This window comes from Podarcis tiliguerta (genome assembly GCF_965153285.1).
Source record: "Podarcis tiliguerta genome assembly, chromosome: 3".
Lineage (NCBI taxonomy): Eukaryota > Metazoa > Chordata > Lepidosauria > Squamata > Lacertidae > Podarcis > Podarcis tiliguerta.
The window spans coordinates 35,815,800-36,392,515 of record NC_139536.1 but is presented as its reverse complement, the minus strand read 5'-3'; the positions used below and the strand labels follow the sequence as shown (position 1 = coordinate 36,392,515).

The 576,716-nt window shown below is 41.6% G+C and overlaps 7 protein-coding genes and 2 long non-coding RNA genes across 22 annotated transcripts; 4 read left to right on the top strand and 5 right to left on the bottom strand.

The window, feature by feature from the left end:
* Window positions 1-7,441: 7,441 nt before the first annotated feature.
* Window positions 7,442-8,751, bottom strand: LOC310674864. Its single transcript, XR_014509811.1, has 2 exons — window positions 8,643-8,751; window positions 7,442-8,112 (listed from the first exon to the last, which is right to left on the bottom strand). It is a non-coding gene; the product is annotated as an uncharacterized lncRNA (long non-coding RNA).
* On the top strand, window positions 8,570-82,178 carry LOC310674821 (uncharacterized protein; the record flags this gene model as incomplete). Of its 8 annotated transcripts, XM_083434586.1 has the most annotated exons (6): window positions 9,280-9,339; window positions 10,845-10,865; window positions 60,664-60,735; window positions 65,459-65,528; window positions 73,520-73,630; window positions 77,779-81,568. In XM_083434586.1, the coding sequence occupies 6 exons, from the start codon at window positions 9,280-9,282 to the stop codon at window positions 77,811-77,813; spliced, it is 369 nt and encodes a 122-aa protein (XP_083290712.1). The 8 variants fall into 8 exon arrangements, 6 of the variants coding, with proteins under 6 accessions (XP_083290711.1, XP_083290715.1, XP_083290714.1 ...); XM_083434585.1 differs by lacking the exons at window positions 10,845-10,865; window positions 65,459-65,528; window positions 73,520-73,630; window positions 77,779-81,568 and adding exons at window positions 8,570-8,592; window positions 42,442-42,589; window positions 63,775-64,063 and having other exon boundaries at window positions 9,263-9,339; XM_083434589.1 differs by lacking the exon at window positions 10,845-10,865 and having other exon boundaries at window positions 8,600-9,339; window positions 65,479-65,528; window positions 77,779-82,178.
* LOC310674861 lies at window positions 29,702-35,523 on the top strand. Its single transcript, XR_014509808.1, has 2 exons — window positions 29,702-29,774; window positions 35,362-35,523. It is a non-coding gene; the product is annotated as an uncharacterized lncRNA (long non-coding RNA).
* Window positions 62,600-207,172, bottom strand: BTBD9 (BTB domain containing 9). Of its 4 annotated transcripts, none has more exons than XM_083434499.1 (11): window positions 207,093-207,172; window positions 197,886-198,097; window positions 195,806-196,169; window positions 193,859-194,123; window positions 192,408-192,627; window positions 190,780-190,899; window positions 129,218-129,327; window positions 115,334-115,523; window positions 96,008-96,115; window positions 74,897-74,975; window positions 62,600-64,846 (listed from the first exon to the last, which is right to left on the bottom strand). In XM_083434499.1, the coding sequence occupies exons 2-11, from the start codon at window positions 198,068-198,070 to the stop codon at window positions 64,679-64,681; spliced, it is 1,809 nt and encodes a 602-aa protein (XP_083290625.1). In that variant the 5' UTR covers window positions 198,071-198,097; window positions 207,093-207,172; the 3' UTR covers window positions 62,600-64,678. The 4 variants fall into 4 exon arrangements, with proteins under 4 accessions (XP_083290625.1, XP_083290623.1, XP_083290626.1 ...); XM_083434497.1 differs by lacking the exon at window positions 207,093-207,172 and adding an exon at window positions 204,841-204,945; XM_083434500.1 differs by lacking the exon at window positions 207,093-207,172 and adding an exon at window positions 203,237-204,081.
* Window positions 207,173-209,733: 2,561 nt separating this feature from the next.
* Window positions 209,734-221,995, bottom strand: GLO1 (glyoxalase I). The gene is made up of 6 exons (XM_083434593.1): window positions 221,006-221,995; window positions 217,117-217,199; window positions 215,154-215,294; window positions 213,468-213,535; window positions 211,682-211,771; window positions 209,734-211,528 (listed from the first exon to the last, which is right to left on the bottom strand). Exons 1-6 carry the CDS (start codon window positions 221,084-221,086, stop codon window positions 211,422-211,424), a joined length of 570 nt encoding a protein of 189 aa, XP_083290719.1. The 5' UTR covers window positions 221,087-221,995; the 3' UTR covers window positions 209,734-211,421.
* Window positions 221,996-224,462: 2,467 nt separating this feature from the next.
* On the top strand, window positions 224,463-349,319 carry DNAH8 (dynein axonemal heavy chain 8). Of its 2 annotated transcripts, XM_083434373.1 has the most exons (94): window positions 224,614-224,708; window positions 224,775-225,126; window positions 225,917-226,395; window positions 228,280-228,414; window positions 230,491-230,575; window positions 231,356-231,504; window positions 231,808-231,997; window positions 235,117-235,280; window positions 236,481-236,657; window positions 237,791-237,904; window positions 240,387-240,494; window positions 241,785-241,886; window positions 242,678-242,824; window positions 243,429-243,626; window positions 244,373-244,449; window positions 245,545-245,644; window positions 247,660-247,779; window positions 250,250-250,385; window positions 251,407-251,594; window positions 252,610-252,690; window positions 253,125-253,241; window positions 253,781-253,897; window positions 255,314-255,458; window positions 258,051-258,163; window positions 258,668-258,774; window positions 259,167-259,275; window positions 259,582-259,768; window positions 260,834-261,030; window positions 261,590-261,716; window positions 262,881-263,116; window positions 263,220-263,324; window positions 264,163-264,276; window positions 265,074-265,136; window positions 267,321-267,421; window positions 268,523-268,660; window positions 269,421-269,661; window positions 270,093-270,292; window positions 271,528-271,681; window positions 271,799-271,962; window positions 273,972-274,074; window positions 274,575-274,679; window positions 276,320-276,481; window positions 278,383-278,607; window positions 280,022-280,194; window positions 280,581-280,759; window positions 282,751-282,938; window positions 283,634-283,720; window positions 283,866-283,973; window positions 285,116-285,250; window positions 286,458-286,619; window positions 287,463-287,709; window positions 288,464-288,705; window positions 288,799-288,939; window positions 289,173-289,410; window positions 290,460-290,602; window positions 291,369-291,503; window positions 291,866-291,988; window positions 293,382-293,595; window positions 294,937-295,046; window positions 296,206-296,369; window positions 296,703-296,895; window positions 298,561-298,683; window positions 300,211-300,341; window positions 301,780-301,933; window positions 302,888-303,052; window positions 303,668-303,894; window positions 304,460-304,578; window positions 305,194-305,297; window positions 305,751-305,927; window positions 306,466-306,633; window positions 307,560-307,772; window positions 309,218-309,355; window positions 311,671-311,798; window positions 312,695-312,866; window positions 315,664-315,819; window positions 316,718-316,873; window positions 318,129-318,311; window positions 318,668-318,773; window positions 320,854-321,106; window positions 322,251-322,441; window positions 325,144-325,265; window positions 327,292-327,410; window positions 327,567-327,769; window positions 329,299-329,372; window positions 332,708-332,860; window positions 334,287-334,442; window positions 335,121-335,237; window positions 336,496-336,597; window positions 338,358-338,518; window positions 340,437-340,593; window positions 345,490-345,642; window positions 345,735-345,924; window positions 347,194-347,315; window positions 348,802-349,319. In XM_083434373.1, exons 3-94 carry the CDS (start codon window positions 225,949-225,951, stop codon window positions 349,087-349,089), a joined length of 14,211 nt encoding a protein of 4,736 aa, XP_083290499.1. In that variant the 5' UTR covers window positions 224,614-224,708; window positions 224,775-225,126; window positions 225,917-225,948; the 3' UTR covers window positions 349,090-349,319. The 2 variants fall into 2 exon arrangements, with proteins under 2 accessions (XP_083290498.1, XP_083290499.1); XM_083434372.1 differs by lacking the exon at window positions 224,775-225,126 and having other exon boundaries at window positions 224,463-224,708.
* A 10,822-nt stretch (window positions 349,320-360,141) lies between these two features.
* On the top strand, window positions 360,142-457,428 carry GLP1R (glucagon like peptide 1 receptor). Of its 2 annotated transcripts, XM_083434516.1 has the most exons (13): window positions 360,142-360,743; window positions 400,140-400,236; window positions 402,734-402,844; window positions 416,056-416,156; window positions 419,405-419,511; window positions 420,784-420,937; window positions 422,181-422,340; window positions 434,810-434,870; window positions 443,374-443,443; window positions 446,118-446,206; window positions 448,222-448,360; window positions 449,856-449,897; window positions 453,008-457,428. In XM_083434516.1, the coding sequence occupies exons 1-13, from the start codon at window positions 360,654-360,656 to the stop codon at window positions 453,173-453,175; spliced, it is 1,389 nt and encodes a 462-aa protein (XP_083290642.1). In that variant the 5' UTR covers window positions 360,142-360,653; the 3' UTR covers window positions 453,176-457,428. The 2 variants fall into 2 exon arrangements, with proteins under 2 accessions (XP_083290642.1, XP_083290643.1); XM_083434517.1 differs by lacking the exons at window positions 360,142-360,743; window positions 400,140-400,236; window positions 402,734-402,844 and adding an exon at window positions 409,005-409,097.
* Window positions 449,990-463,232, bottom strand: SAYSD1 (SAYSVFN motif domain containing 1). Of its 2 annotated transcripts, XM_083434564.1 has the most exons (3): window positions 462,810-463,232; window positions 459,303-459,634; window positions 449,990-450,300 (listed from the first exon to the last, which is right to left on the bottom strand). In XM_083434564.1, exons 1-3 carry the CDS (start codon window positions 463,215-463,217, stop codon window positions 450,075-450,077), a joined length of 966 nt encoding a protein of 321 aa, XP_083290690.1. In that variant the 5' UTR covers window positions 463,218-463,232; the 3' UTR covers window positions 449,990-450,074. The 2 variants fall into 2 exon arrangements, with proteins under 2 accessions (XP_083290690.1, XP_083290691.1); XM_083434565.1 differs by lacking the exon at window positions 449,990-450,300 and having other exon boundaries at window positions 459,176-459,634.
* Window positions 463,233-538,409: 75,177 nt separating this feature from the next.
* Window positions 538,410-576,475, bottom strand: KCNK5 (potassium two pore domain channel subfamily K member 5). The gene is made up of 6 exons (XM_083434512.1): window positions 576,060-576,475; window positions 575,496-575,743; window positions 549,163-549,274; window positions 547,057-547,223; window positions 545,475-545,643; window positions 538,410-543,866 (listed from the first exon to the last, which is right to left on the bottom strand). Exons 2-6 carry the CDS (start codon window positions 575,679-575,681, stop codon window positions 543,049-543,051), a joined length of 1,452 nt encoding a protein of 483 aa, XP_083290638.1. The 5' UTR covers window positions 575,682-575,743; window positions 576,060-576,475; the 3' UTR covers window positions 538,410-543,048.
* Between the last annotated feature and the right edge of the window lie 241 nt (window positions 576,476-576,716).

Here is a 576,716-nt window from a genome sequence, read left to right as displayed (position 1 = left end):
CAGTAATAAAGAAACTGAGATAACTGGAGGTCCCTGGGAGCACAGGGGCATGTCTGGGTCTCAAATGATGGACAGTTGAGTAGTGTCTGCCAGATGGCCTTAAAACCTGTGCTTTGGAGCTTGCTGCTTTCTGTGGCTGCCCCCTGCCACACTATGCAAATGGAGAGCACTTGCGCAGGGAAAGGGAGGCACTGGGGTCTGCATAATTCCTTTTGCTCCCTTTCCTTGTGATGAAGCCTCTGTGAAGCTGCCATTGGATCAGAGATGTTAAAAGCTTTGGTTATTCAGCTGCCTGCAAACAGATGTTTCCTCTTCGTGGGCTATGGAAATCTGTGAGCGTGCTTGCTTTCATAACAGCTTTAGAAGAAGTTATATCAGCTGCCTTTATTTGTTTTTTTTCAAAGGCACAGGAAGGTGGGAGCTCATTGCCTGCGATCGGTTCCACTTCTGTCTTCACCAATACATTTTCATGGAGATCGATATCCTGTTCACTGAGTCAAACTGCGCCAGCCCAATCAATCTTGGGTGCTGAATCTAGCACACAGAAGTGAGAGTGATGCACTTTCAATTAATGACATAGATTTTTGTTAATTGCAATCAAACTCTATTTTCTTCCCCTTCTTAACGGCACGTTTGAATGTATTAATACAGCTTTGCCAGGGGGCAGTTTTTCACCACTCCAAACACCCATTCAGCTGCCAGAAAGATGTAGAACCTTAACCCTTTGCAGTATTGTAACCAAGTCCCTTTGTCTGCCTGTCTCCTCGCCTTCAATTCTGTGCAGGGGTAGCCCTCCACGTCGTTGGACTTCAGCTTCCATCAACTACAGGCAGCAAGACCAATTGTTAGGCATGATGGGAGTTGGAGTCCAGCAACTTTAAGGGTAGCTCTTGAAGTTCCCTGGGTGACCCTTAGAGGCCTGATAGCTGATTGCTTGATTTAGATTTTAAGCTTTGTATAGACATGGCCAAATGGCATTAGTAGGTTTTGGGGTTGTTTGTAGAACAAGCCATTTATGTTTTCTTTGGTGGAATCACAGAGTGGATTCATACCCCTGTTACGATCATGCAATGAGTCGGACTAGTCTTACTAAGTTGCCTTGGGCAAGGCCAAATTTCCATGAGGTGTTGCCAGGAGGAGTCTTATAACCACAATTCCATGTGTGCCTTATGTTTTGAAGCATGGCCGCTGCTAGCTAATGATGATTGTTTGTAAAAGGGATGCTAATAGCTCCAAGGTGCCATGAGAGGGCAAACTCATATTTATCAAGAGCTTTCAGACCTTCTGATGAAAGCTGCTCCTGGTCTACGTGGGATTTTAGTACTGTACTTTGCTTACTGCTCCTTCTCGAAACTCAAGGTTAGCACTTTCTCTTCTAGATGTGTTGTATTGCAAAACAGAAACAAAGAAGTGGAAAAGGAGGATCAGAAGAACTGGAGCCGAGATGTGTTCAGTAGACAAAAGTCCTAGCATTCTGCCTCTTAATGAATTAAGAGTTAATTAGTGACTGCCCTGAGAAGAAGAGGGGATCTAAATTGCAGGGGAAAGGCCTGTGTGGTTAAAAACAAAGCTGCCTGGATGCAAGTGGAGTTTGCATAATATTGCAACTATTTCTCTCTCTCTCTCTCTCTTGGCTTTTATATCCTACCTTACCCAGTATGGTAGGCCTGGGGAACTTGTGGCCCTACAGCTGTTGTTGAACTCCAGTTGCCAACAGCCTGAGCCTGTCTGGCCAATAGTCAGGGATATCAAGCATAATGGAAGTTGTATCCAGTAATACTTGGGAGAGCTAGAGGTTCCCCACTCCCAGTTCTATTTTTCTAGAAAAAGAGGTGCCAGAGCTCACTATGAACCTTGTTCTCTTAAAATGGCAATGGCGCCTTCCGGCTGAAAAATGCCTTGCCCACTCCGGCATAAAAGCATCAGGATAACTAACAAACTAATACAGTAAAATGTACACTAAAGTTATAAAAACTAACCCAAGCCAAGTAAAAATGGTAATATCATATTATCTAAAGTTGTAAATCATATAAAATCCATAAAGATTTTAAAAAAGAGAGAAGCACCTTCAATATTTCCTAAAAACCTAAATATATGGATTATGACAAGTTCATTTTGGGTGTTCCAAAGCTTGAGTGTCACTGTATAGAAAGTCATACTCAGAATCAATGTAGAGTTTAGGTCACATTGGTTTTCTAAGAGGAGTTCTTAGTACATTGATTCCCCAATCCAAGACCATAGAACCTTCTGTTTTAGGCTGCCTTGCCTCAAGCACACACTTGTCTAACCATGCTCTAACATAATTAACATTAACAAAAACCAGAGTATACAATAATACAAATCCTAAATATTTTCAAGTCTTGGTCATGCTCAGTTCCAAAGGTAGCCCGGCTTTACTGAAAATGGCCAGCCAGCATGATGAGAGGGCTCTGGCTTGGTAAACCCCCTCTCAGGCACAAAGCTCACTGGATGACCTGAGGTCAAGCATTCCTTCTCAGCCTACTTTACCTCATGAGGTGGTTGTGAGGACAGGAACACCCTGAGTTCCTTGGGGGAATGTTGAGATAAAAATACAGTACACAAGTGGGACCTGTCTTCTTCTTCTTTGGTGATTGCTCGTAGCCAATTAAGTTTGTCTTCCAGTTTTAACAGTGAGTCTGTAAGTGACCGTGAAGGCCAATTCTGGATCCACATGTCCTCCCACAGTGGGGACATAGGTTTCCGGGCAGGAACTGATCATGGTGAGGGTTTGCCAAGCATGCCTTCCTCTTAGTGTGTTTCTCCCTTTCATCCTGAGTTTGAGCATCTTCAAAGTCCATGACACCTTTGGTAAAGGCTGTTCTCTAGTTGGAGCACTCGCAGACCAGTGTTTCCCAATTATTGGTGTTTATACTACATTTTTTTAAAGATTTGCCTTGAGAGAGTCTTTAAACCTCTTTTGATGACCACCAGCATTATGCTTTCCATTTTTAAGTATGTTCTCACTCTCTCACAGGTTCCTGATTCAGGTTCCAGGCAGCTGTTACTTCCTTTTAGATACTGTTACATGATACCCTAGTCCTGTGCAGAGCTTGTGTGAGGTCCAGGGACGGAGTATTCTTGGCATGACGGCGTAAATCCATTCAGACAAAATGGCATGGTGCAGTTAATCAAAACAGGAGTAGAACCTCCTAGGCACCTTGTGGTTGCAGTGGGAAAGTAAAGCCAAGGCTCTGAACTTAAGGCTCACTGCAGCTAATTACCATCACTGTAAACTAGCCTTTCCTAAGCTGAAGCCATCCAGATGTTTCAACTACAGCTCCCATTAAGCCCCAGTAACGTCTGATAAAGCTGCAGCAAGGCATGTTTATGGTGACATTAAAACTGGTCCAAAGGTCCCATTTCTGTTGACGTGGGCCATTGTCTTTTTTAATTAGATGGATTAATAAATAAAGAACAGGCTTCTTTGGCATTTTGCCCCCTAATGCCCATGATCTAGCTGCTTCACTTCATTTTATTTCTTATCCATTTGTTCTAAAACGTGTATCTCACCAACTGGACAGGAATGGACCCTGTAGTGGCTTAATTCTTTAAAAAAAAACAGGCAAACCGGGACATCCTCATGTTGAGAAACATTTGAAAATATGTGGGCAGTGTCTCCTGATGTCTCTCCTGCTAATTTCCCGGATGGTTATGTTTCAGAAAAACACAGCTAAATATGTGATCTGGTCGTAGTATATCCTCACCCCCAGCTCATCATGCAGAGCACAAGGACCAGGGCAGGCAAGCAGCAAGAATGGATAAATCATATCCGAAAGGTTCATGAAACTAATAAAGAAGATGCATAATTAGAGGAGCTTGGAACGACACAGTCTCTGCATTTTTAAAGGGGGCGTGTGATCAGCCTGACTCCAAGCGGATTGTAGGGGTCTCTTCTTTGCAAGCTTTCTTCCCCAGCCACCTGCTGCCTGCCTCATCCTTGGTGCAGCAACTCTGGGCGAGTTGCCTCCGCTCAAGCTCAGCTTCTGCTAAGCCTGGAGGGGGGGGGGGGGGGACAAGGCTGTTTAATGATGCTAGTTATGCCATACACGGCCTTGCTGTTTCTAGGAATAGATATGCTCAGACATCAATTAACATCTAATTGCTGGAATTACTCTTGTTACTCTGCTATAGATGCCACAGAGATCAAACCAGGCCTATTTGCAGTTCTATTTTTAATTTAATGGAACTTCAGCTTTTTCTATCCAGCAAAATATAATATAATATAATATAATATAATAAATAATAAATAACTGACATACCATTCAGAGAATATACAGTTCAGGGATGAGAACGTTCTTAAGGAAATGACATATACAAGATCACGTCTTAATTGTTTGCGCCAAAGGGGAGGTTTGATTGTCTTTGCAGGAACTTTTCTCCCCCCCCCCTTCACATTATATTCTCTTTTCATCTTTGCCTTGTTTGTCTGTGTGATCTTTACCTCAGAGAGATGGGGTGGAGGGAAAGGAGAAAGGGTCTTGAAATTACTTGCTTAATTCAATGGGTTAGATGCTGCTCCAGTCATCTGTGGGATCACCTTCAGGGAAATGGCTTTTCATATTTTTTTTTAATTTCATTTTAATGTGTGTGTGTGTGTGTGTGTGTGTGTGTGTGTGTGTCTTTAACCTATTGAAGGAGCCAGCTTGGACTCAGAGGTGCAATAAGAAGAAATAAATGTGTGTGAGAGAGGTTAAGTAAATTGAGAAGGGACATCAAGACGTGAGGTGATGTTTTAAGTGCTGGCACAGGGACTATTCTCACCTACAACATTACATGTCCTCCCACTGGGCCTACATTGTCTTCTACCAGCATTAGGCTGCTTTTAGCCATGCCTGGATCACCACAGCTGTAAGGTAGAGCAAACACTCAAGATCCCAGGTTCAATTCCAGGCATTTCCAGATACAAGGATCTCAAGTAACAGGTGTCTCTTGCAGCCTCAGAGAGCCACGGCCATCAAGAGCAGATCAGATATTGGGAGCTGAGCCAGTGCTCAGTATAAGGGCCACTCTCTATGTTCAACCCACTGCACAAGGCTCAGATAACAGAGACAAACGTCAGCTAGAGGGACCCATGTCTTTCTTTGGACAGATATCAGGTACCTGCCACTTCTCCATGTGAGTCATGGAAATCTCCAAGGACAAATAGAAATTGCTGCTAGGCAAATACATTTCCCACAAAATCACAGTAACCCCCATGGTGCAGAGCAGTGCATTTAGTCTCATGTCTACATGGCGTTCCCATGCACATGGGTTTTCCCATTCACTTCAGTGGGAGGGAATTATTATTATTATTATACTCCGCCTGTTTGGCTGGGTTTCTCCAGCCACTCTGGGCAGCTCACAGAATATATAAAGCATAATCAAAGAAAAGGTAAAGGGACCCCTGACCATTAGGTCCAGTCGCGGACGACTCTGGAGTTGCGGCGCTCATCTCGCTTTAGCGGCTGAGGGAGCCGGCATACAGCTTCCGGGCCATGTGGCCAGCATGACTAAGCCGCTTCTGGCGAACCAGAGCAGCACACGGAAATAGCATTTACCTTCCCACTGGAGCAGTACCTATTTATCTACTTTTGATGTGCTTTCAAACTGCTAGGTTGGCAGGAGCAGGGACCAAGCAACGGGAGCTCACCCCGTCGCAGGTATTCAAACCGCTGACCTCCTGATCGGCAAGCCCTAGGCTGTGTGGTTTAACCCACAGCACCACCCACGTTCCATAAAGCATAATACAAGCACATAATACAAGCACATGCATCCCTTTGAGCACATACATCTGAACCCTCTTTTGTGGGCACACTCAAGCCACTCTGGATCACACTTCTCCTGTGCAAAACCCCCGTGAGTTGATTGAGACTGACCTTTAGGAAGGAATGAAATCCAGTATTCTGTGTCTTTGAGATGGCTGTGGGATGTGCAAACTTATCATTTTGGCTCAGCTGCTCCATCTACAGATAGTTTAGCTACCCTGCCACTTGCTTTCCCATTCCCGAGTGGCAGGTGAGACATTTGTATTAGTATATTTATCATAGCAATTTCTTTGGTATTCATCACTAATATGTGAGTGCTTCACTATTATGAAAGATAAAAATGCCTTGTACGTTTCCGTCACCAAGGGCTTCTCTGCTATTATGGCATCACTTATTGTGTTTGTCCTTGTAGTTACTTTGGTGTGTGCCATCCATCTTTCAAGCACGTATGAGGCACTGCAGAGACAGTAGTGTGTGTGCTCTCACTGTGTGTCTTTGCATCGAGGTGGCCATTTATATTTCCACTCTGAAACTAGCCCTTTGATTTTTCTCTGCATTTCTAAATGTTAACAGGACCTTAGCATTAGCGCAGGTTTCGTTATCATCATAACGTAATGCTCAACACTCAATCATTGTAACGCTCCGCTGGTGAAATGCTATTCCCTCTTCCACTGAAGAATGTTTTCAGTATGACAAAAAGTGCTGTGTGGAGTGAAAACTCCACAGTGAGCACTTGAGAATATGTGAGCAGAGCTCGCTGAGGCTTGTGTGGATACAATGCACACACAAATGGTTAGCGCAGCTTTGAAAATGCTGGTTGCTTGTTGGGTATATGTGAAAACTGAATGAATGCCCTCCAAAAGGTGGCACATGAAGCCAACAGTGGATGTACATATTGTACATGTAGACCTTTGCTGAGAGTAGTGGACTGTAACGTGGTAGCTCAGCACTGCGTTATGCCTCTGAATACTGGTCGCAGGGAATCACAGGTGGGCAGAAGGTTGTTGCACTCATGACCAGCTTACAGGCTTCCCACAGGCATTTGTGAGAACAGGGTGCTAAACTAGATTGGCCATTGGCTTTATCCAGCAGGATTGTATTATTATTATTATTATTATTATTATTTTATTTTATTGGGTTTTATAAACAAGAATAATGTTATACAAACAAGTATGCCAAGTTTTCTCATGTCATTTGTATATTACAAAAATACCAAAATAAATGTGGAAAAATATCTACAACATGTTTAATTATTAGTGGTCAATGTATAAGTCCTTGGTTTAAGAACTGGTTTAAACAATTAGGAAGAAGAAGAAAAGAAAGGGGGTTGGGGTCAGGTGGTTATGCCTCTATTATTCTACTTAAGTGTGTGAGAGGGGTTGTGTCAGTGTTACTTGTATGGATTCTCTTACTATTCACTTGTTGTATTGCCTTGGTGATGAGAGAGGTTGGGTGTGGCCAGCAGGCTTGTATTATGTTTTTAATGTATTGGACATTTTCCAAAGTGGTCCTAGAATGTAGGTATGGAAGTCTTCTTCCCCCTAGCTGCTCCCATAAATCAATAAACCCCTAATAGTACTCTGCAGGGCAAAATGTTCCTCACTTCAAAATGCCCCCATCCCCAAATGAGTATTGTTGTTTTTTAAAAAATACAATTTGGCTTCTCAGCGTTGATACCCTATGGCTTTTAGCCAGTCTCTCTCTCTCTCTCTCTCTCTCTCTCTCTCTCTCTGTGTGTGTGTGTGTGTGTGTGTGTGTTAGAGAGAGAGAAACTCATTCTGATCATGGTGGGTGAATGATGAGAGAAGTATTCCCTCATCCTGTGTACCACCTCCTTCTAAGAATTGCCTCTTCCCCCACCCCGACCCACTGCCCACCCACCTATAATTTTAAACAGAAAAAATAAGATGTGTAAAATGTCTGGTTTACCCCTTATTGAGTTTCTTTCCTATGTCTGAAAAGGTAGACCCTGTGACGGCATGAAAGAAGGGAAGTAGGTCAACAATGCCAGGTGTGATTATAATAGGCAGTTGGTGAAGGTGGCTCCCTGTTTGACACTTAATCCACAAAACAGGAAGCAATATGGAATAACAGCAACCGTTGTGCAATGTCCATCAGACTCTGCACCCCGTCATCATTGGGGACCATTGTTTGACAGCTGCTTTCTTAAGACTTCATTGCACACCACATGCCTAAGACAAACTGCACATTTAGCTCCTTGTGTGCTGATGATGGAAGCGGTGCCGTTTTCTGGTAGTTTTCTGGTCTTCCTAGTAGTTGCAAGACACTTCCTTTCCTTTTGTTGGGTGCAGAATTGCCCACTCTAAGGCTGAAGTCTTCTCTTTGTCTGTTGAAAGGAATTATTTCACTCATTTATCTGTCGTTTTATGTCAAATGATGTGAATATAGTCAGATGGCTAATATGCAGGGCTGGTCCAAAACACTTTGCGGCCTGAGGCCACTGATCCCATTCCTTGTACAGAAACCAACCAGTTGGGGAGTTGAACCTTATTTTATTTCAATACTGGAGATGGAGGCCAGCTTACACCCCACTCTGCAATCCAACACTTTGCCACACACCCTGCCCTCGCCATCTGCTGCCTGAGACAGCCACCTCACTTCATCTAATGGCTGGACTGGCCGTGCTAATATGACCATGAAGGGGACATTTGGGTTAATTTGGAAGTTGCCAACTTAGTGGCCCTTGGGTGCCATGGTGCCCAGGAAGCCTTCATTGGCACCCTCAGGCAGAAGCCCCAGACTTTCTTGTTTTAAAAAGTAGGTCTCTAGCCCTCCTAGAAAAAGGGCTATGAAGCAAAATGTGCAGGTACTCTTCTAAGCAATTTCTGTGAAATGTAGCAGCCCAGCTCCTCTCACCTGTCAGTGTTTTTAGCCAATGAGTGAAGTCACAGCTGTGATTGATAAGTGAGTTGTTTGGACATCCGGCGATAGGAATCCCTGGGGTTCTAAAGAGTTGTTTTCCTCTCTTTATTGCACTTCCCCTGCTTCTTTCTTACTTCCTATTCCTTAGATCCACCTGTTTTGTTTTGCTCCCTGATATGGAGCAGGTGGCAGTCAGCTTCTTGACAAGCCTTTAAAAAAAAAAAAAGGTGTGTTGAGGTAGTGGAAGAAGCACAAGAAACCTTCATTTTTGCTGCCTTCTGGCCATGTGGAACACTGGGCAGACAGCTGCTTGAGGAACTTTTGGAAAATGTTGAGGTGAGGAAACAAATGCAGGAATCTTCCCACTCATGCTGTGTTTTGTTTTGCTACCTATTGGTACATGGAGTAGGCAGCTGCTTGGGAGAGGCTTCCATTGAACACAGGGGTGGGGTTGTGAGTGCGAGGGTATGGCATCCCTTTTTCTTTTCTTTTCTTTTGTTTCTGCTGCTTGCCCCACAACAGGGATTGCTCCAAGGTTGTCTTTTGGAGGCAGGGGAGAGCTCAGTGGAAATGCAGAAACATTACAAGTATTGTTATTGCCTCCTCATACAGAGTTCTGAGAAGCTTGTAGATGACGTTCAGCCTCAAACTTCACACTACTCTGGGCCAGAATTGTTCAGCTACTACTCCAGTGAGTATTTTCTGTGTGTTTTCATTGTATTTATGTTCTTCTTTTTCTTCCACAAATGTAGTTTTAAAAAACCATATTGCCAGCATGAATATGTATTTTTATTTCATAGAATCATATGCCTGTGTATGGCTGGCTGTAGCAATTCAAAATTATACCTGGATTCAGTTACCTTTTATTTTCTAGCTCTAAACGACACACTGGGGGAAAAACTGCATAACAGCCAAGACTTAACAGTATATGGAAAAGAAGAAAGTTTTTCAAACATGTTTTGTTTATTTAAAAATCAGAATAGGTTTTTTATTTTCCATATTTGAAGCATTTTATGTTCTGGTCCCTTTTTCTGTCGTACTCTTTTGGCGGTGGCAGCCATTTCGTGATGGCAGCAGCCATTTTCTGACTAGTGCCTTTAGGACCATCTCAGAATTCCAGGTTGGCAAGCACTGGATAATAGTTGTTTTGAGGAGGTTTTGTTATAGAGTTGACTGAGACTCCTCTGTGGAAAGCTGAATTCATATTGAGTGTTACTGAAGGCTAACATGAGGTGGGGTGAATAGGGGGATTTGTGGTTCTCCAGAACAGCATTTAAGCTTTTAGGGCTCTGCTAATGTTTCAGAGTCACTTTGGAGTGTGTTTCATATGTTACATCCAGGCTTTGTATAAGAGAATGTCTCTGGGTGACATGTAAACAATTTTGTGCTTATATACCTTCAGTAGTAGTGTATACATTAGGACCCAAATATAGACGTTTAACTTTTTTTTAAAAAAAAAAATCTGATGCCAGGAAATTTAATGGTCTCTCCTTTCATTCTTTAAGTACATGACTTTCTGATGCTTAAAGTGCTCGGCAAGTTGTGCGCCTGAACATCAACAAAAGTGCAAGTTCCATTCCCAGGAAGCAACAATCTGTGCATCTGGACTCAAAGACAAAAATATTTCCATTTGTTAAAATATTGGAGAAAGGTGCTACTTTATTGGTTGTTGTAACGCAGTAACACAAGTAGGATGGCAGATGGGAGAAATCTTCCCCCGACCCCTTTAAAAAATGGTGAATGCAGCAAATCAAGGTTTTTCAGAAGGTGAGAAAGGATTGGAAAAGGCAGGAACACTATACTTAGCTCTGTGAGCGCCAGGAATATCTCACAATTAGGAACTTGCAGGAGTTGTGTGCGTTGAGAGGCAAGTTGGTTGAGGGGCAGGGTGATGTTCATCATCCTGAAATGCATGCGTAGGCAGCCTACTGAACTAACTGAACTTTTGATCTGGTATAGGCTAGCAGGTCTTATGCACTATACATATGACAGGTCTTTAAAAGGCGGAGTGTTCCTTCCTTTTGACCAAACTAGGCCATACACATTAGTTCTGTGTCTGTGTCCTCAATTGCGGGAGAAAGAGTTAACATATGGGACACCTGTTAAGGATAATGGTTTGATTTTCTGAAACAGGAATGTTTGCTTATGTTGAATTGCTGTGTATTTTTAGCATGGTTTTTCCCCCTTTGATAGAAGGTCTCCTGTGATTGGCTGACTGTGAGTCACATGAGAGAGCTGTTGTGACTGTTATTAAAGTAACTGTCGTTTTTAACTGCTTTCTGTTCTCTCTGTGTGCGTGTGAGGGCTAATGGCCGCTGTGAGAGGTTTCTCAAGATACTGCTGAGGACAATGTGTGTTAGTGTGATCTGTCTGAAGTGAAACAGACAGAGGACATCCCTAAATGTTAATAGGAGAAACCCAGGCATGAGATTGTAAATATATTCTTCTAAGATATTTTTGAAAGTAAAGTTTCTTTGGAATATAAAGTGTCTGGACATTGCATATCATCAAAATTTGATATCAACAACAACAACAACAACAACACCTGATCCAGATTTTGACCGCACGGTGGGTGGTAGAAGACTTTAACCTAAGGTGGGAAAGCCCAGACTGGGGCAGGGGGCAAATGAGACCCTTCATGGCCCTTGTATCTCACCCTTGGGCTTTTGCCCAGCCATATCTCTTACTGCCCCTGCTGTGAATCTTCCTCTAATGATTTTATCTGACAGGAACCTGCTATTCAGCTATTCAGCTGTGGTAATGCCTCTGGCTTGCCTGGATTAAGTGATGTTTGTTGGTATGTGGCCCCCAAAAGGTCACCCATGAAAGAATGTGGTCCTTGGGCTGATCAGGCTCCTGATTTAACCCTAAGCTCCCCATTATGCTCCCAATCCAAATTAGCTCTCCTCCCATACACCGACTGTTAAGTATCATTGTTTAATTGACACTGAAATAGAGAATGTAGGGTTGCCATATGTCCAGAATTGCCTGGACATAGCCAGGATTCAGCTGCTGGAAACAGTGTTCCTGAAATGTCCAGGAAAATCCATGGTAACCCATGTCAGAAGTGTAGATTTGGGGGGATTTCATTTTGTGTCTGGATTTTCACTTTTTGAAATATGGCAACCCTAGAGAATGTCTACGTGTATTGCTGAAAGCTGAAGAAAAGCAAAAAGAGATCTCTGAGCTTCTAGATGGATAACTGTTGTTATTGTTCTCTGGTAGCTCTGAGGAGGTGTTTAACTTTAGATCACATGGGAGGCTGTTGAATTGCAAATTTGCCATCTTGGAAGGGTGGTGGCTGAGTCTTTGTTCTCAGGTTCTGTTGGAGCTCCATAGCCTTTGGGGCTAGAATGCAGGCTAATGGAGCTTGTGTGTGAGAGCTATATTTGTCAGCTCTGGCTATAAATTATTTTCTTATAAGATGCTGAGCCTATGCTTGACAAGTACAAGATACTGTACAATTGTTTGGATGCATCCTTTACTGGGTTTTGTTCTGTTTTGAAGAAACTTGTGCAAGTAAAGTTTTGAACAATCTAATGGGTTTAGGTATAGGGACATGGGTGGCGCTGTGGGTTAAACCACAGAGCCTAGGACTTGCCGATCAGAAGGTCAGCAGTTTGAATCCCTGCGACGGGGTGAGCTACCGTTGCTCGGTCCCTGCTCCTGCCAACCTTTACCTTAATGGGTTTAGGTAAAGGGACCCCTGACCATTAGGTCCAGTCGTGACCAGCTCTGGGGTTGCGGCGCTCATCTCGCTTTATTGGCTGAGGGAGCTGGCGTACAGCTTCCGGGTCATGTGGCCAGCATGACTAAGCTGCTTCTGGCAAACCAGAGCAGCGCACAGAAACGCCGTTTACCTTCCCGCCGGAGTGTTACCTATTTATCTACTTGCACTTTGACGTGCTTTCAAACTGCTAGGTTGGCAGGAGCAAGGACCGAGTAACGGGTGCTCACCCTGTCGTGGGGATTTGAACCGCCAACCTTCTGATCGGCAAGTCCTAGGCTCTGTGGTTTAACCCACAGCGCCACCCGCGTCCCCTCTAATGTGTTAAGTCCATGTTTAATTCCAAACGGAGTCCATTTTTATGACTCTAGTCAATTCAAGCTGCACAATATTAATATCTGCAATATTGACAATTTGCATAGGGCAGGAAGCTTCCATCGAAGCAAATTCTCAGTACAGGGCTCCCAGCCCAAATCAGTGCCATGGGAAGAGGAGGGGAAAGTGTTGAAGCACACTCTTACACACATCCACAATGCTGGTAATTTATGTTGTTAGAAGAACAACCCTGCATTTAATGGCACAGATATGGAGCTAGCATACCATCTAGTCTGGCCTTCAACCACGTTTACTTTTACTTAGCTACTTCCTCCGAATTCTTTCAGGATCTAAGCTTACAACTTACAACATAGGGAAACTGTTTTTCTAGGACTGTTTTGCTTGAGCCTGAAAGTTGGGGGGGGGGGGGAGCATGATTGGATGTTGCTCCAAATTAACAATTACTTGCTGTATCACCCATCCCCAACCTCATGGCCTCTAGATGTTATTGGACTCCCATCAGACCGAGCCAGCAGGGCCGATGGTCAGGGATGATGGGCATTGGAGTCTAAAACATCTGGAGGGCATTTGCTTGTGGGAGGCTGCCCTTTTCATAGAAAGCTAGATGTTAAGCGAGAGGGTTCTTGCCTAGCCTTCTGCCAGACTTGCTAACTTTCTACATAGAGGTTTTCCCCACCCCATTCAAATATGCTAGCCTTCTGGAGTGGTATAGCTCCAGAGGAGTTTTATTATGTGATGACCTGTCCTATTTGACCAGGCCTTACTGTAAAGCAGGCAAACATACATCCAAATCTCTGCCCTAAAGGAATGGAAAAAAGAACGAAGGGCTTGCCTTACCTGTGTCCTTCCATTGTGGTTTCCCTGAATTAAAAAGTAATCAACGGTTATGAAAAACCATGATTGGAAAAGCAAAGATAACCACCGATAAGAACTGAGCAAATCACAGGGCAAGAACGCATCTTGTAAATAAATGTAACGACAATGGAATTACTGTCAAATCAAATTATACAAATTACAGGTCGTAAACAGCCTCTCCGAAGCAGCCCAATTGATTACTCAAAATGAAATGAGAAACGCCAAGAGGGAGCTTGCAGCATACTAAGCACCTTCTCATCAAAGACAGGCACCTCATCAACCTCCAGCCAGCAAAAACCATCCCCAACACTGGCTTTTCTGGAGGTCTTGCTAGCAGTCAAATTGCCCAAGCAGCAGCCAAACAATTCCCCTTCCAGGGCAGTGACTTCTATGGCCAAGATCCCTCAAATCATGGAGGCAGTAGTGCTTAGATTTAATACAATTTAGATTCTCTGATAACTGGCCAAAGGTCAGCCTGAAACTAAAGATACACTAAGGGTGCTTCTAGCCAATCTGTTTATTGAGCATTTTGCTGATTTGTTTGCAGGGAGATTAGATAATGTTGGCTATTTAATTAGCATTTGTTCTGATTTGTTCACAGCAAGGTTAGATGACCTTGCATCAAAGTGAGTGTTGTCCCACACTTTCCAGGGCGTTTCCCATCACTTTCCTTATTGCAAAGAGACTGGCAGCTTTGGGAATTGGATTTGTTGCACAAGGCCTTACAATCAAGTATAAATTCTCAACCTGAATTTGCTGTATGTGGTGGACTTCCACCCCAAAACAGCAACAGTCTGGAAATGTACAGATATGGATGCAAATTGATATGTAAGGTGTTTGCTTTTTCACTCAGCTTTGATGTAATGCATTTGGCAGCTGTAGTGGTCAGTGAGTTTTGATTCACTGCTCTACTTTGCTCCTTCCTTCTACCGTGTATGCTTCAAGAAGCCTATCCCTCCTCTACTCTTATTTTTAAGGTCCTCCATGGACATTTATTTGCCTTTCCTGTTGTGTCTGCTACAGTATTTTTAATTAGAGAGACCAGGACTTGAACTTGCTACCTTCTCCAAGCAGGGTATATACTCCACCATTCCCAGGAAAAGTGCCTTCCTTTCTCCCCCAGATTATGGGTTTATCTGGGAATTCAGGAGCTCACACACCAAGGTGAGAGATGCTCCAAAACATGATGGCACTACATAAAGTTTATGATGCTTTGCACATAACTCTAAACCAAATTATTGCTTAGCATGAACATAGAGCAGAAATTGTGGCCACTTCTTCCCCAGTCCTTCTGCCACTGTATTACACAGAGCTAAGCCCTGGTTTGGCTTCCCATTACATGTCAACAGCGTCTCTATTTGCAGCCTCATGGGGAACTAAAAAATGCCCATTGTTTGTGGCCTCTTCTCATATATTTGTGGGAACGTCCGACATTCTGGGGCAAGGCACCATTCATTCCAATGGACCAACCTCCACTGTGCACAGGGCTATAGTATCTCAGCAATCTTTACAATCATACCCCTACAGCTCTATATGTGTTGTGCTTTAATTTGACACCCACACCCCAATTCATTTCATGAGTATAGGTCCCTGGCTGCTCGTGCCCTCTGGCTTCGATTCCATTTTTGGGATATGGATGAGAACTTTGCCTTTACAACTTTCAGAGGAGATGATTTCTGCAACTCCCCTAGATAGCTTGTTCAACAGTTTCCGGCAGTTTGAAAGTTTGTTCTCAACCCTAATATTTAATCTAAATTGACCACACCACAACTTAAATCAATTCCTTCTTGTTCTTTGCTCGGCCACACAGCCATTTTCCATCTTCATTATGACAGCTTTTTATTTGAAAAGTGTTATCCTTTCCTCCCTCAATCATGGTTTCATTGAGACTGCACATCCTCACTTCCTTCTCTTGGTAGGACTTATATTCCAGCCAAGAAGCCCGACTACCTCCTCCTCCTGCTGTTGCTTACAACTTTTCATCTGTAAGGATTTCCTATTACCAAGAGCCGTTTGTCACTTGTTTCTCTTTATTCCTAACAGGTTTTATTTATGAAGTCCTGTTTCATCATTACAAATGGCCACACTCCTTGTTTCTCTGACTTTGTCTCCTGTCCACAGAGTTGCAATATTGTGATGTCAAGAGGTAACTGAGGAGTCTAGCCTAGTATAAAAGCTTATCCACATTTCCTCTTGTTGCTGCTGCTTCCCAGCCCAGCCCACCCCCAGGGAAAACCGCTCCTTAGTGCTCAGTCGGAGCAAAGAACAGGTTTTTTTCTTTCTTGTGGATTGCTGCTTGTTCCGAAAGAGCATGTTTTCCCTGGGAAAGGAGCAGAGCAAGCAGAAAACCAGAGCAACCTTTCCCAATCTGGTTTCTTCCAGTTGTTGCTGGACTACAACTTCCATCATCCCTGAGCATTGGCTGTGCAGTCAGGGACTGATGGGAGTTGGAGTCCAACTGCATCTGGAGGGTGACAGGTCTGCAGACACATCACTTCTTTTTAAGAGACTTTGATAAACTTTGAAAGAGGAATGGTTGCTTATGGTATATGTAGCCATCCCTACTTTTCCATCATGGAATTGCAGGGGGTCGAGGTTGTACAGTATTGGTTTCTCCCAGCCCTGTTCTTGATAAAACTGGTGGTTTAGACGTTTTCAGAGCCCAAATAAAAACCGATTTCTTTCTTTACTGCTATATTTATCCTCTGTGTTTTTCCCAACTGGGGAAAAAACAAGGTATATTTGGCACCTTATGGGGCAGCAGCTTGCTGCTCCATTTCTAACATTGGACATATTTGTAATTATGGTTTGAATAAAACTGAAAGCATTTTTAGTTTTAAATTACAGCACATAAATTTTTACTGTTTGCTAACTAAGTTATACATAAAATATTTTATGTTCTTGACATAGTAAATGTAAGTTTATAACTGATAAGAGAATCCTAAGTAACGTGTATTTTTACTCCCTCCATTTTTCCATTTATTTTCTGGAAATTGTGGTGGGGCAAACATTTCCTATGGCTTCAGTTTTTCCAAAAAAATTACACCTCTAGGTTAGCCACTATCTCTCAACCAGATGCAAAAGAGAACAGGGCTTATGCGTCTTAAGAAGTTGTGTAGAAGAGGGGATTTCAGCAAATGATGTAGTTACCCTATCTCACAGGGTTGCTGAGCTCATAAAACGGGGAACCATAGATGCTGCTCTTTGGGGGGGGAGGGATTGGGGTGTAAATGTAAATAATAAGTGTTGACACTTAATGACCAGGGGGAAAATTAGCTAGCTTTAGGATGCAATCCTCTGTTTCCTGGTGGGTTTCCCCAGGGACCGCAGGATTTTGCAGATCTCCGGCTCCATGGATAACGCCTTGCAGCCATGGTAATCTCTATGGAGATGACAAAAAGGAGGTGTTCCTTCCTGTACTATGTCTCAGGGGATCAGGCAAAGCTATCGATCTGCCAGATTCAGAGCCCTGCCATTCCTCTAACATGCTTCTGAAATGGAGATGGCCTACTGATTTTGCCTCCCATTGGGATCAATGGGAGGATAAATCTTGAGGTGAGGGAAATGCAACTTCCTGGAAATCCACCTCCACATCCAGGCTAACTTGGATGCCTTTAAAAGGATTAGACAAAATCCTTTGAGGATAAAGGCTCTCAGTGGCTACTCTGTTGGAGGCAAGCTGCTTCTGAATACCAGTTGCTAGGAATCGCAAGCAGGAAGAGTGATGTTGCTCACAGGCTTCCCATGGCCAACCAGCAGAACTAGATGGACATTTGGTGTGATCCAGTAAGTCTCTTCTTATGCTTTCTTGCTTCTTAAAAGAAGAAAGAAAGTGAAGAAATGCCGCCTTCCCCTTCCTTCTCCAATGTGCTTGTGCAATCCCAGCAGGGCTTTGGACTTAGTAGAAAGAAAGTCAAAAGCGGAAGAAACTCCTGATTCCTTTGGACTGCTCTGTTAGAGTGTCTGCCCCTCAGCCGGAAGAAGTCTTGTTCTAAGCACATTTCATAGAGGCCGACTGCCATGGTGTTTACATCAGGTTTCATCCCTTACTTGATGAGGGTCACAGAGCAAACTAATAACACCTAAGTATATGAGGATATTAAATGAACAATGACAGGCTCACTCATCACCCTAGCCTCTTGTCCTAGCCAGGGGTGAAAGGTTCATAAAACTTAAATAGTAACCTAATTGAAGGGGCTTCCCCCCCTCCCATCCCCTCTTTTTTTGCCTGCCTTCTGCCAAATTTACACTTTTATCTGATGATCCGTAATAGATGCCATTGAAGAAAGCAAGAATTTCTCAGTCACCTTCCCTCATAGTCCAGAGCTTGCATCTCACCTAAATCTCCCTTTTCTGAGTCCAAGACTGGACAGGGTATTATTTAACTCACCTGTTTTATTATTATTTTTTAATAAAATTGTCTTTAAAATGTATGAGACGCATCGTAGAGGACAAGGTGTACCAAAGCAGCAAGTGCAGAGTCAGCTGAAAATGTTTCTAAATGCAATAAATAAGTAACGAGGGGGGAAGCAGAGGGCCTTGGGAGACAGAGAGAGACACAAGGGGGAAGTGTGTGTGTGTGTGTGTGTGTGTGTGTGTGTGTGTGTGTGTCAGAGAGACACAGAAAGAGAGAGGCTCTTGCTCATATATCAATTCAGAAACCTCATCTTAGAGGCTGAATGTTCTCCTTTTTGCTACAAGGCCTCATAGAGTTGTGGATAGATGCTGCACACACACCATACATTTAAAGCACATTTTCAATGCCAAAGAATCCTGGGAACTATAGTTCACCCTTCATGGAGCTTCAATTCCCAGCACCCAGGGAAATGTCCCAAAGACATTTTGGCAACTGAGGTGAGCCACAAAATGGTGCCCCCCACCCCACCCCGGGAAGAACGGGTAAGCGAAGGTCTACATCAGCAGCAAAGGTAGGAGGAGACCAACAGCACCTCTTATCTGCCAAGAGGATGCTGTAGAGGCAGCCTATGAAGGTGGGCAGATCTGGCCTCCAGTAACTGTGCTGCAGCTGTTGCAGCCACCGTGGTGGCAGCAGTGGGCGATGCATTCCTTGGAAGCCAGCTCTGCCGAGCCTGTGGATCTTGCTGCCTGAGGCATTCGCCTCACCTTGCCTCATGTGTGGGCCAGCTCTGCTAGTACACTTAACAAAATACACTTCCCAGAATTCGTGTGTGTGTGTGTGTTTGTACACTTTAAATGTATGTGGTGTACCCAGCCAGAGAGGGAACGTGGTTTCCTTTTCCACCCATAAGGAAGCCTAAAGCCTAAATACTGTCAACTCCAGAATTAGCCCCCTCCTGCTGTTACCCTCTCAATGACTACAAGTACAGACAGGATGGTAGGCGTAATTCAAGGACTTGCTCAATCAAAAGGACTGGAGGGGGTAGGGGAGCAGGGCTAGAGAGGTGTGTGGCCTGGGGAGGAGGCAGGGTCTGTGGAGAATACTGAGGACCAGATAGAGCAGCCTGGAGGGATGCATTTGGGGCCTGGGCCTGAAGTTCCCCATCACTGTAGAGAGGGAATCTGAGTACACTGAGCTACTAAGAGAGCCCATGGGATGAGAAATAGAGGAAATGTGAGAATAGCTCCCCTTCTAAGTTGCTTCCAAAGCTCCCCAATTCTCCTCAGCACCAAAAGAGACCACTCATTTGGCAAGTTTAAAATGGTTTACTTACAAACTCTTTGAAGGTCAGATTCATGTGCTTTTCCATAAAGCAGCAAGAAAAGACAGGCAATTTAGTTTCAAAAGTGGTAAGTGTTTCTAAATTATTTATATAGAAACGAATATGGCTTGCTTAAGTCATGTGTTCTGGGCTTGGAGCAACCAGGCCAGACCTCCTTCCTGGTAGGGTTCACATGCTGGAAAAAAGAAAGAACAAAGACTTTGGTGACCTTCCTCCCAAGGTGAGGGGGAGTGACTTAGCTAAGCCTGGTAGGACAGCTTATTTTATGGTCTTAACCCCTTCATGCATTAATTAGAGTTAAGCATGTTGGTTGTATGAAGCTGATTTATCCCACAGCCTTTAGTGCAGCTCTGGTGATGCCAGTGCAGTGCAGAACTAGCAGAGAAAATTCACTGCTACAAGATGATGTGATGATGCCCAGTAGTTTAACGCCAAGGTACGCATTACATGCAGAACATGCCTCCCACTCCACAGTGGGAAGAAGTGAATGGGAGAGAGAGAAGCAGAAGGTAGATTACGTGTTCCCTCTCTGGCACTGTTTCTCTGCTACAAATTGACCCTTCCCAAAGCTCTTTTCCAATAGCCATTGGAGTTCTATTGTGCTTGTTTGTGTGTAACATGCACTTTGGCTCTTAAATGGCTTTTTAGAAGAGACGGGTAAACTCTCTGAAGAGAGGTCAATCCATTGCTATTAGCACTAATAGCTAAATGGAAACTCCTTGTATACTTCTGAATAGTGAAGCGGAGGACAAGTAAAGGTATATAATATAGTTATTGCCTGCATGCCCTTCTTCTGATCAACTAGATGTATCCAGGGAGCCACTGTTGGCTTGGCTAGGGAGATATTTGTCTGATCCAGCAAAGTAGTTCTTTTTAAATAAAGGATGTTGTGCTGCACCCACTGGGCTTCTCTGGCACACAGGCAGCATGGAGGACGGATATTGCTTATTGTAAGGGAAAGCAGATGAGATCACCAACCTTCTGGAATCCATGGGCACATTTGGAAACTGTCATGGGTACCAACACCTCTCAATCTATTCTACTGGCTACAATGGAATGCTTCTTTCAAGTTTAATTTTAGAGAGGGGAGGGGACCCTGTGAATGCTAGGGAAGACCTCTGCGGCAATACATGTGCCCGCAGGTGCCATGTTGGTGACCTCCATTTCCTGTCAGCCTAGGCCCATGCCCAGTAGGTTTTGCCATACTTTCCAGGAAAAAGGCTGGCACTTCAGCTGCAGTAATAGTACAGTTGCTGCTGATGAAAGTGGCTGCTTACGGCTCACCAAAAAAAGAGAGGGCGAGCAAAGGCATCAGTTTGCATATTTGGTAATTTATGTGTACTGTTGCAATTTTAGAAATAATTGCCAAAATTTAAATAGAAACACAAGGGAAGGCCATGACCAGGTGATCGGTTGTGTCCCTACTCATGGCTGATGGCCCAATTTAAGTTTCCTGCTGGTCTCCTTTATTTGGTGTTTTTTTTTTAATCTTTAACCCAGGCTTGGACCAGACAGCCCTGGTCTGTAGAACAGGACATATGCATAGGAATTCACCCTCATGCTGTCAAATGTTCTGTCAGTGCAAGCATTTCTGCTTGCCTGATGGAATGTTCTCCCCTTTCCTCCCATGTGTGCTGTTCTGAGGGTTCTCCTTATCCCCCTCCCTAAGTAAATGAGGGTGCAGGGGGAGAAGAGGGGAGCCTCATGGTGCTAGAGGAAGTCATGGCACTCCTGGTAGGATCAGTTACAGCAGTACCTTGGTTCTCAGACGCCTTGGTACTCAAACAACTTAGAACCCAAACACTCCAAACCTGGAAGTTAGTGTTCTGGTTTGCGAACCTTTTTCGGAAGCCGAACATGCTCCGTTTTGAGTGTTACGCTTCCATTTTGAGTGCTACACTTCCGTTTTGAGTGTTAACGCTGAGGTCTGTCTGTTTTTGCTATTTACTTTGCGTTTTTGTTTTTGCGGGGGTTTTTTGTGACCGTGTGGAACCCAGTTCAGCTATTGATTGATTGATTGATTGATTGATTGTGCAACTACAGTACATTGTTTATTGCTTTCATTTTATGGATCATTAGATAGTAAAATTCATGTTAAATTGCTGTTTAAGGGGTTGTTTTTAAAAGTCCGGAACAGATTAATCCATTTTGCATTACAAAGTTACAGGGAACCAGGCAGAGGGCCTTCTCGGTAGTGGCGCCCACCCTATGGAACGCCCTCCCATCAGATGTCAAGGAAATAAACAACTATCTGACTTTTAGAAGACATCTGAAGGCAGCCCTGTTTAGGGAAGTTTTTAATGACTGGTGTTTTAATGTATTTTTAATATTTTGTTGGAAGCCAGCCAGAGTGGCTGGGGAAACTCAGCCAGATGGGTGGGGTATAAATAATAAATTCTTATCCTTATTATTTTCTATGGGGAAGCGGCGCACTTTGGTTTTGGAACGGACTGCCGGAACGGATTAAGTTTGAGAACCAAAGTACCACTGTAGCTGAATCTTGCCTAAGACCACCCTACGGCTCATGCCACTCTAGCTTATTCCATTCCATAGGACCAAGGGGCCCAGCTCATGAAAGCAAGAGCTGGCTGTGATTTCTGCAGAAGGGAGCATGGGGTCAAGAGCCTTCTGGTAAAGGTGGAGAATTGTTGCAAACATGCATGTGATACAAAATAAATGGATGTGGCTTGTATTCTGAATCTCTATTTATGGAAAGCTCTGACATCAATGACGGAAATATTTATTGTACCAGTAAATGATGGAAATGAGGGTGTTCCTTGGTCATTGGCCAAAGGCATCCGGTTTCGTCTTGGCAATTAACAAATAAATGTCAGATGTATGAATGAGCTGTCACAGAACAACAGTTCTGTGTAGGCTGACTTTATGTACTAGTTGTGAGCCGCCGAGTGTTGAAGCAAGTGATATACATGCATGAGTATGACCAAGCCTTGACCTTCTCCCAATGCACAACCGCTTCTACTGGTGCATTTTCTGTCTGCTACCAGTAGAATGAGTGTATACTAGAATGTCACCTGCAGAAGTTTATGAATGGGGGGACATAGTCAAAGTGGCTACTCAGCAGAGTATTACCAACTGGTTAACAAGCAGATCTTTCACTGCTGCTTTGCTGAAGGGTGGATACCTGAAGGGGCCATTACATGTTTAATTTTCACCTCTTGAGCTCAAACACCCAGCCGAGCTTTTTCAGTCACATTGGTGTGGATCTATGGCAGACTTCAGCTGCTGTGAAGCAGAGGTGGTGCAATTGCTCTTTCATTTCCCCATTAAAAAGTAAAGCAACAAAGCTTTGCTTCAGCTTATTTTTGTCAGCACCTTACAGTGCTCAGGAGATTAATGGGGCTGCTCTGTTATGTTAATACCTGGCTACTCATTAATAGAGCTGTCCCCTTTCCGCACAGGGGGACGATTGATAGTTGAAATTCTGACACTGGCAATAGAAAGCCCTTTTCTTTTGTTCCTCAAGAGGGGAAAGTTTCTAAATAGATTTATTTTACCATGAAAACACAAAAGAGCCTGTGGTGCATTAATTTTTCATATGGAGAGGATATAAACAGGTTGCATGTTTAAATAATTTATTTAGAGTCCTAGAATAGGTAACATCTCTTTTCCCCCACCCCCACCCTCCTCACCTAAGTCATTCATCATTTTGAGGAATAGGTATTTGCCAACTCCTGAGTGGTTTCGGATTGGTGTAGTTTTACAGGCTTGGCTGAGATGCCAGCCAATAAAATTCTTGCCTTCCATCCACTGGAACAGGTTTACACTGGGTGTTGATGTCCCAAGAAGAGATGGCTATCTTTAAGACAAGGATGAGAGAAACAACAGCTCCCATCATCCCTGCTGGCTGGGGCTGATAGGAGTTGGAGTCCAAGAGAATTTGGAAGGCTACAAGCTGCCCATTCCTGCTTTAAGATGATGTTGCATAAATAAGGGAATATTTCGTGGCATGAGGCCTCAGCTATATTCTGTGTTCAGAAAGTAGGACATCCATTTGCAAGACATGCTACCTCATATTTCATTGTTTCTCTTTGGATTGCCTAGATCAGTGGCTTTTTATGTGCCAGTTTAGCCTGTGTGTCCAGAGTCCCCTATCCGGGCAAAACTTGCAAATCCCAGCAGCTCAAACTCCTCAGCGGCAACAAGTCTTGCCATGTCCAGTACTTCAGAGCCAGGCCCAATCATGTGCAACTGAAACATCCAAAGAAGCAATTTTTGAAGAAAGAAAAAGCTGACACATTCGTGGAAATTGTGATCCGTCTGCAGAAAAACTTACAAGCACTACGCTCAGCTGAGGAATCAATCCTTTCTTGTAAATAGTTTGTCAAGCACTAATTTGACAGCCTGGGGCAACTGGCCCCACTTCCCTTTGTACCCAGAGAATGCACCTGGCTATAAGGACACCTGCATTTGATGAGCCCATAGTCCCAAAGCATGGAGAACATAGTTATGGGAATAAAAACTTGGAACTACTGTGCTGCTGCTGACTGGCTTAGAAGAAGAAGAGAAGGGAGGGATGGAGGGAGAAGGGAGTGCAGAGATGAACAAAGGTTGTCAAAAGGGCAAGGCAAGCTCTCTTGAAAATTTCGAAAAGAACAAGCACATGTATTTTTCCAAACAAATCTGCTGTCCAGTGAGATCTGTTTACCACCTGCCTTATCTTCGAGTCACAGCTGAAATAACAACATGGGCTTTCAGTCCTGGCAGGTAGCTTCTATCTGACTCATTTAGAGCCAAGGTGACTTGGAAACCAGAGATGTTTGCTATTAAAACACATTAATGCTGTTATCAGCACACGAGGACGTATAACAATGCAGTCTGTCTGGACCAGCTTGGAGTTGATGGGTTGAGAAACAGTTTGAGCAGCTCACCCTTGGGGCAGAAACAGTCACTGGGAGCAGAAAGGGAGGAGGTCTCCATACTAAGGGCACAATCTACACATTTAAGCCCCATTGATCCTTCCGTTGAAACAGAAGGGACTTTGAAGTGCTGATTTCTCATTTCATTTCATTTCATTTTTCTTTTCTTTTTTGCTGTATTGGATGAATCATTAATAACAGTAAGCACAATTTAGCATTTCCTTTGTGGTTAAGAAACATGGCTTCACATACCCCCATCTCAGCAATTCTTACAATAATCTTCAGCCTCTGACTATGAAAGTAAGAATGTGCACGTGAAATGGCTAGATGTATTTACTTCTGCCTCTCATTCCTTCTCCTCCTTCTGTTGTTTCCATGTCATGTGCCAAATTTTAGATAGTATGCTCCTTGAGGCAGGGACCTGCCATTTTGTACTCTGTAAAGCAGGCTTCCTCAAACTCAGCCCCCCAGAAGTTTTTGGCCTACAACTCCCATGATCCCTAGCTAGCAGGACCAGTGGTCAGGGATGATGGGAATTGTAGTCTCAAAACATCTGGAGGGCCAAGTTTGAGGAAGCCTGCTGTAAAGTATCACTGACACTGATGGTACTATGTAAATAAATAATATTTTATGGTAGGTCCGTCTTTGTAACTTCATGCTACAGGGGGAGGTGGAATGGGATTGAGAAGTAGTGGTTGGTGAAAGCCAAGTCAGTGTATTTATGAATAAGCTCAGATTTAAATCGGGGGTGACATGTTCACATACACAATAGTTAAGCTTAAACAAAATGACCAAGTTTGCACATGCCACTAATACAAATGATGGCTTAATTTGAGTGAAGATCTTTACCCCGTGCTATCCTGCTGACCCTGCTGCAGCCACACTACCTGAAGCTAAGCCACGTTTGGTGTGTTGTTGCCAGACCCAGGGCTATGGTTTGCCTCACTCCAGACAAACCATGAGCTGTAACCATGTTTTTTTTATTATTATTTGTTTAGCACTTGTGTGGAGGAAGACAAAACACAAGCTTGGGTTCAGATGTAACACACAGCTAAACCATAGTTCAGCAAGACATGGGGAGGAGCACGACAGTCACAATCTTCAGTCTGGAAACCTGCTCATTCATGCTAAGCCATGGTTTGACTTAGAGTTGTGTATGAGTTCTGTGTTGAGTCCAGGTACAACCAGCTTTCTTCCACTTCCAACGAGAAAACTTTAGTGTCAGCCAGTGGGTCACTCACGTGGTGCACTTCCCCCAGGGAACACAGAAATGATAGCTCCCTATTCTTTTGGTCTGGCATTTGCTGCAAAGCTGGGAATATGATATGTCTTATATGAGTCATGTCCTACCTGTTGGGTTCCTGTAGTTGGACTCTGTGGGAAACAGAATGCTGAACTAGATCTTTTGGTCTGATCCAGCAGAGATCTTATATTCTTATGCAAGAACTTGTATATTTCCCCCCTGGGACATCCTTCACAATAAATGGCAATAGCCATTTATTGCATAGATAGCATAGATGAAATAGTGACTTCACTGATCTCACCAGCCAGTTCTGGAACTTAGAGCAGACTGGCTGTCATTTTACTGAAACATAAGCAGAGCTCAAAATATTATGCCTATGTCTCAGTCATGTAAGTGGCAGCCATGTTCCCATTGTGGGAATATTAATGACACTGGAATCCTAAAGAAGAACAACTGTGTTATTATAGCAGCATAGCTGACCAGAATTAGCATAGGAATGACTTTTTCTGTGAGTTCCTTGCTGACCTGAAAATGGTAAAAAAAAGACAGCCCTGTATGTATGGCCTTTAGTGCAGCCAATAGGAGACACTTCTCTCCTGCAAAAACTTCTTACTACCTCCAAGTGAATTTGCATATATGGTTTAAGTAAGCAGACAAATATTTTTCGTGTGATCCCATTCTGTAAAGCTAGCAAAATCCCCCCCCCCGCCTCCCCCCCAGCCACTTGTAGATGAATTGCTTTAGCATTGTCCCTGAAAAAGACCTATTAATTCATTTATCATTAAAGCGGGTGGGGGCTGAGGAGAAATATAGGGTTGGAATCTTCTAACACTCTATCCAAGGAGCTTTGGCTCCCCAACAGGCTGTTGAAGGGATTTTCTCCGTCTTCTGAAGAGAACTATGCTGTGTGCACACACAGTGGCAGAGCTGGCACATATAATTAGCTTTCCCCCCTTTCTTTTGCTCGACATTCTTCCTTTTCTGTTCTGCGATATCTCAGGGGATTATATCCTCTCTGACTTTCTCAGTCCTTCCTTCCAGTCTTCTTTGCTGTTAAGGCTGCCAAAGCACCCTGAGAATATTATTTGTTATAAAAAGCTGGGAGTCTCTCCGCTGCATCCCTCACAGGGAAAGGCTAAACCCTTTAGTTAAACCATGTAGAAGCCTGTCTTGGCATTAAATGGCATATAACAGTAGCCTTCCAACCAAAAGCAGCTGCAAGGCGACAACCCTGCTTTCAGCCAACACAATGCAATAATCCCAGATAGTCAGTAGTAGTGAAGCTGCCTGGCGAGACTTTCTAGGGAGGGTCTTCCAAAATTGCTACAAGGCATGAAAGAGCTTGGCTCTTTCTTGTGCTCACCAATCTAACTGATGGTGGCAGATGATCCTCAGAGGAGGACCTCAAGCTGAAATCCTATAGCATTTTCCTGGAAATAAGTTTGCTTCTGAGTACAGAAGCATCATATCACACTGCCATCTTAACTGATAGGCAAGCTCAGCTCTGTAGATCCTAGGTGAGATACATTATTAGGTACTGTTTAATTTCTGTATTTAATTTTAGTTCGATTTCACTAGCCATTTGGCTGTGACTACCATCTGGAACTGAACTCAAGGTCCAGGAGATAAAAATACGCCATATGGGCATTCTGCATCTAATATGAGCAAAGTATGGCAAGCAGAGGTGCTATATGTCTAGCTCTACCTGTTTGTTTTAGAGAGGTGCAGCTTTGGAGTTGCCAGATCCTCACCTGCACTGTGAAATGGACCAGGTCAACCACCTAGGTTGTGTCTGCTGTGCTTCCCATCCTGTTTCAGCCCTAAAACTGGTGGGCAGGTGGATGAATGCAGAGGAACACTGTGCAGGGCACTGGTGGAGAACCTCTGGTCCAGGGGCCAAATTTGACCCTCCTGTACTCTCTCTTTGGCCTTTGGGACTCTCTCCTGAGCCTCATTCCTCGCCAGCCTTGCTTTGCACCTGCCGTGAATGGTTTTGCCTGGCTGGAATGTGCCGTTAAGCTCTAATAATGCTTCTTGCTTGCTTGGATTGGGGGAACAGAGAGGTGTGTGAGTAGGAAGACACTAGACTACTGTACAAAGGTAAAATACACATTTCCCCCCCTACTTTTGTTTCTGGCCCCACCCACCACTGGCATGTGGCCCCTGGAAGGTTGCTCAGAATGGAATGTGGCCCTATAGCTGAAGAAAGAGAATTGTGGAGCCCAGGGCAGCAGGGATGCTGGATGTGTTGAATCCCCTCCTGCTGTCCTGCCGCTATCTTGGTGTGAGCTCCTGGCAGCTTTGCAGTTCTCCCCCCTGCGTTGAAGAAAGAAGACGGTCTATTACCATTGCTGGAATGGAAATATTGCTCTTCCTTGCCAGGCAATATGTAAAATGACAAAGCAGCTGCTTGTAGTAGCTGGTTGCTTATTAATTTTAATAGCTTCTCTTCCTTTCCTTACATGAGGTTATCTGATGGTGTTTTATGTTGGCAGAGAAGTGGGGAGGGGGGGGGCTATTCAGAGCACTGCCGTCCTTGTAGCCTGAGACATTCTCCCCAGGAGAGAAATGTATGCCAGAGACAAATGTAAACTGCATTCTCTCTCTCTCTCTCCTCCCTCTCTCTCTCTGTGTGTGTGTTTAACGCTTTAGCCATCATAGCTGCTTAGCTACCTCAGCAACAGTCTGTCTTTCTTAAGAGGCAGACCTACCATGAAGCCACGTGAAGCAACCACCTCAGACAATGGGTTGCAAGCACAGAGCACAGGAGAGTGGGAGACGGTTGGGCCGACCAAATACATTTTGCAGCCTGAGGTAAAGGACATGATGGCAACCCCATAGAGCAGCCTTTCTCAACCTGTGGGTCCCCAGATGTTGTCGAACTACAACTCCCATCACTCCTAGCTAGCAAGGTCAGAGCTCAGGGATGATGGGAGTTGTAGTCCAACAACATCTGGGGACCCACAGGTTGAGAACCGCTGCCATAGAGAAATCACTGGACTGACAGCTGAATCTCTCATATTAGGATAGTGCTCTCTATTGCACCTAAGGCAGCAGGCTAGTGTGTGGGGCGGGGCGGGGCAGGGCGGAGACAGATGGACCAGGCTGTCTGGTATATGCAGCTCTGTCCTCCAATACAGAACAGCCAGGGTGTTTCTGCCACAGCCCTGCAGCATCTACTGCCTGAGGTAGTCACCTCATTCTGCCTAATGGTAGGGCTGGCCCAGAGAGGCAGAGAAGTCTGAAACCCGATTGCCACTTTCATTCACATCGTCATCACCATTATGAATTATTATGCAGCCTTCACCATAAAGTCCTAGGATGGGTTACAGCAACACAAATAATACCTTTTCTTAAAAAAAACACACCATACATATACAGCAAAAATAATACATGAATGTTGGTGGGGGAAGGAATGAGATCACCTCCATCAGCCCCACCTCTCACCCTCTGTGAATTCAGTGAATGACGTGAAGGGAGCTCTGCACACATAAACTGTGTATCCGTTGTTTTTGGATGTGCAGGTGGACCTCTGATCCAGCTTCCTCACTGCATGGGAGGCTGGATACAAAGAGGGTGGGGCCAGGATCTGTGACCCCACTTCTCCCTCCATGTGTTGAATGAGCACAATATGAAGGTGGGCGTAAGAGGTGACCTATAAGCCATAGTCTGTGATACTCTTGCACAGCTCAATCACTGAGCCGTATCCCAGGTTGACTAATGTAACGGGTGTGTCAACTGGGTTCCCTTCATCTCATGCACCAAAATGTATTGTCCAACTCTGGTGTTCTTTTTCTAGAAAGACCTTCTGAAACAAAAGATTTAGAAATAAAAATGTGCTTGTGGCTGGTGTAACTATGTGGTATGGGGCAGGGGTCACACGCCTGGTGCCTTCCAGATGTTGTTGGACTTCAGCTCCTATCAACCTCAGCCAGCATGACCAATGGCCATGACTGATGGGAGCTTTAGTCCACAACATCTGGAGGGCATCACATTGGGATGGGGTCTCCTAATTTATTCCAGCTTGCTCCATCCCTATGACTTAGGCTGGAAATCCACGCACACCTACCTGGGAGTAAATCCCGCTGAACACAATGGGACATCAAAATGAACACACAGAGGATTGACTGTGAGGGTTGCTTTCAACAAAACGGTTCACAATCTAGGAAAATATATTTTTACGGTTTTGCAGGTGGAGGAAGTAGGCTGTATGCTGAGACCCCTCCAAACCCTGGATCCAGCAAGTGTTAAAATTTATTCAAGGCTTCTAATTCTTGGAACAGCCAGGCTAGCTTCCTGGTGATGTGTGAGGAGAACAAAGGGAGATGGCAAATGGTTGGGGCCCCTTCCTCAACTTGCAGATGGCGAGAAGGACAAAAGCCACAAGTGAGAGTTAAGAGTTCAGTGATGTGACCTAGAAGTAAACTAGCAAGCTGAAGAGGGATGTTTGAGAGCAATGGTTGAGTTCTGTTTGAATCCAAGGCTACGACTGTGGGAGAATCAATACACTTTTGAGGTGTTGGTGATGTGAGATCAGGTTGTTTATATGGAGAGTGCTTTTTCCGGGGGGGGGGGGCACAGGGATACGCATACCCCTAAACATTTTGTGAATCTTTGTACTTTTGTCCATTTACTGTATTTATTTTTCCCAATTTAACTATAAAATGGTTATTTTCTTGAGTCAAAATGAGAGTACAGTGGTGCCTCGCAAGACGAAAAGAATCCGTTCCTCGAGTCTTTTCGTCTTGCGGTTTTTTCGTCTTGCGAAGCAAGCCCATTGGCGGAGTAGCGCTATTAGCGCTATTGGCGATTTAAGGGCTAAAAACGGCTTTTTAAGGCTTAAGGGATTAGCGGTTTTGCTGCTAAAATGCTTTTAGCAGCTTAGCGATTCAGAAAAAGGGGTTTTGGAGCGGAAAACCCCCCCGAAAATTTTCGTCAATTTTCGTCTTGCAAAGCAAGCCCATAGGGAAATTCGTCTTGCGAAGCGCCTCTGCAAACGGAAAACCCTTTCGTCTTGCGGGTTTTCCGTCTTGCGAGGCATTCATCTTGCGGGGCACCACTGTACTCCTAAACATATTTTTAAAAGAAAAAAAGCACTGTATATGGGTAAATAAACCATATGCCATAAAGGCACCACAGTCTCTACTGTGCCTCATTTCAAAAAGGAAACATGAGCCCTAGGTAGATGCTTGGAACACCTGGAATCTCACACTTCTCTGAGATTGGGGTGGCATGCAACAATAAGACGTGCTAAAATCCCATTCCAGGTTAAATTTCTTATACAGTATAAGAAATACTTTGAAAGCTCTTTTTGTAACCACTGGGGAAGCTGCCAGTTTCCGAGGAGTAATTTACTTCATCTTTGCTCCCCCCCCTGGTTTCTGAAGACAGAGAGATATGTGAACCGAATTCTCTTTCTGCCCTTTGGCAGGATATTACAGCCAACTGGCTTGCAGAGGGCCTACATTTACGCACCGTGGCAAATGACAGCATCTGCATTTGCCCTGGGAGCAGCAGCCTGCTCCGTGCTGCTTTGCCGAACCTCTCTGTCGCTGATATCCTCCCCCAGTGTTGCAGCTGATGTTCAGTTCCTTCCTGCAAAGCGTGACATGCTCAAGCTGTTGTGTGGGGAGTTGGGGGGGCGGAAGAGAGAGAGTAACCTCCAGCTGAGCAGGACATTCAGCTTCCCACCTCACCTTAAATGTCTTCATTGTTTCCTTAGCAAAGCCCCATTACAGCAACTCCAAATCCTATTATAGGAGACATTAGGAAGGAATAGGAACTGAGCCGCAGATAAGTATTTGAAAGGCAGCCGTCATAATCCTTTGCCTCTAGGTATGAATGAAGGAAAACCCTTCAGCAGCCCAGTTAAGTAAGCACAGTTGTTACTATGCAGCGGCTGCTCTGTATGCAGGGCCAGCCAGGTGTTGTGTACACAGGCGGCTTTCCTTAAAAATTGAATTTGTATCAGGTTGTGTGTGGGGCTTTTTTTTAATGTGCTCTGAAATAAGAGATTGTTTAGTGATTCCCACAGTCAAGAAACATAGTTTTGGGTGAAACGTTTCACCTTTTCGTCACTCAGCTTCAACAGCCGACGTGGTGTATTTGCACAGGTGGCAAGTTAATGTTTGTCATTTGCTCAGGGCCGTCTCCAAGCCTATGAAGGCCAGAGTAACCTCACTGGCTTTAAAAGTGTATCTGGAAGTGCCTGCTTTAAAGTCTTACTGCCCCTTCCATTCCCTGTGCCCAGTGTTTGTTCCTGCACACTTCTTCATCTCAGGGAATGATCTCAAGGCGCATTAAGCCACTACCTTGATAAAGCTAAGTAGGTCTAGGTCTGATCAGTGCCTGGATAGGTGAGCACCCCTAGAAACTACAAGTACAGAACCTGGGGTTCCAGGATGGAAGGAAGGCGGGACATAAACTTAAGGCAAAATGAGCAAATAAATTAAATAATATGTGAAGGTGCCTCCTTTCTTCTTTACCAGGGGGGTGGTGGACGGCGTCTGTGTTTGTAACCACTATTATAACAGGCACAAATTCAATAGATGTAAATAACATGATGGGGAAAATACATGTTGGAAGAAAGCTTCATCTCTTGAATGTATTTATTTTGATGTATCCATTTATATCCTGATCCCCAGTTCACATATTTCAAGGTGGCTAACAGAATATCTATATAAATACAATAATCATTACTGCTTTTAACATAACTGTTAGGGAAGAAACAAGGTGATGAATCTATTAACATCCTAATTTAAATTATTTAGGGTGGAGAATCATAGCATTTTAATAATTGAACTTAGCACATATGGTGTTCTGTATTTACAGGGGGTCACCAACCTCTTTGGACAAGTGGGCTTATTTTGAATTTTGAGAGTGCTGTGGGCCCAGCCCAATATGTCTGTTGTCGGGCAGAAGGCATGACATAGCACAAAATTAGAGAGTACGGTCGTAGTGAAGCTTTCCCCATAATTGTATTGCCATACTAGAACATGTTTAAACTGTTGGATTTCTTCTAGTGTTAACGGCACTAGAACTCTGTTTTCCCCAGTGCCAAACTTAAACCAAAACATAGGCTGTAGCTCCTATTAAACACAAAGTAATTTATTCCTGAGTGGGCATGTATACAATTGTACTGTAATTTAACTTTACAGTGAACTCTTAATGAGTGCCTAGACTTCAGCTCCTGCATAGCAGGAGACAGGCTTAAGCCTCTTTGGAAACTTTTCATGTTTGCCTTTTGTGATAGAGGGTTTTTTAACATCCACCCACTGTTAGTGTGTAGTAGTATTTGCAGAAAATAATTTTTAGGGACTGCTTGATCTCAGACAAATCCACCACGGGAAAGATGTATCCTGGTTGCTAGGGAAAAAGGAAGGGCAAAGTATGGGAATTCCAAGGGCTAGAAAATAAATCAGAAACTGGAAAAGTGCATTAAAGGAGGGAGGAAAACAGCAGGTCTTTAAGACCTAGGGATTCCTATTGCCTTGTATCCAAAGAACTAACTTATCAATCATTGCTCCAACTTCACTCATTGACTATAAACCCTTTCAGGCAGGAGCAGTCAAGCTGACTCATTTAATATAAATTGCTTAGAAGGGTACCTGCACATTTTGCTGCATAACTTTGTTTCTAGGAGGGCTGCAGACTTAGGGTGGTCTTCAACTAAGTTTTACACAGAGTAGGCCCATTGAAATTAATGACTGTGACTCATTTAAATGGGCCTACTCAGAATAAAACTTAGTTGACTTTCATCCTTATTTTTGTTTTTTTAAATAAAGCTCAGAATGTGGGAGCCCTACCTGGAGGTGCCAGTGAAGGCCTTTGTAGGTGCAACACTGGTGACCCTTGCTCTAAAATAAGTACCGTATTTTTCGCTCTATAAGACGCACTTCTCCCTCCTAAAAAGTAAGGGGAAATGTGTGTGCGTCTTATGGAGCGAATGCAGGCGGAAGGCTCTGCTCAGCGTTCCCTTTAAAGGGCCCCGTGGAGTGTGTGTGCGGCTCTTGGGGGCTTCTCCCTCCTCGGGGAAAAGCCCCCAAGAGCCTCACACACACTCCACGCTATCTTTAAAGGGAGCGCGGCTCTTGGGGGAGCCTTAGCTGCACGCAGCCTCTCCTGGGTAGGGGATGATGGCTCCCCTTGCCCAGGAGAGGCTGCGTGCGGCTATCCCATAAGCCAGGACAGCCAGCGGGATCCCTGCGCAGCGATCCCGCTTGCTGTCCTGGCTTCTGGCATTCAGAATATTTTTTTTCTTGTTTTCCTCTTCCAAAAACTAGGGGCGTCTTATGGTCTGGTGCATCTTATAGAGCGAAAAATACGGTAATAATTAAATGTGAACACACAAACAAACACTATCGTTCCCTGCAGAAATGTTGATTCCATTAATTTTCAAGCTCATCAATTAATTCTACATATTCTCCTCCAAAACCGATCACCCCAAATTCATTCCATTAACTTCCCAGGTCAAGATTTAAATGTCATCTCCCAAAATTATTTAAGTAACTTCTTTCATCTTCCAAAGTCACTCCTTTTCCTTCCAACTCATTCACTTTTGTTCACAGCATTCAGACTGCCCTCTTGACTACCAGGCCAAATCAACAGACGCTTGCTCATCAGTGCTTTTATTATTAACTGATAAAATGGTGCTGCTGGCTGCTTTTATTATTAAGTGCTGAAGTCCTGCTGCTGAGGGTGTTTTGTGCCCTTCTGCAATGCTTTAAGCAGGGCTCCATCCAGATCACTGAAGACCGTCAGTCTTCGGCTGCAGGCAGCAACCAAGGAGCACTATTAATAGCACTATTGGAAATTAATGTGCTAGCAACACAGGAGCTAAAAATGAGGTGAAAGCAGTTTGGGGGCTTACACAGATAAGAATTGCCCGGTTTAAAGTGGAAGGTACTTGGGGAGCCCATGGAATGAAAAGATCTGCAAAAAAATTACCTGCCCTGAACATACCATGCATTTAAAGCACCCACCCTAGCCCTCATAATCCTGGGAGCCATAGTTGGTTAAGGGTGCTGGGACAGGTAGCTCTGTGAGGGGTTAATTCCTAGGATTGTTGGATGTGGGTGTGTACTAGTGTTGTTTTAAATAGAAATCAGCTGTAGTGGAGCACCGATACTAGTTTTTCTGGTAGTGTTTGAATTGTGAAATAAACGTAGCTATGAAATCAGGCTGAGTAGGTGGAGGGAGACCAAGGTATGATATACTGTATTTTTCGCTCCATAAGACGCACTTTTTTCCTCTTAAAAACTAAGGGGAAATGTCTGTGCATCTTATGGAGCAAATGTGTGGTCCCTGGGGCTGGGGGGGGGTGGGCTTCCCCTGTCAGCCCCCAAGCTCCGAGAGCGGAGGCAAGGCTGCACTCAACCTTGCCGCCGCTCCCCGACCTGTTCTGGGGGCTGGGGTCGGGGGAAGCTCGGGTTTCCCCCACTCCAGCCCCGCGGCTAAGAAGGAAGCCAAGACAGCGAGCGGGATTCATCCCGCTCGCTGTCTTGGCTTCTGCCAAAGCCGCGCACAGCCTCTCCTGGCTGGAGAGGTTGGGTGTGGCTAAAAAGGAAGCCTAGACAGCGAGCGGGATGGATCCCGCTCGCTGTCTTGGCTTCTTTGCTCTTTGGGGCTAGGGGGGAAACCCGGGCTTCCCCCGCAGCCCCGAGAAGCTCTGAGATAAGAGGACAGGCTGCGCACAGCCTGTCCGCTGCTCTTTGGGGCTGGGGGGGGGAATAATATTTTTTTCTTGATTCCCCCCTCTAAAAACTAGGTGCATCTTGTGATCCGGTGCGTCCTATAGAGCCAAAAATACAGTACCTAAATTCTAATCCATGTTCCAGTGAATCCCTGCAGATTAGAAGTGTGGGTGTCTGAAAAAGATATGAGCAGGTTCTGGTAGATTATATTGCTTTAACCATCAATGTCCCACTTTACATGTACTGGAACTGAGCACTTGCCTGGTTTTCTCCCACTTTAGGAAAAGTAGAATACAAACATTAGCCACTGTGGGAACAAGATTCTGGACCAGATGGACCATTGGTGTGATCTAGCAGGGTCTCCTTAAGTTCTTAAAAGGGCTGTCCATGAACAAGGACAGAGCCTCCGCAAGCAAGTAACAACATGATGCTTTTGGAAAGTGCCTTTGATTTATGCAGTTTTTATGGACATGCACATGACACATATCCTAGTCCCATTCAATTGGCCAGAATGTCAAGACAGTGTATACCCAAATCTGGGATCACTGGTTGTTGCAGGTAACTAGGGGTAAACTTTGGTAATATGGCACTCTGAGCAAGGACAAACTTTGGCGCCCTAATTATTTATTTGGCACCCTCCTCCCTCTTGCCTTCCATTCTGCACATGTTCTCAAGCACAATGTCGATACTTTTTGAACCTCCCCCCGTACCCTGTAATTAGACCCATAGTAAACATACATCCCTAGAATATACGGTTCAAGAAGATCAGGGCTGGGAAATGTCTCCTATCTGAACAGGGCCCAAGACATTGGAGACCTGTAGACATGGCAGTACTGGGCAAGATAGCCAGTAGTTTGACTCTGTATAAGGGAACTCTGTAACACTGAAAAAATGGTCTGCAGTTGTTGCATCCACTAGAGACTGTGTAGTTCACGTCATTGTAAGCATGGGGGCTTATGCATCATCGTTCCCTGTGGATTATGCTTCCTGCCCTCTTACTCTTTTTCCATAATAGTCAGAACTAAGGGGGGTCAGTACCGTGACTGCTTTAGGCATCATATGGATTTCAGAAGGTGAGTGCCAGCTCTGAGTACTCATAAGATCATCCCCAGGCCCTGCCCTAAGTCTAGCTGTCAAGCATGGTCTCTTTGTAGGAAGCTACCACTTCCTTTTTTCACAGCATGTTTAGTTTTAGATATCCCTCCTTTCCTTTCTTTTTTTCCTGCACTGCTGAAATGGATATTGATCTGGTCTCAGCTTTTGCAGTTCTACCTTCATCTTAGCTCTCTAATCTGGCTTGGTATTTAAGCCATTCATCTCCAGCATGGTATGTATTCAAGGGCTTTGATAGGAAAACAGATAAGAGGTTTTCTTGAAGATTAAGCAAGAAAGTAATGAAATGATCCCGCGGTTACAATGAACTCCAAAGCTTCCCAGGGATTTTTCATGCTAGCTCTTCTCAAGCCACTTTGACCTGGAGTCAAGCAGCAGCAGCCGCAAGTGGCTGCCCAAATTGTGCTAGGGAAAGTTAGACGCTGCCGGCGCCTTCCGTGCTATCTTGTCTTTCACGGAAGCAGCAGCACGTTGATCATATCTGCTGCCTGCGGATACTCCCCATAAATATCAAGACTACAGGCAAGTGGCTGATGTTGCAACTTCTTTGGAGACACGTCTGATTTAGTGTGTAATATAGCAGAGGTTATGGTGTAACTTTTGTGAGGAACTCCAGGATTTACGGTACATACAGCGCTCTGCAACTTTGCTGCCAAACTCTCTGATTTACAGTGGTGCCATTTGTGGTTTGGACTAGCAGAGATGTTTGTTTCAATGAGTCCAGAGCATTTTGGCCACCGTTTGGGAAACCAGGGGAGGTTGAATACGAGAAAGGCCTCTGCAGTGGTCTTCAAGCATACAGGTGAAACTCGGAAAATTAGAATATCTTGGAAAAGTTCATTTATTTCAGTAATTCAACTTAAAAGGTGAAACGAATATATGAAATAGACTCATGACATGCAAAGCGAGATATGTCAAGCCTTTATTTGTTATAATTGTGATGATCATGGCGTACAGCTGATGAAAACCCCAAATTAACAATCTCAGAAAATTAGAATATTAAATGAAATCGGCAAAACAAGGATTGCAAATAGAGCAATATCGGACCTCTGAGAAGTAGAAGCATGCATATGTACTCAGTACTTGGTTTGGGCCCCTTTCGCATCAGTCACTGCCTCAATGCGGCATGGCATGGATGCTATCAGCCTGTGGCACTGCTGAGGTGTTATGGAAGACCAGGAAGCTTCAATAGCAGCCTTCAGCTCTTCTGCATTGCTCAGTCTCATGTCTCTCATCTTTCTCTTGGCAATACCCCATAGATTCTCTATGGGGTTCAGGTCAGGCGAGTTTGCTGGCCAATCAAGCATAGTAATCCCATGGGCGTTGAACCAGGTTTTGGTACTTTTGGCAGTGTGGGCAGGTGCCAAAGTCCTGCTGGAAAATGAAGTCAGCATCCCCATAAAGCTCGTCTGCGGAAGGAAGCATGAAGTGCTCCAAAATCTCCTGGTAGACAGCTGCATTGACCCTGGACTTAATGAAGCACAGTGGACCAACACCAACACTTTTCCACGATATTCTAATTTTCCGAGTTTCGCCTGTATTGATCTCCAGTAGATGAGAAACCGTGTGCAAAGTTACGGCTGCTTTACCTGTTAGTATAATATTTGTACCTCATAATCTCTGAGGCAGATGCAAGTACCTATTTTGGCACATGTACACTGCAAAAAAAAAAACAACAAAAAAAAACCACATGCCAGGGAATTGTGTAACTTTTCTTATTTATTGAGAAAATCACTCAGTTCTTTCACATTCAATTCCAAACCTTTTATGGATCTGTAAAATTCAGTATTTTCATGGGGGGCACAACTGGCTCCCTCAACCCCACTTCCCATAGACAGCCATCACACTCCTTCCCTGTTTTTCCTCCAACTTCCTTCCTTCCATTTATAAAATTATTTATAAGCTGTTCTTTTGGGTACAACTCATCCAGGGTGGCTTCTCTCTCATTAAAAATCACCAAAAAAACAACAAATTTATAAAGCAGTGTTTTGACATAGGCCTGGGTTTATTGATTTGTACATTGCTTCCCACTAAGAAAAGCCCAAAGCAATTTACAGCCAAAATAAAAAATACAACAATAAAATAATGGAAACCTTAATAAAACAGATTTAAGAGTACAATCACATCATTGGTGCTCCTCAGATCCCCAGGAAAACAACAATGAATTTTGCCTGGTGTTAATGCAGTGACAAAATTGGTGCCGTGTGAGCCTCCCTGGGGAGAGCATTCTATAAACGGGATAACTGCAGAGAAGACCAGTTAAAATAATGAAAATAAAAGAGCAAAATAAGTTCCAGCAAAATAGAAATACCATCCATTCTAGAATAGCTTTCTGAAATAATTGTCTTACAATTAAGAACAAGCAGGCCAAATAAATGTGTTTTTAAAATTGGCATATCTTTGATAGAGGATTTCTGCAATATGGGGGCCACAGCAGTAAAGCCCCTGTCTTCTGTGCCTCCCAACCTTACAGGAGGACTTGCACACAGGGCACCTGAAGCAGATATTAATGCATTGAGAGGCCCATACAGGCATTAGTAGCCCTCCATATAATATGGTCCCAAACTGTTTAGATTTATATTTAAAAGTGAAAACCAGCACTTCCCCCTTGTGCTTGGCTTTGTTGTTCTGGTGGAGGCAGTGGGAAAGGGAGGGGGTCTGGTACACTGCTATGGCTGTATAGTAGTAAATACCCATGTAAATAGTGGGGGTGGGGGACCTGATTCTCCATGCATCTGTCATACAAATTACCTGACTCTCCCTTGGCTTTTTGAGGTACCTCTTCAGTCTCCACTAGTGAAGTACTTCCAGTCGATACTAGTTCATTGCTGCGAATGGGACCCCTGTCCCGCCAGTCTCATTCTGCCTTCAGCCAGCCCCCACCTGCTTCCTTTTTTACTTACATCTGGTCTGGAGTGGTGGTGGCATTGAGTGTCCACTTCCTCCTCCTTAGCCATAGTTCTGCCCTTGAGGGACTCGACAGGAGTATGGGGACAGAATCAGTTGGCTCCATATTCTGTTAGTCTTTCTGCCTTCACACTATCGGCTCCAGTGGCCATCAGCCACCACTGGAGTAAAATAAGACAAGTTTTCTTGTTCCCAGAAATCAAATACATTGTTATTATGGATTACACAAAGTCGACTACTCAAGGAGTTCATGGATAAGGTGAGATTGAACCAGGGTCTTTCTGTTGCACCCCTTTTGCTCTTTACTGCCACAATATGCCAGCTTTTTGAAAGGATAGTTGGTCAATGAGAAATATCGTTTTGCTACTCTGTGCTTCTAATTCTACGGGACTCTGGGGACAATTAAAAAACAACGACGATACTCTTGGAAAAACATTCCTTACAGTGGATATATAGGGAGTGTTGAAAATGGGCATGTAATTCTTTTTCTACTGCATTTGATAAAATGTTCAGTAACATAGCTTTGGATATCTTTTGAACAAAAGGTCAGTCATGGACAGAGGGAAAACTGTCATATCACATACCTAACCCCTGCTTCAAGTAGCTGTTTCAATAAATTTCAGAGTAACAGCTCATTATTTTCACTCCTTGGTAATTGAGAACCAGGGAGCAGAGCAGCTAAACTTGTTTGTTCCTGCCAGAGAAAGCTGTTTTAAAACCTTCCCTTTATGCTGGTTTCTTCTCTTTGGTGCGCTGATTCTTCGAGACAGTCTCCCACAGTGCATCTGTTGGTTATTAGGCATTGCAGTGTCTATTGGTGGATCTAAATCCAGGCACATCAGTTTGCCAGATATGATTTCATGTAAAAGACAGGTCCTAATCTATCCTCTTTGTCTTCTGTCAGCTGAATTAAATTGACTGAATGGGAAGGACACAATGATAATCTTTTGTTGGTCAAATCTGGGGTGACTGAACATAGATCCTCACTTTTCCTGCTCAGGCAAACAAGATGATGTAAAATATTGGTGAAGCTGCTGTAGTTCAAAAATATTAGGCTCCAAATAGAAATTTATGGAGTTTGCAGTGCATGCGTTTTTTGAGATGAGTTCCCTCGTCCCTGAAAAAGGTCTTCAGCTCAGAATTTCAACTAAGGATATTATATTATTCATTCTTAAGATGGTCGCTGCTGTGTTGGTGCATGTTGAAATCGTCATACATTTTTAAAATGGACAGAAATGCCTAAGTTAGAAAAAATGACATTTGCCCCAAGAGCAGGACCTGCATCCTGTATAAGTGACTGGTGTAGCAGTTAGATGGTTTGAACTAGACCTCAGGAGGCTGGCAGCAGGACTAGCAGAGCTATCCCTAAATCTGGGGGTCACTTTTTTGACTTGGACAGCTGTGGGAGTGGAACAGCAGTTAGTGCCCATCAAGGAACAAGGCATCATTGAGCATGAACTACTCAGGAAAAATAGGGAACACGTTATGAGTTTTTTTTGGTGGGGGGTGGAATAGGCTGTATGCATAAGCCCCCTTCTAATTCCTGGATCCAGCATGGATTCGATTCCTGAAATAGCCAGGCTAGCTTCCTGGTGGTGTAATGGCTGTCTAAGTATGAGCCAGGGAGAGCAGGTGTCGCTTTGGTCTAAACCACTGAGCCAATTGGGCTTGCTGATCAGAAGGTCGGTGGTTCGAATCTGCATGATGGGGTAAGCTCTCGTTGCTCTGTCCCAGATTCTGCCAACCTAGCAGTTTGAGAGTATACCGGCACGAGTAGATAAATAGGTACCACTGTGGTGGGAAGGTAAACGGCATTTCCATGTGCTCTGGTTTCTGTCACAGTGTTCCATTGCGCCAGAAGCGGTTTAGTCATACTGGCCACACGGCCCAGAAATCGGTGTGCGGACAAATGCCGGATCCCTTGGCCTGAAAGAGAGATGAGCACCGCAATCCCATAGTCGCCTTTGACTGGACCTAACTGTCCAAGAGTCCTTATTACCTTTTACCTTATTAAGGTAACAAAGGAAATGGTTCTGTGCCTGACAGCAAATGGGTGAGTCCACCTCCCTCAACTCACTGATAGTTAGAAAGACAAAGGCGAGAGTTGAGGGTTGAGGTGTGTGTAAGATAGAAGCTGGAAACAAGGCAGCAAGCTAGAAAAGCAGGCGGTCAGAGCCAGACCTAATTTCTGCTAGGATCCAAACCTGTGGCTATGGGAGAAGCAAGACCCTTTTGAGGTGTTGATACTGTGAGCCCCTCCATCATCGACTCGGGTTGCATACATGTGTAAAGAACCCATATTATCATAAAGACACCACAGTCTCCCCTGTGCCTCATTTTGAGGAAACCGAACCCTGAAACAGCTGAAATTTCACACTGCTTGGAGATTGGGGTGGTGTGCATCATAGAGTAGACGTAGGTGGTGTGCTGTCTTTCCCCACTGCCATGCCCACAATGTAATGTCTGCACTTTTTCAAATAATTATGAGCCAATTTCAAACTCTTGTGAAAAAATATTTATTTGCATATACCATTCTCCAGTGCTGCTTCTAACTGGCAATCCATTTTTTATTTGAGTCAAGGGGAATTCCTGTTTTCAAAACCGATCGTTCTGTCCTAGCGAGGAACGAACACATTTCCTTTTGCATATAAAAGTCGTTCTTGCACACATAAAAAGGACAATTAATGACACAAACACTACCCACCCGCCCCCAAGCACTCAACAACTTGGTGCATGCACAGTAAAACATCGGTTTGGGCCTGCTTTGTGTGGAAACAAGGATGTGACTCAATGGCCACATGCCTGTCATGTGTAATGTGTAGGACAGGGATGCCCCATTCCCACAACCCTGTAGTTGTCTTCAGAAGGGGAAGGAAGGACATTCTCCTCCTGTTATCTCATAGTTGGTTGTGACATGGTGGGGTGGACTCCCAAGTGTGGCACTTTTCTTTCTCCCACATTGCTGAATGGCACCATTACATTTATACAGGAGGAGGAAAGTAAAGGGATGCATTCAGGGACACCACTAGCATGGACACAAGAGACAGTTAAGCAACAAGCGCAGCCCGCTAAAGAGGAACAGAACTGGCTTAAATATACTACTGTATTGTTATTAATCCATTACACAAGACATTCTTCCCTTGCAATCATTTTCGATTTTCGTAAAGATCTTCAGGCTGATTGCATGCCATAAAAAAAAAATGTCCCAAAATCAATTGTAAAAGGTATGAAAAACACAATATTGCTAATACTTTATCGACCGCGTTATTAAATGTCACGCTACTGATGATAATGATCTTCCTTATGGGCTGAATGTGTCACAGTAACCTTCTTCTTGATAGCATCAATGAGCCCACCAAAGCGATGCCACGTGATGCAACTCTCTCAAGCAGTTGCACAAACAGAACTGAGGGATGCTTCTTGGATGTTGCCTATTAGCTTGGGCTTAGAAGCAAGCTGCATCCTGCAATATGCCGTTCAGCCACAAGGGTGAGCCAGCAAGCATTTTCCACCGCATCTTAAACTAGCTATAACAAAGTCTCTAGCAAGGACAAGCTGTTGCAATAACTCAGCATGCCACTCAGATCCTGAAGTTCTTTAGATGATGAATATTTCCTTGGGCACCTTTGTCTTAGAGCTGTTGGCCAGCATGAGCTGCAAGCTTTATTGACTGTTATTCTCTTCTGCTGCATCAGCTTTAACCAGGTTTGTGGACACAATCGCTCTCAGCTCTATCAGAATTAATGGCAGAAGGTCAGGCTCTCTCAGCAGGGCGCCTGCCTGATTTGCTCCCTGACTGACTCCACTCCAAAGGACCTAGCAGAGAAAAAAGCCATGTTGTCCTCTGGGAAACAGGTGCCAAAAAGAACAGATTTGCAATAAGCCATCAGTACTTTGTATTTGACCTTCTGTGAGTAAACCACACGGTCATCCCTCGTGAGTCTTCACTCTCCCATCCTCCCCTCCCTCTCTAAATCTATATTGTAAGCTTCTTGAGGTAGGAACTTCAATTTCATTATTTAACATGGCCCTCTAAAGTGCCATGCACACCAGGGGTAGGGAACCTTAGGCCTGGGGGCCAAATCTGACCCTCCAGGCACCAGGGGTAGGGAACCTTAGGCCTGGGGGCCAAATCTGACCCTTTGGAACTCTCCCCAGGCCACACCCCTCACTGGTCCCGCTCCACAGCCGCCGCCTCCTTTCCTTTTGCCTGGCTTGAATGACTCCCGGAACTGTAATTATGCCTCTTCCTTGCCTCAATGGAGCAATGTACATGGAGGTCTATGTGGCTGGACAGTAGCCTACTGGACAAAGACAAGGACAAGGCATTAATTGCCCTACTCACCAATGGCATGTGGCACCCACATGGTTGCCCACTAGAAGATGTGCCTTTGCACCCCCAAGCTCATTGCTTGTCTGGGGGCGGGGAGATAGAGAGGTGTGTGAATATGTACAGAAACCAGCCAACTGTACAAAGGCAAAATGTCCATTGTTGCACCATTCACTTTCACCTGTAGCCATACCCATCAGTGCATGTGGCCCTCAGAAGGTTATCCGGAAGGGAATGTAGCTGAAAAAGTTGCCATTCCCTGATGTACTTCAAAGCAGCTACAGTCATAGTAAATAGCACCCCCAAACTGTATCCAGTTGTGCCTTTCCACTGATGGAAAATTCTTTGGTCCATCAGAAACTGTTAGTGGAAGAGGTGGCAATTTTTGCTAATCCTATTTCCCTCTGAAATCTCCCGAGTCCACTCCAGCCCAAATCACCTCTAAATGGACCCTTTAAAGTCGTGTGGCAGCTGGTGCAGGGGAATGCAGGAGAAACGAGGAATTTGCTAACATCATTTCTCTTTTTGCACCCTCTTTGCACTTATGGAAGCTGAATTAAACAGCATTCCACCAATTGATAACAGCAATAGCACCCTGTTTTCAAAGAGTTGCCTCTAGTTCTGAAAATATTGCACTCCTATAAAACATGGGACTATTTTCATGGGCATTTGGCATCAGCCCCGGATAGGTGGTTCTCTGTCAGGTTTATCTGGCTGCCATAACAGCACTGGGTGGCTGTGCCCATTTACGCTTTTTAACTTCCCATGATGATGCAGGATGACACTAGGACAGGGGCATTGTAAGCACATGAGAAGAGCCCTGTTGGATCAGACCAAAGGCATATCTAGACCAGCATCCTGTTCTCACTGTACCCACCAGATGCCCACCGGAAGCCTGCAAGCAGGACCCGATCGCAACACCTGTAATTCCCAGCAACCGGTATTCAGAGGCCCAGGTGGTGAGTTCCCATTGACAGCCTGATCCTCCATGAATTTGTACAGTCTTCTTTTAAAGACATCCAAGTTGGTGCTCATTGCTGCATCTTATGGGACTGAATTTCATGGCGTAGTGTAGGAAGAAAGGCTAGATCAGGAGGACCCAGGACAGGTATTAGCAGTGGCCCCTGCTTTAAAAAGCCAGGGCCCTGGCAGCTCTCCAAGGATGCCAAGTGCTGAAACCTGCTCTGTTAGTCTTTGCAGGTCGCCATATTGGAAACTCAGAGTTCGCTTGTACAGTGGTACCTCGGATTAAGTACTTAATTCGTTCTGGAGGTCAGTTCTTAACCTGAAACTGTTCTTAACCTGAAGCACCACTTTAGCTAATGGGGCCTCCTGCTGCCGCCGTGCCGCCGGAGCACGATTTCTGTTCTCATCCTGAAGCAAAGTTCTTAACCCAAGGTAATATTTCTGGGTTAGCGGAGTCTGTAACCTGAAGCGTATGTAACCTGAAGCATCTGTAACCCGAGGTACCACTGTACCAAAGTTCTAAGGAGATACACACAACCACATGGGTATGCATTTTTATAGCACGTGGGAATTGCTCCCGATTGTCTTGTTACTGGAGTTTGCCAAATAGCCTGAGCTTTGTTTTTTCCAGCTGCTTTATAGGGGCCAGACAATACATTTTGCTATAGAAGCTGACAGGGCTAGCACTTGAATCTTCCTTCAACACCGTCCATAGCACACTGCCCTCAGCAACCTTGCTTAGAGGTCAAAGGGCTGGTCACATTGCATACACAGTTCTAGCCTTCAACATCTCTCCAACATAATGGAGGAGCCAGTCCTAGTCTCTCCTGATAAACACTTCTAAGCTGGCGCTGAGAAAGGCTGGACAGAGGTATCTGCAATTAATGAAGGAGTAAAGAAATCGGCTCAGGGTGCATCATCTTTCAATACAAGAAGCCTTCTGTTCTCTCTCTGGTGTTTATGCAGCTTTTGCTGCTCAGATATTCAGCTTTTAAAACCCTCAGCAATTTAACACAAAACCTCTGATGCATCTCTAATGAGCGAGTATAATTAGACGAACCAGGCTCACAACACTGTTCTGCGAAGGATTGTCTCCACGACAAACCTTTGAAAGGCAAAAGACAAACCCCACCGGAATACACAAAAGCAGCAGCTACAAAATACCATATGGGGATAGTGATGCTGAATATATCAAAGAAATCAAGAGAGAGAAAATATATTTTGGAAGGAGTCAACATATGGCAAGCATCAGGCAAGCTGAGAGAATGTTTATTCTGTGACCTGTGTAAGAAGCACAACAATAATGCTGGATGTGGGGGGCAGGGAGGGTGTGGTGTGTGTGTGTGTGTGTGTGTGTGTGTGCGTGGGGGGGGGGGGGAGAGATCAGTTTACACAGAAGTGGAAGGAGGAGGCACTCATCACATATCTCCTGCACAGAAAAGCAACCTATGGAAGATGATGAAAGAGCCACACATGGTGCTTTAGCTGCCCCTGGCTCAGCTGTGGTTCCTGAAAAAGTGTTCCAGATTTCAGAATACTATTTTTTGGCAGTGACATTCATTCAACAGAGAATCTGTCACATCATGGCCTTCATTAATTATACAAGACAACAGAATATTTTGCCTATCCTCACACTCTGCCAACAGGAGTATGTCTGTTTAGGGTTCTGGTTTCCCCAACATTCTGCAAGGCAGCTTTTGCCAACATGGTGCCCTGCAGATGTTGTTGGCTGGGGCTGGTAGGAGGTGTACTCCAGCAATGTCTAAAGGGCACCAGGTGAGCAGAGGCTGCTGTAAGGGGTCACTTGTGTCCCCAGTTCCAGTCATAAGCAGCTTCTGATTGTACCTCACCGTTTCACAGCACAAGCGGAAAAGGTTTTCTGTTCACAAGTTCCAGTGCTAGAGTCTTTAATCCAGTTTGCATTAGTTGTGAGTAATGTCCTGTGAAAGTCAACAGAAGTAGCCAGTTGGCTATGACCAAGTTCCATTGTTTGAAACGGATGAACCTTACAGGGAAGTGTCCGCTGTGTTTGTGACAACGCAGCAATATCTCTCGTGGCCAATTCACTCATGTAAGTCAACCCCTGATGTTATTAGACAGTAGACATGCATGTGAAAAAGAGTCCTCAGAAATGGAAGGGGGCAGTTGTGGGCAGTTTCTACAGGAGCTTGAAGAGATGTTGAAATCCTATATCAGATTTTTAAGACTGTCTTTCAGCAGAACCCTATATACATAGGCTAGCACTGTTACTGCAGGTGTAGCCAATGTGAGGCCCTCCAGATGTTGGTGGATTACAGCTTCCCTCATCTCTGAACACTGGCTAGGCTGATGAGTCCAATGTCGCCTGGAGGACACTTTGTTTGCTGCTCTGGACCTACTGCAATAATCACTGTAATGCATATTTATGCATATCATCAGGATTGGACCTTCAACTTTTTACACCAACTAGTGCTTGACACTAGTTCCAAGACGCTTTGGACCCTTCGTCAAACTGAGTTGCTTAATGTACATTAAAAAATACATTCCACTATATTTTCCCATCAGGCACGAATCACGCCAGAGATCTGATTAACCTGTAGTCCAACACAGTCAGTCAAAGCTTTGCAGTTCCTTCCAGTGAGCCAAAATCGAGGCATGATCCATTTCAGGGCCATTTGGGTTAGTCTGTATCTGCCCCTGCTTCTTCTGCAATGTTCTTGCACAAAATAAATGTATGGCTAACTGTCACCTCTCTCTCTCTCTCTCTCTCTCTCTCACTCACTCAGTCACACACACACACACACACACACACACACACACACACACTTCTCTGCTGCCAGTAACTTTAACAGAAGTCCCCAGGGAAATAACCATTAAGCAAACATCTGTGCTTTCCCTATACATCACAATTTCAGCTGCTTTTCAGAGAGGCGGCTGACACAAAGGATCTGCCAGTTTTGCCAAAGCCCAAACTCAGCAGCAGCAGAAACCTTGAGTCAAGAGTGATGCTGCACAACACAGCGTTGCTAAATGGGTTATGAGCATCCGGGTGCAATAGATGTCAATTTTTACAATAAGTATCTCCCCTGAGAAGCTGCTGTAGGATTAGTATTGTCAGCCGTCGAGTGTCATCTGTCTGGGAATGGTACTTAGTATTGTCATCTGTCAAAATGATTAAGTGAGCCAAAATGCTCTGTTTTTAGAGCTTTTATGATAAAAACAAAAATCCATCACACAAAGGGTCTCCTCATCATCTGTGTTGCACTTGGGTAATATGTCTGTGGAAAAGAATGCAAGGAGTTTGAGGGACAAGGCAGGGAAGGGGGAGAGGAAAGTGAGCAAAGGGATGTCTCTTCCTTAAGGAAACCAGACGAGACTGCAGGGCTTTTCTTAATGGCCTCAGACTAAAACTCTCATCAGCAAGGATGGGCAATTGGAGTCATTTGCTAAGATTGGACACCCTGACTTGTTAGGAATAAAATTACCTAGAATGACAGGTCACAAGTCTTCAAGAGAAGAGTACAGTATCCACCAAGTGACAGGGCTATTCACACTGTTGCTTCAGCACAAGGTGGCCGGTTCACGTCTCCGCTCCTCCACATGCAGCTCTTGGCTGACCTTGGGCCAGTCACACTTCTTTGAAGTGTCTCAGCCCCACTCACCTCACAGTGTTTGTTGTGGGGGAGGAAGGGAAAGGAGAAAGTTAGCCGTTTTGAGACTCCTTAGGGTAGTGATAAAGTGGGATATCAAATCCAAACTCATCCTCTTCTTCATTCAGCACACAGGAAGGTGAAAACTGTATAGTGAACAGTGACGTTCCAAGTTCAATACTATTTGCACACATTACGTGCCAGTTGGGTCATTAAGAGTGGTTCAGATAACAGTGTGGGTTAGAGAGGACATTCTGCATTGGGGACAACCAACATGATGCTCTCCAGTTGTTGTTGGACTACAGCTCCCATAATCTCTTATCATTGGCCATGCTAGCTGGGGATGATGGGAGCTGGGAGTCCCTGTTCTACAGCATGTAAGCTGTGGGATGGGTTTATTTGGGGCTTGCCATTGTTGGCACAGTGTTGACTTTCATAGCTGAATCCCAGTATGATGTATTCTGGGGACAGCATGAGAGGTTCAAATCATCACCCCCATCACAGCAGTGATGAGAATGGGAAAGGTCAATGCTTTGAGCCCTATGTTCAGAATACCAGAGAGTGTCTTCATTTTCAAGGCTATGAAACATAACCCATATTATAAAAGTCCTAAATACTTGGGAAGCCCATTTGTTACATGGAGCTGGTAGAAGGGCCTCAGTGCTATGAGAACAAGCCAACAGAATCCTGCTTGTGACAGTTCTGAAAAATCTGATGCTTCTCTGCTCTTATATGCTCTGCAGCAGCGTTATTTCTCTCTTCCTTGGAATGTAGTTTGTGTGGGGAGAAAAGGGGGGGGGCTCCTCACGTACAATATTTCCTTTTACCAGAAGCCTACAAAAACCTGGAGCAGTTGCACTTTAAAGTAACATGACCATCACATCAGGCTCATCCTGAGGCCACGAATGCCGCCTCAACCCAAAACTGAGCTAGAGCACTTTCTGAAGAATTGCCTGGCCTAACTGTTTCTTTTGCATTAATAGATGCCTGTCAGGATACAGCTGCCATTAGTAAGATGTATTAGGCTGTGGAACTGTCGCTTTAAGAGGAGTGATGGAAGGCCTGTCCCACAAGACATTGAAACCTGGGAGAAGGCACCTGCAAGGACACATCTTGCACCGTCTCCTTGAGGGAAGGGGCTGGGGGCCCTTTCCCTAATTGGCAATGCATCTTGGCTTCCCAGCCGTCAGCTGCCACATGATTTGCAATGGGGTGGATTTTGGGCACCCTTCCAGCAGCGCAGCACCAAAAGCAAAGGCATTTTTTGCAAGAGGGGCAGCCTGGTGCACCCCCAGCCCAGCCCAGCCATTACTTAAGACAGACATCTAATATGTTTGGATTATTAAACGGCTTGATACAAGTCATTCTTCAGACTCCGATGCTGACATCAATTATGTTAATTTGTCCCAATGATGCAATGATAATTTAATGCCTCATTAAACCGAATGGACTTATAAAGCTGCCAGTTGAGAGCTTCAACCTTGCCCTGGGCAGTCTTCCACTCTGTTCTTTATATCTATATATTAATAGCAACACATGCACCAATCTCCACTGTGTTTGTGTCACCCAGGCTGCTGTCATCGTATTTGTTAGTAGCAATATTGAACAGAAATCCAGCATGTCAGTATTTCCCAGTAGAAGCTGTGGCAATGACGCTTCCTCTTCCCCCTGCCAGAGGAGGCATCTGTTGGAGCATGCTCAGTAGGTAGCATTCCAGGATGGGCAGGCTGCTTTCAGAAGATGCCAGCAGTCCAGCCTGGCCCAAGGAGAGAGAAAATTTGCCCCAGGAAATTTAGCAAGGCTGGCAGAGTCCCATTAGCCTTTAAGTCTGCAGGGATCAAGCTATCAATTAGAGGCTCCTTTTAAGGCAATGGAAGTTACTTGTTTGGGGAATGGTTAGATGTTGCTTTGGTTGAATTAACAGGAAAGCTGTATTAAGAATATGTTTATTAGTTATTGATAAATATTGTCAGGTGTTTGAATGGTACGTATGTGAAGAGGAGGAGCTTATTAACTTAACGACCCTGGTTGAAAAGCCAGAACTGAACTGAACAGGCTGGAATAGCCCCTATGTAATAAACAGTTCTCCAGACAGCATGGTGTGCTAGACATCCTTGAGAGCAATATTTTGATACTCATATCATTCCAATATTATACTTTTAATAACCCCTTCACACCCAGAAACCATCCAGAACAGAAGGGAATTGTTTAGCTAGATTGTAAGCTGCCAGTCCAACCTGTTCTGGACCAGAACATGCAGGGGGCAGGGAGGGGTTTTGCCTTCACATGTAGACCCGTGGCTGCCCACTCTGCACTATGGGATGCTAGACTAGATTCACCAATGACCTAATCCATCTGAACTCTTTTTATATTTCTTATCTTTAAAGGCCAGGAAGAACCATATTCTACACTCTGGCCTGATAACGGTGGCAGTCTTTTCTTTCTTTCTTTCCTTTTTGCAGGCTCATAAATCAATCAATCACTAGTTCTCAAGAAGGAAAACACCTTCAGGACAATAAAGTGCTGTAGTTAGTGCTGCACATTCCAGACCAATAAAATAAAATAAAAATAAAATGGCTTAGGGACAAACTAGATCCTTGAATCTACCCCCTTTTTCCTTTGGTTAAAAATGGCCATCAGAGGGCAAGGAAGATTTAGAGCACAGGGAGGGGTGGGTGGGTGAGGGTTAACCCTTTGTATAGGCTGACACCAACTTTGATGAGTTTTCAGCACCTTTTATGGTGATTTGACTATGTGGACTAGATTTGGTTTGCTGCTGTTGCTGATCTTGTGCAATTTTATCTGCTGTTTTATTATGTGGCAGTTCTGTTTTAAAGTTCTAAAATTTATTAAATTGTGTATTTAATTATTTTTAATAATTAAATACATAAATATGCCAGACCCATTTCCTCTCTGCTATTACTGCCTGTGGGCCACTGTGAGCACAAGCAGATCTCCCTGTTTGTAAGATTTCTGTGCCTTGTATTGTATTGATGGGCAGCCTCGTTGTCTTGCCAGAGAAGATGCTAGCTTTTTGCAGTCTCCCAGAAGGTGGAGTAAACTACATTAAGTATGTGTAGCTCCCTTTAACATCACCATTTGAGTTAAATTTTGTTCCAAACTGGAAGGTAAAATTGTGCTTTCGAGTAGCTCTGCCCCTTCAACCTTTCTAAGCAGCATTCAAATGACAGGATGTGATAGTGTTCTAAGATTCAAGCAGCCACCTGCTTAAAATAAATAGTTTTGCCCTTTGGAATTACAAACAAGCAATAAAAGAGTGCTTTGTGTTGGAATATAAAGCTGATGTCTCATCACAAGACTGCTTGGTCATACTTCCTCGTCAAGACTGTATTCCCCCAATTAGCCAATCTATCAGCTCTCATTTCATCTAAATGTGCAGGGCAGGATTCACCTAATGAATCTCACCAGTGGAAACCCTGCACTAGGACTTCTGCTTGTGCAATGGGAGTCCCCTCCCCCCACTGCTTTTGTGGGATCAAGAGAACCAACAGTAAAATGCTTGTGCTGATGGAACATTAGCACAACAATGAATTCACCCCACAGATTCCACCACGAGTGAATTTCGCAAGTCTGCTGTCCGTGAATTGGAGGGCAGTGAGAATGGCAACAAGGGGGCAAAACTAGCACATTATTTTCTGCTGCCCTCTCATATAATAACACTATAGTGTCTGGAGTGGGCTGACTAGCTATGCTAGATTCAGATCAAGACAGCATTCCATAATTAAAACAGCAATGTCATTACCCGGCAGCATTTCTAAACACATTCCTGCTTTTCAGTTAGCCAAACGCACTTTCCTCGGTTGTGGAGGCCAGGGTCAGAGCAAAGCAGTGCCCTGTTCAAGGTGGGTGGCTCTGCTGCCCCTGAGTCCTCTCCCTTCCATGCTGCCTTGCCTCCCTGCTTACCCATAAACTCTTTAGCTGTTAGTTGGAAATTATCACAACTAATTTCAAACCAGAACTTCTAGCCACAGAAGCAAAGTAGTAGTAGTCAAAACGGTATTGTTCCTGGCTACCTTGCCCAGAATGCTTCACTCTGAGGAAGGAGTCTTCTTTCCTCAGAGCAACACAGCATGGAGGGGGAGGACGAAAGGCGCATAAGAGTTTTGCAGGATGGGTAGCCAGAGGTATAGCAAGTGGCAAAGGTGGAGCTGATCTGCCTCCGTTTGTCTAATGATAGGCCTGTACTGACTGATGCATTTAGAATTTCCCCCCTTTTTCCCGCCATATATTTACCATTCTGCAAAGCCTGCAGGGAGTAAAAGGGGCAATGAAAGCACAGATATATTCCACCACTTAAAATTCTGTATTAGAACAAAGGCCTTGACTTTGATCTGGACTTCTGCCCTACCAAATGGTAGCATATGGCACCATTTGTGTGCGCTGGTTGTTAAAAAGACAGGCAGAGAGAAAGATCAGGAGTTAAGCACAAAATATCAAGTTTATTCCTAAAACCACAGCCACATCATCTATACAAGGTGCACACCTAATTTCCAACATGTGATATATATTTTTTACCTTGCATTACATATTACAATGCAAAGAAACCTCATATGAAATAAATGCAAAGAATATAATATATTTTCCACATTTGCTCATAACATTGTTCGTTCTGGCAGTGATTCGGGACTTCAGTGGTCTTTCTGCTCCCCTCCTCCCAAAAAACCTGAGAATGATCATTCCCATTTCCAAATTTTGTTATTCATCCTTTTTTACTTGTTTTTATGAGAAACTGTTACAGATTTTGGTAGCATGCTTAGATTGTCTCATACCAGCACAGCAGCCCTGCATATTCTTCATCTGAACACCAGCAGACATTACAAAGGGACAATTTTGAGGGTGTCATCTGTGGAACTTTCCCACTTCCTAAAAGTTCATAAGAATTGCAGGGTAACTAGTTGCTTAGTAAAGCTATCTCTGCTGGTGAAGAATGTTCAAAGCAGCACGTTTCAAAATAGAGAGGTCCACTGACTTACATGAACATTCTCTAAGGCCAGACAAGAGAAGGGGAAAAGAACAGAAAGACCCACAATACAGAACCAATCAATCTAGCCAGTCAAAATGGCTGGTGATGCAGATAATGCTACAGTACAAAATAGGTCAGCAATGTAATCACAGCATGCTGTAGGGAGAAGTGTTCTTACACAATAGGCACAGTTAAGTACAGATGCACAGCTCTTTTAAATAGCCAGGCATTGAGGACTAATGCGGCAATTTGTAAATGGTTTTCAGTTAAAGATGGCACCAGTACAGTGATTTTGCTTTAAAATAGAGAGGAATCTGGGGAGGCGGGACACAAGGGGCTATGCTTCTTGGATTGCAAAGTGCCAGCTGAAAAAGGCACCACTATAATGGTAGATAATGACAGGATGAGCCTACAGTCGCATCAAGTTTATCTGCACAGTTAATTACTTAAACTAATGGTATTACAGAGAGCTCAAGTGGTGTCTGAAGAGCAAAAAAGGTTCTCTCATCATCCAGGTATTTGAGTTTCAGTCCATCTGTGTTCACAATGGTGATCTGAGGTAGTTTAGAGTAGGTAAAGTGAACCAATTTATTATACAAGGGGGAAGCAGGAAGCGGAGTCAATGCAAAAAGTCATGACTTGGTAAGTAGTCTGAGGTGAGCAGGGAAAGGCAGAAAGTATCTGCTGGAGGTCAGGAATGAGAACCACTGATAGAGGTAAGTGGAGAACTCTGTATGGCCCACTGGAACTGACCAACAAGGACTTTGATCAGAGTGTACATCAGACATGTCTGAACACGTTAAGGAATGATGGCAGGGCAAAGTAGGGAAGGAGATAATATTGTAGAGCTGGAGAAAGCACAGTGGGAAAAGAAACAGAACTGAAATGATTGAGGGAATGGAGTTTCTTAAAAGCTGGGCAATTTTAAGGACAGGGAGAAACCTAAGGCCCTTCAATGCTGTTGGACTGAAATGTCCATTATCTTTGACCATGGCCTTGAGGCTGGATTTTTGGGAGTTAGAATTCAACAATGTTTGGAGGGGCCACAGCTTCATAGCCAAAGTACCACACTCATTACATATGGTATGTACAAAATGCACGCACTTCAGCTGAGGGGCAGGTTTGTGTTCAGGAGTGTCAACAGGGAAACAACCCCAAACTTCCAAGTATGCAACGAGGATATGGGACTTCATAGATCAGAAAAATGACAAGAGGCGACATGATAGATGCTTATATAATTATGCATGGCATAGAGAAGGTAGATAAAGGTTTTTCTCCCTCTTTCATAACACTACAACTCGTGGACATCCAGTGAAGCTAAATGTTGGAAGATTCAGGACAGATAAAAGAAAGTCACACACGCAGCACACAGATAAACTATGGAACTCGCCCCCACATGAGGCAGTGATGACCACTAACCTGGCTGGCCTTAAAATAGGATTACAAAAAATCATGAAGGATAAGGCCACCAGTGGCTACGATGCTCTGCCTCTGTGGTCAGAGGCAGCAAAGCTGAGTATCAGATGCTGGAAACCCCAGGAGGGGATAGTGCTCTTGTGCCTAAATCCTCCTTGCAGGTTTTCCACAGGCATCTGGTTGGCCACAGTGGGAACAGGATACTGGACTAGATAGGCCATTGTTGGCCTGATCCAGTGGCCCCTAATTTGTGACACTCTCCCCAGAGGCGCACCTAGCATATTAATTGTACAGCTTTTGTCCTGTGGTGAAATGCATCTCTTTACCCTGGTCCTTGGCAGTTAAGGCATTTCTCTTTTGTGGGACCCACTTCTTTTGCTGAATATATACTGTTGGGTTCCATTTGAAGCTGTTTTACTTGTTTTTATAACTGCAATGGTTTTATTTGTTTCTGTAACTGCATTTTATGGTTGTAAGCTGCCCTTTGTCCTTATGATGGCGCGTGGATGAGAAATCTTGCAAACTAACTAACAAATGCTCAGCGCAATTCCCATTCCCCAAATTGCTTTACTCCAAGGCAGCTTTCAGAGAAGCCCATTGAAATACTGTAGTGGAAGAAATGATGCTGGATGCAGTTCTTTATAATGCCCCCCCCCCCCCCAAGTCTGATACTGCATAGATCTTCAGCTAATTATGTATAATTGACTGGTTTGTGGATGAGAAATCAAAAGCACAGGGCAGGGCAGGATGCAACCTGAAGGTTGACAGGGGCTCAATTGATGGCAGAGTGAGCAAAGATTCAGTACTAATCATATTTAGCTTTGAGTATGTCTGGTAAAAGTTTTCCTTTTAATTAGGAGGCACAGGACAGATACACTACCCAAGTGTAGGACAGACAGCTGGAGAGCCAAATTTCCATAATGTTATCATCTTTCAGAAAAGCAAATAGGAAATATGATCAAACGCTGAAGGTAGAGCAGGTGGAGCGAAGGAGGACAAGAATGTGAGCAATAAGTGTGGAAAGAGAAAATGAGAAGCAGTTAGGTGTGGGGACAGACTGATAAGAGAGCGTTCTGGGAGTTCGGGAACATTATGCTAATACAATTCTCCAGGGCTCTAGACACACTTTCATTGCTGTCCTTTTTATAACACAGTGTAGATTATTCAGATCCATAAATTAATGGTAAGATGGACAAGAATGCATAACTAAGCTTTGTGACTTGTTAAACAGCCTGTGTGTGCTTTCTAAACTATAAATGTCACCATGCCACACAGGATGAAAAGAGGAACCTGTTAACTAGAAGAATTCTTTTCAGGATATATTAGGTCCTAGCCACATTGAAATCAATATAGTTCATCTTTACCAACAGTCCTGCCACCATACACACTTCATTTTGTCAATACAAGGAAAATAATTGGTCTAAATTCTGGATTTGCTAGCACTGCCCCTGTTACTACAACTAAATAAAATGCCAGATCCAGTTGTTGGGTTCTGTCTCTCTGACTTGTTAGAATGGGGGCAGGGGATCTGTTAGCCTTTAGATGTTGCTGGACTCATCTCCCACCAGCCCCAGCCAGGAAGGCCAGTGAAAAAGGATGATGAGAATTGGAATCTAGAAAGGCATAGAGTCCGTATATTTGCACTAGCATGACTGAAAAAAATTAAATCCAGGGCAGGGGTTGCACTCCTCACAAGACACTTGGCCACAGGAAAAAGGCTGAATGATTTCTTGAGCACACTTCAATGTTTCCCCTATAAAAAGGGACACTGCTGCAGGCCCCTCAAAGTGGTAGCATGACTGGTCCAGTAAAGTGTGATGGGTGTGTTTGCAATGCATTTCTGAGAGCAGAACTACTCTTGCCCTTGACAGGTGCTCATTCCGTTTCCTCCTTTCTGTCGATTTCATGGCATTTCACCAGTACAGTTGTACCTCGGAAGTCGAACGGAATCCGTTCCGGAAGTCCATTCGACTTCCAAAACGTCTGAGAACCAAGGCGCAGCTTCCGATTGGCTGCAGGAAGCTACTGCAGCCAATTGGAAGCCACGGCGGACGTTCGGGTTCCAAAGAATGTACGCAAATCGGAACAATCACTTCTGGGTTTGTGGTGTTTGGAAGCCAAAACATTTGTCTCGTAAGGTGTTTTACATCCGAGGTATGGTTCTATTCTGTTTTGAATTTCAGAGTTGTGCTAGTAGCATTTAAACATACTTTCTCCCTTTGAGACTCCAGAATAGCTACTTTGTATGCCTAGCTTTTCATCATTACACATCTATTTTCATCCTACTGGCATAGAGCAGGACCAACCCCAAACATTCTGCTGCCTGGTGCAGAGCATAAGTTGATGAACCAGCACTGCCCTGCTCTAATTCCGGGTGCATGATACAGAAGACTAGACAAGGTATTGAGGCAGAAAATTCTGTAAGGCTCCTGGCAGGCAACAACAACAGTAACAAGCTAAATAACTATTTCCTACCCTTTTCGTGACACTTCAGGTCAGCTGCCTGAAACAATCACTGCACTCTGCCTAGTGATAGGGCTAGCACAGAGCACTGACTCGAAAGCAGGTTTTCAAGCTTGTTTGGTATATCAAACCAATCCTTGTGTAACCAATTAATTATAAGGTTTTAAGATGCTAGCTTAAAAAAAATCAAAGGGTTTTCAAAGCACATCCTCCCCAATGGCATTGAATGGGATCTTGCAAAATCCATTTACCAACATGGTAATTTAAATACTAGATAATTATAATAAGTATTGGTGGCAACTCAAGGGAGAGGTCAAAAGTGGGGTTTTTTAATAGCGTCACTACCTGCTAAGCATTGCCTCTGGCTCTTTGCTCCTTTACCTCTTAACCAAGCTGGAAGAGCCCTCCCTTCTTTCCCCCACTTTCATGGTTTTTAGTCACCAGCTGTAGTATTTCATCTGATGTAATCTGAACTGTTGCCCCCAAACCTCTCCAGTAATGGACACAACTCAGTGATCTGATAGCTATAAATAACACACTTAAAAACTGATATAGAATGGAAATGTGGCTATTGCTGGATACACAGTGGGATAATAATGATTAATGTCAGCATGGAACCTTTCAAAAGCATACCATTTCTTCATGAGTTACCCTTAGCCATTGCTCACATATGTTAGAGAAATAAAATACGAGAAGTAATTAATTCTGAGTGACGTATAAGTGAACTGCCATGTGATGAAATTTGTAGTCATCGTGTGGAAACATGGCAAGAATTTCCACGGTCCCACCAGAGATCCAACACATTGCAGCTGTCAGCTTGCATTCATTCTGTTAATAATTTTTAAAGCCTCTTTTCCTACTGGGATGTTTTAAAATTAAAGTTTTAAAAAAGCTAAATCCTCCCCTAGGATACCACACAATTCTTACTCAACAGATTTGCAAGATGCCCTTTGATAATGTCATTTAAGATTATTTTCTGCAGATATAAGCTGTGATCCAAAGAATTGAGCTGTGCCTGTGACGAACCCAGACAGAAATGCACTTGCTGTTTCTGTTCTCCTACCAAAGATGAGCCACTGTTCAGTTGAAAAAGTACATGGTTTCTTCAGCAATGCAAACTGTTGGAACAGAAATAGCTAGGCAAATTCCAGATTTGAATAAGATCATATCACTCAGGATCACATCCATAGACTCTATTTTCTCAGACACACAAAATGGTTACTTAGAAGCTGTAATGTTTGCAACACATTTCACAGCTTACACCGTGCTTGCTTCTAATGTGCTCCCCTTGAAACTCTTGTACTGAGTTGGTCTGCACAACACAGTAAGCCAAGTTGTGGCTTAGCAAGACAGTGGGACTCCGTGGGCTCCCCAGGGAGCATATTTCTCTAACTTTTTTTTCTCTTTGGTTCTTTTTACTGCTGTGACATACTGAGCTAAGCCAAGGTTTGGTTTAGTGTGCCTTCTGCTCCATGACCTATTGCTAAGTTCTCTCCATACTAACCGTAAGTTGTAGCAAAGGTATTTCCTATGGTTACAGGTCGTGGTTATAGAAGTTAGACCTTACACATGACCCCAGGTTCAGATGACATATTAAGTCAAACCTTGGCTTAGCTGCTGTTTTAATAAGCCTAGGGAGGAGCAAAGCAGCTGTGATCTGCTCCTCAGCAGTCAGCAAGTAGTTATTATTTCATTATTTATTAAATTTATATACTACCCTTCATCATAAGATCTCAGGGTGGTTTGGCTTACTGCATTGTGCAACCCTGGTCAGTGTCTGTCTGCATTTTGTACTACTTCACATGCAGCAAATATTCAGAACACTGCAGGGTTCACATCAAACAGAAATAATTGGTGCAAGTCAAACAGTAATGTTCACATGTATAATGTAACTTTTGCTATTGGGCTCCAGTTATTATAGAATTATTTTTGAAGATTCTTCCTAAAAGCTTTGCACCAGGACACACTGGTGAATCAGTTATAGGTACCGATTTTGAAACTATTTTGCTTTAGCATTTATAATCATGTTAATTGCCAATTATAATGGGTGTGAAATTTTGGACCCATCACAATTAATTGCATGTCGCCCAGTGAAATTAATAAGGTCAAGATTTCCCTCTAGATTAATGAGAGCCTTGAAAAGTCATTAGCATCTGTGTAATGTAAAAGGCCAGTAAGGAATTTCTCACTACCCAAATCCTCTGAAAACTGAAAATTTGCATTTCTAAGAATGTGGCAATGCTGTGGCAATAGGGTTGCCTTATATACATATAAACGCATAAGCACTTTCAGAAATAGCATTTGACTGTCTTAGGAAAATTGCATGGCTGCTACGTCTCCATGAAATATACTAAACTGTCTTTAAACCAAATACATGGGAATGTTATTTACAATCTGGTTCAGGATAGTTAACATATACTAATTGGGTGATTTTGGGAAGGGACAAGGTGGCATTACTTAAATGTCCTGTTGCTACTGGACATCGATGCACATATCTGTCTTCACAACTGATGTGGTCAGCCTACAGCCTACATAGGGACAGACAGTATTTTGCTGTGCAAACTATGCATCTTAACTCTGTAATATATTCCTTCTTGCATTTCTAGGTTTGTACTAAAGCACTGGGCTGGGAATGCAGGAGATTGCAGAGCAGTCAGCATACCTAATTGCTCTTTAAATTGTACCATTTATTTTTCTCTTTAAAAGCAACCAAATCTGTATACTACCCCTGCAAGTTTAACAGAAAACTAAACAAACCTTTCAGAAGCACCTTGTTGTGATAGTTTGACTATGACTTGACAAAAGAATTGAGTACTCTCTGTTCAGTTTCCTAGCAGTTTTAAGAAAGAAAAGACCGCTTACCGTCATGACTCGGAAGCAGTGGCTGTGGCCTGGCTGAGCCATCAGAGGTCAGGGGTTGGGTGGTCTCCTGCTTCCAGCACAGCCAACGGATGACGTCGGCTCCTCTGTTGGCCACTAGGATGGTTGGTATTTACCCAGGAACTTTAAACTGGCCTATCATGGCCAAGCAAGGGGGTGGGGTTACAAGTGCAGATCTGACTGGCCTGTCTTCAGCCAGGTCTGCCTCTAGAACACAGATCCCCAAAACAGCTTCCTGGAGGGATGTGTGTCAAGGAGGCTGTCCTTAACCCAAGATGCCTAGGGATTTTTGTCAGGTATTTCTAGGGGATACTGTAAGCAACACAGCTGAATACTCCACACAAGGAGAGATAAAATAGGAAAACAACTTAAGTCACAGCAGTGTGTATGTGTTTCTTCTGTGAAAAACTCATATCTAATTACTACACAGTTTTAAAGCGTGGGTGGGATGTGGTTAAAAAGCAGCTTAAGGAGTCTGTGTTAAGGTGCACATGCTACTTTGTGGATGGAGGCTACAAAAAGCTTTATAGCTACAAATGCAGTATAGTTGCATTGTTTCCATGTCCTGATGAGGAATACCTTCAAATTTCTAACTGAAGAAAAAAATATTAAAAATTAAAACATAAAATACACACTAGTGACACTCAAAATTGAAAACTAACTGTCAAAAGCTTCTTTGTGAATCCCGGACCCCTCCAAATTTATTCATTTTTGTAATCTCTGCTCTAATAGGTTTCCATTGTAATGCCCAAAAGATTTTTTGTGTCTCCCCAAAATATCCTTAAATAATATTAATATTAACAATATTATTAATAATAATAGTTTTACTGATTTCTCCCACAGACCCCTGGCTGTGATTGAACAATGTGCTTTTTTTTTTTTTTTAACTTTTCAGCTGCCAACACTTGACATGGAATCCTGGAGGGTCAGGGTTCAGCCCCAAATTGTCAAGCCACGCCGGGTTATGGTATGGAATTTCAGATGACAATTTATATATAGATTTTGTTGGTACTTAGAAAAATGAGCTAACAGTGTGAGTCACTATAAGTGTGTAACTTCTGTATCAGATATATCAGTGGGGGAAACATTGGAATTTTTCTTACCATGAATTTCTGCTTTAAGATGCCTTCTGGAGGTCATTCCCGAGGTTAAGGAATGCTCTGTGGAAGACTCTTAAAAAGAGGTTTGTCTCAAACACTTGGAAATATGGCATCAACCTCCTTCATAGGGAGCTTGACGAAGTATATCATTATCAAAGAGGGGGCTAAAAGGCAGGAGAAACAGTATGCAGAATTGTATGCAGCCTAGAAGATTAGGCTGTTATCAGTTATGATTTGTTTGAATTCTTGCATTGTCTTTAAAAAGTTATTAATAGCCTTACAATCAAGCTCTTGATTTATTTAGAACTTTAATAACAACAACACACAACTGAGTGAGGCAAAGGGCAAAGTCAAAAGCTAAAATATTATAAGGTTGATATAATAGATGGTAAGGTTGATCTTATTGCTTACTGTTCACAACAGTGATCCAAACATTTCTCCACCCCCATTCCAAAGTGGGGAACTCTGGCACTCTCCTCAGTTTACACGCATGTGCTATATACTGACTGACTGTTTAGAAAGAGAAATCAAAAACAACTTAGGGGGAATCTAGATTATCCCCATTCAAAATAAGAAAAGACAGACACAAGGCTATTTAAAAGTGAGGCTGCACTTCTTCACTGCTCAACACCTATTATCAACAATAATAATTTATTTGGGCAGGAAGAGACCATTCACATTCTCTCCCAGATCTTTGTCTTATTTTTCTGGTCTCCAACTACAGTTCATCTACAAGCTATGTTAGCTGATGCCTTCTAGCCAATATATCTAGGTAAAGGTAAAGGTACCCCTGCCCGTACGGGCCAGTCTTGCCAGACTCTAGGGTTGTGCGCTCATCTCACTCTAAAGGCCGGGAGCAAGCGCTGTCTGAAGACACTTCCGGGTCACGTGGCCAGCGTGACAAGCTGCATCTGGCGAGCCAGCGCGGCACACGGAACGCCGTTTACCTTCCCGCTGGTAAGCGGTCCCTATTTATCTACTTGCACCCAGGGGTGCTTTCGAACTGCTAGGTTGGCAGGCGCTGGGACCGAACGATGGGAGCGCACCCCGCCGCAGGGATTCGAACCGCCGACCTTTCGATCAGCAAGTCCTAGGTGCTGAGGCTTTAACCCACAGCGCCACCCGCGTCCCTAATATATATCTAGAGCTCCCTACAAATCCAACAATCAGAGCAGCACTAGAGTAAGAGTTGGAAATCCTGTGGAACAAGAGTGAAATGAATGAAGATAGTCACAATAGCTACAGAGTACCTCCAGGCCCTTTGCCCTGGCAGAAGAATCTGATGCTTTCTTCACTTGATAGGATAGCCATCTTCAAATATCTCAAGGGTTGATACATGGAAGATGCAGCAAGCTTGTTTTCTCCTGCTCCAAGAGGGTGGACTCGAACCAATGGATTCAAGTTACAAGAAATGAGATTCCGACTAAACATCAGGAAGAACTTTCTGACACTAAGAGCTGTTCAATAGTCAAACAGAGGTTTTTAAGCAGAGGTTGGATGGTCACCCATCATGGATACTTTAGTTGAGATTGCTTTAGTTGGACTTAATGACCCTTGGAGTCCCTTCCAGCTCTACATTTCTATGATTCATTTGCCAATCTCCTGATTTCCTCCAAAGGTTGGTCACTATGTACCTGCACTGCACTTCACACTGCAGTACTCTTGCAGGCTTGGTTTAGATAATGGCAGATGAAATACCAAAAGCAAGAAAAACTGAAGATGAGTCATGGCCAACTTAGAAGTCATTTTCTTTTACTGCTTTGCAGCCACAATGCTGTCTATTCCTTCCCACATTTATTACAAACAGCATTCAGTAGAATGCAAGCACTTAAGCTTAAGCACTGTGACAACAATGTTATTTATAGGACACCATGGTCAAAGCAAACAATTTGCATCAAACTATATTACACCACTTAAAAAAACAACAACCACAAGTTGACAATAATAATATTCTCCAAAGTCACATACTTCATGGCAAATGCATCTTTCCCCCCTAATTAGATGGGTCGATGGCATTGACATGTGTGCGTAAATGCATAGCCACTTTCACTCCAGGAAATGCAGCAGGATGTAAAACAATTGAATGTGAGGAATGCTGCATGTGAACACATTCCGAATAATCAAACAAATAATCTGATTAAGTTACAAAGGAAAGCTACTACTGAGTTGTAAATTACTTAACACACATACCAAATCCAACTATAAAAGTCAAATCTGTATTTATGGAGATTATGTGAAAAGCTTCTTAGAAGTGGGTTTTTTAAAATCCCCAATGGAATAGTATAATCTTTTTTAAACAAAACAAAACAAAAAACCTTTATTATAAATTGCCAGGATTGTACCACCGGCTCTGATTTATACCAAATCCAGCTGAAATGTTGGTCAGATAAATTTCTGTTTTCCAAAGCACACAAAAAAGATGTTGGAAATCAGTTGATGTAGAAATTAAAGAATGATTTAGTAATTTCTAAAGTAGCCAATAATTCTTCCTGCACCTGAGAACCTGATGGACAGTTTTATATGGGAGTAAAAAGTGACAATTTTGTTATTCATATCAAATAGTCAGAATTCCAATACAGCATCCTTGGACTGAATTGTTTTATGCATGACCTCCTTAAGGGTTTTTCCTTGTCAAATGGAGTAATTATCACATTGCCTACCACTATTAGGTATATTTATATGATACAGAATGATAAACAAGAAAGCATTTCAAGAAAAAAGGAAAAGGATAAGCAAATAATATAGGTATATCAATACATACACCCACAGACTTCCCTGTGAGGAAAGTTTGGAGCATTTGGGACTTTCTAGTTTAGAGGAAAGGTGAGTAAGGTGTGACTTGATAGAAATTTATAAAATTATGCATGGCATGGAGAAAGTAGATAGTAGTTTTTTCTCCTTTGTAGCACTACAACTTGTGGACATCCAGTGAAGCTCAATGTCGGAAAATTCAGGGAAGAGTATTTTTTCACACAGCACAAAGTTGAACTATGGAACTTGCTCCCACAGGAGGCAGTGATGACCACCAGCTTGGATGGCTTTAAAAGAGGGTTGGACAACTTCATGGAGGATAAGGCTATCAACTTGCTACAATGGCTATTGTTCTACTTCCACTGTCAGAGGCAGCATGTCTCTGAATACCAGTTGCTGAGAATCATGGGTGGGCAGAGTGCTGCTGCACTCATGTCCCATTAGTGGACTTCCCACAGGCATCTGGCTGACCACTGTGAGAACAGGGTGCTGGACTAGAGGGGCCATTGGCCTGATCCAGCAGGCTCTTATGTTCTTAGACTTTGAAAATGGCTTACAATTTACAAAGAAATGTGGATCAAGAATAAATTAAATAAAAATATGGTTTCTGTACACATTATCTTCCATAAACATTCTAAGGAAAGACCCATTTCCTAGGAAGTACCTTCTGCAGGCAAATGTAATTATCTCTTTTCCATACTGTTCACATGGTATGTTTACGTTACAATTGGGCTCGGCTTTTTGTTGGTTTGTTTCCTTCGATTCAACCTGATTTGGTTCAGTTAAAGAGGTAGGGTGTAAATAGGAGAGTTGGTGAAAACTGAAAGCCTATTTCTTTCCCCTGGAGAACATCCTGATTTGAACAAAATGGAAAGTGTGAAGCCACCCCTCAAGTCTTTGGGCGGCCTTTTCCACTTGAACATCTCCAGCCGCCAAGTACGGTCCCCTCTGTCCATTCAGAGAACAAGAGGTGCCTACAACAAGAAGATGGTGAACAATTTTATCATGGCACTGGGGTCGTAAATACTTTTATTCACGCTCTTTATAGGCTTGGTGAGCTCATGGGTGTGAAGTGGATCCTGGGAGAGAGTGCACAGAGCTGGCACTCGAAGCTCGAGGTGGACGGGATGCCAGCTGCTGCCCAGTTGTGCACATGTCTTCCTCACAACCTTCCTCCTTGTGGGCAGCAGTTTGAGCTGGGCACTCAAAATGTACACAATGAAACACCTGAAAAACAGAACAAAACAAGAGAATGTCAACCAATAAAATAGGAACACAGGGTAGTATAGTTAGAACTAAACAACCTTCTAAATGGAGTGTAGAGAAGCTGCTCATGATAAAGGACCACAAATTTATGCATGCCTTCATGTAAGCCCCAATGAATATCGAACATGGCACTCCAATTTCATGTCATCTATGCTGAATACGACTTTGTTTCAAGGCTAAATTTAAAGCCCTAAATGACCAGGAACTATAGAAGAATGGTCTTTGCCCATCAAATTCAGCTTGATCCTTAAGAGTGTCTCATGGAGCTCTACTACTCAGTTTCCTTATCAGCATCAAAAGGGTGGGCAGAAGGGATGGGGCCTTTTCTGTGGTGACATAGAGACAATGCAACACCCTGTCTAGGAAGCCTGCCAGGCACCATGACTGATTGCCTTTTGATGAGCAGCTATGACATCTTCTGGCAAGCTTTCACAACTATTCCTTGCTAAAATTATTTTGTGACTGCTGCTGTTTTTGTATTCTCTCTAAAAAATTTTTTTCTTGTCTTAGTCCATTTATGGATTTTTTTATAAGGTTTCACACATTGCTTTAACTTGTTTGTTATGCTTGCAGCCTTTATTTATTTATTTCAGCATGGTTCAGCCAGCAGTGCTGAAAATAGAACCAATCACCACTCTAGCAGGTAAGTCCCGTAGACAGGCTTATTCTTATGAATAGCACTAGGCTGCAAAAGGTATAGTTTTGCATTTCACAGCTTTGTGTTTATAGCCCGTTAAAAAACAAACACCATAGATGAAACACTGAGAAAGATAAATATTGTGAGATGGCTTTCGCTTATAAGCATTTATATTTGATAACTTTAAATATGAGGTACTCTGCTTAGAATCAGAGACTGCAAAAACTCTTTGTTTCTCAGATGAAGGTACCAACTACATTCAAAGAAACACTCCTGCACCTTAAAAATCAAGCTGATTTATAAAGCAGAAAACAGTTTAGTGATTTCAAATGTATAATAAGATTCTATCTAATTCTTATTTTTAAAAGTTACAAGGAATGCTGTCAGAGCTGGCTCCGGGTCCCAGCTCACCAAGGACCCACGCTAGCCGGTAGTACAGTATCAAAGTCTTTATTGAAGAATAGTCTCCATTTACAAGTCTCAGCGTCCCAGCTCTACGTCTGAGCTTTAGACCGGCGAAGCTCTATCTGGATCTCCGCCCCCTGTGCACCAGCTTAAAACTCTAATCTTACTCCACCTCCTCCTTCTCTCTCTCTTCCTCTGGGTCTTACTACCCCCCGGGGTCTCTTCCCTCCTGGACTCTTCTGACGCAGAGCTGGACCCCTCTGACTCCTCCCCCTCTCTTCGGCGTGCTTTAGGACCTGGCTCCCTACCCGGGCTGCCCACCTTGCCGCCCTCCTGTACATTTGAACTTGGCGCGCGCGCGCGTTTAACTTTCCTGATGACCGTTTCCTCGCTCCCTGACGAGGGTGTGGCCACTCCTGCTTCACGCTCTCCCTCTGCCTGCGCGCTCCCTGATCCCGATGCCTTGGACTCCTCCCCCCTACTGCACTCTGGAGGGGAAGCTGGTCCGGATTTCCAGCTGTTACTCTCTGAGTCCCCTCTGGCCCCTTCTTCCCGAGGTGTCCCCCTTGCCCTGACCATGGGGGCCCCTTTCTGTGAATCCTCCGAATCACTGGAGAGACTCAGAGACCTCGGACTACTGTCGCCGCTGACATTTCCTTCCGACTCCTCCCCCTCGCTCTCCGTTTCTTCCCTCTCCTGTGACTCTGCTCCTGAACCCCTGACAAATGCTCTCTTGTGCATAAATTGTGGAACAAGCCAGTGCACTGCATCTAAATGATTAAAGAAAATCCTTTTAAAAGTGTTTTATGAAGTTGTAACATTATTATTTTTGTAAGGTTTTGTCTCTGAAAGATTTAAGCTTATAGAACTATTAGGAGGAAAAACTGTTATAATTAAACATTAAAAGTAAGATACAGTAATTGATCCACGTGCCAAAGTTGGCCCGTGAGGTCAGAGGAGATAACAGTCTGGCCCACAAGGCAAAAAAGGTTCCCCACCCCTGATTTAAAGAAAGCCCTACTTTCTACATATGGTGTGTGGGGCCTGAGAGGAAGCACACATTTCTGAACTCAGATCACATACAGGTGAAGGGGCAGAAATACTGTCCGAACTGGCCCACATGCTTGTAGCTCAACTTTACAAAAGAAAAAGAAAAGATACTGCTTTTGCTTATTGTTCAAAGGGTTTTAATCTTATAGTATGCAAAACCAAAGCAAATATACAATACTAATATGAATAATTCAGATGATAACTGCTCTGTAACATTCTTCTGTAAAAATTATAATATAAAAAAATGCTCCTCTGTGTTGATTTGATAGCTATTGTCAATTAACTATGCTGAGTGACACTAGCAATGAATAAATAATAATGGTGAAGTTTTTTAAGATAAAGCTTTTGCCGTGACCACTATTTTTTACTTTATTTGTATTTACTTTATTTCTTCAGATTTTTAAAAATCTTTTTCCAAACCTTCTTTTACATTGACTGGAAACTGTTATGATTTCACTTAGCTTTATCCAGGCCCTGTTATCTCTCTGGGAGTGAAAAGGCTAAAAACAAGTTACTGACATACCATTGATTTATACAAGACTATTAGAATATTCTCCCTCCTCCACCACAGCCTAGAATTCGATTAGCCTTTTAGAGAGTCACAGTACACTGAACAGACATCTTCAGTGAATTGTCTACCTCAGCCCCTGGATTTTCTCTGGATAATTCAGTCCCCACAGTATGTGTGAAACCAATGCAACTTCAGTCACTATGTTCTTTGAATTTTTAAAAATATTTTGTGGCAAGCATGGTCTCTGGATATGCAAAACGACCTGAAGGCTTGAAAGCTTATTTAAGTGGCATTTGATGGCCAGCGGATTCACAGAAATGTTTATTATGGCATACTTCTCTGACTTGGGGATGAAGGAAACAGTTTCGTAGTTTGAATTTAGGAAGAAAGAGGCTGATGGGAATGTGTAGCTGCTAGGTTTTCTAAAATAAAAACTAAGTAACTGGCGGGGGGGGGGGGTGGAGAGATCCTTTCACTGTAAACAGTGTGATGGTATCCAATTCCAACTGGGATTGCAGAGGGGTGAAGGGTTAAAGTTCACCAAAGTTTTTATCTGGACCAGTCTAAAACTTGGGTCAAAAAGTCAAAGTAAAAATTTGATAGAAGATGTGAAGAACAATTACAAATTTAATTGGTTGTTATATAAATGGGAGGAATGAGGTAGGGGATGGGATATATATATATGGGGTGAGGAAAGGAAGAAAACAAACTAGCTAACTAGGCCACAAAAGACAAAAAAACAAACAAAGGGAGAGGGTTAGATACACACACACACACACAGAGAGAGAGAGAGAGAGAGAGAGAGAGAGAGACAGAGACAGACTGGAGGTTAAAATCAGGAGCTGAAGTAAGGAGTCCAATTGATATTTAAAAATAAATAAATTTATATTATGGTATATTTATAATCTAAAAAGGATCAAAGGTCAAACTCTGGGGTCAATTCAATCTTAAAAACAATGAAGAAGAGAAATAAAGATGCAAAAAATCCAAGAGTGTAGACCTGAGGGTGCTTCAAAACACGGCAGAGACAGGCTCAGGGGTCTCAGTTATTTGAGGGAGATGGCAGCGATCCCAGGGAGAGGTCGCTCAGGGAGCGAAGTTTGTATAGCCTACTCTCCCTAACACAGCGGTGGCAGTGGAATGGCAACGTCGCAAACAGTTCCCTCTTCAGCAGGCGATCATCATTTTAATGGTGATCCCCATTTTGCCACACTGGAAGTCCCCTCTTGTTTGTTTTCTAAAGGATTCTCAGCTGTCCCTTCACCATTTTCTTGGAGAGATCTGTCTATATTTATATGATAGCTTTTCCTGCAATTGTCAGGGTGATTTCCACATGTGTTGCTGTGATTAATAATAATAATAATAGTAATTTATTATTTATACCCCGCCTATCTGGCTGGGCTTCCCCAGCCACTCTGGGCGGCTTCCAACAAAATATTAAAATACTGTAATACATCAAACATTAAAAGTTTCCCTAAACAGGGCTGCCTTCAGATGTCTTCTAAAAGTCTGGTAGTTCTTGTTCTCTTTGACATGTGGTGAGAGGGCGTTCCACAGGGCGGGCGCCACTACCAAGAAGGCCCTCTACCTGGTTCCCTGTAACTTGGCTTCTCGCAGTGAGGGAACCACCAGAAGGCCCTCGGTGCTGGACCTCAGTGTCCAGGTAGAACGATGGGGGTGGAGATGCCCCTTCAGTGGAGGTGGAGATGCTTTGATTAAAGACATTTCTCAAAATACTGTAATCATTTGTACTTTTCATCTCTCCCCCCAAGCAACAGCTGTTGCCACTTTTTCAGTTGCCATGATCAGCAACACAATTTTTTTGGGGGGGGGACACAAAACAAAACACCAGAACAGCCCCAAAACCAACCCCTGAATTTAGTTACTGGATCAATTGACAAGAATACATTACTTTCTGGGGAAGGCAATGTAATTGAGTACACCCCTGATATCAGGAGTCAAATCTGAGTGGCTCTGTTATGTTATAGCATCATTACACTCACTGTTATTATTGTCCCAAACAGCATCTTCCATTAAATGCTTCTCAAAATAATAAAGGTTATGTATCATATACACAATAAAATAGAATCATACAAGGACAAAGTACCAGAATAAAAAAATCGGAACACATGTGCTGCAAAGTCAGGGTATTAAGAGACAGTGCTACCAACTATAACTGAAGACACCAGGTAGAACTACAAAAGAACAATACCAAGCAAACGTTTTCAAATATGTAAAATGATCTGGGGATCTATTATGGGTGCAGGATAGAGGTGTCTGTACAGAGCTTCCGTGAAGAGAATGCCTTCGCTATCCATTTCCATGGAAGGAACCATTTCATGCATGTATTTGCTTGAACAGTTTAAATATCTTCACTGAAGGACTGTATGTTTGCATGTCCCCATATGCCTTCATCTGGGGACTGACAGCAAAAAAGGAAAATGACTGTTAAGGTATTACTAGATGAAGCCCGCAGACACGGAAGAAAATGGGAAATACGTGCTGCTTTGGTGTGTGTGTTATTAACATAGATTTTGGTTGAAGCAGATCAGGAGAACAAGATGGGTTTTAGCTTAATTAGAGGATGCAAGTAACATTTTAGAAAACTGTGAGGGAAATCAAACAGAAACAAAAGACGGTAAAGATTGGATGCGCTAAGTGGTACATGTGACAAGCAAAATAAGGATGGAACAATCTACACTGTGTTATACAGAATCCAAAAGGAAATGTACAGGTGAGATGCCATCACCAAGCCTGACAAAGGTTAGATGAGAGGGATAAAGCACAGATACTGAAGAAAAGGAACATTTTATAAGCAGTTAAGAAAAGTAATGAAAACTAGTTTTAAAACAGTTAAGGAAGTAGAGGCCACTACAGAAGGCAGCATTAGCTTGAAAAGGTAGCATGAGGGGATTTTTATAAGCACCATAAAATATCGCTAAAAACATAATGCATTCTTTATTTCACCATTCACAAAGAAAGATGAGAGGCAGATGGTAGAAGTAGACAGACTTCTCCCAAAGGAGGCTGATAAAATGCTGAAGGAAATCAAAATCATGCTGAGCAAGTGATCAAGAAATCAAAACATCCAAAGACTAACAAAAATTTCAGAGTCACACTGGATAAAGAGCTAAAACACCAGAGGAACAGGAAATGATTAATATTCCACAAACATTGTCAAACTTTTTGGAAAGAAAATGCACAGTTAATAGCTATAATTAAATAGGATCCAGGATTTTTTTTAATTAGCCTTTGAGATACCTTATTCAAAAAGACAGGTGGCAACCAGACTACTATTAGACAGAGAGGAAAAATATGAAGAAACAGAAGCTTGTTAACGGCTAGTAATTAGCACTTCTTCAAATATGATTGGCACTACAAAGTCAATCCACACAAACTATTGTATGATGAAGCCAGAGGACACAAAAAACAAATAAACCAACCCTGCTTCCTCTGCTCTACCCATCATATGTATTCTTGCAGTTCTGAAATAACAGGATGGAAAATGTGTCCAAATGCATCCCTAGAACATTCAGAAATACCACAGAATGCTGGGACAGATACTCATAGGAATGAATCTGGTTTCTTGCATTAAGTGTGATGAATGTATGAATTCTTACTTTAACAGCCTCTAGTTGCTCCCCATGCTAAATAAAGATGGAGTTGATTTCTGTGAGGGAAAACAAGTGATACTGAATGGTAAAGTTCATTATTGCGCAGAAAAAGACCTAAACTCCTCATTTAATTTAAACTGCCCCTCTAAGTTTGGGGCAACTTGGCAAGCAGCTGGCATAGTGTTACAAAAGTTAAAGTTCAGGTATTATGCCAATCCTAATGCACTAACTAACAGATGACTCCTCGCTGTGCAGCAGATACTTTAAAATATCCCATTAACTCTAGTGGCTCTAGCAGCGTGAAGAAAACGTTGTCTGAAAACATTGGACACAGGTGAGATTAGAAGAGCAAGTATAACACCCACAACTTTGGGAAAGAAAGGAATGTAATAGATGCATAGCCAGAGCTTACAGATATCACACTATGGGCACATGGGAAGTCCCAGTTGATATGCTTTTGAATAGCAACCGCATGATGTCTGTTTCTGCCCTGAGCTGCATAACTGGCATACACTGGTACCTCGGGTTACATACGCTTCAGGTTACAGACTCCACTAACACAGAAATATTACCTCGGGTTAAGAACTTTGCTTCAGGATGAGAACAGAAATCGTGCTCCGGCAGCGCGGCAGCAGCAGGAGGCCCCATTAGCTAAAGTGGTGCTTCAGGTTAAGAACAGTCTCAGGTTAAGAACGGACCTCCGGAACGAATTAAGTACTTAACTGGAGGTACCACTGTACTTCTTTCCATCACAAGATTTGGGCTGACTAAGGATCATGCCTCACCTTAAATCATAATTGCAAAAATATCTAGCATTTAAATTCGCGGTAGTGCCTTCTATGGAGGACAGTCAGTACTTTAATAAGGGCCTCTGAAATACAAGACCTAATACAAACTAGCCTGTATAAAAATAGACTGAAGCACAAGTTAAGTAAAAGCCTCTACCTGTGGACTTCCCTTAGCTTAGGCAAAATTCTGGACTAATTAGGCCTTTGGTTTGACTCAACAGAGCTCTTAAGTTCCCCTTTCCTTCTTGGGCCTGGCACATGTTAAATGTTACCATGTCACGTAGTCAGGTCCCAGGAACCACTTTTCCCATGGATTCATTCCACAGTTCATAAATAAGATGGGCCGAGCCAATCATGCATATCTTTAACATGTAATCATAGACTCTGGATTCTGCCCACAGACTATTTTGTGTTAAAGGCCTGCACCTTTGACACTACCTACATGGAGGTTGTAGACCTTTAAATGGCACAGCTTCAGCATGGGATGTACCTACATGCCTCCCATGGCATAGATGTAACGGTTAAAAAGTAAGCCTACAATTTCATCTAGAACAAGAGAGCAGTGTGTTATTTGCGGAACTTTGCATGAAAAATGTTTCAAAATATTACATGGGTATCATTGCACTTTTGAAACACTGAGAATATCATCGTATCACTCAAAAGGCCATTAGGGCTTAATTTCACCACTAATAGCAGATTATGAGAGCACTTTCCCTAGCAGCGGGCTATCCTGTAATTGTCTACTATGCATTTAGTTGCATATTCACTCAAGCATCTGATAATGATCACTGCTGGCGACAGGCTGCTGAACTCAAAATGGAACACTATTCTGGTTTACTATGATCCTAATTACTACAAACTGTAAATACAGGCAGACATTGTTTTTAGCTAAATCAAGTATGGGGGGGAGGGGCGCAAAGGAAAAACATCCCAGAATAAGCATTTTGTGAAGCATCCTTGGTACTGAATAAACCTTGTGGCAGCAGTGAGCACTGATCAGGTTAAAAAATGTATACCTTTGAATCTGTAACAAGTTTATTACTTTAGCCCAGGAAACAGCATAGATTCTGGTTGAGAATCAGACAATGAATGGTTAATACCACCCAAGGCCATCACCAAGTTTAATTTATGGACTTATTTATAATTTCCCATTGTATGAAATATGTATGCAGGAGCATGTAATATCTGTGGCTTTAGAGACATTAATCTGCCCACATTTAAGCTTCTAACAGGTTAAAGTGCTGCCTTGGTTCTCTGGTGGCAGGCGGGGGCAGGCTGGGGTGGGTGAGACTCAACACATACAGTTTAAAGGGATGAATAATTTACCTACCTGCATTTGTGGCTTCTATTTTAATGGAGCTATTATTTATTCTGTGAAATGACATGATTCACTTTTTACAAGATTAAAATATATCAGCTCTCTTTCAGTAAAAAGATCTTCTAATGTGACTGACAGGGATATAAATATGCTAACCTACATCAAGAACTTGGCTCTAATCTCCAAGAAAACTCAGCAACATGACCAGATTTTTTAAAATAAAAAAGCAGTTTTATACATTTCTTCGCCAGGCTCTTGAGACCACAGCTTCATTTCAGTTTTTTGCTTTCTCTCTCTTATTCGTCGCCTAGGGTGTATGCTGATATTGGTGTCTGTAGGCTTAGAAGTGAAAATAGGATGGCAAGCACTGGGCCTTGTGTTCCCTAAGTGCCTCTTACGTTTAAGTCAAACCCTGGCTGCAAGTAAGTAACAACTGATGCAACAGGAAAAAACAACCATCCTACTCAAGGGATGCAGTCCTACAAAGATATGTATGCCCAATTGCTTAGATAGCTGATGAAATGAATATGAGCAACAAAATGCAACGACTTGTCCTTTAGTGGTACCAGCAGGACAAAAGAAAGATTAAAAGATCACCCACAGCCAAGAAGTGTTAAAAAAAAAGTTTAGAAAATAGGAACATGTCACGAAGAGAATATAGGAAATTTACTCTCCTGAGCAACTTTTGCATTCACTATAGTTTCAGGTAACTCATACTAATCAATTAGTAGAGCCAGTGCAATGTGATAGCTGGACTATATCATATGACCAAGTAGATCAATGCACAAATCCTAACTTAGCCAAAAACCTCACTGGATAACTTCGGATAACCACCTCTCTCACTTTATTCTAGGCATCTACCTGAATCTTAAGATCTTCTTCAGAAGCCGTTCCGTGAGTGCTTCCACCAAATGAAATGAGCTAAATAAACAGCAGGGAGAGGGCCTTTTCAGTAGTGGCAGTTGCAGAGGGAGTATCACCACTTCATACATCCCCACTGGCTGGCAACCAGGATTTGGACTGCACTCTAAGTTAATAAATAAATAAGCTACCCCTGCCTGCCGCACTCTAAAGCAGGGGTGCACAACCTGCGGCCCTCCAGATGGTGTTGGACTATACCTCCCATCATCCCTGATCACCGGCTATGCTGGTTGGGGCTGATGGGAGTTGTAGTCCAGAGACATCTGGAGGGCCACAGGTGGTGCACCCCTGCTCTAAAGGAATCACTAACTGGCTATCTTTGTATTCAACACTGTAGGTTAAACTAGTGTCTCATACACATACACACACACACACACACACACACACACACACTTTTAAAGAAAATAAGGAATAATTGTGTTTTCCTCATTTATGGACCAACTGCAGTGCATTAGCATCATGTGATCATTTTTAGAAAGGTGCACAAAGTTCTAACTGTATCCTCAAGCAGCACTCAACAATGCACTAGTGAAGGCCACTGTAACATGGTAATGATAAATTTAAACACATGACTTGAAAGAAACAGTTATGGACACCAATAAATTCCTCATTTAGTGAGTTAGAGGACGTATTCTGTCATCTTTACGAAGCTATCCCAACAAAAGAACAACGTTAACCTTTGGCAGCCTTGAATACGGAAAACTGGGTGACATGTTATACATTATCTTAGCATCAATCATAGAGCAGACCTTCATCTATTATGTTACCTCATTAGCTGTGTTGTGAGTTCCAACAATTCTGATAAAAGATGCTGCTTGTCTGTCAAAAGTTATTACTTGCCAAGATCTGCAAGAGAAATCAGAAGGACAAAGAAAATTAACAATCACACTAACAGCACAATCATAACTTTGTTTACTACGTACCCTACTGAATTCAGTGGGGCTTACTCTTAGGACTGGTCATGTTGTTCAGATGCCTGATTATCGTCTTCCAAAGCAACTACTCTATTCCCAACTTAAGAATGGAAAGCAAAATGCCAGTGGACAACAAAAGAGGTTTAAAGACACTTTCAAGGCAAATCTAAATAAAATGCAGTGTAAGCATGGTTAATTGGGAAACACCGGCCTGAGGGCGCTCCAATTGGAGAATAGCCTCTACCAAAGGTGTCATGGACTTTGAAGAAGCATGAACTCAGGACGAAAGGGAAAAACGAGCTAAGAAGAAGGCACGTTTGGCAAATCCTCACCGTGAACAACTCCTACCCAGAAACCTATTTCCCCACCATAGAAGGATGTGTGGATCCAGAATTGGCCTCCACAGTCACTTACAGACACATTCTTCATGGAAGACAATCTTAGTCAGATACGAGTGATTGCCAAAGAAGAAGACTCCTAGGTAAGTGAGGTTAGGATTTCAGTGCATAGTCAGACTATGGAATGTGCTCCCACAAGATGCAATGATGCCAACAAAGAGAAGATTAGACAAATTTATAGAGGATAGGGCTAGCAGTTGCTGTGCTCCACCTCTATTACCAGATACAGTATGCCTCTTAATGCCAGTTGCTAGGAAACACAAATGGGGAAAGTGCTGTTGCTTCTGAGCTTGTTGGCCACTGTGAAAACAGGTTGTTGGACTAAATGGTCTGTGGCCTGATCCAGCAGGGCTCTCTTTATGTGCTTATCAGGACAGACGAAAGAAAATTGTTTGAGAGAGAAAAACAAAGCAATTAGGGCAGTTCCCTTCCAATAGTGATTTAATTACATGTTTACATATTGATACTTCAGTATGCTTTTTAATTTATTCAGTGTCTGAGTCACCTTTATATGGGAATGCTCTTACAACCATAAATAAATAAATTACAAAATGGAGAAAAAGGTAAAACCCTTAGAACAGTTTAAAAATTGAGTAATATAGCATCACTTCATGCTATGTGACATTATTCTGCAACTAGTAGGCTGGGACACAAGTGAGAAGCGCTTGACCTCAGTTGAACCAGTACCACAACCACTTTCCTTTTTGTAGTTCTTTAACTTACAAAACAATAAAAGAAAAGAAACTTGTTGAAATTGGCACTTCTCTATAACTGCAAAGAGGCAGGAGCCCTGCTGTCCTCCACTGTATCTGGTCATCTGAGAGGGACATTGTGGAAAATAATAAACAGGGCCCTATGTTGTGAGGCTCCAGAAACATCTGGCTGGCTGCTAGGAAGCAGGATGCTGTACTAGATGGATTTTTATCTTGTCCAATAACTCAGTGTTTTAAGATTTCTGTATAGTTTTTAAAGTGGATTACAGTATGCTTTAGTTTTAATAATTAATTTTAATTGTATGCCACCTTTCTATAGTTAAAACTATACTCGAGGCGGCTAACAACATGAAAAAATGTGCATAAATGCAAACATAACAAAAGTAGTCATAAACAATAAAATTCATCAAAAAGCAAACAACCAAATTGAACATTTCCCACATAAATCTAAAAATATATAAAAATAAAGATACAAAAAATTAATACCAACAACAACCCCTCTCCCAAGTGTAATTTCTTACACATAAAAGGGCCACATTATTTCTAATGCTATGCCGTATCTTTAGGTCATATGTAAGCAAGGCAATTTGATGACCCATTTTTTATCACCAAACAGGACACAGAAATAAAATCTGGATGCCTTCATATAACAGCATTCCTCATTACTTTGGATTAATGCTTTATCAGATTAGTGTTTTTCCCTCCTGAACTCAACTTGAACATCAGATTTTAAAAAGCACCAAGCTGACTTCTTACAAACTAGATTACAGCAACAAAGAATAAAAGAAACGATTAAAAAACCCCCCTGGTAAGATGACCTTCTGGATAAGGGGTTAGAAATTCAGATTATATCACAAAAGCATTTAGAATAGCCTTGTATACTATTAATTAGCATAAAGGAAAGCACCAGAACAACACCTGTCTATTACAATTGCTGTATAAGTTGAGCAGGAGTATCGACCTGTTAGAGAGCTTAAATAATGTTTTAGTTGATCCAGGTGAACTTTTTCCATTAGTTGAGCATCACTCTATACTCATTTAAATCAATTCTTATGGGCTGCATTGAATGATGGCTCTGCCTTAGCAGAAAGTGCTTACAGTCACTTAAGTCAGCAGCACCTGGTTTCTGCCCATCCTCTCTATTTACTGCAGTCCTCTTTGCTGTGCCCCTTTCTGTTCTGGAGCGTCCCACAACCGCCCCAAGTAGCTGAGCTTTTATGAATAGAAGGGTCAACAAACACTGCACAAATGCAAGAGCTTTCCACAAAGGCACAGCTTCCCAATGTAATCTGCCTCATTCTAAAGTTATTTACACCAGCTTTAAGAAGACATTATCCAGTAATTTTGGTAGTCTTATTGCTTTTTTAGGTAAGACTTGAGCAGGTTTGCGAGAGAAGCATCTGAGAATATGGCATTTTCTCTGCAAAAATAATAATGTAGAAACAGCTGCTAATTTAAAAAGCCGAATTTGCAAGTGACTTTTCTGATATGGTTACTGCCGCAGTCTTGTTTTCCTGCATTAGTTTCCATTGCTTGCACAAAAAAGCCAAGTTAATTCAGGGGTCCCTGAGACACAAATAAGACTGTGCCCATTGGCTCTGAACACTGACTAAGAGAGTTTTAGCTTTCATTGCAGATCTCCACCCAAGAAGAGAATAAGCAATGAAGGCTGTCATCTGTCATATTAAGTGAAGACTTGAATGCGTCAGCAGAAGGATACAACTGACATTAAGAGGCTTTGATCAAATGGAATATCTTTACTGAATATCGCAATGATAACCCTTCAGAGGTTTGCCTCCTGCAGTTGACCTTACAACTGCCTCCATCATTTGGGAGAGTCCATATGATCAGGAAGACTGCAATCTTCTTCTGAATCTTACATATGTCATGGCAAAGAATGCAAGGCTGTGATTTTGAGGACAAGGATGCAAATTTTACTATGGGATTATATTGATTGTGTATTTGCTATACATAATATCTATAAGACACCCGCACACACTCCAGAAGTATTTACACGTGTTACTTTTGGCCTAGGAGATTTGTAACTTCTAACTGGGAGAATGGAAAATTCAGATGACTGACAGCAAGCATTCAGGGACCAGTTGTGAGCTCTGGTGAGGCCTGATGAATTGAGTTCAACAGGAAATGTTACAAATAAAAGATGGAACATTCTCCCAACTTTAAGAGTTTCTGCTCTGTGCTACTTTGGTCCAGGAATATTCATTAGCAATTAGAAATGGTTGCTGGACTTAGTAAAAGCAACCTGATAGATAATAACAGATTATTATAACCTGCAACAGGTCCAAGGAAAATACATAGCAAGTTAAGGGTGGGGAGAAATCAAACATACTTCCACAGGTTCTAACAAGTAGCTTTGTTACCATGGCTTACCATTCACACAGAACTCTGCTGAAATTGCCCCTGGAAGCTGTTAAGTGCATATTTTTCTCACTCCAGCATCACCACATGAATTACTGCTAGAAAACGAACCCAATTTTCTTGCGGCAGTAATTTTTTATTTTTAGTAATGCCAAGAAATCTCAGCAAGGACCATTGGCCCTCCTGAGTAAGATGATATAAATGAATGGAAGACTAAGAAAGAAATATAGCACTGATACATATACACAAAAACACAGGCATTATAAATGGGGGGGGGGGGAATATAATCATTACTTCCAGCTGAGGCTTACATCTTGAAGAAAAGGCCTGGTACCAGCAGCCTATATACTTAGGCTTGCATGAGGGTCCTCAAGCTGAAAGGCAACAGTGCATGCTGCTTGGCCAGCAAAGTCCCCTGGTGCCACAGCTTCATCTCTTAAAAGAAATTAGCCTTGTTATAGCCCTAGGGGTGTTATTTAATACTCCATATCTCACCTCAGCCATCCCCTCCCAACTTTCTCGTTCTGCCTGAGTCCCCCAAGGAGAGCTGTAATTGATGATTAGCATTCCAAAGCCATGCTTGCATCCTGTGAGCCCGTCATATTTAATTACATTTTAACTATATTCGTCTTCAATAATAGCCTGAACATAATTTAGATAATTATCTCACGCTCTCTCATTCTCAGAGTCTGTCTGTTCCAGAGCTTCCTGCGACGAATATTGCTTTCTCTGCTCAAACACATAAACAGACTCTTGGGCTAAGTACTTTCATCTTTCCAACAGCAACAGCTGTCACTAAGAAACTCAGTAGCTTTGAGCATCCCACAGTCAATTCAAAGACAAGTTTTTATCCTTCTTCTTGCTCCTTTATTTTGGAGGCAGAGGGAAGAGAAAATACATTATTACTCAGGATACAAATTGCCTATATTACAGGCACCCCCCTCCCACTTACACATGGGTTCTGTGCCAGGCGCCCACACACAAGTTGAAATCGTGTAAAATAGGGCCTCTAAAAAGCCTCTAAATGCTCATTTTGTCCTGCTCTCCAATCCCCCCCCCCAACTCAACTCTCCCTTCAACCAGAGTTGAAGCTCTGGGGCCAGTAGGAGGATGAAGGATGTACAGGAAAGCGCCTGCTACTGCTGAGCTATCCCACACATCAGCTGTTACGCAGGGAGGCTGAGCAGCCGAAACAAAACCCCATTGCACCTCCAGTGTCTTTGGGGCTTCATCTGCCCTCATTGATGTCCTCCTCAGCCACAAGGACTCTTCAGGTCTCTCCTGCCACTTTCTGGTATGATTCCATTTACTTATTTCCTGGCACTGCAGGTGAATAGAACACACATAATTGGGGGGGGGGGATGCCTGTATAATGTTCTACTTTTCTTCCATCCTTCCATTGTTAGAACATGTCTTTGTCTACATCTGTACAGTGAACACACATGTATATCAAATGTTATCTGTTAGGTCCTTGGTGTACTGTGGCAAAAAACTGGATTTTCTAAGTGTGGGGAATGGCAACAAGACAAAAAACTAGAGTTTAAAGCAATCAAATACACAATGTATTACAAAAATAAGATTCGGCTCATAGATGGTATTCAGATTAGACTGACAACTATATGTTGTTTATAGGAGTCTATAGGGGGCAGGATATCAGGGGCAATAGCATGAGAAGGGGAAAAAAAGAAGCAATGTGTGGGTGGTGTAGAAAGGTTGATAACATATAATTCGATGGGAGGAAATGGATGCCAGTTAGACATGTCGGGTTAAGGAGAAGGGAGTCAAATGTAAACAACACATCGCTTGAAGTGGTGTGAGGAATCTTACTTGGAGAGTTAGAGAAGCAAGTAGGTAAACAAAATGAGAGGGCAAAAGGTGATGATGCACAAAATCTGAAATGGCAAATAGGAGGTAGAAGCGTGGACCAACCGGTAGGGATTGCGCAGGAGATGTGTGTGCTGTGTGCTAGAAATTGTATGCCAGCTGCCGAACTTGAAATGGTGAGGCAACCAGGTGGAGAAAGGGATTAGCAGCTAGCAGAAAGGGCTAGAGGCCTTGCTTTTCTGGGTGTTCCTGTATACAATGGTACCCCGGATTACATACGCTTCAGGTTACAGACTTCACTAACCCAGAAATAGTACCTCAGGTTAAGAACTTTGCTTCAGGATGAGAACAGAAATTGTGGCCCGGCGGCACGGCAGGCCCCATTAGCTAAAATGCTGTTTCAGGTTAAGAACAGTTTCAGGTTAAGAACGGACCTCTGGAATGAATTAAGTTCTTAACCCGAGGTACCACTATAATAGCTTTCTTACCATTGCCCCAATTCTGCCCCACCACTACTGAGAATACTTGCAGTTGGGAAGTTCTCAGGAGTGGTTGACAGCCACAGTGGAGAATTCAGCATCCCAGAAATTAGATAAATGCTTGAGAAAGTTATCTCCCAAAGTAACAAACAGAAGCTCATGAACTGAATTTGGTTCTCATATAAGAAAATAATATATTTATCTTGATTATTTGAAAACAACCAAAACTCTGAGTTCACATGGGAGGAGGTGGAATAATTGCTCTGGAAAACTGAAATAATGTAATTTGTGCTATAGATATGGCGAGGGAGGGGAGCATTATCACAGCTGCTATAGTGACAGTGGAAGTACATCCACAAACCCCCCTATGAGAACAGCATCTGGAAAAAACTAAAGCCACAGAAGATACATGAGTTTAAAACATGAAACACTGATACATGCAACATATTGTCACTTACGATTTTACAATTAGGCATTATTTATAATCTTTATGTTAAATAAATATGAATTAGATATTAACTGCTATACTTCATTCAAATTAAGTTAAAATAGTATTGCTGAGTTATTGTATTTATAATCATTATATTCCACTTGATCATAATTATATTCTCATTGTGGTGTATTTGATTATTAACCTGGCATGCCATGGGAGTTGAGCTGGTGACAAGGATTGGTATTTTCTATGTAAAGGTAAAGGTACCCCTGACTGTTAGGTCCAGTCGTGGACGACTCTGGGGTTGTGCGCTCATCTTGCTCTACAGTGGTACCTCAGGTTACATACGCTTCAGGTTACAGACTCCGTTAACCCAGAAATATTACCTCGGGTTAAGAACTTTGCTTCAGGATGAGAACAGAAATCGTGCAGCAGCGGCGCGGCAGCAGCGGGAGGCCCCATTAGCTAAAGTGGTGCTTCAGGTTAAGAACAGTTTCAGGTTAAGAACGAACCTCTGGAACAAATTAAATACTTAATCCGAGGTACCACTGTATAGGCCGAGGGAGCTGGTGTTTGTCCGCAGACAGCTTCCAGGTCATGTGGCCAGCATGACTAAGCCGCTTCTGGGTACTAATCTATAATTAATCTGATTAAGGAAATATGAAGATGGGATGACACTGGATAATTTATGGGTATGATCAGACTTTTAAATAAATAAACAAATAACGTAACATAAAATACTGAAATGAATCTTTCTTTTTGATGTATGTGTGGATTAACTGAATTATTGTTCTCATTGATTATAGATCAAGATGATAAAATATAATCCAGATATGTGTTTTTATATATAAGCACACATACACATATATCTACATATACAGATAGATAACATATTTTTTTACAAGAGCTCCGTACATGATCAGTCAATTTTTTTAAAAAAACCCATTTTTAGGATTTCCTAAAATTTATTTATATTAGATTTATACAGCAATAATTTTAGCAAATACTAGCAAATAATTATCTCTAGCAAGATTACTTTGCTTTGACACACCTGTAAGGTAACAGCTTAAAAGCATATGGGAGGGTTGGGGGAGAGAAATTACCACATTCTAAGTAATATGAAACAGGATGGATGCAAACCTGTCTTTCAATGAACAGAAAGACTCCACTCATTTGTAAAAATGACAAATAATAGAGTGGAGACTATTTCCTCTTCTGCCCACTGGCAATTCCCAACACTGTTCTGGAGGATTCCACAACCTCTGGAGCAGGTTTTAGGGGTACAGGAGATTGGTGGGGGAGCTGGTGAAAACTGCCACTTCCCTTCCACTCATAAATAATGTGGCTCCAAACCATTTCCACTGAAGCGAGGGAGAGGGCAGTAAGACCATTAAGTTTAGGGTATAAAATTACCTAACTGCACCACTGGATGACAGTCAAACCATATATTTCGGAAAGCAGACGGAATACATATATTGATCTCCCTTTTGAGCTGTTAAGAGAAACTGGAAAATGTCGTCTAATGGGAACATAAATATACATTCTATTGATGTGACAATGAACTAATATGACTCCCTGTACTAATTAAAAATACAGAACAGAAGATCATAAATGATAATAAAGGTAACTAAAGATGCATAATCAGTGTTCTGAAGAAAATGTAATATGAACAAGCATCTCACATTGTTAGAGGTGTTATACTTACATGACTGGCTTATGCATCAATTATTAAGATAGTTGCTTAACAAAAACAAAAACCTAAAGAGAAATATTCAGTTCCCAAATGACTCAAAAGTGTTAAACATGCCAACAACTGTGGCATTCCAATAAATGTTACTTCTTCCGTCTCTGGCAATGAAACCAGCATAGCAAAATCTCTGCCTATATATTCTCTGAGGAGTTAGCAATTAGTCTTTCTTGGACTAATTTATTTTTAATACATTTCTATCAGATTCATGCATGGAAGCGGCTGTTTCTGTTTAAAATACTCAGAACAACATAGGGAAGTAATTTACTTAAAATGAAAGAACAAATAGGCAGCTAAATAATTACAGCTGAGGTATCTGTTCACCTAGCTGTTTACTATGCATTTGTGCAGCAAATAATATCATGGCCTTGGAGATCTTGCTGTTACCCTAGCCCTAGTTTTTTAAAGGTTTTCAATGAGAAATGTCTTCCTAGAAACTTGAATTCTTGCTAGATACAGAGAAAAATATTCAATGTCAGATTCCTGACTATCAATCAGGTACTGATTAATGTATTTTTATACAGCATCATTAAAATATATGGAACTTTAAAACATAAATAAAACAAACCAATCACTGTCCCAAGGACTTAAAATCTGACATTGGGAAGAGAACAGACGAAGAAAAGGGTAAGTTTAGATTTCATTGCATTTATTTATTTGATTATCCACTTTGTAAACTGACCTGCATCACATCAGGACATTTTCCAATGATGAACAAAATCCAATGATACATAAAATTAAAAACAACCCTATTAATAAAAGCAAACAACAGAGCATCATCATCAGAACAATAAAGCCCCAATGTGGTTAATAATCTGATCCAGCTGGCAATGAGGGGGAAAGCAAAGACTTTCAGAAGAGGGAGGCTTGGGCAGAGAGCACTCCAGGCAAATAAATTGGGCTCCGTTTTCCTTCAGGCCTTATATAGAATCATAGAACTGTAGAGCTGGAATGGACTCCAAGGGCAATCCAGTCCAACCCCCTGCAATGCATGAATCCTGTCCCTCAGTGGGCTTGCACCACCAACCTTTTGCTTAACAGCCAGACACACTGACCTGTTCAGAACTTGCAATGCACCAAGCCAGGGATTGTGCTCCATCAGGGTCTTGCTTCTAAGGCAAGCAGAAAAACAGGAGCCCATGCTGGGCCACTGCACCTAACAGTGTTTGGTTTAGGGAGTCAAAGGTTGTGTAAGTGTAACTTTAACTTTTGTCTAAGTTGTTGTGCTAATGTCTTACAGAAGAAAAACCCTCACAGAAATGCTCCCTCTTTAATTCCTTCATCTCCAATCTCCCCATAAGATATCTCTCATAATTTGCACATGGATTCGAAGCTAAATGTTTACATTTTTGTAAAAAGAGGGAACCTACAATCATCAATAACACACTTTTTTGTGTGAAACTGCCACAAAGTTTTATGGCGCATGAGTTACAACAGAAATAAAACGTGGAACTGATAGTGCATATTTATTACAACGGAAAATCCAACATAAAAGATTTAATGAAGTCTATACTGACTTCCTTGGCATTTTTTATAAAGCTGCTCATGTAATAATAATGATGACACCATTTTAAAACAGTGTTTTGATTAATTCAGGAAAGAGAAAAATGTGTAAAACACAAAACTCATAATGAACAACATTTATACACCCAAATACTAAATGTTTTACAATTATAACCTGGACCTTTGAAATTGGGAACATCTTGGAAAAACCATGGTTTTACACAAACATAAACACATGTATGAAATCTTAAATAAATTTAATAATGTACCGTATTTTTTGCTCTATAAGACGCACCAGACCACAAGACGCACCTAGTTTTTGGAGGAAGAAAACAAGAAAAAAAATATTCTGACTCTCAGAAGCCAGAACAGCAAGAGGGATCGCTGCGCAGTGAAAGCAGCAATCTCTCTTGCTGTTCTGGCTTCTGGGATAGCTGCACAGCCTGCATTCGCTCCATAAGACGCACACACATTTCCCCTTACTTTTTAAGAGGGAAAAAGTGAGTCTTATAGAGCAAAAAATACGGTAACCCTGGAAATAATACAATTCATCACATTTTCTGCCACAAGAGCTCAAACAAATCAATTATCTGAGCATATATGCAAATGCAAATACAGCAGTATAAAATAGTTATCCACCTTGTGCTTCACTTGAGTCTCAAATGCCCCCCACCTCAATTATCTAATCTCATGCAACACTTGCCCTTCACATTGTGTTTTGGGGGCTGCATGGTACAGTTTAAACCATAGCACTATTTTGGAAGTCTAAGCTGAGGCTGCCTTCTCTCATCTAACTAAATAAGATAGTAGTTGCTTAAGGCTGCAATACTACTCACTTTCCTGAGAGTAAGCCATCGTGAAGAAACTGGAGCTTATTTCCATGGACAGGATTGTGTGGTAAAACTAAACTAATTGCTCAAACTAAGTAACTTGTTTAAATTTTGCAGGTTTAGAGGGGGCAGTACCCTCCCACCCTCTGACCAGTTTCCATGTCTGTGGTCTGCTGAGAATGACATCGTGCATGACGAGTCAGAATAGTGAGGGAACTGTTATGGCAGCTCTCCTTCAGAGGCTCAATAATGCTCATATCAAGTTATCTTCTGAAAGTGATCTGTTTTAATACACCGTGCATTACAGTATTTTGATGCCATTACCCTATTAGAGGCAGATGGGGCACGTCAACCTGGGAAGGTAGCCGATCTTGGAGAAAGTAAACTCTGATCCTAAACCTCTGCTGCCTTGTGGGATCTCTTCATGAGAGGAAAAGGCTAAGGCAGTGATTTTTTCAAAGAGGGCCATGAGAGCCGACCAAAGGGCCAACCATAGTTGTTGACCTTTTTTTAGGGTTGAAGTTGTTGAAGTTTTTTTTAGGATTTTAACCCAGGATACCCAGGATATAAACTGCCACAGGAGCTGGATTAAACTGGCTGGCAGGCCAGATTAGGCCCCCGAAATGGACTTTGGACATGCCTGGGCTAAGGAGTAAACCCTACACAAATCCAGAGTGGAATCCCTAAGAAAGCTGGACGGCACCTTATATGTCTCCTTCCAGCAAAGATGGCGCCAAACATATTGCTCTGCTTTCCTTTGAACCACATCAGCAAGGCCAAGAGCAGAGTCTTGTTGTCTGGGCAGACCAGGACCTCTATATACACTCCCCAGGGAGGTCACTTCACTTCTGGAAGTGCACTCCATTGTCTCTTGAGACAGACAAATGCTGCCGCCAACAACAACACTATTGGCCTTTGAGGATAAGCCAGGTAGAAATATAAATACTGAACCATGTTTTTTTAGTCTTTCCTTAACTTGTTGCTCATTTCTCCTCATGGCGCCAGCAATTTTTTTTTTTTTTTTTTTTTAAATATTAGGGAGAGTTCTTCCTCGTTTATCTGCAACTAGGGTAAGTAACACAAGATTGTTATAAATCTAGCCCAAGTGATCTCCACTACAATTAAAACAAAAGATATAGTTGCCACAAAAAGAGCTGACAGCCTTTTAGATGGACCTACCCCACCCTTTTAATCAGTCTCCTTTGTTGTTTTGCCAGGCTACATGTTATTTATCAATACTTTCTTTTACATTCCCTTGGGGTGCTATTCCATAGCCTGGCCATAAAAACTTCACAGTGAGAGCAACTGCCCCTCCATTACTGTTGGTAGCATCTAATTGATATGTCAAACCACTAAGGAATGCAGTAAATTGTAGCACCGCCTCCAAATGGAAAATAAACAAGTCAAAAGATAAACAAGCACCTGAATTTTGCAAAATGTGTAACTCAGTAGTTTGTTAATGATTCATACCCAAGCACTGGTTAACCTAAACTTAGGAAAGATGACAACTCAGTTTATGATACAATTTTCATCAAGACTGAACGGCACAAATGGTGACCCAAGCAAGCATTCTTGGGACTACACCAGAGCCCTGAACATTTCTTCCCATAACTTCATACAACCTTAGTTTAACATCTTTTTTATGCCTACACAGGTATGTCTGGTGGTATGTCACATATGTTTGGGTTAAATATATGAACACAACACCTTATGTTCACCAAACCTATGTGTTTATGTGCTGACATAACAAATCTTGGGGCTACTAAAAAGCTTTTGGTCCCTAAATAAACCTCCCTTTTCTTACACAACTATCCCCACTCCCCTTTCCAAGGGGCACGAATGATTGTCACCTTGCTCATTCTATCCCCTCAACCCTGTGAAGACAGTGTGAGGCACCAAAATTACACATAGTGAATACTAACTAGTTTGGAGAATTCAAAATGGTTTTGAAATTGGCTCAAACTGTGTTAATCATGGAAAACAGAAAGTGTGGATATAATTATTTGAAGGCATTCCTGTTTATCCAGGCCTTTGATGGCTTATAGATAACACTGAAATTAGTAAATATGAGGGTATCTGCTTTTAGATGTTTCCAGATGTTCTAAATGTTTTAGATAGTTTTAAATGGTTTTTTGATTATTTAAATATGTTTCATTTTCATTTTATTTTAAACAGAATTGTTTTAACATTGAAAGGCAAATACATACATGGGAGGGCACAGAATGTAGCGGGTGAATGTGCAGTCCTTACACAGATGTGTCCTTTAGACTACAACTTCCATCAGCCCCAGCCAGCACTGGCACTAAGCTGAGGAAGGAAGGCCTAACAGATGCGAATGCAAAAGCACTTTGAGGATGTCACCACACCCCGACGTAGAAACTTTCCCCCATTTTGGAAGAGGCTGTAGTTCGAATATACAATTTTCTGAACCGCAATAAAAAGGATATACATTGAACTGGAAGGCTATGGATAAAGGGGAAAAAATGATTTAGAGTCCAAGGTATGAGAAAAGATTAAAAACTAAATAGTGCCTTCAATTTGTTAAGCTGGTGGGGGGAACAGGATGAATGTCTATAAGTTCAATATTTCAAGAGTGTGAATTCAAAAGGGAAGAGGGACTGCTGGAGATGCAAAGGAAAATAGTGAACTGCAATAAGGTGAAGGGGGGAAATCTACTAATGACAGCTATCTTTTAAATTATGGAATAGTTTCCCACGGGAAGTAGTGAAAGCCATATCGTCTGAGACATATGAAACTGGACTGACAATAAAACTCTAGAAAATATACTGTAAGGAATAATCTCAGAATAAACCCACAGGGAAAAGTTGAAGACCTAATAATTCTTTTACTTCTCTGATTTCTATGATTCATGTATTTAATTTGTCCTGGTAAAACCTACCTAGAATGAATCAATAGTTTAATATTGTGTAAGTTTTACTACATTTTGCCAGACAGGTGGATGGTGGTAGGAAAGCCGCAGAAATTACACAACAGCAGTTAGTAAAACAGAGTGCAAATAATGTCCTAATTAGAACAAATACTGTTTAATGAAATGCAAGGCCTTGCCTAAAAGATTTCACAGAGCTTTCATTTGATTATTTATTATTGAGGACAGACTTTGAATGAAAAATCTACCTAGCATTTGCTCTTTGGACAGCTTCTGCTAAAAATGATGTTAAATAAAATGTAACAATTACCATAACATTTAACATCCAGCATTCACATTTGAACACCGCCTCCAATAAACTGAAAGGTAGCCCTACTGGATTATTAATATGTGGAGCTGATTTTTGAGAAAAGAAGATACGCTCTTTGGAATGAAGTCCTAATAGATGCTGATGAAATTCAAAGATGTATAATTAAAGATGCCCTACTCATATTATGCTACTCCTGTCAAATTTCACACAGAAGTTCTTCCACAGTCAGATAAATGAATTTATATGTCTCTACTCTAACTTCCATTCTGTGGAACTATTCTGGCTGGCTGGCTCACTTTGCTTTACAAAAGGAGGTCAGGGGTTTTTTCCATGCTGACATTGGGATAAAAGGTTTCAGCTTTTGAAATTCTGGGGATGATACCTAATTTGAAGATAATTGTTGTTCTGAAAATTTGGGTCATTTCAGATTTAATGCACATAAATGAATCCCATTGTTCATGCATTTCCTTGCATGCTCTGTATGATGATAATGGTTTAGAGAAACCATTGTATGGATTAGACCAGTTCCTGAAGAATATGGTTACTAAGTATGATGGTTATGCATTTCATTCAGCATAAGAGGCACTATGCTGGAGAACATGATTGGGAGAGTGCTATTGTGCTTACGTTCTGCTTCCAGTCAACCACTGTGGGAGTAGAATGCTTGAATAGATGGGCCTTTGGTCTGATTCATCAAGGGTCGTCTTGTTTTCCTGGCTGCTGCTACATCTGAACTGTCAAACTTTGATTGCATATGTCCTATATAAACCAGGAGTATGCAAGCGGACGATTCATTCATGGGCTTGGCCTTTCACCCTGAACTGACTGCATGGGATCAGAGCATATGAGCATCAGAGCATATCAATCAATTAAATGGATATAGCTCTTGATTGTAAAAAGCACAGGTATGTTGTAGTATTAAGTAGAATGAAATGAAGGTGAGTTGAACGTTAAGGAAATTGAAGAACTACGAATGCAGATCTTCTCTGTGGTGAACTGTTCCCCAAAAAAGTGTCTTCCTCTTCACTTCTAAGAACAGAAAATGCCCTTTGGGAGTATATGGTTTAACTGAGTGTTTTTATAATGTAGGAAGAGAGAATTTAAGTGTGCCTGTCCCTTGAGCCTGGAAGATGAATGATTTGCTGTACTTGAATTTATTTCATGCACATTTCTCTAATTTTCTACCACTGAGGAAGACTAGCAAGCTGAAATGCATCCAGCAAGTGAGGCTTTGATGAGAGAGTTCTACAGTGACAATTCTGCTTACCGGTACATGTTAAAATAATAAATGTGTAGCTTGCCATTTCTGCATCAGTAGAGTTCTGAGTTGACAGCCTTAATCTATCTTGGTCTGACATATAACAATTTACAACATTGTATTTTATATGTATTTAACTTTTTAAAGAATATTTTTAAGGGTGTATTGTTATTTTTAAAAAGACACACACATTCTCTGCATTTTATATTCTGTGTGTAGCGCATGGTTTTTGTTGTTGTTAAGAACTTATTTACCTGGTATTGGCAAAAATATTTAGAACATTTAAGTGATGACACATGCATTTTCCACTCATTTTTTGCTCAGAACTATGTAGTAGTCTGTGCAGTCTATGGCAATAATACAATCTCAGGTAACTGTTAGAATATTTTTATATATATAAACTGGCAAAAATAAACTGATTACAGTAAAATATATTTTTTATTACCTTTGGATTCTTAATGTATTGAGATGTTCAAATATCATGGATGGTGCTGATGAGAAAGTTGATCGAGAATATAGAATCATAGAATCATAGAGTTGGAAGAGACCACAAGGGCCATCGAGTCCAACCCCCTGCCAAGCAGGAAACACCATCAGAGCACTCCTGACATATGGTTGTCAAGCTTCTGCTTAAAGACCTCCAAAGAAGGAAACTCCACCACACTACTTGGCAGCAAATTACACTGTCGAAGTATATATAATATACTTACTTCTGATTAGAAAGTTTGTTTTAAAAGTTTGGGTATTTATTATGCATTTTTGAAAAGCCATTAAATAAATAAAGCGTACTTACTCATGATTGAGGAAAACAGAAATTGGTCTTTGGAAAGTCTCAAAATATAGATTTAAAATTCCTGACCATTTGAACAATGTATTCAGATTCCTTATTATTGGTCTAATTTATTCCCTACCTTTATGAAAATGGCTCATTTCTGTGAAATGTTAAACAGGCAAGTAAAACCAAAAGCTTCACTTAGCTCAACCAATAATAATAATAATTCTTTATGTTTGCAGAGATGAGCAATTTCCCATGAAACCAGCTCCAGGGCTGCGCCCATTTGCATGGAGCCATGAAAGATTATTTTATTTTTATATAATGACATATTTGAAGTGAGACCAAAAAAACTCAGTATCTTAATATACTTTAATAAGCTATATGCCCTTACATTGTTGAAAACTCCTTAAAATATGTCATTTCTTGTATAGTTTTACAGACTTGGATGAACATCCATTGTCCTAATGGTCTTGCATCTCTTTACTCGAGTTCTATGTATGTAGGAATTGATGCCTCTAAGTTATGCATGTTAATAATTTATTCCTAGTGAAGGAAGTTGTATGAAATTAGATTCTCATGCAACCTTAACAATGACAGTTGCTTTTTAAATGCCTATAAAAGTTGAGGAAAGGTACTATAGTCAGACATACTAAATACAGGTATTACACCACTCAGAAAAACATTTTAACATTTGGGACCTCACTATGGGTATCCAGGTTCACAAACCCTATAATTTACATTGGTTAACATTTATAAATATCAAAAGAACAAACAGAAGATAAAAGGTTTTCAAAGAGATCACCTAATGTTGCAAATGTAAAGCGTCAATTACTCCTCTAGATGGATGTTTCAACTACAGTTTGTGGGATCTTTTAATTTTCTACAGGTGACATTTAGTAGCAAGTACCACAAAACTAAATAATAAAAAGCAATTTGGTTGACTTTTGAAGCAAAGCTGTCTGTTTTTTTTAAAGAGTACAAATGCCAACCTTTCACAAGTGTAACTATGCATTTAATTGGGCACCCACATTTAGTCAAAAGATCTGCTTGCTTAATTACGATTTATTGAAGGAGCTTTCATTGTAATGGTCATCACTTATAAACAGAATTACTGGAGGGGGACAAATGAACATGAAAACCAAGCATTGTGCTGATATTTAAAATAAAATTAAATGAGAAAAATCAGCTTCACTAAAAAGACATCAATTCCAGAGATCTAACACAGGGTTGCTTTTCTTACATAGATGTAAAAAGATTAGGAACCTGCTAGTAACTGTAGCTTTAAAGTGTGCACACACGGCAATATATATCTGCTTCCATTTTCACATGTAATATGCAATATGTACATGGGTTTTCTACATCTGGTGAATACCCACATCGGAAGATCAATCCCTTATCCCAGCTACTTCTTGGGCATGAAAATCTATGGATGCAAGCACGCCTTTCACATTCACAAAGGAAAACACATGCACTTCAATGGGGTTTAATCCAATATAAGTACAGACACAGGTGTGAATGTATGTCTCAGCAAACCCAACTCTTTCTTGAGAAAACACTTCATTTGGTGTTCAATTTTCCCTTTGTTTTCTTAAAAACTCATACAACATGTACCATTGGCGGTGAATGCTTTGGCAAGAATTGGCTGGGCTGCCATAATGTGCAGATGCCCATTGACAGAGCTGTTCTGATCCTAAACAGGAGCTGGGCAGTAGATAGACCCAAGAAAATGGGGGGGGGGGGGGAGAGAGATCACAGGAGTAAGAAAGCTATAGAATGGAATCTAAGAGGGGAGAGAATAGATAGAAAAGTACATATGGCCAGGAACTGTGAAAGCAAATAATGTTCAAGTTTATGTATTGATTTGAAATAACCAGTTACATATTTCATTCTAATTATTTTTCAAGACATTTTTCTTTCCACTATAGGAATAGAGCTAACTGTGAACCTCTACGGTTCTCACTAATAGTCCAGCACTCACTATAAGAAAGTTAATTGAAAAGAATTCTCCCTGTAGTTATGAGGAAAAATGCACCTCTCCCAGAACACTGATTTAAGGCTGGTATTTGATGCGAAGACACACTTTTAGTGCATGATATTTGGGCCTGTCAACTCTCTTTTCTCTGTAGAATATCAAGATTAATAATCCTATAGCACAGAAGGCAAATCATGTTTTGAAATTAAATCCATTCTATGTCTTTCTGTCTCTCTCCACACATGCACACGCACGCACGCACGCACGCACGCGCGCACACACACACACACACAACAGCAAATTTTCTTGGAAATTATCAAATAAAAATGCGAAATGTAACTATACATATAGTCTCAGAACAGTCACGTCACAGGTAGCAGCCTCTCTGTGAACCAAGAAATTTTCTACGTAAAAAAACAACCCCGACTTCTTTTAATATATAGAAAAGCTTCACATCCCTAAGGGCCATTGGGCATCTGTACAAACACAGCAAATTTCCATAAATATGACAAAAGCACAAAGAATGTCACACACAGAAATACATCTCCTACAGTCTAGGATAAGCCAACTTTAAAAGGATAGCCCATTTTCTCTTTCTCCAGTATCAGTACTTGATAGGCCAGATTATTATATTACTTTATTATAATTTATTCAATTTGTTAGCTGCCTTACAGAGTGGACTCAAGGTGACCTACAACCAAGTTTTTTTGAAAAATGAAAAAATGCACACAGAGTCCTCAACAAGAGACATCGCACCACTGTCGACAAATAATGGAAAAATCATCACCAACAAGCAAGTCAATTATCAAATGCTCGGCTGACATAATAGTGAGTCATCATATACCACCAAAAGCCTGGAAGCAAAGGAAGGTTTCAAAAGATAAACAGAAAAAGTAAGCTTAGCCAAGGGCGGGGGAGACAAGAGAACAAAACATGTTTCTGAGCGTTCTCTCCCTGGATGCCCATGTGTGCCCCCCACATGTGTGTTTTCTCTCCCTTTCTAAATTTCTGCATGTTTTGGTTTCGCCTCTTTGAGCCTGTGACTGTTTCTCTCACTCTGAGGACGTCTGTGTTTATGTATTCTTTGGGTCTGGGAGAGAGAGAGGGAGAGAGCAGGAACGAATGCATGCAGAGAGCACATCCATTGTTTCTGGCAGGGCACACCTCCAGCGGCAGCCATTTTGTGAGAACCCGTCTTCTCACTCCAGCCATTTCGTGGTGCTGCTCACAACACAGTTTGAAAATTCCAAGTGTGCCCGCAGACCCAAAAAGGTTGGGGATTCTTGCGCCAGGAACTCATATGCCGATCAGTGGACCACTGCACTTGATTGATTATATGTAGCCAAATCCCGTAAGACAACAGAGCAGCTCAGTATGCAATTAACAGTATGCGTTTCATAGCAGAACAAACAAAAAACTTCAAAGACCAACCTTTAAACTGACGGTAATGTTTCCTGATTGTTCATAGTGTCTTAGGCAGATGCTCATTTAAAGAATTAATCATAGCAGCAATCTGAGCCCTACTAACTGCATTTTTTTAGCCTTTAATCCAAGTTCTAGACTCTTCATCCGCAAAATCTTTTAACAAGCATACATGTCTATTGTTCAAGCTTAACAAACCAAAGCAAACTTATCAGAAATATTTGCCCTTTAGACAGAACAGAACATGAATCGATTTCATTACTGTCATACTGCGTGGAAAACAACAGAAGTTAGCCAGAAAGCAGGGTTTTGTAAAGCCTATATGAAGCATTTAAAATGACAATTATACAATCACTGTGCATTAATTGGCTTCCATTTAAGGAGGACAGAAAGCTTTCCTGTGAAGATAATAAACATACCATCATTTCCATTGCCAGCCTTTTGAGACTGAGTAAAAAGAGGAGTTTAGAAATAGCCTGTCACTTCAGGCTTTGAGTACTAAATTATTAATTTACACAAAATACTACATTAAAATACCATTAAATCGACCAAAGGCAGCAGAAGCAGACTTGAAAAGAAGTTTTCACACTTGGTTAGACTATCAAATGCAGTCTATGACATGTAAACTGAATTCCATTTACTTTTACTCCCTCCCTCTCTGCATTATTTTCTTTGCCACTCTCACTTGATCAGAGAGGCTTGTTGAAGTTTGTGTTTGCTACCTTCGGTCTGTCTTATTTTTCCTGCTGTGAACTAGCTAGTTGGGACTTTGCAATCATTCTTCATGCTATAAATTCATGACATGAACAAGGGATTAGATCTTCAATGCAAGATTAGGCACACAGGAATTGGCAAGGAAGGAGACTGCCATTATCCAAGCACATATGAAACAGCAACAGAAGCACTACAAAACATCAGCAGAAGCAGACTGCTTTTGCTCAAATAATTCACTTTTCAAGTTGGAGTCACTAGAAGAATCTGCTTTTTAAGCTAGGATTCCATGCTTCTTTATGTAACAAATGTCAAAATTAATTCTGAATTGGCCTATCAAAGTGGTTCCCTCAATTTATGAGATATTAAAGTAGTATATTAATATCCTTTTGGGGTAAATTAGGTTGGGCGGGGAGACCAACTGTAACAGACCAATTCCACAGCTGCAGAAATACAGTTGTTTCATGGTATTGGTGTTTTAGTTGGTTCTGGTATTGTCCTATGATTGGTTTTATTGTTGTTTCACTGTGAATACTGCACTGTAATTTGCCCTGGGACCCTTAAAAATGAACGGTGGAATAGAAATACAGCAAATAAAGGAGAAAAATTGTTGTTTTGTTTCTCCAGCTCTTCCTGTCACAGTTAAAGCAATCTCCTAACCATGGAAAGTGGTGTAAAACTGCTGGGCACTGCAAAGGGAAATTCCTACCCAGTCTCTTATCATCAGTAACGTTTCATTTTTATTTATTTTGTTAGTAATATACTGTTACATGCCACCCCAATCTCCAAGCGGAGCAAGATTCCAGGGATTGCAGGAGCTTAGCCAGGGTTCAGTTTCCTTAGAATGAGGGGCAGCAGAGACTGTGGTATCTTTAGGATAAATGGTTTATGCACACATAGACACAATCTGACTTTAAAATGGAGGTGTTCACAGCTTTAACACCTTGAAAGGTCTCGATTCTACATTAGTCACAGCATGTCTCTGGTTCTCAGCTTCTCAGTCTGCAGCCAGCTTCCAGCCAGATGATGAAGGCCTACCCATTAGCTTGTGGTGACAGTGCTTAACTGTTCGGGCCAACAATCATTGCCTAGACAAAGGGACTAATGACTGTACTTAGGTGGCAAGCAAAGGAACTTTTCCAGCTAGTTCAACAACAGAATCCTCCATTCAATGTTAGCCTGGCTGGAGCCATTAGACTTTAATCCTTGCTGGATCTTCCCTGCAAATTCTGCCCTCCTTTTTGTTTCGGATGGTTAGTCATGTACAAGCATTCTATTAGATTTGAAAGGGATGAGGTACAAATAGAAGAAAATTAAACTCACTTGCAGGAAACCTTTGTTCTGTCAGCCACCATAGTCCACTGCTGCTGGTTAGTGGAAACTTCAATGTAATAGCTGTAGCTTCTGTCGTCACAATCCCAGAGAAGTAACCTGCATGAGCAGAAACAGTAAGAATTCAGTGATCACAAACCCACTAACCAACCAACCATGGAATACATAATTTATTTCTACAATCTTTCCTGCTACCCTATGTTAACTGCTTGTCTTGGAATGTGTCTCTAATAATCAGCAGTTTGAATTCTGTATTTGTATTTTAACCTTCGTTAAAAGGGGGACATTTTGGGCATAAGTAGGCATAAAAGTAAACTATACTATAATTCCAGATCCTTACTTCCTGAAAATTCTTCTTTATCAACTATTTCTTTGTTATTTTTATCTAGGTTTAAAACAGCCTTATCCAGTCTGGTGGCTCCATATATTTTGAGCTATAACTCCTAACAGTCCCAGTGCTAGCTGGGGTGATGGGTTACAGTCCAAAAACATCTGGAGGACACCATTTTGAAGAAGCCTGCTTTCAAGCTGCAGGTAGGAGCAGAATTCTGGGAATACATATTTTTCTGGCATGCCTGATAATTAGGCTTTCAATAATTATCCCACTTTAAACTTTCTAAGCAATCTATAATATCTTGTCAATTAGAGCATTTATTTGCAATTCATCTAAATTATTCTTAATTTATGTAAAAATCAATCCATGTGGAAAACTAGTTCAGTCGGCAAGTGTGAATATGATTGCATTGCCAAAGTGAAGGTCAGCCTCTGATTCACAGGCCAACAAAAACTGTACTTATTTATCTATTTTGGTATTTTTATACCACCTTTCAGGGCCAAAGGCAGTATCAAGGTAGTTCAGAGTCAAAATCATAAAAACAAAAGATAAGACAAGTATACAACACAGATGACAGGGAGGAAAAAGCAGGAACAGTTAAAGTCCAATTAAAAGCAACTTCAAATAGTAATGTATTTAAGGCCTGTTTGAACACAATCAGACAAGGACCCTGGCACACATCCCATGGTTGGGTGTTTCAATGTGATGTAGCCACTACTGAAAGGTTCTGTGGTTGCTAACTAGATGATTCTGAATTGTGGGCCTGTGAAAAGGGTCTCTGTGGCCAGTGTCAAGGCCTGGGCAGATCTGGGTACCAAAACCAGTGAATGCATGAAAGGCAGCAGTCCAGAAATACACTGGTAATCAACACAGCTAGTTACAGAATAAATGTCTTATGGTCTGATTACTTTATCTCACAAGCAACCAGGCAGCTGCATTGCAGACCAGCTGAAGCTTCTGAACTTTACAGGCAGCCCCACACAGATTGTGTTATGGTAGATTAATGTGGATGTAACTATGGCATGAATGACAGTAGCCAAGTCTGCTTCCTTCATTAAGGTAAAGGTAAAGGTACCCCTGCCCCTACGGGCCAGTCATGACCGACTCGGGGGTTGCGTGCTCATCTCGCTTAAGAGGCGGGGAGCCAGCGCTGTCCTAAGACACTTCCGGGTCACGTGGCCAGCGTGATGAAGCTGCTCTGGCGAGCCACCACCAGCACAGCGCACGGAAACACCGTTTACCTTCCCGATATAAAGCGGTACCTATTTATCTACTTGCACTTAGTGGTGCAAATGCTTTCGAACTGCTAGATGGGCAGGAGCTGGGACCGAACGTCGGGAGCTAACCCCGCCGCGGGGGTTCGAACCACCAACCATACGACCGGCAAGTCCTAGGCACTGAGGTTTTATCCACAGCGCCACCCACGTCCCCAAATAAGGTAGCTGCTGGCAAATCAGCTGAAGCAGAACTCCTGACAACAGAAGTGCTGCCTGAAGTCTTGAAAGGAAAATAGAACTGTCCTTACTTGGTGTCAAGGATATCGGCGTACACAAAAAGGTGCCCCCACTTTTTAAAAAAATCACATTAAATAGAAATAATAATAATAATTTTTTATTTATACCCCACCCTCCCCAGCCAAGGCTGGGCTCAGAGCGGCTTACAAGCAATAATAAAAACAAGATGAATGATTACAACTTAAAAACTAAAGTAAAATACAACATTAAAATAATGGAACATTAAAATATTAAAATGTAGCCTCATTGCAGGAGGAGAAGGAAAAGAAAAAAGAAAGAGAGGGAGGGAGGGAATCAAATTGGCTCCAAGCCAAAGGCCAGGAGGAACAACTCTGTCTTACAGGCCCTGCGGAAAGAAATCAGATCCTGCAGGGCCCTGGTCTCATGAGGCAGAGCGTTCCACCAGGCCGGAGCCAGAGTTGCAAAGGCTCTGGCTCTGGTTGAAGCCAATCTAACTTCCTTAGGGCCTGGGACCACTAGGGTGTTGTCATTTATGGACCTTGAGGCTCTCCATGGGGCATACCAGGAGAGGCAGTCCCGTAGGTACGAGGGTCCTAGGCCGTGAAGGGCTTTAAAGGTCAAAAGCAGCACCTTAAATCTGACCCTGTACTCCACCGGGAGCCAGTGCAGCTTGAAAAGCACTGGGTGAATATGCTCCCATGGCAGAGACCCCGTGAGGAGCCTCGCTGCAGCATTCTGTACCCGCTGGAGTTTCTGGGACAGCTTCAAGGGCAGCCCCGCGTAGAGCGAATTACAGTAGTCAAGCCTGGAAATGACCGTCGCATGGATCACTGTGGCCAGGTCAGGGCGGGAAAGGTAAGGGACCAACTGCTTGATGCGGCGAAGGTGGAAAAATGTCGCCTTGGCTGTTGCTGTAACTTGCGCCTCCATGGAAAGGGAGGTGTCAAGGATTACACCCAAACTCTTAACGGAAGGCAATGGCAATAATTGGGCCCCCGCAAGAGAAGGGAGTTGGTCCCTCATCCCCATGCCATCCCGACCTAGCCATAGGACCTCTGTCTTCGAAGGAGTTAGTTTCAATCGGCTCCCACGAAACCATCCAGCCACAGCTTCCAAGCATCTGGTCAGTGTGTTCGGGGCCGAGTCGGTGTGGCCATCCATCAACAGATAGAGCTGAGTGTCATCAGCATATTGGTGACAGCCCAGCCCAAAGCTCCGGCTAATCTGGGCAAGGGGGCGCATAAAGATGTTAAAAAGCATCGGGGAGAGAATTGCGCCCTGCGGCACTCCACACACCAAGGAGTGGCGCGACAACATATCCCTCCCTAGTGCCACCCTCTGTCCCCGACCAGAGATAAAAGAGCACAACCAGTTACAGGCTATGCCCTGTATCACCACGTCTGCGAGGCGGTGGTCCAGAAGATCATGATCGACCATGTCAAAGGCTGCTGACAAATCTAAAAGGATCAGCAGTCCTGACCCGCCTCGATCCAGTTGTCTACGGAGATCATCTGTTAGGGCAACCAGAGCCGTCTCCGTCCGAAAACCAGGACGGAAACCGGACTGAAATGGATCTAATGCCAATGTTTCCTCCAGAAACCTACCAAGCTATTCAGCAACCGCTCTCTCAATTACCTTACCCAGGTATGGAAGATTTGAAACTGGGCAGTAATTGGATAGGTCTAAGGGATCTAATGAAGTTTTCTTTAAGAGTGGACACACCACTGCTTCCTTCAGTTCCCCTGGGAATGTCCCCGTGTCAAGGGACAAATTGATAATTTCAACCAGGGGGGTCTGCGCAACATCTGGACACTCCCTAATCAGCCAAGATGGGCACGGATCAAGGAGGCAGGTGGTGGGCCTACCAACTTGGAGGAATCTATCCACATCAGTGATGTAGGTATACCCATTCCAAATAGAAAAGAGTAGAAAATTAAGTAGAAGTGGAAGTGACTATAAGCATGCATAATTATTCAAGCCTCTTCCACAGATCTTCATAAAGATGTTAATTAGCCAATTTATAGCAAGAAAACCTTCACATGGTCCTCCAATACAGACTTCCTAGTTAGTGCTCATCTTGAAAGTATACAAAATGCATGGTTATATTACATATCTTCAATCACCTATTCTTAAGCTCACTATTGATTTTTCTTTAGGACCAATGAACTGCTTTTATAAATTGATTACCAAATGTGATTTTGCTTACATCTTTTACAAATGTTTTGGCTGGCTGCATACCATTGATTAGCAGGATTTGAGTTTATAGCAACAAATTGCTCTCTTTGCTGCTGTTTTGATACAAAATTCAATAGCAACTATGGTTTTCAAAAGCTTTGTCTTTGCTATTGGAGCAAGAAGTAACTGGAAGCAGAGCCAGAAGACTGCATTTACTTTGCTTAAAATAATTGCTCTCTCATCAGTCTAGAAAGAAAGTTTTTAAACTGCAGCGTTCTAATTGGAAAGCCTGCATTATGCATGTTATGGCAAGCTACATTGTGCTGATTGTGATTTTTAACTTCTGCTCTTTTCCTTAAGGGTTTAATTTACTACCAGGTCCAGAGTTAAAAGGCCTATGCCTTGGTGCTTATTCACTTAAATGGCACTGACTAGAAAGTGTAAAATTGACCTGCATTGCTTGCGTTTTGCACTGTTGTTGTGGAAAGCCTACCCTTCTACAACACAATTACTGAACATAATTATTGCAATTTTCATAATTTAGTCTCCCTTTTGGGGGGAAAAGTGGCTCACACAATAATTATGATACAAACATAATAGACAATGATGACATTTGATGATTTCTATGGAATCCCTAGGGATTGTTCCACATGAAACCAAAGATTAATTGGGTAGCCAACTCCCCCTGCCCCTGATTTATATAACATTTTAGACTCCTAAGAACATGGAGTAGTATTCAATGAAATTTTGTTCAGACCCACTGAAGTTAATTCACCTAACATACTTATGTTTATTAATTTCTGCACTATGAAATACTATACTGCATCATCTGTCCAGAATCTCCTGCCATTCAGTTACAATGCATAATTTCCAGATGCACAATAACCTTTTTGGGAAGAGGGAACCAAAATTGTGCACAGTATTTTAAGGGTGTTTAACCATAGATTTGTATAAAGCTAAGACTATATTGACAGCTTCAATTTTGATTCATTTATTTAAAATCCCTAGCAGCAAATTAGCTTATTTACGGCGCACACACACTGACTTTGCAGTGTTTATGTTGAATTATGATTCCTCCCACCCATCAACATGCATCACTTTACACTTTCACTGAACCTCATTTGCAATTTTGTTGTTCATTCACCGAGTTTAGAAAGATTCTTCTGAAACTCTTCTCGATGTGCTTTTATTTTCACCACTGGGAATAATTTATCTTTATTTAAAAAAACCAAAACCACCTGATTTTATAACAATATGTATAAAAATTAAGAAGACAAGGAAAACAACAACATTATACAAAACCAAACCAAACCGTAGCTACAAAAAAACACAAACCCCAAACCTATCTTTCTAAATATGTGTTCTGATACCCTGCTCCTCCCAAAACAAATTGGTTTCCACCAGTTGTTAAGTATTAAAGATATGAACTCTGCTCCAGTTAAACCAAAAAGCAGGTTGGCTTGAACTAAAGATGAAGCTGACCGCTAGCTTTGGAACAAATATTTTGTAATGTTCTGCTTTCACATGTTAACTGCAACCTTCTAGGATAGGGAAGATATTGTTTGCAGGCTGATGCTAAAGGGCAAACAATTTTATTTATAAAGGTTGAGGAATGTTGAAACTAGTTTGTTCTTTTCCATTGCGAATTTGTGAAAGTTAAAAGTTGTACCTTGTGTACTGAATGTTTTGCATAAATGTTACTGCATTCTGATTGAGCTTAAAGACCTTTGTGACTCTCACAAGAGCAGGTGTACTAAGAGCTCGAAATAATGGAACTTTTGGTGAACCTAAAGTTTTTTTTTTGTTGTTTTTAATTTCACAACAACCTCTTTACATTGAATTGCATTTGCCATTTTACCAGCTACTTTGGAGAGATCCTTTCAGAACTCTTCACAATTTCTATTTATTTCAACCACACTGAACAATTTAGGATCATCAGCAATCTTGGCCACTTCACTGCTCTAATTCTAAATTATTTATGAAGAAGTTGGGGAACTTCACCTTCAACATCCTTCCACTGGGAGACCTGTCCATTTATTCCTATTCGCGTTTCCTGTTTCATAACCAGTGTTCCACAAAATGACTTCTTTTATGCCATGACTGCTAAGCGTATTCAGGAGTCTTTGATGAGGTACTCTGTCAAAAGCTTTTTGAAACTGGATTAATGATTTGGAAGAAGAACAACAGAAATAGCTGTTGCTAATAGTGATGAGAAGACTCAATGAGGGAGGGTGGTCCATGGAGGAAGTCTGGAACCAAGGGCCCTCCAAAACCTACAGCCAGCATTTCACTTTTTTATCAGTAGATATACAGACACCCTGAAGAGTGCAAATCTGGCCAGCCGCCCTGGTCAGTTTCCTGCTTCTGATACACATTTAAAGACATATTTATTGTTGGATTAATGTTTTTAGCAATCTGCTCCTTTACCCACCACCCCTTTTGAACAAATCCTTATAGAATCATAGAATCATAGAGTTGGAAGAGACCACAAGGGCCATCGAGTCCAACCCCCTGCCAAGCAGGAAACACCATCAGAGCACTCCTGACATATGGTTGTCAAGCCTCTGCTTAAAGACCTCCAAAGAAGGAGACTCCACCACACTCCTTGGCAGCAAATTCCACTGTCGAACAGCTCTTACTGTCAGGAAGTTCTTCCTAATGTTTAGGTGGAATCTTCTTTCTTGTAGTTTGGATCCATTGCTCCGTGTCCGCTTCTCTGGAGCAGGAGAAAACAACCTTTCTCCCTCCTCCATGTGACATCCCTTCATATATTTGAACATGGCTATCATATCACCCCTTAACCTCCTCTTCTCCAGGCTAAACATGCCCAGCTCCCTTAGACGTTCCTCATAAGGCATCGTTTCCAGGCCTTTGACCATTTTGGTTGCCCTCCTCTGGACACGTTCCAGTTTGTCAGTGTCCTTCTTGAACTGTGGTGCCCAGAACTGGACACAGTACTCCAGGTGAGGTCTGACCAGAGCAGAATACAGTGGCACTATTACTTCCCTTGATCTAGATGCTATACTCCTATTGATGCAGCCCAGAATTGCATTGGCTTTTTTAGCTGCCGCGTCACACTGTTGGCTCATGTCAAGTTTGTGGTCAACCAAGACTCCTAGATCCTTTTCACATGTACTGCTCTCAAGCCAGGTGTCACCCATCTTGTATTTGTGCCTCTCATTTTTTTTGCCCAAGTGCAATACTTTACATTTCTCCCTGTTAAAATTCATCTTGTTTGTTTTGGCCCAGTTCTCTAATCTGTCAAGGTCGTTTTGAAGTGTGATCCTGTCCTCTGGGGTGTTAGCCACCCCTCCCAGTTTGGTGTCATCTGCAAATTTGATCAGGATGCCCTTGAGTCCATCCTCCAAGTCGTTGATAAAGATGTTGAATAAGACCGGGCCCAAGACAGAACCCTGTGGCACCCCACTAGTCACTCTTCTCCAGGATGAAGAGGAACCATTGATGAGCACCCTTTGGGTCCGGTCAGTCAGCCAGTTACAAATCCACTGAGTGGTAGCATAGTCAAGACCGCATTTTACCAGCTTCTTTACAAGAATATCATGGGGCACCTTGTCAAATGCCTTGCTGAAATCAAGGTAGGCTACATCCACTGCATTCCCTTCATCTACCAGGCTTGTAATTCTGTCATAAAACGAGATCAGGTTAGTCTGACATGACTTATTTTTCAGAAATCCATGCTGACTATTGGTGATCACAGCATTCCTTTCTAGGTGCTCACAGACTGTTTGCTTAATGATCTGCTCCAGAATCTTCCCTGGTATTGATGTCAGACTGACTGGGCGGTAATTATTTGGGTCCTCTCTTTTCCCCTTTTTGAAAATAGGGACAACATTTGCCCTCCTCCAGTCTGCCGGTACTTCGCCTGTTCTCCAGGAATTCTCAAAGATGACTGCCAGTGGTTCTGAGATCACATCTGCCAGTTCTTTTAATACTCTTGGATGCAGTTCATCTGGCCCTGGAGACTTGAATACATCTAAACTAGCCAAGTATTCTTGTACTATCTCCTTAGTTATTCTGGGCTGTGTTTCCTCTGCTGAATCATTTCCTCCAAATTCTTCAGGTCGGGCATTGTTTTCTTTATCGGAGAAGACTGAGGCAAAGAAGGCATTGAGGAGTTCAGCCCTTTCTGTGTCCCCTGTTTGCATTTCACCATCTTCTCCTCTGAGTGACCCCACTGTTTCTTTGTTCCTCCTTTTGCTACGAACATACCCATAAAAGCCTTTTTTGTTGCTTTTAACCTCTCTAGCAAGCCTGAGTTCATTCTGTGCCTTAGCTTTTCTGACTTTGTGTCTACATGTGCTGGCTATTTGTTTGAATTCCTCTTTGGTGGTTTCCCCCCTTTTCCATTTTTTGTACACATCCTTTTTTAATCTTAACTCAGTTAGAAGTTCTTTAGATAGCCACCCTGGCTTCTTTAGGCACCTTCCATGTTTCCGTCTCATTGGTATTGCCTGAAGTTGTGCTTTTACTATCTCCCTCTTAACAAACTCCCAGCCATCATGAACTCCCTTTCCTTTTAGTATTACTGTCCATGGGATCTCACCCAGCACTTCCCTAAGTTTTATGAAGTCGGCTTTCTTAAAGTCAAGAAATTGAGTCCTAGTATGCTTGGCTGCTCCTTTCCGCTGTATAGTAAACTTCAGAAGAGCATGATCACTCGCGCCTAATGATCCTTCCACTTCTACCCCACTAACCAGGTCATCAGCATTGGTTAGGACCAGATCTAAAATGGCTGTTCCTCTTGTTGCTTCTCCCACTTTCTGGACAATGAAGTTGTCTGCAAGGCCAGTGAGGAATCTGTTTGACCTTATGCTCTTGGCTGAGTTTGACATCCAACAAATATCCGGGTAATTGAAGTCCCCCATTACTACTATCTCCCTTCCTTTTGCATGTTTGGCCATCTGTTCCAGGAAGGAGTCATCTATGTCCTCCGTTTGGCTTGGGGATCTATAGTAAACTCCCACAATGAGGTCTCTGTTATTCTTCTCTCCCTTAATTTTGACCCAAATGCTCTCACTTTGGCTTTGAGGTTCTAAATCTTGGATCTCTTCACAGGTATACACATCCCTGACATATAATGCCACTCCTCCTCCTTTCTTGTCTGGTCTGTTTCTCTGAAATAGATTGTATCCCTCCATTATTACATTCCAATCGTGGGACTTATCCCACCAGGTTTCAGTGATGCCTATTATGTCATATTTAGTTTGCTGTACCAAGAGCTCAAGCTCATCTTGTTTATTTCCCATGCTTTGCGCATTAGTGTACAGACATTGAAGTCCATTAATCATTCCCCCGTGTCTCTTATTTAAGGATTTTTTCCTCCCACCACCAGGTCTGCGTGCTGTTTGCTCCATTTGGTCTATGACATTTGGATGATCATCTTCATCAGTTGATAGACTCCTACCTTCAGGAGCACTGTCTCCCTCCCCCACATTAGTCAGTTTAAAGCCCTCCTGATGAGGTTTCTGAGATTTTTGGCAAAAACATTCCTCCCAACCGTTGTGAGGTGCAGCCCATCGCTTGCCAGAAGTCCATCTTCCAGAAACTGCAGTCCATGATCGAAGAATCCAAACCGTTCCTGTTTACACCATTTGCGAAGCCAGCTGTTCACTTCCACTATTTTCCCCTCTCTCCCTGGGCCATGTCGTTATTGCCTTCTACAACTTCCTTAAGTCTGTTCAATAACCCTGCAGGCATACTCTTGCACTCAATGGTACCTTTCTTAATCTGAGGGAATCTCCTATCATTTAAATTTAGGAAGCAATGCAGTATATTTCCATAAATAGTTTTTATAGGCCATCTGAGAGCTAACAAGCAGGAGTTTTCTTATCATGCCTATATCAAATGACAGCAGCATGTCACCAAAGAAGCTGCAAAACTCGCTGCTTCTACTTTAATTTAAAATGCAATTTAACCACACATCTTTCTCTTACCAAAATAAAAGCATAACTTTTTCTATAGACCGCATACAGCTTTCTTAGAAGAATATTTAAGTTTTCTGTAATGTATTCCTTTATTCCTATTGAAGATATCTTGCTACTTTCAACTGCTGATAAAAACATTATTTCTGCAAAAATTATTTCACCCTGCACTACCAGCAGCCTCATTTCCCCTCTTTAATGATGCTGTTGGTTGATAGCTATGAGATAAACATAAACCCTGTTAGGTTCTGGGAAAATATTCACTAATTCAGAAGCCTGGGTACCTAAAGGGCATGGCATTCAATAATAAACTGCCCTCAGCATCTCTAAAACCTTTGACACTGTCTGGGGTTAAGATAGGCTGGTCAAACAAGCTTTACAAAAGCTGTTCCAGAACCCTCTGCTTAAGCCTGGTTGTTAATAATATTAATAAGTCATCATTTCAGAAGCAAAAATAAAAGGCTTCTGAAGGAAAACTAAAGTTCTCATTAGTGCTGACTTCCTGCAAATTAAAAATTTAGAGCTGATTCAGTCAGAATTCCCAAAGGCATCATTGCACACTTGGTCAGAAGAAAGACTCAGCTATCTGAAATTCTGCTTTCTCACCCACTATCTTTCTATGTAGCTGTAAAAGTCTTTTGGTGCCTCTAAGCAAGATTGTAGCTAACTTGCTTATTAAAAATATCTGTCAACTTAAGGGCAGAATCTTAGATGTGTGATGAGATAAACACAGATATAAATCATCGTAACACTTTTTAATTACAAGTATGGATAAAAGCAAAAACATATGTAATTTCCCCTCCAAGGAATCTATTATTTTTCCCCAAGAGAATACTTTTTATCATTATGGGACTTTGTGGTTTCCTGTTGGAGAAACTGGACATGGAGGAAGGGCTTAATTTCCTTCATGAGCACAAATCATCCCATGTATGAGATAAGCCAACAGGTGCATGATCAGCTAAGCCAGTTGCTATGCCAATGGCCCAGTGCCATCTTTATAAGCGGTTAAGGCATGTCAGTCAGTGAGTCCCTCTATAAGTTGGGAGTCTGTTTTACGTCTTGAAGCTGGAACAACAGAGATACTTTGTACTTGTATATATCTGTATCTGCATCTCCAAAGGCTACAAACTGTATGTATATCAAGGTCTGGAACTGTATTACTAAAGCCTAATCTTCTACAGTAGTAAACTATTTTGGATCTTAAGTTGCCTGTGTGTGGCGGCTGGAAGTGTGGGTAACTTTTGCTATGTGGGCATCTCACCTCAGATTCCCAATACATTTCCTCGGTTCAAATATTCAAGGCTAGTAAGAAGGTACAGTAAGATGCTAGTTTGAAGGCTAGTAAATTCTAGGGATTTAAGGGACGCGGGTGGCGCTGTGGGTTAAAGCCTCAGCGCCTAGGGCTTGCCGATCAAAAGGTCGGTGGTTCAAATCCCCGCGGCGGGGTGCGCTCCCGTTGTTCGGTCCCAGCGCCTGCCAACCTAGCAGTTCGAAAGCACTCCCGGGTGCAAGTAGATAAATAGGGACCGCTTACTAGTGGGAAGGTAAACGGCGTTTCCGTGTGTGGCTCTGGCTCGCCAGAGCAGCGATGTCACGCTGGCCACGTGACCCGGAAGTGTCTTCGGACAGCGCTGGCCCCCGGCCTCTTTGAGTGAGATGGGCGCACAACCCTAGAGTCTGTCAAGACTGGCCCGTACGGGCAGGGGTACCTTTACCTTTTTACTAAATTCTAGGAGTTTCTTGGCAAACAGGTTCTGTGGACACACTTGGGTTCTGTATAGTACAGGATGAACTATAGTGGTACCTCGGGTTACATACGCTTCAGGTTACATACGCTTCAGGTTACAGACTCTGCTAACCCAGAAATAGCACCTCGGGTTAAGAACTTTGCTTCAGGATGAGAACAGAAATCGTGCTCCGGTGGCACGGCGGTAGCGGAAGGCCCCATTAGCTAAAGTGGTGCTTCAGGTTAAGAACAGTTTCAGGTTAAGAACGGACCTCCGGAACGAATTAAGTTCTTAACCCGAGGTACCACTGTATTGCTATAGCCCCACAGGGCACTAAGTGCTGTCCACAGTGCTGAAGCCTATATTAAGTTGATTCAAAACACACAACTGTGGATGAGAATAGCTAAAAATGCAGTAAGGTAAAATGTGCTATCACTCCTAAAATGTCTCAGTGTAACAGGATAAAGAGATTTATAGTAACTTAATGACTATGTAAATTAGAGTGAACTTCATGATATTTAGTTTACTTATTTATTTCATAGAATTTACATGTAAACATTCCACGTATCTAGGTAGGCTTGTCTAAACAAAAATGTTCTTAGAAGGCACCTGTACAGTTAAAGAGCCTGCCTGATGTGAAAAGGCACAGAGTCCCAAATTGTGGGTGCTGCCACACCAAAATATTATTATTATTTACAAATACAGAACGAGTATTGTGTGGCACCTGTAACAGTGCCAGTTTGGCAGACTGAAGAAGTCAATTGGGCATCTATAGGGTAAGGCAAGATGTTTGAGGTGTTATCCTCTGCTGACAAGTATTCATGCATATGGGGACAAAATAGCAACTTCCAGGTCAGCAACATGTGGCCTGGTTCACTGAACCTTTCTGTTTTTGGAATGCTGACCCACCTAAACCCCTGAAAGTGAATTTAAAAAGAGGTAAATTGTACTTTTTTGCACAAGTCAACAGTAGCCCAACTGAAGTTTCTTATTTGCCTCTCCATGATACCATCTGAATAATTAGAAGCTAAAGAAAAATACATGTTGCACAGAATTCAGTCTGCATGAACTGCCCTTTCAGACTACCACAAAATGCCTCTCAGGTGCCAGTATAAATATTCACTAGTGCACTCTGGGCACAAGGGCCACATTTCATGCCACATACTAATCCTTCAAATGTATTCTGAGCAAGGTACCGCAGTAAACATTAATGAGTAGGCTAGGTTGTGCTGTGATGGATACACTAGGATAGAAAGAGAATGTTTAAGTGAAGGAGGCAGAACTGCACACATCACAGGGAAAAAAACAGTTTAGGGCAATGCTGTTTCTGCTACAAAGGCTTCTTATATTAGAAGAAAATGTTAAATTAGCCTTCGTTAGTCAATCTTGCCCTCTGGGCTGTAGGAAGAAATGCTGAGTGAACTTGAAGTTCATCCGGCTCACTTCCTGCAATATCCAGAATATTAAACATTTGCCTCAGAAGCATCAACCTTGCTAGAAGTCCATTAATTGAAATAGGTAGCAATGAGTGTAATAAAAATTTGATTGCACCACCTTACATTTTAGTAAGAATCTCAGAGCCTAGCACTCTAGGGGGAGAATATGTATCCATTAAAAATAGAGAAGAGGAGTTTCGCTTTAAAATGGGGCAGTCACAGAATTAATCTTCCTTGGCTCATAACCCCAGGTCTAGACTCTGTTATCCGTTGAGTACAGAATTTCTGCTCCCTCCCCCGTATGGGATGTGTGTGTGTAGATTATTATATACATTATACATATATATATAGAGAGAGGATTGTAAGTGCTCTTGATTAGCTGATAGTTGGCAGTTATATCCTTTTCTTATATTTCACAAGGTTTCCCTGTAGAACCTGGAGTTCTACATCTGTATTGGACTTGAAACTGTTTTTATATACATTTTTTAATGTTGATGTTTTTATTGTTGAAGCGCTTTGAGACGTTGTTGGGAAGCAAATTCTAAAAAACAAAACTGCTGGATTGTTTATTTCTGAGGACTGCAACGCAGAGCTATTGTGAGGAGGTTCAGTGCTGAAAAAAACACAAGAATAATGTGTTTTGAATACTGTACTTTAAATGGATGAAAATGTAACAACATTAAGCTGCCACGGAAAAATCCCACTAGAATTTTGACAAGTTTGTTATTTGTACTTTAGCAACACATTTGGTGGATTTAGATTTTTAAAAATAGGCACATTAAAACAATACAGTGGTACCTTGGTTTAAGAACAGTCCAGTTTAAGAACAATTCGATTTACAAACTCCGCAAAACCGGAAATAGTGTCTTGGTTTGACAACTTTACCTCGGTCTAAGAACAGAATCCGAAAGGTGGAAGGGCACCGGCGGTGGCAGGCCTCATTAGGAAAATTGTGCCTTGGTTTAAGAACGGTTTTGGTTTAAGAACGGACTTCCGGAACGGATTAAGTTCATAAACCAAGCTACCACTGTACTAGTATGTCTCTGTAAAGAGATATATATAGGGCCCAATTTACAATGTGTAGTGTTTTTAGATATACATAAAAATCTTTTGTAATACCTTTTGTGCAGAACAAATGTAATACATTTTTTACTGATTTACTATAGTAATTATATTCAGCATGTAAAAAACTTAATCATTAATGATGGTGATCCACCCTGCAGCTAAAAGGCAGACATGAATCATAATAAGAAATTATAAGAACTTAGTAAGAGGATCAGGGCAGTGGCAATTTAATCTAGGACCCTGCTCTCACAATAGACAACCAAATGTCTATAGGAAGCCTGAAAGAAAGACAACAACACTATCCTACTTCTGATTCCTAGCAATTGGTATCCAGAGGCATACTGCTTCCAACCAGGGAGGTAGGACATAGTCATTGTGACTAGTCAAAACACATATATCATGATGGATGCTCCAGCAGTTCCCACACATTACCTTTTCTGTCTATAATATTGTGTATTTAATTACACACCACACCTTTATTTCACACTTGCTCCAAAGATGTGATGGGGTTAATTTTATCCTCACAATATCCCTGTAATGTTAACAAGCTACTTGAGAAATAAACTCCTGGCAATATGCACAACAGAAGCACTTTTACAAAATGTAAACCTGCCATTGTAGTAAAAGTTTATTCTCCCCAAATACTATTCTTGCTTGGTACGTACCATATGTAAGCTTTATGAAATATGTAAGTTTTATAATACAATTGTCCAGAAGATAATAGCTGTAATTCACACAATTTAGATTTTTTATATAACGGTTTTTTTATAACTGTTTCCAAGTTTGAAATGGGACTTTTTGTGATAACTGTGAACGAAAAACAGAGTCAGTTGCCTGGTCACCTCTAAGATGCTAATGCTTCATCTGAATGATCAAAATCTATGTGTGAAAATCATGAAAATATCACAAAGAAAAGTACTTCAATATATATATATTGGGGGGGGGGTAGAATAAAATATTAAGATTACTTACACTGAAGTTCACCTGATAACTTTTAGTGATAAATAGAAGATACATTTGGATCTGCTCAGAATCCTGCAGTTATCCGTGAAGCCTAATCTGTGCTGTGCAACAGATGCAGGCGAAGCCAAAGTTCCACCATGTATGGACAGTAAGTTGTTAGGGTGACATGTGAGTCTAGATGCACCACACAAGTTAGATGCATTTGTTTTAGCAGCATTGATCAGTACTCCCTGGAGACTCTAACACCACTAGATTACAATAATTCAAATCCCTAAACAATGTGGTAGGCTTTCATCGGCAATTCCTTTATCAATACATCTGGTATAGTAGTGAAATATATCTGTTGTCAGGACCAACAATATAAAGACTGCAAAGCCTTTTGCAACGAAAGTTGCTCTCTAACTATAAGCAAACGCGAGGAGTTAATCTATACTAATGAAGTAAGGAAGGGGAGGAGGGAGTAAAAGATAAAGGATAATGTATGCATTGCCTGACAGCTTTGTTTGGAGGGTGTTGGTGATAAAACTGATTATCTGCGAATATATTTACTTTCAAATATAGAAGGTATTTCAGAAATAAAAAAGAACTTCCCTGTGACAAAATGAACCTGAATGTCACTAGTAGCTGCCATATCCAGTTAGCAAGGAGGTCAATGATCTACTTGTAAGCCGTAAATGCCTGCCTGTGAAGTTTCACTCTCACTAATCCCTGCCAGTGTAGGGAGATCTGCAGTTTCATCCACCTGCACTGATGCACTGTAATTTCAGATATCTTTTCTTTTTCATCTTGTCTTATGTGGCATGTGGATTGGAGGGCAACTCCCATCTCTTGCTGGGGCGCAATTAGTGCCAGCACCATCCGTTAAGAGTTTGGGTGTAATCTTCGACACCTCCTTTTCCATGGAGGCGCAGATTGCAGCTATAACAAAGGCGGCATTTTTCCATCTCCACCAAGCTAAGCAGTTGGCTCCTTACCTCTCTCACCCTGACCTAGCCACTGTGATCCACGCGACGGTCACCTCCAGACTGGATTATTGTAACTCGCTCTACGTGGGGCTGCCCTTGAGACTGACCCAGAAACTCCAGCGGGTGCAGAATGCTGCATCAAGACTCCTTACGGGGTCTTCGCTGCGAGATCACATTCGCCCGGTGCTATACCAGCTGCACTGGCTCCTGGTGGAGTACAGGATCAGGTTTAAGGTGCTGGTTTTAACCTTTAAAGCCCTATACGGCCTAGGACCCTCATACCTACGGGACCGCCTTTCCTGGTATGCCCCACAGAGAAACTTACGGTCTTCAAATAAAAACATCTTGAAGGTCCCAAGCCACAGAGAAGTTAGGCTGGCCTCAACTAGAGCCAGGGCTTTTCTGGCTGTGGCTCCGATCTGGTGGAACACTCTGTCACAAGAGACCAGGGCCCTGCGGGACTTAACATCTTTCCGCAGGGCCTGCAAGACAGAACTGTTCCACCAGGCCTTTGGCCAGGGCACAGCCTGACTCCCTCCCTCGGCAATCTTTGCGAAGCTCTGGCCCAATGGTTGCCAGTGGCTTGAATTAATTAATTTTATAATGAATGATTTTAGAGTGTTGTTTGTGCTGTACTTTTGTACTGTTTTATTGTTGTTAGCCGCCCTGAGCCCGGCTTCGGCTGGGGAGGGCGGGATATAAATAAAATTTATTATTTATTATTTATTATTATGTCAACACTTCCCAAAAGCACACAGAAAAAGCCAAAGCAGTACAGCCTCCTTGAAAAGAGTATACCTTATTTTATCCCTCACTTATGAAAGTGTCTTAATACCAAAAGCGTAAGGGACAGAGAACAGCATTACTAAATGCAAGGATTTTGCAAATGCTTTGATTTAAAACAACAAAACAATTGTTATAAGCTTTGGCTTTGAAATACCTTATCCCCATCATGAGCCCAAAGGGAAGCATTTGATTATTTAACCTGAAACGAGCCATCTGCACATTTGAGCAGTATTATTATTTATAAAGCTTTGTAAGTGTCTCCTAATTTTATAATATACTGTTTTTAAAGTGTTCTGAGCTGCTTAGGAAGCCTTGTTGAAAGATGGGCTAAGACTTTTAAAAAATAAATACATACACTAAGCACTTGAAAAACTGAATTGTGAGGAATTAAAGTAAGGATCTGATCTTATAAAAAGGATATTGACTGATATCATAGCTTATTTTACAGAATGTCTGTTCTGGATAGGTTTTCTGGTGTCTTATTTGTTTTTGTTTACAGTGGTAACTCGGGTTACATACGCTTCAGGATACATACGCTTCAGGTTACAGACTGCTAACCTAGAAATAGTGCTTCAGTTTAAGAACTTTGCTTTAGGATGAGAACAGAAATCGTGCTCCGGCGGTGCGGCAGCAGTGGGAGGCCCCATTAGCTAAAGTGGTGCTTCAGGTTAAGAACAGTTTCAGGTTAAGAACGGACCTCCGGAACGAATTAAGTACTTAACCCGAGGTACCACTGTATTTAAAATACAAAATGTTACATTCATGGGGAATCCTTCTGAAGATCTCATGTTTGGAGTTAAGGATTTTGGAATTGTCCAAAGCTCTTGCCATGTTTCTTTGATAATGCATCTTGAATAGTTCAACTTACCTTTATAAAAATAGTGTAGTACGTATGAATTATGTAGTGCATTATCTGGCCTTTCCTTCAAGGAGCAGTGTACTTGCTCTGACTGCAGTGTTACCCTCACAATAACCCTGTAAGGCAGGTAGGGGGAATCTCAGGCCTACGGGCCAAATGTATCCTTCCAAGCCTCTCTATCTGGCTCCTGAAATTCTCCCCAGCCCCCCCCTCTCCACCCCACTGGTCATGCTTCACACCCTCTTTGAGTGCATTTGCTTGGCTGGAATGTGCTTTGAACTCTGTTGATTCTTCTTGCTTGCTTGGATGTAGGGCGGAGAGGGATATGTGTGTAAAAACTAGCCTACGGCACACACACACAAAATGCATTCATTGTTCTGCCCAGTTTTACCTCTGTCCACATTCCACTACTGGCCCATGGTGCCCAGAAAGAAAAGGCTACCCTACCTGCGCGGGTCGCGCTGTGGTCTAAACCACTGAGCCTAGGGCTTGCTGATCAGAAGGTCGGCGGTTCGAATCCCCACGACGTGCTGAGCTCCCGTTGCTCTGTCCCAGCTCCTGCCAACCTAGCAGTTCGAAAGCACACCAGTGCAAGTAGATAAATAGGTACCACTCCGGCAGAAAGGTAAACGGCGTTTCCGTGCGCTGCTCTGGTTTCGCCAAAAGCGGCTTAGTCATGCTGGCCACATGACCCGGAAAAACTGTCTGCGGACAAACGCCGGCTCCCTCGGCCTGTAAAGCGAGATGAGCACCACAACCCCAGAGTCGTCTGTGACGGGACTTAGCTTTCAGGGGTAATTTACCTTCTACCTTTTTACCCTTGCTGTTACTATTTCTCCATCTAAGATCATGTGGTAAGATTCATGGCCTTGAATCCATGTTTCCTTGGTCTAACACCAACATTCTATCTAATATACCCATTACCCCATAAACCTCATAGTTGAGGAGGTAAGCTGGAGAAAATATCTAACAATCTATTTTAAGAAAACACAGAATTAGCCAGTCAACAGGCACTGAAAATGGCACTAATTGAGTCTTCTAAGCCTATGATTTCCAACTACATCAAGCAATAAAAAAACTGAATTAGGTAGATTAACTGAGGCATGTTTGGGGGCTATGCATATTGTGATAAATATGCAGAAATAGTAAAATAACATAATAATAATAATAATAATAATAATAATAATAATAATAAATATCTATAGCACTCTGTTTCTGATGCCATCCCCAGCAACAATTTATGTCACTATTTTAATATTAAATGTACATCATGATTTGTTTTTCAAGTTATGTTTTGCATGCTATTGCGGCACAAGAAGAATATTCCCATAGCAAGGAAAAGCAACTGACCTTTCTACATGATACACACACACACCCACACACACACACACACCCCTTTTATTTATTTAACTTATAAAGATAACATAGCAAAAGATTTATAAATAAAACACACCATCCTCTATCTTAACAACTAACACATGGTGTTGTTTCAGATGCTGCTTAAAGAAATTGAAGCTGTATATGGAAGGTATCCAGGAGGCATGAATTTTCCCCTTAGTGAACTAGCTTTTCATAAAAAAGAAATCTTACCGAATTGATCCAATCATGTAAGGTTGTGCCAACTGCACTACGATAGCACCACTGCCTAGCTGATGGCATGTATACCCAGAATCCCAGTCGTAGTTCTTTGTGTCTCCATTCAGCAAGGCATTGCGACTTCGACTTACGCCCTCAATCACACTGGCACAGTCTGCAACTGTTGCAACGTTCTCAGTGGGAACTGAAAATTAAAATACAGAAGAGATCAAAAGCAGGCACAGACAACCATCAATTTCTATTTCTGGGGAAGAATAAAAATAAGCAGGAACACATGGGCTGATGATTCAGAGCATAGATTAATAATGAATAAGAATGGGAGAGCTGACTGAACCAGGGCAGGCCAGAGAACCTTCAACTCCAAAGCAGCCTTAGAACAAAATTATGGATTGCAAATAAATATTTAGACAGGTTAATATCATAGCAATTGTTTTGCTGAAAGCAGACAACCTCAATATTAGGATCAACACGGAATTGTGGACCAGGACAGGAATGGCAATGCACTTTTTTGTTGTTGTTGGCACCAGTCTGTCTTGAGAGACAATGGAGAGCACCACTAGGGGTGAAGTGAATCCACTGTGTTAGCAGCACCAAAGTGGAAAACGCCCTGGGGGTGCCTGAAAGCCCCCGGAACTCTGAGCATCCTCCGGTATGCGCAGCTCTGGAAAAGGCATCTCCCTTCTCTTCCGGTGCGCTTCTAGCGACATATACCAGATGGTATATGCACACTACACTTCTGGCATAACACAGCAAGAAGCGTGAGACATCGCAGAGCTAATCTACTATTTATTTACACACTATGTACAGACAAAAGCATAATGGTGTCTGTTCTCTCCAGCCCCGAGAGAATAACAAGCACAAGTAAAAGTGAAAATACATTACAAAGTACATACAGCAAGACTGTCTTCCGTTTCCCACACTCTTCTCAGACAGGTATGTGATTTACACCAATCACAAACGCAGCATCAGAGGAGTGAAATAGCTAACACTCTCCAGGGTGCAGGCCTGGGTGGTGTGTATGGAGGTCCTGGGCTACCCAGATGATGACTCCCTTTTGGCCTCACTGATGTAGTCCAAAGGAAACCAGAGTAATATTTTTGGCACCAGCTTGGCTGCAGGAGTTGCCGGAAGCAGGCGTACAAGACGCCAACCAACCTTCTAAGGAACTCCTAATGCACAGTGACTAAAAAAAAAAAGCAGTGGTACTGGCAATAAAGAAGCTACAGCACTGGGCAGTATTGTTTTCGCTGTTGATCCAGGAACACAACACTTGCCGCTTTAGAACTGGTGGACCCACATAATAATTTAAACTGCCTAGTGAACCTTTCTTTGCCAACTGTTTTAGGCGATCCTCAAGTGGGCCTGAGTGCTGGAAGATCACTTGCTAACACTACAGTCTTCCCCAGGCCTACTTATGCCATTCAGTTGTGGTTTCAGATAAGTTGAGGGACTCTTGAAGGCAGCACAGATTCTTATGAATCTTTAATTATGAGTTCAGAATTTAATCATAGAATCATCGACCGGTAGAGTTGGAAGGGACCCTGAGGATCATCTAGTCCAGCCTTTCTCCAATCACCCCTAGCTAACAAGGCCAGAGCTCAGGCATGATGGGAGTTGTAGTCCAACAATATCTGGGGACCCACAGGTTGAGAACCACTGATATAGTCCAACCCCCTGCAATGCAGGTATATGCAGCTGTCCCATACGGGGATCAAACCTGCAACCTTGGCATTATCAGCACTGTGCTCCAACCAACTGAGCGATCCAATCTGGAGGAGGCTCAGTAGACTCTCTGCGTAAATGTGTAATAGGTGTTTTCAAGTGCTTCAGCTGAAGTTCAAGAATCATAGAATTGTAGAGTTGGGAGGGATCCCAAGGGTCAACTAGTCCAACTCCCTGCAATGCAGGAATCTCAGCTAAAGCATCCAAGACAAACGGCCATCCAACCTCTGCTTAAAAACCTCCAAGGAAAGATAGTCCACAACCTCCTGAGGGAGCAGACATTATTTTCATGACTTTTATTCCTGTTGCATGTGTTCCAGTCACGGTCATCATGGAAGCTGTCCACTACATGAGCCCTTTTGTCTGATGTTACTATAAAGTACACCAACATTATATGTGTGTCTTTCCAAAATATTTTCAACCATGGAGAACTTGAAGCTAATGCTTCACAAATCCCTAATTACATAAGCAACTAGGGAATGGAAATGCTGTGAATCCTTTAGTACTGAGACCTGAATTATGTTGCTATAGTCTGACATAAGCCGACAGTGAAGAAAAAGTTACTTGGGTCTACCACCTTTCCTTTCCTGGTAGACAAATGTCTCCCTTACAAAAATGTTTTTTCCCCAAACACCTAGATAGTTCCACTGTTTTTCTTCTGATCCATCCTCAGACCTATTTTGCATTCTGCTCCTGCAGACTTTAAATAAATAAATATATCTACATTTCCTCATATTCATCTCTTTCTTGCCTCTCTGTGATCCTTCTCTTCCCTCTCGTAATTCCTCACAATTCATTTTTTTCTATTATATAAAGTGTTTATGTATTTATTTTTTAAAAGTCTCAGCCCATCTTTCAACAACAAGGCTCCCTAAGCAGCGCAGAACAATTTAAAAACTATATACAATAAAATCAAGACACACTTATGGAGCTTTATAAATAACAATATTGCTCAAATATACAGATGGCTTGTTTCAGGTTAAATAATCAAATGCTTCCCTTTGGGTTCATAATGGGGATAAGGTATTTCAAAGCTAAAGCTTATAACAATTGTTTTGTTGCTATTTTATATCAAAGCATTTGCAGCCAATATTTTCTTAGCCCATCAAGATTTACCACACTGGAATTTTTGTAGTATTCAGTAGCTAGTATATATTTTAGGATATTGAAGGCGTTACTCACAAATTAATTTATTCCAATTTACTGATGTGCAGATTGGTTTTAAGGATGTGTTCTTGAAATCTGGTTCCAACGTTTATGTATTATATAATCCATTTCAACACAAATGCAATTTATTTATTTATTTATTTACCAAAGCAATTGTTCAACTTGCCGTTCTCTAATAAAGTTATTGATATATGCTGTATTAACGACAGAAATTGATTCTGTACTGTTTTGCACACTGGGAAATTAGACAGCAATCAAATAATTGCAATGTACAGAAAGTACCATGTTGTTTCGGCTCCCAAGGGAAGGCTGCCACTCCCCATTCTGAATGTTCATTATCGTCCTTCATACCCGCCTGATAAATTTATTTAAAACACCATCTGGAAGGGACTTTGCTCTGTGCTGCATTTTCAGTCTTTTGGTTCCCTTCTCTTATCCCTGAGGAATTTCTGCCTCAATTTGTGTCACTTTGTTTATAAAAGTGGACTGCCAAAACCAACAGTATCTTGTTTCTATGTTTTCCTGCATTTTTTCTTCTGTCCTTCAACTAGCTAAGTAATGCATGCTGCAAGAGAAAAGAAAAACAAGAATGGGATACAAGGGTGAAAATTACTGTTCTCATTCTTTGTGCACGTAACAGTTCTGCCCAAGTTTAGCATAGAATGTAAAATGACACATGCTAACAAAATGCAGACATTCTGGAAGCAAGCAGAATTTTAAAATGGACCAAGGCAGAAACAGCAGCGGGAACTGCAGGGGGTGAGGGAGAAGGATATGATTTGTGTGTTACTTTTCCTGACTCTTATCCTGTAACAGGTTATGGCCAACAGATTGCCAATATATTTGATTTTGACACAAAAAAAGTTTTAAAAGGCAGTGTTATTTCCAGGACATGACCTAAAGACTATCTATATTAACTATACTTGAAGATAAGATGACATGTAATTTTACTGTCTCCGATGATACCTGATGAAAAACGAGTGAAGGGAAAAATTGCGCTCAGGCATATATCTTCTCCTGAGTATTTTCCACCTTAGTTTCTTTCTAATATTACTACTTTTTAAAAGTCAGGGGATGTTATTTGACTCAGGATCACTGCGGTTACGACTGCTAAACCAAATTTGAAGGTATCTCCTCACTATTATTCAGCCCTACACAAAGAGAACCCCAATGGCAGTACTTATTCCTGCTAACAAATTACGAAATGTTAAAGTAGAGCACTATTGTTATTTTTTTAATGTCTGTGGGTGAAAATAGATGCAACAGAGACAACCATGTTTGTTGATTCATATGCCAGTCCAATCCACACATACAAAAAACCCCCAAAAACATGAAAAGCAGCATGCAGGTTAGGGGATCTGAACCTTCACCCCCTGCATTTTAGGAACATTGTAAGCTGCTTTTCGCCAAGTCTGCCCATTTATACAGCTAGTGAATATTAGTTTTTCACGTTGAAGTAAGACATAAACACTGCTCTTTACTTTATGCATAGACAGGCATACACATGAACAAGAAACATTATTTCCCTATCATGTCTAGTTTGACCGTGTCTTGGCAATAAAATCCATGCTGCCTCTGGAAGTGGGGGTGGTAGTTTATCCTAGACTATTGAGTTACTGAAATAGAGTACAAAGGCAGTCCTGTTAGTCCTTAAGATAAACTTCCAAATGCCACAGTTGAACAGTACCTTTAATCTAAGATTTCTACATTCTTAGGGAAGTAAACAAAAGATCAGTTTAGATAGCATCAATACATTTACCACAATGCAGTCTGAGGAAGGTCTGTCTGCCATTGAGTATGTTGTAGTAACTTTAGGGATAAAAAGGTAAAGGGACCCCTGACCATTAGGTCCAGTCGTGACCGACTCTGGGGTTGCGCACTCATCTCGCTCTATAGGCCGAGGGAGCCGGCGTTTGTCCGCATACAGCTTCCGGGTCATGTGGCCAGCATGACTAAGCCGCTTCTGGTGAACCAGAGTAGCACACGGAAACACCGTTTACCTTCCCGCCGGAGTGGTCCCTATTTATCTACTTGCACTTTGACATGCTTTCGAACTGCTAGGTTGGCAGGAGCAGGGACCGAGCAACGGGAGCTCACCCCATCACGGGGATTCGAACCGCCGACCTTCTGATCGGCAAGTCCTAGGCTCTGTGGTTTAACCCACAGCGCCACTTGCGTCCCTAACTTTAGGGATAGGTGCATCCATTTCTGGCTCTGTGAGATCTAGATTAAGTGCCAAGTATGGCTTCCTGAAGCTCAACATCAAAAAAACGAAGATCATGGCCACTGGTCCCATCACCTCCTGGCAAATAGAAGGGGAGGAAATGGAGGCAGTGAGAGATTTTACTTTCTTGGGCTCCGTGATCGCTGCAGATGGTGACAGCAGCCACGAAATTAAGAGACGCCTGCTTCTTGGGAGGAAAGCAATGACAAACCTAGACAACATTTTAAAAAGTAGAGACATCACCTTGCCAACAAAGGTCCGTATAGTAAAAGCTATGGTTTTCCTAGTAGTGATGTATGGAAGTGAGAGCTGGACCATAAAGAAGGCTGATCGCCGAAGAATTGACGCTTTTGAATTATGGTGCTGGAGGAGACTCTTGAGAGTCCCATGGACTGCAAGAAGATCAAACACATCCATTCTTAAGGAAATCAGCCCTGAGTGCTCACTGGAAGGACAGATCGTAAAGCTGAGGCTCCAATACTTTGGCCACCTCATGAGAAGAGAAGACTCCCTGGAAAAGACCTGGATGTTGGGAAAGATTGAGGGCACAAGAAGAAGGGGACGACAGAAGACGAGATGGTTAGACAGTGTTCTCGAAGCTACGAACATGAACCTGACCAAACTGCGGGTGGCAGTGGAAGACAGGAGTGCCTGGCGTGCTCTGGTCCATGGGGTCACGAAGAGTCGGACACGACTGAACGACTAAACAACAACATGGCTTCCTGGCTGCCAGTCATACATTCAAGTCACTCTAATGATATGAGAGTGGGTCCCATCCTCGCTTTTTTTTTTTTTTTTGGCCTGTAATTTTTACTGCTGTAGGTCTACAGACTTAACCCAGAGATGTGTCTGAATTTTTTTTTTTTTTTAAAGGAAGTTAATAAGGAAGTTAAGTGGCTATGACAAACATAACATGGGTGGAAATGAGAAATGACTGGAACAAACAAAATGACATCAAGGTGCAACTGAAATACTACTGGAAGCGGAGTTGTGGATAAACTATTACAGTTCAAGAACATAATTTAGCCAGGCAAAGTCATTCAAGGAAAGCAGGGCCAAGAAGAGGTAGAGTCTGGGCAGAGTCCTGTGGGAGAAACAGAGAGGTCTGGAGGGTTGCATTTGTGCCCCTAGGCATGAGGTTCCCCATCCCTGCAGTACAAAATTACTACTACTACTACTACTACTACTACTAATTTACTATTTATACCCTGCCCATCTGGCTAGGTTTCCCAGAAAGCTGGTAAAGTTCGGTCACCAAGATTTTAAGCGATTTCTCCTTCTTTAAGCCTCAAGTAAATTATAATCTCATTATGTGTCTTTTGACAAGCCTATTCCCTGAATCTCATTCCTACCTGCAATGCGGAGATAATAATCCTGGACTTTCAATAAGAATTAAAAGAAAAAATTGAAATAATTTCATAATATGTACAACCATTAAATATAAATGCTATGTTCCACCTGCCCCCACCAGCCCAACAATAAATGTAGTACATTCTTGCTATTATTGCATATTTTGTTGCATTAAAAGAAAATGTAAAGTGCCTTGAATACTGGAATTAAACAATATAAATGTCCAGTGTTACTGTTTACTAGTATGGAGGTTTCGAATCTGAGAATGTGCAAGTGGAAATTAATGAACTACTCAGTGAGGAACCTTCTTTCAAAAGCTACAAGTGCTTTAAAGGCCTCTGAGATCCACTTTTGCTACTGGTCTGGAAAAAAGAAATCAAATATGAACTAGGAAGACAGATCTGTAGATCCAGAGAAAAAATGTATAGTGGTAAATAAAACTGGCCATGTATCTCATATTCACTGTAGAAGAGAAGTCCCAGCACTATTTAGATGGTCTTAAAATTTTCATAATTTCCTAAGGGTATGCTTACTGAAAAGCCGACAGCTGTTGCTAGGAAAACCTGTGCAAATTTAAAAGACAGCTAACCTTTAAAGGGGAAAGAAAGAACAGGGTGGCAATGGCTTTCATGCAGAAAAGACATTAAACTGGACAAGGGAACAGCACCTTCTGGATGCCTCACTAAGTGAAAGGCACAGTAATATTTCACAACACCAAGGTGTGCTGCTAAGAAATTGATTTGACTTTTTCCGTTTGCTAGATGTTTAAATGATTTTTATAATAACTGCCACTGAGCAAAAGACAAATGAATGATTATTTATTCATCTTCTCCCTTACCCGACATTTTAAACAATTTCTCCTAAGGCACAAGAGGATGCACAAATAAGGGTAGAGTGATTCATCGTTCAGGGAAGCATTCCCTAGAGGATAACCAAGGACATCCAATTTTTTATCTCCATCGCCTGCTCTGCACCCATTACTCACTGTTTTGTCCCTTGGAGTGTTATGAAGTAGTACAAAGATGGGACAATAAACTGAAAGCAACCTGGAAAGATAGAGATGCACACAGTTCTGTATATAAGGGGGGTGGGGAACGTTGCTAAGAAATAGTTCCAACAACCAAGCCCTCAAGGCAGCATAGGAAACTTACTGAACCTTTGTGCTTCTATAGGACTTCCTTTTTTGGTTCAGCAGAAGAGCCACCAGTAACACAGTAATTCTAGAAGGTACGGTAATTTATAAGCAGTCTCTTTTTTCACTAACACAAATTGGACAGCTGTGAGACGTTAGTGAAGCATTCACCAATCTTTAGGAAAGGTTCCTGGCCACCATCTCCAGGCACAACATGCCTTCTTGCACTACAATAATTAGTACTATAGGGGATACTCACACTCAGGCAAGTAAATATACCAGTCTAATTCTCCAATCATACAAGTGGAAGACTATAGTAGCAGAAGTATAGTAAAATATTTATTTAGAGAGATATGGGACAATATAAAACAATGATCAATAATAAACAGATAATAATTATGTGTATGGATAGGCTTCCTTTGTTTTTTTTTTTTAAAAAAGAGTGTTTAGCAGGCATCTAAAACAGTATAGCAATAGTGCCTGGGAGTTCCCAAAGCATACGAGTCTGTCTTTCTGTGCGGCTGCATCAAGCAGATGCAGAAAAGACATTATATGGCACTTGTGAAGGTACCAGTTCTGCAGATCAAAGAGGCTGAGTAGGCACGTAAGGCAATCCTTAAAAGTAATATTGCTCAGGCTGCTGTACAACATGATACCCTGTTCCTTTGTGTCCTTTTTATGTCTGAGAAGTAAGTGGCACAACTTCCTATGGACCTTCCTATGGAACTTCCTCCATAATAATAGGCTTCACAGTACTGACAAGAATGGAAAAGTAGACTCCTAGGCACAAAAAGTGCACATCTGCTTACCCCAAGCCAGCTGCCCACATATCTGTCCACTGCCAGGCATGGGTGGGGAAAAACTCAGAAGCCATTTCAGAGGAAAGGAGATAGAAAGACTATGACCAAACAGAGCAATGTTTCCCCTGGTGTGCACTCGGTTTCCCCTTACCTCCCACACAATGTTTGATATGTAAAATGCATATGACAGGGCTCAAATATTTTATTTTAGGGATTGACATTCTGCTTCTCAGAAAATCTCAAACATCACTGCATATTAAAATCTTTAGTGTTGAAAACCCATTCCTTGTTTATTACCAGATGTGGGGCTGGTGATTACGAATATTCTGCCATTACATAACACACTCTGAATATGCTGAAAACCACTCTTTTTCATATCTCCAAGAGTTGAGCCCTGATACTGAATAGTGATTTGAAGTCTCTCATCTGATTCAAATTAAGCTCTGCCTTCAGAGAATTCAGAAATAAAGGGAAATTTGGAGACTGAGCTATGTTGTTTCAGCAGCAGCAGCATTCCCCCCCCCCCCCATGTCATGATTTTCTGAGGCTCAGCATAAGAACTGTGAACAAGTATCTAGCTTGCTAAGAAAACTTGTTTATTTTGATTTGAATTATAAAAGTACACCTCAGACTCAGATTTGTAAATAAGTCTCTGGCTGCATATCATTAAAGCATTAATATAATCATATTGTTTTTGTTTTCTTCAGCATTCTAACTTCATATTAAATACAATATTTATGCCATTCTGCACAAGTGACTCATCTAATGCATTCTTTATGTGTGACTGTTGAACAAAAAGTACCCAGTTGCAAACAACGGAGAAAATTATACCCTTAGCTCTAACACTACATTGCAGAGTATGCTATGTATTCAGTAATATCGCTTAATTTAATATTAAAAATAAGACTTGAATGCGTATGTCACCATAACCCAAAGTAGTCTAATTTGGCTCATTACTACAATGAGGTTGCATTTATCTGCTCTGAACACACTATTGAGAGGACTTCTGCATACTGTAGTTTAAAAATACTGTTTCCAGTATCAATGGTGTTGTCTCAGTTAGGGGCCCAACTTAGACATCATGGTAAACTACACCTAATGGTTTACTGTGAACCTTGTTTTTCTAGGCTCTTTGTTTTCTCCTTGCTAGCATATGGAGGAAAGAAACTGCAATCCTTGACATAATGTTATGACTGAACCAGGGATATTGGCTTGTTTTGCTCCAACAACCACGATTTATAAGGCAACAAATTGTGGTCACAGGCTATGGTTTGTTGGGAGTGAAACAAACCATAATCCCTGGTTCAGATTAAATACTATGCCAGAGATTGTTCTTCTCTTCCTTGCTAGCATGTGGAATAAACAAAGCACAGACTAGAAAGGTGTAATCACGGTATATCATTAACTATGGTTTACCATAGTTTGTGTGAACTAACCACAATTTAGGGGTGCTGTTAAAGCAGTAGTCACATATAACCCATAATGTCTGGTTTCAACCTACGTATACAATTTTCTTCTGCCAAATGTTAGGATTTATGCAAAGGGTTTGTCTTAGATGAACCATATAAATTTGCCTGTTCACCTTTGAATAATGAGTTAAATGCTGAACAGCAATTCTTGGACAAGGCTTATACTGGTGTGTAACTGTATTATTTGGTAAATGTCAGAAAATGGCAGGTAATGACTTGTCTTGATAACATTGCATGTAAGACGCAGCAACATAAAATTGCTATTATCAATCCTTCATTTTTATTACTTGTTTGCACAGCTTCTAATCTTCAGTATACAGGAATGACCATTATGTAGATGCTATAGTAAGGTAATATAATACAACTGACAAATGATCCCCATATATATGTACAGTTACTTGATCCAACTGAAAATGACTAAAAAGAGAGATTAAATAATGTAGCCTGTGAAGTCTTTCATTGACCTGGTTTGTTTGAAGATTTAGCTGAATAACAGATTCATTCTCTATCATAGATGGCTTTCAAAGTGAAATTTAAACAATTGACATTCTAAAAAGGCTAAGCATTGCTGATGAGCAAACCAATATTAAACCAATATTTATTTGGTTTCTTAATAAGAAAGGTGCTAATTTTATAAGCATACTTTTGGAGATACAAAATGACCATCTCTCTGTTGGACTTTGGCTGCATTGGTATTCAGAGGTGCTTACCGATGTCATTTGTGATGCTCCACAAATGGTTAAGTAGGGGCTAAACAAAATAAGCTTAACAATTCTGAGCACAGTCTACAATAGACTGTAGAAGTACAACTGTACTTCTGCAGTTGACCTGAGAGAACGCAGTTGGGTTGGGGGAATGCTGTTGCAAACTGTTACTGTCTTAAAACCTTGTGCTGTCTTCTAGATATGTCTGCTCTCTTCTGCTCAACTTGTATATATGTATGAACAAGCAGATTTTACCAAGACATCAAAGGTTCTAGTATTTTGAGTATCTGTGAAAGGGTTGAAAGAGCTGCCCACAGGACTACAGCACTACTCATCGCCAGAAATCAGAGGAGAGGGAGTAACTTATAAGAGCTGTGGTATGGATATGACCTAACTTTTTAATAAGCATTTACATAGCCTACTATGTGATTACCATGCTCTGCCGAGGGGGGTCAGGGTAAATTTCCTCAGCACGTTATTAATATAAACTCATTATTCTGCTTTACCCATTGCCATCTTTAATGTAATTGTGGGACAGCAATATATCCACCATTAGTTCTGGACCAAGTTATTCTGGTCATACATTAGTACACTTATTCCTATTTTAGACTGAACTTTTCTTTAATAGAACAAAAATCTAAACAGATATAAAACTATGACATACTTGGTGCCCAGGTTTACCAAAGTCACTCACAAGACAAGATGCAACATAGGCTGCTTGTACATTTTACTATACAGTTGTAAAATACTACCATTCTGTTTATTTATTCCCCTCTCCCCATCTTGCCCCTATTTACTGTAACCTAATTACTTTTAAAATTTCTACTTTCTTTGATATATCCTAATGGTTTAAACAAAAAATAAATTAGCATATTCTTTTGTTATTTCTTTAAGTTCTGCTTCGGGGAATTTGTAATATAATCTGCATATATTAACTGTTTTTATTAACTGGTTTTGTTCTACCATATGTATGCACACATGCAAAGAATTTTAAACTTCTGTTCCAATGTCATTTTGTCACAAGTTGGTGGGTAAGCAAAGGGTCTAAGCCATGTGGAGTTATTTTGGCTACTGGAAGCTGCATACAGTTCCCTTACTATTTCTAAGTACAGTGGTACCTCAGGTTACATACGCTTCAGGTTACAGACTCCACTAACCCAGAAATAGTACCTCAGGTTAAGAACTTTGCTTCAGGACGAGAACAGAAATCTTGCTCTGGTGGCGTGGCAGCAGCAGGAGGCCCCATCAGCTAAAGTGGTGCTTCAGGTTAAGAACAGTTTCAGGTTAAGAATGGACCTCCGGAACGAATTAATTACTTAACCTGAGGTACCACTGTACTAAGCAGCAGCTGCCTTCAGAGTTGTTGTCTTCCCTCCATCTTCAAGGGTTAGAATTCTGCCACAATAGGCTAAAATTCTCTTTATTCCCTGAAATCACATTTTCACAGACATACATATACTCTAGGTGAAAAAGACTGGGATTGGAGGAAGTTTGTCACTAATGAAACACATGCTGTTTTCTTGTGGAGGGAAGATGGATACCCACTAAGAATGCACCAGAAAGCTAGTTCTGAGCCCACGCAAGATCACCAATGATAATATAATTAACAATACTAACAAGTAAAAATAATGCCTGGTTCCCTGTAACTTCACTTTTAGCAGTGAGGAAACTGCCAGAAGGCACTCGGAGCTGGACATCAGTGTCCAAGCTAAATCATGGTGGCGGAGACGTTCCTTCAGGTATACAGGATTTCTCTGTTATTATGTTATGGATTTTGGTGTTTTACATTGTAAACCACCATGTGATCTTCGGATGTACGGTGGTATAGAATTTTAATTAATCATCACCATCATCTGGTTGGCCATTTTAAGAACAGAATGCTGAGCTAGATGGGCCACTAGTCTGATCTAAGCAGGCTTTTATAGTTGGAATAGTGACATGTTCAGTATCTCCAACTCCTATAGCACACAGCTGAACACAAACCTGAGAAGTCCCATCTCCCTCAATCAATGGTGGTCAAACAAATATTTGATATTTTCCTGTGTTAATAAAGAAGGTGAAGTTTCAAGAAGCTAAAACAATTGTTAAAGCTCACAGAATGCTTGAAGAATACCTTGAAGTAAGGTACTTAAAACCAAGTCACATTTTTATACACTATTTATTAGTCAATAAAAAAGGAAGTTGCTCTGATAATCATCAGGGCAGAATTCAAATATATTTTAGACATGGCTACATGGCATTTAAATGCTCAGTTTTCCCCATAGATAATGGCACACTTTTAATATATTGTTATTCTTAACAAAATCCAACACTGCTTTTGAAAGGGTATCTCACCATTTAATGTTTGCTATAAAAGAAACATTTAAGACTTTACAACCTTAAGCTGCAGAGGTTTTGCAATATCAGGATTTTGCACCTATAAAGGAAACAGTTATTGTGCACTGAACGTGATTGCTCTCATTCAAGTCAGCAAACACAGAAAGCCAGTCCAGGGCTGCTATTAGAAACTAAGGGTCTTTAACAGCACTGGACAACCTTGAAAAGAAATTATGATTAAGAACCTGATTTATCTGAGAGTCTGCATTGATGATCTGTTACATCAGCAAATAATTATTTAGGATGAGGAGCAATGATTACTGAGCCAGCAAAGCACCACAAATTCTAATCTTCCACACTGATGTCACAAAGCAGCCTAGGAAGTCCACATATGCCCTTTTGGCAATTACTACTTAGCACAATATAGTTATTGGCATAAGGCCAAAAACTGATGCTAGGCCTATTCGGATTTCTGCTACCTTAGAATCATAGAGTTGTAAGAGTTGGAAGGGATCTTGAGGGTCATCAAGTCCAACCCCTTGCACTGCAGGAATACGCAGCTGTCACATACAGGGATAAAACCTGCAACCTTGGCATTATCATGAACCATGCTCTAACCAACTGAGCTATCCAAGCCCTTGTTTAAATCAAAATGTGTGTGTGGGGGGGGGAGAGTACATGGAGCTACTGTGATCATCCATACTCCCCTCCCCAATTATTTGTTTACAAAGAAAGCAAACACCTGAATGAGGCTATGGTGTGTCATAATATCATACAGACACTGGCAAAGTCCTGCACACTGAAGGCATTAGACATTTGGACATTTTTCATAATGGGAACTGCAATTAAATGGCAGCATATAATTGAACACTCCACCCCACTAGACACACAGCAATTCTATTGAAACACTATAATGAGTTGAAGAGTTGGCATACATTTATATTCTGCTTTCATGGCTAACATTTGCATTATTTGCTCTGTTATTATCACTTACCTATCAGGCCTTTCTCAAGTGTGAAGGTTTTGTTGGTGAACATGCATTCAAAAGCCACGATATGGAAAACTTTGTTCACTGTGTTGTGTGTTCCAACTATTCTGATGTACCTACAAGGGAAGAAATCATGCAGAAGTTAAGAAAATGTGGAAAGTCTACGTCACGCTTGGAATAACATTTATGCTAGAAGTAACTATGTTAAGGATCAGTTTTAATTATCTCCTCTGGGTGAAGGCACCTTATTTGGGGCCCAATGCAATTCTCAATCCCCAGAGGTTTGCTGAAAAAATAGATTTGGGGTAGAAAATATCCCACCAAGTGGAAAGCAGTCTAACACCCACCCCAGAGCCGCCTGACAGTAGCAAGCACAATGACTTGTCACACATTATATCTAGTACCTGCACTAAAGTGGTATTAGCAGAGATGTAAATGAGTGGTTAGGGGGAGCAGTAGCTGGAGCCCTTTTTCCCATGCAACCTCAATAAATGTAGCAGGCTTATTCTTTAAAAAAATACACAACATGATTGCATTTGATTTTCAAGCAAACAAAAACTGAAGGCTATTTAATTCAACACCATTAACATGTCCATTATACATCCACACTTCAAAACTACAAAAACCCCTACAAAACCCAGGCTTCCATTTGTCACTGAAGACATATTATTCAGTAGGTTTTCATCATAATGAAAGGTTTTATACATCAAAGACAACTCAATAAATCAATCCTCCTCACCTGCAAAAATGAACCTCTGTCTTTTGTCATGCCCTTATTCACATTCCACATTATCACTTGAAACACACAATGGCTTCTATGGTTTGAATCCAGTTCCATGTAGTTCACAGAGGGAGGGATTGCTGCCACCCCACCCAACCTCAACTAGAAATATTTGTGTCACATTGCATCTTGCTTTGGTGGTGAATGGCCGGGGGGGGGGGGGGGAGGGCTCCCAAGCTTCAGGAGCAGATTTTTAGTGTGCAGAAAAAGTATAGGCTGGAATATGTTGGAAAATACACACATGATCCTTTGGATCTCAGCCCTAGCTGTTAAACTCTTACTTAAAGTTATTTGAGCATTTTTTGTTTAACAAAGATACCTGTGAACTTCACTCCTGGCTGCACAGCTTGCAATTCTTAATACTTCGGCAAAGTCAGATGGAGCACTTCTTGCTAACAGTGGCCTATTCACCCTTTGTATTACCTCTGAGACATCACCTTCTATAAACAAGCATTAACCTTGAATCAATCTGTTCCCCTCATTCTCTAAAGGGAGAGCGAGAGTTCAGAGGTTAATGAACAGCTGAAGCTACTAATAAAAGTTCTGGAAAATCCCAAGTGGAGTACAACATGCCATCTCTGCTGAGCTCGAAAAGATAACTAACAAAAATCATTTGAATAGAATATCCTGTCATCCAAAGTGAAAGAAGAAGCATTATTAAATTAACAAGTTTCTATTCATCAAATGTGACATGTTAAGAGCAATTTCCCAGCTCTTCCACATAATCCTCCATTAAAGGTGATATAACTTTTAACTTCAGGGCTGTTTATCATGCTAGCAATGTTTAAAACCTTAGCTTAACTAAAAATGAAATCTTCTGATGGAAATTTAGGAGGTTTTCAGCCACATTTTTATCTACTCAGTTTTCTGTGGGTATTTGGGGACATTTTCTACACTCCATAACATTTTAAAGGTGAGTGGTAGGTAGAGATAGCTTGAGATATGCTACTCTATTTTATAAAAGTTTACTCTCATCAATTAGCAAGTTCTGCAACTAGAATGGAAAAAATATATTTTCAAAATTCACCAGCTTTATATTTTCACTGGGGCCTTCCTGTGTCCATTGTGAAGCTGGCTGTGATTTTGTTTTGCTCCTTTTCTTTTAGTCATCACTACTCGGGTTTTTTAAAAAAACATAAACTCTGCTTACCACCAAGTTTATTTCATGCATTTATTTAAACAATTCATATACCATGGTCTCCAAGCAGTGAATCTCTAATTTATCAGTTTTGTTTTAATTATCTTTGAGGAAGCTTGTTTCTGTGGCACGGTTTCAACTCCCAATGAAATTATTCCTTTTTTGCTCCAAAGACTAAACACATTATGGCAAAAATTGCATTTTTATATACAGTTTGGAAGCAAAGGAATACAGCAAGAGCTTTGGGAAAACTTTGAAGAAGCAAAGTCCAAATTCAGGGAAAAATCAAATTAAAAAATTATTCTTACAGTAAATTTTCTAGGCTGCCATTCCAAAGGGAAATTACTCAAGGTGGAATACAAGAGTAACCCTCCATGCCTGACAGAACATTCAAACTCTGCAATGCACATGGCTATCATAAGGTTACTTTCAGCCAAATCCAAACCAGTTTACTCTCCTGTATTTCAATGGCACCCAAATGGCTTAAATACACTACTTTGTCTTAGTATTTTAATATTTTGTTGGAAGCCACCCAGAGCGGCTGGGGAAACCCAGCCAGATGGGCGGGGTATAAATAAATTATTATTATTATTATTATTATTATTATTATTATTATTATTTATTATTATTAAATAAATTGTGATCCAATGTCACTTCTCTTTTAGGAATCGAACAGGCACAGTTCTCACAAACCATAGATCTAACAGCTAGATCTATGTCTTGTCTGTACCACCTCAAGCTGCAGCAGAGAAATTATATTATGGAATACTTACCTATGAAAAAAATATTTTTATGCTCAGAGCGCTAGCATACAAGGCAAGAAGAGTGGAAAAGCATGCAAGTCCCTCTAGCTGTCTAACCTGTAGCTTTGGTTGTGCATCTGTTGTGGGCCAAAGCTCCCCCTAGACCTGCTGCAGTTAGGAGCAGACTCACTGTAGGAGGGAGGTCTGGGAGAGGATGTCTTGCCCAAAGGCCCTCCACTTTTTTATATCGAATAACTGAAACTCAGGATATGACATGCAATGGCACTTCAACAGAGAAAGTATGTGGGGTCTTGCAATGGTGATCAGGGACAGGCAACAGAGGCGTATTTAGGGGAGCCAACCAGTTCAGTTGCAGTGAGTGCGGAGCCTCGGGGGCTCAGTAGGGGATAAGGCAACTATTATTTAGAATGGAGCATGAGATGTGGGGGGGGGGGTTGCTGAGACCCCAAGGTCCACCACTGCAGGGATCCACCAGCCTGCAGGCTTTATCCAACCTATCAAGCATTTCAGAATGGCACATTAGCCCCCAGACCCATTTTACTGATGGCAGCATCACTGCCACCAAAAAGAAGAACCAAACTTTTGAACAAAGTGAGGCCACTAGGTATCTTTCCTAGTGCTGTTCTAGTCCCCACCTGTATTTTGGCTGCAGCAGAGTACAGCTGGGACCATTTGGACCCTTTCTGAATGTCCTAATGTTTTACTTCTGGTGTTTTGGGGTATCAGAGCAAGCTGGCAGTCAACACAGGGAGTGATTTCTGCTTGGCTCCTGCTCATATTCTTCTCCCTACAATGAGAAATGGTCTCCTCAAGTGTATAAAAGGAACTGCAGAGAGCACAAAGTGAGAGGAGGAGAAAAGGGCAGAGTGTGTGAGTGAGAGTGTGTGTGGGTAAGCCTGCTCACCACTAAAATGCAACCTTCAGTGGATTGAACATGAGGGAATGTGGCCCTTGAGTTTTAAAAGGTTTCCCAACCCTATTTTGTATACTATTAGTGCGTTCTATATTTATATCAATATCTATGTGCCTCTGCCTTAGTACTATCCAACTTCTAATTGTTTCAAGTAATATACGACAGAATAATGAGCTCCTTGTTTCATTTTACATATTAAAAGGACTTGTGAAATAGAAGGTACACACACATACGCACAGAGACTGAAGCAGGAGATGAGGCTGATGGTAGGTAGTACCATAAGAAATACCTGTAATTATACTCTATTATATTGTCATTTATAAAACACCTCAAGTAGCTAGGTGATGACCAAAGGAAAGATAAATAAGTTCTGTCCTCTGGCTATAGGAATATTTTAATTAGATAGTCATGACACAGTTGTGTAACTCAGAAGTATGGCTCCATTAAGTGAGATCTAAAACATCTAAAAGATGTGGACTTGAGAAATTAAGGAACCCAGAGAAACATTCCTCTACCCTGCAGCATTGCCCCAAGAGGCAGCATTTGATAAATTACTGTTTACAAGGATTACTGTCAGACAACAAATAATAAAGTAGCTTAATAGCAATTGTATGGTTATAGGAAACAGTGTAAGAAGACCTAATTGGTTTAAAGCCTTCTGTTCCAGGTCATGGCACAGGGCCAATGACAGCTCATGTCACACTTCATAAAAATCATATCTGAATGGAAGGCCAAAATTTTAGATGTGTGCCTCTCCCTGCCCCCTACCAATGTTTCCCTTTAAAAGTCGTTTTTAAAATGCAAAGTCAGCCCGATCCTCCAAACTGATAAGGGCACAAAAGACAACCGTCTTTATCCAAACTCTCAGGGGGTACTGCTAGAAAGAGAGTGTGGTTATTTTTCAGTATCTCTAAGGTCCTCCAGAGCAACTCAAGCAGATGGAAGATAATTAAACCTTAAACAGGGCTGAAGATGGCAGATACACAACAGATTGTCCACCTCTGATGAGAATCAAAGTTTTGGCAAGAGTACTAAAGCAACCTATCTACGATTTCCAGTTTCAGTCATTTTCCTTCAACAGTGCTGCAGCAATCGGGTTTGTTTTCATACATGTGTTTCAGAGTTATGAAGGAATGGTAATGGTAACAAGTGAACATTTACTGTTGCTTTTCAAATGAAGGAAGATTAGGATGATTAAGACTTGCACTTTTCTTGCAAAATACATTGAATTTGCTTCATTGCTGTCCATCAGCAAATTATACATTATCTCATATATATTCCAACTCTATCCCATACTTAAAAGGTAAAGGTAAAGGTACCCCTGCCCGTACGGGCCAGTCTTGACAGACTCTAGGGTTGTGTGCCCATCTCACTCAAAGAGGCCATGGGCCAGCGCTGTCCGGAGACACTTCCGGGTCACGTGGCCAGCGTGACATCGCTGCTCTGGCGAGCCAGAGCCGCACACGGAAACACCGTTTACCTTCCCGCTAGTAAGCGGTCCCTATTTATCTACTTGCACCCGAGAGTGCTTTCGAACTGCTAGGTTGGCAGGCACTGGAACCAAAGAACGGGAGCGCACCCCGCCACGGGGATTTGAACCGCCGACCTTTCGATCGGCAAGCCCTAGGCGCTGAGGCTTTAGCCCACAGCGCCACCCGCGTCCCATCCCATACTTAGGGAACCATTAAAAGTCCTGCTCTAATGCTCTAATCCTAAACAAACATGCTAGGGAGTAAGTTTGTTGAACAAAGTAGGATTTACTTCCAACTAAAGCATGCATGGGATTACATTGCAAGATTGTGTATGGGGGCTTGTATTCATTTTTAGGTTAAAGAGTTTGTACTGATATGTATACATATTACTACCTGGTTTTTAATCCCTCAACAAGCTCAGGAGAAGTGGAAGGAGAACTGCTTAACCTGCTTTGTTAGGCTTGCTAGGAGCAATCCTTACTCATCAGGTCAAGAGTATGCCATGGCACAGGGAAGAAGGAATATTTTCAATGTGCATTATTTCAGATTTTATCCATAGCTGCTTGTATGCTTTATTCAATTCAAGTCAAAGCTAAGGAAAAAGCAGAACAAATGTTTTGCACAGATTTGTTTAACTGTACATTTCTCGGTATCCCTGGAAGTCTTCTATTTGGAAAACTTTGTTATATATTTTTCACTATAAGCTAAATCATGTACTAACGGAACTGACAAGGATTCCCTGCTACACCTCTCCATAGGACATACAAGGCTTATTTCTCATAAAAATTGCTTGCACATAAGCATTCATAAGAATTCAGGATTTACTAAGTATTAAACCTAGAGGTTCAGCAGTGTTACTTCAGCATGGCTGCTACGCTCTACTTAATCAACACATTTGTCTCAGCATTGTCATCTCATAACCTGCAGACATGGAGTCAAAATAGCTAAGCTTACTTATCTGCAACTCAAAATTAATTATCACATTTGCTGTTTACTTTGAGAGTAATAAGGCAGCTGCCAAACAGATTTCTTTTCTATAAATCTGTGTTTTTACAGAGCTAGGTTTCATGTCAATAGTGCTATTACTAGAAGTTTGCTTGCACAAAGGTTTGGCCCAGTATGAGAGTAAATAGCGTATAATTTCACCATTTTCCTGTCCCTCTTTTTTGCACAGGGATGAATATGAATCTGTACCGCATTGTTCTTCTGTCCCACAGGCTGCAGCAAATTTATGTGTCCACAAACACTAATGGATATGGGTTCCCTACTTTGAGAGAATTATAGAGTTGGAAGGGACTGCAAGGGCCATCTAATACAACTCCTGCAATAGAGGAATCTTTTGCCCAATGTGGGCTCAAACCCACAACCCTACTGAGCTATGACAGCTGAATTAATTAGGATACCTAAATAAATATTTTTAATTGATACACAAGTCTTCAAACTGACAACCTCCAGAAGCTGTTGGACAACAACTGCAAACAATTCTAACCAGCATGGCCAACAGCAAAGGGTGATAGAAATTGTTGTAGCTAGAGGTCATCAGTTGTAGTCATTAATTATACACATACACAGTCATGAGAAAAACTGAAAAAGGTAAATGAAGATAAAGACAATACTCAAAGAATGGTATTCAACTAAATTTTACTCAGAGTTGACCCACTTCAATTAAAGCCTGTAACTTAAGTTATGTTCATTAATTTCAATGGGTGCACTCTGAGCAAAACTTAGTTGAATGTTGTATGTAGACCCTAAAAACTACAGGCCTAGCCAACAAACTTTAAAACACAGCCAGACAGTTTATTCACATGACCCTGAGAGTACCACCTACAAGGGGAGAGTGAGTGGATCTGGGCACAGTTACCCCCATCTAGACAGGATTACTGGGATATGTTTATGTGGACTTCCTTTGAAGACTATCTGGAAATTTAAATTGGAGCAGAACGCATTGGCATGTTTAGAATCAGGCCATGTTTTGTGGAGTATGCATCTCAACTGTTACAGAGGCTTCTGATCCGTTTCTGGGCCCAAAGTGTGCACCACCAATACTGAAGAGGCTGAGATGAAGTCAGCATCTCCAGTGGGTAAATGGGGTGGTATCCAATGATGCCTGCAAACAAACAAAACTGATGCTAATGTATTTCCTCCTCCATGCAATTTCCCACTTCTACACTAGAGAGTCCCCCAACCATTTAGAGTAGATTTTTGGGGTCTGCAGTGAGCTGCAGGAGGCAGAAGCAGAAGTAATGATGCTTCTATGATATTGGATTTCATTCATAATGAGCAACATTCAACACCCTGGGTGGTTTGCTGGTTCAACAAGGAAAAATGTACAGTCACAATTATATGATAACAGCTCAAGAGTATTTCACACTAGTGATCAGCTATAATAAAGCTCTCTAACCAGCTAACAGATAGATATATTGCTCTGTTAATCTTCACAGCAGTTAAGATTATTTAAACACTATTTCTACAACAACTTATTTTACCACTGAACAACTTGTACTACTGTCACAACAAAGAACTAATTGTACTCTAAGAACCCATCCGTTTCCTACAACAAAAGCTCTCTGCAGTTTGCTTCCCTTATTTTCTCTCTCAGGGTGAGCACAGCTTTAAGCCTTAATCATGTATTTGTCCATGTGGTAGGAATTTATTCTATAAATTCTATAAATAATTAGATCTGCAACCTTAACCATTTACTCCAGCACCCTGGCTTTATGAATTGCATTTTCAACTCAAGACTATAAATTAAAGTCTGTTTTTCCACTCAGCCCAACTGGAAAACAAAAACAAAAAAACAAAAGTCAATGCCTGACAATAAAAACCTAATCTTCTTCCAAGTGAAATCAAATGGATTCTGAGTGTATGGAACATTTTCGTAATGGACAAACTAGCTATGTCTGAATGATAAATTCAAGCAATATGCAGTTCTATTTAACCATCAGACTCAAAGGCTTCAGATCAACCAGCTACACTGAAAAACTTTGTTCTACTGCAATTTTAAAGAACAGCATAAATGATGGCGATTTCCAGGGAATTCATGATGGTTGCAGGAAGATGATACTTAAGCTTCCACCAAATTTTCTGTGTTACCTGGTAGAATGCAGAGCTCTGCCTTCAATTCAATGATGTATCCTAATTGCCTGTTACAGTTTCTGAAATGATAAGCTCCCCTTGGGTACTTTATTGCCTTTTTAATATAGTGTGGGAGCATGCAAGTTGAGCTTAAGGCACAATAACTAGATCTGGGTTTCTCTGGTCTGAATCCCTATGCAAGAATAAAGTTTCCTGCAAATAAAAAAAATGTAGTCTTTCCCAGCAAATAAAAAAGTTTATCCTTGAAATATAATTTATGACACGTTGACAGAAAATGCAATTACTGCATGTGAACTGAAATTTCTACTCTCCAAAGCTCCTGACCTATAACTACAGTTTTAGAATATTTTTTACCATATAAGTAATGAGATAACAACAACAACAATTTATATGCCGGCCAACTGACTGAGTTGCCCCAGCCATGCCGGGCAGCTTCCAACAAATTATAAAACCACAATAAAACATAAAACATTAAAAACTTCCCTATACAGGGCTGCCTTCACATGTCTTCTAAAAGTCAGATAGATGTTTATTTCCTTTCTGATGGGAGTGAATTCCACAGAGCAGCCCAGACAATACTGTGAAGGCCCCTTTGCCTAGTTCCCTGTAACCTCACTTCTTGCAATGAGGGAACTACCAGAAGGCCCTCAGAGCTGGATCTCGGTATCCAGGAAGAATGATGGAAGTGGTGACACTCCTTCAGATATACAGGGTTGAGGCCATTTAGTCTGGAAGCTGCATTCAAGATTAGCGGTAGTTTCAGAGTCACCTTCCAAGGTTGCCCCACATAGAGCGCCTTCTCACCTACACCCTAGGCTCACCTGTCCTACAATTCATGTGTGTGGGGGGGACTTTTGAAGAGACACTTATAAACATAAAACCCATCATGCATAGGTTTGAAGACAATGTGTATCACACACCGAAGTAATTCATAAGATTTGGGCATACTCACATCAGATTTCACATGTACATCCCATTCAAACGTAATGTAAAGGCTGTGCTTTTGCTCATGTCCAAGGCAGGACTAAAAGGCATGATTATGCTATCCTCTGCAAATGGGGAAAGTATAATCTCATCAAGCCTATTATAAATCCACAGGATTACCAAATTAATCACAATTTTTGTTTGAACAAAAGGTTCTTGTCAATTCAGGATTTAACACAATGATTTGGTTAAGTACAGACATAACGTTTTCTGACCTATTAACCACAGGAGCACCCCTCAAACTTCTATGCTTCTCTGAGATCATTCCACTTGAATTCTCCCATCCCTATGCTTTTCAGTGATATCTATGGTTGCTGTTTACTTTTGAATCAAAGGCACTAAATATATTTAGCTTTAAACTAAAGCCTGAATTGAAGAAAATGTGGATAGTATTGTGAGAGACAAAGGTACCATAGTATACTGATATACCCAAGCAGCACACCAGTGCAATAACAGAAAAGAATATTGTGGAACCTTAGAGATTAGCAGATTTCTTCTCCCATAACTGAAAATTATTCCTAGAATTCATCACTTCAAATTGTGAGATCACATGTTTGAATGTTTTCTTTGAACCCCATAGCACAAAGGAAGCAAACCTGTCAAAGAGAAAGCTAGACTACAGCCCTCCTCTCTGGCAATCCCTTTCTCCCAGCAGGGTGAACAGTTTTACTATCTGATCTGTTGTTTGTGTAGTCTAGTTCTCATATCCACGAGGAAATGGGGAGGTGAGGGGGCTTGAGGAGAGAGAAATAAAATCTGCTGGGCAAATCACATTCTATTCCCATGAGAAGCCACAGAGACTTCAGAAGCGATTTTCCTTTCACAACATTTCCTGTATCTATAGCAACCTATTTCTATAGACAACTGCAGCTACCTTTTATTTTCCTAATAAACTGAAAGGCTTTTTAATGTCTATTATTTCTGTTTGTGTAGCTGACTTATTTGATGTGAACAACTACCATTACACTGTGTACCACAGATTCAGTTATCCACATTATGAAGGCCACATAATATCACAACTCAAAGCAGGGGGTTTCTTCTGAACAGGATAACCTTGTGGCACCTTAAAGATGAAATAATTTATTACAGCATAACCTTTTGTGAACATCAAATAAACATGTATATAAAAGGTGTGTGTGTGTTGAAAGCTGGAGCTAAATGGCAATGAAATACAAAAAGTAGTTGTGACAATTTAATTTGGGCTTAAATGCATCCATCCAACTTCTACATTTTCTCCCTTGACACCCATATGTGTGTGAATGTGTGTGAGAGATGCAAACTGAGGATTGTACATGTATCTAACAAAGTAGACTCTAGTCCACAAAAACATATTCTATAATGCATTTGTTAATATTAAAGGTGGGACAAGACTCTCTGTTGCTTTTGCAGCAACAAGTTAACATGGCTACCAATCTGGAAAAGACAGGATTGGAGTTTCCATAATATGTGTCTGTAACTCTGTGAATGATAATGGATCAGTACAAGTGTACTAAAACTGCCACGCTTAAAAGACAAGAAGGGAAACAGGTATGTGTATACTCTGCTGCAACAACTTACCATTTTATCTTGTTATCTAGCTCACTAAAAGCAAGTGTAATTTGACAAAATGGCTAATGCCACAGATAAATAAATCTGAAGGGGGCGGGGTGTCGAACTGTTTCCAAGCTTCTTCTTCTTCCGTTTGAACTTTTAAAGCTGCTATTACTACACAGCTGACATGCCTCAGACTATTCAGAACTATTCCCATTCTGATAATTACTGTCCTTAGCTTACAAAGCTGTTTCTGCCACATAAACACTCTTCAGTTTGTACAGACGAGCAGGCATTAAAAGGAAATTCTGCATTTGTCTTTCAATAGAAAAGGAAATCGTGTCATTCAGCACAACCTAAGATGCTAATTCTTGACAGATCTGTCAAATGCATGATCCTTACCGCCTACACAGCTGAATCAACACTTACATAGCAAAATAGGAGTGGGAAAAGAAGGGGGGTTACTATAAAAGGGTTGGGAAAAACTAATACAGAAAGCAGATATGCCCCCTTTCAGGAAAGCTAGTCTTTGTTTTACTGCAATGGACATCTGTGCCATGCAAATATTAGCAGCTCACAAAACTGAACAATTACTGAAGCTGCTAAATTTACTATTAAGACTAAAAATCAGGATGCTTTCTGTTTAAAATCACTTGAGGCTACTTTTCACTGATTCCCTCAACCCTTCATGTCTTATTACTCATGAATTGACAAGCCGCACAGTAATTTTAAACTATCAAACTTTATGATTCATCAGAAGCAGCTGACTGCATCGTAACTTGATTTCAGATATATTTGGAAGGGGATTCTTAGAAAGCATAACATGAGGAGATATGTGTTTAGCAGTGGATAGAAATTGGATATAAGTTTACAGAACGCCATGAGATACCCCCCAAAATAAAATAATCTATTTGGATTTAAATCAATATGGGCACAATCATAATACAAGAAGAGCCCCCTTTCCATGCAATACTGCATAGCACAAATATAGTGTAATTCTAATCTTTAGTGTAGTAGAAGAACCACAACAAGCTGGGAGTGAAATCTAAGAGAAGTAAAGGGCTATTCTAAGATGTGAGATCTTAGGATGAAGGGGGTATACAAATTTAATTAAATAATAGCTGATAAAGATGGGAGAAATAGAGCTGGGTGTAATACCCATACTGGTGACACCATACTCCAAACCAGGGGTCAGCAACCTTTTTCAGCAGTGGGCTGGTCCACCATCCCTCATTTAAGAAATGAACAAATTCCTATGACCCACTTTTTAAATAAAAGCACACATTCTACTCATGTAAAAACACGCTGATTCCTGGACTGTCTGCGGGACGGATTTAGAAGCTGACTGGGCCGCATCCAGCCCCCAAGCCTTAGGTTGCCCATCCTTGCTGCAAACCCTGACTGTTTCCAACAGATGTTTATGAATGAGGAAAATAAGTATGTTAGGGGGAAAGTATTTGTTGTTGTTGTTTAGTCGTTTAGTTGTGTCCAACTCTTCATGACCCCCATGGACCAGAGCATGCCAGGCACTCCTATCTTCCACTGCCTCCCGCTGTTTGGTCAAACTCATGTTGGTTGCTTCGAGAACACTGTCCAACCATCTCGTCCTCTGTCATCCCCTTCTCCTTGTGCCCTTCATCTTTCCCAACATCAGGGTCTTTTCCAGAAAGTCTTCTCTTCTCATGTGGTGGCCAAAGTATTGGAGCCTCAGCTTCAGGATCTGTCCTTCCAGTGAGCACTCAGGGCTGATTTCCTTCAGAATGGATAGGTTTTCTGGAACGCTCTAGCTTTCTCCACAATCCAGCGCATGTTTGCAATTTGGTCTCTGGTTCCTCTGCCCCTTCGAAATCCAGCTTGCACTTCTGGGAGTTCTCGGTCCACATATTGCTTGAGCCTTCCTTGTAGACTTTTAAGCATAACCTTGCTAGCGTGTGAAATGAGTGCAATTGTGCGGTAGTTGGAGCATTCTTTGGCACTGCCCTTCTTTGGGATTGGGATGTAGACTGATCTTCTCCAATACTCTGGCCACTGCTGAGTTTTCCAAACTTGCTGGCATATTCAGTGTAGCACCTTAACAGCATCCTGTTAATTTTTTTTATAGTTCAGCAGGAATATCATCACTTCCACTGGCCTTGCTATTAGCAGTGCTTTCTAAGGCCCATTTGACTTCACTCTCTAGGATGTCTGGCTCAAGGTCAACAACCACACTACCTGGGGTATACGAGAAATCCATATGTTTCTGGTATAATTCCTATGTGTATTCTTGCCACCTCTTCTTGATGTCTTCTGCTTCTGTTAGGTCCTTTTCACTTTTGTCCTTTATTAAGGTAATCTTTATATGAAATGTTCCTTTCACATCTCCAAATTTCTTGAACAGATCTCTAGTTTTTCTCATTCTGTTGTTTCCCTCTATTTCTTTGCATTGCTCATTTAAGAAGGCCCTCTTGTCTCTCCTTGCTATTTTTGGGAAATCTGCATTCAATTTCCTGTATCTTTCTCTATCTCCCTTGCATTTTGCTTGCCTTCTCCCCCCCCCCCCCCACTATTTATAAGGCCTTGTTGGACAGCCACTTTGCTTTCTTGCATTTCCTTTTCATGGGATAGTTTTTGTTGCTGCCTCCTGTATAATGTTACAAGCCTCCATCCATAGTTCTTCAGACACTCTTTCCACCAAATCTAAATCTAAATGTTTATGAATGAGGAAAATAAGTATGTTAGGGGGAAAATATACTATCAGTAAATAAAAATTCTAGAACGTTAAAAGGAATCCAGAAGATTTAAGATGGGTTCTAAAGAGTTGAACCCAAAGCACTGCTAACCCACAGTACAAGGACTACTAACTGAGTTACCGAGCCTCCATTTCATCAGACACTTCATTTTCCAGACTGATGCACAATGTAGAAAACTGCACTTATAGTACAGTAGCCACACTCTGGATATGCCTTGGTCCACGTTCGGGGGGGGCAGCCCCCCAGAGGTGGAGCTAGCTGCTCTGGTACTTGGAGCAGTGCACATGCTGTGCACCCAGGGGTGGGTGGTGGGGCTAGCCACCCACGGGAGTGGGCCCAGCATCCCAGGAGGGCACTGCCTGTGGCAAGCATTCCAGGGGGGCGGGGCAGCAATGTCAACCCCTTCAGGGATGACACCCAGGGCAGCCCGCACCCACTGCACCCCCTTCCTCCGCCAGTGCAGCCCCCCTCACCTTCCCACCCAACCCTCTGACCAGGCTGTAGCATTTTGTTTGGGTCAAGGAAGCCACCAACAGCTTATCATACTCACGGTATATAGGAATGCAAAGGAACAGTACTTGATTAGAGACTGAGGCTGTTAGCACACCAAGTTGGAGGGGAGGAAATGAAAGAAAAAGAAAATATGGAGGAGTGCGAGAGGAGGAAAGAAGGCAAATGGGATAGACTAAGGGAGATAAAAAAGGATAAGTGCCTGAGGCTGCCATTGCTCCTTCCCAAACCCCATATCCCTTGTCACCTGTGACCCACAGGAAGCCTCTGCTAACTAATTCCACAATGATGGTTGCCTGCTGTGATTCAAAAGTCTAAGTGGGCATTGGGCAGCTGCCCTGGAACTGGAGAACTTGTGTGTGTCCCCTAGGGTAGGGAAGAAGGTGAGTGAGTAAAGAGGAAGGGAGGGAGGGATGGGAGATCCAGAGGGAATGGCCAGGGGAAGTACTGAGGGAAATTAGAAACTTAAATACGAAGGGTGGTATTGAACTGAGTTTTACTCAGAGGAGACATATTAAAATAAATGGACCTAACTTAGTCACGGTCATTAATTTCAAAGGGTTTACTCTGATTAAACCTTAGTTGAATACCACCCAAAGGTTAATAAAAATTTTGGGAGATGGAATCTGTTATAGGAGAAGTGAACACAAAAGAGGCAATATGGATGGATGAAAGAAACTGACATTTTGTGGGGTACAATTAAAAAAGAACATCAACACAGCGAAGAAATTTAGCAATTTGGAAAGAGCCATTATCAATAGAAAATGTCACTAACTGCTGGCTGATAGTGCCAAATTCCTCCTAAAATGGGCAAAATGTGAATTCTACTAAGCAAGTTTTTATCAGCTCCTAGTTTCTTTGTAGAGCAGTTGATGATAGCATCTGAATCACTCTAGAAATATGATACAAGAATAAGAATGCTGGAATGCAGATCTCCATACCACTGCCCTGAACAGGAGCTGAATATTAAATAAATAGCATATTCTGGAAAACATCATGATTCAGGCTGTTCTGAGATCCCTATGCAAAGAGACAGCATTCCATGTTTGGCATAACTCACTTAATAGTGTAAAAACTTAGTAAAAGTTTTAAAAGGTATATAGATAATGGCAGGATATAGATAACCATTAATGCATTTTTAAAATCCTAAAGTTGCAACTGAATTCTCTTTGGCAGATTTATCCCACTGCTAAAATCAGCAGGATGCTACAGAAGACCCAAATTTAAACTATTTAATTTCATTATGGGTCTTTTCATACAGAAGTCCCAATGAACACTTTGAGAACCACAAAAAGAAACAGAGCACTGGTAAGACTGCAGAGCTGTAATTGCATCCTACTATCCTTCTTCATGTGATTCAGATGAAAAATCAAGTAATCCCATCAAGCATAATTCTGCCCAGAGACAATTTCCAAAAGTCAGTTAGCAAATTGCCGAAGACAATGAAGCACCACATAATCATAACTACTAATCTGTAGGTGAGTGCAGTTGGAGATAAAAGACATAAATGTAATGTGTTGTATCACCAAATTTGTGATGACCAATATGAAATAATTCATATCCTAATTATTTAAACAGATACAGAAACACGTTCATCTCTTCTTGTTGCTTCTGCTTATTATTGAGGTTGATAAAGACAAAAACAAAAAAGCCCAGCTGAAAAGAACAAACCTTCCAATCTTTTTTCCATCCAACTTTCCTTAAAGGAAAGACAATTTGAGTAACTTAAGTCTTCTATATCCTATATAACTATAACAGTGGGAACATAATTCTTCTTCTAAAACCTGGCAATCAATATCTTTGCTGCTACTGAAAAATGGAAAATAATTTCAACCTTGGAATGGTCTCTAATGCAACCAAGAAGCCTTTTATGAAGCTACATACCACTGTAGTCATACTGAGTTATAGCATCAATATGAGTGCTATATGCATTTTATACAGCAGTTCTTCAGCTATCTTTTAATATTTTCATACCAGTTTAAAATAACAAAATATTCCTGAGAGTCTAGCAGTAATGCATAGTAGTCTGCCATTTGACAGAAACAAGGCCTGAAAGGGGTCTGAGTTGCAGAAATAACTCATTTTTCCTTTTCTTTTCTTTTACACCTAGTGTAGGAAATCATGAAGAGTAAAAGCAGTTTTTTTAAAAAAAAATGGGAACTCCTATAAAGATTACTATGTATTCTATAAAACCCTAAACAGGTTGGGCACTTCATTCATTCATTCATTCTGCCCTATACCAAAGGTCCACAGGGCAGTTTACAATATAAAAACACAATGGATATACATTTTATAATGCATAATATAATAATAAACAAAAACTATGTCCCACCCTCCTCTCTCACACACAGTTTAAAAGGCCTTCAATTGTTTAATTAGCCAAAGGCCTAGGAAAAGAGGAACGTTTCTGCCTGGTGCCTAAAGTCTGTAACAAAGCAAGCCGCCCTGGGGGAGAGCATTCCACAAACCTCAGAAAAGGCCCTTATTGAGTTTCCACCCTCTGGACCACTTGGGGAGGGGCCACATGAAGCAGGGCCCCAGATCATGATTGCAGGGTCTAGGCTGATTAATATGGAAAGAAGTGGTCCTTGAGGTATTGCAGTCCTGAGTCATTTAAGACTTTACAGGTCAAAACCAACACTTTGAATTGGGGCTGGAAATTAATCGGCAGCCAGTGCAGTTGGGCCAGGACTGCTCAAACCATTTCGCCCTGATGAGCAACTCAGCTGATTAATTCTGCACCAGCTGAAGTTTCTGAGCCATATTCAGAAGCAGCTCCGTGTATAACACAATGCAGTAATCTAATCTACAGGTTACTAGAGCATAAAGAGTTAGGCTACCCTTTTCCAGGCAGGAGCACACCTGGGCCACCATCCCGCTCTATGCCACTGAGCCTCAACTGACAGCAAAGACAACTGCATTGTTTTATAATGTTGTTACCTATCCTTTGGCATTGCAAAGGGTTCAACTAGATGACCCTTGGGCTCCTTTCCAATTTTACGATTCTAGGATTCTATGAACCCCGGTATAAAAACATGGCCAACTTCATCCAAAGGGATGCAAAATATTAATACAAGCATTTTTCTTGTTAAAAAGGACTTCATGGCATGCCAAGACAGTCAGTCATTTTTTATAAAGGACATTTGAGGTTTAGAAGTTAAAGAATGTTTAAAATAATAACAAAAAAACCCAAACAGCTTTCCCCCCCCAGAGTATTCCCCTCCTGTATATTACATTATTTGTTGTGGTGCATATGCTTTGAATGAGTCTGACATTTTCTGGTGGCTTGAATAAACTTCTAGTGCGTTCATAAAACTTCTCAACAGATCATATAGGAGGTGATATGAATAGGTCTGTTAACAAGGGCTGGATCCAAAAGCACATTTCCTCATGAGGAAGGCATCTTCTATACATGGAAAAGCTGTTTAAATCTTGCATTAAGATCTTGGCACAGCAAAAGTGAAATGACATTGAAAGATGTACTTCCAATTGCATGAGAACTAATATAAAATCCTGACAATTATGGTACTGAGTGAATTCTTGTGCAGGTGCCTGCAGAATATCAGTGGTGGCAGTTGTCCTTCCATTCATGTTCTTAGGATAAAGGTACCCCTGCCCGTACGGGCCAGTCTTGACAGACTCTAGGGTTGTGCGCCCATCTCACTCAAAGAGGCCGGGGGCCAGCGCTGTCTGAAGACACTTCCGGGTCACGTGGCCAGCGTGACATCGCTGCTCTGGCGAGCCAGAGCCGCACACGGAAACGCTGTTTACCTTCCCGCTAGTAAGCGGTCCCTATTTATCTACTTGCACCCGGGAGTGCTTTCGAACTGCTAGGTTGGCAGGCGCTGGGACCGAACAACGGGAGCGCACCCCGCTGCGGGGATTCGAACCGCCGACCTTTCGATTGGCAAGCCCTAGGCGCTGAGGCTTTAACCCACAGCGCCACCCGCGTCCCGTTCTTAGGATACAATTCAATAAATCAAGGTTTACAGAAAACATAAAAATAATTTTATATGCAGCCGAAAGTCTAAACCTATGGCTTTAAACTAGTTTTGTTTCACTGGCACCAACAGGACCAAGCAAGCTTAAATTCAAGTACTTACGTTTAATTGGAATGTGAATTGTGGTATTAATGAGTTACACTGGATTTGAAATGCTGGTGTTAGTTTTTTTCTCTTCTGAAACTTGCTGCTTCAAGTTCGAACAACATCTTACCATTTACATCAGCGGAAAAAAGAAAGTGGTAAAAACCTACCCGAAGTACAGAGTGAAACAAGAACTAAATGCATTTGTAAGAATAGTGGACTCCAGAGGTAGCATGCATTATCCACTGAATGAACTAGAGCCAAGATCCATTAAATATAATATGAAACTTCATTCCTAGAGAAGTCAAGTAAGCTTTAACCTTAAAATGTACATGATATCATAGTATAAAATCAATCCTTTTCAAAGCTTTGAATTTCATTGCCTCATGGGGGGAAAATTCCAGCTTCCCACTCTCAGCAAAAAGTACCCTGGATACTAAAATACACATTTTCTGCAGTATCACTTACTTTGTTTTCAAGGATAAGGGCTTACTAACTTGCATTGTATTTTGTAAACTATGCAACACAGTCACTAGCTAACAGCTAATTACTGCTGCCCTCCAAAGAACAGGACACAGCCAGCAAATGCCATTTATTTTTAAAAGGTTATTAATCAGGAGTGGACAATGCACCAGATTCAATAGAGTCACAGGGTCAGTTATTTTTAAATCCTACTGTATTTTATGGAAGGGAAGAAAGGTGGTAAAGGAAACCATAAATTCACATTAAGAACAAACTCACATTACCTGCAACAAATAATTCTAGTTATTTTTAACAAGAACAGCTTTTCTCCTCACCAGGGACTCATTTGAATAGTCTCTGAAACATAGAACCACATTCTCCCCAAGCTCAGATGCTATCAACCAAACTGTTTGTGTAAATTTATTATCTGTGACAAACACAGTTTAAGACGATGACAGATTTTCACATTAAGCAGTAAAAGAACGCTTAACATTGGAAATTTGTATAACAATTTGAGAGTGAAAAGCATTATTATAATCTCTCAACTCTTCTGCCAACCCGTCTTCCCAATGACCTTCCGTAAGAAACCTAATTCTTAAGTCATGCAAAGCTAAACTCTGTTTTTCAATTTATCCAAGATTTGCTCACCTGAAGAAAATTAGTGAAATTATAGCATTCTACATCACAGGCTACCATTATCAAACTAAAGTGAAAGTGGACAACTAACCAAACTTTCATTTCATTGCACAATGTGTGGAAGAGACAAAGAATATATATTTTGAATAATTTTGACCTTGCCTAGGTCCTTTGCTACCATCCCTCATTTTTAAATTAAGCACACACTTCTGCTGGGTACAAGCCTGTCCTTGGCCACAATTTAGGTGATACAAAACAGAGCCTCTTTACCCATAGGTGCAATAAAGCCTCAGTGAACTGAATTATAATTTCACGTATAATGCCCCACTAATGGAACCCTTTCTAACATTTACCAAAAACCATTTAGTAACCTTCATAATAAATGCAGCTCAGTCCCTACAAGCCCATCTGTTACCAAAAGTACTTGGGAAAGGCAGCAACTTCCGTTTTTTGCTTGATCTCCAGGCATCAAACAACAGCATTTCTATTTGATAGCATCAGTGTGCAAATTTTAAACACTTAGAAATGTTTCAAGTGCCATTTCACTAATTGATGTTGTTTCTGGAGAAAGCTTACATGTGATCTCCCCTGTTGTCAGAAGTAGTAATATATGCTTGAAGAAGACCTCCAAATTATCCTAGCTCTATATGTCAGAGTCATCAAGATAGACCCTTCATAATCACTGCTGGGGGGGGGCAGGGGGAGCCATGACTAATGAGATAGGAAAAGCTCAGAGCAGTCATCTTGCAAGCAAACTAGGCATCCAAAGCAGAATTTTTACCCAGAAAGCAGTTCAATGGGTAGAAAGCATTGTTAAAAGTAGAACTGATATATATGTAGAACATGCTACAGAGAGAGAAAAATAAGCATAGCTTCTTAGAAGTGAAGTCTTACAATACTAATATTTTAAAATATTTGAGGGTTTCTGCAAGCACATGGGAAAGGAATGATCCAGTAAAAATTGTACACTTGGACTTCCCATAAATCTTTGGCATATAAATTGAACAACACACATGTATAATATCATAAATGGATTATATTGTCCTTGACTATCTCACTAATTACTTCTGACTCCAGGTCATTTATGAACAAGTAACGTTGGAATTTTCATCTTAGAGGTATTCAGTTTACTTGTGATTATACTAGGAAATATTTTAGGGTCCAAAAACTCACTAAAATGTGCTATATTATTGGAAAACAACATATTTATGGTTCGTATCCAACATTAGTTGTAATCAGAGTAGACCCATTCAAATTAAGTGGCATTGCTAACTTAGTTACATTAATTTCTGTGGGTTTACTCCATGTATAACTTTGTTGAATACAATCAAATGTTAGATATGTGGAATGACAATTTAATTAAAGTTTAAAACTGACAAGGCCATGTTAGGAAGGAATGAAGCATTGAAACTAAAATGATGGCATGGCTTCAAATCAGGAATTTTACTAGTTGCTTTGGAAAACTGTCTATAATATGGAAACTGCATAAAACATAGAGAGAACTGGAAAATGTAGTTAGACCCATTGGTCATTCTAGATCAGGCATTTGAGAAACATCTTCTTTTCTGTACCTAATGCTTATAGGGACCACAAAGGTTATTCTAGCCAGCTCACAGACCTATAGACATATGAAGATCAAGGAAGATCCACACATTCATTACAAATGTCAGTATATAATGTTGCAGGGTATAACATGATGCTGTAGAATGTGATTCATTAGGAGTTTGTTGATCACTGGGTTTTTACTGGATTGCATTCAAGATTTTGCCAGTAAGAATTCACTGGCTGATATCTATACACAGCTTTTAGATATCTCAAAATACATTTATACACTTTCAAAAATTGCAAAAACATCTAAGTGGGATATATAAGTCTCTCTGTCAGATCACAGGCTGTGGATAAACTGGTATGAAAAGTGGTTGCCTTGAAGGTATTCAGGGCTTTAATCACCAGCCCCTCAGTTTGGTGCCATCTGCAAATTTGAGCACCCCCTCTATTCTCTTCCCCAAGCCATGTTAAAAATGGGTCCTTCGGGCACACAACTATTTCAGGATATTTTTGACAGGTAATAGCAATTGTGGGCTTATTTTTGATGCTGGATTACCAGATGCTGCAGTAAAACATTAGGAGATGATTACTTCCACCACACCCTGTTATAGTGAGTTTCCTAGCTACATCTGGCTGTTTGTCTAGTGCTGGCTAGACTGATCTTTACTTATGGGATATTTAACAAGGTAATAAGGTAGTTGGTATGTGGTTCTTAAAATAGCAGCGTTCCCAGTTGATAAATTATGTTACGATAACATGTTTAGGAGACAGAACATCTAAACACCATCTAAACACCACTTAAACACCACTGCGTACATTCTTAGTAAGAACCAGGGAAGGTTTAACTACATATCTTTTCTTCACTGAGAAACATTTCAGATCTTTTTACAAGACATTTTCTTCATATCCTGCTGCGCACAGTCTGGCAACAAAGAAAATGTCACATGCAGCTAAAAGGGATTTTTAAAAAAAGAATCTCATGCAAATGATGTGTTTGTAACTTTGGAGCTGGCTTAAAGCTTAGGAAGAGGAGGAGATGGCAGCATCATTATCAGAAGTTACCCAGAGCGATTGTTTGATTGGGATAAATAATGGTGAACAGATTGAAGTGATGAAGGTAAAGAATAGTAGGCTAATGTGTGTATGGGTTGGGGGCCAAACACAGAAACAGATTTGAAAGGGGGGGGTGCAAGGGACTGAATGAGAAGTGTATTAACTTAGGGGTGCTGGGGAGGCAACCACCTGAGATTTGGAAGGGTGGCAGCGGGTCATGTGAGGGGCAGTAGAATATCCAACAGCAGCAGTCATGTCTCAATAATTTTAATTTTTTTAAAGTCTTATTCACCTTAGGATTTGCAATGTTGCTGAACCTTGAAATGTTCAAAAATAATCCTACTTAAATCATATATTCAGTCTGTCCAAACAGAAGCTGTGCAGCTTTTAGATACTGGGATGCCCCCCCAGATAATTTTAGAAAAAGTTGATAAAAAAGACGACTCAGAATACTTGGCAAACTCTTGCCATGACAATTTTGAAAGGAAATGTATATAATCTGATGTATTCAGATACTTACTTTCTCTACAATATCAGTTCTTATAGCCTAGCATTCTTATTATACTGTCTCTGTTTTTTTAATGGTTATCATCATATAGCGCTACTCTGCATCTTAAATAAATTGCATAAGTTGAATTAAAATTGTTGCCATGTCTGCATATTTTCCTTAAGATCCTTATTTGTTTACACCACTTTTTGACTGTCACCCCAGAGATGATCCCAAAACACTGAGGTAAAGCAACCTTTACCTCAGTGTGGTGCCAGTGTGGTGTAGTGGTTAAGAGCGGTAGTCACGTAATCTGGGTAACCGGGTTCGCGTCTCCGCTCCTCCACATGCAGCTGCTGGGTGACCTTGGGCCAGTCACAGTCTCTCAGCCCCACTCACCTCACAGAGTGTTTGTTGTGGGGGAGGAAGGGAAAGGAGAATGTTAGCCGCTTTGAGACTCCTTAAAGGGAGTGAAAGGCGGGATATCAAATCCAAACTCTTCTTCTTCTTCTTCCTTTACAGGAATCTTATCTGGCAGCCAATTCAAATTAGGAGTCTGAACTTCACCTTCATCAACATATCAGAACAATTAAGACAAACCTTAGCAGCAAACTGTACACATTACCTATTATTTCATTCCAAAAGATAACTGATCATAAGAGTTGAAGGGGATTCGCAGGCTGTCCCATTCAGGCCCGTTTGATGAAAGAAATAAAGAGCTACAGCAAATTGTTTAAAATGCAGTTAAGTATTTCTGTAAAAAACAGTGTGCATGGAAAATCCCATATACTAAGTAATTGCTCTAGCAGAACAACTTACATAAATACAACAAAGCAACAAAAATTCAGTGCCCCTACAGAATAACCCTCCAAATAAACTTGAGAGAGTTGGGGGGGGGGGAGTCAAGATTTGGGGTGACAGAGAGAGGAGAGGGAAAAGTTCCATTCTGCTCATGGAAATAATTTTGCTCACAAAATGACTTAGTTGGATAGAACCCTAGAACATTCCAGAGACAGAAAGAAGAACTTACAAATGATGCTGACCTTGATTTCTGATTTTGTGTATAGAAAGAAACAAACAGTTCATTTGTTTCCCTTACAGGAATGTAGTTTTTATTCATTTCAAAGTCTCTGGCCTTTTTACACAAGCTTTTTTCTTTTTTAGAAGCCAGCAACTCTGTGTAATTGCCTTAGCAATGCCAGAACAGCGTCTGATCCTAATAGGTCAGCATTGATCACTCTAAACCAATTGGTTCCTTCATTAGAGTGAAACAAGAATATAAAAAAGGCAGGTGGTTGTTGCACAGGTAGGTGGATTGCATTGCCTCTTAACTCACTTTCCCTTCATTAACAAGCAGCTGATCGATCAAGCGCCTGCTCAGAATCCCCAAAAACTATTAATCATGTTTGATGCTTTTTTTAAAAAAAAACCAACTGGTCAAAGTAAAGAGTATTTCATACTTTATATTCTGAATTCTATCTGCAGACCCTTCTCCCGCTTCCATTTCTTCAAAAACTACTTGTTTTTCTCACATTTCATTTTGCAGGAACAATAAAAAAAAAATCCCAATTAACTCAGCTATTGCTAAGTAAGAATCTTTGGATCTGGACACTTCATTCCAAGTACTTCAGTATATTGAGCAAGCTAATGAGGGACAAAGGGTAAAAAGGGATAAGCGGAGGGCAGGAACAGGAGAAGAACACCAAAGGGAAGAAAGTAGAGAAGGTACAGAAGATCAAAAGTTAAAGAAAGGGCCACAGAGAAAATCAATGGTGGGAAACTGTGATGTGGAAGTCCTGCTGTTCTAGTTTAGCATGCATATGCATTTTAAAGAAAAGGTATGGCTTTATGGAGAAATAAATATTGTCCACTTTCTATTTCACACTATTAGGGAAGGGAAAACTGAACACTATACTTCTATCCCACCCTTTATAGACCTATAACTGAGTTCAGTGGTGCACCTTTCTGTGATTTTGTTTTCTTATTCGGGTCTGCAAGAGAAGCTGGCATCAACAGAACAGGTCTCTTACCAAATGAGCTGATATTATATATCTATATATCTATAAAACAAAGCTATTCAAAGTTCTGAAGTCTGCAAGAATTGTGAATGCTTAGCTCTGTACTATTTCTAGAGGGCAAACAACTGCAGATAATGTCTGAAAACAAGCATGAAAATGGCACCCATAAAACCTTTCAGTGCCTCTTCGTCGCCCCCCCCCTTAAACTTATGCTTGGAATGTAACAAAACATTATGAAATGTGCCTCACAGATCTCTCCAAGGCTATATTTGATGAACAGAAAGAAAATGAGAGAGAAGAAAACATATTTTAAAATATTTAGCAATATAAAAATGCCTTTTCTTTTTCCCATTTCATAATGCCTCCTTCATATTATAAATGTGTAAAGAGGCAGCAGGAAATGGTAAATAGCTTTAGCTTATGAGATCAAGAATGTATGTGAACTGACTGAACATAAAATCCAGTGTTTGTTTGGTGTGGTTTTTTTAATGCTTTTAACTGCCAGTCTATAGCCAGTGACTTTCAATCTTCAGTTTCTCAAATTGCTGCATTTAGAGGATATAGAGGGTCAAACAAAATGTTGAGCTTTATGGTGTTCCTGGAAGTCAATATAATACTAATACTAATACTAATAATAATAATTTGTAACCCGCCCATCTGACTGGGTTGCCCCAGCCACTCTGGGCGGCTTCCAGCATATATAAAAACACAGTAAAACATTAAACCTTAAAAAGCTTCCTTATACAGGGCTGCCTTCAGATGTTTCCTAAATATTGTACAATTACTCATCTCCTTAACATGTGATGGGAGGGTGTTCCACAGGGTGGGTGGCACTACCAAGAAGCCCCTCTGCCAGGTTCCCTGTAGTTTCGCTTCCTGTAGTGTGGGAACCGCCAGAAGGCCCTCAGTGCTAAATCTCAGTGTCCGGGCTGAATGATGGGGGTGGAGATGCACTTTCAGGTATACAGGGCTGAGGCCATTAGGGCTTTAAAGGTCAGCACCAACACTTTAAATTGTGCTTGGAAATATATGGGGAGTCAATGTTATGTCTTTCAGGATCAGTGTTATATGGTCTTGGTGGCCGCTCCCAGACATCAGTCTAGCTGCTGCATTCTGAATTAATTATAGTTTCCGAGTTCACCTTCAAAGGCAGTCCCATGTAGAGTGCATTGCAGTAGTCCAAGTGGGAGATAACTAGAGAATGCACCACTCTGGCAAGACAGTCCGCGGGCAGGTAGGGTCTCAGCCTGCATACCAGATGGAGCTGGTAGACAGCTGCCCTGGACACAGAATTAACCTGACTCTGCGGACAGCTGTGAGTCCAAAGTGACTCCCAGGCTGCGCACCTGGTCCTACAGGGGCAGTTACCCCATTCAGGACCAGGGAGTCCCCCACACCTGCCCACACCTGACACAGAAACACCCCTCCAATAATATTTTATTAAGGCTTTTTGTAATATAGTAAAAGAAACTAATTTAAATCAAAACAAAAACAGAGAAAGAAAGAAAAAGAAAAGACAGAGCCCTCTCTCAAAGATAGATATTAGTCCTCGTCTCACACAGAAGGAGGTGGACCCTCCCAGTTCTCACATGGGACCTTCCCTTTCTTCTCCCAGCGTCTCACCCTGGGAGATCTTCCCATCCCTGTTTCTCACACAGGATCCTTCACCGGCCAGCGGTCACCTTCATGTGTGTACAATCCCTTCAGTGACCCAGGGTAGAGGACACCAAAAGAAACAAAACAAAACAGAAGCAAAAGCGAAGAATTTTGATCCACCTACCTTCCCCCTCACCTCTCTCCCACAAGCACACAGACCTACATAGAATTGTGTGTAGGCATCTCTTGTCAGGTATAAGCTGACAACCCATCTAGAAACTATCCTCAGGTCCTTCACTCTGAAAATGCTAGCAAGGTAAATGCATTAACAGATGCCTTTAAAAAGAAGCTGTATCAACCTTTCACTAACACATTGCATTCATCTTCAAAAGGATGAACGAGTCTTATTTAAAAGTTAAATATGGTTCCCTTGACAGCAATAGCTTCTGAGAAGGAAACAAATCTTATAATTATGTCACAGCTGCTTCATAAAATTGCTTTTCTGCTTCCTTGTACCTGGTGCCATTGATCTGGGTATAAACATTATAGGAAGGGGGGGGGTGAGCAATCAAGAGGATGTAGAAGCATCCAAAAATAAGTGGGGGTGTAATACACACTAATAGTTTCCTTACTTTTGTTATCAAAAATCAAGAGACTGGGTCAATTCAGATAAACTGCCAAAGCATGATTTGGAGCATCAGAAATGACTCTCATGCTTGCGCACTTCCTCATCTTTTCATATATTCTAATTTTCTCACTTCCTGACATGGGGTGAGGGGTGGGAGCAGGGAAGCAGCAATTCTGGCTTGGTTTGCACAATCTGATTTGTCAGATATTAACATTATGTCAAATTACAGCTCTAGTCTCACAATCTTTATGGTCACAGAATCAACTTTTGAAGGTGAGAGTAAGATTGACCACACCTTTGCTAGGGCTCCGGATTACCTTGTCGGGTTTACATTCATATAACTGGACACCCAGAGCAGTCCCATTCTCAGCTTCCTTTGAATCTGGAAAGGGTGAGCAGCCAATTCTGCCTTCCCCTCCGTACATTAAGTCTACATATCCTTGAAAAGGTGAGAATAAGGCTTATGTTTTGATTAAGTTGAAGAAAGCAAGCCTGAAGCTCATTTCCTATCCCCCACCTGTCTAACTGATGGGTTCTATTTCTCCATTTTGCTTGCAGGGCTACAAAAGTAGTAACATTAATGCTTTGTTCACTTGTTACTTTCAAGGAGTAAATCTGAACCCAATAATAACCATGGGTGCTAGAACCTGCCATTCATCAAATGGAGTAAACCAGTGAATCATTATGGTGTACAAAGTTTATTCAAATAAAAGATTTCTAAAAATCTGCAAACGAACATCTTCTTTCAATCCAGGAACAGACTGAGGGATTAGATAAATTCTACAATAACTGCAATTCACAACTGTTCATTATTTTCTCTGCAAGTACGGCATGGGGGATGCAAGGCCCAATACAGTTTAAGGGGTGAGATCTTGCTTCAGAAAGCAACAACTAAATAGGCCTATGTATGTTCTGCAAGATCTGTCTAGTTTTCCTCCAATAGAAAAGATCCACTATGTGCATGCACACAATACATATACACCCCACAACTTGGCTCCCCTTTTTCCCTAGCAAACATCCGGAACATCTTCAACTCTGCTTTCCTTGTGGATAGGGAATTGTGTGTGCAACCTTGCACAATCCCTGTTTAACCCTTTGTGTGTTCAGGTGAATGTTTCGATTGTGTCAGTATCATTCATGATTGTGTTCAGCTCGGTTTGTGCCAGACTCTAGCAAGGTGAAATTCTCTCAGTAATTGTCAATTCTACTCAAGCTGAACTGAATCAATGTTATTAATTTCTTTCCCTCTAATTTGCATATCACAATTATATTTGAGTGAAAGCTAAAATTAAATATAAAGACACTTAAATAGACAATTAAATATATCAAGACTTAATAGGCACTATTACAATTAAAGGATTATAATCATTAGAATTAGTGGTCTTCCTATTTTGACGACGGTCTTGCTATGCTTCTAAAATTGTTTAGCCTACATTTCACTGAAGTTAAGGAATTGAACTACCACATAGCAACATTTTCTATTTCCATTTTGTTCACTTGTTCTCTCACCTAACCCATAATACATCAAAAGGCCTCAATTTTCAGCAATCTATTTCAAGTTTTAAAAGAACAGAGCCATTATTTACTGTCTTTGAGGAAATCCCATTTACTCAGATGAATAAATGTGAGCAACAAGATTAAAATACTATAAACCAAGTGTCTTTAAATAAAAGCTAATCAATACATGTAGTAAATAGCAGAACTGAGTGATTCTGAAGAACTTCAGTTAATACTTTAACAAATTGGAGAAATAAGTCCCATTAATTAAATGCTGCAGAATTTGGGAGAATATTAGCAACCTTTCACCTAAGCTCAGCTAATGCCAGTAACTGGATCAGTGACAGAATTAGGCCTTAAGGGACTTCTCAATCATAGAATTGTAGAGTTGGACGGGAACCTGCGGGTCATCTAGTCTATCTCCCTGCTATGCAGGAATCTCAACAAAAACATCCATGACAGATGGCCATCCAACCTCAGCTTTAAAACCTCCAGTGAAGGAGAGTCCATCACCTTCCAAAGGAGTCCATTCCACTGTCAAACAGCTCTGACCATCAGAAAATTCTTCCTGATGTTTAATTGGAATCCTGTGGAACCCACTTATCACTGTTTTCCAGGATTATGAGGAACCATTAGTGAGCACTCTTTGGGTTTGGTCAATCAACCAGCTACAAATCCACCTAACAGTTACCTCATCCAGCCCACGTTTTACCAGCTTCTTGGCAAGAATGTCATGTGGGACTACGTCAAAAGCCTTACTGAAATCAGGTTACACTGCACCAACAGTATTCCCCTGATCCACCAAGCTTGTAACTCCATCAAAAAAAGAAATGAGGTTCGTCTGGCATGATGAAACTCATGCTGGGTCTTAGTAATCACAGCAATCTTTTCTAAGTGCTCACAGACTGGCCATTTAACTATCTGCTCTTTTACCTTTTCTGGTATCCACATCAAGCTGACCAGTTGGTAGTTATCTGGGTCTTGTTGTTTGGTTTTTGAAGATGGGGGCATTTTTTCACCTCTAGTTTGCAGGGTCCTCACCTGTTCTCCAAGAATCTTCAAAGATTATAAACAGGCTCTTGAGATTACATCCACAAACTCCTTTAGTAACCTTGGGTGCAGTTCACCAGGCCCTGGAGATATGAATTCACTTAAAGTAGCTAGTGGTTCCCTGACCACCCCTATTCCTATCTGGGGCTGCAGCTCCCTCCTTGCGTTGTTTATTCTGTTATCACCAGGTTGGGCACTGCTTTCCTTTTCGGTGAAGACAGAAGCAAAGTAGGTGTTGAGCACTTCCGCTTTGTCTCTGTCACCCAATAGCATTTCTTCTCCTCCTCCATGCAGAGGACCTACTACTTGCTTGTTGCCTTGAACATAGCCAGATAAACTTATTTAAAATGAGTGTATTAGTATCAGTTAAAGGAGTTGTTGCCTTTTACCAAGTCTGAAAACATCCTGGAAGCCTCCAATATGCAATGCTTAGTTGTACAAACATTAAGCATAGAAACTACTAGCAGACACCTATACTGATGAACAGTCCATACCACCATCTCACAGCTATTCTGAGTTATGCTGTGCTGATTCAGAGGTGGATTTAGTAATGTATACACACTGTTTTCTTGCTAACAGGTCCTCTGAATCAAGTAACTTTTTATTATGCTGTCCCTTTGGAAGTAGTCTGAAAAATATTAATAGCATTAGTTATATTTTGACCTGCGGTTTGATCTATAAAACGTGAACAGCAGCTTCTTCTCAATATGCACAACCACCAAGGGACAGAGAACAACCAACTGCTAAGTCAGGAAAGGTATTGGAGTCAGGGAAAGTATTGCACTCTCTGTGCATTCAATTGTTCATAGCTTTGTATAGAAGGCAAAGTTATGGGAGGATATTAGAAATGTTTATGAAACTACCTCCCTTTGGATTCCTTCACAGATTTTTGGGATCTGTATTACCTAATCTTTGTCTGAGAGTGTGTTAACAAGTCAGCATTCTTCTCAAAAGATTCTGGGACTTTGTTCATAGTCCTGCACATCTTTTCCCTCCCCTTTACAGATCGCCTATGCACAGATGTCCATATCTATATTCCTTAGATCAAAGATGGGGACTCTGGTCCTTTAGACACTGTGGACTCACTCTTGCTCCCCCTCCTCTGCCACTCCTGGTAATCATACCCTTCTCTGCTCTGTGTGTGCATGTGCAAGCGCAGGAGAGAGAAAAAGAGAAATAGAAAATGCTAAGTGCCACTCTTGGCTCTGCTCCCATCCACTACCAGCATGTGGCTGCTGACAGATTGCGCCTGAGAGAATGAGGCCTTCAACATAAATAAGATTCCACACCCCTGGATTAAATAATAATGTCATGTGAACTCTTTAAGTGATCAAAAAACTTCTTTTTGTGTGCTGTTTTAATTAACTCACACTAAGAAGCTCTAAGGAGGGTAGGGGAAAGAGATATAAAGTGAAAACTTCTGGGGATCCAGCAAACCCAAAATAAAGTTTAGAAATTTTCAAACTTGAAACTGGAGGCACTGGCCGAGGAACAGGGGGGCGGGGGGAATGCACCGCCCCCAGCACCATCAGGGAGGGGGGTACCATCGTGGCTGCATCCCCAACACGTGTTGTGCATACCCCCACCGCGCTGGGCACCACACCCCCACAGGCACCACGCCCCAGGACGGATGCCACGCCCCCATGGGTGGCATGCCATGCTCCTGGATGCACACCACACCCCCACGGGCGATGTGCCACGCCCCCAGGAAGCACGCCAGCCACAACCCCGCCTGCTCTCTGCCCCTGGTGCCAGAGCATGCAGCTGACTAGAGAGGGCAGCAAATCTGAAGTACAAAAAAACCTAAGTGGGATGGGAGACATCCGCACAGTCCCAGAAAATAGTTCAAAAGACACGCCCTCAGAAGACTTACTCAGACATTTATATAACATTTATATCCCAAGTCTCCATTTTCATGTAAGAAAGAGTTTGCAAGGATGAGTACAAGTGACACAATGCAAAAAAACAAAACAGATAGCAAAATATGTTCAAGTTCCAGTACTTGAACTCTCATGTATTGATTGAGCTAACTGGTTACACTTCTCCCCACTCACTCCTTGACATTGGAGGTGTAAGTGACTCATGGGAAAAACTCTAGTGGATAATATTATTCATGACTATGGTGAGTTGCAGTTCTGTAACCAGAATCAACGCAGAGCTGAAAGGATGGCATGGGGTAGGCAAAAATAAGATTTGCAGTAGAACCATTTATAGGTATTGCACTTGTCCCCACCTAAACTAAATCTAGGACCAGAATATTTCTGGGTACGGAGGAGCTAGGAAGAGGAGAGCTTTTCTTCATCCATAACAGGTGGAATAGCAGTGTTAAATGAAAGCCCATCAGCAAATGACTTATAGGTATAAGCAGCCTGCTATGCAAACAGATTGGTCAGAAACCAGTCCCATCCAGGTCTCATTGAAGACCAAATTCACTCTAGAGCTCCACAGATCAACCTTCCACAAAAATATTAATAAGCAACTTATAACAAGCAATGCATATAAATTATTCAATAACTATACTAACATGAAAAAGAGGTGCTTTCTGCTAATAGAATTAATTATGTATTTAATCTTCTCATTCACCATAACTTGACATGTGAAGCCTGCAAATTCCTGTTTAAGAAATATGGGTTGCATTTGTTTAGTGGGGAAGCATGTAATAGGAGTTTGACAAAGCCACAGATCATTTCTGAAGAGCAGATTTGGGTAAAACAATAAATTAGGAAGCACTTTACACCAACAAGGGTTCACCTCTGGCAGGCTAATTATATAGTTTAATCTTAGTTATGCAGTTGAATCTTACAAGTTATATAGTTTAACCTTACTAGTTATGTAGTTGAATCTTACAAGTTATATAGTTTAATCTTACTAGTTATGTAGTTGAATCTTTAGCTGTTAGGTAGATCTGCAGCTGGTTGACTGACTGAACCCAAAGAGTGCTTACTAATGATTTCTCAACATCCTGGAAAAAAGTGACAAGTGAGGTGCCACAGGGTTCTGTCCTGGGCCTGTTCTTGTTCAACGTCTTTATAAAACTGAGGGGATGATCATCAAATTTGAAGATGACACCAAATAGGGAGGGGGTAGCTTGTTTCAACAAAGCATACTTCAGGTTAGTCATAGTTCGTCTAGGTTTGGATGTCAAAAGCTAAACTAATATGGAAGCAAATGCTTTCAAACTCATGCCTGCCTAATGTTATGAGGATGAGCCACAGCAAGCCTGGGGCCCATGTACTTTCCTTCTGCCCTCCAGAGCTAGAAAAGGGGAAAGAGAGCCCCCTTACTACTTCTCTCCCTTTCCAAATAAAAATACCTTCCTGTGACAGAAAAAGTATTCTCTGGTGGGTGTGGGGATTCTGTTTTCAGCTGCCATGCTGCCCTACTGAATTTCATTAGTCCTAGCACCTCGAGGAAGGCTCATTATGGAGAAGATACACAGTCTCCGGTTCCAGGAAGTTTTATAGTTAAGTGAAAGGGATTCTAGCCCCTCCAACAATCCTCAGCAGAAAAAATATATATATTTGTTTCCAGCTAGCTATTTCTGCAGGAAGTAATGATGAGTTCTTCTCCTTTATCAGAGTTTACAAGCTGACAAGCCAAGCTGACTGAGCTAAAATGAGAGACCGTCTAGACTGAATTCATCAGAAATGGAGATATTCAATATTTCAGAAGTTCTGGAAAATGTGGACAGGTTCTGCTTGTCAACATTCCCACCGTCTTATTCTCCTTTGCATTTGATTTAAAGCTCAAAAAAAGTTATGAAGAAGATTTTATGTAAATTACCAGAGAAGAGCCTGCAATGAACCTGTCAGTGATACACAGTTTCCCTTCCATTCTTTCACAAGTTATGCTTTATGGGGAAACAAGAGATAATATTTCAACAAAGCCTGCTGCATTTTCTTCACCTGTATGTGCCTAACAAATTCTCAAGAGAAATCTTAAGGACATATACCTGAACACTTTTTACTATTGAATATTTTCTATGCATTTCATAGTACAGTCTTACACAAAACATCAACTAAAAGGGCAGCACCACTCACTGTATGTAACTCTTTAAAAACATGGCCTGGAACAAATCTGTAAGCCCAACATGGAGATTTAAAGCAATTGTTCATGGAGAAAATAAAAATGTCTAAACAGCTGAAAAACTTTTCTTCCTTCTGGAAGCAATTTTTAGGCAGGTTACACCTTCCACTACCACAACTCTAGTTTGTTGTCAAGACTTGCTTTCAATCTGGGCTTTTGCCCAGAAAAACTGGTTTTTTTCTACTGCTATCTTAAAATGATTAATGGGAATTGGTGAAGAGAAGACTATTATATCTGAAGCTAATGAGGGTTGGTCATTTATTACTTGATCCCTGGGCTTGTTCCTGGCCTGAGACGGGCCTTAAACTATCACACACTCCCCTGTGCTCCTCCACAGCTTGTCCAATGTGGGTAAAAATTAACAACTGAGTTGGACCGACTAGTTTTATTTTGCACACCTGTGTTCACATCAACTTCTGCCACTCACAAGAAAGATGCAGGAAGGAATGAAGAAACTCTTCTGAGCTCACCCTAAATACAATCTCAGGGGCTACGTAATTAATGAATAGGTGCTTGGTGCTAAGTGCTACAATGGTAGCTATTGCTGTACATAAGAGAATGCATCCTGTGGGGAAAACCAATGTTTCAAAGTGGAAATGCAAAAATATATATTGAATGAGCTAGAAAACAATATAGACACAGTATAAATGGCCAAGATCCCAGCACATTCTCCCATCTACCAGATGGGAATTTGCTTGGATGAACCAAGGTGTACCATGGGTGTTATTAGTCCTTGTAGCCCAATTAGTGAAGGAAAACATATCTAGCATATTTCACTGATGAGTCACCTTATTACTTTCCACAGCATTTTAGAGTTTGCATATGATGAAGTGGCACTGAGTAACCTTCACTTACTACATGATCTGGCTACAAATTAAGGGAATTTAATTACTTGCCCACAAAACCATCAGAGCAGATGCCAAGGTGTATTGGATTTAACAAAAGTTTTCCACCTTTTTCAGTCCATATGTTCTCACAACTTTCACCTTGTTGAGCAGACCGCTTTTATATAGTGTTATTTAGACGTTCCCTTGGGTTGTTTTTCTTTCCTGAATCCATCAAGAGCATAAAGCTGAATGTGCACAAGTTATGTTGTGGGCTTACTGTACTATATAGGAGAATTATCTTGGAGCTTATTCCAGGAGGTATCGTCAATGGTACCCCATTTCCACATTCTTTTAAGCTCTGCAGACTGCTTGTATCATAAGTCATCATCCACATGTGTATTTTTGACACCAAATGTATTGTATTCACATTTATAGAGGTCAACAATTGCTCAAATTTGATAAAATCTACCTACATCCAACCCACTATCCTATTTTCTTGTTCAGCTATAACAAAAGGGAATTTGCAGTTTATATGGTTTAATTTAAACCAAGAAACAAAGTAATTCTCTTTTAGTTTTGGTACTATGAGCAGAGGTCTAATGACCAAACTTTCCTCTTTCACTCCTTTCCCCTACAATGCCCCTCTCCCCCAGCAACCCTCCAAAGTAGATTTAGGGAAGGGGTTGAAGGCAGAAGGCAGAAGGCAGAAGAGGAACTCCCATTTGCACAAGCAGGGTGCTACAAGTGGATATCATCCATGTTGCTGAATTGCATGTAATTTTGAAGTGGTCCCTAAAATTTCATTTATGAACAACATGAATCTGTGAACGCTTGTAGATGAATAGTTCAATGAATACAGGGTTAGACTGAAGTCTACCTGGCCATCAAACTGTGCACAAATAATTCTCACTCATTTATTTCACCTTTTAAAGGGTGGGCATCTTGTCTAAAAAGTTCCCACCTTGAACAATCTGACGAAAATATCACTAGGTAGAAGTAAAGTCACATTTAATTATATGATTCACTCCTTTTTCTTTAATATGCAATGAATAAAGCTGTAAATTGAAAAAACAACAACATTTCCCACAATTTCTTCCATTAAATTCCCTCTTTTTAAAAGCTTTGTTTCAGCATTGAAGGGTTTGTGGTTTTTATGACAATAGCTATTTATTTTATTTCCCACTAACAATGCCCAAGAAATTCACTGGGTCCAAACTCACTTGATCCACAATTCCTGGACAAATGTGTAGATTGGGATGTAATTCTCCATTGCAAACTGCACTACTACACACCAAATTTGATGAGACAATCTGCTGGCTACGTTCTTCTTCAGATGACCTTGTAAAATTGTAAGGCTTCATAGGTTTTTCATTGTGGGATCTGTGCCCTGCTGGCTGTAGTGACTGGTACCCACTATACCTGCCGCAGCTCCGGGGTCACAGAGGTGTGGCCAAATTATTCTGGCTTTCTCTCCAGCCTCCTCTGTACTGTGCACACGTAAGCACTGCAGTTTTACCAACAACACCTAACTAAACTACAGAAGTGTGCTACTTTGTTTCAGAAGCGATCCCTACTGTCACAATTTCTAATGTGGGTTCATGCCAAAGAAACTGTACATTCAACTGAGACTTCTCCCTGTTACGTATGTTCAGGATTGCAGCCTGAATTGGTTATCCTTAAAGCTTCCACACAGGACTGTTAACAATGGACTCCTTAAATGTCCAGACCCATGGGAAAAGGTTATTCCCCTCCCACAGCTTATGCATCTTTCCAGAATGTGAAAAAAGGAAGGTACAGGAATATTAAGAAGACTTGATCCTAAAGACCAAGGTTCGAATCAGCCAAAAAACTCCAGGTACGACCTTGGGCCAGTCACTGCATGCCAGTCTAACCTACCTCATAGGATTGTTGTAAGGATAACAGATGAGGGAAAGGAGACCATAAATGCCACCTTGAGCTCCTCAGAGCAAAGTTGGAACATATATAAATGCAATGCTGATGAATAAGAAATGAACAAAAAAACTAAACAAAATTTAGATGTATAATATAACCTTCTTCAGTGGGTTATACTTTTGTACATGTAGGTTCTTGTGGACTAATCCAAATCTTGCAAGCAAACGGGTTTCAAGGAATTGAAACTTAAAACCCTTAAACTTATCAAGGGTTCCTCAATGAGAGCAGTAAGAGCAGACTTTTCTGAACTATAGTTTGCCCTCTTCTATTAATCTGTTACAGAAGTGCACCCTAAGCTGCACTCAAATCCCCAGGAACAGCTGTGAGGCCCAACAGGTCTGCCTAGTATATAAGTACATACTGAATGAGCCTAATGCAGATACAACAGTAACATTTTAAAAATGGTTTTGTGTTTGCTCTATGGTGTATCACTACTGTATGATGGTATGAGTTTTAGGTTCTTCTGGCATATAAACAGCACTGAAAATCTTACATGGTATAGCAGCAAGTTGGCGGCTGATGTACAAGAACAAATCAAAGCAAGACTTGATTAAACTTCTTGTTTAAATTTCTTATTAACAGATGTCATTACTTTCTAATGTTGTTTTATGATTACAAGGTAATGTTGTATGCTTAGTAGGTTATGTTTTATGCAGAGGAACTAAATTTTTTATAGTATTGCCTGATATTTTCAGAAATTCTTTGGTTTTCCAAAAACAGTTTACATGCTTTTTAATCAAACACAGATTTATCAAGCTAAATGTTGTCAAATCACAAAAAATGATAGCAGATATGAATTCCTCATACCCAAAAACATATTTTAAGACGCCCCCTCTAAAGAAATTTGCAAAAATTAAGTTTTACTCCCTGAAGTGATACACTTAAAGACATGCTGAATTTGAAAAATCCATATTTTAGGGAAGCGGCATGCAGATAAAGCAAGACTTTCCTTTTGAGTGCCAGTTCTCCAGCTAAAGCATTTTGAAAACAGCACTGCCGAGACATAGACCCCATAAAGAAGAATCCATAAAACCTTGTGCAACATTAGAGAGAAAGAACTGTTAAAATATACTTGACTAAATCACAAGAATTTGACAGTCCTGTATTATTTATTAAATGCAGAAGTCAAAAGAAGTGTTGAATCAGTTTGCAATTTTATCATCCAAATTACCAGCAAAGGGTCAATGTCACTGTCTCCCACTAGTTAAATGCCAATAACATAAAGGGGCAAAGAGAATGAGTATAAGTAGAAATATTTCCATACAGAACAAAAACAACCTCATTCTGCTGTCATAAATGCTGACAATTTCCTCCTAATTTTAAGAAAAAATAGTGTTAAAGAAGTGTCAAGCACACATGATGGCTTCACATGGAAAGAGCAATAAGCCTTTCTAATAGATTTTTCTGCATCAATGCAAATACGGCAACTAATGATATGAAAATATTATTACTGAACTGCAGTTCTTCTTCTGGCCTTTTGAAACCTTTTCTTTCTTAATTGAGTTTAAGCTGCTTTGTGGACTAGAAGAAATGTTACAAACAGACTTGTCAATAATGACAAGGGAAAACGAAGCTTAGTGACAACTTCTGAAAGCCTCCGAGAATGCAGGTACATTGCTCACGGACAGCCTTAGGAGTCAATCAACAAAGCTTAGCAGTGCTTCATTATGGAACATATCTCCCTGCCAACTTGTCCTAAGGAAACTGCACAAATTCCACTACTCTAGTAGTAATATTTAGCAGCATTTGGAGTCATAGCACTGCATTTGCATTTATATCAACCTCTCACTCAACCCTGAAGTCAGCATGAAACAGCAACAGCAACAGATATATCATGAGATTCACAAAGAGCCATCTTAGCTCATATATACTGAAAAAAGGACAGCCACCACTGTTCCCTACATAATATTATGTATCTTTGGGCATGTGATTATTATGGCACCTCAGGGAAGGGGGAGCAGGAGGATACAACCCCCCAAGAGAAGAGGGTACTTATATGAAAGCCACCATGAGCCTGTATGATAGGATGGGATATATATCTACAGAAAGGCATTTACTAATTTTCAGTTTGCAAGTAGCAAAATCTTATCTACAGTTGTTATTTTCAATGTAATCCCAACATTTATTGAAGCTGCATAATTAACATAAAACAAAGAGAACAATTGTTTCCAATATGCCTTTCTTTTCTTTTCCCACAGTATGAAATGTGGAGCTGACCTTGAAAATGTCAAGAGATAAGGCCTCCAGGCAAAGGATAAAGCAGTGAATATTCTTCTCATATCATCTGTTTTTGTAATACAAATCAAGCAGGGATACAAGCAAAACAAAAATAAATGTTTGCAGTTTTCTGACTTTCTGCACTGTGTTTGGTTTAAAGTCAGAACAGTCCACATTCCCTTCTAGGAATAGTCTTCAGATGGCTCTAAGTAGAAATTTCTAAACAAAAAACTGATTTTTTGAAGGATTAGAATTTCTGAATTCAAACTAATCTGGCAGATGATTTTTTATAATTATTATTCAGATACATTGCTTAGGCCGTATGTTATATGCTGTGATGTTGAAATTGACTACAAAATCATTACAAAGGATGGTATACGAAGAAGTCATCCAGTTAAATGCAATGACTTTTGCCTGTGCAATAGGAGTTCCTCTTTCCCATGTCCCCTCAAAATTTGTTCTGGAGGCTCCCCCAACTCTACAAAGCAGATTTAGGGTGACAGGTGAAGAGAAGAGGTCCTCTTGCACAGGTAGAAACCCTTTCACTAAAAGGACGTCTTCACTGGATACAACTCAAGATCATTATCTTTAAATTAGGAATCGAAGATTTCCTGCCATTCTTCTTCAACCCCAGCAGTTTCTTTATGCAACTACATTTTGCATTTTCAGGGAGCTCAGGTCTATACTGAACTGTTCCCCCTCAATTTCCTAACACAGCTTTGTTTAGATGTACAACTGATTTCATCCATGAGGTCTACAAGTGGATAAAAAGGGTAAACATGTTGGGTATCATTTGGAAAGGGAGTGAAAATAAAACTGCCAACCCCACAGATCTATTTGGAACATAGGGATCTGCCTTATATTGAAGTCAGACCTTTTGTATTTATTACATTTATCTCACCTCTTTCCTCCAAGGAGCTCTGAGCAACATGCACCGTTCTTCCACCACCATTTTATCTCACAATCCTGTGAAGCAAGTTAGGCAGCAAGACAGTGACTGTCCCAAGGTCATCCAATGGCTGAGTGGGCATTTGAACCTGGGCCTTCCTAGTTCTACTCTATCACTAACCACTAAACCACACTAGCCCTAAATCGCTTTCTATGCTATGGTTCTATGGTGTGTCCATTTACTACAGTGTGGAAGGGTATTCCAAGTTTTTGTTTTTAATGGGGAGGGGTTGGAAAAACAGTCAGACATACAAACACCCTCCTATACCTGCAGCCCAGAAACATTACCATCTCAGTCTGCCCAGTACATGGGACCACAGCTGTAAGAGCTCTGCAAAAGGTGCAAAGTGGAATAATAAGCACAGTTCTGGTAATTGCCATATATATATGGCTCCTTTCTTGTTCATCTGGAATTATCTAAGCAGCCCCAGGCCATGTGGGAAAGAGCCTAGGCCCTAACCAATGTAACCACACCAATAAGATCCCCGATAAACTGAAGACACAATGGCATGAAGCAGTGCTGCAGCATGGGCTCTTCCGTTTTGTCCTGGAGCTTCTCAAATTACTCTGATGGCACAGGATGGAGCAGCATTGCAGCAGCTTCCACATCAGCCCTTCCCTGCCTGGTGACCTTTAGATGTTTTGGACTAAAACTCCTACGATGCCTAACTATTGGCATGGTGCCTGGGAATGATGGGAGTTAGTCCACAATATCTGGAGGGCATCAGGTTGGGGAAGACACATCCAAAGTAAGAAGAGATTCCCAGATGACAGTGTAGGGTTTACAGTTGCAGCTAGCAACACAGGGTTGCTACAGGAGAGAGACTACTGGACCAATAAGAGACAAGCTTTTCCACTTCCCCTGCCTGGGACCCTTTATGAGGCACCTGCTCCTGCTCCTGCTCTCTCTGACATCTTTCCAGGAACTGCCCTTTTGCCTTTTGGCAATATGAATGCATTTTAGACTTTTTTTGTTGAAATGCTAAGATTTCATTTTAATTTTTTGTATGTTGTAAGATATTATGCTTTTGCTTGAGTTATCTTTTGCATTATCTTTTATGAGCTGCCTTGGGGGTTGTTTTTGGCGGAAAGGCAGCACAGAAATAAACTTCAGCATAACGCGGTGCCTTCAGAATTTATTCTAAATTAGTATAAAGTTTGATATTTGAGAGATAATTATGTAACTTAATGAAGAATATTCATCCTTGATGAAACCACGAGAAAACAGTATGCGATGTTTACACCCTTAGAGAAATGATATGGAAGGAGTTGTTACTACAAGGTATTTTAAATACAGAAAACAGACAATTAATTCTACCTTGGTGAAATAGGCCAAGAAGCAAGCTTTCGTAAGAATCTGTTGCTCAGGCTGCAGGCTGTAGTAACTGATTAATGTCTTATTCTCAAATTTAAAAATAGATAATGTGCAACTGGAATCTGTCATCTGTCTTTTCCTTTCATAGTAAACAGTGTTGGGGCTGGAAGTGGAGTTTGAGGGCTGCAAAGAAAATATATCTCCCCCCAAAAACTACCCCCCCACCCTGAGAAGACTGCATGGGTGGCAGGCTACTTTAAGTATGAGTTATACCTACACTTAAGATAGATGCACCACTGAGAGTTGAATTTCACACAAAGTGGACAGGGTGTCTAGAGAAAGAAACCATGGGCAAATATGTGAAGATTCTAAAATATTAGTCTTTGGGCTGGATGACAGGTCTAACGGGAACCAGAACTTTTTATAAAGGTCACAATTTTACTAACAATGCAAAACAAGCCCATTAAAAGCTCAAATGTTCATATTGGTTAAAGGCTCTTCATAGATATATTTATGACACTTTCAAAACATAAATTATGCAGGTGCTTCTCTCTGAATCAGAAAATGTTAAGTAGGGACTCTTGCAAGTACATTGTGCTAAACTTGAACTGAAGTTATGAGCTTAAATGGGCATTCTGCCGATGTTGGCCCAACCTTTACTACTGCACCCCAAACACAAAGCTGAGAGAGATATATATTGTGGTGTGTGTGTGCGTGTGTATACACATACATAGTTCAGGCTCAGCTTGAGCATGTTGGGTAAATCCCTGGCCCACTGTGGATGACAATGTCTTCTTTCTTTGGTAATGATCCAGCGCTGCAAAGAGCAGCACCTGGTGAAGCATCTGATCACCACTAGCCTAATTCGAATGACATCACCTTCCTTGCATCTTGACCATGCTGTACATATCAGGGTAGGACCCAGAGGCACTGGAGGTAAGGAAGATGTTGGCAGCTGCCTCACTCAGCACTTCTCTTTAGAGCACATCACTGGGCTCAGGAAGTACTGGGTGCCTGGATATGTGATGCATTAAATGCTGCCACCTCTCTCTACTCCAGTAAGGTTGGAGGGGTGGCTTCAAGAAGTCCATGACCCTATCAAACCTGCTATCAGCCCTGCACATCTTACACTCATCCATCGCTCCCTCTATTGCCCCAGTCCCTGGACAAATTTTGGAGAAATGTTCCTTGGGGCAAGGGCTCTTCTTTATGCCACACTATAAAGTCCCATTACATGAGGAGTAGCTAACCTGTGGATCTCAATCAGCTCCAGTCAGCATTGCCAGGGATGATGGAAGTTACAGTCCAGTAATATCTGGAGAGTCAAAGGTTAATTACCCCTGATTTATGCTGACTATGATTTAGAAAAGCTCAACTTTTTGAAAACTATCATAGCTCCATTTAGATAGCTTTATTATTATATGACAGCTACAACATGGACTATCAGGCTCTAATGCTGAGCATTCACATGATGGGGGATTCCCAGCACTGGATAAATCAAAACTTTATTCTGCCGGTTTGGCAATATCAGCTTATCCACCAACGCATACATTTTTTTGCATCCACAAATCCTCACTTAACAAGAAAAGAAGATTAAAAGCTAAAATGGGAGACATCAGCTTACAAAAAAGAAAATGAATTCCAATAGGCAATGGTCAAGAGCGAATGGCAGTGTCATCTTAAAAGAACAACTTCAAAGCATTGACTGCTTTCAGAATTTATGCTCATTTTGTCATAAGTCTGATTATGGCACAAAAAAGAAATCAGTTGAAAGTTTTCAGTTGAATTAGCCATATTACTGTAATTAATACTAAAACAATGTTAACAGTAAATTATTTTTGTCTAGTTAAATAATGGATTATAAATGTTATCATAAATTACTCTATATTAAACTTTTAACTAATGTACTATAAAGTCATTACTGTCATTCAAACAAGTGTCCACATTTAAAGACTGCGTGTTAAGCATAGACTGATCTGGCATTATATAATATACATCTTTTATCTGCTTACTGGGAACACAGAACGGAGCTTTTACTTCTGAATCAGAAAAGGTTTGAAGAGACACAGCACCCTCTAGTGGCCAAATGTGTTTAAAACATTGACAATACCTTTGAAGTTAAAAACCTATTTGGCTTGTACACTGTAGAAATAATTTAGCATTGTTATATTAGCCTATGAAATAAATAAATGATTTCTGTAGATTTGTTACCCTGAAATGGGTTCTTTTTTAAAACAAAAAACCAAAATATATTTCCGAGAGCAATATCAACATCAAGATGTATTTCACATTCTACAAATAGGTCAATATTTTTGTCTCAACTCAATATTCTGTCACTTTTCTCCATATCTTGAATGGAATCTCTATTCACAAGCTTAGCCTCTGCCACACACAAAGGAACAAACCAACCACAGACACAAACTTGAACTTATTTTTCAGTTTGCAAGCCCACCTTCAAGTTCAAGTCTCTGTTTTGAAATCACAGTTTCAGGTCACGCAGGTCAGGTACAGATACAACTATGGTTTGCAAATTAGGACCAACCTTGTCAGCATGAACTCAATCCCTTCTCTTGCACAAACACCTTCCCTTATTTGCATTAACCATAGTAGGTGCACCAGTACAGAACTTGGTTAAGGCTAACCATAATTACTACTACTACCAGAATTTAAAATCAGGCTTTGAAATGGTATTACTAAATCTGACTTCAAGAGAATGTGGTTAGCATTAATCACACTTCATGTGTGTGCTACATCATGGCTTGAGAAAGCAAGGGAAAGGAGGAAGTAAACCAAGTGAGTGCCAATTCTGAAGGCTAGCTCTCAGTTTTTAAGCCAGGGGAAGGAACCCTGATCCAAATTTGATAGACATAATCACATTTAGGTCTTTCCATCTCTCCTTTACAATAATTAATCTACTTAGATACTTAGTAAATAGGGCTGCCATACATCCGGATTTCCCCGGACACTGCAGGGCGGAAATGACATCAGGGGACAATTTTTGTCCAGGATCTTAGACAAGCCAACGGAAAAAGCTCAACAACTGGTGTCCTGGTTTTTACTTTTTTGAAAGATGGCAACCCTAAAAATACTGAGCTAAAATATATTTAATGAGTTTTAGTCTAATCTTCTAAGTGCTCTGCTGGCACAGCTGAAGCATGGCAGTCTTAGCATGTATCACACTACTTCCCCTAAATATTTGAAGAGTATTTTCTATGGCAGAACTCTGGTTGATAGATATTTATCTCAGCAATGTTATATTTGCTTTTAAATTATGATTATTACAATGCAGCATGCAACACACGTGGAATACAGTGGATTCTTTAATTTAGACTCAGGTTCAAATACCACTTTTTTAAATCCTCTACAGACTTTGATTGGTGGTAGTTCCTGTTAGTATGGTCATGCTAAGTCAGATGTTACTTCTTCCTTGTGGCTGCAAGGACATTCCACACTGAGGTTTTCTGAGTGTTTGAACGAGCCCCATGAATCATAAAAAACACCACTCTCCTCTGATGCCAACTTTAATAGCACAGCAGCAAAGCATAAAAAGAAGAGCAATTAATATGCCACAACAATTCATGATCAATGTGCAATATAAATACAGGAGCTTTTATCCTCAAGCCTCCTATACTCCATTCCATGTGATAATGCAAATAGTCGAGGTTCAGCCAAAAAAGAGAAAGGTGTCAAAGAGAGAGATAGAAACCCTTTCCTTAGCCTTTAATGAGGTCTCCAGAGCCAAAGGCAAACCAATAACAAATTGTACTTTCAACATATTGAGAAAGGGCGGGGAGGAAAAGAGAGCCAGAGAACCCTGGAGCTTGTCATCTGAAATTAATTGAATTTATCCATGCCAAGAAAACAGTGGTAATAAACCCTCCCCATCTAAATTAAAGTTTTTACACCATGAGGGGGGGAAATTCAAAATTTATGGCAGTAATTTCATCTGGGTTTTTCAAGAAGTGCTTGCTGATTTTCTTGCACACAGTAGAAAAATCCCGCAGGAGCAATGCAAGGAGCAATAAGGCAGACTTAAAAAGATACTATTTAATTTCTCACTCCTCCCCTTGTACTATTACCATGCTTCCGTTTCTTGAGCTGAATATTAATTCTCCCATTGAAACATGCTTTCATTGTATCTGGTAACATTTCAAATTCAGTAAACCTCACTATTTTTATGGATCATAGTATTAGTAAATTTGTTTGACATTATCATTACAAAATGCATTGTAAATGCTTACAAAAGCTATGTTCCCTACAGAACAAATGGCTCTGCATTTGAAAACTTCAACACATACAACCATTTTCCCTACTAGGATTTATACCTTCCATTTTCCATGTTACTGAACCAGAACCGTCCTTGAATTCCACTGGTAAGCCAACTGAAATAACTAGTTGAAACACGTACTTTGCCTGTTTATATGGTTTGGCAATCCAATGTGGTGAGAATTTCCACATTCAGTGTACCAAAGAGCTTTACAATCTTCTTCACTAATTCTTTCAGCTAGCATAGTTAGGTAATTAATGATCTCAGGTGTAACCTATCTGTACAAGCAGTTACATAGCCTTGTTCATTTTAAAGTTGAATGCTAAGATGTTTGATCCAACCACACATTAGACAAGAACCATCATTACAGAAAGAAAAGTATCAGCATTATTTGACCCAAATGATACTGAATATCCCACATATCAAAATTGGGAAATTAGGGACATTAAGCTGTTGCCAACAATGTGTGGTATCCAATCAATGCTTGTCATACTCAACGAAGACCCAATGAACGGCTAATTTAGGCTCCTTAATTTCAACTGTACTCTGAATAGAATTAGATACCACCCCCAGTTCTTAGACTTGGTTTGTTGTGAGTTAAAAACAGGAAACAAATGTGCCATTTTCTCATGCCCATTTTTTCTTCTCTCCTCATCTTGATATTTGTGTTTTACACAAGAGTTCCTGGTTCCTGGCTCTGAGGCTGATGCTTGTGGTCAGAAACCTACTGAACCTGAGGATGGCTGTAGGAGACAATTGAACTGGATCCTACAGCATCAGGTTTTACAAAACCAGAGCCAGGCAACTACCGTATTTTTTGCTCTATAAGACTCACTTTTTTCCTTCTAAAAAGTAAGGGGAAATGTGTGTGCGTTTTATGGAGCGAATGCAGGCTGCGTAGCTATCACAGAAGCCAGAACAGCAAGAGGGATTGCTGCTTTCAATGCGCAGCGATCCCTCTTGCTGTTCTGGCTTCTGAGATTCAGAATATTTTTTTTCTTGTCTTCCTCCTCCAAAAACTAGGTGCGTCTTGTGGTCTGGTGCGTCTTATAGAGAGAAAAATACGGTAATTGGTATGCCTCCCATACTACTTCACCATGTAAATGACACATGGGCTGCACCGGGAGGAGCAACATGGGACAAAAGTGAAGTGCCCACCTTCAGACCAGAAGACTGATCCTTTAAGAATCTGCATGGGGGGAGGAGTAGACAAATGGACTAGAGACAAAGGCTCAAAGTGCCTCAGTTCACCTCCAGTCCTAATCAGAGCAAGCTGCTGACAAGCAGCTTTCTTTGCCGCAACAACCAACTTTTCTTGCTGCATCCTGTGGAGTTGTCCAGACGAGGAGAGATTTGTGCAATCACTGCCAAATTGCCAACTAACCAACCTAGGCCATTTCCAAATACATTATAACTTGAACAGTAGGGTTCTTTCACATCATCATGATTTATGAACTATTCTGTTCTGAAATGTTTATTAGATTGGGGGGGGTAACAAAAAATTATTTGCTATTGCTCGTTTATATTGTTTTAATGTTTTTAGTGTACACCGCTTTGCCCTCCTTAGTGAGGACGAAAGAGGTGGGTATAAATTATTTTAAATAAATAAATCACCAACCAACTTAATGAAACTATTTCACCACCAAGGACAAGTCCAGTTAACTGCAAGAAGCACACAAGAACTCAATTGCTCTTAGTTTCTAGTTTCTTATCACCTTTCAGAATTGTATACAGATTTCTAGTCAATTATTTTGAGACCGTCAGAATACACAGCTGCCTTTGCCTGCGGAAAGCATGGATTTTAACAATGAGGAAATTGCATGTGTGGAATTAAGCAAAAAGAAACTCAGAGTTATTTCAAAAATGCCATGAAAATGAAAGAAAAGAACTAAAATAGAGTAGCTTACTTTCCATTTTGACCTTACCAAACCATCACAAAGCTTCATACACAATAACATGCTGTGGTTATCTGTTCCTCTGTTGACCTCTATATACCCTTTAGTGATGCAGCCATTTCTATACATTAGAAAGCAGAAGCATACAGGTTTCTAGGCAGAATCTACCATGGATCATTAGGTATTTTATATCAGTTCTACATCTAGTTCTAATCTGTTTGTGCCATCATGGATTTAGCTCACAAATACAGCATGAACAAAAATATTCTCAAAATACATTTAGCCCAGTTATGCCTTTAAGAGGCAAAGAAAGTAATTTTCCAGTTTTAGCGATGCTTCTAGAAATCTGTCTAAAGGATTAATCTGCAGCTATTCAGCTGCAGAACATTACTTCTATGCCACAGACTTTGTATATGAACTATTAAATCTATTAGATCAATAGCAATTCCTCCCACCTACTATTAAGGAAGTGATTTAATGAGCACTGCATTTTCATCCTGGAAAAGGACCATTTCAGGGAACATGGTGCAGTATGAATATATACAACATTCTGATCTATCATGACAATTATACAGAAACATGAAGTATGAAATGCTTCAAAATAAAAAGGTCACAAGACTGTTTAAAAAGATAAGCATTGATGATCTGAAAAAAAGGAGAGGCCAGTGAAATTTAACTTAATACAGGCATATGAACACAGGAAGGTACCTTATACTGTGGTGCCTCGCAAGACGAAAAGAATCCGTTCCGTGAGTCTCTTCGTCTAGCGGTTTTTTCGTCTTGCGAAGCAAGCCCATTAGTGGATTAGCGCTATTAGCGGCTATTAAAGGCTTAAGGGATTAGCGGATTAGCTGCTAAAAGGCTATTAGCAGCTTAGTGCTTTAGAAAAAGGGGGTGGGGAGTGGAAAAAAACCCCAGGAATAGCAAGACATTTTCGTCTTGCGAAGCAAGCCCATAGCAAATTCGTCCTGCGAAGCACCTCCAAAACGGAAAACCCTTTCGTCTAGCGGGTTTTCCATCTTGCGAGGCATTCGTCTTGCGGGGCACCACTGTACTTAAGTGACACCATTTGCCTATCTGGCTCAGTACATTGACTGGCAGCAGCTCTCCAGGATGTCAGACAGGAGTCTTCTTCTTCTCTACCTGGAGATACCATCAATTCACTTTGGAACCTTTTGCATGCAAAACATGGGCTCCAGCCTCATGCTGGGCAAAACATTCCTGCATTGCAGGAGGTTGGACTAGATGACCATTGGGACGCTTCCAACTCTACAAGTCTATGATTCTACTACTGAACTGCAGTCCGTGCTCAAAGCTACAGTCTTCACAATACAGTCGTACCTTGGATCTCAAGTGCCTTGGCTCCCGAACAAATCGGCTCCCAAACAATCAAAACCCGGAAGTGAGTGTTCCGGTTTTCAAACGTTCTTTTGGAAGCTGAACATCCAATGGGGCTTCCGAATGGCTGCAAGAGCTTCCTGCAGCCAATCAGAAGCCAACCTTTGGTTTCTGAACGTTTTGGAAGTTGAACGGACTTTCGGAATGGATTCTGTGCGACTTCCAAGATATGACTGTATGGTCAAGATGCTTCAAGGAGTGCAGCCAACTACATGTTCTCTCCATCCTTGTCCCATTGTGGCTTATTAGAACGAGCCAGAACGAACTGCTTGAGTCCCAAGGATTGAACAATGCCTCACTGTGGGATAGGGTGGCTCCAGATGCCTTGAAAGAGGTTGCCACATGCCCCCTCCTTAAAGACCCTTCCCGGACTATGAGGTTTTGTTGAACAACTACTGCCCAATTGTCAACATTCTTTCTTAGCCAAGGTACTTGGGAGTTGTGGCCTTGCAACTTCAGATTTACTTGGATAAAGCTGATTATCTTGATCCATTTCAGTTACAGATTCCAGCCTGCTTTGGCACTAAGAAAGATTTGTTCCTCTGGTTGATTACTTACTTCAGAAGAGAAACAGGGGGAATGTGATACCACAAACTGTGATATCCTCATCTGAGGAACTCTTTTGCCACTGATATTTGTGTTACAGTGATCAGAGTGCAGTGAAAACAGGTTTATAATTATTTCAAATATTTAACAATTAATAAAATAAATGTGAATATCTTCTAGTGAGATAGCTGCATTCAGCTGTTGCAACGAAAACAACAGTGTGTCTTGGGAAAATTTATAATAGTGTGAAGCTGTTTGAAATACAGCTAGTAAGGGTCTATGTTACGCAATCTATACATCTTGAGGTGATAAAGACTGAACAGTAATATACCGTGGAACCTCGTGTTATGGACGGGATCTGTTCCGGAAGCCTGTCCATAACACATAACTGATGAAAGCCAAAGCGCCACATCTGTATACACACACACAGTGCAATTTAGCACTTCTGCGCATGCGGCGAAACCTGGAAGTAACCCGTTCCAGTACTTTTGGGTTGCTGTGGGACGCAATACGAAAACACGTAACCTGAAGCGGATGCAACATGAGGGATGAATGTATACAGTTTGACTTTACAAATATGCTCAATTTTCATGTTATATTTTGAACATGCTTTCTGAGGTTTTTCAGAATGTGTGGCAAACGGTGTCAAAACAGAAGGCTGGGAAGTTAAAAATGTACTAAAAACAATTAAGAATAAGAAAGGGAACGGCTAGGGAGCTGTTTGGAATACTATAGAATTTCTAAAGGAAATACATGTAACCACGAAGACGTAAAGTAGTTGTAGCTAACCTGTGTCCATCCAGATGTTGCTGGACTACAACTTTCCTCATTCCTGACCACTGGTCATGCTGGGGATGATGGGAGGTTATAGTCCAGCAACACCTGGAGGGCCTCTATTGTTACAAAAAACTGTGCCGCCCACACAAAATACATTACCAATTTCCCTGGAAACATAATATAAAGGAAACAAAGAGCTTTAAATGCTGTTTTTCTCCCCCAAGGGATTTCTGTTCCTTTATTAGCTGGGATGATTCTTTAATTGTGGTAGGCGTTGTTGTTGATTCTTACCCATCTCAGAGCCCAATAAGTCTTGGAATATGGATAGTCATCATGCAACATTCATTTCTTTTCCCAGGCTCATGGGAATTCAATTTAGCCCACACTTATAAGAAAGAAGAATGTCCTTATTTACAAGGCAGTTTATTTCAGTACATTGGCTTGAATCCAAAAGTTCCCTTCCATTGACAGATGAATGAAACCTTTAGATCCAACCCACTGTTTATATTGCTGCTCTTTCTGAATTAAAATTTGGAATTATACCCAGATTTTTCTGCTTTAATTTCTGTGAGCTGTGTTGGAATGGTTTTGGGGGAGCAGGATAGACATTTATTAAACAAACATTCCTGCCTCAAGTTGCCTACAACTGAAATTTCAAATTGTACAAAAATGACAAGGATGGAAGAAAGGTAGAGTTAAGGATAAACAGGTGGAGAACATGCATTTCATTCACTTACATTTGTTTCTTTTTAGAGATTTATACATCACATTGCACAGCAAGTCTCTCCCAAGATGGCTTTCAAGTGTGGTTAAAACATAATAAAATAAGAAATATACAATACTCACAAAAAGCGTGGCTAGAAATCTGGACAGTGTTTTTTTTAGTACAGAGCACATCTGAATCCGGGCCAAGCTAACTGCACCTAGCTCACATCAAAATAAAATGACATGTAAGTCATGACTAACTTCTCACACTGACTGCAATGAGACCAAAGTTCAGTCAATCTTGTGTAGCTGACCCACTCCACTGACCTAACCTGAATTAAAGAAGAGCAAAGACAGCAGTAGGGGAGGGTGTCTTAGCACAAATAATAAAGTGATCATTATCCTTGCAATTCTAACTATTTCAAAAGGCACAACTCACTGGCCTTGGTACCTGTGTAAGCCATGAGCGAATTTTTCCTTTATGGCTGTCGAGCAATATGGTATTTTTCCTTTGAAAGGCTTAACTTGTTACACACACGTCAGGCTTAGTAAGTATAAAACCTTTTGCTCCCAGAACTGAAACAGTGATCCTGCTCACCTTCAAAGCTTTATCAACTTCCCTGTTGGTTAAACATATGCTATTCCATTTGCAGCCCCTTGTGGTTCCTCATAGATCTATTGTCTAACATGCTTCTGAAAATAACCCCCATCCCCCCCCCCAAAAAGGACTCTGAATTAACTCTAAGGACAAACAGAATATCACTTCAAAGGCTTGGGTTACAAAATTTCTGATAACTCACCCTAATACTGCAGTGGCCTTTTGTGCTATAAAGCGTCACATTGGTGATCATGGATCACTATGGCCGCTTTCCACACTAGACAAACTATATAAGAATTATGTAACAGAATGATCTTGGCTCGAAATTTACTCTAGCATAAGAGGCCCAATCCACACACAATGGTCTAGATCAGTATTTCCCAACCTTGGGTTTCCAGCTGTTTTTGGACTACAACTCCTATCATCCCCAGCTAGCAAGACCAGTGGTCAAGAATGATGGGAATTGTCATCCAAAAACAGCTGGAGACCCAAGGTTGGGAAACACTGGTCTAGATTGCTGCTTGAAACATACTTCACTGAGGACCATTCATATGGACAAGTCAAGTGGTTGCCATTTGCTTTCCTGATCTCTAAAGAGTGTCTTCTACCAAGAAGACCTGGGTTTTCACCTACTTCCACACAAATAGAGGCTTTCTTTGTAGTAAACATACAATGTCACATAAACGTGCCCTCATAAGGTGTTTGGTACTTCAAATAATAGGAATGTACAATGCCAGTCTAAAAAATATTGTAAAGAATGAACAGACTCTCTGTGCAAATGATTAATTCTACACATTTCTGTGTAAATTACATAAGGTTTTTTTTTTTTATATACAATCCAATTTTTAACCTCAACTTAGCATTTAATATATCAACAGTAGCCAAGGACAGAACTAACATTCTTTTTTTATTTATCTACAGTATGTCGATCCCCAGTAACGGATAAAATACTTTTATAGTTTTTCGTTTCAAGCAAGAGTGAATTATTTCAATTTCATTCATTTTCACTCCACAAAAATAGTATAGATTTGCTATGCTGAAACAATTCATTTTCCTTTCATTTACACACTTATCTGTGGAAGCAGGATGAAATACAGCTAAGGAGCTCGCTCTCTTTTCAGGTGGTTATGTATGCTTTGTAATTTACTAGAAATTGAAATCATCTGTAATAATTTCTTCCAGTCCCTCATTCTACTAGAATCTATTCTGCCAAGGTTTCCTAATCAGGTCTGAAGCACATTTATCTTCAAACTTTCTGTTAAGTTTTAGAAAGAGTTAGAAGACAGTATCTATTTGTTTTAGTTGTACCCAGACTTTAATCATCAATAATAGGAAATATAATCACGAACACAGATTATAAAGGAATGACAATACATGCAGGTGAATGTTTAAGCCAAGTGAGGTATCTGCTCTGCCTCTCATCAAACTTTACATTTGCATCATGGGAGCCGGAAAAGGAGAGGCAGCCCTTAGATTTAATACTGTGTAATGCTTAGGATGTGGCTACATTTAATTTCAAAAAAATAGATTAAGTCTTCAAATACATCAGGAGGAATAAACCAACCAAGGACAAGTTAGGACCTTTAGATGTCAGAGAAGAGAGGTACAGATGCAACCCTATAAAAGTTTAATCAGAATGAAGTCCTATGCTCAGTGCTTCTTTTTTTAAAAAATGAACATTTGGAGTTAAATATAAATGAAATATTTATAGCAATGTATAAAATACTGAATGCCCACATCTGAACTATTGCTCCAGAGAAGGCACCTGAAAGTTATATAGATTATAAGATGTGACAAGGATAAACTTTAAGAGGTAATGAAAAACAAGTTATAAGGTCAAATGGCATTAACCTGACAACTCCTTAAAGATTTAAGTGTGAAACTGCTTTTAAAAATTGTTTGTTTATTAACTCTGTATACTGCTCTTCATCCGAAGATCACAAAGCAGTTAACAACAAAAAATACAAAATGAGAACACAAAATACATAATAAATAATAATAAAACCAGTAGCAAACCAATAACCCCCAGGACTCCAAGGTATGTCAAATGGTCAGCCCAGAATCACAATAGCCAAAGTATCTCTTTAATTAATGAGCCATAGTCAGTACAGACATAAAAACTAGAATGTACTAAAAAGGAGGCAAAAGAAGGAGAAGCGAGTCCAATTCACACTTAACAGGATATCATGCTTTCCTGCTATGTGAGTGACTTGTGGTGAGCTTTTGCAGACCAAGCAGAGGAGATCAGAAGTTTTTGCCTCCAAATTTCAAACAAACCACAATACCCTATTACCTACCAATTTAAGAATCTGTGGGTTTTTTTAGCCAGGAATCTGGAATATGTGGATGCTAATAAACTCCCATTAGCCTTAGCCAGCATGGCCAGTGGGGATGGGAGCTGGAGCTCAGCAACATCTAGAGGGCCACAGGTTCTACAACAGGGGGTTGCTAAAAGACTGTCATTGCTTGAGGTTCCCCCCTGCCCAAAGGCGCTGCACGTGTTCTCTCAGTAATATTTTTGCAGCCAGGATTAGCTGTTCAAATCTGTCTAATTTTACCCCCTATAGTATCTTTTTTGTTCTGGATTTATGGCAGGGGGTTGGACTCGATGGCCCTTGTGGTCTCTTCCAACTCTATGATTCTATGATTCTATGATTCTAACCCTGTAGTAGATCAGTATTTTTTTTAAGTCCTGCACTAATTCAGTAATTGAAAGTATTCTGTGTCAATTTCTAAAAACCATAATGTGTGCATAGTGTGAATCAGGAATCATGTCCACACATAAGGTTATATACAATCAATCAAAACCACAACTGCGTTAGGAAGATCATTATCAGATTCTCATTCACATTCATTATTGTAGCTGGAAGCAGTGTGAGACTTAATGAGTTTTGTTTTCCAAAGAGTATGCTCCTAGGATATCATGATGCAACCGACCCCCAAATATTTGGGATGTATGAGTCAAATCAAAAGCTATGTTGATAAGCAGAATTTACACTGAAACACCCCGAGAGAAATGAGCTCAAACATAAAAGGCCAGATTTATTCCTGGTGCTATGTGACTAACTGCAACTCAATCATACCAGCGATAAAAGCAAGTCCAATGGCAGTTGACAGCTGGCTCGAAAAATCTTGGCTCCTAAAACTGAAAAAATATACATCAATATTCTTTTTATTTTGTGCTGGAAGTATGAATATGCATAAGCACCAAGAAATGGTATCATTATCTGTTTTGCACTTCAAGTGTGAATTTAAGTGGGGTACAGTTTGTTTCAGAAATATATCAACAAACTACAATCATCTGCTTAGAAATATGGGCATACATGGATACTTTATGCAGTGACATTAGATTAATTCAACAGATGGCAGTCACTGATCAACAAACTGAAATAAACCAAAAAGTTCTGGATAAATCCAGAACAAAAAAGATACTATAGGGGGTAAAATTAGACAGATTTGAACAGCTAATCCTGGCTGCAAAAATATTACTGAGAGAACACGTGCAGCGCCTTTGGGCAGGGGGGAACCTCAAGCAATGACAGTCTTTTAGCAATCACTTTTATAACCTTGTGGGGTGTATAACCAACTTGCAAACCTATGACATACTGCAGAATTATTAATATTCGCAATGTGTGAATTCTTCAAGCAGTTTGGTAATTAGTCCTCAAAGTCGCTACAACCTGATAGTTTCGAGCAACATTACATTTGTTGCCAAGAGTGAAATAGCTGTAAAACTAGTTGTTACCTCTAAAAGACCTCACAACAGAAATGAAGACTGTAATAAACAATGAGTTAACGCTGCAATGAAATAAGCTCCATGTTGAAACTCTGGGGTATGTCTAGAGTATGCATTTAGTAATCATCTGGAGGTGGCAACTACTTTGTCAAATGCAGGAACTCAGATAAGTGTATTTACTGCATTTATAGCCTGCCATTCACCATACAGTGCATTAACGTAACAACTTAAAATACTATACAACATGAGAAATGTATAGGCAAATAATAAAACCACTGTTAAAGCAACAATTAGACAGTATAGTGGTACCTCGGGTTACAAACACTTTGGGTTACAGACTCTGCTAACCGGGAAGCAGTACCTCAGGTTAAGAACTTTACCTCAGGATGAGAACAGAAATCGCACGGCAGGTACCATTAGCTAAAGTGGTACCTCAAGTTAAGAACGGTTTCAGGTTAAGAATGGACCTCCAAAACGAATTAAGTTCATAACCAGAGGTACCACTGTGCAGTCATACCTCGGGATAAATATGCTTCAGGATAAGTATTTTCGGGTTGCGCTCCGCAGCAACCCGGAAGTAACGGAGTGCGTTACTTCCGGGTTTCACTGCTTGCGCATGCGCAGACGGTCAAAATGACGTCACGCGCAGTCGCATCTTACGTTCTATTCAGGATGCGAACAGGGCTCTGGAACGGATCCCGTTTGCATCCCGAGGTACCACTGTACTGCAGAAGGAGGTGACTACCATCACTTCACCCTCCCACAAAGGCCCGCTGATGAAAAAGCATATCCTGTCAGTGCAAGATGCACCTCAGAAGGATGAGCACTGTTCAGCAACAGGACACTGCAGAGAAGGTGCTCTCATGTGTCATTGCTAGGCGGAGCCAAAGTGACGAGACATCAGAAATTTGCTACCCTTTATAGTAAGATCCCAGCACCAACTACCAACATTATTTCATTTTGTGGGGCGAAACAGCTTTCCCAAAGGAGGTGGAGAAATGCAAGTTTCTAGATATACAGAAGCAGGATACTACCTGCGGGCAAGAGATTAAAGGAGTCATAGCTGCACACATTGCAAAAGTTCAATACTCCAAGGACTACCTCGCCCCATATAAACCAACCCAGACCCTGCAATCATCATCTAAGGCCCTTCTTTGTGGGTCTCTTCCACGAGAGGTCCAGAGGACAGCAACATGGGCCTTTTCTGCAGTGGCTCCCCACTTGTGGCCTGCTCTCCCCAGGGAGACTCGCTTGGTGCCTTCATGACATATCTTTAGGTGTCAAGAAAAACAGGCCTTTGGCTAATTAAACAACCTATGGCCTTTTAAGCAGCAAGGTGGGTATTGTTTTTGTTTGTTTGTTACTACATTATGCATTTTTGTATTTTTTATATTGCAAACCGCCTTGTGATCTTTGAATGAAGGGCAGCATAGACATTTATTTAAACATTTAAATATATAAATAAATAGAATCTATCTGCATGCAGCGTTTGCAAAAAATAGGTAATAACCCTCCACAATAAAAACAATCTATTAAACTGCTGCCATTATTGGTCAACAGTCGCATAATGTCATGAGTGTGTTAAGTTCAGAAGGACACACAGCCACACTGTCTGAATCCTAAAGAGTAAGTGAACAGCATGCAACAAAGACGTCTTGCATGAACAAAGGATATCAGTCCAATTAAAATTTGTTCTAAAACCAGATTTTAAATTTGCTTATGAATCCATACATTACACCAACTAATCTGTGTTTCGAAATTCTAACAGTTAATAGTTTCCAAAATTAAGAGCCTGCAGTTTATAATAACAGAGAGAAAGCACACCACTTAGAATCTCAGCACAAGGGGCCCACCAAACTGGATCAATGGATTTTCACCTTTCCTAGGTTTACAGGACTAAACAGTTCAATATCAGTCAAATATTTTCACAACAATGCCATGGGTTGCTGTAGAGCAGGACCTCCATTTTCATGGTGGAAGATTAATTTTCAGCTGGTAAACAGTCTGGCGCATTGCCCAGTGTCTGGGGATCAATACACAAAACAGACTTTGCTTCTCTGTCAAGCTAACTGTGTGTCAATCCCCATTCTAAGAGTCTTTGCTCTCTTATGAGAGTGGATAAGAAAAAAGCAGCCCTTTGAGCTGGGAGGAGTTCTTGGTGTCAGCTTTATTGATTACGATCAGAGCCTATGGAAAACTCTTCTTTTTATATCAGCAAGTGTGAAACAAAATCGTTAGTTCAGATTATAGCTACAAATCATGATCAAACACACAAAAGAGTGGACATAAAAGATCTGTGATCAGGGAACACACTTCTTAGCCAAGGCCTTAGCTTGGCCATATGCCAATGCATCTTTTATAAAATACAAGATATAAAATACAAAGATGCATAATTGATGCATAATTCCACATTTTTACCCAGATGCCTATGTTTTTGAAACTATAGTCTGGGTCCATTTGCATAGCCATCTTTCCTGTCTACACAGACTTTTCGCAAAACCCTAAAATTACTAGAAGCTCATGTGAACTAAAATAGGTGAAGGGTGTCTCTTGCTTTCTCATTTATTCCTTCATTCCTCAACCTCAATTGATTGCCATCTCATTTCATAAACAGAGAGGCCAAAACACAATACGTTACAAGGATAGAAAAATAAGAGAATGCGATTTTAAGAAGGATGCAGATTTAACACACTCCCAATAAGTCACCAATTTCTAAGATTTACTCTGGAAAACAGCCAAGGAAATCACCAGTTTAAGAAAGTTATGCTTTAGTGACACCACGTGGCTATATGCCAATTTGCCATCTGCCCAGAACACGAAGCACATTAAGGAAAATCTAAATCCTAACTAAATTTCTTGCCATCTTGTGGGATAGATGAAGCAACATTAAAACACAGTAAGAAATAAATCAGTAAGAGTGTATAGGGAGCTAGATGATTTACGATTTAAGAGGCACATTCGTCACTTGCATAATCAAACCTAATACACTGGATTATAGAAGAAACTGACAATGTGTCTTACACTTGCATATGTTTCCTATTTCTGTCACTTTGAGAAGATAATTACCAACCAAATTAATACTTACTATCGGAATTTAACAACTAGGTTTGGAAATTTATACAGAACGATGCAAGATAAATGACACCAAAATGGTAGGACCACTGGGGACTTTTGTCTATTTTCTAAATTAGCTGGCTCAACCACATATTCGCTGAAGGAGGAGGGTGCCCAGAGAGAAAGATTTCTGTCAAGTTGATCACCAGTATTTTATAATTAACTGTTTTGTGCACTTTGCATAATAAGAAACATGAGTTGGAGAGCCCAGTAGATTATTTTATGCTCCAGTGTTGAACTACCAGTATGAGTTGGAGAGCCCAGTAGATTATTTTATGCTCCAGTGTTGAACTACCAGTAAAAGCCAACTATTGTACACTTTCAGTGCTGCTCATAACTATTTTACTTTGAATGCATGTTTGTCTTGTCTGAGCTATTGATTATCTGAATAGCTCTTTGTCGCAGAGCTATCAGAAAAGACAAGGATGCTCTTCTGAAGAATTTTAGCATTTAATCAAAACAGTAAGGCACTTTTAGAGAAGGATTATAAACACAAGGTTACATCTCAATCTAATATATGAGACTCTTCAATTCATTAGCATGCCAGTGTGACAGTTTTATCCTTCTCGCATCAGCTTAATGGAAAATTTGTGCATTTCGTTTAAAACAAACCTCCTGCAACTATGATATTTGCTAGCTTTCATAGCTGTGGAAAGACTTGGAAAAAACCAGCATTATCATATTCTACTTATAGAAGTATTATTATAGTTGTTTTATTATTATTTTATTACCTTGTCCTTCATCCCCGAAAGCACCCCCAAGTGACTTCCAAATTAAAACAAAGATAATTTTAAATTACTTACAACAATTATTATTTAGTGTTTTTATAGCATTTATGTGGGAAGCTAAAATATGATTTAAATAATAATAATAAACTGGTGTCCTTTCACATGGAGTAAATGACAGAGCAGGACCAGGAAATACAACAAAGAGTAAATACAACAAAGAGTCTTCAGTTTTATTTTTGTCTTGCAGGTTTACCATGCAAGACCATAACCCAGTCAGTAAGTGAGCTTGAAAGTTTAAAATAGCTGAAGCTTTTGCGCAGATACAAAACATGAAAATGGAATAAGCTACAAAGAGATTGTATACTCTAAGGAAGAAAAGTATTAAATATTGTTATCACCCCATTCCCCAGTTTAATACAAGCCCAAGTTAAATATGTAGTAGATCAACAACTAATACAAAATACTGACAGACAAAATAATCAAATCTGCTTTAAATGGCATCCCTAGGTTGGATCCAGAGAAAAGCAGAGGCTGGCAGAAGCTGACTTACCTACCCCGCTCCATCCCCCCACAGTTCCTTCCATGAGCAGAAAGCAGCTCTGGAACCAACCCATTGACAACTAACAGGTTACCAACACATATATAAGCAAGCAGTTTACCCTACTCCAAGACTCCGTTGAAATGCACTAGGCACAGAATACAATAATAGAATCAACAGTTCAGAAACTAATTTGGATTTTTCAAAATGCTATTCAAAACCAATTTCAGGCTGTAATAATGGCTACAATATATTGCAAGTAATGCAACGAATGACTGATTAGGCCAACTAAATCAGTCTGTGTTTACTGCGAAATTTCTGGCATACATTTAAATATTAATAAACTAGAATAGTTTGCAGACTGTGTGGAACAAGCTCTTTCAGTATGACTTTGTGATAATGTTCATAAGAAGTTGGTATTGTTTTGTGAAGCCTGAACCAAGAAATTGGGAGAAATAAAACAGGGAGCACAAAACAAGAGTCTATAACCAGGAAAACTCAATGCATCATCAGGAACATATGCCCCCCCCAAACAACATCAAATTAAAGGAATCTGTACACTTTCCTAGCTGAGCTCAACTTGCCTCTCAATTTCCATAGATGATATTTGCATACAACAATAATGCAACATGCCACCATATTTTACCAGCATTTTAATGCAGCCTTGTATTTAACTCTTTGTCTGGTAGCTACTGGCATCTTGGAATTCCATGCTGACTGCATCATTTTTGGCCACTTGGTAGAATGCAATATTTTAGTAACCTGCTAAGTGGCTAGCAGCACACATCTCCATGCTCCTCACCTCTTATTAGGGTAGTAAATAATTTTGTAGGTGATTAATTTTTATTAATGCTTTTAACAATCATGCTTTTCCAGCATAGCAGATCTAATAATACTTTCCCATCATCAGTGGTAGCCAACATGATGCCCTCCAGGCAGGCCTGTGCAGAGTCAGGGACAGTCAGGTCTTGGAGGGCTAAACTGGCCGGCAGGCCCCACCAGGGACCAGCTGCATTTTTGTTTGAGTTTATAACTTTATTCTGACAATATGGCCGCCCTGGGCCTCAGACAAGTTCCGCATGGGCCTTCCATTATCCCTGGTCATTTGACACCATGACTGGGGCAGATGCAAACTGGAGTCCAACAACACCTGGAACTACTCCTATCTTTCACTGTCATCAAGTACAGAATACTTGTTTCACTTCTTAAATAGCAAACTGATACCCTTGTGTTCATGCCCTCCTTTATTCAGTCCAAAGCATCCCTTTGCAGAGTTGATGACACAAAGTATTGGCCCAAGTTATCTTCTTTAAGATAAACTTCAATTGCAGCAGCTACGGCAAAGATGCAAGTCCCTAATATGCAAGCAGAAAGAGCTTAAATGTGTGCATTTGTGCTCCATGGGGAACTGTGCTGGATGCTCCAGAGTAGACCAGGGTTCCAGAGTGGAGCCAATCCCTGTAGCAAGCATGGCTTGCATTCAGCACTAAAATTAAACTGTGTCAGGGACATGCCCTTCCATCTCTTTGGTCCCATTCCCGAAGAAAAGCAATGCAAAGACATTCAAAACTGTATGGTCTGTATTGTAAGGATAAAGAAAAAGGTCTGGACAACAAAATAAATATTGGGTGGATTTCTCCTCAAAAACCTCAGCAGAAGAGATGCAACTCTATTCCTTTGTATCTCCAACTGCCCCTGAACTACTGCACTCCCAAAAGCTGTCCCTCGCTGGATGAACAACTTGTTGCGTTGGAATGTAATTCAAATTTAAGTTCATGAGAAAAGAAATGTAAGCATTACTCATCCTTGGTTTCTTACAAGATACTTACCTTTTCCTTTTTAAAAACTAAACTTTGTATTATGTTTTTAAGGCTACTGCTTCTTTGAATTGCTATCCTTAACCCCATGAGGACTTCAAAGGAAAGAGCCGAGAACTGCAATCCCTGAAGTGATTCATGCTACTTTCTGAATCTCTCGTAGTTTTACCCCCTGGAGCTTTTATTTCTTGATACTTGGGACAAGCTTGTTATTCCTACACACACACACACAATCTGAATTAGAACAAGATGTAAAAAATACTATGTGAATCTGTGTAGGATCTTATATATACCAAAGGGGGAAAAGATATCCCCCCCCCCAAAAAAAAAGTGGCCAGGGAATGGGAGGGAAAACAAAGTAATGCTTTTCAAATCAGAGATCATCTCACATACTATCACTGCCTCAACTGCAATCTCTGTAATACTGCAGAAATTTACTGAAGGGGAAAATGACATTTTCATTTAATATTACGATGCTAAATTGTAGCTGCCTGAATAATAAAAAGAGTACCTTCTACAGGTGAAACAAAGTGATGCAGTCCAAAATTGTACTTGATTCTCCGGAAGGGCCTACCTTTAAAAAATTTTTATTTTTAACAAGAAGTGCTTAAAACAGGTTTATAAGTTAGATAACTACATGCTAAGCAATTTTATTATCAATGGGAGTCAAACTCAGAGCTTGTCTATTCAAAGTATTACTAACATATATCACCTATAATGGTAAACTGCATTTTACTGGTGAGCATTCAAGAAAAAAATCTAAATTTTTACTTCTTGGTTTTTCAGCATCACTTTTCCAAAACTTAGGGACAACATTCATATTTGATTGGGGTTATAAAATACTTACAAAGCCAAGTTGTTCTCTACAATGCCTACAATATACACAAAAAGCTATCATGATTAGGACTTGAAGATGGCCAGGTAGATAAACAACCAGCAGAAAAAGGATTGCATATAAAAGGGGAGAGGATTAACAGTTTTTCAAGCCTACAGTTTGCCTCTCATTATCACACAGCTATCTCAACCACTGGAATTTTGACATGTAGCTCTAAGCAACCAAATCGGAACAACTGAGATACAGGCAATAATACCAAACTACATAGATGTGATCAAATTGTGCACTAACCTGCAGACACGGGCAGGAAAATACAGCTTCTGCCAAGATCGACAGAGATATCTGGAGTGGTCGATTACACGGATCCAGTCTAGCTCGTCCATGGACACCTCAATATAATAGGAGTAAGACCTTTGAACAGTAAATTAATTAATTGAAACACTGAGATTATCAATGCACCATCTTTATACAGTACACCTTATGTATCCTAGTGACTGACTATGTTAAGGTCACATGAACTCCACTACACAACATAAAGCCAAATATTCAATAAATTACACCTTTAGTGGCAATATAACAAAGTATTAGCTTTTAATGTAACCAAGACTACAGTTCTTACACATATTTGCATGACAGGTACATCTCAAAACTGAAATATAATTGCGTGCTAAAAATACTCTGAGATCTTTTTAATGGCAAAATTCACAATCGCAACAAAATGAAGTAGTCTTCCTTCAGACATGATGGAACATTAAATGCAGACATTTAACACACCTAAAGTCATAAAAAAGTAATTTGTATTCCTATTGCATAGGCTAAATTTAAACCTGAACCATAGTAGTCATTCCTGCTACAACATCAGCAAGGCAGCTTAGGAAAGATTTAGCAGCCTATAAACATCAGCACAGAATAAAGTGAGACTGAAAAGGGAAGTTTATTTTGTGTTATATACTATTTTCCATCAGTTTTTGGGCAACAACTCTCAACTCTATTACACCTCCTATTTTAATCCACTATATTGTATACATCTCTCTGCTATCTTGTTTTACAAATTAATCATTCTGCTCTATTAGAAGCTTGCAATTCGCAACAGTATCCTTGTTTTTCTTATACTAGATGCTGCTATTACTATTAATATGTGTCATTGACCAAATCCTATTGCCCACAGGGTTGGGCTGTAGGATTTGGTCAGTGGGCTTACCATATTCTTCACTCTATAAGACGCACCAGACCATAAGGCACGCCTAGTTTTTGGAGGAGGAAAACAAGAAAAAAAATATTCTGAATCCCAGAAGCCAGAACACCCAGACGGATTGCTGCTTTCGCTGCGCAGCACTCCCTCTAGCTGTTCTGGCTTCTGGGATAGCTGCGCAGCCTGCAATCGCTCCATAAGATGCACACACATTTCCCCTTACTTTTTAGGAGGGGAAAAGTGCACCTTATAGAGCGAAAAATACGGTAATTATCACGTCATGGGTGACTTTAACAACTCAAGTTGCTCTGCGACTTGAGAACATCTCTGTCAAAAGCAATTAGCTTCCCTGCAAGGAGCTGATCCCAGCAGGCTGTGCATTTGGTGCCAAATTTAAGAGACATTGAATATAAACTCCGCTTGCCTAAAAATAATTGGGACCATAATTAAATGCTTTCCATTCTTCCTTTGCAATCACAGCTTTGCCTGCCCCAGACACCTGAAATCATACATGACATCAGGTGAAGGGTGGTAGGTGTAGCTTGCAGGGGGGGGGGCAGGACAATCTCAGAAGGCCAAATAAAGACTCCCTGGAAGGCCTAATTAGGTCTGCAAACTAGAGGTTCCCCAGTGCTTTCTTAAAGTAATTATATTAATGTATAGATTTGATCCTGCAGTAGCCTAAGAAAAGGCATGGTTGGTTAATTGAGTATGACTTGGAACTCACCTGCTATCACGATCCCATAGCAGTATACGTATATGATTAATTATCGATGGCTGACCCAATTTAATTTCAATACCAGAACGGCAGTCATCATCAATGGGGTGTCGGGAAAATCCATGATCCAAATCATAATTCTGTGTGTCTCCATCTAACAAAGCAGATTTCAATTCCCCTTTCACTACCTGGGCTCCATATTTCATAGTGGCAATGTTCTCACCTGGTACTGGAAGAATGGGAATAAAAATGATGTTTTAAAATTATGCTCTTCTTGCACATTATGCTCTTTGTTTACAAAAATGTGGAAACAAATGATATTGAAAAGTCATACAGAAAACAGAAGGTATCTAAAATGCTGACATTATGAAGTGTCTAGTGACTGGTTAAAGCCACTGCCCTGTCATTAAGAAGATAAGGGGAACCTTGTGGGTCAGGTCAGTGGTCCATTCAGTCCAGCATCCTATTCTCACATTTGGCCAGCCAGATGCCTATGGGAACCCTACAAGCAGGACCCCCTATGTGTATATGTGTTTGTAGAGATTTGATTATTTTCACCAAAACAACAATTCAACACAAGGTACTTATGAGTAACTTGCATTGGAAGGAATAAAATGGGACACGGTCAGGAATATCACATGTCCCATTAATTTTAAGTGGACTTGGTCATAGCTAATTTCTACTGGACTGTGCCCACAGTATTCAAAAATGTTTCTATTACTGGTAACCTTTATATTTATATAAGATGCACAAAATACTAATTCCCAGGAAAACAACATCATTTAAAAAGTGGCTCAAGAGTACCTCTGCAGATTTGCAGCCTCCTCGTGACAGTAAGTTTAGAGGAGGGCAGTAGGGAAGGCATTATTATGACTTGTAACTGTCTAAATTTAATGGGGTGCAATATTTCTGATATATTCAGGATAGAATGAATTTTAGGAATCTTTTGGGACAAGTGTGTTTTTAAGCAAGTAACCAGTTTCCACCAGCAGAAGGACACTCACACTACTGCTATTTCCCCTCGTCTCCTCCCTCTTGCCAACTTCTTGTGTGCCTGTTCAGCAGTGCCTCCAGAAAAGAGTATACTGTGTCATGAGGATGGGTTACAACATGAGTGAAGAAACACTCAAAACCGAGTATGAACAATGTTTCCCTCCCTGCTCCATGGCACAAGCCACACTGTTCACCAACACCCCCAACTTCTGGAGAGACAAAGAAAAATATTGGTTGCACAGGTGGTCTTCTACTCTTGCAACCTTTGAATACAACACAGTAGATCTGAGTGTTTTGCCATTCAACCAATTTGCTGTAAACAAAGTAACCTTATACAACCTTGTGAACACTTATATAGCCTTGTATTTCTGTTAGTAAACATTTACTCAGCATCAATAGTTAGCTAAGGAAGTTTTTAATTATAAGAAAACATATAGGGTCATTTCCCTGGAAATACGGAGGCTTACTTAACATGCCCCTATAGTTGAGGTCCATATCCCGACTTTCAGATCGAACTTTAATAGCATCCAAAATGGCATCGGGCGACAGCAATCCAGAAGGCCTTACAACATTTAAGAGCTCTGTCAAACTCATCAGTGGCAAGCGCACTGCCTGCATGATTTCCGCATGATTTTCCTTCGGGTTGTGTTTACACCAGTTCATCAAAGCTTGGAAAATATCCTTCTCAGGTGCTGCAAATGAATCCCTCAGTACAATACTGAGAAGAGCTGGCTAAGAAACAAGGAAAGATGAATGTAAATACAATTTGAAAACCAAACACAGCTGGACTCCCTGGCATCCCACAATTCACATACATGAGTGGCCACTGGAGCCACCTTTCATCACAAGTTTGCTTATCACAAACCTTACTTTTATTTACCATAGAAACGATTATGTCCACAATGAAATTCTAATCCTAGGGTAGTTTACAAAAGGTTAACTAAAGCAACCCATAAAATACAGCTAACGTTATAAAGCCCAATAAGTAAAAATTCAAAGATTATTACAATATTAAATACAACATTAATTCATAATAACCCTCACACTTTAAATAATCTGATCAATTCCACCAAAGGCGCAGGTCAACAAACGTGTCTTAAACTGGAGCCAGAAGCCCAATAATATAGTGGGCATCAATGCCTTCAGAGGAAGAGAATCCTACAGGGCAGGGTCCCACTACAAGAAGATCCTAGCGACCCATACCCACCAGCCACAGATACAGCATCATCTTCAGAACAGCTTCAAAACAGCTTCAGTCTTTTACTATATGTTAAAAATCAAGGTTTGAGTGCTAAACCTTAGCCACCTTACAAGGATGCAGAATGACTTACAAACCTACATGACATTAATTATTAACCTGTCTCCTTGGGCTTCTGCTTTAATTTTCGGTACCATATTGATTCTTTACTAGCATCTTTTCTGATCTAATCATGTCTTTTGTATAATTGACTTTTCCATTAAGAAAAGGTTGTAAGAATCACTGCACTGCATCTAATTCTGTTACAACAATCAGTGGATTTCTCTCAATTTTATCTCTCCTCTTTTTACAATATATATATTAAGGCTAGGCAGCATTATAAACAGTGATATTATACCAGTAAGCAAAGAATAACCAACTGCTGATTACCAACTTTACCTTTATTTATCATGGAGACAATTATGTTAATAATTAAATTTCCAGGAGGGGCAGAAATTCTCTTACAGCGGAAGTTATTGTGTGTCCCAGAGGTTTCATTCAATATAAAGGTAGCTTGTTTCCAGCCCCCAAAGTCTGCTTTGTTCTTCTCCTCCAGATGCTATTGGACTGCAACTCCCATAATCATTTACCATTTGCCATGCTGTCTGGGGCTGATGGGAGCTGTAGTCCAATAACCTATGCAGGGCACCATGTTGTCTACCACTGACACAGTATAGCAACTCTACCTTCCAAACATGAGAGCTATTTTCAAGTATTGTCTTCATGTTTTCAAAAACAGTTCTGTGAAGGGGACAGAGTGGTTGAGGCATAGTAACAGCACCATGGCACAGCCCAAACAGTTGTGATGGTCCCATGGGGAAGACTGACATTTATGTGGTAGAGAAAGGAGCATACATGGGAAAAGGTATTCACAAGCAGTGAAGAATCTCCATGGACTCCGATTGGAAGCCCACAGGAAGATCACACACAAAAAATGGTGGAAGTACAACTCTCTCCCCTCTGATCTGAGTCTTGGTATTATCCCAAAGAACTCCAACCAAGCTTCATCCAAGATATATAGAAAATGGAAAAATAACTACACATGGAATAGAACATTGCACTCCATGAATACTGGAATGATTTTCGGGTCCTATTTCCAAAAACATTTACACAGACATAAAGAATAAAATTGGGAGTGTTATTTTTTTAACTGAAAGCTTAAAAAACTGATACATACCTTAGAAAGTGACAGAAAACCTTCACTGGAGAGCACCTCTTGAGCATTTCTGTCCATAAACATGCAGCACATACATGTAAGCTTGGGAAGCAAATACAGACTAGCAACATCGTAAGTCATGCAAACGTTCTGAATGTTAAGGATGGTGCAAAGATACTCTGAGGTGGAATCTTCCAGTTCTGGGAATCCGTATTTATGCGCTAAACTCAGGAAGTCTAATAGGACCTCCTCCTTCTCATCTCTTAATGTGGCACGGCCTGTGTAAATATATTTTAACAACATTGTAAAGGCCTCTGCAGTGGTGTCTTGGAGAGGGATTTCTGCTTCAGGCTGAGATTCACGCATTCCGCCATATAATAATGCTCTGTACAAGGGGAGAAAGAAACAATGTAAAAAAACCTTGTATTCTGGTAAGACAGACCTTAAGTAAGACTTGAAGCATATATTGTAGAATACGGCAAACACAACTGTCAACAATTGGAAAGTTAAATCTATCCATTTTAAAGAAAATTATAGTTAGTCCTTAAAGTTAGAAACTATGACCTTAGCTTTGAATTTGAGCACTTGCTATGAGACATTAGAACAAACATTCAAGAGTTCAACTGAAATTTACTTACAACAGATTATCAGAAGCAACTGCACAAAAGGAAGTGAACAAATTGTTTCATTCAACACATGCAACAGGGTGCCCGGTAAAACATCAAATGGAAGGTGCAGTATCTACCGTATTTACCATGATGTTCTTGGGAGTCAATAACATTATACTATCTGCAGTGCTTTCCTGAACTTTACCCATAGAAATCAGTTGGTCACTCATTTTATTTCATTTTGTAAGGGTAGCAGTATACTGAAAACCGAACAGGTAAACAGAGTATGCTGTTGTATTCTCTTTTACATCATCACACATATGATTATGCAGAGGAAGAGAGAAGGTAGAGCTAATTTTCTTCTAAGCTATTCTGAGATTACTGTAATCAACCAACAACAGTATTTTTGGGAGGGAGATTCAAACTCCAAATATTTTCAAAAACCAACCGAAAGCAGAGAGAGTCTATCAGACCTCTTAACTGCTGCCAATCAGTAAGCGTCTGATATGCGCCAACAAAGCTGATCTTACAGTTTGGCCAAGTCCATGCAGAAGAGGCAGTTATTCAGGTAACGCTCTGCCATTCCACTATCATCAGAAACATCAGCTGAAATCAACCTTAAGAACTATATCTGCTCAAATACACACACAAAAAGAAATATTGGGTGCTACCCAGCTGTGGCTGCCCATGAGCAGAACAGACTTCTACTCTCACAGTGGTATAGGGGAACACTCCAGCGTGGATTCGGTGAGTGTATGGCATCTGCAATATGGAGAGGGAGGAGAGGAAGCAGAAGTCTGGATTTCATCCAACGTAAATTTCTTTTTAAGATAACCTTACTATGAGATTTTAGATCTTTCTAAAAATAGATAATGAATAGAAATTTGTCTGGGATTTTATCAGGGACTTAATCATAAACTATGGTTAAGGCAATCACACCTACCCAAAAGGAGAATAGATTAAGGTTCAGTAAGAAAATTTCAAATTGCTTGCCTAAATTTCATCTACCACCAGGCAGAACACAAAGCAAATGTTGGGAGGTGGAGTGGGTTGAAAGGAAGACAGAGTTGCTTTTCACAACCGTAGAAGAAAGCATAAAACTCTATTTGAAAAGATAAGCAAGGAACAAATAAAATGTGAAATCTCACATCCAACAACATAATTCTATCTCACGTTGTATGAAATGTAAATACACACATTTTACCACACTTCACAGTAACAATGTTTCCTGGGGGAAAGCATGTATAGTGTGTGAACATCCTGAATTTTAGGTCTTTAACAACCAACATCCATTCTGGATACCTATGCAGTGAAGGTCAAGATATGACAGCATAATATAAGTATTGTCTCACAGTTAAAAACAGCGTACCGTAATAGGTGTTCAGAAAGCTCACATGCACTGAGCAGATGAAATCAGTTTACTTTTAGTAGTTTCTATTTTATCTTGCTTAACCAGAAGCTCTAAGTATATCTGATAAGAAGTTATACCTCACCTGAAATATTGGCACCTCGCTGCCAGAATCACTCTGTGTGCAGGAAAACGTTTCTTTTCCACTATAAAGGTAACATCACTATACTCCTCCCCATTCATCAGAACACCAACATGATCGGACAGAATGTGAACATGGTCTATTTCACCTACTGCTGTGTAAGGACGGAGTGGATGGCTGTTACTCATCTTGCAGGAGGGTGATATATCCTACACCTATAAAAATAAAGCATAAATAATATGAAAGAGGGACTTTCCTCTAAAAGTTATTTTAAAGTTAAGTGATGTACATCCTTTCATCAACTGCTTGATACAAACACTGTTTGGCTACAAGAAAGTCCCAGGTTTAATGAAAGCAGATGTCAGAATGTAACACTGCCAATCTAACTGCTCCAAATAAACAAGCCCTTATAAAGCAAATTAGAAGAAAATCATTATGTTGTAGGGTTTCCACACAGTCAGCCAACTCACTAATTATAATGCTCTGTACAAGTTAAAATTGATTCTGTAACCAGGGCAGATCAATTAGGAACCATATAGCAGTGTTCAAATTAAATATTGAAATCTACACCAAGAGTTTTCATCCATAATTAGCGAGAATATTAGTATTTATGACCTATTCTCACAGGAGCCTGATTAACTCTCCAAAACTGAGATCACAGTGATTTTCAATTATTAATATAGGAAGCCTTTTCAACGAATCATGTTTTATAAGACAGATATACTATTAAGTCCTTGAAAAGCTCTCCCGGGAAAGTATCAATGCCCAGTTGGCTTTCAGACTGAAGAAGCTTTTGTGGAAAGATAAACCTTCTGCTCTTTACTTGCAAAGCCTAAAAGACTTCTCAAGGGGAGACATGGCATTTGCAAAACATATGCTTTAGCTACTTCGCTCACTTCATGATACCCACACGGTGCATAATTTGAAGCTGCTTTTATTTTTAGCACCCACTTTGGGGAGGATAGAGTACCATGCACATTTAAATAAATTATAAAGTTTCGGAACATCTAGAATCACTATTTAAATATTTTTCTCTCACACCTTGTATTTCTTCATTACACAAAAATTGTGTGTATGAGAAAGCGAGTGAGTGAAAACAATAGATTTTAACTTTTTAATATGGCTTTTACTATATTATACATGCAACTAGAGCCAATGCTCATGTGGAAGATGAGGTTTCTGGCTAGCCCTGCACTTGCAGGGGTAGAAACTGAAGACAAAACAGTAATAGGGGTTTTAAAAATATCAGGTGAAACCGTTTTCAGAAAAGTAATCTAAGTGATACAAAATATATCAAACATTTTTAGAGTCAACTATTTCAAAAACTACTGAAAAGCCAAACAAACACTTTGCCCTGTTCTCTAACTTTGCAGCGATGCCAGTACTTGAGAGGTGAGCTCTACCCACTTCCAGACTCACTAGGGCCAAGAGTTCAACAGATGGTCGTTCATCTTTTAGCCACTTCTCAATCTGACTGTTGTTAAATCTGCCTTGCTATTTCTCAGAAACAACAAATGGTTCAGAATGCAACCACAGAATGTTCACTGGGATGAGCCACAGGGAAGCTGTCTTTCCTTTGAATTTAATCACACATCTACGTTGCTGGAGGAAAGCTTGTGGCTCTTCAAATGTTGCTGGACTAAAACGCCCCATGTTTCCTCCCAACACTGGCCAGCTGACTAAGGTAGTTGAGAGCTGAAATCCAACAACACTTGGAGAACCACAGGTATCCCACCCCTACTTTTATATCTTCCTCAGGAACCCAACTCTAGATCACAGGAGAGGGCTACCCAAGACAGGGTACTGGAAGACCTGTTCCCTGCTTTGCAGGCCTTTTCCCACCTGGCCTGGGAGTGTGGGGCCTGGGCTGATTCCAGCTGCAAAAGTTGAAGCTGCTGAACAGATTCTTGGGCTGAGATGTTTGGGGGTTTTGCTGTTGTTGTGGGGGGGGGGCTGCTGCTGTTGGTTTTTTGTATCTTTATTTTAGATATTGATGTAATTTATGTGGAAATCATTCAGTTTGGTTGTGTATTTTTTAATATTTAATTGATTATTATTATTATTATTATTATTATTATTATTATTATTATTACTGTAATACTCCAACCATTTGGCTGGGTTTGCCCAACCACTCTGGGAGGCTTACAACATCTCTAAAAACATAATAAAAACATCAAGCATGTTGTAGTTTTGTATTTTTTCATGTTGTAAGCCACCTTGAGCATGGTTTGAATTGTGGAAAGGCAGTATACAAATAAAATTATGTATGCATGTCTTTCCAAATGTGACAAAAGGACTGTGCCACTCCTCCCCTTCTACCCAGGAAGGTTGATGCCAAATTAACACTACACTTTTTCATAAGCCTTGGCTGCTTTTGGTAAGTTTTTCTGCTGTTTATTGCAGGAATTTTTAGTCGGCTCTCATTCTGTTTTTGTTTAATGCATTTTTGTTGTTTTAATGTGTATCTGTGAGTCACCTTTCCAAATTTCCTGGTTCAAAAGGCAGAATATAAGTTTTTAATAACTAAGAACTAGTATTGCACAATGAATACCATGCTGGATGTGAATTGAGGAAGATCTGGATTTAAATTCCCACTCAAGGCATGAAGCAGATACCTTGATCCAGTTTATCTCCACCACTCAAACATGCATTCCTCCCCCCTAACTCACAGGTAATTCTGAGGCTAAGATGAATAGCTCAGTGCAAAATACCTTGAGGTCCTTGGGAGAAGGAAAAGATATAAACGTAAATTGAATTTTTAAAACACATATATACAGAATAAAATTAAATCAGATTCATGTTGAGCTGTCCAAAGGTATTTGTGGAACAGAATTTGTGTCATGTCAGCAAGTAGGAACAGCAAATCTTACAGGATAAACTACTGAACAACAGGAAAATGACTTAGAGCACAGCTTTCAAAACTGTGTCACGACACATTAGTGTGTCAGCTACAATGTGTAGGTGTGCCGTGCAAACACCCCACACACTCCTCCTGAGGCTGGAAAGAGGTTAGTTTAACCTCCGGTTTGCTAGTAAAATTGAATTAAGGTAAAGGTAAAGGGACCCCTGACCATTAGGTCCAGTCATGACCGACTCTGGGGTTGCAGCGCTCATCTCACTTTATTGGCCGAGGGAGCCGGCATACAGCTTCTGGGTCATGTGGCCAGCATGGCTTCTGGCGAACCAGAGCAGCGCACGGAAACGCCGTTTACCTTCCTGCCGGAGCGGTACCTATTTATCTACTTGCACTTTTGACGTGCTTTTGAACTGCTAGGTTGGCAGGAGCAGGGAGTGAGCAACAGGAGCTCACCCGGTCGCGGGGATTTGAACAGCCAACCTTCTGATCAGCAAGCCCTAGGCTCTGTGGTTTAACCCACAGCGCCACCCGCGTCCCTCTAAAATTGAATTACTGGGTCGCAAAATGATGCATGTCTAAAAAGTGTATCACCAACATGAAAAGTTTGGAAAGCTCTGACTTTGTGTAACTGAGGATTTTAAGTGTGTGCATGACTAAGGCAGGGTTGTTGTGGAGGTGCACGTCAGCAGCACTGGGCAGCTGCCCAAGGTCTCAGGAGGGCCCACCAGCACTACCTGATGCACTACTCAAGGATAGTGTAGCTGTCTGAGCAGGAGGGAGTTCCAGAGCTCCACAACTTGAGTTGGGAAAGCATTGTAGCTTCGGTCCCTAAGCACTGCCATGTGTCCTGGTCTGAAAAGCACCTGATGAGTACCAGAGGCCAAAACAAAACTAAGTATTATAATCATAAGTGCAGAAAGTATTTTTTGCACTGACTTAATCTCAATAGTATAAAAAAGAGTGGCACCTTTGCAAGACTTCTGTCTGCTTTCATTTTCGTTTCTTTGACTCATTTTTAGTTGCCAAGCCCTGTTTATCTGTTTCAGTCTATCTAGTTACTGCAAAAAGGAGAGTTCGTGCAGCATAGTGCCTAAAATAACTGAAGAAGTTCAAATCTACCTCCACCCTAACCTCACTTGTTGATTTTAAGCCTGTATCTGCCACGTGGAAAGAATCATGTTGATCTACCTTACAGAAGATATTAGGCCCAAAACATACCATGCAGGCAGTCCAAATGCAATTGTTAAGTTAAACCATAGGTACTTAACCTGGATTTATTATGTTGTTCAGCACTGTGAACAAAAAGGTCTATCCAAGATTTCTTTGAGGGTAAAATGAACAGAGAAAGAACCAATGAATACTGCTTTGAGTGTATAGCTATTTTTAAATGTCCATTTAGAGCTCAGGGTTATGAATGGGTCAGAAAATTTCAATTTATTTAATTTAAATATTTATAAACCATACTTTCATATACAATATCACAAAGGCAACATACAGACTAAAAGCACAATACAGAAAAACAAGAAAAACATCAAATTAATGATAGTTTATACAGGGGGAGGGAGTGCTTGGTTTGTTTCTTCACGCAAGTCATTAAGCTTTACACAAGTTGTAAATCTAAATAAAAAAGTGCATGCAATGATAATTCTGCTACGGCAAAGAGTGCATATGCACTGTGTTCACATATGCATATGAAAAACTGTCATGACAGCTTGGATTCAAATGCAACAAAAGGAAGACAAGCAATTAAGAGATTCAAAATGGTAATTATGTAAATAACTCCTTTCAGAAACTATTATAATAACCAAATTATTACAAATCAGTCCTATACGTGGAAAACAAGAAACCTGTACAAATAACTGAAACAGATGCAAAGTAGATGCCACTAAATATACAACAGGAATACATGAAAGATGGCGTTCTAATGAAAATTACACAGGTGCTCTACAACTGGTAACTTTGGGTCTATTTGTAAAATGTCTGAGATTGTGGCTTTCAGAATTAAAATCTCTGCACAACCTGGAAAATGGAACACCACATTGTAAGTATCTACGGTTTCCAAGATAGAAACACTGACAGGTGGAGGTAATGACAACAACAAAATTACAAATTCACTACTCTGATGCAGTTTCAATGCATCCAGACTGAAGCAATTTGTGCACAATTTGTAGTATAGTTACTTACAATGATCGTGTTGACACACTAAACCATAGTTAAGCATTGTGTGGATGATCTGGAACAAATTCAAGCATGTCCTGTACTGCCTTCTTGCCCTCCTAATTTAGTTTCACTTTTATATCTTGGTTTGTCATTGCACTTCTAGACAGCTATAGAAAAAGCAGAAAGCCCTGCGCTATACTGAAGTTGGTAACAGAAGCAATAAGGAATCTGTGCAAGCAAAACATTAGTTTCAAAAAGTTTTATTTAAAAAATATATATTAAACCATCCTCCACCCAATGGGTTCCAATAAGCACAATTCAAAGTGTTGGTGCTGACCTTTAAAGCCCTAAACGGCCTCAGCCCTGTATACCAGAAGGAGTGTCTCCACCTCTGTCATTCAGCCAGGACACTGAAATCCAGCACCAAGGGCCTTCTGGCAGTTCCCTCACTGTGAGAAGTGAAGTTACAGGGAACGAGGCAGAGGGCCTTCTCGGTCGTGGTGCCCACCCTGTGGAACGCCCTCCCAACAGATGTCAAGGAGAAAAGTAAATCTACAACCTTTCGAAAGGTTCCCTATATAGGTTCCCTATACAGGGAAGTTTTCTAATGTTTAATGTTTTGTTACATTTTATATATGGCTGAGGCAACCCAGTCAGATGGATGTGGTACAAATAAAATAATAATAATAATTACTATTATTAACAAACACACAATATAACAAGACACTACAGCATCTTCATACAAGTTATAGGACAGGGAGCCAACGGTCCAAATCATCTCTCAGCTATGAGCATCACTTGGTTACCCTGGACCAGTCTCTCAGTCTAAGCCTATCACACAGTGATGCTACAACAGAGAGGAGCAGGAACCATATATGCAGTCTTGAGCTCCTTGGAGGAAAAGTGGTATATAAATATAGCAAATAAAAATAAATAATATAAAACCAAAAGCTCAGCTGATTAAAAACAGCTTAGCCTTATGCCAAAAAGATTGTAGCTACGGTGCCAGTCAAACCTCCCTGAAGAGAGCATTCCAAAGTCCAGGTGCCACCACAGAAAAGCCTCTCCAGCAACTAGCAGATACAATTCCCAACCCAAGAACAACACTGTTCTTGTGGTATTTTTCTTTTAATGTACTATTTTTTGTTGTGAGTCGCCCAGAGTGTCTGAGGCAAGCCGGTCAGATTAGTGGAACACATATATAATCATTATTATCATTATCATTACTTAGCACAAACTGCAAGGAGGGAAATGGGTCAAGGCTGCAATCCTACCCCGGCTATGCAAAAGCAAGCCCTTCTTTGTCAAACCAGGGAGCCTACTGCTAATTTTTTGTCAGCACCCAAAGAAAGCAGCTACGGGCAGCTAGTGCAGCTTGAACTGCACCCAATTCCTGTTAAAAATAAAATGTAAAGGTTTGGGCTTCAAAGACAGGCGTCCAGAGCATCCTCAGATAAGAGGCCTGCCTGTCCCTGTGAAAACCCTCAAAAGCATACTTTTTCACCCGCCACGCCTGAAGGGTCCAGGAAGACCTGCCCCGTATCCTGGGGGCGGGGAGGGCTGCAAGGTCAGGGGCAACCCCGCCACCCCATGCAACGCCAGGTGCGCCCGCCCACCCACCGCCCATCTTGTCGCGAGGCCACCGTGGGCCGCGAGCGAAAGGCAGGCGACGCGTCCGCCGCCCACAATCCCGGCCTTACGTTTCTCTGCTTCTTTTCCCAGCGACCCCAATAGAGAGAAACGCACCAAGACCCAGGGAAAGGGCAGGCTCCCACCCCGCCCCACTTCCCCAAGCACCGGACCGGTGGGGGGTGGGGCGGCGGGGAAAGGGAGGGAAACCGGGCCCCGCCCCTCAAGGGTCCCCCCACCCGCCGGCCCGAGCGAGACGGCGCAGGGCGCAGGCAGCCCAGTCCAGCCCCCTCATCCCTCCGCCACACTTACCGGGCTGGAGCGCTCGAGCGCGGCCCCCTCCCCCCTCCTACACCGGCTGTCGCGTCCGCGCGTCGGCCGGCGCGCTGACGTCACCTAGCAACGACGCTCCCGCCGGCCCTGCGCGCTGACGTCCGTAGCAGAGCGCAGGACTGCTTCAGCGAGATACTAAAAAGGCTAGAAGGGTTGCGCGGGGATCCTTCATACCCGGTTGGGCCAAAGACACAAACTTACGTGGAGATTCAGTTCTAGAAAAAGTGTATAAATGGTTTCCAAACACTCAGTCTGTTTGCATTTATTTACTTATAGCTATGAGTTTTCATGGGAGACTTTTTAAAAATAAAATAAAATAAGGATTTTGTCAGAATGGCAGAGGTCCAAGAGTCTCTGCTCTACAGGGAGCTGGCTTCAGGCACCAGAACAACTCTGCATTGCAAAGATGTCTGCAAACATGGCATGAAGGCTGCCAGCACCAACCCAGCCTTGTGGGAATTCCTTGCAGATGATCGCAGTGCAATGGAAACTGACCGCCAGGTCCTGTAGCCACAGCAGTGATCAGAGGAGGAGGCACCGCCAGGAAGAGCGCAGAAAGGACAAACGCCATGGTGCATCTGCAACAGCAAAACCAGACGCCTTCATCATTCGTTTGGGCCACGGCCTTCTCTATCACTCTCTTAACAGTTAGCCTTCACCCATGAAAGCACACACTTCCATTGTCTCCTGAGACAGACACCTGCCAACCCTACATTAAAACACACACACACACACACACAAAAAACCACTGTTAGAAATTGAATGTAGAAGCCAAAGCGGCTATGGACTTGGGCCTCTGCCATTCTGACAAAATTCTTATTAAATAGCCACAGGAAAACTTCTAGTTGAATCTTTATAGCCAAGAAAAGAGGCCCAGATGCCAAATATTCACTTGGGAGATTTAACAAAACAAGGGGGTTTTCTTAATGAATAGCAGAAGAGCCTGCTTCCAGAAATGTGTAACACGACAGTTATGGAAAGGCCCTACTGTAGCCTAGGACCAAAGCCTAAAGGCACCCCGCCCGCTGAGAGATGTTATCATAGCTTTTGCTGACTATTCTATGAGGATCTAATGAGAGCAACAAGGACAAATATGAGGAAAAACAAGTTATGTTTTTACAAGTTCTGAGCACTGAAAACCCTAAAAACATTCAAACCAGCAATTGAATTACTCACAGAAGCTGGTATAAAACACAAGCAGGGCACCCCTTTTTTCTAATCCTTGAAACTGATGGCATGCAAACCAGAGCTACCTCCCAAAAGGGCATGAGCATGACACACATATTTACTTTATTGAACCTGCCTATCCTGGGGGGAGGGGGAGGAAATCAAGGCAGGAGATACTGGTGACACTGGCCTGTGGGAAGACAGTCCCAGTAGCATCACCAAGAAGACGCTTGGGCACAAGTATAGACGCTAACTCTAAGGGGCCAAGACCCTTTTGGTCCCCCAAAATTTGGGCTGAACCACCCCAGCCTCCACTGCAGCAGCACTGGTGCTGCTGTGTGAAAGCAAAGGTAAGGCTCCCGATTGCCTACCTACCTCCTCCTCTTCTGGGGTGCCCTCCCTCCTCTCCTCCCTTCTGGCAGCCTTGGCATGGACCCATGAGCCCCCTGCCACTGTGGGGCATCTAGGCGAGCAGATGAGAGGGCAGTGTGCAGGCTGGGGCTGCTGTCATCCCTGGTCTCAGCCTCTGAGCCCCAGCCCCAGCCCCAGCTCCCTTGCCCAGCTGCTGGAGCCTCAGAAGTGCCCAGTGAGGGCATGTACATCAGCCTACTCATGTTTAAATGCAGAAAGGCACATACAATCACAGGCCCATTTGAGTATAAAATTAAGATTGTTTTCACGGTGGCCCACATCTTATAAAAATTAGGCCAGAGACAGAAGTGAAATGCATTTCAATTGATGTTAGATGGTGTGTGTTCAGTGATCTCTCCCTTCTGGGTAAGATGGTCCTCAGTGTTGGCAGTAGGGAAAATGAAGGTACCCTCGTTTGTTATACAGAGACCCTCATTCAGAACATATAGCCGAGTACAAACTCTGCCCCCTCTGATTCACAGTTCAGTTTGTACTTGAGTTTCGTTTTCAGTCTCTGCAATATCCTCCTTTCGCTAACACCACAGAATACTGCAGACCTAACCCACCCAACCTGCAAAGAAGCAAAAGAAATATTTAAAACACTTAGCCCGGGCTAAATTAATTAAGGCCCCTTCATAAATGGCATGTCCTACCTTGCCTGCGTCACCAACTGCACTTCATTTTACTGCTAAACTTGAAAGTGAATGTATCCACCACAAGTCATAAAGTACTGGACATGTGAAAGCTTTCCAGCAGCAGGAACATCTCCAAGTTCAAATATAGCACTAGGCCAGTGTAGAAGCTCAGTGCAAGTACACACTCAAATATGCAAACACTTTCCTTCTAACTCGGGCATTCGCAGCTTGTGACCCAACATGCAGCAGCTACATATACAGCAATCTGCCAGGTGCCTCTCACTCTCACACACAACCAGTTTTACAATTCCAGATGGCAACGAAAACTATCTTCCTGTCTTGTGTATTTTTCTCATCTGCTAAGAAATTAAACAGACACATCATATGAAATTTAGGAGTGACTCTTTTATGAATCAAAGTTTGCTATTACTTCTCTGCACATTAGAAGCTTCTTTCTTCATTAGACGGATGAAGGCTTCTCCCCAACAATGTTAGGAAGCAAGTCCATGAGGCAGCATACAAAAAATAATTTTTATTCCAACTCTAAATGGACTGTACTCAACTAAGTCCTACTTAGAGTGGACCAACTACAGTTAAAGAACCTTAATCATGCCCATTAACTTCAAGGGGTCTACTCTGAGGAGGACTAGCTCTAAATACCGCCCAATATATCCATAAACATGCAGGTATGTCCATTTATTTACATATGTATACTCTATGAAAGTATTGATGTATTTTAAAACATTAAAGCATTTCTTCTATCAACCTCATTCTTGGTACTGAGGCTCTCCATAGCAGAGCTATATATTTTTTCTGATAAGTCTAATGGATCCCATATTGAAATTGATCTAGACACCCCTTTAAAGAGCTTCCCTGTATCGACCTGTCAGCTGCATAACACCTAACTCATGTCCAGTGTGGTGTAGTGGTTAAGAGCGGTAGACTGTAATCTGGTGATCCGGGTTCGTGTCTCCGCTCCTCCACATGCACCCATGGTGGGTGACCTTGGGCCAGTCACACTTCTTTGAAGTCTCCCAGCCTCACTCACCTCACAGAGTGTTTGTTGTGGGGGAGGAAGGGAAAGGAGAATGTTAGCTGCTTTGAGACTCCTTCAGGTAGTGATAAAGTGGGATATCAAATCCAAATTCTTCTTCTTCTTCTCTTATCTTTTCCTCCTTAACTTACAACCCCTTTTAACTTTTCTCCTTTGGTGAACAGATCTAATTAATGACCTCAGTAAAATGTCCCACTTAGCACACAACCCCTGGAAGTGTGGATGGGAGGATGAATTCGCTTGCCAGTGTTTAGGATTGCAGCCTAAAGGCTCTTCACTGGCTGTGACCCCTTGTATGTGCAGTGTTTGCAAATGACCTAAGCAGCAGCCACAGCAGTGTGCAATTAATGTGCTCTTAGATACTAATTGCACCAGCTGCTTATAGTACCTAAGCAGATCAGCGGTTTTCAGTGGCCTCACAGTGGCTGCAACTGGACAGTCTTTTAATAGACCCTGGTGCTCCAAAAGAAAATTACAGTTGGCTCAGGTAAAGCTATTCATAAATAAATGTTTAAGTTATTATTCTCTTTCAGTGTAGAAATGCTTGACTTTAGAAAACTATGGACCAATGTCCTTTTGCTCTTAGCAACTGTAGGTAGTCTACATGAACTGCAGTTTTCAGACAGGGCTCTAAAAACTATGACATGATACAGCACCTAAGAATGCATAAGTGTTATGTAATTATTAGTTCAAAGTCTTTTTCCGACAGGATTCAATAGCTTTCACTGCTAACAGTGAGATACTAATTGCTCAAAGTGAGATATGAGGACAAGAAGGTGGGGGACTGGAACTCATTTCCATGTTTTGACAATCTCCATTTTTAGCGAAATGGGGGGGGGAATGACTGAGTGAAGCTATAGGTTGTGTTAGCCACATCTGTTGTCTTCACAATTATGCAGCCTACACACTAACACTGAAAAAGCAAGTGTATTTTAGATTAATGATTTCCCTTCCCATTTGAGAGCTCTACCCATGATTAAAGCAAATACATTTTTAATGTGTTTATACACCCCCTATGGGGCTTTAAAATTATGCTGGCTAGAAGTAGCAAACTTTTCAATTATGTATTATAGATTAAAAGACATTATTAAAGATGCCAGTAAGAAGGTTGCTTATATACATTACCTTGAACTGTCACCGAAATATTCAACTCCAAATACGTTTTCAAAGAATCATGAAGCTTAACTTAGCCGAGAAACAATAAACATGTGATAAATTGAGAAGCACTGCCCTGGCCGATGTGTTCCTCCTCAAGCTCCTGAAGCAGGCACAGCTCTGCCCTGAACACCAACCCCACCCCTAGGCTACCTCAACTTCCAGGACTATTTCAACAACCAGTTCTGTGCTAACCAAGAGCTGCTTGTATAAGGCAGCTTCCTTCTGTCCTATGTGAAGTGACCCAGACAAACTCAGCCCTGCCAGCAATTCTGTTCACAGTCATTACAGTTGTTCCTTTCCTCTCAGGCAAGCAGAGTATTCTGAAGAGTTGCATGGGAGCGTGTCAAAAGAAGAGGCTTTTGGGGGGAAGGGAAGAATGGTGCAGGGCACTTTGTTCCTTATTTACATATTCTTCCATGTGTTCTGACAAAAGAAGGACGCCCAGAGTTTTTAACTTGAAAATATGTTTATTATTATTATTTGATGTCAACACTGCACTCAAGGTTGGTTAATCCCAAAAGGAGATCTAAAGTGCTGCTAACAATGCCCCAATTAACAAAGGCAGTTGAGTCAGGGCTATTCAGCAAAGTGTGGATTGCATAGTCTAAATGTGTCAATACAAATTTAAACACTGATGAAGACCAACTAGTTCATGTGTCAGTTTTGTAAACCTTGGGAGAGCTTGGAAACAACTAGAAACCCACCGAAGACAGGTAAAGAGCACAACAGGTGGTACATTAACATTTCAGACATCTAGGCTTTAGTTTATGTTAGAACTACTGTATACCAAGACAAAATTGATATTAAGAAGAAAATACGTATCATGCCACCTAGCTCCTGAAGGGCAACTGTGGGTGTGATGTACAGCAGTGCACGAAGTGGGAGAGGAACAAAATGGGATGGCTAAGCCAAAGTGAATCATGTCTGCCTGAAAAGTAGGATGGCATCCTACCCCACTTCAAGCACTTGTAACTAGCATTCATACCGTAAGTGTAGTACTTGTCTGTTCATCTTTAACTGCACGCTGCCATTTCATTCATAGTAACTTGTGCACTTGGGTTCAAGGCACAAAGCAACAACAGGATTCAGGAACAATGCAGACTAACAGTGCAATTCTATATATGTCTTACTCAGAAGCATATCTCACGAGTTCAATGGGCCTTAATCACTAGTAACTGCAGCTGAAGTAGTCTTATACACCCATGAAGGGGTCATGATGAAAATCCTCAACAAATGCAGCTTTGCCACCATCAAAGAGAAAAGGAGCAAGACTTCAGTATTTGCTTCCAGTTCATAAAACATGAAAGATCGAAACAGTCTTGTATTTTGCCAGCATGTTTAAATAATCCAACTGCAGCCATATTGCATACCAAAACTAAAAATTTACTAAGAATAAGAATCTGCCCATAATATACTACAAAATGTGGCCACCTACGAAAAGGTTACAATTATTTCTGTGTAGGATAAACCAAGTAACTAATTCCAAAACATACGGGCTACATTTAAGCAGTATGGCAAACTATGGGATTTTCTTTTAAAAAATGTTTGCACTTGTGAGAGGCTCAATCATGGTTTGCACTAATTATTGTCTGCCATTACATCTGAATTCACAAACCACTGATAAACCAGTTATGACTGTTGCTCCATCTCAAAATGCTGCTGCTCTGTGCAGACAGGAAAGAACTTGTGAAATGTGCAGATTAAAGACAAAAGAAGATAAACAGCTTGAAATCACAGTTTATCTGTTGTACATTTGGAAGGGCACACCACCGTGTGGGTTCTTAAATACAGTCAGCACAAACCATAGCCTTTTCTTATGAAAATAAGCAGCGCTAAGCCTCATTCATATGCATCCTCCTTGCATTTGTTCGTGCATTAGGAAAAGCTATTAGAAGCTTACACTTCCAAGTTTGTGGGTGGCAAACCATAGCTTCCTGCATTGTCAAAATGGCAAAGTATAGCTCACCACAAGCTAGAAATGGAAGCTTCCCATCTCCTACCTTTGCAGACATAGCAAGGGGAAAGGGAATACTGTTTATTCCTATTTGTTTATCATTTGGCGAATGACTAGAACAACTTTTTGTTAAATCAGGAGGACATTGTTAAGAATTTTCAGTCTCTTGATGGCAAGATCACTACGCAGTATTTCCAACCGGGATTATATTTATCATATGGTTCGGATTCAGGATTTCAATCCAGTAGCCATCAGGATCCTGGATAAAAGCAAGTCCTTTCATTTTACCTACAAAAGAGAAATATAGTTTATAAGTTTTAATAGAAGAAGTCCTCAACAAATTCTTGTTTCATGCCTCTAAAGCTAGTTTAGCAAGCACACAAGTAAACAAACACATGCTGACTTACAATTTGAGAACCACTATTTACACCGAAGACTTACCATCGTCTGGTTTTTTGACAAATTTCACTCCCAGCTCCTCAAATCTTTTACAAGCTGCATTTACATCAGGAACAGCAATTCCAATATGACCTGAAAAACAACAAAGTAACCAAAGGCAATGATGCTTTTAATACAAATGTGAATAAAACCTTCTTTTCTTAACTCAATTGCAAATCAGTTTTTTTGTTACAATGTAGAAAGTGTACTTAATATACCAGAGTTATTTTATACCATAGCATAAATGTACGTTACGGTCCTCTGGGGACGGTATTGCATGCATAATCCGAGCTACATCAGAGTACACAGAGACAATCACTGTGAAGCGCTTGTTGATATCTGACCTCTTACGCAGGGGTATGTTGTGGGAAAATATGCTTCCAGACCCAACAACAACAGGAAAACAGAATGCAGAAGCTGGCCATCCTCAGTTCATATTTTAAATGGTTGATGGTTTTTGTGTGGGGGAGAGGATTTCATAGTTTGTTCATCAAACATTTGTTTATGAGTGATCCCTGCTAAATTAGACCCAATGCCTATCTTGCGCAGCATCTGTTCCCAGTGGCTAATGAGCTGTGAAGCCTATGGGGAATCCCACATCATCACATCCCACATCCTTCTCACACAGTTGGACCACAGCAACACATATTTAGATGCATGCTGATGATCCTGGAGGTAGCACATACCCATCAGGACTAGTGGCCTTCCCATCAGTCCCAGTCAGCATGGCCGACAATGAGGGATGATGAAAGTCAGTCCCAACAACACCTGGTCACAGGTTCCCCATCCCTTTCTGATGGGGAAAGCCATCTAAGTTGGCTTTATGTCACCTTTCCATCAAAACAGGCATTCCAACTGTGGCTAGCTCTATGATGTGACAGGAATAACACCCATGACAAACCAAACCGGTAGGGCACGGGGGATAGGGTAACGGCAACAAGGCACACACAACTGAAAAAACAACTTTAACTGAAATAAAGCACTATTGTCTGCAGTTTATGAGTCACTGCCATCAGAGTTGGAGCACCTTCAGGAAAATGGCACTCTTTTCCTCCCTGGAGGAACACTTACTAAAGGGCTGTGCGTCAGAAAGAGAAAGATGCAGAATAATGTGTGCACCGGATCCACACATTTATTCAAGACACACCCTTAACTGCTGCTGCTTCCTCAAGATGTAGAAATTGCTCTCAAGATTTTGTGCCAAATTCTCTGAAGTAATTATGAATCCAGTTATTCTGCCTTTATAATAAGTTCAATTACCCCAATTAGCTTTTAGTCTATAAAACCTGGTGAAAACTCTGGAATTGGATTATACCTACGTTCTTGGCATCTACTAGTTAAGACAGGTTTTGTTGAAATTCACGGGAAGAAAAAGAAATGTGAGCAATACCCACATCAGCTTTCTTTACAACAGAGGTGACTTACCACAGCCTGCATCTGCCCCTCCCCCCAAGAGGCTTTTTACCGAGGCAAATTTTTCCAATTTAAAAAGTGTTTTTAAAAATTACCAACTACTCCCTTAGGTTACCCATTGTAATACTAAAATCTCTTTTTGTGACCTTCCAAGACCCCCCCCCTTAGTTTTACTGACCACTCTTGCTGGTATCCTATTGTGATTCTATGATTCCAAATTGTTTTAGTGATTTCCATGACCCCCAGCCCTACCCTGCAGAATGTATCCTTTTTAATTGACCATTCCCACTTTTACACTTTGGCCGCAAGAGACTGACCATGGGTCAATGCAGCCCTTGATCCCAAAGAGGCTAACCACCCCCGCTTTACAACATACCGAATCCTCGGGGATCTGAATTGCCATTGTGGTAAGCCTGACTCTCATCATTTTCAGTGCCCCAGTTACTAGAAAAGAAGGAGAGGGATGTGGGAGGGAAAGAGAATAAAAACAAAAATAAGAATGCATCGTGATAAACACAGTTATAACAATAGCAAAAGAGAACATTTAACAGTGCTTGTGAGGAGAAGAGACCAGCCATCAGGGATATACAACATGAACAGATAAAATGACAAACCTTTCCAAGTTATTAGAATCAATATTAAACAAATATTAAGTCATGGATTAAGATGGTATTAATATAACATTATTCACTTGAAAATGCCATTTTATTGAAAGAAGTCTTTTCACTTCATTGACAAATATTAGAACCATTTTATATTTGTAATTATGTTCTGCTCAAAGCAAACTAAGGCCAAGAAGATGGAAGACTGAAGAATCAGCATCAAAAACCAGTTGCATCGTAGAAATGCTAGAGCAGATGTGGGGGGAAATGACAAAAAAGGCACTATGAAGTATAATGGAATGGAATTCCAGGATAGGTGTGTGAAAAAAAAACAACCATAAGAACCTAGAAGGAATTTGGAGGACAAACAGCTCTTTTTCATAACTTGAGAAAGAGCTGGCAAATGTTGTAAACTTTTTGTCAGAAACTGGCCTGACAGAAGCAATGTAGATCAACTGACCATTTTCTTGTGCGGAACTTCACCATGTTTTGAGGTTCCCAAAGTTTCCCTGGGAAGAAAGACTGACTGTTTAAACCACTCAGGGAACTGTAGCTCTGTGAGGGGAATAGGTGTCTCCTAATAACTCTCAGCATCTACTACAAACTACAGATTCCAGGATACTGCTTCAAATGCATAGTGTAGATGGGGGGCGATAGTAGTGAAACAGTAAGTACAATCTCAGGCATTGCTCCCACTCTCTAGTGCTGCCCCTTCATTAATCACAAAAAAGTTTCCCGTATGAAAAAGCACACCAAATCAAAAAGTCTCAAATGCAATTTCAGAGAGCGACAAACAAGCTTGTCCTAGCACCGAAATAAGGGAAGGTGTAGGCAAAGTTCAGTCTATTATTTAATCAATGCTCTGCTTCCAGCCATATTGTACACTATACTAGACATTTGAGAGGGAGTTTTGTTGTAGTTAAGTGACAAGAATATATTAGGATTTATTCTTAGCATCTAATGATGCCTAACATTTTAGTCAAAACATTCTGGATATGCTTTCATTTCACACTAGCATCATATGGTGACATACTGACAAGCACCAAAATAGATTTTGTTATGATTTGCAACATATGCCAAATATGTGCATTTTATTTCAGTGTTAAGTGACAAGCATAAGCTTTGAGAAGCAGAGTTTGTATAATGAACACAACTTCTTTGCTGTCACAAACAATTCTGTACCTCTTGCCACATTCTAAACTTTGCAGACTAAACATTTGCCAGGAGGTAATTTTCATTCTGGAGCTGCTACTTCTGTATTTCAGGTGTAATCTGGGAAAGTCCACTCCAGTTTGAATGTGCAGGAGGGTTTAGCTGAACACCTAAAGCTAGTTGGTGTGTAAGAAAGGCACTCTGCTCACAAGAAAGTCAAACACTGCTTCAACTATATTAATAACCAGCAGAATAATCAAAATACAAGGAAAAAACATGATTTACAGAACACAAGTTTTAACACTCACTGCGTCAGTTCTAATACGCCCTTTCTAGACAGAGTCCACGCAATTCCCTCTTTTTTATCTTTTGGAATATCATTTTTATCTTCGTAAGCCAAGAAGTAGAGGGAGAACTTCATAGCAGGGAAGTCAAACTTGTTGAGTAGGCTAGAACATAAACATATTGAAATTAAATTTATGTGAGAAAAGCAGACAGATAACACACTCACCAAAGACATTCTAAGTTTTGTAATCAAGTTCTCATGTTCATGTCAAAAAGGTTATGAACATTTAGAAAATATAAGCCATGTGGCACCTTAAAGGGTAACAAATTTATGATGATGCAAGCTTTTGCAGACAAGAAAAGAAAATTTAGGCAATAATCTATTTTATAGTGCCACAAGGTAATTTGGTGTTTTTACTGCAGAAGACTAACGCACTCAATTACTGTAGTCTAAAAAGTCAACATTTACTGTTGTTCTTCATAGTTATAACAAGACTGCCAGAAATGCAGAACATGATACTCTCACCACTGCCATTTATAGGACAATACAGTACTATGTCCCATGTGTATGCCATAGGCAAGAAGACGCAAACAAATAGTTGGGGCTGTTTGCCTTTTAATTTTAAAAAGTGCACAGCGTGTTTTTTCGGCATGCTTACTTGGACAGCAATCCAAACCGACCACCAATGAGGCTCTATGTCTAGGTGCCTTTTTTTCTTCAGAAAGTTTTGTTATTGTTATTGTTATTGCTATTATTCATTTCATTTCTATACAGTCATACCTTGGGTTACAGCCGCTTCAGGTTGCGTTTCTTCGGGTTACGGACCACCAAAACCCGGAAGTACCGGAACAGGTTACTTCTGGGTTTCGGCGGTCGCGCATGTGCAGAAACACTAAATCGCGCTTTGCGCATGCGCAGAAGTGCCGAATTGCAACCCGCGCATGCACAGACACAGGTTTCGAACGCTGCAGGTTGCGAACGTGCATCCCGCATGGATCACGTTTGCAACCCGAGAATCCACTGTACCACTTTATATTTTAAAGAACAAATCTCAAAGCCATTTACAACACATTAAAACATCAGTATAAAACAAATTCAGGCATCAAAGAAAAGATTTCAGATCCTTCTCTAAGTGACATTTTGCTTTCATCAGTCATCAGTTTGGCATCCAGAGATCACCACATGGGCATAATTGGACCCAAACTACATTCCTGGCACATGGCTAATTTCCAACACTGATCTAGAGTACAGGGCCTCTCCAACCTCCCATTGCTCCTTCTAGCAGCAAACAGAATTCCATGGTGTGGAGAGAACTCAGAATCACCAGGGCATGTAATTTCTACTCAGAAATGCTGTTTCACAGGCAACATTACCAAGCTCTAATCTCTAACCAGTTTCTACCAGTTGGTGGGGCAGGTAGATGAGCAGTTTGTTCACCATGGTGTGGATCACTTCACAGTTCTAGGAGCGGCAGAACTTTTATGTCCCACTTTAAGCTCTGTATCACCAACACAAAATATTTAGAAACATTCTTGTTCAACAACAACAATCTTTATTACGGTCCAGAGACCCAACAAAACATTACAAATCGATACAGAGTTCATACAGCCTACCTCCAGGTTAATCAAGCACTTTGTTTAGAATATAGGGCTCGTTTGTTCTTGCAACCACCGATAAAAACTTTGCCACTGCCAACGTTCTAGCTTTTGTCCGGTCTTCCAGTAGGAACCTGACATAGTGAGCCTCTGACTTTCCCAGGAAAGGCACCAGCTAGGGTAGTATCAGTTCAGCCTTGGCCTGCTCGTACTTCGCATACATTCTTGTTCAAATCTGTTGTATCTTAAGCCACGCTAAAAGCAGGTCATGCAATTATGTCTCCAATCTCGTATCCTTACAGGACTGGCAGGCTTTCAGTTTAGAACAGACGATTGTGAGACGCTAATGAGAGAAAAAAGAGCCAGCCAAAAAATTCAGTTGGTACTTACGTCATTCCGAGAACCTTAGTATAAAATTCCAGAGACTTTTTGGGATCTTTTACCCTGAGCATCGTCTGTTGTAGCAGAAAATCCTACAGAAATATATAATTTGTTAAACTGTTGTCAACCATGAACAGCATTCAACACTGGAATGTAGCTTTTACTTGAATGATTTTGTTAATTCGAGCTCCACATACAAAACGTAAATTGTACAGAAACTATACAGTTAATGCCTTCAAGATTATTACTGTTCTGTGAATAGTGCCAGATGAACAAATTATGTAGTTAAAGTGAAAGGCTACAATCCTAAACATACTTATTAAAGAGTAAGCCTCACTGCCTAGAGTAAGACTCATTTGTGAATAAGTAGACATAAGACTGCTTTGTTACAATGCAAGCAAAACTTGGGGAGGGGGAGGAGCAGAGAAATAAGAGCCTTTGCCAAATCCCCAACACGGCCACCTTGGCCAGCAAGGGCAGAAAGGGACGGCTTTTCTTACCATTTCACTGCAACAGCTCCAGGCTGGCATTACTGAGAGGCCTTAAGTACTGGGCCTCTCAGAGGACCCACAATGTTTTAGATCCAACGCTGCCAGTGCCCTGTTCCCAAAACACCCTGTTTTGGGGCTTTCCACTTACTATTGCCAGTGGCAAAAACATTACCACTCAGCTGAGATCTTTGTGGAGGTGGCGGAGGAACACAAACATTTGATTTGAACAACAAAGTCTCTATTTTAAACACTCTCTGAAATAAATTCAGACCATTCAGAAAGTAAATTATATAAAGAAATGGGGAAAGGGATTTATGAGATTTCAGCAGCATAAATGGTACACACTTATTTTATCCAATTCTGAGGAGAAACGTGTTCACTAATTCAGAACTAACTGAAACTGTTATTAGGAATTATTAGGAAACAAAGGTGTTATGTATAGCCCACATCCAAGAATTGAGTCCGTACACCACTTTGAAGTAGGTAAGAGTTGTGGCAAGAACAGACCTTCGCTCAGACAAACTAAGATGGCGCAGTGATGCAGTGAAAATAACTTCTGAGTGGAGGAAAAAAAGTGAAAATGTAGATGCATAGATGCCTTTTATGATCGGATTACAGCAGGGAAAATGAAGAAGCAAATGGAATTAACATCTCACACGGGAAATTTATTGGATACAAATTCCGCTTGCAGAAATAAAATTTATTAAACATGTAACTATGAATGAACATCAAGAAACCAGTGGCTGTCAACAAAGGATTAAGACCAGAACTGTTGTTATTGGATTAATTAAGATTATGAAAGCAGGAAGAAATAAGAACTTTGTAACCTGAAACCCAGTACATGGGAAGTCATCTCAAATTGATTAATTTGGTTTTTGAATAATTTTGAGCAAGGAGGTTTGAAGGAAGAGATTGTGATGTCTGGCAAGTGTTGCTGTTTTTTCAAAAGGTTTTTTAAGGGTTTCCAGAGGTTTAGAGGGTGTTTGCAAGCATTTCCAGTGGTGTTTCAAATATACTCAATTTCACTTCCGGTTTCCTGCCGACAGAATAGGGAGCGCGGGTCTGAGCTCCAGACAGACCCGAGCCCAGAGAGGTTAGAGGTGAGTGCGCCATGGCAAGATGCCTCCAAAGGTGTGCAGAGTGTTAAGCGGCCTGGCAGAGCGCCAAATCTCCCCCCAAAAAACCACTGCCAAAGGGCAAGCGGGGGGGGGGGGGGGAGTGGAGAGAGGTTGAGCGAACTCTCAGCTGCAATGCGACTCTGTGGAACGAAGCTTTGAGCTGCCTATTGTCAGCAGGAGATTCTCAACTAAACAGATTCAAGCTGAAATAAGAGGGTAAGGAGAATTTTGCAACTTCTACAATTTTGATTGAAGAATCATTTTGGATTTAATTAGACTAAATTTGGCGATACATGAAGGGTTAAAACAGAAGGTCCACCCTTCGATTTCTGGATAAATTATGTTACATGGAGAAAAGGTGCAAGTAAGAGAACTTATTTTATTAAAAACTTATGGCAAGTGTCTGTTGATGAGCCACCAAAATCCATCTGCTCAGCGCCGCTCATACCCAGCGTATAAGACGACACCCGACTTTTAAACCTCTTTTCCGGGGTTAAAAAGCCGTCTTATACCCCGAAATCTACGGTATACGAAGAGCTTTGCTGAGGATTATAAGATTTCCTGTTGGGAGGAATAAAAGAAGGAAGAAGCTTGAAGTTGGCTCAATAAACACAACTGAGACTTTAAGGAGCTTTAATATGAGTACAGACAGGAAACAGTTAGAGAAATTAGGGTGAAATCACAACTGTGGAGACAGAGAGAAATTTGGAAGGAAGAAGGGCTGAAATGGGGAATTGTCCTAATGGGAAGCCATTTTCAGAGGAGATTTAAATATGCCAAAGTAGGAAAAAAAGAATGGATAACAATCTGGAAAATGGTTTTTATTTAGGGGCCAGGGGTTGTAAATAAATTGGGGCATCAGCAGACATGGATTAGATGCTTGCAAAAAGCAACAGTAAGGATAATTAGAAGGGGAAATAGCATGAAAGCATTGATGTGTAATGTATAAAATGGTCTGAAAGTTTAAAACATCTGTGCTGTACACCACAAGTTTAATTGTTTAGTAGCTGGAAAATTGGGTAAAGGGATCTGGAATGTAAGATGATTTGGTTTATTTAAAGAACCAGAAGAGGGGGGTGAGGGGAAGTCTGGGGATTTGGGGTGTGTAAAAAAAGTGTTCTTCTTGATTATTTTTTAATGTTAATGAAAAATGTGTGGGGTAATCTGGTATTGATACAATATGGCATATATTGGATTTTTTAAAATTGAAAATAAATTACACACACACACACACACACTTGCCTTGGAACCTAATCCCTGTGCAAACTGGGAATTGCCTGTGTTTTAAACTGGGGTTGCAGATGCAACGGTTCCAGAATGGTTTTTAAAATACATATGTCTGCGCAATAACAGTCAAACTCTGTCCGACACAGAAACAAATGGGACTGAGCAAAATGCTTTGATTGGGATTCAAGTACAGCAGGCATAGGCAAACTGACCCTCCAGATGCTTTGGGACTACAATTCCCATCATCACTGACCACGGGTCCTGTTAGCTAGGGATCATGGGAGTTGTAGTCCCAAAACATCTGGAGGCCTGAGTTTGCCTTTGCCTGAAGTACAGTGTCTTTATTCCAGATTATTTCTATGCGTGCAAAGGCATTGCAATAAATGGTATTTTAAAGCCACTAGCAGTACTATTCCCAAGCAGGTTCTCTCAACGGTCCTACTGTGTTGAAGGGGAATTATTAATGGGTTCAGTGTGCAGCCCAAGCGAGGCCACAACCTCACACGAGTTATGCTGAAATCCTACACAAACTCAACGAGGCTTATTTCTCAGTAAAGCGTGTGCAGTAGCATTGCCCTGTGCTTTACTTAGTAGGGCATTTCGAAGTAAATGGAAATGCAGAGGCCTGGGCGCTTGTAAGAGACGGACAGCTAAAGCAAGGCAAACGTGGAATAAAGGATCTCGCTATATACTCTCCCAGGAAAAACTACAGCTCCGCACCAAGAACAGATCGCACAGAGACTCTAAACCGCGATGGCCGGCGAGCTCAAGCATGCCGGGAGAGATATGATCCTTCGGGTCACGGCGCTAAAGTTCAGCCACGCAAATATTCGGGTGAAAGGCGATCGCTGGCTGGCCCTGCCTCGGCTCTGTATCTCCAAGCCCGAAAAGAGAACCCAGCCCGTCTCTTTTGCACTCCGCTTACAAAGGGAGAGGGAGAGATCCCCTTGCAATGAGTTAATGCAACTTCCCTACGCTTTGCAATTCTGCGCCCCCTACAAAAAGCAACCCTTCCTCCCACTTTATATATGCACACATTAAAAAATCATCTCCTCGCTTTACCTTCGTGCTGGGATGAGGGTCGGAGCAGGCACTGAAGGCGGCTTCATCGGTGAGGCCGGCGGGCTCCCCTTGCTCGGACATGATGAGGCTCTGGAGACGAACTGCTTCCCGGAGTGGATCCTAAACCCAATCTACAAGCGTCTAGCTGTCGCGACAGGGAGAACGAGGTTCCCTGAATCTCTGGCCAATAGTGACCAGCCATGCAAATTAGGGCACCTCGCGTCATGCAATCCCTTCCACCTATAGCAGCGCCGCTTGCCTAGGACGAAATCTCTGTTCCTACAACTCCCAGAATCCCCAGCAAAGCAGGTGATTTTTAACCCCGTCCTTCGCAGATTGCGACACTGTTCCTTTTTCAGGGAAGCGGAAGCAGTAAATGTTAATTCAGATCATAAAAAATGGTTAGCTAAAAAATTCCAGCCCGGACACTGAAAGCACTATAGGCACAGTATTTTACAATCTTGGTAACCATTTTCAAGTCAATGCCAGGTTTCTCATGCATTCGAGAAGAAAGTCGCGGAGCTCTCCTGCCATGCTATGCAACAACTTCATTCCATTTAATGTGCTGAACTTGTTTATTTTGTTGTAGAACTTCTACCTCTTTACTTTCTGATTGATGTGGGTTTATGTTAGCTCCTGTCTTTGATGTAAACTTCTGACTTTTTCCACAGGCCGCGTACCAGCCTCAAGTATGGTGGTAATGCACCAAAGTAAATGACAGAAATAGAGCATCAAGATAAGAAAAGTGCTTCAGTTTTACTGTGGAATTTAAGCTGCTATACTGGAAGGAAGTCAACCTCCAGAATTTCAGGCCACGCTTTTATTGTACTTCACTAATAAAAAATCAGTATGTATATAAAACTTAAAACCATGATACCTTCTTTATGCACTATTTCTTTTAAAAAGCAAGTGTTCAAAAGCCTGTGCTACTGATTCTCATGGAGCATGCATGTGTTTGCAGTTATCTAGTAATGGAGACATCATCTGTGATAAGCCTAGAATGTAGAAAAAGCAGGATAACTTTAAAAGGCAAGACCAGCTACTGATCCTCATTTGGTTTATCCACAGCAATATTGTCAAAATCCTTTCAGGGATGCCCATTCTTTTACCTCTTGCTTTAGAAGCTTATAGACAGCCCATTTGCAGCACGAATATTCTAAGATGGGGAAACAAAGCTAACAGCCTCTTTCATTTGTGACGGTGTGAGACATTTTTCTCCATGAAGAAGAAGGTCAAGGAGGTAGTCCTTGGCTAGGTTCGCATAGGGGGTCAGAGAATGACCCAAATCTATGTGCAAGTGTTGTCTTTGGTTGGGAGTGGTGGTGGAGTTTGGCTGAGCAACGCAACGGCAGCTTGTTGGAGAGACATGAGCCACATGCGCACATCATACTTTTAAAGCACTATGGTATCACTTGATAAACTTTTCCTAAAGAATTCTGGAGCCCTATTGCCTTACCGCTCTCACAGCACTTTCATAATCCCTTTTTTGTGGAAACTTGGGGAATTGTAGGTGACCAAGAAACAGAATGAGATGTAGTCTATGATCCTAAACACACGTGTATAATTGAACGGTTAAATGCTAATGAGCACAATGTGCAAAGTATGGTTTTGTGCTCTAACTTAACAGTTACTTGGGAAATTGGTTTTAGGGTCCTAGTGGAAAACTCTGGCACTGAGAAAGTTTAGTATTATGATATCACTAAAAGAGTGCCCAGAACTACTCAGGAAGCTAAGAAATCCCAAAACATTGTGATTTTTAGCTGGATAGTATAAGTTGTGAGTTTGGACCTGTCACACCAATAATCGGGTTAAGTCACACCTAAGTCACATTTTGGTCTGCTGTCTTGTTTCAAAATGGCACACAGAGTCCAAATGTCAATGAAGAGTACCGCCTCCACCTTGGGAATCCTCTTGTCAAGTTTGGTGACAATATATTGAAAGACAGCCAAACTTACACCAAAAATAGGCAAAGTCACAATCAAAATGGTGTCTGGCAAAGACCACCCTCCACACCTCACATACACATTGGGAATCCTCATGCTGAGTTTGGCAGCAATATATTCAGAGGCAATCAACCTTATGCCAAGAAACAGATGAATTCATGCAAAAGTCAGGTTTGATCTGTCATCTTGTTTCAAAATGGTACCAGGCATCCAAACATTGACATAGACCCCCACTTGCCTCTTGGGATCATTCATGCTGAGTTTGGCAATGATATCTCGAGAGACAGCCCAACCTCTAGATGGTGCATATCTTTGGTGCATCATTTAAAATATAATGTATCATTCTGCTCACTCGCTCACAAAGAATATACAACAGAGATGGAGATGGATCTGGTTTGTTCAGCCTTAGCAGTAGAAGGATCATCATGACTTTGTGAAAGCAGACTTTGATTCAGGCCTAAAGTGGACCTGCTCCTTGTACACAGCACCCCTGTGTCCATAGAATGGGGGGGGGGAGGGAGAGAGACTACTGTAATTAACAGAAACAAAAGCTGAAACAGAACTTTGCAAATACAGTGGTACCTCGGGTTAAGAACTTAATTTGTTCCGGAGGTCTGTTCTTAACCTGAAACTGTTCTTAACCTAAGGTACCACTTTAGCTAATGGGGCCTCCCGCTGCTGCTGCTGCTGCACCACCACTGTGCGATTTCTGTTCTCATCCTGAAGCAAAGTTCTTAACCCAAGGTACTATTTCTGGGTTAACGGAGTCTGTAACCTGAAGCATCTGTAACCTGAAGCATCTGTAACCTGAGTACCACTGTAAAATCTTACTCAGAGATTTTTGATGAGTTGATATGACTGAGATAAGCAAGAAGCACGTTTAGCATTGACTATCCCAGAGATATTAAGGGCACCCATTTACTTCCTTTCAAGTATATAAGCAAATGGTAGTCAGCTGCCGCTATTTAGCAAAGCCAAATGTTGATGCAGTAATAGCACAAATCTTTATACAACTGGCACTGGGTAGCCTAGCTCTTTCTGATCGGGATCTAGAGTATTGCAGTGTGTCTTCATGTACACTGAATTTACCTGAGAGGCTAGATGCACATTCTGGTTTTTTTGTACACCTCGGCTGCCACAATAAAAGGTATTTGCCTAGCAACGGAGATTGTATAGTTTGCTTCCAAGCTGTCAGCAACACTTTTGTGTGGATCTCCCCCCCATCTGAGTAGATGCTTGTATGTGTCATTTGTGCAATAAAGTGGGTACCTTATGATAAATAGCAACAGCACTGCTGCACTTCTGTGCAATAAACCCTTTGTGGTGGTTTGGTTTTTTAAATAAGACATTTCATGGTAAGAAAAGTAATGGTGGGGAAATGTGGAACAACTGCCACTTGACAGCAATGTTGTGTAGCATCCACACAGATGTTGTGTGAACAGATCAAGCAACCATACAACATTACAGTTGGGCTTGCATCATGATTCCATCCCATTATTGGGTGGGCAGGTTCTGTGCCCAACTGCCAGTGTGGTTCATGCACACCTTAGAATGCAATGTGTCCTTCCGCATATAGTCCCAGCTGAGTTCTTGGAAGCCTGTTTAAACTGCATTAGCTGTGTGAGTCGGCTTTTTATGAATTCTTCCACCCACTATTCCTGGGTTTCATTTTGTTCTGAAGAGGAGAGAGAAACTGCTCTGATCTCAGTGGATGAATTCACTGTGACTGTCTTAGTGGTTTATTCATCTTTTTGAACAAGGTAAGTCAGAGGACATTCTTGTGTTGGGATAGAGGGGAATACTTGACATCTTGTGTCTTGTTTTAGAGGAGGAAAACTGGAGAACACAAGCCTATAGAGGAAGACCTGCTGCCCTCTGTACAGTATAATGAAACCCTGTCTCAGTGGTCTGGCGAAAGAGGCAGTATCGGCAATAGTCTTAGCACAAGGATGGAAGAATGAGGAAACCCCAACGAAAGAACAGTGGCAAGAAAAAATGATGAGCTATGTGGAACTGGCTAAATTGACATATAAACTGCGTGACAAGGACAATCGTGACTTCAAGGAAGAATGAGAACTTTTTACAAATTATTTAAAAAGGCAACAAAATGACTTGGACTCCTTGGCAGGTTTTGAATAAACATCCACAGATTTATTAGTTGAACACATGACAAATAAGGCAAGGATATGTACAATTAATAACATGCAGAGAACAATATGTACGAAGAAATCAGAGAGGGGAGCTGAGGGAAGTCCTTGGCGGGGGGGGGGGGGAGAAGGAGGGATGGGGGGAAGGAGAAAAATAACGTAATTGATTATTTGGATTGATAATTTGGTATGTTGAAAGTGTTTAATAAAAAAATATATATTTTTTTAAAAAAGAAAGAGGCAGTATCATGTGCTGTAATACCCTATTGGCCCGAATATAAGTGATATTTTTTCGTGTGCGGCTTATATTCAGGCCAACACAGTAAAATGTTTTGAAATGATTTTATTGTCTGCCTTCCAGTCAAAAAAGGAATTCAATTTTATTTATTTTTTTATTTCTGATCATCTATTGAAAATGTCTCTGCTTGTTCTTGTCCTCTAGTGTGGTGTAGTGGTTAAGAGCGGTAGTCTCGTAATCTGGGAACCAGGTTCACGTCTCCGCTCCTCCACATGCAGCTGCTGGGTGACCTTGGGCCAGTCACACTTCTCTGAAGTCTCTCAGCCCCACTCACCTCACAGAGTGTTTGTTGTGGGGGAGGAAGGGAAAGGAGAAGGTTAGCCGCTTTGAGACTCCTGAAGGGGAGTGAAAGGTGGGATATCAAATCCAAACTCTTCTTCTTCTTCTTCTTCTCTAGCAATTTGTCTTAACACTTCAGTCAGTGCAACCTTTGGCACCTTGTGGAGATGAACTCCTCTTAGGAGGTTGTGCCTAACCCAAGTCTTGTGGTGACTGGTGTTCTAATTTTTGTTTTATCATATAGACACAGACGTTGTTTGCACACTAGCATTTGAAATGGAGGAGACACCAGAAGCTCCAGGTGCTGGTGAGGGTGCTGCCCCAGAGCCTGCTGCTGCACCACAAGAGCCTGCTCCTGAACCAGAGGCACCCACGGACATGGATGCTGCTCCTGGTCCAGAGGATGCTCAGCCTGCCCCAGATCCTGACGCAGGCCCCCCCTCAGATGCTGAACTCGGCGGCCCTGGGGGACCAGAGGCTGCAGACTCCGGACCTGGTCCAACAGAGGAAGGAGCTAGAGAAGCTGCCGAGGACGCAGCTAGAGAAGCTGCGGAGGACGGAGCCAGAGAAACTGCAGAGGAAGAACCAAAAGAAGTTTCTGAACGTAGTCGACCTAGACCCCCTGGCCGTGGGCCAGGAGACGCCGCAAGCCGTAGGACATCTAAATTCCGCCGGAGCACCAGCGGGGTTCAGTCTCTGCAGGAAACTCTAAAGGAAAAACAGGTTTGTCTGTCAGAGTTTGGGATGTGTGTGTTTTACAAGCCCTTCCACTTAAATTTAGGCATATTAGTGAGATGATGCGTTATACCAGGGGTGTCAAACTCAAATTCATTGGGGGCTGCACCAGCAGTTTGTAGGCTGCCGCGCATGCACTGAAGAGGCGGCTTTCTTGTGTCAAAAAGAAAAAAAGAAAAAGCGAGAATAAAAGGTGAAGGCTGGCGGCCGGCGGCGGCTACATGGGCCACATGATGAGGTCTGGCGGGCTGGATTCGGCCCGCGGGCCTTGTGTTTGACACCCGTGCGTTATACAGTCATACCTCAGGTTACAGATGCTTCAGGTTGTGTTTTTTTGGGTTACGGACCGCTGAAACCTGAAAGTACCGGAAAGGGTTACTTCCGGGTTTTGGCGGTCGCACATGCACAGAAGCACTAAATTGTGCTTTGCATGTGCGCAGAAATGCTGAATCGCAACCCGTGCATGCGCTGTGGGTTGCGAACACTGTGCGTTGCAAACGTGCCTCCTGCACGGATCACGTTCGCAACCCGAGCATCTACTGTACTCAGTTGATGTTTTCCTGTCCAATATACTAACTAGGCACAACTGTTGGCACTCAAAAGTCTTTATGATGGAAAGGATATACAGTGGTACCTTGGGTTACATACGCTTCAGGTTACATACGCTTCAGGTTACAGACTCCGCTAACCCAGAAATAGAGCTTCAGGTTAAGAACTTTGCTTCAGGATGAGAACAGAAATTGTGCTCTGGCGGCACAGCGGCAGCAGGAGGCCCCATTAGCTAAAGTGGTGCTTCAGGTTAAGAACAGTTTCAGGTTAAGAACGGACCTCTGGAATGAATTAAATACTTAACCCGAGGTACCACTGTAAACAGCTGGTAGTTCAAGTGTGTTACCCGATCCCTGCATTACTACAGACAATAGAAACTGACTTTAAACTAGTAACGTTTCAGGGCAGATCCTTCAGATCCCTTCAAAGCCTCAACTAGGCAGAGCATTATCCCTTCAGCTTCTGCTGCCTCCGCTTCTCGGCTGTTTTGTCTTGAACTGACAATGGAGTTTTTTTGGCATGTTTTGAACTGGTGGGGAGTTGTTGTAGTTGATCTCGTATTAGCCAAATCCATTCCAGACTGTGCCGAGAGTCTGCCCTTCCGCAACCATAACGTAGTTTCAGGCTCTCAACCATTGTTCTTTTATTTTTATTGTTTCAGACACAGAGTAATGGAGAAATTCTCAGGTATACAAAAAAGAAAGTGTAGCAGTAGAGCAGGTGGTGGGGAGGACTTCAGACCGAATGTGGCCTTCCTGTCCTCTCTGTCTGGCTCTCAGAGCTGTTACCAATCCACGTTAAATTTGCACCCTAAATGTTTCTGCTTGGCTGTAACGTGCCTGAGCTCTCACAATGCCTCTTGCTTGCCTGGAAGGATACAGAGGGGTGTGTGAGTGTGCATGGAAACTAACTTACTGTAGAAAGGTACAATTTACATTTGTTGAGCCACCCCCCTGTCACTTATATCCCTACCCACCACTGACATGTGGCCCTCAAGAGGCTATCCAGAGGGGAATATAGCCCCCCACGCTGTATTAGATAGAATCAGTTTACGGAAAAGTTTTAAATATGCTATTTATTTATTTATTTGCTTATTTATACAGCACTACCCAGAGGGGTTGACAATACAGAAAAGTATGCAAGAGAGACAACTGAGGAAGGTGGAGGGGAATGGAGCCAGCATGACAGGAGGGGGGGGGAGATGTGATTATTATAATTACACATACTAAGGTGTAATTGCGGTATGGTTCTGGGACCTAGGAAACAAAGGTTTTGCAGGAAAAAGAAGAAGTCAAAATTCTTAACACATTTTCTTTCCATTAGGCACGATTTAAAGAAGCCAGGGAAGGCCGGAAAATGAAAGTTAATGCCGCATATAAATATATATTTGAAATTCTGTCAGACAGACTTGGACTAGACGTCGTAACTGTGGAAGAGCTAATTTTAGACGGCCCAACAGTGAGTCTGCTTTACAGATGTTGCTTTTACAGTTAATAATTTTTTTAAAGCCTTGCTCACTAAATCCTCAATCCTTTTAATGTCAACACATTCATCTCTTAAGCCAGAGGTTTTCAACCTTTTGGGGTCCACGGCTCCCTTGATCAACTACACTCTTTCTGCGGCACCCCTGTGGGACTCAGGAGTGCAGTAGTGTCACCCCTTGCCTGCAGAGCTAGCAGCCTCTCACCCTTTTTCGAACACCCTCCCTTGTGGGGTGTTCCCTCAGCCTCCTCTCTTCCTCCCACTCCTTGGCAGTGCTCTGGGCAACTGCAGCTGCTCTCCCACTTCTCTGAGCTGCCCCCCTGCCCCAAAGAGAGGTGCCTCCTCCCACCGCTCCACAGGGGCCTGGGAACCACCCCTTGGCCAGCCCCAGAGGCACCATTCGCCTGGGGAGCTTGTAGCCAGGGCTGCTGCAACAAACAGCTGTGAAAACCTTTGGGAGGCAGAGATGTAAAAGGGCATCAGAGGAGGGAATGAAAGAGGGTTAGAGGCCAGAGTTGCCCACAGCACCCCTGACCATCATTCAAGGCACCCCAGGGTGCTATGGCACACTGGATGCAACCACTGTCTTAAGTTTATACAAGCTTATTAGCATCAGATTCATGACAACCATCACATAGTACCAATAGGAGACCCATGCTTCTTCCAGGTCAGATTTCCTGTTGGTTGCAAATTGCACAGAGGATGCAGCTCAGAAGAATTTAGGATAGTCCCAAGAGCTCAAGTGTATGGTCAATTATTGTGACTCATAACATTAATTTAATTGAAGAGCAGGGCTACTGAACAGTTATCATAAGAGAGAGGCTCTTGCAATGCTCTTCGTGAAGTGCTTGGGGACAGAGTACAGAGGTCTCAGCTTTGTCCCTTACATGTCTGTGTGGTGTGTGTGCATGTGGTGGGATTGGTAGCTGTGAGAGAAGTAGGCAAAAGGGGAAAGGGCAACAGAGAAAAAAGGAAATTCTCTCTTAGAGATCATTAACAATTAAACAGCCAGTGTTGTGATGCAGTTATACTGCATGTGTTAATTTAACATTGTGAGAGTGAGGGAAAACAAACCTTCATGTTAACTGAAGTCTACTGATTTTAGTGAATCCATGCTGGAATCTCCCAATTGTTTTGTTGCCTGGGTGGCAGGTGGGATGGTATTCTGACCCCCTGTCTCGCTTTCCCTTTCATTTACTTCAAGCATGTCAACACCAGGCTAGCATAACTGGAGATCCTGGGGACTGGACCCTTCTGGGGATTCAAAGTCATCAGTGCACCGTCAAAAAGCACCCAGTTTGGTGGCCATTCCACAAGCCACTACCCACTTGAGCAGAGTTGAGGCCACACACTAGCAGTGCATCTATCCATTGGCAGAGGCCAGTGGAGAAATGGTTGCATTGCCAGCCTAACTCTTCCAGCTAACAGCATCGGGGGTAAAGATTGCCCTATAAGTCAGGATCTGCCCACATTTCCGGAAATGATTAAATGTGGAATAGAATAAGAGGTGATATACAGTGTTAGTCATACTCAGAGTTAGACCAGTTGACACCAATGGTTTTAACTTAAGACTATAGATTTCAAGGAATCTACTCTATGATGACTTAGGCTGTGTACATACCATACATTGAAAGCTGCTCCTCCACCCAAAAGAGAATCCTGGGAAGTTAACCCAACACAGAGCTCCAATTCTCAGCACCCTTAGCAAACTACAGTTCCCAGGATTTTTTTGGGGGGGGGCAGCAGATGTGCATTCACTTTGCTTTAAATGCATACAATATACACAATCTTAGTTAGATATGCCTTAAAGGTTTGTTTTGTTTACAAAATTAAAGTAAGAAGAAAACCACACATACGGCAAAGTAGTTATGGCTGCTGGAAATACTTCTGAAAAAGACAAAGACAGCTTGCATTTTTCTTTCAGTGTTGATGAAAATGTTTGGTAACTCACTATGTAATCTCTTACTAAGCAAGGTTGCTTTCTTTTAAATAAAAATAATTCAGCGTTTTGGCAAGATGTTGACTTTGAACCACCTTTTTTCATTTCAACAGTTACAAGCATTTGACAGTTTTTTGGTCAAAGGAGGAAGCAGAACACTGAAGTTCATTTATCAGGAGGGTGAAGCTCCTGGTCTTGGTAAATGTTAGCAATTATTTTATTTAACCTTCCATCTCAGGTGAAATTGAGAAGTTCTTTTCGTCACACTGGATCAAGTAATACAATTCTGTAAATCATGAGGCCATGGTATAAGCAAAGAGGCTGTAAAATACTGAGTTTTGATATCACCTCCAGCCGTTAGGTAGTAGTACTACACAATTTGACTTCAATTGGCTCTTTTAGCTAGTATGACATCCAAAATTAATCCCTGGATTTCTAATATAAAAGGCTGCCATGTTTCTTTTTACTTCTACAGTCTGCCTAACCAGGAACCTGTCTATCATTATTAATAAAAAAAAATACAGTTGATAACAATTCAAGTGCTGGTTATTACCCATAATGCCCTAAAATGTAGGTTTAGTGCTATATTTGAAAGACCACCTCCTCCCTTGTAAAATTGTCCACTTAGAGCTTACATAATTAGTGGCCTTTGCCTCGCCTCTGGTTGGCTGGGCAAAGGATGAGCCTTTTCATTTGCAGTGCCCAAGTTGTGGAACCAGGAGCCCAATTGACCATCTTTACTGGCATTCTTGCATGGTACCAAAATCTTTTTGTCTTGGCTTCCACATCACAAGAAACCACACAAGAAACCAAACAAATCTATGCTGCATACATTGCAATAAATTATCAAACGTGACTGCAGCATAGGATGGGCTCATGGCAGTAACTAGATCACTTTATGCATCATTGCAGCTGATAGCATTTTTCAGATAAAAGTGAGACATTATGGTTGTTTAAAAGGTCCTTTTTTGTTTTCAGAGTGTGGTAGAACAATTCCAGGAGTGCTGAAAGGAACCAAAATGATGAAGTTGTACGTACACGAATCTCCAGACAAATTCAAAGGGCTGTGTTTATTTTTTGTACGTGCCAGGAATGACACTGCCGTGAATGTCAAAACTATGCATGAGGTATTCTCACCACCATCATTTGCAGCACATCTATCAGATAGGCAAGGGCAGTGGCGGGTGGGGAGAGGTTCCATAAATGGAACTTCTGGGAGGGTGAAATACATTTCTCTGTGGAGACCCAGTTTTAGGTCCCTTTTGGTTAAGGCTGGGCAAGAGGATACGATGGAAGGAGGGAGTTTTCCTCTCAACACCTTTGGAGGCAGGTGAGAGTGGATTATTAATTTTAGAACCCTCAAAGACTGTTGCATAACTGATTTTTGTGCTTTTGACTTCTAATACCTATCTCAATGCTTGATTTTCAAGGACATATACTTTTCAGTACTGGAAGGAAGTGAAGGGCTCCTGCTTGGGATCAAGAATATCCTCGCAAATCTTTTTCTGCCATCTGTCCTTGCCACAAATAATTGGGGCGCTTTGAATCAAACCAAGCAGGGAGAGTTTGAAAAACAGGCTTTTACTGAGACGCTGAACAGATATATGGCATTTTTGGATGGTAAGACCTACTGTGAGAAAGGAATGAGATCAATTAATCTCAGATGTTTGATTTTGAAGTATTATGCCATTTGTGTGTTTATAAGAGGGATTCTCTCCTAATTCATGCGGTGCATGACAAATCTGTGCATGCTCACTCACATAACAAGTGAAAGTTCACTTGTTGAGAGAGCGAAATGAGAAGGTGTCATGGAATGCTCACAGAACACACTAGGCAGGAATTTAGACGAGAACTGTATTGTCGGTCTCTGACAAAAACAGAACAGCAGCAGGAAACTTCTTACCCCACCCGCATACAACTAAGTCCATTGCTGCCCAGCAACTAAATGGCAATGTCCACAGAGCAATTGTGCATCTCTAGATCCTTTCTTCATGAGGATTACCTATGTCAAATCAGGGTGGGGATATATTTTTGTTAGGTTTTGAAACAAATACCTCCTAAGACACTGTGTGCCTCTTTGTCTGTCTTGAACACCCAGGCTTTAGCACTGTATGTCTTATTCTCATCAACCATGGGCTTTCAGCCTGAGTCTCTGGACTCAGTGAGGTCTAAGGGTGGGTGTCCTGGTGAACTGGTGAGCCAGCTCCCCCTGGTCCCAGCATGTACTGAGGACTGTACTTTGAGGTTCACCCTTTCCTCTTCCAAGAAGATAATGTCTGATTCAGGCTACAGGAGCCTGCAGGTCCTAACAAAGTACCTTTTGTATTACCACCAGAGGCATGTTTCTATGATGTGTTTCTTACACTGTAAAACAAGTCCCAACACTTAACCAAGTACTCAAGACAGCTGACTCTAAGGATCAGTCCAGTTCAACAAAGCCCTGTGAAAGCAAGTTCAGAGTCTGTGGCCTTTTGTAGAATCATAGCATTGTAGAGTTGGAAGGGACCACAAGGCCCATCTAGTCCAACCCCCTGCAATGCCAGGATCTCAGCTAAAGCACCCAAAGATGTGCCTTTAGTCTGCACACCTTGTTTGGCACTGAGAGAACCCTGCCAGACATGGGCACACACACTCTACTGTATCTTTAAAACAGAATTCTGCCAAATTCCCTTGCACTGCGATCCCCATGCGCCTATCAACCAGCTGGTTGTTTGGTGCTTGGGAATCACAGCACAAGGGCCTCTTACAGGTGGATGGAGCAAGTCATCTGGCGTCATCTGACATCATAATGACAGCAGGTGTTTGACAGGTTGGTCGTCCTGCCCATCTGTCAAAGTTGGCATGCAGGGATGGGGCTAAAATCTAGTAAGCTGTAGATAGCAGTGATGAAAGGTACCTCCTAACATCAGAGAATCTGTGTCTCATCAAAGCAGCATGAATCATAATATAGCAAATAAAAATAACACAAATCTCATGAAGGAAGACATAACACATATTTTGTATGTCATTTTTGATAGACTATTATATTAATCAAAGAAGATAGACTGTTACAAAGTTATCATAAAATTATGTGACTATAGATTTATTAAATATTTATCAAAATATGTTCTGCTTTGATAAGGAAAGCCACAGGCACACAATATCTTAGCTTTCATATAAAAATATTGCCATGGTTGAATTCTCTGCTGTAAGAAGCCATTTGGACTTATTATGTACATTAATGTCATGCACTATAGCTTCTAAGTGCTGTGACATTTCAGTGAAGTGCATCTTTTGATAGCACAATCTAGAAAACACTGGAGCCTAACTCAGCACAGCAATGTGACTGTTTCACACTGTGAAACTATTTTTTCTCTCTGAGTAATGCAAGGCTAGGAAAATTATTGTTGCATTAGAAAAATAAGTTTTATGTTTAATTGAATTTTGGGCTCCCTTCTACCTGCTCATCTTCAAAACACCTCTGGGCCCCCTGCTCCAGGCATTTTTGTTTCCTGCAGGTGGAATTTTCTATTGAGGTTTGTGAGGAGCAGCTACCTGTTGCCACTCAAGGGCAGAGAGGACACCTGTTTAACTCGTATGCAAAATGCATATAGGTCTTCTCTTGAAATGGAACACTTTTTATAGATCAAATGGTAGAGTCTGAGTACATTATCTATATTGGGTTGGATCCTCAGTCTAGGAGGACAGGGGGTCGGGAGCTCCCCTCCCCCAGTCCAATGTCTTGCAGCATAAATTAATAACACAGAGTCTTCTTCAGCAAAAGAATAAAAGCTTTACTGGGTTAAAATAAACTTGTTTGCAAATAACAGCACAGTGAACAGAAGATTAAACTACAGTGGTACCTCTGGTGGCGAACAGGATCCGTTCTGGAGGCCTGTTCACAACATGAAAAGAGTGCAACCCACAGTGGCGCATCTGCGCATGCGTGGGTTGAGATGTGCCACTTTTGCGCATGCCCGTGACGTCATTTCGCGCTTCTGTGCATGTGCGAGCGGCAAAACCCGGAGGTAACCCTTTCCAGTACTTCCGGGTCGCCATGGGACGTAACCTGAAAGAACGTAACATGAAGCGGACGTAACATGAGGTATGACTGTAGCTTCAGAGCATACACAGAGTTACTGAGTCACACAGAGGCATGATGCACCAACAGTCTCCACCCCTGAGCACAGGCTCCACAGAGCATAGGCTCCACCCCACCACCTGAGTCTGCCTGCAAGCAGATACAATATTTATACAGAGAATGTATCATCCTCAAGATGAGTCACAGTGATTCAGCATGCCCAAATGATTCTGCAGCTTTTCAGCATTTTACAACATTTCTAGACTCCTTTACTGCTTCCGCTCTCAAATATCTTTGTCACATCCAAGGAGTCGGGTATCCCATCAAAGGGATGGGTCTTTGTGGGTGTGTGCTTCTGTCCAGACACCCAGATGAGAGCTGATGGACCATAGCACCCCCAAAATGGTGATCTTGGGGGTGGGAGTTGCCTCAATTTGATGTACATCATAAGATGATCATTAACCCTGCCAAATAATCAAAACGCAGATGGGTTGATTGATTCAGGATACACACCCAATGCCTGTGCCAAAAGCTGCTGACATCTGTAATCAATTAAGTTGTGGCCTGTTTATATTCCAGATTGTTGTCTTGTGTTTATTGCAACTTCACCACGCCTCACCCCTGCTTCCCATGACTTCAATGCGCCTGGGCCTACAACATTCTCTGTTATTTATTTTAGGTGCAAGAGTGAGCATTGAAGGGACAGTAGAGCTGAAAAAAATAGATTATATTGACTTCAGTAAATTCCAGTCTTTTGAGCAAGTGACAGCAGCAGCTGCTAATCCTGATACGGTTCATCAGTTAGAGGAAGTGCTTATGCTATGGTATAAGCAAATTGAGCAAGTAAGTTTCTTTTTGTATTTTAGCTATGAAGAACCAGGAATTCTCCAGTATATATGGAGCACTGTAAATGCCATGTTTATATGTGTATTACATTTACTGCAAGGCGATGTGAAATTCAATGGCTACGTTCTATACATAGTTTAAAACAAAACATCGTTTAGAAATCATATCTTGTATTTTTATATTGTTGTGCTTCTTATTCTATTTTACATTGTCATGATTGTTTTACTGAAGGGCAACCTAAAAAGGGAAGGGAAGCCTGGAAATGTTTAAAATAAAATATAATAATTAATTGGCTGGAACTTGCTTTGGCAGCTTCCACAGCCAAAGACACAGATTGCTATTCATAAACGTGACTTGCATATTTCATTCTTGAAAATGTTGTAACTTGGAGGGGGGTGTGTGTTTTGAACATGGCTGGTTCCCCTTTGCACCCCCAAACAGTTTCTTTGGATTGTCAGCTATTGCCATTTCCACATGGCATTTTCTGGTGGACTTACGCTGTGCACACATTGCCCGCTTAAAATGCAGCAAGGTGGTTCTTTTTCCTAACTTGGATAGGAAAATGCATCAAAACACATTTCATAGGAAAAACACATTTCATAGGAACTAACAGGATAGAACAGCAACGGAAAGTACATTGGTTGCAGAATATTGTTTGCACATGCATGCAGGTTTTTGCGGCAGCATCGACCGGACATTGTCTTCCTCAAAACGCTGCCTCATATTATTTAATCTGGATCTACTGTTTGTTTGGGAAATCCAATAAATAAATAAATAAAGTAAATCCATATTAAATTGGGGGGGAGTGGGAGGGGGATATGGGCTGGAATTTTGTTGAGTACAACATTACGTATGTACGAGCAGCATGGCATCCACAATAAGCTGCATTTGAATTAAGTTATCTCGATATCAGCAGGTGTGAATGAGTATGACAGTTTAGTTATATTTACTAATGAAAATGCATAAATAAAGACTGGGGGGGGGGGGGACAGGAGTAAGGACTGAGAAAACAATGTGCAAGTTAAATTAGAAAAGCTGAATTTCATCCAGTTTGCACCCATCAGCATCCGTGACCAGCCCTTGTGTTTCTGTTGAAGGAAATGGAATACTGACAGAGCTTATAATGGCTATGTAGAATGTGAAATTTATGACCAAGTGATAAGCTCTTTCTGTATACGTAACACTCTTTCATTTCAGGTTTTGATTGAGAGTGAACAGATGAGAAAGGAAGCTGATGACTCGGGTCCTCTGACTGAACTAGAACACTGGAAGCGTATGTCTGCTAAGTTTAATTTTATTATTGAACAGATCAAAGGACAAAATTGCAAGGCTGTCATAAATGTCCTAAATGTTGCACGCTCCAAAATAATAAAGGTAATTCTAATTTATTCTTTAATAAGAAATTATTTCATTGCTTTAAAATGTATGTGTGCATGTTATAAATTTTGTTTAATGGCAGTGTGTCTGTGGCATCCCTTTGTCACAGCTATTATTATTATTATTATTATTATTATTATTATTCTACCCATCTTTCACTCTAAGGTCCTAGGGTGGGTTAGAATAATTTAAAATGCAGCACAGCATTAAAAACAGTTTAGAACAATTGGCAATCACAAAAATAGGGTGAGTCCTAAAATATGCATCTCAAAGGCCACGTATGCTACATATGTAGGACTATATTTTATCAAACCAATTTAATGAATTCAGAGTAACTGCCACTGCCTGGTTTAGTTCTGTAACTAGCGTTGCAACCCTTCCCAGGAACATAGACACAAAAGGTTCCTTTGCCACCATTTAGCTACAATTCTAAAAATCTGTTATGTTTATTGCATTAGTGTACAGCAGAGTGATTATACCAACCAGCATGATAATTTACAATGTGACCTCTATACAGGATCGGTAGGCATAGTTTCATTCCACGTGATGTGGGACTTACTCACGGGGAGAGGGAGAGGGGAGGGGCTGCTTTTGCACAACGATGCCAGGTATGTAAGACCTCTCCCACCATCCCCATGACCTGGAAGGAAAGGTAAGAATCTCAAATGTACACACCTGGGCTTTCCTATGAATCCAACAAGTCTACAGTTCTCAAGTCAGATAGAAGCTGGCATGGAGGAAAACACATTAAACAGCAGCATTTCACAAGAAACTACAGAAAACCCTTGAATTGTGGCTAACGCCATGTGTACACAAATTCATAAACTAGCAGTAGGAGCACTGGAGTCAGAGTAAATGTTAATGTGTACATAGCTATGACAAACATACGACTCTCCCAGAGTCCAGCTTTCTATCTACTGTGTTATAGCAGCTTCTATTGGCATGAGATTAATTCTAGAAAATAATTTATAGGAGAAAATGTTGTTAACTAGCATGTATTTGGCGGCGGAGGGGGAAGGTTCCCAGAGTATATTTTGTCAGTGTGGTTTGAATGTAATTCAGTTTCTACTTTGTGAATTTTTCACATTTTATGTTGTTACACTAACCTGTTCCATAATTTTTTACTCTAGCTGTGGAGAGAATTGGATGCCAGAATAACAGATACAGCAAATGAATCAAAAGATAATGTGAGGTATTTGTACACCCTTGAAAAAGTTTGCCAGCCACTTTATAACTATGATTTAGTAAGTACTGGTTTTTTTTAATTCATATAATGTTACATTTCTCATTAGACTTGCATGTAATGAATGCCTTTAGAATGTGTGTCAAAAAGCAGTACATATAAAACTGAGCATATTTAAACACCACCCAGACCGTATTTTTTTAACCACAAAGTTACCTTTAGGGCTAGCTATCCAAACAAAATATAGCAACACAACTTAGAAAGGCTTGGTGGTGGTGTAGAATGGAAAGATTTGCAACGGCTAAGCTGTAGGCAGCAGTCTGAGATGAACTGGGAGCTAGTTAGGGGTGGGGTGCATGTGTGTTGTCAGAGTCAAGGGATGAAGCCAGAAGAGGTATTGTCCAAAGAACAATACCAGGAGGACAAACCAGGAGGACAAACCAGGAGGTGGGACTAAAGATGACAGGAGAGGAAGGACAAACCTGGAAGCAAAACCAAAGAACAGGCCACAAGGTCATTTCCCCCAGGCTCTGCTCACCTGGCCTACACCAGGCATCATATCTAACATCAGGTGTGGGGCAGGTAAAGCCAAAAATGGGCTTTGCAGGCAGCACTGAAAAGCTGATGGGTGGTACCTGCAAACCTCTTCGCCTTTGTGTATGTGGTTTGGTTTCAAGTGACCCAAGCAAAGGAAGCTCTCTTCTGAAGTTGGGATTCACACACTGGTCAGCTGATTGGCAGCGCCTGCAAACCCCTGAGCCTTTTGCCCACGCACTTTGATTCCAAGCTGGTAAGGCTTCACTTGACATCATTGTGGTATCAGGTGATTGACATGCAGGTGGTTCTGCCCACCTGTCAAAGTGGCCTGTGGAGGTTGGAGGAGGATCCTGCCCACCAGTGGGATGAGCTTCCTCACGTGTGCCAAAGAGCAAGCCAGAGGTCAGGATTAAAGAACAGCCAAAGGATACAGGAATGCATCAAAGTTGAATTGGAAGATGAAACCCTTTTTACACCTTCTGTCCAGCTGGATGCCGTGGGCAGCCTGGGTGTGCAGACTCAGTTCAAGGCCTGAGATTATTTCACTGCCTAGGTGGGTGCTACCACTGATAGTTCGGTGTCTCACTGCAAGTGGCAGCTGCACACAGATACCAAGGCTGTCTAAGTTCAACCTCTCCTGCAAGCTCTCCAAGATGAGGATACTGCATAATATAAACACCCTGCTTTCTATCATGCCTTTTCTTATTATCTACATGGTGCTTTCAGTCATGTTTTATGCAAAAGTGAGAAAATGGCCCACCACTATGGTATGACTGAAGGGCACTAGTGGACAACTGTAGCAAGAAACTCATTCATTTAATGTCTTTTGGGAAATAATTTTAGTGGTAGGGGTTGAAACTGATTTCCCCAACTGAAGCTGAAATTACTGCTTTAAGATGTGAAAGGTGACAAATAAGTAGGTAAATAAGGTGTATTTTATTGAGCTTTAATGGCCATTCAGAGCTCTCCCCTTGCCTCCATTAATGATCATTATTACTATTCAAAAGTTGCTTTCCTACTTCACATTTTACTACACACCTGTCAGCCATGAAGTTTCTCTGATTGCCAGCCCATACAACCCTGTGACAACACTTGAGCTGCCCCAATGGAACATGGTGATGAGTTTTTGATTTTCTTCCGGTTATAATCCTATGATTTCATATCTGAAGAGTCAGTGTCACATTTTGAGTGAGGGCAGTGCTGTTAACATTGAGAAATGGTTGCTTCCCTGAGTTGTTGAATACTATTTTGGGCTCCATTCAGATGTAACCCTACGTCATAAACCACGGTGAAGCAAATCAGTTTGTGCTGGTGCACACAGACTGAGTTCTCCTGCTTTGGTTCCTCTCTTCCTCCAGAAGGGAAACAAACCACAGAGTCAGCAATTGCCTTAGCATGCTGTCTGAACCACAAGTTTTATTTCATTCCAAACAAATCACGATCTGAACCTAGGGTTGTTCTTGGCTTCTTGGTTGTGATTTGTTTGGGAGAAATAAACCCACAAACACCAGGTAGGAGCAAAGCAGGGATGCACAAACTGCGTGCACCAGCACATGACAAAAGCAGCTTGCTGGGTGGAGCAGAGCAACTACACCATCTTCCTGGCAAGCAGGTTGCTGTTGTTTACTAGGAGGGAGAGGAATTAAGCAGTGGGGAGGTCATTGTGGTGCCTGTGTGCCAAATTAGCTCTGCTGGTGCATTTGTGACTTAGCAATGCATCTGAGCGCAACCTTTATGTAAATGGGGCAGTGGCCATTACCCTGAAACATGAAGGTCTGTGGGATGGAGCATCAGTGGTGGATGGCAGGAGGGAGGAACCGAGTCCAGCAGTACACATTGCACGTGTAGAGGATACACACAGAGCTCTCCATTACTTCTCTGTTCAGTTATTTAGCCCGTTCACAAGAGAGACGCCCCTTTCCTGCTTTTCGTCACCCCAGCTGGCAGTTTAAAGCATCTTGTCTCACATCATGAATTTATCTAATTCTACAAAATGTTTGTTTTAGGTTTCCATGGCCCACGGAATACAGAACTTGATTAACGCTATCCGAATGATTCATAGTGTTTCAAGATACTATAACACTTCTGAGAGAATGACGTCACTGTTTATAAAAGTAGGTGGAGATGTGTATGTAAATTTAAAGGAGCAGATTTTTCCCCAGAATGCAAAATGAGAGAATCAGGTGCTTTACGTAAAGTAATCCCACACACTCTAGCCAACTGAGCTAACTGCCAAACCCTCTTTGCCAGTTGTCCGCTTGCTTGCTCATTCTCCCTTCTTCTCGGTGCTGAACTTCCTTATATTGCGTTATGGATGTGGTATGTCAGATCTTTCCATTTACAGCACGTGTTTCATGGAGGAGAGAGAGAGAAAGAGAGAGAGAGAGAGAGAGAGAGGGTGTCTCAGGAAGACAGCACAGAAGTCAGGGAAGAGAGGGGAATAGAGATGCATGGGAGAAAAGCTGCGGGTGTCTCATACGCTGACGGGGGAAGTAGTTACGCTTGGCCTTTCCCTCCATAACATGGGGTCTCTTTCCACAGAAGATGGCTCATGCAATTTCCCTTCAGAAAAAAAATTTGCTTGTGCCACACCTAATTCTTTAGTGATAAGAAATACCTTGGGAAACAAAAAGAAACAACTCCTAGCAGTGCTTGATTTATAACACAGAATGCAGCTACTTCATAATATGATTGTGGGGCATCCAGAAAGGATAAAACAATAACATGTTTATTGTAATAATGTATTATTCTCAAAATAACATGTATTATTCTCAACATATAATGATAACCAAGCCTATTATATAAGTATGTTCACAAATGCACTGAGAGGTGGGAGCTTGCTTTTGCCGGGAAATCTCATTTATATTAGGTCCAATTTGAGGCAAACTCTCCTCTCCTCATCAACACAAAGCAGCCTTTCTCTTTTCTGATCTTTCATATTGAGTCAGAGATGAAAATTCCTGTTCACAACAATATGTCATGGAGAACTGTAAAGGAATAGCCAGCGTTCTTGCTCTCCTTTTGAAAAGATACCTATCCATATTCTGTAAAGAAAAAATATTATTTTGATACTACACTGCACTGAAATGTTAAAATGTTTCTTTGATTGCCCTTGGATCTTCTCGTCAAACTTGACATACTTTCCTGCCACACCAGTATGGCACACTGCACCCCTTGAGAACCACTGTCATAGACAGATAGTATGTAGTCAGGACTTTTTTTCAGCCGGAACTCAGTTCCAGCATCTCTCAGGTGAGCGCAATTGCCATGATAAGAAAACAAGGGAAGCATTTGTGGTAAGTTCTGGCACTTCTTCTAGAAAATTAGCACTGCATACAGTATATATTTTCCCTTCTATTCTAACAATTCTGACATAATGTTTTCTCTGTCTTTTTGTATGATAGGTTACAAATCAAATGGTAACAGCATGTAAGGCATATATTACTGATGGAGGTTTTAATCGTGTATGGGAACAGGATACTCCTATAGTAATTAAGAAAATTCAGGTTTGTGTGGCAACAGTGCATGATTTCAGTAGGCGTTACAACTGCTCCCTGCAGATGTTTTTCTGAAAGTGTGTGTGTGTACATATATTATAATGATTGTATTTTTGTTGTGCACTAAGACTCTGGTTTTCATTCTCAATAAGCTACTATAGTGTATTCTCATTACATCTATTAGTCCAATATGTATAGTGTAATAATTTACATGCTCCTTTTATATTTGAAAAATTCTGATTGTTCTATCTTAGCAGATTTTGCTTCCTAATTAGGTCTCGGGGGATTTGTCTCAGTACAGCACTCTGTGGTTTGGTCTTTACACTAGGAAATGAAAAGAAATTAATTTTGAATTGTTACAAAATAGGAAGCATTTTGTCATCATTTCCCCTTAATTAGCGAGAAACGTTCAGCAGTCAGGGCAGGAGAGGGAAGAACACTCATCATATAAGCTAAGAAAACTTTCTCCACAAAACTCCCACTGCTTGGCCACGTGAGCAAAAATAAATTTAGGTCTCTTCACATTTCAGTAGATGACAACCATTAAAGCTATATGAAATATTAATTTTGCATATAAAAATGCAAAGACAAATTCTAATTGGGTAGTGCCACGTACACAGGAAAAACAACTGTAAATGGTAGGATTTTTTCTTGCAATAATTGGAATATTGAATTGATTTATTGAATTTCTGTCCTGCCCACGCAGAGGACTAAAGGGACAGCTTATAGCTGTAGGCAGCCTGCCTAATAAACCTTTCTTGCTTGCTTGCTGGTACTAATTGCTATCTATTTGTTCTTAGGACTGTATTTTTCTGTTTAAAGAGTATCAGAAGAGTTTTCATAAAACAAGAAAACAAATTTTGGAGACTTCAGGGGAGAAGACATTCGAAGTCTCTGAGATGTATATTTTTGGCAAATTTGAAGCTTTCTGCAAAAGGCTAGAAAAGGTAATTGTGCTTCAAAAACCTGTTTTAAGAATAAAATACCATGTATGCTATATTTCGATTTCAGCCTATTAACTAAAGGATCACGTTAACATAAGTCGAGGAGTTTATAAGGTGTTGTTGGTTATCTTCTTTGAGGGGGTTGGGAACTACCTGCTGTTGTCACAATCTAGAGTTAAAACCAATGCTCCCAGTTCTTTCAGGTACATTTTGTCCAAGTGTAGTTTGGGCCAAACATACACTGGGGTGGTAAAATGATAACAGAGTTATATTACTTTAGACTGAGGTTGTGGGGTGTGTGTAAATCCCTTCAAAGAGAAAACTTCATGTCAGTGAGAAGAGTTCTAACCTAGTATTTGTGACATGGTAATCCTACCAAGCCTTTGGCTTATTAATATTATACAGCCTTTTAAATGTATTTGAGGGATGGAGGGGTATTACTTGGTTTTGTTTTTGTTTTCACTACTTATTTTGTGCTTCTATCCTGTATTTTAATCTTGTGAGCTGCCCTGATATCTTTGGATGAAGGGCAGTACAAAAATTTAATAAATCATAAAAATTAAAGAAGTCCATTATCTTTATAGTGAAAACAACCCCCCTATTTTAGATTACAGAGATGATAACCATAGTTCAAACCTTTTCTGCGCTGAGTATGTCCACCATTGAAGGAATTGATATTATGGCAATTAAGTTCAAAAACATCTACCAAAGCGTTCAAAAGAAAAAATACGATATTCTTGACCCACGGAAAACAGAGTTTGATGTGGATTTCGCAGATTTCATGACAAAAATTGAAAATTTAGAGGTAAGTAACATAACAATTGATCAAGTGATAGAAATTGTTGGTGTTTTTGAGATTTAAGTCATAGTGAGAGAATTGAATCTGATAAATTAACTTAAGTCCATTTATATCACCGGATCTACTTGGCATCTTATTGGATTATGAGTAATGTTGGATATCACCCATACACTTTTCCTATTTAATTAAGATTCTGTCAGTTATATACATTTATGAATTCCAGTGTATCCTAACTTCCTAAATAGGAGTTTTCCTCTCAAGGTGCCAGCCATGCTTTTCTGGTTTGGGGGGCTTTCCCCCCTAAAGCATAATTTTTGCCTGCAAATATGGAGGGGTGCCCCTGACTGTAGCAACTGACTCCCTTCCTCCTCCCAAATCCCTGTTTGGGTGCCCTGTATATTGGCGCAGAGGGCACCCACTTTATCCAGCTCTTCTGTTTTGTTTAATCTGTTCTGTACTGCTTTTGTTTGGAATTGTTTTACTTGTTTAAGATTGTATGGTTATATTGCTGTAACCTCCCCTGAGACGTTATGGTGGGTGAGAAATCTTACGCATAAATAAAGGAAATAAATACTAATTATTTTGCCTCTTGTTATCTTTGTAGAAAACCTACAGTTAATTATTTAGGCTGCAGTCCTAAACACATCTACTGTACTTAGGAGTAACTCCAGCTGTCTTCAGTAGGCTTACTTGCAGATAAGTGGGATTCCAGCCTCAGTTGCTGCCATTAAATGTTTCATTTTTTTATTTAGGTCCAGATACAGACATTTATGGCTGGTTGTTTTGGACGAATCTTGTCTTCACAACATGCTCTCCAGCTCCTTCAGAGGTATGGCAAACATGTTTAGGAAATACTTTAAATTAGAGGAACTAGAAGGCTTTTTCAAACACGCAGTGCAGTCCGGACTGCACAGTTGGGTGATATTTAAGCATATGCAATTCTAGTAAGATCATGCTGTTTCTCCTGCACATCTTTCAAACAATACATTCCCTCTTCTCTAAAATACAGTTGAGCTATAAAAGAAAAGGTGTCACGTGCCAGCTTATTTCTCATTTCCTTTGTAGCACAGTTAATACCACCATCTGAAGCAAAGTAGATTATATTCTTGTGGCTTCTATTTACTAAGAAGGCTCCAGGACAATTATCACATAATAATTGGCTTACTGGAGAATAATGTCACTGCAGGGTGAACATCTTAACGTGAGGAAGGTGCTTCCACTGGATGGATAACCATGTAGTGGAAGCTGCTTCACATTGCAGCTAAACTGGTGATAACAATGTGGTTTGCTGTGGTAACCAGGTAAAGCTCAAAAGGGAAATGCACACCTCCAAATGCTTTGAGGGCACACGTTGGGCAGTCACAATTAGCTATGGCTCCCTGGCTTATCTTCATTTCAGATTTGGTGGTCTGACTTTTCCCTTCACAGACGAGCAGCAAATGCCATTTTAACACTTTGGCCACAGCAAACAGAATTACTATGTATTTTTAATCTCTGTTGGAAGCTGGCCACAGTGGCTGGGGAAACCCAGCCATTATTTAATAAATAATAATAATAATAATAATAATAGATGAGGAAGAAATGGTTCCCCTCTGCTAATCATAGGTGACTAGATAGGTTGGAGAGGGCAGCACATTTTATGTAATAATAATAATAATAATAATAATAATAATAATAATAATAATTCTTTCTTCCTCATCTCTTTCTCACATAGCATAACTTCCATGATGCTGTAGACTTAAGTGGTTAGGCACCCTGGGAAATTTATATTCAAGTTCAGGATACACATGTGTCTAAATAATACACAGAAGTGGTTTTCTTCATTCATTGCAGCCACAACATACAGAACTATGGTGTTAGCAGTAACCTAACAGTAGGTTGACTAACCTTTCATTGGAGACTGTTGACCGTTTAATCTCTTTAGGTTTCAGAAGCTGAATATGCCATGCCTTCAGCATGAAATTGCACACACGATTGGGCGTATTCTTCAGCATTACGTTGCGGAACTTGAGGCAACTAAAAAGGTACTTATGGTGCAGTCCTTAGCATGCCTAATCAAAAGCAAGACTCATTCAGGTCCTTGGGAAATGCTACAAGTGGCCAGCGGGATGTGGCTGGTGCCTCTTGGGCTTGCCGATCAGAAGGTTGGCGGTTTGAATCCGCACAACAGGGTGAGCCCCTGTTACTCTGTCCCAGCTCCTGCCTATCTAGCAGTTCAAAAGCATACCAGTGCGAGTAGATAAATAGGTACTGCTGTGGCGGGAAAGTAAACAGCATTTCCGTGTGCTCTGGTTTCCATCACGGTGTCTCGTTGCGCCAGAAGAGGTTTAGTCATGTGGGCCACATGACCCGGAAAGCTGTCTGTGGACAAACGCCGGCTCCCTTGGCCTGAAAGCGAGATGAGCACTGCAACCCCATAGTCGCCTTTGACTGGACTTAACCATCCAGGGGTCCTTTACCTTTACCTTTTACAAGTGGCCAGCAGAGGACAGCAGCTGGCATGGTGCAGGGACAGTGGTAGGAGCATCAGACTGGCTCCACGGCTTCACACTTACTATGCCACTGTGCCTTCCTTTTCACATTGGGAAGCCAGGTAAGCAAAGTTTCCCTGTCCTGTCAGCTGCTACCGCTGTCAAGTAAATGTGTTTTGGATTGCAGTCTTGGTGCATTTACCTTGAGTAGAAACAGCCACCTTTACTTGTTAATTTAATCAGTTTTAGTTGTAGAGAATAATTTTATTTGATGGGGGCAAAATGTTAACAGCTGGAGTGTGACTTAGTATTCCCTTGGGTGTTGTTGTTTTGAGGGTGTCATGGTTCTGGTGTGGTATTGTAATAGGAAGAGGGCCTTTATGACAGTTAAAGTGGAGATACATTCAAAAAATTGCTTATAGATAAATAAGACAAAAATATTAATAGTAGTGGATGGTGAGGCATTTACTTGACCTCCTGGTAGATGAGTGACTGCTGCTTACCAGGAGGCGGAGGGCAGCAAGGTGCAAACGTACCAGCAGGAGCAGCAGATTGGCTAAGCTTTTGCGTTTGCACCTCACTGACCTTGCTGGCACCTTGCCCCACCATGCGCTGAGCTACTAACATTAAATATGACCATCCCCTGTAACAATAAACAGTTCCTTTTATTAAAACTTAAAAATAAGTTTAAAAGCTGATGATAAATCAGCTAAATTTTTTTAGCTGACCTACAGCCATAACAATGAAAGATCTAAAATACTTAATCCAACAGGAGAAGCAGAGAAACACTATTTGTATGTCTATGTTTTTTGATAGCATTACAGACTGATTTTTATATTACCGGTATCTTTGGAAGTGCTGGATTATAGATTAATCATCCCTAAGTGGTTTCAGGATGTGGTGTTGGAAGTTCTGCCTACAGGAACACAAACCTGCTCATGGTCTGCCTTTGAGGTCAGATTGGCAGAAACTAGAAACAATCCCTTTTTAGTGGTGGCCATTGTTTATGGAACTTGCACTGAAAGGATGTACAGCTGGCCACATTAGTGCTAGCTTTTAAAAGGGCATCAAAAATCTCTTTTTTCAGATTTGGCTGAGCAATTTTATTAAGAAAACTTTGACTTTTTTAGATTGTTGCTTTTAGATTTTTCAATTTCAGCAGTTGAAAATGTATTGAACTTTCTGTTCCAGCTAAACGCTTTTAAAAACGACGTATTGCTAGTTTTGTTTTGCTGCTTTTAAAGTCCGTTTTAGCTGTGAAAAGTTTCAGTTGTATTTCATTGTATTTTGTAATTTGCTATATTATTTTTGTAAGCTGCCTTGATGGGATATTGTCAGTTCCAAATAGCTACAGAGGTATGTCTCATAGCTCAAGCAAGGGATGGAGAACCTGCGGCCCTCCAGATGTTGCTGGACTGCAATTCCTGCCATCCCTGACCATTGGCAATGTTTGCCTGGGTTGAGGGGGACTGGGATTCAACAGCACTTGGAGTGCTGCAGGTTTCCCAGCCCTGATGTAAAGTATTAGCAGAAGGCGTGCTTTAAATTGGACATTTTCTTTATTTCAGCTTTATCAGGCTCAAAAGGAGGATCCTCCCCTGGCTCGAAACATGCCCCCTGTAGCAGGAAAGATATTGTGGGTGAGGCAGCTGTTCAGGCGTATCAGTGAGCCAATCAACTATTTTTATGTAAGTTTCTGATTATCACCCACCTGAAAGTGACATAATCTGTAAACCATAGCCAGCAGCTCAATTACATTGTCTCGCCTTTCTGTGGTCCACTGGCAAGAATACTGCTTGTTAATATCACCTTACTTCTGATCTTCCAGAAAGTGCTGCTGAGTGTGGAATGATGTAGAAGAGTCTGCAGGTGGAGCTGTTTTGCTGAGTTTGAAAGCAATATTGAAAGCAACATCCCAGCTCACTAGTATCTAGTGCATATTTCCACAGTTGTTTGATTCTTGTTAGCCATAGCCCTAAAGGTCAGGTTGCTGTCACTTTAAAATCTCTCTGTGTGTCTAGAAAACCCAAAGAAGCTGTCATTATTTCACTGCAGAGATAAAGGTATCAGGTATCTCAAGAGGATTTTTTTCTTAATTTTTAAAAAACTGTATGAAGAGACATTATAACATCACCCCCTAACAGGAATGCTCATCTTCATTCCTGAAGAAGTATCCCATCTATCCTGGATACACGAAATGATTAGAGCAGGAGTATATAACCCTCAGTTCAGTAATCTGCTGTGCTCTCCAAGACAACTTTTTCTGGCTCCACAACACCTCACCATTTTTTGGTGTGTGTGTGTTAATGCAGATATTGCCCTGGGGTGAGCAGATAAGTCAGTGGCTTGATGCACATGAAAATTACTCCCTCCCTGGTCATCACACTGATCATTTGAAGAGCAGTAAGGACGCGGGTGGCACTGTGGGTAAAACCTCAGTGCCTAGGGCTTGCCGATCGTATGGTCGGCGGTTCGAATCCCCGCGGCGGGGTGAGCTCCTGTCTTTCGGTCCCAGCTCCTGCCCACCTAGCAGTTCGAAAGCACCCCTAAGTGCAAGTAGATAAATAGGTACCGCTTTATAGCGGGAAGGTAAACGGCATTTCCGTGTGCGGCGCTGGTGCTGGCTCGCCAGAGCAGCCTCGTCACGCTGGCCACGTGACCCGGAAGTGTTTCTGGACAGCGCTGGCCCCCGGCCTCTTAAGTGAGATGGGCGCACAACCCTAGAGTTGGACATGACTGGCCCATACGGGCAGGGGTACCTTTACCTTTTTAAGGAGCAAAAAAACCCTTCGGTTGATCTGAATGGATGTATGTTGTGTATGTGCATGTGAAAGTGAAAGAGTGGGGTGGCCATGCCCACATTTGGCCACACCCACCATTGGTATGCAGCCCCTGTGATGCTTGGGCTACCGTGTGTTACAGGCTTATTCACTCTTATCCCCTCTTCATTTCCCATTTTCCTTTTCCAGTGGTGAGCCTAACTACATGTTGCTTTAGGTGTGTAGAGTGCAGCATCTGTGGTTTATAAACTTTCATTTTAAGTTTCATTTTAAGTGGTTGGTTTAGAAAGAGAACTCCTGTTACCGCCAACAGGATCTGTTTTTAAAGGCTAGTTGCCATGTGAGGTGTAATTTTCATCTGTATTTCAGCTGGGAAAGGAATGGATTATGCCTATTGTGCACTGCAGTTCAGAATAAAACTACAGCCCATGCTTAGTATCACTGTGTGGTAAACATTTACCGTAATGTAATGTGTAGTTAGGTCCTGGATCCATGACACCTGGAGACGCCTGAAGATGCTCAGTTCTCACTGGACTGTTTTGGAGCTTTTTCCTTTCCTTTCCTTTCAGTTTACATATTTATATACTACAGTCATACCTCGGGATGAATATGCTTCAGGTTGAGCATTTTCGGGTTGCATTCCGCAGCAACCCAGAAGTAACGGAACACGTCACTTCCAGGTTTCGCCGCTCACGCGTGCGCAGACACTCAAAATGTCGCCATGCGTGGAAGCGGCGAAACGCGACACACGCAGATGTGTGTTCTGTTTGCTTCAGGATGTGAACAGGGCTCCTGAACGGATCCCATTCGCATCCAGAGGTACCACTGTACTGTGTACCTGGCTGGGAAGAGGGGAAGTTCTCTAGGAATTCAACATTATCAATAAAAACTTTCATATAATAGTTTTCTTTATACCTTTTGGCCAGGATCCAAAAAGATGTTCCATGCGAGTGCAGGATTGAGCCACACATGCAGCCCAAGGTTTCATTAGCTTTCCCTCCAGCATTTCCGAACTGTCAAAAGAGATAAACTACTATGTGTTGTAAAAGTTGCTTATCTATTCAGCAGCGGGAACTGCTGAAGAGAAAGTGAACAAACCCCAGACTGCTTATGCGTTTCTCCTTCATGTATTTATTTGACTTTGGGCCGAGGCATATAAAAGCTGAATTATGATGCTGTCTGTAATTACACTGAAGGAGCACTGGTGCGCATTAACAGCATATGTGTAATATTGAAAGCCTTTTTTATCACATTATGCAAGATCATACAGTATGTCTGGGGGCGAAACAGATACCTTCTTCATTAATTTTATTTTTAATTAAAGGACACCGTATTTCATTCACTTACCTTTTTATTATGTATTTCAATATTTCAACAGAAAAATTCAGACATCTTGGCAAGCGCAGAAGGTAAAGCAGTCGTTCGATTATTCAATAGAATTTCCTATGTATTGGTGGAGTTTGAGGTGCTCTTTCACACAGCTTGGATGAAGGAAATTTCACAGCTACAGTATGGTATGTTGCTTGAGCTGCAATGGATATTACTAAACTGGAGCCTCCCACCCTGCTGGCATTGCTCACCAGCCCTGTGTACTCCCCATCCCCTCACAGTTCCTTTAATCCCCATCCAGCCTGTCGCCACCCCCAGCTACCCACTATCCCCCCCTCACTCCATTGCCAATCCATAATCCCTCACAGCTCACCTCAGACTCCCCCTCCATCATCCCCACACAGCTTGCCCTAGTCCCAAGACTGGTGCAGCCACTCCCAGGGGAGAGGGGAACAAAGAGGAGAAAGTCTTCAGCCCCCTCTGCCTTGCACTTCCACCAACAGAAGAACTGCACGCTTCCTTCTTGCCATGGTGGGTGGTGGACAAAGGGGGGCAAGACTTCCTCTCTTTGTCGTGGTAGCACCCACAACAGCAGTGTGGGGGGGCATGAAGGATCGCCTCTTCCCATATGAACCTACTTGGTCCCTGAGATTATCTTCTGAGGCCCTCCTTCGTGTGCCTCCTCTTTAAGAGGTTTGGAGGATGGCAACACAAGAACGGGCCTTCTCTGCAGTGGCTCCCCATCTGTGGAATGCTCTCCTCAGGGAAGTTTGCCTGGCGCCTTCATTATACACCTTTAGGTGCTAGGCAAAAACGTTCCTTTTTAACCAGGCCTTTGGTTGATCTTATTGACGTCCAACACCCTTTTAGAATGTGGCTTTTTGGGGGTTATTGGATTACTGCTTTTGGTTTGATGTTATATGTTGTGGTCTTGTTGTGAACCACCCTCAGACCTCCAGGTATAAGTTGAATAAATAACAATAAATAATGAAGGCTTGCGGGGGCCACTTACACTGCCTGCCTGTTCACTTGTTCTGCCCACTCACTGGCTTCCCCCCCTGTTGTCACACTGCATAGGCGACCACCCAAACTGCCGCACAAAGACTTTATCCTTGCACTTGCTCTTGGCAACATCATGACTTTGTGTGATAGAAAAATGGACCTAAAACTCTATGATGTCTTCCCCAAACCCCAATTTAATTTCAGCATTGCAGGTTACACTCTTGGTTCGTCATCCTGAAACTGGAAAGCTTTTGGTTAATTTTGACCCCAAGATTTTAGAGATTGTTCGGGAGACAAAATGCATGATAAAAATGGGACTAGATGTGCCCGAAGAGGCAAAGAGGATAGTTAAGATTGAAAGCCATGTTAAGGCAAACAAATTAAGCTTGGAGGTAGGTAAACAGTGATGATCTATATTCTTTTCTAAATAATGTGCAATTTTGGTTGGATTTTGGCATCATGTCAGCCTGTTTTCCTTGGGTGTCAGGCCATCAGGTAGGTGGGTAAGTTGGCAGTTGTTGCCACCTAATGCCCAAGGCAGGAAATGTTCCAGAGTCAAGGTATACATGGCTGCATGACTACTGTTCTGAAATCTATTTCTGAATCAGTTTCTTTATGTCTCCAACTAATAAACACAATTGCCTAGATAATGGAAAAATAGGCACGATGATTTAGATGTGTGAATGTACCTCTTTGTCTCTTAAAAATCATAGCTGGTGGTTTTTTTAGGGGGGGGTGTGACAATAGAGAGACTTTAAAAATTAAAGATAGAGCCTGGTTGTCATGTCTATTTTGACTATTTTGAGCCAATAGGGCAAGGCTGACTGAAATGTGTCTTATAGAGAACACCTGCAGCCCAATTCTTAATCTTATGTGTGGTTCTGTGGTGGAATACTGGCTATGGGGAGAGAAGCTTCGTGTCTGAAGTTTTAAGTGAGAAAGTGTAAAATGTCCTATTTGCAGATTCTTTGAATCATCAGAGGTCAGAGCTCTTTGTCTGAGGAGAAATATCTTTCTTAATACTTGTGATACTCCTGTCAGTGAAGCCACCAAGCACATGGCACTCAGTAAATCCTCACCTATTTTTTTTTTTTTAATGGCTTGTGCTTTCAAATAGCATACACAGGAACATTAGGAAGAACTTCCTAACAGGAAATACATGCTGTTCAATAGTGCAACAGGCAGCCACGGACAGTAGCAGATAATTATTTATTAGAGGTTTTTAAGCAGAGGATGAGACGTATCAGGATTTGCTGTATCGGCAGAAAGTTGAACCAAACATCTCTTTGAAGTACCTTCTAACTCTTCCAAAATTTGGCGGGGGGCTTTGGGATATTCTACTGCACAGTCACATTGTAAATTCTGTTAAAATTCATTAAGCTATTGAATATTTGTTTTAAATCTCAGAATATTCTACACTGCTATGAAAATTTGTGTCAAGAAGTACCCACTGTCTTTGTCAATTTGATGGCACCCAAAATGAAGAAGGTGAGTTGTGACTGGTAGCATAGAAGGCATGTAGGGCAGCAGTAGGTAGGGCCCATTTCTTCTCGTTTTGACCTATCCTCCTCTCTGTTGAGTTCTACAAAGGTGGCATGGAGACTGTACAAATCCAGGACTTTATACCAATCCACAGGGGATCTATTGCAGATTTTGATTTGAAAAATATATATAGATATTGTAGAATTATATAAAAGGAGAGAATAGAGAAACTAAAGATGATTCCATATTTGTGAGTTTAAGAATAAATTTATTAGGATTCGATAAAATGTTTGTGATTATTATATTTAACTTTACACAGTACAATCTATAAAGAAAGGCTTAGTGAAATACTTAACTATCATTACGATTTGTTATATGCTATAGCATTCACAATAAATGCCTATTTTTCCTGTCTTTGTCTTTTTTCCTACTTTCTGTAGGTAGAATCTGTGCTGAGGCAAGGGCTTACCATTTTAACCTGGTCATCTTTGACTTTAGATAGCTTCTTCCAAGAAGTTGATGAAGTCATAAAAATGTTTAATCAGCTTTTGAAGAAGGTAAACCTGATTTTGAATGTGTGTTCAACACATTTTTGTTGTTGTTTTATTGCTAATATTGCACCATCAGCTTGGGATGTATGGAGTGTTAGGGGAAGAGTAGTACCTCTGGTATGGGACACATTGTGTTCCTTCTGGGGTAGTTTGTCCACCTTTGGTACCCATCCTGCACTCAGCATTCACCTGTGGCTTCTAGAAGCTATCAGCATGTGACTGCAGCCAGAGCCCAGGAATGGCTTTGACTGGCCAGCTAAACCAGGTGAGGGTAGCCAATGGGTCTTAAACCCTTAGTGAGTTAGGGACTTCCCATGCATGTGAAGACAAGGGCAAAGCGGGGGTGGGGGCTCAAATTCTGTGGGCATGTGAAACTAGTTGTGTGGATTTGAATCACAGCCCTTGTACTTTAACTTCATTGATGTTTTTGGGTGAGTTAGGTTTTTGCCCCTCAAAATCAAAATATATGGGATTCCCGAAATAATACTGTTGTGGAAACCCTTGAAAGACATTGGCATGTTATTAACTACCTTTTTTTTAAACAGATTAATGACTTGAGCGAAATGCAGATTGATTTAACAATGAAAGATATGGCAAATACCCTATTACTTATACTACCAGAAAGTCCAACAAAAGTGGAGGATTTACTTGCACGCAATGAGGTGACCACAATTTAAAAAAATTAATGGAACAAATATATTTCCAAATAGACATTTTTATTTGTCACTTTGATTGATTGTGTGTGCGATCATGCAACATTACTGATTAGTTCTCATACCCTCCTTTGCCTCTCACCTCACCTGACCATCAATGCTACTACTTTATACATGCGTAGACCAGAATCCTGTTCCAAAGTAGATATCAGTTACATAGACTTGAACTAAAAGATTCTTCTTGTTATTTTCTTGAAGCAACATTCTGCACCTTCCATTTGTCCTCTTCCTTTATTTTTTATTCTTAATAAATTTCATTAAAAATTGGTTGCTGGTGTATTTAGGCTCTTGGGTAGCTTTGTGCCAAAATTCTCAGGGTTATTCCAACCCTTCCGGTGCCTTGTCACTTGGTTCAAGCTACATGGTTGCATGAGCTGGATTTGAATGAAAAAAGTAAGCTACACTGGTTTCTGGGGAGAGACTGATGAGCTGGATGCTGTCGCTCTGCTTCCCTTGAACTAAGCCACACCCACACTGGCAAAGTGATCTCAGGTCTCACATTAACCCTTTTAGGCATGCAAGTGTGAGTCAATAACTGTATATTACAACATGAGATACCTGTTAAGGCAGAGGAGAGGGAAGACTTGTAGGATTTTGTTGGCATCCACAGCAATATCAAACTTGTCCATTCACCTGGGCTGCTAATTTGCCTTGGAACCATGTTCCTATAGTTTGGAAACTTCAGGTTTAAGAAGTAAAATTATGGCAAAATCTGTCTTAGGTGTGTGTTTTGCGTATTACCTGAGTGAAGCAACAGATGTCTTGTCTTGGTTGTCTAGGATTGATCTTCGTATTGGGTTCAGCAACTGAGTAGGTTCCTGTAAGGTGGGAAACCCCCACAGTTGCCATAGAAACTCATTCCTTATATGATATTTTTTGAAGAATATGATCTTTTTGAATAATAATATCTAATAAGACTGATTGTTCAAACTTTAAGGCCAGATGATTTGTTCTGGTTTAAAGCACTTCATATTCTGATAATATTAAAATACTGGTAGTGGTAAATATAAGATTATTGCTTTTGAATCTTCAGAAGTGATATGTGTAGATCAGAGTTAAAATGTGTCACTTTTTGTAACCATAAGTAATTAAATACATTTCAAAATAAGTTTTCATTTGTGATATATTATTGGTACAGTGGTACCTTAATGTTAAGAACTTAATTCATTCTGGAGGTCTGTTCTTAACCTGAAACTGTTCTTAACCTGAAGCACCACTTTAGCTAATGGGGCCTCCCACTGTAACCTGAAGCGTATGTAACCCAAGGTACCACTGTATTAACTAACAGAATTACTACCTTCGCCAAGTGTTCTGATCCCCCCCCCCCCCAGTATTGTAAACATTCTTCCTGTATATCATGAACAGGTATGCACCAAGGAATGGGCTGAAATATTAAACAACAGAAGCAGACACATAGAAGATGCTGTGCAAGAACTGATATCTATATTTGAGCAGATTTACGAAGTTAAGCGTACTAAAAAACCATCTGTGAGAAAATTTCAAGCACAAGGTATTTTTTTATATCCCTGTGTGAAATGTTCAACAAAACCCAAGTAGTTACATTATTTATGCACATTTTCTTTTCCCTTTCTTGGTGAGGTGTGTGTGTTCTTTGTCCGAGATTAGATGAATATATAAGATTCCTTACTATCAATGATTATAAGAAGGTTGTTTTTTTAATGCTTCAAAGGTGACATTCATTTATTTATTCAAAAGCATTTCTAAACTGCTCCAAATTTAAAAATCTCTATGCAGTATACAAAAATACTACATAAAAACAGCAGAACAGTATTGTAAAAGTAGTGATACAAATATAAAAAATAATATTTAAAAAACAGATATCATTTCTGGTGCATGTTCCACAGGAGCTTCCATCCCTTGCACTCCCATGCTCTGCCAATATCCTGTACACTATTGTTATTGTTCCTCATTACATCTTTCTGCCACCCCACCCAATTCAGCCTGCCTGCCTGCCTTCCTGGTTCATCACACCAGCAGTGACTGGTAGATTTGTGATCTGTTAGGAGCCTGCTTCTTTATCCAGGCTGGAGCTCAAATAGGCATTTTGCAATGCAATCCTCAGTACACTTCTTCCTATTCAGTGCCTGACTTGAGACCAGCTGTTCTCAAGTGGGCACTGGGGTCTTCACAAAGATCATGGTGACTGTTGTGGCTTATCCATAGCAGGTAGGGATACTTTTGTACCCTTACTTAGACATCATCATTCCTTCATTTGGTGTATTGAGACCAGAGGACTATGGGTTTTTCATGACTGCAACAGAGAGTCAGGTGATACCAACACATCACGTACAATACCTGGGTGCCTTGCTAGACACAAGTCTGGAGACTGCAGTGCATGCTGCTGAGAACCGATGGTACAGGGTGCATGGAGTCTGTCACAAGTCAAAGCTTAAATTGGTTAGAACTTTAGGTGGCAAGACTGGCATTGTAGCACTCTGTACCATGGATGAAGCTTCATATGTGATGATAAGACTGGACTATGCCACCACAAAGGCACATATCATTCATTGGGGTATGAAATCTCGTGCACTGCAGTCAGAAGTGACATTTCTTCTGGTACAGGCAGAGAAGAAATTAAGATCTCTGGTAGCAGAATATGTGCATTGGGTAGACAACTTGAAAGCTGATTGGTTCGGTAATCAAAATCAGCAGGAGCCACTGGGAAAGTTCTCTATTCTTTCTGAAGGGCAGGTTGCCTGGAATGGTTTTGTTCCGAGAGAGGGGCTTGAGCCTTGGAAAGTATCATTATAGGTTTGTGGGGTGCCTGGACCCCGCTTCTAATTCCTGGGTGTAATACACTGACTTTATCATGTTAAAAATACAAGCCAGGAGCCAGCCTTGTGATGGCCACTAAAGATGGCTTGTTAGATGTGACAAAGGGAATGGCTCTGTGCCAGAATGATTAGTTAGAAAGACAAAACTTCTAAAGTAGAGTTTTAGAGTTTTGCTGGGCTGGAGGGAAGGGGCAGCATGCAAAATATTGCCAGCTGCAGAGGTTCAGAGAACCATAGAGGATTTCTTTTTGAATTCAGGGCTGTGCTTATGGAGGAAACCAGACCCTTTTTGAGTGTAACGCCTTAAACCCCGCCACAGTAGGCTCAGGTTATATAGATGTGTGTAAATAAACCATATACAGTCATACCTCGGGTTGAATACACTTCAGGTTGAGTGTTTTCAGGTTGCGCTCCGTGGCGACCCGAAAGTAACGGAATGTGTTACTTCCAGGTTTCGCCGCTTGCACATGCGCAGACACGCAAAATGACGTCATTCAGTGAATCGCGACCCGCAGACGCGCAGATGTGGGTTGCATTCGCTTCAGGGTGTGAACGGATCTCGTTCGCATCCAGAGGTACCACTGTATTGTAAAGACACCACAGTGTCGGCTGTGCCTTATTTCCAAAGTTAAACATGAACCCCGAGTGAGTGACTGTAACCCCTGGAATCTTGCACAGCTGTGAAGAGTGTTGTGGTGTGCAACTTTATTGCCATTCCAATAGTATCCAGTGACGGTATAAATCTCAGGCTAGACTGTATCCATTTATGCAGAAGGTCTCCAAGGTGAACGGTCTCTGGAATATATAGGTATAGGTATAGGTAAGGGAAATTGGCAAATCGGATCCATTACTTTGGGATAATGTTTGGTGCCAAGGGCTAGCTCAGCTGCAGTGATGCACAAAGTGGGGATGAGTGCGAGCCATGTCTGCTATTCACCTGATGAAGAATTGGGGTGAATGTGGCCTCCCTGCCTCCCATGTTGTTCCTACCCAGTTTTTGTCTGACCTTTATATGATTGAATTAACATTTGTGGAGGGGTTTATATGCATAGGGCCCACTGTGCAAAGGCTCGACCTACATGACCTATTAACCTCAATTTTGTAGTGTATTGGTTGCAGGGATGAGGCCTATATGTATTGTGCTTTAAGTATGCAAAATCTTATGGAAAAAGTAGGTCTTAGTGCATGAATAGCTGACAGTAATCCTTTCCCTTTCATCGTATGTACAGTGTTTGGTATGAACTTCTGCACAGGACTATCAGTTGAATGAACTATATTAAATGTATTTTATATTTTATTTTCAATAGAAGGGAAGCATGTAGCATTTGGAAGTTCATCAGACGAGAAGACCTCTGCGTCTTCAGGTATCCTTAGTAGTGAAGACGCTGAGGACAGTGAGAAGGAAGATGAGTTTAAAAAGGTATTCCATTGCAAATGAGTAACCGGATATATAGTGCAGGACGCACATTACTGAAACTGAACAGAAAATTATTTGCAAAGCTATTACACAAGTTGTACAGACAATTTTCAAATGTTATTTAGCTTTTCCTCCCCTCTCCATTCTTTTGGGGGTACTTAGAAGTGAGAGTAGGATTGCAGTCTTTTGTCCTTAACTATGGGAATGGCCATCACTGAGGTCAAGCAAGGGCAAGTTCAGTAGTCCCAGGGTTTGGGGCAGATAGAAGGGCAAAGCAGGATCTGTACCATGAAGAAGGATCAAGGTGTGAGTTTCCTGGTCTGGTGCTTTACTGGATGTAAGAAGATTCTAAGTCAAATCTCATTTTGTCTCACAAGAATCCCCTGTGATCAACTCAGTAATACCTAGATAACTGATCTATTGGTTTGAAGAAACAAAGAGAAGAGAGATAAAGTGTTGGCTGTTTTCTGGATATATTTAACAGGAACACATTCTTCTTAATTGTAGGAATGCAAAGAAGTAGTTGCATATTTTAGTCATCAGTTGCTGGACAGCCTACAGAAAGCTACCCGATTATCCTTGGATGCCCTTAAAAAGCGAATATTTGTTTCAAGGTATGTGATAAAAGAGGCTTTGTGTGGTGAAGAAAATTCCACACAGGTTGTAATGGCTGCTCACTAAACACAATAAATTGAACTGAACTGAACAAGTTGTCTTCTCAAATCTTGAAGTGGATTTTCTTTTCCCACAAGACTCAGTCCTATTCCTTCACAACTCACAAAATGCTAGTACTTTTTTTGCCACTGGCATAAGAAAACAAACACAGCAATTGACCAGACTTTCCCTGTCTTGGAAGAGTAGGATGTTCCCCCTTCCTCTCTTCAACCTCCCCCTTGCTGCCCCACAGAACCCTCTTGGCGTGCCCTCTGTCCTGTCTGCCCCCCCCCCTGCAATTTTGGCATTTTGTAGTGGCATATCAATAAAACATTTCCTGTTTCTTTTTCAGCTCCAGCTCATTTGGACGACCACCCTATTTACCTCAGACAGCAACTACTAAACCCGAAGATGTTATTACATTTCTAAAAGCTGAAGTGCACTTAGCTATTCCAAATGTTGTAAGTGATTTATGCAATCAAGAAAGCGAACTTCTTAATTTCTTCTGATTATCTTAACTTTTGCAGTGCTGTTCAATACATTTCTTGAAGATTTGGATGAAGTAGTATACAACTCACATACAAAAACTGGAGATGATTTTAATTTTTTTAAATGAGAATACCCAGAGCTTCTTGCTGAGAACTCACAGGCTTATGGGCTGCTGACGGCAAATGCTTGCCAAACTGTGTTTGGGTTTAAGAGAGTTACATTTGGGTTTACGACAGTTGCATTGTGTCTAATGGAAAGCATTTATGTGTTCTACATAGGTAATGGTGCCTAGTTTGGATGATATCCAGCAAGCCATCAACCGCATGATTCAGTTGACACTGGATGTAAGCCGTGGGGTGGCACACTGGGGACAGCTGCACCACCCGCCAAGATCCAGTACCACCCTGGAAAGCAATGTTGCTGCATCACCCAGCTTAATAGGAGGGAAAGCGAGAAAAGAAGAAAGTAAGTTAGTAGCCTCTGCTCCTCTTTTCCATTACAAAGTGCCATTGCTTCTAAAATTTCAAAACTGTTCTTTAAAGCTACACTTAACCCAGCCTACTTCCAGCTGGGCATTTATACTGTGAAATGCCCAATTTTTAAGTGACATGTGCATGGTGTTGTGGATAAAACACCCCCTCTTATGTATTACCTGTTCAACTTCTGATTCTCGGGCCTAGGATCCTGTGCACCCCAGAGGATCCTGCACAGGCCAGGGGACCCAAATGACCCCCGAAAACAACCCAGTAGCACCATGGCAAAAGAGCAGTGGCGCCATTAGCAACTGAGACTTTAGCTTCCTGCCACTTTAATTTTTAAAAAGTCTGACCCCAGCAATGAGCAAGGCCAACTAGATACCACCTCTTGGGTTGCGGAACCAGTGAGAGCAGAAAGGGTGTGTTCTGAGGGGACTTGGTGCATCCTCTGGCTATGGTGCTGCTTTTTGCCCCATGAACCCAAACATACCTTAGAGAGTTGTCTAGCGCAACTTACATTTGCTGTGTGTGCGTGTGGCCAAAACCCTTGTTTTTATGGGCCTGCTTGCCAGCCAGCGAGAGAAGAAGGGAAAAGTGTATATCTAAAGAGAGGATATTTGGACCATTATCCTCAACAAATGTATTCAGGTCCTCTGTCATCCTTATTGTACATTGACTATATTGCAAGCCCCCTTGATATCGTTGATTAGTAGGCAAAGGATATATATTCCAGATAAAGAAATAAGCCTTGGCGAGTGCCAGAGGGATTAACAAAAAACACAAGTAGACTTTATTTCTCAGAAATACATAAGTAAGTAAAATAGATTCTGAGAGCACAATCCAGGAAATGTAAAGTAGTAACCTGGTCTATTAAATAAAAAAAATAAAAAAATGGTTAAATCTCAGTGAATTTTTTTTTATGGATTATGCTCAATAAGAAATACATATTCATTAGTGTAGATTTCTGCTGTTTACGTTTTTGCTCTGCTTTGATATATGGAAGGGGAGTGTACAGAGAGGCTACAGAATTTATGTTGTTAACCATATTTCTCAGAAGCACCAGAAGAGACATATCCTGCAAGAAAGTTGAGAAATTTCTATCCAGGAGTGGCAGAACACAAAGATATTTCCAAGTTAGTTGTGCTTCTGTCCTCATCGGTAAACTCTGTACGGAAAGCAGCTAGTGAAGCGCTGCAAGACTTTCAAAAATATAAAGCTCTGTGGACAGAAGACAGGGATGCGAAAGTTCAGGTAAAATGAATTCTGAGCCTTCGTTGTGATTTTAAGCACTACATTTCTTTTTACTCAACTTGGTTCATGGTTCAAAAGCTAGTGCATAGGGTCTCTTAAGTGTCAGTGTCCCCTGGGTGCAGATGACCTGGACTCACACGAATCCCCTCAAATCCTACCCTATTCATATAACAACATTCACAGTTTTTACCAGAAAGCAGAAGAAAAAAAGTTTGCTTGAGGAGCTGAACATAAGTGCTGTATTGTATTTGTGGGCTGAAAACTGAAGTGCAGGGCTGTTCCCACTGTGAATCTTGACTTTAAGTGGATGGAATAGGCTCCTGGGTTATTCTGGTAGTTGGTAGGTGGCAGCATCCATGGAGAGCAGGGTTTGGAGCAGGGGACTCAATGCAGGCCAGTGCAATATGTCCTGGGCAAGCTGCTATTTGCAGCTCTGCTGTAGCTGCTATATGGATGTGTCACACTCCTTATGTAGCCTTTGAAGTAACACTACAATACTGAATACTGTTTTAACAGAATAAAATAATTCATGTTAATAATCTGTTCCAACTGCTTACAGCAATTTTTGGCCAGTAACCCTTCTCTGACTGAGATCAGGTCAGAGATTCTTCATTATGCTACCTTTGAACAAGAGATAGAAGATTTAAAACCTACAATTTCTGTTGGCCCCATTGAACTGAATACAGGTATGAAAACCATTTTCTTTATGTGCAATGTGCAGGAAAATAAATTGTCACTTTGGGGGCAACAAGTTATTTGCTTTTCTGAGCAGTGTTTGGAATAGCTGTGTCAAGTGTAAGTTGATCTTGCAATCTTGAATTGATCTTTTCTTGTTGTTTCTGGGTCTTCAGATTGTCTTTTGTCCATCCTAGAGAAATACCTTAATACTTTTTTTTTTAATAATTTTGTTATAGCAACACAAATCTGGCATTTGTGGAAATTTTACTTTGAACTACAATTATTAGGCAGACAAAAGATCATGCCATAGCCCAGTAACCAACCATATTATGTTAGGAAATAATCCACTCATCTTTAAAGTCCAATACAGAACTTATCTGTGAACTGTGCTCTGTGAACATATGGAGAGGCTGGGGAGCTCAGAGCAGCCCTGACAGCTCCATGCGACTGAAACCTCCAGCTGAGGATGGAAGACTCTATGTACAATCAGCTGAACATGCTTAGGTTTCCTCTTCATACTGTCTGTCCAATGTCTGAAGGCAGAGGTGGGCAGGGCCAGCACAGGCAGCCCTACGTGCCGCTTTGCACATTCATGGAACATGTGATGGATAACCTCTGTGCACTGCTAGGTCTTCTCTTGATTCTTAAGTTCTAGCCCTGTTATATGAAATAATTACACAGTGGAAACATCCCTTCTCCCCATGACTAAATTTATTGGCTCTAATTGTAATTAGATACTTGACATCAGGGGGCTCTGTTAAGGAGATCAAAGGGAGACTAAAGCATGAAAATGTAATAACATATATTATTTTACTAACTATAACCGAAATCTAAAGAAGCAGGGCTTTGATCATCTAGCACAAATTGAACAGGAAAGACTCATTAAGTTTCTGCTTAAGGATTTGAGATTCTGCTGCTTCCTGTAGACCCATGCCTGAAGGATGCACAGCCTTCATTTTGAAGAGACTCCTCTGAAAGCTGTTGGTTAGGAAATACAAATCCAAAGTCCCTTTGGCATGCAAAACGACTTGCAGAAAATTTTTGGGTCACAGCCTAAAGGTTGTAATTTTGCCTACTAACTTGTCTGTGCCATTTCCTTTCAATTGGTGACATGCAAAAAGGTAGTTGCTTTCTGTGTACAGTATGATCTAGAGACTGTAATTTTTCCATAGGACCAATGAAATTGGCGCTCTCAATTGAAGCTAAAGCATGGAAAATGTTACTCTGCCGCTATTTAAATGAGGAGTACAAGAAGAAAATGCAAGACATGATAACATTTATAGCAGAATATTTGAAAAAACTATCTCGACCAATTCGAGATTTAGATGATGTCAGATTTGCTATGGAAGCTCTGGCTCATATACGAGACAAGGAAATAGAAATGGATATGACTATGGGGCCCATTGAAGTAAGTTTTGTTTGTTTGTTTTTTAAAAAGAGCTGGGGTTGACATTGCTTTTTTGACTATATGAATTGTGAGGCATCCTGCTCTTTGTTTTGTTTGTTTTTAGGAAGCTTATACAATTTTAAATAGATTTGAAGTTGAAGTGACAAAAGAGGAATCAGAAGGAGTTGATACATTACGGTACTCTTTCATAAAGCTGCAAAGCAAAGCCGTAAGTATATGAAACATACACCATTATACAATAATTAATTAATGGCAGTTGTAGTCTATTTATTTTTAATGTATTGAAGTATTTTTTTTACCCAAGAGCGGCACCAAAATTCATTAGTATCAGCTTAGAATGTATAAGGTCATCTGGCCTGTGCTCCAAGATCAACAATCCTGGTTTATGGATCTCTATGGTGCTTCTGGACTGGAGATTTGTGTTCCTCAATTGTTTGTTTTAAGACCCTTGTGGCTCCTTCCAACTCTACAATTTTATGATTCTAATAGCCGTGTTTCACATTTCTTTCCAAACCAAGTTACCTCTTCTGGCTCATGGCTGCAAGATGCATATCCCTTCCCTTTATGATCTTATAGGACTTTTCACTTGAACTTGAACTTTTGCTCCTCATCCATGCACCCATGACAGTAGCACTCGCTCAGCGTGGTAGATTTTTGCTTTCCAACTGCCTGGTCACTGCCACTTCTGGGGAGGGGAGAGGTAATAGGGAAGACAGTGTGGGATGGACACAGTGGTGGGGGCACCAGGTGGGTTCCACCAGTGTGCTCCACTGGCTAAGCTGCTTCCTGCCCATGACGCTCTCAAAATCTGCTTTCTACAAGATACAGACCTGGTCGTTTTTTATTTCTGTGTAATTCTTCTGCTCCATGTATTTTGGAATCCTTCCGAAGAGGCAACTTATAAACCAGTTTATTTCTACGTCATACTGACATTTGCTGTCTGAGTCCTAGAGTTGGAGGGCAGCCCATCCACATTTGAATAGATAAAGTTGAAACTGTACGGGTGCTACTTTCTTGGAGTTTTTGAACATCCATTTATATTGCAGGCCAGTGTTCAAGATGAGCTGATTCAAGTGCAGCCCAAGTTTAAGAGCCAGCTACTGGAGGCTGTTGAGGTTTTCCGTGAGGATGTGTCGGGCTATGAAACAGCATATGAAATGGTAATTTATTTGAACAGTTTGCAGAGAAGACACATACATATATATCTCACACTATACATATGTAAATTGTCTCATCTAACTTTGTCTTGTGTTGAGCAAAGCAAAGCAAAGCAAAGCAAAGCAAAGCAAAGCAAAGCACTATGATTAAGAAAAAGCAAGTGGTTTGAAAAAAACAAATTTAGGTCATATATGGCTTTAGCAGAAATTATAATATCCAGTCAAAAACAATTCTGCTGTTCTGTTTTAGAATATGTATTATAGGCAGTCTAATACATGAAGGCCTATAACATATGATGGACAGGTCAGTCTGTTTGCAGCCTATATCAGTTTTGCATGCCTTTATTAATAAATTAATAAACTGCTCTCCTTTTCCTACATTCATCTGCAGGTGTTTCCTTTTTATAAAATGCATTAAAATCATCTTGGGATATAAATAAATTCCAAAAATACGGATTTAAATGTATATTTTATCGCAACATGTACATCTCTAAGTTTATTTTATTTTGCAGCTATTTATTTTTAATGTATTGAAGTATTTTTTTTACCCAAGGGTGGCACCAAAATTCAGAGAAGTGCAAAATCTGAAAGATAGTTGTATTCTGCTATGGGAGATAATCAGACCAGTTTGCATTGGAATTTATGGAAATCAAATTCCACATGCATTCCTATGTATAACATGAAATTTATCTAGTCCTTGTGATATCTATGTGTGTTGAGTGGATATGAGAATGGGGCATAGGATTCAGAGTTATTTTTTAAATATATATTAATTATTGGCTACATTTTGCCTATTACAGGAGGGACCCATGGTTCCAAATACACCACCTCAAGAAGCTAGCAACAGATTGCAGATATTTCAGGTAAGAATGTTTAAGATGTTAAACTGAGTGGTGGGGTATTTGGGTAGGCCTTAATGGATGATTCAGCAACCCTTCTTTTTGATTTGTTAAACTCCACAGAACATTGACACTGGTGGGCACCTTATTCAGTACAGTTCTCAGTAGTGCCCTAGAATATTTTGCCTTCACTTATGGGTTATTTATTTAGAGCATTTCTACCTGCCTTCAGCCAAAAAGCCTCCCAGAGCACCTTAATTAATCAATTACATTTATATCTCACCTTCTCCCATTGGTAAAGTAAAGGTAAAGGGATCCCTGACCATTAGGTCCAGTCGTGGCCGACTCATCTCACTTTATTGGCCGAGGGAGCCGGCGTACAGCTTCCAGGTCATGTGGCCAGCATGACTAAGCCGCTTCTGGCATCATTAGCCAGGGATTTTGCTTCGCCTTGTGGTCAAAGACAGGAAAGACAAACTGAAGGAAGTAAACTGACTTCTCTGGAACGTGCCTGTGTTTCCTCTCTGCCTTTTGTGGATGCAAGTTGTTCTGTTGCCTCTCAGTTATTCCCCTCAGTCTCAGTCCCAGTTTTAGACTCACACTCTGCAGTAACTGCATCACATGTTTTGCTTTGTCTTTGGAAATATATTTTTAAAAGAAAGGTTGAATCCTTTTGGGGGCCCACCTGAAGCGTGAGGTATTAGAGGCACCCACTCTGAAACAAGGGGAGCCAAAACAATTTCTGCATGACAGTTTGCTTCATTCTAACTAGTTATACACCAAATTGTTTTTATTGAAGTATTGCATTATATCTGAGCTTTAGTCCCATAAGAGTTTTAATCTGTAAACATTTTCTACTTTTCATTTATCGGGGCCTATGCCATTGTATTTCTTGCTGTTTTGATTCTCATTATGATAACCTTGAGACTAACCTTTTATATGGCACTGTCAAATGACTGCCCTAAATCTTGTGTAGCTGTTTGACTCTGTGAAAGATAAGAAGAGCTCATCAAACAGTACAAGGTAGCCTACTATCAGAATGTGAGTGCAGTGTGCAGCCGCTGCCCCTTTCTGCATATTTGTAAATTCAGACATTGTTTGATTATGGCAGCAGTAGTTGGTAGAGTAGTGATGCTTGTCTGACTTGTCACCCACATTACTGCAGCTTGCTCGCAGGTAGAGGGTGAGGTTGTTGCGATGCAAATGCACTGGAGGAGTCAATCCTGTGCTCTCACCATTGCATTTGCACCATGTTGACCCTCCCCCTCCCCCTCCTAGTAAACAGCAGTGATACGGGCAATGAGATCCCTGCGACATTGCCAACCACTTCTGTGTTATAGCTAATGATCAAATTGATCATTAATTGATCAAATTGATCATTGACCAAGCCTTTTCACACATATGTATTTGCCACATATTATACCAGCAGACTTCAAATTCCCTGTTTTCCCCCAGTTGTTTTGTAGGACTTTGTGCATGTGACCGTATTGTAGGGAACCAAGGTCGTTTGTGCTGACTACATGGGCTCCAGGCCCAACCTGAAGTCCTGGTATTAGGACCTAAAACCTAAATTACTTGGGAGTAGGGTATTTTAAGGAGTACTTTTTCCACTCTGAGCTGTCCTCCACTCTTTTAGGTCTTAATCCGAGGCAGGTTTGCATCCCCTATGGCCTGCTCTCAAAGGTTGGGGAGGTGATATGGTGACAGCATCTTTTCAGCCAATGCACACAAGCTAGAAAGATTTTAAAATATAATAAATCTAAATGCTGATCACATGAAGCATTTTTGATAAGAAGATATCACATGACTGCAGTATCCAAACCAATCTAGGAAAGTGCTGATGGCCTAGTTAACATAAACATTGCATATATAGTAGTTGATTTCTCACCACCTGATTACTCCATACTTGACAACTCATAGCTATTGAGTGCAGGAACCAACTTCATTGAAAAACATTGCTTCAGCCATCAAATGATTAGCATGCCAGAGTGAACTGGCCCTGTGTAATTGGCATTCACAGAGATCTGCAAGTAATACATTCATGCGTACAAACTGCATCATGAACATTATGTTATGCCTGATCTAATCCCCAGACTTCTCATATGAGAATGAAGCCCAAGGGACTTGTCTTGGATATGCATGTAGTAAAGGATAGCTATGTTTGTGTTACATAATCTAAATCCTTTGTTAATTTCTGTTATTTATTAGGCCAATTTTGATGAGCTCTGGAGGAAATTTATTACTTATTCATCTGGTGAGCAGCTATTTGGATTGCCTGTCACGGACTATGAAGTTTTACATAAAATCAGGTAACTGTGGAAAATTGTTCTACCTGCCAGAATAAGTTAAGCATTGTAGGAAGGCTTTAATGATGGGAGAGACATTTGCACAATATTGTATTTGTACACTGGGGACACTATATATAATCTTCAGAACTCAGCTCCTCTGAAAACTTGCTATAATGTGAAGAATCACAGGAGGAAATAAAGAAGGAGGGACAGCTATGAGATGTGTCTTGCATGTGATGTTTGTTCTGCAGAATCAAAAGTGAGTCGTGGGAGTGATGAGGCAGAAGGGGTGTTAAGAGAGGAGCAGTTAAAATCAGCTGTAGAAAGCTTTTGCTTAGATTTGGAACTGAAACTGCAGTTGTGTAAGATATTAACAGAATGAAGTTGGGCAGCAGGCTGGAAGACTTTTAGTATAAGCATCTTGGAATCTAAATTTCTGTGAATGTGGCAGCAGATGTATGTGTGTACCAGCACAGCTGTCTTCTCTCTTCTCCTCAGTGTTTCTGGAATTCAGCACCCTGATGCTCAGTTGCCTCATGGGGAAAAAATCTTAAGTCTTGAAGGCTAAAGTCTCTCCCCGCCCCAATCTGTGAACCCCTTGGGATAAATCTGTGCCTCTCCCAGGGGGGCCACTATTTTGATCATAGTTCAGATTAAATCAGCTGCACTTTTACAAAGTAAAGGTAAAAGGTAAAGGACCCCTGGGCGGTTAAGTCCAGGCAAAGGCGACTATGGGGTTGCGGCGCTCATCTCACTTTCAGGCTGAGGGAGCTGGTGTTTGTCCGCAGACAGCTTTCTGGGTCATGTGGCCAGCATGATTAAACCGCTGCTGGTGCAAAGGAACATCGTGATAGAAACCAGAGCACATGGAAACACTGTTTACCTTCCTGCCACAGCAGTACCTATTTATCTACTTGCACTGGCGTGCTTTCGAAATGCTAGGTTGGCAGGAGCTGGGACAGAGCAATGGAAGCTCACTCCGTTGCGGGGATTCGAACCACTGACCTTCTGATCAGCAAGCCCAAGAGGCTCAGTGGTTTAGACCACAGCACCACGCACGTCCCACTTTTACAAATAGAAGGTATGCTAGTGGCTCCATCATGATGGTTGTTTTTTTTGCAGGAAGGAGCTAAGTTTGCTTCAAAAACTGTATGGATTGTACGATACTGTGATGAATAATATCAGTGGGTATTATGAAATTCTCTGGGGAGATGTAGATATTGAAAAAATTAATGCTGAACTTCTGGAGTTTCAAAACAGGTGAGCTTACTTTCTACATGATTTGCAAACCATCCACCACACTATGTACATTTTTGTTGTTTAGTCGTTTAGTCGTGTCCGACTCTTCGTGACCCCATGGACCAGAGCACACCAGGCATTCCTGTCTTCCACTGCCTCCAGCAGTTTGGTCAAATTCATTTTATCTTCTGCTAAAACCTGTGCCATTGCTTCCCCTGTTGCCTACGGCTGAAACTAATGTAATTAACTACATAATTAATTATGTGAGTAATTTGGATGCATTTCAGCGTAAGACAAATGTCAGAAAAATGCAGAAAATGACATGGTTATTTATGTAATGTTTGGGGAATTAAAAACGACAATTGCAAAAGCCAGTATTTGCTTGTGCAAGTTCTGTTATTGACCTTGGATGAATATACAAATAGTGACAATTTCTGCTCCCATTTCCATTTCTGGTGGAATTTTCTAGCATACCTTAATAGTATGAGCCTTTGCATCTCTTAAAGTAAGCAGGATCAGTCCTGCCTAAGATTCCTAACACCTGGGAAGCAACATCAGCAGGTAGTCACAGCAATGCCTCCTAAGCTGTGGTTCCAGTTTTAGAGAACTTGCTCTGTCTGATCCCAATCATGAAATCCTCTAGGATGCAAATGCATTTGTTTTTAGGAAAGCTTTTAGAAGTTTTTCTTCTTCAAAAATGAGCTTATTGTTTTGTTTCTGTTAAGATATTTGCACATTTTAGGTTTAAAATAGTAAAATGTTCGATCTTTTTCAATGAAAGGTGCCGCAAACTACCTAAGGGGCTCAAAGACTGGCAAGCATTTTTAGATCTTAAGAAAAGAATAGATGATTTCAGTGAGTCCTGCCCACTGCTGGAAATGATGACTAATAAAGCAATGAAACTAAGACACTGGAACCGTATTTCTGATACAACTGGGCATCCATTTGATGTGGAATCAGATTCCTTTTGCCTTCGGAATATCATGGAAGCACCGCTTCTCAAGCATAAAGATGACATTGAGGTAGTCTTCCATACAGTTGCATTTTTACATTGAAAGAGAATGCCAGACTGAGGTGCAGTTTGAGAGTCAGTGAGCATGCTCTAGAACTGTCATTCCCAATTAGCTAAGTATTGTGGACCACCTGTTTTTCAAAGGCTAAGCCATGGATCCTCTACTTCTGAAAATTTTAATATCTCTATGGTAGTTTTTGTTATGTGAATGGCACCACAGACTCCCTGGGTGGGTTACGAGGACCCACTGGGGTCCATGGATCACCAATTGGGAACCCCTGGCCTAGAAGGTATGCCTTTCTTTGCTCATGCGTAGCAATGTTTGTGTCAGTACACAAAAGAGGTATACCTAAACATGGGCACAAGTAAGGTGTCTTTATTGAGATTCCTCAATTGGCATATCAATATTTTTAAAAATTAAGGATCTTTCTTTCTTTGCAGGACATCTGTATATCTGCTATAAAAGAAAAGGATATTGAAGCTAAGCTAGCTCAAGTAATTGACAGTTGGGCAAATCAGATCTTGAGTTTTTCAGCATTCAAAGGAAGAGGAGAGCTACTTCTCAAGGGAACAGAATCTGCTGAAATTATTACACTGATGGAGGACAGCTTAATGATCCTGGGCTCTTTGATGAGTAACAGGTAGTTTCACAGATTTTGTAGAATGTTTTTATTAACATTTTTGTCTCATTCTTACAACTCTCTATATCCAGCCTTTCAGGATATTATTTTTTTCCAAGGCACCTTACAAGTCACAGATATTTAAAGACATAATAAACAATATTAACAAAAAGTCCAGTGATCTCTCACTTCTCTCCAACTGTGGCTGAGTAGGACAGAAGAGAGACAGTACCCTTTTGCCCTATTTAACCAAGACAACTGGCACAGTACCCAGGCAAGTACGTTCATGGTACCTGAGTAATTTTGGCCATAGAGTTGGAGCTGTGCTCTCTGAGGTCAGACAAGGTGCTCATCTACTATCCATTCTCCACCCTAAGCAATGGCCAGGACAGTAGGATGCTACAGCCACCAATACCAGCTTGGTGCAAATGTAACAGTGCCTAGTTACCTTATTACAGTTAGGCGATTAGGAGAAGCTTGCAGATGTGCACCTCTCTCTTTGTCCCCTCTTTTGTAAGTGTCCTCCCCTTCTCTCTTTCAGTTTTGGAGCAAACTCTTAGTATTTCATCTGCACCAAGATTATCGCTAAGGTAGTCTAAACCACAGTTACAAAAACCTACTTCTAAGTATGGTTGCATCCTGTGGTTTGGGCCCAACAAGAGTTCGCCATAGTCCTGGTTCACAGGTTACATGAAGCCAAACAATGGCTTAGCATGAATGAGCAAGCATGCTGGCACATAGTGAGAAAATCATAGGTGCTTCACTCCTCCCCTCCTTCAGCTTCTAGTGGGAGCGAAGCTGCGATTTGGCTTAGCGTTATGTCCAAATACTCATGGTTTGCCTCACTCCAGGTAAATCACAAGTTGTATCAAGGTTTTGGAGTGTGGTGGAGTCTCCTTCTTTGGAGGTCTTTAAGCAGAGGCTTGACAACCATATGTCAGGAGTGCTCTGATGGTGTTTCCTGCTTGGCAGGGGGTTGGACTCGATGGCCTTTGTGGTCTCTTCCAACACTATGATTCTATGATTCTAAGGCCACAATACCTTTAAAATTGTAAAGCTGAACCACAGTTAGCTCCAAAATTCGAGGAGCGGGGAAGAGGGAAGAGAAAAAAGGTTTATCTACACAAAGGCACTACCAAATAGAGATATTTAAAGTGTGTGTGGGGGGGAGTTGTTAAAAGAATATAGTAACAATAATATTGTGAAAAGGGTCGCTCTTGAATTTCATGCTGCTATTTCTTGCCTCCTATTCTCAGATACAATGCACCTTTTAAAAAAGAGATTCAGAACTGGGTGTTCAAACTTAGTACCTCCAGCGATATAATTGAAGAATGGTTGATTGTGCAAAACCTCTGGGTTTATCTTGAAGCTGTTTTTGTAGGTGGAGATATTGCCAAGCAGTTACCTCAGGTAATTCTATCATGGTTAAGTTAGGTAAATATTGATCTTGAAATGTAGCTGCGTAGCAGTAGTTCGCACGTTAGAATAACGTAATATTCACGTTTCCATTACATTTACTCTGTTTAGGAAGCAAAACGTTTTCAAAACATTGACAAATCATGGATAAAAATAATGCAGCGAGCTCATGAAAACCCCAATGTAGTTAACTGCTGTGTTGGAGACGAGACTATGGGGCAGCTTTTACCGCATTTACACGAGCAGTTGGAAGTGTGCCAGAAGTCGTTGACAGGGTACAAAGTTTACAAACTTTTTGAAAAAAATCTGATCCTTTTAATTTAGGTCAAAGTAATAGTCCATCTTAATTAACTTTTTATGGTTTTAATTAACATTGCATGCTTCTTAATTTTTAGTGTCATTTCGTGTTTGGTATTAAGGGGAGAGTTCTGGGAATGGTGTTTTGGGAAGTTATTAAGAGATTTTAGGGGATTGATTTGTAGCATGTGCAGCTGGCATGCTCAGTGCAGATTTATGAGTTTAGGCCCATATATGTAAATTTGCTTATGGTCTTTGGTATATTTTTTAGTTTGGTAAAAAAAAAAAATCAGAATAATAATAATATAAAAATCACTTTGCAAATAAATAATTACTGTTCTAGTCTTGCATATTTTTATTAATTCACTCCAGACAGTCAATTGCCAAAGCTAAGTTATGGCTCAAAGTACAGATAATATTGGAAGGTAAAAAGCAGGAATATTTTCTTCTGTTTATAGTAGATCTTCCCATAAATCTAGGCTTCTATACACCCATGCTTCACTTTTTATACTTTTAATTTTCTAGTACCAGAATTTTAGGAATTGGGAGAAGCTGGAGGAATTTTGATCTGTAGCTCCCCGATTAAGGTCAAGGATGACCTTAGGTGATGTTGGGCACTAGGCAGTAGCTGGGATGGGTATTTTTAAAAGGATGTGTGTGGGAATAAATTGTAAAAAACACAAAAAACCCTGAAACTACAAATGGCCTGAATGAGTCTCAATATTATTGTTTATGCAGGCTGAAAATAAATACCAGTGAACACTGATTTATCATCCATTAGCATGTACCACAATATGCAAAAGCTAAAGTAGCATTGGATGTGAGGCACGTGGGACAGAGCAGCTTTGGCCCAGTCACATCATAAATCCCTCTTCCATCACTTACTTACTACATCTTCTTACCAGAAATGGGGAACAGGCAAGCTCCCAAGGCCTTTAGGGTGTTGTGCATGTGGTATGAGAAACCCTGCTGCCATCTCAAACTCTCATCTACACCCGTTTGTTGTGTGCTTTCTATGGACTCCTGGAGAGCAAAGATTGTTGCCATCTCATTGTATTGCCTGGCACTGCAACTGTCATGTGCTTGCAATGAGAGGGCCCCCTTAGCATGGGGAGGGCAAAACCAGGATTGCAGAGTTCAGAAATCCAGAAGAAGTCATCAAGTCAGGTGGTTGTGAAAGGAAACAGATAGTGTTACTACTAGCAAGGTCATGAGGAAAGGCTTCCTAAGGCAAGAAAAGAATTGGGAATAGGCAAGAGCTAGAAGCATAAGTTGGGTCTATAATCTGGATGCCCGTAAGTTGCACAGATAAAGGAAAGTGGATATAATGGCCAGAAAGGGCAGAAGCTTGTTATAATGCAGAGGAGCAGAGCAAGAAGAGCAGCAAAGCAATTTTGACCCAGGAAATTAATAAAAACCAGCAGTAGCTCCAGAAGCATTTCCAGGTTCAACCTGTGGAGGTCTTAGGCTTCTGAAGCTGTCCACAGATGGGCATGAGAACTTCCAAAGGAGTCGCCATGTTAACTCTGCTGCAAACCAAGCCAATGAGGAGTTTTGTGGCATCTTAAATATTAAAACTTTGATTATGGCATAAGCTTTTGTGGGTACTGGAAACTCAGCATGCAATCCTGAGATTTGTTGCTATGCATCCTTTGCATAGGATTGATCAGAAGCAGTTTGCTACCTGGTAGGTGGCTCGCTTACCAGAATGGGGAGGTGGCAGAGAGGTCACCAAAGTGCAACAGAAACACTGGATTGGTTCTGCTGGTACACCTGCACCTTGCCCACCCCTCTGATGCTTCATCCCTTCTCTCTCCTTCCTGGTAAACACTCACCTACCCAAAAGTTAGCATGGTGGCTCTGCCCCACTGGCAAATTTACATCTCGGATTGATATTACATACATTTATTTGAAACTCCCAAGTAAGTGCACTTTGAAAAATGGAGGGGAAAACGTTTTCTGAAATAAATCTCTTTTCTTATTAAAGATATTTGGAAAAGAAAAGATTGCTGTTTCCCAGATTCTTTTTTATCTCTGACCCTGCTCTTCTGGAAATACTTGGACAAGCTAGTGATTCACACACTATTCAGGTAGGTTCCAACATATATATGGAAAAATAGTATTTACTAAATGCAGAACAAATTTGAAACAGCTCTGATTTTCTGTACTTCATGTACCTTTAAAACTACAGTGCAAGGAGTTAGTGACTATAAGCATGATTTATGCTAGTTTAATCAAAATGGTTTAACATATCTTGGAAAATAGAGGCTCTTGTTATAGCCAGACTTAGGGTGAATTCCAGGAATTCCTGCACATTAACTACTATACTCTCATCACTCCAGCATGGCTCCCTCTTGTCACTTCCTAGTGGAAACTCTCCTATAAATTCAAATAACCTTTGGCTGAACGCAGTTGTTTACCAAGGAGTAAATTCCCATGGTGGGAAGAAATCCATGTTGGGATCTGGCCATCAACATCATGTGCTCTTCTCTTTAATTCAGAAATTGTGCTCATTTACAAAATAAGCTAATTTGTGAAAATGTCCTGGCTAGAATACTACGTGCATTCATGGATTTTATTTTTCTTTCAGCCACATTTGCCTGGTTTATCGGACAACATAAATGAAGTGGAATTTCATCCAAAGGATTATGATCGCATAATGGCAGTCATATCAAGAGAAGGAGAAAAAATTCCTGTAATATTTTCATTTTAAAAATATAATTTAGTATGATTCTGAATTTTATAATTAATCTTTCCCTACTTACCATCCTAGAAATTTGGCTCAGTTAAAAATAAAATGCTATTTCTTTGTGCAGAAGGATGTAAGAGGACCGTTCTCTAATTAGAATATCTTAACTAAAAACAATCCCACCCACCCCTTAGACTTGCCAAAGCCTGAATATGGTGATAAAATGTTTTTGAGATATAAAATATTTGGCTAGCTTTTGATGAGTGTGGATAGGGTAGAATGGAGTTAGGCTTTATACATTAACTAACTTTTAACATTAACATTTTTACCATACAGTATGAAGCTTTAGAATGTATGAGCTATAAGCCCATGAAGTAGCAGTAGGCAGTGCTCTTTGACATATTTTATCATATGTACAGCAACTGTTTAAAATTATAACAATACTCTAGTTCTTTTGTTCCTCAGTAAACCATGTTTTATGAAGTAGATTCTTACTCATTAGATGAGGTAGACAGACCAGAATGGAGCCCTCAGCAGTAGGAAGAGCACAATCATATTAGCTTTTCTGTGTGTGTACCTGTGAATTCTAGTCTTAGATGAGCTTGTTCTGTGTTTAATGCAATTTACTCCCAGTTAACTCTGTGTGTAGGATCTTACGGTGAGCAGTGTATCACTCCTGAGTGTTTGATGCAACCCCCCAAATTCACATCCTTTTTTATCTAGCCATGAAGACAGGAACAAGGGAAACCGTACTAGTTTTGAGATAAAAATATCAACTTGTGTGACACAGTTCAGTACACTGAAAATGAATTAATTCCACCCCACAATGGCCACCCCTGCGATCAGGTCTTTCTGTGAGGTTTGAATAGTGGTTTGAAACTCAGGACAGCAGCTCCATGACACAAGGAACTGGCTGTTTAGGTTGTGCTGGGTATATCTGAAGTCAAAGGATGCCTTGCATAACAATTGCAAAAAATAAGCTTCGTTAAACAATCTTGTCAAAATAAGCTCATTGAACTCCAACTCATCACTTAATTCTTCTTTCTCAATATCCTGATGCACTAAGTAATCTAGGTAAACATTTTTTCCTGCCTCAAGTAACAGGAGGAACACAATCTCACTTGGTGGTATTCTAGTTCCCATTAAGAAACACATTTAAAGTAAGACCAACAGTCTCTTCTTATGGTCTCATTGTACCCCATTTGAACTCTCCCTTTTATATATATTTGTTGTTGAGAAAATTGCTTTAGTTTACTGGTAATTTTTTAGACATCCAAAAATGGAAGAATTGGGACTATTAGGATCATGGAATCATAGAATTGTAGAGTTGGAAGGGATCCTGAGGATCATCTAGTCCAACCTCCTGCAATGCAGGAATCTCAGCATGCAGTCCCCCATCCAATCTGAAAGCATACCAGAACTTTCCATATCACACTTTCTACAATGAGCTTCGTGTTGCGCCAGAGGAACTTGCTTAGTTTTGCAGAATTTTGAGGCATCCAGTTTGATTTGCCTGCCTTATTCCTGAGCAGAAATGCACAAACTTCTGGTATTCACCAGTTAGTACATTGTCTCCTTTCTTAATCAAACTAAAGATACTGTAAACTCCATTTTGAATAATGAATACACAACTTTTAATTTTTCAGTTGGACACCCCAGTAAATGCAAAAGGACCGGTAGAGCTCTGGCTGATGGATCTACTGAAAATGCAACAGTCTTCATTACACTGTGTCATTCGGGCAGCCTTTTATCAGATTAGTGATCCAGGGTACCAGCTACTGAACTTCCTTTACCATTTTCCAGCACAGGTGAGAAGTCTGAAAAGCAGGTAAGATCCAGCTATGAAGGCCTGAGGTGAAAAGACTAGGTTTGCATGCTAAAAGACAAAATGAAAAAGCCTGTCGATATGCACATATTTTTCTGGATTGTGACAGCCATTTGTGAGAATAAATACAGTAGTCAAAAATAATAGGCACATCTACCCACTTTAAGGTTCCTTTTGAAATCAATGGTATTTATAATTGCTTAACATTAACTTGTGTGTGTGCAATATGATTTGTCTCCGCTAATGGATGTGGTGTACTTGTTGAGGGACATAGCTTGTATGTGATTCAACAGGTGTAATGAATGATCTGAAAAGATGTCAATAGTGGTTGCTTTATTTATTTTATAGCTAAATGGTAGTTTTTAGAGAAGACAGAATGAAAAGAGGCTGTGAGTCCCCAGTCCTATGCTGTGATCTGCTGCTTTATGGAGGGCCGTCAAGTTCAATTTTCTGAATAGCAGCATAAAATATTTTTATTTGTTTATTCATTCATTGCATTGCATTGCATTGCATTTACATGGTTCTCTCCTCACCCCACTCGTTCTATTCCCACAAACACTTTGGGAGGCAGGTTAGGCTAAGGGAGGGTGACTGGTCCGAGGTCACGCTGTAAACCTCAGTGCAAAGTACGGATATAAACCTGGTTCTTTTCAAATATTCCAACTACTAGTAGGTAGAAAGGTAGGTAAAGGACCCCTGGACAGAGCTTGTTTTTTTCAAGATCAGGGCCCAGGAAGGCAAATGTTTTTCTTGTAATTCCATGAGCTTTGATACCTGATGAAGCAGCAATAATGCTCACTATAAAGTTGTAAGTCACCCATTTATTCATAGAATCATAGAATCATAAAATCATAGAGTTGGAAGAGACCACAAGGGCCATTGAGTCCAACCCCCTGCCAAGCAGGAAACACCATCAGAGCACTCCTGACATATGGTTGCCAAGCCTCTGCTTAAAGACCTCCAAAGAAGAAGACTCCACCACACTCCTTGGCAGCAAATTCCACTGTCGAACAGCTCTTACTGTCAGGAAGTTCTTCCTAATGTTTAGATGGAATCTTCTTTCTTGTAGTTTGGATCCATTGCTCCATGTCCGCTTCTCTGGAGCAGCAGAAAACAACCTTTCTCCCTTCTCTATGTGACATCCTTTTATATATTTGAACATGGCTATCATATCACCGCTTAACCTCCTCTTCTCCACGCTAAACATGCCCAGCTCCCTTAGCCCAGCTCATAAGGCATCGTTTCCAGGCCTTTGACCATTTTGGTTGCCCTCCTCTGGACACGTTATTTGTGGGTGACAAGTCCCCATATTACTGGGGATGGAAGGGTAGCTGGAATTTGCTGGCCATGCCCATTGTCATATTTGCCACTGTCATTCTTAGTTTTTACAGTGTTATTGTAGGCTGTTTTTAGTGAGTATTCCAGAAGTCAAAGTTCCTTCTCACTTGAAGCTTCATGATAAGTTTTCAGATGTGCTTCCTCCTGTTTCTTACCTTCAGGGAAGAGTCATCCTGTTTCTTACCTTCAGGGAAGAGTCACATAAAAAACAACAACCCTGACTGTTTTACCTTTGACGGTTTCTAAAGAAAATATTATTAATTGTTTCTGTGCTTCACTATGGCAATATGGTAAAGCAATTTACAGGGTTGCTTATGGACTTCACTGAATGTATGTGAAAATGATGATAGATAAGAGGACCCTTGAAACTTCCTGATTTACTTCCCGCCTCCAAAGGAAAATCCATATCAAAACCACATTTGTTAATCGTTCTAGTTAATCACTCTAAATTATAGTTTAAAAGTATGAGCTGGGGGTCTATTAGTTATAAATTAGAATGCACTATAAATATTCATGCACATATTTTATTTGTTAAATTTATTATAGGTAGGTTTGCTGGGAATTCAGATGCTGTGGACACACGATTCAGAAGAAGCATTAACCAACGCAAAAGATGATAGGAAAATAATGTCAGTAACAAATCAGAAATTTCTGGATATTCTGAATACACTTATTGGCCAGACAACTCATGATCTCACGAAGTTTGACAGAGTGAAGTTTGAAACCCTCATTACTATTCATGTGCATCAGCGTGATATATTTGATGACTTGGTAAAGTATAAATGTTAGCTGAGATCTTTAATGTAATAATAATAATTAATAATAATTTATTGTTTATACCCCGCCCATCTGGCTGGGTTTCCCCAGCCACTCTGGGCGGCTTCCAACTGAATATTAAAAACAGTACAGCATCAGACATTAAAAACTTCCCTAAAGAGGGCTGCCTTCAGTTGTCTTTTAAAAGTAAAATAGTTGTTTATTGCTTTGACATCTGCTGGGAGGGCGTTCCACAGGGCAGGTGCCACTACCGAGAAGGCCCTCGGCCTGGTTCCCTGTAACCTCACTTCTCGCAATGAGGGAACTGCCAGAAGGCCCTCGGTGCTGGATCTCAGTGTCCGGGCTGAACGATGGGGGTGGAGACGCTCCTTCAGGTATACAGGACTGAGGCCATTTAGGGCTTTAAAGGTCAGCACCAACACTTTGAATTGTGCTCGGAAACGTACTGGGAGCCAATGCAGATCTCTCAGAACCGGTGTTATGTGGTCCTGGCGGCCACTCCCAGTCACCAGTCTAGCTGCCGCATTCTGGATTAATTGCAGTTTCCAGGTCACCTTCAAAGGTAGCCCCACGTAGAGCGTGTTGCAGTAGTCCAAGCGGGAGATAACTAGAGCATGCACCACTCTGGCAAGACAGTCCGTGGGCAGGTAGGGTCTTCGCCTGCGTACCAGGTGGAGCTGGTAGACAGCTGCCCTGGACACAGAATTAACCTGTGCCTCCATGGACAGGTGTGAATCCAAAATGACTCCCAGGCTGCGCACCTGGTCCTTCAGGGGCACAGTTACCCCATTCAGGACCAGGGAATCCCCCACACCCGCCCACCCCCTGTCCCCCAAAAACAGTACTTCTGCCTTGTCAGGATGTAGTTCATATCTAACTTACCAAGTTTTGCTATGTATCCAATATCACTGTTTGGCCTGGCCGGGATTGTGTGAGAGAATCTCAGTCTCCAAGAAGGAGGTGAAAGACAGTTGCTAGAGTTACCTTAGATTTTTCTCCTCTGAAGAGTAATCGGGCCATGGTTAGATGTAAGCAGTTAACATCCACTGTTTCTTAAACCTCACCACAGGATGGCTAAACCTGTACATATTTAGCCCAAAGCTGGCATAAACTTCTAATGGTGGCTGGCAAGTACTTAATTGAAGAAGTGCTGCCCAGTAAGTCATTAAGGCCTTGGCTGGGAGAGGAACAGAGAATGAAAACAACAGAATTAATCAGTATACTAAAGCACAAAAGTAGAAAAGGTATGGTGACAAAAAAACTCAGAACAAAAAAATGCTCTTAGTTAATAGAAACGAGTATTAGGAGAGAAAATAGCAGGAATAATTTTAATGGAGTAACTTTTTAATTAATCAAGTGAATTATACTTCTGTACTGTTATTTTATTAATTAATGTTTCTTTTTAAAGGTTAAAATGCATATAAAATCAGTGACTGATTTTGAATGGTCGAAGCAGTCCAGATTTTATTTTAAGGAAGATCTTGATCAAACATTGGTGTCGATTACGGATGTTGATTTTGTTTATCAAAATGAATTTCTGGGATGCACGGATCGGCTGGTTATAACACCATTAACAGACAGGTAAGAAGAGTGGATTCATTACGTATTATCTATAATTTAAGAATGATAACAACCCTAAATGGTCAAGGCGAGGGAGAACTGAAGGCAGTTGAACTACCACATCCAAAACTCTGCCAGCCTCTTGCCAGCAGTGTGGAAGTAAGGGCAGAGCAGCGCTCTTGCATTTCTCTGACCATCTCCCCTCCCTCCTACTGCAAGGGACCTATCATGGACTTGCAGAGTCTAAGAATCTTTGAGCTCCATAGTGGGGACCTGATCCTTTTGCCACCGCTGCTGAATGGGGGGTTGTGTGTTACCCGAGTTCAACATGTAGAGTGAGGTTCAATTGCATTGTATTCGTACGCATCCATATTCCATACTGCAGTGATCTGGATTTACATTTACAGATGCTACATTACTTTAGCTCAAGCTTTGGGAATGAACATGGGAGGAGCTCCAGCAGGACCTGCTGGCACTGGCAAAACAGAAACAACGAAAGACATGGGGAAAGCTTTGGGGAAATACGTAGTCGTATTTAACTGCTCAGATCAAATGGATTTCAGAGGACTGGGCCGTATTTTCAAAGGTAAGGCCTGGCTTGTTGGACCTATTTAAAATGAGTAATAGAATTAACAGCGTTCAGTGCTCCACTGGTGTTCGCTATAGGCTCATCAGATACTGTAGTTATATCTGTCACAGTATCTGCCTAAGCCAGTGTATGGAAAAATTGTTAGGGAGCTATCGTTATGGTGATACAAGGGGGATTCTGCCCCCTGCTCATGCTGCTCACCAGGCCTTCACCTGCCACTCCATGGAAACTCCTTAGACCTTCTCCTTTCTACCCTGTGCAACTTCTAAGCCCTCTTTTCACCCTCCCAACCCTGCTTCTGAAACTGCTTCCCTGTTCTGCACCCCCTTGAGCCTCAGCCAATATGGCCAATGATCAGCAATTGTGGGAGCTGTAGTTTATTTATTTATTTAATTTATATACCACCCTATACCTGCAGGTCTTAGGGCAGTTCACAGGATAGAATCAGGATATAAAACCGCAAAATACATAGTTCAGCAACATCTGGAGTTAAGTGCATACCAATCTTCCTCACTGAAACCTGTGTGTTTTTAAAATTCTTAAATTGGAATATCAGAACAATATTCAAATCCTATACCCACTTATATGGTAGACGTTGATGGAGCTGCAAGGTTCCTGCCCTGTGGAGTTAACAGCCTGAATGCAGCAAAGAGGAATCAAGGGAAAGAGATTCAATTCAAGAATTTACTTGGGAGCAAGCCCAATTGAATTTAGTGGGACTTACTGTTGAGTAAACATGTGCAGCTTTGGCCTGCCAATATCTGATAAGGGGACATTGCAAGATAGAATAATAGTTTTCATGGAAGACTGAGTTAAGAAATGTAATAACAGTTTGTAAGATGCAGGCTGAATGTAATATGAAATTAAAATATATTTGCAATATAGTATACTGTACTACAGCAAATTGTAATGGTAATAAACAGTTACTTGTTTCATAATTAGAAACGTACTGCCCTAATTTTTTTCCTAAGGAGTAATTCATTTTTTAAAATGGTCTTAGCTTTGATACTTGTGTTTAAAAGATAAGAGAAGGAAGATTACATTGCCATGCAAAAGTTATGAAAAACAAATTCTACAGCTGTAGCATGTACAAGAAAGCGTTTCATATTGGATCAGAAGTGAAGATTTATTGATTCAAAGATCCAGTGCCTAGGGCTGCAATCCAATGCACACTTCTCTGGAAGTAAATCCCTTTGAATTCAATGGGATTTGCTTCTGAACAGGCATGTATAAGATTGTACAAGGTAAGATTCATGCAGGCTTAATCTCTATATGCCATGAGACAATTCTCATCAGCCACAGCCAGCACAGCCATGCTGGCTCTAGCCAATGCAGGATGAATTCCAGAACATCTGGGGATTGCCAGGTTGGCAAAGGCTGGTGTACACACTTTGGATTTCTGGGGAAGTACAGGGCCGATCTAAATGTCATGGCTCCAACACTGAGATGGCTAAAAAGGCTTTTGTATGAGGGCTGTAGCAATTGTGCATGCAAAATAAATTGCTGAATTGAGTAGTCAGGATGTGGTATTCTGACATCACTCTTACGAAGCTTTGGGCCTGAGAAACCATTAATTTTCTTTTCTTATGAATACTGCAGCTGCCCAGGAAAGTTGTAGGAATTGGTATGATGCGCTCTTGGTGAGTGGACACACTCTTTTCTTCCCATTTGCGTCTTTGACAGATGTATGTATGTATATATTGGGGAAAGTTAACATTTTAAACCGTATGTTTGAGCAAGCGCTGTTGCTTGCAGACACCATACAAATAGCCTTCCAAATACATGCTGACAGTGGGTGATGCCAGCAGATGGTTTGCCATCACTTTTCTACAACATCAGTACATACCCAGAAGCAGTCTTTTGAGGTTTCTTCTCTGCATATAGCTCTGGAAGAGAGATCTTGCCCAGGCAACATAGAAGAATAAAAAAATTAACCACAGAAAGGATATAATCAGGGTAAAAAAAATAAAATCATTTCCCTCTTTTAGGACTTGCACAGTCTGGCTCCTGGGGATGCTTTGATGAATTTAACAGAATTGAATTACCGGTGTTGTCAGTAGCAGCTCAACAAATTTATATCATTTTGACAGCAAGAAAAGAAAGGAAAAAACAGTTCATATTTTCCGATGGAGATGTTGTAGATTTAAACCCAGAGTTTGGAATTTTTCTGACAATGGTAAATTATTACGTTAAGTACACATTTTTGATTTATTGATGAGAGAAAATCAATCATATTTTTGTTTTGCAATATACTTGAAAATAAATTACCTTTGTGGTTAATTACTTTGTCTAACAGAGCAATATATTTGAAAACATTAAATTTATAATATCTAAATTAGGATAAACAGAAATGTCATGAAATTGTGGGAAATGTTTGAGTTCTCCAGAACTCTTTGTCAGGTAAGATGTTATAGAAAGCAGGAAGGGAGATGAGGAATATATATACCTGTGTATATATATATATATTCCTCTGTGAGGAGAGAGAGAGAGAGCGCGCACTATTTTTCTAGAAAAAGGGGTGCCGGAACTCATGTCTCCCTCTTTCTCTTATAATGGCAATGGTGCCCACCTGAGAGGTGCCAGAACTGAGTTCCAGTGAGTTCCAGCTGAAAAAAGCCACATATATCTATATCTGTAGCTATATCTATATCTATCTCAAATTTATATTTATATTCCATGTTTGGTTTATAATTTGTTCTTCTCCTTTGGTATTTTTTCTTGTGATCTTAGGGTGAAGGTGAAGGGCAAGATAATAAATAATAAATAATTGAAATCAAAGAGGATATAGATGCATGCCATAAATCACAATTGTGCACATAAGTTGAGACATATGCCAAACAAAATTACCCTAAATTCTGTGTTTATTTGCAGAATCCTGGGTATGCTGGACGCCAGGAGCTTCCAGAAAACCTAAAAATTCAATTCAGAACTGTTGCAATGATGGTTCCAGATAGACAGGTACTATTTATCACTCCTAGGCAACATATCTCTCAGCTGCGTACCTTTACAAAATAAAAAAATATTGCATTGCTCTTTGCTCTTTCTGTTATTTAAAATATTCTAATATTAATAAAATTCTTAATAATTTGCTGTTCTTTTTCAGATAATCATGAGAGTGAAACTTGCAAGCTGTGGCTTTATTGAGAATGTCATACTGGCTCAGAAGTTCTTTGTTCTCTATAAGCTTTGTGAAGAGCAGCTTACCAAGCAGGTAATATTGCATCACCAATATAGTTCAATAGCTGTAGACCAGGGGTGTCAAACTCAAATTCATCGGGGGCCGCATCAGCAGTTTGGTCACTCTCAAAGGGCCGGTTGTATCTGTAGGACTATGTGTCATGCGCTCAATATAAAAACAAGTGGAGGTTTCCTGAATGCATGTAAAGTGGAGGTTTCCTGTGTAGAATGGCCGGCGCCGCTAGAGGGCAGACGTTCTCTGGCTTGTAGGCTACCGCGCATGTGCTGAAGAGGTGGCTTTCTTGTGTCAAAAAAAAAAAAGCGAGAATGAAAGGTGAAGGCTGGCTGGCGGCCGGTGGCGGCTACACGGGCCACATGACGAGGTCTGGCGGGCCGGATTTGGCCCGCGGGCCTTGTGTTTGACACCCATGCTGTAGACCAATGAGTGGTACATAGATAACAAAGAGTAGTGAAACAGGACCTCTTAGTTCCCCAGAATTCTTACTTGTTAGCCTGACCTAAAAACCTTTATAGGGCCCAGGGCGTATTTTAATAACTGCCGTGGCCTATTTCTGCAAAGGGACTTGTTTGCTGGTTGCCGCTTCTCTGACCAGAGCTTGTCTGTGATGGCTGACATTCTTTGTGTCCAGACTTCCTGGACCCGCCATAGGATTATACCCTGACATGACTACCATATGTGATATTATAGTGATCAAGTTTTATGCCTTCAGGATATTGTAAAGTATTTGTTCTTTGATAAACCATACAGTAGGTAACCATTTGAGTGACCATTGCACTCCACATTATCTCTGGACTATATGTTCGGGGATGAAAAGCAATATTCCATATTGTCAGCTGTGTCACTGCCTCCGGCCTCAGAAGTGCCCAGAACCTCCCCAGGTTTCCTCAGAGCGTGCCCTGGTGGGGACCTTCCTCAAAGTTGCCCCCTTTCACCACAGGATGTTGCTCTTGCTTTTGTTTTATATACATTTTACATACAAAATTTGTCTTTTCTCAATGAACATCCAATTTCAATATATTACATTAAAGTGCTCTGGTACATTCTCTTAATTTCTCTGGTTAGGGTTTTGAGTTTTTGCATTTTAGAATTATTACGGCTCAGCACACTGTTCTGGCCCTGTTACTATTTGTAGCATTTGTCGCTTTCATTTTTAGGTTCACTATGACTTCGGCTTGAGAAATATTCTTTCAGTGTTGAGGACTCTTGGATCTCAGAAGAGGGCAAGGCCCGACGACAGCGAAATGAGTACTGTCATGAGAGGACTAAGGGACATGAACCTCTCTAAACTTGTAAGAACCCATCCATTTAAGATTTTCAGAGGATACTTTACAATGTGGCTACTATACTCTGGTTTCTCTTCAGATCGTATAAATCTTTCGCCTTTTACAATGTGGCTACTATGTATTTTTCTTTTATTGCTGTTGTTTCAGATGTGTTTCAAATATTCCTCATGTTCTAAAACTAATTTTAAATCTTTAGGCATTGTCACATTCATTGAGTATAAAACACTCCACTCTGTACAGCTACTAGACAGAACTGAGTTTATAAATAAAAGAATAACAGAAACGCATGAACACTTTTCTATAAGCACTTTCGTGAAAACTGATTATACTTACTCTGTTATTTAAATAGGCTTTTGAATTTTGTAAGCAGTCAAATAAAAAAGACTAATTCAGGAGGAGAGCTGTAGCTCAGTGGCAGAGCATCTGCTGTGCATGACTAAAGTTCCAGGTTTAGTCCCCAGCATCTTCTCCAGGTAGGGCTGGGAGAGAGCCCTGTCTGAAGTCCTGGTGAGCTGCTGCCAGTCAGTGTAGACAATACTGAGCTAGATGGACCAGTGGCCTTACTCAGTATAAGGCAGGTTCCTGTGTGTCTTACATCATTAAGAGTGAAACTCTACTGCTTTATTTCTTTTACCTAAAGTAAATTAATAATGCTTCAAACCCACTGACTTCAGTGGAAGTAGTTTTTCACACCTTGCCAATAAAGGTCAGTATAGTTAAAGCCATGGTTTTCCCAATAGTGATGTATGGAAGTGAGAGCTGGACCGTAAAGAAGGCTGATCACTATCCATTCTTAAGGAAATCAGCCCTGAGTGCTCACTGGAAGGACAGATCGTGAAGCTGAGGCTCCAATACTTTGGCCACCTCAAGAGAAGAGAAGACTCCCTGGAAAAGACTGGTGTTGGGAAAGATGGAGGGCACAAGGAGAAGGGGACGACAGAGGACGAGATGGTTGGACGGTGTTCTCAGAGCTACAAACATGAGTTTGACCAAACTACAGGAGGCAGTGGAAGACAGAAGTGCCTGGCGTGCTCTGGTCCATGGGGTCACAAAGAGTCGGACACAACTAAACGACTAAACAACAACAAGTTTTTCATAACCATTGCAAGTCCTATTTCTTTCATTGGGAAGCATGACTAATTTTATCTGGATCAGTGACCATCTCTACAAATCCATCAATTATTGTGTTTTGTTTATTTGTTTGTTTTTCCAGGTAGATGAAGATGAACCCCTTTTTCTTAGTCTTATAAATGATCTCTTTCCGGGGCTGGTATTGGACAGCAATACATATGTTGACCTTCAGGCAGCCGTTGCAAATCAGGTTGAAGAGGCAGGACTGATTAACCATCCACCTTGGAATCTTAAGCTTGTCCAGGTATTACAGTATACCTCGTAAACTTAAACTGCAGAACCTACAGATGTGAATTTTTGCTCCAAATCACATTTTCCACATTCAAGCTGTCTCAGAGGATCCCTCCTCGCCTCCAATAACAACCCAAGTATCACATTATGTAACTTGCGGTGTGCATATAGTTGTGCATTATTATCCAGAAGCAGTGATGAGAATGATTATTATACCGCACCCTAGTGGTTTCCCTAGCCACTCTGGGTGGCTTACAGCGTATATAAAAACATAATAAAACATCAAACATTAAAAAACTTTCCGATACAGGGCTGTCTTCAGATGTCTTCTAAACGTTACGTAGTTCTTTGTCTCCTTGACATCTGAAGGGAGGACGTTCCACAGGGAACCTTTCATATTTTTCATCGTATTGACATATTCTGCCTGTTATTTGATGGCAATAGCATCTCTCTCTCTCTCTCTCTCTCTCTCTCTCTCTCTCTCTGTTCTGGAGGAGGGCATGGTGCCTAAGCCAACAGCTCATGGTTCAAAATATTCCTTGTTCTCTACCAATGCAGTTTCTAATTGACTTCAATAAATCTTAAAATCTCTTCTAAGATCTAGATACACCACATACAGATACAGAGAATTAGGTTTGTATAAATGTCCTCAAGCACTACCTAGATTTAACCTTAATTGATTTTGTCGTGGCAATTGCCTTGCCTAGTCCCGGGTAAACGTACCCACTCCCTCCCTGCTTTGTACTGGGGACATGATCAGGAGGAAGTCCTCAGGAAAACAAGCTCAATAAGAACACAGATAATCCTAATAGTTATTTCTGATTTGGCCACACTTTTTTCTCCCTCCCTGTTTTAGTTGTACGAAACTTCCAAAGTACGCCATGGGTTGATGACACTTGGGCCAAGTGGATCTGGGAAAACAACTGTTATAACTATGTTGATGAGGGCAATGACAGAGTGTGGATATCCTCACAGAGAAATGCGTATGAACCCAAAAGCTATTACTGCGCCTCAGATGTTTGGTAAACTGGATACAGCAACAAATGACTGGACAGATGGAATCTTTTCTACACTGTGGAGAAAAACGCTTAAGGCTAAAAAGGGTATGCCAGCTATAGTGTGTTCTATATAGTGCACATGGGAACGTGATTATCATCTCTCAGCGTACCGCTGAAAAGGGTCTTCTGTTTGCAGCTGCACTAATTGGTCTCTGTTCTAGTAAAGATAATTAAGATAACTTGAATAAGTAATTAAGATAACTGGAGAAACCATATATTCATTTAATATAAAACTGCAGTAATCTTAGGGCAGTATCCAACCAAGTAGTTCCACTAGCACAAGGAGTTCTGGCTGTGCAGTGGAATTCCCTCCCTCTCTTCTCTTTCTGCATGTCCTGTAATTCTGTTCTGGAAATTTCCCCTGCCCACCAGAGCAGATTTTGAGACAGTGGGGGGTGCATAAGGAGAGGAGAGGAGAGGAGAGGAGAAGTTCCACTGTGAAAACTGAAATCCTAATGGAATTACATCATTGGATACTACCCTTACTCTTAAAAAAATGTCTAGTGAAATTTCATGGGGACAATGCTGCAAATGTATTCCAATTTAAGGCTTGAGACACATTGATTTCTATACTGCTTAAAGATGTGCAGTGCAGCCTTAAATTAAGAACTGGAACTCACAATTGGAACACTCTCAGTGGTGTAACCTTTGCTGAGCTATGTCATTTCAGCTAGCAGGTGAGATAATCACATTTTGATGCTCCTCAATATCTAAACAACAAGCACCCTCCCTGTAATTGTTGTCGTTGTTGTTATTCAATGTTAGCATCCATATTTCAGCCATATCTCTTTGTTTCCAGGCGAGAATATTTTTCTGGTTTTAGATGGCCCAGTAGATGCAATTTGGATTGAGAATCTGAATTCAGTGCTAGATGATAATAAGACTCTCACTTTAGCAAATGGTGATCGAATTCCAATGTCTCCTACTTGCAAGTTGCTCTTTGAAGTTCACAATATTGAAAATGCATCTCCTGCTACAGTTTCTAGAATGGGCATGGTGTATATCAGTTCTTCTGCACTAAGCTGGAGACCAATATTGCAGGTACACTTTTGCAGGGATGATCACTTTTTCTTTTTCTTTTAAATAGTGTGGGTTTTAAAAAAAATGTAAACTGTTTTTCTGACTTTTTTACAGGGTTGGCTAAAGACTCGTACTACACAAGAAGCTGATGTGCTGCTAGGTTTATATGATAAAGTGTTTGAAGACGCATATACATACATGAAATTAAACCTTGGTCCAAAAATGGAGCTTCTAGAGTGTAACTATATCATGCAGGTATACTGTTCCTGTTGTCTCAGTTGTTCATACAGCAATGCATGATCGCCTCTAAAGAAATAAGCATAGAAATCTTGCTTCCTGACAATCTTTGGGAAAACATTAAGAACCATAGATATAAAATTGCAGTTTTTCTCGGAGATGAAGTGAAATTTAAGTGAAATTTGTATTTAAGTTTGATTAAGAAAGTTAAACATTGTGTAACATTTTCTTCCTTTTAAAAATATTTCCAGTCCATCAATCTTTTGGAAGGCTTGATACCATCAAAGGAAGAAGGGGGTATTGCTTGCTTGGCACATCTTCACAAATTATTTGTGTTTGGGCTGATGTGGAGTTTAGGTTCCCTCTTAGAACTGGAAAGCAGAGAAAAGCTGGAAGCCTTTTTAAGAAGCCATGAAAGCAAAATAGATTTGCCACAAATTCCTAAAGGTGCTTCAGAGACAATGTATGAGTACTACGTTGCTGATTATGGTAAGTGAAAACGCAGTGCAATGCTCTTTAATAATTAAGTGCACAAACCTCCAGTACTGGAGATGTTCTTTCCAGCATGTTGCTAAACTTCCAAAGAAAGGCATTTATATTTGGCCATAATGAATATGTAATAATGAATGAGGACTAATGAACTGAAATACAGCTAAGGTGAGATGGTGGCTCTGTACAGGCCGACGCACAGGTCCTTTTGGACCTGGAAGAGGGTGGGGTGAGCTTATGTGCACTCTGCCGATAAGTGCGGGGACCAGGAACAGAACTCCTCTGCATCAGTGAGAGGTGTCAGCAAGAGGGGAAGGTCATTTTGATTTCCCCGAAACACAACTGAAATCAGTAAATAAATAAAATGGTGGCTACTGATACTGTTAGTGCTCTGAGTTTTGACTCTTCCGAAATTCTTTCTCCTCTCTGAAACATAACAGAATTTTGACAGAAGCTTGCAGATTCCTTTGCATCATTTCATGCCAGCCCTACTTCAGACCTTGGCCTTCTAACTCACAAGGGGCTGTAAAGAGGGCAAGATTATGTGCTGGAGTGGGGGATGGGGGAGATTAGCAGTATAAACCTGCTCCTTCTCTCTTGCATGTGTGCATGCAATTATTTACATGTAAGTAATCTGAATGCCTGAATAGGGCTCTAGTGTCCGATGGATGAGCTCAGCTCACTAATGGCTGAGTTTTGATTGTTAAGACTTCTTTCCTAAAAGAAGCAGAATTAGGGAGTGTAAAGCTTTCCTTTTATTTCTTGCCATTCTTCCTTACAGTGATCATTATGGAGTGAATGAACTTTATTCTGAATCCACCAGTGACTCAAAATCACCTATGTGATAACACTCTGGAGATTCATGTGACTGAGCATAATAGTATGAGAAAAGAAGTTGGCTTCCTTTAATTCACCAAGTCTTTTGATCCCATGTAAAATAGGTCCAATGGGTTCTGTGTCATTCCTTGTTCGCTAGGAAGTACTGTGGAGTTGCTGGTAAAAGAAGTGAAATAATTAGAGCTTTTCCACCATTATTTTGCTACTTTTAGGTGACTGGGATCATTGGAATAAAAAAGTTCAGGAATATGTTTATCCAACAGACAGTGTTCCTGAATATGCATCTATTCTGGTTCCAAATGTTGACAATGTCAGAACCCAGTTTTTAATGGATACCATAGCAAAACAACACAAAGTAAGTGCATATTTTCTTTGCAAAATGTGAGTAGGTAATGTCTTTTTATGCCCACACTACCTTATTATATATATGTCCTTTTGTGTCTATGATTAACAACAACAACACAGACTATTATAGACACAGAAAATGTTCCTCTGCTTGATTTAAAAAACAACAACCAAAAACCCACACTAATGCAGCCCCTGTGACCCATCTCATGCCATCTCCTAACTTCAGCAGTGGTTATTCTGGGGTTTGCAATAAGGAGGAGGGGACTGGGAAACTCCCATTGAATACGTGGCCTTTTGCTCAATATAGGTCTAACTCCAAACAATGATTTATAGGGCAGGGGTGGCTAATCGGTTTGGTGTGCAGATTTGGCCTCCCCTCAAGTAGTCCCCCCCCCCAACTTAACACCACCCCCAATTTTGGCAGCAGCAACAATAAATAAATAAAATTTAAGCAGTCACAGCTCTCAATTGAAAATGCCCAGATCCAATCCTAACTGAATGATGATTTAGCAATTATTGTTTCAAAAGGGAGTTAGCAATGAGCAAAAGGATTGTGGTGTCATTTCTTCCCCTTTTCTGTCCCATTAAATGTATTGCTTTTTGCCATTTATATTTTGGTAAGGGCTGAAGCCTGAATAGAATGTGAAAGTAAGTAGTAGGTTAGAAAGAAAACCAACATAATTATATTAAAAATTCTGTTTCAAACCATTTTTGTGCAGTGAAGTAGCTTTATTATACAAGCCTGATAATAAACTGGCATAACGTTGTTGCAGGCAGTGTTGCTTATTGGTGAACAAGGAACAGCAAAGACTGTAATGATTAAAGGTTATTTAAAAAAGTATGATCCTGAAGAACATTTATCAAAATGTTTAAACTTTTCCTCAGCAACAGAACCTGGAATGTTTCAGGTAAGCTTTAGGTTTGATAATCAGTTCTACACGGTGTGCTTGCAGAAATATTTAAAATTCTTTGCAATAATCTTAAGTGTAGCTGCCTTGAGCCCTGGTTCTGAGGGGAGGGGAAAACGGATAAGAATGAATGAATGAATGAATGAATGAATGCAAAGCCTGATCTCGTTCTCTGTTTTTAACACCAAGTTCCAACAATATTCATGCTCCCAAGTTATTTGGGAACTTATCTGAGAACTTACATAAATTGGAAAACACATTTTAAGAATGGTTTTTTAAAAAACAAACAAACAAGGATTTGTAAACTACTTTGGCGATTACTTACATATTTCCTCCTCTTTTTGTGTTCTTTAATTGTTAAGAGGACAATAGAAAGTTATGTGGACAAACGGATGGGAAGTACCTATGGACCGCCAAACGGCAGAAAAATGACAATATTCATTGATGATATTAACATGCCAATTATTAACGAATGGGGAGATCAGGTAGAGTTATAAAATTGTGCATAGTAATATTGTTAAGTACTGCTTCGCTCTGTAATGTCGTCAGTAAAAGTCTGGTGTACTGTGACCTTGGGGAAAGGGCACGTCAAAGGATGCATGTTCCATGCCTTCCATGGCATAGGGGTCAAAAAAGGAAAAAAATGGTAGCTCTTCAACCTAGTCAACCTAGCCCAGTGTGCCCAGGAGGAAGCCCCAAACCCCAGGAACAGTCTCCCCAAAGCCCAGAGCTGCCTCAGGATTCCATGGAAGGCTCTTCCCAAAGAAGAGTATTGAACTTCAGTGCCTTGGGCAGGCTTAAATCCAGGGCTCCTATGCCTCCCCAAAGGAGCAGGGGTGGGTGGGTTGGAGGGGGAGGCTAGCGGCTGTTGGTACTCCCTGTTCAGTCATGCCCAATGGGGTTTAGGGAAACAGCTTACAGAAGGCTGCCCACAGGGAAGCAAGGACCATATCTCCCCAATCTCTGTAGAAGAGTCTCAATTAGGCATCCAGCTTGCCCAGCCTGTTCCCTGTGTCTTCACTGGGTTTTGTCCTTCTCTCTGAGGCTTTTTATACCCTCCCTGTCTCCCCTCCCTTAATTCTTCCTAAGGCACAGCAACCAGGCTCCTTCTCCACCATTAGAAAGCTGATGGAGAATGTCCACCCTTCTCCACATGTGGAGCCTCCAGGCGACAGTCATAAAGTTATTTCTAATGATGGTTGCAATTGCCTTTTTTGTAATTTGAATCTACAGTGGTACCTCGGGTTACAAACACTTCAGGTTACAGACTCCGCTAACCCGGAAGTAGTACCTCGGGTTAAGAACTTTACCTCAGGATGAGGACAGAAATCACGCGCCAGCGGCGGGGCAGCAACAGGAGGCCCCATTAGCTAAAGTAGTACCTCATGTTAAGAATGGTTTCAGGTTAAGAACGGACCTTCAGAACGAATTAAGTTCATAACCTGAGGTACCACTGTACTGATTCAGAGGTTGGTGCCTGGTAGTGTGGATTAGGGACAACTTAAAGGGTTAGGTACCAGCAAAGGACAAATGAACCCTGACTGCCCATCACATCTGGATCCAATCCGGGTGCAGGTGCAGTTTTGGGACTGAATCATCCTAGGTTGCCTTGATGTATATGAACTGTTAGCATTTTTTTGCTAACACTGACCACCTCAAATGCGACATGGCCTGATTCAGCCAACAGAAATTTAAGCACCATGTAAATTTTATTGATTTAAATAGGACAAAAGCATAGACATTGTCAAATGTAGCATATTTCATACTGTACCCTATGTCTAGAATAAAGTAACAAATTATTTGGCTAAATTAACAGGGTTGTATCTCTGGTATTTTGTTTTCAATGAATGGTTAACATTTCTTCTATTAATTCCATAGGTAACAAATGAAATAGTGAGGCAGATGATGGAAATGGAAGGAATGTACAGTTTGGATAAACCTGGAGATTTTACTACGATTGTTGATGTGCAGTTAATAGCAGCAATGATTCACCCAGGAGGCGGTCGAAATGATATCCCACAGCGCTTAAAAAGGCAGTTTACGGTTTTTAACTGCACTCTGCCAACCAATGCATCCATAGACAAAATCTTTGGTATATGTTTTTCTAGTACTTTCAAATTGAATTTGTTTTATATTAATTGTCTAGGTTGCCCCTGTGTAGAATGTAAATTCCTTTCTCTCTTTCTTAAAGCAACAGAGATTCTAAAAAACAATGACTTAAAAAAACAACAACCAAGTATTACAGACGTGACATAAAACTACAGTTAAGGCCATTCTGTATAAAATCATTTGAATGCCTAGGCAAACAGAAAAGTATTAACTTATTTATTTGTTATATAGATTTTATGCTACGTTCTTCCTTCAAGATAGTAGCACTGGAGTGTTCACAACATAAAATATATTTTAATATTCATTCATTTATACTCTGTTGCTTCCTATGAAACATCTCAAAGCTATCTATCTAATTTCATGTATACAAACAATTTCTTCATATGTCTATTGGTTCAAATAGGTATCAAAATGAGATCCGTGATTGTGAGATTTATGCTCAAAAGTAGTCAGGGCAGTGAGATCGTCAGACCACAAAGTAGTGGATGGGGGTGAGAGCTCACCCTCCCAGCCTTGAAGTATAGGATAACTCTCTTGGCAGTCTTAAGGGCTTGCACGATCCGCTTTCGTTGCCCATCTGTTCATCAGTTTCGTATAAAAAGACTGTTTCAAGTCCAACACAGATAAAGACTGTGATAAACACTTAAAAGTTACATTGAAAGACAGAGGGTCTTCAACAGGCACTGATACAACACTAGAGATGGCGCCTGTCTGATACGTAATAGGAAATATAAACAGATACAAAAAGGCAGTCGAAAGTCAAAAACATTTGAAATGCAAGAAACATCTAGCTTGGCACCTCAAACTATTTTTTCCCTTTTTTTATTTTATTAAATTTCTGTTTTATGTTTTAGAAAGGCACCTAAAACTTATTAGTGAAAATAAATGTTCTAGAGATATAGTGCCACTACCATAAGCACATTTCTACATTAAATAATTTGTTATGAGCTAGATTTTTGCTTGTACAATAAGTTATAACATAAGTCATTTATAATGTCCACTGCTTAGTATCTTCCTTCTTTCTGAAGCCGTATCATTGCTCTGCTGCATTTTGTAGTCAAATCAATTCATCAGCTGAACTTAGTGTTAGTAATCCCATACAACCAAAGGATAGACCAGTGAAGATGACAAACACATACACGCTGCAATGAAATGCTTGACTTCTCTTTGATTTCTCTCGCATCAAAACAGTAGCTATTGACTTGTCTAAAGTTAAGTACAGCTGTAGATTGTTCCTGGAGATGTATGTTTAGCGTTCAGCCCTTCATCAGAATATATAATTTTGGAGTCATGTTAAGGTTATCAATATACTGTTATTTTTCAGGGATAATTGGCTGTGGATACTTTCATTCATGTAGACATTTCAAGCCTGAAGTATGTGAAATGATACCAAAATTAGTGTCAGCAGGCAGAATCTTGTGGCAGTGGACTAAGGTGAAGATGAACATAATTATTTGAAAAATATTCCCTATTTATGGGTTTAACACAGGATTAAAATCTGCTCATATATTGCCTGTAGTGTATAGGTTCTGTAAGGTTTCCATGGTTGGAAGGAATGGAGTTGACTGGGGAAGAAACTACCCGTGCATCCATTCTTAGCAGATCATAGAACTGTAGAGTTGGAAGGGACCCCAAGAGTCATACTGTAGTTCAACCCTCTGCGATGCAGGAATCAACACTGAAAATAACATATAGCCTGGAGCTAATATTTAGTCATTTCTTCTGATTACATTTTAATGGGAAATTGTGGTTGCAAAACTAGAATTTGCATATTGAATTGGAATTATTGACCTCAAAATTCCCATCAGCCACCATCAAAGAGGCAGGCAGTTTCCACTCAAGCGACTCTCTTATTTTGCTTGTTTTTAGTGTGAGTGTTGTAGGGCTGCTTTGAACTTCTCTGCATGGAATCACCCAAGGGAAGCTTCAGATTTGCCCAAATGCATGAAAAATATATCACTTTCTAGGTGTTGCTGGATTCCAGCTCACATCATCCCCAGCTATTGGCCATGCTGGCTAGGGCTGGTGAATGCTGGAGTTGAACAGCACATGGAGGGACACAAATGGTCCTTTCTGATACATAAACAAGTGCATGTTCACAGTGTTTATTGCTTGCTTCATTTCCTACTCCCTGCTAGAAGGATCTATGCTCCAGGTATCATTTATCCTGTGAATGCAGAGGTGAGGAGAACTCCACTAGATCCTGTCACAGCTCAAGATTCCAAGTGCCTCTGGCTCATTGGTGGTTGGTAGTTGGAGACCCGTTGTGGTGTAGTGGTTATAGTGTTGTACTAAGACCCTGGAGACTAGGTTTCAAATCCTTACTCACCCGTGAAGCTCACAGAGTGACCCTGGGCCAATCAACAACTTTCAGCCTAACCTACCTCAGGATTGTTGCAAGGATAAAATTAGGTGGGGGAACCATGTATGCCAACAGGAGGTAATGGAAGGAAATGTGAGGTCCATAATACAGTAAAATAAAGTCCCTTTACTGCCCTTATGAGGTTTGCCATTTAAAAAACAAACCAAACCTGTAGACCTCAGTGCAGGCCCTGTTTTATTTTTTATACCTGTTCATATGCTTTTGTGTTAGGTGAAAATGTTGCCCACACCATCCAAATTTCATTACATCTTCAATCTGAGAGATCTTTCCAGAATTTGGCAAGGAATGTTAACTATAAAATCAGAAGAATGTACGGACCTCAGGACTCTCCTGTCGCTATTTAAACATGAATGCACAAGAGTAATTGCTGACAGGTATGATCATTATATTATTTACTGAAGAATTACAAACACTGAGATGAAGTCATGCCAGTGTGACATTGTGTTCAGCCATCTTGATTCAGAATGGCTTACGGCACCCAAGCTGTGATGAAGCCTTTCACCCCTACCTTGGGAACCCTTGTGCTGAGTTTGGTGACACTATCTGAAGAGGCTGCTGAACCTATAGAGGAGAAACAGTTTCCCAAAATATATAGTAGATCTAGTCCACAGCTGAGGGACACCCACACCCACATACATCTTTAGCCATCTTTTCACTCTTCTACAGCGGAAACTTTCTATTCATCATACCTGAATTGTGTCTTCTAGATTTGTTTGTGAAGAAGATGAAGCGTGGTTTGAAAGAAACTTTTCTAGAGTTATTGAAGAACATGTCGATTCAGAACTGGTACCAATAATTGAAGAAGAACCATATCTTGTTGATTTTTTACGGGATATGCCTGAGCCAACTGGTGAAGAGCCTGAAGATTTTGTGTTTGAAGCACCAAAAATTTATGAATTGGTATTTATTTACTTAATTCCAAACCCCTCCTTTATTGGGTTCCAACAATAGCATGCTCAGATCTATAATGGATACCTATACAAGAACGGCATGGAACTCTCAGGCCCCAGGATCAAATGCAGGCCTCCAAGCCTCTCTGTCCCCAATGGCTGTCCACAGGCCATGCCCCTTACTTACTGGCCCTGCTATGTCCTCTCCTGGAGTGCTTTAGCTATATGAATGTACTTGGACTGAATGCCTTTGGACTGTGGAAGGCTGACCATGAGGGAATACAGCCTTTGGGCTGAAAAATGTTCCCTACTCTTGACTATAAATAATTCCAAATGTTGCTAATATTGTGGATTATTGCTAGAGGAAATTCAGAGTTACAACTGGATGAATCAGGGGGTGGGGTGAGGATGAGAAAGACGTATTATGCTGCTTTTTTTATTTGCCTGTAATGGAATGCAACAAGGGTGAGGTAGGCAGGCAGGGGCAACACTGGGACTTCCTGCACTCGGACTTTTTCCTCCTGCACCCACATAGGGCCAACAGATGCCAACTGCCCTGCTGAAATGAAGAAGCCGTTGTGGGACACAGGCAAAGACAACGTCAGGGACTACTCCAGTCAGACTATTGCCCACCTGCCCCACTTAAACCAACTTACAACATTTGCCCTGTGGGGAAGAATATGGGGACATGTTAGCTCCTTCCCAGTGAGGCTGGTTGTTTCATTTTGTAGCATGTGGTTCTGGGTGTTTTTGTTGCATTTCCTAACAGGTTTTTAGCTGCTTTAAAGACTCTTGTTGAAAAGTGGGGTATAAGTCAAACTAAACAAATTGAGGTAGGTTGCCGTGTTGGTCTGCCGTAGCCAAAACAAAATAAAAAAAATCCTTCCAGTAGCACCTTAGAGACCAGCTAAGTTTGTTATTGGAATGAGCTTTTTATGCATGCACACGAAAGTTCATACCAATAACAAACTTAGTTGGTCTCTAAGGTGCTACTGGAAGGAATTTTTTTATTAAATAAATTGAGTAAAACTGGTGCTCTGTATGGTAGATAGCAGAATATTGTAGGTCAGGATAGGCAAGGCACTGGGAGCCACATCAAAAACAGATCACAAGCTTGTGGGTGACTGGTAGCTTTTCATATTCATTTGTGTTTGATTAACACAATTAATAAACATCATTTTCATAAGTATGGCTATAGGAAGTTGAACCTATTGCAGCAGTTGTCTGCAGGAGCAGTTGCCAAAACCATTTGTGTGTGTATTAGAAATGATCATACAAAAGAAGTAGAAAACTAAATCTAGAGGCAATCCACTGTTATATGCAGCTACTGCTTGGGCTAAATAGCCCACCATTAGTGGAATAAACAACATAAACACTTCTCAGATACGGAACTGCCCACGAGTTAAGTCAGTCCTGGGGAATACATATACCTACACCTCCCTGAAATTCGTTTTTGACAAATCCTATCTTGAGAAAAATAAGCTGATATCATATCATTTCTAGGGTATGATCTGTGTAAATAAATAAATAAATAAATAAATAATCAATCAATCAATCTGGTAAACCCTTAAGGACATTATTTTCTTTTATTCATATTTTTAAAAATGCTTTTACATTAATTTATTGAAACTATTTTTTTAGGGGGAAAAGCTATCCTTATTTTCTTCTTTTTTAGATTCCATCTCTTGACTTCTTATCTGACAAACTGCAGTACTATCAGAAGCAGTATAACGAAGCTGTCAGAGGTGGATTCCTGGATTTGGTGTTTTTCAAAGATGCTATAACACATCTTGTTAAGGTCTGAATGCTTATTTAAAGTTATAGTCTTCATTTCATTTCCTGCACTGGTTGGAAGGGGGAGTCATGGCAGAGCAACTACCAGCTCACAGCCAGGAAAGAAGATGGGAATGGTGGCTTTATTTTTTCAGTGGTCCCTTTACCCTTTACCTTTACTCCTTCCATTTACTCACTCCAGTGAGAAGGAATTTACTGCTCCACAGCTAGGGCATGCTGGGAGAATGGCAGTGGGGAGGGCATAGAAAACTTCAGATCCATGGCTGCCAAAATTCCCATTTGTGGACCCATCACGAGTGGCGCAGCATTGGAGCACTTTGCCACAACACCGGGAAGGTCTCCAGTTACACCAATGGAGGATCTTCCTTTTCAGCAGAAGGGGCATAAGACTGCTCCCTTAGGAAGCAATCCTAAATATGGGGAGCCAGCAAAAATTATGCCATTTTAGATTAAGTCAGCATATAGCCTACAGCATATAGCTACACCAGATCCAAACTCCATTCAGGAGTGGAACTACTACCGGCAGTGGAGAAACAAACTTTTAAAATCCAATTTGTGTAACATCATCCTTTTGCCTGCGTAACTTATACCAGGTTGTCAGCTCATGTGACTGAGCTGAATGGGTTTAGGATTCAGCCTAAATCCCCACCTTTGATCCTGTTCATGCTATTCCCCTGGAGTGCCCTTCATTCATGGCTTAAGAGCCACCAAGTTCAGCTGAACTGTCCAAGCCCCAAGTGAGCTGGGAGGAGGGATTTGGGTCAGCATGCATGTGACCAAGTTGGGTCTTAAGCCAGAAACCAGCCAGGTGAGTTGGGGATCCACCACATCCTAACTTGCTCATCCCAGTTAGGACCGCACTCTTATTTTATCGAAACATTATGAACTTCCTTTTATCAGTGTCTCGAGACATTTTTCAAAACTTGAAAGCAACAAGTAAACAACAAGCAACACAAATAAAACAAGCAACAAATAGAAGAATAATTTTATAGTCAGATAGTTTAAAGGTAGTAAAACAGTTTTCAAAAGTCTGGGTGAATGGGGGGAAAGTTTTTTGCAAGGAACTGAAAAGAAAACAAAGTTGTGCTCAGCTTGTACTGCTCTGGAAAAGGGCATTCTGTAACAGGAAAAGCCTTGAAGATGAAAGCTTCACCTTTGAAGGAGGTGGTATTTAAAGAAGGACATTGGCTGATTACCTCAAAAATGCAGTTGATGCTCCTTTTTAAAAACAAAACAAAAAAACCCCCACAGGAGCACTATACAAGGGAAAATTCTGTTGTCATTGGATATGTTTTTTTGCCAAAATTACATGCCATATTAAAATATGCTGCCATTGTGTAAGTAGTGTCTATGGTATTGGTGGAGAGGGATATGGAATTGAGAATATTGGGAAGATTCATTAAACTAGGCACCATTCGATGGCTCTTTTATAAAAGCTTATTACAAAAATATTTTTGGATAATTATTTAACTTTGTTGACTTTGCATAACGAATTAAGTAGATAATCTCCCCCCCTTTTTTTGTAATGCAGATTTCACGAATAATTCGTACAGCATGTGGGAATGCTTTACTTGTAGGAGTTGGTGGTTCCGGAAAACAGAGTCTTTCCAGGCTAGCCTCTTTTATAGCTGGATATAAAATATTTCAGATAACTTTAACACGGTGAGAAAAAATACATTTCAAATAAGTGGTTGATGATGTGCTGTTTTCCCTATATAATTAGAAGCTACTGTTTGTATATATACACCATTATATGAGAATAATAGAAGATGAGATTCATGGCTAGATGGCCATCATAAAGATAGCTTGGCATATTCATGTGTACATGATGTCACTGATCCTATGGTCTATGACAGGCATGGCCAAACTTGGGCCTCCAGATGTTTTGGGACTACAATTCCCATCATCCCTGACCATGGGTTAGCTAGGGATGATGGGAGTTGTAGTCCCAAAACATCTGGAGGGCCAAGTTTGGCCATGCCTGGTCTATGAGGATATAATGTAGACAATTTCGTTCTCAACAAAGTTCTATCAAAATTCATCAATTACTGAAGAGATTGATAATGTTGAAATAATGGTTTGGCTCCAGAAGTTCCCCTACATGTGTTGGGGTTCCCACTTTACCTAGTTAAGGCCCCTCCATGCCCCATAGTATGCCGCTCTAAAGCCAGTGCAGATGGTACAATCAGGGTGGCACATGGGGAGGCGGGGATGTTTACAATTATGGCAGGGGGTGTTCTTGCTTTCCCCCATTCCTTCTTTTTTCTTATTTCAAAACACCTTTAAAGCCACTTTCGGCTTCCCTGCTCTGAGAGGAATGGCAAAGTCACTAGCTTTCAAAATTGTTTTGAACCAAAAAAAGGGGGGGAGGGAGAAAAATGGCAAGCACTCTGCTGCAGTTACTAGTCATTTTGAGGGTTGTTGAAGCTGAATTATAGCCCTTGAAATGGCCACTCCCATTTGTCACTAGTGAATGAGGTGATGGCCTGACAAATCTGGGCTAATTAAGAAACGTGGGGGGCACAAACTAGTAATTGTAGTCTCCCTTGATTCCGGCCAGAGGAATTTAAGGGTCTTGTGAAAGGTGGTTTTTTGATTTCTTAAAACGGCTTAAGTTGTTTGCTGTTTGCTTCATTTTGAAATGTGTGTTTAAAATACATTTTTAAGAAGTAGCATGCTCACTATGCAATACAGTGGTACCTCGGGTTAAGTACTTAATTCGTTCCGGAGGTCCGTTCTTAACCTGAAACTTTTCTTAACCTGAAGCACCACTTTAGCTAATGGGGCCTCCTGCTGCTGCCGTGCCGCCGGAGCACGATTTCTGTTCTCATCCTGAAGCAAAGTTCTTAACCCGAGATACTATTTCTGGGTTAGCAGAGTCTGTAACCTGAAACGTATGTAACCTGAAGCGTATGTAACCCAAGGTACCACTGTATATTTACACAAGGATGCCCCTCCTAAAAGGGGCAGTCTTTGCTCAGTTAGCTCTTGTTTCCCCTCTCTGCTGGCTTCAGTGATGTAGCCTACTTTTCCGAAGTTAGTGGGTGATGAATCAGTACTGCATGTTAAGCTTTCTGTCCTTTTCATTTTTGCTTCCTAGATCATACAATGTGAGCAATCTGACAGATGATCTAAAGCTTTTATACAGAGTTGCTGGTGCAGAAGGAAAAGGAATAACATTTATTTTCACAGATAACGAAATAAAAGATGAAGCGTTTCTGGAATTTCTTAATAACCTGCTTTCTTCTGGAGAGGTTAGCATTTTAGAAGCTTTTGCAGCTGTGTTGTTATGATGACTGTTAGATGTTTTGCTTGTCCTTCTATTTCAAAAGCTCAGGGTAGGTTTGACTGCAACTCACATCAGCTCCAACCAGCACGATCAGGTTGATAGTCAGGGATGCTGGAAGTCAACACCTGGGGGGTCCCACATGAGCTACTGCTTGCAGAGATGTAAATCTTGAAAAATATTTTTAAAAAATAAAGTTACAATTCAGGGATCAATTTTAAATGAAATTATTAATTTATTAATTTATTTCTGGGATCATGCAGGTACTGGGCTGGGCATCAGCCCATGTCCCTTGAAGTGGGCTGAACCCATAACTAGTTTTCAGGGATAAACTTTAAATGATTATTTTTTTCACCATTGATTTTCTTAGTAATTTATGGGATAGGCAAGTAACTAGCCACAGACGTTCAGAATCTTGGCACATTGGTGGCTGTGTTTATTGGGATCTATATTCTTGCATGTTTCCCATGGATTATATAAAAGTTGTGCAAATGTTATTATTTTTATTGGAGTGAGAACTCTGTGGAATTTCAAGCACTGTATGCACAATGATGTGTTGTACGCATAGGTCCTATCTTTGACCCAACAACCAGATTTATGTGCACAAAGCCCTTTTAAAAAAAGCTAATATCCTACAATCAGTTGCTCTGGAGAAGGAGCAGGGGGCTAGATTCAGTTCCCTCTCCCCTGCGCACCCTTGCTCGCCAAACAAAGGCTCCACATTCATGGTCCCAGCTGCTTTAAACATGGTCCATTGGATTAGAGTACATCTCTTCAAGTAAGGAAAAAAAGATAGTCTTTGGCCTGCATATCTAAAGGCTCAACTATTAGACAGTTTTGGAAAGGAAACATAGACCTATAGTTTATAAAACTGCATTATAAATACATAACTGAATTTTCATTTTTCCTTGGCTCTTCTAAGATCTCCAATTTATTTGCTCGGGATGAAATGGATGAAATAACCCAAGGACTGATATCTGTAATGAAAAAAGAACTACCACGAGTTCCTCCTACTTTTGATAATCTTTATGAATATTTTATATCAAGATCGAAGAAAAATCTTCATGTTGTTCTCTGCTTTTCTCCAGTGAGTTTCCTTTAAAAATCATATCTACCTTCCTTGGACGTATTTTCTTATGATAATTCCTCCCCCATTCAAGACTATGTATTTAAATGTGAAAAATAATATTTTTATGGCAAACGTGCTCTTTAAAGACAAATCCTGCAAGTTTGGCTCAGCAGTCTAGCTCATGGTAATTGTTCTACTAACAATTCCGTTTCTGTATGTAGTCTACAAAACTGGAACAGGCAGCTATGTCCTATGTATGTTAATTTTGAAGTTGGTGACTAGGAAGCCTCCATACTATCCTGTAGGGAAGGGAAAGTAGTTATGAAATGGCTTGCAGCTTAAGATATGATACCTTAGATGCAAAAATGGTTCCCCCCCTTTTTTATTGAAAAGTTTCAATTATAAAGAAATAAAGTGATGCAAAGAAAAGAAAAAAGGAAAAAACACAGAAATGTATTAGAATAATAATATCAAACTTATAAAAGAACGTATGAGTTAGAGTATATTTACTCCCCCCTCCCCAGATGCGGAAATGTTTATAAAATTCCAGATCTCAGCCTCTGCATTTAGTTGTGCATATGACTGATGAAATTAATTATTACAATAATTTTTTTGTTTTTTTATTCTTGGTAGGTTGGTGAAAAGTTCCGTGCGCGTTCTTTGAAATTTCCTGGCCTTATATCTGGCTGCACCATGGACTGGTTTACTCAGTGGCCTAAGGAAGCCCTTGTTGCTGTATCACATTATTTCCTGTCAGACTTTAACATTGTCTGTTCTCCTGAAGTTAAAGCCCAAGTTGTGGAAACTATGGGCATCTTTCATGATCTAGTTTCAGAAAGCTGCGATAATTATTTCCAAAGGTAGCGTTTGAAACATATGTGGTAATTCTTTAATGAGAACATTTGGCACTGGAATATGTATCTTTTATAGATTATTTTATATACATATAATGTATTTTTTAAAAAACAAATTAGTTAAACCAGCTATGGATTCGTTTGCTCAGTTGTAACTGTTGTATGAAAGATGCAATATGTAAATTTTGTACTTTTATATGAAAATTTAAGTAACCTTTTTTTTCTATTTTCCATTAAACTTTGGATTCCTCTTAATAAATATTTAACACTTGTTTGAGAAAACAGATAAGCTTAGAATCTAACTACTCCTATACCTAGATATAACAGGAGATTATATCTAACATGGTTACTTGAGTTTCAGGGAGATGAGCAGTTATTTATTTCAAAGTCGTTATATCTTGAAATCAATTTTTACAACTTCAGCTCATTAACATGCATTACGATTACAGCTGAAAGTGAAATCTGTGGCTTTTGTCATTGACATAATTGTACTAGTGAAGATGAACATGGATTTAGGATTGTATCTGATGATAACATGAGTATTTGAACCAATCCCCATTGTATGTTCCAGATACCGAAGAAGAGCTCATGTCACCCCCAAGTCCTACCTCTCTTTCATTAATGGCTACAAAGATGTTTATGCTGAAAAGCTAGCCAACATTAATGAACAAGCTGAGCGGATGCACATAGGTAAGATAAGATTACTCCAGCTCATTGCCCCTGCCAACAATCTCCTCTTCTCTCCCAGTCCTCCCAAGCCACAGCAAAGCCAACCTCATTCAGCTGGGTCCCCTGACCCTCAGTGGAGTCTTTTCTGGGAACTGCTGGGCAGAGGAGATGCAGGAAAATCATCTGTCACCCTTCTGGATCCAGCTACACATATGTATGACTTGCCTCAGAAGTTTTCCACCTAAAGAAAAGTCTTCATGAGATTTCTCCGTGCATTCTATATGAAGATTACAAATTTCCTTCAAAAAATTTAAAAATCTAGAAATTATTTTCCCATTGACAAACCAAACTTAGACCCAGATTTTGCCAGGACATAGCTTTTTCTTTTTTCTTTTTTGTACAGAAATGCCAGTTAGTCTATAAAGACAGGTTTCATTTCTAGTTTGGCAGCAAATAATGAATAGAGGGATGGAATGACAGCCCAATCCCTATGAAATCAACATTGCATATAATGTGGGTGATAGCCAATTAAGTCATACTCAGAGTAAATTCATTGATTTCAATGACTCTATTAACATTGACTATTGCTCATCAAAAATAACTTTTAATTATTCTGAGTTTTGATGCCTTTTGTAGGTCTTTCTAAGCTGATGGAAGCTAGTGAATCTGTTGCTAAACTCTCCCAGGAGTTGGCAGTGAAAGAGAAGGAACTGGCTCTGGCATCTGTAAAAGCAGATAAAGTAAGTTTTATACCAGAATACAGTATTTTATAAAGGAAAGTGACTGAGTTCACTGGTTTTGTCGTGTCCCCCCCCCCAATGTTTTGAAAAGGAGAAATATATCTTGTGTATGGCAACACAGCAATCCCTCTTGCTGTTCTGGCTTCTGGGATAGCTGGGCAGCCTGCATTCGCTCCATAAGATGCACACACATTTCCCCTTACTTTTTAGGAGGGAAAAAGTGAGTCTTATAGAGCAAAAAATACGGTAATTAAATGTGTAAGGGCCAGATCCACCCATCCACCCAACCCTGGGAGGCTAGGTGGGGATAAGCCCATTATGAGCTGGGTCACGTGAATGTGGCTCATGAAGAGCTTGGGGAAGTAAAACCTTTAGTTCACCATTGTTAGCTCTCTTCCATTGCAAACTTCCAAACTGGGTGACCCTGCTGCATGTTTTTAAATTTTATAATAGGTGTTAGCAGAAGTGACAGTAAGTGCTGAGGCATCAGCTAAAGTGAAAAATGAAGTTCAAGGTGTAAAAGACAAAGCACAGAAGATTGTAGATGAAATTGATTCAGAGAAAGTAATAGCAGAGGCAAAGCTGGAGGCAGCTAGACCAGCATTAGAAGAAGCTGAAGCTGCTTTGAATGTGAGTGACGTTGTAATAGAATATTCACAGTTCTCTTGAAGCCACTATAAATGAAGAAATCAATCATACATGAATTGTGCAATATAGATAATGTACCATTGTCTGCCTGCCTGCCTGTGCTGCAAAGTACCTATCTTTGAAAGTGGAGGTGCAGAGCTAGAAAAGTTGTTAAACATTAACAGGGCTTGAAACAGTCTTTTATTTGTGCTATTTGGGTTGTTCTACATTGTTTCCTAATTTTTATTTCTTTCATTGCTGAATACCTTGCCTTATCTCACATGCTCTGTGTACCGTCTATGGCAGTTTTATGAAATATACTGTAGTCTGTAAGTCTGTGCTGACTATAGCTTTCTGCAATCTGGTAAAACTGTGCTTCAGTTAAATTTCCGATGTCCCTGTTGGAAGCTGAGTGTCTCATTATTCCTCATTTTGTCTATTGCTTAGATGTATGTGCTGTTAAATTCAGGGTACTAAGTTTCCCCTGGGTCCTTATAAAATTTGGCCCAAACAATAAATGAATTTAATTTTCCCTTTGCAGACTATCAAACCGGCAGATATCGCAACGGTTCGAAAGCTTGCCAAGCCACCTCATCTTATCATGAGGATCATGGATTGCTGTCTGTTGCTATTCCAAAAGAAAATAGATTCAGTTACCATGGATCCAGAAAGGCCTTGTTTGAAACCATCTTGGAGCGAGTCACTGAAAGTAAATCCCATTCCCAAATGCTTTCAATGCTGGGGGTGGGGGAATCAATGGCTTGGATCTAGTGGCACCCTGGTTTAAGCCAAAGTCATTTCTATTTCCACAAAAGGGAGCTCCCAATTCTCCTATGAGTGTAAGATGCGCTGCGCCTAGACATGACATCACCTCTGCCTACCACCTGAAAGGAGCATTACATGCAATTCCACCTTGGTATTTCTTCTTGAAATGAACGACAGCTTATAAATTATATTGACAATAACAACAGTTATTAAAAGGAGACATTTGGTGATAGTCTGATCTTGCTTGGAAACTGCAAGGGGGGGGGTCAGTTCTCTTGCTTGTGGGCTTCTCCTAATGAGCTGCTTGGGCATTGGGCAAAAAGGATGATGGACTAGAATGAGCCATTGGCATGATCCACAGGTTTGTTCTTATATTTTTATGAACATAAGAGCGTTATGCTGTTCTCCAGAATCTCATATAGAGCAACATACAATAAAGGACCTGAAGTTGATTAAGCAGGTTATCTGAGGTGGCCAGGAAATATCTATTAGAAATGTCCCATCCATTTGTTAAATTCGTCAGAGTTTCTGACCACTGCATAACAGTTGTCCAATGAACACAACTCTTAAGACAAAGATGGATAACTTTTGGCCCTCCAGTTGCTGTTGGAACTCTTAACTCCCATCAGCCCCAGTCAGTATGACCAATGGCTTAGAAGGATGGAAGCTGCTGCCCAAAATCTGGAGGGTCACAGACTCTCCAAACCTAAAACAGTTACAGTAAACAGCCGGTCAATAGCTTCATTCCGCCACTTTGGTAGAATTTAGAAACTAGGAAATTAAAGAAGAAATACAAAGATACAAGGGATAATTACAATTGGGACAGTGATAGCAGAAAGTGCTTTACAGGTGTTGTTTGTTTATTTTCAGCTAATGAGTGGACCATTTCTGCAGAGTCTCCAGCAGTTTGCTAAAGATTCCATTAATGAAGAGACAGTAGAATTGCTACAGCCGTATTTTCAAATGGAAGATTATACTTTTGAGAATGGTAAAAAAGTCTGTGGTAATGTGGCAGGGCTGCTTTCTTGGACACAGGCCATGGCAACATTTTATGGCATAAACAGAGAAGTACTGCCTCTTAAGGTAAATGGCAGGATTTGATTTGAAGTGCGTTTCCATTTATTGAGAGGCGAAAGAAACTATGCAGAGTCTCTTTTGTCTATTTCTGTAGTGTTGGGTGTAATGGGACTAGAAACATGTCCCTCCCTCCTCTTCATATATGATATCACTAATCTTTAAATAATGTTTAAACTTCCCTTGAAATTCTGGCAGATGTTGCGTTTGTTTGGGAAACTTCAAATCTACCTTTAATTTTGTTTTAGTTGAATTTGTTGACAAATTATTTTTAAAAATTGAACAATAGTTACATTTTACAGTTTGAAGCCTTGAACTATACAATATTGCAAGGAACACAATTAAAACATCTTTCTGAAGATGATATAGCAATAATACTAATACAAATATATTTACCAGTATATGCCACCCATCTGACTGGGTTGCCCAAGCCACTTTGGGCGGCTCCAAACAAAAAGTAGTAAAAACACAATGCAACATCACACACTGAAAACAATCCAAATTTGATTGACAGTATCATGCAGTGCTTTTCACCTGCCCACAAGAGTGGATTGCTTCTGTAACTCAAAGCAGGGTTTTTACTGTGGCTGTCCCTGTTTTGTGGAACAGCATTCCTGTTGAGATACGAGATGCAAAACCACTAACTGTACTTTCTGGGGAAAACGTAAGCCTTTCACTGTATTCTTTTTGGTGTCTGCTAAATTTAGACAAGCCTACCCATATATTTAGAATGTTGATGTATCTGCAACAATTATTTTATTGTTGATCTTATTTTTTTAATGGTTTAAATTATTGTTGTTAACTTTTTTATTGATCATTTTATTGTTTTATTTTTTTTAGTAACCATCTCTGAGGGTTTTTACAATCAAGCGGTATATAAATTTTATGAAATGAAATAAATAAGACATTTTTGTTCTGACAAGCCTTCCCAGCTGAATGAATAGGTTTCTGCCATGATTGTCTACTGTGTAGCGTGTATATGTTTTAATTCATTTGCTGTTCTTCTGAGCTGTTTTTTTTGGCTGTTTTTATTATATTTTGTACATCAACTTGAGAAATCTATAGGGAAGGTGAAGAATAATAATAATAATAATAATAGCCACAAGATCCTGTGAGGAAATACTCAAAAAATTATTCAGACCAGCAAATACAGCCATTTACTATTCAAACAAAGCAAAAAGCAGAATATCTGGTTATAGATCTTTTCCTGTCGCAATGAGTTGTCATATTAGTTCCTCTATGCCAGGCACAGACAATTCAGACGGGTATTTCTTCAGACTGAATCCCTCTTTGGACAATTTTCCTTTAGACAGCTGCTTCATCTAGTTAGTCTTAGTGTTTTGTCTGTCTGTTTTTCATAGCTAAAAAAACAGCAACAAAAACCTTAGATGTAGTTATAGAAGACAAAAAGAATTTCTGGAAACATTTCCGCTTCATTCATTTTTCATTTTCAGGCAAACTTGGCAAAACAAGAAGGGCGTTTGAAAGTAGCAAATGCAGAATTAGCAATGGCTCAAGAATTATTAGATGAGAAGCAAGCAGAACTGGATAAAGTGCAAGCAAAGTTTGATGCTGCTATGAAGGAAAAGATGGTAAAACAAGAGAAAATGCTGCTTCACCAACAAGATAATTTATGATGCTGATTTCCTAGCTGGCCACTGCCTTATCTTGAACTTCTTTCTGACATGGGTGTGGTACTGAAATGTTGCTTGTGGGCCTATTCAATAGTATGCAGGAGAGACTATCGTTTTTGACCCTAATTGGCAGAAATGCAGTTGATAGATAGATAGATATGATAAATATTACACCAGCCTTTCCCAGCTTGATACTATCCTGATGTTTTGGACTACAACTCCTATGCCTTGGTAGCTGGGGTTGATGGGGGCTGATGGGAGTTGTAGTCCAAAGCATCTGGATGTTCTCCGGGTTGTGAAAGGTTGTATTACGCTGCTTAGTTGCACAGGTAACTTGTATCTTACAATTATTTCACTTACATAATCACAGCGTAAATGTGGGTTTTGAAGTCAAGCCAGCTTCCTCAGGAGCTGGGCTTAGGTAGCTGCCATGCAAGAACAAAGACCAGGTATAGCAGAGTCATTAGCCTGACAAAAGGTGAGACATTCCGGATTAGGCAAGAAAGCAGGAGGCTGCCAAGATTACAGGGGGCAGGCTATGCTCACTGGGGAAAATGTGCCTTTTAAAAAACTAGGCTTGAGGTAGCAGCAGCGGCATCGGGAGCTCAGGGACACCTGGAGCTGTGTGGGTGCCTCCCCATAAGGTGGGGCATCCGGGGGCAGGGCACAGTGTGGGGCCAAGCGGCCATATTCCCCCCAGGCGCCCTACTGCTGGAGGGTGGCTGAGGGGGAGGCATCTGGCATGGGGCTGGAGGGTGCTGCACCTTGGGGTCCAGCGTGCCGCCCCGAAGGTAAGTGCCACCTGGTGCGCCCCACTCCTTCCGCCTCCCCCTCCCTCCACTGCTGGGTATCAGGTGGAGTTATTTGGAGCAGGAGTTTCGTGGGAACAAGGAAGGAAGTAGGGAGAACACTTGCTGGGTGATGAAGGACAACAATCATTAGAGCTGGCTGGGAAGCAGGAACAAAGGGATGGTGCTTAGGATGGCTGGGCTGCTATGAAGAACAAGATGCTCTTGAGGTGACAGTGCTGCAAGATCTGCACCCCCTTCATCTAAACCATATTTCTCAAAGGCACTACAGCCTCTGTCACATGTTGATTCTAAACAGAAACACGACCCTGGATGATCACCCAGAACCCCCTGGAATTTTGTGCCCCACTTGGCAGAGATTGGGGGTGGCACACACTCTTTATGTGTTTACAAGATGGCTCTTGAATGCAGTTCTAATGGATAAAAATATACAATGGCTTATGATATTACAGTGGTGCCTCGCAAGACGAAAAGAATCCGTTCCGCGAGTCTCTTCGTCTTGCGGTTTTTTTCATCTTGCGAAGCAAGCCCATTAGCGGATTAGCGCTATTAGCGGTTTAGCAGCTATTAGCGGCTATTAAAGGCTTAAGGGATTAGCGGATTAGCTGCTAAAAGGCTATTAAAGGCTATTAAAGGCTTAAGGGATTAGCGGATTAGCTGCTAAAAGGCTATTAGCGTCTTAGATCAGCTGATAAGCGGCTTAGACCAGCTGTTAAACGGCTTAGCGAACAGCTGTTAAGCGGCTTAGGGGCTTGGGAAAAAGGGGGGGAGGGAAAAAAAACCCCAGGAATTGCAAGACATTTTCGTCTTGCAAAGCAAGCCCATAGCAAATTCGTTTTGCGAAGCACCTCCAAAACGGAAAACCCTTTCGTCTAGCAGGTTTTCCGTCTTGCGAGGCATTCGTCTTGCGGGGCACCACTGTATACTTCTTATTAGATATTTATTTATACCCTAACTTTTCCCTGATGGGACTCAAGGCAGCTTGGCTTTCCTCCTGTTTAATGTATATATGAAACTTAAAGGTGTAAAGTGACAACAGTACACCAAACTCTCTTTCCTCTTTTCATCTGACTGTGGTTTTGTGTTACTCAGTTTCACCGGGGTTGGATTAACCGGTTGAGACTGACATTGCGGGGATGATTACTGGCAATTATTTTGACCTAAAAGAAATGGGAAAATCCACCACCTGATGGGGCCTGGTGTCCCTGCTCGCTGAGGTTCCTGTGCTTATTGCTGCTTGCGGAAAACAGTAGTTGCTATGGTTTCTTTTCATCGACTCTTACAAATGCTGCAATTTTATTCTATCTCCCATCGAAACCTAGCAGCTATTATGCCATAAATGACCTTGATAACACCATGTCATCTATTTTCAAGATATATGTTCATAATTTGTCCTAGAGCAGCATAACTATCATGACGGTCATTTTGAAAAGTATAATGTGACACAACATTTCCTAATTTTAGGACCTCTTGAATGATGCAGAAATGTGTAGGAGAAAGATGCAGGCAGCTTCTGCGCTTATAGATGGCTTGAGTGGAGAGAAAATTAGATGGACCCAGCAAAGTAAAGAGTTCCGGGCCCAGATAAACAGGTATGGTGTAGGAGAAATAAAGGATCAAAATTCATTGAAAAATACTACTGGGCACCTATCAGTAGGCAGCCAGTTGTATCACACCCCAATGAAATCTGTGGGACTTAATATTATTCCACAATTAATCTAAAAGCGCTAATTTCAACTTCAAGTGAACTGAATTGATCAATATAATATCTAGAATAGATACGATTTTCTTCTTTCCCATCTTCCTTTTTATTGGGGGTGGGGTGGGGTGACTGGATACATAAGCAGATTAGACCTTGCACAATTGTCTCCCTTATAGTCATTTAGCTTCCCTTCTTACTCAACATATCAGTGCCGCTGATCCCTATAGTTGTATAAGGAATAGTGCTGTTCCAGTGTCCAGTGAATTAGTTCACTGAAGCAAGTACAGTGGTACCTTGAGTCACAAATGCCTCAGGTTACAAATGTTTCAGGTTACAGACTCTGCTAATCTGGAAGAGTTACCTCGAGTTGCGAACTTTGCCCCAGGATGAGAACGGAAATTGTGTGTCTGCAGTGCAGCGGCAGCAAGAGGACCCATTAGTGAAAACACGCCTCTAGTTAAGAACAGTTTCAGGTTAAGAATGGACCTCTGGAACAAATTAAGTTCGTAACTAGAGATACCACTGTACTGAGTGCTAGTGGAATCCTCATCCAGTTAAATAGCCAGTTGTGAGGGTTTTGAAATATCCATCTACTTCCCAGTTTAATACTTAAACGTAAAATAGACATCAAACTCACTTTATTCCCCCCTTCAATCCTGCTATAATTATTTAAATGGTGTCCAATGGTGTTCTTGTTTTATTTATTTTTCTAAGAAGCCTGTACCATGTTGTTTTTTAAAAAATGAAATCTGAAAGAATACTAATGGAGATTCTGTATTTTTCTAGACTTGTGGGAGATGTTTTACTCTGCACAGGTTTTCTTTCCTATTGTGGCCCTTTCAACCAGATATTCAGGAATCTTTTGCTTAAAGATTTATGGGAGACAGAAATGAAAGTCAGGAAAATCCCTTTTACTGAAAATTTGAACCTCATTTCAATGTTGGTGGATCCTCCTACGGTAGGTCTTGCATCCTGTAAATGTTTGTAGCTCTACATTTATCCCTATTTACTGTTTATGAGGTAGAATCAAACCATTTGCATTTTCAGCTAGTCTGAACAATGCTTTTTCATTCATCATGTTCTAGAAAATTTGTGTGCTATGCTGTGGTATAATGGCAGCAGGAACCAAGGGGGAAACAGTTCTAGCAAACAGCAACTTGAGGCGGGGCAAACCTTGGAGCAGCAACCATTTTTAATTCAGTTATTGTAAGAGTTCCATTGCGTTAAGTACTATCTGTTGATATTACTGAAATAATATAATTATGTTTTTATAGTAACTATTAGAAAAGTTATGAGACAACATACACATAAAGGGACACATATGACCTCTTTCGCAGAGATCCAACTAAAAATTTTTAAGTGGAGGAGTGATTTCTTTACATAAAATAAAGATTCAATTAACTCCTGTTACTTTTGTCTCTGTTATAAAAGGAAAGTGTTTAGTGTGGCTTATAAGCTATACAAAGGGTTTTTATTTTATTTTATTTTATTCCATCGTAGACCTCGGAACAGTTCAAATATTGAAAAAATTAGGTGGTTTTCATGTGACTGGATACCTGTGCACACTATCTCATTGATAGATTTTTGTCTGAAATGGGAAAATGTGGGTACGTAGAGGCCATTCCATTATTGCAGGTGTGGGTGGGTTTTTTTTGGTTTTGTTTTTTTTACCTGCTGCAATCATGGATATGGCAGAGGCTGTCTTCGCGTAATAAAACATCTCTGGCCTTGCAACATATAATTTACTCAGAACATCGCCAGTTATGATATGCTATAAATTTAATCTTCCAAAAAATAAGTAAACGCACGTGCACCAACAGCTTGAATAGATAAAAGAACACAAGCTACTGTAGCATCTTAAAGGCAGGAGCTTTTGGCATAAGCTTTAGTATCACCGCAGTTTTTAAGGCAAGAGAGTAACTTGGTGGTGGTGAGCTGGTGACTGTCACTGCTTCTTCTTGAGGGACCAAATTCCATAATTTAACGGTGAAGACATACAGTGGTACCTCGGGTTACATACGCTTCAGGTTACAGGCTCCGCTAACCCAGAAATAGTACCTCAGGTTAAGAATTTTGTTTCAGGATGAGAACAGAAATCGTGTGGCAGCAGCGCAGCAGCAGCAGGAGGCCCCATTAGCTAAAGTGGTGCTTCAGGCTAAGAACAGTTTCAGGTTAAGAACGGACCTCCAGAACGAATTAAATACTTAACCCGAGGTACCACTGTACTTTCCTTGTCCAGGACAGCTGTTTACCAGCTCCATCTGGTATGTAGGCTGAGACCTATCTGCCTGCAGACTGTCTCGCCAGAGTGGTATATGCTCTGGTTATCTCCCGCTTGGACTACTGCAATGCGCTCTACGTGGGGCTACCTTTGAAGGTGACCCAGAAACTACAACTAATCCAGAACGCGGCAGCTAGACTGGTGACTGGGAGCGGCCGCCGAGACCATATAACACTGGTCTTGAAGGACCTACATTGGCTCCCAGTACGTTTCCGAGCACAATTCAAAGTGTTGGTGCTGACCTTTAAAGCCCTAAACAGCCTCGGTCCAGTATATCTGAAGGAGCGTCTCCACCCCCATCATTCTGCCCGGACACTGAGGTGCAGCTCCGAGGGCCTTCTGGCGGTTCCCTCACTGCGAGAGGCCAAGTTACAGGGAACCAGGCATAGGGCCTTCTCGGTAGTGGCGCCCGCCCTGTGAAATGCCCTCCCATCAGATGTCAAAGCGATAAGCAACTACCTGACATTCAGAAGACATATGAAGGCAGCCCTGTTCAGGGAAGTTTTTAATATGTGACATTTTAGTGTATTTTTCATCTTTGTTGGAAGCTGCCCAGAGTGGCTGGGGAAACCCAGCCAGATGGGTGGGGTACAAATAATAAATTATTATTATTATTATTATTATTATTATTATTATTATTATTAGAGGGAGAAAAACAGCTCCCTACCCACCTTTTCCACATCATGAATAATTCCATAATGCTTCTATCATATCCTCCCCCCCTTTATTCACTTCCCCGCCTTAAGTAAAAAGTAAAAAGCCTCAAATGTGCGTAGTTGGGTAGGTAATGTTCCAGAACTTCAGCAACTAGAACTCATTAGTCTTAGTGTTATTATATTATTCCTTTAGATAGGGCTGCCTGGCGGAATGTTGGCAACATTTTTTCCACAAATAAAATCTCACTTTTTGAAATATGGCGACCCTACTTTAGATTGTCCTTCATTTAGTTATATTTTAGGATATGGTAGGGTCCCTTGAGTGAAATTTCTTCGCCTACAAAGGAGGGATATTAATACAAATAAAGAAGTTGTTTCAGAGATGGAAGCAATAGGGGGCAGTGTTCAAAAGCTTCAGGAACCTGTAGCATTCAGCATTGCTTAACAGAATATTTTTGGAGTAGAAGTAAAGCTCAGTATAGACCATTATCATGATAAGTTGTTTTAAATTGTTTTTAATGTTGTAACTCGCCCTCGGACCTTATGGTGTAGGGCAGGAGATAAACCAACCAACCAACCTTATATACTTTGCTTATATGATGTGACCAATATGACTATAGCTGCATCACACAGTAGAACCATTTTTTTAAATTAATAAATTGTATCTACAATTCTGTACCCACTTACCTGGGAGGATGTCTCACTTGAACTCAAGGGAACTTACTTTTGAGTGCGCATGCACAAGATTGCAATACATCTCTGAACAACGTCAGTTCATTATTGGTTATAGAAGTGGTGACTTCTTTCTCGTTGCCCAGATTAGCGAATGGAACCTACAAGGCCTTCCAGGAGATGAGCTCTCAGTTCAAAATGGCATAATTGTCACTAAAGCGACAAGGTACCCACTCTTGATAGACCCGCAGACGCAAGGGAAAACATGGATTAAACAGAAAGAAAAGGAAAATGACTTACAAGTAAGTGTTGCAAAGTTTTAAAGGAAAGGGTGCTTTCCCCCCCATCCCTGGAAACATATTTTCAGTAATTATGAGTACTGTAGTGTTTAAATCTTTGCACAAATCCGGCATCCATAATATAAACTCTTGAACAGAGTATACTGCTCTGCACCCTTTCAGTTTATCAACTGAGGCACCCACACATTATTTGGTGGGTTTGCATGAGTTTGCTTTGAACTCTTATGCTAGCATCACTTTCAGATACATGTTTAGTGTCTTCTAGACATTCTCATTCATATCATATTTAAGCAGTGCTTTTTGGGGGGCTACTCAAGGGTACGCAGTACTGGCCCCTACCCCCCAAATGCTTAAAATGTGGCACTTAATGCAACAACTTCATGGTGAGTACCTGCACCTTTTTTTCATTTTATTTTTTTAAAAAGTGCTGTAGATAAGAAAGGCAATTGTATTCCTACCCTTCCAGGGCGCTCCCCCCTCCCCTTTTCACATATATTTCTCAGTTCTTTCAGTGGTTTGAAGTGTCTGAAGTGCAAGTCACTCAGCCAAAACCTCAGGAAAAGAAGCTGCTGCATTGAAATCCTATCTCAGTCATGGTTTTATAGGCTGAAATCTCTTTGCCTCAGTGGCCTGCATAAAAAACTCGTAAAATACTTTGCACACTGTGGGAGGTGCTTAACTTTCTGAGCATGTGGAATGAGGTCTGCTAGTACAATGGGACATCAAAGTCTCATTGATCATGTCTACTCAGATGTAAACCCCACAGAGTACAATGAGACAGGCTCAGGTAAGTAGGAATAGGGTTGCAGAGAGGTAAAGGTGTTCTAAGAATTAATACTGTAACAAGAAGGTGCCTTGCCAAGTATCTTTCTTGTAAGAATAAACTGTTTCCATTTCTAAGGTGACAACTCTGAATCATAAATATTTCCGCACACACCTAGAAGACGCCCTCTCTCTGGGGAGACCACTTTTAATTGAGGATATAAGTGAAGAATTAGATCCTGCACTTGATAATATATTAGAAAAGAACTTCATTAAATCAGGAACCTCTTTCAAGGTTAGTTACCTTTATAAAAGAGCTATGACTGTAATAAATTTTATTTAAAAGTGTGATAAATGTTTAATCGCATCTGTTCTGAGCAAGCAAATGAAATAAATCCTGTGGCCAAATAGGGGGAAACCCTCTTGATCATGTGACCAGTTTCTTCTCTAACTCAGAATCTTAGGGGTAGATTGGTCCGAGGTCTGCTTGACAAGCGGTTTTGTTGTGTTTTTGTCAGTCTTTGGGGGCAGAGTTCTTATTCTCTCCTCCATGCCACTCAAATTCTTAACAGGTAGCACCCCCCATAACACTTCATTAACACTGCATGAGATCAATGCATGGTACAAAGTATTAATCTAATAAATAAATAACTAAAACACACATTCCCACTACATCTTTGCACTTGTGAATGCCATCAAAATCAAGGGGGGCGAGTAAAACTGGGCAGTGGTCCCTGAAAGACAGCAAATGGCCTTCTCACTCTGCCTGCTTAACAATATTTTTGGGTGCATATATTCTCAGCTAAGGCTGAAGCATATTTTTTAAGAGTAGTCATGGAGTCCCTTCTCTTTCACCCTAATTAGTAGTTCAAATAGGGAGGGTCTTAGAAATGCTAGGCACCCCAAAATGAATCTTCTCAGTTATGGATCTTCTCAACTTTGCGCCCCCTCAGCTTGGCACCTTGTGTGAGGGAACCTCCCACACCACCCTAAATTCAGCACTGAGATGACTTGATTCATTTTTCTATAGTCGAGTGGCTTGATTTGGCCTGAACAAATCTATTTTGGTGCCTACCAGTTTTCTGATCACCAATGATAGGTACAAAATTGCAGCTGCAGCCAAGTTTCGTCTTCATACCAGAAGCTCCTTCCTCATCTCTGCCTCCCACTTTATGGGCACTGGAAGAGTTCAACCTGAAGATTATAAGAAGAAATTTAAAATGCACCATAAACAGTCATATTACCATTCTAATACCATTGTTTTTCTTGATTTGTGCAATTGCTGCAGGACTCTGTGATGATAAATTAGGGGTGGGGACCCACATTATGATTTAATGAAAAACTGAGGAAAAGGACAGAAACCAGATTTTACAGCTACATAGAATATTAATAATTATTTGTAGCACAGACACAGATTAAGCAAATTTAATTGTAAATGAACAATTGTGATGTTTAATATAAATTCAAGTGTGCACATCTTCCTGAATGAATAATTATATGTGCAGATTAGAATGCAATATCTGTTATTGTTATATTGAATTGTTGTTTAGGTGAAAGTTGGAGATAAGGAAGTAGATGTCATGAATACATTTAAACTTTATATCACTACAAAATTGCCTAATCCTGCCTTCACTCCTGAGATCAATGCCAAATCATCAGTAATAGATTTTACTGTTACAATGAAAGGGCTTGAAAATCAGTTATTGAAGAGAGTAATTCTTACAGAGAAACAGGTAACCAAGATAACCAAGAATGAACTCACGTACTAACAAAACAATGAAACTATAATGCTTTACTGATGCTTAATCTTCTAATTCTGAAATGCTGGTCTAGAACCCTCTAGCAAGTCATGGTGATTTGAGGTGGTGGTTGGAATGGATGGGGATGAATTTTGGAAAGAAGGAAACCTGGGGGAAGAAAAATCAACTGAACAAATTCCTTATCCTTAGTGTAAATATAATGATACAGCAGTCTCTTTTAAATTATAAAAAACATAAATGTGCAAGCGCTAACAGATTATGATCGGGGAAATTGCATCATAACGCAATGCTAAAAATGTTTAGACAGTTTGTCTTGATATTTAACAAAGGAACTGGAAGCAGAGAGAATTAAACTCATGGAAGATGTAACATACAATAAACGGAAGATGAAAGAACTTGAAGACAACCTGCTTTATAAATTAACTGCAACTAAAGGTATTCATTTCATATTTATTAAGGTTGGCATCGGTCTGCTTCCATTAAGGATAGGGACATACGTCTCTGGTTTACCATATTAAAAGATCTAATTCTACCTGTAAATGCAGTTGAAAGCTTGTACCTGGACTGCACTACTTCAGCCTGCAGATAGGGGGCATACTTGAATCCCTCATACAATAAATAAATAACCCCTGCATATAGGATGTTATGCACTGAGGAGAAAGGGTTTCTTGGCATCTCATTTCTATCTGCAGAGGTTTATTTGTTTATTTATTTGTACAGAGGAGCATCCAATCATTTGAGCCGCTACAGTCCAGTCCCGTCCAGAGAAATAGGTTTACTTCTGCAATGCTGTGTGCTCTTTGCGAGTACTACACCTAATTCATTAGACAAACCTCTCAGACATCCTTATGCATTCAAGTATGTCCTTCCTGGGACGCGGGTGGCGCTGTAGGTTAAACCACAGAGCCTAGGGCTTGCTGATTAGAAGGTCAGCGGTTCGAATCCCTTCGACGAGGTGAACTCCCGTTGTTCGGTCCCAGCTCCTGCCCACCTAGCAGTTCAAAAGCGCGAAGTGCAAGTAGATAAATAGGTACCACTCTGGTTGGAAGGTAAAGGGCATTTTCGTGTGTTGCTCTGATTCACCGGAAGTAGCTTAGTCATGCGGGCCACATGACCCACAAGCTGTCTGCGGACAAGCGCCAGCTCCCTCAGCCAGTAAAGGGAGATGAGCGCCGCAACCCCAGAGTCGGCCACGACTGGACCTTATGTGTGAGAGCCAGTGTGGTGTAGTGGTTAAGAGCAGTGGACTCGTAATCTGATGAACCGGGTTCGCGTCTCCGCTCCTCCACATGCAGCTGCTGGGTGACCTTGGGCTAGTCACACTTCTCTGAGGTCTCTCAGCCTCACTCACCTCACAGAGTGTTTGTTGTGGGGGAGGAAGGGAAAGGAGATTGCACTGGATGTGCAAGGTGAAAAGATAAACAACTACAGAGCAGAAGTTTCTGTCTGAAATGGATAGATCACACTCCTCTGATTGAGATGGAGCAGATTAGCGGTTGAGGTTCTTTGTGGCTAAAACAGAGGAGGCTATGGACTCTCTTTTCTCTTTTGGGAAAGGACCACCGTGACAGAGCATCTGCTTAGTGTGTAGAAGGTCAGTCTCCAGAATTTTCAGGCAGGGCTAGAAGAGTGTCTGAACCCGTCAGTGTGGACAGTGCTGGGCTTGATGGACCAATCGTCTGACTCAGTATAAGGCAGCTTCCAATGTTCCTTCTCCATGGAGGATGACCCAGCAGATGAGAAACACTTCCATTTAGTGTTCAAAGGCAGGGAAATTGGCAAGATCTCCCCCAGTCTATTTTCCTGCTACGGGGCATATGACAGAGAAGAGGCAGCAGCAGGGCCAGTGACAGAGAGGAGCATTGGGTGGGTGTTGTTGCCTGCAGCAGGCAACCATTTAAATCACCCCTAATTGGCTCCACATAGAATCCATCAATAGTGGGGGTATGTTGGAGACAGGGACAGTGAGCATTTTGAGGGAATTCAGGTGGTAGCTCACTGCAAGTAGCAGCAGCAGCAGCAGCTTCCCTGTGGTCCTCTCAGTGTCAGGATTTTTTTTTAAAGCAGCCCACCCATCATCAGCAATAATAGGCCCTGCTGAGGCTCCAGCCTTTGCCCAAAAAAGCCTTGTGATAATGCTGTTCATGCTAATTGTTTCTTACTAGTTTCCTCCACTTACATGCTGTCTCTCCACTGGAATAAAAAGAGACCCCACCCAGCTTTTAGGATGAAGTGTTCTTCCTTCATCATAATTAGTTGTTGGGCTTTCTACAGAAAGATACATAGCATGCTGTAGGAGAAGCAACCAGCATAATGCCTGGGCAACCCTTATTTGGCTCATTTAGAATGCAAAGAACCACTTTGCTTTAACTGCTTGGCCTGCATTCTTTGTGCTAATTAAATTATGTTTTTCTGATAGAGGAACTGGTTGATTTTATTTCCATATTGAGTTCTGAATTCTGTACAGGAAATTAAAACAGCACCGTTACCAAACATTTCCTCTGGTGCCCTTTAGGGTCTTTGGTGGATGACGAATCTTTAATTGGTGTTTTGAGGACAACTAAACAAACTGCTACAGAGGTATCTGAAAAGCTGGAAGTTGCAGGAGAAACAGAGAAAAAAATTAACACGGCACAAGAGGAATATCGTCCAGCTGCTACACGAGGAAGCATTCTTTATTTTCTCATCACAGAAATGAGCATGGTCAATACAATGTACCAAACCTCATTAGCTCAGTTCTTAAAACTATTTGATCAGTCCATGGCCAGGTAAGAATACCATGTTATTTCTGCAGATGCCTGTATCTTTTCCCAATCCATCCCCTCTGCTTCAGGCTTATTTTCACCCAATCTAGTTGGGACAAGTCCTGAATGACTTTGGGGTTGTTGCTCAGAGCAACATTTCATTTTGCTTAGCTGTACTGCTTTTTGCTGCTATTTAGATTATAAATGTTGCATGCCACCCCAATCTCCAAGCGCTGCAAGAATCCAGGGGTTTCAGGCACTTATCCTAGGTTCCTGTTTCCTTTTGAATGAGGTACAGTGGAGACTGAGGTGTTTTAAAGATGTATGGTTTTTTTTTACACAAACATACACACACAACCTGAGCCCATGGTGGAGGGGTTCACAGCATTAACACCCCCAAGAGGGCCTTATTTCTTCCATAGCTACAGCCTTGGATTCAAACAGAAATCAAACATTGCTCTGACACTCTCCAGCTTTCGGCTTTGCTTCTAGCTCACATCACTCAAAACTCTGTGCTCTCAGCTCTGCCATGAGTTGGAGGAAGGGGCCCTACCCATTTGCCATTTTCACAGAGCCTTTGTTCCCCATCACCTGCCCAGGAAGCTAGCTTGGCTATTCCAAGAATTAGAAGAGGGTCCGTGCATTCAGCCTAACCCCTCCCAAAACGCGTAACGTTGTATTTCTATTCTTAGGCCTTAATGTGATTTATTAGTAGATTGTTTAACCTTAGAATTGCATCCAGTGTAGTTGTCTTGTTCAGGCAAGTGCTTTTGACTGCTTAATGGATTTTCCTCTCCTCCCCTAGTGCTCCTGCCCATGTCTGTTCTAGGGATTCCTCCAACCCTTTGGGGCAATTGGGTATGTGTGCATGAGCAGAGGAGGCAGAGAGGATGTTACACTGAACAAGTGGAAGTCTTTGCACAAACACAAGCAGAAACAATTCATTGTATATATTTATTAATATGAGATGTTTGATCTATTAATATTTGAATCCCTCTTTTGTATATTAAATATTGTACCTTTTGTATATTACTTTTTCTTTTAGCGAATGTACTTGAAATGCTGCTATACTTTATTGTGTAAACTTTTGTGAAGTTGATGTGAGCCGCTTTGAGCTTATTGATGTGAATCTGTTTGCTTACTTTCTTGCTTTGCTTTTATGCCTTAGATCTGATAAATCCCCTATTCCACAGAAAAGGATCACAAATATTATTGAGTTTTTGACATATGAAACTTTCACATACTCTGTTAGAGGATTATATGAAAACCATAAATTTCTCTTTACGCTGCTTCTGACATTAAAAATTGATCTGCAGAGGGGTCAAATCAAGCCAAAGGAGTTCCAAGCACTAATTAAAGGTAATTACTAGTTCTGAATTATTTCTACCTTGTTACAAAAGCTTGTAATGGGATACATGTTTGCATATTATACTGAAAACAACTCTGTGTGGAACACTAAACAGAGTGGGCAACTGCCTAAAGCCATTGGAATGGGTAAACAGGGAATGGGTAAACACATTGGAATGGGTAAATTTAAGAATATAAGAGCCCCGCAGGATCAGTCCAGAGACCCATCTACTCCCATACTCTGTTCTCTCAATGGCCCCCCAGATGCCTATACAAAGCCCCCCAGGCTCCCTTTCTTTGGGGGGGCAGAAGTGCTCCCCTCCAGCTCCGCTGAGTGACAGTAGGAAGAGGGCAAATGCACACAGTTGGAGCATTGTTTTGTCTGGAACTTTCCACTCAGCATCCTGGAGCTATCACTCACTCACTGCCTGAAGCAAGCACTTCATTCACTTCTGATGCTTTGCTTTGTGCTGCTGTAAAAAGCTTTGCTTGGGTCAGTTACAGCATAGCTGTGACTTGTGAGCCCACACAGATCTCAGCAGCAGCACAGACCTTGCATACCCCACCCCACAATGCACATCAGAGGATTTGGGAGCTCATTGCCCCGGAATAACAGCCTTCTTGAGAATGCTCATTAGCCCTGCTGGTGACCTTGTGCACTTGTTGGTACCTTTACTGCCCTGCATATCCATCATCTACGTAAGCCATCCTTATGCATATCCACACTGATTATTAATTTTTTTATAACATCAATTTTATTCAAATACATTCATGCTGACAGAGCAGGCTTTTAAACCTTACTGAGGATGCAAGACTGCCTAAAGATTGATGTGCTAGTTAATTCTACTGTAGTAAATGGGCATTAATTTTGTGTAACCAGAAATAGGAACGCAGCCTAAAACATATGTGTCTCTTAGCTCATGGTATACAAGTTCATTTGTAGTTGTAAACAATTGTTTCCCGCTACAAGTTGTGGCAAGCCATGGTTTTGTGAAATGTCTCCCTCCTCTTTTGCCCTTTGTGAGGACGAGAAAGCTTCTAGTTTTAAACTAACTACAGTTCCTGGTAACTTCCAAACTTGGGGAACTGTGCTTTGTTTAGACTAGGGTTAGCCAACATGGTGCTTCCAGGTGTTTTTGGACTACAACACACACCAGCCACAGCTAGCATGGCTAGCAATGGATAATGCAAGTTGTAATCCAACATACAGAGGGCACCATTTTGGTTGTCCCTGATTAAGACCATGGCTTTGAATGGGAGCTACAGTTTCTGATGACTAAAATGTGGTCAGAGCATGCTTTGATTGATCACAAAGAAGGCCTGTCTGCTATTGTTCTTATAGGAACTCTTCAGAAGGACTTCTGGCCAATTAATCATGTAATGCACCAACTGTTTTTGAAACATAAAAGCTTTATATGAATTCTAAATATTAAAGAAGGCAATGCTGCTGATGGAGTATTGTCTGTGACACTGTACGAATTGGTCTTGGCTCTTATTTTGTATTAGTCATGGAAAAACCTCTCTAAAAGGAAGTTATTCACATAAAGGAAAGTGTATGTGTCATACAAAAATGTAAAATTACCCATAATACATTACCATCATAGATGTCATAGATGCAAGGAGAATGAATTAAAATGCTAATCAGGTATAAGGCTATGAAATAAGGGCAATTAAAAGTTTGTAGCAAACAATGAGGCTATAATAACTGCAAAAAACTGATTCTGTATTATTAATAACGAGGATAATGGCATATTTTAGGCATTCATCCTACATGCTTTTAGATATAATACAAAAAGCATTGGTTTTAGAGAAATAATGTTGTAATATTTTACCGGAAGGGCATTTTGAAACTCTTTCCAGGCAGGGTGATCCTGTGATCCTGGTGGTTGCTATATCAAGGTTAACGCTGACATAATAGCACACTCACAATCCTATGCTCAGTCAATAGCACAACAACACGTCAGCAGGTGAAAAAAATGAAACTACCTACATCACCAGATAATCCTTTAGCGTCCTTGTAAATGCTGCATTGCACACTGACAACACCTTCATATTATTCATGCTTAGAAGGTACCAATCCATGCATATTGATGTCTGAACAACCTCACGACATCACTCAGACTATTGTCCTCTCCCAGAAGTAAGTCCTACGAAGTTCTGTAGTTGTGCCATGATCCCAGTTGTGCCATGCAGTGTTTGTTAAACATATTTATTCAGAAGTCAATTCCATGGGGCTCAAAGGGGTTTACTCGCCAGTATATGTTCATGGGTTTTCAGTCATATCAAATGTAGACAAACATCCAGGAGAGCTGCATGGTGCCAACCAGGGCCAGACCAATACACTTTGTTACCTGAGGTGAACCACAAAAGGGTGCCCCCTCCCCACCCAGGAAGGAGTGAGTGAAGATCTACATAAAGAACAAGCAACGGAGAAAGATATACATTGGAATCTGCTGCCCCTGCGGATCCTTCTTCACCTTGCCTCATGGGTGGGCCAACCCTGGTAGTAACATACATTTCTCCAGAGAGCTTACACAACAGGTTTGTCTACAGAAACTCATGCAAAATGTACCTGTGGACTGTGTTTGCTTCCTCTGTTATTTGGTGGGATAGAGACTGCCATTTGTCTGATAGTCTAAAATTCAAATTTAATAATATTAAGCATAACATGTATGTACTCCGTAATAATAATGATGATGATTGTTTTTAACCAGGGGGTGCAGCACTGGACCTAAAAGCTTGTCCTCCCAAACCATTCCGGTGGATTCTTGATATGACATGGTTGAATCTGGTAGAACTGAGTAAACTACCGCAGTTTTCTGAAATTATGAACCAGGTGGGCTCACTTGTCTTCCTTTCTATTCCGTATATTGTTTCCCACAGTCATTGTATCCTTTTGCCTTAGAGAATTGAGACGTGGCCATTAATTTCAAACTTGCTTAGTTTTGCGCCTTAATGACGTGCTATCTTTCCCCCTCAAGAGAATAGCCTTGGCTCAGTGGCAGAGCATATGTGCTTAACGTGCACAAGGTCCCAGATTCTGACATCTCTGTGTTGGGCTGGGAATGCCCACTGCCTAAAACCTTGGAGTGTCACTGCCAGTCAGTTGTAGGCAATACTGACTTAGATGGACCAATGGTCTGAATTGGTACAAGGCAGTTTCCTGCACGCCTATATGTGGGCATATAAATAATCACAAATACTGACACATCCCAGCCCTCAAAAACATGTTCTACCTAACATGAGCGGAGCTTTCTGGGATGGTCTGCTAAGCCTCCTTCTCTAAGCAGCAGTCAGAGCTGCTCAGTAAGTCCTCACCTCCTATGTCAGGGGGCGGGAATATCTCAGGGCTCATCTTCTGCACTCCTCATTTATTTTTCCTCCCCCACCCCCTCCAATCCTGCAGCAGTGAAATGGGGACGGTGGGATTTGAAGCAAAGGTCCACCAATCTCTGAGTGCAGCTGGAAAACAGGCTGGGGGCACACAGCCACACCAAAGAGCCTTTCCTTGAGGGCAGGGGACTGGACAGGGCAGTCCCTGGGCTTCATTGCTTTAGTTGCACTTTGGTAGAAGCTCGTCCTGTGCACCTTCTCTCTATCACCATTTTTTCTGTTTTTCCTATTGGTGTTGCACCTGACTAGATGTGTGTTGCACCGCATGCAGTGGGGAGGTGAAGTGTGCTGCCGGGACAAGAGGCTATGCTGGGGCTGAGTTTTGGGGGCAAAGCAACTGGCAGTTCTGCGGGAGCCTTGTGGGCAGGTGGCTGGAAATGATGGCAGGAGGGCAAAAGACGGAACTGGCATGTGGCTGGGCCCCCACCTTGATTTACTACATTGTTGCAGGATAGTTAGGTCTGAGGATACAGGGGTTAACTAGAGGATCCCATTAGTTACTTTCCAGCCATGGTGGTGATGAGCATATTCTGCAGTTATACTAACTTTTCAGACTGTCTGCACCATTTTTATTAAGTAAGAACTGCACTGCTCCTTCAACAACAACAACAATTCTATGATGCAGCAGCAAAAAAGGCTAATGCTATTTTAGGCAGCATCAACAGAAGTATAGTGCTCTTTATCTTTATAAATGACTTGAATGAAGGTACCAAAGGGATGTTCAAGAAATTTGCAGATGACATCAAACTAACACAAGTATAGTTTCATGATCAAGGGAAGTGACTTTATGGGACTCTCAAGAGTCTCCTCTAGCACCATAATTCAAAAGCATCAATTCTTTGGTGATCAATTCTGCCTTAGGCACTCTTGGAGTACAGTGTCCAGTTCTGAGTGCCACAATTTAAGAAGGATATTGACAAGCTGGAACATGTGCAGAGGGAGCTGACCAAGATTATCAAGGGTCTTGAAACCAAGCCTTATTAGGAACAGTTGAAGGAGCTGAGTATATTTAGCATGGAAAAGAAGACAGAGAGGAGATATGATAGCCCTCTTCAAATATATGAAGGGCTGTCACATAGAAGATGCCGCAATCTTTTTTTCTCCTGCTCCAGAGAGTAGGCATGAACCAATGGCTTCAAGTTACAAGAAAGAAGAGTCTGGCTCAATATCAGGAAGAACTTTCTGACAGTAAGAGCTGTTAGACAGTGGAACAGACTTACTCAGAAAGTGGTTGACTCACCTTCCTTGGAGCTTTTAAACTAGCGATTGAATGGCCATCTGTCATGGATCCTGTAGCTGAGATTTCTGCATTGCAGGGGGCTGGACTAGATGGCCCCGAAAGTCCCTTCCAATTTTACAGTTCTATGATTCTATGAAATATGACTTTGACTGAAATGTAACTTTCTAAAATTGTCACAAGTGTACTTTAATGGGAAAACTATGTTTGTCTATTGCATTTGGTACATTAGATCTGTCGTAATGAGAAGGGGTGGAAGAATTGGTTTGACAAGGAGGCTCCAGAGGAAGAAACGATTCCCGATGGATACAGTGACTCTCTAGATACTTTTCGTAAACTTTTGCTTATCAGGTGAGGATCATGCAGTTTCAGCATCGCTTGTTTTGCTGGCATTCTTCTAAGAGTGCTGCGTGTTAATCGCTATGCTGCATTTCCCTTGGGAAAAAAAACGATACGTAAATGAAACTGACATTCAATTTGAGCCTCACCAAATATGTTCATTCCTAGGTCGTGGTGTCCAGATCGCACACTTTCTCAAGCCAGGAAGTACATTGCAGATTCTCTGAATGAAAAGTATACAGAGCCAGTCATTTTAAACTTAGAGAAAACTTGGGAGGAAAGTGACAAGCGAACCCCGCTCATCTGTTTTTTATCAATGGGATCTGATCCAACTATCCAGATTGATGCATTGGCCAGGAAACTTAAACTGGGTATAAATATAATATTTTATTCTTCAATATAAGAATTTGATATATTTTTTTAAAGGAAAAAACACTTTGGTAAATTTGGTTTTTGTAATAATTCACTGAATTTGCAGTGGGCCCTCTCATCAACAATCCTGAAAAAACTTCAGCAACTTTGTAATGAGGGTTGTATTCAATTGTTCAAGCAGGAGGTGTCCATTAATAAAAAGCCAATTGTTACACAAGGCAGGGCTAGAAAGGTCTTCAGATTTCAAGGCACTTGAGGCTACTGTTAGAGGAGCTTTCACTAATTCTGTAATAAATGGCTCTTTCTTGATCTAGGACAGGGTGGGTAACGTGCCACCAAGTTTCATGTGGTACTCAGCCTTATTTCATGTGATGGGAGGAGCTCAGAAGAAGAGGTGGAGGGCAGGACAGCAGGGGGGCGGTTGAAATGCGTAGAGAAATGGAAAGTGGGGCGGGAGAGAGAATATTGCCGTAAGCGGCCGGTTCAGGCCTCTTGGAACAGTGATCTGTCCTTCCTCTAGTTAGTAGCTCACTGGGTAGGAGGAAAGAGGGAGCAAGGGAGAGAAGGGGGTGGTAGAAAATGAGGAAAGGAGGCAACCCTGTCTGCCACAAGCTATGGTTTTACCCACTGTCAGCATTTAGCTCCTCAACAGATTACAGTTAAGGGAATGCAGCTCTTGACAGATAAAAAGTTTGCTGCCTTTCTGTTATTACAGCTTACGCAGGTGGACATTTGCTGCCATCACAACTATCACCAGTGCTAACTACCACAGAGGATAACTTCTTGAAAGAGTCAGAAATTACCTCTGGCTTTATTCCTTAAGGGTGGCGCTGTGATCTAAACCACTGAGCCTCTTGGGCTTGCCGATCAGAAGGTCGGAGGTTCAAATCCCCGCAACGGGGTGAGCTCCAGTTGCTCGGTCCCAGCTCCTGCCAACCTAGCAGTTTGAAAACACACCCAAAAGTTCAAATAGATAAATAGGTACTGGCAGGAAGGTAAACGGCATTTCCATGCGCTGCTCTGGTTTCGCCAGAAGCGGCTTAGTCATGCAGGCCACATGACCCAGAAAAACTGCCTGCGGACAAACACCGGCTCCCTCGGCCTGTAAAGCGAGATGAGCGCCACAACCCCTGAGTCGTCTGCAACTGGACTTAACTGTCAGGGGTCCCTTTACCTTTACCTTTATTCCTTAACTTAATTCTCATTGGCATCAAAAGACCTTCATGCATGCAGCAAAGTGATATACTAAATTAACTGAGTTAATTGGTTTGTAGCAAAGGGAAGGCAGCACAAACATGAATAATATAAAAGGCCAACATTCAGTGAAGTCTTACAAATATACAAGGCTGTATAGCTGCTAAATGAATACAATATGCATAGGATTCTTTAGTAAGTTAAAGCATAGAATTGAAAAGCCAAATTAGCAAAAGGGGGGGGGAGTGCTTCCACGCTTTTTGAAAACTTGCCTGCAACCAAGAGTACAAATTTATGTAATCTTATTATCATTCTACCATTTCACTTGTTGTAGAAAACAGAGCTATTTCTATGGGACAAGGACAAGAAGTTCATGCACGCAAGCTTATTCAGACATCAATGTCACAGGTATGTATACATACCTCATCCCTGACAGTAAGAGCTGAGTTTTTTTAAGATTCCACCCACCCCCTGACTCAGGTTTTGAACTTCCATTTAAAAAAATGTATAAAGAGGTGTGGCATATAGCTATTAATGATGAATGAACATGTGCTATTAAGGTAAGATGGGGAATATGCGGGAGAAATTATTTTGAGGAGATATGGAAGATATTTGTAGAATTTGTACTATTAAAATGGAAAGGCATCAAACAATTGCAAAAGGTGTTGAAATTTTGGGAGGTTGGATAGTTATAATGGAACAGTCTCAGGGGTGGAGTGCCCATTTTTATTTCTATTTATTTATTATTTATTTGTTTAAAATAAAAATAAAATAAAATGTGTTTAAATAAAATAAAATAAAATAATCGCATTTTAAAAAGTGAGGCTGCAATCTGATACTCACTTATCTAGGCATAATTTTATCCATCTTAATGGGGCTGATTTCTAAGTAAGAACAGAAAAGGAATCCTGCTGGATCATACCAAAGGGCTGACTAAGTGCAACATTCTGTTGAGTATCAAGGCCCCACCCCCACTTGATGAATAAAACACGTGGACACCAGTATTTTAGGTTAATGGGCTAACAAAGCCCACAACTTTATTGGTTACAGAATGTGAGTGGCATTGGCTTAGGCACTGGACCCAAACCAACTATATCTGACTCCTGCCTGTCATGCAGCTAGTCTCACAAGGGTTAACCACCAGTAGGGGGAGCCCTGTGGATGTACATCAATTCGGAGCTCCCCTCAGGGTCACCGGAAAGGTTGTGCCATGGCCCTAGCCTCCACCCGAGCTTCGGAGAGGAACTACGACCCCTAGATTCCTTTAACGGAATACCCTTAAAGGGGAGGGGCAGGTGATGGCCACAACCTCCCCTCCCATCAAACAAGCTTTTCCAATGCCTAACCACCAAACCTTACAATGTTGTGACGATTTGCTATGTGGTAGGCGAAAACCAAGTGGCTGGTACCAATCTGCCAAGTGGAAAAATTCCTGCCAGGCCCCTTCAGCAGGTGACCAACCGAAGTCCATAGCAAGGTCAAGGTGTCGAACGCAAGAAGAGAGGGTGGGAGGGCAGGAGATCTGCAGAAGCAGGAAGCTGAAGGGAGAAGTCCCGGCCGCCGCAGGGCCGCTTAAATGCAGCAAACCACACACCCCAACCAGCCGGATTGGTTGGCTGCGGGCATGATGCGGGCTGGGACTCCCCAATGACATGGGGGGCTCGTGTTGCCCCCCCCCCAGCACAGGAGAGTGGCTTTCTCACAGAGACCAACCAGATGCCTATGGAAAGCCCATAATCAGCAGTCCTTCATTCCTGTTTTGCAACAGCTGGAATTCAAGCACATACTGCCTCTCTACTGGAGTAAAGAGCCAGCCATCAAGACCATTATCCATATAAATATTCACTGTATGAAGTATTTTGTGCATCCTCAGACTTACAGCATTCAGTGTCAGAGGATGATCCTTGGTTCTTGTACTATGAAAGAGGGAGAAAAATGTCTCTCCATCCACCTTCTCCATACGATGGATAACTTTGTACACTGAATAGCTCCCACAGTCTAGCTGGCCTTCTACCTTAATACCTGTTAGCAGTGCTTTTTTTCTATACATAAAAACATGTTTAGAATTACTCTCATTTTCCTACTCATATTGAAATACTGCCCCTCAATGAGGCCAAACTTAGATTCACAAAATGTTTAGGGGTATGCCTACCACTGCTTCCCCTCAGAAAAAAGCACTGCCTGTTAGTATTATGTATTGAGCTTCTTTACTTAGGAACCTGGGCATATCTATATCTATCTATCTATCTATCTATCTATCTATCTATCTATCTAATCTATATCTACCCATTTGTTTAGCTACCATACCTGCTCTTTACCTCACTGCTTTGTCATTCTGGCTGAGACATGGTCAATGAAGAAATGCACTGTAAAAGATGGATAGGATTTTGGCTGTTCTGGTCTGTCACTATTAAATTCACTCAAGTGTGGTATTGAGGAATAGCTGTAATTCCCGTATTAAACTGGTTACCTTAAATTTCTAACAGACTTATTTGGAAGCCCCATTGATTTTAACAGAGCTTAACTGCAGTTATTATAGTATCTGAAACATGGGTATTTTTGGAAAATAAGTTTTGCTGTACTTTTCAATGAGACTGGCTTCCAAAGCAAAGTCTATAGGCCTGGGATGTTAGTGTGACTTCAGATTAAAAAGAAGAGGTGGCATATTTGCTAAATCTGAGTCGAAACCTTTCTTTGCTGGTGTTGGGGGATGCCAGCAGAGCGGATGTGAACATGTTCTGTCCTCCCTCAGTGGTATATATATATTTGGGGGGTGGGTTTCAGCCAAGGGAAACAGAGCAACAGAGACAGAGTCAATGCACAGCTAAGTGCAGGTGACCTTGAAGGCTAAAGTCTGGAGCACGCCAGAGCCGTAACTCAACTCTGAAGAGGGCACTGATTGTAAGGCAAAAGGAAAATTTGCTTAACTAACAAGAGAGGTGAAATGAACTCTGAATAGAGGAACAGAATTATGAGGCATTCTGTGGCTAAAAAGGGGCATACAAACATCATACTTAATACGTGTTGGTGTTCTATGATGAGAGAAGCCCTGGACTCTCTCCTGGAGGAATAAATCATCATCATCACTTATTTATACCCCACCATTTTCGCTGACAGAAGTCCACTGGCCTTTAGTGGTGGGTTGGGACCCTGCTCCGTGGTGCAACATGATCTGAAGTGGGTCACAATATCAGCACTACCACCATACAAATATATATTGTTTTTAAAAAGTAAGAAATGGGTCCCCAAATGCATGGTGTATTCTGGGTCTGAAAAAGTTGAACCCTACTAAAACAAAGAGCTCACCTGAACCCCTCAGTGATTGATAGAAGTTTTGGGAATCTTAGAGCTTGCTGAACCTAAAGAAAACCCTTATTCTGAAGGGGAAAGCAGGGGGTTTCTTTTAATAAATGATGATGATGATTACAAGGTATCTCCTGATCACCAAAACCAGTAGAAATTGCCCTGCTATAATTTTTATAACTACCACAAGATGGCAGTACTACTTTACTTACTCATTGGAACCTACAGTAGTTGTTTCATTTTAATGCAAATCCATATTTATTATTAAAACACAGAAACCCCAAACCCCAATATCAAGGAGATATAAATGATAACAAGTAGCTAGTGAAACCTTCCGTCTGTGGAATACTCAAGTGTAGTTGTTGTTGTTAGTAAATTGCAGTTGGCTTGATGTTTAGCAGATTATTTAATTAAGGTGTTGTTGTTGTTGTTTGGTACAGGGTGGCTGGGTGTTACTTCAGAACTGCCATCTGGGTCTGGAGTTCATGGAAGAACTTTTGGAAACAATGATTAGTGCTGATATCCCTGATGATAGCTTCCGAGTATGGATAACCACTGAACCACATGATAAGTTTCCAATTACTTTGCTTCAGGTTAGCCCTAGTATATTCAAGGGGATTTAGATGAACTGTTAAGATAATTCATGTGGCAAAACTGAAAGTGGGAAGGAGAAATATTGCTTGCACTGAAATTTAAACTGTGGTAAAGGTTAAAGGGACGCGGGTGGCGCTGTGGGTAAAACCTCAGTGCCTAGGACTTGCCGATCGCATGGTCGGTGGTTCAAATCCCTGCAGCGGGGTGAGCTCCCATCTTTCGGTCCCAGCTCCTGCCCACCTAGCAGTTCGAAAGCACCCCTAAGTGCAAGTAGATAAATAGGTACCGCTTTATAGCGGGAAGGTAAACGGCGTTTCCGTGTGCTGCACTGGTGCAGGCTCGCCGGAGCAGCTTCGTCACGCTGGCCACGTGACCCAGAAGTGTCTCCAGACAGCGCTTGCCCCCGGCCTCTTAAGTGAGATGGGCGCACAACCCTAGTTTCGGACACGACTGGCCCGTATGGGCAGGGGTACCTTTACCTTTACCTAAAGGTTAAACACTTTTCAGTCATATGAGAGACTTTAGGTTATGGTTGACGCAAGAAGAGAATCTTTACCTATTCAAGAGTTTCCTCTCTTGTAGACTCAACAGGGCCCTAAAGCAGAGATTATTCTGCCATCAGCCTGCTGTTTTTTCCCCCAGACTGGCATGCCATTGTCCAATTGTCACTATCTTTGGTGTTATCGTTTGTTCTTATAAAGATTTTAAAATTATTTATATATGTATATCCTACCTAGTGGATGTCAGTTATTTGGGTTATTTATAATGAATTTTACAAGGGGCTTCCAATCTTCTCCAATCCAAAATGTCAATCAAATCCTCACCTGCATAGTTCCATAATGCTGCTACTGGCAGCTGCTGCTCCCTGACTCTTAAATGAGACACCTCACTGCCCTCAGCGTTGATCATTGGCTGCTGAAGGGTATTACATTTTTAGTAGAAATATATAAGAATAATAAAAAAATGTCCAGTAGCACCTTAGAGACCAACTAAGTTTGTTCCTAGTATAAGCTTTCGTGTGCATGCACACTTCTTCCTACTGGTCATTTTTAAAAAATATATATATATTTTGACTGCGTCAGACCAACACGGCTACCTACCTGAATCTAGAAACATTTTTATACTGGACTAGTAACAAGGGATCTTAGGTTTTTTTTGGGGGGGGGGCTTGTGAATTCATACCTAATGGAATCAGATAAACAATGGAATAAGGAAGAACGTTTGGATACAGGAATCATGTCTGTTTCATCCAATGGGAAGCTATTCAGTCACATGTCTGTCATTTTTAAGACTACACACTAGAACCAAAGATGTGTTTGGCTTTTGTTTATGTCTGAACTTTAGCTTTGAAAATGGCGTGATTTTTAGGCGTGCTGCTTTTGGGGTCAAATGAAATAAATCTTTTTTTCTTTTTATATATGTCAGACTTCTATAAAATTCACAAATGAACCACCACAAGGTATGCGAGCAGGTTTGAAAAGAACATTTTCTGGTATAAATCAGGACTTGCTTGATGTCAGCAACATGCCCATGTGGAAACCTCTTCTTTACACCGTGGCTTTCCTACACTCCACTGTTCAGGTATTACAAACATACTTTCTTTTCATTTATGCCTAACAGGACCTTTCCACTGGGATGTCTGAAAAATAACCTATTGCTATATGTGAGCTCAATATTTATAATGCACAATAAAGGCCTGATGCTGCACACCCATCCTTCTGCTTCAAATGTTTCATTTTTGGCCTCAGAGGGTAACTATACACACACACACACACACACACACACACACACATCTTTGGGTATTTGACAAACCACGGCAATACCTGAAGAATTATCCTTGGGGCACAAAAATTAGTTAAAGAATATGATAATACAGCTTTCCTGTATCTCCTGTATTTCCTGTATTTTTTGAATGGAAATTGCCAATTAAGATGACTCAAAGTGACCGTGCTGTGTCTAAATGGGATTGGTAATGGTCACTGTATAACATTCTGGGTTGTTAAGAGTACACTTTATTGTGAGATTCTTCCAATGATTTCCTGGTGTATCTTGAGCTGCACTAGGTGCATAATTCATATCAAGAAACATTTGTCCATTTTCAATCAATATTCTGTCAATTCTAATATATTTGATCAGAAAATGGTATTGACCTGAAATGTCAGCGATTGAAGTTGTTAAACGAAAAGCAATAATAAGCGAAACAAGCAACATTAATAAATAGTGAAATCACACTCCTTGCTTTCTACTGTCTTATTTCAGGAAAGACGCAAATTTGGCCCTTTGGGCTGGAATATTCCTTACGAATTCAACTCAGCAGACTTCACAGCCAGTGTTCAGTTTATACAGAATCATTTGGACGAATGTGACATTAAAAAAGTGAGTGTCCCTATACTGCAATGTTGTTTCTACTTTGTATATGCTGAGGATGACTATGGTCAGTTTATCTTAACCTCAAAAAAGAGACAAGCATTAGAGCCCCAGTTTTTTCAGTGACTCAGATTACCCACCCACCCATTCACTCAGCCCCCAGTCTCTCAAATAAGTGCTTGTGTGGCCCAGAGAGATCCTGCAAACCATTTGCAACATAGCTTCTCTTGAAAGTGTGAAGCCTTCCTTAGCAGAAGTTTAAAGTGAAGAGGAACGGCCTTGGTCATATAGCGGATTTTGAAGCAGCAAACAAATGTGGATATGCTTTACTAATACTAGCAGTCATTACATGATCTTTAATTAATAGTGCACTTATATTTTCCTCCGCCTCAGTTATGAACAGCATTCTAAGTTTGAAACATTGGGCTTCATCCATCTTCCTGTGGGTGATGGATTCCTGTGGGTGATGAACTGAACTGCCTTCAGCCAAGCCTTCTTTTAACCCCTTTCCCACCTGCAATGACATGTACCTTAGCATGTATTGTAACTTGGCAACTATTACTGAGAACCAGGAGGCATGTGTGTACCTCCCATATAGAAATTCATTCCTCCCTCTCTTCCCAGGGTCTCACACTCAGTGTAGTTTGCAGACCAAGACCCCGGGCAGAGGAGAGGGATCGCTAGGTGACTATATGGGAAGTACACTTGGGCCTCCTGTTGGAAGTAATGGTCCATGCAGTGTGATGTGCACATGTCATATACCTGCAGCAGCCAGGGAGAGAGGGAAATGTCGATTGCTTTGTGTGCATAGCTGCATCCATAAAGGAATGGGATCGTACCCACAGTTATTATTGCTTTTAAAGGAACAAGCGGCTGCAGTCTGTACTTTTGGGTAGCAACACATTCACCGTGGGACACAATGCATTTGTAGTATATGCAGTTAATAGTTTATAGTCATGTTGACAAATGAGGCTTTTGAATGGAATATGATAAATGTGGCAAATTGCCTCTTCCCTATTGATTTTCAGTTATGTGGGATGATCAGAGCTAAAAACACATTTTCACAATCTTAAGTCAAAATCGCAAGATGGTCTTTATTTTTATTTGTTTTCTGCAGAACCTTAGTTATATTTGAGGTTTTCAGTTGTTATCCTTGGGTCAAAAGTCAGAGTTACGGGTGCCTGCACATGATCCTTGAGCACATTGTGCAATCCAAGTTTGTGAGTATGTACTGGAATTTCTAAAATGTGCTTGTTTTTGTCTCTAGGGAATATCCTGGAGCACAGTCCGATACATGATTGGAGAAGTACAGTATGGAGGCAGGGTCACCGATGATTATGATAAGCGTCTTCTTAATTGCTTTGCAAGGGTAAGGAAATGTGATGAAATATTCTTAACAATAAGCAAAAAAGGCTTCCAAATGAACAATGATTCCTTTTCAATTGAAATAAACTATAGAATGTTGTTAAAAATGTACTGGCAATGTAATAGGACCCTCATGGCATATAGTCAATCATCTGGAAAGAAGGGCCTTTCAAATTTATGATTTTGTATTTCTCATAAAACCAATGTATTAAAGCCATTGATATGTTTTGTTTTTAAAGCAGTAGGCTTTCGGTTATTCATATAACAAGCTAATATCCTATGCATTTAATGAGTAGGTTTTGGGATGTTGGTTGGTGTACATCAGTAGGATTGTGCTGTCATGACCTCAGAGTCCAGCAGTGACCAGCAAAGGAGCCAGAGCAGATTCCTGGCTTTTTGGGTCTAATGCTGGTAACCAGAGGGCAATTGAACCTGAGGGTGGCAGGCAGGACCTCGTTGAAACTAGATGCCGCAGCATTAGAACCCATACAACTGGTGCAGGACCCTCTGGGCCTGAGAAACCATGTGTCTTTCACAGTACTTCACCAATACAAGTGTGTATGGAGAACACGAGGTAAGAGGCCATGCAATAAAGGAGAGGTGCCTGATTTGATGCCAAAGGGGTGGCCCTTTAAGAGACACTAGTTCACTAGAGACACTAGAAGATGGTGACAGAGGCTCAAAAAGTCTCAGTTTGCACCCAACCCTTGTAGGAGCAAATTGCTCACTTGGGACTCTCCATGGTACTGAAATGCCTGCTCACCGGTTCCTGGCGGTGGGTGGGGTTTGCAGCCTGGTGTGGGGCCTGCCATCGTCCCCGGGCCACACCACACCAGTGGTTGGCACGGCAACACTGTTTTTCCCCACCAAAGGGGCCAGTTCAAACCAGCCAATCGGCAGCAACCAAGGGGGAGGAGCCTCAGGAGTGGATCGCGCCTGCTAAGGCTTCACTCTAGTTCGCTACTGTTGCTTAAAAGGGGCAGGAGCCGATGCTGGCCGTGCAGTCGGCCCTTGGAGCATCACTCGCCCAGCCCTCACTCTAATTGCTTCCTTCATTACAGGCTAAGCTTTCTCCTTCCAGGTTCATGGGCGTTGCTATGGTCGGATGGTGGTTGCTGTCTTTCAGAGCTGGGGAATAATTTCCCCTGCTCTGCAGGCTTTGCCTTCCCTGTAGCAATTGTCACAACCTTGGTGGTTTTAGGCCTTGGGCAGAATCCTTTCGTCCAACAATCAACAAAGGGGTGGCTTGGTGACTCACCCCTTCTGCGGCCGCAATATCAGGGCCCCCATTAACGGGGTATTGAGGGGAGTCTCTGTCCACAAGTGTACTGAGAACTCCCCTCTGCAACATGGAAAGGGGGGCAGCAGCTGTGTAAACACACACTTTGCAGTGTTCCCATATTCCTGACTGACACTGCCATGCCTCAGACCCCAACACAGGGCTGAGAGGGATACCTAAGCCAAGGTTTCCCACATCTGGAATTCAATAAAGTTGTGGCCAATTTTTTATCCCCAAATATATTGCCTGTGTTTCATTCTGTTTAATTGAGGGCTGGCTCCCGGGAGGTGGGGGACTGCGCCTGGGCACACAACAACCAACATTCTTCACTCTGTGAGCTTCTCTGGATGAAGACAGGAGCACTTTGCCAACATTTGATGGCTTCTGCTTTCTGTCCTTGTGTACCCCATTCTCAACAATCCAGCTCTTAATTCTTAACAAACTTAAATTTCAACTCCACCCCCCCCCCCCCCGTTTTTGTTCAGGTCTGGTTCAGTGAGAAGATGTTTGAGAATACATTCTGCTTTTACACTGGTTATAAAATACCAGTGTGCAAAACTCTGGATCAGTATCATGAATATATTTCAACTCTCCCATCAATGGATAGCCCAGAAGTATTTGGTCTTCATCCTAATGCAGACATTACGTAAGTGGGTTTTTAGCAAAGATGAAAATTCTTCAAGTTTTTCTTTAATCACTTTGAAAAATATATTCTAAGTAATGAAGTATACTGGAAATCTACAGTATTTACATATACCAGAATATTTAAGAGAGCCTTTCTGGACTTTTTCAAGATTAAGGGAACAATCCAGCATCATGCTGGTCTGTGGGAGGGAATTAAGGGAAAGTCCCATTTGCAAAAGTGGAAGTTGGTTGTACAAGTGGAACATCATAACTGGATATTACCCCAACTTAACACTTTCCAGGTTAAACGTTACTTTTAGCAATTTTCAAAATGTGATTATCCTATGAACAGAGAGCTTTCCCATATGCTCTAACACTTCTAGCAACACTTTTGTTCCCACTCAATTGTACTAAATAATTTAGGTGACATTTACACAAGATGAACTTGGATCAAACAGATTGCAAATAATGATATTATTTCGTTAGTTCTCAAGAAGTTATTTGAATTTAACAATGGAATTTCAATCTTACCTGATAACTGCATTTTGAATGTTATCTTTTATTTAGTCATTTTTCATCCTTAAATACCTGGCAGGTTGTTTGCTATTTTCTGCTTCAAATACTGCACATCTGCTACAGGATGTAATTAGTCATCATAATATTTTATTAGTTTTTTCTGTTATTCCTATGATTCAGTCGTGAATTATACTTTTGGCCAATACGCTCACACTTAGCATTTCTGCGATTGTTAAAATCTGGTCAAACATTTCAACAGCATTATTAACACTCAGTTGTTAAAAGTGATATTTACTTTTGGGTTTCAAAAGTTTTACTGTAGAGGACAGAGTCTAGTCCTTAAGTTACCTCAGAAAGGCAGAAGTGAATTCTCAGGTGGAGTGCCCATATCTGAAGATTCATGCCTAAAGAGCTATGGCTTTGACATTTTGAATTATATTACAACACGTATTATCGTTTTGACATTTCATTATTATTCAGGTGTAAGCATGCCTCCTGTAATTATATCCATGTCTTTCAAAAGTAATGTGAGAAGCAGCCCTGAGGTGTAAAAGAGCTTGAATCATAGAATCAGAGTTAGAAGGGAGCACAAGGATCACCTAGTCCAAACCCGTGCATTGCAGGAATCTTTAGCCCAATATAGGGCTTGAACCCACAACTCAGGGCTAAGTAAGAAGTATAAGTTGCCTGTGTAACAGCATGTCAAGCACTGCTCTCTTGAGCTCTGAACATGTGGGGCTGCCACTATATCGCTCAAAATGCTAATGAAGCTATCAATGCAGCAGATGTATTTGTTTGTATATTGTTTTATAGGCTGGGATTATCACTCACCATCGGCATCTCAATTAACTACCCATCAAACAGTTTTGGGAGAAAATGCCCAAAGAAGCTGCAGAGTGGCATTTTAGGTTTTGAGTAGTTGGTGTGTTGCTGCTCTGGGAATGCACAGAAGCTTTCAGGGAATGAATTTCCTGAAAGATCCCTGCAAGAGGCAGCTTGGCATTTTTTCTTTGCCTTTCTGAAATGTACATGAAATTCATTGGTTCTTTTCCTTATATATAAAACTGAGTCTTTTTAACATTGTAGAGTAGAGTAGAGTAGAGTAGAGTATTGTGGATTGCCAGAGAACATCTATTCCTAGTTGCACTCAGATATCACAACGACCCAAGGTTAATTGTAGTATGAGCCTTTGGAGTCACAATGCCTTCCCTTCCCTCTTCTTTTATGCTCAAATTGAGGAAGTTTAACAAGAAGAAAGAACAGGTTCTCTTACTGCAGATATTGAGAGAAAAGAAATCTGTTATCAAAAATAGTTGCAAAAGTAAAATACTCTTAACAAAGAACTGCAAAGTGCAAATTTCATGTGTCCATTTCCTAGCAACGAAACTAATATTCTGCTGCATATTATTGAAAATTCCTCTTAGGTATCAAAGTAGCACAGCATCTGATGTCCTGAACACCATTACCAATATTCAGCCAAAGGAAAGTGGAGGTGGAGTAGGGGAAACTCGAGAAGCTATCGTGTATCGATTAGCTGAAGATATGCTTGAGAAGCTGCCTCCTGATTACATAGCACATGAGGTGACTGATTTTAAATTCTACAAGAGAATTGCAGACATGGGAATACTAATTTTTTTGAGGCAGGGCTCTTGAGACTGATGCAGCTTCTGGGTGGTCTAGAAATCTGCATCTGTGGTTGTGAACAATACCAAACACACATGCGCGCAGTGGGTGCACTAAACATCCTAGCAGCTGTTGACACTAAGGGAAAGGTAAGTTGCAAACAACAAGCATAAGGTCATGATGGAAAGGCAGAGCTCTGCCAAACCAGAAGTGGAACAAAGGACAGAGGAATGGGAAGCTTGTGAGTTGATATAAGCCATACCTAGGACAAACTGCTAAGTGTGGAACTTCTTACAGTATAACCTTTACATGATAGAAAATCCAGGAAAAACATCTACCTTTTCTAGACAGAAAGAAAAAAGGTCGATGTTTTCCGAGATTTTCTATCATGTAAAGGTTATACTTTAATAAGACATAATGGGCCAGTATAGACATAATGATCTTGTCGTGATAATGCTGGGTTTAGTAAGCTGAGAACAGTGTCCACATACTCCTCCTCCTTCACGAGCTCTTCTAGTCCTAGTTTAAACAAACTATGGTTTCCCATTACATACCAGCTGGCAGACTGGTTTAATGTCACCTTATTAATCAGGTTATTAAATCTAGATCTGTTTATGTTTCAGCAGACCCAGTGCCCAATGGTTAGAACTCTTGATAACATCCCAAAATATACATTTAAGCTAAAAAGACCACACCTACAGTTGCCTACAGTTCATCAGATAAATCAATGGATACCTGATGAAGGAGTTGGAGTTAAACAAGGTGTTGTTCTCCAGGGATAGAACCAGGCTGGGGTCCATCCTAATTAACTGCCTGGGAATGTGGGCTTTTCCTTGGAGTCCTACTCTCAGAGGAGGACAGGGCTGAGCATCATTGACTCCTGCAATGTATTAAGCCTATGAGTTGATTGGACCTGGTATAAACAACAGGACCTGCCATTTTCCTCTTTTTCTTGGTCAATATAGAAGCATTTGTGAGTTCTTGACACTTCAAGTGCCTGCTGAAGTGATCACTCTGGCAGCTACATCCTGAATCGGAGCACACACACACACACACACCCCTATCTAGTTTAGGGGATAGACACTCATAACCTCAGCTTTGAAGTTCTGAAACATTTCCATTAGATTATAACTTAAGATTTAAGTTAAAATAAATTGCTTTGAGTATTGCTTGTGACTTGAGTGTGAGTAGGTACTATGATAGATTCCTGAATCTTGCAGCATCTTAGGCGGAACAGTAGTTCCAAGGGACTACTCTTTTAACAGGCAGCAGCTGCTGGCTGATTCCCAAAGATTTCAGTCAAAGCAACTAATGAATTTTGTGCTTCAGCCATGATCCTGAAAGACCTCTTCTGTTAAAATGTAAGATATATAGAGCTGTGATAATATTCTTACAGCTGTGCTGAGCTTTTACACACTAGAAGTAAAAGGGAACCTGTCCTGCTCTCAGTTTCTGTATTCCCCAGTTTGTAGTTTGGGTGCCATTTTTCTGTAAAAAGGGGGCATCTTCCTAAGGTGAGTCTAGCCATTAAGGGAACAGTTATGTCATCACATGGCCTGCCAGATTTGGCTGCATGATGATATCATGAAGCCAAATTAGAGTGAGGACAATGCTTCTACTCTGAACAAACCTTTTCTTCAGTTTTGCACCCCTCCCCAGTTCAATAACTAAAACTGGGGCAAGAGGTTTGTTTGTAAAATACACATACCTGTTTCAGCTTACACCTAGGTATTCTGTTATAGGGAATCCTCTGAGGTTACATAAAGGGAACATAAAGATCCCTTTATGATGCTAGAAGAGGAATTTGGCTGGATGTGTATCTAATGGCTGTACCTTAAGGAAAAATTATTAGCTAATCAATTTCCAATGAGAATTGCTCCCTTGATTCTATATATATCACATCAAAGGTCACGTGTATCCCCAGATTATAGTAACTTCAAACAACTGTACATATTAGTGAATAATTTTCTCTTTTTATAGTCAAGATGCTGCAAACATTGGCCCATCTGTGCCACTTACTGAAAAATCCAATGGGTTCTTCAAGGGCAATGCAAAAAACAAGTTACAAGATTAATCCAGAAGAAATACGAAAGAGTAATGATGATATTAAAGTTGTAATTTCTCCTTCCTTAAAAAACCCATAAAGGATTTGTTTCTTAAGTATATGGGATACCACAACTTCAGAGGCACAGTAATTATTTCTCAGAATTTAATGGGTATACTCATTGTCCGCAATGAATAGCCTACGGATCTTACATAAAATGTAAGAATGCAATAATTGTATTCTCTCCACTAACTAGATAGTCATTCCCTTTATATATCAGTGCTCAGATGATGATAAAGTCTACTGATTTAGGGTGCAATCCCTGAAGCACTGCTCCCTGGGCAGTTTCCATTGAAGTAAATGGTGACTATATAGAAATGTTTTCTGAACTTGACTCATCATGGAGTAATGGTGGGGGGGCGGAGGAGGAGGTTTTGTCTCTTATAAATGCTGGAGAGTGGGCCAAAGCTAACATAACAAAACATTGCTCTTTTTAAAAATGTTGGGGTAGAGCAATCGTAAGTGGGGGAGGGTGCCATGTGGCAGATCTGCTGCCGCATCACACGCCCTGTTGGCTCACCAGTCAGGGCACAGGTTGTGCCAGGGGTGTGTGCCTCTTGTATTTTTCCCACAGTGTCAGTCCCTAGGTGGATCTAAGGGGCTTTGACCCAATGGACCCAAAGCTGCTGGTGCCTCAACCCACTTGGCTCTACACTACATGAATGTTGCTTTTGTGTGTGTGGTGTCTGAGTTGGTATTTTCCTATGGTTACTTTACATCTTTGTACTAGACCACTCCTCTTCCTGTACACTTTGTCTCTGTCCCTTATTCACTATCTACTCTCTTAGTTTTTCTCACCCCCGCCCCTCCTTTATTTTCATCTTCCAAGAACTCCTCCTTTTGCAACTAATTATCTGTTTTTGTCACTGCATTTTATAAATTTTATTTTTATGGCTGTTTTCCCCCAGTTTTTAAAAGTTCTGTAATCTGCTTCGAGCCTTCAGGATGAAGCATTAATTTTTAAAAGATAACTTTTTGCTAGCAGAGCAGTATCTACGCTGCAATTTCAAATTGGTTCTAAGTGACATTGACTTCAGAATTTTTTAACAAGCATGGGCATGGGATAGATAAGTGATCTGTGTAAGTGATTAGTCAGCAGGGGTCAGCAAACTTTTTCAGCAGGGGGCCGGTCCACTGTCCCTCAGACCTTGTGGGGGGCCGGACTATTTTTTTTTTGGGGGGGGGGGAATGAACGAATTCCTTTGCCCCACAAATAACCCAGAGATGCATTTTAAATAAAAGGACACATTCTACTCATGTAAAAACATGCTGATTCCCAGACCATCTGCGGGCTGGATTTAGAAGGCGATTGGGCAGGATCCGGCCCGTGGGTCTTAGTTTGCCTACCCATGGATTCGTGTGATGCACCTGCTTTTTTTTGCATTTCCAGTGTGCCATCCAAAGGGGAAACTTTGTGAGCTTAAGCCACGTTTGAGTCTTATGCATCTCTCTGTAATGTGCACAGCCAGAGGTCACAGCTCAGTGGTAGGGCACATGCTATGCATGCAGAAGATCCCAGGTCCAATCCCTGGCATTTTGGTAAAAGAAACTGCAAGTAGCAGTCTAGGAGGACCTTTGTCTCGGCCCTTGGAGAGCCAAATCAAGGCAGCGCATACTGGGAGAGGTGAACCACAGGTACCACTCAGTAAAATGCATCTGCATCTGCATACTTTCCATGTGGATGTTAATCTGCAAGTAACATACACAATCTGCTTCTCAATAATTGTTTTTTTAAATTTTAAATTTTTTATATTTTATTGGGGGGGGGGAATACATGAACAAAGACAGATACCACAAATACACATAGAAACACATATCCTACCTATACAAACTAAAACAAGACACCTTACCCACCTCTGTGACCTACCTCCCCCACGGCTCGGCTTCCTTAATTTTTAATTTAATTATTTCATTGCATTTCTAAAAATCTTCATCTTCATCTCTTACAACCATTTCTGATTTAATTTTCACCTTTCCTTTACATACTTACATACTTAAGCTATACTTGCTAACCCTATATTTATATTCACACATCCACTTTGCACGTTCAATCTATGCATATTAACATATTCTTTTAAGAGCAGCATTTTTCCATGTATTCTTTGAAGCATTTCTATTCTGATTTTAAATTTTGATCTGTTTGAGATCTTATAATTGCTGTTAATTTTGCCAACTCTATGTATTCACTTGGTTTATAAAGCCCATTCTTCTTTAGAGGCTACTGTCGTGTCTTTCCAGTTGCTGGCTAGAACTATTTTGGCGGCAACTGTGGCATATAAAAAAAAATCTTTTCTTCTTATTCTGTGGGATATCACTCCCTATTATGCCCAATAGATATGTCTCAGGTTTTTTTTTCTATGGAGAGATCCTGCTGCTTCTCAATAATTGTTGAAATGCCCAGCTGGTGATGGTGGATCAGAAGCTGAACCCAGTCATCAAAGTACTATCAAAGCAGAAGCCATCAGTGTGGCTGTGTCAGCTCACACCACTTGTTGTGGATGCCGTACTGTAACTGGAGACTGGTCTCTCATTCGAATGAGAGCTGTGGGGAATGCAAAACCTGTGTTGGTCTCAGATGGGAGTGAGATGGTTTGTGAAGAATAAGATGCCTTGGTACCTGTTATGTTGGCCAGTCGCCTAGACCCAGCCCCACAAATCATAAACAGAAATGGTGCAAAATATAATTATTTCCCTACTGTTACTCTAAATGCTTTATTGACTGGATTACTTTCTCTTAACTTCCTATTTAGGTGAAAGCCCGCTTAATAAAAATGGGACATCTTAATTCTATGAATATTTTTCTTCGTCAAGAAATTGACCGGATGCAAAAGGTTATCAAAATAGTTCGAACCAGTCTAAGTGACCTTAAGCTCGCCATAGAAGGAACTATTATTATGAGTGAGGTAACCTAGTCCATTATTATGTAAGACTACTCCTTTTAAAACTGATGCATCTCATATCAGGGCCACTAATTTTTTGTTTTTAATTTCTTCAGAATTTAAGAGATGCGCTTGATAACATGTATGATGCTCGGATTCCTAAACTTTGGAAACGTGTATCTTGGGATTCTTCCACACTTGGCTTCTGGTTTACTGAACTTCTAGAGAGAAACAATCAGTTTCGCATCTGGATATTTGAAGGGAGGCCTCCTGTATTTTGGATGACTGGATTCTTTAATCCTCAGGGTAAGAATTAGAAGGGTAAAATTAACTGTACATTATCCTGCATTTAGCTACAGTTTAATTTACTCTGTTGTAGTGAGATTCTCAGAGGGTGGGAGAAGGGATCAAATACATTCAGAGGCTTTTTTCAATTCTACAAAGAAAATTTACATTTCTAATATGTATGTAATAATGTGTATGTAAAATATAATAACTGCTCATAGCTTCTGTCAAATTGATGGAAAAGTAGCATTTCCAGTTATTATATTATCCAAAAGACTGTGGTGTCCCATAGGACATAGATGCAAGTTCTTCCAAAATTGCAAATTGTAAACATTTCCCCTGTATGACCTCCACTGTAGTATTTAATTTTCTGGAACCAAAATAGAATTTATTGTATATTCTAGCAAGTAATGTAGTCTCTCAGATGGATGAAAATCAACGTGCATACATTCTTGTCAAGCATTTCTCCATTTTTGGCATATACCCTGTTAGCAAGACAGCATTTCATCATGGGCTTGCATGGTTGGTTGCATGCCAATTTATTTTCCCATACTATCTTGGCAACCAGTTTCTATTTACCAAGGGACATTTAGGCTACAATTCTATAGCCACTTACCAGGAAAGAAGTTAATGGGACTTATCTTTTTAACAGACATTTATAGGACTGAACTGTTAGACATTTTCAGAAAAGTAAGGGGGAAAGAAATAAGTAAAGGTGTAAGACTGGGAAGAAAGAACAGTAAAATAAAACAATTTGCCATTTTCTGTGGTTTAATGGCTATCTTGTACTGAGGTAGACTGATGAATGCCACTGTGTAATTTCTAAACAAAACTGATTAGCTTCAAAGAACAGATAAAACCTTCAGAGAATATTTGTTTGGCAACAAATGATTTAAATTTTGAAAGCATTTTGGTTCTTTAGATATAAAATGCAGCAGTGCTTCTTGGCCGCCAAAGCCCATAATACTTTCCAGTCCCAGTAAGGCCAATACGCAGCTTCTTTTGATTACAGTTTCTAGTTTTTCAAATCCTTAATATTTGCTGTAGCCACTAGATGTTGTTACTATTAATTCACCAATAAATAACAATAGTTGTAGCCTATAGTTCCACTGTTCTTGCTTTTCTCATTTCTTCTTATTTATTCCATATCTTTTGTTGGTAATTTGCTGCTGAGAGTTTTAGTGTGCTTTTTTACACCATGAATGCTTTAACCATAAAGCACTGCAGCCTGAAGACAGATAACAGAAAATGTTGTATTTAACTTGCCTTGTTTTTTCATCCACTTTGAAGGTTTCCTAACAGCTATGAGGCAGGAAGTGACTCGAGCACATAAAGGATGGGCTTTGGATACAGTAACTATCCACAATGAAGTGCTGAAACAAGCTAGAGAAGAAATCACAACAGCCCCTCCTGTATGTGTGATGTATTTATATTTTGGCATTAATTTCAGAACTTACTCATAGGAGTTGCATCCAATGAAATAATTCAGCTTGCTCAAGGACATCCACTTGTTCACTGGAACTTCCCTCCCTCTCCTCCTTAACAGTCTGCTCTGAAGGATTTGGGGAAACCCAGAAGCACTGTGCAAGTGGAAGTCCCTGCACAAACAGGGTGACAAACAGGATTGCTAATCTCTCTCTCTCTCTCTCTCTCTCTCTCTCTCTCTCTCTCTCTTCTGGCTTGATAAGAGCCTAGAAGCAGCCTTTTCCATAGCAAGCATGGAAACCCAGACTTCTAGCCTCTTAAGAGACTAGGTTTTTTAAATGCCATCTGCTAAACAGACAGACATAAGAACAGAGTAATTTATCCTCCCTCCACCAACCAGCCTGCTGCATTTCTGCAATGGTTATGGAGAAATAGACTTTTCTTCTTCCTTGACTAGCATTGAAACCAAAAGGGTTTGGTGAAGTGGGGGGTTAGATTATTCTGTACCCACTTGCATGGAATTTCATGAACTCACAGTGGAATTCCTGGTCACCTATTCTTATGAAATACACGACTGTGTTATATGGTAATGAAGTGGTAAAACTATTCATTGTGATCCTTACATTTTACTACACTGTGGCTTGTGCCTGTAAAAAAAAAGCAAGGCTAGCCACCATGTTTTGTACTACAACTCCCAGACTATTGGTTACATTGGCTGAAATGGATGGAAGTTTCACTCCAAAGCACCTGGAGGGCACCATGTTGGCCAACCTGATATAACTCTTTGATATTGATCATATTATAGAATCCTGATAAACCTGATAGGCTAAAAGGTGAAGAAACATTGCCCTGAATGCATTTTCTTTTCTGGGTGTATTCTCCCATAATTGTTATATTAATTATCACACTCAAGTGTTTTATTTATTTATTTTCTTTAAAAATTATATCTTGTCTTCCCCTCACCATGGAATCCAAGGCAGCATACAGGTGTTTCGGGCACTAGCCAGACCCAGAGCTGTTTGGCATCAACAAGGCGGTGGCCTCATGTTGCCTTCAGACCATGAAGGCACAGTAGCTATATTTAATCTGTTATTTGGAGTTGGAAAAAATTCCCTCCCCCACCCCAGATAAGACTTGCAGAAGACCATAGGGGGTTTAAAAAGAAAAAGAAAAAAGTGAGGAGCTGTTTGCCCTTCCACATAGCAGTCCAGGACTCCTGCTGTAAGACCTACCTGCTGTTGTGCCTCAAAACAGTTAGTTATTTTCTCTTTTTGGTGAGCTCAATATCTTAACATTTTTCATTCCCATTTAGTGCAATTTCAGGAACTTTGTGGATCAATTTTTTATTATGATTTCAAACTTTGCTAATTATGCCACATCTTATATTGAATAGGTTAAGTCAAACAGTCATGTTGTAATTTTAAAAGCAGACACTTTTCTATGCATAATAAACATCAAATTCTTTTCACACAGGAAGGGGTATATATTTATGGATTGTATTTGGATGGAGCTGGATGGGATAGACGTAATAATAAACTCACTGAATCAACGGCGAAGATTCTTTTCACTGTGCTTCCTGTTGTGCATATATTTGCGATTAATACAACTGGCCCAAGAGACCCTAAACTCTATGTTTGCCCCATCTACAAGAAGCCAAGGAGAACCGATTTGACCTACATTACTGCAATCTACCTAAGGACAACTGTCTCTCCAGATCACTGGATACTGAGAGGAGTAGCCCTCCTGTGTGACGTCAAATAAAGCCTGTTCCTTTGATTTTGACAAATACACCAAAATAAGATATATCAATCATTTAAACTTTATTATTAAAGGGGCACACAAATTGACTTTTTTTCATTATTAACTATTCTCTTCCCCCCGGAAAGTCTCATTTGCTCTATAATTTCCAACAATTCTACCTTGTACAGTTATGCTTTGGTATTCTGACTTTTGTCAACTATATTAAATTTTTCTCTTGCCAAATGGAAAAATCTAGTTTTGCGTTTTAATTTCCCCAGCTTTCCACTTACTTTTTTATTGTTAGTGGAACATATTAGCCTAGTTAATGAAAGAATTATGCTGTATTTAGATTTAGTAGCCCACACATTGGGAAGATCAGTGGAACTAAACCGGCACAAATCCAGGTACCCTATTTTGACTTTTTTGTGAATCAGACTGCCTATCAGAAACTGTTGAATGGATATAAATCTTTACCATAATACAAATTGTTAATCTTTTTTTTCTCTGAAAAAGACAAACCACTTAAACCAACATACTTCTTTCTAAGCAAATTTTTGCTGCATTAAAGACAATGGAATTAAATAAAATGGAGTTAAAGAAACGGTGGCTTAAGTGAGCTATTCATCACAGTCAACATAAACAGGATAATGGTTGATATTGCAATATATTGGCTGGGGGAGATTTCCTTCTCAGGAACTGCCCCCACCCTCTCTGCCACTACTTTCAGATGTGCTTACTGGAGATCAAACGCTAACAGTACTTGGCCCAGCAAAAGTATTGTGCATACCTTTGATAGTCAACAAGAAACATTTCCTTCTAACCCTGGATGAACTTGTCAGATACCAGAATGCTTACCAATTATAAATACTTGTAGGTAAATGCTATTCATTTGTCATTTGGATCCTTTGAGTTTGGTGATACAAATTGTGTGTGTGTGTGTGTGTTTTAAGTTCCAGTAAATATAGAACCAAACACAGCCTAATCTAAAGCCAAGAGTCACATATTTATTGGGGTGTGTGTGGAGAGAGTTCTTATTCATTCTGAGATCACTAATGATTTCTCTCTTCTGGTTAGTAAAAAAGAAAAAAAGGATTTTGTTCACAGCACTGCGAGGACACAGAGTTTAAATACTGTAATAATCATTAAGTGACCAGGTAAGATGAGACATTTATTATTAATCCTAATGGAGAGTTTGTTCAGAATTCACCTCTCAGAGTCCTAGGGCAGAAGAAATCATTGACTAAGCCGCCAGGGTTTGCGAGTCAAGTTGCTGATTGTCATTGCACTCAAGCACCTGTTCACAGTCAAAGAAACAAGCAGTAAGTAGGATGCTTACTCCACGGGAAGCCAATTGCAGCTGGTAAGTCTTTCAATATACTTGCGGTTCACCTTTAATATATAAAAGCAGTCTGACAGGCAGAAGTAATATCCAAACCCCCTCTGGAATCTAACCAAACTATATCAGATGTGGTTATGCAATGTTGTGAAACAGCCAACCAGGGAACCTGTCACTATGCTCTGAGGTTTATGCTCCTCATGCAAAGGAACTGCTCTTTAATGTTGAACACTGGAAAAGATACAGGGAATCTTAACAGGATGGGTGCCTGGTAGGGGAGATAGAAAAGCCCCCTTCTCTGACATCCCAGACGACTGCTGCAAGTCGATGTAGACACTACTGAATTAGATGGATGTTAGGAACATATTAGAAGAGGACATAAATCCACAGGTTTCTAAGTCTTCCCCTTCTCAGATATCCTGCTGCCCCAAAATGGCCCTAAGCTATGCCAGTTCTGGAGCTGGACTGGTAATTTCCCACCCATTGGAATCAATGGGAGGGACAACCAGAGGGGAAAAATCCAAAAGCACAGACTCTTCTTACCTTCCAGCCAGGCTGCCATGAACATTTGGGACTTTGGGTCTGGCACTGGATAGGTAACAGCCTTATACAGAGTCAGATCATTGGTCCACCCAGCTCAGTATTGTCCACACTCACTGGCAGTGGCTCTCCAGGGTTTCAGGCAGGGTTCTTCCCCAGCCCTACCTTGAGACACAAGGGATTTAACCAGGGACCTTCTACATGCAAGGCAGATGGGATGCTCTATCAATGGAGTCCATTCCTTCCCCAAGGAATCCCCTCCCTCCTGTTAGAATTGCTCAGCACATTGTAGGAGAAGCTTGTGAGAGGGAATATGAACTGACTTGCTATGTGCTTTAAGAAATGGGAACAGTATATATTTCTTACTGAGATAAGTTCTAAGATATTATCATGCAAACAGGATTCTCCTGAGTGCGAAGCATTATATTTCTAAAACAGCACCATCTACACACAAGGAGAAATATGCAAGCTTAGGGGACTCCCCAATGTTCGCTAAAGTACACACTTTAAAAAATAAGGGGGGGGGGGAAGAACCACCAAAACAACCCACTGAGGAACGAGCAAGATTGCTGCATGGGAGATGTGTGCTTGGAATGCAGTATCCTGGAACAGGGCATGGCTGGCTGGAACCCTGAACATTTTGTTGCAGGCTCTACTTGTTTTTGTAGAGCACTGAATTATAACTGCTGCCAGGCAAACATCACCTGGCCATAAAGGGAAAATGTTCTGACTTCATTTCTGATATACAGATTTCAGATCTCTAAATGGTCCCCCCCCCCCAGCTTGAAGTAATGTGCTCCGTGGCTCATAAGTCTTGGCTTCTAAACCAGGTGCAGTAGCATTTAGTGAGCTCAGGGGGCTCCTCTGTTTCTGTTTCCAATTGTCTCTGTAAGAAATGAACTTAAACACATCTATCTGCTACTGCTACAAATGTCAGATTTTAAGTATCCTAAGAGGTTTCCCCCCACTTATCAACAGCAAATCAAGTACCCCTTGGAGCCCCAAAGAATTGTAATTTGTCAAGACCCTTGGCTGTCCTTTCTGATGTTGTTCTGGACAACACCTCCCCAAAACTCAATTTAAAGCTGCTCTTAAAAGTGGAGTACAGATTTCCCTATAGTAAAAAGTCATCTGGCATAATCTCCTTGGAGGTTTTCACAAGGTTCTGCAAGTCACAGATGCAGGAGATATTTATGGCATTTTCTACTTGAGTAAAGCAAGGTAAATGTGCAACTTCTTTGTATTTGATAGGTCACATAGAAAGTGTCACGTCACTTTCTGGAAAGCTTTTGCCACAATACCTGGGTCCAACCCTTTTAAACTCTGCTTTAACCAGAAACATGGATGACTGCAAAACTACGGGCTGACACAAATGTTGCATTTAAAAAAATGAGGGAAAGGATGTAGGTTTACCATATTGCACCTAGAATTTCTCTAAGTGGTTCACAAATAATAATGTGGTGCGCAATGCTTAATTTAAAACTATGCACAATAATTCCAAAATCAATAAAATCAGCAGACAAAAGCAATGGCAATGCCAAAGCTCCAAAATTATCAGGCAAAATAGAATGGAAAAGGAACAGCAAAATAAATAGGGCTTTACTTCAACCATGTAAATAAGCCTACAAATGTGGTTTTTTTATGAGCCTCTGATTTCATGCTGGCTGCAGAGAGGAGAATTTATTTTTATTTTTATTTTTTTGCAGCAGGATGGAAATGTAGGATCCTGGCCTCTATGAAGGCTAGTGGAAAACATTGTCTTCTAGCAAAAATGCTGGTAGGGGAGGGACAGAAGTGAGGGATGGGATTCCCTTCCTCCACAGCCAGCACAGAAACCAAGCATACTGGTGAAGTAGGGATAGAGAGCCAGCCCTCCTCCATGTAGCAAGCCTTAGTTTCAATTCCTGGGAACTCCAGTCTCTGTGTGTGCATCAATAATACTGGGCTAGATGGTCAAAAAGTCTGAACTGCTATAAGACAGTTCCTTATTTTAAATGAACAATTTGGGGCCTTATTTTATGGAGGCCCATAGCTCAGTGGTAGAGCATCTGCTGTGCATACAGAAGGTCCCATATTCAATCCCTTTCATCTCTAGGCAAGGCCTGCCCGAAAAGCCAGATGGCCACTGCCAGTTAATGTAGACTACACTGAACTAGCCCCTTCATGGATCACTGCCTTGCCGTGGCGAAGGGGGTTGAATAACTCAGAGAAGCTATGAGCTATGCCGTGCAGGGCCACCCAAGATGGACAGGTCATAGTGGAGAGTTTTAACCAAACATGATCCACCTGGACCAGGAACCGGCAAGCCACTCCAGTATCGCTGCCAAGAAAACGCCATGGACAAAGACAACAGGCATATAAAAGTTATGACGACCTCATGAGAAGAGAAGACTCCCTGGAAAAGACCCTGATGTTGGGAAAGATTGAGGAGAAGGGGATGACAGAGGACGGGATGGTTGGACAGTGTTCTCGAAGCTACAAACATGAATCTTACCAAACTGCGGGAGGCAGTGGAAGGCAGGAGTGCCTGGCGTGCTCTGGTCCATGGGGTCACGAAGAGTCGGACACGATTAAACGACTAAACAACAACAACAACTCACTGAACTAGATAGTTGCCTATTGCTAATAAGAGGTGTTAAATACAGTGGTACCTCGGGTTAAGAACTTAATTCGTTCCAGAGGTCCATTCTTAACCTGAAACTGTTCTTAACCTGAGGTACCACTTTAGCTAATGGGGCCTCCCGCTGCCGCCGCCACGTGATTTCTGTTCTCATCCTGAAGCAAAGTTCTTAACCCAAGGTACTATTTCTGGGTTAGTGGAGTCTGTAACCTGAAGTGTCTGCAACCTGAGGTACCACTGTATAAGGCTGCTTTACTCCCTTATGCATAAACCAGCACCATGGTTGCACACTCTTCCCTCAGATACCTCTTTCCCTCCTTTCAGCATGTGGTGTGGACATCCTTTGGTGTGCAGATCCTGGCTTACATCAAACCAGAGCTCCCCATAACATCCATAATGTTGTTTAACAAACTAGATTAGTCAGGACTGGGCCTCTCTCTGATCTGATCCTGGCTTCTCATCCTCTCTTACTAACTGGCATTGATACAGTTTCCCAGGTTGGACAGCATGGGGAACTGTGGTTTTATGCAAGCTAGGGTCGCCACACTGAAGCCAGTACAATGATTGGGGGATGAAAGAGAAAATCGGAGGAGAGTTAATCTGTGATTCCATAAACCATGGTTTATGAAGCTCTGGATAAATATCTGAACATAGTCAATGGTTGTTCCAATGATCAGATTCACTATGATGGCAAAGTTAGTACTGTGGTACCTCGGGTTACATACGCTTCAGGTTACAGACTCCGCTAACCCAGAAATATTACCTCAGGTTAAGAACTTTGCTTCAGGATGAGAAGAAGAAGAAGAAGAAGAAGAAGAAGAAGAAGAAGAAGAAGAGGAGGAGTTTGGATTTGATATCCCGCTTTATCACTACCCGAAGGAGTCTCAAAGCGGCTAACATTCTCCTTTCACTTCTCCCCCACAACAAACACTCTGTGAGGTGAGTGGGGTTGAGAGACTTTAGAGAAGTGTGACTGGCCCAAGGTCACCCAGCAGCTGCATGTGGAGGAGCGGAGACACGAACCCAGTTCCCCAGATTACGAGTCTACCACTCTTAACCACTACACCACACTGGCTCTCAGAAATCGTGCTCCGGCGGCGCGGCAGCAGCAGGAGGCCCCATTAGCTAAAGTGGTACTTCAGGTTAAGAACAGTTTCAGGTTAAGTACGGACCTTCAGAATGAATTAAGTACTTAACCTGAGGTACCACCGTATCATAATTAAATATGGCATTGCTTATCAAGCAAAGTTATCTTAGACTTTAGAATATTTAACCTGTATGTTAGTTGCTTTGTTTCAGAAACATCTTTTCTAGAAACTGCTTTGCCAGTTGTTTCTCAGTGAAAGGAAGTAACTTCTCCCTTGTCAGTTCATAGTCAGAGCAATGGCTTCTTCTTGCCATAATTCATGGGAATCCTGAATTAACCCAATAATCTGCTCAAGGAGGAAAATATTGCTGCTATCTCAACATATTGGATAATACTTCTTAAAATAAATTAGGACTAGAACACCTCTCTTTTTTTGAATTTCAGTGAGCAGCATCCAGTCAAAGTCCCATTGACTTAAATAGTAGACAATTAAGCACATGCTTTTAAGATTCAATGGGAATTAAAAATCAATGGAAGGTTAAAATGTTTAACTTCTGCTGGATTGTGCTCAGTTAGCACTTGGGCACTCTTTAGTTAACTTTCTACATCAAAGGCAATATATTTAAGAATAAGCACACTGACCGAACCTCTGCAGTTAAGTTGTTCTTATCCTTACACTGCCTCTGATGTGGGAAGCGGAATTAAGCTTTTCAGCAATGACACATTGGTCAATTGATGAAGTTAAGAGAAACCGAAAACATACTCCCACCACAGCTGAAATGCCTTTCATCAATGCCTCCCACAATTTGCTAAATTGCTCGATGTTCTCCTTGCATCCACAGAGAAGTGCCCTGTGTTATTCTGGTCATTAAGAATAACTGACTTGAGCCTGTTTTCTGCTATTAGATAATGGCTATTTGATAGCTATAATTAAAGTGTAGCATTTCTATTTGATCTTTCTAAATGTGCTTTTGATTAACTTAAACCACATTGCCCCAGAGAATAGCCAGAAGATTGCATGATTCTACTACTCTGTTAAAGCTAAGCAGCGCTCTCTAACCTGTCTGGAAGTCCCACTTGCTCCACACTTCCTGAAGGACAAGTGGAATATGTATAATAAATAATAATAATAATATACTTCTGTACCATAAACACTTTTCAGATACCTAGGCTCATGGGAGGAAAAACCAGCAGTTCACATTACATTAGATTCATTTCAGATAAAGAGAGCAGCAGCCACAGTGTGGACTAAGCCAGACATTTTACAGTCGGATCCATGATCGGATCTCCCAGCAATTTTATTTGTAGCTACATGTAGCTGGGGAGGGCTTTGGAATTGATTGGGAGTCCTAGTGCCATGAAATGGGGGTTAATTCCTCCTTTTCCTTGCTATTTCCCCAATCTAAAGCACCTCCTGAAGTGCTAAAAATGCATTCAGCCAGGATGGTCAACATTTTAACCATTTGCCACTAAAAATGTTGCACATTGTTCTACAACACACCTTATGTGGTGCCTTTTCCTGATATGTGCCCTGCTTCTGAAGTTTTCACCATTGTCGGTACTTCCTTAAATAAGTCCTGACTATACCAACATGTTTAGGAGACAAGCATCTTGCAATACTCTTCACTCTTGCCATGCACTTTATTCTATATCACAGCCTGAATCACTTTACAAAATGTGCCGAAGCTGACATTGTATTATTTAATAATGCCTGTTGGTGTACAGCGTCTGCCTACCTCTCTCTAGAAAGGGGAATGTGTCATTTCTGACCTTTGACAACCTCTGTACCTTGCCAACTCATGGAGATGTTTTAAGGTCCCAATGAGTAATAGCCAGACAGGCAGACTGTTAGGCTGCAGAGCAGTTCCAGCAGTAAGCCTTGTTGAACTCAATGGGGCTTACCTCTGAGTTGAAATCATCTGGTAGCGTTTATCTACTATATTATATCCCACCTCTTCTCCAAAGCAGCATAGCTGGTTCCTACCTACAACCTGTGAGAGATGTTAGGCTGCAAGAATGTGATCAGCTCAAGACAACTCAGTGAAGTTTGCAGGCAAGTTGGGATTTGGAACCAGGCTCATTGGCCCCGTTGGCTGGGGCTGGTGGAAGCTGGGAGTCCAATATCAGGAGGGCCACAAGTTAGAAAACCCTGATCTAAGATGTGCTTCTAGATGACATGCCCCTCCATCCCCAACTGAGAAGGAAGCACACATTTAAAATAGCCCAGGGAGCGCAGGAGGGAAAATTTGGAACAGAGAACATGTTCCCTACTTCTCTGCTCTCAACTGTCCACACTCAGTGCCATAACAGCTACCAGAACACCAACTCCTTTGCTTCCTATTCAACCTCCAGTAATGGTACTGAGGGACCTAGGGAAACTACAGGTGGGACACACCATTGGAGCTCTCAGTCCCCAAGGTTCCAGTGAACCCTGAACATGGTTATTCTAAAGTTGATATATTCAGTGTTAAACAAATATGTCAATTTTATCACCACTTGTTTCAACTGAAATGACACATACAAGGTTGCAGTAAAGAACCCGAATATTATGTTTCCATGCTGTGTTTTAGATTTGAATACTCCCATCAGAACTGATGTAAGGGTCAAACTAATTTCATTGAGTTGATTCAATGCAATATTCTGGATAGGCTGCATTATCATCATTGTATGTCAACTTGTTCCATCCCTTTCAGATACACATCTCAACAAACAAAACAATATAATTAATTGTCTGTTTTCTCTCAGGGCAAAAAAAGTCAGGTTTTGTTGATATTTAATGGTGAATGCATTCTGCAAACAATTACTTGATATTTTATTTTTGCAGTCTTAGGAGACTGTTCTTAAAAGTGTCAGGAAGTCTCTGCTGAGAGCTGTTTCACACATTATGTATGATGGTGACATTTGTCGCTGTGGTTGGGGCAAGAAGCTAATCCTGCTTCCCTAGGGGCAGTTATCTGTAGAAAACACTCATTTGCCACAGAGATATATGGCACATATATAGTTATATAAAAGCATTTCTAAACAACTTTTCATTTCATTTCACTTTTAATTTGTATATCGCCTTTCTATATTATTATACACAAGGCAGTTTACAACAACAAAATATACATGAAAGATCACACACCTTATAATAATCTGATTCAATACAAAAGTCATAACAAAAACATAACTTTAAAATAGACAACTTATGTCAAATAAAATACAATAACCCATTAGAATATAATAACACACAATAAAATTAACTCTCAATATCATCAAATAACAATTAAGCAGGACTTCACTCTTAACGATTATGGTAATTACTAACTAAAATCAATAAAAATAGCAGCAAGTCACAGTGCATAAATAACATAAAACTTAAAAAATGTAAAAGATTAACCATTTAATACTTAAAAATCCCTAAGTAGTATACTTACATTTCTGTATGATAAAAAGAGAGGTACAAACATTAAAATATAATATAATATGCATGTGGATGATAAAAAATGCACATGTAAGCATTTTATATTTAAAAATATTTAATATGTTGTGTTTGCTGTTTTTCACTGAAAGATAGTTTGATGACTGAAGTCCATTTAATAGCAGACACTGCAGTGATTTATATGGTGAAAAGCTCCATGAGTTCAAACTAAGCATCCTGATGAGACAAGTCTAGTGGATCCATTTTTTAAAGAAGTAAAAATGGACATTCCATAGCTATAATTCATGTGTGGCAGTTCAACCATTGAGATTTGCTGAGGTTTTTTGTGGTTCTACCTTTGGGTGATGCATGAGAGTTGCTTAGGGCCTTGTCTGTTGCAACAGCTCATTTATGGAACTCCCTGCCTAGGACAACTGTGCAACAATGCAGTCGTCAACTCAACATGCTCCTGTTTACCTCGACCTTTGGGACCTGTGAACAGAATGAGGAGCCTTCACAGGCCTCCCTGGAGCACAGAATCAGTCTTTCTCTGCTAATTCACATTGAGGAGCTGTGAGGCAGACATCCAGGGCTCTACTCAGCAGATAGGCCCCCTGCTGTAGCACATTTTAAAGTGAAGTAATACACATTACCACCTAAAGGAAGGGGTGTGCATAAGACCCTTAAGTCCAGCATCTAAAATTATCTAACTGAGTTTCAGTCCCATCCCCACCATTTCTATATCCAGGAGAGCAGACATGGGGTGGGTAGACTTCAGACTTTGGGGCTCTACTTTGTTTTCTGTTTTTGCTTTAAACCAGAAACCCCTTTACAGTATATATATTTTTTCAAAACCATTCCTGATGCACCTAACTCCACCCCTGAGTTTTGAACAATACAAACATATAAGAGCATATAAGATTGGGCCAAAGGCCAATCTAATGACCCTGATCCAGAATCGTGGATCTAATGATCAGATGACTATGGAAAACCTACCAAAAAAAAAATCCTTGATTGCAACAGTGCTCTCTTCACTTGTGATTCCCAGCAGCTGGTATTCTGCTTCTCAGCGAAAAGAGAACATGTTATACTAGCTATAGTGACTGTCTTCCATGAATTTGTCTAAGCCCCTCTGAAAACCACCCAAGTTGGTGGCCAACATCTTATGGGAGTGAATGCCACTGTTTTAACAACACTGTGTGAAGAAGTACTTCCTTCTATCTGTCCTGAAACTTCACCAGTTCCCCTGGAAGGCTCCAAGCTCTAACATTATGAGGGAGAAATGTTCCTCTACTTTCTCCACATCACATTTACGCACCTTTACCATGTTCCCCTTACTCCTTTGTTTTTCTTCTTCTCAACTAAGAAGACCATATTAGAAGCAAAAAAACTTGTTCTGATGAATTGGAAGAGCCGCAAAAAGATTCCATTGAGCACATGGATTGACAATATGGACAGACTAGCCACATATGAATTGCATGTCGACGCAAATTAAGAATGGATAAATATGAAGAAATCTGGAAGGAATATTTAAGTGATAAGGCGGACGGTGGGGGGAAGTAGGGGGATGAGAGGTGGGGAAATATTGTTAAAAAGGTGTAGTCATAGGTATATCAGTACTCAAATCTGAAATGTTAAATTGTGTTATTGGTGTTATTGTGGTTTTTGTTGTATGTGTTTTTTTGTGGTTGTTGTTTGTATTGAAAAAATGATTAAATAAATTAAGAAGACCCAAATATTGCAACTTTGCCTCATATGGAAGGCAACTTTTGTTTGTGTGAAGGGACTGGCGACTGAAGACGAAAGGTGGCTTGTGAGACGTTTGCTCCAGATCCCTTACAGTGGCAATCCTCTGTAGGTCTACTCAGAAGAAGGAGGCAGCGGTTGACCGTGTGACCCAAGCAGCACTGTCAGCTTAGCAGGAGAAACGGACCCTGCTTCCTAGCAAGGCTGCACTCTCCTACCCTTTCCAATCGCGCTTGAAAGTACAACCCAGAAAGGGGCTCGTGGGTCCCAAGGTCGCCCTTCCTCCCGGCCCTCCGCGCTCTCGAGAACCAACGAGCAGATGGAAAGCTTTCCCCAAGGCGAAAAGCCAGCGGCGGGGAAACACCTACCGAGCGCTTGTGTTCGGTGCCCAAGGGGTAGCCATGGAACCATGATCCACCCCGCGGGGAAAAGGACCGGTAGCGCGAAGTAACAAGCCTGGAGCAGCGCCTGCGATCACGTGGCGGTGAGGGGCGCGCGCGCTTGTGAGGCGTTTGCCCAGGGCAGCCGCGCGGGGGGCGCCTGGCGGCTGCGCCGCATTTCCTCGCCGTCCGAACTCCGGCTGGGGGCGCGTCCTGCGTCTGGAAGCGATTGGCTGGCGAGGCGCGCGCAGGGGCTGAGCTCCGCGCCGAGGCGGCCCCCTCGCCCAGCTTACAAATGCCGCCCAGCCCGCGCGCCAAACTTCACTCCAACTCCGCCGCTGGGCGCTCTCGCGCTCTCCTCGTTGCGCGCCTGAGGTGGCCTCGCGCCCCTGCCTGCCTCTCCTCCCTCTGCGGTTGCTGTGGCCGAGGCGGCTGCCGGGGCTTGCGCTTCTTGGGGCAACTCCGGCGGCAGAGACATGCCTCCGTCGTCGGCGCCGGCTGCTCCCTGGAAAAGCTTCACTCTGGCTTTGCTCTTAGCCACCGGCGGAGCGACTCCCTCGAGGCGGGTGAGTCGTGGCGGGGAGGAGGGCGCGGGGCTGAGAGCTATAACCGAGGGCGCTTGGCCAGCTTGCAGCTTGGCTACTACTACTCGACGGGGTTTGCTTGTCTTGTCACGGTCTTGCCCCGAGCGAGTGCGAGAAGGGGGGGGGGGAGAGAAGACCATTTGCCCCAAGACACAGCGCCAGGGCTGCCGGCGTCGATCCCTCTCGCTCCCACCCCCAGCCAGCAAAATCAAGGAGCGTCGTCTTTTGAGCCACTTTCTCCCGCCCCTCGGACAACTCCCTTGTCTTCAGGCAGTTTGGTCTGCGAGGGCAGAGGAGCTCGACGTAGTTGGATTTCTTGGCAGTTACCATTCTCCCTTCCGCCGCTTTCCTCCTTCCGTAGGCCAAGGGCAGCCGGGCTATGCTGCATATATCTGAGCAATAGTGCGGTAGGTGGGTGGGTGGGGGAGTTCAGTTATAAAGCTGGCGGGGTTGCAACCACCGTCAAAAGTTTATACGATATACATAGGGTTTCCCCCCCTAAATCATTGCTTATCAAATGGCTGTTTGCAACCGGTATCGCAAAGCAGCGTTCAGAAACTGAGTGTTCCACTGGTCTAAGACGCGCTCATCCCAAAATCTTGACAATATAATAGAGACATGCCTGACACAGGGATGAAAAAGGGGACCGTCTTCTCCTAGAGTACCGGGGGACTGATTTCTCTGGGTGTCAGACGCTCCTAAACAAAAGCCACTTGATCCCAGCTGAAGCATTTCTGCTATAGTTCACTCTGGAGCTGTTTCCTCCAGCCATACAAGCACTACTCTGCCTCTTGGTGTCTGCTGTTGTGTGTGGCATTACCTTTAGAAGACTATTGGGGGTGGGATGCTCAGATTAGCTGGCTGTGTCAGGGACTTGGATGGCATTAAGTGAACTTGCAAAGACAGCTTCAGTTTGTATATAGGCTACTCAAGCAGCATCTGCATTGGGGTATACAATACCCATATATGAATGAATTGAATGAATTTTTATTACTTCGGTCACAGACCAGTTCCAGCCCACATACAATATCAAGGAAGTCATAAAACACAATAGGGATACATTTGAATTTGCAATTAGGTATAACAGGGGCAATACAGGTAAAGCAACAGTTAAAAAATACATACATTAAAACTTAGTCACTAACATATAGCCTAAAATTATCATTTAAGGCCTTAATCATTATGATAGCATAGCTTGTTCCCTAAGTTTTATGGCAATTGCACAGAATTTGGCTACCCTTAACGTGATCTCAGGATCCTTGTCCTCTACCAGGGATTTTAGACAAGTGCCCATGTATATTGTTTGGGACTGTGTTGTTTGCTAGTGGAGAATAAAATATAGGGCTTTCAAAAAGGTGTTGAATGGCCTCATCTGCATACCGTTACCTTATCTGTACCAGTCTCAGTGCGGGGGTTCAGCATTCTCAGAACTGGAAGGTGTGATGCTGAATATATTTTAAGTACATGCAAAGTCTGTATAAAATGCTTATGAATTTGTGGGTGCTTTTTCTTTTCTTTAAAAGGGTAAAATTTCTTACCTTTGTGACTTTAAATATACTGAAAATAAATACCTAAAAATGCTAAGCTTTGTGTAGCTAATGAATGTTTTTGCTCATGAGAAAGATGCAGCGGGCTTCTCCTCCAAGGAAGTGTGCATACAGGCCAAGAATCTTTTGTGGTCTCAGCAATGTCACATAAATTTAAACTTCTTAAAACAATCATGGTTTACCTTCATTTACCTTGAAGTAGTTTTGATTCAACTACAGACATTCTGGACATTTTGACACCTGCGTATGAGCATCATGTGCCTCTGCCAGTAGAAACTGGCACATATTGTAAGTGTTGGTCAAAAGGAAATGGTAAATTATGCGGTCAGACTTTTCTTTTCTTTTCTTTTTTTAAAAAAGCATGCATCCCATAGAAAATGCTAGAAAAGAGAACAAGATGATTTCTCAATAATGGAATAAACCTCCTCATTTGTCTTAGTTATAGCTGTTAGCAAATTATTGCCAATCCTCTTGGTTGACACAGCATCCAGAAAGAGCTTTCAAACTAGGTGTGCTGGAAAAGATCCTGAGGGATTATTTTTTTTAAAGTATGGGCAGTAAAGTATCATGAAGTTCAGTTAGTTGGTCTGAAGATAATGTCCCCCGTAAATAGAATGTTAAGTTTATGCTGCAGTGTGAGTTTATTCAAAGCATTAACAGTCAGTGCATGAAGCCAAGACTGAATTGCTAGTTGAAATACATGAGTTTAAAGAATGGAAGAGAGTATCAGCAAAATGTATAATTTTGCTTTATTAGTTTTGCTATTAATGTAGAAAGAGTACATGGGGTAGGATAAATATTCTTTTGTGATTCAGTACCTTCAGTATTTAGCCTTAAAAAAAAACCTTTTGGGGGGGTCTTTCAAGGTCTTGTAGCGGTACCATTTATATATTTACTACGTTTATATTCTGTCTTTCTGCCAAGGAACTCACAACAGCATAGTTGGCTCCTCTCCCCTTTATTTTCTCTTCAACATAACCATGGAGGTAGCTAATGTTGACTGACACTGACTAACCCATGATCATCTAGTGTGTTTCGTGGCTGAATGGGGTTTTAACTTTGGTCTCCTTTGTCCTAGTCTAACCACTGCACCATGTGGACATGTTGAAGAGATTTCTGGTCCCTCTCCTGCAAAACACCAACAAAGGTTTATTAAAAATAAATAAAATGTATAATTTCATAAATGGTCAGTCATTGTCCTGCTTTCAGGAATATCTTCTGACCTAGCAAGTTCCAGTGTCACCCTTGCTTGTCAGGAGGTGTTTGGCGCTGGAGGTCAAGCACAATAATTGCCTGTGAAATGGGTTTGCTTTATGAAGAAGAAGTGAGACTCTGAGCTCGATGACGAGGATTAGAGGGGATATGGCAGGAATGGTGTCATTGGGGTAGTGGAAGAAGAATGACACACTGCTGCATACTTGAATGAATGGATCCTTCATTAGTATTCCATGGGTCCAAGACTGAACAAAACAGAATTACAAAATGAGCAGATAAAGGATGGAGAGGGAGGCTGCCGCCACCACAGCAGTGCAGGTGACAGAATGAGGCCATTTCAACAGTAAGGATTGAGCAGAATGAGAAGATGCAGAATGAAAAGCAAAAACTCACATCTTTGTCCCATTTGCTTAAGAGAGCAATCTTAAGATGCAAGCTTCTGTGACAAGGCCTCATTGAGGATGAGGGAAGATAGGCTTAGGCAGATACTGTTTTTGCTGTAGGCAACCCAAGGAGCTGCTCAACAGACGGACTTGAAAGAGGCACTTTCTTCTTTAGGATTACATGAGCTCTTGATGCAGTTTTATAACGAAGCCTCTCTGCATTTCTTCTCTTGACCAGGTGGCTTTGCCCTGAGTTAGACATGTGCAGTGTCTTCTGGTTTCTATTAATGTGCCCTCATTCTGTCACCTGCAGTATATTACTATACTGCAAAAATGAGGGATCAGTCCCAATGGGGCTGCAAACATTTTTTTTTTAAACAAAAGTTTTACCAAATAATAGTAGCCTCTTAATGTTGTAATAAAAAGTTTTCAATATGTTAGAGCTAATAACACGATTCTTCAAAAGGGAGCTGCACATTAAAGAAGGGAAGGTTATTACAAAAAGATCCTTTAAATATTTGCCACAACTCCATTTTTTAAAGATGCCCAACATAGGGTTTAAAAAGCAAAGAATATGATAACTTGTACTCCACTAACACAATTCTGGCAGAATCGAGCAATTTAAAGTTGAATTTAGTAAGGCTTATAAAATGAGAACTTTGGGCTGGATGGTACCCTGTGAGAATGAAGAGAGAGCTTGTTTGAAAACTCCTTAATGCACGCAAGAATGAATAAAAGTCATGCTCATTCCTGTAGCAACTAACCACAGAAAATACATATCTCAAAAGATGCTGTTGATCAGCTAGCTGCCCACATCATAGTTTTCTTGTTCTCTAAGCCATATGTTTAAGTTCAATTCTATCCATTCTATTCAGTGGGACTTCTCTCAGGTAGGTGTGTATTGGTTTATAGCTTTATTGGCAAAATTATTGACAAATTTCAAGAAACCCATCCATCTATGCTGCTTGCTTTTCCATTTCTGTTTAAATTTCCTTAAATGTTTCTAACAAAGTAACATACGTCAAACATCTGTTGGTTTAATGCTGTACTTTATTCGCATTCATGTACTGCTCAACTTGAAATGTGCTCACTTAACTGCATTTATTGTGCTCTGTTGTCTCTGGGGAGCTCCTCATAGATATTTCTGCTGTTCCAATAATTAACCCATTCAATCAGTGGTATGCAAGGTATCCTGAATAAACTGGGAGGAAATGAAGAGAAACTCCTTTACTTGCTCTAGACTTCTTGACGTGGACAGCTTGTGTATTAACTGTATTTTATGCGTTGAGGTGACTTGACCATGCTATTAACTCTTTTTCATTCCTGATTGGATTGTGCCATTGAAGAATTAAAATAAATGTAAATTATATCACTTTAAAGATCCATTCTGTTCAAGATCCATTCAGTTGTGAAGTCCTCACAACAGCTACACAAAAATTGATACTGAACATTGTATTCCTGGAACATAATGTATCTCTGTCTGTAGTCCCTTCTCTACCTGAAGTCCATTGTGTACTGTGAATATTTCTATAAGCATTTTTAGTAATCAAACTGTTAGCGTCATGCATTTTTGGACAGTTTATTCATGCTGTCTTCTGAATGAATGTTAAAGTGGAGCAGTAGTTTCAAAGTTGAGAAATCAGTATAGAAGGGTGGAGAATTCGTATATTTGATTGATTAATAAATAAATAAAAAAAATAAAGATAGATTAGGGCAACTCTTTAAATAGCTGAGAGAAGAAAACGTGTATCTTTCATCAGTAGGGAAGGATCGTAGCTTTGAGTCAGCAGGTGAGCTCTCGTGCACGCTTTCTCGTGTGTTTTAACATAATAACTTGCTTCTTCCCATTGTCTGATAGAAGTCATTCAAAAAACTTTAGCTTGAATTTTTCATAAATTACATCTGTACTAAAGAGTAAAACTCTGCAGGAAGTTTCACATATTGTTAGTACCACTTTAAACCGTTAAGTTTTCTTATATTAAGTAAAGTTGTAATCATGCCCACTGCTATTTGATTTAAGTGGCATGTAAGCATTTCTAGAATCGCAGAATTGTAGAGCTGGAAGGGACCCTGAGGGTCATCTAGTCCAACCCCATGCAATGCAGGGATCTCAACTAAAGCATCCATGACAGATGACCATCCAACCTCCACTTAAAAATCTCCAATGAAGGAGAGCCTACCGCCTGCCCAGGGAGTCCGTTCCACTGTTGAACAGCTCTTACTATCAGAAAGACCTTTCTGATGTTTAGTCTGAATCTCCTTTCTTGTAACTGGCAGCCATTGGTTTGTCTCCTACCCTTCAGATTGCCATCAAAGTATTTAAATGCAAATCTCCTTTTGAACACCAATAGTGGAAATTTATCTGCAAATGGAAATACGCACACCATTGAGTAGTGGTCTCATGATAATGTTGTGCAAATTTCAGCTTGGGCAAATGTTTTCTTAAATTTTAAGTAGAGAATAAGACTGCCAATATCTCCTAAGGGAAAATTAAGTATTCACTGCTTTACTCGCTTGGTTGCTCTTGAACATGAAGGTGCTATGTCTTTTGCTTGTCAAATCCTAAATGTCAAAAATGGCACAACACCTTTATTACATTGTGCCTAGTCTTCTCCCAGAGAAATTGAGATTTATGGCATACTACTAATTTATCCCCCTGTTATATATCAAGAATTTCAGGTATTTGACAGCATGTCTCTTCAGTTATGGTGGTTTAATACTTTCATAATTTTCCTTATTTAACAGTTTCATGTTTTCCTTGTCTGCTCTCCCTTTTATCATCTTTGGACTATAACTTGTGTCCCTGTTTCTCACTTTAACTGGTTTGGTCAGTCATTTGCTGACCATTTGTTGACTGTATTCCCCTTTTAGGCAAAATCAATACCATCTTCATTGTAGGTCAAACTGCTGTTATCTCTGCGATCCTTATTTTTCCAGGAGTCCCATTTCAGATGAAAGAATGACATCTTTGCTAAAAAAAAGTATGCATGAGCTTCAAATGGCGTACTGGTAAATTAAAGTACAAACTGGTGTACTGGTAAATTAAAGTTTATACTTTATCACAGGGTTCTTTTGAGACCACTTAATCACATATCAAGGAGAGGTAGCAAGTAAGAGCTGTGACTGTCTCCATCCTGTGTTTTTTATTCATCGGATAAGGCAGGCAGGTGCAATTTGTTTAAAAGTGACGCTGTAAACTTTTGAGTGGGGAAATTGCATAAATGCACAGTCCACTTCGGCTCAGAAGGTTACAGTTCTTTTCCTTTATTTTGGTTGCTGAGACTCCTTAATCTACACACATTTGCTCAAAGGAAGCACATTTGGTAGCTGTCAATTTACCTCTTTGCTTGTTGCCAGATTTGGAGTGCTCACAACCACTGTGCAATTGACTGAAAGACATAGGATGTTGGTGTACCTGCAGTTTCCTTGTTCTTTCTAAGCAGGAAAGTTTGTAAACAGATTATAATATAGTAATAATAATATTCAACTTCAAGGAAACCAAACATGCAAAAATTCTGCTTGTAATTTCCCAGTGCTTAGGGAAAGGAAACCAAGACATAAATGCTCCTTCTGCCAAAGCAATGAATATTTGCTAACAAATAATGGAGAGGTGTATTTGTTTCAGAGGCATTTATAAACGGCCCTGTACAATTGCTGCCTCCCATCGGAGACATACGTTTCTTCAGTTCTTGCCAGTGAATAGCAAATAGTTAATTCCTGTTGACAAGAGTGAGAGTTATGCATGGTTGCTTTCCTTGTATTCTGAAATGCATGCTAATATATACATCCTCCTGATTCAAGCTGGTGAAAGCTGTAATAAATGGATCAGTTTTGAAGCATGACCATTTCCTGTTCCTCCTGTCACAAGACTACATCTTTTGCACTGTGAAGAGAAGCAGCTTGTGGAAGGGGACAACTCTTGAGTAGAAAAAAGGGGCCACAGGAGGAAGGATAAACTGAGGGAAAGCCCTCAGTTGCTCAGAGTCCCAATCCAAGACTGCTCTGGGTTCAAAAAAGAAAAGTACAGTGGTGCCCCACAAGACAAAATTTTTCGTTCTGCGAGTTTTTTCGTTCTACGAGTTTTTTCGTCTTGCGAAGCACCAATATGTATTGACGGTTTCCCATAGGAATGCATTGGCTGTTAAAAAAAAAAGGCGCAAGATGTTTTCGTCTTGCGAAGCAAGCCCATAGGGAAATTCGTCTTGTGAAGCAACTCAAAAAATGAAAAACCCTTTCGTCTAGTGAGTTTTTTGTCTTGCGAGGCATTTGCTTTTTTGTTGAAGCAAGTTAGATTTTTAAACAGTTGTTGCTCTGTTTTAAATTTCAATATGATTTCATTGGTCTGCTCAGGAATGGTTTATGCTGGTTTAAGTGGTACATTTTTAGATATTGGTTTCATATCTTACAGCTAAGATACTAACTGTTAAGTTGCCTCGAGAAACTGCTTGTTTTGAAAGGTGAAATAAAAAATAAATTAATGGAAGCTCATCAAGCAATCACAAATCTGCAGCCAGAATCCGTTGCATGGGATCTTCCTGCTGTAACTGAAACTAAGTTTGACATCAATACCAGGGAAGATTCTGGAGCAGATCATTAAGCAAACAGTCTGTGAGCACCTAGAAAGGAATGCTGTGATCACCAATAGTCAGCATGGATTTCTGAAAAATAAGTCATGTCAGACTAACCTGATCTCGTTTTATGACAGAATTACAAGCCTGGTAGATGAAGGGAACGCAGTGGATGTAGCCTACCTTGATTTCAGCAAGGCATTTGACAAGGTGCCCCATGATATTCTTGTAAAGAAGCTGGTAAAATGCGGTCTTGACTATGCTACCACTCAGTGGATTTGTAACTGGCTGACTGACCGGACCCAAAGGGTGCTCATCAATGGTTACTCTTCATCCTGGAGAAGAGTGACTAGTGGGGTGCCACAGGGTTCTGTCTTGGGCCCGGTCTTATTCAACATCTTTATCAACGACTTGGAGGATGGACTCAAGGGCATCCTGAACAAATTTGCAGATGACACCAAACTGGGAGGGGTGGCTAACACCCCAGAGGACAGGATCACACTTCAAAACGACCTTGACAGATTAGAGAACTGGGCCAAAACAAACAAGATGAATTTTAACAGGGAGAAATGTAAAGTATTGCACTTGGGCAAAAAAAATGAGAGGCACAAATACAAGATGGGTGACACCTGGCTTGAGAGCAGTACATGTGAAAAGGATCTAGGAGTCTTGGTTGACCACAAACTTGACATGAGCCAACAGTGTGACGCGGCAGCTAAAAAAGCCAATGCAATTCTGGGCTGCATCAATAGGAGTATAGCATCTAGATCAAGGGAAGTAATAGTGCCACTGTATTCTGCTCTGGTCAGACCTCACCTGGAGTACTGTGTCCAGTTCTGGGCACCACAGTTCAAGAAGGACACTGACAAACTGGAACGTGTCCAGAGGAGGGCAACCAAAATGGTCAAAGGCCTGGAAACGATGCCTTATGAGGAACGTCTAAGGGAGCTGGGCATGTTTAGCCTGGAGAAGAGGAGGTTAAGGGGTGATATGATAGCCATGTTCAAATATATAAAAGGATGTCACATAGAGGAGGGAGAAAGGTTGTTTTCTGCTGCTCCAGAGAAGCGGACACGGAGCAATGGATCCAAACTACAAGAAAGAAGATTCCACCTAAACATTAGGAAGAACTTCCTGACAGTAAGAGCTGTTCGACAGTGGAATTTGCTGCCAAGGAGTGTGGTGGAGTCTCCTTCTTTGGAGGTCTTTAAGCAGAGGCTTGACAACCATATGTCAGGAGTGCTCTGATGGTGTTTCCTGCTTGGCAGGGGGTTGGACTCGATGGCCCTTGTGGTCTCTTCCAACTCTATGATTCTATGATTCTATGATTCTATGATTCTAAGTTAATGGCACTTTGCTAAAGTCTTGCTGGATTTATGCCTTTCCTTGCTTGTTTCTTCCCACCTGGAACTGTCAGATGACCTGACATCTCAAGAGTTTTATTTGTATAAAACTAGAAATAATTGTTGGAGGTGAGCAGGATACTTCAACACACAGTTTTCTGGATATTGGCAAAAACATATATATATTTGAATGTCAGCCTTTTCCCTTTGTTTAGTGATCTTATAGTTCTCCTTCTCTGAAGTATGTAAAAAAAAAAGTTGGGGCAGCAGATTGTTTCATCTGTTCTTACAGATAATAGTTTTGCTAGTCAAAATCCCTGTGTGTTAGAAAGCTATTTTAGCCAGTTAGCCTAAGAGCCAGTTTAACAGGACAATCTGATCTATTTAGTGATGAGTGCAACACCATGTAGATATATATATGCTGCTGCTAATTTAGCTGACTCTCTGAAGCATTCTGCATAATATCTGGACAGATGTTCAAAGGAAGTTAGTACCACTTTAGTAAGGTATTGACCTCTCTCAAACATAAACTTGTGAGTGGAGCCCTTATCAGCCCATGTGAGCAGTTGCACCCAGGAACAGGTGCAAACAGTACCAGATGCTTTCTGTATGTCTTGAGACATGTTCCTAGAAAAACATACGGTGCTCCTGCGCCTGTATTGTTGAAACACTGGGAAGCAATCATTAAAAACCAATTAAACTATGTTTGTGTGTGTGTGTGCGTTACGTATATAAGATCTATTAAAACCTAATGATCATTACAATAAAAACATCGCAGCACCAACTATTTCATTAGAAACAATCACTTCCTCAAAGCCTGTTGGAATAAGAACAGGCTTTTTGTTGTCCTGCCAGTGGAAGGACAACAAGAAGAGAGCCTTTCTAATTTTTCTTGGAAGGGAGTTCCAAAGTCTGGGAGCAGCCACTGAGAAGACCCTCTCCCGTGTCCCTACCAAGCATCCCTGTGACGGTGGTGGGACTGAGAGAAGAGCCTCCCCTGAAGATTTCAGAGCCTGGGCAGATTTGTATAAGGGAATGTGGTCTTTCAGATAGACTGGACCTAAACTGTATAGGGAAGTACTCCTTAGAACTAGTTATCTTAGCAATGAGCGGAAAAGTATAGATGGAAGAGATGGTAATTTCGGCATGCAATGTTCTTTTTAGGTCTTCAGTGGGAACAAAGACTTATACAATATATAATGAAATGAGTGCTGTTTGCACCCAGAATGATTGCACCAAAATGAGGACATCACAATTGCATTGGTTTTTTTGAGGACCGAATTCTTATTCACATGTTTAACACAAGAGCTGCAGTAATGGGCAATGAGGGAACAACCAGCAATATCACTTGGTATTTATCTGTGGCAGCTCAAATGCAAGATGTAATAGTTGTTAAGAGCATTTGCTTATTATGCACTAGTAAGGTGTACAATGCCATTTGGTTTCATACTTTAGGTATTGCTACTGTTGCTGTGGGCTGTGGATTACGGTAATAAACAGCCCATTAGTTGCATCAGATTCCAGGCCGTGAATGCATTTCCTGTAAGCACAAGAAAGTGTATAAATTATGTTAGGTGATTTAACCTAGACTTATTGATAGTGGCACAATTTAAAGCACAACACAAGTTAAGGTTGTGCAATGTCATGGACCAAAATGCTAAACCAGCATTGCCAAATACGTTAGCACTAGAAGCTTAAATTCCTCAAACAATTGAGATCTAGCTTAATGCCTTTCAGAAAGTAAGGTTTTTGCTTCTGCAAAGGAAACATCTTATTTCACTCTTACACAGTGAAAACCAACAACGAAGAGATTTGGGAGTTTGGAGAGAGCAAAAGTATAGAATGCTAGAATGATTGACTGCAAGATGGATCAGACACAGGGATGGTCATGTCTGCACAAATAGCAGCACAATGCCCCCTCTAAATGGCTCCCTGTGGTGGCTGCCTTCTTCACTGGCAACTATCTGCTCTGTATGGAGAAGCTTTCTGTATCTCTGCTACTGTGTACCCACTGAAATATGATTTACGGATGTTGTTCGTTTTGCAAGCCCTCCCCTTTCACAAAAGTAAAACTTATTTTCTTGCGTCTAAGCTTCGTTTTTTCTTAAGTTGCTCTTATGACTTGCTTTTAAAATCTGCCTGGTGAAGCATATAGGAAGGCCTTCTGCATTGCTAACTGTGTGAAAATTCAGAGGTTGATGCTACAGCGTTTAGTTTCCTTTTAGATGCAGAAGAAATTTAGCTCAAATTGCATTTGAACATGAACTTGCCTGATTTACACTTTTCAAAATGGTATGCAAGCCAAAGTGCAGCTGTTCTTCAATATCTGCATTCTTCAAATTGTGCAATTTGGTTCTCAAGCCCCCCCCCCCCAATGTGTTTTAGGTGAAAATGTGTTGTAAAGAGGCATTTATTCAGGAGAATAACAAAAAGATGCATAGCATTAAGGAAAATAGCTTGCAAAATGTCTACATCAGATAAGATTGTATACAAGAATGTGTATGAAGAGAAATGTAAACTAAGGGCTTACATTAGGACTTACAAACTAAGGATTTACATGAGGACTTAAAGTAAGAAGATGATGACTGATACAGAAAAGTGAACAGAACACAAAACTGGAAAAATGAGAAACCGAGAGAAACATATTGGACAGATTTCCATCCCAAGATGAGAGTGAGCACTGGAGACTTGGTAGTGATTGTTTATTTCTGTTTATAAATACACACACAGAGTGCAGATAACACAACTGCCTCAGATTCCCAGAGAGGACAACTGTCCACCAAGATGATTTCACCAGTGCCCTACTTGGTTAGTCTTATTCTCCCTTCAAAAACTCATAGCTGTGTATCCGTCCATCCTGCAAAACTCTAATGGCTATATCATCCCATCTTCAGCCCATATGGGGAACTTGTAGCCCTTCCTTCAGAAGTTGTATTCACATTGGCCTTAGCCAGCATGGCAAAAGGTCAGGGATGTTGGGGGCTGGGATCTGTTCCCGCTTTAGCCAGTCTTAAGTGGCTGTTGTTGCACCAAGGTGATTCTTTCATGGGGTCTTGGCAAGGCATGCTCCTATCTGGTGTCCCCCCTTCCAATCCTGAATCTCTGTATCTGAACTGCTCAGTCTCTAACTGAGTGAGTGAGCACTGGCTCTTACTCATGTCCCCTGTGATGGATGCTCACTCTTACCACTGGTAGCTGGAATGAGGCTATTGCCAGTCTTTCTACAAAATCACTTGCTAGCCCACCAATGGCATGGATGCTTTGTACCCTGGCAAGTAAGAAAATAAGAGTGCTTACTGGTAGCAGGAGAGTGAGGCAAATATAACTCATTGTGAAACTTCCTGCCTATTCCTATGTATGTTGGCATGTGAAATGGGGTTAGGCGCACCATAGAATTGGCTATGTAGCAGAAGCTGCAGAAGGAGTCAGGTGGGAGATTGCATCACAGCAGCTAAATAAGGTTGGAATAAATTTCTTCTGTGGTTGGAAAGGCTACTGACTTTTTTGTAGCCTTCTGCTTAAAAACCGATTTCTCACAGACTGCGCTCTGGCACAAACAAAGCCATATGTTCTGAAGAGTTGGATATACAGAATGAAGAGCCTACCTATTGTGGCAGTGTTGGAAATCTACTGGTAGTGGTATTTTAATTGTGAAGAGTTGTGGGATGGGAATTGGGAAAAATTAGGAGTGAGTTTTAGGAACCAGGGTCTGTGATCTCTAGCTAATGTATGGAATGCTATCTAGAGAGGTGTGAGCAGTGCTCAATTTCTAAAGATATGTACTTGGAGTCAGACTTGCAGAGGAGCAATGCTTGCTTGTCTCATAAGTGCTTCTCCTTCACTCTGTATGGGCAGGCAGAGCAGGCTTTACTTGCTTAGTGGAAAGTGAAAGGCACTGCACATGTGCTTTGGGGCAACTGTTTGCTACCAAGACTGGGCACAATTTCTTGACTGGTGGCTTTTGTAGTCTCTGCAGCTGTTAGAAGTCGCTGGGTCCTTGCATTTTCATTGCTTGGCCTGGTGAGCCTGTGCAACATGTAAGATGCCAAATGTAAATGAGAATGGCAACTGATGTTAGCATAGAGAGCCTACATGCTCTTGCTACATATTGTTGATGGCGTCCTTGCTTTTATTGCTCTTAGTGCAACAGCCCATTAATCAACCGTTGTTCAGATTTCCACTTTAATGTTGCTGATTGAATTTCTTTGCTGTTTGTTCATCTTCTATGCCTATGTTTTCCCCTCTTGTTACTGCCTCTAGGTCTTGATTTCTCTGAGGTTTTGTAGTATATCCCCATGAACTCTTCCACTTTGTTGTTGCTCCCTTTCCACTCTTATTTCTCACAAACTTTGTTGTAGTGTATGTCAGAAACTCTCCCACTCTTGCTCTTTTCCTCCCCTTTTCTATAACGGATAACAAATTGAACAGTTAGCAGCACAGAACTTAAATTAAATTGGGCAATGTAATGGTTTTCTAAAGAGAGATGTGCAGGGACTTTAGAGTTTTAATTCCCTACAGCCTAATTAGGAGTGCTAGGGCTGCCCCAGACTAGTGCATCCCTTATAAAGTCCCAATGTTTTCATTGTTCTCACTCCCTTATGTGTTATTTTATTGTCCTTTTATGAAAAACAGTGTTCAATCTTGAGCTGAATGGCTACAGAGTGTTTTTGCTACTTGGAAGAGAATCTAACAGGCCACAACAGTTCTCAGAACTGAACTTCTCTGTGTCTGACGAAGGATTTTATTTTCACTTCTAAATGCACTTGGGGATCTGTGAAGGGAGCTTAGGCTGTCTTATTGAAGCGAAAGGTATTTATGCTGCTCTGCACTAGATACCAACAAGCCTGGATTTGTGTTTGTATGTGTGTGTATTATTTAAGGGTTGTCAAGTGGTGGCTGGTGCCAGTTGGGGACTGGTAGGGCATTAGGAGGGGAGGTCAACTGTAGGTGGAGTTGAAGCCAATGACAGCCAGAGCCAACTAATTCTAGTTTTGTCCCCAGCCTCCTTCCTGTTTTGCTCAAGGGGGGTAAATAATCAGAACATGATTCAATTTAAATGAAGTAGATGCGTTCTCTCTCTCTCTCTCTCTCTCTCTCTCTCTCTCTCTCTCTCTCTCCCTCTCTTTCCCACCCACCCCTGAATTAAAATTCCCTTGAGTTGATAGTGTTGCCTAAATACAGGCCTCTTTCATTACGAGGCTTGAATAAAACTGGACTGCAGGTGCTGTGGATGATAGCAAGGTTAGCATCATTCAGCCAAAATGCAGCAACACACTTTTGATAGATTTGTGGCTTGTTATATATATCGTTTTCCTAACAGAGAAGCATGCCAGTTGTTGAAATACTGTTTTGAAATACATTCATCTCATAAAAGAAATGTGTGTAATGCACTATGTGGTGTGACGTGCAGAATATTCCTGTAAGGAAGAGACATCTGTCAACAATATTAGCCACGATATTGTTATAAATAGAGCAATGAAGACATGGCCTTGCTTTGGCTCCAAAATTAAAAGCTTCCTACTTTGTTAAGCAGTTTTTCTTTTCTGTTGAAAGTTTTTTAATATATGGAGATTTGACTTTTACATTCCTCAGAACGCTTGTCTAAAGTGGACTCTTATTCCGCAATTTCATTTTCCCTTCAAAATTTTCATTTTATTTTGTAGTGGTGCAATTCATTTAGTTGCGCAGTTTTGATTAGGCTGCTATCCTTTGCCCACTTCCCTGTGAGTACATCCCATTGAACTTGGGGCTTACTCATAGTGGAAGGGAACAGGCACCACTAAGCAAATGCAACATCCCCAGAGAGCAACTTGCATAGTCTAACCCCAAAAGCTTTATCACCAGTTCCAGCCTGGAGCTCTCCTATCTTCAATCATTCTCTCTCCCTACCCTGGCCATTCCAATAGCAAAACTGAAATGTTTTGGGCTCAGTTAGACAGGTGTCACTTCTATGATTTGATTGGTATCTCTCCACAAATGCTCAGTGATTTTTAGCTATCAGTAGACCCTTGCTTGCCATTTGCTCTCACTGATGAAACATCAACCACCATCCTGGTCGATTAACCAGCAAATGAATGGCGGGCTAGCAGCCATAGCGATCTTTCAGATGCTATGAAAGTGTATGTACGTACTCTCTGGCTCCTGTTGAGCTCTGAAAAGCAGATTAGAAAGCTGCCAGGATGTGAAAAACAAAGGAATCAGATGAGTCACTCTCTGTTCAGTGACCCCTGCATTACCTGAACAAAGCTGGAAATGATATTTCAGCGACTGCTGTTTTTCCTTCTTCACATGTTAGAGGACTTCAGTCAGATTCTTAATGATATTGCTTCTACTTACTGCCACCCTCCCCAAGTGAAATTGGTGAAAGTGTTGATTATCATGTGTGTGTGAAAAATTGGTGGTTAATTTAAATGCCCCCTTAATAGGAATTTATGAATAGGTGGTAGGAGAGATTCAAAGCAATGAACACAGGAAGCGGGGAATAGGATAAGAATGTGTTGCCATGTGTTTTATGTAACTGCGTGGTGCTTGGATACAAAGGTGATAAGTGTTTTTAAAAATATCCGCAATTTCTAGAGCTAGAAATGTGGCAGACTATGCTGAAGCTGAGTCAGAGCAATAATATTAATAATACTAAAATATTTATTTATTTATTTATACCCTCCCTTTTTTCTGATGGGACAATTAATTATTATTATTATTAATTTAAATTTGTATACTGCTACATACCAGTAAATCTCAAGGTAAATCTCACAACATAAAATTAGAATATAACAATCCCACAAAATACATAATAAAAATAAGAACAAAAACAAACCAATAATTCCCCTCCCATAACACATTAAAATAGGTATAGGATATTTATCAGCCCAAGACTTACTTGAAGAGGAACATTTTCGCCTGGCACCAAAATGGATATAATGAAGGCATTAGCCAAACCTCAAAGGGGAGAGCATTCCACAAGCAGGGAGCCACTGCGGAAAACTCCCGTTCTTGTGTTGCCACCCTCCAGACCGCTTGTGGAGGCACACGAAGAAGGGCCTCAGTGGATGCTCTCAGAGTCCGGTAGGTTCATATGGAGAGAGGTGGTCCTTGAGGTATTGCAGTCCTCAGCCTTTTAATGCTTTATAGATTAAAAACTAGCACCTTGTATTGGGCCCTGAAACTAACTGGCAGCCAGCACAGTTCAGGATTGCTGTAATATCAAACTGTCTTGTCCCGGGGAGCAACCAGGCCGCCAAATTCTGCAATAGCACAAGAACTGCTAAAACCATGGAAAAACCAATCATTAAAACACAAGGCAAGGAGGCAAGGAGGAAGCCAATCTAATTTCTCTAGGAAGGGAGTTCCAAAGTCTGGGAGCAGCTGCTGAGAAGGCCCTCTCCCGTGTCCCTACCAAGCATCCCTGTGACGGTGGTGGGACTGAGAGAAGAGCCTCCCCTGAAGATTTCAGAGCCTGGGCAGATTTGTGTGAGGGAATGTGGTCTTTCAGATAGCCTTGGCCTAAGCTGTATAGGGAAGTACTCCTTAGAACTAGTTATCCTAGCAATGAGTGGAAAAGTATAGATGGAAGAGATGGTAATTCTGGCCTGAAATTTTCTTTTTAGGTCTTCAGTGGGAACAAAGACTTATGCAATATATAATGAAACGAGTGCTCTTTTGCAGCCAGAATGGCAGCACCAAAATGTGGACATCGCAATTTCATTGCTTTTTACAGTCATCAAAAAATCATTCTGAGATCACAGTTAACGGGGATTATTATTTTTTAATGAACACTGCAGGGTTTTATTAGTGGCCAAAGTGAAGGTGAATGAATGGTTATGCAATATTAGGATACGGGCAAAACTCCACATCCTGCAAATTTTGGCTCTTTAAAAAGCTTTCAGGTTCTCGTGGATGTAAAGATGAGTTGAGAGGACAGTGTTGAAAGAAACATCACATGTGGGCAATGGGGTTAAATAATATCTCATTTCAACTGTTACAATTTTCACTGCCTCTCTCTCCCCTTTATATGACATCTGCCCCAAATATATTGGCAAATGAATAGACATTTTACATCATTAATGTGGCCATCGTGGAACTGAATCTCCTTGGCACTAGATTGGGTTGCCTTGGAGCATAATTCTTCTTTAGCACACAATCTGCACAGCTTTAATGTGTAATCATGAATCGTTGTCATTAACACCGAGCTAGGGGATATGGTGGGAGAAAAATTTGACTAGCTAATAAGTTGTACTAATTTTCTTAAAAGGCGTCCTGTTGAGAGTAGAACTTGTCCCTTCCAAGGTACAATACATGTTACAGGGACAGAAGCTTCTGAGAACATCTAGTGTCATTGCCTTCTTGCTACTGAATGTTTTAATAAACAGTTTCAGGTGTATTCCATCCAGGGTTTCCTTCTGTGCACCAGAAGCTTGTCTCTGTTTTGTACATCTGGAAGAATTTGTTCCCTGTTCTCTTTGCCTTCCCTTTCCTGTTTGTTTGCGTGTGTGAACTGCTTGCCTCTTAATTGTTCCCCACCCCCCATCCCTCTCGCTGCTCGGCATTCTGAGAAGAAATAGGCCCATTTTCTTTTTAATGTGTCCCACCGACTTACCTAGTGGTTGACTGCTGTTTATGCTATAATGATTATTTACTATATAATTGTCCCATAAAATAACAGGATGGTGATCGCTCAAATATAATTAAATGCATAGCAGCAATAAAAAGTGTTTAATTTTAGCAACCTGCCGTAAAACTCTAGATACATAAATATTTCTTGTCAAAATAGCTTTCGCATAGGCCACTAAATTTAAAGAGGTGTTATCTGCATTGTACTGACTTTCATATGAACCTAGGAAGATGGTCAGATACGCATATGGATAAATGTGTGCGGCTTATGTTGCTGCTAATTCACTTGAATATTTTGACAATGGGATAGTCTATTAAAACATAGAGTGTCGTTTTCAGAAGATTTGTTGTTCTATCAAACTTAGAACAGTAAGAAGGTTAATCTTGCCTTCTACAATGTGCAGCTTTTAAAACTATGGGAGAGACAGGCTCCCTTGCTCTTACAGGTTTGTGGCCCCCGCATCCCTGGACCTGTTCTGCATCCCCTCAAGTTTTTTATCCTGGTTGGAATGTCTCCTTGAAGTGTGACGAAGGTGATGCCTCTTGCTTGCCTGGATGGAGAGTGAGTTTGTGGGTGGGTGGAAACCTCTGACCTTGGCGTGGTTGGAATGTAGCTTACTGTACAAAGATAAATGTCTCACCCATTGTCCTACCCACTTTTGTCTCTGATCCCACCTGCCACTGGCATGGGTAGTGCTTACAGAAGGCAACCCACAAGTGAACAACACCTTTGGGCTGAGAAAAGGCTCCTCTCCTCTCCTGGAAACTCTGCATGATGTAATATCTTCGTAAAAAGAGTAAAGGGTCAATGTTGATGACATTTGTGTTAGGTTTCCATTCTGTCTTCCCTTATAAAGTTGATTTTTATCTGGATTTTTAAACACTGAGTTGTACTATTAAATGATTTGTCACTTTGAATTGGATGCTGCTTTATTGTCTTGTTGCCAGTCACAAGGATTTCTGCTATGAACAAATGCAGTGAAATAAATGGTAAATTCCATAATCTATAGCACTGTTTATAATATCTCCAGATACTTAATGTTTTAATAGTTAGATTAATAACCGTCTATGACAAGCAAAAGATGAGCCATGGGTTAAAAAATGTACTTGGCGTGTTACATTGTTAGGAAGGCTATGATCTAATTTCTCGGGGAAAGTTTTCTTCCAGGAAAGTTGGGCACTTTATTTGTGATTCTGTGGTTCTTTCTAGATATTCCTATTTGCTTAAGACTAGAACTGGGTAGGAAGTGGGAGATGCAAAGCTGCTAGGGTAAGGTTAATGAAGTCCCGTCCCCCTCACAAGGCTGTGTTAGCTGTTGAATGGGTCCTTCAATTTTCGGAATATTATTGTTACTGTATTTTCCTTCCACCCAATTTTACTCTGAAAATAGCTGGGAAATGAAATTCTCTGTAAGCTATAACTCCAAATGGCTCAGCTGATATTTAAATCTAAGATTTAAGATCTTCCCTCCATCCGCTTCCACCATTCTATTTGCCCTGCCCTTATTCCAGATTAGGGTAAAGATTAGTTTGAAGACTGGTAGTGTAAGGATGAAAAGAACTGCAATGGTGAGATGACAGCGACAGAGAAATGCATGGAATATAGAAGCCCAGTATGGCCACAGGAAGAGCAATGAGCAATGCTGGACTTGTGTGCACTGTGTTAATAAACACAATGCACTGCCTTGAACATTTCACAGCTTTTTTAAATTTACTTCAAAACACCTAGTCCTTATTCCAGGAAGCTCCTTAGATTCCTATATAGTATATGAAGACTTTCTTTTTTGGCCATTATACTTCACTCCATGTAACTACTGCTATGTAGACACTCAAATGTTTGTGTGTCCCAGTAGCAATCCACAACACTGCAGACTAAAAATGTGTTAAAATTCTAGTGAGTACACTATCACTTTTAAAATGCAGCTGAGGGAAAAGCTATTAGTGATGGTGGTGGATTGGTACTCCTCCGCCCAGTCTTCATCCACCTCCCCCGGAAACTGCTTAAATGGATTTTTAACCTTGCATAGTTACTTGATAATTACATGCTTTCCATGCTGACAAGTTGCCCTGTATTTGAGTTCCTTAGTTTTGACTTTTCAAAGATGGTAAGTTGACTCTTCAGTGCACGTGTATCATTGACAACTGGTGTGCCATTTTAGGTAATGCAGCTGGTTGTTGTGAAATGATTCAGGTTTCAGTTTTAATTGAAACTCTTGAATTAAAATCTATGCAAGACTTGAAGTTTGGCCACATGCATCAATGTTCATATTTAGTTGAAAAGCTGGGTTGAAGAAGAAGCAATGTTTTGGAAAGGCTTCTGTTTTGGTAAGGCTTCTATTAGTCTTCTGTTTTCCCCCAGGTTACTCCAGCCTTCCTTTCTCTTCGGACCCATTTTCATATTGAAGGAAACATAAAAGTATCTAGTTGTATAGAATCTAAACACAAATATAATCCACCTTTTGAGATTAGTCATGCAGAGTTCCACAATTCCAGAGTTACATGAAATCCAATAAGAATAACCTGTCAGCGCAAAAGGAAAAATGGATGGGAATGGAGGAAAAAAGGAAGTAAACCCAGGTATCAAATACTTAATACTATTCTTTTTTTTATCAATGGCTTGGTTGGAAACAAACTGCTTGCGGTTCAAAACTTATGCCTTGGTGCCTCCTGAAACATATCCTGTTGACTGAGCCTTTGTGGATGTGACAGTAATGTAGCCAGAAGGGTGGGATCTAGTGGCTTCTTGTCACTCGCACTGCAGCAAGTAGGCAGGCGGTTCACAGGATCCTGTTGATAACTACCATCCGCAGGAAAGATTGTCTTGTTCCAGTTTCGCACAGGGCTGTTGGAGCTCAGGATCTCTGCAAGGGGAGAGGAAAAGCCCAGCCCAGCTGATGAGAGCAGCAGTGTCTGGAGACAACAGCAGTTCCTTGCCATCTGTTGCTTTTAAAAGTTGGCAACAGCATAGCAATGACAAACTGCTTGACCAAAAAACTCTCCGAGCAGGGATGTGGCTCTTTCCAGGTGTGATGCAGGGGGCAATTACCCCCCAGTGCACCACCTATAAAGGGCCTGCTTATGTGGGATTATTCAATTGTCGATAGAAAGCCTATGGCATTGCTGGCTTCTTGCAAGGGTGTTGAGGCCCAGATGACCATGAGATAAACCAGGGGTACCTGGGGGAATAGTGAAGCAAAATATTTTATTTACTACAAAGTTTGTTTATTGAAAAATACTAGGTAGTTAATGTGGTAGCATGCATTTGACGAGGCCAGCATGCAAGAGTCTGACTAACCAAAACATCTTAAATGGACAAGTACATCCAAATATTAATATTTTTTTATCAGTGAGGTGCTTCTGTGGAGAGAAACGACAGCCTCTAAGATTGATGGTAAGATTAGCTGTCTTCCCCTGGCAGGCAAGTTAACAAAATGCATCACTAGTTTTTAGCATAAGGATGGATCTGTGTATATAGTGGTCGGTTCCCCCTTGTATAAGGCAAGTGAAATATCAGCTGTGCTCTTCTACAATCAGAGGGGAAGTCCAAGTATACACATCTGTTATATTGGGGATGAGCTCTTATGTTATCTTGTTATACTAATGCATCAAAGCACCCTTACTAGTATGAGCAGTTTTATCCCTTGAAGCACCCTTCTTGAAATCTATTGCCAGGCTATTTCCGAGTGTTTGCAACACCACTGTACTTAAAAACAATTATGGGAGGGATGGCTAACAGGAGCTGATCAATACAGTGGATAAATGAGCAGTGAACCTTGAGCACTGTGACAATGAGCTTCTAAGGGAGTTACCCTGGGCCATAGTTAATTAAAAGCAAAATAAGCAGCTTCCTTCGGCTGGAACTGCAGCTTTTGAGACATAATCGTATTCCTCACTCACAATCACTTACCATTAGGAGATGCAAGAGCCATGAAATTATATACTAGAGATTATGTTTAATAGCTTTGTGATTATTCTTTTACTGCCTTGTGTCCTCTGTTTAACTTAGACTTTTAACAATTTAATATTGGTGTGGCTGAAATGAGTAAACAGTGAAAGCAGGATAATCTAATGTCATTTGACAAGGGGCTACAGAGTTGAGAATTGTTTCCCCTGCTCTGAGAATCTTTCCATTTAAGTAAAAATCAGCAAGTCTCTTCCCTCCCTCTTTGGAGTGTGTCTCTGTTTGTTACCAGGTTCACTAGGTTCATAGCAATAGAAATAAGTTGTTTACTTGATTTACGGCAGCTTTCTTACACTTGTCTTCATGGGAGATCCGACGTAGAACATCTCTTTGTAGTGAGTGGGGACATGTGAAAATTTGTGATGATGCATGGGAATAATGAATAATGGAGGGAACAGGGATATTACATCCATTGGCTTGCCTCCCCCTCCACACACCTGTTGTAGGCGTTTTGAGGACTTGAAACCTGAAGGCTGGGTAAGTTGATGGTGAGGACAAAAAGGGCATTCCTCTTCTCTCTTTGATACTCTACCTATAATGAGCCCAAATGATCACATTCACACAGATCATTATACAAAGGGTATTATAGAATTTTAAGAGTTAGAGGGGACTTCTGAAGTCATTTGGTCCAACCCTTTTCTCAGTGCAGGGTGCAAGGACAGCAGACCCAACAACAGCCCATGCCACATCTGCTTAAAAATGCATACTTCCAATGGCAGACTGCTTTTACTTCTGCACAGCTTTTCTTAGGGAGTTTTCCCTAATGTTTAGCAAGAGTCTTCTTCCCTTCCATTTCCACCCATTGACTTGGTTTTTGTTCTGGAGTAGTAGAGAATAAGTCTGGTCCTTCTGTGTGACATCTCTCCAGGTATTTGAAGACTGCAATTAAATGCCTCCTTTAATTATCTCTAGGCAAAACATGCCAAGCAATTTCTATGGTTCTCCATAGATCTTGGTCGTTCAGTGGGCATGGAGGAAAAAATAATAATCTAAAAAGGCGTATAGGAATTACTTACTGTGTGGTGATATTTTCCTTTGGGGCTTTATTTTATTGGAATGTGAACTTTTTAATAAAACAGCAATAATGAATTCTCTCCATCCTTTTTATTGAAAATTTTGGTTCAGTCCCCTAGTGCCCATTCCCCATGGGCTGTAGTGGTTGACAGGGTGGTGGTGTTCACCAGGCTTCCCAGTACTGTTAATGTCAGTGACCAAAAGGGAGAGCAACAGGGAGCTCAGCACTGATTGGCCACTCTGCCTGTGCCACTGTGCTGCCCGCTATTGCCATGTTGTTGTTGTTGTTGTTGTTTAGTCGTTTAGTCGTGTCCGACTCTTTGTGACCCCATGGACCAGAGCACGCCAGGCACTTCTGTCTTCCACTGCCTCCCACAGTTTGGTCAGACTCATGTTTGTAGCTTCAAGAACACTGTCTAACCATCTCATCCTCTGTCGTCCCCCCCTTCTTGTGCCCTCAGTCTTTCCCAACATCAGGGTCTTTTCCAGGGAGTCTTCTCTTATGAGGTGGCCAAAGTATTGGAGCCTCAGCTTCATGATCTGCCCTTCCAGTGAGCACTCAGGGCTGATTTCCTTCAGAATGGATACGTTTGATCTTCTTGCACTCCATGGGACTCTCAAGAGTCTCCTCCAGCACCATAATTCAAAAGCATCAATTCTTTGGCGATCAGCCTTCTTTATGGTCCAGCTCTCACTTCCATACATCACTACTGGGAAAACCATGGCTTTTACAATACGGACCTTTGTTGGCAAGGTGATGTCTCTGCTTTTTAAGATGTTGTCTAGGTTTGCCATCGCCTTTCTCCCAAGGAGCAGACGTCTTTTAATTTCGTGGCTGCTGTCACCATCTGCAGTGATCATGGAGCCCAAGAAAGTAAAATCTCTCACTGCCTCCATTTCTTCCTCTTCTATTTGCCAGGAGGTGATGGGCCCAGTGGCCATGATCTTCGTTTTTTTGATGTTGAGCTTCAGACCATATTTTGCGCTCTCCTCTTTCACCCTCATTAAAAGGTTCTTTAATTCCTCCTCACTTTCTGCCATCAAGGTTGTGTCATCTGCATATCTGAGGTTGTTGGTATTTCTTTCGGCGATCTTAATTCTGGCTTGGGATTCATCCAGCCCAGCCTTTCGCATGATGAATTCTGCATATAAGTTAAATAAGCAGGGAGACAATATACAGCCTTGCCGTGCTCCTTTCCCAATTTTGAACCAATCAGTTGTTCCATATCCAGTTCTAACTGTAGCTTCTTGTCCCACATAGAGATTTCTCAGGAGACAGATGAGGTGATCAGGCTCTCCCATTTCTTTAAGAACTTGCCATAGTTTGCTGTGGTCAACACAGTCTAAGGCTTTTGCATAGTCAATGAAGCAGAAGTAGATGTCTTTCTGGAACTCTCTAGCTTTCTCCATAATCCAGCGCATGTTTGCAATTTGGTCTCTGGTTCCTCTGCCCCTTCGAAATCCAGCTTGCACTTCTGGGAGTTCTCGGTCCACATACTGCTTAAGCCTGCCTTTAGAATTTTAAGCATAACCTTGCTAGCGTGTAAAATGAGTGCAATTGTGCAGTAGTTGGAGCATTCTTTGGCACTGCCCTTCTTTGGGATTGGGATGTAGACTGATCTTCTCCAATCCTCTGGCCACTGCTGAGTTTTCCAAATTTGCTGTCATATTGAGTGTAGCACCTTAACAGCATCATCTTTTAAGATTTTAAATAGTTCAGCTGGAATATCATCACTTCCACTGGCCTTGTTATTAGCAGTGCTTTCTAAGGCCCATTTGACTTCAGTCTCCAGGATGTCTGGCTCAAGGTCAGCAACCACACTACCTGGGGTGTACGAGACATCCATATCTTTCTGGTATAGTTCCTCTGTGTATTCTTGCCACCTCTTCTTGATGTCTTCTGCTTCTGTTAGGTCCTTTCCACATTTGTCTTTTATTATGGTAATCTTTGTATGAAATGTTCCTTTCATATCTCCAATTTTCTTGAACAGATCTCTGGTTTTTCCCATTCTGTTGTTTTGCTCTATTTCTTTGCATTGCTCGTTTAAGGAGGCCTTCTTGTCTCTCCTTGCTATTTTTGGGAAATCTGCATTCAATTTCCTGTATCTTTCACTATCTCCCTTGCATTTTGCTTGCCCTCTCCTCCGCTATTTGTAAGGCCTCGTTGGACAGCCACTTTGCTTTCTTGCATTTCCTTTTCATTGGGATGGGTTTCGTTGCTGCCTCCTGTATAATGTTACGAGCCTCCATCCATAGTTCTTCAGGCACTCTGTCCACCAAATCTAAATCCTTAAACCTGTTCCCCACTTCCACTGTGTATTTATAAGGGATTTGACTTAGATTGTATCTTACCGGCCCAGTGGTTTTTCCTACTTTCTTCATTTTAAGCTTTAATTTTGCTATAAGAAGCTGATGATCTGAGCCACAGTCAGCTCCAGGTCTTATTTTTGCTGACTGTATAGAGCTGCTTCATCTTTGGCTGCAGAGAATATAATCAATCTGATTTCGATGCTGCCCATCTGGTGATCTCCATGTGTAGAGTCGTCTCTTGTGTTGTTGTAAAGAGTGTTTGTGATGACCAGCTTGTTCTCTTGGCAGAACTCTATTAGCCTTTGCCCTGCTTCGTTTTGAACTCCAAGACCAAACTTGCCAGTTGTTCCTTTTATCTCTTGACTCCCTACTTTAGCATTCCAATCGCCTATAATGAGAAGAACATCCTTCCTTGGTGTCATTTCTATAAGGTGTTGTAAGTCTTCATAGAATTGGTCAATTTCAGTTTCTTCAGCACCAGTGGTTGGTGCATAAACTTGGATTACTGTGATGTTAAAAGGTCTGCCTTGGATTCGTATTGAGATCATTCTATCATTTTTGAGACTGCATCCCAGTACAGCTTTTGCCACTCTTTTGTTGACTATGAGGGCCACTCCATTTCTTTTACGGGTTTCTTGCCCACAGTAGTAGATATGATGGTCGTCCGAACTGAATTCGCCCTTTCCCGTCCATTTTAGTTCACTGATGCCCAGGATGTCAATATTCTTGCCATCTCATTTTTACCACCTCCAACTTACCCATGTTCATGGTTCTTACATTCCAGGTTCCTATGAATATTTTTCTTTACAGCATTAGACTTTCCTTTCGCTTCCAGGCATATCCACAACTGAGCGTCCTTTCGGCTTTGGCCCAGCCGCTTCATCAGCTCTGGATCTACTTGTACTTGTCCTCCGCTCTTCCTCAGTAGCATGTTGGACACCTTCCGACCTGAGGGGCTCATCTTCCAGCGTCATAACTTTTATATGCCTGTTGTCTTTGTCCATGGAGTTTTCTTGGCAGGTATACTGGAGTGGCTTGCCGGTTCCTGCTCCAGGTGGATCACGTTTGGTCAAAACTCTCCACTATGACCTGTCCATCTTGGGTGGCCCTGCACGGCATAGCTCATAGCTTCTCTGAGTTATTCAAGCCTCTTCGCCACGACAAGGCAGTGATCCATGAAGGGGCGCTATTGCCATACCCTCCAACATTTCTTCATATGACTGGGTTGCCATCCACTCTGGGCAGCTTCCAACATATGTAAAAACATAATAAAACATTAAACATTTAAAAACTTCCCTATACAGGGCTGCCTTCAGATGTCTTCTAAAGTAACTTGTATAGTTACTTATCTCCTTGGCTCAGGGGCCACATAACTCCATACCCTCCAACATTTCTCTGGTGAAAATAGGAATGTTCTAAGGAAAAGCAGTAAATTCCAAATCAGAAACTGGGATGGCTTCTGTAAATCCAGGACTGTCCCTGGAAAATAGGGACACTTGGAGGGTCTGTGCTGCCTACAGGCAACTAACTCTATAACCAAGCCCTAAGTGTGTGCGTATATAAAAGAGTCATGTATAACTGATAACTCATTTCCCCATTTCTCCCTGCCTCCACGTTCCTCCTCTTCCTTTGTTTTCTCTGTGCCATTTTTTTACATTGTAAGCTCCGCAAGGCAGGGGCCTCTCCTCTGTCCTCCTCTTCAATGCACATTCACGGTGTTATAAAAATAAAAGAAGTATTGAACCTTCCAAATTGGTGCCTGTCCAGTTTTTAAACATGTTTCTCACTTGCCAATGCCTAAGAGGGGATAGCATATTGGGGGATGCCCAGAGCAAAATATGCAATATATTCCCTCCTTCTCAAAGATCCTTTCCACATGTGGAATGTAAAGGTACACTTTCTCCTTCAACAGGCATGCAAATCTTCTGGGCTCTCTGGCATTGTACTGAAACAATGACATTCTCTGAACTGCACTAAGCTATTGTTGCTGCTGGCTAAAAAGGATCAAAGAAGGTGTGTGGGCAGGAAATCTGAAGTGGGTGGCATTGCGACCTCTTATCAGTTTGCTTTTATGGAATCCTTTAAAGTCCTAGGTGAGGTTTAGCTCTCTGGGTACCTGCTGCATGGTTAGCATAACCAGAAATACATCTACAAATGCATTTTTAAAAGATGCTGCTGAAACATCTGTACTGAACAAGAGCAACTGAAATGTCACCTTCTTGAAATAATCTGCCAGGAATTTTAGATTTTGCAGAGGTTATCCATTTATAGTGCCAGCCTTATGAATCCCCAGGTTGCAAGTTTACCAGCTACACTTGACTGACACACTTTAACAAAGTATAACCTATATTTGTTGTGGGTTCAGTTCAGGCTTTGTGCAACAATAATTGTAGAAAGGGGTCAACTTTTACTTCATTCTCTGTTATTATCAATAACCCTATACTTCTGCTAATGCATACATATAGCCCAAGGAAATGTAAACATCTCTTGTTACAAAATCTAGATCTTGAGATTTCAGTAGTTCACAATACGACATTTTTCCATCTCCTCTTGGATATCAAGGGGGGAAATCAGTGTTTCTAATTAGTTGCAGGTCCCTTCTGGAGTCTGTCCAGAAGAGCCAATCCCTTAGTTGACACTTAACCTCTAATATTAGTTTTAAGATTCAACTTTTTTCCCTCCTAATCCTTGTGAATGAAGGCTGGTATAAGTTACCCCAAAAAACCCCATTCTTCTGGAATAGCTAAGAATGGTTACTGAAAATAGTATTGATTTATTGCTAGATAACAAATTATGTTTATTTTTAGCACAAGCAACCGGTAGCCCATTTGCTCATTATTGTTCCAGTTTTTTTTTGCTGTTGCACGTAAGAGATATATCTGTGTTTTGTTGTGCATGCTGGGTCTTCCTTTTGTGTACCCTGCTCTGGGATTGTTAGAACGAAGAGTGGGCAATAAATAGTTGAAATAAATGTCAGTTTTTCAGTGTTCATCTTGGGAATCAGAAATTCCGAACAGAACTGTGCTTCTTGGTATAATTAGAATTATCCATATGTAGCAGTTAGCAATGCATATTTAAATGTGAACTTGGCTTACCAGCTGGCTAGCTCCTTTGCATATGCATGCCAGATTATTTAAATTTCTCACTATTTGAATGAGATCATTAAAGTTACACTTCTGCTAGACATTGTTCTTCTGCTCAAAATCTAGCTTATTTGTCAAAAAGCAGTCATTTGAACTATATACAGAGAGGTATAGAAAGCTTAGAAATTCTGTAGTCCCTGTCCAGAGTGACTGCGTATGATATGTGTGGCTGTCTTCTCCAGTTTCGCAGGAGAGAAGTGGATAATTCTTTAGTGACGAAACTGGAATATGGATCCTTCTTCCTTCTACTCCCTGGGAGGTTTGAGCTACTCCTGCCACAGAGTTGTTGTTTAGTTGTTTAGTCGTGTCCGACTCTTGTAACCCCATGGATAGCAAGTTGGGGATGGCATTCTTCAGGTGTCTTGCATCTCCTCTTAATAACGGGAAATGATCTAGCAACTATTCACAGCACAGAACTTGATTTTCCCTCATTGCAGAAGGTCCCATGTTCAATCCCCAACAGCTCCAGTTAAGGCTGGGAATGTCCTCTGTCTGAAATCCTGTAGAGCTGCTGCTGGCCTGTGCAGACTGTACTAAGCTAAATGGGCTGATAGTACTGACTGGGTATAAATACAGATACACTATTGGCAAAACCTATTGGTGTTTCGCAGGACCTAGCAGAGTAAACGCAGAATCCACAGAAGCAATTGGCAACTTGGCTGCAGACAGGATAGACGAAGCAGGAACTAGGAACTTATAGTTAGGTGTTTATTATATACAGTGGACTATTTACAGGAACAGAACACGGATCTTTAGCTAGCTTTCTCATACACGGCCCACAACTCCTACACTGACACAGAACAACTGAACTCCTGAACTACCAGTCAGTAGACCATTAATTTTCACTCCCTTGGTAGAACTTGACCAGTCAGGGAGCTGTCTCCATGCCTCGGTTATCTCCAGGCAGACTTACTCCTTCAGATTGCCTTCTGGCTGTCTGCCAAACCTTAATTGACTCTGTGTGAGTAGCTGCACATACACAGTTTCCCAACATACACCTGTGGCTTGCTAGCAATATCATTGCATATCTTGGAAAAGGTAGCCAAATTCCAGGAACACGTTAGTTTTTTCTCTGCTTGTACAATCCTTATCTGTTTAGGAATATGGGCTTGCACCGAATGCATATGCAGTCAGTCTGAGAGAAGGGGCACCTAAGCCGGCATATTCAGAACTCTGTTTTGGAGAGAAATACATACAATCTGATTTAGTACTGCTGTTGACTTGGGCACAGTGACACTTGCTATAGCTGCCTCAGTGACTGAGACGACCAAGATAGGACAATGTCGGAGTTATGTTGTGTCAGTGTCTCAGGATTTATCCTCTGATCACAACCTGTAGATGTTAGCTATCAATAGGCTCATACTTTGTGGGTTAAAATTCTCTTCTTGCTCCAGAGTGCCTGACATAGTGAGCAGTACAGCCTGGGTAGATGTCAAGCTCAGGTTCTTGTAACCCCTGCCACCACAGGGTCCACCATCATTGACTGAGAGGTCCCCATTGCAGAAGCTTCTGCTGTTGTGTCTTGGTGCCCTTGGTGAGCACTTGGCCCAAGCGTGTCATCATTCTCTTTCCGTACCCCACTCCCTGGCTTGAAGTTGAAACAAACGCCTTTGGTGACAGCAGCATAAGTTCTGTTTGAGTTGGCTGTTGAGTTAATCTATGATAAACCTCTTTTGGAGGAAGCAGGACATTTGGCTGGAGCAGGTCAGTAAACTGCCATTCTCTCTCACCATCACAGGCCCGATTCCCCTTGGTGTCTGATCACACCACCACCACCACCTCTTCCCTATACATTTATATGTGCATGCAAACTGAGATCTGCCAAATGCTCAATATTAGAAGGGAGTATGGGAATATTAATTTGGTGCCTGGGTTCATCCAGTTAAAGGAAATATGCTAAAAGAAACACGACTCCAAAACAGAACCAAGGCATGAAATACAGCTGTGCATCAACAGATTAACTAATCACACTAATTCTGGAAGAATCTGGAGGTGGGGAGGGGAAACGAGATGCAAGCAAAATAATGCTCCCAAGTGTCTCATAGCTCTAGGCTGAGGCATGGGAACAAAAATAATCGAAAGGTAAATCCACCCAACTTTAGCTGTTATGTTTGGTGTTCTATATATGATGCAATTTGCTAAATCTACGGGGGAAAGATTTGCATAGCTAATATCCCTAGTGTATAGCCTCCTAATTTCCTGTTTTCCTAGTTTAATCTTTTATTTCCAATTGTCCCCCCTTCCCCACAATCTGGTCCCATCTCTGACTGGTGGAACTGCGGCTATGCTTTTTTTGTAAGTATATTTTGCAAGCCACGAGTCTAGCCACCACAATATCTCCCAACTACTCTGAAATAAAGGTTGAGAAAACACTTTTCTTTGAAATCTAATAGAGTGCCAGCAACTACAAGTGAAGCAAATGTGTCTTGTTTTCCATTATCTGGCTAGAAAGGTGATGATCTTCTTCCCTTGAATTTTGGACTTGTGTGGCTCCCAATTGAACTGCAGCAGCTAGAGAAATTTGAGATCTTCCAATCCTTGTTTAATGGCAACTAAGGACTCATTCCATGATACTAAATGTGTTTCTGTTAATGTTTGTGAACTAATAGTTTTATAGGTCTGTCCTGGTTACTGTCAAGGTTTGTGGCATGACTTGATGCTCTTCTGATTCATTGGTCACCTCATGAGAACAAGAGCACTTCCCGAATTTGTTTCAGTTACTACCAGCTTGATTGAAATTACACCCCAATGGAGAGAAACCTTAATGCTCAGATTTCAATATTGGTTCCATAACTGCTTTCAGTTGAATAATGGGTTGGTTAGAGGAACAAGAACCATAACACGCCCTGCAACTGTCTCATTCTCAAAAGGTCTGCTGTGGCCAGTCAATATTTTATGTGGCCTGAATCTTGACAGCAGATTGAGCAAGAAAGGCAAGAAAGATGCAGGGTGAGTCCAGTTCAGCAATAGAGCCCCCATCTTCTTCCCACCTTAAAGACTGCAACTTGATCATCGTAAGGTGGTAGCAAACCTATGAAAAAAGAAGTGGAAACCCAACTTAACATCGCCGTAACCTCCTGAATTCAGCCCCGTAGCTGAATGATGATGTCATAATCCAGTCATCCAATAAGTTGATACTTTCCACCAGAATTGCAGTTTTTATTTCTGCAAGTGCTTCAAAGTTAGATGAAAACTACACAAGTTAATGATTAGAATAACAGTTGACAGTACAGTATTTTGAATTTTGAAATTTAGGAGAAATCCTCACTGGCAACTTGAAGAAGTTCTTTATTCTGTCATTGCCGGCTGAGCTCTGTTTGCCTTAAAGTAGTTGCCCTGCTGTTCCTTTCTTTATATGTGTTTTGCAGGGTGTGAGTAAGGGATCTCTGCATTCTTACCACAAGATGGAGCTCCAGGAACTAGGTTTTTCAAACAGATAAGGACACTTAATGGATTTTCCATTGACTGTTTTTATATATTCAGTGGTCCAAACTGTGGAAGTATTCTAATGAAGGATTCTTTCAGAATGCCTAAGACCACCGAAGTTGTTGTTTGGTGGTTGCAAAAGGTCACTAAGCTTTTTAGGGAACATGGTTGTCTGTCTTGCTCAGTAGCACATAGTGTTTCCACTGAAATGACTTTATTTCAGAAACCAACCAAAACATTTGTGGACCTTGCTTTGATTATGGCTTGGTGTGCGTGCGCAGTATTAAAACATAGTTTAAAAGAACCTACGTTCTTTTTCTCCAAACAAACCATGAATGGTAACCCAAGAACAAACTGTAGTTTCTACTCATGATTTGTTTGGAGAGAAACAAACCATTAGCCAAGGTTTGCAATTAAGAATAAACCAGGTTCTGGCTTCCTCCTGGCTTGTTTTGATTCTAAGTGTGTTAGGAGCAGGGAAGAAGCAACTCTCTGGAAAAGAAACAAACCCTTCTGCATCGTTCTTGGGGAATGGGTAGGGGATTCATAGAATCATGCAACTTACTTTGACCTCCCTGCATACAATGTATCAATAAATTTTAAAATCCATTCTTCGATACTGAACAGTGTTGGGTTTTTTTAAAGTTTTTAAATGAGCCAAGTGTGCTTCATGTGGCTGTCACTCAGGCTGCCATCTAAAGTCAAATGATTATTACAGTCAAGAAATGTACATTTGATGCTTGCTTCAGATCTTTGTTGAGTGGGGTAATTTATCCAGAGATTAATTGCACTTAATTATATTGTCAAAATGAGTTAGTTGTGTGTGCCGTGCTCAATTTGAACGAATTTGTACTTGTCTCATCTATTTGATGGCATTGCATTGTGATGGCATCCCACTGCTACTCACACAGCGTCTTTTATTTTTGCTTGCATAGTTTCATTTTGCTGTATTTGCTCATCTTCGCGAAATACACATTCAAAACATCTTCTGTTATTCAGTATCGCAAGGGAGCATTGTGATGCCTGAAACCAGTGTGACTGGGTCTCATTTCTGCTTACATGAGCAGATGCTATATATTTCAGGCTGGTTAGAATTCCCCACTCACCCCTTATTTACTTTTCCTTCAGTCAGGACACATTCTGAGCCCTCATTTTGGAAATCCACAAATTGAGTCAGGAAGTTTAAAAGCATCATAAACTGGTTTGAGTAAAAGGATTGAATAAACAGAAGACAGAACTTCTAACCTGACATTTGTTTAGGCTCTCAACAGCTGTTGAACCTTTAACATTTCAAGACTTCCAGAAAACCTTGCTGAATAAGGTCCACCAAGAAACCCTCCTATGTGGGAATGTTACAAACTGAGATGCCCTCTGGGAATGACAGGAAACTGAGTGTTAAAATCTGTTAGATGTTTGCAAACTACACAATGCTCTGTGGAAGGGACAGGGAACCTCTGGCCCTCCAGATGTTGTTGCACTCCAACTAGTCACAACCATCATGGCTAACAAACAGAGATGATGAGAGCTGTTGTTGGCATCCCTCTGTCTTGGGGGACAATAGAGAAGTGCACTTGGGGTGGGGGATGAAGTCCAGCTGTTGGAAGGTTGCAGTGTCTGCTGTGGCTGCAGAGACCAATACGGAAGAGACGTATTTTGCTGCAGCTGGGGCAGATGAAGGTATCCAGTAGTGCTGCTGCAGATGCAGCATAGCGTTTCTTCTCTCTTCACTCTTCCCTGTGGTCATTCCTCCTCTGGTCACTGCTATGAATTCACAACCTGAATGTTGGTCTCCAGGCACTGCAAGGGATTCCCACACGGTGTGGTTCATAGAATCATAGAATCATAGAGTTGGAAGAGACCACAAGGGCCATCGAGTCCAACCCCCTGCCAAGCAGGAAACACCATCAGAGCACTCCTGACATATGGTTGTCAAGCCTCTGCTTAAAGACCTCCAAAGAAGGAGACTCCACCACACTCCTTGGCAGCAAATTCCACTGTCGAACAGCTCTTACTGTCAGGAAGTTCTTCCTAATATTTAGCTGGAATCTTCTTCTGGTTGATGTTGCCAGCTTGCAGACACCTTTGTAACGCACAGTTGGTCTGCACACAAGCCAGATGTTGGAAGCCTGCTCCCCCTCGAGCATGTCCTTGGGGATCCTGCCATCTTCCATTCTGTGGAAATGACCAAGCCAGTGCAGACAGTGCTAAGACAGGAGTGTGAACATGCTGGGAGAGCACATCTCTGTTTGAAACTCTGTCCTGCCATGTGATATACAAAATCTTCGAGTCACAGTGCATGTGGAAGGCTGAGGTTGCATATATCCCATCACTGCATTTGAAGAGGACTGGAAACTACAAGGTATTAGCTGTGTATAAATTTTATAACCAGTGAAGCAGCCTTTCATTGATGGTTGAGTTAACAGATTATCTCTGCCAGTGCCAAATGTATTTAAAATAGATGTTTGTATGTACTTAGAGCAGCATGATTTTTTTTTTTTTAATCTTCCATGCAATGATTTGATTAATTTGTATTTTTTTGTAATCTGCTTATTTCTCCAGAGATACAGTGTGGCTACCATACAGTAGTAAAAACCAGAATAAAACACAGAGTTATATCCAACTTAAGTTATACTTGGAACAGACCCACTGAAATCAGTGGACTTAAGCCATGCCCATTAATTTCAATGGCTCTACCCATGAGTCACACTTAATTTGCTACAAACTCATAATCCCTTTCAAAGCCCAATTTACATTGAAATAAGTTAACAATATCTAACCTGCTTAACGAATGCCAGCAAATTAGGTAAATAGTTTGCACTTTATTAGAAATCTTTCAGGGCCTTCCATAGTTTCACTGACAGTGAGCTTCTGTCAGTAAGGACCCACTTAAGCAATGCTCATCAGATTTGTTGATAATGTGGGATTTATTTATAAATCATTGGAATATAATGAAAATGTATCTCCCTCACTGTCTCTCTCCTCCATTAATATATTTTTATATATACTTCCTGTATGAAGTAGTGTCTATTATATGTTTTGGCTTTTATATATTTCAAATATAAAAGTTTAAAACATTGGATTTTAACATCTGTATAGTGTCTGAAAGCATTATATGAAGTGCACATGTGGTTAAGCCAATAAATTATGGACCCTTTGGGTTTCATTTGTCTGGCTTACTGGAATAGGATGTTTTTATTTAAATCAAATCCCACAAATTAGACATTCTTACAAGAGAACATGTCTGATTATTTTCCTATTACAGTTTGCTAATTACTTTTCCAAAACCTGCCTTGTCGTAGTATATAAAAACTGCTACAAATATGGTATCTAATTCTGGTTAGTAGGTGGACAGACTTGCCGTATGAAGTATTCTTTAAAGAAAAAAAAATGTACAAAAAAATTAAAACTGTCTTTTATAAATTAAGGAGATAATAAGCATTCATTTTATTAAAGGTAGCACTGTATTTTGAAAGAGAAAAACTAGCAAAGCTTATCACTTTGTGCAATGGGTCTCAATTAATGAGATGTCAATAATGCCAACGAGAGAGCAAAAAAGGGAGGAGAACGGGCTACTTACTATGAGTTACTCATTTAGCATGAGGAGTGTTATGCAGATAGTTGCTCAAAATTGCATTCTGCAATGTACATTTGAAATGAATACTTCCGCTTTAGCTCGTATAATAGTTAATGGAAATCTGGTAGACTTTTAAACATTAGAAGGGGATTGCATGCCATTGTTTCCACAAGTGGTGTTCATAGTGGTACTGCATGTTTGAGTAACATCAAAGTGATCCAAGTGTGGTTCCCTGCATATAAAAAATACCTACTTAAAAGTGTCTGGGAGAATGATTTGGATTTATAAAAAAAAATTCGAGTATCACAATTCAAGTAGTCCATAGTAGGTATTAAAAACACCTACCCTGGGTAGAAGACTACTTTCACCAATTCGTTTAAATTAAAATAAATAAATATATCCCTACACTAAAATGATTTCATGCAGTTGCATCCATGTCAGGGCGCTTTAATGAGTAGCAGGGCTGTGTTTTATTCCTAGACAAGCTAAGCCTGCACACAAATTTTGTATATAAATCTACACTTATTGAATTTTAATTCCCGAGTTGGATCTGTGGGTGAAATACAGGTGCCAGCAGGAGCTGTTCTGCCAAGGATTAGATTTAGACCAGGGAGCTTTGCATCGACAAGATAAAGGCTGTAATTACCATTAAAAACTGCACAAATAAAGGCAGTTAATAAACATGTGTGTTGTGTGCAGGCAAGTTGGTTGCATTCCCTTTTATGATTCCCAGAGAGCATATTTGTGATTGAACATAATGGTTTATAATGCCATTGGCTTGTTTGTCACAGAAGGGCAGCCCCCCCCCCATCTTTTCTCCATTAGGTGTCTCAAATAACTGCTGCTTTTTCTCCTGACTTCCCCCTCTGCTTCTGACTTGCGTTAGAAAATATAACACTACGCAGCAAAAAAAGAAGTATGTTCAAATTATTTGGCTTTAATGGTTCTTAATTCCTTAAGTCCTATCTTGAGTGCATCATTGCATTCTTCCATTTTATTAGCATACTCCACTATGTAGAATATGGTGGGTCTTGCTTTTGAGTAAATGTGCATAGGATTGGGCTTCATGCCTAAAATTCCAACTATGCGTGTCCCTATTTATTACATTCACATCCTCCTTTTCAATATGCTCTCAAAAGAAATCATAATAACTTATTGGTAGTGAATGCAGAACAGGGAATCCAAAAAAGATCAAAGAATTAAGCTTGGAGTGGAGGAGGCAGTTCTCAAGTTAGCCACATAGCAAGGTGTTCAGTGCTTGAAAGATCAGAACCAGTATGGTTTGGAAATGGATCAGTATGCCTTGGAAATGCTTTTGACAGTGTTGGTAGAACCTAGCCATCATAACTAGTAGCCATTTGCAGTATAGCCTTTTGCTCTATGAACTTGTCTAATTCATGTTTAAAGTCATACAAGTTGGTGGCCATCACAATCTCTTGTAACTAGCTTCTCTTAGTAGCTTGAAAAATAATTTACTAGAATGCTAAGAGGCTGGCAGCAAGGAAAGGTACTACCTTGTAGAAGGGTACTAATAAATTACGTTCTACCATGCAAACAAGGGATGGAGCAATCTGTGCCTCCATTGCCATCCTGATCACCCCCTGCGCATGTATTGCTACCAGGCAAAGAGTTAAGTACAAGGTTGATATAAGTTTTGATAGTAAGAACAGCAGTAATGGAAGAGAATGAGGGCAGCAAGAGATGAATGCGTATGTTCCGCACTTTGGCATGAAATTTAGAGAATTATGCTTGAGCCTTCATGGATGTCTTTGAGATTTTGGGACCTGGTGTATGCTTATATATGAATACAAATATCTGGAACCAAACGTAAATGTGTGTAATTATATACAAAGAATGTGGGGTTTTTATTCCACCAAATACCCTCCCCACTCTTTCCTGCCAAAAGGAAAATATGGATATGCAGACAAAGTATTCCCCAAACTTTCAATTCAAACTGCTAAAATAAAACTACAAGGGTTGTTAATCCTTCCGCTTGCGGGTATAGACTTGTATCAACAACTGTGGTCAAGAGACATTTCAGCAGCTTTGTGGTAGATTTTGCAAAATTAAGTTCCTGCTGATGGTTTTATGACTTCTTCTTAAGTATCCAGCCTAGACTACTGAAGATGGTTTGGATGGGCCATTAGTTATTTAAAGGATGGTAAATTTTAGTTTTATGGGCGTTTGTTTTAGATGGTACATGAGAAGGCAGCAAAATGTACCAAAATGTGTTCATACCTACCAAACTTATTTAAACATTTATATTTTCTTTACCTTTCTCCTCAGATATAAAAGCTTACATATCAATAATTTAAAATTTAAAAAGACAACCCCTGCCTTCAAGCTCACAGTTTAAAAGCCATTACACAAAAGGAAAAAGGGGGATGGGGAGGTAGGAGCAAAACAAAAAAACCTCTAGTCCATAGAATGTGTCTTAATGTTAGGAATGTCTAACTGGAAAGGTTTGTTCTGTCACCCTGTTTCCTCTACTACCAGGGTTACTAGAGACTGTTAAATAGAGATTAGGCACAAATCTGGCTAGTCACACCTTCAATAGTATAGGTCTCTCTTCAGCCGCCTTCTCCCTTTCCTGATCTTTCCTCATTGCCGATGCAAATGAAAATTTTATTGGTTTCTTCAAGGCTCCTCCTCCTCTTACCAACATGACAAAACTCCAGCTGTTTTCTACTCATTCTTCATCAATACTTCATCAAGCCCTGACCAAGCCTTCACCTATGTCTTGAAGGTGCAAGATTCCCCAATTAGCAGAACCATATGCTGCAAAGTTTTGCTAAGATGTACCCACTCAGATTACAAGTAAGGAATAGCATGTTTGAATACTCTCTCATGTAAAAAGCCTTCTCCATACAGAACACTTGCAAGTGAGGGACACAATTGCTTTTAAAATTCAGCTGTAGTGGAGCAAATGGAGACAAGTTTTTCCTACTGTCTGGTGATGGACAATGGTCTTTTTTATAGTATACTTAAAACCATTATCTTTTTAGGGGCTACCCCACATTTTCTTCAAAAAATTGCTTTGCATAGGTAAATACCACAGAGTGAGCAAGATTTTCAAAAGTAGGGGGTCCATGGCTTGGCTTTTGAAAAATAGGGGGGTCCTTAGTAATTAGCTAATTGGGAACCACTGCTGTACATGGAGGAACACAGTGGCTTGCTTCTGTTTGTACTCAGGCTTCTCCTTTCATGGAGTTATAACCCAATAAGTTCCCAAGCATTGAGGCATAAGCTGCTTCTCCTGCACAGTGTCTCAGCCAGAGGCCTCTCCATCTTCACTAATTTCGTGTGGAGGGGTGTTGGGGTATCTGACTGTCTGTGTAGGCAGGAGCCTGGCAATGGGGAAGGGGTTGTCTTCAACGTCTGGGGCTAGTGATAACCAGTGAACTTGGATGAGGGCCCTGGTGCCATTGTCAGAGGGGCAGGTTAGTATTGGCATTGTTGTGGGTTCACAAAAAGCATATCTTGCTAGAGTGTGATTTTGAAAGGACAGCTCATTTATTACAGAAGATTGAAGGCCTTATGTGATGAAAACAATGTATAATTCTCATAAATCCTGCCAGATGTCAACAAGAAATAATGTGTCAAGCAACAAAGCATTGATGGTTGTTATGAGGGAGGCCAGTATGGGCATTGGCTTAAAGTGGTTGCCAGTGTCATCTTGATTCTAAAAGCAGGAAAAGGGGGCTCATAGTTTACTGTATAGCAAAAATCCAAAATATTTCAGTGAATATCTATCACCTGGTTGGTCTCCTTACATGCTAGTTCCTAATGCTTGGGAGCTGTTGCTCGTTTGGGGAGTTTGATCCCATGATGTAAAGTTGTTTTCTATGTATTAATACACAGGAAAAGGTAAAGGGACCCCTGACCATTAGGTCCAGTCGTGGCCAACTCTGGGGTTGCGGCGCTCTTCTCGCTTTATTGGCCGAGGGAGCCGGCGTACAGCTTCCAGGTCATGTGGCCAGCATGACTAAGCTGCCTCTGGCAAACCAGAGCAGTGCATGGAAACGCCGTTTACCTTCCTGCCGGAGCGGTACCTATTTATCTACTTGCACTTTGATGTGCTTTCAAACTGCTAGGTTGGCAGGAGCTGGGACCGAGCAACGGGAGCTCACCCCGTCGCGGGGATTCTAACCGCCGACCTTCTGATTGGAAAGTCCTAGGCTCTGTGGTTTAACCCACAGCGCCACCCGCGTCCCAGGAAACCCATCACTAAATAATTGGATTTGGTTAACAACATATCTGAGATGCTATTTTCTTTCCTTCCAGAGACCCCAGCTCTCCTTTCCTTCACTGAAGCAGAAATGGGAAGAATATCGGCTCCAGTGTTTGGAATATCTCCATGAAACACCCCCTCTTATGGCAGGTAAGGCTGCCCAGCACAAATGGCACTCCCAAAGAGCATCCTAACTGCATACTGCTACAGTTCTTATAGGACATAATGTGTTTTCCATCATCTCCCCTTTCCTATTAGTTTCTGCAACCTGGTCTGCAGTGTCCTGAAGGGCCAAGTTCCTAACGATGGAAGGAAATGAATTTTGCTAAGTTATAGAGTGTGAGCTTCACCCAGCTAGAAGAGAAGGATTGTAGCTTAGTGGTAGAGCTTGCTTTGCATACAAAAGGTTCCATCCCTGTTCAGCTGGTGGTGGAATAGATGTCTTTCTGAAACCTTGGAGACTCACTGTTGGTCTAAATGAACAGTACTGAGCTACATGGGTCAATAGTCTGATTAAAATTAGGGGATATTGTGTGGGATGTGGGAAGGAGTCAGAAACAAAAACAATAGTGGGCATCAAGTGTACACACCCCCGTCCCATATTTGATAGACTAATTGTGGAGTGGCTCCACCTAGGCATGTGCTTGTAACTTTTGCTGCTGGGTGCTCCAGTGCAGTGTGTGCCATAATTATTATGGGGGTGCCGGTCCATGTACAAGGGAGGAATTCCCCTACCTCACATTACAATATTCAGTAAGCTGTCCCCCCTTTTTGCTATCTGCATTCAGAAGGGAAATGGTTGTGTTTTAAGACAACATTATATATATATATTTTAAAAACACACATATTGGTATTGTATTAATTAAAGGCATTTAGGGTAGCTTACATTAAAAGTTTAAACATATATATTACTGTAAGTATACAGTATCAGTGCATCATAGTGGTAGGAGTAATTTAGTCAGCTAAAATTACTTGGTAAAACAAATATGTATTAACAGGCTTTCTAAAACTGGACTTGGCAGGTGTCTATCAGAAAAGGGTTCCAGATTGGGACACTCTTGCTGAATATGTACCTGTTCCACTATAATAACCTTGATGAAATAAGGCAGATGGAAGAAGGCTGTATTGGATTGTTTTAAATGTGTGTATGCCCATATCAGGAGGAGGCAGCCTAAGATCCAAATTATGCAAGATTTATTGTATGTTTTTTTAAATTTTATTTTACAAATTATTTTCATCATGCCCTTGCTTTATCACTTACATATCACAAAATGTTGGGTTGTTTTGACTGTATGACAGTATCAAAACCTGTACCAACCAACTGAATGAAAACACAGCCTACTGTAGCAAGTTCAGGTTTCTGGTCATTTGGTTCCTAGTAATTTGAAAAAGAAAGCCTGCAGCATTAAAATGTTCTGGTCCCAACCCACTGGAATGGATAAGACTCGATCTGTACCCCCCCCCCCCATATATAACAAAGCATTAGATTTTTCCATTGCTTCTTCTTAGAATTGCCCTGTAACATTAGAGAATGACACTCGCTGGTAGCAATAATAGTAAGAAGGTATTAATCTCTCTTTGCTCTGCTAGGCAGCCAACACTACACTCCTAGGCTGATGCTTTAATAAATCTGAAACTGAGCCTTTAGCGTGTTGAATAAGCTATAATGCTGATTGGTGGGCTTTTGTGTGAGTATTTCAGCAATGTGTCAGTGTGTATAGTGTGGAATTAAGAGCATGACAGCAGATCATTTGTACTGAGAAAAATACATAAGGTATGTTGAGTTACTGAACTAGCAAATGCAATGCCAGAGACATGTGTTGCAAACCAGACAAAGCAGGATATCTGGTACCAGGATAATACCTTCAATGGCAGCTGCTCCTCTTCCATAGGCTACAGTGATAATCTTAACAATTCAAGACCAAGTTGCTGGTCAGCTGAGACAGGTGAAGAACCACTGAAGTCATACCTAGCCATTTAGCAAGTAGAATTGGAGCTGATGGTGAAGCACAATCACCTTATGCCAGGGATTCAATGAGGAAAGCGACAAGGACCCAAGAAACAAACTGAGGACACATGACACAGCTGCTTTGCTGAAGCTAAGTAGATTTGGGTCTGGTCAGTATCTGGATGGGAGACCACCTAGGAACCCCATGAGTTTCAAGATAGAAAATAAAGGGGATAGAAGTATATTGAATTAATAAACAGAATGGCAAGAACTTCACTAACAAATGCTGTGAATTGTTTGTGCAGTCTGTATTGAGTCATGCTATTAACTTACAGTTGTAGCTGTCTAGCAGCTTGAAGTAAATTGTAAAGATAGAATGGTTATTTTCCCTACCTCCTTCCCCCCCAATGTTTGTGTCTATGTGTTGTGGGGTGTTATTAGGGAACGGGCTGTCATTATTACAACACTTGGTTCTGGATTGGGTTTCTGTTCAGTCTTAGTTGCTGAACAGGGCTGTAGAAGCATTGCGGCTGACTTGTGTAAGACACAAATAATGGATTTAGATCTTTTTTTGGGGGGTGGGGGTGGGGGGTACCTATCTAATATTAAATCCTCCCAACCTGGACTCTTGCAATGCAACCTCATAAAGCTGCTTCTTCATTTTCTTCCAATTTCTCTCCAAATATTCTCTATCTGTAGAAGGCAAGTTCTGCAACAGGACATTTGATGAATATGCATGCTGGCCAGATGGTCTGCCTGGCACCTACGTGAACATGAGCTGCCCTTGGTATCTTCCATCACCTAGCCCGGGTAAGTATGTTTTCCTATCTTTGAAGAACATCCAGTATACACAATTTCTCTCCCACCAGCCTGCTAATTTTATTTATATGTTTGTTGCGTGTATATTCTGCCACTCCTTTAAGGAACTCAAGGTGGAAGACATGATTCTCACTTCCCATCTTATCCTCAAAAACAGGTAGGTTGGGCCAAGAGAGAGCCAAAGGTCACCCGCTGAGCCTCATGGTCAAGGGGAGGCTTGAATATTGCACTTCTTGGTTGTGGTTCGACACTCTTAGCTACTAACGTGCAAAATTTGCTAAAGGCAAGCTCAAGTTCATCTGGAACTCTGCATGTGCCCAGAAGCTATGTCTGACTTCTCTCTGAACAATGAGTGCAAGCATCACTGTGGTATAACAGTAAAAGCATGTGCAGTGTAAAGCCAACTTGATCATGGAAATATAAGTGGCAAGCAATAGGGCCTTGCAAGCCAGAAACATGAGCAGGTCTGCATGAACCTAATTAATCACACCCACACTCACACACAACAACTCCTTTTTGTAGTTACCACTTAGGTGCTGGGTCATGTAGGGTGGGAAATACGTTGGGACTTGGTGTTACTTGAGCAAAGAGGTAATTGACGTATGGACTGGTTCAGGACTGTCGGTTTTAATTCCAAAGATCCCTTCAGTATAAATGTGGGGTGGGGTGGGCGCTATGCTGAGTATCGGTGGGAAAGAAATTTCTTTCTTGAAGTCCTTTTTTCTGACATACCTCTCTCTCTCTCTTGCATGAGTATTCATATTGTATTATGTTTGGTTGCTAGCGACTGTTATCTTAGGGTCATCTGAAAATTGAATTTACAAGCTCTTTATTGGTTTCTCAATCATTAATAAACATATACATTATTTACAGCTACTTAAAAATTTGCTTGTATTAATGTGCAAAATTGTTGACTTCCCAATTAATTGATATAAGAGCCCATCAAACATTCTATAACTCCTTTCAATAATTCTTTCCCCCCTTTATCTAATAACCTACATGCAGGATTAAATGCCTTCCCTTCAGCAAACCTATTTATTTTCCAACTTAGGACTCGGTGGCAGTCATTTGGCTGCTAACAGCACTAAAAATCATCACTGCAGGAGAGAGCCAAGATTTACCATAATCCTGTACCTCAATAAATTACCAGAATGTGCTGCATCTTTCATGTACTTTTGCAAATAAGCAAAAGCTGAATTATCCTGGGGTAGAATACAATTTTCACTTAAAACACATTAACATTTGGATCTCTTCAGAAATTTTCATTAAAGGATTGCAAACCACTTTGGAAACAAATTAAGCTTTATAATCCTCTCATTCCTGTTGCTATAGTATATCCTCATTTTTCTTTGTTGTCCCAATAGACTTGATGATGGGCTGTGGTAATCCTTGGTCTCCTCCATTATAAATGGATGTGTAGTATTGTGAGTGTGTGTGTGTGCAGTTAATCTCGTCATACTTTTACTTTAAAGTGAATTACAGTACTACAATGCAGTCTATGTGGGGCTGCCCTTGGGTTTATAAACACCAGCAGGTGCAGAATGCTGATCAGGGGCATCTTGCTGACAACAAGTGAGACTATTGTTGAAACATCTGCACCAGCTGCCCATCCACTACCAAGTCAGGTTCAAGTGTTTTAATTTACAAAGCCCTGAACAACATAGGTAGAGGGTACCTCAGGGACTGCTTGAACCCTTATATTCCAGCCCAGCCACTGAGATAATCTGCAGCGGCATTGATGATCATTCCCCAAGTTGGCGAGACTCATTTGATAACTACAAGAACCCAAGTCTTTTGTGTCACTGGCTCTGTATTAGGAGAGGGGTAGTACATCTGGTGGGAGAAACGTCACATTCCTTCTGGGGTAGCTTGTCCACCTTTGATCTCCACCCTGTACTCAGCTCCCAAGTGTGGCTCCTAGAAGCTATCAGCATTCAACAGTGGCCACCCCCTAGGAAACTGCTTTAACTGGCCAGCTAAACCAGGTGAGTCTAACTGATAGGTCTCAAATCCTCAGTGAGTTAGGGACTTTCCCTGCATGTGAACACATGCTCTTGTGGATTGAGCGGACGAGACCAATTGTGTGTCAAGGCCCCCAAGCCAGCCCCCATTAGAATAAAAATTCACACTGACACAGATTTTTGGTTTAAGGTTAATGGGCAAAAATTTAGGCCACAACTTTATTGATTACAGCAAATGTGAGCGGTATTGGCTTAGGTATTGGCAAAGGACTATATTGGACTCCTGCCCCCTTTGCAGGAAGTCAGTAATGGTAAACCACTAAAAGAGGAAGCTACATCGGGGGAACCCGCCTGTAGCTCTCCTTGGTGTTCCCAGAGGCCTGGCATGGCCCTAGCCCCTCAAGTGGACTTCGGACAGGATCCAGGCCCCGGGTTCCTTCAACAGAATACCCTTGGTCAATGGAGGGGCAGGTGATGGCCGACCTCCCCTCCCCCACAAGTCAATGAGCCAGTGCCTAACCGCCGAACCTTACAAAGTTGTGACGATTGCTAAGAGGTAGGCGAAAACCAAGTGGCCAGGGCCAATCTGCCAAATGGAAAAATTCCTACCTGGCCCCCGTTCCAAGAGAGAAGTGAGGGGCAGATGGGACTCGCCAACCTAGAAAGGTAGCCCATCTAGGAGAAGGAAAACTCTGATCCTAAACCTATGCTGCCTTGCATAATAGCTTTGGGAAAAGAAAAGGTTAAGGAGTAAACCCTAGAATCATAGAATCATAGAATGATAGAGTTGGAAGAGACCACAAGGGCCATCGAGTCCAACCCCCTGCCAAGCAGGAAACACCATCAGAGCACTCCTGACATATGGTTGTCAAGCCTCTGCTTAAAGACCTCCAAAGAAGGAGACTCCACCACACTCCTTGGCAGCAAATTCCACTGTCGAACAGCTTTTACTGTCAGGAAGTTCTTCCTAATGTTTAGGTGGAATCTTCTTTCTTGTAGTTTGGATCCATTGCTCCGTGTCCGCTTCTCTGGGGCAGCAGAAAACAACCTTTCTCCCTCCTCTATGTGACATCCTTTTATATATTTGAACATGGCTATCATATCACCCCTTAACCTCCTCTTCTCCAGGCTAAACATGCCCAGCTTCCTTAGCCGTTCCTCATAAGGCATCGTTTCCAGGCCTTTGACCATTTTGGTTGCCCTCCTCTGGACACGTTCCAGTTTGTCAGTGTCCTTCTTGAACTGTGGTGCCCAGAACTGGACACAGTACTCCAGGTGACCAGTTCTTTGGACCCTGCACAAATCCAGAGTGTATTCCCTAAGACAGTTGGGTGGCACCTTGCATGCCTGCTTCCGCCAACTCCTGCAGCCAAGCTGGTGCCCAACACATTGCTTTCCTTTCCTTTGGACCGCGCCACTGAGGCCAAGAGTCTTGTCATCTGAGCAGCCCAGGATCTCCATACCCACTGCCCATGCTTGTACCCTAGAGAGGTCACTTTGATGCTGCTAATTGCAGCGGTTTGACTTCACCCCTGAAGGCACACTCCATTGTCCCCTGAGACAGACGAATGTCAACAAGGGATTCAGCAGGCACCTTCTATCCCAACTTTTCAAGGCCTGCTGAAAACTTGTGTATCCCGTCAGACTTATACAAACAATTAAGAATATATCTTTCCATAATAGTTAATTTATTTCTGATTTTAACTTTTTATATAGTTTTATTGTATAGCTTTATGTGTAATTATTGTAAATGCTCTGGTTTTTAAAATAAATAAATAAATAACAGTATATGAATATTGTTATAAATAAAAAAATGAATAAACTTAACTTCCCAAAACCTCACCACAGCAGCAATGTGATGGGTCTTCCTCCTTGGGCCTTCATTATGTACTAAAACCTAATCAGCATATGGGAAAAAATCTTTTTGAGTTTCCTTTGCTAATCTGGACATTAAATCCTTTTCCAGAAATAATGTAACTAGATAAACTATTTTAGGTTTTTCATTAAGTGAGGGTGCATAATGGATTCCCTTTTAGACAGAACTCTTACTAAAACTGTTGTAAATAAGAATTTGTTTAAGTTAGCAAAAGTCAGGCCATTTCACGTAGCCCAAGATGGCAGCAGCTGCATAATTCTAAAGCCACCTACTTCTCTTATTTCTGCCTTTATGCAGAATAATAGTGCAAAGAGAGAGCTAATGGTTCTGCCACTCCTTAAAATTTTATTAATTAATTAATTAATACCCTGCCTTTTTTCCTGACAAGGATTCAAGGCAGCTTATAGCTAAAAACTGTAGAGTCTTCTCTTCAAGTATTTTGGCCAATTAGAGCTGGCCAAAAATGAATACATGTACAAAAGCTTCATAGCTGAACTTCTGTCAAGTATCAAGATTATTGGCATCTTAACCGGTAATTTTATGAGGGCAAGCAGACCTAGGAAGACTTGAACTCGGAAAATGTGTAACAAACCATTAATTGCCTATGTGTAACAAAGGCTTCAAAAATAAATTTACCATGCTGCATACTTTGTTAGTACTGGCTACTTTTGTCGACTTTGGCTCCCAGCACCTGAGTTTTCCTTTGTCAAGTGGAGCCCAACTAAGGCTGTCAATTTGGCCAAAGAAGCTGTGGTCAAAATTAGTCAGGTGTCTCACAGTTCTTTAAGGGGTGAAAGTCATGAACTATTTCGTGTTGTATTCATCAGCTTTCATTGTCCATGCAGATGAAGAGGTTTCTAGCTCTCTCAGATTAGAGTTTAGTTACAGCTATCACTATTGGTAATCATGCAATACGATCACTTGCTTTTAAAAAGAAGAGAAAAGAAGAGAAATCTGTGTAGTTATTACTGGCGGTTAATTTAGTGGGCCTAGACATCTGGCAGCATGGCCCACTGGTGAGCGCTTGGCTTTAGAGAGTTTTACGATGTGGACATTTACCTTATTTGCACTGCCCATATTCATATTTGCTGTGGACGAGAACATTTGCGCTCTTTCTCCTGAATCACAGATTTTGTTCACCCTCAATGTACTTCACACTCCAAGATAGAAACTACAGGACACCCCTGCCTCCCCTCCCGCCCCCCAAAATGAGCTTTTCTGGTAGATGACACATCAGAAACTCTAGGAAGAGGACAGTGAGATGAAAATTTATTTTTCCGTATTGTAGCCAAGTGAGTGTCGTTTGCTTTTTCATCTCTTCAGGGGCTTGGTTTTTGCAGGCTTTTGTTCTCCCTACAACCCCCTTTTGTCCTTAAATAATAGCTGCCTTGCTCTCCTGCTCCTTTTTTAAAAAATGAAGATCTCTATGAAGCCTATAAACAGCTTTTAATTTCTTAGAGATAACGTCCAACCTTATGAATATCCAGGATACTTTCATTTCTGCTCTTCCTCGAGTGAGTAGGAAGAATACTCAGGGGCTCACTTTTTCAGGTCTTTTTAGGTGGGGGATTTTTCCTGAGCTAAATGTAAAAAACTTGCTCAGTGGTAAATTTACGTTCCTTTTTTCAACCATGCTGAGGCAATTTCTAGCATTCAGTGGAATCACTGCAACTGCAAAGCAGCATAAGAATATCGTGTCCTCAGGAAAATAGAGCTTTCTCTTTTAGAGAGGGTATCTATCTCTTGTTACTGTCACTGGGAATGTAATCTCATTTTTGTTACCATTTTATAATTTAAGTCCTGCTGCCAATAACACTGTGTAGACCAAGAAAGCTTGGAGTTGCTACGGTAATCCATTTTACATTTTATGACTCCTTCAGGGTCCTAATATTTATTGTCTAATGGCCCTAAATCCTCTTAAATAGAAAATCTTCCAGGGACGCAAGTTCCAAACAAGAGTTATAGGTGCAGTAACCACATTTGTTTTTCTTATGCCCTCTGGAGTACACAGGGTTTTGCTGCAGACGGGTGCAGCATAGTTATGCCTCAGGAGCACTGATACGATGTGTCCTTATGGCTTGGTCATAAGAGCCAGGGGCGAGAATGTGTTGCTTCAAACTATAGCCTTACTTCTGAACAAAATGCATGGCAGGTCAAGGCTTTACTAGATGTACAGGATGCAAGTAGCACAGTTGTTTCAACTGGGTGTTTAGTGAAGCATTCCTGCAATACAAAGATAATTTTGATTCTAATCCATTTAATTATTATTTTTTTCTGAACTGTGTCCACAGGACTTATTATTGTGGATTGAGGGAAGGAGACATGGTGATATACTGGTTGCACACTTATCTAGTTCCAAAGAAAGCGTTGGTGGATGGGGTTGCTTTTGAACATTTGAAGCTGCTAGGTGAGATCATACAGGGATTTGGAGTGTGGTGTCATCAATGAGTTCTACCTGAGAAAGCAGGTAGTTAGCTTGATCGAGACCCAGGTGGCTTGTTTGACTTGGAGTGACTCTTCCCATCTTCAGCTGCTTCACCAGCTATGACGGTTCCTGGTTGAGGATAGCCTGGCCACAGTGGTCCATGATCTGGGAGCCCCCAACTGGGTTACAGTCATGCATTGTGCATGGACCTGTGCTTGAAGACAACTCAGAAGCTTCAGTTAGTGCAGAACACAGCAGCCACATCTGGTGGGGCTGGATAGGATGTTTTTTACACTGATCCCTAGGAGGCTACGCTGCCTGCCTGTTTGCTTCCAGGCCCAATTGAAGATGTTGGTTTCAACCTTTTAGTGTCCTGAACAACTTCAAGGCCCAAATACCTTGTCTCCCGTATACCTACCTGCCCATGTCTTAAGATCTGCTGCTTGAAGTGCAATACGTTTTTGCATGTTATGTGTCAACAAGGGAGAGAGCTTTCTCTGTTATGGTGCCCCAACAGGAAACCATCTCTGTTGGCTTTTTGGTGCCAAGTTAAAAAAAAAACAAAAAATTGTTTGCCCAGACTTCTGTCCCATTTTTTAAATCCATCCTGTTCTGCATCACTGCATTTTAAAATTGATTTGATAGTTTTACAGCCCTATGACAGTTTTGGTCTTGTTTTGTACATTGGCCTGATACCTATTTGATGAACAGTGGTTTTCATATATTTTAATAAATTAAATGGAACAGCTATTGGGTTCCCTGATCCCACTTACTGCCTAAGCCTTTACTATATGGCACAGGATAGATGAATACTGAACTACATCACCTTTTCTTTTTATGTAAGCCCCCATATTAAGTTTGTTTATTTATACATATACCATGCTTTTGCAAAACATCAGGGCAGTGTACATCTACAGAAAAACATTTAAAAGCAATACAAGCTAGACATTCCTGCATGTTATGTCCTGAGTGTGGAGATGGAGTTGATAGCCAAACTCCATATAATTACATTTGAGGTGTTTGACATCACTACCACGATATGCTTGCAGACTCGGTTAGACAGAGACCGAGAAGGCTTATTTTGCTCCCAGTGGTCTGCCATGCATAGCTGGCATGCTGCGCTTAGTTTGGTGAACCAGATTATTCTGTGTTATGTTAAATAAAGTAAAGATTTGGTTTGAAGCATGGAGCTTGGGCACCCGACACGCTTGAGTTGAATTATCAGCATAGATGAGTATCTCAGCATGTTTCTCATATTTTAAATGGTACTAATATAAGTATGCCTGAGAAGGTAAATGTTGCAAAGAAGATAAAGAACATAAAAAATGTAAATACTTAATAAATTATTAATAATTTCATTTCTGCAAAATAGTCGTAAGTTGCAAAGTGCTAAGCTTGTGAAATGGAGTCATTTGCCTCTCATCAAGCACACAGGCTGTTTAATTTTGCACAATGACTCATATTTGCATTGTTACCCTTTCACATTCCTGCATTTTACTGACGATGATCCTCCAGGGAGCTTTTCTGTTTTAGGCCAAATGGTCCCCAGGAGGCACGGGTCCCTACTACTTATTTTGAAAGTGCTGCAGATAAAAGTTTTATCCCCCAAACATGTTCCAAATGTTGACTTTTAGAATTTCTATTCATCACCTTAAATTTTATTTGAGCGAGAGCAAAATCCTTAATGGCGTCATGTTTATGAGGGAACCCACTTTTTATAGCTTTTCCTTGAAGATAATGACAGCAGATTCTGGCTTACTTCCAGAGTCATTTTGCACTTCTGGGGCTAATTTACTTTGCTTCCTGACAACTGGAGTAACCTGAAGTGAGTTAGGGAAGAGCAGGAACAAGTGCTCAATCAGCATAATTGCTTTTGCAAGAAACAACCTGGCTCTGCATATATGAAAGCAGCTTGATTATCACCATCCCTGGAGTCAAATTAAGCAAGGGGAAAGTCCCTATTGAATGAATACAAATGCAGAGCCTTCTTTGAACTTGTGTTCTCCTACAGTGTGCTGGGTGGGTGAGAGTCGCTAGGCTGTGAACTGCAAATCAGCCCTGAGTGCTCACTGGAAGGATAGATCCTGAAGAGGAGGGTCCAATATTTTGTCCACTTCATGAGAAGAGAGGACTCCCTGGAAAAGACACTGATGTTGGGAAAGTTTGAGGGCACAAGGAGAAGGGAATGGCAGAGGACGAGATGGTTGGACAGTGTTCTTGAAGCTACAAACATGAATCTGACCAAACTGCGGGTGGCAGTGGAGGACAGAAGTGCCTGGCGTGGTCTGGTCCATGGGGTCACGAAGAGTCGGACACGACTAAATGACTAAACAACAACAGACCTATTTGGATTTAGACACAGGAAGGAACCCACTTTCTGTGCATTTTGATTTTTTAAAAATGGGAAATAAGTAGAAACAGTAACTGGATAGTAATCTCCAGAGATAAAAATATCACTTGAATGCTTTGGAACAGGTGGTTAAGGAGATGGAGTTGCCGGATATGTTGAAGCCTCCCTGAGGAATCCTGCTTTAGAATAGAAATCCAAGGAAAGATACTGTTAAGGGATTTGGATTGGGCTGGGTGTCATTGTGGGATCCTCTTCAACCCTGTGATTCTAGAGATGAAAGACTGGGATATGGAGAAGGGGAGGACTGCTAATATGGGCAGACTAGTTCCTTGGTCAAGTCTTCTCTTTTGTAATATAAGCTAGGGCAATATGTTTCCATTGGAACTAAAGAGCTGGAAACATAAGTAAGGCAAAAGCGGCTATGCATCCTTCCTCACCTGGTTGGGTGTGATATCATTGAAAGATGCATGTCTGTGTGTGCAGGTCTGGCAGTATAAAAGAACAGTAGACAACTGGTGCTGGTGACTTGCAGTCTGTGAAGATCCAAATGCTAAAGTGCTGGGGTTCCCCTAGAAATCTGATGGGAATCAATATCTTTTGGAGCTAATGCTGTTAACCCCCATCTTATTCTCAGCCTGTATTTATAGCACTAAAATATAATATATTTTCAGTGACGTAATTTAAATCAATCCAAGGTACAGACTGAAACCTCTGAAATGTCTTCTTGCTTGAATAAGGAGCATGTATAATGGTACCTTTACAGAAGTTCCACAGATGTATAGCAACACAAAATGATGGTTTATTTCCATAATGGAAAAAATACTGTATCAATGAAATATTGCACTAACAGAGATGCCATGGCATAGGTCAGGTGTGACAACAGGAGTCAGATTCACTTGAATAAAAGTTTGATACTGAGTTCCATGTTGTGTTGAATATTATCATTGTGCATTATACCTAACTCAGAAATGACTGTACAGTTTCAATACTTTTTCCATGCCTATAGAAGAAATTTGAGATTAACACTACTGTGCTTAGTATTTACCTATAGAAGCTGGCTTCTTTCACATTGGTACAGGTGTGTTCTAAAGTGCTTCATATTATTTTCAAGATCATTTTTAGGGGACTTTTATAAATTATTCTGCCATCGTTGTGCAAAGGGAACTAAGGGTGGAAATAAAAGGTAGTTGTAGACTATTTTTGTTGTTCTCCATGGGGAGACAGGCTACAAGTTTTTATGAATAGAAACTTGCTTTGCCCATGAAACAAAGGTTGCTGAAAGCCGATGTGCTGCCTGTGTGATTGATAAATCTAGGTTGTGCTGGTTGAGTGGAACTGTTCAAAGAACAAAGTCTTGTGCTAGGATATATTATCTTTTGCCATCAAAGGGCAAACCACTCTGTCAAGGAGCAGCAAGTCAATCTACCACAGCAAATAATTTGGCTATTACTCATAAACAGCAGATTCACCACTGCCTTCTGGAAAAAAACTGTTACCTTTTCCAGAACATTTCCCCTGTCGAGAATTAAGAAGAGTTATTAATTTGGGACAACTTACGATGCTCAACACGTGTGCAGAGCGCGCTGAGGGGAAACTCTACTCTCTGCCTCCTCTCCCTCAGCTTGTCTTTCCCTGTCTGGGTAAAATGTGATAGGCTAGGACATGATGTAATTTGTTTCAAAGATAAATTATGTGGCAATTTATTCCAAAGGACAATTGGGTGACTAATCTTCCACCATTCCTGACACACAGCTGTAGTAAAATGCAGATCAGGTTGGTTGTTTTAAAGGGGGAAGCATTTAATTTGTTTTTTTATTTCCAGCATAAGTGAGCTAGCTAATGAAATATTTGTGAGCCTCCTGGCATGTGATAACATATTTCCTATATCTAAAAGTGTTTTGCCAGATGTAGTATTTGATTTGATTTACAAGCTCATCCAAGAACAAGATAAATGATGACATTAACTCCAGTTCTAACTATTGGCCTCCCCTCTCAGTCTTTTATCAGCAAACAGGGACTGTTAGGATTCTGGGCACCCATCCATATCTTTAAACATTTAATACTAATAAGGTGTAATTGACATGGAATTCAAGCAAACAGGCTCTATTAAGGCTATCGCTTCTAAGAAACTAACTTTTTGTGTGAAAGCATCTTACATAGAATGTGAAATAAATCAAAGCCCTGGCCTAATTGTGCAGCTTTACAGCATCATTTTTAGAATATTGGTCTCTTTTGTGTAAGCTTTAAATGCTTATTGATTTCTTCCAGTTTGAGGCAACTTCCATGGAAAAATAAGATCCCACATGAAGAAGCAAGGTGATGGCAGTTGGACATTAACATAAAGCTGTTTTGATCAAAGCAGCACAAAGCTGGTGCAGCACATTGTCTCACTTTTAAAAGCACTTTCATAAAGACAAGTATACACCGTGTCATTTTGTACAACTCTATGACCTGGGTGCGACGTTGTTTTTTTGTCTTATGACAAACATCTTATGAAACACATCCTTGCCATTGCAACCTAATACAGCATTCAGATATGCCGTTTGAATTCCTGTTTTCTAAATAACTCCTGTCTTGTTAAATCCTGGCCACTTTTGACATGCCAAAACCAACTCAGCATGAGTTTGGCGGTCTGGCTGGAGGTTTCTGTCCCCTCCCCACAAAACACAGAAGACTCAGACACACTGACCAGATGTTTGGAAGCTGTGGCTGGATGGTTACGTGGGAGCCGGTTGAAGTTAAATCCTTCGAAGACAGAGGTCCTCTGGTTGGGACGGGATGATATGGGATTGAGGGGGCAACTCCCATCTCTTGCAGGGGTGCAATTAGTGCCAGCATCGTCCGTTAAGAGTTTGGGTGTAATCTTCAATGCCTCCCTCTCTATGGAGGCACAGATTACAGCTATAACAAAGGCGGCATTTTTTCTTCTCCGCCAAGCTAAGCAGTTGGCTCCTTATCTCTCTCGCCCTGACCTAGCCACTGTGATCCACGTAACGGTCACCTCCAGACTGGATTATTGTAACTCGCTCTATGTGGGGCTGCCCTTGAGACTGACCCAGAAACTCCAGCGGGTGCAGAATGCCGCGGCGAGACTCCTTATGGGGTCTTCGCTGCGAGATCACATTCATCCGGTACTATACCATCTGCACTGGCTCCCGGTGGAGTACAGGATCAGGTTTAAGGTGCTGGTTTTAACCTTTAAAGCCCTATACGGCCTAGGACCCTCATACCTACAGGACCGCCTCTCCTGGTATGCCCCACAGAGGAACCTACGGTCTGCAAATAAAAACATCCTGAAGGTCCCAGGCCTCAGAGAGGTTAGGCTGGCTTCAACTAGAGCCAGGGCTTTCTCGGCTGCGGCTCCAATCTGGTGGAACGCTCTGTCACAAGAGACCAGGGCCCTGCGGGACCTGACATCTTTCCGCAGAGCCTGCAAGACAGAGTTGTTCCACCAAGCCTTTGGTCAGGGCGCAGCCTGACTCCCTCCTCTGGCAACCTGCACAGAATTTTGCTTAACGGTTGCCATTAATTTGATTTTAATTAATTTTTATAATGAAATGTTTTTAGAATGTTGGATTATTTGATTGTTTGATTATTTGATTGTTGTTAGCTGCCCTGCGCCCGGCTTCGGCTGGGGGGCGGTGGGATATAAATAATTATAATTATTATTATTATTAAATTATCTGAGATTATTTCTGTGTTTACTATGGCAGCGACAGACTTTAGTATCTTTTGGTTACCTCTTTGCTTCTGAGAGTGCCTTGTTCATTGTCCATAGAGAACAGCAGGCACCAGATCATTTAGACTGTAACTTATTTACTGACATGGATGCCAACCAAATGCTAATTTCTATCAAGTGGGATGTGAATTATTCTAAGAGAAAAGCCATGTGGTTCAGGAAATAGGTTCACTCTCAAGTTACAGAGTTCAGATCCATGGAGTTGTCACTTGCCGATTTTCTGAAAAACGTACAATGAACTTGCTTCACTTTTCTAGTAGAAAAACAATCAGTGTCAAAATTCATTAAACTTGAAGCCTCAGAGGCTGGGTTCAGATGTAAAGCAAATCCATGGTTTGTGCAAACCATTGTTAAGAACCATATCATTGTTTGATCATCTACATGTATAACAGACAACCAGTGCTTGTCTGCTTTTGTTTCCCATCTATTCAGGACCCAGCTTAATAAGTCCACTTGAATCTCCAAGAAGGGAGGAGAGATGAGGCACAACAGACACAAGGCTTGTTCATATCTCAGCTTGATAAGCCAAGATATATGTTTGTGAAAACTGAGCCATTAAAAGAAACCATAGTTTACCTAAACAAGCCATGGTTTCATGTTACATTTTTGTAACATGATATGTAACATGAGATATGTAACATGATACAGATATGTAACATGAGAATCCTAAAATGTCTTAGAAGCAGCTTGAACTGCTTCTATGTCAGTACTATGGTTAAATATACATTACTGAAAGCTGTCGGGGGAAGTACCAGGCTAGGGCTTTCTGCTGGTTGATACTAATAATGGGTTAGATTTTGCTTTTGTTTTATGTCATCTTCCATCATTATGTGCTTTCTGGTCTTGGATAGGGCAAGTTTACCGCTTCTGCACACTGGAGGGCACGTGGCTGCTGGAGGAAAATTCCACCATTCCATGGAGAAACATATCTGAGTGTATGGCTACTGATGAAGTAAGTGCCTAAGATTTTGCTGAAATAGTCACTAGCCTGTATGCCAGATCCTCTGTCCCCAGAGACTGTTACAGCAGTAGTAATGGTAGTGATGTTTTTTAGATGTAAGTTTTCTGTTAGGTAATAAAGCATGCTACCCACTGCTGGTTGCTCGAATTCAGATTGTTTCAAAGCTTCAGTGGAATTAAAACAAGTAGCATGGGCATGGCATTCTTTGGCCCCAATGTTTATCAGGGCTGATACCAATTATTGCAACCAGTATAGAGGCTGCAAATGTTGAAGGAAATTCCTTGCATGTGTGACCATAGGGGGGAGAAAGCAAGATAATACACTGACAATGTGGTATAATTCTGAGTGGTTTCTCCCTTTACAAGATACTTGTGAAAGGCAGTGGAAAATGGATGGGGTTGCAAAACTCATCTTTTTAGCAGTTTTGTATTTTCATTTACATTGCCTTCAGCTGGGCAGTACCGACTTAGACTATTATAATAACCACATGGACTTTTTTGGAGAAACTCTGTGAACACATACCAGCTTAAACCATGGGTAGGCAAACTAAGGCCTGGGACCCAGATCTGGCCCAATCGCCTTCTAAATCTGGCCCGCGGAAGGTCCAGGAATCAGTGTGTTTTTACATGAGTAGAATGTGTCCTTTTATTTAAAATGCATCTCTGGGTTATTTGTGGGGCATAGGAATTCATTCACCCCCCCCCAAACAAAAATATAGTCTGGCCCCCCGCAAGGTGTGAGGGACAATGGACCAGCCCCATGCTGAAAAAGTTTGCTGACTCCTGTCTTAAACCAAAAGATTTCAATGCTCAGAGGTTTCTGAAGTAGTCTGTGTTGCCCCACAAAGTTTTGCAACAAGCCAAAGTACTTGCAAGCAATTTGTTGGAAACTTTAAGACTTAAGAAAACTTAAGAAAGCTGAATGCAAAGCTGTATAAATGTTCCTCATCACATGAAATTAGTTGGGGGCAGTCCAGTGGAAGTCAGACTACCATAATTACTATTGAACATAAATATAGCACTTCAGAGTTTGCAGCACAGTAATCTTCACAACTAGGAACGTGGGTGGCGCTGTGGGTTAAGCCACAGAGCCTAGGACTTGCTGATCAGAAGGTCAGCGGTTTGAATCTCTGCGACGGGGTGAGCTCCCGTTACTCGGTCCCTGCTCCTGCCAACCTAGCAGTTCGAAAGCACGTCAAAGTGCAAGTAGATAAATAGGTACCACTCTGGCGGGAATGTAAACGGCATTTCTGTGCATTGCTCTGGTTCGCCAGAAGTGGCTTAGTCATACTGGCCACATGACCCGGAAGCTGTACACCGGCTCCCTCAGCCAATAAAGCGAGATGAGCGCCGCAACCCCAGAGTCTGCCACGACTGGACCTAATGGTCCAGGGTACCTTTACCCTTTACCTTTAATCTTCAAAACAACTCTGTGAGGTAAGGTTATATTGGGCTGAGGTTAAGAGATGGAGGGCTGCTTAGAACCACCTTGTGATCCTCCCCGACAAAGGTGAGATTGAAAGTGGTGATTTTCAAGCTCATTTTAGACATCATGCTACATCAGCCTTTGGCTACAATTGTTTACTGTATGGGTGAGCTTCATGCTCTCAGGGATAATCTTCTGGAGGTCAGAAACAAACATTATAAGGGTCACTTTTCTTTCTTTCTGACATTCCCTTCTCTCTTTCTCCCCATGCATTGGGCTGCTGGGGGAGAGATAAGCCATTTCTACTGCAGGTGTGAAGGGCTTTTGTCCCGCCTCCTCCCTCCAAAGGTTTAAACTCCCATTCTGTCCCCCCCCCCCACTACCTTCTTGTCCACCTCTCCCTCTGGGCTCTTCCAGCCAGCATGAAATTAGTCTAAGGGTCACATGTTACTGACCGCGGTCTACATTGCCATGTTACGATTATTCAGCAGAAGTGGGAAGAATACAAATAGAGAACTGGGCAGGAGAGAAATTCTGCAAGTTTGAAGTGAGGTTAATTAAAATGCAGGAAACCCCCAAGCTTGCTTCCCCATCTATTTTCTCATTCTTTTGAATGCCTGTGACATAGCTGAAGATGATGTTCGGAGAAGCTGAATTGCTGTAATACAAACCACATGCAGGGACATTTTTTGTCTCCATTGGCTGTTTAAAAGATTATTTCACAGTTGTGTAGAAAGCTGCCAACAAGACAGATGCTTAACGACAGTGCTTGGTCGTTTGGCACCTGTCTCGTTTCCATAAAATAGAGTGCTTTGGGGGGTAATGATTTAGAAACCCTGAATACTGTGTTGTGTCCTGAAATGTAAATACTGATTTTTATTTTCAATTTTAGACAACCCCACCAACTTATTCTCGCACTGTTTAGAGCCATAGATAAAAATAGAACTCAGAACAACCTTTAGATTTGGGTAGGGTGAAGGTCATCATGTGGCTTGGCTGTAGCTGTCCTTGAGCATGAAATCCAACTGGAAAAATTGAAGCTCAGAGGAATGGTCACAGACTAACAATTGGTCCAGGCAGAGCTCATTAAAATAAATGGAAGTTCTGCCAGTGACTTATGAATTTCACCTATAGTTCTGCTGCTCGTGTCTTAAGTTTGTGCCCTTTGCAATTTCAAACTAACTCCATGCATTGGTTATTAATTTAAAGTTGGCTGACACATGTAGTTACTGCTCTCCCTTCTGTTCTGAATTCTTCTTTCCTTTTCCAAATTAGTCTTCCATTTAAAAACAGCAACACCCCTCCACACAATCCAAATCACTCACAAGACATTTGGGTGGCATATCTCATATACTGCCAGCTCACGTGATCCTGGAGAATTTCCCCTTTCCTGTGTGAGAGGGGGCAGCACTCTATTTGTACAGGGGACAAAACACCACTCCAGTATCAAGATACAAAAATTAGGGCCAAATTAGGCTCAATAACAGACTTCCATATTTGGGTTTGAGTTTCATTTTATTATTTTCATGTAATGAGTTTTTAAGCTTTCAGGATAAGTTATGCTCCCAGGGCACATCGTCCTGAACAAAAAAAGAACACATGGTTCTGGGATTGGACTTGGATATATTGGACTTGATGTTTGTGATCTGTACTACTTGCCTATGTTTTGTATAAGATTGTTGGCTTTGCAGTTCTGTTTATCCACTCAACTATGCCTTGCGTTGACCATCTGCTCATCTTAGAGGATTTTGAGGAAGCTGGGTTCGTCCAATAACCATATCCTTCCATTGCGTTCTTATGTTATCTTCTTTTAGGACTCACCAGAAGGCCACATGCTATTCCTTTCTGCCATCTATACCACTGGATATGCTCTTTCCTTCTCGGCCCTTGTCATAGCCACTGGCATCCTCCTGGGGTTCAGGTAACCTTGATATGCCTACAAAGAGTCATGAACTCCAAATTGTAAATAGCATTTGACTAGTACTAATGATGCCTGTTGCAAAATTTCAAGAACCTCAAACGTTTGAATGCAATAAAATGGGAAGTCAAAGGCAGCATAAAGGTGAGCTTCACATAAACGGTGGAGGAGTTTAAAGAGTTTGTTGTAAACTGTTACATACATATAGTGGGGAAACTGTGGTGCAAGAATAGAGTGCCCAAATTCGCTGTGTTATAACCAATAGTGATAATATTTTGCCTTCATCAGTCAGAACCATACTGGGCTATCACTTGTTCTTGGTGTGCTGCACATCGGAAACAGCTGATATTTGTGCTTAATAGAGAGACATAAACTCTCCTGCCCCCCTCCCCCGAAGAGGTATTAGTTTGATGCTATAGTAACAGATGTAAAACCTGAAATCACTATTAACTCAGATATGGCTGAACTATTGTGTAGGAACATTTTGCTTTGTATCATAGACAGAGCATTTTTATTTCGATGGAGGGACAAAACTGCCTTGCTCTACTGCACATTTCTTTTCAGATGGGGTTTGTTATTAGGTGGCAGAAAGACAAAGGGAGAAGAAATGGTTGAGATTCTTGAATAAAGGATTGCTGTTACATTGATACTGGGTTCTAGCTACTGAGTTGAATTTTTTTTCTTTTTGACAGGTTGTGATTTCTGTTCTCCTAGAGCATGACTGAGATTCATAATGAATGTTCATTGTTACTTATTGTGAGCCTAGAGGGGAAATCATGCTCCCACAACAGTCCATATAGTTCTTAAGTGGCATATCGGTATAGAGGCTTATCTTGCTTTTCAAACAATAGGTAGTAAATATCAGAACTTCTCTTGATGCTTCTGCCACAGCCCCCTGCAGATTTGCCCAGTGCACAGAAAGCTAAGGCATGCCTCACGAAATGCATTTCTTTATCTAAAGAGATTTGAAGATCAGTATAAAAAACTCTGTTCTTTAAATCCCTCTCCTGTGACCACTTTAGTAAAAATTCAAAATAGTTCCCCACTTCTCCACATCTTTTTTAGTCTAAATGTGGTTTGGAGCTTCTCGGGGTGAAGGCATTATAAGTTTTCCTTTGCCTTTAACATGAGAAGAAATCCCTGCAGCTATTCCTGAATTATATGCCGTGACTCATTTGCCCACTTCAGTTTTGAGCGGAGTCCCCTTGTTGCCCTGTTCGACAATTGTTACAGCCTACACGTTTGAGTAACTTAAACATGATGATTATTTTTCAGGCATCTGCACTGCACCAGGAACTACATTCACTTGAACCTTTTTACCTCATTTATCCTCCGTGCTATATCCATCTTCATTAAAGACTCCGTGATAACTTGGATGTATAGGACAGCCCCTCGTGAACAGCAGTGGGAGAGTTTATTCTCTTATCAGGTAGGGGGATGAGGCCAAAACACCTTTAGTATCAGTGATCCTGTGACTCAATATGTTGTTGTTGTTGTTTAGTCGTTCAGTCGTGTCCGACTCTTCGTGACCCCATGGACCAGAGCACGCCAGGCACTCCTGTCTTCGTGACTCAATATATTTGTATTTAACTTTCCATCTTCATTTGAAGGAAAAGGTGCCCTGGGATGTCTTGTTAGATTTGCACACTTCTAGAGGTTTGCTCTCAGTGCTAGTCTTCCAACTGCCACAATTTCAGTTGTGAATGATTTTTCTGATACAGTTGAAATCTCCCTTGGTGCTCTTGTTGTATAAAACTTTTCCTCTGTGCTCCATTTTATTTGTCATTTTCTTTCCCTGAGATGAGAAGGAAGCAACCAATTCTTTTTCTGACAAGTGTCTGTTGAACTATGTCTCTTTAGCTACTATTCCAATATCCCAACAAACATCTAGAAATATTACCTCAAAAAACCAAAGACTACGTTGGGAAAGGTACCAGAGTTTTCCCAAAGCAGAAGGTCTGGGATTCCTGAACAGTTCTGCCCTATCCCATTATTAGACTTGGTAAACAATTCCACTTTGGTTTGATATTTGAACTGTGTCAGCCAAAAAAGTGGGAATTCAGTCGTCTCTGTTCCCTGATTTTGTGAGGACTGACCATCCCTGCTTTTACACTGATCGGTAGCTGTGAGAAATGGCTTGGATCCTGAGAGACTCAAACAGTAGGAAGGTTGCCAAAGGGGACTTGTCTGCCTCCTGCACTCCCTGAAAGCCTCTCTGAAGAGTTGGAGAGACTCTCTTGGATAGTATGGGATGGGGCATTCAATGAGAAAGGAGGAAATTGCCAAAATTGAGCAGAGGTCCCTTATACAGGTGGGCTTCCACTTGAACAAGGTGCCTCTGTCTAATTTTAGATGACTTCCTCACCAGCCCATCCTGCCATGTTTAACAGGGGCCTCTGACCCTCTGAATAAGCTTTTCATAGACAGACACATAGGTATATGTACACACATACTTGGGGGATGTAGTGGAAAAGCTATGCTCCTGTTGAATTTGTTATCTTTTGTTCAAAATACAATTAACACTCTCAGAAGGTTTTTTAAAAATGCCGTTTCTAGCCAAGTACTGGCTGGGGGAATCTGGTATCTGTCATGTCAGGTGCACTCCTGCTTTTGCTTACTTGTCTTTCACAAGGCATCCTGTATTCACTAATTTCTCTGTTCTTCTGTTTCAGGAGTCGCTTAGTTGTCGCTTGGTCTTTGTGATGATGCAATATTGTGTGATTGCCAACTACTATTGGCTGTTGGTGGAGGGAATGTACTTGTATACGCTGCTGGCACTATCTGTTTTTTCTGAGCAGAGAATCTTTCGGCTCTACCTTTTTGTTGGCTGGGGTAAGTGAGTCTCTCCTCTCTCCCCACCTGCCACCATTTTTAATGAAAAAGTGCATTTCTCTGCTTGAGTGCCCTAGAATAAATGAAATTGAAGCAGGAGCAGGGGTAGCATTGTCTTTTGCAGTAAAAGAAGTACTAACCATTTGATCTACTTTCTTTTCTCTTTTTGCCGCTAAACTCAGATGCCTCTTTAAGACAACAACATAGCCATCATTTTTATACTTGTGTTAGGATCTTCTTCTGCTAGGCTTGGGCTTGCTACTCTATCACCCATCAGTGGTGAGGATGGTCTTCTTTTAAGAAGCATGCAAAGGGGCAGGGATGAAGCTGCTCTCAAGTGGGCCACAATGATAGCCTTTCTTGTAGCGTACGCGTCCCTTGGAAATGAGTATTTCACAATACTCATTTCCAAGGGAGTGTATGAAGACCAGCAAACCAAATCTCTATTAACCGCACTATGATTTTGCCAACCAATTGTAGTTCAAGTGGCTTTTGCCATGAAAAGGCTATCTGCCTGGTAGTTATATACATTGCAAAATTGGGACTGACCAGGCAAGAAATGTATCACATATATCAGGCACATTCTTAATATCTCTTTGTCAAACTATTATGAAGTCTCTGTGATAAATTATCCATTAGCCTTTGGAATTCTTGAAATGTGATTATTATAATAGTGATGCTTAGCACAGAGCTCAGTCACAAATGCAAAACTTTGGTAATGATCTTGCTGCTTTATTTTAATGTTCCTAGCATTTGTGGTTGTGCCAGCAATGTTTGCTAAGAACTCTGGAAACAGAAGGCAGTGCTTAGGAAACAGGACTTCCTGTGCTTCTTTCATATCTCCCCCCCCATCCTGAACCTGATCAATACTTTCATAAAGCATCCGATTGCTTGCTACTAGATTGAATTAGGAAAAGTAAGGACAGTGTCTGCTATTTTTTCTTATTTGTATCATTCTAGCTTTTACCATGTTGATTCTAGTTTATACTGTGACACCAGTTTTCTGTATGGCTACTTAAATGTTTTAAATGTATTTTGACTGAATCATATATATGAAATAATCAATACACATTGAAGATTATGTTGAACAATAAACCACATAGGGTTGCCATGTGTCCTCTTTTTCCAGGACACATCTTCTCTTTCAGGGGTAAAATTTGAGACAAATTGCATTTATTTGCTTTGAATGACCATCATAGAGTCCTCTTTTTTGCTCTTCAAAATATGGCAACCCTATTATAGTGGAGGAAATGTTTATATTTGCTATTGTCCTTTTTTAGAATGCTTTGAGAGGCTGGAGACTTAGAAGGTTAGATTGCATTTTAGACTTTGCAGTTATAAGTGCTTTTATTACAGAGCACCCTTTTCTCTGTGTTCTCATTTGGTTTGGTTTTGAAAGTATAAATAGCGGGATGTTGTTAAAGTTCTTTGGTTTATCCAACTGTGTGTTTCATGATTTTTAGATATTTTGCAACACACACAGTGTATACAAAACAAAAAACACAAATCAGTTTACTGGCATTGAGAGCCAGTGTGGTGTAGTGGTTAAGAGTGGTAGTCTCGTAATCTGGGGAACCGGGTTCGAGTCTCCAGTCCTCCACATGCAGCTGCTGGGTGACCTTGGGCTAGTCACACTTCTTTGAAGTCTCTCAGCCCCACTCACCTCACAGAGTGTTTGTTGTGAGGGAGGAAGGGAAAGGAGAATGTTAGCCGCTTTGAGACTCCTTAAAGGGAGTGAAAGGCAGGATATCAAATCCAAACTCTTCTTCTTCTTCTTCTTCTTACCAGCATGCAAGACAACATACATAAGCAGAGCCTCCTGAAACTTGCTATTCCAGAATATAATGAGTAATGCCCACTTTTCAATAAATGTATTTCATAGAATTGTGAGTTGGAAGGGACCCTGAGGGTCATCTAGTCCAAGGCAGGAATCTCAGCTAGAACGTATCTGTAAATGACAGATAGCCATCCAACCTCTGCTTAAAAACCTCCAAGGAAGGAGAATCCACCACTTCTTGTGGGAGTCTGGTCCACTGTCAAACAGCTCTTACTGTCAGAAAGTTCTTTCTGATGTTTAGTTGGAATCTCTTTCATTGTAACTTGAATCCATTGGTTCAGGTCCTAGCCTCCAGAACAGGAGAAAACCAGCTTGCTCCATCTTCCATGTGACAGCCCTTTATATATATGAGGATGATTGCCACATCCCCCCTGTCTCCTCTGTACCAGGCTAACATAGTCAGTTCTCTCAACTATTCCTCATAAAGCTTGGTTTCCAGACCCTTGATCATCTGGGTTGCCCTCCTCCCGCATTCCAGCTTGTCAATATCCTTCTTAAACTGTGGCACCCAGAACTGGACTGTACTCAGGCTGTGGTCCGACCAAGGCAGAATAGAGTGGTACTATTACTTTCCTTGATCATGAAACTATACCTGTGTTAGTTTGGTGTCATCTGTAAATTTCTTGAACCTTCAGTACTTCACCCCACTTGTCACTTTTTTCCAGGATGACGAGGAACCATTAGTGAGCACTCTTTGGGTTTGACGAGTTAACCAGCCACAAATCCACCTAACAGTTACCTTGTCCAGTCTACATCCAGCATGCATCCTTTTATAGTCAGGTCGTTTAATCATAATTGCAACAGTTCATCTATGAATAACCAATCTGAGATTAAAGGACCTGTATTGGTTCTTGCCCTACCGCCCAATTACATTCTCTGCATAACCTGGCAGCAGTGAGCAGATTAGCCACTATCTCTGAATCAGTCTTATCAACCAGACTTTTTAAAATAATAAAACAATGCTACCTTTAGGTCATGTGGTATCATGTCATTTCAGTAACATTTGTATTGTTGAGATGTCTAGAATATATGGGGGATGGGGAACCAGCATGCATTGAGTTGCAACAATAACAGCAGATTAATACAGCTTAACCTACATGGTGTCCAATACCACTGAAATTGTATTTCACAGATACGTTGCATTTTTAATGTCTAAATTGCTTTGGCAAGTTTTTGCCCTTCTGCTGGTTCACCTTGTGGTCTGAACATTCTGGCAAATGAACTTATTGGCAAAATTCAAAATTCATACAAATGATCAGTTGTAAATTATTCACCTAGCTCTACCAAATGCACAGTGATATATTGATGATGAAAATATTGTGCTCTGTTGAAGCCAATAAATAAATATAAATAATAAAGAGCTCAGATAGATAGAAATGTCTAAAGCAATTCTGCCGGGGGTGTTCTAATGGCACTTTACAACCTACAAATGGTACAATTATTTAAAATCCTACAAAGCAGAGAGCTGACAAAATGTTTTACCCTTTATAAAAAAAATTGTCTGACTTTAGACATTTATCTAAATAAATGGAAATGGGGGGAATTAATAGTCTGTCCAAACCTAGACAGACCTAAAAATTCATTATGAGGAATACAGCAGAGCTCTGTCTGTCTTGCTGCCTGAAATATTTCTGATTGCAGGCTCAACTTAGCAATACTTGAAGACAATGGTTGCAATGCGGGAAGGGATCCAATATGCACTCTGAGCAAATGCAGTCTAGTTCTCCTCTGAGAGCTGAGAACAGCACATTAAAATGGAGGTCTGGGTATGGGTTTAAAAGAGAGAATGTGAAATTATCCTTGTCTTCATGGGACGTTGAATTACATATTTTTTTGTTCAGCAGTAGAGTTCTTGTGAATTTTTCTTACTATGATAGTGCTATAAAAATGTTTTCTTTCTCCAAACCTTTATTAGGTATATTACAGATATAGACCATCTTAAAACATCCATATACAAAAATTTCTCTCTCTTTCCCTGAATCTAATAGCTGAACTTGATTGGCTATTTTAAAAAAATTGCATCTTTCTTATCTCTACTTATTTTGTAGATGTGGAGGTTTGCTGCAGTGGGATTAAGGAATTGTGACTTGGTTCAAGGAAACAGTAGATTTTGTTCCTCTTCTTTAGTTCTAGCACTGACTCCCAGATCAAACTTACACTCACCTCAACACCATACATTTAAATCACTCTTATATCGCTTTTAAACTCATGGCATCCCCAAAATAATTCTCAGCACCCTTATGGACTACAGTCCTAGGATTGTTTGGGGAAAGCTATGGTTGTTAAAGTGGTATAAGACAGCTTTGAAGGCATGCCCTGAATGTGTCATGAGGCTTATTCACACATTGCAGATTTAGTAATACTGGCTTGTGTTCCAGAACACGGATACATGCATTTAATCCATATGAGAGCACAGAAAAAACACACACTCTGGCTCTCTTGTCTTGCAGCACATTTATGCACTGTGTGTATAGATACTAAGATGTGTTTAGTTGCATCACACATTGCATTGTACAAGCGGGTATAGACAAAAACTATAACGAGTACTTAATGTACTATAGTGTGAAAAGTGACTCTTGGCTAGTTTTTAATATAGAAAATCAGATTTTTTTTTTACACCTTCATGTCTTCCCTCAGTTTTTAGTGAGTGACTAGATAAAGAACATGCTTGGGCAGTTATAACCAGGTGAAGAGCAAGATGTTTACTTTGTTGTTTTTTAGATATTCTTGTGAATGAGTTTTGTATGTGGGAAAATGAAAAGTGACAGTGTTTTTTGCTGCTATGGCAACTACCCCAGTGGGGAAGACCTTGCACAATAGCCAGCAGGTTGATCTTAGAAGTGCAGCTCCTCTACAGTGTTGATGGATTTCTTCTGGTTTGGCTTACACGACTACTGGTGCTAATCAGAACTACCTGAGTAATTTATTATGTCCTAGGTCTCCCTTTCTGTTATCTCCCCTAGCTTGTTAACTAATGCAAATTACTTTCTGAATGAATTGCTTAAACAAGCAGCAATCCATACGTCACTTCGAAAGGTTTTATTGCTCATTGCCTAATCATTATGGCTTGTAATCATAACTTTGTGCTTAAGTTGTGCACTTTTGTTCACTCTCCAGATAATGCAGAGCACTGATGTGCCATCCTATTAAATTTTAGGGATAAGAGTGGAAGGAAATTGTGTTGTCTTAACCTTCCATTATTTCTCAGATTCTTAAATAGAGGCGACGTCCAGGTTATGCAAAGGATAGTAGGATGGAATTGAATGAAATATTTTTCTTATGCCTCTTAGAGACACTTCCTCAGTGTTCATTATTATCCAAGTGCTCCATGCTTTCCCTCTTATTCCCTCTTATTGCCCGATTCTGTAGTTTAAATAGAATAGGCTTCTGCATGGGTCATGCAGGTAACTTCTAGAATTATTGCATGAAGAAATGACAAATCAGTTGAGAAAATTGCTGGATAAAGTTACATGGGCAGTCTATTATGGTGCAACTGTTATTGTTCTTTATTAAATTTGTATACTGCTCTATACCCATAGAACTTAGGGCGGTATACAGCACAAACTCTTACACATCTATACTCAGGGATTCCATTCAGTAAGGCTTGGCCAGTAAGTCTCTTGAACATAAATCATGGTTTCCAAATATTTAGCATTTCAGCTAATGTTAGGTAAAGTTCTGGAGTTCTATATGTAATCAGATTTATTTTTTATTAGTTCAAATAGCATTGTGTAATTTTGCTTATGGTGAATTTGGATTTTTTTTGGCATCTTAAGGTTAGGATTCTACCTTTGGACCTATTGAGGACAATTGGTGAAATAGCATATTTCTGAATAATGGCTTTGTTTAGGGCTACTTACCTGAGACATCTTCATTAATATTTTCCTAGAGTACACACACGCTCTGTCCTTCTGTAGCTATGGAGGTAAATGTAACAGAGCACTATTCCCAGTGTTCTCCTGCAAAGTACTAGTGGTGAGTATTCCACAACTATGAAGTCTAAAGAAATGAGATGAAAAGAGGAGTCTTAAGCCCAGAACAGAGACTACAATTTAATTTTGATTCAAAACACATTTGAAATAGTTTCCCACAAGGAGAGAAAAGGCATACTCAGTGACTGTCCTTTTTCTGGTGCCTGTGAAAACCTGGACTGCTAAACAGCAAACTGTTTTTAAAGATACTTCAGCTAAATGTTAATAAACAGTTGGTGGGTGGGCATTCGCTTTTATGTGCATATTTACTGGGCTATGTTGCATAAATGCCAGTTTGGATTTGAGCTTTTTTTTTTTTTTTTTTGCTTTCAGCATAAATTAGAGTCTGTGGTTTTAAGAAAAACATACTTCAAAATTCTTCAAATCACTTCTGGATTGTAGAGTACGTGTTTCCATTCACAAAGCTAGAGGGTTAGTGAGTTTTCTAGCATCACTTTATGGCCCATCTGTAGGCAAAGAAAGACTATGGCTATCTGCATACAGAATGAAACCTGACTTGGAGAACCAGATGATGCTTTACTGTAGCACAACACAGAAGAGTTCATCTGCAAAGAGTTCTCAAGGAATCTCTCTCACCAGGCAACAGAGCAGTTAGATGAAACTTGGTGTTAATAAGTGCAAATTAATACACATTAAAGCAAATGCGTTCAATGCCACACATACACTGATGTGTTCTGAATGCCTGAAACTACTGAGAAAAAGGCACCATGGCTATTGTAGAAACCTCATTGAACCATTAGCACAGTGTGTGTCTGCACTGCAATGAAATAGGCAAACATAATGTTAGGGATTAGTAGCAAGGTTGAAAATACTACTTTGATTATGGAAATCTATCATATGTGTGCTTCTAAGAGGGGTATACAAGCAAAGATTTTTATTCATTAAAGGGGCTGCAGTTTTACCCTTTCAATTTTAACACTGTGCTAAACCTTCCCTTTGGTCTCTCTGTGATCCATTTTGTGTTTCCACGTGTACTTTTATAACGCAGATAGTTTTTTCCAGACTGTGACAGCCAGCAGCTGCCTGGTTATTCTCTGAGTGTACTTATCCATTGTTAAATTGTGATATTGTCTAAATTTATCACCTTTCAACAAATCAATATGGATTATTGGAACTACTCTTTTTTGATCTGTCAACATTTCCAATTAAATTGTCCCTTTAAGATCTTTCATAAACATAGCTCCTGACAACGCAGCTGTGTTTGGACCTAATTATTTTAATTTAATTTTAATTTCCACTTTTTTCAGACCCTTGGAAAGCTTTCAGTAACAATACTATTTTCAACCTTAATGCGGAATTTATTGCATTGGTCCATATTCTCTCAGAGTATATGTTTTGAAATAAACTTCTCAATTTCTACACTATATATGATCTCATCCAGAATATCAATGTTCAAAAAAATGTATTTGGCAGGCAAAATAATATAAGGGAATATTACAGTGTCAGGGAAACATAAACCTCCTGCTTTAGAGAATCTAATAAGAAGAGTTTTTGTTTTCCTTGGTTGCTTTTCATGCCATACAAAATCCAAAACCTTTTCACTGTTCCCTAGCTTTAACTTGTAGGTAAAATTTAGAATAGAAACATCAACTGTAGCACAATTCTGCCCATCCACTTCATTGTACTAATTTCATTAAATACAATTTTTATAATGTATCAGAGATCTCTTTGTAACTGTTGTTTTAACTAACAGGATTATAAAAATCAAAATTAACACCACTTCAAGCAGTTAGCTATAAGATATATGTAATTTAAATGAGCTAGTTTAGATGTAATGCTAAACTGTTGTTTGGTGTTAAAAGAGCAAATGTTGGTGAGCTTTGGACTATGGGGGAAAGGTTTTTTTTAAAAAAATGGAGTATCTTCTGTAGCATTTTTTACAGCCAGCTAAAGAGGCAGAAAGGAACATGCCATTCAAAAAGGGGAAATGAAACTAAAGGGTGAGAAAATTAAGATTCCTTCCCCTCTTTGAGGTAATTTGGTGTAGTGGTTAAGAGCGGTAGTCTCGTAATCTGGGGAACTGGGTTCGAGTCTCCGCTCCTCCACATGCAGCTGCCGGGTGACCTTGGGCCAGTCACACTTCTCTGAAGTCTCTCAGCCCCACTCACCTCACAGAGTGTTTGTTGTGGGGGAGGAAGGGAAAGGAGAATGTTAGCCGCTTTGAGACTCCTTAAAGGGAGTGAAAGGCGGGATATCAAATCCAAACTCTTCTTCTTCTTCTTCTAATTTTTTTATCTCTGCTGTCCCTTACTAGTGACAAGGAGCTATTATAGCATGTTGGCAACCACAATAGCATCTGACTAGGAAGGAGCCAAGAGGGCCTTGTGTCATAGGAGAGGAATTATGGGAGATGGGCTCTTTCTATTAGTCTGTTATCTCTTTATTCTTCTTATAAGAAACTTGTCAAATAGAATATTAACATATTTATTAGGACATACTACACTGTTCTTCACTAGTTACCAGTTCTTTAGTAGGGAACCAAGTTTTCTTATATGTGTTGCTGCTTTTTGAATAATCCATTTTTACAAGGGCTACTAGAGAATAGTCCCGGCTATTTTTCCATCTGATATCAGATGTTAGCAAGTAAACTGTGTTTTGGAAAGGATTTGCGTCTACTATGCTTCCTACTAAAGAATCATTCTTTCTTCAGTTGTGGCTCCAGTTTTCATTGCCTTTGGCTTTCTCCTATATGAATAGGGGCAGAAGTTAGCATTATGTATTCCAAGATTGATTAAAACATGCCAGGCTTCATTCACAGGGTGGTTTATTTCATTTCCCCACCATTTCTCTGTGTTGATTTCCATGTCATATCTGAGCTTCCACAAGATGTAAAAGCAACTTCTAGAAAAATAGTGGAATATAGCACAAGTTTAGGATTCATTTCTGTGTTACTTTCAAACTTTTCCTGGAAACAACAAATATGGAAATGAGCACTAAAATTGTGCTGTATTCCACTATATTTCTGGAAGTGACTTGTATGTCGTGTGAAAGCTCAGATATCATGCAGAAATTAACAGTTAGGGGAATGTTGGGGAACTGGAATAAACTGCTGTCTGAATGCAGCCTCAGTGGGAGCTGAAGAGAAACTAGGAAATATAAATCTGTACTTAACTTAATATGATGTTTTCCCTGTTACTTGACACATCTCTGTGCCTGAAGCATCACCATTCTGAAGCTGTATATCCTGCAAATGCTGCTCTCCGCTCCCTACAAAATACTTGACAGAGTTCAGTTCCATAAATATAGCAAACAATCAACCAGTTTTGTCAGAGTATTGTTAACCTTTTTACGACTATAGGTTTGCTTATGAAAGCACGGAAAGTAGTTGTTGCCTAGCAACCATCTGAAACTCAGTGCAGAAACAGAGCATTCAAATTTCAGGAAAATATTAAGGACCAAAGGGGCTTGAAATTTCATTAATGAGTCTGTTGCAAAACTTGGAATATAGTAGATGTTTGTGCAGACCAAAGTTGCATATTTAGCTCCACTTACCTGGGAGTAACACTCATTTGAATTCAGTAGGACTTTAATCAGATTATGTTATAATAAGGAATTCTGCAGCTGCAGACTATGGTACCTTGTCAGAGATCTGTGACAAAAGTTTATCTAATTAAAACAGAAAAATAAACATCAGTGCACACAAAGCAAGCAGGTGTTCATTTCCTAAAGTAGTGACATTCTTCTGAGAATGGCTTCTGAAAGGTTTTCTTTTGGAAATTTGATACAGAAAATGAACTGTTTCAGTTCTTTTTATATCTCTCTTCACTAAGTTGACTTCTTGCCCTTCTATAATACAATTAGTTCAAACAGAACTAATTTAAAGCTGTAACTGCAGCTGTGCAAATTAGCAGCTGCTTTAACAGCAGAATTCATTGCAAACTATCCTTTGGAGTGCTGTATTTCAGGCTGGCACAAGAATGGTAGCGGCTACTCTCAGACTCTAAATAGACATAGTGAAGGTATTGCTGTAGAGCTGTCTTGTGCACACCATCCCATTTAAGATGTAAAAACTACCTTCTCCTGTTGAATCTAGGTGGCAGTAGCAGGAGATGCTGGAATCTGCTTAATGGCTGATTAAGTAGTGGTAGTTTCAATATGCATTAACTTCCAAAGGTCAGTCAGAGGGCTCAATCTAGGCTGAAGCAGGCAGTAACCGAAGACTAAGACAAGACAATCTGACTGCAAAATCTATTTTCAGGGAAGCCTTAGGGAGTTTTAAAATCAAATTACATGAGCGGTAACAACTTTTTTGACTTTGCTATAAATCACAAGTGCCAATACAAATTGCACCGAGAACATATTGCATATAATTAGTTTTAGAAGGATTAAACGGCCTGAGGCAGTCGATTTTGGATTGTGAAGCAGGAGTTTGGGAAAACAAAACATACCTGTTCTCCTGTTGGGGAGCCTGCGCCACATTTTAATACTATGAAAAACTTAGTCCTGAAGTTCTAGTTGCATTGGGAATATGCAGCTGCCATCTCTTTGCAGGGATAGTATTTCACTTATCCCATTTCTAAGCTGTGAAAAGTTCCAGGAATAATTTTACAGGTTTAAGTTTTCTTTGCATAAGAGAGCGGTGGAAGCATACGATATCTTTTGCATAATTGTAAGTGAATCAAACCCTTCTGAGGAGCACACATGTTTGGGTCTTTAGCTAACCGGGAGAAGGAAGCTGCTTGTTCTGTTGTTGTTGTTGTTGTTGTTTTTGTTGCTCCTGATGCAGTTCGGGAGGGGGGGTTAGATAAAAAAGATGGAAGAGGGCACATCATTATAATTGTTTTTTTTCCCCTTCATATTTTTCCGTGTGGTACTACTGCCAGCCAGAGTAGATAATACTGGACTTATGTTATATGTTGTTTATTTATAATATCTCTTACCTGCACTTCATTTTCAAGGCACTGCCAGAGCAGGTTACATTAAAATCAATACTAAATACATATTAAAACAGGATGCCCAAACAACGTACATAAATCAATGAGATAAGCAATTCAGCAGACTTCTGTAAAGGCCTAGATGAATAAGAGTGTCTACAGCTGGCACTGAAAACTCAATAGATTTGGTGCCAGCTGTACCTGAGAGGAGAAGGGATTCCATTATCGGGACACTGATCCCCCAAAGGCCTCATCTCACAAGAAGGATAGCTGGATGAATAGTCTATAGCTTACTATGAGGTAACTGCGTGTAGTGCTAGAGGTCTGAAGCTTAGAGCTGCCATCCTTGAACCTGAGCATTTTATAGCTATAAGAACAGAGGAGTGTAGAATTCAAAACACTCATTTTTCTCTGCTATTCTTTCATTGGGAATGGAAAACTATGATTCAGGTAGGTACAATTGTACTTCTTGCTTTTAACTTGCAGGTGGATATACTTGGATGCACCTAGGGAGTCTCCTGAGTACATAGAAATCACTGTTTTGTTTTTCAGTGCTTCGCTTCAAAACCGCTAGGCACCTGAGTTCTGGCTATGGCAAACATGGCAGTTTGGTAGCAAATAGCCGCCCAGTCAGCAATCACATCCCTGTATCTGACCTGCAGTGCGCAACCTGACCACCTTGTCTCATCCTTTCCACCTTTATATACCCAAGGGATTTATTGCCCAGTACTGGCAGTAAAACATGCGTGCATACACCTGACCAGATTTATAACTTCTAATTAGATGTTGGTAACTTTGTGTACAGTATATCAGGCTGTCAGCTCATAGGTATGCAAATTGCTTTCAGATCTCAGGGTTGTGTTTTAAACTACTGACAAGAACAGAATCGTTCAAATTGAGCAGCAGCAACTGTTTTTGTCTGGTTTGTACGTATTAAAATACATCGCTCGTTTCAAAAACCAGGTAACCCAATAAAATATGACCGTCTTTCTGAGGCATCCAGGCCCTCTGCAAATCACAGGGGCTATTGCTCCGCTCAGCTATTTGTTTGCTCTAAAGAAATAAAGCCTGTTTTCTTCGAGCATTCATATCTCATCTAACCAGTGTTATGGTTTGAGGCTTTTATTAATACAATTTACCTTCTTCGCTTTGCAAGAAATTAAACATTCGAAGTATTTAAATAGGTTTCATTAGATTAAAGGAAACACCTGGGTTTGGAAATGATCTGTGGTGGGACACCCAATGAATATCTTCAATATTGCAGCTGGACTGTTCTTGCTCATCTGTCTTGGTAAACAGATGTTGGGTGTCTGTTGAACAACTTCAAGGATGGCACTTCACTGGTCTCACTGGCCTTCATCATCTTGTCCAATCTACTACTGTTCTTGTTTTAATTTATTTTCTAGAAAAAAATGACTCCAGAAGTGAAGATAGCTTCTAGCAATTTGTGCCATTTATCTGGGCTTCAGACTATCTAATGAAACTGCCACGATGTATTAATATTAGCATTGGCATTCCATAGTTCTATTGAATAAATTTCAGATTAAATTCAGTACTTCCACCTTATGGATTTTGTAATGTGAAAACTTCTTCAGGAAAGGGTGTTTGTGTTTAATTCATTTAAGTATAATGGGCTCAACTTACTGTCTGCAACCTCTTCTTCACTAATATTGTTCTGCATTATATAAAAAACTTTGTGTCGCCTTCCTGTTTCCTTTTTCTTGTTTCTCATTTTCTGTGCATATCTTGTTCCCTCTTTTTTCCAGGTGTGCCAATGCTGTTTGTTATCCCCTGGGGAATTGTCAAGTACCTTTATGAAGATGTGGGGTTGGTTCAGTTCTGATTCATAGCTGATCGCTTTTGAGGGTTGTGTTTGCTGCGGGGAGGGGAGAGGTGCCCATTTTCCTTTGGCTTGATTGCTTTGGCAGTGGCTGTTCCATTGACTGACATCTTATCCATTTGCTTGTGTTGCAGCCTGGTTAGAGCAGATCATGTTTTATGCTAGAAAAGCATCTCATTAAGAAAAAAGAAGAGTTCTGATGACATTTTGGCAAAAATAAATAAGCACAAGCTTTTGCTGGCCAACCATTTTCTGCATCATTAAATACGTGTGTCTTTGGAAAGGTATTCTATTCTATATCCTGGCCCCTTCCTCTCGCTGCCCCTAATAACTCACCACACTGGTCAGATGTCTCGAAACCTCTATTTCCAGTAGTGGCTGTTATGGGCAAGCATAATCTGTTAACCAATCTTGATTCTGAAGTTAATCTCCATGATGGGGAAAGTGTGTGTCCTATAATGGTGTGGCTGTTGAGGGAAAAGGCTGTGTTTTTACTCAAGGTTACATGAGCTGGGGATCTTATATTTCCAATGGATCATTTTCAGGCACCAGAAGGAAAACACTTTTGTCACAAGATGTGGTAATGCCTACTTGCTTAGATTACTCTAATACAGAATAAGACAAATTAACTGACTTTACCAGTGGCTGCTGGTTATGATGCCCATATATAAAAGTGTTTTCCTTCTGTTGCTTGAAAATGATCCGTTTTTTTAAATTATAATTTTACTGGTGTTAGCTGCCCTGAGCCCGGCTCTGGCCAGGGAGGGCGGGGTATAAATAAAAATGTATTATTATATTATTATTATTATACTGCCTCCAAGATTAGAGGCAGCGTGCTTCTGAATACCAGCTGTCCTGCCTATACAGTTTTCCCATGAGCAGCTGTCTGGCCACTGTGGGAAATGGGAAACTGGGCTAGATAGTTCTATTCATCTGATCCAGCAGGACTCTACTTACTATCTTACATTCAGTGATGCTGCCAATAATATATTCTGCTTCCAGAGGCTGGCAAAAATTTCCAACTGTGTGTGTTATGTCTCTAAACAACATTCCTCTGATAAAAATATGTTTTTCTCAATATGTGTCTGATTTCCTATTTGCCTTTACTTGAGTTATTCAGACTTGTTTATAAATACACACCCCTATTTTCTGTGTGGGTGGCCTCTTGTTACATCAAACTATATCACACAAAAGAAATAAAAAGACATTACCATGTACTTCTTGTTCTTTTACCTTTTACTGTTCAAATTTGAGCGAAAATAACATAGCTTCAAAAAACATAATTTAGCATTCAGTTCCTCATCAGGTGATGCATGCCTTAATAAACCTCTTCATCAAACACATGCAATTGGGCAACAGGGATTGCAGTAGGGCAGCCTGGCCTGATTGTTCCTGCCACAGTGGCAATCACACTGTTTGTGATAGTGAGGTGGTATTCTCATTCAGCACTAACAGCCCACTAATCATGCAGGAACAACAAATGCAGCAGGTATTACTACTTGTAATCCCCTTTCAAATGTCACAGCCGCACTCAGTGAATGTTAAGAGTGGAAGGCTGTGCCAACCAACATAAAAGTGGTTGTGGTTGTTTGCACACCCGCAACATGCTTACCTAGAAGTGACGTGGGCGGGGGCAGAGCTTGCCACCATGATGCCCACTTCCTGATACGTTCTTCTAGAGTGCCAAGAAAAAGCCTGAACATGTGAAAATAACATTTTTAAAAAATGTACCACTTCCTCTCTTCTGTAATTGGTGGTGATGGTCCAATATTTTGGGCTCCCAGTTCTGTTTTAGGAGAATTTACTCAGTGGGTGTGTGAATTAGCTACTGAGTGCTCCCATTTTGAGCTATTTGTCCTTCCATCATTATTTCCTCTTCCTCCTCAGTTCCTTTTCTTTCCCTCTTGTGCTCAGGGATCATTAGTGTGTGGGGAAGTAATGGTTCTTTATGCTATGCATCTTAATACGTATACTGCATTGCCCAGTTGTCACATAGATATAGACCTCATATACACCTGACAGGCTGCTGAGCTGCTTACAACCCTTTCATCTAATCTACCTAGTCATAGGGCAGGGACATTGCCCTCCGGGGTAGTTTGTTAAATGGAGCCATGTATTAATGCTCATGACTTGGGTACAAAATGTTGTACTGGCACAAGGAGCAGCCCCAGTCTTGGAATGGTTGGTAGCGTGCTGATCTAGGCTACTTCCTCCCATAATCCCCTGCCACAATCACCCTTTCATGGCTGCCTGCCGCTTATTCACAGTCCATTTACATACCACATTTTCTGCAGAGCTGTGCTTAAAAAAACAACAGTCTAAACATAATGACAATAATACATAGCTTAAATACAATAATAACAGCAATTCTTTAAAGACATATCAAAGAAAATTAAGTGGGCATAAACCAAAAGGAGGTGGGTGGTGCTGTGGTCTAAACCACTGAGCCTAGGGCTTGCTGATCAGAAGGTCAGTGGTTTGAATCCCCACGACGGGGTGAGCTCGGTTCCTGCACCTACCAACCTAGCAGTTTGAAAGCACGCCAAAAAGTGCAAGTAGATAACCCAGCGGGAAGGTAAATGGCATTTCTGTGTGCTGCTCTGGTTTTGCCAGAAGTGGCTTAGTCATGCTGGCCACATGACCCAGAAAAACTGTCTGCGGACAAACGTCGGCTCCCTCAGCTAGTACAGCGAGACGAGCGCCGCAACCCCAGAGTCGTTCACGACTGGACTTAACTGTCAGGGGTCCTTTACCTTTTATAAACCTTACCAACAGGACAATTAATGTAGTGTAGCCCGTAAACTAATAGCAGTAATAACTAGCAACTCCTTCAGCTCTTATTCCTAGACTCAAAGGTCAAAAGTCCCCATAGAGTTTTGAGCACAGGGTGGGTGAGGCATGACAACTGGAAGCAGCCATGTATGTCTTATGCTGGTTATTATTTTTTCTTTAGCTACAAGAGCACAAGTTCATGCCCTGGGTACTAGTTATGTATAGCCAGTTCAGTTTGGCACAGGCACTTCGCACATTAACCTGAGTTGGCGTAAAGTGTATGAGCATAGTGGGCAACGCACATGCTAAGGATCAGTCCTGGCTTTCCAGCATGCAGTCCTAAGTATTTGAAGAATTATATCTCCACGGTGTATGGTACTGCAAGCTCCTGTGCATGCAAAAGCGTGAAATGACTCTTAGGAACCAGCTCCAGTGTTGTACTGAGTGTGTCCCCCCTTAAAATAATGTGCTGTCATTGTGGAGTGCACGTATAATGAATTATTAGGCATTGAAAATTGTACTGACTATTAAAATTGTTTTGATTACATAATTCATTTTTGTAATGAACCTGTTAACGTTGTATCTGTTTTGCACCCACTCTGAACGCATTAATTTCAGAAAAATGAATGTATAAATAGACTGGATGTTTGTGTGACAGTCACGCTACCAGCCGCGCTGGGTGCCATGCCATCTGAGGGAGGGTGTGTTCAACTAACACAGAGTGTACCCTTCTTCTCAGCCTACTCCCCCACTTTTAAAGCACACCAGACAAGATGTTAATTACTGTGAGAGAGTTCTTATGAATGTGAATTGTACACCTAGCTCATAAGTCATGTAACACTTTTGTGTGTGTCAAATTGCCTGTCAAAAATATTCCTAGCATTTTCTGAAGTCCTTGTCTAAAGCCAGATCAAACTAAGTAAGACCTTGACTAGGACCATTTTTGTTCTGATGATCAGTATACTGTACCTTAAAAAACCAGACATCTTCCAATCCCTGCTTCTAAGCATGCTGCAAACTCAGTAGTTTTTTTTGGCAATGTAAAAATGTGTCAGGAAATGTTCATGTTGAATTGCTTGCCTTTTGTATTACTCAAAGCTAACTTATGATTTCTATTAAACAAAACCCACTGTCTGATGCATTCAGCAGGCCCTAATGGGCAATTTGGGTAAACTAAAACTTGTATAAATATTTCTTAAATGGTATAATAACTAACCTTGTGCCTTTTCTTCTCTATAAAGTGCAAGGTTTCTGTGCCTTAGGCTCAACAGTTACCCTTTGTCTCTGTGATGCTACAGTAGATGTGCAGCAGATTGTAAATTGCATTTGTGACTGGAATAACTCCTTGCTTAGGAGGGATATTAAGAAATGAATAATGTCCAGACCACAGTGGTTCAAAGCAACTGACAGTTCTAAGTGTGCACGGTACTGAAAATCAATAATTTTAAACAGTAAAGACAGAGAACCCCATCATAAGTGGGCAGTTCTTTTACATAAATGGTACAAGTTAGCTTTTATACAACAGGTTGTTAGAATGGGTGGAATTTTTATTTAGTTGCAATTCAGTGGATGAGTCTTGTTTACCAAGCAAGGCCAAATGTAAATAAAATTGGAAAGGAATCCTCTCCTTTCCCAGTACTGCTCACTTATTACTTTGGCAGGTGACCAGTGTTTTTTGTTTGTGTGTTTGCTTTTTGCCTCCTTGTGGTAATATGTTGGCTGCTCACTTGCCTCAGTTGTTAGTCAGTCTTGCCAAACTTATTCATGTTCTATGGTGTCCTTTGGCTGCTGCTTAGGTACTGTGGTAAAGACTGGTCACATTGAACCATTATGATGATCTATTTTGGGATAGAATAGCCCGAATTTTAAAAAACAAAAAAGGGAGACCAGTGGCGTAGCGTGGGTTGTCAGCACCCGGGGCAAGGCAAGTAATTTGCACCCCCTAACCCGTGGATTTGCGCCCCCTAACCCTAACCCCCAGATGTTGCGCCCGGTGCGGCCGGCCCCCCCTGCACCCCCCACGCTACGCCACTGAGGGAGACTACATTGGGGCCATATGTAAGATACCCAATTCAGAATGTGCGTACTGTCTTAGCTTTCTGCAGTTCTGGTGTAACATCATAAACCACCAAATTCTGGTGTAGCAATTTCATTCTTAAGCCCTTGTTTACTCATGCATGCAGTTATGAAATATATTTGAAATTCTGCTTGCTAAGGACCATCTGGCCCAGGAATGTTTGCACTGCTTGTGCTGAACAGTGAGCAGTCCTCAGAATGATGGCAGAGTCCAGTGTGGAATTTAGGAAGTGCAGACTTAGCTGCTCTTGTTCAGCCTCTTATTTTCACTCTGATCTGCTGTGGATTTGCAGCACTTGAGGATTAGGAAAGACGAATGAGTGTATTTGATCCCAAATATTTCCCAACACACACACACACACACTTAAGGTATACCCCATGGCATGTACAGAAATGTAATTTGGTCTTCAATAAAGACTCCACTTATATGGTAAACCTGTGTCTGCAGGGTCTCCTTTCAGGCTGCAAGTGAAAGTTTTGCATAACTGAATGTTCCTCTATATAGAAAATTCCCTGTACATAGAAAACATAACTAGGCTAAGAACCCCTTTCCCTGATGTTTTCCACGAAGAGGAAATTTTCTGAATGGAATAAGATTTAGTTGTTACCCGCAGGGAAGTGGTACAGCCCAGACAAAAGCTTACCACCTCAATAAGAATCTGGCCTCTCTGACAAACAAAGATATAAATAAAGAAGACACCTGAAGGCAGCCCTGTACAGGGAGGTTTTTAACGTTTGAGGTTTTCTGTGTTTCGATATTTTGTTGGAAGCTGCCCAGAGTGGCTGGGGCAACCCAGTCAGATGGGCAGCTGCTAACAACAACAACAACAACAACAACAGAGTTGGCATCCTTGAACATATGAGTCTTTCCCAGAGTGAATGTGATCTAGTGAAATTCTAAATACTACTCTGAGAAGTGGTAACTGTGCTCTGCTGTCTTTGACTCCTCAACTTAGATTTAGATCTTACTGAAGCGTTTATAATGGATGCTGATGATTGCATTAAGCTTTGGGATTTAATAACATAGGCTTGGGAAAGTACAAAGGAACTAGGCAGTGTGTGCAGATAAGTTACTTACATGTTCCTACCACTTTTTGTTTTTCTGGCATTTTAATTTTACTGTAATGATGTTTTGATTGCACATTGGTATACATTTAAAAGCAGTTAAAGCTGTGGTGTGCTGTAAGAAGCCAATTAATGCACAAGGAAGTCTAACAGAATTTAATGCCCAGCACCATTACTCAACCTATATCATTATACCAGAAAACATTTAAATTTGTTCTAGCGCTATTCAGAGGAAAGCAAACCTTTTCCCCAGCACACTTATTATCCAGCAATAATTCTTAAGTCGGACCAAATAATATGCCATAAAGCTGTTCCTTGGTCACATGTATCCTTGAAGTGACTTTCCTGCGACCAGGTCCTTCCTCAGAGAACTACTGGTAATAATATCATAAACACACTTTTCCTATGCTTTAGTAGCCATGTTCACACATTACAGAAACCCATAAACCATGGCTTGCTGTGAACTAAAGGTAAAGGTAAAGGTACCCCTGCCCATACGGGCCAGTCTTGACAGACTCTAGGGTTGTGCGCCCATCTCACTCAAGAGGCCGGGGGCCAGCGCTATCCGGAGACACTTCCGGGTCACGTGGCCAGCGTGACATCGCTGCTCTGGCGAGCCAGAGCCGCACACGGAAACGCTGTTTACCTTCCCGCTAGTAAGCGGTCCCTATTTATCTACTTGCACCCGGGAGTGCTTTCGAACTGCTAGGTTGGCAGGCGCTGGGACCGGACAACGGGAACTGTGAACTAGTACCACGCTAATGCAGGTGAATAAATTGCTCCTGTTTTGATGCTGCCTTTCTTGAGTGGTGGGCAACAACCTTGGTTTACGATGTTGTCTAAAGTAGCAGTTGTGGTTCATTTCTCCCAAACAAACCCTGAATGGTAAGCCAAGAAAAAAGCTTGGATTAACATCCTAGTTTGTTGCTCTCAGCTCAGCATAGAAAAGAGCAAAAGGAGAGCAGTTCTGCAGTGTACACTAGCACTCAACTTGTTCATGGGAGTCCATGGTCTATACATGTGAATGTGGCCAGTGGCTAAAACATCATTGAACGTTATCTAGGAAAAAACTGATATTTAAAAATAAATTTGTGATGCGAAGTCCACTGGAAAGCGGTAAAACCACCTGAAACTGAGGGGACCATTCTGGAACTAAAACTACCACTCCACCTTTTTCCATGCTTTGAGAGTGTTTACTTGTTAGTTCATGTGTTTGGATGCATGTTAGCAGGCTTTCTATATGCTGCAGAGTGGGTAACATAAATGATGCACCAATGGAGCTATAATATCCCATCCCTACGTCATAGTCTGTGCATTTGTTGTAGCGTGGTGCATATATGTTTGTTTGTAATGCCCATGGTGAGGTTGATAATTCACAATGCATAATCCATACTTCTCACAACTGGTTTAACCTTTTAATCAGACAGTTTTCATGAGCCCTGGTACCTCTCCATCTAGCCAACGTTCTGTCACACTCTTGTGGAAACAAGAAACCATACAGGATGGGGCTAAGCAGGCTTTGTTGGCATTGGCTGAGGAGCAGTTCATGTCTTTACTCCATTCCATATAAGCTGGATCACAACTTATGAGGAAAAGGAAATCATTGCATTCAGGGATACCATTGCAGTAAAGGGCAAATCATGCCTCTCCACCCTAACACTGGATGGCCTGACCTCACTGCCAAGAATTTTGCAGGGGGTAGGGAGAGATGCACACTGTACAATACCATGGGTCCCTGCTACATACAAGACACCTCTGTGGGCACACACACAGATACACACATCATAAGAATGCATATATTGCTAGTCTTCAGTACTGCTGAATAACTTAGTTACAAAAAGATTTATCAAGTGTTCTTCTCAAACAAGAGGAGGCACTCTGCATGTTACTGGGAGAACATGCTTGGCTTTTCTTAACTGCAGAGAATTTTCTAAACAAAAATAGACTATTTTTGAGGAGGAAGCCTACACCAATAAACTACGGTGGATGCCATAGGCTTGTTTTTTTTCTGTCATCTTCATAAAATAATTCAGATGGGATGGAGAAGGTAATCACTGAAAGTCCAAACAAGCTAGGTGTTTGAACCGATAACTGAGAGCAGGAAAATTGTGGCAAACCTAGAATTCTGACCAAAATGATACACTGTGAAGAAAGAAGAGTTGGTACAAGGATTTTAAAATGGGGGTTAAAACATTGCTAGCTTCAAGCTCAGACTTTCTAGTATGTGGGAGGAGATTGACTGACAAAATTCACAGGGGCTTGTATTCTGACTTCTAATAAAATAATTCTCCACAATCATTTACTGATAATTCATGACAAATTGTGGTAGAGAAATTTGTCATACGAAAGCAGAAAGAGAGGCTTAGGAGCACCCAGTTTAGCAGTGATCGTTGCAAATTAGCCTAAAGCTTTCTCTTCGGCAAGCAAGCAGTTACATCCATCTGTGCAATGTACCGTGCTGGTTTGCTAGCACTTGCTGTTGTTTTCCATCTACGCTGCCGAGACGTGTGATGATGAGGAAATTATTGCATGTATGTACTAAAGTTTCCCCCTGCCTGTCTTGTTCTACTTCTCTAGCTGCTGGAACAAGAATCTTAACATGAACTACTGGCTGATCATCAGGGTGCCCATCCTTGTTGCTATAGGGGTGAGTGATCAGGAATCTTTGCAGAAAATTCAGTGTGCTCCAGAGACAAAAGAAAGAGATGGAAATATTATTGTACTGGTGTGCACCTCCACTAACAAATGTATTTTGTACTGAAGTAGAGAATGTGGTAGGTAATGCCCTTGGTTTTTAACTATCATGTTTGTAGAGGATGAGTTTGTGGGGACACTTTACTTATTCTTGACCTTGATGTCCATCACATAAACAAGTCACTTGTAGCTTAAAACGGCACCTTCTTCACAGTTTCCATACTGGTCTGCAAGCAGACCAGACATACAGTAATTTGAACTCCCCAGAAGAAATATGCTTCACACTCTGAAGTAGCATTGACAACAAATACATAATTAGTGCTTCTTACTTATACAGTCTAAAACAGTGGTTCCCAACCTTTTTTTGGCCATACGCCACCTAAGCATCTCCAAAATCCTGATCTCCCCTCCCCATGACATATAATTCTTATTATTCAAAAAGTGAACTCCTATTCACGTGGAGGAAGCCTAAAAGACCAGTAACTGTAACACTTCAAAAAGACCTTGACAGATTAGAGAACTGGGCCAAAACAAACAAGATGAATTTTAACAGGGAGAAATGTAAAGTATTGCACTTGGGCAAAAAAAATGAGAGGCACAAATACAAGATGGGTGACACCTGGCTTGAGAGCAGTACATGTGAAAAGGATCTAGGAGTCTTGGTTGACCACAAACTTAACATGAGCCAACAGTGTGACGCGGCAGCTAAAAAAGCCAATGCAATTCTGGGCTGCATCAATAGGAGTATAGCATCTAGATCAAGGGAAGTTATAGTGCCACTGTATTCTGCTCTGGTCAGACCTCACCTGGAGTACTGTGTCCAGTTCTGGGCACCACAGTTCAAGAAGGACACTGACAAACTAGAACGTGTCCAGAGGAGGGCAACCAAAATGGTCAAAGGCCTGGAAACGATGCCTTATGAGGAACGGCTAAGGGAGCTGGGCATGTTTAGCCTGGAGAAGAGGAGGTTAAGGGGGGATATGATAGCCATGTTCAAATATATAAAAGGATGTCACATAGAGGAGGGAGAAAGGTTGTTTTCTGCTGCTCCAGAGAAGCGGACACGGAGCAATGGATGCAAACTACAAGAAAGAAGATTCCACCTAAACATTAGGAAGAACTTCCTGACAGTAAGAGCTGTTCGACAGTGGAATTTGCTGCCAAGGAGTGTGGTGGAGTCTCCTTCTTTGGAGGTCTTTAAGCAGAGGCTTGACAACCATATGTCAGGAGTGCTCTGATGGTGTTTCCTGCTTGGCAGGGGGTTGGACTCGATGGCCCTTGTGGTCTCTTCCAACTCTATGATTCTATGATTCTATGTTAATAACTCATTCTTGAATTTCCCCCTTAAAAATCAAATTGCCCCTGTGTTGGGAACCACTGGTCTAAAAGAAATCTTTCAATGTACATTGCCAAGTATAAATTAACCCATTTATTACATCTGTATACCACCCTATTGCAGAACTCTCAGGGCGGTTTACAAGCACATTAATTAAAACAGTGAAAGGCAATCATAAACAGAGGATCATTAAAAGCAACAATAAATTAACCAACACCACGTCTACATCTTGACTCTAGAATAATTACTGTCAAGGTACATGGATTATCCTGATGATTTCCTTAAAAAAAATTGGTTCCATCAACAACATACCTGAAAAACAGTGCACTCCCCACAAGACACCAACAAAACTGTAATTTGTAGCAGTGAGCTACAAATACATTTACAAATTCATCTGATATAAATTTTATACATCTGGGGAGAGAGACTGGACAGATGAAACCATTATTTGTAAGGTCTACTTTGTTTACAAGATGAACTCCAGTTGTGGATCACTAGCTACTCCAGGACGCAAATCATGTGGGCACAGCCTTCTTTCTTGAACTTAGTGAACAAATATTCATTTTATGTATGACTCTTCAAGTTTGGGTAGCATACGCCAGATACAGTGGTGCCCCGCAAGACGGAAAACCCGCTAGACGAAAGGGTTTTCCGTTTTTCAATGCGCTTCGCAGGACAAATTTCCCTATGGGCTTGCTTCGCAAGACGAAAATGTCTTGCAAGTCTTGAGATTTTTTTCCGCTCCCCAACCCCTTTTTCTAAGCCGCTAAACCGCTAATAGCCTTTTAGCAGCTAATCCGCTAATCCCTTAAACCTTTAATAGCCGCTAAACCGCTAATAGCGTTAATCTGCTAATAGCGCTAATCCGCTAAGCCGCTAATAGGGTTGCTTCGCAAGAAGAAAAACCGCTAGACGAAGAGACTCGCGGAACGAATTAATTTCGTCTTGCGAGGCACCACTGTATTTGGCTCCTGCAGATTACAGGTTAGGTGACTTCTTGCAGAGGACCATGTTTTCAAGTATAGAGAGATGGATGGAACCTGGCAAAGGTCAGTCTGCATATCTCGACAATAATCTTTCTAGTTTCCAAAAAACTTTGCCCCATGAATTTACACTTGGTATTTGCATTTAAAAATAATTGTCTGTGAGTGGTTTATGCTTTTTCAGAGTGTGAGGCACTCTGAAAAGGGCAAAACTACCTGGCAGATGATACTTCTGTAGAGTCTTAGAATTAATAGAAGTTTGCTTTAAAAGATGCACCGTGTAATCCTTTACTTTTTGTTTTATCCAGGTAAATTTCCTGATCTTTATCAGGGTTATTTGCATCATCATTTCTAAGCTGCAAGCCAACCTGTTGCGCAAAACTGATATAAAATGCAGGTGAGTCATCTTGGCAGCAAACCTATTCAGTGCTTATCTTAGGAGAAAGTGCTTGCAGGAACAGATTAAATGACATCATTTCAGATTGCAGCTAATAGGTGGCACTGAGCAGAAACTATCACAGTTTGATTGCATATGGGGAGCTTCTATTTGTTTTTAAATAAGAGGAAGTCTTCAGCTTTTTTCAATTCAATACCAGAAACAAAGAATTATACAAGTGTTTGGGGAGTAATGATGCAGAGAAAAACTGGCAATATGAGCCGATACCCATAACAAAGGACAGAGGTGGGAAACCTCTGGCTCACTTGCCTCTCCACAGTCCGCAGCTGATCAAGAAATTGTGGCAGGGAAGGACTGTGGCTAAGTCCTGCTGCTGAGCTGCTGATGGATGAAAACATGACTACGTTTCTATGCTGTGTGGTGATAAAAGGGAGCCCCTTCCTCAGTGCACAGCACAGAAGCTGCAAAAGCTGAAAGTATGTGTCAGAATGAATGCGGTGTGTTTAAGAACCTGAGCAAGGCATTATGTGTGTGCGCGCATGCTTTGGCCCTGACCACTTCCTCTCAAGGGAATGCAGACATTGGGGCAGAGGGGCAGTTTTCCAACCCTACTTAACAGTAAACATTGAGTCAGATGCTTGAAGAGGTAGCTAGTTCTATTTTTTTTTTTTGCACATCCCTTCGCAGCACACAGGGTCATGGTAATGCAGTTACAAATCCTTTCCTAGCAGTGACATCTTTGCAGTGACATCTCTGTCCTGCTGTTTCACCTTGTCCTTGACTTCCCACGTCATATATGTTGGAACATTGTGTTTATGCAGAGCCTGCTTTCCGACATCAGAATCAAGAATTCTAGTTTCTCCTGCTTCCTTTTCCTTCAGTTCTTTTTAATCATTGGTCTCTCGGAAGTGTAAAGTAAAATATATTGAGTGTGGTGTAGTGGTTGAGAGCGGTAGTCTTGTAATCTGGGGAACCGGGTTCGCGTCTCCGCTCCTCCACATGCAGCTGCTGGGTGACCTTGGGCCAGTCACACTTCTGTGAAGTCTCTCAGCCCCACTCACCTCACAGAGTGTTTGTTGTGGGGGAGGAAGGGAAAGGAGAATGTTAGCCGCTTTGAGACTCCTTAAAGGGAGTGAAAGGCAGGATATCAAATCCAAACTCCTCTTCTTCTTCTTCATTATTATTATTATTACTACTACTACTACTACTAAGCTTTCACTAGCCATTTCTGTGGGTTTTGGAGCATATGTCCAGTAAATATATATTCTTACTGCATCACTGTAGTTCTCTTCATTTTCTCAAAGTTAGTTATCAACGAATGTCTTGATGGTGCTTTGAAGATGTCACACATTTTAGAATACTAATACAAATCCTTCAGCAGGACTTTTGCCTAATGATTGCCAAGAACTTGATGGCCTCTGTGAGATTATTTTTTAGTAGCTAGAGTGCATTTGATCTCCAAAAGCCACGCAGCACATGGTGATCCCACAGAGGGGAGGCAATTCTGGAGCCTAGTACAGATGGTATAGTCTGGGGTGCAATGTATTGCTCCCTATGCTTCGTCATTTATTGTTTTTATGCTACTACCTCTACATTTTTTATATTCTGTTATTGTACCAATAATTAATTAATAGGAACAGTTCAATCCAGGTGAGCGAGTACTCACCATTTACAAATGGGGGAAAACTGACACTCAAGAATGCCCAAGTTTGTGAACAAGAAATATAATGGTGCTTGAGAGAGGAACATAGGGGATTTGAAAGAAGTTGATAAATGGTAGACAGGAAACTGAAAAGGACATTGGGAAAGTAAAAGTCTACAAACATGAATTACTCAATATAAGCTGCATCTATTTATTATTTGAGCAGTAGAATATTAAAAGTGTGATTTGCTTAAGATAACCCAAACAAGTACATGTTTGAGCTGGGACCAGTTCATAAGGGTTTTCCAAAGACTTTGTTTTCTGTTCTGATACTGCCCTTTTGCTAAAGTTTCCTTTGCTTTCTATTCTCTAGATTGGCCAAATCTACGCTGACTCTGATTCCACTGTTGGGGACCCATGAGATTGTATTTGCTTATATTACTGATGAGCATGCCCAAGGAACATTGCGCTTTGTGAAGCTCCTTTTTGAACTCTCCTCCTCTTCCTTTCAGGTAGTACCCAGCAATTGTGTGTTCAGAGCAACATTTATCATCAGTGCTTCAAGCAAAACAGACCGGTTTCGAAAATAAATTATAAATTATAAAAATCAATTGAGCACCCTGCATTTAGAACCCTTCTCAATGCAGATGCATCAATTAATACTTAGCAGAATAACTGGGAAAGAGATCTAGGGCATCAGATCCGAACCGCCATCTGGAATTGGATATGGCCAAATATTTTCCAATGAATAATCAACACAAATTTAAATGAAAGCTTTTATAAGTTCATTTTTCATTGGCACTCAGTGCATGTAAGGCTTAATTGTATTTACGCCGCAGCATGCTGAAGAATTGTATTTGCTGAAGAAAACAAATACAAACATGGGCTATATTTTTTTGGTCTTCCTTAAAATTAGAACTTTTTGGACAAGTATATATATAAAAAAATTGAAATTATAATGGGGTTATTTTATGGTAACCCAACCTAGTATTTTGAACTACAACTCTTTGCTCACTGGGGCTACTGGGAGCCTGATCCAGTAGGCTATTCTTTTGTTTTTATCACATTTCCATCAGAGCATTAGAAAGGTTTCTGCTTCCTCCCACAACAGTCGCTAAACAAGGAAGTTGGGGGACATACTAGCAGTGATCAGCATGAAGATGTCCATCTGCATAAGAGATGTTACTGGTGCTATCACTCACAAATCTGGATTTTAATTATGAAAGTCCTGATTGCCCATCTATTTCATGGGTAGGCAATCTAAGGCCCGGGGGCTGGATCCGGTCCAATTCTCAATCCAGCCCGCAGACGGTTCGGGAATCAGCATGTCTTTACATGAGTAGAATGTGTCCTTTTATTTAAAATGCATCTCAGGGTTATTTGTGGGGCATAGGAATTTGTTCATTTTTTAAAAAAAAATATAGTCCGGCCCCCCACAAGGTCTGAGGGACAGTGAACCGGCCCCCTGCTGAAAAAGTTTGCTGACCCCTGATCTATTTGTTGTATCTGCTGCTTTTTTATGCTGAAACAGTCACTGTTCTGTTGCATCTGTTTATGTATTTATTATTACATGTATATCCTTCTCTTCCTCTGTGGAGCACAAGGTTCTCCCCTTCCCAAGTTATCATCATAACAACCTAAGGTCACCTAGTGAGGATCATGGCTGAGCAGGGATTTGAACCCAGGTCTCCCAGGTCAGAGTCCAACACTAACCAATACAACACACTGACTCCTCCATCACTTTTATGGAGAAAAAGGCACACTCTTAAATTGCAAATAAAATGAATTTAAGTGCCACATTATAGGTGCTGCTTCTTCAGGTCCTGAGTCAGCAGGGTATTACTCAGATTACAGGGATGAAGTCTTTTGCATTCTTTTCTCAAGATGTACTTGTAGCAGGATTAGATATAGTTTCCTCTCCTAGCTAGTTTGGCTAATGAAGTTTAATGCAAGAATGAGTATGAATTATCTAACTTATATTTGTTGTTGTACTGATTTCCTCCCCAGGGTCTTCTGGTTGCAATTCTCTACTGTTTTAACAACAGTGAGGTAAGAGGCATGTATTTTGCAGTATTACCTTCCATACAAAAAGAGAGAGAGAGAGAGAGAGAGAGAGAGAGAGAGAGAGAGAGAGAGAAGAATGTTTTCAAGTAATTTAGTTGACAGAAAACTAAAGCATTCAGATAGCGGTTCTCTACGAATATATCAAAGTAGCAGTATGGAGAATTAGAAGATCATTGTATTAATTTCTGAGTAAATAAAGAGGTAACTTATAATAAAGCCCTGATATGTTGAGAGTTGTAGTTGAAGACCTCTACAGTCCTTGATCTTGGTACAAGAATAGTTGTATGATGACATCCCTTTGCTTGTTAACTTGAATTGTGTATCAGGATTTGAGGAATTTTTGTTGTACAGCCTTATTATCTTGTTGCCAAGTTGGATTTTGTTGACCCTGCCAGAATACAATTTAGAAGGATTACATTACTTGAATGAAAACAAGGACTCTGAAGAGCTTAAACACTTGAATAGTTTGGTCACCATTTTATAAGCCTCTTTCCCCTTCTCTCCTCTCTGTGTGTGCAGATCTGTCTCCCCCCTCATTACGTTTCCAATTTTCTCCTCCTCACTCTTGAATTCTCCCCTCACCCCTTTGCTTTCTCACACACATTTCTTCCCACAACCCTATACTTCCTTATGTGTTGCTGCTGCTTTCTTTTTCTTTGTTCCCTTCCCTCCCGCCCTCACCAGTGGGGAAAAAGATAGGGGTCCCCCCTAGTGTTTTTGTGTTTGGTTTCCCTTAAATAGCTCCCCCCCCCCCATTTTAGAGATAACACAGTAATTTAAAAATGAGATGAACTATAACAGTTGTAACAATATGTTAAAGATAAGTAAAAATTTGTCAGTTTTAGACCCCTAAGTAGTAGCAGTTGCCAGGACATTACCCCATTTGCTTCTACATAGTTCCATCCTTATTTCAGACATCATGATATATTGGCATACCACGATGTTAGCTGGTATCACGATGTTGAAAACCAGACATCGCCCAACCCTAGTAGGCGATAATCTGGGTTGATTTCTCTGCTTTGTGTGAAATTTTGACCAGAACGGAGTGATATCTTCAAGGCAGTGTTGTAGAACTTGCATGTCTTTGCAGTGGACGCCAGATCCCTGTGCCTGAGGGGGTCTCAGAAACTTCATTTTAGGGACTGGCCACCTGTCAGATTTGGCCCACCAGGGTTGTGGAGATTAAGATCTGGACCACCTGCTTTAATATGTGCCACAGGATTCTTTGCTGTTGCTTTCTGCAACAGGCTAATATGACTAGCCTTTGGAAAAGATCATAAACAGTAAGAGACGTCATAATGGATTTTTTCCCCTCTTAACAGTAATATCTACAGTACAAGAGCTACCTCTTGTACTGTGATGAATTAGCTGGCTTATGCTTGCACAATTATCTATTTACAAGAGGGACATAGTATTTCCTTATTAAGTATCCTCTATTTTTGTGCAAAAAGCTAATTCTAGCTGATGTGATAAGTGGCTTTTGCTGCTGCTTCTAATTTTGCTGCTACCGTGATGGATCAAATGTTGGTGTACACATTGTGCAGCTCTGAATAAAAAATTAACTATTTAAATCAGCACCCTTTTTACTCTTGTAACTGGACCCCACACATTTTGCTTAACAGACGATTAGTGCAGATCCACGTTCAAAGATGGAACCTAAAGTTACTCAGTTGGTAGAGCATGAGACTCTTCACCTCAGGGTCATTGGTTTGGGCACCACGTTGGGCAAAAGATTCCTGCTTTGCAGGCAGTTGAATTAGATGACCCTCATAGTCCCTTCCAACTCTACGATTCTACTGCATTCCATTTGGATCTATAGTTCTAGTTTAAGATAAGTACTGTAAGGCCTAGTGGTGAGCTGTCCTTAATCAGTACAGTTTTGGAGCTTTCAGTTCATAGGTACTTGAGAAAGTGGCTTATGGGGCAGCCAAGGAAGCTCCTGGGGGCTGGGGGAGAAACCAGAGAGTAGTACATCATCGACACCCTTGTCCAAGCTTACAGGCTTATTTGTGGCCATGACAACCAAACTATGCACATTATGGGGTGGGGGGGGAATGCTACAGAACTGGATCTCTAATAGCTTTTTTTTAAAAAAAATTGCTTTATACAAATGCTATTTCCCCCTTACCAATAGCCTAAGAACAGATATCTCTAATAGATTTGAACATGTTGTACCAACTTTGCTGCCTGCTTATGTGCTAAGTTTCTTTCACATGTCACTAGACTTGGTCTTGCAGTGACAATTGGATTTAAACGCTACTTCCCCCCATTAAAATTTTTTAGGAAATGAGAAAACGAGATACTTTTGCGGCTTTTCCAATTTGTATCCACACCCAACCATAGTAATTAAAATATTCTCCTTTCACCTACATTTGTGTGTGTGTGTATTCTTAGCACTCCGATCCTCCCCTTTTTTTGTTGCTGTGGATCTCAAAGTCAGCATAACGGCATTTGCCAGGTGATTGCCCCCTCAGTCCAGTCCTATGCATCTTTACCCAGCAGTAAGTCCCTCTCACTTCAAGGGCACTCCCAAGTAACAACACAATCCTAGCTATGTCTACTCAGAAGTATGTTAGTGTGGATCAACGGGGGTAGGATTGCAGTCTGTGCATGCCTAGAATTTCAGTCTTATTCAAGATTTTAAAACTGTTGAATTAACATTCTATAAATTGTGGTCTTTAGCTCTACCTATATGCAGAAATACACTTGTTGACTGTCACAGTGAGTATCTTGGATTCTCAAAATGGCGTTGAAGCAGGAAATTCAGACTAGTTTGAACCATGTTCCCTCTTAACTTTAGATCAACGGGTTGCTGCAAGTTCAGTTAAGGATACCGTTCCTAACTGTTGCACAGACATACATCTATTTATAGACAAAGGAAAGAGTGCTGCTATTATTTTGGTTATGAAACTACCTATGAAGGACTGATTAAGTAATTACAGAAATTATCTGAAACAATAACAAGGGCAGCTTTAGAACCTTGCCAGTGTTTAATTATATGGGATATTTCCTCTTTTCTTAGTGCTACAATAGAAGTGGCTCAAAAATGGATTATTCCCCATTCTCTCTCATGCCTTTTTGTTTCCTTATGCAAGGTTCGGACAGAATTTCAGAAAAGCTGGGAGCGCTGGCGACTAGAGCACTTTTATGTCCGCAGAGACAGCAACATGAAGCCTCTCAAGTACCCAGCCAACAGTATAAGCAGCGGAGGTACCCTGGGGAGCACAGTCTATGCTGCCACTTTCCAGGCTACATTCAGCTAAGATTTCTGTGGAGGCTAGTGCAGAGGAATCTGACCAACTAACCTAAACTGTAGGAGGTACAATCGAATCCCCTTGAATATCCAGCCAGCCAGATTGCATGAGGCCTTTGGAAGACTTGAACCTCCCTCGTTCATGGCTGCAGGCAGCTGGACAAGCTTTCAAAATAAAGCAGCCACCTAATATAATCAATACATTTGAGGGGAGGACATGCTCTTTAAAGTAAGCTTAAAGCATTTCTTCTCAATATCAGAGGCCTGCAGGTGCCCAAAGCCTATAAACACTGTGTTGATGCTGTCACAAAGCGTAAAGGTAATCATTTATTAGCGTGGGTAGACAGGTTGACAGCTTTACTGATCAAATTACAAGGATGCAGCTGATCATTACAAACAAGAAAAAACTCCCATTGGGAAAAAGGGGAGATTAAACTTTTGCATGGTTACAAAGAAACTGTCACCATAATCTGTAGAAGCATTTCAAGCCTTTCCAAGTGGTAGCTTTCTTAAACACCCAATATGCAGTCATTTGACTTGGGTGTTCCAGGCATTTCCACAGATGGGACTTTTGTGTCCCCCTCTAATCACACTGCAAGAATAGTATATTCACTGCAGTTTTGAATGTCACCTGTGGTGTCGTGGACACCTAATGGCCAGTGCCAGTGACGTTATTTGCAATGAACGGTTATTCATCTCTTCACTCCTATGGCACAGTAAGACGTAGTTAATTTTTTGTTGCGTGAGGTGTTCTGTTTTATGGTAATGTGTACAATTAAAAATGGGAAAGATTATTTAAAAAATAACCATTTTACACCCTTATGCTTTCACATGCCTCTTTTTTAAAAAATAGTGCATGCTGTACATTTCTTCTCTGCAGCATTGCATTCTATCCCTCATTTTTGTAAAAAAAACAGCAGCATAGTAAACCTGATAAACAGGCAATTTCTATGTGGCAGAGCAATCCTCTACTGACCCCAGCAGGACTATTCTACTCATCCACTGCTTGGGGACAGCATATAGTACTGGTGACTGGATCCACCTACTATTTCATCATTTGAAAAGGCTTGAATTGTTCTTGTGCCATTCAGATAAATTTTTGCTGGTACGTCCATGATTGAAGTATATGAATACTGGAGATTTGATGTTGCCTTTGGTTGCATGCTCTCAAACATGTTAAAGAGTATTTTTTTCTCTCGGAGAAACTTAAATCTATGTGCAGATTATGGTTCTTTTCCAGGTGATGAATGCACACCCTTTCTGCTGTCATTAGTGTGTTTTTTAAAATGCCCAGTCTTACCACTCTCATAGCCCTTTGCTGCTTCAGAAGGCTGCACAAATATTACTATGAACCAAAGTAATTAGTGGCTTTCTGGAATTGAGTATTTGACAGGGAACAACGTATTATTCTCTGCCCCCTGTAGGTATAGAAGCGGATAAACAGGGACATGGAGAAAATAATACCCTTCATAACATCTATGGAGACACAAATGTAGAATTTAGTATTTTAGAACTTTAATCATTTGTTCACAGGAGTCCTGAATTTTAGCATAGGTTTTTCTATGCCTTGCTCTTTTTCTTTCCTTTTCAAGTGTCTTATAGCTGCAGGGCTCTTTTATGCTAGATGTTGAAAACAAAAACAAGCTGATTCAGGAGCTGTATTTTCAGCACTTTGGCCAGCTCACTCTTCTATGCTGCAGCCAGCCAGATTTCTTGCTTGTCAATAAGCCTTTAGAATCTTAAAAATTATGTAGACTGCTCAGCAGGAATGAATAAAAAATATATAAATCCAATTTGCCTTTTCAGTAAATCCAATTCAAGTTGCCAGTCATTCCTAGAACGTTTGATTGCATACAGAGAAACTCTGGTTTCAGAGAGCATCATATATTAATTACCTTATTGGTAGTAATGGTGTGCACTGCAGCACCGAGTTGAAGTACATTTGAAACTTGTCATCTCCTCTAAAAACATATTGCATGATACTATTGTGGCCATTCTGGACTGGACCTTGGATTTACCGGAATCTGAAAGGTTCTGCTGTGGGCCCAGGAGACTGTCCCTGTGTTGTGAAGAGCATGCATAGAAATCCCTATGGCTGTGTACTGTGATGGCATAATTGGGCCTTGCAAGCTGCATCTGTATATACTGTGTGCACCTAACAGTAGAGAAACCTTCACCAACGTGGTAATCCAGGGCAGTCAATGTGGTAGCTTCCAGATGTTGTGGACTGCACCTTCCGGCAGCCTCAGCCAGCATACAAATGGGGGGGGGGGGGATTCAATTGTGGCCCAACAACTTCTAAGAGCAGCACATTGGCTGCCCCTGCTCTAAGCCATGCTGGACACGCCGCCTTTGCTGGAGTGATGCTTTTATACTGTTACACTAGCATATTAGGATTCTGTCCATGCCAGATGTGAGCTACAACGTATTAGTTTCTTGAGAACCTGAGGCTACCAAAATCCACTGGACTCAAGCAGGTTTGCTAGCATAATTCAGTGATGTGGGATGCTCAGTGATCTGGAATACCAAACCCTTTTAAGGAGTTGAATCGGCTGGCTTTGACAGAAATCCTACACATCAGACACAGCAACTGTAGCTGCCACAAATTTAAAATTGTCTATAGAGCCGGCCATATAGACTGTCTCCACTGGCCTCCTTCAAGCCACTTCCCTGGTTTTAAAAGCTGACAACTGCAAGCTTTCCCCCATTATACTTTTCACAATTCACTCCAACACAATCCCTATTGGTGGGATATAGTTGTGCTACAGATGTCTATTTACAGGCAAGCATGGTTGAGATCTGTGAATGCTTCTTGTGCAGTTATTACTAGAGATTGTTTTGAAAATGGGACTTCAGAAGATTAGCAGTGTCTAAGCCACGCCTGTAGAGTTCCCAGGGCCAACTAGAGTCCAGGAAGGTTGCATGTCACCCCACTGGCTGAGGTCCCCACCCGATTTACACAAAGGAAGGGGGAGAATGTGGAAGGGAGACAAGCTCAGTGTTATATGAGAGGAGAGCAGACACATGAGTGACATGCTCCACCATGTTTAATTTGCCCTTTAGTCAACATTGGAATTCCTATAGCATAATAGATCTTGTCATATGGGAAACAACATCACATGCTTCACCGAACAGCAAGAAGAAAGGCAGTAGGCAAGGTTACTGAATGATGTGTCCCAAGAGACATTTTCTAAATTTTTGTAAATTTTGTCTTGGTGTGTAAATTGAACCTTCTCTTATTTATCTTTCATTTTCACCAAAATTCTAGGCTAGGCAGCAGTTTAAATTCATGGCTTTTAAAAACTTTGACTAACTGTTCTCTTGTTCTTAAAATCACTTTGTGTTTCCCTTAATTTTTAACCTCTCCTCTTTTGAAGGCCTTTTTTGAAAAATAAATAAATAAAATTCAATTAAACATGGGCCCCCACCTTATTTTGATCTTGCCCCAGACCTATCTTGGCAGGTTATGGAAACCATACTGGCAGAGCTTGGTTCAATGGGGCTTTCAAGGAGCAGAATTACAGGAGCATTCTGACCATGGAAGGAGATGGGTAGAGCCCACCCAAATCTCAAAGAGCCCTTTTGCAACTGGCAAGATGTTCTCCAGTTTACTCTAACCAAGGAAAGAATTGCTGCCAAAAAAACCACCCATACACAATCCTCTCTTACTATTATGTAGTGTTGGTGTTGTTAAATTTGTTTGTTCTATTGTATTGCTATTCCTCTTTCAGCCAGCTATTTTTCATTTCCGGAACGTGTTCCTAGTAAAGTGATGATGGATGCAGTATATGCAACTACTTTAAAAGCTTGTTTAGTCTTGGGAGAAGATAGCAGATGCAGAAAAGAGCATTCAAGACCTCTCTTCAGCAATGTCTGTGGGCTGGTGGAAGCAGCCTTGGGAAACAAGAAACGCCCTCTCATTACCAGCAGCCTGTTTATAACGTTCCCAATAAAACTAGTACCGATGAATAGAGGAGATGTGCATGAGCCTCAATGTTCAAGCTGCCCTTGCTTTGGAATTCATAGTATGCTTTAAGACTGCTCTTCATACGGTGCTCAAAAACAGTTTGAGCAACCCAAGACGCACCAGCAACCTGCTCACTCACTGTGATTCTACTTAAGTTTCATTCCACAGTTATGCACACAAGTCTTGTTAAATTAATACAACTTGTGAGGCACCACAGTGGAGGCACGTATTGCAAATGTACCAAAATGGTGAATATATATATATATATATAAAGCATTAAAAATGAGTGAATGTCATATTTCTATCCTTCCTGTTTTGATTCTTTTTTTAAAAAAAATAATTGCATGTATTTATTTTTAAATGTTACAAAAATGGGTAACAAATTATGAATTATGTTCCTTTGTGCACGTGCGAATTCATCCTTGTCTTGCAAAAGCAATGTAATTTACCATATAAAGGTTTGCTGCAATTGATGTTAACTGTGTAATTCTCTCCTCATGGTTTCCAAGATGCGTCAGACATAAATTTATTTGCATCTCAGTTTACTTTAGATCCACTTGAGCAGAATCAAGGTTTTTTTCCTTCATGCATTTTTAAAATATCAGGCCTTGAATCCACACATACCAATGAATGAATTGAATAAATCTTCAAAAAGTAAGCAACTGAAAAAAGTAAAATTTGCACACCTAGCATCTCTTGTATCCCTAATACAAGATAATGCTGATCTTTATGGAATCAAATCAGGTGCCTGACATTGTAAACACACACACTCACTCGAACAGTGAAATGTAATAAATTCAATAAGAGAGTTGAAAATAGGCTTTCATACTCTCTACTGACTCAGATGGCACCACTATCCTATGGCCCCCAAGTATGGGAATCTGTCTGCAGAACTGCACACAGGTAATCTGGCCTGGGGAATTTCTCTTCATCCATATCCGACATCCAGGGTCCCGGGGAATTAGAGTAGCGGAGCTACTCTTCTGAGGGACAGGAGTTAACACTCCAACCATGCTGATGGATTCCATTTTAACAGTATGCTATGTGTTTAGACATTGTCCGCTAAAACATACTAAATTCATTTAAAACGCACTGTACCTCAACTGATAGACTGGTCAACCTGCTTGTTTTCAAAAAGTAAAATATGTGGTTTTCTGTAAGCAACACCTGATACAACACACCAGTAAAATTTGTTTGCCCTTTCCAAGCCTTTGTAACACATTCTCATATTTCGTTAGTTTATTAATCGCACCTTACTATTAACCTATTGGGAGGTGATTTGAAGCACAATCCTATGGATGTTCAATATCACTTGCTTCCAGGCAAGTGCCTTAAATTCCCGCACTGGGAATGCGGAAGTTTGAGCTGAGATGTAATCTGCATGCTGATGGTACATAGCTCTACCACTTCTGCAAATGATATCTGCTGTTTCCCCCCTGCCAATTTAGTGCAGTTGTTTTGTTCGTATGTGGTGGTGTTAGTACAGTTTAACTTTTTGTGCAAGCTGACTTTTGTTAAAAGTGGGGCGTAGATCCAAATTTTCAGTTCAATGAGCATAAATCAAACACACATACAGTAGAAATACAAACCTAATGTATATATATTGTCACATTATCCTTTCCACAAATGTGGCTCTTCTGCTTTTGACACTGGAGTGGATCAAATTTTTAAAAGAAGTTATAAGCAGACTTGGAGGTTATTGCTCAATGAAAGGTAAGGCCCCCCTGCCCCTCCAGCTGGTTCTGTTGAGGTCTCCAAATTCAACGTAGGTGAGGAGAGAAACCCCAAGGAAAAGAATAGGTGTATATATTAATGTTTGGCATTGGTCTAAATATATATGCATATTTGTACATGCATTCCTGGATCTTTTAATATAAAGCTGGCCAAGATATTTTGCTTTAATTTGAAAGGGATGTCTATGAAAATAACACCTTCAATGGTGAGAACCATATAGCCTAGAACAGGAGCCTTTGGGGGGGGGGAGGCTGAATATGTATGTTTAATATCCTGTCTTTAGTTGTTTATTGTATAAGAAACAGTAACTGCAGCTCAACTCTTTAATTACAATATTGTAAACATTTCTAAAGATGAAAAATCTCACAGGAAACAGTTCCCATTTTGCTCAAGCGGAGGGGAGAGGCCTAGTGATACTGGTCTAGGCACTAGTTACCTCTGGGCTAAGGGCCGATACTGTAGTTCTCTCTCAAACTGTTCTGCTGTAAGTGTTCCATCAATGGCTTCACATCCTGGGTTAAAGACAGAATAGGCACTTCTTTCTCCAGTCTGTCTTTCTCCAGGGCCGCGGGTTCCTACATAGATCCAGTAAAACATAGACAGGACAAAATAAGGCAAACCAAACTCTAGTTCCACAAACAGTCCCAGTAAGACAAGCCAGATGAGAAACTTGAGAAAGGTGACATTCAGAAGAAAGCAACTGGTCCACCATGGCGCAGGGCATGTAACAGCTTCAGTTTGGGGCTTTTCTGGCCTTTGACTGGATTCCTGCAAAATAAAAAAAAATGCCACCTGGGTTATTTATGCAATGGACAAATAATTAAGGCTAGAACAGCAATTATTTCTAAGATCAATTTCGTGATGGAATATTGATTTCCAAAAAAGACCAGATTTTTCACAAGCTGCAGAAGATTGAGCAATAGGTAGGAAGTAGGTAAGAAGCAAGAGGAGTCAGGCTGTGCTGGGCAAAGGCCATGTCACCATGTTGCAGGAAATATATGCTTGGTAGAATCGCAGAATGCAATCACCTGAAGATGTTCTGTACTCTGCAGCATTTGAAAATACCTTTCCAACAACAAGTCCAACGTGTGCTGCTTGTTTTGTATTCCACTCAAATACAGAAGCAGTGCTATCATCACTTACATTTCTGCCTTTGAATCTGACAGATTTGCAGCAGCATGAACTGGGTGGCAACAAAATTATGGTGTTCTGCACTTTCTCCCACTCCCAGTCCTTTGAGGCCTAGTCAAGAGAACAATCAGATCCACCAACTATGCCTACATTCAGAAGGACACAATGGCAGAAACTGAATCCTCCTCTTGTTTCAAAGGCAGTGCCTTCCTAGAAGCAGAAATGCATCTTGCTCTTGCATTTCCAAGTTGTACTCTCAATGCGCAGCTCAGGAATTGCCAAAGTGTGCAGAAATTGTAATGATCTGTACACAGTCTTACATAAAAGTCTTCCTGATACAGTTTTAGTAATCATTTTGGGGGGCTAAATCATAGAATTATAGAATTGGAAGGGACCATGAGGGACATTTAGTCCAATGTAGGAATCTTTTGTCCACTATGGCCCATGACCCTGAGATTAAGAATCTCATGCTCTACTGACTGAAGTATCCTAGCTCCATCTTCTTTTAAACATTCTGTTCATATTTCTAAAAGAAAATATTTCATAATCCTTTGGGGTCATTAATTTGGAGGTGGGGGACGGCTTTGGAGAAAAATGTTTTCCCTCAGTTTTTTTCCAACCCTTCACTCACACCTATAATGATGACCAGTGTTATTAGTTCCCACCCCCCATAATAATAATAATAATAATAATAATAATAATAATAATAATAATACAGAGACATGGCTCACTAGCTACCAGTACTGAGGTAGGCAAAGAAAACTGAAATTTCAGCAGAATATCTCCAAACAGGAAGACCATGGGCAACACCAGAATAGATGGGATTCAGCTTTTATAAAGTATAAAACAGCAAATAATGAATAATGGTATGTCTATAGACTCATGCTCAATTATTCTGAAAAAAGAACTTGGGACCAGAGCAGAAAGCTCAAACTATATTCTATAGCTAAAATATCCATTCAGCCCATCCCCTCTACCCCTACTATTAGAACAGTGGTTCTCAAACTTTTCTCTGGGCCACACTTTCAGAATAAAAATTTGTGCCACACCAATTTTTTTATTGATAAAAATAAATTGGAAAACAAAAAGAGACAACTAGCAGTGCTTGATTTATAACATGGAACACAACTAATTTATAACATGATCATGGGACACCTAGAAAGTATAAAACAATGCAGCTACGTAAGAACATGACTCACTCCCAAAATATAATTATAAATGTGCCTCTTACAACATATGTACCTTAAGTATGTATACAAATTCAATGAGAGGTATGAGATTGCTTTTGCTGGGTAATCTTGTTTATATTAAGTCTAATGTGAGACAAACTCTCATCTCCTTATCCAACACAAAGAAACCCTTCTCTTTTCTGATCTTTCACATTTGTCGGAGTTGAAAATCCCTGTCCACCACAATATGCCATGGAGAACTGTAGAGGAAAAGCCTGTGTTCCTGTTCTCATTTTGAAAAGATACCTATCCATACTCTACAAATAAAAATAAATAAATTTTAATACCAATCTATACTATACTGAAACAATTAAATTTTTCTTTGATTGTCCTTGAATCTTCCTGCCACACATGCCACCCTCTCCTGCCACACCGGCATGGCACGCCACAGCCTTTTGAGAACCACCATTCTCACTAATCTCAGCAGATGATAGGGTTTGGGTGATTTGTTTGTTTGCATACTGTCTTAAACCCCTATTTCTAACGCTTACTCTTCAGCCTTACTCCTGTTTCCTTTTCTTAACAAAGTTTACCAATTTAACTCTCTATATAACATGTAGTTTCTCCCAACTACTCTACTGTCAATCCCTTGGAACACCTCACCAGATGGTAAAATGATGAACTTCAAGGCAATTGTTGCCCTAAGAACAAAACTTTTCCTCCATCCCTAATAAAAGATGGATGGTTAAATTCCTAAAGGACGCTGGACCACATCTCCACGGTATGGTGCAAATGGTGTTACACTGCCACCCCAACAAGGTTTCACGAGCACACATGCCCACTCCCAATCATAATGAACATTTTGATCATTATGCACTGTAAAACAGAAAGCATCACCACCAGGCACACTTGGGTTCAAATCGTTGCTTGGCTGTGCATCTTGCCCTGACTCATTCATTGCTCCAGGGAGGACAAAGCTACAGAAGAAACATGAAGATCATCGGCCTATCCTATTTTTACCTCACAGGGATGGTGTGGAGAGGAAGATGAGAGAGCCCTGAGGATCTTGATTAGAAAACTGTAGTGATTAAAATGTATGAGATAATAGTAGAGCCCAGGGAGAGAGAGAAGGTTCTCTGAGGATAAATAAATCAGTATAGGAAGAGCAGAGCCAAGTGCTAAAGTTCTTCCTGGAGTGCTCAAGGCAGGGGCTTCATTTGTGAATGCTCCAACAAGGCGGGGTGGAGGATGGAGATAATCTTAGAACAGCAGAGCTGGAAGGGACCCCTAGGGTCATCTAGTCCAACCCCCTGCGCTGCAGGAATGAATGAACCCGTACACGCAGGAAATCAGTACGTCAGAAAGGCGGCTAGGCTAACAACTTTCGCCTGACGTTTTTGGTGCTGGAGCACTGAACACACAACACTCGTGCAGCGGTACCGCGCAGCATAAGCATCGCCTTGAGTTGCAATATCGCACGCGGCAGCTCTGACTGGAGAGCAGCTGCAGCGGCAGAAGAACAAGGAGGGCGGCGGCGCGATCCTGCGCGCGTCTACCGGAGGCCGAGCAGGTGAAAACGCGGCCTTCCCCGCCCCGCAACGCGCCTCGGGAGGCGGAGCCGCCTCGCGCCGAAGCTAACCAACCTCACTCGGCAGCGGGGGCCGGGCTTGGGCCTGCTCCTTCGCCGCCTCCTCCTCCTCCGCCTTTCCCGGGAGCTTTGCCGAGGGAGCGGTGTGGCGGGTGCCGCGGCGGGCAGCCCGGAACTCGGCCAGCCTCTGCTCCATGCACGCAGCAGCAGCGCCCGCCTCCGCCCGGTGCCACGTCCAGCACAAGCGCCCAAGAGCCGGCGCCCAGCCGCGCTTGCTGGCGTTGCGCGCTTGGCACGGCTGGCCGGGATCTGCCCCGGCGGGGAGAGCCGCCCCCGGGGCGGGACCGGAGGAGGGGCAGGAAGGCCCGCACCAAGTCAGAAGGGCGAAGTGGAAGGAGGAGTAGCTGTTTCTATCCCGCCAAGTTTTATTTAGGTGTTTTTTGTTTTGTTTTGTATCATTCATGGCCTCAATTTTCAGCTACGGTTAGAAATGCTAGCCAGACGGAAACGCTTTCCCCTCCAAGCCACTGCCTGTTCCTCCTCGTTCCAGCGGGTCTGGAAGTTTGCACGGGAACGAGCCCCTTAAAGCTGCTGGATGGTGACCGCTTCGTTTCCCACTTGCAGGAGTCAAATAAAGAAAGTGGTGGTGGGAAAGGACATTTGTAGCAGAGCATTTCTACACCTTGACATAAATAACTAGGATCGTTGTCATTTCTGCACTCGCCACCCCAACGTGGCTTTGCCCATCTTCCCTTGTAGAGTTTCAGGTGCGAGATTGTATTTGCTGGATTGGGGAGGGGGGAGGAAACTGGAACACGGTTGGTAGTATCCCCCTCCTGAAGTAGGAACATGAGAGTCTGTTCTGTCCCATCTAGTATATCCCCACTTGTGATATCTAGCAGCTGAAATTCACAGGCATACTACCTCCAACAACTGAGGCAGAGGTCTGGCCAGTAGCTTATCCTCTATCTTACAGCCAGCCAGGTTTATGACAATCATTATGACAATCAATACTTCAGCTTTTCTTAAAACAAACACGAGAAAGTGCAGTAGGGCCTTTGTGTACAGGTGAGTTTGTGTGCAATATTAACACCACAGACTGGGTATATTTCTGGATTTCGTACTCAATGCAAAAAGTATTAGAAAGTGGGTCATGCAAGGACAAAGGGAAGGTGAGAAAGTGTTCTCTCTTCTTTTTAACATGATTCACCTTTCTGAATGGCCCTAATTATCTGGTTTGTAAAATTACATTTCCATGTAATTTTACAAGCAGCAAGATCATTACCTTTGCTATCACCATTATCATTTTTATCTGGCCAATTGGAATCCCCATCTGCTTTTATGTTAAGAAATTATGTGACTAGGTGTTGCCCTATTGCAGAATTTAATGTGCTGAGCTAACCAATTTTAATATAATGCTAAGTTTGCCGGAGGTTATTTCACTGGAACTTCCTTCATTTACCATATAGGCTGTCTGGAGATGTTTGCTCACTTGAATGTATTTGCAATAGCTTTTCAGGGTTTTAATTCCTTTCATCTACATTGAATGCCAATATATCAAGAGACCGTACTGTGTTTGAGAGCAGAGGAATAGCTATCCTATTGTTTTCTCACCCTTCCCCCTGTATTTGTGGTTCAGAATCCTGGGAACTTCACCCTTTGTTAAGGGTGCTGGGAACTGTAGCTCTGTGAGGGTAATCTAGAGCTCCCAAGATACTTTGGTGTTTGAATTCTTTAAATGTATGGTTTGTTCACAGCCAAAGCATTTTATGTAAATGGAGGGGAAGTTGATTTTTATGAAATGGAGTTGGGAATTCATCTAGCTGTTCTGTTGAAGCTGTTCACAAATGATGGGATTTTACACACACCCTTTGGGATGTGTAAAATACCTAGAAGGAACATGCATAACATAGAGAAGTTCCAGTGATGGACAGCATCCTGAGTCAGGTGCGTCTTTCTGTCAGGGCCTGGGCCATCAAGAAAATAATTTTTGATGGGCCGGCATATCAATTTTATAAGTAAGAGACTGGAGGTCAGGTATCAGGAAAGCAAGACCTAATGCTAGATGCAGAAGATGTTGCCATGGGCAGGCTGGAGGTCAACTACCAGAAATGCCCGTCATAGTTCCTAGATGTGATAAAGTGCTCAGGCTGCCAGACTAGCTCTAAAGGAAGGACTTATTGGAGCTTGAGGCCCTTCCATTGGTTTTGGAGGTCATTTGATCATCCTCAAACTGTTGGATCAAGAGATAGATCTCAGACCAGCACTGGAGTTTGAAGGACCCTTTCCCAGTAGAACCTAACTGGGTCTGCCTTTTGAAGGCACAGACAGCGCAGGAGATAAGGCACCAAAGGCTAGCTACTGGAGGTTTTGGTTTGAGATCCCATTCTGGGCTAGACCCCTGAACAGCACAAGCAGAAGCCAAGACACAGATGGGTTGAATGAAGAGATTTAATGAGCCAACTTGGATTTATGAAAATATCTCCTCTGTGACCTGCTTCATCTCTGCATACCCTGCTGTGAAATGGAGTAAATCTAGAAGGGGACTCTGAGCACAAAATATTTGAGAAATACTATCTTGGAGAGAACGTCACAATTTCTTTCTTGCGAATGCAGACTTGCTTAGTGATGAACCTGTTCACATCTTGAATAGCAACCGAGTACATAGAAGCCTAGCAGCCTTTATGGCATATTCAGGGCTTAGTTCCTCTGAAATGTATTTGTCAAGAGCTTAGGATCTCTTGCCATCAGGCAATGTTAAGGTTTTTCTCCTGCTCTGTATATCACTGTACAGTCATACCTCGGGTTAAAGTAGCTTCAGGTTGAGCATTTTCAGGTTGCGTTCCGTGGCGACCTGGAAGTAACGGAACGGGTTACTTCCGGGTTTTGCCACTCACACAGGCACTCAAAACGATGTCACGTGCATGCGCAGAAGCAGCGAATTGCGAGACGCTCAGACTCGGGTTGCGTTCTGCTCAGGATGCGAACGGGGCTCCGGAACGGAACCCGTTGGAATCCAGAGGTACCACTGTATAGACCAGGGATGCGGAACCTGTGCTACTCCAGATGTTGCCAGATTGTAACTTTGACCATCCCTAATCATTGGTCATGCTGGCTGGATTGAAGGAAGTTGGAGTCCAACTCTGGCTTCTTATCACTGTTTCTGTAATCAACAGCTTGGTTACCATAAACATCATTCTTCATATGCCAGGTGGAATGGAAGCACCAGATATTTCATACATCCACAACCCTTTGCAAAATTCCCTGCTTCTTTTAAGCTGACCAAGCAATAAGAGATTCAGTCAAATCCCTAGGTTTACATTTGAACCAAATCAACTGCTGCTGGTCGATCACTATGACTGTACTGGTGTATTTATTCACTTCTGTGTACAGCTTCATCCAGAGGTTTAGTCCAATCAAAGCCCAATCATTTAGGACACTGCTGCTCTACAGCTCTGCTGGCCACACATTTTATCTGCTCCGGCCAATTTTGTGCATGTCAAACTGTTCCGAAATAATATTAATGATGACCAAATCTCATTTGTTTTCTTGAGCACAGACGGATTCATCTAATTTATTGAGAAACTGCCTCCTATGTGAAATGTATATGTATGCACTCTGACTTACTAAATGCTCTAATAAAAAGAGAGGGCCAGCTGATTATTAAATTAATGGTCGAGTTTCATTACTGCAGTGGAGCCAAGGGAGCAAAGTCTGTATTAGCAGATGTTGGCAAAGGCTGTTTTGACAAAGGATTGCGCCTGTGTCTGTACAGCTTTTTACTGAGGTTTTGCAGATTTGGAACTCTGTGAATCAGTGAAGATATGCATGAAACTATTACTTCATTTTAATGAGTGTGCATTTTATGTATACTTGGGAATACGGCCCTTTGAACACAGTGATACTTATAGGTAAAGGTAAAGGGAACCCTGACCATTAGGTCCAGTCGTGACCGACTCTGGGGCTGTGGATCTCATCTTGCTTTATTGGCCGAGGGAGCCGGCGTACAGCTTCCGGGTCATGTAGCCAGCATGACTAAGCTGCTTCTGGCGAACCAGAGCAGCGCACAGAAACGCTGTTTACCTTCCCACTGGAGCGGTCCTTATTTATCTACTTGCACATGACATGCTTTCGAACTGCTAGGTTGGCAGGAGCTGAGACCGAGCAATGGGAGCTCACCCCGTCACGGGGATTCGAACCGCCGACCTTCTGATCGGCAAGCCCTAGGCTCTGTGGTTTAACCCACAGTGCCACCCGCATCCCATAGTGATACTTATAGGAAAGCACAATTGCTAGCTGCACAAGTCCCACAAAATACCCCAAACTATGAACTGAATTTATTTCATGAAAATAACTTTTACAATGACCTTGTAGGTGGCATTGTCTTCACAAGTTTCATGCATAGGTCCAATAGTACTTTTGTGACGCTCCGGTTCATTTCAATGGGGCTTATAATGTGTCCTTTCATCTTGCTTTTCAAAATATATCTTTATGTTGTCGCAGCCTCTGCTCACATCTAACATTTTGTTTGGATTGGAGCCACTGATTGGGGGTAATACATGGGGTAGGATGCTTCACCAACTACTGTGCACTGAAATGTTACACTTTCCACCAAAGGACAAGTCAGAAATATCAGTGGTTTAATGAAGCTGATTTAGCATGAAAAGATTCGGTTGGAGTTTATTTTTACAAGGAAAGTGTTGAGAAATATGTTCTTTTTAGTACAGCTGTCAGCTGTAAATGTCGTATAATCTGCTAAATCTGGTGAAGCAAAAGAACATGATTAAACCATAGGGTTATTTCTTAAGTGATGACATTCTACAAACACATTGGAATTTTTGTTCCACTTTGATGCAGTTAAAATAGCAGAACGCTGCAATGCGTTATAAATATTGGTGCTCAGAATATTGTTTTCATTCCTTTTGGATGGAACTGTAATAGTGTGAAATAATGCCCATATATCAATTTTTGACTTGAAGTCATTAGTTCCTTATTCTCATATGAATCTTTGGGCAAGAAAACCTGCAGAATGGTATTTGCTTCTTGCCTGCTATTTATCTATCATCTGCCTCTAGCAGGGTGGTGATGGTTCAAATGCCTCTACTAACAGTTTGTACTGATGCAGAGATCAGCCGTGGGGCTATTAAGACAACCATTATAGCAATTCATTTCCCCCCAAAGGCAGACACATACTTTGTTTTCAGAGCTGCTTACACAGGGGGATTTTGCTGAGTTGAGTGAGGTGTCTGTACCTGTTTTAATCTCCTGGTACACACTTGCCACCAGAGGTAGATGTAGGAGACCACAACCAGTTTGGTCACAGTGGGCATGAAGTGCAGCGGACGCCACAACTATTATTTAGTTAGAGAGGCGGGGCGGGGGTGGGCACACCAAATGTTGGCGTCGCACGGGAAATTTGAGACCCCAAGGTCTCCTGCTGGTTGCGGAACCAGTAGCAGAACTGTCTGAAGAATGCAGGGGTCAGAAGATTCAGCTGACTTACTTTCTCTCCTGTCTTATTATTATTATTATTATTATTATTACCCCGCCCATCTGGCTGGGTTCCCAACAGAATAATAATAATAGTAATAATAATAATAATAATAAAGCGATCAAACATTAAAAACTTCCTTAAACAGGGCTGTCTTCAGTTGTCTTCTAGGAGACAGAAACACATCTACTGGACAGATGCTCTAACACTGAATGGTCACTCTGCAGAACTACAGGAATGCACAGGCCGGCTTTTGCATCTTTTTGCAGAATGAACCACTATAGTGAGGCAGTGACTCACAGGTAAAGCCTGGTATGAAAGGCTCTTTTAACAGTGACACACCATTGGCCCAGTGCTGGTGTTTCACATCCCGTCGCTGCACGTCACAGCATTATGGCATAATGGACTTGCAAGGCTCTGCAAGGGAATGAGGTGCTTTCTGACCTCGCAATAGGAACACAGGAAGCTGCTTTCTACAAGTAAGCCCACCGGTCCATCTCGCACAGTGTTGTTGATACTGACTGACAGAATCTCTATGCAGTTTCAAACTGGAAGTCTTTCCCAGCCCTTCCTAGAGACGGCAGGGATTGAACCAGGGAGCTTCTGTATGTGGAGCGTATGACCTGTCACTGAGCTATGGTCCTGCCCCCACCACCTGTTGCTTCAATAATATCTTTCCTGTGCATTTCTGCTTTGTGGGGGTAACAGCAGTTGTGAGAGAGGGAAGGTTTCTGGCGCACAAGGCAAATTCAAGATCCAGGATTTGCCTTTGTTTTCAGTTGTGGTCACTAGGAGATAGGCACATCTGTCAATCTTTGTTTTTCTCACTTTCTCCAATCTTTTCCAGTCCTACCGTCAGTTTTCCACATCAATTTGCAATTATATATAAGTATTTGCAAGTATAAATAACATGAAACGATTGAGATTATTAATATTGTGCATTTGGAAGCAAATCGGATGTATAAAAAACTCTTGAAATAAAAATTGTCCACTCCAAAAATATGGTTCAGAAGCTTTACTTCAGAACTTAACTCCAAAACAAACTTAAAACAATCAAGTTGCATTCAGATAGATGCATAATATCATGTCCTGGTCCCAGCATTGATAAAATATCTTGGGATTATGAATACCATCCAGAGCTGAAATCAAAGATATGCCTCACTTGCAAATGGCCTCCATTAGCCTGAGGCTGGAGAGAGAATCACATCCTTTCTCTTCAGTGGCTTCAGAACAAAGAACTTGCACACCCAAGATGGATGCCTATAAATTAGCATAGGCATAGACCTGCAATACAATTCTTTTCATGTGATTTAAGTTAAACACCTAGTGACAGAGCTAGCAGAGATACAGTCTCACTTAATCGTTAAGTGGTAGGCTCTCTACAGCTTTTGCTTAGTTCAATGGAAGTTTCCATGCCATGCTACACAGGCATATTACAGTTATTTTCCATTTCAATGTACAATTAAACAATTATACTTAACAGAAACGCCATTAGCATTTTAGTGTGAATTATTCCCAATTTACTTTCTAGGGCAATGTTGCCTAATATACACATTTTGTAAAAGCACATTTTATGTAATATTCATATTTTCAATAATATATGCATTTTATGTGCACAATGCATGGCTGGAAAAGTGTGAAATGTGAAAGATGGCTGTGTTTTGGTTCACTTATTGTTTCAGAAAGTGTGAATTGCCTTTACATGAGGACTGAATCAAATCTCTCCCCTGTACCTAATGGTAGCTGAAGCATTTTTGTCTTTCTTTCTTTCTTTCTAACTACAAGAAAGCTGTTCTAAGGGAGCACATTTGTGTTTCTTTGAAAGTTACAGAAATAGAAAGATAGCCTCTTTGCAGAGCAGATCATACTAAATTCAGCATTGCAAGCAAGACACACAAACACAAAAAGCATTATTACCAAGGGGCAAGAGGTTATTTTTTTGCAGACATATATAAAGCTGAGAGGTGCTCAAGAGTATGCATAGAATTTTGGTAGGTTTTTATAGCTAAAACTTCACCCCCTGGATTTAAGTTGGAAATATCAAATGCAATCTTATAAACCATAGAATTGATATGAACTCAACAGTTGGTTTTAGCAGAGACAAAATGATACCAGTACATAACTGACAACTTCTAAAAGGAATTGTTTAAGCATTTGTTAATATTAACTGCATACAGATATTTTTGGCAAATAAATATTCAAGACTTGCAGATGGGAAACAATTATGGTAAAATGTCAGATGATTTCCAAAAATTAAGAAATCTCTGTCAGCCACAGGAGGATTCTGATCAGGGAATTCTCCCCTGCCATCTTTTTATCTTCTTCTTCTGCCATGAAAAGGCATTATGGAAATTATTTCCTGCTTGCTTTTCACAAAAGCTTTCCTAGGTATTCAGTTAAAAGGAATCACATTCGTTTGAAAAACGTGATTATTTTTATTTGATAATGTATCTGTATTTTCCCATAAATACATTGTATATATAAATACAAGGGAATACCTTTAAACGTTTTACTTTGTTCCATCCAGAAGGTGCGTGATAGATCACAAAAGTTAAAAAGATTGGGCAGGGGGCAGTTCCATTTTTACATTAAAGAACTAATGTTTCATGGCTTGAACTGCCCATCCAGTGACTTTACGGCTGAGCTGAAAATACAATAGGCTCACCTGTAAAAGCAACCAAAGGGATCCCTGGGCAGCAATCTTTTTAGGGGTATGAATGAAGCTGCCTGAATATATTTATTCCAGCTTTTTCTGCAACATCCCAAGGGATCCTGGAATGTAACTGCTACAATAGATAGTGCAGTCTGCTTGGCGACAAAATGCCTTTGGTACCCAAAGTCTTTTATCTTATCATACCATTCAATTAATGCAAAATATTAATATGTACAACAGCAATCAACAATGTGGTTTGGCAACTGCAAATACTGATCTCCCCTGTTGTGCATAAGACTATCAACAAAACGGAGGGCATCCATTTTTGCCACAGCACCCTGAAACTCTGTTCCACTCCTCCAGACCCGATTTAGTGGGAGACTGCGTAGGGGAGGGGAAATCACCAAATTGCCTCCCTTCCCATTCCACTGATGGGTGCCTTCCATTGATAGATGACTTCCGTCAATATCACTATTGGTTACCACTCAATATCCGCATAAGTCCTTCACTGAGCTGAACCTGTACCTAAGAACGGTGAATGCAGATATCAGGCACGTCCAACTCCCAAGAGACTGTGATCTACTCCCAGTATACAATATCTGGCTTTTTTTGGGGGGGGGGGGTTGGCCAAAGTTGATGAGCTTTTTTAAAGGGGTTAAACCACAGAGCCTAGGGCTTGCTGATCAGAAGGTTGGCGGTTCGAATCCCTGCGACGGGGTGAGCTCCTGTTGTTCAGTCCCTGCTCCTGCCAACCTAGCAGTTCAAAAGCATGTCAAGTGCAAGTAGAGGCTTGCACTTTAAGCAGAGGCTTGACAACCATATGTCAGGAGTGCTCTGATGGTGTTTCCTGCTTGGCAGGGGGTTGGACTCGATGGCCCTTGTGGTCTCTTCCAACTCTATGATTCTATGATTCTAGATAAATAGGTACTGCTCCGGCGGGAAGGTAAACGCCGTTTCCGTGTGCTGCTCTGGTTCCTCAGAAGTGACTTACTCATGCTGGCCACATGACCCAGAACCTGTACGCCGGCTCCCTCAGCCAGTAAAGTGAGATGAACACCGCAACCCCAGAGTCGGCCACGACTGGACCTAATGGTCAGGGGTCCCTTTACCTTTACCTAACCAGAAAATATGTTCAGCGCTGCCTATCAGACGGACATTGTGGGCAGGAGGCGGGGATATTGCTTCCCCACGGTCATCCAGGAGCCCCCACGATCAACCACGGACACACTGGTGATCTACCTGTCGGTCGCAGTCAACCGGTTGGACATCACTGAATATACCATCCCATACGAAGGCTAGGACTTGAGACAAACACATTGTGGGAGATGATATTTGCAAAATGCGCCTGTTTTATCTTTGAAAGTTTTCTCAAAAAAACCCCAAAATGTTGACCTTGCTTGCACCTGTGTCCTTGAAATTACAGTCCTGTCAAGGCATTCTTCTCTGTTTAGCCCTCTCTGCACAGATTGTTGGGGTGGGCAGTTTTATTGGAGAAAGCACATTTCTGCTTATACATAAAAGGTAATGTTCTGATGGGGGAAATACTTCAATTGCATTATTATGGCAGCCTGAGCAGATTTCTGCCAAATCCAACAAATGTTTGTGGCAGCTTTGCACAGCTGCTATAAGGAGCAGATAACGGGTGTCTGAGTTAATACATGCTGTTATGAATGATCTTTTTTTTTTTTTTTGCGGGTCCAAAAAGGAAATAGGAAAGGATCGATGAGCAAGTGGGAAGATGCTTTGCTTCAGCCACCCTGGCTACCATTATGCTTCTGATGCAACCCAATTTATCATGGTGTTAAATATGTTCCTGCCTAACTATAAACATAGAATGGGCCCTGTTGACTTCATAAAAATTGGACAGGGGTCTTTGATGTATAGTGGGTACTTTGCAATACAGAATTCCAAACAATGGTTGAATCGTTCACATTTTAAAACTCCTCGCCAAACATCCCTTTGTTTAGAGGATTATCAGTTGTTGTAACATTTTTACTTCTTTATTTGCTTTTTGGTGGGTTTTTATGGGGTAGTTTTTCCCCACAGTCAGGAAAATGTTTGACATGTCTGTTCCTTCTTTGAACATCCAAATGAGTGGCTCTGCAAGCGTAATGAAAGCAAGTGATAAGGACATTAATTGATAAAGGAGAAACATTTTGTGCATATTAAAAGGAAAGAACAAAAAAATCCCTTAAATGCCATCTGCTACCCAAAAATCTTTTTTATAAAGTGGCTCATCCTATTTTGTAATGTCTACCTTTGCATTGTAGTTAAAGGTGATATGAATATTGCACTTAAACAGGGGTTATTTATATTGCATATTTATATATTTAGCTATATCTTCTCATTCTTTGCTCCTCAGAGGATCTCGTCATGGCTGAAAGAATGTGCATTACAACATACGTAACATATAGTTCAAGCTTCCTGGGTTTGTCACTGCCACATTCTGGAATGACCAAGAAATGAAACATAACAGATGAGGGTACTTGTCGATACAGTGGTACCTTGGGTTACAGACGCTTCAGGTTACAGACGCTTCAGGTTACAGACTCTGCTAACCCAGAAATAGTACCTCGGGTTAAGAACTTTGCTTCAGGATGAGAACAGAAATCGCGCGGCGGCAGCAGGAGGCCCCATTAGTTAAAATGGTACATCAGGTTAAGAAGAGTTTCATGTTAAGAATGGACCTCCAGAACGAATTAAGTTCTTAACCCGAGATACCACTGTATTCCAATCCTGATCCATGTTCTAGGGAACAATGTAAATGGAGTGAGATCCAGATTAAGAACGGAGCAAAGCCCAAACAACCTGGGTCAAGGGTCAACTTAAGAGTTTTTGAGTACACTCGTTTTCTATATACTGTAAGTGAATGGCTACCATTCTCTCCCAAAGGAAACCCCCCCCACTACACATTTGATTTTAAGATGCCTCTCCTGTCTTCTGCCCTGCATTAGCATACACATGAACATGAACAACATAAGAAAGGCTTCCAAGACAGGACTGTGGTCTTATGGAAGGACAATCTGGTGGGGTCCTTCTTTGAATCTTTCTTCCTTTCTTTCTCTCGTTTTAAAAAGATTAAGAAGAGCCTCGATGTCCTTTCTTTTTGCAGATATGCGTGGGATGTATGGATACCATTGCCTCTATTTCCAGTCTTCAGAAGTGAGTGTTTGCAGTGCAGCCAAAACATCACTTTCCATGCCAAAGAGGAAGGTACCAGCAGGCTGGAATGTTTGCAGAAGTACCAAAAAAGGTTCCCAGAACATCCATGCTGATTGACTGTTGCTATGGGATGGGGGAAATGGTGTGGGAACTACAGTGTCCAGAAACCTATATAGAAGCATGCCATGCTGCAACATTTTGTTGCTGTTCCCACTTATATGAATCTTTCGGGAATCAGGCAGGCAATATTCTACCCAGTTGTTCAGTAATAAGCAAGTCTACTTCTGCCTGGAGGGTTCTGTCCAAGGAAAGGAAAATGAGCCCAAAGGAGTGAAGTGACTCAGAAGCACTTGGTGCAAGGTTATACTCTAAATTTTTTGCTGATAGAGAGTTAAATTAACACACACAGAGACCATGTACCTTTAGCCCTTTGCAGCATGAAATATCTGACTCTAATGTTTGGAGACTGGGTTTATTGAAGGCAAGTCTGACCTACTTTATCGCTTTATGATAGTTCTAGCTATGGACAAAGAAGGAACAGACATTACTTGAACAGTAAATCTTCTTCAAGGGTAATATTACATTTGACATGTTTAGTCAAGCAGTATGGGTCTTTAAGTCTTTCCTCCTCTCACTTTGTAATAAATTTAATGTAGTTCTCTGTGTCCTTAAAAAGAAAAACTTTTTATATAAGAAGTTTAAATGCTAGTTCTATGATTAGTTTCTTAGAAAGTTGAAGTGATGCTGCTTCTGTTTCAAAGTGATTTTGAAATACACTTCATCAGTATTCCAGCAAAACAAATTGTTGTCCTCAAAAACAGAACTGACTCTGAGGTTAATATTAAAGTAATACAAGAGAGAATGGAGGGGAAAATTAGAACAGTTCCCACCAGTATTTCTACTGCTAGCAAACTCCTAGTTTTCATTTATTGACAGTGAAGTATTAGCAGAATTCTATGCGCTAGTTTATTAAATTGCGAGGGCCAAAGAAGTAGATGGTACAATAGATTCTGGGAAAATGTGCTGGATAAAATCATTTGAGAATTTGGCCCTGATGTTCCAGTTTAACTTTGGAGCAGACTGAAAGTAACACCCTGAACCGAAAGTACTTTCCCCTGCCCTCACCCACCTGATGTCTTAAAGGAATTCTGTGGACCCAACAGCACAGCTTCTGTTTTTGCTATGTTGCTCAAATTCACCTAGGACCCAAAAATAAGGGCAAAAACTCATTTGAGCTTGATTTTTTTTACTATGAATACAGGCAGTGAAAGTCGGGCCTTGTGATCTTTCTAACTTTTTAGGTTTTAACTAGGAGTAGGGACGCGGGTGGCGCTGTGGGTAAAAGCTCAGTGCCTAGGGCTTGCCGATCGAAAGGTCAGCGGTTCAAATCCCCGCGGCGGGGTGCGCTCCCGTTGTTCGGTCCCAGCGCCTGCCAACCTAGCAGTTCGAAAGCACTCCCGGGTGCAAGTAGATAAATAGGGACCGCTTACTAGCGGGAAGGTAAACGGCGTTTCCGTGTGCGGCTCTGGCTCGCTAGAGCAGCAATGTCACGCTGGCCACGTGACCCGGAAGTGTCTCTGGACAGCGCTGGAGATGGGCGCACAACCCTAGAGTCTGGCAAGACTGGCCCGTACGGGCAGGGGTACCTTTACCTTTTAGGAGTAGTAAAAAGAAAAAAAGAAAAGAAATCACCATAGAAATCATTGGCTTGTGGTGGCCAAGCACTCACTTTTTAAAGCCTTCGATTATCTATTTGTTTATTATTACATTTATATACCAACTTTCCTCCACGTTGGGGCACATGGTTCTATTCTCACAATGACCCTATGAGGTAGGCCAGGCTGAGAAACAGTGACTGGTCCAAAGGGCACCTTGTGAGCTTCGTGGCTGAGTTTGACCCCTGGTCTCCCAGCACTCTTAACCACTTCATACCAAACTGGCTTTCTAATGCCAGCTCTTCCTATAAAATTTTAGCAGAGTTCATCCGCAACCTTGCAATCATAGAATCATTCAGTTGGAAGGTACCTGAGAGGTTATTCAGTTCCAGCCCTCAATAGATAAAGTTTTCATATATAAATGAAGAATAGGGTATAGATTGCTCCTTAACAAGGGAATATGTACCTCTGCTTAAAATGGCATAAATCTGTCGGGTAGTAGAGGTTCTGTACGTTTATATCTGGAGCAGGAGAGGGAATTTTTATAGATGTGGTTTGTCATGCAGGAATGAAAAGGAAATAAAACCCTTTTCCCCATTGAAAGTGGTGAATCAATGGCTTGTGTTGCTGTCACAGCTTTTGAAGACCAGAAAATCGTATGATAATTTTCTGCAGTGTCAGAACTGGAGCAACCAAGCAAAATACAAGGAAAGATGGAGTAGGATGCAGTTCAGGACAGATAGAAAAGAGCAGAAGGAAAAGGTAAAGCAAACAGTTCACGTACTGAAAAATGCAGAGATCAGTCAGAGCCAGTAAAACTGCAGGCAATGGATGTTAATCAGACCCGCTTTGTGCTTCCTTCTGTTAGAGAAGAGACTGAAAGCTCAAAACTGGGAGGTTGCGGTCAATGAGGAGGACACAGGGCACCAAATCAGTTGCAGGTGAGGGAACAAGATCTGGCTGCCCACTTCTCAGTCACCTGACACCACCATGATTTCTGGTGACCCAACTTCAAAGGAGAGAACTACACAAAGGAAATATCCTTTCCTTACTTCCTTTGCAAACCAGCTTGAGTTCCAGCCATTGGTGAAAAGGAAGATCCCTACAGCCAATCTAAAAATGACCAGTAGCACAACTGCATTCTGGCTTTAAGGAACTGGACAGGAGGGCAGCACAGCTGAATTGACACACTCTTCTGTAGACCACGAGGCAGCAACTTTGCAAAGCTAGCAAGCTCTTCACTATATTTAAAACAAAAAGGGATGTGGGTGATGCTGTGATCTAAACCACTGAACCTCTTCGGCTCACCAATCAGAAGGTTGGCAGTTCGAATCCCCGCAACAGAGTGTGCTCCCGTTGCTCTGCCCCAACTTCTGCCAGCCTGGCAGTTTGAAAGCACACCAGTGCAAGCAGATAAATAGGTACCGCTTCAGCAGGAAGGTAAATGGCATGTCTGTGCGCTCTGGTTTCCGTCACGGTAGCCCGTTGCACCAGAAGCAGTTTAGTTGTGCAGGCCACAGGACTTGGAAAGCTGTCTGTGGACAGATGCTGACTCCCTTGGCCTGAAAGTGAGATGCGCATCCCATAGTCACCATTGACTGGACTTAACTGTCCAGGAGTCCTTTGCCTTTTACCTTTATATTTAAAACAATTTTTTTTACAGTGTATCAAAACTGTCCACAAGGTGGCAGTGGTAGGATGCAGTAGGAGTGCAAAGGCTTATTTAAATCACCCCGGCTGAAGTGAGCTTTGCTTTCCACAGCAACCCCTTTCTTGCTAGTTCATTTAATAATGCCAGCAGAGGAAACATTTCTGGATTGCCATCCCCAGTCATCACCTTTGTACAATATATCTCTGTACAGTGATCTCTTTCTCATTCAGATGGGCTGCTGCTGTTCTCATTTCCTCTTTTATGGTCTGTACGGTGTCACTGCTGTAACCTTTTAAAGGCTGCTTTTCATTTGTAGCTGGGCTAAAAACACACACCATGTTATGGTTGCCTACGCATTTTGCAGTGTGTATGGAGATCCTGGGCTGCCCAGGCGACAAGACCCACCTCCTGTCCTCGCTGAAGTGGTCCAAAGGAGAGGAAAGCGATACATTTGGCACCAGTTTGGCTGCAAGAGTTGCTGGAAGGAGGCGTACAAGGCACCATCCAATCATCTTAGGGACTCCACTCCTGATTTGTGTAGGGTTTACTCCTTAGACCTTTCTTCTTCCAAAAAATATCCAACAAAGTAGTGAGTATGGATTGTTCCTTAAGGTTTACTCCTGAGGCCTTTCTTGCAAATGTGTATAGCTGCAAAACAGTGGAGGTTTAGGATTAGAGTTTTCCTTCTCCTAGATGGGCTACTTTCCCAGACTGACAATCCCCGTCTGCCACTCACTTCCCTCTACAGCACGTGCAGAAACCGCCTTCTTGACCATTGTACCCACTATTGGTCTTATCCACTCAACCCACCAAAGCCTGTCTTCTCATGCAAGGGATAGACCAGTCCCTAACTCACTGAAGGTTTAGCTACAAGTAGCTTATCTGTGGAGCCTTCCAGTCTGGTGGTGCTGTTACTGAATGCCAGGTCAGTCCATCATACAACCAATGCTCATCTACGACTTGCTCATGGAAGAAGGGGTTGACTTGGCAGGCATGGATAAGACTTGGTTGGAGGAGCCTCTTCTTAGGGACTTGCACTGGTTGCCAGTTTGCTCCTGAGCCAAATTAAAGGTGTTCATATTATTACATAAAACCCTAACAGCTTGGGGCATGATCTTGTGGCATGATGTATTCCTCTTTAACAGTGACACCAAAAGCCTCCTGGAAATCTAATAAAATTACATAATTACATAATGTTGGGGTCCAGCTCCTGAATAGAAAGGGAAAGACTTGTACCAATGGCTGGGGTTTTTCATCAGGCTTCTCCAATATGGTACCCTGCAAATGATGTTGGATTCCAACTGCCACCAGTCCCAGTCAGTATGGCCAATAGCAAGGGGTGATGGGAGTTGCCCCAAAAAACAAAAACAATCCTGAAAGTCACCAAATTTGGGGGGGGGGGGATGCTGCTCTACATTATTGGTCTGGTTCTAGCTTCTCCAGCATTTGCTTTACATTGGAGAGGAAACTGGGTATTTTATTTATGTATTACATTTTAACAGTCTGCCTTCAGAAACTGGGTGATTAAAGGCACAATGTTATGCCTACTTCCTTACCTAACAGTAAGCCATGCTGAGCATCATGGGGTTTATTTCTGAGCAGGAATGTGCTCTCAGGTTCCACACAACAAAGCTCTGACGGACCCAGTTAATAAATTTCTTACACTTACTTATTACTGCCTGGTAAGCACAATTGTGAGTTTCCATCAAGTGCATCAAAGGTGAAATGGAAAAAGAGCAAGTTAAGGATGCTATATTTCTGCCTCTAGAGATGCGAAGTATTGATAAGGTAACATTTATGAGGAGCTTGTATTTCAGTTTTCCATGCTAAAGCAGGAGCTCTCTGATTAAACAGAGGAGTTTTATCCTCTGTGGCTTACAGTCCAGTGACTTTTCCCAGTGGCAATAAATTTTAACATATTCTACTTAAGCTTCCTAAATCTGCATCCTTTTTTTGAAGTACCTAGTGGCAGATTTGTGTTGCCTTGTTTTGACCCATATTAAACTGTTGCTGCACAGAGCTTGAAACTTTGTCCCAGGGATCTACCGTCCATAAGTCAAAGGGGGAATGTGTTTGAGCCTCCTCATCTGTAACTAAAATGAAACCAAGGCAGACTGCTTATCTGGGAATGCTTTCTCTTGTCGGAAGCCTGGCTTTAGGCAAATCCACCTGGGCTATTTGGACCTGTGCCAGGATCTCAAGGAAGCAAAACAAGAGTCATTTCACTTGGTCCAAAGCACAATCCATCATGTTGATGCATAAGGAGGACCAGCAGGGTCACGAGGCAAACAGCTCATATATCTGCCCACATGAAAGCACTGTGCTTTCCTTTTTGGTCTAAAGAAGACATTGCATGTCTGCAGGCAAGGTGCAATGGGGTTCTTCTAGGGTGACCAACTGTAAAGAAAGATCGGCATACAGTACCATTAGAGCATGGGTAGGCAAACTAAGGCCCATGGGCCGGATCTGGCCCAATTGCCTTCTGGATGCAGCCCACAGACGGTCTGGGAATCGCTGTGTGGATCGCCAGTGTGTGCATTCTTTCCCTCTCCCTCCCTCTCGCTCACACGGCACCGCCACCTCCGCCTCCTCCCTCCCTCCTCCTGGCTTCTCCCTGCCCTGCCTAGAGGAGGAAGGGGGCTGGGCTTTGTTGGTGCCAGTAGCAGCAGCAGCAGCACTTGAGTGGCCGCCATTTTAAGCAGCCCCTCTCTGGAGCCCTTTCGCTCATCGTCCCTCTGCTGCCACCACTGCCGCCAGTCCCTGCCGCTCCCAAGACACAGGTAAGCAGCCACAGGGCTCGTGGTGCTCTTGCATCATATTCCCCCTCCCAAAAAAATATAGTCCTGTCCCCCACAAGGTCTGAGGGACAGTGGACTGGCCCCCTGCTGAAAAGGTTTGCTGACCCCTGCATTAAAGCATCCTCCATCAGCCTGGAGAACAGAAGGTTGAGGAAGGCAGTGGTAGAGATTCTGCACATTTAGTAGTAAAACAGCAGAAGACATTTCAGCAGGTACTGTTTTCCCACTCCTGCACAACCTGCCGGACTTGGCAGAATTCCCTTCCCTATCACTTAGCACCCATGCGCTTGCCTCTTTTTCAGTTTCTCCCTAGTCACCTCTCTACTCCAGTCTCTGGTCTTCTCTAGCCCTCTTCTCGATCCTCCTCCTTTCTCACCAGCAGAGCACAGTCTCTCCTACTACCATTCTGTCTAGGCCTTAATAGAGGGGTGTGTGTGTGCAAATCAACAGGCGGGGAAACTTAACAGCATTTCAAAGGCAAAAGGTATCAAAACAGGTTCAATCCCTGTTAGGGAAAGCTGCAAATTCCTGCAATGTGAGTGGACAGACTAGATGATCCTCAGGGTCCCCTCCAACTCTATGATTCTTTGATCGCCTAAATAGAGACTATTATTTGTGGCACGACACCCCTTTTATTTGTATTTATTTTTGCTTCAGGTTTGTTATGGTCAATGGCTAGTATAATAAAGTTATTTGGATATTGGGTTCTATGATCTCAAAATGATTTCACACAGCAATAAAGCATACACAGAACAGTTACATATTTAAAAAACCCCACTTTCAACTCCAGTACAGACACCAACATTATACTTCAGTGAAGTTAGGGAACTTTGCTGCTTTTGGTCAACCTTTTCTGCTTTGTGGAGACCATCTTATATCGCTCTGGTTCATTTTCAGCTTTAGCTATTCAATGTTAGTTTTGTTTTTTTATCTGCTAACCTTGGAAAATTCTCTTTGCCTGAAAAAACCTTTTCTTCCTGAAGACCACTGTTGTAACATGTTGGTATGTAAACAGCAGCAGTGCCATTGTTCCAAACAGACTGTATCTGAACTTGTAAACCATACAGTGAAAGGAATGGGCAGATGACTTTCTCATCGTGCTCTGTTCTCCCATGACTAAGATGACTTTTATTTTGCCCCAGCAAGGTCCCATAGGACATTTATTCCTGACATAATTGCAAAATCCTTTATTTTTCTTCATATCTCACGAACAATTCCATTATTGGGCTCTTTGATCGTTTTCTTCCTTTTTTAAACCTTAACCTTCTGAGGATGTTCCCCATTTTTGGCTTCGGCTTTTTCCCATCTCCCAAATTGGTCCTTTGTGCACCAAACAGTTCTTTCTTGGTGATAAACAATTTTTCTTTTCATAATTTGCAATTTGCTTTTGCTGTAGTCCTCATTTAGCTTCAATTCACTCAAAGGACTAGAGGCCTCCCCTAGAATCAGTGGCAATTACGCCTCATGTATTTGAAGGAAGGCAGAGCCTGGCAATGATATACAGATTTTCCATATTATCTTTTTTGAAATCTTACTATATTTCTATTTTGGACCATTTGCTGTGATCCCAGTTCGAAACCTAATTAGATTATGCACACTTATTATGTTAGGGTTAGGAGAATTCCGATTTCATGTGGTATTCTTCCAAAATATTGTTGTTGTTTTTTCAATGTGAGAGCCAGATGTGCTCCTCTTGAGAGCTTTGCCATGGGCTTTTATGGGGAGCAGAAGGAATGGAAAGTTAAACATCTGAGGATGTGACTCCTAAGAGCAATTTGGGTTTTAACTACTGCAGAGCCTTTGAATTTAGCAGTCTGCCTTGTACCAACAGGACCACAGTCACACCATATATTTTAAAGTCTGTGATGATGGCACTTTATACAGTCATGGCTTTCCCCAAGGAACTCTGGCAGATGTGGTTTGTTAAGGGTGCTGAGAGGTGTTCAGAGATTCCTATTCTTCTCATGGAGCTAACATTCCCAAAGTTCCCTCTGCAAAGGGATGGATTGTAGCTCTGAAACATGAGCTCTGGGAATTGTAGCTCTGAAACCTGGATGGCTTCAGGGTGCAAATTGGCGTGACTTCCACCTTGTAACAGCACCACAGCATTTCACCATCATTTTCTTGAGTTAATGAAGGAAATACTTTATAAATACAATCATTTTCACATAGTCAGCAAACAAACATATATGAGTAAAAGAAACAGAAAAAAAATTATACTTCTCCCCACCTAATGTAACATAGTCTTATCTCTGAACCAGCCTGATTTGACTGGAACATCCGTGGCTTCTGATTGGATCCTGGAATGTCTCATTTTGTGGTTCCATGCTCTTGTGCAAGTCAGTTGGCTTCCCTGGAGGTGAGTCCTGGCTGGTGCTTTTGCCTGGGGGAGAGGGAATCTGCCCCGTCACCGATCCAGCCTCCCTGCTGCTTTTGCCCCTGGCTGGCAGGGTGGGGTGGGGGTTGTGAGTGCCTCTGTGACCTGAATTTGGGCGTCAAATGCCACAATTTTTATCAGCAGGATATTGGAAGGCATGCATAGGTTTCCAAAATGCAATGGAACAAAAGCACATTCCATCCATTCCCAGGTGTCTGGGTTTTTTTTTTTGAAGCAATTACATGAGTGGAAAGGCATCAAAGGGGCCAGAAAGATCCAAGTGGTATACCCAGTACCATGTACTCTGCATCCAGTGCTCTCCTACTTCTGGTTCGGGAAGCAATGCACACACAACATTAGCCACGATCCATATCTATTCTGCATCCATCCTGTCATTTCTTATGCAACACAGTTCTGCGTTTTAATGCATTTCCTGGCCCCAAGAGCTTTGATCCCAGTTGAGATAAAGGATATGTTAAGCCTTATAAAATATACTTGGAGTCGAGTGTAAATTTCATGCTCTTTATTCAGCTCATAGTAGCAATGAATGAAACTTTCCCCAAAACGTCTTGCTATATATACATTATTTACATAATGCCCCCCCCCCCGTGATTGACTAATTCCGGGCTGCTCCTGTAGGCCAATCAGGTTGCGGATTCACTTCCACCTGGAGCTGGATTGGGTGGCTCCTGCGGACCAATCAGACGGCTGCATTCTGGATTCTATCGTTCTAGGATTCAGCTCAGTACATAACACCTTACAACTTCACTGTGCATGCACACAGGGGACTGTACCGAGCCACTCTGCCTTCCTGCTCCCTGCCTCCTTTCCTTTCCACTGTTGCAGCTTCAGATTCAGAGGATGAGGCTGCAAAGGGTCAGCACCAACACTGGCACAGCTCGCAGTGCTCTTTTGCACAATCAAGAGCAGTACTAAAAGCCTATGTTTAGGCTTTGTGCAGGCAGTTTATAGAACAGGTCATCTGACATACGGCATTTAGGGAGGTGGAGATGTTTCGCTTTGATATTGGGGTGTAAGTGTCTGGTTTGATGCTCATGCTACTGAAACCTGCTATTAGTATTTTCTTCCTCTTCCTTGGTGAGCTGTAATTGTTATCACCCCAAAACACAGTAACTAGGGCAGCACTGCCATTTGGGAAGCCTTATAGTTATCCTGTACTCTGCGCTGCTGTAGAGATGTATGAATGCAGGGAAAAGGAGTGGCGGCCCACACTTAAATGCTTGAGCATGGCAAGCAAATATTTTACAGTAAAATGCACAAATCAACATACAGTATTCCTTGTAAATTCTTAGGTTGTGGTTTCACTGCCTCCCCTCAATAAATCAATACATGTTAAGCCATAGCATTTTAAAACAGCTTCCCACAGCTTTGTAAAATTGATTAAGATCACAAAATCCATCCAGTTTATTGGCAAATTAACAAATTTCTGCCTTCCCCCTTCTGTGGAAATAGTTATTTTTGCCATCAGAACTCGTCGCCACATTTCATCTAGCTATTATTTAATAGCAGATCGACAACACACCTTTAAACCACAATATCCCACCGCCAAAGAATCCTGGGAATGGTAGTTGCCCCCCCCCCCATAGAGCTACAATTTCCAGCACCCTTAACAAACTACAGTTCCCAGAATTCCTTGGGGGAAATAATGTGCCTTAAATGTACATTAGGTGAACTTTAAATGTGTGGTGTGGGTCTGCCCCAAGTATCAGGAGTCATTTGTCTCTAATAGGTTGCATATAAAATTCTTGTGGCAGCTACTGTGTAGTGGATATCGGCGCTTCATCATGGCTAAGCAGCTGTAGCTTCAATATCAGTCAGAAGGAATAATAAGAAATACATTAGTATATTAAAATCTATAATCCTTATATGGATGTGTTCAAAGGGCTTGAATACACCTTCCTTCCTTCCTTCCTTCCTTCCTTCCTTCCTTCCTTCCTTCCTTCCTTCCTTCCCTCCTTCCTTCCTTCCTTCCTTCCGTCCTTTCCTTTGATTTATTATCCACCCTTTATCCTTAGGTCCCAGTACATCAGTGCAACAAGTAATACAGTTTAAATGGTTCCTTCCCCACTCTTCCCATGCAGTCAATGGGAGGGAAGAATTTATATTGGACTTAGATGAGAACTTCTTTGTGTTTGAAGGAGAGATGCCAGGGGAATGAGGGACACAGGAGCCGGTGGGTCCATGCATGCCAGCAGTTTAACCAACAAATGTCCACTGAAATATGGACATAAAGAACATCCTGTGTGTTTCCACTTGATTCTAAATAAACTGCTTTTAATCAGAACCTGCAGATAATGTTTCCCTCCCTTCCTCTCCAGAGACTATGTGCTTCTCAGATTAATCTCTTTGACCACTAGTTGTCGCCACTAGTTCAGAAACCTACTCCGGGAGTATAGCTTTTTAATTCGGGCAGAAGAAACAACCTTACAAAAGCCCTTATTCCCTTCGTGACATCTGCAATGGGAAGAAGTGTGTGGGTGTGTGATCTTCTCCCACCCTTTCAATTAACTAATCAAATGTAACTGTCAGGTCACAAGCGATGGAGGGTGGGAGAGAGGGAAACTATCATTTCTCTGACGCGCATTTGGCAGGGATTGCTAAGAAAAGTGCAAAGGAAAGATAGAGACCGGATTGCGGATGCAGGATAGCCTAATATGTCTTGGATGCTTTGCCTTTGAATCGCCATTCAGGGACCTGAACGAATTAGGAATAAATTAGGATAAAGAATCATCATCATCATCATTTTTAATTTGTATACCATCTTCCTCTCTTACAAGGCGGTTTACAGGCTGAAGAAACAAAAAAAAAAGGTACATCTTATAACAATCCAATGCAATACAAAAATGTGATAGTAAAACATAACTTTAAAATAGGCAACCTAGGTCAATAAAGTAACATTCAACAATAATCAGAATAGTATTAAATAATAATAACAAAAGTTAAACGGAAATCCACTCAACAGTTACAATAAATAATAAATAAAACAATGGCAAGCCACAGTACATAAAATAATACAATACAAATGAGAAGCAGAGACTAGAGGGTGGGGCAAGGCAGGTGGAAGGAGCGTTGCCTGGTGAAGTCTCTCCCCTCACAGTTCTTCCTCCAAGACCAGCTCCCTTGTGAGGACTCCTAGGGACGGAGGGTGGGCAAGGCAGGTGGAAGGAGGCCTTGCCTGATGGAGTCTCTCCCCTCAGGTTTAGGCTGAGAGGCAGTGACTGGTCATCCCATGAGCTTCATGGCTGGGTAGTGATCTGAACTCTGGTTGCCCAGATCCCAGTCTGATACTCTTAACCAGTGATGTCCAACCAGTAGATCGTGATCTACTGGTAGATCCCCTGCTGATCCAGGTAGATTGCAGGATCCTTATCGTGTATCGGGGGGGACGGGACTAAAAAACTCTGTGCAATCCTCTCCCCCAAAAGCTCAACAACTCGGGGCACTTCCCTGCTAAAAAAAGCTCAACACCCCACACATGCTCCTCCTCCCTCCAATGATAGATCACTGCCAGTTTTTTTTATACTGGGAGTAGATCACAGTCTCTTGGGAGTTGGACATGCCTGCTCTTAACCATTGTGAGGATGTTAACCTTGTTTTAAGCCTATTATTTATCTTTGTGTCTCCCTCTCCCCATCCCTCATGCATGGCGTCTTCAACGCCATTTTTATTCCTCAAATTACTGCACCCTCCCTGGTTTAATCACATGGTCGATCCCATCTACCTGGCACAAGATAGCCAGTCAGATCTGCCTATGTGCTGGTGTCACTGGTCCTTGCTCTACATGGCTAAACACTCCAAAATGCTTTTCGGCAGTGCCAAAAATATTCACACTTTTGGCTTAGCCCCTCTGCAGATGCTACAGGTGCATAGTCCAGGTATCTCAGCACCTGCCGTGCAAGACAAGATCTTACTTGACAATGAGAACTTGCTTTCAATGGACGATGTTCCATCATGTACAATTGCTTTCTATATTAAATACTATGGGAGAGAATGCTTGTTTCTCCCCCTCTTCCCACCACTCTGCAGCCAATCATGACTTGCCTAAGCTCTGCAAAGACTTAGTGTATGGCACACCACACCAAATCAAGATAAGCTGCTTCATAAAGGTTGATGCTACTCTCCTGCCCCTCAAAATAAAATGCCCCTTTGGAACAGGTGCCTATTTATCTAGCTTGTGCAAACTACAAGAGCCATAGCTCACTGGTAGAACATCTGTCTTGCATGCAGAAGGTCCCAGTTTTAGTACCTGGCATCTCCAGGTAAGTCTGAAAGAGACTCCCTGTCTGAAACCCTGGAGAGTAGACAATACTGAGCTCAGTGGACCAATGGCCTGACTTGGTGTAAGGCATTTTCCTATGCTCCAAAAGTAGAAGCCAGAATCAACTATAATGATTATAAATGCTAATGACTGTAAAAGGTAAAAAAAGGCAAAGGACCCCTGGACGGTTAAGTCCAGTCAAAGGCAACTATGGGTTGAGGTGCTCATCTCACTTTCAGGCCGAGGAAGCCGGTGTTTGTCCACAGACAGCTTTCCAGGTCATGTGGCCAGCATGACTAAACCGTTTCTGGTGCAACTGAGCACCGTGACGGAAACCAGAGCGCACAGAAACACTGTTTACCTTCCCGCTGCAGTGGTACCTATTTATCTACTTGCACTGGCATGCTTTCAAACTGCTAGGTTGGCAGGAGCTGGGACAGAGCAGCGGGAGCTCACTCCATCATGGGGATTCGAACCGCCGGCCTTCTGATCGGCAAGCCCAAGTGGCTCTCAGTGGTTTGGACCAAGATGAAACTACTCAGTTTTCTTTCTCTTTCATTCTTATTTATTTATTAAATTTTTATACTGCTCTTCATCCAAAGAACACCTGGCGGTTTACAATATAAAAACACAAAAACACACAACATTGCAACAAACAAAAACAATTACACACATACACCTTTAAAAGGCCATAGATTAATTAGCCAATGATCTGGGAGAAGAGGAATGTTTTTGCGTGGCACCTAAAGATATGTAACAAAGGCACTAGGTGAGCCTTCTTGGGGAGAGCATTCCACAAACAGAGACACCACAGAAAAATAGGCAGAAAAGGTCCATTCTCAGATGATGAGTGCGGGGTCTGGGCCACTTTATATGGAGAGAGGCAGCCCTTGGGCTGTTGCTGTCCTGAGCTGTTTAATACAGGGAAGGGTTTTATTTTTAATGCAACTTAGCATAAACTGCAAGAGAAATTAAATTTCACAGATTGGCCAAACCCTAATGTTTCTGAAGAGCTATGTAAAAAGATAATATGGGTCACTAACAAGAATGAAATAATATTATTTTCAGATGGGTTTTTTTTTTATCACTGGTTTAAATGTTCCACAACAGCAACTCATTCCAGTGCATCAACTGCCATTTCAGAAATCATTTCGCCTTTCCAAATTATTAGCTGTTATGTCACATTGGTCCCCAAAGCCCTCCATGATTGCTTGCAAAGGAAATATTTGGTAAATCATGTAAACTGGAGATGATGAGGGCTAATTAATGGGCAGATGGAAAGAGGTGGAAGTCAAACAGCCAAAAGATGAAAAGTTGCTATAGAAACAACTTCTTACAACATTGCAAGCCACTGAAGCTTGAATGACATATTCCAGTTTACAGTCCAGATTGACTTCTGGTATTTGGTTCACTTTAGTGTCAGGATCTGAAAAAGAGGGGGGGGGGGGAGAGAACCAGTCTGCCTAAACTGCATGGAAAATGTTTCCATCCTTTGAAGATAAACAAGTTAGCAAGCTTTTCTCTCAAAGAAAAAAAAAAGAGTTAATGAAGTAAGGCTTGAGGAATATCCCTCTGTCCAGCATAAACAATGATTATGCTAATATCTCAGGCCATTGCAGAATACAGACCAGGAACAGACCTCGGCCAGGATGCTGTGGGAAAAAAGAGAAGACAACAACAGCTGGAAATGTTTGGCTCCTACAATTAAGATTTTAAACCCCTCGGATGATGGGTTTCAAAGCTGATGCTTCCTGCAAGCCCATTTGCGTGGGAATCGGAAAGGCTTCTCTCAAGGTAGTCAACAAATATCGCAACTGCATATATGCACAATTTGTTTGCAATATGGCTGCAATATTTGTTGTTGGGCACCAACACAGTGCAAGATTCTAGGGGTTCCAGGCACTTACGCCGGGTTAGGTTTCCTTGGAATGAGGGGCAGTGGAGACTGTGGTGTCTTTATGATAGATGGTTTATTTACACATATATTTTCAACCTGAGTTGAAGATGGAGCATTAACACCCCCAAAGTTCTTGCTTCTCCCATAGCCACAACCTTGGATTCAAGCAGGAATTAAGCATGTCTCTCACTCTTAGGCTATTGCCTAAGCCCAGCTCGCTCTCTCTTACACCCAACTCTAGCTGTTATCCTTTTAACTACCAGCCAGGTGAGGAAGGGGACCCACCCATTTGCTCTCTGGCACTGAGACACTTCTTTTCTTATGCTATTAACCCACACTTAGGGCCATTATAGCCCTGCCCAGTTAACTCAACAATGGGCTCTTCCATTGGAGTCCACCCCACCCCACAAACTCACAACAACACCACACACCCGCAAACACACATTTGGAAGAAACTTATCAATAGAAAATAAAATGCCTTCATATAAACAGTCCTATTAAATTCCACCTCCCTTTACCGATGCAAACTTGAAACACCTCAAACAGAGAAGTCTTAAAACACTCCCAGTGTTGTTCAGACTTGGGATGTCTGCAGAAGGAAAGGCACTTTGCTCAGTGGTAGACCCTGCGCTTCAGTCTTCATAATCTTTGTTTGAAAGATCTCGGAGCATGAAGCTTGGGAAAACTCCCGCTAGAGAACATGGAGATCTGCTGCCAGTGAAGACCAGACTAGGCAAGGCTGCATGGACCTAAACGGAAGCTTCTTATGTTTATGTATGTCATGTTTAGATTGATAATAAACATATACCTTATGTATTGTACGTAGTGCTTCCAGGATTGTTAATCAGGAGACCACCTGCTACATAGCAGTAAAGAAAAACTACCATTGGGGAACTTTGGTCACCATCCACTGAAAGATCTATTGCTGCACATAGCAGAGCACCTATATGCTTTAAAAAGGTATCATTATCACTCCAAGAATGCTACCTGGAAAAAGAACAACTCTCTATTGGTTATCCCTAGGATGATGTCAAACCTAGACAGCATCTTAAAAAGCAGAGACATCACCTTGCTGACAAAGGCCTGTATAGTTATGGTTTTCCCAGTAGTGATGTATGGAAGTGAGAGCTGGATTATCAAGAAGGCTGATCGCTGAAGAATTGATGCTTTTGAATTATGGTGCTGGAGGAGACTCTTGAGAGTCCCATGGACTGCAAGAAGATCAAACGTATCCATTCTGAAGGAAATCAGCCCTGAGTGCTCACTGGAAGGACAGATCCTGAAGCTGAGGCTCCAATACTTTGGCCACCTCATGAGAAGAGAAGACTCGCTGGAAAAGACCCTGATGTTGGGAAAGATGGAGGGCACAAGGAGAAGGGGACGACAGAGGACGAGATGGTTGGACAGTGTTTTCGAAGCTAGCAGCATGAGTTTGACTAAACTGCGGGAGGCAGTGGAAGACATGAGAGCCTGGCGTGCTCTGGTCCATGGGATCACGAAGAGTTGGACATGACTAAATGACTAAACAACAACAAAGGATGATATAGAATGGTAGTGCTTTTCAAGCTTGAAAAATGTAGGCCCCCCGTGAGCCTTCCTAATACAACATTTCCCAGAATGATACAAAAAAGCAGAATACAAAATTGACTAAGGAAGAAAATCCTTTGAAATGCCTACCTGCCCTCCATTGTATTTACTATGGCTAATTATCATGATCAGCACAGCCATTGCAGTTCATGACAGTGCTGCCTTCACAGCTATGTCCTCTAGGAAGCCACTGATATGTAAGGAATCCTGACTAGGTTCCTCTCCCATGATATCATCTGATGATGAGGCCTTTTCATAGGCTGTAAGGGAAGAAGAATGAAACAAAACAGCTATTGAGATGCATTTGGCACAATATGCAAATGGGTAAACTCATGCCCCGACCTCCTTTTGAATAAACTGTGATGTGCCTTATGAAATGTTCTGAGCAATAAAATAAATAGTCTTTTAAGAAACAAATTGTCTGTATAAACAGGGAATGGAATGGAAAGCCTTGGCCATTTGCCAGTTGCCTTCCAGAGATAAGTAAAAGGAAATACAGGACAAGAAGTGGACTTGCTCACTTGTTCCACTGCAAATGGGCAAACACCAGTAAGTGTCTGAAAGCAGAGACGACGATACTGAATTGTTACCAAAGTTCTCATCTCCTGGTGTTTTAAGACCTTTTGCTTCCCTTATTGCACACGGGGTGGGGGGGACAGCAGCAACACATTGCAAGGGGATGTTCTGTGACCTTTAAATCAGAAGATTTAAATTCTGTCATTCTATACCCAAGTCATGAGTGCTGGCACCAGTGGACCTGAGACTGTCAAAGGTGCTGTTCACAAGAAGTTAGCTGTTGCCTTTTTCTATTCAAAGCCTCAAATTGCAGCAAGAAGTCCCAAACCAGCATGAGGATCATTTCAGGAAAAATTGCAGAGAGCATGTCCTCAGTATGTTCTGGGACTCATTGTTGGTCTTGGGGTGCTTCCAAACTGTCATTATTTTAGGTTGGAGTTCAAAGGCATACTGGTAAATTCAAGGTGCACAGTTATAGTTGAATGAGAGGTCTTGCACAACACATTGGTTTTCCTAATGCAGGATAATTTTTACATTCAGGATAATAATGTAATGTAATGTAATGTAATGTAATGTAATGTAATGTAATGTAATGTAATGTAATGTAATGTAATATTTCATAGAATCATAGCGTTGGAATAGACCACAAGGGCCATCGAGTCCAACCCCCTGCCAAGCAGGAAACACCATCAGAGCACTCCTGACATATGGTTGTCAAGCCTCTGCTTAAAGACCTCCAAAGAAGGAGACTCCACCACACTCCTTGATAGCAAATTCCACTGTCGAACAGCTCTTACTGTCAGGAAGTTCTTCCTAATGTTTAGGTGGAATCTTCTTTCTTGTAGTTTGGATCCATTGCTCCGTGTCCGCTTCTCTGGAGCAGCAGAAAACAACCTTTCTCCCTCCTCTATATGACATCCTTTTATATATTTGAATATGGCTATCATATCACCCCTTAACCTCCTCTTCTCCAGGCTAAACATGCCCAGCTCCCTTAGCCGTTCCTCATAAGGCATCATTTCCAGGCCTTTGACCATTTTGGTTGCCCTCCTCTGGACATGTTCCAGTTTGTCAGTGTCCTTCTTGAACTGTGGTGCCCAGAACTGGACACAGTACTCCAGGTGAGGTCTGACCAGAGCAGAATACAGTGGCACTATTACTTCCCTTGATCTAGATGCTATACTCCTATTGATGCAGCCCAGAATTGCATTGGCTTTTTTAGCTGCCGCGTCACACTGTTGGCTCATGTCAAGTTTGTGGTCAACCAGGACTCCTAGATCCTTTTCACATGTACTGCTCTCAAGCCAGGTGTCACCCATCTTGTATTTGTGCCTCTCATTTTTTTTGCCCAAGTGCAATACTTTACATTTCTCCCTGTTAAAGTTCATCTTGTTTGTTTTGGCCCAGTTCTCTAATCTGTCAAGGTCGTTTTGAAGTGTGATCCTGTCCTCTGGGGTGTTAGCCACCCCTCCCAGTTTGGTGTCATCTGCAAATTTGATCAGGATGCCCTTGAGTCCATCCTCCAAGTCGTTGATAAAGATGTTGAATAAGACCGGGCCCAAGACAGAACCCTGTGGCACCCCACTAGTCACTCTTCTGTACCCTGCCCATCTGACTGGGTTGCCCCAGCCACTGGAAAGTATGGAATAGTGCTTAATTTCATGAAACATCATCATAGAATCATAGAATCATAGAGTTGGAAGAGACCACAAGGGCCATCGAGTCCAACCCCTGCCAAGCAGGAAACACCATCAGAGCACTCCTGACATATGGTTGTCAAGCCTCTGCTTAAAGACCTCCAAAGAAGGAGACTCCACCACACTCCTTGGCCATGAGGCAAAATAAAGAGTGTGAAAATCATCGAACCTGCCTGCAAACAAATCAGGTTGGATGTTCACTAAGCAGCTCACCTGTAAGAGAGTGTCAGATGGAATGCGAGGGACTTTTATCTTCTGCCAGTTCCTGAAAGGACAAATCACAGACATATAGAAAAGTAGAGTTGTTTGTGACCCCTGGGACATGGCATAAATGCAACAAGCAAATAAATGAAACGGGGCAACCCTATGCTCTGAAACATCTCTGACAGATTTTGTGAAAACATCCAAGGATTTCAGAACGTCCTTGGGAAGCTTAGTTCTCAAAACAAATATGATGCACATGGTGAGACATCGGTGTAAATCAAACTTCCCGAGTGTGGTAACTTTCAGATGTTTTGGACTACAACTCCCATCCACCCCAGCTGGTGTAGTTAAAAGGTCAGAGATTATGGGAGTTGTGGTCTAAAACACCTGGTGGGGGAGTGCTCATGTACAATGTGCACCCCGTCACCTTTAAATGCACTTTCTACATGGGTTGGCAGTCAGGGGTGACAACCTGAATAAAATATTGAGGGTGGGGAGGTAAGCCCCGCCCTGTATAATCAATCACAAGACACAGGACACACACACATCATTTCAGTGGCATTGCCCATCAACTGCGGGTGGTGGTGTGTCCCAGCCTCCTCAAATATTTTATTGGGGGAGGTCAAAGGGACCTTGGCCCCTAGGAGTTGTTTCTGATGGGTTGGCTCATTCATGTATAGCTTTACATCAGCAATCAGTAGCCCACTCTGATGCCATTACGGCAATGCCATATGTGAACCAATCCCACATAGTAAGTGCATTAAACATAACAGGGCACTGTGGAGTGCTGACATAAGCCAGTTCATCACATCTTTTTCGGCACTTAAAGGTAAAGGGACCCCTGACCATTAGGTCCAGTTGTGACCGACTCTGGGGTTGCGGCGCTCATCTCGCTTTATTGGCTGAGGGAGCCGGCGTACAGCTTCCGGGTCATGTGGCCAGCATTACTAAGCTGCTTCTGGCGAACCAGAGCAGCGCACGGAAACGCCGTTTACCTTCCCGTCAGAGCGGTACCTATTTATCTATTTGCACTTTGACGTGCTTTTGAGCTGCTAGGTTGGCAGGAGCAGGGACCGAGCAAAGGGAGCTCACCCCGTTACGGGTATTCGAACCGCTACCTTCTGATCGACTTACTTCTCCACTAATGAGGTGGCTAGGAATGAAGGCTTATTGTTGCTATTCTGCAGTCCTAAAAACTCCTGATGAGCTGAATACCCCCCCCCCCCCGCCGGTGCATCGTGCTGCTTATTCAGGAGATATTCAGTTATTATTGCTCCATTGTGATTGTCTCAATGTAGCAAATATAAAACAAAGCAGGATCCAGAGGTTTTAAGAAGCTGATACTTCCTATTATAGACTAAATAGGTCACATGCCTTTGTATTATTTTGGCTGCTATGGAAAGCCTTCAAAGATAAGAAAAGAAACTTATTTTCCGAAGAATCTGAAATGTTGTCTTAATGTACTATAATGTAAAGTAAGGAGTGGCTGTCTCCAACATTATTAATGTTCGGAAGGAATCTGAAAACATTCCTGTTTACCCCGGCATTTGGTGGCTGAAAAATACTATTCCTAGCAGCCCTGAGATAATTGGATGGAAGAATGTTTTTAACTGTAGCTGCTTTTAGATGTTTTTAATAGTAATTATTTTTAGAACGTTTTGACTGCTTTAGATTGTTTTTGCTTTGCTTGTTTTCAAATGGCCTGCCTCTGTTTGTATCTGTACCTGTATATCTGTTTGCCACCCTGAGCTCCTTAGGAAGGAGGGGTGGGATTTAAATTAATTAAATAAAAATGTGTATGTACTCCCATGGACTGTATGGCAAAAAGAGGGTTATAGGTTTTCATAATTAATAAATAAAAGTGTGCCAGGAAAGATGGGGGTGGGGTGGGACCTCAGTGAATGAAGACTGCCAAACACATGCTAAGAAAAGGCCTCCTTTGTTCTGTACTCGCCTATTCATTTCAAAGACTTGGGAAACATTTCTGGTCAATTCGCACCCGTTTAGCTCTGCAAGTATTAGGTGGTACATAATTAATAAAAGCAATTAGCAAGCATTTCCCCAAGAATCTTCTTCAGCAGGTTTCAACAGAGTTGACAGGCCCAGACACCAGTATATGCCCTCAGAGGCACGGGTGGTGCTGTGGTCTAAGCCACCGAGCCACTTGGGCTTGCCGATCAGAAGGCCGGCGGTTCGAATCCCCATGATGGAGTGAGCTCCCGCTGCTCTGTCCCAGCTCCTGCCAACCAGGCAGTTCAAAAGCATGCCAGTGCAAGTAGATAAATAGGTGCTGCTGCAGTGGGAAGGTAAACGGGACTTCTGTGCGCTCTGGTTTTTGTCATGGTGTCCCGTTGCGCCAGAAGCGGTTTAGTCATGCTGGCCACATGACCCAGAAAGCTGTTTGCGGACAAACACTGGTTCCCTCAGCCTGAAAGCGAGATGAGCGCCACACCCCATAGTCGCCTTTGACTGGACTTAACTATCCAGGGGTCCTTTACCTACCTCAGAGCATGCAAAGAACACAGACATCTTTGAAAAGCACTGTGAAGTTTGTTACATAATAAAATTAACAAGGCACAAAACTCTAAGCATTTTCCCCAAATATCCATGTATTGGATCTTCATAGGGCCTTCCTCATAGGCAGGGCCTATGCCTGCATTTTGTCGTGTGTGCTTCTATTCTCAGTGCCAGGCTAAGTAAGTCCCAGGTAGATAGGTGCCTACTGTCCAGAGCCATCTTTCCCATAGGGCTTAGTGGTGCATCGCACCAAGGTGCCGGCCTCTCAGGGGTGCCCCAGCAAGTGGGGGAGCTGCGTGCACACCTGCCAGCTGTGCCCAACCAACCATAAGGCTGGCAGGCATGCAGCTTCCCTCCCAAGCCTCTGCGGGGATCACTTTCCTCCCAAGGAGGCTTTGGAGGGAAGCTGCGCTCTCCTCCTGCGGAGGTTTGGGAGGGGTGCAACTTCACTCCCAATCCTCTGCGGGGACCCCTCTCTCGCAGCGGCATGGGGGAGAGTTGCACCCCCCTCCCAGATGGCTGGCAGTGCACAGCTATGGCCACCCCAACACTATCCGTGGAAATTTGGGGGTGCTGGGCACCGCTGGGCACCCCGGCACTACATCTGCTAAAGATGGCCCTGCTACTGTCCTACCCTGTCCTTTCCATGGGCTGTCATGCCACCCATCTCCTGGTAATTGGGAAGCAGACTATTACTGAGCCCCCACCTAAGAGAATGGGGAGGGTGAGGCTCAGGGCCCTTCAAATGTGGCACTGACCATGCTCAGAAGTAAGTCCCTTCAAGTTCCATGGGGCTCATGCCTACTTTTGAGCAAAGGCGATCTCGCAGTTCCTACAAGGATTGTTTAAATGTTAAACTGGAGGCAGTGTTAAACAGGAAGCAATATGGTCCAGAACCAAAAGAGATGATAGAATAACATATATTGGATTACGGTGGGAGATCATTGGAGGAGGGAAGAACAGCAGTGTAGTTGTGCAAATGTGTGTGTTAAGTGTGTGTGATTGTATGGATGCCTGGCCTGCCTTGTGACATCACTAGGCAAATCATTTATTTTCAGTCTGGCTTTTGGCCTTTACTACTATTACTACTACTACTACTGTTGGGCCTGCCTTAATTCACTACTACTACTACTACTATTACTAATTGAATTTATATACCGCCCTATACCCGGAGGTCTCAGGATGGTTCACAAAAAAGATCAAGATCACAATATAGAAAATCAAAAAACCAACCAACCAATAACCCAATAATACCCCCCTCCCCAAAAGAGCCACATTTTATAAGGGTATAGGATGTTGATCAGGATGTTAAAAAGGAACATTTTTCCTGACACCTAAAGGTGTATAATGAAGGTGCCAGGCGAATCTCCCTGCGGAGAGTTTGATAATGGGGACTGTGGCCTCCTTTAGTGGCTGGGGATGTGTTTGACCTCCTTTTATGTATATGCAGGTGTTTAGCTTTTATTTTGTCTTAGTCTTTTTTATTATAGGGGACCTTTCTCAGCCCGCATCCTCTCACCTCCTTCTCAAATACTGGTTAGCACTTGCCCATCTTTGGGAAGCAGGTGGGAGAGTTTTAGGACCCTGCCAGTGCCTTATACCTCCATCCCAAAGCACAGCACATCCCTTACCTGGCTTTGGGAAGGCAGCTTTGGGTACCATAGAATCATAGAATCATAGAATCATAGAATCATAGAGTTGGAAGAGACCACAAGGGTCATCGAGTCCAACCCCCTGCCAAGCAGGAAACACCATCAGAGCACTCCTGACATATGGTTGTCAAGCCTCTGCTTAAAGACCTCCAAAGAAGGAGACTCCACCACACTCCTTGGCAGCAAATTCCACTGTCGAACAGCTCTTACTGTCAGGAAGTTCTTCCTAATGTTTAGGTGGAATCTTCTTTCTTGTAGTACCATATTACCAAGACCTGCCCTGCACTTGCCAGTGGTGATTGAGGTCAGAGGCCAAAAGTGAGTGGAGCAACTCTTACTTTTGGAGTTGTCAGGGTCTGGGAGGGCCACATTTGGTCCCCAGGACTAAATTCTTTTCAGAGGAAGGAAACAAGAACCTTTTTTTTAAAGAAGTGTTTTGCAACACATTTAGAAATATTGTGGAACTATCCTAGCCCTAGCAAAAAGGTTGCAAAACACCCTTCACTGTCATACCCAAGGCTCCTTGATGCCTTGGTTCCCCCTCCCCTTTAAACATTTGAGGTTGTACAAAGCAACACAAGATGTACGGATCATCCGTGAACTTCTGCACAACTCCCCCTTTTTCCTTAGGATCCAAAGTGGGTTTCAAAAAGCTGTTTGGAACATGCCTGGCTATTTCTGTTCTCTGACAATTCAGTCATGGAAAGTTTTCCGTGTCGCACAACAAGGCCAGAGAGCAAAAAGTTTATCACTGAACCAAAGGAACTTCCACGAGAAAGACAAACAAACAAAAGGCGAAAAACAGAGCAAAACCTTGAAGGCAGCAGCTTGGCACTCAGTTACCTGGCCAGGAGTTCTCTGTGTCCTTCAGCTAGTGTGCAAACTGACTCTGAAGACAGTTAATTCATTTGCTCAAACAGACACAGTAAGTGGAGTTCTGTGATTTCTTTCTTTCTTTTTAACCCAAAGCAGGTTGGAAGTCAAAATATAGCAAAGACACAGAGGAAAAGCTGCTTAACCCATTTCTTTTTGGTACCTTTTCACTGCAATATCAACCTCCCCAAAGCCTCCCCTGCTTTCTCTCTGAAGGCAGAAAGGCTTAAAACAATTGCACAAGCCGAGAGCTATGAGTGGAGTTAAAACTATCCTGGTTGATTGCACCAGAACATACTGTATTAATACTGTTTACATTCAGTTCTGTTCCCATAGCCTACTTCTATGTATTTAGGTTTGGCAATATGCAGGGAAGTTGAGGCTAGACAGAGGCCATGAGGAACGGGATCTTCCATCTGCATCTGGACGACAGACTTGTGCGTAGTCCCAGAATAGACACAACGCAAGGTCCCTGTCTCCCAGTCCTCCATTGATCCTGGCTCAAACATGCAGAGAAAGGGAGTAGCATAGCCTTTAAGTCCCAGCAGCTGAAATGTACATGTGGCATTTAAAAATCTTTCCATGCATTCTTTCAGAATTTTGTCATCACACCCTTTCTGAAATATCCACATTTTTCACCTCATCGTAAACACTATCTGAATATTTCTTCAAAGAAGCAGGCACATTGGAACAAACTGGAGGTATCCCACCCTTTGGAAAATAGGCCGGAGGAATGTTTACTGTTGCTGGGATTCTAGTGATATTTTGCTTCCCTCCTGCCACGAAGTGCTGCTTGATAAACTTTGAATGTGCCTTTGAAATCCATCTCCACCCACACTTTCCAGGCCACGGCCGACCCACCCATCAGGCAAGGGGAGGCAAGCACCTCAGGCATCAGGATCCATAGGGACAGCTGATCTGGCCTTCAAGGAATGCATCGCCCACTGTTGCCACTGTCGTGGTGACAGTGATAGCTGCGGCACACTCCTTAGAGGCCAGATCTGCCGCCTCCTCAGCAGCCCCCCTCCATGGCACCTCTGCAGTGGCCTCTCAGTGAATAGAAGGTGCTGCTGGCCTCCTCAGGGAGGAAGTAGCTGGGGCTGCCCCACCTGGCATGATTCAGAACGGGCCCCTTTAATTCCCACTTCAACCACTGAGTAAGGTTGATTTGATGCCCCCCCCTCCCCATTCCTGATGTACAGCTTCACTCACCCCATTTTCCCTAGCAAAGGAGTGGGTGTGCTATTTTGTGGTTTACCTCAGGTGCCAAAAAAATGTATTGGGTCAGCCGTGTTCTGTGGAGCTGCCTGGGTATTTCAGCTGGAAGCTGAAACCCGCCCACACCTATAAGTCGAAACCCACAGGGCAGGTCTGCACACCATCAGGCCTAATACCCACCCACAGGGTGAGAAGGCTAAAACCTACTCATAAATTTTATACCACTCACCTATATAGACTATAAAGCTAACCCACCCCTGTAAACTCTGAATGTGCCTTTGAAACACTGACCCTTCCTTCTAAGGAACAGCCTGGATATTTAGGGTGGTGGAGGCTGACGTCCACCCATCACTTAACTCCAGATTAGACTCACGGGAAGCCACAGGCTTGCTTCAGAGTTGGCAGTGTGGTGGAATGCAGCCAAGGATTCCATTCATGCACATGGTTTAAGAACTCTCGGCGGTACATTTAATTACAGCAACTAATAGAGCTGTCTCTACATGCTTGACGGAAGACAGATATGTTTCGTTAGATGCAAATGAAGAGGGATAGAAACAGCCCAGCGCTGGAGCTTAAGCTCAGCCAAGGCAAAGCCCTGAAATCTGTTTTCAGTGCCAGGGTTCACAGCCCAAACACTTTGAAGAAGGAACAAATGATGGTGGGGGCACATTGTGCCTCGTCCATAAACAAAATGCTGCCTCTCTAGGATTAGAGGGAAGGGCTTTTCTAGGCTTGTTTTCCAGGCAGGATGAGCCCAGGCAACCATGAAATGTAGTGGTTTGTTGTTGTTGTTTGGTTAAATATGAACTGGAAGGTTGTGTATAGATAGTGTCGTGAGAGAAGTTCAGAGACAGAAGGAGATAAACAGGCAAAGTGGTCCAGTCAGTTCTGTACAAGACTTGTTTGTTGAGTCTATTTCAGATACTCATCTTTCCCCATGTGTGAGAAGCAGGCAGGGCTGGTGCACCCATGAAGTGAACTGAGGCAGCTGGCTCAGGCAGCAGAATCTCAAGAGGCAGCACCTCAAGTCTTCCCTGCCTGCCCCTGCCACTGAAAAACCAAGGAGAAGTGGCGGCGGCTTCTGGTTTCTTATGAGTTCCTGCGGACATCTTGTGTCATCTTACAGAGCTTCATAAGATCTTGGAGCCACTTCACCTCAATTCTTCTGTGGCAGCAGGGGAGCCCTGCCCACCACCAGAGATGTAAGAAGTGACTTCGGCTTGTGGGTTCCAGTGAGAAGTCGTGGACCTCTTGTGAGATCCCACCAGAACTCAGAAGCTGTAGGTGCGTGACCAGGGTGAGCAAGGCTTTGTAACGTGAAGGTGGGCTAGTGGCGGGGAGGCAGCTTCTTCCTGTTTTACCTCAGGTGGCAAAATAGGATGGGACACCCATGAGAATATGTAACATATCCCTCTCTCAGTTGTGAACTTGTACTCATTGCATGATGCAGTAGCCCTAACTCCGCAGAATGAAAGTGTATTCCCCCCCCCCATTATGTTGACATTGAGGCTTGACGTTATAAAGGCTAGTACAGGTTGATTGCATTTCTGTCGACCATGACTGGGTAAGGCCAGTAGAAATAGGCTTCATGGATTCTTGGGAGTGGGACAGGATGCCACTAGTTTTAAAAGACATGGATTGTTCATTTATTTACTTAAAACAATGACAGCAATAACTGCACATTAGAATCAAGGGTGCAATTAAGCCTATATCTAGGTTGCCCCAGGGCTTTTTTTCAGCCAGAACTCATCAGAAGAACTCAGTTCTGGCACCTCTCAGATTGGGACCATTGCCATTCTAAGAGAATGAGGGAGGTGTTCATGGTGAGTTCTGGCACCTCTTTTTCTAGAAAAATAGCACTGGTTTTCCCCTAAGACAAATGCAACAGGGGCCACAGGCGTAGTGCATATCTAGCATATCATAGCTCATCTAGCATATGAGTACTGAGTTGGGATAATCCAGTTCAGCTGAGCTTTGCCCTAAAGCCACATGAGAGCTAAGGATGCTTTGGAGGTGGAACTCTGCCTCGAAATGCTTTGAGCAACTTCCATTGAAGCCAGCCTCAGAAACAGAGCCAGTGTGAGGACCAAGCTTCTCAAATGCAAAGTGGTACTTCACACCTTGTTCTCCTGCAGATGAGAGAAAATCAACAATCTGCTTCCTAAATGACCCTGTCATTATTTCAACAAAGGAAGGAGAACCAAGAGGGGAAAAGAAACCCTCCAGAACCACAGAGGCATGCACAATATCAGGAAATAATATTCAGGCAATTGAATCCTCGGGGTGTGGACCTGTTGAGAGACTGTAAGCCATTTTGTTCTGAAGCAGTCTGCCCACACATACAAAGCGTGCAAGTCAAGGAGCCACTTGTGTGTGAGAACGTGCCGTAATGTGTAATGGAATCACACAAAGTCTCTCTAAGCCAGGAGCTTTTCTAATTTCCTACACAGTAAACAGGAACAGCTGCTTTCTGCAAACGCCTGCTGGTTAGGATGGAAAGAGAATGAATGTGCTAGAAACTTGCTGAACTGGGAAATGTGATTTGTTTTAACAAGGATGTCAAAACTTTTTTTGTGTGTGTGTGCCCTTCAGAGTTGCTAGACAGACAGAATTTTGACAGCTAGACCCTTGCTTGCCAAGGAGGAGGTACAGGTATGAAGAAGGCTTCATCAGTTGCATGGCTACCTGCTATGCACCTGTTGAAAAAACTGGAGCCTGCCAGGGCAGGAAGCTTCAGGTTTTTTCCCACCTGCTGCTCTCCAAAATTCTGCAAACTGCACTGAACTGATAGTGAGAGGGCAAGTAAAAGACAATGATTTATTTGTCAGGAAGGCCTGACAGTAGCTGAGGCCAAAGTCAACACATACTCAGAATGTTATTTAGCCATAAAACTCTTCAGAGATCTTCTCTTACTTTTCTTGTATTGACAGAGGCATTTCCAGCAGTCAGTCATTTTGTTGATGAGTGAGCTGCAGCTCTGTTTGGGGAGAGTAATGTGAAAGTTAAACACACACACACACACACACACACACACACACGTGTGCACAAATACACTTGTCTGAAAAAAATTGTGGCACCCTCAAGATGCCCCTGGCTTTTAATTAGCATTATCATTTCATTTTCAGTTATGAATTGCTTCCCATGAGGCATCCTGAAGTGATTTACAATATAATAACATACATAAAGGTAAAGGTAAAGGTAAAGGTAAACAGACCCCTGACAGCTACCGTAAGTCCAGTCGCAAACAACTCTGGGGTTGCCGCACTCACCTCGCTTTACAGGCTGAGGGAGCCAGCCTTTGTCCGCTCTGCAGACAGTTTTTCCAGGTCATGTGGCCAGCGCAACAGAACACCGACACCAGAGCAGCACACGGAAACACCATTTACCTTCTCACCGGAGCAGTACCTAGTAATCTACTTGCACTTTTTGGAGTGCTTTCAAACTGCTAGGTTGGCAGAAGCTGGGACCTAGCAACGGGAGCTCACCCCGTTGCTGGGATTCGAACTGCCAACCTTTTGATCAGCAAGCCCAAGGCTCAGTGGTTTAGACCACAGCGCGACCTGCGTCCCTCATACATACAGTATTTAAAATAGCATAAAGAAAAACACTTAAAAGAGTTGCATATATAAAAACAATTATGAAAACAGTTATAAATTTTAAAATGTTTAAAACATAAACATCAATTCAGTTCTGACACAGAGAGCAACTGAGATAAAGATCTTCACTTAAAAGGCTTCTTGAAAGAGGAACATCTTTAGCAAGCACTGGAAAGGCAGTGGAGGTGGTGCCTGTCTGATATGCAATAGGGGAACGTTCCAAAGGGTTGGGGCTGCCACACTAAAGGCCTTGAATGCAGCATTGTGCGTAAAGGATCTTTTGATAGGATGGTATCTGCAGGGTACCCTCTTCTGAAGAATACAGCGATCAGTTGGGTATGCAAGGGATGAGGCAACCGTACAACCAGGTGGTACAGCAAATGGTTGCAAACAGCAACATCAAGCACTTGGAAGGCCTGCTTCCACATTGCCACCAATTGACAGTATGCTGATAATGGAATGACTAGCAAGGTCTCCACAGAAGATCTTAAAGGTCCACTTAGTTCTCTACTAAGTGAGGTGACCTGCAAGGTATCCTGGTCCAAAGCTGCTTGGGGCTATAAAGGTAAAGGTAAAGGGACCCCTGACCATTAGGTCCAGTCGTGGCCTACTCTGGGGTTGCGGCGCTCATCTCACTTTATCGGCCGAGGGAGCCGGCGTACAACTTCCGGGTCATGTGGCCAGCATGACTAAGCCGCTTCTGGCGAACCAGAGCAGTGCACGGAAACAACAAAACCTCAAACTTGGCTCAGTAGCTAATAGGCAGCCCCCATGCAGAACTTTCAACACTAGTGAAAGATGTGGTCATCTGGGTGTCCCACTGAGCAGCCTAAATAGCTGCATTTTGCACTAGTGGCAGCTTCCAAATAGAGTATGGGCCACCATGTCAACTTAGTTGGTCTCTAAGGTGCTACAGGAAGGAATTAAAAAGTGTATCTGAAGAAGTGTGCATGCACACGAAAGCTCATACCAAGAACTAACTTAGTTAGTCTCTAAGGTGCTACTAGAAGGAATTTTTATTTTTATTTTATTTTATTCATTTTGTTTTGTTTCTTCTTCAGGAACGTTTGTAGTCCAAGAACATAAGGAAGTCAATACTTTAGAGGTATCAATGCAAATTTAATCATTGTAATTCAAATAGAAATGCATCTTGCCTTAGCTGAGGAAACTGTGACCAGGTTTCCATCATGCCTGCTCAATCTACTGTCCGGGTGCTCTCCCTTCTTCGAGTATTTTTAAACCTTAAACTTCACTTGGACCATGCAGCCTTTAAGAAAGAGGACTGTCTGAACAACTCAATGAGATTATGGTCTAGGGAGTGTCCAAAGGGCCCAAAAGAGAAGTCTGGAGGCCTTCATTTGGCCCTTGAGCCTAAGGTTCTCCACCAATAGAATCATAGAATCATAGAATCACAGAGTTGGAAGAGACCACAAGGGCCATCGAGTCCAACCCCCTGCCAAGCAGGAACCACCATCAGACCACTCCTGACATATGGTTGTCAAGCCTCTGCTTAAAGACCTCCAAAGAAGGAGACTCCACCACACTCCTTGGCAGCAAATTCCACTGTCGAACAGCTCTTACTGTCAGGAAGTTCTTCCTAATGTTTAGGTGGAATCTTCTTTCTTGTAGTTTGGATCCATTGCTCCGTGTCCGCTTCTCTGGAGCAGCAGAAAACAACCTTTCTCCCTCCTCTATGTGACATCCTTTTATATATTTGAACATGGCTATCATATCACCCCTTAACCTCCTCTTCTCCAGGCTAAACATGCCCAGCTCCCTTAGCCATTCCTCATAAGGCATCGTTTCCAGGCCTTTGACCATTTTGGTTGCCCTCCTCTGTACACGTTCCAGTTTGTCAGTGTCCTTCTTGAACTGCGGTGCCCAGAACTGGACACAGTACTCCAGGTGAGGTCTGACCAGAGCAGAATACAGTGGCACTATTACTTCCCTTGATCTAGATGCTATACTCCTATTGATGCAGCCCAGCATTGCAACCAGCTTCATATTCCTTGTTGGTCATGACACCTTCTGTGCATTCCCAAGCTATTCTCTATCTCATGGGATTTCTCCAAAGGTTGCTAAGAAAGCAAGCAAGCAAAGAAACAAACCAGCTCATTTGAACAGATAAACGTTGAAATCTGTGGAGGAAGTGTAGGAGCCAAATTTGAACAACCACAATGCATGTGCCCATGTTGACCATTTGATGTTCATTGGCTTTATGACAGATTGCTGAGTAATGTAACTATTTGCTGCTCAATAGACCTTTTCCTCATTCCTTTTTAAGAACATCATTATCCCTAATCCATCACTATTTTATCTTTGTAGCACCTTATTTCATATAGTGAAAGCAAACTCAGTCAGCAGCAACACATACTCTTTGCTTACTTTTTATTTTTTAATAATAATCAAACAGCTGCAAAACACCCCTGCTCACCACCATTCCTCAACAGTCCTCAACAGCATTCCTTAACAGTATTCTTTTTACTTTTTTAATTTTAAAATCCTTTATTATTCAAATAACTTAAAATACATGAATTGTAAACATTGTACATTACTAATAGCCCAACATATTACAAACATACCAAAAAGAAAACAAAGAACAAAGAAAAGAAAAAGAAGAAGTGAAAAATATAAAGAACCTTCCGGCTACGCTCGTCATACTATTTTACAAAATAAAGTTTTTCAATGCAGTCAGCAGCATCACATACTGACCAGGAAGCAATAATTACACAACTGTATTCAATGGCTGCTGATAGGGTGGTGCTCTGGGACAGGACCATGTTAGTGTACATAGTTGGGAGCCAACATGTGTGTGTGTGCGTACATGGGCGCACACATGTGTGTGCATTCATTCATCCATTTGTTTAGTTCTTTTACATTTTTGCATCACATTTCTCTTCCTGGTTCTGTGAATCATTTAGCACATGTCTGGTCAGACAGACTCTTGCTGAAGTCTTCATATATTGCAATGCATCAAAGTTTTGTTTGAACATGGATATCTGAACAGCTACCAACTTACTTTTAAACTTTCAGTACAAGCATTTAATAAAAGTATTTACTGTTTTATGAGTTCTGTCAGAATACTGGACATCCTTTTTAGAAGATGAAGAGGGGAAATGTGAAGCTTCTGTTTTTAGAGCATACTTTATATATATTTTTAAGATTCTTCTACAAATTCGTAATGGTTGGTAAGTAGTTTGTCATGGGGAGATGATTCACCATTGAGTTGGCGTGCTCTGCCTTCAGATTCCTTAGTCTTCTCATACAGTTGTACAATTATCTTGTCTACAACAAAGGAAAAGCTTCTTTTTGCTTTTAAAAGTCAATTGTAGGCAGAACACACATTTTTTCTGAGCTTTTTTATAAACACAAAAAGCCTTGCCTGTTCCCTGGAGTGTGGGCTTTGGCTAAGTATGGCTTTTGGCTAAACGAAAGGGGAAACATGCTAATGGTAACAGTTGTTCAACAACACAACTGACTGCCGATCTGCTGGAGGGAGATATTTAAGTGAAGGCTGAGAGACCATTTGTTGGAGATGCTATTGGAGGTACTGTAGCTAGACTTCATGACCTCCAAGGTCCCCTCCAACTCTTTCGTTTTGCATGTATCATTTTTGTGTTCTTAAATCATGTCCTCCCTAAAAGAGGGCACATGTTGCGGTGAGACCTGGAGACTGACCTCCTGGTTGTGGGTGGATACAATTGGTCAGCCACAACACCCGATTGGTAGGTCCCTCATTGCTGGGTTTAATCTGGCCCATGGGGTGCAGTCTAAACAGACCGAGGGACCTATATATACCTATGCATGTGACCCAGAGCTTCCTCTTTCGGCGTGTGCATTCGGAACACTCACCCACCTCTCCCTACTTTTAGGGCTTGTTGCGCTTGACCTTGCTATGCCGTTGTATGTCGTCTGTCGTTGGGACAGGGGCATGGCAGGAATTTCCCCCACTTGGCTGATTGGCTGTTGCCATTTGGGTTTCGCCTGCCGCATAGCAAATCGTCTCAACTTGTAAGGTTTCGGATAGGCACTGGTTCAGGTGATAGGGATGTGAGGAATCCAGGGACTCAACTTGGTTTGGTCAACCCCTGAAAGGGGGTTGTGCCTGTGCCTGAGTCCAGGGGAGCATCTGGGGAGTGAACAGAGTCTGTTCCCAGGCTTTTCACCTGCCTCAGGTGTTCACCCTTGGCTGACCTATGATAGTGCTCTGGGTCAGCGCTACCTGCAAGGGTGCAGGGAGCTAGTCAAACCAGAGCCTATGCAACCACTCACTTTTCTGTAATCAATAAAGTTGTGGCCTAAATTCTGCCAAAAACCGAAACTAAAATTTGAGTCAATTGTGTGTTTATTTAGGGGGGAGGGTCTCTGGGTCTGAACATGCAACTACTTTTAAAACGTAAATGTAAATCAACTTGAGATGGTGGTTTAATATGTAATAATACATATTGTAATAATATGTATTATGTATATGTATTATGTAATAATAATAATAATAATAATAATAATAATAATAATAATAATAAATCACACAGGCTCTCTCAGTTGCATTATATTTTATGTGCTGGAAACCCATAAAGAGTTGAGCATTACCAGTTGCACACTTCCAACCTGTGTATGATGGCTTCTGCATTTCAAAGATGTGCCTCTCTGAGCATGTTCTGGCTCTTTCCTTACATCCATTTTTAAAATGCAAATAGGAAAATTAAATGTTGACTTCCCACCCCCCTTTTTCTTTTATTGTTGAATCACTGGGTGGAGAACAATTCCAACTAATTTCCCCTGATGGTGCAACTCCTTTGTCCCTTTGCTTCTACATGAAATATGAGTAATTATATTTACTCTCAGGTGTGTGAGAGCGTGCCTGTAAAGCACTTGGTAATCTTTAGAGAGAACATTGTCAGAGCCTGGCTGTAGATAAAGGGCAAGCGAAGGCAACATCAGTTTATGCAACGTGCTTCTTAAGCAATTGTCTGCAAAATATGATGGATTATTTTCAGTGAAATCATTTCATGTGGCAAAATATATTTACTAGCATTTGCAGACCTTATTTCAGCCTGTAAATATTTCTAAAATCAGAATGAACTATGTACCATTCAAACGCTTTAAAGGGCAACGGAATGTATCTGCTGATCAAAATTTTTGTGGATCTAGGTTTGCATGCTATCCTAACAAAACATGAGACTATATTGCAGAGACGAAAGGTTTAACTAAAGAAAGGAAATAAATTTAGACTGTTTTCTTCCTCATGTGTCTTTTAAAATTAATATGGATTGTCCTGAATTATAGGGTGGCTTCCTTAGCCGTGTACACACTTTTTTTTCACTCCACATTCAGTGTGCTCCCACTGCTGGTTTGGAAAACAGTGTACACATGACACCAGCTGCATTCCATAGCTATCCTGCGTCTCTTATGCCATTTTTAAATGTATTACATCATTTTTATAGGTTTACCCCCAAACTAGCTTCTGTCCTAATTGAGAAAAATAGTGACCAGGCTGCTTTTAAAGCCGGTAATGTGTACACAGTTTAAGTTGCTCCAGTAAAGTATGTTCCATACAAAATTAGAAAATAATTTAAGATCTGTGCTGGAGCCTGACCCTGACCAAGTCCCATCTAATTTGGTGCTCTGTTCTCACAATGGCTAACTAAATGCTTATGGGGAGCTCACAAGGAGGGCATTTGCGCAATAGTCCACTCTTCCCATCATGTTCCACCATGACTGATATTCAGAGTCACACTGTTTCTAATATTGAAGCTAGTACATAGCTTCAGGCCCACTTAGAGGTCTAGAGAGAGCCAAGCCACTGCCCTCTATTGAGGCTCCTTAGCCAAAATGAAGACTTTTTAAAATGACAAACACACAAAAATAAGGCACCTAAAAGAGTGAGAGAGACATAAATTTGTAACTTAAAAATAAATTTCTCCATGTTTTTTAACATTACAAACATCCACTCAAACAAAACAACACTGATATAAACTTGGGGTTCTCTGAACCCTGAACTTCCCCTCACCCCCCTGGTTTTCAAAATGTACATTTTTTATTCTTACCACAGTTGATCAAATTTATCTAACTTTAATTTAATCCTTTTTTTAGTCTTTTGGTTTTTGCAAATTACAAGTGTTATAAAAATCCTGCCAACGTCTTTAATTGTTTACAATGTTCTTTAATATAGTCTATGTATTTTTTTCCCCCCATCCTGCATAAATTTGTATCTTTAAGCTGAGAGAGTTTGTCACATTTGGTCTGACACACACACACACACACACAGAGAGAGAGAGAGAGAGAGAGAGAGAGAGAGAGAGAGAGAGAGAGAAAACACAGCTATGAAACTTATCAAATACAGTCAAACCTCAGAACTTGAATGGCTCTGTTGCCAAACGTTTCAGTTCCTGAGTGCCCCAAACCTGGAAGTAAGTGTTCCGGTTTTCAAACGTTCCTTGGAACTCAAACGTCCGACGTGGCTTCCATTATGCAAAAACCTAGCTGTCAGCCAATTGGGAGCCACTCCTCAGAACTTAAACGTTTCAGAAGTCGAATGGTCTTCTGGAACAGATTATGTTTGAGTTCCGAGGTTTGACTGTATCAACAAATCAACAAGTGTCTAAATCTGAGGCCCCTTTTGAGTCTGAGGCCCAATCCAAATGATTCTCCTGCCCTCCAACTCTGTTTGGCTCTGGGGAGCCATCATAGCTAGTAACCATTGGTTAGGAAAATAGCTAACTCCCCCATCATCCATCACTTTGGCCTTGACCCACCCTCTACTTCCATCTCCTTAGTTGGTGTGTGGAACAGGAGATTTTGGCTGTGTTCACATCATAAGCACATTTAAAGCGCATGACATCCCCCTACCCCAAACAATAATTGGAACTGTAGTTTGTTAAGGGTGCTGGGCATTGTAGGACTGTGAGGGGTAAAATACAGCTCTCAGGACTCCTTGTGGAAAGACAAATATACTGTGTTTGTGCAGCTTCCATCATGGCTCTCCGGCTTCTTGACAAGCTTAGTCCTCTTCCATGTGACTCTGAGGAAAGAGCAAGGGGCTCATCAAGCCACTTCTTCTTACAAATTCGCAGCACTTGTACAATTTCTGCAGGCTTGGAACAAACCTGAATGCTGTTTTCCACTGATTTCTATGAGCTATTCTGTTAGCAGTTCAGTGCTATTTAAGATAATGGCTCCCAACAACTGGTATACCAAAACAAACATTTACTTCCTCCTCTCTGTCTTTGCCTAAAGATCTCTTTGAGAATCCAGGCAATGAAGGGGTCCCATGTAAAGCCAGAGCTAAAAATAATTTTCTGAATTTTCTGTGGGGGTAACTAGTCTAATTAATGCACAAAGGGGTTAATACCATCAAATAAGCTTTCTTGCCAGCCTTTGCTATGTTGACTTCCCTGTACCTTGGGAGGAACTAGGTACCATGAATTATTCTTTTATACTTCCCCCCCCAAACCAACACAGTCCACACTTCAAAGTGCCCTATTTTCAGGGTTTTTAAAAGAGTTTTGTAGCTTCTTAATCAAGTGAAATTATTTCCTGGGAAGAAGCAAAAAAAGAAAAGAAGAAAGTTGCAACAAATTGAGTTAGATTTGCTTCCTCCTTGGTTACCTCCATGAGTCGGCTCTTCTAAAAGTAGAACCAATATTGGGAATTGCCTGTCAAGAATGGAAGGAAGCACTTTGAAGGTTTGCATCGCACCTCCATTGAGTCATTTCTTAACTCCCCCTGAAATGTTTACAATGTGGCTTTAAAAAAGGGGATTCTGGAAGTTACGAAGCAATTTAATGGTCTATCAAAACACTAACAGCAATAGGATAATAGGCCTGTAATTGCAGTAGTTAGCTAGAGGGCTGTTATTTATTTATTTTTAAACAAGGCTTTCATTACGAGTCACCATAAAATCATATTGTTAGCATACTGAGCATAGAAGCCAACTCGCTTCGGCCTCCACCAGAAAATATTTGAGGGAGCCAGGCCCCCACAGAGTTGATAGGCATTCCTATTAAAATGGTGTGTGCACACATTGTGTCATGTGATCAGTTACACGGTGCGGGGCTTACTTGGGCTCCCACAATATTTTATTCAACTTGGCACCCCTGAACCTGAGTATTGTAGAAGGTTACTTTGCCTGAAAATAGCATCAATTTCTTTATCTGGCAGGCTGCCATACTGTGAGGCTTTGTGGGAAGTGGGTCTTCCAAGGACCAGTGAGGCATTCTTAGAGATAAGATTGGTTTTGGTCACCTGGGGTTCCAAGTCCAGGGCTGGCCCTACCATTAGACAGAGTGAAACTGCTGCCTCCAGTGGAAGATGCTGAGGGGTATAGAGCAGGGGTAAGGTGTTGGAGGACATGCTAGCCTGCTGCCCTCTGGTGTGATGGAGGACACTGTCCCATCCTTAGTGTTGCTGTAGCATTTAACTGCCAGTCTAGTCAGCTTCTGCACATGGAAAGGAGACCACCTTGTCCACCTCAGGTGGCCAGATGTTTTGGGCTGGCCTTGTCCACATAGATACCTGGACATCATAGGTAGCCACAATATCTCAGCTTCGGCCCTCTATGTGAGGAGATTATGGTGTTGGATTGCTTTGAGCTCTTAGGCTGCAAAATAGGAAGGAAGTACTATTGAATTCTAAATGGACAAGTCTATGATTGCACTGTATTTTTTAATTGTTTTCCACTTTGTGTGTGAAATAATGCATTGAGGAAGAGTTGAAGACAAAGACTACTGTCGATCTTTTGCAAAATATTTTAAAATTGCTTTAATAAAAATTCCATGGTAAAGAAAGGCTATGAAAGCAACATTATTATTTTTTTGTACCACGGTTTGAATGAGTGTGAATGAGCCACAGCATTTTACTTAAACCTGGCAGATTCGATAAAACACCAAGGCTTCCGCTGCCACCACATTTTACACCCATGCAATATAAAACTCTCAAAATGAATGAAACCACAGTGACTAATAGTTTTGGGATTAGTTATCTGTACTCTACTCAAATATTTAAAACAAATATAATGCCCTGTTCTGTAGTGTGTGCTTAAAAAAAAAAAGCTGTTTTTTCACATCTGGGAATTATGTCTCACTCTTGAATGTTAGTTTACTTAATGGATTTATAGTTTGCATTTCTAGGTTGTTAAGGCAGCATATGGACATAAGGACATAAGAAGAGTCTGCTGGATCAGGCCAGTGTGGCCCAACCAGTCCAGCGTCCCATTTTCACAGTGGCCAACCAGAGGCCTGTGGGAAGCCTGCAAGTAGGACCTGAGCTCCAGAGCCCTGTCGTTTCCTGCAGCTTTCAGCTCATGGTACTCAGAAGCACATTGCCTCCAACCATGAAGGCAGAGCTTAGTCATCATGGCTAGTAGTTACCGATAGACTTTACCTCCATGGATTTGTCCTCTGTTAAAACCACCCAAATTGATAAGACATCTCGGAGTCCTGAGGGAGCAATTGCACAGGTTAACTTTGCACTGCATGAGGAAGGACTTCCTTTGGTCTGTTTTGAATCCTCCGTCATTCAGCTTCATTTAATGTCCACTGGAGTTCTAACGTTATGAGAGAACGGGGGGAAACTGTTCCCTGTCCCCCTTCTCTATGCCATACATAATTTCACACACTCCTGTCATGCTGCCTTTTACTCCCCCTTTCCCCAAAGAGCCTTAAATGCTGCCAGTTTACTGCCCTTTCACTCACTTTGGAGAGGCACTTTTGGAGCTCCTCATAATCCTTTTCGGTTTTGACAACCAATTTAATATAATCAGCAAACCACCCTACTGCTCCCCCCTAACTCTAGATCATTTCTGAAAAGGTTAAAAGCATAAAGTTGTTGTGGTTTTTTTTAATAGTTTTTATTAAGGATTTCTTTTGTGTTACAAAACAAACAAGCAGGGAAAGGTGATTCATATATCTAGCTATCTATCATCTACCGTATTTTTCGCCCTATAGGACGCACCGTCCCATAAGGCGCACCTAGTTTTTTGGGGGGGAAATAAAGGAAAAAAATTATTTCCCCCCCAGGCGCGGGGTTGGGGAAGCCCGAGCTTCCCCCGACCCCAGCCCCCAAACAGGCAGCTCTCTGCAAGCCGTGGGAGCCCAGTGCTGGCTCCCGCTGCTAGCGGAGAGGTCCGCGAAGCCTGGGCGCGCTGAGCTCAGCGCGCGCAGGCTTCCGCATGCAGGCACCTCTCCGCCAGCAGCGGGAGCGTTCCCGCTGCTAGCGGAGAGGTCCGCGAAGCCTGGGCGCGCTGAGCTCAGCGCGCGCAGGCTTCCGCATGCAGGCACCTCTCCGCCAGCAGCGGGAGCGTTCCCGCTGCTAGCGGAGAGGTCCGCGAAGCCCGGGCGCGCTGAGCTCAGCGCGCGCAGGCTTCCGCATGCAGGCACCTCTCCGCCAGCAGCGGGAGCGTTCCCGCTGCTAGCGGAGAGGTCCGCGAAGCCCGGGCGCGCTGAGCTCAGCGCGCGCAGGCTTCCGCATGCAGGCACCTCTCCGCCAGCAGCGGGAGCGTTCCCGCTGCTAGCGGAGAGGTCCGCGAAGCCCGGGCGCGCTGAGCTCAGCGCGCGCAGGCTTCCGCATGCAGGCACCTCTCCGCCAGCAGCGGGAGCGTTCCCGCTGCTAGCGGAGAGGTCCGCGAAGCCCGGGCGCGCTGAGCTCAGCGCGCGCAGGCTTCCGCATGCAGGCACCTCTCCGCCAGCAGCGGGAGCGTTCCCGCTGCTAGCGGAGAGGTCCGCGAAGCCCGGGCGCGCTGAGCTCAGCGCGCGCAGGCTTCCGCATGCAGGCACCCCTCCGCCAGCAGCGGGAGCGTTCCCGCTGCTAGCGGAGAGGTCCGCGAAGCCCGGGCGCGCTGAGCTCAGCGCGCGCAGGCTTCCGCATGCAGGCACCTCTCCGCCAGCAGCGGGAGCGTTCCCGCTGCTAGCGGAGAGGTCCGCGAAGCCTGGGCGCGCTGAGCTCAGCGCGCGCAGGCTTCCGCATGCAGGCACCTCTCCGCCAGCAGCGGGAGCGTTCCCGCTGCTAGCGGAGAGGTCCGCGAAGCCTGGGCGCGCTGAGCTCAGCGCGCGCAGGCTTCCGCATGCAGGCACCTCTCCGCCAGCAGCGGGAGCGCTCCTGCTGTTTGCGGAGAGGTCCGCGAAGCCTGCATTCGCCCCATAGGACGCACCCAGATTTCCCCTTCATTTTTGGAGGGGAAAAAGTGCGTCCTATAGGGCGAAAAATACGGTATATCTATCTATCTATCTATCTATCTATATCTATCTATCTATCTATCTATCTATCTATCTATCTATCTATCTATCATCTATCTATCTATCATCTATCTATCATCTATCTATCTATCTATCTATCTATCTATCTATCTATCATCTATCTATCTATCATCTATCTGTCTATCTATCTATCTATCTATCTATCTATCTATCTATCTATCTATCATCTATCATCTATCTATCTATTTATCTATATCTATCTATCTATCTATCTATCTATCTATCTATCTATCTATCTGTCAGAGCTGGCTCCTGGTCCCAGCTCACAAAGGACCAACGCTGGCCGGTAGTAAAGTATCAAAGTCTTTATTGAAGAATAGTTTCCATTTCCAAACCTCAGCGCCCCAGCTCTACGTCCAGAGTCTAGACCGGCGAAGCTCCGTCTGAATCTCCGCCCCCTCTACACCAGTTTAAGACTCTGATCTTACTCCACCTCTCCCTTCTCTCCTTTCTCCGCTGGGTCCTACTGCCCCCCGGGGTCTCCTCCCTCCTGGACTCCTCTGACGCAGACGTGGACCCTCCTGACTCCTCCCGCTCTCTTCGGCGGGCTTTAGGACTTGGCTCCCTACCCAGGCTGCCAACTGTGCCGCCTTCCTGTACATTTGAACTTGGCGCGCGTGCGCGTTTAACCTTCCTCTTAACCGTTTCCTCGCTCCCTGACAGAGGCGTGGTCAATCCTGCCTCCTGTTCTCCCGCTGGTAGCGCGCCGCCTGATCCCGATGCCTGGGACTCCTCCCCCCTACTTCCCTCTGGTGTGGACGCTGGTCCCGATTTCCAGCTGCTGCTCTCTGAGTCCCGTCTGGCCCCTTCTCCCTGAAGTGCCCCCCTGGGTACTCCCCTTGCCCTGACCATGGGAGCCCCTCTTTGTGAATCCTCTGATTCACTGGACAGACTCAGGGACCTCGGATCGCTGTCATAGCTGACATTTCCTTCGGACTCCTCCCCTTCGCTCTCCATTTCCTCCCTCTCCTGTGCCTCTGCTCCTGAACCCCTGACATCCATCCCCCCCTCGAAGCCCCCCCTTCCCCCCTCCCCTTCCTCCGGTGTGGGTGCTGGGTGCTCCGTTGTTGTGGGGGTGAGTGGCGGATACAGTTCGTCCCCCGTGGCGTGCATCCAGCCGGATAAGTCCGGCTCGTCCTCCGTGCTCTCGCCGACCTCGATTTCCTCTGCTTCCATCTCTGTGCCGCCGTGCTCGAACCCAAGGTCCTCCCCCAGCATGTCCATGTCCATCTCTCCCTCTGTCACCTCTGGATCTGTTGCCTGCCAAGGACCCCCCAGCCACCTCCTGCTCCACCTCTCCTCTGGTTGATCGTCCCACCAAAACGAGCGGTCCGAGGCAAACCCCGAGGGCGATCCCTCCGGGGAACGTGTTTCTATTGCCGGTTCTTCGTCCGAGGTGAACCCCTGGAATGTGCTGGTTGAAAGCGTGGGTGTGAAAAGCCAGTCGTCGAAATACTCGGCTGGCATGGGCCTGTGTGGGAACAAGGCATGAAACTCCTCCTTGAGAAGAGGCTCGTCCAGGGCATAGTCCGGCACCCAACGGTTGGCGCTGGCCGGGGTACCTTCACTGGCGAGAAAATATTCTACTCCCTCTTCCCCCCATCTCGAGTCTAAAATCTCTGTGACCTGGTTGATGGGCTCCCCTCTTGGCGAGTCCCTCCTTGGGGGCGTCTCCCTATACGGGTCTGGTGCCGTGCCCTGCGCCTGAAATCGGTGAGGTGCTTTGTAGGGCGTGAGCACTGACCTATGGAACACTGGGTGCATTCTGGATCCCTCCGGAAGTGTCAACCGGAAGGCCACTGGATTGATCTGTGCCTCAACTTGATAAGGTCCTAGCTGCTTATGTCCGAGCTTCTTCTTCGCTAATGATCTGGTCAGCACTGCTTGGGCCGCTAACCACACCCAGTCTCCCACCTGTATGTCCTCCCCGACCCTTCTGTGTTTGTCAGCCTGCAGTTTGTATGCGTGCTCAGCAAGTTCTAACTGCCTCCTCAGCTGTTCGTGAACTTCCTGCAATTCTGACGCTAAGACTTCCGCTGCCTGTGGCTCCCCCTCCCCCAGTCTCTCTAATCCCGGGAAGGTTCTGGGGTGCCTCCCGTTGTTGGCGAAGAACGGTGTCACCCCCGTGGACACGTGCTTCGTGTTGTTGTAGGCGAACTCCGCGAGCGGCAGGTAGTCCACCCATGTTGCCGGCTGCTGATTTGCATAGCATCTCAGGTACTGCTGCATGATGGCGTTGACGCGCTCCGCTTGTCCGTTGGTCTGCGGGTGTCTCGCCGACGCTAGGTTGATCTTGACGTTCAGGAAACCCATCAGCTTCTGCCAGAAGTTCGAGATGAATTGTCGCCCCCGGTCGGACAAGATCGACCGTGGCAGGCCGTGCACCCTGAAGACGTGGTCTATGAACAGTTTGGCGGTCTGTTCCGCCGTGGCCACCTTCGCGCACGGAATGAAATGGGCCATTTTGGTGAACATGTCCACCACCACTAGCACTGCCGTCTTGCCCCTCGAGCTGGGTAAATCCGTGACAAAGTCCAGGGCCACCCTCTCCCACGGTTCGCTCGGTGTCTGCAGCGGTTCGAGCAGTCCCGCCGGAGGTTTGTGCACTGACTTGGCCCTTTGGCAAGTGTCGCACCTCGAGACGTACTCCGCGACTTCCCCCCGCATCTTGGGCCACCAAAAATCTCTGGCTACTAATTCCGCCGTCTTCTCTTTGCCAAAGTGCCCGGCGGTGGGTGCGTCGTGCAACTGCTGCAGTACTTTCGCGCGTAGGTCGTCTCCCGGTACGTAGAGGGCCCCTCTGCGGATGAGCAATCCGTCGCGTATCTGGAACTCGTCGTCCTTCACCGTGCCCTTGTGCACCTCCTCCATCTTAGCTTGTGCGAAGGGGTCCTCCTGCAGCGCTCGACGGACAGCATCCAGGTCCACGGTTGCTGAAGCGCACGCCCACGCTTTCGGTGCGAAAATGTGCTTGGCCGCTGCTGGTGCCGCCTCTTCGAGGTATTGCGGCTTCCTGGACAGTGCATCTGCCATGATGTTGTTGTCGCCTGGGATGTACTCTATCCGGAAGTCGAAATCCGCAAAGAACTCCGCCCATCGGATGTGCCGCTGGTTCAGGAACCTTGCCGTACGCCAGTACTCCAGGTTCTTATGGTCCGTGCGAACCTGCACTGTGTGTTTGGCTCCGATGAGGAAGTGCCGCCACGCCTTGAATGCTGCATGAATGGCCAGCAACTCCCTGTCCCAGATAGTGTAGTTCTGCTCTGACTTGCTGAGCTTTCTGGAGTAGAATGCACACGGTCTCCAGTCCCCATGCGGGTCCTGCTGCAACAGTACTGCGCCCACGGCTCTGTCTGAGGCGTCCGTTTCAACTCTCATCGGTCTGCTGGGATTCACATGCAGTAGCTGCTCTTCGGACGAGAAGAGCCGCTTAAGGTTCTGAAAGGACTGCTCCGCTTGCTCCGTCCAGATGAACTTCTTCTTCTTGGAGCTGAGCGTGTCGGTAATGGCCGCTGTCTGCATCGCGAACCCCTTGATGAACTTGCGGTAAAAGTTGGCGAAACCCACAAACCGCTGGACCTCCTTCCGATTGCGCGGGCTCTTCCAGTCCAACACTGCGCGAACCTTGGCGCTGTCCATGGCGATCCCCTTGTCCGACAACTTGTAGACCAGGAAATCCACCTCCTTCCTGTCGAACTGGCACTTTTCCAGCTTGGCGTACAGCCGATGCTCCTGCAGTCTCTGCAGAACTTCCTTGACGTCTCCCTCGTGGGTCTCCTCTGATTCTGAGAATATCAGGATGTCGTCCAAGAAGCAGACGCATTTCTTGTAGAGGAGACCCGCCAGGACGTGATGCATGAAGGCTTGAAAACAGTGAGAGCCATTTTGTAAACCGAAGGGCATAACTCTGTATTCATAGGTGCCCAGAGGCGTGAACATGGCAGTCTTCCACTCGTCGCCTTCCCGTATGCGAATCAGGTTGTACGCCCCTCGCAGATCCAACTTTGTGAAAATGCGTCCTTTCCGCACCGTTGCGAGCAGGTCATCTATCTTGGGCATGGGAAAGGCCGTGGGCTTGGTCTTGGAATTTAAGAGCCTGAAATCCACTACAAGCCTCTTTTGGGGCGTGTCCTTTTTCTTCACAAAGAATACAGGACTGCCCCCCACTGCCTTTGACTCTCTGATGAAACCGCGCTTCAAGTTGAGGTCTATGAACTCCCTGAGCTCCTGCAGCTCGTCTTCAGACATAGAATACAGTTTCCCGGTTGGCAGCGTCGCCCCTGGCAGGAGGTCAATCTTGCAGTCATAGGGCCTGTGGGGAGGCAGCTTGTCTGCTTCTTTCTCGCAGAAAACCTCCAAAAATGCTGCGTACTTGCGTGGCACTGCTTGCAGCGTGCCTAAGTGTAGCTGCGCTTCACCCTCTTCCCCCTCCGGGCCAGGTAGGATGCAATGTTCCGCGCAATAGGATGAGCCGAAGGTCAGTTGGCGCTGGTACCACGCCAATGCTGGGCTGTGCCTGTGCAGCCAACTCATGCCCAAGACTACAGGCGTGTCCGACAGGTGGGTGACATTGAAGCTGATGACTTCTCGGTGATTTCCAATTCGCATCACCATGGGAGGCGTTTGTTGCACCACTTGCCCCCCCAACAAGTCTCTGCCATCCACCGTGACAACCTTCAGAGGCAGCGTGGCTGGCAGTAGTGCTATATTGTGCTGCTGAATGAAGTCCAGTGCTATAAAGTCTGCGTTGCTGCCAGAGTCAATGGTGATCGGCACTTCCAGAGTGCGTCCATTGGGCAGTTGGAGTGACGCTGTAAGCTGCACCACTGGTTTGGGTGGGAGGGGGTCTGTGGGCTGCAAAATTGCTGGGGATTGCTTCATTGACTTGTCTGGCTGGACCCCAGTACTTCTTCCTCCAGCCAGACTCCGTCGTTTCCCTGCTGCGTTGCCCTCTGTTGACTTGCGTCTGTCACTGTTGCCGAGGCTGCAGTGTGCTTATGGAGCCTCTGGGGACACTCTTTCGCCATGTGCTGAGCACTGTCGCAGATGTAGCACTTCCTGTTCCCTCTAGGAGGCTTCGTTTTGACTGCTCCCGGTGTTAGGGCTCTGGTAGCTGACTGAGCCTTAGCACCTCCAATCTCCATAGGTTCTTCTCCCCCTCCCTGCGAGGGTGTGGATTGCGCACGCGCTGCATCTTTGAGAGAGAGGGGAGGTGCTCTGGCTGGCGCCCTTCCCCAACGTCCTTCTTCTCTGTTCCAAGGACGTTCCTCCAGATGCACCCCGATTTCCAGCGCCCTCTGGACCACGTGCTGGGTGTTCCTTGGTCTCTCCCCCCTTCCAATCTCAGCTTTTACATCTGCATTCAAGCCCTCCCAAAAGAGGTCTCTCACTGGCGCAGAATCTTTTTCCCATCCCAGTGCATGAACTAATCCGAAAAAGCGTGCATGGTACTGCCTCACACTGGCTCTGCCTTGTTTAAGCCCGTGTATGTCTCTCCTGGCAATATCGATGTCTATCTTTGATAAAAAACACGAATCCATCGCTTTAATGAAAGCCTTCGCATCTTGGAGCGCCGGATCATTATCTCTCCATAAATTCCTCAGCCACGTTTTGGCCTCCCCATGCAAATGGGACAAGATAAACCCCACTTTCTCTCTCTCATCTCTAAAGTCTTTTTCTAGCAGATCCAGCGCAAACAGCAGGTCGGCTCTGAAGTTGGGGTACTGCTGTAAACTCCCGTCGAAATGAGATACCAGACTGCCTCCCCTCCTTCCCAGTCCAATGCCCTCTGACTTGGGTCCCATTTGCCCCAGTGTAGTGAGCGCTTCCAACCTGGTTCGGAGATCTCTGCAGGCGGCATCCATTTCCTCTTCCCTTTTCTTGGAGGCACGTACCTCCGCGTTGAGTTGAGTTACTGCATTTCGCAGTTCTGCCAGTTGCTGTTCTGGATTCATCTTGCCAGATTTGTGTGAGCTCTCGAAGCACCCCTCCTCTGTCCTCGCCGCTCGACTCCCGTGGCGAGGTTCTTGGTGCCAAAAGAAGGAGACGGAGCTTACTGTGAGAGCTGGCTCCTGGTCCCAGCTCACAAAGGACCAACGCTGGCCGGTAGTAAAGTATCAAAGTCTTTATTGAAGAATAGTTTCCATTTCCAAACCTCAGCGCCCCAGCTCTACGTCCAGAGTCTAGACCGGCGAAGCTCCGTCTGAATCTCCGCCCCCTCTACACCAGTTTAAGACTCTGATCTTACTCCACCTCTCCCTTCTCTCCTTTCTCCGCTGGGTCCTACTGCCCCCCGGGGTCTCCTCCCTCCTGGACTCCTCTGACGCAGACGTGGACCCTCCTGACTCCTCCCGCTCTCTTCGGCGGGCTTTAGGACTTGGCTCCCTACCCGGGCTGCCAACTGTGCCGCCTTCCTGTACATTTGAACTTGGCGCGCGCGCGCGTTTAACCTTCCTCTTAACCGTTTCCTCGCTCCCTGACAGAGGCGTGGTCAATCCTGCCTCCTGTTCTCCCGCTGGTAGCGCGCCGCCTGATCCCGATGCCTGGGACTCCTCCCCCCTACTTCCCTCTGGTGTGGACGCTGGTCCCGATTTCCAGCTGCTGCTCTCTGAGTCCCGTCTGGCCCCTTCTCCCTGAAGTGCCCCCCTGGGTACTCCCCTTGCCCTGACCATGGGAGCCCCTCTTTGTGAATCCTCTGATTCACTGGACAGACTCAGGGACCTCGGATCGCTGTCATAGCTGACATTTCCTTCGGACTCCTCCCCTTCGCTCTCCATTTCCTCCCTCTCCTGTGCCTCTGCTCCTGAACCCCTGACACTATCTATCTATCTATCTATCTATCTATCTATCTATATCTATCATCTATCTATCATCTATCTATCATCTATCTATCTATCTATCTATCTATCATCTATCTATCTATCTATCATCTATCTATATCTATCTATCTATCTATCTATCTATCTATCTATCTATCATCTATAATTTTTCATTATTAAAATTTCCTGTTATGTACCCAGTTCCTGTTCCCAGGACCTTTCCTTGTATGAGCACTTCGTTTACTTAGGCGTCTGTGCTGCAGTACTCTGTTGAAGGCTTTCTGAAAGTCCAAGTACACTGTGTCAACCAGATCAGCTCTTATCTATATGCTTGTTGACATTCTCAAAGAGTGCTCAGATAGAGAGGACTTGCCGATACAGAAGCCCTCATTGGTTCTGCTTCAGGAAGGCTTGGTTATTTTAAGCAATACCTTCCACCAGTTTTCCAAGGACAGATCTTAACTGACCGGCAATTTCTAAGTTACCCTCCCACCCCACCTGCTACATCACTTTTTTTAAAAAAATTGCATTATGTTGGTCACTTTCCAGTCCTCAGGTATTATAGGATATCACACCTACCCCAGTGTAATCAGTAGAGTTGTGCTGCGCCAGCAAAGTAGTCCAGAAGAGCTTCAGAGTCTTCTTGCAGTTGTCAGTCTTTCCCAGAGGTCAAAGTGGCTTTATACCCACCAATGTATGTACACACATTCTTTGGAGAAAGATAGGCTGCATGAGTAATACCAGAGGCCTGTGGCCTTGATCTGTTTCAAAACCCACTACAGCTGGCATCCTTAACCTGAACAGAAATCAGTCGTGGACAAAGGGCATAGGGGCCAAGAGGTCTTCGACCCTCCCAATAAAATATTTGAGAGGGCTACACACCCCCAGTTGATGGACATTGCCATTCAAATAGTGTGCGTGCACTGCATCATGTGATTAGTTATTTTATTAGTTATTTTATTTTATTCAAGTTGACACCCCTGCTCGAGACACAGACCAAGCAGTTAATGCAATTTCACAGATATTCCCAAATTTCACCAACGAATATGAGGGACAAATTACATATCAGCTATTTCACATTTGATAACTCTCAGGCAGATACCATCCAGACCTGACAATTTGTCAGTTTTCATTTAGTCTATTAGGCCTGGAACTTTGTTTTTCATCACCACTATTTTTCTTAGTTACTCAGACTTCCTTCCTGCAAAGATTTGTTCAGGCACTGGGATCTGACCTATATCTTCTGCTATGAAGGCAGGTGCAAATAACCAATTCTGCTTCTCTGCAATCTCCTTATCCTCTTTTAGCACATATTTGGCTCCCTTGGCATTCAAGCGTCCAACCGCCTCTCTAGCTGGGAGTTGTAGTCCCAAAGGAGACCAGCTGGGCAAAGACTGTCCAGAACATCTGAAGCAGCAACACTAAAAGAGGTGGTCATTCACATGGGAGATAAAGTGTTACCAAGTTGCATGGAAGTCACTTTTCCTTCAGTAAAGACATATTCCATACATGGAAGTACTACCTCTCTAAAGAGCCAGTCTCAGACTTCTTCCAGTATTGTGTAACTTCTAAGAAAGCTACAGCCTCTTGAAGTCAGGGTCTATATTATTTATAAATAATTTTATTTAATCTTTCCAGTATAGCAACACAAGAGTTCCCCATTTGATTAACATAGTCCCCTAAACCTCGTGAGAACATGATACAGAGGTCAGCCAAATCTGTCCCACCACAACTGGTCATGTGTTGCTGCATATTGGAATTAGTTTCTGATACATATGCTATGAAGGCACACCATATGTCTACAAAAGTACTGTTTGTCAATCATTCAATGCTTTTAACTGTGTAGTCAGCTTTTCCATGACAGAGTACAAACCTTTTGACTCCAAGCAGACAACTGCTAATTATCCAGTTTGAATCCAGGGTCTATACATTTAACAACCAATGATATGGTTTAGTAAAGCTGACCCAGGAGAACTCTCCTCTCCTCTCCCTCCCCCCCCAACCCTCCTCTAGTATTGCATTTTGAACATCTGAAATATACAGTGGTACCTTGGGTTACAGACGCTTCAGGTTATAGACGCTTCAGGTTACACACTCTGCTAACCCAGAAATAGTACTTTGGGTTAAGAACTTTGCTTCAGGATGAGAACATAAATTGTGCAGCGGCGGTATGGTGGCAGCAGGAGGCCCCATTAGCTAAAGTGGTGTCTCAGGTTAAGAACGGTTTCAGGTTAAGAACGGACCTCCAGAATGAATTACAGTAAGTTCTTCGCCTGAGGTACCACAGTATTGAGATTTACAAACTGAAATAATTCTTGCAGTTCCTCAATAGTCCAGTGGAGGTCACTGAGTTCCAAGTGGAGAATTTGCACACATGTTGGATTCTAGGCCAAACTACACATTACACATTACAGGCTATCCTTTTAAAATTTGTTTTAAAATCTGCTTTGAGAGCAGGTGATTGAAAGAGAAGCAGCAGCAAGGAGGACTTAATACTTTCCTCACCTGTTATTTTCTCTAACTTGTCACCCTGAAATTTCTCTTCCCTGATCCATCTAAACTATGTCTGCAGACGCATATTTTAAACCCTGGGAGGGGTGGGGACAGATGAATTAATAAAGGATAAAGTTTTCAATGGCTACTAGCAACAACGGTTGTTGCTTCCCCACAAATGAATGCTCAATAAAGAGTGGACATTGTATTACCTTCAAACCAACCTTTTGCAAGGAAATCAGGATGAATGCGCAATAAACAAGTCCTCTGGAGGAGCCCTGGTTGGCCACTGTGAGACAAGAATGCTGGACTCGATCAGACTTTGACTTTGTCTGATCCAGCCGGGCTTTTCTTATGTTTTTATGACTGTGTGGACAAAGAAAGTAGCAGATGTATTTATATGTACACATGGCCTGAGGTTCGTAAGATAAGGACTGAAGATAGAAAAAATGCCAAGAACACACATTCTGGCATGATAAACATGATTGAATATAATACTTCATTGACGGAGCAACAAAACATGACGTTTCAAAGGGCTTTTCTGACAATAACCGCTCACCTAGGGCTCCAGGTGGGCAGTTTTTGCTGCATGGTGCGGCTGTGGTGGGTACATGGAGTCTGCTGTCTTCCAGCGTCTCTGGGGGAGGGGATGGTTATCTGGAGCCAGCCGCCTCTAGCCTCTCAGATATGGATGGGCAGTGCCCACAAGGCCAATCAGAAGCAGGGGTTTGGGGGCTGTGCCCAGCCCGTCCCTGTCTTATTTAAGGGGGCGCACCCTGTTGGTTGGTTGTTGCTGGTGACCCTGGGCCAATCAGCATTCCTCTGCCCATCTTACCTCACAGGATTGCTATGAGGATGAAATGGGATGGCAGAGAACCATGCTTGCCCCCTTGAGCTCCTTGGAGGGAAAGTGGGGTATAAATGTAATAATTATTTAATCAATCAATCAATCAATCAATCAATTAATTAATTAATAAACATTTCTCCTGTTGCCTGGAAAGGACCTATAGCACAAAATGGGAGACAGCTGAGAGAGCCATTCATAACGCCTTTTCAATCCCTGAAAAACATGCCCTTTTACTAGATTCTAGTTCAGTCGCTTTTCACTGCAACTGTTCCTTGTATTGACCTTAAGGTTAAAGACAGAATGTCCAAGAAGACTGAAATGATCCCAGACTGATTTTGTGTGTTCCAGTTTTATAGCATTCCATTTGGGTCCATTCATTCTCTTTTGTAGGGACTGTGATGATTTTTGGCTGATGCATTATAAACATCTGCAGAGTATTACTATGAAATGGTGATGTTACATAATAAGACGATGTGTAGGTAAATAAGCCCTTGATAATGTGATTGGTGTTATTTAGCCCAGCAATTGAGAGGCGCCATATCTCAGTGGCAGAGCATATATTCTGTATGCAAACGGACCCAGCATCAGTCCCCAGCTCAAAAATATTCCCCATCTCACATTGAGTTATTTGTTTCCCATCCAGATCACTGATCCACTCCAGTTCTGTTTGGCTTCAGTCATGACACAGCATCAGCTGTTCTCACACCCGCCCCCATTTCAAATCTATGATAAAAAACATTGTGCCAGTTACTGGCACATTTCGCCTGCCTTTTCTGTTAGTCTATTATGCAAAATGTCTGCATTAATGAAATTGAGAAATGTACTGGCTAAAGGTGCATGTCGCCGAAGCATGGGCTCAGAAACATTTTGTATTTCATTGTCTCAGTGCAGCCATTTGTGGAAGGCTGATTGTCTGCAAGTTCTGTTACTTTTCTAAGATTGGCCGTCAATGAACTGCCGAGCTTAAATTATTTCTCTTTGTAGTTTTTTCATGTTCTTTCCTCCCAAGTCCCAGGTGACCAGACGTTGAATGTTGTAATGATTAAAATGAGGACAGCAGCTTGATCACTTCCTAATGAGGACAGGAAATGATAATGAAATGAAATTTCAGCCAGATCCCAACCCCCCCCCCCACCTTGCCAAAAAGAAAAAAAAAAGAAATAGGTTAATGAAAAACTTATGCACGGTTCCCCTTGGAACTGTTTAGCAAGGGAGGAAGTGGAAACAGTGGTCCCTTCCAGACAACCGGTTGTTGAGCATTCAGTCGAATTTGTCTGCACAAATTTTGCAGAGAGGTTAGATGATACAATATTGACTATTTATTGAGCATTCGTACTATTCTGTTTGTGAAAAGGTTATTCAATCTTGCATTAATGCAATAATTATGCAAACATTTCCCCATAGCTTTGTATATTGCAAAAAAGTTCTGTTTGGGGGCAGGTGGAGCTGGTTTGTTGTGCAAGAGTGCCAAACCAGCTTTAATTGTACAACCTGAATTTGTCTGTATGTGATTGAATCCCACCTAAAACTAGTGATAACCTAGAAGTGCCCGCTGTTGGTGGAATTAACAGAGGCAAATGAGACAATTGTCAGAGCTTTCCCTGTGGGCCCCATTGCTAGTAGCATTAAACCTGCACATACCCTCTCTCTCCCTGTCTGCCCATCCCCACAACATTATCAGGTCTAAAATACTCCAGACGTGCTGTTGTGATTCATGGTTTGCAAGGTATTGTCGTGTAAGGAAAATCAGAAACTCTTGCTGTCATTTCTCCATTGCTGTCGGTCCAACTTCATCAAACAGAATATTCTATGAACGTACCAACACTGTCCTGTCCTGTTATACAATTCTCCAGTATGTTTTGGTGAGCAGAATGTAACCTTCCTGACATGGATGTTGTGAGAATAAATGGGAGGAGGTCGCAAATAGTTTTGCTGCCTAAAGCTCATTAAAGGAAAGACACATCATCATCTCTCTCTCTCTCTCTCTTGATATATAGATCTATAAAACTTGCAGCCCTACTTCCGTCAAGAAAATTCTTGGGAAAAACACAGGGAGCCATCATCGCAAGGATCCCAGCCAGGAAAAAAAATGTGATTGTACTTAAGGTTGGTATTAAAAGCTAAGTAAACCCCAGATAGCAGCAGATGTTCTCACTCGCAGGTGCTTTGAAAGCAATAAAAATGCTTCTAAGCTTCCTTTCTAAAAAGCCTAAATTCTCTCGTGAGAAATCTTCTTTCTGACTGGATTCCCAGACTTCAGAAATGATGATGACATTGTGATCCATCACACTGGGGCAGGAGGAAGGAGAGGTTGCTAGACAGAGCACGGAGAAGGTCAGATATTGTGGAAGAGTCTATTCCCCTCACTATGAGGACAGACAAGTGGAAGGAAAAACGGTGAAATAACAGCAAATTTTGGATATGCAGCATGTGGGTTTTTTAAATGAATGGAAAAGAATGCACAATCCTAATTACTGCTCTTTGAAATGCAAGCCTTCTTATAATCTGAGGCCTGCTATCACTGGGCAGCTTCCAGAGCTCAGCACCACAGCAGGGACCACCAGGGCCTCACCAGTGGTGCATTACCAAGGCATTGTCCACTGCCCTCCCATTTCTCTCCAAATTCGGACTTTATTCCAGGAAATAAGGGTACAGGCTCAGCAGCAGACACAAGGTTGAGGATTCGCGGTTCAGGAGTTCACAAACAGGACAAGAGGTTCAGAACTGGACAGATGCAACGAAGATGTCCCAATCAGTTTCCACACCCTGCCCACCAAGCTTTGAAAGATGAGGCGTGGTGCACTTACTCGTGAGACTTGCTTGCTCTGCAGGAATGTTGGGATTGCAAACACACAGTCCTTTGGGGTGGGTGTGTCTGCTCTCACCTGTGAAAACAGCATCTGGTTCTAGGTGGCAAGACTGCACCTGTTTGGGCTCCTGTTTAGGCATTGTTGCCTTTGGCTCCACCTCCCCTCTCAGCTGCTCCAAGTCCCTGCCCCAAGCCCCCAGAGAGGCTGTCCACCGCACAAGAAAGTCAGGGAGGAGAGCTGGCGTTTCTACTCCCGCTTCCCAAGCGATTCAGGTCAGGGTGGAAAGGGGTGACCCACTCTTCTCACTGGAGAGCCAGTGTGGTGTAGTGGTTAGGAGTGATAGACTTGTAATCTGATGAACCGGGTTCTCGTCTCTGCTCCTCCACATGCAGCTGCTGGGTGACCTTGGGCCAGTCACACTTCTTTGAAGTCTCTCAGCCTCACTCACCTCACAGAGTGTTTGTTGTGGGGGAGGAAGGGAAAGGAGGTTGTTAGCCACTTTGAGACTCCTTAGGGTAGTGATAAAGCGGGATATCAAATCCAAATCCAAACTCTTCAAGAGCAATGGCCCTGCCCCTTTCCATTGTGTAGTCACTTTGATTCTGATTTGATTTTAGGATGTATTTTAATTGATTGCTTGATTTTATGGTAATATGTTATATATTTGATGTTAGCCACTCTGAGCCAGGTTTTGGCCAGGGAGGGCGGGGTATAAATAAAATTTATTTATTTATTTATTTATTTATTATTATTATTATTATTATTATTATTATTATTATTATTATTATTATTCTTAAACACCACTGATGTTAGCCGCTTTGCAGGATTGGCTCCTGCAGCCAATCAAAAGCTGTGGGTGCCTCTGGGTGGCCAAGGAGGAGGAAGCGGCCGAGTGGGAAGGAAGCGGCAGCGGCATGGGCTCTGAGCCCCGCTGAGACAGAGGACGCCGACGCTGCCGAAGACGAGGCTGCAGTGTGAGTGGCATAGGCGGCGGGGGGGGGGCTTTCGGGAGGGGGGTGCTTTCGGGAGGCGGTGGGTCTGGCCCCCAAGGTCTGAGGGACAGTGGACTGGCCCCTTCCTGAAAAAGTTTGCTGACCCCGGCCTTAGGGAAGTGATAAAGCGAGCTATCAAATCCAAACTCCTCCTCCTCTTCTTCTTCTTCTTCTTCTTCTTCTTCTTCTTCTTCTCCTTCTCCTTCTCCTTCTCCTTCTCCTTCTCCTTCTCCTTCTCCTTCTCCTTCTCCTTCTCCTTCTCCTCCTCCTCCTCCTCCTCCTCCTCCTCCTCCTCCTCCTCCTTCTCCTTCTCCTTCTCCTTCTCCTTCTCCTCCTCCTTCTCCTCCTCCTCCTCCTCCTCCAACTCAGGTTCCCACCATTCAGCTGCCCCTCCTTCTTCATCCTGTATTAGAGCTTGCCAAACCGATAATGACAGTGCTGCAGCACTCATGACACATAGGTATGATGTGATTGTAACATCCAGTTCCAGTTTGCAATATTATTGTTGTCTTCTGAACTAATGGCAGTTTCCAAACAGCCTTCAAGGGCAGCCCCACTTAAAAAACATTGCAGTTATCTAATTGGCTCCTCTGTGCCATTTTCTAAATTGCCTTCCTGAAACTCCTGTAAGACCGTGTGTGTGTGTGTTGATCTGCATTGTTCTGGTGTTTTTCTCTGCTGCTGGTCTAGTAACAGCAGCTTGGTAATGGTGGGGTAAATACTTTCCGCCAGCTGTAATGCTCCAGTCAAAATCAGAGCTCTCTGTGACTGGTCACTTTAAAATGATGAAGAGAGGAGAGTCCTCATCAGGGCATCTAATCACAGCTATTCTGCGTCATGTTTGGGGGTGTGCATAAGATAATTTCAATGATGTGTTTTGCAAGAAAAAAATTGAGAAACCATGACATACCACCTGTTTTGCAAAATAGTATATTTTCACTTACTGACATCAAACTGGCAAATACAGAGAGAGTATCTTCAGAGATATTTTAATTTAGTTAAGCCTTGTTAGGGGAGGACTGCAACACAACACATTTATTTTCCCTGCAAAGAGTGCAGACCTCAAATACTTGTACACACGGATGGGATTTTTAAAGCACCCGTCACCTTGGTACGAGTAAACATGATACACGGAGAAAGCTTATATAGGCTTTTTTATATAGCTCTCCACATCAATGGGAAACACACCTTACATAAGCTGTGTCACCAAACCAGCAGTCTTCTGACCCCCTTGTCCTTTCCATTTGTTTTCCTTCTCAGTGACATTGTGTGTTCAGTAAATAGTTGTGCTGTTGACCGAGAGCTGGCTCAAGACCTTTTGCTGTTCAAGCCAAGGACTAGATGATGCCCCTTTCAGTTTCAGACTTAGAAGCTGACTAGGTCACATGACACACACACAGTTGGGGATGGGCAAATCTGTCCATTTTGGTTTCTTTCAGTTTCTAATTTTTTCATCTCCAATTCAGTTCTCCACATAAAGGCAGCCACTTGCAATGTATTTATTTATTCTTTTAAAAGTCCACTTGAAAATTCATCAGCACTTCAGTGTAAATTTCTCCTAATAGGCATATTTTTGCAGTGCAATCTCCCCTAAAATAATGCATTTTTATATGCTGTTTTAAGCCATGTATATGGTTTTTTTTTTAATGGATGCTTTATCCCAGTTTGTGCATTTTTGTTCACATTACCTGGCAATGTACTCCATGTTTTGCGGATGCCTGATGATCGTCTTCCGAAGCAACTACTCTATTCTGAACTTAAAAATGGAAAGCGTAATGCTGGTGGTCAACAAAAGAGGTTTAAAGACTGTCTCAAGGCAAATCTAAAAAAATGTAGTATAAACACTGACAACTGGGAAACACTGGCCTGCGAGTGCTCCAGCTGGAGAACAGCCTTTACCAAAGGTGTCATGGGCTTTGAAGACACTTGAATTCGGGGTGCAAGGGAGAAACATGCTAGGAGAAAGCCATACTTGGCAAATCCACACTGTGATCAATTCCCGCCCGGGAACCAATGTCCCCACTGTGGAAGGACATGTGGATCCAGAATTGGCCTCCACAGCCACTTACGGACTCATTGTTAAAACCGTGTTTATGGAAGACAATCTTACTCGGCTACTAGCGATCGCCAAAGAAGAAGAAGAAGATGGCCGGACTAAGAGAAGTGTGTTACTATACTTTTTTATAGTTATATATAAAGAGAATTAGGTAAGTAACTGAATTAGGTAGCTGAATCAAAATCGTCCCCATCCCCTTTGACATGTTGATTGAGAAATTAGGAAGAGCTATAACTCAGTGGTAGAACATCTGCTTAGCATGCATGAAGTCCCAGATTCAATCCTCAGCATCTCAAAGTTGGGCTGGGAATGTCCCCTGCCTAGAACCCCAGACAGATTCTGTCTCAGTATAAGGCTGCTTCCTATGTTCCTAAAATGGCAGCCTCCAATCTGTGACACTTTGGTCACATCCACACCATGCATTTAAAGCACATCTAAAGCACACCTTTTCCCCAAAACCCTGGGAACTGTTCCACCACAGAGCTCTAGTTCCCAGGAACCTTTGAGGAAAGCTTTAAATGCCTGGTGCAGATGCGGCAATACATTGGTTGTGATGTAGGATGTTTGAATTGTGACTCCAGGCCACACATTAGCTACACAATGCTCAACAGAACACAAGAAAAAAAGAAGTCCAGTACTTCTATGGGCTGCTAGGGCTCTGTACCAGAACTGTGTGACATTTCCCCAAACTGTCACTTCCGGCTGTGACTGAAGTGTTGCAAAGGGTTGTCGTCTTCGTTTTTTTTAAAACCCACTTCCTGGCACAAAGAAAATGAACATGAAAGGGGAAAGTGTTCATTACTGAGTTCCAGCACCCGCTTTTCTATAAAAATTGCTCTGCACATACCCCACAAGAAACGTGAGCACTATAGTTTACCCCTCACAGAGCTACATTTCCCAGCACCCTTAACAAACTTCACTTTCAGGGATTCGTGAGACGGGGGGTTTGAAATGTACTTTAAATATATGCTGTGCACACAGCCTGAAGCTATAGGCAATGAAGTAAGATTAGTGTGCATGTGCAAAGGAATGTAACCAGTTCTCAGATACCTATAATTTCCTCTGATCCTGACTCATTAGAACACATACTCTTTGACTGTCATGGCTTTTAGGTTTTTAAATAGAAAAGAAATTTACAGAACAATCCCATAGCCAGAATTAAGCCCTACTGAGTTCAGTGGAATTTATTCCCCAATATAGCACCACCAGCCCTAGTTACAGATAACAATTCTTTAAAAATATGTAGGGGATCGTTTTTGCTGTCGTTCAAAATTTTGGAACAGGACAGGGGAAATGGATTAAAATCTTCATCTCACTCTTCACTTGCAAATCTATGCCTTCCTGCTCAACCTTTGGTTTTGGCCAAAAGACAGGAGGAAAAGCCTCTGAGGCTGACAGAGATTGTTTATTTTAAATGTTTGTTATTTTAAAAACCAAAGCTAGGGTTGAAATAGCTAATTAAAAGTCTTCCCTCTAAATGTGACAGCCCCAGATTGTTGGTTCAAGGGGGGGGGCAGGTATAAAAGGAACATTCTTGGATGCCAAGATCCAAGTTTGGGGCAAGTACTCTTTGGTGTGGGAACCCCAGCAGAGATTTAAAATCAGAGAATAGGCAGCAAAGTGTAGAAATATAGGCTTTAAAATATGTCCCTCCAAGTGAGTTCCAAAATGTTCCCTTAAAAGGTTCCTTTCCAAGATATAGGGAAAAGACCAAATGTTTGGTAAGTCAAAAATGGTTTGTAAATATGCATTGTTGTTCTAAATCAGTTTGATTTTTTAATAAATAATAAACTCATTTTTTAATAAATAGAACACCTTTTAAAATGATGCGTCCTCTTTCATACTAACCCAACTGCAATGCCTACTTGTATTTCTGCAAGACTGCAGTTCAGCAGCAGCAGCAGCAAGAAGTCCTGGGTTCAAATCATTTTGTAAAAATGAAAGGCATTTGCAACCTCCTTCCGTGTGAAGGATGGTGGGGAAAGGAGGTGTGATGTCATGCTGCTAGTTTTGAGATGCTAGTACCTCAGAGAGGCCATATGTAACATGAAATGAGGAAGGTGATGTAAGAACATGAATGCCAACATTCTCGTGCTGCGTGATTTCACTGGGAACTTTAACTGACTTCTCTAGGTAGCTCTTTTGTTTTCAGCAAAAATGCCTTTTTTAAAAAAATCTTCCTCCACTCCATACTACCACTACACATTCATTTCACTTTGAGCTTGCAAGCTGATGAAATCTCTTAAACCAAACCAACCACGTTTCTTCTGAGCACCATTTTATCAGTCCTTGTCTCTTTTCAGGCATTTTGTTCAGACCGTGATTTTTGTCAACACCTACACATTTCTCAATGTTTCTGGGAAACATTGAGAAATGTGCTTTCGTTCATATGATTGCTTACTATTTTAAACCAAGTGCCCTTTTCTGCTCCTGCATGCACACCATACATACGAATCATACATTTAAAGCATATGAGTCCCCGCACCCCAGAATCCTGGAAATTGTAGTTTATTAAGGGGGCTGGGCATTGTAACCCTGTGAGAAGTAAACTGCAGTTCTCAGGATCCTTTTGGGGAAGTCATGTGCATCCATTGTGCCTTAAATGTATGATGTATAAGCAGCCTGATAGTCGTAACATTGTTAGCAGGGCATTTTTTCCCAGCCAGAACTCAGTTCCGGCACCTCTCAAGTGGGCACCATTGCTTTTCTAAGAGAACGAGGGAGGTATTCATGCTGAGTTCCAGCACCTCTTTTTCTAGAAAAATAGCACTGATAGTGATATATCACTGAGGCCAACTCCTTTTGGGGGGCAGTTAGCAGTCGTAGTTAACAGAACTGAGATGAACGAGTGTTTGTACACCATTTGATTCAATGGGATACAATGATAACGGAATTCCACAGACATTGTATGTAGATTCCAAAATGTCTGCTTCTCATGATGATTCATGGCGTACTGCCAATGGTAATCCTTGTATTGTGTCGCAAGAGGAGGTGAAACTCCTTTGTTGTACTCTTCTGGGAGCATATACACAACTGCATGTACTATTGCCTTTACCATACTTGGCCATGTGTGTGGGAGCCCTTGTGTTGAGCAATTTATCCCTTCCACTGTTCCATCCCATTGTAATAAGGACCAAATTTACCTGTTTTAATAAGGACCATCTTGTGAAGGGATTGGGGTTCTCACGTTTTAATGCAGAGATGTTCAAGTTTATGAATGATTTGGAGAAAACACACACCAGTTATTAAGATATAATTATAGATTACTAAATCCTCTCTCTCTCTCTCTCTCTCTCTCTCTCATATCATGTTTTCCGCCACTGAACTACAGTCCTGTGGTAATACACATGTGGCCATAATCCAGTACAGACTTAGACACGGTTCAACTCACTGAAATAAATGGACTTAAGCTTTTGAATTATGGTGCTGGAGGAGACTCTTAAGAGTCCCATGGACTGCAAGAAGATCAAACCTATCCATTCTTAAGGAAATCAGCACTGAGTGCTCATTGGAAGGACAGATCCTGAAGCTGAGGCTCCAATACTTTGGCCACCTCATGAGAAGAGAAGACTCCCTGGAAAAGACCCTGATGTTGGGAAAAATTGGGAGCAGAAGGAGAAGGGGACGACAGAGGATGAGATGGTTGGACAGTGTTCTCGAAGCTGCTAACATGGGTTTGACCATACTGCGGGAGGCAATGGAAGACAGGAGTGCCTGGTGTACTCTGGTCCATGGGGTCATGAAGAGCTGGACACAACTAAATGACTAAACAACAACAAGAACAAAGTATGCCTTGCCTCAAACTGCAAGAGTGTCAGCTGTCTAAACAAATCACCCACCCACCCACACATCTTTTAATTCTCAACATGTTTCAGACACAAACACAAGCCAGTCTTAAGCCACTGTCTCTCTTAAGATAGCAAATGGTTCTGTGGTCTGAGCAGTTGCCTTGCCTTGAGTTGATTGCAGTCTGGAAATATAAGGCAGATGGATTACTCTTGAATGGGCGAGTAGCTCTAACTGCCTTCCTTTACAAATGAGTTTTTTTGTTGAAACATGCTGGGAATCAAAAGATACTTCTTTGTCTATGCAGCTGGTGCTCTTGCAGATTTGAGGCGACCCATTTAAAATCTCCGCTTGCTGCTTCAGACTTATTTATTTCTGAAATAAATATGGACTGAAATAACACTTTTAGTGTCTTATGCACACTTAACTGTGCTGGATGTTGGCTAATGTATTTTCAACCAGAATATGGGATTTTTTATTTTTATTTATTTATGTGCAACTATTTGTGAAACATGGTTCTCCACACACCCCTCAGGTCACAAGATAATATCCATTGTGCTTATCAGCTAATTTATATATAATTTTAATCAGGGAACATATGTGCTAGCACAACTGATAAACTTGAGACGGCATTCTACTGCCTGATTTTTGTTTACTCTTTTATCTGAAAGGTGTTAGCGCATTTGGAGCCTATCACTTCCTTCATTTGGAAAATACCTTTCAGGAGGTAGGACATAATAGTCACACCTCCCAACCAGCCAATCAGAATTCTTTCATTTATACAGCATAGTTGTGAGCACCATTGCATATTGTGAATGCATCAATTTTATCAAGACTATGGAAAGGTGCTTGCGGTTTTTTTCTGGCTAAGATAACATATCTTGCAGGCCTATGAGCTGCTGAGCTCTAACTAATGGACTCTTAGAACTATGGCAGGTCTGTAGATTTAGCACTACACTATACTATACTGTGGTCTAAACCACAGAGCCTAGGGCTTGCCGATCAGAAGGTCAGCAGTTCGAATACCTGCGATGTGGTGAGCTCCCGTTGCTCGGTCCCTGCCCCTGCCAACCTAGCAGTTTGAAAGCACGTCAAAGTGCAAGTAGATAAATAGGTACCGCTCCAGCGGGAAGGTAAACAGCATTTCTGTGTGCTGCTCTGGTTTGCCAGAAGCGACTTAGTCATGCTGGCCACATGACCTGGAAGCTGTCTGCAGACAAACACCAGCTCCCTCGGCTTGTAAAGCAAAATGAGCGCCGCAACCCCAGAGTTATTCACGACTGGACCTAATGGTCAGGGGTCCCTTTACCTTTACCTTTATACTGAAGCCCATGGCCAGAAATGTTTTGGTGAAGAGGCCTAAGGATAAACTATGTGTAGGGTGCACATCATGAGTTAATGTGAAATAGCAAAAAAACCCAGCTACAGATACAAGTATAACCCTGATATGTTATACTTGCTAACTTATTATTCAATTAGACTTTAAAACAGAGCAGGAAATGTTAGAATCTGCTCAAGCAATAAGGCTATGTCGGGTTTAGCCATCACATCCCTTCGCAATTCAAATTAGCATGCTATAGGACTTCAACAATGGTGATTGTAACCAATAAGTGAGACCATGGTTTCCTAATACATCAGTTCCAGGCAAGTATCTTGCCAACAAAAGATTGGTTTGGGTAGCTGTAGGCTTCTCAAGAGAACTCTCCTTATCACTGTGATTGTGACATTGGTTTCCTCACACTGGTACAAGGCCAGGCTCTGTAGTCGTTTATAGATCTACCAGTTGAGACAAACCTGCTTGGATTGCAAGAGCCAAGAATCTCAAAGCTATTCTGTAACACAGGGATGGGGAGCCCATGACCCTCTAGAAGTTCTGTCCAATTAATTTTTATTATGACCCTCTAGATGTTGTTGGCTTATGATTACCAAGATCCCTGAACATTGGCCATTCTGGCAGACGCCGGTGGGAGCTGAGAGTCCAACAACATCCAGAGAGCTGCAGGTTCCCCATCTCTTGGTGAAATATTCGAAGTAAATTTTACACCTGCAAGAACTAGGCGATCCCCACGGAGGGCTCACTATTCCCCACCTGTGAAGCACAATAGGAATAGTGAACCCTCCATGGAGATGGCATATTTCTTGCAGGTGCAACATTTACTTCAGCGCATCTGTGGTGCATCTTTTGCACCTCAACTGGACTTTCTTGTTGGCTGTTAGTTTTGCTGTTGGTTGGGTGTTACATTGACCTGGATATTCTCCACATAATGGTGGCAATCCAACCAGCAAGTCGCTCTACATTTTGCTGGTAAAGTCTGGTGTAAAACCACAGGGCTACTTATTTTGGGCAGTGTTCCCATGACATCCGTGTGTTCTCTTGTTCCAAGAAATGAAGCTCTTTTTATTCTGTGATATACTATCTCATTGTGGGCCCAATGACAGTATAATTATAGGAAGCAAAACATGCAGACAGCAATTGAGGAGCGGTGTTGTATGGTCACCTATGTAGGAGACTCTTGGGAACATGACTGTGTACCATCATCTGTCTTTGCCTTCTCATAGCTCCTCATGATTCATACAACATCCTCATGATAGCAGCAAGTTACTAGAATGGGAAAATAAATGCCATCTTTTATCACCTTGTCAGGTTGAACATGCTTAATGAAGATCAGCAGTGGGTTTGCCATTTTCCACATACTTTAGGATGCCAATTCCTGCCCCTTCTCAGATAATAAGATATCAGCTTCCTGTGAGAAACACTGGTCAACATGGCTTGCATGTAAAGGTAAAAGGTAAAGGATCCCTGTATGGTCCAGTCAAAGGCGACTATGGGGTGCGGTACACATCTCACTTTTTAGGCTGAAGGAACTGGCATTTGTCCACAGACAGCTTTCCAGATCATGTGGCCAGCATGACTAAACTGCTTCTGTGCATGGAAATGCCATTTACCTTCCCGCCACAGTGGTACCTATTTATTTACTTGCACTGGTGCGCTTTTGAACTGCTAGGTTGGCAGAAGCTGGGTCAGAGCAACGGGAGCTCAGCCTGTCATGGGGATTCGAATCGCTGACCTTCCGATCTGCAAGCCCAAGAGGCTCAGTGGTTTAGGCCACAGAGCCAACCGCTCCCTTGGCTTGTATATACCAGGATGGAGAACCTATGGTCCTACAGATATTTGTTTCACTGTAGTCCCCACCATCCCCAGCCTTGGTCCCTGCTGTCTGCAGCTTTACCCATCAATTTAAATAGTCACTTGATTTCTGAGTGGCAATTTCCTATTTAGCTTTCATGTTCCTTAGGCATTGGGTACATAGTAAATAATCCACGGGTAGGCAAACTAAGGCCCGGGGGCTGGATCCATGAGTAGAATGTTTCCTTTTACTTAAAATGCATCTCTGGATTATTTGTGGGGCCTGTCTGGTGTTTTTACATGAGTAGAATGTGTGCTTTTATTTAAAATGCATCTCTGGGTTATTTGTGGGGCATAAGAATTCGTTCATTCCCCCCCCCCAAAAAAAAATATAGTCTGGCCCCCCACAGGGTCTGAGGGACAGTGGCCCCCTGCTGAAAAAGTTTGCTGACCCCTGTTACTAATCTAAGGGCATCCTGTGGCTAAGTGGGCATTTGAACCCAGCTGCCTTTAGTCCTATCCTTACTCTTTGAGGACTACACTGCACTGTCTCTTCAGAAGCCTTGTCTATCATCAGGCTCAGCAGTGCATCCTTGTCACAATCAACACAAAACAATACTCAGCCGATACAAGGGTAATGGCTTCCTTTTAATTATCACTAGAAAGCAGTGTTTCCTTACACACCCAGAAACTGACTGAGCAGTACAAAGAGATGTAATCAGTGGAGCATGAGGCCATAAACCGGCTATCAGGAGCAAGGCATGCAGGCTCTTCTGATCTCTGTGTAGGTTGCTTTTGCTTGTTCAGAGCAGTCATCCCAGTATATAATCGCAAAGAGGCAAAAAAACTGCAGCATTTCCTTGATTATGGTTGCACCAACCTCACAGGCTAGTTGGTTAGTCAAGATCAGAATGGGTTAGTGACATGACATAAAAACATGTGATTTCCTTTAATGCAACTCTCTGATCATTTGTCTTTACCTTTATCTCCACTGGAGAGAGGTGTAAAGCAAAGCTTTCTTTCTACCTGGGGAAAAAAACCTATTAAAAGGTGGAATGCCATCTCTCTACAGAAAACCAAGCAGCTAATGCAACTTTTAGCTGCTAACACTACAGGGCTCCAATGACTTTATCATCTCATGTGATGGTGAATGAGTTTTAAAGGAACACACTCCACCTATTTATTTTTTAAAATGCTTAAACTATGTTTATGCCCAACAAAAACCACAATTGTCCTATTTTTAGGAACAACATGGACCCTAGCTTATTCTTGAATGTATCACACTTGGTTTTTGAAGCTCAAAGTGGCTCCTTTTAACGTTGTTGGAAATTAATCTCCTGATGTCTTAGGAAAAAGTAGCGTCTTAGGGATGACTTTAAAATAAAGATAATGTACCTGGACCTTGAATACCCATTTTAACCCCACTATAGGAGTTCTTAATATTTCTCTCTCTCTCTCTCTCATTTATTGAGTGGTGTTAATGAACATTTACTATGAGCAGATCCACTGTATTAATCATGTTAATTTCAGCAGGCCTACTGCCTTGAGTAAAACTCAGTTGAGATGTTTTCCCACTACAACTTTCTTGAATTCAATCTAGTATGTCATTTCCTTTTGCCAATGTCCATTAAGTGTGAGGAAGAAAAACTTCTTTTTTAAAAATAATAATCACTTTTTATTGAAAAAGAGTTAAAATAAATTACATTTTACAAAGTCTAATATGTACATACAGTGATTCCAGTGACACAAATCAGCAAACAAAAGTACAGACTGAAACAGGAATTGTGCCTATTCATGTGATGGAGTGAGAGATGAGATCATTAGGTCTGTGCACACTTCCAGAAGCATATGAAAATGGAGACCCTCATTTTAAAATTCAGTGCAGCATAGAAAGCATGAAAACGAAAGGCTCTAGGCAACTTTTAAAATCAGCAGGGATACATAATACTTTTTCCAGAGAAGATACTAGTACATTTTCACTTGTACCGTATCAATAAAATAAGGGGAGAATTAGATCATGCTCAGGGCAGAAAACTTTAGTTTATATGTTTTGAAACACCCATTGCCAGCAATGGAGTCAACTATGTATTCAAATTAAGAAGAACCAATAAAAATGTTGCTTAAAAGTTTCATACCACTATATTAAATTCATAACAGTTGTGTAAGCAAGTGTTTCAGAGCTTCATTTAGTGGCCCCCTTTTAAGAGAAAAGCTAGAGCGATATACCATTTACACTATCTATGGGTCAGTTTTGCAGTGGATATGCATATAAATCAAACATCAATCTGGTGGGTGGGTTGTAAAGCTTCTCCTGCATTTTTCAGAGCAAATTATCACCTAGTTGCCACCCTACTATAAGATAGTTGAATACCCAACCTCAGTCCCAGGAATGACCCCATTGTTTGGCTAATTCTGGTGGTTTTCAACAACCTTCCGTGGTCCATGGCTCCCTTGACCAACTACATTTTTTCTGTGGCACCCAGAAGTCCACACTCAGAAGTGGCACTCAGGAGTCCAGTAGTGTCACCCCTTGTGTGTAAAGCTGGCAGCCTCTCACCCTTTTTTGAACACCCTCCCTTGTGGGGTGTTCCCTCAGCTTCCTCTCTTCCCCCCTCTCCTTGGGAGTCATCCGGGCAGCTACTGCTGCCGTTCCTGGTGTATGAGCTGCCTGCCCCAAAGAGAGGTGCTTCCCAGAGGACCATTCGCTCACAGATCTTATAGCCAGAGCTGCTGCAATAAACAGCTGCGTAAGTCTTTGGGATGCAGAGGTGCGAGAGGGCATCAGAGGAAGGGAGGGAAAGAAAGAGGAACAGAGGCTAGTGTTGCCCGTGGCACCCCTGACCACCATTCAAGGCGCACAGGTTGAAAACCACTGCTATACACTGTTAAGGAAAAAGAAGGAGAGTTGGTGGGTTGTTTGGTCCAATTTATGGAACTGTATTTCCTCTCAATAACACTATGAAGCATAGCAGCTATTGCCAGCATTCTGGGTTGTTCTGAGCCCAGTGACAACAGTAGCGGTGGGGCAAAAGGTAAAGCAGCAGTACCAAGGTTTCATGATCCACAGCTTGGTAGAGATAGGTGGGAAGGAGACTCCTCCCTTTCCCTGCTGAAACACATGCATAAGATTGATGCCCTGGTGCTTTTGAAGGTTAGCAGCTATCTTTTTTAAAAAAATATTCCCTTCCATAAACACCTATAGCATGAACATAAAGTGGAGATTCCCCGCTCTCAGGCCGGAGGAGGAGAAGAAGTTTCCAAACCTAACACTTTCGCTTATTTTCACATTATGGAAATCCTTTTCAATACTTGGCTGAGAATTCAAGGTAGTCAAAGGCACTTCAAAGGGACTGAAAAGACTGAAGCTCCACTAAACATGGAAGACAGTACTTCAGACCAGCAGAGTGCTAAGGCAAACCAGTCCTCTGGTAGGTCTAAGGTGACTCCATTGTTTAATGAATGCCAGGTAAAGAAAGAAACCAACAACTAAAACGGGTAGAATCAAAGAAGAGTGAAGGGTAAATGAATAGCTTTCAGCAGCTAAAAACTATGATCCAGTAAGTTACGCATATAGCCTTTTGGGCTGGCCACTTTATGACCAAAAAACCCCCACTGCAAGGCACATGGTGGATTTGTTGAGAGGTAAGATTCTACCAGATGATCCAGCTGTTTCTCACATGTCCACTTTGATTTTAACCAGGCACTAGGCAGAACACTGAAGCATTTGTATCTATCAAATTTGTCTTCATTTAAAACAAGGATAAGGTTTCCTTGGAAGTGGGTAAAGTTCCTAAAATGCGAATATTTCCTAGGAAGGTGTTAATCACATCTAAAGAGCAGTACCTAACCTATGTTTTCATCAGGACACACAAGCTCACCTGTAGATGTACAGGTGAGCCTTAAGATGGAGACCTCAGCTTCAAGTTCCTATCATTTTGTTTCTGCCTGCCTATGCACTAAACAACACAACAGTCACACCAAGAAGACGTAATGTTTCAAGGGAATTATACGTTGTTTCTTGGCTGTTCCTACACTGATCTTGACACTAAAAGAAGTGTGCACCGTTCTGTACCTCTTTTAGTACAGAGAGAAACCTTTAAGTCATTCATTCATGGAAGACACAACAGATTGCAATGTCAACATTATGAAGTTATTTTCATAAAAATGATTTGCACTTCTGTAACAAAATTGGGACACAGTTCAGTACTTAGTGTATTAACTGCTATTAATATGAGGAACACTGTCACTGATAAAAACAGCAGGACGACATTTTTTGAGTTGTGAAACTGTTTGATGCCAAATGTTGTTTTACAGAGGTAAAAATAAGTCATGCCTGCAAAGGGTCAGTCTAACTATTAAAAAGTAGCCACAAAGCCTCTAAGAGAAACATCAGTAGCCTCTTGGCCTTATTTCAGCTATATATTACATAAGATAACACTGGCAAATCCAACTGAACAATTTCCTGTCTGGCAAAGTGTGAGAAAATAGAAGTTTTGGGTTCCTTCTTAATTTCTTTTCTCCTCTTGCAACCTTCTTTGTATATACAGTACACATTTCCAAACAGAAATGAACAGACCATCTTTTGCAGCTAATGCCTTTGAGCTGTCCTTCTGCAGACATTTTCTAAGAAAGGGAATACTACACACCTCTTCCCCACTCTTCAGAAGCCAAACAGTAGTCAAAAATAGAAGTTCGGGTATATCTAATCATTCAAGATCAGCACTGCAAAAATTCCACTTGGCCCTTCTTACCATGTCAGATTCAAAAATCCTCCCTCCAAGATTTTCACCATCCACTAATTCTTCCATTCAGATCAAAACAGGAGGAAGTACAATTAAAATCTACACTGGAGTGACTCACAACCTGATCCTCAAACATCTCTAGGACTGTGATCTAGAACACTTAGGCTAGAACACTTGCTTAGATTGTTCACCATTGTAACTCTGCTCCAAAGATTTATAATGTAATTTAAAAAGGAATACCAACCACTGAGTTAATTATTTCTCTGCCATGCAAAGCCAATTATCAGATAAAGCCCTTTGCCATGATATCAACCTTCGGCTGCTTTTATAAGTCTTCTCATACTCTCCCCAAATGCTAGGTAACCTTTTCATTTTACTTAGAAAGCAGTTGAAATACAGCAGAAATATAGGAAAAACCAACAACATTGTGTGCCCATAACAAATATGCATCTACTGTAAAGTATCAAATGGAGTGAATAAAAATGGAATGTTTTAGAATCAGAGAGACAATTAATATAACAAAGCAGCTCTTCGGCTGTTCAGACAAACATCAAGGTATTCAGGCTGTGTTTTGCATTTTTTATATATCTAAAAACCAGTCATTCAAAAGGGCAGTGTCACCAAACTTCACTTAGGAGACACGAGCACATGAAATTCAAGTATTTTCTGTAGACTATGGACAATGGAAGGGCACTTCTGATGCAAAACTGTTTGCCACTGTGCTTTTCTTCATTTTAAATCTGTCATCTGCAATCTCCTCGCACCAATCTGTTACTAAATTTTAAATATTAGTCATATGTACTTTTCATTATAACCAGGTTTAACTGCAGATAGTTTCTTGTACAATAGAAGATATAATGTCTCCATAAAATTGGTTCTGTGTCTCTAAGTTAGTGCTTTTGTTCATGGACCTTCAGCTCACGACTCAGCAGAACTGGCATAACTTGAACAGTTATTGTTCAAGTTCCCTAGTCAGGACTGCCAATGTATCTCAACTCTGACCTTTAGATACTCAGCCCTTCTGGTTCAAAGCATCCCTTTGAAGGAGAATGGAAAGAGAGCTTCATTGTGCGATTTTGAGCTTGCATGAAACAATCAACATTTTCCACTCTGAGCCTAGATGTGATCTGAATTCAGTTTTTCAGAAATCAAGAGTTAGTGCAGTAACCAGCCATGTCATACATACAATCAATCCAAACCAGTCTGATTTCAAAATCAGAACGTCATTCTTCATCAAATACTGAATAGGCCCAATAACTCTAGGCTTTTCATCCTAACTTCAAGCACGACCAACTCCCCAAGGGGAAAAGGAACCCTCAAGTTTTTAGAATTGTCACTTCGCAGTGAGTAATCAAACTGAGTAACAAACAACTAGAGGTAACACCTAGCTGTTGAACGCTTTCAGTATACTAATACAAGGAGGTGGTGGCAGTAGAAAATGCCAACCATGGTACACCTTCCTCTTTTTCCTCCTCATGCATGTTCATCTGTTCAAATCTGTGTTAAATGATCTTCAGGAAGCCAGTAACAAAAAAGAAAAGCTGTTGTTCACGTTGCAGCTTTTGCAGTATTCACTATGTTGTATTCATTCATTAGCTGCTCATAAGGCACAGATATCTCTAAATCATTATTGGTAAACGTAGATTCATCAGAGGATGAAAATGTCACCAGTTTTTTTGGAGACTCTGGTTCCTCTGCAAGATTGTCATCCATAGACGACTTTGAAGTTTCTTCATCATCTGAAATATCCTCTTCATCCTCATCTTCATTTACAAAAGTTATATTGGCATTTTCAAAGATCAGGGGTCGATAGTCCCTGGAGTCCCATGCTTCTCCTTCTTCCTCACTGATCCTATCCAGTTGATTTACAAACCCACTGCCCTCAATTGGGCTATCCCCAATACGCCTATCAGTTAGATGCCTCATAACGTGAAAGTTTTGGAGTCCCAGAGAAACCTCATCATAGTCAAATAACTTGCTCCTTGTGTACATCACTTTGACATCTTGGCTAGAATGTTGCAAGGCTGGCTTCACTGGCTCTCCATTTAGGATTTTGTCATTGCTTGTTTTCAGACCCTTCTTTCCAATCTGCTTGATGAGATCATTGTAAGTCTCTTGCTTCTTGGAAAGGAAGCTGAAAATGTTCACATCTTTTGGGTTAGACATCTGAAGAGCTTTTTTTGTAGGAGGGTGGGTCTCAAAGGACTCCTTCCTTTTTTTCCTTCGTTTCTTGATTGCTTTGTGGACCTCAACAAACATGCTGACCTTCCAGTTAACAAAGAGAGAAAGCCATGCTAAGCCTAGGTAGATCCACAGCTCCACAAAGTATCTGTAGAGTGAATGGTAGGTCATATTTGGATTCACACCTGAAAGGGAAAAAAACAGAAAACAAAATTATAGGACCATACATACATACATGCCTTAACATTAGATTGACATTTTCATGTTTCACAAGAAACGCAGGCAAGTTGTGCTTGCAACCCATTAAAAAGGAGATTTTAAAAAATAAAGACCTAGTACCTCTAAAAAGGTGGGGGTGTCTGCCCAATCACATTATTGTAAGATGGAGCAAGTGAACAGCAAATCTTACTAGCCATTCATGGTTTCTCCAAGGCAACATTTCATCCATTTCTACCCTTCTTTTCTTGTAGCAATGCTTGTGTTGAACAAAGATAAATTATCATGAAGACCTGCCTAAACATGTCTGCTTAAAACAAAATGTCCCTTTAGCTTTTGTTTTTTCAGGTCCTTATTTCCTGCCTTCTTTGAATCTACAACTGGAGCCTTCTTCATACAGGATCTTGTCTATCAATGAGTACCTAGGCAATCTCCTCATCATGTAACACATTGACTGCCCAGTTTCTAGCCCTAATAGGCATTAATGGTGCCTTTCTTTCAGACCTGCTGGTTGGCTATCTGGAGCAAACTGTCATTCAGAAACCTTCTTGGCAGAGTCTCTAAATTATTATTCTTAATAAAAGTATCTATAAAATGGCTTTTGGGATTTGGCATGCATTTGTGACCGTTCATTTGTACCTGCCCTTTATGTCTAAATACTTGCCCTCAAGCTACTGAGTGGGTATATTGAGAAGAAAGAGGGGATGGATGGAATTTTACACCCAGCTTGACTGAAGTGGGTCTGCTGGCTGTTTCCTTATTTTCCAAATTAAACCACTGAAGGAAATGGCGAGTCCCTGCATCTCACTAGCTTAGTTGAAGGGTTGTGGTAGCATTACCAAAGAGTTAGTGTTGTGGCTAGTGTTTTACTCTCCCCAATCAGGGTGAAATTCTTCCTCACACCAGTATTATTTATTTTATTTGTTTAGTTCACAAAGCAGGTGGTTTGCAAAATGTCAGTCAAATCCCAAAACACAACCAATAAAATGTTTACAAGAGCAATCCATTAAAGCAGGCATTACAACAGAACCAAATATGGCACCATAACCATACACAGCAGCAATGCTTCAAGTAATACTGAGCCTCACACAGTAACATAATGCCGAAGACATGGCTGAACCTATACTTCTTTACATGGGGTGGTATCCCAGTAATGTAAGAGCTGCCAGTGCCTCAAGGGGAAAAAGATCCCGCATTCAGAGTACCTTGACAAAGGCGGCCCTCAATGTGTCACCACACAATGAGATACGCTTGCTTGTGGGATAAAAAAGAAAGAAAAACTGCAACTGCTGTTCTCAGTTTAATAATTTGCCCTTCCAATGCTTACATGTGATCTGATTGTTTATGTCAGTTGTGCATGCAGCAACAACCACCCACATGACAGCCCGCGTGATTTTTCTTCTTTGCAGAACTGACAATTCCAATGCCAATAAAAAGTGGAGATGAGTCACTTATATAGGAAATCACTCTTGTAAATCACCATTGACTTTGCGGTTGGCGGTTGTGTTAAGATGTGCTGCAAACTTGCAAAGTATTAATGTTAATTAGCTGCCAGGGTGTCATAAATTGTTACTGACCAGCAACGTAGTCTCCAAATCCTATGGTGGTAATAGTGATGAATGAGAAGTAGAGTCCTTCAATATAATCCCAGCCTTCAGTCACCATAAAGACAAAGGGAGGAAGAACCAGGTGGATCAGGACTCCCCAAAGGATGAAAATAGCAGTGCATGTAATTTGTGCTTTTCTCTGCAATAAATAAAAAAAAGGGGGGGGGAGAGATAAAGATCAATCATTTTGTTCTCTTCTTGTGCATTTTGCATTAATGAAACAAAACCACAACAACCGTCTATCCTGTGCCAAGAATGTAGCAACTGCAGCCAAACTGAAGGAAGTAAATATAGGAAGTAAATGAGTTAAATGCAGGTTCATTTGAATTTTTTGTTATTTCCGGACATATTTTCTTCTTCTTCTTTTTCTTGCTGGTAAAACAAGAAGCATCTTGGCATAAAACCATCACACCATGGATTTTCCCATAGCATTTTCGCTTTGTGAAGCATTTATGTGGAACCTGCCCCACAGCTTAACAGTTAAATCAGAGAAACCTCTTAGTAACTACCATTCTCTCTCAAGTTTCTAACTTGTGGATTTTTTGAGATGGAGGTTCTTTTACATAAATACCTCAGCAGAGCAAAAAAAAGACATGGCAAATACACGGTGCAAAACCTGTGTTGTAATAAAACTATATGACACAATGTGATGAAGTTTAAACCATTAGCAAGTTCTTTCTAGCCAATGAAGAGTCACCCAGCACCCACGAAAGAGGGAAACGAACAAACCAAAAGAAACCCCATCTAGCAGAAATTGCTCAATCCTACAAGAACATAATGTATTTCTTCAACCAAGATAAGCCTGAGCCCCTCAAAACAGGGAATTTAGAGGGAAACAGAAGAGTACAGAAATATTGTGAGACATGATGATGGTACAAAGGGCAAGGAAATATTATTTTAACAGATCTGGACAGGGTTCCAACCTTATACATTCTGAAGCATATGCCACCCCTTTGGATTCTTTGCTAAGCAACAGCAGGAAGCCAGTGACAGTTCTGGTTCTGCACTCTTTCTTATTGGTCCTTATTTAGAATTTACGTGAAAAATCTGGGCAATGCATTCTAGCTGCATATCTGAGCAATGTATTCTAGCTGTAATGTATGGACGGTCTTAAGACTATAGAAAGTAGGGAACAGAGGAAAGAGGGGAAGTTGGGGCAGAATGGAAGGCGGGGAATAGCTACCAAGGGGGGAAATTCACATTCCCAATCATCTAAAAAAATTTCTGATATGCTGATATGTGAATTATGGGTAATTTCCCTATACATAGCCTTTTTATTTTTTGTGTAGTTCATGCATAGGAATTTGTACTAAAATTTCAAGCTCCTTAGCTGTCTTGGTTTTAATTCTGTCCAGTACTAATTTATACTGCAAGCAGTTCAGGCGTGCATCAATATTGTTATCAGTAAAGAAAGGTGATCAGTTGCATCTGAGTTACTTCCAAATAAAGGAAATGTTTTCTGCATCATCTGTCTCATAGATTGATTTTAAAGGTCTTCAGAGTTCCATGCATCCTGTGCCAGCAGTAAGATAATCAGAAATTCATTTCGTACCAGGCTTACTCCTCTCTTTGTCAGGAACTGGCCCAGCCTCTTGGCACGTCCTCCAAAAAACTTCCCCAAAGCACTGATCCATGTTAAGCAGAGAGGAACACCAAAGAGTCCATAAAATATACAGAAAAGTCGTCCAGCTGCAGTCTTCGGAGCAACATTTCCATATCCTGAAAAAGAACATTGTATTAAAAGTTACCTATGCCATTTTCAAGCACCAAAAAATAATAATTTATTCTCTGTGAAAGTTTTTGAGCTTGCTCACACATGACAGTTTTGGGTCTGATGTGCTGCAAGATTTTTACTTGCCTCTACTGAGTGACATATGATCATTTAGTAAGCCACGAGTCAGTATTATCATAGCCTGCATATACATATCAGACACACATGGGCACTCACTGCAAACAGTAATAGGATATGAACTGGGCTAAAGATTCTGCGATTACACATTGCATTCGCAGAAGCTGGCCTCAGAATTCTGAGTCCTAAGATTCTTTGCTTTCCGGTTTAAAACAAGTAAAGTTTTCGGCCCTTAATAAAGGCGTTTGAAAATGAGTGGATAGACGGTGAAATTTCAGAAGCCAGTCAGTAACCATGCAGCTGAATACTGAACAAGACATTGTATTTGCCAGGCTGTCATCTCATGATTGATCTGCAATGCTGGTGGAGGAACCACCTCACTTAGCTGTTGCTCTGTGCAAACACCTCTGTTCTGTGCTATTCTACATGGTTATGAAGATGGGATCAGAAGATATTTTATTTAAGGATTCAGACAGGTTACATATGCCATGAAAACTGCCACAAAAACTGGCACCCAAGCTATATGGCATATACCAAATTGCTCAGCCACCTGCCACTGAAAGAGAGAAAGACAAAAACAACTCTCTTATGCTTTCAGTCCTCGTGGCTGAAAATACACTAAACAAGGACCTAGGGAGAGCAGAGCCCATAAGAATATTCAAGTTTAAACCAGTTTCTGCTTTCTTGAACTGTTTATACAAAGTTTTTCTGGGCAGGGGGAGGAGGAAAGAATGTCAAGTTTCCTTCAAATTATTTTAAATAATGGTAACAAGTAGAACATAGTGCTTTATTTGGTTATGCAGTAAGGTTTCTACCTCCCCTTGCCCACCTACTCTGGTCAGTATGTTTTCTAACACTAAGCATGTTCTTTCTCAAGACAAACAAACAGACTGTGGCTCTGATGTTTTCCTACATCTTACAAGATTTTTTTTAACAACATGAAAAATTTTGCAAAACAAAAAGCAGCGTAAATAAACCCTTTAACACTGTTTTCTTTCATACTCTCTCTAGCTTGGGAATGAGGCACAAATAATACATAAAGCTTTTATTGGTTTGATTGTGGCAACTCATTTTAGTCGCTTTGAATCACTTTTGTGACTCAAAATTGTGGTACCCAGAACTCGACACAATACTCTAGGTGTTATCTAACCATGGCAGAATAGAGCAGGACTATGACTGTGATTGTGGCTTCCACTGATGCAGCCTAGAATAGCAATAGCTTCTTCTTTTTGCTGCTGCATCACACTGTTGACTCATGTTAAGCTTGTGGTCTACTAAGACCCCTTGTTCCTTTTCACATGTACTGCTGGCAGTCCACGTGTTCCCCATCTTATATTTGTGCAGCTGGTTATCCCTGCCTAAGGGAAGAACCTGACATTTGTCCCTACTGAAATTCATTTTGTTAGTTCAGGTCCAGTTCTCCAATTGGTTAAGGTCCTCTTGAATGCCTATTCTGTCTTCTGCATCATTGGTTACCCCTCCCAGTTTGCTGTCATCTGCAAATATGATGAGCAACCCTTCAATTCCTTCATCCAAGTCATTTATAAAGATATTGAACACCAATGGGATCAGAACAGAACCTTCAGTCACCCAAATTGTCTATTTTTTCCAGGATGATGTGGAACCATTAGTGAGAACTCTTTGGGTTTGGTCAGTCAACCAGCTACAAATCCACCTAACAGTTACCTCACTCAACCCACATTTTACCATCTTCTTCGCAACAATGTCATGGGGGACTTATGCATTCTTTGCTCACCAGAGGTTTAAGAAGGAGAATATTCAGAAAGCAAGAGCAAGCCAAATACTCACCAATGGTTGTAATCACAGTAGCAGCAAAGATGACAGCATTAGGCCAGTTCCAGTAGTTGAAGGTGTCATTGGCATCAATAGAAACCCCTTGTCCAGCAGCTTCTGATACCACCTATAGAAAAAATGGCAGCGGTCACTCAAAATGCACCCAGAGAGTTAAACAAGACAAGTCATTCTTCCATTACGAAAATATTTTTTCCATTACGAAAATAAAATGCAGTCTTTGAAAAATATTTTACCCCATTCACACATGTTCAATTTTATCAATTTATCAATGATAATTTTAAGATTGGCAAGAAAATCTAGTACCTCCCAGCTTATAATATTTTTCAAAACCCTATAGTATTTAATAGCTGTAGATTTTGGAAGTAATTGGAATTAAAAGAGTAACTATTCAAAGCTGTAGCGCTATCTTTTGTATTAGATTCTGCAGTCACTTGGGATAGTCTATAGTCCAGTTTTCAAATGCAGTAAGCGATAAACTGAATTTGAGAACGATTTCTTGGTGCTGCTTTAAAGAACACGCAATGTTGTTTTGGGTCTTATCAAGGCCAGAGCGTAAGCATGGTGAATGGAGTCTTTTGGCAAAGCTGTTCAAATGAAAACAGTACAAGCACAGTGGAGGGCTTGTACACTTGCTGTGCTCAGGCAAGCCTCCATGAAACCAGGCTTTTCAGTTTATTTTTCTTTGCCTCATTTCCTAAATGAATTTCATGCTATCAGGGCTAACTGAGAAAGGGAACTGAGTGCAAAGAAACTTTCAGACTTGCTGTCCCAATTTGAACACTAAATATTTATTTTGGGCATTTTGTGGCAAGCGAGCCCATTCCTGCGACTTAAGCATTTCAGTGTTTTAAACATTTCTCCAAGTACAGCAGTTTTTAACAAGGGTGACCTCGACTTTCTGTAGGCATTACTTTGGGACACACTGCACTTCCAACCTTTTTTATTGGTCCATTGTAGATTGCATATATGGATCCCAGCAAGAGATATGCATTGATTGGAGCCAATGAACCAATAATTTTGTTTTTCTTAAAACAAACCTTTAAAACCAAAACTACTTAAGGGAATTGAAGAGGAATTTTGCAATCCCTTCAGATTTTCCTTTCAGGGATGAGGGAGAAAGATGTCAGGAGCCTGGGGCTTTAAAGGGATGATTTACGGTAATATTAAGGTGGGGGTTGTATGGCCAACCTCAGCATCTGCATATTCACATAGCACCTAGTGTCTCACAGTACAAACTGTCTCTGACATCACTAGGACTCTCACACTTCCCCATAAGTGAAGAAACACCCTTGCTTTTGCTGAATTCCAGAGAAATCACTGTCAACCTACTGATAAAAAGAGCAAAACTGAGTGCCTGTATTTAGTGTATACCTCAGAAACAACTGTAGCCTTCAGAAATGGAGAATATACTGAACTTCACATACATGAAATTATGTCAAAACCTGCCCCATGTCATGCATATACCTGACAACTGTAAGTAGCCTTTTGCCCAGCAGGTAAGGACCCAATAGCAAAACGAGCACATACATTGTATTTATAACACAAGATGACGAAGAAAGAGAAGATATAAACAAAGTTAAGATCAGGACGAAACTGCTGACCCAGCTAAGAGGCTATTTCCACAATCAGTTAAGGCCGCACTCAGAAAATGGAATGCAACCACAGGGAGCATGGTCTAATGAGGCAAGCCATTTGTGCCATGACTTTGGCGATTTTCACTATGTGGTCTCATAAATGGCAGAACAAAATTGGTTTGCATGGGTATGATTTAAGTTATCAGAAAAACATGCAGCACTGCTGCACAGCATGGGCTCCACACAACTGAGTGGACTGATTGAACTGCCCAGAGCCCTTTTAGGAAGAGGTGTAGCAATTCCATATCTCTCCCCGTCACTCCTCTTTTAAGGCCAAGTGATATTTCATGACCTCAGACTCCCACAGTAAAATCAAAGAATCTGAATGCCACTGTGCCTTATGCTGGTTGGGCCATCCTGGATGTCACGATAAACCATGATTTATTGTTACATAATAAACCGTGGTCTCATCCACTACTCCTCTCCTCTGACAGGGTTGCAAAGGGGAGATCGGAAGCTTTCACTTCCATTTTTTGATTGACCTCAGTTTAGTGAACACCCAAACCCTAAATTGTGGCTAACCTTAAGTATGGTTCGTTTAAAAAATACAAGGCAGCTTCTTAACCATGGCTTAAATTTGGCTTGTTGCACAGAAAACCAGAGTTAAGATTAAGCATGGTTTGTTGGGCTGGTCAAAACAAGCAGCTGTGCTTAATAATCATAATAAAAAACAGAAGTGAAATATTCATATGACTGTGCCAGAGGGAGAGAGGGGAGGGGACAAGCATAAGGGTCAATGTGGCTCAATTCTGTCATGAAAAACAATGGTTTATGACAATGTCTGAAACAGCTCAATATGCTAAATCTTATGCAGATAACTTCATTAACCACAATCTCTGTTCAATTATGTATTTCAATCTATACCCTTGTCTGCAATTCAAAGAGTCAGTGAAGCAACACATGCATAATAGTTTCTTCTTCCTCTCACATACAGATGACTACACTGGGAAGTTTCAATCTTACAACAGGCCACCCGAAACTACTGGGCTCACAGAATTTTGGATATCTTGCTGTTAAACTGAGGCACCTCCTCCTCCCCTGAAAATTAATTAGATTTATGGCAGCATTAACAGGTGATGGTTAATACAACTTCTTTCAAATTGGCTTTCTCCCATTCCTCATATATGAAATAGCAGACACAATCTTCAAGTGCTTGTGTTTCAGGGTAAAGAGGCGGGAGGCATAAATCAGCAGATGGAGAGGAAGAGCATATCAATGCAGTTCATATCCTGAGAAGCTACAGGGCCAACTCGTCTCATTGCTGTGTCAACATTTCACAAGTTCGCGCTCACAGCTGTTCTTCTGCCAAAGCTGCACCTCCCTCTTGTCCCCATTGGCATGCTTTTACCTAGGATGAGCTATGGCCTTGCTTGACACAGCTTTCATTCTTTTCCTCATGTCTTTTGGCTATGATAAATCTCAACATGGAACTGAAGCAATATGGAGTTCATTTCAAAATACACAATCAAGCCATAAAAATTCAGGACACTTCTGAAGTGGCATGACACAGAGCAGGCATTGTCCTGTTTGTTTGTCTTTTAGAGAGCGCTTAGTTATTATCAGGGTATCTAGAGTTTTATCCTAAAGGCATTAAATTTTTATTTAAAAATGGAAACTTGCAAGTCTTGTTTCTGTTAAGGTCATGTGGTTTTGGTTTTTTTTGCATACATTGCATACATGCATGTGTGTAGGATTGTTCCTAAATAATTGGAAACCTGCTTTTATTTATAATTTCTTCCGATTCTCTTCAGCATAATTCAGTACATGGGCCTTATTTTGTGCCAACTCCTATTGTTTTTGCAGTGGTGGTTGCCATTCATTGATCTCAAGAGTGTGCCTCCAGGGAAGAAGACAAACCACTGTGTTAGCAGCACTGACATGAACTCCCCGAGAGCAATAGGTTTGGTATCAGCTTGGCTGCAGGAGTTGCTGGAATGAGGTGGACGAGGTGCCATCCAACGGTCTTAGGGACTCCATTCTGGATTGGTGTAGGCTTCTTAGCATTTTCTTCTCCCAAAGATATCTCTCAAGGCAACAGAGGTTTAGGATCAGAGTTTTCCTTCTCATAGATGATGAGCCCCATCTGCTCCAGCCTTTAAGTAATTAGGTACTAGACTAGAGGAACATGAAGCAAAACTGCTATGCTTGCCAGCATATAGCTAGAAGCCATACACACAACTCACGTTTAAAGGCACATGGTAACCTACCCACAAAGCTTAGTCACATGGCTCCTGCAATTCGAGTTCCTCAAACTTTAAAATTGTTGATATCCACCCTAAGCCTTTAAGGAAACAGGGGTTAAGTTTTAAACAAATAAATTATAGTTCTAAGAGCATAGAACCAACAGGAATCTCTTCCAAAATTACAATCTCACCTCAGCTATGTTAATTGTTGCTTACCTTGCCTTAGGATACATGTACAACCTTGAAGCAGACACAACTGAGATTAAAAATAAAAAAATCACGAGGCCGGAAAGAAGTGAATATTGTTGCATGGTATAAAAAGAAAGTAATAACTCTGAGCTGAAGACATTCCACAACACACTGAAGTAAATAATATTTGGGTCATTCAAACAATCTAACTAGTAAGCGTCGTGTTTCAGATTTTCTTAAATTTGGCTGTGAAAGGTTGCTTTAAAAGTTTCAGAATAAAGAGCCTAAAGGGCAGAGCTGAAAGCAGAGCTGAAGCACCAACATGTGCATAATAGAAGCACTGCCCAGTTTTTCAGCTGCTCCTGAGGCTTCAAAGAGATGCTTCCAGATTCCTCAGGTTCTCTTCTATCATAAAGCCTAGAAGCACGCCTGAAAAATTTCAACACTGCGAAGGAATCACCTGATTCCCTGACAAAATGGCAGCTCTAAAGCCTTATAAAACAGCTTGGTGTTTTTTTACAACTGCACAATATTATCGGAAGGTATGCTAGCGCAGTCACAATTCTTATCTGTTCAGATAAAGCAGAAGATTATGGTCATATAAAAACTTGTTTTGCTGCAATAGGTTTCATCAGATGATGCTTATTCTTATACACCTTGGCACAAGGCTGTTTACAAGTCAACACAAGCAGGAATAGCAACACAGGCAGTGACAAAATTAAGCTCTAGTAAAGAGCTAGACTGAACACTTTGCAATATAAAGGCTATACAGTTTTCAGATAGGGATGTGTTGAAATGTTAGCCTAGAAATATTTTCAGGGCAAATGAGCCTTTGAGGGGTTCAAAATATTGCCCCAAACCTGCTTATTTTTATGGGTGGAGGTTCGCAGCTATTTTTTCTCCTGGACTGCAAATAATTCAGTACCATTTCTCTGCTCTGATATCCACTTTAGTGGTCCTAGCCAATTAGGGACCAGACAGTCAGTATGATGATGCCAAAAGTAGCTGAGTTAGAGAAATGGCAATGATTTCTGGTCCTGTGGTCAATGCTAACTAACCAGGAACACACTGCCTCTCTAGTGCCGCAAAAGGTTTGTTCTGCAGTTGCAAGAAATCTATCCTTTAATATGGAAGCACCCAACACTTGGAATTCCCTGCCCATTCATATTAGGCAGGAACTTTTACTGCATTTTTTGGCATCTGCTACAAATAATATTGTTTCAGCAAGCCTATCCAGGAATGCAATTTTTGCATGTGATTTCAGTAAGTATAGTTGTTGATAAAAAAGAAAATAACACCAGTAATTTTTAGTAAAATGTCACTTGTTTTTAATGTTTGCTTTTTTATATGTATCTTTTTATATATCATTATCCATGTTGTATGTATTTGTCCTATGTGACCCTATTGTACTATTATTTTCCTTATTTGATGAAACACTCAAATTTTAGAAACGAGAATATGCATTTAATGCCTGCTTCCAAGCCCCTTATGTAATTTCTTTCAAGATAGTGGAATGTCTGTGGATCTGTTATCTAATCACAGGAACACACAAAATACCAACGATTTAGCCAATCACAACAAAACAGCCCAGGAGCATGGGGTTTGAATTTATAATCGGATGAAACTTCATATCACTGTTCCTCTTTCAGCAGTTTTTTATTTTAACAGAAGCCAGCAGCAACAGAGCAAAATAGTAGGAGACAATAAGCCCTCCAGCCGCTCTCCCTGCAGTCCTGCCTTTGATTTCATCACTAGCCCTTTGGAGAGAAGGATGACAGATCAAGGCAACAAACAAGAAAGGGGACCCAGAGGTTGGATAAAACATAATCACATGGGTCTACATAAAAACAGCAACACAAACCAGCAGTCTGGAGACAGAAACTTATTCACACACAAGAAAGGGGATTTTCCTCTTCTTTCTGTTTTCCCCCAGATATGTTTATAACCAGAAATTTTATAAACACAGCATTTTGATGCTAGAGAAAGGGTGGAAAGAGGCTGAAGCAAAGAACTTTGGTGCGGAGCAAAAAGAAGCTGCAAAAAAGGGGCAAATGACCAGATCACATGCAACTTCGGAGATAAGCTTCACCACTTTTCTTAACCGTCACTTAAGGTGTCAACTCCTTTCCAAGCACTGAATAGGAGACCAGATGCGTATGTGCAAATGTGTGCGTAACAAATACATTCCTAGGAATTAGGACTTCTTCAGAGTGTATCCAAATCATGAGCACTCAGGCCTTTGGTTACTGCCCATCCCAATTTCCCATCTCAGACATAAATGGTAATGTTATGAATGTTCACTTGGCCTCTGCCTCCCCAGCTGCTTGAAACCTACTGGCACATGACCAGGGTCAGGAGCAAACAGCCAAACAAGCAACTCTTATAAGCAGCCTCAGGCACTTGACACAGCAGTCTCTCAGGGACTCTAGGAAATTGACTTAGGATGGCTGTTAAATCACTCACTGCTTCCCTCTTACTAGTAACATTATTTGAGATTCTGTTTGATACTTGACTTTTCTGGGAATGCTCAGTGACCTTCGGGGGTGAGAGAAAAACAAACAGGTGAATTGCATTGTCTCAAGCTGGCAGGCAACACCCTAGAGGTTTGCAACCTGTGGGGAATTTTACACTTTCATTTAACTGACCTTAATAGAAAAGCAAAATTCGAAGGGCTTAGGGGTGAAAGAGTCCAGGATATGAGTCAGCATCAACGTTCATGTGCACTTGCACTGAAGGAAGAGTGGGTCATTAATCATATATATATGCAAAAGCCAGAGATACTCTGAGATGATAAGTAGCTGCATATACCAATTCCCATATCAGCAGGGATTACTTTAACAGGCTCATTAGTAGGGGTGGGGAACTTGTGGCCCACCCAGATGAAGCTGGGCTACAGATCCCAGGGCTGGCCCACCCATGAGGTGGACTGAGGCAGCTGGCTTAGGAGGCAGAATCCAAGGGGCGTCACTGCTGGAGAAGTGAGGAGAAGTGGCTTCTGGCGAGAACCTGTGAGGGTTTTCAAGAAATCTCAAGAGATCTTGCTAGAACCCACCACCATGTGATCCCCGGTAAGTTAGGCTACAGCTACTTTCCCATTTTGCCTCAGGCGGCAAAGATGCAATGTTTTGAGAAGCATTTCCTGTCTATCTGCTTCAGCCACAAGTGGCTGTTTGCTAAACTCAATTTCCCCCAAATCTTGATGATCTCATGGTCCCCTGCAAAGTTTGTAACATCTTCTTGGCAGAGAAACATATGCATTAGGTGTGGAAGTCTACTTCACATTTACTAAACTGAACCCCTCACACCCTATAAATCAGTCATCTGGCATCATCTCTTGAAATGAGAACAATGGGAAGTCTTATATGGTATGAAGACTAGTTACTTTGTTTGGAGATCTAACTGCATCACCAACTTATAACTCTGTCAACATCCAATCTTATCACCCATCTCCTTGCAAAGTGTTATCATACACTTTACTTGTAATGTTGCCAAAATGACAGGGACATAAACATCTGAATACGTGGGTCTCCTTACTCATGAGAAACATATAAGGAGCAAAATGTTATTTCTAATTTAATCATTGCCCCAGCCTAGCTGATATATTAGGAAGATAGTGTATAACTTACTTCCTTTCAGAAGATTCATAGCAAGATCATGAGACTCTTGAGATTAGAACCCCACACCCTCTTCTGCTTCATTGGCAGAGCGATGCAGTATAAAATTAATTGAGCATAAATTTAGCTATCTGAAGACAATTTAAAAGAGCTTTGGCTTATTTCTTATAGGGAAACTTTACTGTGAATTAGCCCAAAGGCATAATGGGAGCCAGGTAAATAAAGCAGGAAACTGGGGAAAGTTCACATAATGTCCTGGCAGATCATATCTATATTCATAAAATGCTGACTTCCAAACAGTAGTTACGTACAGCATGACCCTTAGAAATGGAGGATACAAACGTAATGTAAGAAGGGCCCTGTTGGATCAGGTCAAAGGCTCATCTAGTCCCCCATTCTGTTCTCACAGTGACCAACCAGATGCCTATGCAAGCAGGACCCTCCCCAGCTGTGACTTGGTCATCGTGGCTAGCAGCCACTGATGGACAGTCAAATTTCACTTGGAAAACACTATGTATTCCTTACACTGTGTGTGGCCCTCTCTTAGCACCTAGGTATTCATTGCAAACACTGAAAAATAGCTGTGAAAATTGTTCACCTCCCTTCAGAGGAGTGGATTCAGATTTTACTGCTGCAAGTGGCACCACTCCCCGACATCTAGTTTCTGAAATGCATGAAAAAACAGGGCCATCACATGAAGTGGACCTGCATTAGGAGGTGCATGTTGACTCCCACCCTATACACTATTGCAGTTTCTGGAAGACTAAGCTATCTATGAGATATATAAGAATTGCTGCCAGTTTTGCTGCTCCACCCAAGCAAGAGAGAAGCAAGGGGGGAGAAAAGCGGGGAGTGTTCAAAGTACAGACGTTAATACTATTTGCACTCTTTGATAGCTGTTTAAATTTGCTAAGGCCTTATTCAGGTTTTCATCTGTTATTGCCTATTGTGAAGAACTGATTGTTGCTAGCAGATACCGTTTAATCATTTCAGCAGTTGTTTTGACTTGCAGTTATCTTTCAAAGGAATGGAATCAAAGTTCAAAGTGCTGTTGCAATTTCTCCACTGAAACGTGAACTTTTCTCAGCTGTGCAGGTGCAGCTGGAGAACTTTATGCACTGCATAAAGTGGATTACCTGGTGAGTCAGGCTATAATCAAATTAAAATTTTGGCTATGCTCCCCCTCTTATCAGCTGGCCTATGTGCTGCACAGGTTTTTTAAAGAACCAAAGTGAGTAACACCACTGCAGAGAAAAGTGAAGTTAAAACATCCAACACAAAATTTAAGGTTGCAATCCTAACGATGCTTATTTGCGAACACATTTGGTTGGAATCTGTAGGACCTACGTTGGAATAAATATAGCTAGATTTGGGCTACCTGTTAAACCTATCAACTGATTAATGAGCAAGTGGATAATAAAATCTGCATCTCAGCAACACAAATATATGTAACAACTCCTGCTGGATCAGAGTGTATGTAGTCCAACATCCTTGATTCAACTTTGGGCGGTCTGGTTCTTCTGGGAAGTCTACAGCTGGCTATGAAGCCCTCCCCTGCTGTTCCTCCCCAATAATGGCTTTTTAATGCAAAAAGCACCGAGAAACCAAATCATACTTTGAGAGAACAGCTTTGCTCTTTCAGATCCTTTTTGTAGCATTTATATAACAGTACTACTGAGTGTTCACATATTTTGGGGCTTCAAGGCACGATGTCTCATTTATTGCTGTCCGTCTGTTATTTACTGTGCCAGCAGCCTAGACTTGCATCTGAACAAACCTCTGTTTCTTACCTAACAAAGCGCCCAGAGCTTGTGGCAAAGTCTGAAATCTAAAGCATGCAAGTAAATGCTGCCGGGTTTCTTGTTTATTTCTTATGTAACAGAACTACACACACTGGGCATAGTTTTACTTCTGATTGCTGCAGGAGAGGGAGGGAGGAGATGTCGTCCAAGATTTTGTTATTTTATTATCTACCAGCTGATTTGCCAGAGATTTAGGAATACTCCATTTTTAAAAAAGGAAATGGGAGAGGGAGGGGAATCATGCTTCATAGTAGCTATACTCTGCTTCATCACCAGCCTTTGTGATTATATCTGTCTATCTATATCTCTATATCTATACAGTGGTACCTTGGGTTACATATGCTTCAGGTTACATACACTTCAGGTTACAGACTCCTCTAACCCGGAAATAGTACCTCGGGTTAAGAACTTTGCTTCAGGATGAGAACAGAAATTGTGCTCCGGCGGCGTGGCAGCAGCAGGAGGCCCAATTAGCTAAAGTGGTGCTTCAAGTTAAGAACAGTTTCAGGTTAAGAATGGATCTCCGGAATGAATTAAGTTCTTAACCCGAGGTACCACTGTATGTCCTAACAACAGCTCTGTTACAAGCACTATTTATTAATCAAAGGGTGAGCAACAACTTCAGTGCAATAAAAATAAAAAAATGTAAAAACCAAAACATATGTATCATCTCCCACCACTACCTCAGTGAGGCTCACCAGAAGCCCACAAAACCAGAGCAGTTTCCATTGCACTGAATGCTGGAATCACTCAGGCTCCAGGGAAAGGAATAAAGCATGACCTGAGATACGAGGCATAACTAAACTAAAATGAACAAGGCAAATGTTTCTGTTCCACTTGGAATGGTTTTATGTGTTTTAGAATTGTAATTGTTTCTATTATTGTATACCATGGTGAAGGAGTGGGTAAAAAATCTAATAAACAAACTAACTAACAAACAAACAAACCAGGTTTTAGAATATGCATGTAAAGTGAAGATGGTAACAATTAAGCTTAAAGGATACCTGGATCTTAAAGGATCTGCAGCAATTGGTTTTCCTTTGAACAAGTCTGAACTTTGCACTGTTAAGCTGGGGGCAGGATCAGAGCAATTAATGTTGGCACTCAACATAAATAGCTGTTTAAAACAAGCTAAAACCACGCTCCTTCAGTGCCAATGTTACAGGCAGTTTTAGAAGCAAAGGATATCTTTACATACATTTACTATTAAATACTTCTTTTTGATTCCTCGTTGGGGCATTATACAGTTCCCTAATCTGTTTCTTCATAGGTTACTGATAAAATGCTACCAGAAAACATAAAAAAGATTGCATTGTGGTGGCAAGCCAGCAGTATCTGACAACATGTTGTTGCACACCATTCCAGTCTCTGAGTGGTGTGAGATTCCAGGGGTCCAGTTGCTTACCCAGGGTTCTTGTTTCCTTTGGAATTGAGGCACAGCAGAGACTGTGGTGTCTTTATGATAATTACACACATATACAACCTGAGCCTATGATGATGGAAGGGTGTAAAGCATTACACTCCAAGAGGGTCCTGTTTCTCTCATTGCTGCAGCCTTGGATCCAGAAAGAAATGATGTCTCTCTGACCCTCTGCTCAGCTTGCTGCATTTAACAGCCTGACACTTCTCTCTCTCTAGCCCATATCCCAACCACCTGCAATCCAAATACAACTCTGCTTTTTTCCTGCTAACTATCTCTCAGTGGAAGTGGGGGCTCACACCCATCTGCTGTCCAGCATAGCGTATCTGCTTTGTTTGGTTGCCCATTACCTTTCTTTTGTTCTCCATTATGGCTCTTCTCCCAGGTGATTTCCTGAGCACTGAAAAACTGGTTTGACCTGTATTTTGACACTGCTAAATTCAACACCTGGCAATCCCATGTTAAGACTCTAAGCATTGATTAAACTCCAAGAACCACTAGACCCAGGAATTTAGGGGAGGATCTGGCATCCACAAACTCATTACTATATGAACCTATGTTCATGAAGACATTGCAATAGGGAAAGGTTACGCATGCTGTCCTCACATGCATTAACAAAAAAGATAAAAGAAAACTTAAATCATGGCATGTAAATTGGCAACTATAAATTGGGTCCTCTGTTTGTCCATTGTCCTGCAGCTTACAGTGCAAATGAACACCATACTGCCAACAAAAGGTTACCAGGCATCACAGACTGCTGGATCACACCCAGAGCAAATCACTGTCATCCTTGAACTTTTGACCTACTTGCATGATGTCAGAGCAAATAAGCAGAAGCTAGGATGAAAGCACAATTATTCCATCCTTACATGTTGGTTTAACACTGAACTTACTTTCTATTTCTTTTTCCCCAACTGCAGAAGCCATTTCTAGTTAATAAGTTACAGGCATCCTTGACCAGAAGAGCTATGACTGATTACCAGTCCTCTTAACAGATACTAATTCTGCAAGTTAACATAACTACACAATGGACATGTTTTACTTCTGAGGCAACTGGAGTGGGGGTGGGGGTGGGTTTGGAATGGCCTTCCAAATTTGGATGATTTCCCCGCATTTAAAACAGCCAAGAATTATCTCCCTGTCATGAAGTCTGGAGAGTACTTCAGAACAGAAAACAGAAATCAGTGTCAACAGTGGTTAAAGACAAACAAGCAGCAGTTGAGAAAAAGCCTGCTGTCAGAAAGCCGAACAATTTGGTGTGGGCAGATTTCTTCAGTACAGAATTCTATTTAAAGTGTTAAAGCATATTATAAAACCTGCACAAAATCAAAATATTTAAATGAACTACCATTAAAATGTGGCTATCCCAGTGTTGTATTTGTCAGAGTACAACTTAAAACCCTAATTCATGTGGCCTGATTTGCATGGACCATGGTTTAGAATTATTTGCAAACCAAGCCCAGTGCCTTAACTTTAGCTTATAAACTATGGTTCATCAGTGGAGATAAGCCATGGATATCTGTTGGCTTACTGAACTTAACTATGATTTAACATTATGTGCAAACATGGGGACTTCCTTAACTATGCTTTAAGTATGATTTGACAATCAAAATTGTCCACCAAGCAGAGACATTACGCAAGAGCAGCTGTAAAGCAAAATTGCTCTCAGTGCTAAGCCATTGCCACTACCAACTCTGCCTGGTAACAATATCACTTTCCCTACCAATGTGGCTTTTGTTTCACAGCTGCAACATGCATAGCAGAGGAAAACTTAAAAGGGACCTTTTTGAATTATTTTCTTAGTACATGTTTGCACTGTTGAAAAGTTTCCACTGTTGAAAGATTGCAACTAAATGCAGCTTTATTACATGCCTCTTTAACCAGTAGGGAAGGGTTTCAAGTCATGTTTATGTGCCAGATACCTGCTGTTCATGGTTTCAAAAACAATTCACACAGGTAGCAGCAGACACAATAATCATGTCATATTTTCACTCCCTGAACTGACCTAGGTGAACTAGGATGCCAGTGTGTGCATTAAGCAAGGGTGTGCTTTGTGGCCTTTAACTCTCCCTAAATTTTCTATAAAGTGCAGCTGGGGAAATAAAGCCAATAAACATTGCAGCAGCAAAGTGGAGCAAGTAAAAGGGTTAAGAAACTGTGCACTGCTAAGAACTCCAGGTATTTCTTTGATAGGGGAAGGTGGGGAATTAGCTGTTGACAACAGCAAATGAAGCACTCAAGAGAAAATTTCCACACCTCCTCTCTAGCAGCTGGCCAATGGGAAGGGGTACTGTGATCCAGTGAGCAGGAGCAGGGTACTTCAATGGCTTTCAGGAGAGCAAGGAGAGGAAAGGGGGGGGGGGAGGAAACAAGTCAATGAAAAACAAAACAGACCTAGGATTGTTTGTTTGGTTGGATGGTTTGTGGCTTAAGCGTGGCTTGTTTCACCAAATTCTGAGTTAATAAAACCATAGTTTGACTTAGTGTGATATATGCAGCCTGTGTATGAGGATGAGAAGTACAAATGATGCTTGTGCTCCTAGATACAAAATTTTATTTATAATTAATCCCCAAAAGCTCAAACACAAGAAAAACATAGACACTGCTTCAAGACAAGAAGCTTGGAATTCAGTTGCCTAAAAGAGAATTCACAGACTTAAAAACCATAGAAGTATAAAAAAAATGGACACCAGTATTGATAACTTCTGTTGAAATAGTGTGATCTTAAATCAAAGTGAGATACAGAAGAATGGTGCATCTTGTTTTCCCTGTAGAGCTTTGCAAACATCTACTAGCTCAATCATCAGCAGATAGATATTTGTTCTTCTGAAAAATGATAGCTTGGTTTTTCAAGACAGATGGCAAATGAAGTTTTGCAGAATTCTCTGATGTTTATAGGCGGTGCATGGAAAATTACAGAAGAGTAATTGACCAAACACAGCATGTCTGCCTGAGGACAGGACTCCTCCCAAGACACAAGCACACACTTTCATTGCTTCAGTGTTCCCCTTGGCATGGAGAACAAGGATTGAATATTTTAGAGAAAATGGAAAAATATCCTGGGAAATCAGAACCACTGTTGTGGCAAGACAACCTTCCCTTTTGTGGGATGTTATTTTAAAAGAAGAATCTTTCCCCTCGTGTCAGCCCTTTTCTACTATATGTATTTCAAAACACGGCGATGACCCCAAACTGGAGAATTCAAAGTACAAAAATGATTTGGCTTTAAAACAGTTAGCAAGATGGCTCACTTTATAGAGCTAAGCCCGCCCCCCCCCCCCAGGCCACACTCTTAGTATTTTATGAACAAATAAAATTCAAGTGGTGTAAGTATTTAACAGAAATGAGAAAACACTCTAAACAGCCACATCAAGGGCTATTGGTTGAAAGGCAAAGTATACTACTATAAAATGTAAATATAAATAAAAAGGCACACAGTCAATACTCATGCAAGCTAACATATTTCAAAGTTAGTTAACCTGATGTGCCAAACAAACCCACACACAGGCTGCTGCAGGAGGTTTCTGTTCCTGAAAGCTCTGGAATCTTACTGAATTCTTAAGAACAACAACAATGGACCGCAATTTCGATCGTTGTTCCTCCTAAAAAATTACCTAAAGCTACCATCCTGTGCACACTTACTTGGGCAAGCCTTATTGACCTCAGCAGTATTTACTTCCCAGTTTAGACTACAAGTATCTAAAGCAAAGCTGGCTAGCCTGTGACCCTCTAGATGTTGCTGGACAACAACTCCCATCATCCCTGATCATTGGCGATGTTGGCTGAGGCTGGTGGGAAATGAAATGAAACAACATATGGAAAACCATAGGATGCCCGCCCACTAAACTAGACCTCACACCGAAACTAGACACACTCCCACTCAAAGAGAGGAGGTATCTGACTCACATGCTCCGCTGTTGACTCCACTTGTAGGTACAATACACTGAATCTACAAAATCTTTATTTTCAGCTGGAAACAGCAAGTTCATCATTTCATAGTGAGTTTCCATCTAGTTGTCCTACATGTAAACCAAACGAAATCCAAGAGAACATCCATCCCATATAATTAAAAAAAGGAGAAGCAGCTAAACAAACTATCCAAGCTAAACAAACTATTGCCAAACCAGTAACTGGTTACTGTGTCATGAAACAGCAATTTAGATAACTATTTTAGAGGAGTCATTAAATAATTTTAGTTAAAGAGACATGTTCAGTCAACACAGATGGTTTAAGAAACAGCATGGATAACTGGGGGGGGGGGACTCTTCCCCACCCCAATGTACTGTAATCTGCTTTTGATTCTGCACAACAAGCACACTGTCTTACAGTGCAAAGAATCTGGAGTTGTAACACCAGTTGCGTTGCATGGGTGATACAGTTTTAGTTCACATGTGAACCTGTACATGGAAATTATACCTCATTTTCAGTCTGTGTTTCTTTTTGGGTTGCATCCTATTATCTGCTTCCACTGGTTCCTCATTTTTAATCCTTAACTGCAAGGCTTTTCAGTTCTCAAGAGTGGGATATTAAACTATAAACAAACAATAAACTTTATAAACAAACAATAAAACTCAGTAGCATCATCCCAGTTCTTTCCCAACACTACTCCAGAGGATTTTGTGGTTGCGGGTGGTAGCAAGAAGCACACCCAGTTCTGCACAGCTGGTCTTCAAACTTGCTGGATCATGTATGTGTGTGTTTCATACATGGATCTGTGTACCCAAGTAGAAAAAGTGAGGTTCTGTTTTAAGGCTGCTGAAGGAGGTAGAGAGAGATGCCTCCTTGCATACCTTCACTTTAATGGCACAAGACCCTGAAAATGCCAGCATATTCCATATGTAAGTTCCATATTCAGGAACTTACATTTTTCAAAAGCTTAACTAAGGCACAAAATAGAGCCTTTATAATCAAACTTTGGTTATCCGAGTCCACATAAAAGACAGGGCCTTATCTGGCCCCACTCTGATGTGGTCAGGAGGACTGCCAGAAATAGAGGATTAGTGGTAGCACTGAATTGTTCCCTAAAGCTTTGGTGTGCTCCATATAGCCCAAATCATACCTAATGCATAGTATTCTCATTGAGCAAAACTTCGACTAATTAAAGCACGAGATGTTCTCATCTTCATTCCTCTGGGAGTTTAGATAAAATGAAGCTGAATGAGAAGAAAGAAAAAGCTGCTTGGACATTTAACAGTGCTGCTCTCAGTTTAATGTGGTTAATAGCCCTAAATTGAATTATGTTAATTTAATATAATTTAAATACAGATTAATGTTGAGGCTTTGACACATAACTTGCATTAAAAGTGCAAAGGTTTGTCTAAACTGCATTTGGATACGAAGGTGTAGCTTATGGGAAAACTGAACAAGTTTGTTTCATTATAATTAGTAGGACAGTCAGTCTTACAGTGCAAGCTAATGATATCTACTCAAATGGAAGTCGTGTGGAATTCAATAAGGTTTAGGGCTTATAAACATCCATCTGCAGAAAACCAGAATTGACATTTGCTCTGGTTTAGCTGTACAGAGTGATTTTCCTGAGGGAAGCTCAGGGCAAAATAAATAAATAAATAAATGCATGCTTGGAGTGTTAAAGCATGGACTTCTGCTTGGAAAGAGTGAGGCAAAAGGCAAGTGAGGATGAGCCCTTAGTCTCAGGTAAGTGGGGCTAGAACTTAACTAATACAAATCTGTTATTTGTCAGGAGGTTTTACTCTGTTCTGTCTGGAAAGAGAATATACTATTTCAAGGATGTAGTTTGAGTTCTAACTGCCATTTTCTTAATTTCTTTGAATTTCAATATTTTGGGGGGGGGGTTTGCAAAGAATGCTATTTAAGGTCTGGCTCTGTGTAAAATAAACCTACTTCCTGTGCTGTCATGGGTTCTAGTAACAAAAAAAACCACGGAAGGCAAGAAAAAGGAAAGGGGGGTTTCCGTCTGTGGTTCTTCAGAAAAGGTAACATGTAACCAGCTACAAGTCTTGATATGATTGCTACAGAAACTTTTTGAAACGCTGTTATCGTTCTTACAAAGACACAAACAGGCTAGTCAAATGCCATAGTATGTAAATTCCTTCCAGTAGCACCTTAGAGACCAACTAAGTTTGTTATTGGTATGAGCTTTCATGTGCATGCACACTTCTTCAGATACACACGGAAAGCTCATGAAAGCACAGTACTACAATACTGTCTTATTTATTTTATAGTACAGTATATTGATTATTGCTTTCATTTTATAGATCAATGGTCTCGTTGGATAGTAAAATTCATGTTAAATTGCTGTTTTAGGGGTTGTTTTTAAAAGCCTGGAACAGATTAACCCGTTTTGCATTACTTTCTATGGGAAAGCACACCTTGGTTTTGGAACGCTTTGGTTTTGGAACGGACTTCTGGAATGGATCAAGCTTGAGAACCTAGAAAGTGTTTCAGTGTACTATTAGAACCAAGCCTTACAGTGACAAGTGAGCTTTGCAATTTCTTTACATTAATATAAACACAAAGACTGCATATGCACAAGGACTGTGCCACTGTGATACTGTACCTTAATGCAATCACATCTTCTAGTTAGTAGCATACCACTAACCCCATGGTGGAGTGCAGTATTGAACAGTCTTGCTTTTAACACCGGGTTGTGCCTGCAGGATATATTTCTGCACTCAGAACTTCAGGCTTCACACAAATTGTTGCTGCTTTGTGGTTCGGCTTCATATGGCAGGTTTAGCTGCATGTGCTGATAAGCCATTCAAAGAACTAACACGATCTGCTCTTACTAAGATCTGTATTAGATGCAGGCAGCTAAGAAAGGCAAAAGTGCCCTTGAAAAATATGACCAGGAGGACGCATTTTGCTGGAAGAAGCAAATTTCTACTAATTGCTCTCTTTTCTCCCTGTCCTCAGTTTCTGTAGCTTTTACATCTGCTTAGTACAAAAATAAATAACTATTACCCCTCCCCACCTCAACAGTGCAGGAAACGGCTGTCTCAAACTTCTTTCTTTTAGCCAATTTTGTATTTTCAGGAACCACTGAAAATGTAACACCCTTCTTTTGAAACAAGTGCAGCTGCAAGCGCTGTTGCATCATAAAGCCTGAAACTGGATCGACTCAATGATGTGTGGGCCAGAAAAAGGAGAGCAGCTGTTGGGACTTCTGTCCAAGTAAGCAGCTGTCCATACTGGAGCAGGTCTGGATATGCATTCTTAAGATGTCTGTAAAATGGAAGCTTGGCTACTCCCTAAACATTTCGTGTTACTACTACTATTACATGATTGACCTTAGCTGTACATCTCAATTGGAGAAAATATGTAACGCTGCTGCATATATTCAGAGGTGGATTTAGGGGACCAGTTTGCCCACACTGGGGGCAGAGCTGAGAGGGCACCGCAACAGTGACTTATAGAACGTATGTTGAGAGGCGGTGTGTGTGCGCACCAAATTTTGGCGTTGCACAGGATGCCACTGAAATTTGAAAGCCCAAGTCTGCCACTGATACATTTCCGGGGGGGGGGGGGGCAGTAAGGAAAATTGGTACTATGTGTCAAAGTCTCTCTGGAAGTTTTGACAAAATAGCTAAGTCCAGGAGTTTGTGAGCTTGCTACAAACTGCATTCCCTCTGAAAGAATGGCTACATAGCTTTCAGGTCCTCTTGAATCCATCTTTGTCATTGTAGGACCAAGCAACCTCTTTGGCAAGGAGCACCTATCATCAACTTAGACTGGTATACCAAGTATGTCCTTTCCTGAACAGGGCTAGCTTGGCCACCATAATCCATGCATTGGTATCCTCACAACTGCACAACTGTAATGTGCTCTCTTGGGGGCTTCCCTTCAGACTGGTCTGGAAGCTGCTGCTGTTGCATGATACTGCAGTGAAGTTGTTAAATGCAGTACTTGGATATGCACATATTACATTATATTGAGGAAACTGCTCTGTCTGCCTATTCGGTACTGGACTATCTTCAGTGCGTTGTTACTAATACCTAACTAATACCAAGGCATTATTACTGAACAACTTGGGACCAGATTAAAGCAGGTTTCAGGTAAATGAATTAAGTAAATAATGGATTGCATAGTGCAAATGGCAGAAATAGTGGTTCTCTCAGGCGTTGTCCTAGAGCTGAAGATATCTCAGTAGTTATTTCCAAGTTTCAGGAGGAGTTAATGTTGCTTCAATTCCACCAAGAGTGTACAAGATACTTACACATTTACTTGGATATAGATGTTGTGCTTCTTCTTCTTCCTTTTCTTTCTTATGTCTTTTTTAAAGTACCCAGAAGCCAATCAAGGGTGGGGTAAGAGACCGCTCTGGCGAAGATAGCATCCTGTTCTTTGTAAGAAGCCACAAACTTGTTGTTCACATTTAGGTTTATCTAGGCTTCCTGCAGCTGCTTCTTCCCACCCCCACCCCTTATCCAACTGGGACAATCAATGGTATGTATCTTGAAAGGTCATGATAGCCATTGTCCTTAATTCACTGTCTGAAATATAACTGGCTCAGCTCTTGGCCAATCTGCTCTAGTGTATGTCAGACAGAAGTTGGAGTGAGGGTATCAAAATAGTAGGAATGTAAAATGTAATATGGCTAGCCCTACAAACCTCTACATTTCCACTGAGTATATCTACACATCATGCATGAAAGGGGGCTTATACTAGTCATGGGGTTGTGAGACAGAGCTTATCCAGACAATGAAGTCATGCTGCTACTACATCCTTTTGGAGATAGTCCTGCAACTCTTAATTCAAAGACAAGTTTTCATTATATAATCAATAAATACAAAAGATGCCAGGAGTCATCTTGCTGACCTCCACTCTTTTAAAAAAAGCTGGATGACTTGTGCTCCCATATATGATAGGGAAAGCAGTCATACTCCAAGGAATAGCAAATTAGTTTCACAGCAAATTCTGTATTCATCTTAATTTACTTCAGCCCTTACACCCCTCCTTGTAGGCAGGATCTTGGTGTTACGGTCCTAAATGGCATATGCATTTAGGAAATAAGATGTCCATGGCATTTGCTGAGCTACATAGAATACTGCAAACTGTCCTGTGATCCTTGGATGAATGGCAGTATATACATTTTAATAATTATAATAATTTTGACAGCACTCCAAGTTGCAATGGCTCACTTGCTGAGGAAAAAAATCTCATTTGCTCAACAACAATATAAATGCTTATTGCGAGGTGGGGGATGGATGGGGAGAAAAGAAAGCCATTCTACAGCTTCTTGCTATAAATGAAGGTGGAAACATTCCTCAAAGAAAGTATGCCAGGAGCTGGGACACTTTGGCCCTCCAAATGTTGTTGGATTACAACTTGCATCATTCCATCATTCTTGACCATCGGCCATGCAAACTGGGACTGATAGGAGTTATAGTCTAACAATATCTTGAAGGCCACAGGTTAAACACTGTTATTGGGAGTGTGGTGTGGCTGCTCCTCTCTTCTTCCTCCATCAGCAACAATGCAGATGTTAACATCTGTTTAATTCACATAGCAATATAACATGCAATCAAGTTTTTGTTGAAAAATAAATTGGTACGTGACAAACGCTATAGAGAGAGAGGCGGAGGGGAGGGGGGAGAATGAGGGAGACAAGAGGTGCACAATTTCTAATTTGTGCAAGACACAGAACCAAGGAAATGATGCAACAACCTACTCATGTTTCTGTGACTCAGTGGTTGTTCATAACATGAGTAGGGCGATGTGCTTTAGTTGCACTTCAAGGGTCTGTGTCTGGAAATATGGAACCCAAAATTTTCCAGCAATGACAGACGCCTACACAGGAAGGCATTGGGGTGCATCCTCAACTTCCTGTAACTGTTTTTACTCCAGGGAAGAGAGCACTTTGCTTCCATTTTTGTGAAAATAGGGTCTTGTCCCATTTAGTTATTAATACTAGTTTGGCAGTTATGCCAGGAAGTAAGAAAAACTGCTCTCAGCCAATTCCACTTTCAAGGAAATAAAAATTCACAAGTGTCTCAGCTGTTTCACTCACCAAAGTGTGTAAAGAGTTACTGGCTACTTATTTTTTGATGTTTGGAAGTATAACTCCTATTGGACACATGCTATGATTCTTGGCTAAACAATTTTGCACAATAGGGTAGCAGGGACCTCTCCAACGCATCCTTGAACAACAACAAAGTAAAGAAAAATGGCAAGCAAACAAAATTAAATGCAGGATCTGCATCTGAGTTCCAAGCTGATCAACTCCATCAAGATTTAACACACCCAATTAAGCCATTTTGCATCCATAACGATTTTTTACAATCATAATTTTTATGGCAGCCTCTCACTTCAGTTTCACAAGTCAAAGTCATGTCAATACATGAGGAATCAGAGGCTGAGAGTTTTCAACTGTTTCAGAGGGAATATCTACAAAGGCTGCAGGGTATATTGCCAAAATACACAGATCCATTATGGCCTAAGTTTTTGTGCCTACCTCCTCAGGCATATGAACTACTATAATCAGTTGGAAGATGTGCGAGTATAGGAACGAAGGAAGTTGCAAGAAAAAGGGCATGAAATGCAAAGGGGTAGATTTTGTGATTGCAGTACAGATGTGAAATGTAACAAATTATTTTGTTAAATTTCTGCTGCATGTATTTAGTGTTGAGCTTTGAAATAGCAGTTCACACATCACCAGTTAGTAAAGACTTGTCCTTCCCTGTAACAACATATGAGCTTTTAAAACATTCTCAGCAAACGTACTTCCGAGTAACCCTCAGTGAACCCAATGGGAACAGAAGGTTCACTTACTACAGTACAATGCAATGAATTTATGTGCGCTACCATATACATGATTTGCATCACCCATTCTTGCAACCTCCCACCAAATACTCATCATTGTTTCAAAGTTCTTCTCACAGAATTTTACATCTCTCCTTCCCCTTTTGCTCATGTGTGCCCATGCTTGAATCCCTTTGACTTGCCTTTGGTTTTCCCCAACCGTACTCTGTCTGTATGTACTGTTTCTGTTCACATTTGCTCTTCGTGTTTTAATTCAAATCACAAAGTTACAAGAAGTAAACATGAATAGGCTGGCTATGCACAGTTAGAGGGGATTTTGTCACTTCTCTTGTGACCTGACTCTACCTCTTCTCCTGACATTGCAGTAAAACTTTAGTCAGGACAAAACAGAGAACTGTGCTTAGTATAAAACTGATCTCCTCATGGGTGCAAAAGAGGAAGCAAGCACAATGTTCACTGTGGTTTATTCATAAGTGAAGACCATTAAGACTTAATTAGGCCTATGTGTGTTCTAAATCATAATCCCAGAGCTGGTTCAAGCTTCTGTCTAAAGCAAAGGACAAGATGGCACTCCCTATTCCATGTACAGAAGCTGGCTGGGCTGGCATTTGAATTTTGCTTCAATGTTGGTGATAGAGTTACACCTGAGAGCAGCAGACTAGCTTAGTGTGCAGGGCTCTGCCCTCCAACACCATGCTGCCAGTCTCAGAGTTGGCTGCTTCACTGTGCTCAATGATAGAGCCAGCGCTGCACATTCAAGGGTCAGCAGTAATCCACACTTCTCACTACTTCCATGCTAGCCCATGGAGTAGCACTTTGTGCAGCATAGCAGCATGATGGATGCTGCAATGTCAGGAGAAGAGGTAGAGTCAGGTCACAAGAGAAGTGACAAATATCCCCCTAAACTGTTGCATCCTCAGCAATGAAGAACTCACATACACAGCCAGACCCTATTCATGTTTACTTACATGTCAGCTTACTCCCAGCTAAATGCATTTAAGATTGCAGCCTATGAACATTTAGTAACTTTGTGCAATTTCGAATTAAAACACGAAGAGCCCTAACTAAAAACAGGATACAAGAAATAGAAACCTGACATGAGACTTCACTGTAATATAAGGAGTGGAGAGAAACAGATAACAGTACATACAAGACAGAGTACGGTTGGGGAAAACCAAAGGCAAGTCAAAGGGATTCAAGCATGGGCACAACATGAGCAAAAGGGGAAGGAGATAGATGTACCAGCAACATTTCTGAATTCTGCTGAAGAAGAACTTTGAAAAAGAAAGAGGAAGTTCTAGCCCCTTGAACAGGAAGCCTCCGAAACTTTCGATTATAGGAACATGCAGCAATGATTGTGCAAGATCAAGAAGCATATTCTGTGTGCAACATCTTATACATGGAAGGCTAATGATCATAGCTTTACAGTGTTATAAAATTTGGTGACAATGACCCCTCAGGCAAAATGCTGAGAGATTATTTAGCTCAACAACTACACAAAACCCATTTGTAATGTTGTGCAACGCACACGACTAACAGTGCAACCAAACCCGAAATCTGAAACAATGAAAAGGGAGGTAAATGCCAACAGGTTTTCTTGAATTTCCATCCCATGCTGAAGAGATACTTTTCAGGTTGTTGTTTTAAAATAAACTTGATTGATTTTCCTCTAAAGTCAAGCAACTAGTTCCTTTGAAAACTTTGAAGAAACCACCAGCTGCATGCATCATTCTTCCATGTGCACACAAATAACTTCCACTGAGCTGCACAGTAGTTGAGTTTTTATAATGTGAAGTCTGTCAAGCATCCCCCCATGTGGTGGGTGTGGGGCAAAAAAATACAAGTCCACAAAGAACAAGCAAACACCAAGTTTATGATCCACTGCTTTAGATGACAGTCACATCAGTCACCAAGAGACCAACAGAGATATAAAGTTACAGAAACCTGAAAATCAGTAGTGACAGCACAAAAGAATTTAAACCAAAAGGTTACTTAGCTCACCCTCACACTAAAAGAGGGGTTTTCTGCGATAACCATCAGCCATGACTACCCCAGTTCACATTACGGAATGTTATCCCAGTGCATCCAGTGGTCAGAATATTTTCATTTTGACTTCAATAAAAGCCATGCTATATGATAACAATGAGTAAATTAATTGTAAGCCCGTCCTTCCTTTTTTTTTAAATTGGAAAATTGGATCCATTCCATGTATCCCCAAAACAAGTGAAAACCGATAGACCATGGAATACTCCAGTCATGCAGCCCGGGCTGTATAAATTGATTGACCCTTATTGCACAACCCTCTACAGTTATATTAACTTCAAAGTGATTAAGCACAGGAGGAATAAGATATATATACCAACTTCCCTTTCAGTGGAAGCCCTGCACACAGGCTTTTCACCTCCCCACAATTGGCTTGGGTTTGTGTGTGTCAGAAGAACCTCCAGAACAGTGCAGGGGGGTGGAATCATTCCATCTGGCAAACCTTCTGCTTGTGCAGATGGAACGTTTGTAATAGTGCACGTTTAATTCCACCCACAAACACTAAGAACATAAAAAAGAGCCCTGTTGAATTTCCTACCAATCAGTATCATCAGATAACCCTGGGTTCTCGTATTAGGAGGGAGTGTAGAAATACTTCTCTGTCTTCACACCATTCTATACCTCTATCATGTGCCCCCTTCTGTACCATTTCGTCAGATGTTGCAACCTTTCCACATAGGACGAATGTCTCCAGGCCCCTGAGCATTTCCGTTGCCCTTTTCAACTTCAGCAGCAGATGAAAGTGCAATGAATACGCCAGAAGAACAAGCTTTTCTAAAACACACGCACACACCACAGAATGCCTGTACCTTCCTGTATTTCATGACATTTTGGCCTCCCTCTTTTATAATTTTCCAGCTATACCTGTATATGTAATATATACATATATGCTAGTTATTATAACATCATCAATGCACATGGTACTTTACAGGGTACAAAAAGGGTCAGGTCCCTGCCCTGAGGAGTTTACAGTTACAGGAGCTAGCAAAACTGACAATGTTTCATGCATAGGACAGACAAAAGCTGGTCTACAAAAGCCTATGCTGCAATAAAGAGTAGCCTTCGAAGGTGCTGCAAGACTCTGTTCCAGAATCAGTAACATGTCCACTGCTATATACTACTAGAAGTTCAGTTCATATGCTGCAATAAAGAGTAGCCTTCAAAGGTGCTGCAAGACTCTGTTCCAGAATCAGTAACATGTCCACTGCTATATACTACTAGAAGTTCATATTTTATGCAGCTGCAACAAGAATCCTGCAGTTCTTTATTTTACTGTCTGGCCTCGCACTCTGTGCAAGCCAGAGCTTAACAAAAGTGCCAGGCAAACTTTCCACATAATGGAGCTTATGAAGCATATAAGAAGAGACAGGCAAACAAAGAAAAGGATCAAGGGCAGGAACTATTCAGCATCATCCTTTGTTTCCGGATCTCATGTGGCTCAATCAATGGGGCTCCTGCAAGTTGAGCTCTTTGAGGACTGGAATCTTTCTATTCACATTCAGATCTACCAGAGTATCCATACTGAGCTGATAATGAGAAAACATTCTAGAGAAGCTAGAATTTGCAGGAAGGAATATTTCCCAGTGAATTAATTTTAACAGACGTTCACCTTTGAACTTTCAAGAGGAAAAAGTTGATGCACCCGCACACAGCTCAGTTATCCAGATGCAAAGCATGAAACAGGTGTTTTGCTTATTACTATACAAGCCTTGCCATTCAAATATTGAAAGAAAACTTAAAACTGCACTATGTTTCAAGGACACATCACAAAGTTTCCCCCTCTCTCCCTGTTTGCACTCCCTTTCTTTTTATAATCTCTTCCACGCTTTTCACCTGCTCACAGGCTTAAAAGTTGTACTGTACTGATAACATCTGCACAACATTTGAAAAAGAGGAAACGAGAAACTAAGCACCTGCTGCTGACATAAAACAGTACAAAACTGTGCTGGGCCTGCCCCTTAGAAAAGTCACAATAACAGCCACCGGCAACGTATGACTGAGGAGGAGTTTACAGAGGGGAAGGAGTGTGACAAACCAATTGAGTCTGAGCACTCTGGGGAAAGTCCAGTTCTTAAACGCTGCTTAAAAGATAAACGCCTTTGTATGTCGAGAGGGTACAGTGAGAGGGCTCCGAAAGGGTGGGGAGAATGAAATAAAAGACTGCTGTTACAAGCGAGCTTCGCGTTGAATGCCACATTTAATGTGTGTGCCCCCCACCTTCAAAGAACGATCTGTTCTGCAAACACATACTCCCAACCTCGGATCGCTCCTGGTGTTCATCTACTGTACTTTGAATTTTGTTCATGCATTGTTAGGTTTGTGCAATTTAGGGAGGGAGGAGGTGCAGGGTTTGAAACGCACCGACAGAGCTAAACAATAACCCATGCTTTCATTCAAAGGGTTGGCTCCTTCCCCCGGGAGGAACACAATGATGTCCCCCGTGTAAGTGGGGGGGAACTCTGTAGGGATGGGTGGTATTTCCCCTTTTTATTTCGTGTGCGGGAGGTGTGCGCTCATGTCCTCAGGTGCCATTTGCTTAGGCTTATAATGCAGTACTCTTTGAAGTCCTCCGCTTTGGAAGCCTCCAACGTGACCGTCGGTTCACAGAAGGTGGACAAGCCGCCACACTCCAGCCCAGCCCAGCGACTTCCCCATCGGATTTCTTTCTGAAGAGCAGCTTTTTCCCCCGCTCCCAAACTCACCTGCAGGATCTTGTCCAGCCCTTCCTGGCCAAGGCACGGGAAATCCTTGAGGAGTTGGGTTTTCTTGTCCTTGTAGCTCTGCGTCGCTTGCTTCCAATAAGGCTGCTCCAAGACTTCGAAAATCGCTGCTCCGATGGACAGGTAGAAGATGATCGCCGACGTGAGCAGGGGACCTCTGTCGACCATGGCGGCGCCCAGTGGGGGACGCTCAGCGACAGCGAAAAGGAGAGGCGGCCGCCGGGATGTGCCTGGCGAGGGAAGCGGAGAGCAGACCTGAGCTCCCTCTGGAGAGAATGCGAGGGACTCTCGCGCGCTGCCTTGCCTTAGCCTGCCTCTGCTCCCCACCCCTTCCTCCTCCCCGAAGCCCCTCTTTTTATTTGCCTCTCACTTCATTCTGCTCTCCTCCCACCGTCTCCTCCTCCTCCTCCTCGTCGCTTCCCCCCACCGAACCAGCCGTTCTTCCGACGGTCCTCCTTTCTCTGCCTGCGTCTTTTTCGCTGTTTGAATTTGGTGCCCTTCTGCTCCCCCACTCATCTCAACCAGCGGCGCATGCGGAGCCGTTACCGGTTGGCCGGTGGTGGCGGCGGCGGCGGCTGCTCCGTTCTCCCGCCTCAGAGACGGAGGCAGCGGGGAAGCCTCATTCAGTCCGCCTGTGTCCCATGTGGCGCGCGGACTCCGTGTCCCGGCGCGTTCCGTGGCAGTGGCGGTGGCAGCAGCGGAGAGAGGGCGCCGTGGTCGCCACGCCGCGTGCGGCAGCAGCCGTCTCTTTCTCAGCTTCTCCCAGCCCGCGCTCGGCGGCCCGCTCTCAGCACGGAGTGGCCCCGGCCCGCCCTGAGAAAAGCTATTTAGGAGCGGAGCGCCCGCCCTGCGCGGTGCCAGCTCGTGGAATGGTCAGAGCTAGCTGCTGCCACCGCCTGGGCGGGGTGAGCTGCGCTCCTCGGCAGTTAAGCGAGGTGCTCGCTTGCTCTTACGTTGACCTGGGTGGGAGCCTACGTCAAGTGTGTGTCTGTGTGTGTGTCTGCCTGTCTGCTTGTCTGTCTTTCACTCTCATATTCCCGCCCTTCGAGGGCTGAAGGAAGGCTGAGCACTGGTAAAAAAAAAGTGGAATTAAAAGTTCAAAAGAGTAGCCACGTTCGTTATCTCAGATAAAATGATCACTCTGGAGCCGAAGCTCATCTGTATGCTTTACGCAGTGCTGGAAAAGGAATTGTGATAGGAATT

What these genes read in the sequence shown, in the direction of transcription:
- DNAH8 (XM_083434372.1), top strand. Translation starts at nt 225,949, where the DNA reads ATGGAGGAGACACCAGAAGCTCCAGGTGCTGGTGAGGGTGCTGCCCCA. An exon ending in AACTTGAGGCAACTAAAAAG is followed by an intron (nt 245,645 to 247,659) that starts GTACTTATGGTG and finishes TCTTTATTTCAG; the next exon opens with CTTTATCAGGCTCAAAAGGA. An exon ending in GTTCCAAGCACTAATTAAAG is followed by an intron (nt 322,442 to 325,143) that starts GTAATTACTAGT and finishes GTTTTTAACCAG; the next exon opens with GGGGTGCAGCACTGGACCTA.
- SAYSD1 (XM_083434564.1), bottom strand. Translation starts at nt 463,217, where the DNA reads ATGAATGATACAAAACAAAACAAAAAACACCTAAATAAAACTTGGCGG. An exon ending in GGCCCCCGCTGCCGAGTGAG is followed by an intron (nt 459,635 to 462,809) that starts GTTGGTTAGCTT and finishes TTTATTTTGCAG; the next exon opens with GAATCCAGTCAAAGGCCAGA. An exon ending in TATCGGCCCTTAGCCCAGAG is followed by an intron (nt 450,301 to 459,302) that starts GTAACTAGTGCC and finishes GTATTCTGGCAG; the next exon opens with GGTCAACAAAATCCAACTTG.
- BTBD9 (XM_083434499.1), bottom strand. Translation starts at nt 198,070, where the DNA reads ATGAGTAACAGCCATCCACTCCGTCCTTACACAGCAGTAGGTGAAATA. An exon ending in AGAACAAAGGTTTCCTGCAA is followed by an intron (nt 74,976 to 96,007) that starts GTGAGTTTAATT and finishes TTTCTCTTGCAG; the next exon opens with ATCTTGGCAAGTAATAACTT. An exon ending in CTCACAACACAGCTAATGAG is followed by an intron (nt 64,847 to 74,896) that starts GTAACATAATAG and finishes TCTGTTTTTCAG; the next exon opens with GTGTTTCATTGTGTACATTT.
- KCNK5 (XM_083434512.1), bottom strand. Translation starts at nt 575,681, where the DNA reads ATGGTCGACAGAGGTCCCCTGCTCACGTCGGCGATCATCTTCTACCTG. An exon ending in TACTGTGATTACAACCATTG is followed by an intron (nt 547,224 to 549,162) that starts GTGAGTATTTGG and finishes GTTCTTTTTCAG; the next exon opens with GATATGGAAATGTTGCTCCG. An exon ending in CAAAGAGAGGAGTAAGCCTG is followed by an intron (nt 545,644 to 547,056) that starts GTACGAAATGAA and finishes TATTTATTGCAG; the next exon opens with AGAAAAGCACAAATTACATG.
- GLP1R (XM_083434516.1), top strand. Translation starts at nt 360,654, where the DNA reads ATGCCTCCGTCGTCGGCGCCGGCTGCTCCCTGGAAAAGCTTCACTCTG. An exon ending in AGAGTTTATTCTCTTATCAG is followed by an intron (nt 420,938 to 422,180) that starts GTAGGGGGATGA and finishes CTTCTGTTTCAG; the next exon opens with GAGTCGCTTAGTTGTCGCTT. An exon ending in CTACCTTTTTGTTGGCTGGG is followed by an intron (nt 422,341 to 434,809) that starts GTAAGTGAGTCT and finishes TCTTTTTTCCAG; the next exon opens with GTGTGCCAATGCTGTTTGTT.
- GLO1 (XM_083434593.1), bottom strand. Translation starts at nt 221,086, where the DNA reads ATGTCCGAGCAAGGGGAGCCCGCCGGCCTCACCGATGAAGCCGCCTTC. An exon ending in GGCGTATTAGAACTGACGCA is followed by an intron (nt 213,536 to 215,153) that starts GTGAGTGTTAAA and finishes CTTCTTTTCTAG; the next exon opens with TAACTGGGGCACTGAAAATG. An exon ending in TGTCAAAAAACCAGACGATG is followed by an intron (nt 211,529 to 211,681) that starts GTAAGTCTTCGG and finishes TCTCTTTTGTAG; the next exon opens with GTAAAATGAAAGGACTTGCT.